This window comes from Capra hircus, chromosome 5, assembly GCF_001704415.2.
Source record: "Capra hircus breed San Clemente chromosome 5, ASM170441v1, whole genome shotgun sequence".
NCBI classification, from domain to species: domain Eukaryota; kingdom Metazoa; phylum Chordata; class Mammalia; order Artiodactyla; family Bovidae; genus Capra; species Capra hircus.
The window spans coordinates 42075176-42616748 of record NC_030812.1 but is presented as its reverse complement, the minus strand read 5'-3'; the positions used below and the strand labels follow the sequence as shown (position 1 = coordinate 42616748).

General features: G+C 39.9%; 3 protein-coding genes and 2 pseudogenes across 5 annotated transcripts; 1 reads left to right on the top strand and 4 right to left on the bottom strand.

Moving 5' to 3' along the window:
* KCNMB4 (potassium calcium-activated channel subfamily M regulatory beta subunit 4) lies at window positions 10600-88168 on the top strand. The gene is made up of 3 exons (XM_005680231.3): window positions 10600-11261; window positions 44462-44589; window positions 84763-88168. The coding sequence occupies exons 1-3, from the start codon at window positions 10926-10928 to the stop codon at window positions 84929-84931; spliced, it is 633 nt and encodes a 210-aa protein (XP_005680288.2). The 5' UTR covers window positions 10600-10925; the 3' UTR covers window positions 84932-88168.
* On the bottom strand, window positions 16002-18452 carry LOC102191213 (annotated as a pseudogene).
* LOC102184502 lies at window positions 92148-92603 on the bottom strand (annotated as a pseudogene). Its single transcript, XR_001918053.1, has one exon. The product of XR_001918053.1 is annotated as a cytochrome b-c1 complex subunit 7 pseudogene (transcript).
* PTPRB (protein tyrosine phosphatase, receptor type B) lies at window positions 116023-237496 on the bottom strand. 2 transcript variants are annotated; one of them, XM_005680175.3, is made up of 34 exons: window positions 237382-237496; window positions 235755-236150; window positions 225925-226175; window positions 203135-203408; window positions 189741-190016; window positions 188792-189043; window positions 186675-186938; window positions 183521-183790; window positions 181902-182162; window positions 176916-177182; window positions 173015-173278; window positions 168845-169108; window positions 168049-168312; window positions 166972-167235; window positions 163014-163283; window positions 159627-159890; window positions 155932-156195; window positions 154719-155000; window positions 150126-150404; window positions 149452-149601; window positions 146598-146841; window positions 141256-141362; window positions 137116-137215; window positions 135927-136010; window positions 135809-135826; window positions 135607-135688; window positions 134914-135004; window positions 134120-134196; window positions 131723-131857; window positions 130359-130481; window positions 129789-129952; window positions 128006-128141; window positions 119942-120062; window positions 116023-117432 (listed from the first exon to the last, which is right to left on the bottom strand). In XM_005680175.3, exons 1-34 carry the CDS (start codon window positions 237434-237436, stop codon window positions 117410-117412), a joined length of 6636 nt encoding a protein of 2211 aa, XP_005680232.2. In that variant the 5' UTR covers window positions 237437-237496; the 3' UTR covers window positions 116023-117409. The 2 variants fall into 2 exon arrangements, with proteins under 2 accessions (XP_005680232.2, XP_017903432.1); XM_018047943.1 differs by lacking the exons at window positions 225925-226175; window positions 235755-236150; window positions 237382-237496 and adding an exon at window positions 203813-204342 and having other exon boundaries at window positions 117348-117432.
* Window positions 238107-518014, bottom strand: PTPRR (protein tyrosine phosphatase, receptor type R). The gene is made up of 14 exons (XM_005680173.2): window positions 517710-518014; window positions 489962-490260; window positions 372313-372426; window positions 369496-369651; window positions 360696-360806; window positions 347861-348123; window positions 297460-297646; window positions 294574-294658; window positions 287548-287627; window positions 286977-287114; window positions 272723-272833; window positions 271246-271403; window positions 263223-263336; window positions 238107-239298 (listed from the first exon to the last, which is right to left on the bottom strand). The coding sequence occupies exons 1-14, from the start codon at window positions 517777-517779 to the stop codon at window positions 239205-239207; spliced, it is 1980 nt and encodes a 659-aa protein (XP_005680230.2). The 5' UTR covers window positions 517780-518014; the 3' UTR covers window positions 238107-239204.

Here is a 541573-nt window from a genome sequence, read left to right as displayed (position 1 = left end):
TTTGAGTATCCTCATATGTTAAAGTATCATTTAAAAAAAAAAAAACCCACCAGGAAGAAGGAATGTTTAGCATTGGAGAATAAACTTTGGAATCAATAATCTGTCTTCAGGTATCAAACTTGAGCTATCGCTGAAAGACAAATTTCATTTGTGTAACTGAAGGGCAGAACTACAACCAGTAAAGATTTCAGCACAATATTAAAATGTAACTGAGATGAGGTTTTGAAGAGTTGATTTGTAAGGCATTAAATTCAACATGATGTAACAAAGGAGAGACTGGCTGGACAGTGTTCTGTGTATAAGGTAAGGAATTGAACTGGATAACTGAGATTCTGTCATTGATTGAAAACGTATTTAAGTGGGATAATTACTGTATCTCAGCAAACGTAATTGCCAACAATTTTAAGGTACCATTATTTTGTATTCACAAAGGAACAAAAGTAGTTCAGTTAGAGAAATCACAAATTTCAAAATGCCTAGCAGTTTCAAAGATGTCACGTATGGGAAGAACTGAGTTAATCAGATGCAGCCCTCGGAGGAGAGACAGCAGACAACTATGGGGAGACGTGGTGGCTGTCTGCAAATACAAGAAGGATTTAAATGAAGAGGTCAAGTCTCAAACCAGCAGATGGAAGTTGAGACAATTTTTTGTTCTCTATATGAAGGTGCCTATCCCACAGTATTAAATGCTTCATGAAGTGAGATTTCCATCAACAGAAATGTTGAAGCAGAAACTAGGTGACTGTCAGAATTGCTGTTGAGGCAACTATCTTTTTGAGTAAAATGTTGGATTTGATAACTTCAGCTCTTTTCATATGTTGATACTCTTCTTGATCTGAAGTCGAAGAACATGATGTCATCAGGGCTAAAAATTACATACTGAAAACTGATTAGTCTAAAATGTGCTCTTCTCTTAGTCATAGGTAAGGTTTACTTTAAATTACTGCAATATCTTTGGAAAGATTTAATCAAAAAAGGCAACTTGCATTTTTAATTTTGGAGTAGGAACATGAAACAGTAAAGCACAAAGACTAGTAAATCGTGTGCATGTGTATATTCCCCAGATTTATTTATGTTTGCATTTAGTTCTACATTCAAAGGAGAGAAGAGTTAAAATTTTGAGGTAAATTTCACTAATACCTTGTATTAGTGTACAGTCTCCTGTTTTCTGTCACATTGGTGATCACAAAAATTTGATTAAGCAATACTATTTTTTATTCATAAAACCATTAAATTTAATTATAGAAAGCCTAATTTGGATTGAGACAGCTGCAGGAACTCACTCACCAGTTATCCTCAACTTAGGCAATTCTCAAACTGGATGTGCACAAGAATCAACTGGGGAGCATATTAAAAATATATTTTAGGTCTCATGTTTACACACTGATTTTTTAATATCTATGGAGAGGCCAAGAATACAAAATTCAGTTACGTACCACAAGTCATTTCTGAAGTTAGTGAACTACCACTTATACTATTCTGTGCCTACTGTATAAGTATTAACTAGAATAAAATCCTCAGATCCTGGTGAAACTCAAACCAAGTTGATCTTGGGATAATGCATTACTGTGTATCGAGGGCATCACCCAGGGTTCTAGTACAGACGCTGCATTGTTAACAATAGTATTTATTAGAGCAGAATACTGAGGGAGTTAAATCCATTTCCAAGTACAACACAGCAAAGATGCTTTTTCTCTTTTTTTTTTTTTAACCTTAGTTATTTCCTTGGGATATTTTTGCTAGACATTAGATTGCTACTTCAACTTATATGGGTAAAAACTGCTAAGGGCAGTTAGGTGCACTATCAACTCTATGTCCATCAACTGAAAAGTTTTTTTTTTTTAATCCAGTCATTTAAATAACTTCTTGAAAATGCCAAGAAGTCAACGGTGGTTTTCACTGTCATAATTTCCTATTTATCGAAAACCCAAATTATTGCATAGTCTTAACAGCTTATGGCCACAACTTGGCATTTGCCAAAATATTTAATACTTTAGCTAATAAACTACTTATCTTCTTTATAGCAAAACTTAAGTTTTCACTCCTAAGGCCTGAGAATGCATCTATCACACCACAAATATATTTTGACATTTTTGTTAGAGAAGGTGAGATAAAATAGCTTGTGCCCCACATGGTAGCTCCTTTAAGCAACAACTGAGGATACTAGCTGAGGAAAACAAATTCTTACTATGAATCAGAGCTAGTCTCTGAATTTTCATAAGCATACCCTGAAACATAATGTTCTGCTAACATGCATTTGTATTTAGCCTAAGTAACATTTTGACCACATAATTTAATTTTTAAAACTTAATAACAGGTGATGTTTTTCTTCCAGACCAATCTATTCTCTAGTATATACTGAAGATAATTTTAGGAATAACACTTGAGAGTTCTTTAAACATTTTGGAAGAAATGCATCAAATTTCAAAGAGTGTTATGATGTCAACAAATGGCCGAGTGTACGGGATTATTTTTAGGACCAGCTCTATGGTTACTCATTTATAATGAAAAGACTTTTAAATTGAACTTTGAAATTGATGATTATTCAAAAATATACAGCTCAATGAGAAAAAATTACATGCAGGAATGATATAAATAGTTTTATCCTTTGTACAAAAATAAAGATTTAGGGCAGCCAGAATGTTTTGAAGCTACCTTTAAATCTTACATACTGAACATTTATTTTAAGATGTAATTACCATATGTAACAGTTGCATGAAAAAATGGTCTGTTTTAAGAGAAAATTTGAGCTGTTAAATATTTTTCCTCTTAGGAGTCAGACATTTTTATTTTTAATGTTTTAGGTTATAATCTTCAAATGGTTAATAGTCTTCAAATATAAAACAAGTTATGTCCCTTTATTGAGTGGAAAATTATACCTGTTTTTAAAAATAATTTTTTTCAGCTCACTCTAAATGATTTAATATTTGAATGTTAAATGAGTTGACTTGCATATCACTTTTTGGAATCCCAATTCTATCTAATGAGTAAAGCCAAAATCTTTTTGCAGTTATATTGTTCATTAGTGAACAGCAATGTCCTCTGTCCCAGAAATGTTTGTCAGCAGGAAAACATGGAAAAGAAAGGTTCAGACTTTTGTTTTAGAGAATGTTTCCAACCTCCAGTTATCTATTTTTCTTAGCATTTTGGTTTGGTTTTCTAAACCATATCAAAAGAGAATACCAAGAAATTTAAGAATAGCCTAAGAAAAAAGGGCCTAAGGACATGACAGTGGTCTTCCCATATCTTAAATTTGTAAGGCAGATTATTTGTGAGACAGACTATCTTTAACCTGTGTAACACCAGAGGGCAGAATAAGGATATTTACATGGATGTTACGGCAAGGCAGATTTCAACTTACAAGAAAATACTACACCATAAATGTTTTAAATGTCCAAAAATCAAATGAATAGCATTAGGAGTTAATGACTTTTTCATCACTGGCAGTGTCCAAGCAAAAGTGAGGAAGCTATTATTAGAAGTATTAGGTGATTCCCTGCATTAAGAGGAAGATAGACTCTTCTTCTGGGGCTTCTCTGATAGCTCAGTTGGTAAAGAATCTGCCTGCAATGCAGGCGACCGCAGTTTGATTCCTGGGTCAGGAAGATCCTCTGCAGAAGGGATAGGCTACCCACTCCAGTATTCTTGGACTTCCCTGATGGCTCAGCTGGTAAAGAATCCGCCTACAATGCTGAGACCTGGGTTTGATCCCTGAGTTGGGAAGATCCATTAGAGAAGAGAACAGCTACCCACTCCAGTGTTCTGGCCTGGAGAATTCCACAGACTATAGTCCATGGGGTGGCAAAGAGTCAGACATGACTGAGGGACTTTCATTCACTCACTTGGGCTTTTCTTCTACCCTAAAATGATTTAATGATTTGTGTTAACATCTCATTCCCTGTGTTTACTTCTACAGTAACAGAAGCTTTGAATAGCTTGAATTTAGTCTCTCTGAAACCTGAATACTACACTTAATCTCCCTCTCCTGCATAACACAGTACTACTTATATTTGTTATGCATCTAAAAATGAGCTATTTTCAACACAAGTATTTCTGAGTAAAATTAAAGAGGAGGACCAGATGAAGTCATCAACTCCTGCATTCTCTACCCACTGCCCTCCCGCCACCGCCGCTTCATAGTCAGGTTTCACAATATGGATTTTGATCAAGGCTAACCATACTTGAATATACGTATAAAAGCACATTTGAAATCCACTTGTATTACCTACACTTCTTTTATACTGAAGACAATAATTCCTTAGCAATGGTGTAGTACAGAAGAAGGGATTTCCCTTGTAGCTCAGTTGGTAAAGAATCTGCCTGTTACACAGGAGACCCACATTCGATCCCTGGGTAGGAAAGATACCCTGGAGAAGGAAATGGCAACCCACTCCAGTATTCTTGCCTGGATAATCCCATGGACAGAGGAGCCTGGTGGGCTACAGTCCATGGGGTCACAAGAGTTGCATGTGACTTAGTAGAGTAAAAAAAGAGTAAAAAAAGAATGGGCCATGTACTATGCCATAATAAACACATGCAGAATCTTGGAAGAGGTATTTAATTTTGTTCCTCTTCATCTCATGGTAAGATTAAATTAGAGCATTTGCTTATAGTAGGTGTTCAGTAGACGTTGGTCCATTTCTCCAAAGACAGACACTCCCCCGTTAGTCACTGTACTAAGAGGCACTTTCCATATTTGGGAATTATTAAATGACACAGAACTGGGAACTGTTAAGAGAGTAATACCTAAGTTTTTGAAGAACATGGGAAGAACAAAATCAACTTGGAATAAAAATCATGAAATGTTCCAGTCTGAAACATCCCTTATGTCAAACTATTTATTCTTAATGTTGAGACCAAAACTTACTAGCTTCATGCTTTCTAATTTCAAAGCTGATGTCCCTTTTACTACATGTGTATTTATATACATAGAAGTTCACTTCCATTAACATGAAAGACTGACAGATGGCAAGAATTTAGGAAATCCAACCAGCACTTCCAGTACAGTATTATGAATTTACTAATATGAAGTGATTATCTGGGCTTTTTGCTTTTCTTTTTCAATTGCAAAGATAAAGGCTATATGCAAATAAATTTGAACTTTGAAAAAATATTTTTAATAATCGTTATTTACTATTTAAAACAAAATGCAAAGTCTTTGGGAGCTTTTTTTCCTACTTAATATTTAACTAGGTAATATTTAAGATCCCTTCCTGTTCTAACATGATTATAACTATCTAAAAATAGTAAGTCATGTTCTCAATGATAATTATGTGCTCAATATCATAGGTAAAGTTTATAGACAGGAAAAAATAAAAGCAAGTAGAAAAGACAGTGGCCACAGGAAGTTTATTTAGCATGTAAAATTCTGACGCTAATAGCAAATATTTTACTTCTACAATGAAGCATGGCAAGAAAGTTAATATTAGCAAGCTGGAAATGATTTATTACAACTTTAAGCATTTTTAAAGTTAAGACCAAACAGAAAGAAAACTTAATTTTCTGTGACAATAACAAAATCTAAATTTACATTACTAAATGAAAAAGTTTGATAAATTTTTTCTATATATTTTTTGTTTTTGGATCACTCATGCTTTCATTCATATTTACTCTTCTCAAATTGCAAATGTCTAAAACCTATCCAGCATGTGAATTTTAATGAGAAAAGGTGATGATACAATATTAATGTTCTCCCCTATATTTTAGCTATCCAAGTGTGTAGTTTCAGTGTGAAAAACTTCACAGTGTGCAAATGTTGAAAATCATGTATAAAACATTTTCCCAACATATTCAAAATTCACTTCTATTCCTAGCCCTACTTATGATCATTCTTTTTACAATGTTTTAATAAAGGTATATATACATATGAAATTGTATATTGCAACTTTAACATCAGTCACAGGACTTCTTGAGGAATATTGATCTTGAGAACAAACTATAAATAACAATGGTTTTAATGTCTTTGTTTAGATATGTTTTTTCTTTTAAAGAACTTCATCAAGGCTTGACCATGATTCTCCTGAAAACATTGCTGTAATCAAAGAAGTACATCAAGTAAGTTAGTCTGGTCCTGAGAACTGCAGTTTTAATCTCAATTTTAATTGGCGGACAACTATGCAAAGAAAAGAATAGCTTTTCCTTTTCTTGTGTTGCCTCTGCCCTCCACAGGAAACAAGATGTTCAGTGGCCTCAGAGTTCAGAATCTCTGACGTCCTAAGTGTTCTTACCATTATCCTAACTTAAGAGAGTCGATGGTGACCTCTTTTCAGAAATTGAGGGGCTGACATATCCAACCTTACTTGGAAATGTGAAAAGGCAGCCCCAGTTCAAATAAATGAAACTCTAACATACCGAATTCCATTAAGGATAAAATAGAAGTATGAAAAGTCTTTTTAATATGTTTGACTTTTAGTAAGAAACACATGAAATAATGAAAGGTTCAGAAGAGAAGCAAGCTAATTTAAATAAGAATTAAGAGGAGTAAGTTCAGCTCAGTTGCTCAGTTGTGTCCAGCTCTTTGCGACCCCATGGACTACAGCACCCCAGGCTTCCCTGTCCATTACCAACTCCTGGAGCTTATTCAAACTCATGTCCATCGCATCCGTGATGCCATCCGACCATCTCATCCTCTGTCATCCCCTTCTCCTCCTGCCTTCAATCTTTCCCAACATCAGGGTCTTTTCCAGTGAGTCAGTTCTTCACATCAGGTGGCCAGAGTTTTGGAATTTCAGCTTCAGCATCAGTCCTTCTAATGAATATTTAGGACTGATTTCCTTTAGGATTGACTGGTTGGATCTCCTCACAGTCCAAGGGACTCTCAAGAGTCTTCTCCAACACCACAGTTCAAAGCATCAATTCTTTGGCGCTCAGCTTTCATTATAGTCCAACTCTCACATCCATACATGACTACTGGAAAAACCATAGCTTTGAATAGACGGACCTTTGTTGGTAAAGTAATGTCTCTGCTTTTAATATGCTGTCTAGGTTGGTCATAGTTTTTCTTCCAAGGAGGAAGTGTCTTTTAATTTCATGGCTGCAGTCACCATCTCCAGTGATTTTGGAGCTCAATAAAAGTTTTTTCACTGTTTCCATTATTTCCCCATCTATTTGCCATGAAGTGATGGGACCAGATACCATGATTTTAGTTTTTTCAATGTTGAGTTTTAAGCCAACTTTTTCACTCTCCTCTTTCACTTTCATCAAGAGGATCTTCAGTTCTTCGCTTTCTGCCATAAGGGTCGTTTCATCTGAATATCAGGTTATTGACACTTCTCTGGAAAATCTTTTTCCAGCTTGTGCTTCATCTAGCCCGGCATTTCGCATGATGTACTCTGCATGTAAGTTAAATAAGCAGTGTGACAATATACGGCCTTGACATACTCCTTTCCCAATTTGGAACCAGTCTGTTGTTCCATGTCCAGTTCTAACTGTTGCTTCCTGACCTGCATATAGGTTTCTCATGAGGCAAGTCAGGTGGTCTGGTATTTCCATCTCTTGAAGAATTTTCCACCGTTTGTTGTGATCCACACAGTCAAAGGCTTTGGCATGGTCAATAAAGCCAAAGTAGATGTTTTTCTTGAACTCTCTTGCTTTTTCAATGATCCAGCGGCAATTTGATCTCTGGTTCCTCTGCCTTTTTGAAACCTAGCTTGAACATCTGGAAGTTCACAGTTCACACACTGTTGACGCCTGGCTTGGAGAATTTTGAGCATTACTTTGCTAGCATGTGAGATGAGTGCAATTGTTTGGTAGTTTTAATATTCTTTGGCATTGCTTTTCTTTGGAATTGGAACTTTTGGGATTGAAAACTGACCTTTTCCAGTCCTATGGCCACTGCTGAGTTTTCCAGATTTGCTGGCATATTGAGCACAGCACTTTCACAGCATCATCTTTTTGGATTTGAAATAGCTCAGCTGGAATTCCATCACTTCTACTGGCTTTGTTCGTAGTGATGCTTCCTAAGGCCCACTTGACTTTGCATTCCAGGATGTCTGGCTCTAGGTGCTTGATCACACCATTGTGGTTATCTGGGTCATGAAGATCTTTTCTGTATAGCTCTTCTGTGTATTCTTGCCACCTGTTCTTAATATCTTCTGCTTCTGTTAGGTCCATACTGTTTCTGTCCTTTATTGTGCTCATCTCTGCCTGAAATGTAGATGCCGTGTAGGGCCATCCAAGACAGATGATGGCTGAGAGTTCTGACAAGACGTGGTTCACTGGAGAAAGGAATGCCAAACCACTTCAGTATTCTTGCCTTGAGAACCCCATGAACAGTATGAAAAGGCAAAAAAGTATGAAAAAATGAGTAAAGAGCAGGAGGCTAGATGCCAACAGTTTCTTCAAATACTTTTAGAATAATTATAAAGAAGGAAAGTGACTAAATGCAGAACTTGAAAAAAATGGATTTAAAAGCCTTTAAGAATTTAAGACAATATTTTCTGTTGTTTGTTCTCTAGATTTACTTGGAAGACCATCTTGCCTCAGTTTTGAGGCAAAGGTTACATTCACACAACTCTCTGAGCTTTAGAATCATTGAAAAGTGAATCATATTCATTAAATTATTTTTAGACAACCCCATCCCTGTGTTTTATGAACAGCTATAGGAATTAATTCTGCCTCAAGGTTAAGTTGCTCACCATATCAGAGCTATGAGATCCAAAAAATCTAATCTGTTCACCACCGCCTCAAGAAGGCTTGAAAAGGAAAATAATTATAACCTACTGTAGGAGAGAGATTCACACTGAAAATCTGTAATCTTAGGTTAATATGCTTCAACTAATAAACTCACTTTTTCTTTCAGGTAGTGTGTGTAATCACTAACAATTGTCTTTATGCCAACAGAAAGGAAAGAAAATAATAAAATAGTCTCTCAAAACTTGAAAGGTATTAAAGGACAAAGAGTCTTCCTGACTTGGAAAATTTCCAAACCCTGCATCTTCTTAATTTACTCAGAAAAACACTTGGGGTCTTCCTGTAATTAAATTTGCTTTTACCCCTTGCTTGGAAATACCACATAAAGGAGTGCTTCAAAGTAACAGATCAGGACCTCAGTAGAAAAGTACTATACCAGTAAACTAACATTTGAAATCCAAGAAAGAGAAGTCAAGAATTTGGTGTTTCCATATTCATCAGGAACGGAATATGAATATATGACTGAATTTAATTAAGAATATATTCATTTGGGACTTGCAAGTCAAGAAAAAGACATGTTTATATGTTTTGCCAAGTGAATACTCTGATGCTTCAAAATGTAGGTCGAAATAGTTCTCCAAGTTTGATATTTTGATAGCAGTGTGATTTTAAAAAGATAGTCTTCTTTTTAAAAGTCAAGAAAAGAGCAGAGACTGAGGTATGCACAGGCGAGGTGGGGAGGTGGTATGGAGGGAGCAGCAGAAAGAATTAGGAGAGCAGGGCGCAGCTCTAGAAACGGTACCTGTCCCAGAGTGGGTCGGCACGCCGCTGTCGCTTCGTACAGCGCTCCTGGAAAGCTCATCTACAAATTCCGAGATGGGCCAACGGTGGCAAGACTCCTGAGGATGGAGCCAGAACAGAGAGGATTCTGCTCTCGGTTTGGAGCGAGAAGACGGCCCTTATGGGGAACATGGTGTTTCCTTCCAGGGCTGTAAGCCTCTGCACTCGCTCCCTTGGGTCCCTACTCAGTCAACCCCAGCCTTGGGCACATAGAGTTGGGGTCGGCCCGGCTGCCCGAAGACCTGCATTGCAGCGTGGTCCACCCAGGACCCAGGAAGCGAGTTTCCTGGGTCGGTGAGGGAGGATCGCAGGCTCCTGCCCCCCACGCGCGTTGCCTCCACCGCAAACTCCGTCTGACTCAGCCTGTTTCACTTCTGACCTCCAGGACCGGCTGGGGTCGGCGAGGTGGGCGGTGTCGCGGGTGGGGGTGATCGTGGGATGCTCCTGGGCAGTTGGGAGCGCCGGGACCTTGAAGCCGGACGGTTACCGCGCTCGCCCGAGGGAAGGGGGGCGGCGGCAGGTCACGCCTCCCGCGCTGCGGCGCACGCGCCCGCCCCAAGCATGGGAACCGGCGGCCCGGGTCTCTCTGGGGCACACTCACGGGCGCACGCCGCTCGCCCCGGGGGCTTCCATCCCTGTCCGCCTGGTGCCGGCGGCCAGTCTCCCCGAGAGCGCACGCCTCCCGGCCGCTGGCTCGCCGCTGGCTGACCAGTCCCCCTTTGGAGTTCAAAATTCCCGCCGCTCCACTTGCACGACACCGTCTCCCTCGTTTGTTTTTTGTTTTGTTTTTTAAACTTTCACTTCGTTAAGTTATATTGATCCTAACCTCTTATCGCTGCTGTCCCTCCCAGGGGAATGTAACGAGAATCCCGGGCGCCAGCGCCGCGATCCCCAGCGCCTGCCCGCCCCTCGCCCACGGGAAACGCCCCGGGGCGGGGCGGGAGGACCCGGGTCGGCGGCGGGTGGGGCCCGGCGGAGCTGCCTCCCGCGCAGGGGAGCCCCGGGGCTCGCCTCAGCCCTGCAGCTTCTGCCCTCCGGGCACCTGCCAGGCGAGTCCGCGGAGCGGCGGCCGGCGGGCGATGGAGACTGGGAGCCACCGGGCGAGAGGAGGCGGGGTGGGGGAGGCGGGGAAAGCGCGGGGGCGGAGGCTGGCAGGGGGCGCCGGAGGCAGGAGCCGCCCGTGCACTCCTCGCGCCCGAGGGTGCAGGAGGCTCTGAAACCTCGGCCGCGCTGCGAGCCTCTGGGGCTCGGGCGGCGGCGGGGAGGTGGAAGGGGGGCGCTGCCGCCGCCGGGGGGCGTCGCCGGCCTCGGCCCCTTTGTTCTCGCGCGCTCCCCCTGGCCGCCCACTCCCCTGCTGTCGTGCGGCGGCGGCTCCTCCCGCCGAGGCAGTCGGGCTCGGCGCCGGGGGCGGGAGGGGGCGGGGGGAGCGCGCCCGCCGCCGGGAGTGGGGGGCGATGGCGAAGCTCCGGGTGGCTTACGAGTACACGGAAGCCGAGGACAAGAGCATCCGGCTCGGCTTGTTTCTCATCATCTCCGGCGTCGTGTCGCTCTTTATCTTCGGCTTCTGCTGGCTCAGTCCCGCGCTGCAGGATCTGCAAGCCACGGCAGCCAACTGCACGGTGCTGTCGGTGCAGCAGATCGGCGAGGTGTTCGAGTGCACCTTCACCTGTGGCGCCGACTGCAGGGGCACCTCGCAGTACCCCTGCGTCCAGGTCTACGTGAACAACTCCGAGTCCAACTCCAGGGCGCTGCTGCACAGCGACGAGCACCAGCTCCTGACCAACCCCAAGGTAAGGACGCCCCAGGAGGATTGCCTCGCTCCTACGGAGATGCTGGGGTTTGGGGGAGCATCAGTGTTAAACCCTGCGCGGGGTGGCTCGGAGTATGCAGACGTTACCAGGAGGCGACAAGGCGTCGCGGACTATGCTTAAACCGGGAGTAAGTACACCGCGGAGCCCGGGGCCCCCCGGTCCTTCAGGAGGGTTTGTGTGCAGCGACCTGTGATACCCGGAGGCTTTCTTTACACACCTGTCTTGCCTGGTCTCAGATTCTGAGGCCTTGGCCCAGCTTCGGTTCGGGCCCTACCGGACGGGCTTTGCAGAGATGCGAGGAGCCGAAAGTTAACTTTTCCTCAGATTAAATCCAGTGCGTAGCGGGGATACCACCAACTCCGGCGCATGGTCAAGGTCCGAGCTCCCATTGGCCGCGTCCAGAACTCGCCTTTGGAGGTTGCAGGGGGTCCTTTAGCCCTTTGAGAGGTGTTAGAGGTTTCCTTACCTTTTCACTCTAGACAGATGTTTTTAACTTGGGGTACAAAGATGAGCTTTCGTGGGTGGACAAACGACGTGGAATCAAATGCGAAATTCTGTGGAGATCCATCTTGGGCGGGTACTGTGGACTCCTAGTTGTCACGAAATAGATTCTCAGAAGCGTCTAGAGGAAGCCTAGGTTCTCCGTGTGTCTAAGAACAATTGGGAGCCATCTGGGGAACGGTAAAACTTTCTGAAAATAGAAAAGCCTCCGTGAAATGTACCGAATATGCCTGCCTTGGCAACTTTTTCCGTTCTCGCAAGCAAAAAAGAAAAAAAAACCTGGTTAGGACTCGAGGGATGGAAAGCAGAGAAAGGGAGACTCAGAAGACCGTTCCCAGTGGAGAAAAAACTTATAAAAAGCAGTGTCCTCAGTCTGTGAACTAGTTGAGCTTTGTAGTACACCTGCTTTTCCAAGAAGGCTTTTCTTTCTTTTGTTTTTTTCGTCTCTTGGCCTTTTTTCACTCTTCTGATTACTTAACTATCAAAGAAAAGGTATGTATCTTCTTTAAAGTTACTGACATCTTCCCAGTTTGTTAGAGCAGTGCTTGAAGATCAAGAAAACTGTCCAAAAGGGAATGAGTCTTGTGTACACAGGAAAACTTTTGTTGCATGTGACAGGATATAATTAGAACAATCCAAAAGAAGAATCCTATATCAATATTTTTAAAGTATTTAAAAATAAGCTTATCATTTCTCTGCAGCAAAACTCCCGTTCTTGTCTCCTAAATAGTTAATTCTTGAATTTGGGACATTTTTAAAAGAGAATTCCTTTAAAAAAAAAAAAAAAAGAATGACTTCTCTTAAAAAAAAAGTGCTCTTGCTGACAAAGGAAGAGTATCTTAAAAATGAAGATAATAAATTAGTAGTAAGTATAGAAATACAGAATTTAGAGTATAAACTTCAAAGTCTCAAAGAAGCAATCAGACCTCAAAGACAGATGTTTTAAGTTAGGCAGCTCAGTGCTCAGTAATTTCAAAACAAATTGCAAGGCTTTAGGAATGTCACTTTTTTTTTTTTCAAGATTAAGCCATTAATATAAAAGAAAGGTGTAGAGCAGTAGTAGTGATTTAGAAATTATATGGTAGTTTAACATTTAGAAGGTGTTATAATTGGTGAAACATTGCGATTAGTTTAAGATTGTGGCTCAGGCACTAATAAATTATATATACATATTCCACTAAGTAGCTAATACCTAATCAAGACTTCAAGAAGATAGAATTTACTATACAAAGAATGCTTCACAGTTTCCAGGTAATTTTGTAGAATTTGGCTGAAAAAGTAAATTTGGATCATTAGGACATAGATTATTAGGACATAGGTTGCCCACTCCAGTGTTCTTGCTTGGAGAATCCCAGGGATGGGGGAGCCTGGTGGGTTGCCGTCTATGGGGTCGCACAGAGTCGGACACGACTGAAGTGACTTAGCAGTAGCAGTAGCAGTAGCAGTAGCAGCAGCAGGACATAGATTTCTAAATCACTTGGAAAGAGTGGTAATGGCTTATATGTAATCCTAAGATTTGATCTGTTTTTGTTGCAAATAAGCAGTTTCCTTCCTGTGCCAATTTGGATCCTGGCAATGATTACTTTGAAGAAATATCTGAACAAAATAAGATTTTTTTAAAGTAAAGCATTAAAGAAATGACAGAACTGGAGAAAGATACATTAATGTTACAGAAAATGATCCCACTCGATTTAGTCAAGTTTTCCTCAGCCAAAGCAGTATATATCTCTTTATCCAAATTATGATTGCATTGGACCATTTATAGAACATTAGACATGTTCTTTTGGAGTCACCTTTCCACTTTTGAGCAATGAAATGCTCAATTTGGAAATTCTGGTAAGCAATTAGTGATGGAAAAATTCAGTGTAACCAAAATATTGTGCCAGAGCCCATCACATGAGCAGAATGTTTCCACCGTGCCCTTGCAGTTAAGCAGTACCCACCACCAAGGGCTGTTGCATCTTGGCTACCCAGGACTTACCTCTTTATTGAAGGTCTGGGTTCCCCATCCATTCTCTTTGCAGAATGTCTAGATTCCCTACAATGTATTAGATCCTGATCACCTCCAACCTTCTCTGCTTTATGACCCACTGCAGCAAGAAGCCATTTGGGAGATCTCTTCTTAGAAAAAGAGAACAAGGGCTTCCTCCTCTCCCACAAGTTTACTACATTAGTTATAGTAAAAAGCAGGGAAGGGGAAAGAATAATGCAAATATATAACTTCTTATGCTGCAGACTACTAAAGAGATAGTGTGAATAAATTTGACCTTTGCCTAATAATTTCTTTAAAATATCTTTAAGTCCTATTCAACTTATGTTTTGAAACGTGTCCTTGTTTCCAAAGCAGAAACTATATCCAGTCATGTAATGTAGTTCAGTTCAGTTGTTCAGTTGTATCTGACTCTTTGCAACCCCATGGACTGCAGCATGCCAGGCTTTCCTGTCCAAGCTTACTCAAACTCATGTCCATCGTGTCCATGATCCATCCAACCATCTCATCCTCTGTCATACCCTTCTCCTCCCGCCTTCAATCTTCCCCAGCATCAGGGTCTTTTCCAGTGAGTCAGTTCTTCACATCAGGTGGCCAAAGTTTTGGAGTTTCAGTTTCAGCATCAGTCTTTCCAATGAATATTCAGAACTGATTTCCTTTAGGATGGACTGGTTGGATCTCCTTGCAGTCCAAGGGGCTCTCAAGAGTCTTCTCCAACACCACAGTTCAAAAGCAGCAATTCTTTGGCGTTCAGCTTTCTTTATAGTCCAACTCTCACATCCATATATGACCACTGGAAAAACCGTACTTTGACTAGACAGACCTTTGTTGGCAAAGTAATGTCTCTGCTTTTTAATATGCTGTCTGGGTTGGTCATAGTTTTTCTTCCAAGGAGCAAGTGTCTTTTAATTTCATGGCTGCAGTCACCATCTGCAGTGATTTCGGAGCCCAATAAAATAAAGTTTTTCACTGTTTCCATTGTTTCCCCATCTATTTGCCATGAAGTAATGGTACCGGATGCCATGATGTTAATTTTCTGAATGTTCAATTTTAAGCCAACCTTTTCACTGTCCTCTTTCACTTTCATCAAGAGGCTCTTTAGTTCTTCTTTGCTTTCTGCCATAAGGGTGGTGTCATCTGCATATCTGATGTTATAGATATTTCTCCCAGCAATCTTGATTCCAGCTTGTGCTTCATCCAGCCCAGCATTTCACATGATGTACTCTGCGTATAAGTTAAATAAGCAAGGTGGCAATATACAGCCTTAACGTACTCCTTTCCCGGTTTGGAACCAGTCTATTGTTCCATGTCCAGTTCTAACTATTGCTTCTTGACCTGCATACAGATTTCTCAGGAGGCAGGTCAGGTGGTCTGGTGTTCCCATCTCTTGAAGAATTTTCCAGTTTGTTGTGATCCACACAGTCAAAGGCTTTGGTGTAGTCAATAAAGCAGAAGTAGATGTTTTTCTGGAACTCTCTTGCTTTTTCGATGATCCAACGGATGTAGGCAGTTTGATCTCTGGTTCCTTCAAGTAATGTAGTACTTCATGTAATGTAGTACTCAAGTCAGTTATCCTAATTATCAAGTCAAGTCCTAATTATCCACGGGGCAGTGAACTGCTCTTTGAGTTGACCACTGCAAAAAAAAAATCTAAATTTGGGGTCAGCTTCCTCTGACTACGGTTCTTATCACTGAATTATCTCTTTGTGACTAGCTGTTGTGTATGCTAAGGGTTTTGGTTCTCAACCATGACAATCCATTAGAATCACTGGGGGAACTTTATTTTATTTTTTCAGCAGAAGGGAACACTTTATTGACTTTATTTTTTGCTAACTACACGTCAATTTTTAAAAGGTGCAAAAAGTCGTATGTACTTTTTCAAAATTGTTTTTTGAGGTATGTTAGCAAAAATGTTGGATATCACTGTTCTAGGCTCTTTACAAAAATAATTGTTTCTCTGAACCACACAACATAAAGTAATCTACTTTATACATTGATAGCTTTGATATATTTCTAATAGCCACCTTGGATTTTGATGCCCAAGAACATTCCCTACCAGAAAAGAAAGTAAGAAATTAAATTAAATAAAAATGAATGTATTTCTGTCTGTACTGCTCCCTCCCAGATCCTCATCTTTGAAGACAGAATGATTAACTTCTCTTTTAATGTTAATAGTTTCCAAATTGATAATCTAGTTCTAAAGAACTCACTCTCAAATTCTATAAGTTTAGAGGTAAAAATGTCCTAGAACATAAAAGTTCACATGAATAAATGAAAGTATGAAATGGGTCACCCTGCGTAGAGATACTCAATACTGATATTTGGATACATGACCAGCTCTGTTAATATCTGTCTGTAATTCACTGATTCAGCTATGCTACAAAAACCTTAATAACCAAGTGAATCTCTTTCTTGCAAATAGGACAAGAAGCCCCAGCCTTCTTTAGTCTTCTGGCACAATGGAAACAAGTGACAAGATGGCCTGTCCTCCCGTGAATAATGTTCCTGTTTCGTGGTCTTTCTCACACAGACTACATGGCTTCAAAAGATTCTTGCAATCCTCCATGTTTCCTGTATCTTTTCTCTGTTCAAAAAGGTTGTCTGATTGTTCTACCATGCTTGATATGGTCTCTTGGCTTTCAGAACTATGAGCCAAATCCAAGAATTCCACCTAGTTGCAAGAATCAAAACGTTTCGAGCTTTCTTCCTTTATGTATGTATCTTTAGGTCTAACAGCTGGAGCTGATACAGTTCTTCTGCAGTCAGGGACATCAGTTCCTTCCCTTTCTTGCTTTTCAGGTATGGCGGTGATATCAGATGTGGAGAGAGACTGGGTTAACTTACAACAATCTGAATACCAATCCTTCCTCAAGGCCCAGCAACGAAAACAGTACTTCTTGCTTGGAGAGTTAAATTTCTTGTACTCAGTACACTGCCACTCACCCTCAGAGGTAACTTCTATATCAGTATCGTCATTTATGGATTTAGGGTCCTCAAGGTCATCATTTTTTCCCACTTCAATCACCTGTTTGTCTCTCACTTTCCCTACTTCTTCACTTGTTTGTTCAGGATCAGCAGCTTCAACTTTTATTCCAACACCAAATTGCTCTGACACTGACTCATTCAAAAACCACAAGTCATCTGTGGTGTCTGAAACAATGGCAGTACCTATATCCTGTTTTGTCTGTAAATCAGTTGGGCCATTACTTGTAGGTGTATAGTTATTTCTCAGGTTTCCTAAAAACCACCAAGGCAAACCAGCTACATCCCACTCCTCAAACCTGAGGTCCAGTCTTGACGTCTCTTCTTGAGTTAAATTTGCTACCAAGTCTTCATCTTCTCTAGAATTTCTGCATTTATACTGTGAGGTAGGCAGCGTGGGAATATTGCCTTCTTCAGTTCTTTTCCTGGAATTGGAACTTTCCTCTATACTTTGCTTCAGTTGGTCTTGACTTGGAATATCCATACTGTGCTCTTGTGCGATAGCGAGAGTCTGAGCAGCATCTGTAGCAGCAGTAGCTAATGTGACAAGATTCTTTCTTAGCATATCGTAGAGGGGGCTCTTTAACAGTGAACATTTTAGCTTGTGCACCTGCTGCTTGCAAAATCTTCAAAAGAGGCAGTTTTGGTCGTACCCAATTGGTTTGTTCTAGAGATCCTGCCAGCACTGTCAGATGCTGAACACTGGGCAGAGGTGGAAAATGATGTCATTTTGGCAGTTAAGTGACGTGAAGTCTGCTCACGGCCGTTCCATGAGTCGCTTTCCACCAAGCCTGGCGGGTATGGGGGTGTCAATCAACTGTCCCTAAGGTCTTAGCAGCAGTTTGAAACGGCGAGTAGTCTGGGGGAACTTTAAAAAGAAGTTCAGATGCCTGTGTCCAGCCTTTAGAGATTCACACTCGGTCTTTGGTGTGTCCTGGGTATTGGTAATTTTTAAAAAGTTCTACAAGTAATTCTAGTCTGTAGACGGAGTGAAAATAAACACTGGCTTAGAAAATGTCTTCATCTGTTGTTCAAGAAAAGCAAAATAAGAACCCAAAGGATTCATCATGATTAATATTTGTGTGTTTAGGTTAAAAGATGGTACTGATGCTACTGAATATAGAGAGTTGGTATGAAAGGAAGGACTCAAATTCTGAAGGAAAAGAAGAGAATCCTTTAAAATTAGTTTAAATGAAATGAACTTATGGAGTTCCAAACATTTGCCTTTGCCTCATTGTAGATATTGGATGGCCAAGAAAAGATGGATTATGAAAACTGGCCTCTTGAAAGATCAGAGAAAGTAGGTGATTAGAGGCTGTATGTTTTATTTTTGAGTTTTCTTTCTCTGATAAGAAAAACCTAAAAAGAGAGGACAAATGTCTATTTCTAAGAAATCAGTACTACTAAAAACCTAAGAGAAATGCGTTGAAAAGAAGAAAAACTTAGAACAGAACTGGAAGAGGCTTCAGGCTCTAAGAATATCCCCTGAAATTGGATGTAATTAACTATAGGCCTTTGTGGCTTAGTCACCTTCTTGGTACCCTTCTCATCCATTCTAGTGTGCCCCTTCCCCCAACACACACACTCCCTGGATAGACAGTAAGGCCCGCTGGGGTTAATTTCTGAGCTCCATTCTTGAGTCAGATGTTCAACGTGATATACTTTGTGCTCTAGGGAGTCCATCATGTCAAAATTAATAAAAGACTAATCTGAATTGTGACAACTTATCTGTAGCCTTTATTTCTCCATGAAAAAGTGACTTACTGTGGTGGTTTTTCCTCTGGTGATAATATGAAGTAATATTGGGGATGTACATCAAATTTAAGTCCGCAAATACTTCTCCAGCATCTATTATGATCAAAGAACTGGGCAAGAAATGAGAGGATGTACAAAGATGAGTTCATTTAACAAATATTTATTAAATGCCTGCTTAGGTTCTAGGTGTGTTTCTAGGTTTTAGGACTGGAATAGAGCTCAAAAGAAGATTTCTGGGGCTTACATTTTGGTGGAGTGACTGACAAGAAATCAGTTCATAATGTAATGAATTGATAATGATAGATGTAATGATAGATGGGCAAAGAAAATTTAAGCCGCATAAAGGTACAGAAAGTTATGGAAGGAATGAGAGCTGTTCTTCTACATAGGATGGCCAGGGAAGGTGGCTCTGAGGAAGTGATATTTCCACAGAGACCCAAAGGACATGAGAGGATTATCAGTGGCCTAAGGGACACAGAGGAAAGAATCACGTGGCTCTCCAGAGAAAGGCTGTTCCACAAGCTGCAGGAACAGCAAGTACAGTGGCGCTGAGGCAAGCGTGAGGAATAGTGAGGACGACGGTGAGTGAACAGAGAACAGTGCGGGGTGAGACGAGGGTCTCAGAAACCTTTGTAAGGACTTTGGATTCTAGTCTACGTGTGATGGTGAGTTATTTGACACTAGGCCGGACCAAGATATAATCAGACTTAGACTTTTAAACAATTTGAACGATCCATCTGGATGCTGAGATGAGGATAGAATTTGTATGGGGGGAGAAGTGTTTGTGTACACACTCATGCTCACTTGTGCAAGGTGAGAGCATCAGAGGCAAGATTGGAAACAAGGAGTCTAGTAGGACCAACAAAAGGTGGTGGTGACTTAGATCAGGGAGTAGCATTGATAAGGCCCACTGATGGACCGGATGTGAGGAATGAGGGAGAAAAAATGAAGATGGCTCCAAGGTCTGTGGCAATCACAACTGAAAAAGAGAGGTGGTTTTATCATTATAAATAGAAAAACTGAAGGAGGAGTAATTTTGGAGGTCGGACACAACTGAGAACACACACACAAACACACTGCATGAAAAGCAGGTGTTCAGTTTTAGATACGCCTAGTGGAGAAGGCACTGGCAACCCACTCCAGTACTCTTGCCTGGAAAATCCCATGGACTGGTAGGTTGCAGTCCATGGGGTCGCTAAGAATCAGACACGACTGAGCAACTTCACTTTCACTTTTCACTTCCTGCATTGGAAAAGGAAATGGCAACCCACTCCAGTGTTCTTGCCTGGAGAATTCCAGGGATGGTGGAGCCTGGTGGGCTGCCGTCTATGGGGTCGCACAGAGTCGGACACGACTGAAGAGACTTAGCAGCAGTGGCAGCAGCTGACTTATATCGGAGAAGGAAATGGCACCCCACTCCAGAATTCTTGCCTGGAGAATCCCAGGGACGGGGGAGCCTGGTGGGCTGCCGTCTCTTGGGTCGCGCAGAGTCAAACACAACTGAAGAGACTCAGCAGCAGCAGCTGACTTATGGGCTTCTCCGGTGGTGCAGAGTTTCCTACCAGTGCAGGAGACTCGGGAGATACAGGTTCAATTGCTGAGTCAGGAAGATCCCCTGGAGTAAGAAATGACAACCCACTGCAATATTCTTGCCTGGAAAATTCCATGGACAGAGGATCCTGGTAGACTACACTCCATGGTGTTACAGAGTCGGAAACGACTTAACACCCTTGGAGGCAACTGATGTACACATGAGGATGAATTCTTGAGTTTCTGCCCTCAAAGAGATCATTACCTAGCAGACGAGATAAGAACACAATAACTATCAAACAAAGCAAAACATCATGTTCTACTGGGAGGTGCAAAGAATATGATAAACATCTAAAGGGGAATGACTAGAGGGAATGCTTCCTGGAGAAGGAAGCATTTGCCATAAAATTTTGAGAATGAATAGAATTTTTATCTTGGGAGGAAAGTTGAGGAAAAATGAAGAGAGCATCAAGGAAGAGAAGAATGCCAGGAGCAAGGCTCTGGAGCTGTGGAGTATGAGGTGTGTTGGGGAACCAGCAGGTAGACTGGTGTGGCTGGAACCTAGGGGCCAAAGAGCAGAGGTCTGGGGAAAAGATGTGCATGCATGCTAAGTCGCTTCAGTCATGTCTTTGCAACCCTATGGACCATATCCTGCCAGGCTCCTCTGTCCATGGGATTCTCCAGGCAAGAGTACTGGAGTGGGTAGCCATGCCCTCCTCCTGGGGATCTTCCCAACCCAGGGATCGAACCCATGTCTCTTAGTCTCCTGCATTGGCAGACAGGTTCTTAACCACTAGTGCCACCTGGGATAAGGCAGGAGAGTAAATTGGGGCCAGTAATGTAGAGGTCCTTGACAGACAGGGTGGGTTTAGTGAACACTGGGAACCCATGGTAGGAAGAATCTATGCCTATCTATCAAAGATGGTCACATACTAATCCCTAGAATCCGTGAAAATCTTATGTTATACAGCAAAGGGGAGTCAAGGTTGCAGACGCAGTTAAATTTGCTAATCAGCTGACCTTAAAATAGGGAGATGTGCTGGTGGGCTTTAGAATCACAAGCACCCTTAAATGTGGAAGAGGAGGTCGGAGTGATGCAATGTGAAGACCACTCAACTGACTGTTGGCAGCTTTGAATACAGAAAAGGGACATGAGCCAAAGAATGCAGGCGGGAAAAGGCAAGAAAATGGATTCTTTCTTAGAGGCTTCAGAAAGGAGTATAGCCCAGCTGGTGTCTTGATTTTAGCTCAGTGAGACCCATTTTGGAATTCTGTCCTCCAGAATTGCAAGTTAATACATTTGTTTTGAGCCACTAAGTTTCTGCTATAGCAGCAATAGGAAACTAACACAGAAGCCAAGTAAGGCTTTTGAGTAGGTGACTAATATGATTAGATATTTGAAAGCTTGGTCAGATTATGTGCACCTATTACAGCTCTTTGCAAACAATCTACTCTGCAGACTGCTAGGATCTTCCTGTCTGAGAGTACTTAACCATGAGCCACCTCTGGCATCCATTTGTGGATGCTGTTTATGAAGGTCTTAATTATTTGTAAGAACTCTCAAATTATGTATCTTAAACTCTAATCAGAAACTTTTTACTTTTACATGAGAGGTTTGTAATATTACAATATATTTCAGTTTACGTTTTGGGGAAAGTGCCTATATTTTCCATTATTACAGACTTACCTCAGAATTATAAAGCTTTTTATAAGTTGTCAGTTTTGTTTATCTGAACTGTTCTTTAATACTCATTTATGAGTGAAGATGTCACTCATTTTATTTACCTTGGGTTTAAATTTTTTTTCTCTGTCTTAAGCAGAATTTCGTATTAACGATTGAGTTCCTAGATAAACAGTACATTTATATTACAATTACCACAAATACTCACAGTATAATACTGAGCAGAATGGTTTTCAATATTACATATGTTTCTCAATGTTCCTCATGCTGTGCTTTTGGTATTCTCTAAGACACATAAACTAATGTGTAAAAATTTGTAATTTGAGTTGTGGTAATATCCTCTTTTCTTTTAAAATAATTGGTTATAAAATTGAAAACCATATGTTTATTAAATTATTTAAATCTGTGACCATTTTGGTAAATAAACTAATCAAACGTTTATTTCATGTATTTGCTTGCTTGGTTAGCAGAATCCAGCAGATTGGGTCACTGAGAGTTCTCTGTACCTCGAAGCACATGTGAAGAAATATCCATTCATCTAACTGATGCAATTGACTAAATGGACTTTGAAACCTTATCTGATGTCCAATATACCAGTTATAATTTAACAACATTGTAGAAGCACTTGATGTTGTATCTCATTAGTGGAAATTATCAATCAGTTCAGTTCAGTTCAGTCACTCAGTCATGTCTGACTCTTTGTGACCCCATGCACTGCAGCACGCCAGGCTTCCCTGTCCATCACCAACTCCCAGTGTTTACTCAAACTCATGTCCATTGTGTTGGTGATGCCATCCAACCATCTCATCAATATATCCTGTAAAATTAAATTCTAATCTTGGAAGTTTAATACTTTTTTCCTGTGTAATAAACACATTTATGTAATTGTCCTTATCGACACAACTTTATTTTAAGATAATTCTCAAGAATTAAAAACCAGAAAATAATACTGCTTACTGAGACTAAAATCTTCCATTCTGATTATAATTGTCTTCTATTTCCTTTATTACAAGGATAAAAATGGCAAAAGAATATCATGTTTATCTCTCTAAAACCAGCTTCTGTTCTAGAATCTTTTGTTTCCAGCAATGGTATCATTATTCTCTGGTATTAATACTTTGTCTGATTTTTACTGCCACTGTCCTGGTCAGTTTTTGTTCCAATCCCAGAGAAAGGCAACGTCAAAGAATGTTCAAACTACCGCACGATTGCGCTCATCTCACACACTAGCGAAGTAATGCTCAAAATTCTCCAAGACAGCCTTCAACAGTACGTGAACCATGAACTTCCAGATGTTCAAGCTGGATTTAGAAAAGGCAGAGGAACCTGAAATTGAATTGCCAACATCTGCTGGATCATTGAAAAAGCAAGAGAATACCAGAAAAACATCTACTTCTGCTTTATTGATTATGCCAAAGCCTTTGACTGTGTGGATCACAACAAACTGTGGAAAATTCTTCAAGAGATGGGAACACCAGACCACCTGACCGAGAAATCTGTATGCAGGTCAAGAAGCAACAGTTAGAACTGGACATGGAAAAACAGACTGGTTCCAAACCGAGAAAGGAGTACGTTAAGGCTATATATTGTCACCCTGCTTATTTAACTTATATGCAGAGTACATCATGAGAAACGCTGGGCTGGAAGAAGCACAAGCTGGAATCAAGATTGCTGGGAGAAATATCAATAACCTTAGATATGCAGATGATACCACTCTTATGGCAGAAAGCAAAGAGCCTCTTGATGAAAGTGAAAGAGGAGAGTGAAAAAGTTGGCTTAAAACTCAACTTTCAAAAAACGAAGATCATGACATCTGGTCCCATCACTTCATAGCAAATAGATGGGGAAACAGTGGAAACAGTAAGAGACTTTATTTTGGGTGGTCCAAAGTCGCTGCAGATGATGATTGCAGCCATGAAATTAAAAGACGCTTACTCCTTGGAAGAAAACCTATGACCAACCCAGACAGCGTATGAAAAAGCAAAGACATTACTTTGCCAACAAAGGTCTGTCTAGTCAAAGATATGGTTTTTCTAGTGGTCATGTACGGATGTGAGAGTTGGACTATAAAGAAAGCTGAACACCAAAGAACTGCTACTTTTGAACTGTGGTGTTGGAGAAGACTCTTGAGAGCCCCTTGGACTGCAAGGAGATCCAACAAGTCCATCCTAAATGAAATCAGTTCTGAATATTCATTAGAAGGACTGATGCTGAAGCTCAAACTCCAATACTTTGGCCATCTGATACTTTGCCACCTTTTCATTGGAAAAGACCCTGATGCTGGGAAATATTGAAGGCAGGAGGAGAAGGGTATGACAGAGGATGAGATGGTTGGATGGTATCACTGACGTGATGGACATGAGTTTGAGTAAGCTCTGGAGGTTTTTGATGGACAGGAAGGCCTGGCGTGCTGCAGTCCATGGGGTCACAAAGAGTCGGACACGACTGAGCTACTGAAGTGCACTGAACTGTTCTGGTCAAAGATATTACAGTTTGCTTTGGTTATTAAGGTATATTTTCACTAATCCCCTTTTTCTAGTTAATTTCCTCCTTCAAATCAGTGATTCTCAAAGTGCAATCAGTGGACAAGAAACATCAGCATTATTTGTGAGCTTGTTAATAATGCATATTCTCAATACCCATCCTAAACCCACTGAATCAGAGATTCCACCCTAGTTTCTGATTTAGTAGTTCTGTGTTGGAATCCAAGAATTTGTATAGCAGAAAATAATTACCAAGCTAATAGGTGGGGAAAATGAACTAATGTAAAACAGTAAGTTTAGAAGAATGCAATAAAAGAGAGTAAAAAGACTAGACAGGTAGAATAAATTTTAAAAAGTAATAATCTACTCAATGTTATTTGGCAGCCTGCACAGGAGGGGAGATGGAAGAGAATGGATACATATATATGTATTGCTGAGTTCCTTTGCTGTCCACTTGAAGCACCAAAGAATTAATGCTTTTGAACTATGGTGTTGGAGAAGACTCTTGAGAGTCCCTTGGACTGCAAGGAGATCCAACCAGTCCATTCTGAAGGAGATCAGCCCTGGGATTTCTTTGGAGGGAATGATGCTAAAGCTGAAACTCCAGTATTTTGGCCACCTCATGCGAAGAGCTGACTCATTGGAAAAGACTCTGATGCTAGGAGGGATTGGGGGCAGGAGGAGAAGGGGACGACAGAGGATGAGATGGCTGGATGGCATCACTGACTCGATGGACGTGAGTCTGAATGAACTCCGGGAGTTGGTGATGGACAGGGAGGCCTGGCGTGCTACGATCCATGGGGTCGCAAAGAGTCGGACACGACTGAGCGACTGAACTGCACTGAACTGAACTGAAGCTATTATAATATCATTAATCGTCTATACTCCAGTAAAAAATTAAAAAATAAGATAGAGTTAAACCCAAATTTATAATTATATTCAATAGAAATGGACTCACTCTTCCAATTTAAAGGTAGAGATCACAGACGAAAACACACTATACAAACATCAATACTTCCATCAAAAAAATGAAGAAAGAAAAACTGGAGTACTTGTATAATATGAAACACAGGAGACTTTGAAACAAAAATGTGTCACTAGAGCTAAAAAGAGACATAGTTATAAAAGTTAATAAAATATAACAATTCTGTACTAGGATGTACCTAAAATACTAACTCAAAATACATAAAAACAGAAAAGTAAAGCAGAAATATATAGAAATATCTTGAGGGAGAAATATACATGTCTATCACGATGAGAGATTTTAGGACCTTTCTGTTTCTAACTGATAAATCTCAGACAACAGTAATATTAAGACACCTCCAACAGATTTGAGTAACATGTTTAACAATGGACCCAAGTGATATTTATAAATTAATATATCCAGTAGCAGCACAGTGCACATGGTTTCAAGTGCCCACATAATATTTCCCAAAATGGATCACATTTGGGCCATAAAGCAAGCCTTAACAAATTTCAAAGGAGTGAAATAATGAACATTATATCCTCAGTGAAATTAAGGTAGAAATGATTAAATTTTACTGAGAGACATAGATAGTATAGGAAGTTCATCAGTAAAAGTGTGAGATTATGAATACATGATACCTGAGCAATTTTTAAGGAATCTCCACACTGTTCTCCCTAGTGGCTGTACTAGTTTGCATTCCCACCAACAGTGTAAGAGGGTTCCCTTTTCTCCACACCCTCTCCAGCATTTATTGCTTGTAGACTTTTAAATCGCAGCCATTCTGACTGGTGTGAAATGGTACCTCATTGTGGTTTTGATTTGCATTTCTCTGATAATGAGTGATGTTGAGCATCTTTTCATGTGTTTGTTAGCCATCTGTATGTCCTCTTTGGAGAAATGTCTATTTAGTTCTTTGGCCCATTGCAGAACTGTTTGTAGTAGTGAAAAAATAGGAACAATCTAACTGAATTAATTAGGATATTGGATGGGATGCTTTAACAAGAACCTAACAAAAGTAACCTAAACAAACTAACAAGAAAAACCCTAAGGAAGTACCACATCCTAGGTTGTTCCAGTCGTGTCAGACTCTGACACTCCCTGGGCTGTAGCCCACCAGGCTCCTCAATCCGTGGGATTTCCCAGGCAAGAAGCTGGAGTGGGTTGCCATTTCCTCCTCCAGGGGATCTTCCCCACCCAGGGATCGAACCCATGTCTCCTCCATCTAAGGAAGTACTAGGTTTTTTCTTTTGTAAATGTCTGAGCTTGTAAGCAGCCTATGGGGCTAAACCATTCTAATCTGGAAGGTCATTCAAACACCCAGTTTCGTACTGTCTTATTGCTCTTAACATGTCCCTTAACGTGCTTTTCCTAACTTGTATCACATCTGCCTTGTGGGCAGAAAGAAGACTGAAAGAGGAAAAATAAAGGAAAGACAGCTTCCTGTAAAAAAGATATATTTCAAATATTGTAATGTTTGCCCTTTTAATGTGTACAGTTTTTTGGTATGTTCACAAAGTTGTGCAAGCATCATTGCTAATTTCAGAATATTTCCGTTGCTCCCAAAGGAAATCTCATGCATATTATTTCTCACTCCCAATTCCCCCAAGTTGGTTGTGATATATAATTCTTTTTATATATTCCAAAACTTGGTTTACTAGCATTTTGTTGAAGATTTTTGCCTCTATATTCATAAAGTATATTGGTCTGTAGTTTTCTTATGATATCTTTGTCTGCTTTTTGGCATCATAGTAACAGAATGAATTGGGATGTATTCTCTCCTTTTTCTTTTTTGTTTTGAGAAGAGTTTATGATATTGCACCATGGTCAAGTGGGATTTATTTTAGGAATGCAAGCTTGGTTAAACATAATAAAATCAATACAGCATGTTAATAGAATAAATGACAGAAATCACATGCATATATATATGCAGAAAAAAATTGACAAAATCCTTTCATGACTTAAAACATCAACAGACTAGGAATTGAAGGGAACTTTGTCAGCCTGATAAAGGGGAACTATGAAAAACCCACAACTAGTATCATACTTAATGATGAAAGACTGAAAATTTCCCTCTGAGATCAGAAACAAGATGAAGATGTCCATTCTTCCTTCTCCTGTTCGACATAGTACTGGGGGGTTTTGGTCAGGACAATTAGGTAAGAAAATGAAACAGAAGACATCCAGATTGGAAAGGAAGAAATAAAACTCTCTCTATTCACAAATCACATGGTCTTGTATATAGAAACTCCTGAAAACTCCAGCAAAAAAAAAAAGCTACTGGGCCAAATAAATTTAGCAAGACTGCAGGATATAAGGTCAATGTGCAAAAATCAATTGTATTTTTGTTTTTTTAAAGCTTTGATTTGTAATAGCTTTATTGAGATCTTCATAAAGATACATCCATTTTAAGTGTACAATGTCAGTATTTTTAGTACAAGTATAATTGTATTTTATACAGTAACAATTAACAATACAAAAGTGAAATTAAGAATATAATTCTACTTACAGTAGCATCAAAATAATAAAACAATTAGAAATATATTTGACAAATTTAACAAAACAGTGTAAGACTTGTACCCTGAAAACTACAAAACACTTGAAAGAAAGAACTAAATAAAGATAACTTTTGTTCATAAATTGGGAAACTTAGTATTGTAATGATGGCAATACTTTCCGAATTGATCTATAGATTCATCACAATTCCTATGAAAAAAAACTCGGTAGGATTTTCTTTTACAGAAATTGACAAGCTGATCCTAAAATTCAGATACAAGTGCAGAGGAGCCAGGATAGTCAAAACAATGTTGAAAAACAAGAACAAAGTTGGAAGGCTCACACTTTCCAATTTCAAAATTTACTTGAAAGCTACAGTAATCAAGACTGTATGGCACTGGCATAAAGAATAGATTCCAAATCTATGGAATAGAGTTGAGAGCCCAGAAATAAATGCACATGTTTATAAGTAATTGATTTTGACAAGGGTGTCAAGAGTATTCAATAGAAAAAAAACAAAGTCTTTTCAACCAGTATGCTAGAACAATTGTATATGCACATGCGAAGGAGTGAAGTTGGACTTCTACTTCACATCATAATACAAAAATTAATTCAAATCGATGAGAGACCTGAGTATAAGAGCAGAACTATAAAGCTATTGGAAGAAAACACAGTTGTAAATCTTTGTGACTTTAAATTAGGCACAGTTTCTTAATAGGATGCAAAAAGCACAAGCAACCGAAGGAAAAATAGATAATTGGACATAATAAAAATTTTTTAAATATTTGTGGTTTTGTGCTTTGAAAGATACTATCAAGAAAGTGAAAAGATAACCACAAAATGAGAGGAAATATTTTCAAATTATGTATCTAGTAAGGATTAAATATCCAGGATATATAAAGAACCTATACAACTCAATAACAGCAGTAACACAAAAACAACCCAATTTATAAATAGACAAAAGTTAGAAGCGGATATTTTTCCAAAGAAGTATACAAATGAGCAACAGGCACATGAGAAGATGCTCAGTATCATTAGTCATAGCATGCATGTGTGCTAAGTCACTATGTCACGTCCAAAGTGTGCACAGTTGTGTCCAACTCTTCACAACTTTATGGACTGTAGCAACTAGCCTCCTCTCTCCGTAGGATTCTCCAGGCAAGAATACTAGAGTGGGTTGGCGTGTTGTCCTGTAGGGAATTTTCCTGACCCAGGGATCAAACCCTAGTCTTATGTCTCCTGCACTGACAAGAGGATACTTTCCCACTAGTGCCACCTGGGAAACCCTCATTAGTCATTGGTGGTGGTGTAGTTGCTGAGTTGTGTCCGACTTTTGCAACCCAAGGCCTGTAGCCTGCCAGGCTCCTCTGTCCATGAAATTCTCCAGGCAAAAATACTGGAGTGGTTTGCCATTTCCTTCTGCAGGGGATCTTCCCAACCCAGGGATTGAACCCAGGTCTCCTGCATTGCAGACAGATTCTTTACCAACTGAGCTACAACGGAACCCCCGCCCCCCCCTCCTTAGTCATTCAGTTCAGTTCAGTTCAATTCAGTTCAGTTCAGTTCAGTTCAGTTCAGTTCAGTTCAGTTCAGTTCAGTCGCTCAGTCGTGTCCGACTCTTTGCGACCCCATGAATCGCAGCACACCAGGCCTCCCTGTCCATCACCAACTCCTGGAGTTCACTCAGACTCATGTTCATCGAGTCAGTGATGCCATCCAGCCATCTCATCCTCTGTCGTCCCCTTCTCCTCCTGCCCCCAATCCCTCCTAGCATCAGAGTCTTTTCCAATGAGTCAACTCTTCGCATGAGGTAGCCAAAGTACTGGAGTTTCAGCTTTAGCATCATTCCCTCCGAAGAAATCCCAGGGTTGATCTCCTTCAGAATGGACTGGTTGGATCTCCCTTCAGTTCAAGGGACTCTCAAGAGTCTTCTCCAACACCACAGTTCAAAAGCATCAATTCTTCAGCACTCAGCCTTCTTCACAGTCCAACTCTCACATCCATACATGACTACTGGAAAAATCATAGCCTTGACTAGACGGACATTTGTTGGTGAAGAGTAATGTCTCTGCTTTTGAATATGCTATCTAGGTTGGTCATAACTTTTCTTCAAAATCACTGCAGATGGTGACTGCAGCCATGAAATTAAAAGACACTTACTCCTTAGTTATTAGGGGAATGCAAATCAAAACTGCAGTAAGATACTACTTTTAGCCCACCAAGTGGCCATTAAAAATTAAAAGACAATAACTTGTGGAGAAAGACAGTAAGGGTGTGGAGAAATTAGAATCCTCATACATTGTTGATAAGAATGTAAAAGATTTGTAGCTGCTTTGGAAAACAGTTGACAGTTCCTCGAAAAGTTGAACAGAATCACCATTGGACCCAGCAACTCCATTCCTAGGTATATACCCAAGAGAAATGAAAACACATGTCCACACAAAAACTTGTACATGACTATTCATAGTAGCATTATTCTTAATAGCCAAAAAGTGTAAATAAATCATATGGCCATCAACTGATGAATGGACAAATAAAATGTGCTATATTCATGCAAGGAATTTTATTTGGCTATAAGAAGGACAGTAAAGAATATGCCTGCAATGCAGGAGATCCAGGTTCAATCCCTGGATGGGGAAGATCCCCTGGAGAGGGGAATGGCTACCCATGCCAGTATTCTTGCCTGGAGAATCCCCCGGACAAAGGAGATGGCACGCTACAGTCCATAGGGTCACATAGGGTCGGACAAGACTGAAGCAACTAAGCATGCATGTGCAATGTTTATCTGTTAATCCCAAATTCCTAATTTATCCCTCCCCCCTCCCCCTGAGGTAGGATTTCTACTCCTAAGAATCAATGCCACACTTGTTAGCAAAATTTAATGAGCATTGTATATAGTGATTAAAAAAAATGGGAGATGATGTCTGTTGATTAAAGAAGGTGAAATAGATGAAGATGCAGCCAAGAAGCACTGCCATCAAAAAGGATAATGCAGGGTATACGTATACTCACTAATAGTGAATGAGGGAAGCAAATGCAAAATACGGTTTTTACTTTTATTTAATTTGTGGGAAACTGTTGGGGAGGGGAGCAAGGGAGAAAGTCCAATGGTAGGAGTTCTGGGTGGTAGGAGTCCGGGAGATTTTTTGTTGTTTTTTTTAATTAATTTTTATCGAAGTGTAGTTGCTTTAGAGGGCTTCAGCAATAAAGAATCTGCCTGCGATGCAGCAGATGCAGATTTGATCCCTGGGTCGGGACGATCCCCTGGAGGAAGGCATGGCAACTCACTCCAGTATTCTTGCCTGGAGAATCCATGGATAGAGAAGCCTGGAGGGCGACATACAGTCCACAGGGTCGAAAAGGACTGGGCAACACTGAAGCGCCTGAGCACACGCACATGCAGTTACTTTACAGTGTCGTGTTAGTTTCTGCTGTACAGAATCCGCTGTATGCATACAAATGCCCCCTCTTGTCTTAGATTTCCTTCCTGCTCAGTTCACCAGAGCATTGAGTCGCATTCCCCATGCCGTGTGGTAGGTTCTCATTAGTTATCCATTTTACGCATAGTGGTGTGTACATGTCAATCCCAGTCTCCCAATTCATCCTACCTCGCCTTTGCCCTTTGATATCCATATGTTTGTTCTCTCTGTCTGTATCTTTATTTCTGCTTTGCAAATTAAGTTCATCTGTGTCCGTTTTTCTAGATTCTACACATATAGGTGATATTATACAATATTTGTTTTTCTCTTTCGGACTTACTTCACTCAGTATGACAGTCTCTCAATCTGTCCACACCTCTGCAAATGGCACAGTCTCATTGTTTCTAATGACCGAGTAATACAATTCCATTGTGTCTATGTACCGCATCATCTTTATCCACTCCTCTGTTGATGAACATTTAGGTTGCTTTCACATCCTGGCTATCATAAATAGTGCCGCAGTGAACTTTGAAGTACATGCATCTTTTTGACTTACGGATTTTCCTCTAGGTTTATGTCCAGAAGTGGGTTTTCTAGGTCATCTGGTAGTTCTGTTTTCCCTGGAGCTCCTGTAGGCAGTGCCCTGCCACCCGTAGGCACACACAGAAAGAAGCTCCTGTGGCAGACCCCCCTGTCTCCATGCACACCCTCCAACAATGGCCCCTTGCCTCTCTAGTGGGAGGCTTCTTCCCGGACTCCCTCATTTGTGGTGCTCTACAACCTAGCCCCTTCAATCCATCTTCACACAGTGAACCCCAGTCCTCCCCCTGGCATCTGACCTTCGAAGCTGAGCCTCAGTAGTCAGCCCCCACCCGCTCCACTGGGCGAGCGGACAAGCTTCTCAGGCTGGGAAGTGTGGGTCGGCACCCACGCTCTATGCAGGTCTCTCTCTGCTTTGCTCTCAGCACGCTTGCTGCTGCGCTCTCCTCCAAGACTCCAAAGCTCCCTCTCTGTCCCTACCAGTGAGGGGACTTCCCAGTGTGTGGAAACCTTTCCTCCTTCACATCTCCCTCCCAAAGGTGCAGATCCCATCCCAATTTCTTCCTCTGTCTTTTTCTTTTTTTTCTTTTGTCTTACCCAGTTACTTGGAGATTTTCTCTTTTGAGAGCCTGAGGACTTCTGCCAGTGTTCAGCAGATGTTCTGTGAGAGTCGTTACACACGTAGATATATTTTGATGTATCTGTAGGGGAGAAGGTGAGCTCCATATCATACACCTCTGCTATTTTGATCTGATCTCTGAATGTTATGTATTTTTAAATAGTAATTTTCCAAATAAAGTTTATTGGCAAAATACTCAAAATTATTCTGAAAATATTTAATTAAAAATTATAATTTTGATGGGATGAACTTTTAATTTACAAAAACTGTGAAAGTCCTAAAAATATAGGTAAATATTTACATAATTTTGTCACTGGACAAAGCCTTTTAAAGCAAGAGCAAATATGAAATAATACACTTTTTTAATGACACAGTAAGAAAAAAGTTAACATATTTTTCAAAAATATTAAAATTGAAAAAAAATACCAATTTGGGAGAATATTTGCACTATGGTAGAGCAGTGATTCAAAACTCATTACGTGAAGAGCTTTGGGCAATAAATGGCTTTCTCTTCAGTGGGAGACTTATAGATGTGATGGTTAATTTCCTGTGTCAACTTAACTGGGCTAAAGGATGTCCAGATATTTGTAAACCATTATTTCTGTAATGAGAGACATCCCAGAAATATTGCTGTAAAATGAATTCTCTGAGGACTTCACTGGTGTCCATTGGTTAGGATTCCGGGCTTCCACTGCTAGAGGCGCGGGTTTGATCCCTGGTGGGTGAACTGAGATCCTGTATGCTGGACAGTGTGGTTAAGAAACAAAACCAAAGCAAGTAGCCTGTTATTCTACACTGATTCCTGAACACTTGGATGAAATACTATGCGAGCAGATTTGAAACCATAGGATGATATGGTGATTCTCTAGGATAATACAAACTTCCAAACTAAAACAATCTAGTAATGATTTCTTCTTTTTCAAAGTAGACCAGTTACTAGGGAGGAAATAGAAAAAGATCTCAATAGAACTACAAGAGGACTCCTCTGTCCCAATCCCTTTTGGCGTCCAGAGACAACTATACTTCACTTTTCTCTTTTTCCATTGTTTAAATCCATGTTCAAACAATAGTCTCTCCAGTGTATATATTTTAGACAATCACCTGCCAATGGTTGGATCTGAGCATTTAACTTTCTTACACCATCCCAGTCCATCTCATTTTTCAGCCGTTCATCCCTCAGATATCATAGTTTTGGGCCAAATTAACATAGAGTACTTAACATTATTTTAACTACATAATGTTCATTTTTATTGCTACTTTTTCTTTATGCTAATAACCATGCTCTTAATATTTTCTTACTTCCTTATGTACCTTTCTCTTACTTTTACAAAATTCTCCCACAGAATTGTAAGACTCCTTTGTATACTGTTTTTCACGCATGTGCTATGCTAAGTCACTTCAGTCATGTCTGACTCTTTGCAATCCTGTGGACTGTAGCCCACGAAGCTCCTCTGTCCACGGGATTCTCCAGGCAAGAATAGTGGAGTGGGTTGCCATGCCCTTCTCCAGGGAATCTGCCCCACCCAGGGATAGAACCCTCGTCTCTTATGTCTCCTGCACTGGGAGGTGGGTTCTAGTGCCGATACCTGGAGAGCCCATATACTTATTCATAATGTGTAACTGTTTCATACTACTTTTTTCTCTTTTAAAAAACTTTCCTTTCTGGACTCCTTCAGCCTACTGCCCCAAACTGTGCTGGCTGCACCATGGGCCTGCTTTGTCTCTCCTCTATTAGGTATTCTGTTTCCTTGACCCTATGCCATTGTCTATATACCTTTGCTTTGGTGAGACACATCTTCAGGTAGCTTCCTGAGAAAGGGTGCATGGGAAATACAACTTTTGAATCTTATGTATTGATCAGAGTTCTTTTTCTGAGGCTGTATGATACTCTAGTCAGTTTAGTCAAAATGCAATTTATTATTTATCTATTGCCCATAAATCAATATAGGCCTGTATGTCCAACATCATTCCTTTAAAGAGAAATAAACGATTAGAAGTTCTGCTCAAAGTTATGCTAAACTGAGGTCGAATGTTTTCTTCGACCAGAACTGGTCACAGGCTTTAAACACTCTCAAGCACACTGCAGTGTACTCCTAGAGGGATGAAAATCTTGTTGTTGTTCAGTCACCTAGTCATGTCCACCTCTTTGCAACCCCATGTTCTGCAGTATGCCAGACCTCCCTGAATATCTTAGTCTGAGCAAAATAAGCCTAGATTAACAACTGCACATTATGATAAGTTGAGAAGGCCATAGGACAAAAGTGAAGAGGTGTCAGGAATGCAAAGCATTTTCTTATGAATCTTGTTTGCCTGCAGGAGCTGCGTTAGCCCTGAAAACCCCACCTCTATGTCTAGGTGGGTCGAATAGCCCAATATACAATGAATGACATGGTGATTGGACATTCCATGCTTAGGCATCAGTAACAAACCAAGAGTTTCTTGAAAGGAGAATAGCAATTTGTCAAAGAAAGCGTGGGTTTGATTTACACTATCAGAACTCCACAGGCTCCGTCTATCCCTCCCATCCGGCACTCCTTGGATACCATTTGAGGTCCTGGGCCACAGAAGTCAATGAAAAGAGCAGGTTCTCCTGCTCTGGCTGCCACTGAAAGGGGGCAGGTTTGTGGATTGCTCAGTAAGGGATCAGAGGTACAGTCCCAAATATGGGTAAGTGTTTCCTCCAAAATGTCAAGGGTCCATCAAGCACTGTTCCTCTTAGTTTTAACGAGTGAAAGGGACAGCAATCTGTTTCACTTTGGAGGAGACATCCAGAAATTCCCTGTGCCATTATACCCCCAGAGGCATCACTGAGATAACAGACCACTGCATTGCCCACCCTCTGGCACACCTGTACTTTACTGAGGAATCTAGGGCACTTTGTACTCCCCAGTTTCTGATCTCAGCAGTGGGTATCGTCAGCATGATATCATCCGCCTGCAGTGCAGGAGACACAGGAGACCTGGGTTCGATTCCTGCATGGGGACAATCCCCTGGAGGGGGAAGATGGCAAACCACTCCAGTATTTTTCTTGGAAAAGCCCATGGACAGAGGAACCTGGCGGGCTACAGTCCAGTCACAAAGAGTCGAACACAGCTGAGCAACTACGCAGGAGTGTGTATCGTTTTTATTATGATCACAAATTTTGTGGATCATAAATATAGACAGGGCGTAATGGGACAGTTTATCTCTGCCCTGTGATGTCTGAGGTTCTAGTGAAATACGTGAAGCCTGGAGGCAAGAACCATCTGAAGGCTCATTCACTCACGTATCAGAGAGTTGATGTTGGCTGTTGAGTGGGGGGCCTTGGTTCCTCTCCACACAGGCCTCTCCATGGTCTCTCTGCATGGACTACTCTGGGCCTTCTCACAGCATAGTGTCAGAACTCCAAGGGCAAGCATTCCCAAGAGAAAGATGCAGGCAGAAGCTATGCCCTCTTTTTCTGATTTAGCCTTGGAAGTCACACAGCATCACTTCCTCTGTAATCACAGACTCATCCATATTCTAGGGAAGGAAACCCACAACACTGAGTAGAGGAGGGTCAATGTCACATTGTAAGAGCATGTAAAATAGGATAGATATTGGTGGAGCCATCTATGGAAAAATACATGCTGCCACAAATAGGAAGCATCAATTTTTCATCACCACTATTTATCAATTCTGGTTCTAGGGGACTTACTACAGACAGGACTTGTTGTTTTCATTCATGCAGAAATGATGGTTGTTAACATTTTATTTTATACACACACACACACACACACACACACATATACAGTGAATCCCAGGTGGCTCAGTAGTAAAGTATCCACCTGCCAGTGTAGGAGATGCAGATGTGTGGGTTTGATCCCTGGCTTGGTAAGTTCCCCTGGAGGAGCAAATGGCAACTCATTCCAGTATTCTTGCCTGGAGATTCCCATGGACAGAGGAGCCTGGCGGGTGGCAGTCTGTGGGGTCACAGAGAGTTGGACATGACTGAGTGACCAAACACAGACACATATACACACATTATGAGGCATTTCTGAAGGCATGCAAGAGCATTTAACACATTTCATTTCAGTGTTCTATATGGTCATAAGAGGACTGGCCATCTCAAGGATTTTAAATTATCATCATAAGCCATTGAACACATCCTTACATATACTGCCATGCTTATTATAAATAATTATTGTTGAGCATCTTCCAGATTAAAACTTCTTGTTTGGGTCTGACTTCTATTGAGATTCAACCTCTATTTTTTGGCAAAGACACTGCATTTTTATTTCCTGACTTTCCAGCTGAATGAACTATTTTCTCTTGAAAGTGGAATGTTGTTCCAAACTTTTTTCAGTTTTCATAATGTCACCAACTTTAGCAGTCTATTTGAATCCAGAAGTTAAATAAACAATGTCAAATTACAAAAATGCAGATGTAGTCTCAACACGTAATAATACAGTCCAACTAAAGGAGAGTTGGGGGCAGGTGGGAATACTCTGTGGTGGGTAGTGAGTTGTTTTTTACAGAAACTGGTAAGGTTACGAGAACAATTCTTAATGAGTAGTGAGCGGTTCAGATAATTGGGGCATTTTCCAATGTCTTCTTCCATGCCCCTCACCTTCAAGCACATTAGATGATTCAGTCTTTCTGGAACATCCATAACATTCCATTTCTGCTTCTTGGAATGTCCCCTTCCCAACCTATTCTCTGAGAAACAAACTCCCATTCAACCTTAAAGACACAATCATGTTGTCTCTTTTGTGAAGCCTTCTATTTCCCCTCAAAGCCAAAATTTTCACTTCCTCTTTCGTAACTATAAAGCACTATTACTGCACTACATGTTCCTGGGAAGGGAGGAAGAAGAGGGCTAGGGAGTAACATCTAAGCTTTGTATCCTGTCCTGAGCAATCAAGAATGGTTTAGTGCATAAATGATCAATTCCCCAAACCTGTCATTCCAAGGAAGAAAGAAAGCTGTTAAAAATGCAGGTTCCTAGTGCCTCTGAATGAAATTCTCACAAGGGTGGATCTTTTGACAGTCTAGGGGTCTGTGGGACCATTCTTGGATGAACCCTATTCTAGGCTGGGCACCGCTCTGTACCTGTCCAGCCTGCTCTCTCTGAAGAGCTCATTTTAGCGCCCCTTTGTTCTTAGCCCTACTTTTCACATTTTCTAAGCCATTTATTTGGCCTTTGGATTCTTCCATAAGATTATTTCCATTTAGCTTTCAGATGTGTGTGCGCATACTGGAACCAACTGCCCTAGAATTTAGCTTCAGTTCAGTTCAGTCGCTCAGTCGTATCGGACTCTTTGCAGCCCCATGAATCACAGCACACCAGGCCACCCTGTCCATCACCAACTCCCGGAGTTCACTCAGACTCATGTCCATCGAGTCAGTGATGCCATCTATTCATCCCATCCTCTGTCGTCCCCTTCTCCTCCTGCCCCCAATCCCTCCCAGCATCAGAGTCTTTTCCAATGAGCCAACTCTTTGCATGAGGTGGCCAAAGTACTGGAGTTTCAGCTTTAGCATCATTCCTTCCAAAGAAATCCCAGGACTGATCTCCTTCAGAGTGGACTGGTTGGATCTCCTTGCAATTCAAGGGACTCTCAAGAGTCTTCTCCAACACCACAGTTCAAAAGCATCAATTCTTCGGCACTCAGCCTTCTTCACAGTCCAACTGTCTCATCCATACATGACCACTGGAAGAACCATAGCCTTGACTAGACAGACCTTTGTTGGCAAAGTAATGTCTCTGCTTTTAAATATGCTGTCTAGGTTGGTCATAACTTTTCTTCCAAGGAGTAAGCGTCTTGTAATTTCATGGCTGCAATCACTATCTGCAGTGATTTTGGAGCCCCCCAAAAATAAAGTCTGACACTGTTTCCACTAGCTGACACATAATTCTGTATGTGTTTGTTCAGTTAACCTACATTCATAAGGAATTTGTGTTTGCATGCAGTGCACACGTTTGCAAGCAATTAATGAAGTCATGAGGCATGTGAAATATTGTAGGGTTTATAAATGACTCATTTAAACTTTTTATTCTACAGAGCTTTTTTTTTTTTTTCTTTTTGGCTGTTCAGTTCAGTTCAGTTCAGTTCAGTTGCTCAGTCATGTCTGACTCTTTGTGATCCCATGAATCGCAGCACGCCAGGCCTCCCTGTCCATCACCAACTCCCAGAGTTCACTCAGACTCACATCCATCGAGTCAGGGATGCCATCCAGCCATCTCATCCTCTGTCATCCCCTTCTCCTCTTGCCCCCAATCCCTCCCAGCATCAGAGTCTTTTCCAATGAGTCAACTCTTCGCATGAGGTGGCCAAAGTACTGGAGTTTCAGCTTTAGCATCAGTCCTTCCAAAGAGATCCCAGGGCTGACCTCCTTCAGAATGGACTGGTTGGATCTCCTTGCAGTCCAAGGGACTCTCAAGAGTCTTCTCCAACACCACAGTTCAAAAGCATCAATTCTTCAGCGCTCAGCTTTCTTCACAGTCCAACTCTCACATCCATACATGACTACTGGAAAAACCAAAGCCTTGACTAGATGGACCTTAGTTGGCAAAGTAATGTCTCTGCTTTTGAATATGCTATCTAGGTTGGTCATAACTTTTCTCCCAAGGAGTAAGCATCTTTTAATTTCATGGCTGCAATTACCATCTGCAGTGATTTTGGAGCCCCCCCAAAACAAATCTGACACTCATTTCCCTGACCAGGAACTGAACCTGGGCCATGACAGTGAAAGCAATGAATTCTAACCACTAGACCCCAAGGAATTCCCCCCCTTTGTTTTAAGTGCTTTTCTGATTGTATGTTTATATTTTCAGAAATGTCATTAAAACTATACACCAGAGCTGACACAGAGAGGTCTTACGGGATTTCAGAAAATAGGAAAGTATGGTATTAAATATAATTAAATCTATGTTCCAGTAGATAATGTTTTAAGAATTCATTTTCTAACCAAATTTACTTTGGAAATTATTTAATCTACTAAACCCATTCCAATATTATGTCTTTCAATAATTACCTCCCTAACCAAGTCAAGTCAAGAAAGAAACTGAAACCAAAAAAATGTCTTCATTTCTCTTTCTTAGGTAATGCCTAACATAGAACCCAGCCCCCAGTGTTTAGTTAAGTAGATGGTGTGTTTTGTGCAGTGGTTTTTTTAAAGTGACTCAGTAAAGGAAGAAAGTGAATTTTGCCTACTCTGCCCACAGGATTGAAACGCAATCCTCAAGACACATCACAAAGAACCCACTCAAGAAGTGTTCTATTAAAATACAAATTCATTGTGGTAGGCTGAAAAAGAATGCTGTTATGAATCTTGATAAGCCCTAAAATAAGATAATGTAAAATAAGTGATAATGCATACATAATCAGATATTTCACTTCAAGTGATGATAGTTTCTTCCTTTTATAAACTCCCTGAAAGTTTTTACATTAATACACTCAGAATAGCCCATTCAGTTCCATCAATTTCCTTCATGAATGCAAAAGTCACATTTCCTTTCTAAAAGATAGGCATTAAACAAATATATTTTATCATGTACCTCTTTTTCTCCTGACTTTTTAAAGAGAGTGATTTCATGCAATTTTAGGCAGCAAATGACACAGCCTCTAGTGAAGGTTATTTGGGCAATAATGGTATTAGAAGTTGGGAAATGCAGCCTTTGCAAATGAAAAACAAGGAAAGGTCATAACAGCACGAAGAAGTTTCTCCAAGGGAATGCTCAGTGTCCTCCATGACCGAAGACGTTGTGTCTATAAATTCACCTAAGTGAAATTACATCTGTGGCACCAAAAACCAACCCTGAAGCCAAATTGAGACAGGAGGGAACAAGCAAAGACTTACAATACATTTCTCTGAGAATGTACGGGAAACCAAAGGGCTGGAACCTCAGCCCGCCAGTCCACAGGAGGACTTCACAAAGCCCATTCCCAAGAAAACATTACACTAGTTCCCCAAGAGAGGGGTGTGGAAGTTGGGCCATCTCCCTGACCACTAAATCAGGGGGCTCCAAAAAGGGAAAACTGGGAAGCCCTAAAGTGAGGCACTGTGGTGCAGTGGTTGAGAATTCTCTGCAGGGAATTCCTCAGCAGTCCAGTGGTTAAGACTCTGCACTCTCACTGCCGAGGGTCCCGGTTCAATCCTTGGTCAGAGAACTAAGACCCCACAGGCAGCAAAAGAAAAAAAAAATTAAATTAAATTAAAAATAATAAAATGACTCAAGAAGCTCAGGAAAAAAAGAATTCTCTGCGATTTGAATCCCAGCTGTTCCATTTACCATTGTAATCTAAGAAAAGATTTTTTTTTTTTAATTTTTAATTTTTTTTTTTGGCTGTGCTGGGTCTTTGTTGCTGCTCAGGCTTTTCCCTAGTTGTGACAAGTGGGTGTTATTCTTTAGTTGCAGTGAGCAGGTTTCTCATTTCGGCGGCTTCTCTTGCTGTGGAGCACAGGCTCTAGGTGCAGGAGCCCAGTAGTTGCTGCTCCTGGGCTCTAGAGCACAGCCTCAGAAGTTGCGGCACGCGGGTTTAGCTGCTCCATGGCATGCTGGGCCAGGGATCGAATGCGTGTCTCCTGCATTGGCAAGCGGATTCTTCACCGCTGAGCTACCAGGGAAGCCCTTAGGAAGGTTTTCTGAAACCCCTCTGTCCCTTAGTTTCCTCATCTGTAAATTGAGGGTGATTATAATATTTGCTCATTTGAATTGAATGAGATTTGGATTAATTAAATGTTTGACATATAGTCAATAAATGTTAACCATGCTGGTGATAGTGATGATAATGGTGATAACACACACATTGTGCCCCTCCTCCAAAGGAGAGAGATTTATGAGGACGCTATTTGGTACCAGGAAAACCTTGAACAATTTGAACAACCCAGAAAAGAAAATCTCTATGACTGATTTTTGAATTCTTTTTTCTGGAACACTGTTTTGAATTTTCACTTATACCTTATTTTAAAATTCTAACAATCTACACTGATCCACCAAATTGAGAAAGAATCTAGAGCAAATCTGAGTTAGGCTTCATAGAAATTTTAAAGACCAATTAAATGGACAATCAAGGTATAACAAAAGAGATAATAATGATTTTTAAGAGCCTTAAAGTTTAGCCTTTTAACAATTTTCCCAATTTTCCTTTCAAGGAGATGTGCACTTTAGAAGTTATTGGAGTATTGTAAACTCATTATTTAATCTATGATACTCTTTGGAAAGAATGCAGTCCTTGGAAAAAATACTTAAATTTTGATCACAGCTTATTTTCCCCAATGTGAGAGAGTACTTTGCTTCCAAAAATCCATCTACACTAGCTCAAAGTCTCCTAGAGGCAATAAACGTTCCTTTTATCCCACGTAAAATCACAACATACCTAATATAAAACTTTACGCCCTCAGTGAAAGTTTTAGTCTGACTTTTTCAGAAATGTGTAGCTGTAATTCTCCTGGTCAGACTACAGAGCTGTCATTCAGTAGAGACATTTCTTTTAAATCCACTTCTTTCCACCTCCTCCCAAAAGTGAATAGTAAAGTTTTCAAACTGAGATAATTACAGAATTTAAAAATCTGCTTTAATTACACTTGGTTGTTGGTTGTTATTCCCCAAAATGTTTAGCTTACCTCTTGTTTTGAGTATCAGTCCGACTCTTGCAACCCCATGGACTGTAGCCTACCAGGTTCCTCTGTCCGTGGGATTTCCCAGGTAAGATTACTGGAGTGGGTTTCCATTTCCTTCTCCAGGGGCTCTTTCCAACCCAGGGATCGAAACTGCATCTCCTGCATTGGCACGTGGATACTTTATTGCCGAGCCGCTAGGGAAGCCCTGTGTTGAGCGTGCCTGTTGCAAAAAGAGCTCTGATGAGTTTTTCAAGCTTCACACCTCATGGTTTCTACCTCCAGATCTAGAAACTTCTGCCCCTACAAAGAGCATAGTCATTTGACGCAGCTACTCTCACTTCATAAACTAGTTGACCATGATACAGAAAATGAATTTTTAATAGAAGGAAAGGAAACATCTGTCACATTATAGGAAATAAGAAGCCCTTTATAAACATTTTCCTAATGTAAAATACATGTCTCCAAGTAAAGACTAACCACACTTGTCCTCCTTGCTGGCTGGAATGGTGGTTTCATCAGGCTTCCTGACCATCTCCCCAGTGGGCAGGATCTCTTCTGGAGAAAATATGCAACAGTGTTTGCAGTCCTGCCTTCTTGCTGTATCTCCAAGAAGAGAATCATAGAGATATAGAGCTAGAATTTATTTTGGAGACTTAGCAGATTAGGAAAAATGAAATTCAGAAAAAAAGTAATTTACTTCAAGCCCAAACATGTAACAACTAATAAGACTGAAACCCTATCTAACGGTCTCCATTGCTTCTAAGCCCAACTGCTGCTTTGAAGAGCTCAGGATTCATAATTTCACAGAATTTTTTAGCTATATATTATTGTTATTAGTAGAAGTGAAACTATATATGCAGAGGGTAAATATGCATTGAGACAATATTTGTATAACGTGAATTTTGTTACATATAATAGAAGAATATTTTAAATTTAAATAAATAAAACTTTAAATTTTATTCTAAGAAATTTTAAAATATTTTAAAAATTAATTTAAAATTTAGTTTTTAAAATTAAAAATTTAGTTTTAAAAATTTTAAATAAAAATATTTAAAATTTAAATGAAATAAAATTTAAAACGTGTTTATATATACTTTAAAATGTTTAACTGCTATAAAAAAATATCTTCCTCTTCTTGAATAAAGATGTATCCACATGTGTTATTATTAATTAATTTTACCAACATTTCTGAAACTTCCATGTTAACCAGGTATAGTCCTAGGTTTAAAGATACAGAAGAGAAAATAATAGCCCTTGTCCCAGCTTGCCAACAAATTGGAGAGACTGACATAAAACAGACAAGCATGATACTGTGGATTCCACATGGCAGATTTGGGAGCAAGAGCTTCTGTATGACTGCATCCCAGGCTTGAGTGAGAATGAGGGCCAGGCAGGGACCAGATCATGGAGAGCTTTGTACATCATACTAAAATGTTTGTATTTTACCCCAGAATGGCTAGGAGACATTGAGAAAGTAGATGCTCTAAAATCATGTGACTCAAATTTTTCTATAGAGCTAGTGGATTTTTTCTGCTCCTTAATGCTGAGCACCCTGACACAACATCCGAGAGTGGGATATGATGAGTCACCAGACTCTAGCTGCAGCTGTGGAACTGACGGAAATCTCAGTTTCCTCATCTGTAAGGTGGGGGTCATTATAGGGCTGTTGTAAGAAGTAGCGGAAAGGCTACTAAACATTTATTACCATGTCTGGCATAGTAAGGACTTGCCTTGTGGCTCAGCTGATGAAGAATCCGCCTGCAATGCGGGAGACCTGGGTTTGATTCCTGGGTTGGGAAGATGCCCTGGAAAAGGGAAAGGCCACCCACTCCAGTATTCTGGCCTGGAGCATTCCACGGACTATATAGAGTTGGACATGACTGAGGGACTTCCACTTCACTTAAACATTCAATAGCTGTAAACTGGCATCGTCTTCGCCATGATCATCATCATAAAAGACTGAAATGGAAAAAATGGATTAGAATGCTAAGGGTTAATTGTAACATCTAGGGTTAAGAGCAGTCTTCTAACTCTGCTGAGTATATTGCTTCAAGTAATAAAGTCCCTTCACAGAGAACTACTTTGTCAGAGGCATGGCTAGAAAGGGCAACAGTTAGCAAAATGCGTTGATTATGTAATTGAGATGAACTTTCCCTTTGATTTTGCTGTTCAAGAACATGTAAGAAAAGAAAACGAGTTTCATCGGCTGAGATCAGTATCAGAGGAGAGCTGTGTGCTTGCTTTGTTAGTTAAAAGTAGAAGAGGAAAATGTCAAAGTCCGCTGGAGACTGGGGATAAAAATCAACTTTTGTGTTTCCTCCCTTTATTGATCAGCAGGCCCATATTATGCTTTCAACCCACTAGTAGATTGTAACTAATTGTTTATAAAGTATCTTTATAGTGTAATGGCTGAAAGTTATTTTTGGCTGTATCTTTATTATTGGAATACTTCCTGTAATTGCGCCAAATTCAAAATTTGAAATATAGTTTAGCAATTCCAATTTGGTTAAGTTGAAAATTAAGTAGGTCAAATTAGATTTACCATAAGCATAATGCCATCTATCTAATAAAAACAGCCTATATTTCAATATTCTATAGAATAATAGGTTTACTTTCTGTGTTCTGTTTTGTTAGTGCTCCTATATTCCTCCCTGTAAGAGAGAAAATCAGAAGAACTTGGAAAGTGTCATGAATTGGCAACAGTACTGGAAAGATGAGATTGGTTCCCAGCCATTTACTTGCTATTTTAATCAATTTCAAAGGTAAGCGAATATTTACATGTGCATATTAAAGTTGTTTGTAGCCTCAGTAGCTAATTATATTAGTAAATCATAGGTTGTGCTCACTTGACAAAACATACAACATGGAGACAGATAGTCTCGGCTCTTCCTAGCATGTAGTTAGGGTAGCCCTTTCTTACTCTATAGGATAGGGGCATGTAAAGAACCTGCCAGCTAAAAAAGATGAGAACTTGTATCATGCGTCATAGAGTTTACCCTCTGGAGACACTAAGGAAGTGCCTTTAGGTAGGAGGACTGTATACGAGGAGTGTTCTCCCAAATCATTTGTGATTAATGATCACAAACTGAACAACATTCAGATTTATCATCATTTTGGGCTGCATCAAATCTTATCTTTCTTTTTCCTTTCTATTCTGACCAGATATCTTCAAATGTTTCCATCATTAAAACTTTACTTGACCTAGAGAGAACTCAAGTTATAGCATACAGCAACAGTTCCTTGAATTAGAATACTCCAGTATCCACCCAGATTAATCATAGTAATTTGTTCATCAAATGTTGAGTATTCTCAGCTCTTTGCTGTCCCTCTCCATTTGGGTGTTCCACACTTAGGTCAGACTTTCTCTCTTCTTCCCATAATCCCTCTTAGTGAATGGCACTATAGTCTACTCATTTACTGAGTCTAGAAACTTTGAGTAATTCTTAACTCACTTTTCTCCTTTATGCTCTATAACCTATATTTATCATCCTGTTGATTTTATCCGGTATTAACTCTTCTGTGTCTTCCCTCTGCCACTGTTTTGGTTCAGGTTCATGTTATTTCTCATGAATCTGAGAGCACAATAGTCTTCTAACTGTTAACACAACAACAGTCTTCTAACTAGCCCTTCTACTTCCACCCTTTGCCCCACTCCAAGACATTCTCCACGTTGCTGCCAAGACTGTCTTTCTTAAACTTGGAAGCAAGAACAGGCAGGTAGTATCTACATCTGAGGCATGGATATGGCAGAGTCCCCTAATTCATGTAGAGGAAGGAGGTACGTAAAAGGGGCAATCTGTAGAACATCCAGAAGTGCCAGCTACAAGATATACCTCTCTGTGCTGTCTAGAGCTCTTCCTCAATCCTCACTGTCCTAACTATACCAAAAGAACTTAAAAAAAAAATGCATCACAGATGAATTAACTTAGAATATTTGGTGGTTGAACCCAGGTATTAGCATTGAAAAAATCAATTCTAAGGATTCTAATATACGGTCAGGATTGAGAACCATTGCTCTATCCTCTCACCCATAACCCTCTACTGGAATTGTTTGTATGCCCATCTTTCCAACCAGGTTGCCTACTGGTTAATGGTATGGACCGTATCTTCTTTGGCTTTGTATCCCTAGTACTTAACACAGTGGCTGGTTCTCAGTTAAGAAATGTTTGGTGAAGGAACGAATCAATGAACACAATGTGCCAGAATAATAAGGAGGGTTCTTTGCTTCCAAGGAATTAGACTTTCTTGGGGGAAACAGAGCTTATGCAATGTAAAGGCACAATAAAGGACAGAAATGGTTTAACTATCAGAAGCAGAAGATATTAAGAAGAGATGGCAAGAATTTCATGCAAAGTATGATTTCATCAGTTGGAAATGAAAGGGAGGAAGACCTTGAAGATGGGGTGGCTGTGATAAAAAAAACAAGTTTGACAATATAAGTTACATGCAGTGCAGAGGTTATATATAGCAAGGAGTGGTGAATTTGTAAGCTGGAAACGTAGCTTAGGGTTAGATTTCCAAAGGGTCGTAAATGCCATGTTAAGGAGAATGATCTTTGTCATTTGGGCAATTAAAATTTGTGAAAAGATTTTCTTTTTTTGAACCAAAGGCTCACTTGAGTAGATCTCTGATATAGAAAGTAAGGGGTGTGAGAGTTGAATGTGTATTGGAGAGGAAAGATGGCTGAAAGCAAGGAGCTCCAGCTCAGAGATGGGGGCGAAGTAAGAAGAGTACTGAGTGAAAAACATAGCATTTCTGAGTGGCTACCTGTGCCAATCATTGTGAAAAACATTTTGGTTAGATCACTAAATTTCTTATAATAGTTCTAAATACTGGCCCCACTTGACAGGTGGGAAAACTGAGTCTTAAAGACTCCAGCTGAAGTCTTGAAGTGAAAAAAACAGAATGCAGCTTGAAACCAGCTCATCTGATTCCCTGAGCTCCTCCTGTTAGCCTTCTTCTTATCCCAGTAAAGCAGTTTGAGAGAGCGGTAGTGGCAGTAGCCCATGGAGGGATATATCAGAAAAGACATTTAGAATCACAGTCAACAGAACTTAGCAGCCATGTGAGTGATGCGGAAAAGGGAGGTATCACATTTGACTGAGTGTGAGAAAAGGATAGTCTAGCTCTGACTATGCTGAATTTGAGAGTCTCAAAATATCCAAAAGAAAGAGGTAGAAGTACAGACTTTCAGTTCAAGAGCAAGAAGTCAGGGTCAGTGTTATACGGATCTGGGAATCGTTGGCACCCAAGCCACAGTTGAAGCAAAGAGAAAGAATGCACACTGGGAAAGAATGCGCGCTGGAGTGAGGAGAGGAATGTGGGCAGAATCTTGGGATCCTCTGTGTTGACGGTATGAGGGGGAGGAGATGGAGAGAGAGTGGCCAGATGCTGAGAGGAAAGTGAACAGATTTGGAAGGGCGAGTGTTTTAAGGGGAAAAGAATAATCAGGATCCACTGCCGAGAAGTCGTCAACTGTGGCAGCTCCGAGTGTGTAAGTGATCTTTGTGAACACGGTTTAGGTACTGCCTTAAAGCAAAGGGTTTGCAATCACTTTGTCTTAGGCTGAGATGAGCCTGTGAAGGCTTTACCAAGTGCAGACTACTTTTTCAAGAAGCTTGCCGTGACTGGAAAAAGAATTGGAGGGAGGAGATGAGTAATTGAGAGGGAAATAGGAATGGATACAGAGAAATGAGATGGAGTATGGACTAAAACTGCTGAGGAAGAAGGAAATATTGACTACACATAGGAAATAAGGAAAAAAGGGAACACTCCCTGAGGAAACCAGGGGAGGAATGAAATACAAAGGTGATGTGGGGATATGTTTTCCGGTGAGACGGGGAGCCCAGCCACAGGAAATAGGCACTAACAGTCAAGACAGTTTGATACTGAACCCACCACAGTCTGCACCAGGTGATCCTTTAGGCTCCCAACCCCTGGACCCGCAGCTGGTTTCTGAATGTGCATGACCTTGAGCTTGCAGGAGGAAGCCGAGAGGCACCCCCTCCCACGGGCTGTGCTACCCAGCTGCTGGTCATCTTGGTAACTTGCCCTCACTCCACACTCAGGTACCAAGTTTTCTAAAGGCTGCCTCCTCCAAATAGGGCTGCCTTCTGCTAGGGCATGAACTCTGAACATCCTCAGTACGAAATCAAACAGGACCATTCCCTGGCATGCTGAGAATTATCTGTAAAGAACTCACCCTGCATTATGCTGGGTTGGCCAAAAAGTTTTGGGGGTTTTTCTGTAACATCTAATGGAAAAACCTGAATGAACTTTTTGGCCAACACAGTATATCAATTATAGTATATCAACTTTAGTAGTGGTATATTTAAATTCATCATTCCTTCTTTGGAACAGATACCCACTCCCCATCCATCATCTCACTGCCCAATTTTCAAACTGTTGGGGTATAGACAGAAGTAGGGGTGGTCTCCCACAACTCAGAAGCACTCCAGACATGATTTTAAGTGACTTCGAGAAAACAGAAGTTTGAAGTTTGGCTCTTTTATCATGACATTTGCAAGAGGAAACAAGAGTGCCGGTTGGAGGTGTGAAAAATGGCAGCTCCTTGGTGCCATCCACTCTTAGTACTCTTTTTACTACTGCAAAATATGCAATAAAAATAGACTCACTGTAAAGACTCCCAGATGCTCTTGATAAGGTGAACTTTATATTTAAAGTAACCTTTAGATTTCACTCAAATGCAGGATTGGGGAGAAAATTTATCAAGAAGTTTCCGTTTTCAAGAAAAGGATGTTATTTTAAAAATCTAAGACAAAGATGATTGGAGTCTTAGGTTTCCATTGTTGAAGGCTTATTTAGGTGAGTTACACTCAGGAATAGAACCTGCAGTGGCCAGAGCAGCCGTCAGTAGCCATGCCTGCCCTGGAAGGATGGTCCCCATGAAATCACCCCTTCCTTCTGTGCCACCCAAAAAGCACAACATGGTGTGGTGACTTCATGCCCAGGGCTCGTGGAACCAGGCCCTGGCTGCCTCTATTCATGATCTTCCCATACAGCCTTTTGGCTCTATGACTCCTTCAACCTTGAAGCATCGCATCTCCATACAATGGGTAGGTTTTTATTTTACCCCCTTTACTATAGGCAAGGTCACAGTTACTTTCCCTGTATATTTTTGTCTCTTGTTAGCCTTTCCTTGGCTTATCTTTTCTCAGCCAAACCCTAGCAGTGCCCACTTCTCTCTCTCTCTCAAAGCCTCTCAGTAATGTCCGGCTCTTTGCCACCCCATGGACTGTAGCCCACATGGCTCCATGCCCCCTTCCCACAGGTTTTTTCTTTTCTGGCTGTGCTGGGTCTTCGTTGCTGCGTGGAGTTTTCTCTAGTTGCGGCGACTGAGGGCTACTCTTCAGTGGCAGTGTGCAGGCTTCTCGTTGCAGTGGCGTCTCCTGTTGCGGAGCACGGGCTCTAAGAGCTCAGGCTTCAGTAGGTGTGGCTCCCGGGCTCTGGAGCACAGGCTCAGTAGTTGTGGCACACAGGCTTAGTTGCTCCGAGGTGTGTGGGGTCTTCCCAGACCAGGAATGGAACCCGTGTCTCCTGCATGGCCAGGTGGATTCTTTACCACTGAGCCACCAGGGAAGCCCACCAAGTTTGTTTTGAAATCTCCATTCAGTTGCTCGAAAACATCTCTGAGTCTTACTTAGTCTTTCCATACAATTTTCCTCCCTCATCTTTGCCTTCCCCAGCTTCCCCTTGACGAGGACATGTTCCTGGAAAATGGGTACTCATTCCTTAATTCCCTTTGGATATAGAGACAAGGAAGAGTGATCCGTCCTTAGTTTTTGAACTTTTCCTCTTAAGGAAAGCATTGTGTTGTTCTATACAGGTTTACTTTTTAATACTTTTTTTTTTTTGTCCTAAGTGGATTATAGTTCACAGAGGGCACAGAGCAGGCTTACACATGCACACGTGTGCACCCCCCCCCCCCACACACACACACAATTGTCAAATGAACAGATCCAGCCACTTCACCCGTGAAGCCTTGAATTCATTCTCAGTTGAGGCCCTCACTGTTTTCCATCTAGATTGTTGAAGTGCCCCTCAACTGGTCTTTTATGCCTGGCCTTTCTTTCATCAATCATCTACACGACACTAAGTTTTGTTGTACTTCATTTAAGTCTTGCTTGATTTTGTCACAGTCCTTGATTAAATTTTTCTGCCTTCTTATTGTTCATTGGATGAAGACTATGCCCTTCCAATTCCAGGTTCAACTTCTGCTGTTTACTCACATGTCCATAAGCTGGAAAAAGAAAAACAGACGTGATCCATGCCTTCATGGAGCTTATAGCCTATCGTCACATTAGATAGATAATTGCAAAGTGGAGTAAACACCATGAAGGAAAAGCCAGGGATGCTGCGATGAGATCTTATAACAAGGTGGGGAATTTCAAAGGCCTGTATGCATAAATCATAGTTAGGTGGAGACCAGAAGATGGTCAAGAGTTAGGTGGGCAAAAAACAAGGGAAACAGTATTTCAGAATGAGACACCACTGTGTGCAGAAGTTCTGAGGCAAGAAGGTTTGGTGAGTTTTAGGACCCAAAAGGCCCCCATGACAGAGGAGCTGTTAGGGAGACGGACGTGGTGAGTGTTGATTCTGGAGAGAATAGGCAGGGTTTACATTTCTCTTAAACTCAGTGAGTAGCCAGTGACGGGGCGTGGTGACTTGACCTGATTTAAAGGTTTGCGCATTCATTCCACCTAGGCCAGCCACCTCAGAGGGCGCCCTGTTTCACACACACATTCATGCCTTTGCCCTGTCTCTCTCTCCTTCCTTCGGCTTTTCCCTTTTGTAGGAATTAGCACGCTACAGTGGTAGGGAGGCTGAAACTAGCCGCTTGCTAGCATGTGGTATGTTACTCTGTCCTGTGTGTGCCCCATTCCCTTTGTAGAGGGAGAAATAATAAGGTTATTGTGAGGTTATCAATGAGATGGCACATGCCTAACCCTGAGTAATTCCTATGGAAGTGTTTGCCGTTTTTATTTTTGTTACTATTAAGACTTGCCTCAAAGGCCACTGTGTAAACTTCTCTCACCTTTTCAGGTATAATCAGTCCCTCTCTCTTCTGAGTTCCTACAGGGCTATGATTGCTTTTATCTCTCTGTTAGAGAGTTGGCTGAATATGTCTCTTTCTCCTTGGATAGGTTATGACTTCCTTAATGCAGCAACCATGTGGCCTTAGGTGTCTGGTTTACATTTCTTCTTTACCACTTAATAACTATGTGACCTAGGGTAAATTGTGGAACTTCTTGCTCTTGATTTTGTTATCTGTAAAATGAGACAACATGGTCTGTCTTAAGGATTTTACTTTTTATTTGTTTATTTTGGTAATGATCATATCTGCACAAGAATGAGTACTTGGTATATGTATATGCTTTTCTTTCCTTGCCCTGTAAATTTCTAACATCAATGGTGGAAACAACTAGTCAGAGCATAGCCTAATTATTCACTGATTAGATGCGGAGTGAGATCTTGAATGAATACATAATAGAAATTTGATTAATGAGTAAAGTGATGTAACACACAAAAATAACTCCAAGGAAAGAATTCTATTGTGAAATAAAATAAATATGTTGTACTTCTGATCCTGAACAAATATATCCTAATTTTTAAGTTCACCCAGAGTATGTTTGTCCTGTGATATATATTTTCCAAATTAAATTTGTCCTTAGCATTTTAGACAAAGATGAACATAGTGGTCTGAGCTAAAGTTGAATAGAAAGCTCTTTAGAGTACAGTTTGAAAGTCATAGAAAAGGAATGCTCACTTACTTAGGGCTTAGTTTTCTTACCTACAAAATTTCATAGATTAAATGATCTCTAAGAGTCCTCTAAGTTCTCAAGTTTTATGATTTTGTAATTCCCTGATTCTGAAGGTATGTACAATACAATAGCTTAAAATGATGGATCAAATCCTAATGGTGAAAGAGAAAGAAAATTAACAAAGAACCAAATGGTTAGCAGTCAGGAGCCATTAAGTGTAGGAGCAAAGTGTCCTACCTCAACAGTAATTGAGTTTCATAATGATGACACTGAGTCATCAAAAAAGTTAAATTTGGTTCAATATACTCTCTTTAATAGGTAAGGAAATGTGTAATGGCACTTTTAGAAAGATGTTACCAATTATATTTTAATATTTTTATTGGTTTTTATTCAACTTAAAAGGTTAAACTTCAATTATTTGGAAGAATCACTTATGTGAATACCTACCTCCTTCCCTTGAAATAAACAATATTGTTTTAGGGAGTCCAAAACCTTCCTGCCACAAAATAGCTAATCACTCTTCTATCATGGTATTACCCTTCCCAGCATCCTCAATTTCATCCATTGAATTACCATCATTTTAGTCTATTACTCTTTAAAAAAAAATTTTTTTTATTGGCAGATAATTGGTTTACAATATTGTATTGGTTTCTGCCATAGATGACAAACAAACATGTGAAAAGATGCTCAACATTGCTCATTACTAGAGGAATGCAAATCAAAATTACAATGAGGTATCACCTCACTCCGGTCAGAATGGCAATCATTTAAAAATCTATAAGCAATAAATATTGGAGAGTATGTGGAGAAACAGAAACCCTCTTGCACTGTTGATGGGAATGTAAATTGATACAGCCACTATGGAGAACAGTATGAAGATTCCTTAAAAAACTAGGAATTAGAACTACCCCCATGGCTCAGTGGTAAAGAATCTGCCTGCCAGTGTAGGAAACTTGCAGGAGACAAGGGTTCTATCCCTGGGTCAGGAAGATCCCCTGGAGAAGGAAATGGCAACCCACTCCAATATTCTTGCCTGGAAAATTCCATGGACTGAGGAATTCAGTGGGCTACAGTCCATGGGATTGCAAAGAGTTGGACAGGACTGAGCACCTGAGCACACATACCCTATTACTCTTTTATTCAAGTATTTATTAATGACTAGCCTTACACCAGGTGATGGTAATCAGATATAATAAGACTTAGTTTCTGTCTTCAGGGAACTCACTGAGTACTATGAAAGACCAACATGTAAACCAACACTTGAAAGGTAATTTATTCAGTGGTAAGCACCATAATTACACACACACACACACACACACACACACACACACAGAGAGTATAGTGCTTAGACCTACTTGAACGGAGAAAAGGAGTGGAGAGAGAAAAACCTTCATAGAAGAAAGTCTGAATTGTGTTTTCTTAAAAAATGAGTATTTTCTGAATTGTATCTTCTTAAAAAATGAGTAGGAATTTTCCAGATAAATGGGTAGGAATTTTCCAGATAAATGAAGGCTGAGGAAATTGGTCCTGAATATTCCTAAAGGAAATCAGTCCTGAATACTCATTGGAAGGACTGATGCTGAAGCAGAAACTCTAACACTTTGGCCACCTGATGTGAAGAACTGACTCATTTGAAAAGATCCTGATGCTGGGAAAGATTGAAGGTGGGAGGAGAAGGGGGATGATAGAGGATGAGATGACTGGATGGCATCACCGACTCGATGGACATGAGTTTGAGTCAGCTCCGGAAGTTGGTGTTGGACAGAGAGGCCTGGCGTGCTGCAGTCCCTGGGGTCACAAAGAGTTAGACAAGACCGAGTGACTGAACTGAACTGAAGGAAAGAGATTTCGGGTAAAATAAAGAATGTTCAGAGGCATGAAGATTTGAAATGTCATAGACAACTGAATGAAATGTAAGGCTCTACATATTCTTGGAGAGTACATTTAGGGGAAAAGTGATAGATGAACTTGAAGAGGGTGAATCAGATAGTGCTCTGCTTTTGTGGCATGCTGAGGTTTTAGACTTTACCCTGTATGCAGTGGAGGAGCAACACTCACGTTTGTGATTTAGGGAGACCAGTCTTGTGGCTGCATGGAAGACAGACAGGATATAAGGTTAAACAATTTGGAAATTATTGAGTCAGTCTTAACAAGGGATGAAAAGAGCTTGGGCAAAGGCAGGATTAGTGGAGAAGTGAAGGAGGGGTTGGGTATAAGACTGTATGGAAGTGGAGCTCACAGACTTAGAGATACACCTGTGCATGACTGGGAGTCAGATTCAGAGGAGGATGGATTGCACGACTCTGGTTTGCTGTCCTGGGTATTGGAGGCAATATCAATTAGGGGTCTCTGGGAAGACTTTTGCTTTCCTAATAGAAGCACCATCCCCTCGTGTTTCTACTGCTTTTGTCCTGGCAGAGAATTGGTAGAAGTGGCTTGATGGCAGAAGTGCAGAAGCCATATTCCAACTTTGAGGTGATATGAGTCAAGGTGGGCATGCATATGTTATAAAAGGTAGAGCAAAAAAGATAGAAAAAGTCAGCTTTCCCACACCATCATTGAGTAGCTACCCCTGCCCTGGCCCACCTACCTCTGGATTTCTTATTATGTGAGATTAATAATACATGCTTATATATATATATATGTCTCTGAATGCATTTATAACCAATATGGTGAAAAATGATTGGTCAGTTATAGTTGATTTTGGCTACGTCTTTGCATCTGTTTTTGACTTATGAAGCTCTAAAACCAGATTTCTTTTTTTGGCAATGCCTCTCGTCTTGCAGGATCTAGTTTCCCAATCGAGGATTGAATTTTGGCCCCCAGAGTGAACGAACTAAGTCCTAACCACTGAACTGGCAGAGAATCTGCCAGATTTCTTTTTAATATATTTATGGTTGAATTTAATTGTCCCAATGGCTTCTAAGCTTTCCTTTCATTCTTTTTATAAGACATATTAATAAAGAAATAAACTTATTTTTACTGGTAGACCCCTTAGGATACAAATGGGGAGAAATGTGCATATAAATGTGGAAAAGGATATTTTGAATAAATTTTTTTTCTTTTTTTTTTTTTTAGTTTTTTATTTTTTAAATTTTAAAATCTTTAATCCTTACATGCGTTCCCAAACATGAACCCCCCACCCACCTCCCTCCCCACAACATCTCTCTGGGTCATCCCCATGCACCAGCCCCAAGCATGCTGCACCCTGTGTCAGACATAGACTGGCGATTCAATTCTTACATGATAGTATACATGTTAGAATGCCATTCTCCCAAATCATCCCACCCTCTCCCTCTCCCTCTGAGTCCAAAAGTCCGTTATACACATCTGTGTCTTTTTTCCTGTCTTGCATACAGGGTCGTCATAGGAAATTTTATTGACTTTTGGATGAATTATTACATACTAGACTTATTTAACAAAAATTTAATTTTTAATAGAGCTTTTTACTTTGGTTTTCCATTTACTCTGAAAAATATTTCTTATAATCTTTCATTAAATAAGAGACTGATTTGAAAGTTTTTTTTTTTTTAAGGAGTATGGCTTTCTTTTTAGACATTAAGTCCAATGATATATTTTTGAGTCTTAAAAACTAAAGCAATGAATCTGTATTCTTTTCTGTGTACATTTGTATCTGGTTCCAATTGAAAGCTCTGTTTGGTCACAAAACCTGTACTTTTTTAAAAACAAGCAATGATTTCTGTGGCTTCTCCAGCATGCTATAGAATATGTATGGAATTCATTTCAGTGTTCATCTTTCTGATGGTTATTCAAAGTGTTCTTAATGCTTGCAAATTCATCTCCTAACAGTTTTTATCATCATGGCAGTAAAGTCAAGAATTTGATGTTATTAAATCACTTTTCATTTAAGATAGTTTATGCAGCTATTAAACAAAGTCCTGAGGGTATTTGGGAGGAAAACTACAGGAACCAAAGGACAAGTAGGTCACAGAGAGCAGTGCCGTCAGAGGGTGGAATGCAGGGCAGGGCTGTGCGTCAGGAGACTTGAGTTCTATCCATAGCTCTCTTCGTGACTCGAAGGATGACCTTGGGCTACTTACTGAAGAGCTCTTGCCTCAGTTTCATCTTGGACAAAATGGGAGCAGAATAAGCCTCTCACTAACAGAAGCAGAAGATCTTAAGAAGAGGTGGCAAGAATACACAGAAGAACTATACAAAAAAGATCTTTATGACCCAGATAACTATGATGGTGTGATCACTCACCTAGAGCAAGACATTCTGGAATGCGAAGTCAAGTGGGCCTTAGAAAGCATCACTACAAAGCTTGTGGTAGAGGTGATGGAATTCCAGTTGAGCTATTTCAAATCCTAAAAGATGATGCTGTGAAAGTGCTACACTCAGCATGCCTGCAAATCTGGAAGACTCAGCAGTGGCCACAGGGCTGGAAAAGGTCAGTTTTCATTCCAATCCCAAAGAAAGGCAATGCCAAAGAATGCTCAAACTACCACATAGTTGCACTCATCTCACTCACATGCCAGCAAAGTAATGCTCAAAATTCTCCAAGCCAGGCTTCAACAGTACGTGAACTGTGAACTTCCAGATGTTCAAACTGGATTTAGAAAAGGCAGAGGAACCAGAGATCAAATTGCCAACATCCACTGGGTCTTCGAAAAAGCAAGAGAGTTTCAGAAAAACATCTACTTCTGCTTTATTGATTATGCCAGAACCTTTGATTGTGTGGATCACAACAAATGGTGGAAAATTCTTCAAGAGATGGGAATACCAGACCACCTGACCTGCCTCTTGATAAATCTGTATGCAGGTCAAGAAGCAACAGTTAGAACTGGACATGGAACAATAGACTAGTTCCAAATTGGGAAAGGAGTATGTCAAGGCTGTATATTGTCACCCTGCTTATTTAATATATATGCTGAAATGCTGGGCTGGATGAAGCACAAGCTGAAATCAAGATTGTTAGGAAAAATATCCATAACCTCAGATATGCAGATGACATCACCCTTAGAGCAGAAAGCGAAGAGGAACTGAAGACCCTCTTGATGGAAGTAAAAGAGGAGAGTGAAAAAGTTGGCTTAAAACTCAGCATTCAGAAAACAAAGATCATGGCATCCAGTCCCATCACTTCATGACAAATAGATGGGGAAATAGCAGAAACAGTGAGAGACCTTATTTTGGGGGGCTCCAAAATCAGTGCAGATGGTGCCTGCAGCCATGAAATTAAAAGGCACTTTCTCCTTGAAAGAAAAGCTATGACCAACCTAGACAGCATATTAAAAGCAAAGACATTACTTTGCCAATAAAGGTCCATCTTGTCAAAGCTATGCTTTTTTCCATTAGTCATGTATGGATGTGAAAGTTGGACTATAAAGAAAGCTGAGCACAGAAGAATTGATGCTTTTGAACTGTGGTGTTGAAGAGTCTTGAGTCCCTTGGATTGCAAGGAGATCCAACCAGTCAGTCCTAAAGGAAATCAGTCCTGAATTGGAAGGACTGATGCTGAAGCTGAAACTCCAATACTCTGGCCACCTGATATGAAGAACTGACTCATTGGAAAAGACCCTGATGCTGGGAAAGATTGAAGGTGGGAGGAGAAGGGGATGACAGAGGATGAGATGGTTGGATGGCATCACCAACTCAATGGACATGAGTTTGAGTAAGCTCTGGGAATTGGTGATGGACAGGAAAGCCTGGCGTGCTGCAGTCCATGGGCTTCCAAAGAATCGGACATGACTGAGCATCTGAACTGAACTGAACATGTAGAGGGTATCAAATCTAGGCGACATCTTCTAGCCATTTACTACAACCCAGAGTGACTCTCTGGCCATTTTTTTGAAGGTATTAATATTTTCCATTCTCTAACAACTTGGTGATAGTATATGTCACCTTCCCTGAAGCAACCCACTCCATTTCCCAATGTCTTTAGTTGTCCATAATTCATTTAAGGAAAATACCTAGAATAGGAACATAAGTAGAGATGGATAGGTTAGAGTTTATTAAGGACTTGGGGGAAGAGGAAAAGGGGAGTCATTGCTTAATGGTTACAGAGCTTCTGTTTGGAAATAGATAATGGTGATGATTGTACAGCATTGTCAATTTAATTAATGCCACTAAATTTTATACTTCAAATGGCAAATTTTATCATGTGTGTATATATGTGCTTAGTCACTCAGTAGTGTCAGACTCTTTGCGACCCCATGGACTGCAGCCCACCAGGCTCCTCCTGCCATGAGGATTCTTCAGGCAAGAGTAGTGGAGTGGGTTGCCATGCCCTCTTCCAGGGGATCTCCCTAATCCAGGGATTGAACCCAGGTCTTCCGTGTTGCAGGCAGATTGTGTGTGCATATATATATATTTTGTGTGTGTATATATATATAACATATATATATGTGTGTGTGTATATAAAGTAAAGTGTTAGTCACTCAGTCATGTCCAACTGTTTGCAACCCTATGGACTGTAGCCCACCAGGCTCCTCTGTCCACGGGATTCTCCAGGCAAGAATGCTTGAGTGGGTTACCATGTGCTCCTCCAGGGAATCTTCCTGACCCAGGTATTGAACCCATATCTCTTTATGTCTTCTCCATTGACAGGCAGGTTCATTACCACTAATGCCACCTGGGAAGCCCCCATATATATATGTACGTATGTATGTATATGTATGTTTTAACCACACACACAAAAAAACTTCATCCTGGTTAGCACTATGGTCTTGGAAGGAAGGTAGACCATATTATCTGATGAAGAAACAGCCTTTAAGGTCATACTACCTGGGAGGAGCAGAGTAAGGATCTGAACCCGAGTCCTTGAGCCTCAGACCGAAGGCGTCCTCTGTTCCGCATGCCATTGCTGTGGAGATTAGACTTGTTCTCACTGCTTGTGATGCTATTCTTACTATTGCTTTGAGCTGGCCTGTACAGAGGAAGGCAAAACACTTCTGCCCCCATTGTTCAACCTAGAGACTCAAACTCAGTTAATGAGGCCTGACTTGGCATTATTATTATTTTGGAAGCAACAACACACTGTTGATTCATACAGAGCTTATGATTAATCAAACTTACTTGACCCACATCTATTTTATACATGCTACTCTTGAAGTCTCTCCCTATCCTCATTTCTAACATTTCTTTGTAAGAATGATGTTCTGAATTTCAGTGCAAGAATTTGATATCTATATAAATACATACCATTGCTGTTTTCCTGTTTGTTCCATTCTTTTATGATTATTTTGAATCTTGATTCTGGAACACAGTTGTTATTTCTTCCATTGAAAAATGTTATTCTAACTGTAAACCTAAATGACTTCAATTTTCTTATGCAAGTTATTGATAAAAATGCTGGAAAATACTGAGTCACAGACAGAGATGTGACTATTTCCCTGATAATCTGGCCCTCTGTCCTTACCCAATAGTAGCCAACGCCTTCATATAGTGCTTACTCTGTTCCAGAAACAGTTTAGGTGCTTTACACATTGAATCTCATTAAATCTGCACAGCATCCATATAAAGCATTGTTGTCATAGTTTTCATATTCTGCATAAAGGAATGAAACACAGAGAGGTAAGGCAATTTGCACAGATCACACAGCTAGCAAGTAGCAGAACCAGGATTCAAACCTATGCAGTCTACCTCTGTGGCCCAGGCTCTTACGCACTCTGCTATATAGCTGCTGACATCAGCCAGGATTCTAGCCCATACTGAGGTCGGATAACATCAGGGACTCCATGGAATCTTATCAGTGACATTGCAATTATAACATTCTTTAATTGTACCATTGGTGGCAAAATAACCTGAAATGGCAGACAAGGGAACATGTGCCTTTGCATGTGCTGGGTCCTCTGCCAAGAAACTTGTGCTCCATACTCCTCTTCTTCTTTTGTGTTTGCTCAAATAATACTTCTCTTTCCCCAGACACGTGGAAGTTCTTCCCTTTTATCGCCTCTGCATTTGCACAAATGCATTTTGAAATATATCTCAACAGTAAACAAACAACAGACATTTACAGAGCACCTGGAGTATGTGCCTGGCATTGGTCGATGAGAATACAGGAGCAGACAGTGTTCTGCCCACAGGCTTACCGCTAACTCATAAGAACCGATACACAGGCACCGCCCTGGAGCTGGCCACGCTGTGGCTGCTGCAAGTATTGTTGAATGGCTGAATGGAAGGGAACAGAGTACTGGGAAATTCATTTAAGATACTCAGATGTGCGCCTGCAAACTGTGTTTGAGATTAAGAGAAGGCTAGTTGACTTGGTGAAATTTTAGGATCCCCAACCTGTACCTGTGTGATTCAGTTAGCTGAGGCTAAATTGCACTGGGATAGCAACCTGAAAATCTTAGTAGCTTATAACAATGAGAGTTTATCTTCTGCTTACAGTGCCTGTCTGTCTGGGGCCCCATGCAGCTTCAACCCCTGCCTTTATCACTGCAGCATCCCAGCTGAAGGGGTGTCCCCCTCTCTGGGACGTTAATATTAGTCTTGTGACAAAAGGAAAGAACACATGTTTCCTTAGGAATACTCATGCTGAAAATTTTTAGTGATTTTCAAACTCTTTATCATGTTCAGTCCAACAATCTGATGGCTGTGTATGTGTACTTTCTTGAATCTTGAAAATCACCTGCTACCAAGGTAACGTTAAGTTACTGGCACATCCAAGAGAGACTCTATGATTGCCTGATAGGGTCTTTTTAATTTCTCAAGTTTAAAAACTTCTACAATTGTACTGTAAGTCATCACTTTCATTGTTATACACACTTCTTTATAAAACTTTTGTCCTCCAAACATATATATATATAATAAGCAATTTACTAGTTAGGAAAAGAGCTTGACAATTAATTTAGCTAATTTTACTGGGCTGAAGTATTACAATATCTCTTCAGTGCACTTCTACCAAGAAAAATAACTGCATTACAGACTGCCACAAAACAGAACGTAAAGCTATTATTCATGTACTCTTGGCTGTATAATTTAGGGGTTAGGTTGAAGGATTCATTGCTAGCCTTGATAGAAATGCTAGCCTGTTTCTGTTTTCCTACATGCAGCAGCAAAGTATAGATCCTCTGTGAATTAGTCAATTAAAAAAATAACTGTTTAGTGCACAATACATTTTAATGAAATGGGTTTTAACAATTGGGAAACTTCTAGAATGACAATATTATAATAGGCAGTAACCCTGTTTCCTTCAGCTTTTGTAATAATCAAAAAGACTTGCAGTTCACTCTTCCCCGACCCAGGATGTATTTGTTAGATCTTCTCTTCAAAACTGCCAAAATAATGAAGCGAGGCTGATGGGAGAGAGGTGGAAAGGAAAAGAAAGTGTGGTGACTGGCTGGTTTTTCTTCATTGAGGATCTAATTGCAGGGAATTGGACCTCACCTGCCGCTGCTGCTAATTCACTTCAGTCATGTCCAACTCTGTGTGACCCCATAGATGGCAGCCCACCAGGCTCCCCCCAATCAGACATTAATCGTGATTTCCTGAGAGTAAGTTGTGAAATGAGTTACAGGATCCTTTTCTGAGGTTTGGAAAAAGTAGAGTGTCTGTTCATCTGCTTGGGCTCATCTGGTATTGGCTTTATTAGGTCCTGGCAGCATTTCCAAGCATGCTAGTCCTGAAGCAGCGTCATAGGAACAGCAGCGCTGGTAGGCTTCTCGGGAAGGGTAATGCGGCCAAGCAGGGCTGGAGCAGATGAGTCGAAGGAACGGGAACCACTAGTGACAGTAGGTACATGCGCATGTGTTGGTTGGACAGGCTAGAGATAGATTTTTAAATAACCGAGCATGAAGAGAAGAAAAGAAATTTTGTGATGACAAAAAGCGTAGTGTACACGATCACTCTTGGAAATTATCTGGAAATAGTTGGCACAGTTGGTAAAAACACAAGCAAATACACTTGACTGTTTATGCAACTACATCGATGGTATTTATAATTCCAAACAAATATACATGGCCTTTGAAAGAATTCCCATGAAGTCTAGGATCCTGCCCTCCCATCCCCCCATCCCATTTCCCCATCCCCCAGATTTGCTTAACTGAAACTCTGTGTTGCTGGATTTTCACTCCCTTCTTATTCCATTGACATTTACCGAGCTTTCATTTTGAGCTTAGCTCAGTGTCACGCTCTTCTAGGTGTGGGAACCACTGGAAGAAAATCCAGGCTTTGTTGAGTTGGGCAGACGTCCTGAGATCACGCTTTGTGGGGGCGTTTGCATTCAAGCTGAAGGTGGGTGAGTGAGCCCTCGTTGCTTGCCTCTGCTTCAGTTTTGCTAGTTAAGGAACCCCTGCCATCTTGATTGTATGTCAGAAATCATGGGGGCAATGTTTTCTCTACCGCCCTTTAAATGCCACTGTTCAAACTGTAAACAATATGCCCAGCATACTGTAGATGGGAAGAAGACACGTTGACATTTGGGGAGATTCCTTACCTGCCTCATTTCCTTGAGACCAAATTCTGAGTCTCTTGCCAGCCTTACAAATACCCGATGGGATCCCTGCTTATATGCATATCTGGGGTGCATCAGAATGTTTGTCATCTTCTCCCTGGAAACGGTTTCTCACACCCACGTTGCAAGTGTGTGATCTGAGATTCTGTCTCCTGCTACTTTTCATGTCCTCTTTGCCTGGAGGGAGGGCTGCGAATATGATTCAGCTTAGGGAAATGATACAAAGTATGGCTGTTAAAGTGATCTGTCAAAAGAGTCCTTTTCTATGTGTGCAGTTACTATGCTGGGTGCAGCCAAGTCTTCCTTTACCTGAAACAGCGGAGTAACTTTGAATATGAGAATCTCAGAATCACAAAATCAGATGGCCTGGAGGACACTAGCTCAACTGTAGGCCTTTGGATATCATTTTATTTCATTTCAAAGGGGAGCCTCTACCCTGTTTTTGAAGATTTTGAAAAAAAAAAAGGCACTTAATAAAATCTGTGATTTTTTTTTTTAATATAGTGTTTTCAGCCTTTTCTATAAAGAGAGCTTGCTTCTCTTTCTACTTTGGTATTGGCTTCACAAAGTGACTAAAGAGTCCTGTTACCTGTCAGCAGGAGGAATATTGAGATATCCTGGTTAATCAGTACAGTTGTTTTTAGTCCCTCCCAGTCCCTGGCTTGCTAGGAAGTCTTGTTTGTATCACTGAATGCTCAGGCATGCTAGATCACAACAAGCATCTTTTGATGTTTAAGAGTTAGTTAGTCTAGGCATTTCCCTGGCAGTCCAGTGATTAAGACTTCAGCTTCCAGTGCAAGGGGTGTGGGTTTGATCCCTCATCAAGGAACTAAGATCCCACATGCCGCACACCAAAAAACCAAAACATAAAACAATCTATATTGTAACAAATTCAATAAAGATTTTTAAAATAATCCACATCAAAAAATTATTTTAAAAAGTATTAGTCACTCTAAATAAGAAATTGAAAAGCCAAAGAGCATTTTGACCATTGGCATCATAAATCAACATTTCTAATTTCCAAGGATTTCTCTCCAGGAGTAGGCATTGCTGAAATGGAAAACAGGTTCTGAGAGACTTCCTTTGGAAACAGAAAGGCCCACTCTTCAACTTCCCCATTTCTGATTAAAATCTGTTTAATATGAGATTAAATCATTAAATATGAGAAAAATAATTGTATGGAAGAATGCATGCTTTTAGGAATGTGTTGGATAGAAATTATGAAACTGTTTTTATAAACTAGAGATAAAAGGACCAGAAATCAACAATATTAACATGACATGATCAAACTTATGCACTTATTATCTCTGAATTTCTCTGGAAATTCTACCTCAGTTTTAAAATTCAGAGCTTTGAAAAGATTTGAAGGAAAGATAATGGAGAAAAAGTTCAAGAGGGTCAAATTTATAATGTGGTATGGCATTGTAGTTAAAATTAATACAGAGAATTACTCATGACATTGTTTCATGAAAGACTGAGTAAAGAAGAATCAAGAATCTTTGGACACATTTGATAAAGTGTAAAGTTGAAAGGAAAACAGAAAAGATGTATTATTTTATTATTATTAATGTATTAGTTGATGTGGTATTATATTAATGTATTATTAAGATGAAATAAAGTTTATAAAAAATAAGGAGGCAGTTCCTTAGGGAGGATTAAAGTGGAGGATTGAAATTTTTGGAGCTCTGTTAATGATTAGGAACAGCAGGTATTGGGGGATGTGCTGGAACTGCAGGAAATCAGTGCAGGAAAATGGTGCGGGTGCAGGAAAGAGAGGTGTTTTGTAATATCTTTCATCATGTGTGTTTTGTGTGTAAATGCTTTTGTCATAAAAGAGCAAATGTTGAAAAAAATGAAAAAAGTAGATTTTTTTTTAATAATTCAAGTTGGGATATTAGAAAAGAATTTATTCTTTAGTTTTTTTGTCTTGTTTTTAACTTTTGTTTTTTGACTGTGTCACATGGCACCTGGGATCCTACTTCCCCGACCAGGAATCGAACCCACGCTCCCTGCATTGAATTCTTAACCACTGAATCTCCGGGGAAGTACTTCCTTGCCTTTTTAAAAAGTTCCTTCTGTTGATGATTTAATTCTGAATGGCTAATTGGGGAAAGGAATAGATAATTTATGTTATTGTCTAAATAATGGCCCCTAAAGATATCCACAGCGCTTCCCAGGTGGCACTAGTGGTAAAGAACCCGCCTGCCCATGCAGGAGACATAAGAGATGTGGGTTCCATCCCTGGATCAGGAAGATCCTCTGGAGGAGGACATAGGAACCCATTCCAGTATTCCTGCCTGGAGAATGCCATGGACAGAGGGGTCTAACGGGTTACAGTCCATGGGGTCACAGAGAGTTGGACACGATTGAAGTGACTTAGCACACATACATGTGAAGATGTCCACATCCTAGTCTCCGTGGATTTATGGTACGTTACCTTGTTGCCTTATGTTACCTGGTATAGTTAAAGGGACTTCACAGATGCAGTTAAGTAAAGGGTCCCGAGATGAAAGGTTTATTTGCGTTATCTGGGCAGATCTGAATTGACAGGGTCTTTATAAGAGAGTGGTGAAGATCCAAGGAGTGGCATAAGATGAAACAGTGGAAGCAGGAGACTGGAGTGATGCTGAGGAGGGGCCAGGAGCTGAGGGATGCAGGGAACCTCTAGGAACTGGGAAAGGCAAAGAAACAGATTCTCCCCAGAGCCTTCAGAAGGAACAGCTCTGCTAACACCTCCGTTTCAGCACAGTGAATCAGAGTTCAAACTTCTAATCTGCAGAACTAGAAGAGAATGAATTTGCATTGTTTGAAGTGAAGTGAAGTGAAGTCACTCAGTCATGTCTGACTCTTTGCGACCCCCATGGACTCTAGCCTACCGGGCTCCTCCGTCCATGGGACTTTCCAGGCAAGAGTGCTGGAGTGGGTTGCTATGTCCTTCTCCAGGGGATCTTCCCAACCCAGGGATCGAACCTGGGTCTCCTGCATCGTAGGCAGATGCGTGAAGTCGCTCAGTCGAGTCCGACTCTTTGCGACCCTGTGGACTGTAGCCCACCAGGCTCCTTAAAGCTGCTAAATTTGTTAGAGCATCAGTAGGAAACATACTGGTAGTAATCTGTAGATAGTATTAAGTGTAATTATCTTTTACAATGAATGGCTATGAGCCTCTCTTCAATTCTAAAGCTTTTAAATTGCCCCAAGTTTCTAAAGATTTTGAATCTGTGTTGTGTTCTGTGGATTGACGAATTCATTTCTGCAAGTTAGGAAACTTGGGTATGGCCTTGGTTTGAAGCTTTAATAGAAAATCTCGGTTCAGTCTCCTTCCTGTGTGTCTCCTTTATTCTTCATACAAAAATTTCACTTCTGACCACTAAATGTATGTGGGTTTTTCCCCACATCAAGCAATTTCCCACCATACCAGCTGGTGTCCTACAGTTTATTAATAACTCAGTTCTGACATTATATACTTGGAGACAGAATCAGAGCCCAAAGGTTAAGGGCTCAATTGCACCAGATGGCTTCTAGGCCGCTTCAGATACCAATTATTAGTAGGTCTTACTTTTTCACTCTCTTCTTTCACTTTCATCAAGAGGCTCTTTAGTTCTTCATTTTCTGCCATAAGGGTGGTGTCATCTGCATATCAAGGTTATTGATATTTCTCCCAGCAATCTTGATTTCAGCTTGTGCTTCTTCCAGCCCAGTGTTTCTCATGATGTACTCTGCATAGAAGTTAAATAAGCAGGGTGACAATATACAGCCTTGATGTGCTCCTTTTCCTATTTGGAACCAGTCTGTTGTTCCATGTCCAGTTCTAACTGTTGCTTCCTGACCTGCATACAGGTTCTCAAGAGGCAGGTCAGGTGGTCTGGTATTCCCATCTCTTTCAGAATTTTCCACAATTTATTGTGATCCACACAATCAAAGGCTTTGGCATAGTCAATAAAGCAGAAATAGATGTTTTTCTGGAACTCTTGCTTTTTCGATGATCCATTGGATGTTGGCAATTTGATCTCTGGTTCCTCTGCTTTTTCTAAAACCACCTTGAACATCTGGAAGTTCACGGCTCACATATTGCTGAAGCCTGGCTTGGAGAATTTTGAGTATTACTTTACTAGCGTGTGAGATGAGTGCAATTGTGTGGTAGTTTGAGCATTCTTTGACATTGCCTTTCTTTGGGATTGGAAGGAAAACTGACCTTTTCCAGTCCGATGAGATGGTTAGATGGCATCACTGACTCAATGGACATGAGTCTGGGTAAACTCTGGGAGTTGGTGATGGACAGGGAGGCCTGGCTTGTTGTGGTTCTTAGGGTTGCAAAGAGTCAGACACAACTGAGCGACTGAACTGAACTGAACTAGGTTACCCACAGTTTCTGTGTGTGCATGCCAAGTTGCTTTAGTCGTGTCCAACTCTTTGCAACTCTATGGACCGTAGCCTGCCAACTCCTCTGTTCATGGGATTCTCCAAGCAAAAATACTGGAGTAGGTTGCTATGCCTTCTTCCAGGGGACCTTCTGAACCCAAGGATCAAGCCCACATTTCTTAAGCCTCCTGTGTTGACAGGCAGGTTCTTTGCCACCAGCACTAGCTGGGTTCTGTTGTTGTTGTTCCGTCTCTAAGTCCACCCCATGAACTGCAGCACTCCAGGCTTCCCTGTCCTTCACTATCTCCTGGAGTTTGCTCAAACTCATGCCCATTGAGTCAGTGATGCCATCCAACCATCTGTCACCCTCTTCTCCTCTTGCCCTCAATCTTTCCCAGCATCAGGGTCTTTTCCAGTGAGTCAGCTCTTTGCATCAGGTGGCCAAAGTATTGGAGCTTCAGCTTCAGTTCTTCCAATGAATATTCAGGATTGATTTCCTTTGGGATTGACTGGTTTGATCTCCTTGCTGTCCAAGGGACTTTCCAGCTCCACAATTTCAGCCTTCTTTATGCTCCAACTCTCACATCCATACATGCTGCTGCTGCTAAGTTGCTTCAGTCGTGTCCGACTCTGTGCGACCCCATAGACGGCAGCCCACCAGGCTCCTCTGCCCCTGGGACTCTCCAGGCACAAATACTGGAGTGGGTTGCCATTTCCTTCTCCAATGCATGAAAGTAAAAAGTGAAAGTGAAGTTGCTCAGTCGTGCCTGACTCTTAGCGACCCCATGGACTGCAGCCCACCAAGCTCCTCCATCCATGGGATTTTCCAGGCAAGAGTCCTGGAGTGGGGTGCCATTGCCTTCTCCCATCCATACATCACTACTGGAAAAATCATAGCTTTAACTATACTTGGAGTCTGACTTGGCTACAAATCAGGTTTCTATGACCTCCACATCAGGCTTGATTTGCTAGAGCGGCTCACAGAACTCAGGGAAACACTTATTTAGATTTACCAAGATGACATCTCATTGTGGTTTTAGTTTGCATTTCCCTGATGATTAATGATGTCAAGCGTCTTTTCATGTGCCTATTGGCCATGTTTTCTTTGGAAAAGTGTCTGTTCAAGTCCTCTGCCCATTTTTTAATCAGGGTTTCTGTTTGTTTGTTTTTGATGTTGAGTTGTAGGAGTTCTTTGTGTACTTTGGATATTAACCCCTTGTCAGATATATCACTAGCAAATATCTTCTCCCATTCAGTAGGCTTTTGTTTTTGTGTGTGTGTGTGTGCAAAAGCTTTTTAGTTTGGTGTAGTCCCATTTGTTAGTTTTTCTTTTGTTTCCCTTGCCTGAGAAGCCTTATCCAAAAGAAGTGTTGTTAAGATCCGTGTCAGAGAGCATACTCCCTGTGATTTCTTCTAGGAGTTCTAAGGTTTCAGGTCTTACATTTTAAGTTTATGGTGTGAGAAAGTTGTCTTTTAGCCATTTTAATCACAGTGTCTCTCAGCGCGAACTTCTTTGGATTCCTCTTGTTGGGACTTTGTGATTCTTGTACTTAGATGTCTCTTTCCTTTTATAGTTAAGGATGTTTTTAGCTAATATTTCTTCAAATAAGTTTGCCCCATTTCTTTCTTTCTTCTCCTTCTAAGACTCCAAAAATGCAAATGTTAGTTTGCTTGATGTTGTCCCAGAAGTCCCTTAAAATATCCTAATTTTCGAAAAACATTATTATTTTCTTTTTCTGTTCAGTTTGGGTGATTTTCACTACTCTGCCTTCCAGGTCACTCACTGATCTGTTCCTCTGTATCATTCTGTTGTTGTTTAGTCACTAAGTCATTTCCAACTCTTTGCAACTGCATGCATTGTAGCCCCTGCCCTCCAGGCTCCTCTGTCCGTGGGATTTTCCAGGCAAGAATACTGGAGTGGGTTGCCATTTCCTTCTCCAGGGGATCTTTCCAAATCAGGGATCAAACCTCTGTCTCCTGCACTCAGGTGTATTCTTCACTGCTAAACCACCAGGGAAGCCTTCTGTACCATCTACTCTCCTGTGGACTCCTCCTAGTGTATCTTTTCTTTCAGCTCTTGTATCTTCAGCTCTGTGTGGTTCTTCATGTTTTCTAATCCTTTGTTAAAATTCTCACTTGGTTCATCCATCCTTCTCTTGAGTTTGTTGATCTCATGATCATTACCTTTAAATATTTGTAGCTTGCTTTTGCCACTTTTAAAAGTTCTCTTTCTAAGGTTATATCTTATTCCTGCTTTTGGAGCGTATTCCTCTGTTGCCTCATTTTACCTCATTCTCTGTGTTGATTTGTATGTATTAGGTAGGTGGGTTGTTTCCTGATTGTGGCTCAGCTGGTAAAGAACCCACCTGCAATGCGGGAGACCTGGGTTGGGAAGATCCCTTGGAGAAGGGAAAGGCTGCCCACCCCATGGCCTGGAGAATTCCATGGACTGTGTAGCCCATGGGCTTGCAAAGAGTCGGAGCGACTGAGCAACTTTCACTTTCAGGTAGGTGGGTTGTTTCCTGATTTGGAAAAATGGCAGTATGTAAGACATCTCATGAGGTTCGATCCTCTGATCCTATGAAATTCTATCCTGTGGAAGAGAGGTCTTAGGAGGTCCTGTGAGGTCCGTGAGGTTTGATGAGGCACACCCCTATCTAGCCACCAGAGCTATACTCTGGGCTACATACATCCATCTGCTGTGATAGGGCCGACTACTGTGGATGCAGTGGTAAGTGGGGCTAGCCCCACCCCAACTGACTGTCAGACCCTGCCTTATAAGACAGCCATCCTGCCATGGAGGACTCGGGGCTTGCCCTGGCCTGCTGGTGGGGACATACTCCCCTAGCAGTAATAGGCTAGGGAAGACTCCAGAATGGCACTCACCAGCACCAGTGTCCTCATGGGAGAATGAGCTCCCCCAGATGGCTCCTACCAGTGTTGGTGTCCCCAGGGGTAGTTCCAGTTGCTTTCTTCTTCTCCAGGAGGCTCTCCAGGACCAGCAAGTGGGTTTTTCTAGGTTCCTTTCAAAGCACTGCCTCTGTGCTGGCACTCATGGCACGATATCTTTTGTGCATCTTTAAGCACAGAGTCTATGTTTCCTATAGTGCTGCAGCTCTCCTGTGGTCAGGTCCCACTGTCTTCACTGCCAGATGTTCTGGAAGCTTGTCTTCTCAGTGCAGGACCCCCAGGCTGGGGAACTCAGTGTGGTGCTCAGACCTCTCACTCTTTGGGAAGAGTCTTTGCGACTGTGATGATCTTTCTGTTTGTGAGTTGTCTACCCGAGCTTGTTGGAGAAGGAAATGGCAACCCACTCAAGTACTCTTGCCTGGAAAATCCCATGGATGGAGGAGCCTGGTAGGCTGCAGTCCATGGGGTCGTAAGAGTCGGACACGACTGCGCGACTTCACTTTCACTTTTCACTTTCATGCATTAGAGAAGGAAATGGGCACCCACTCCAGTGTTCTTGCCTGGAGAATCCCAGAGGGACCTGGTGGACTGCCATCTATGGGGTTGCACAGAGCTGGACATGACTGAAGCGAATTAGCAGCAGCAGCAGCATCCGAGCTTGTGGATTTTGACTATGTGTCAGCTCCATTCCTCCCACCCATCTTGTGTGGTTCCTTCTTTATATCTTTAGCCATGGAAAATCGTTTCTACTTGTCTTCACATTGTTCTCATGGATGGTTGCTCTGTAAATAGTTGTTATTTTGGATGCTTTTGGGAGAAGGTGAGCTCAGGGTCTTCCTACTCCACCATCTTGGCCAATGACACTACCCTGTTCTTTTATTAAAGAATTGAGTATCTTTTTCATATGAAAAGAAATTTATTTTTATTAGCTAGTTGTTTTTATTTTACCTATGGGTGTTCGTGGAGTTTTTTGGCTATTAAAAAATGTATACATTTCTATAATTGGATCATTCATATTTTCTCAGTAATTTCTATATTTCATGTCTTAGAAATTAGGGTTGCTAAATTTAGTGAACTGAAATAAAAGAAACCCAGTTAAATTTTAATTTCTGATAAACAATTAGTAACTTCTTAGTATAAGTAAGTCCAGTAGAATACTTGGGACATATTTGTATTAAAAAAACTCCATTACAAAGACTTTTTGTGTTTCTCATTCCAGTGTTATTTTTAAACATTCAGTTGTTCTTCTAGAGCATTCATGGTTTTCAGTCCAACTGGAATTTTTCTTTTCTTTTTTGGTTAAGAATAAGATGGAGATCCAATGCCTTTTCCCCAAATGATCAGTATTGTCCCAATACAATTTATTGAATAACCCATCTTTCCCATGGTGATTTCTTTTTAATGGCATAGATTTTCACTTTAAAATTGGAACTACCAAGTAGGGTACACAGGTAAGAACTATTATGGGAACAGTTTGTCTTAAATAGAATGTAGATGTCTTCCTTTCTCTAGTTTATTTCTGTTTAAATCTTAAATTTAAGCACTCTGGCCAGAAAACACAGCTCTGTGTGAAATAAATAGCTTACCTGGTAATTCAGAGGCCCACAAGCCAAATTACCCCAAAGAACAGCTTTTCTTAGGAAAAGCTCAGAGGAAGTACTGGGCCGAAACCGTCATCCACTTTACAGACTCGTCCTCTTTGATGCTGTCAGGGAGCTGAAAGTCATGCTCTCCAGCAGTCACAGTTGCGGATACAGGTGACTCTTCCTGAACAATTCACAGAGGTGGGTGGAAAAGGAAAGGATTTCATGCAAATGTAATGCAGTCTTAGGTTTCTGCCTTAGAAACTATCTAGAGAGTTTAAATTATTTTTCCATTTTTTAAATGGAACAACACAAAGGATCTAAACAAAGACTTCCTGCATAGCACATGGAACTCTGCTCAAGGTTATATGGCATTCTGGATGGGAGGGGAATTGGGGGAGAATAGATACATGTATATGTATGGCTGAGTCATACTTCGCTGTTCACGTGAAACTGTCACAATATTGTTAATTGGCTATACCCCAAAACAAAACAAAAAGTTTTTTTAAGGAACAAAACGAACAACAAAAACAGAGGATTTATAATTATGCCAAGCTGAATGTAGCATAAAATCAGCTCCTTGATTTGCCCTTTTTAAAGGCAAAAAGTAATAAGCATCCTCTTGGTTTGCAAGTCTTGACAGTAATTCCTCTATTTTTCTTGAAAATGCAGGAGAGATTTTCTCAGGCAAGGATTATCCCTAATGACTTCAGGGTTCTTAGACTCAGGCTGCAAAAATAGACAGATGTACAAAAAATAATTACTACCTAGTGTGAATAAAAACTTAAAAGAAGTTTTTTACTCTGGGAGCACAAGATTGCCATGGTTTTCCTAGGCCTCTGCTTTAGAAGAGCTGGATTGAGACAGTTACTTGTCTGGGCTGCATCTGTAGGGACAATCATTCTAATGAGTAGGAAAATGTTTGCTAAATAAGCCCAACTATTATAATAATTTAATGTTGCTAAATGATGGCTTGGGATAAATTTAGGGGATAATTTCTATTTGTGTTCCTAATCAAGCAACTAGTGTTACTGATTTTTTTTCCCCTTGCATATCTCTATTCAAGATACGTATACCAGAATGGAAAGTATAGTTGACCCTGAACAACACAGGTCTGAACTGCAAAGGTCCACTTATACATGGATTTTATTTCAATAAATACTGTGGTACCATATTATCTGCAGTTGGCTGAATCCATGGATGAGCAACTTGGGATAGAATGGCTAACTGTAAAATTATATAGGGATTTTTGACTATGTGGATATTAGTACCCCTAAGCCCTGAGCTTTTCAGGGGCAATTGTAACAATTAGCTTGTTAAATGAATTCTCTTTCTTGTCTTTCTTTTCTTAAAAATTGTTTTGGCCTCATTGTATGGCATGCAGGATTTTAGTTCCCCCACCAGAGACTGAAACCGGGCCCCCTGCAGTGGAATCACATAGTCTTAACCACTGGACCTCCCAGGAAGTCTTCCTCTATCCTCTTTCTTCACACTGCTACCTTTAAGCCTGTCTGTATAGGACTGGAATGATGATTACAAGGGGCAAAAAAGCCTGAGGGAAATGAGGTTATCTATACCAAAAGGAGGAAAAGGCAATGGCAACCCACTCCAGTACTGTTGCCTGCAAAACCGCATTGACAGAGGAGCCTGGTAGGCTGCAGTCCATGGGGTCGCTAAGAGTCGGACACGACTGAGCGACTTCACTTTCATTTTTCACTTTCATGCATTGGAGAAGGAAATGGCAACCCACTCCAGTGTTCTTGCCTGGAGAATCCCAGGGACGGGGGAGCCTGGTGGGCTGCCGTCTATGGGGTCGCACTGAATCGGACATGACTGAAGTGACTTAGCAGCAGCAGCAGCAGCAGCGAAGACCGATGATCCCTCACGGCACATCTAAGACCCCGTGCAGTCAAATAAATAAATATTAAAAAAAAAAAACATTACTACTCCAGACAACCTAGAAGGATGGGATGGGGTGGGAGGGAGGATCAAGAGCGAGGGGACATATGTATACCTATGGCTGATTCATGTTGATGTATGGCAGAAACTAACACAACATTGTAAAGCAGTTATCCACCAATTAAAAATAAAGAAAACATTTACTTCTCTAAGTTCATCTAATTGGAGAAAACAGCTAAGAAAATATAAGGATGTTTACCCACTCCAGTGTACTTGCCTGGAGAATCCCAGGGACGGGGGAGGCTGGTGGGCTGCCGTCTATGGGGTCGCACAGAGTCGGACACAACTGAAGCGACTTAGCAGCAGCAGCAGCGGCATAACACTGATAGACCTATAATGAACCTTTCACCCTAATAGATGCCATCTCTGGAGTAAAGCTGTGATGTCAATAGAATACCTCTCAAGCTTTTAAAAGCCCCTATTACAGGACTTCCCTGGTAGTACAATGGATGAGAATCCGCCTGCCAGTACAGGGGACATGGGGTTGATCCCTGGTCTGGAAAGTCTCCACATGCCATGAAGCAATGAAGCCCGTGCACCTCAACTGTTGAGCTTGTGCTCTAGAGCCTGGGCCTTGTAAGTACTGAAGCCCGTGCTCCGCAGCAGGAGAAGCCACGACAATGAGAAACCTGGGCACCACAGCTAGAGAGTGTTCCCTACTCGCTGTGGCTAGAGAAAGCCCACATTCTGGAAGGAAGATACAGAGCAACCAAAAAAAAAAAAAAAAGCCCATATCACAATATCATAGCTGAAAGCAAGTGGACAAAGATGGGCTCACCATATAGCAAATCACCCTAAAGAATACTACAAAGGGTCTGTATTCTGGTCCCCGTTTCCTACTGTAATTTATAGCAATAACTTGATACAGCTTCTGGATCAGCTGTTCAGGTGCCTTCCTGTGATTGTATAAGAAGATATACAATCCTTTATAAGAGAGGACAATTAACATGCTTTGTCCTCTCTTGCCAAGTTCTTATGTTTGCTTCAGACAGTAACTAAATAAACACATTGGTTAATTACTCTTAGTAAGGACAGCTCAATTATGCCAAAACCAAATTCAGTGTTTTTACTGGCTAATCTTCAACATCTATAGGTAGCAAGCAATTTTTTAAAAAATCACAAATCAGTGGATCAAGTCAGTTTCTTCATGGGGTACATTTTAATTTGGTCTTCTAGATGGCACCCCACTCCAGTACTCTTGCCTGGAAAATCCCATGGACGGAGGAGCCTAGTGGGCTGCGGTCCGTGGGATCGTAAAGATTCGGACACGACTGAGTGACTTCACTTTCACTTTTCACTTTTCACTTTCATACATTGGAGAAGGAAATGGCAAACCCACTCCAGTGTTCTTGTCTGGAGAATCCCAGGGACGGGGGAGCCTGGTGGGCTGCCGTCTATGGGGTCGCACAGAGTGGGACACAACTGAAGCGATTTAGCAGCAGCAGCAGCAGCAGCGAGCACAGGTTATAGAGCCATGTGCTCTGAAACTTGAAACATTTGAGTTTCAATGTTGCTGAAAACAGAAACATTTAAGAATACCCACATTAAAGTTTTCCAGATTAGGTATCAATGATTAAATAAGAGTTCCTACCTGAAAATCTTGTGTGTCATAGCCACCTCGCATCTGTGGCAATTCAATTGAATATTTGTTTTTATTTTATTCATTTATTTATTTTTGGCCATGCTGCACAGCTTGTGGGATCTTAATTCCCCAACCAGGAATCAAACCCAGGGCCCACGACAGTGAGAGCACCAAGTCTTAACCACTGAACTGCCAGGGATTTATATCAACTGAATATTTGTCTATACATTAGAGACTTTTATAGAAAACTTTCAAACACTGAAGCCCAACTCCATGCAAAGTTCTCTGGGAATGAATACATGTCAGGTTCTTCAGTATTAGATATAAAATGTGTTGTCACTTCAATGTCAGGAATCTAACCTGACAGAAGACTCTCCTTTCAACCCATAACCGAGACTGCTTTTCAGTGATTTCAGTCTTGAATGACTTGCTCTTGTTATTGTGGAAAACCAGACTGATACATTTGATATTTAAAAAGCATTGTTGGTAGGAGGTGTGGGTATGAGTGACTGCTGCTGCTGCTAAATCACTTCAGTCGTGTCTGACTCTGTGCGACCCCATAGACGGCAGCCCACCAGGCTCCTCCATCCCTGGGATTCTCCAGGCAATAACACTGGAGTGGGTTGCCATTTCCTTCTCCAATGCATGAAAGTGAAAAGTGAAAGTGAAGTCGCTCAGCCGTGTCCGACTCTTATGACCCCATGGACTGCAGCCCACCAGGCTCCTCTGTCCATGGGATTTTCCAGGCAAGAGTACTGGAGTGGGGTACCATTGTCTTCTCCGGGGTATGAGTGACAGGGAGGGCTTATCGGAGAGTACAAAGAAACTTTGGCAGCAAGGGATACATCTACCAGCTTGATTTTGGTGATGGTTTCACAGGTGTATACTGTGAAACTCATTAGACTGTGTACTTTAGGTGTGTGCGGTTTAGTAAAACTGGGAGTAAAATAATGTTTAGGTCATGTATTACCAAATGTGAGTAATCATCAACCTCGCCTGAAAACTTATTTAAAACCTCAGGAGAACTGAGACCTTGAAATCAGTGTTTGAAAACCCCTAACATGGTTTCATTAACCAGCTTTGTAAACCTGCTGTTAAGGGACTTTAAATGTGTTATACAGATTGCTTCATGTGAAAATGCACACAACCTAATTTATGGAGGTTAGCATTAGCAAAAAGTTCAATCTGGTGAACTGACACATTTCTTTTTTTTTATATAATGACAATGTGTAACTCATCTCTGTTCTTTTTTCCTTGGGCACTGGGATGCTCGAGAGGTAAGTTCCACTTATGCTTTAAGGCAGGAGCTTTTCTTAGCCTGGGATTTCTGTTTTATCTCTATCCTAATTACATTGTACTTGTTCTTTACTGTCAATTTAAAGATTTTATTGTATTTAAGTTTTTTTGTTTTTATTTTTATCTGTTTCAGATTTTTTTTTTTAAAGTAGGTCATGTTACCAATAATAAATAAGATTTAGAGCAGGAATAGATAGAATCTCTTCAAAAGGTTCAAAAGATGAAATCATGACCTTTTTTATGTCATTTGGCTATGCTGCTATACCAGAGGCCTGGCATATATGAACTGACATTATGCCTGCAGAATTATTCTGTGATTGTGATAATGATGAGGCATTTGTAGACTCTGAAATGAGATTTCATCAAAATACTTAAGTGCAATTTTCAGTAGTGAGGTAGCCTATTCTTCTTCATAAAAATATGGGTAAAGCTTGGCAACTAAAATAATTTCCAATGTTTATTGTATACCTGATGTGTAAATGTATATAATTGATACACGCCTATTCTAAGAAAGGTTCAATGAGTGCTCTAAAGATTCACAGAATTTTGCAAGATAAATTAGAAAGGTCTGAAAAAAATAAGACAAAGCATGAAAGGTCTGATTGGCACCAAAAAAGTCAACATAGTCTTGCTGGAGATGGGAAAATTTTAATGTTCTGGTGGCCCGTATGAAAAGGAAGTTTCTGTGCTCAGATAAGAAGTATGTGTGATCGTAAATCTAGAAAGATCTCTGTTTCCTATAAGATCTTCATGGAGAAAGCACTTTGAAGGAGATCGTCTTGTCTTTCAGTGGGGACTGTTACCATCATGTGATGCTGCTGCTGCTGCTAAGTCGCTTCAGTCGTGTCCGACTCTGTGCGACCCCATAGATGGCAGCCCACCAGGCTCCCCAGTCCCTGGGATTCTCCAGGCAAGAACACTGGAGTGGGTTGCCATTTCCTTCTCCAGTGCATGAAAGTGAAAAGTGAAAGTGAAGTCGCTCAGTCGTGTCCGACCCTTAGCGACCCCATGGACTGCAGCCTACCAGGCTCCTCTGTCCATGGGATTTTCCAGGCAAGAGGACTGGAGTGGGGTGCCATTGCAGTTCAGATTTTTATGTGAACTGGTTAAGATAAGTTTAAGAAATTTTCCACTCCATTAAAAAAAGAGATTATCAACATTTTTTCTCCCTGTTAGCCAAAAGAACAAGCATTGTGGGGTGGAAATCTCCTTTGGTGAGACAAAATCAAAGGGAATCAGTTTTTTATATTGAGGATGATAGACACCAAATCTTTGTCTTCCTGTCTGGTATCACTAGGTCAGTTGCTAGGCTATAGGGTGCTTTTTTACCAATTACAACAAAGGACCACCCCCCTAACCCTAGGCAAATCTAGCATTCAGATCTAGATTTCCACCCCATCTCTCCTCCCATTGCCAGCCCTCCTGCTCCCCACTCCTGTCTTATCTCAGGGCACCTTTATTGTATTTAAAAAAAAACTTTTTTTAATGTGACCACTTTTAAAGTCTTTATTGAATTTGTTACAGTATTGCTTCTGTTTTGTGTTTGGTTTTTTGGTGGCAAGGCATCTGGGATCTTAGCTCCCTGACCAGGAATCGCACCTGCAACCCCTGCGTTGGAAGGCAAAGTCTTAACCTCTGGACGACCAGGGAAGTCCCCCAGGGCACATTTTGTGCAGTGCACATGCGCAAAAGTATGAGGCAGTCATGAAAATGGACTGAAGGATCAATTAGGTAGTTTCAGAAATAGCCAGCTAAACAACCTCATGTTTCACCCTCATTTTTTTTAACTAATAGAATTTTTCACAGTGCTTATTAAACTTTATTAGGTATTAGAATCACATAGGAGCTTCTTAAAAATGCATATTTCTGGATACCACAACCTCCAATTCTGATATAGTGAACCAGGGATTGAAACCCAGGAAGATACATTTCAACAAAAAGCAAGGTGATTCCAGTTTGAGAAAAGCTGGCCAAGGAGTAAGTAGTACAGGTTTAAAAATCATACTGATAGAGTTTCAAATCATTGTATCATTGTAAGTTGTGTAAACTTGGGAAAACTAACCTTTCTTTCTTTATTTTTATTTTAATATTTATTTATTTGCCTGTACCAGGTCTTAGTTGCAGCATGTGAACTCTTAGTTGCGGCATGTAAGATCTAGTTCCCTGATCAGGGATCGAATTTGAGCCCCCTGTATCGGGAGTGTGGAGTCTTAGCCACTGGGCCACCAGGGAAGTCTGGGAAACCAATTTTTCCTTGCCTCAGTTTCTTTGATTGTAAAGTGTCAATTAAAAATTCTTCCAGCACAGGGTTATTTTAAGGATGAAGTCAGATTAAATATTCTACCAGAGTACCTGGAGGGTAGTAATCACATAATAAATGCTGGCTACTGTTTTCACAATATACTTTCAAAGCTCTATTCAGGGTAAGTCCAACCCTTAGGAAAGTATTTTTAAGGGAACGCACAGACAGCACTTACTCTCATTTTACGGTATTTGTCTGCACCCTCCTCGGGGCACAGAAGTGCTTTCCATTAGCATCTCTATACAACCCCAAAGAAATCTCTTGCTTACTTCTTTGAAGTCGTCAGATACAAAGTAGTCATCCTTTTTTGATTTTTTTAATTTTTTACTTATTGCCTATATCCTCATCAACATGCTGATTTTAATACATAATATTCAGATCTCATCAAGCCATTTATCTAGTTTGCAAATGCTGAAAATAATGATTCTTTTTTTTCCCCAATGTTTCCCTTTAGTCTCACTATTATGGAATTATGGAAAGCTGAATTCTAAGTCCAAATCCCCTGGGGAATAATTTTTGATAACTCATTTGAAGTCTGCCTCATAAAATTGCAGATAGCTGGGGCAGAGTTGGGGGTTCCCTTCCATTAAGGCACTAACTGCCCAATTTGAAAGAGCCAGACTTTATATCGTGAAGACCATTTAGAGATAATCTCAGTAAAACCTAAAACTGAATGTGGACTTAAGCATTACTCTGCAGAGAAATAAGTTTTTCCTATAGTGGAGGAAAAACTGTTTTTCCTTATACCCATCTTAGGTTCCTTTCTTGTGTTTATGTGCATGTTCAGACTCTGACTCTTTGAGACACCATAAACTCTAGCTCACCAGGCTCCTCTGTCCATGGAGTTTTCTAGGCAAGAATACTGGAGTGGGTTGCCATTTCCTACTCCAGGGGTTCATTGTCTGAGGCCCTGTAAATTAACCTGAAAAAAGACTGATTAAACAGAGAAGTCTAGTAACATGCGCACCATGTGTATGCAAGGGAGCACTCAGTGGTGAGATTCAAAGAGATGGTTAGAACTTGAGCTTATGGCATCTTTAAAAAAAAAAGGAAAAGAAAGCGATAAATGATTAGAGAAGTGGCAAGATGAAGGAGAAGGACCTTGAGTTTCTAGGGCAGCATATTGTAGGGAGGTAAATATTTGAGGAGCTAATAGAAGATAAGTGCTGAGTTAATAAAGTTCATTTTATAGATTCCATTGGTGCCATCCCTGGGCTATTAGGGTCTAGAGTTGTCTCCAGTGATTAACTTCTGTCCTTCCAGGAAGAGAAAGGAGGGGGATACCTCTACAAATTTATGTCCTGCTTTCAGGCAAACAGGGAAAGTGTGGAGAGCTTTCCTTGAATATGATTCTTCTCAGTTGTCTTCATTTCAAAATAATCCTTATGCTAAAGTAGGATGTTCTGTACCCTTCATTCCCATTGAAGGAGACCGTGGAGCATTTTAGGACCATGTGAAACGGAAACAGATACTAGTTATTTTTAAAGACACCAGGTACATTTTTATATAATATTTCTACCTCAAAGAAGGCTTTTGAAGCATTTACAAATTCAACATGGCTAACTCAAGTGAATGATGTTGTTTTGTCATTTGAAATATTAAAAACAAATTTTCCCCCAAGGGCTTTAGTAGGTGTGGAATGCTAAACAGTTTTTTTAAATAAAGCAAATATCTGGGTCCAGCAATTTCCAGTTATTGTTTCTTTCCTCCTTTTATTCATTCTTTTCCTCAAAACTATGTTTCAGAAATATGTTTAATGCTTCCAACCACCTTTCATCTGTGACTGTTTTCCTGGCTGAGTTGTACAGTACAGTGGTGCCCCTTACCTGCAGGTGGGGGCTATGTTCCAAACCCCTAGTGGGGGAGTACTTGAAACTGAACCCTATATGTACTATGTTCTTTCCTATACATAATACCTATGGCAATTGTAAATCAGGCACAGTAAGAGAGTATCTGAATTGCCAGTGTCACTACTCTTGTGCTTTGCGGTTAATATTAAGTAAAATAAGAGGGACTCAAACACAAGCACTGCAATATCGTGACAGTAGATCTGATAACCGTGACAGCTACTAAGTGACTATCAGGTAGGATATTCTGGACAGAGGAATGATTCACATCATGGGTCGGACAGAGCAGGATGACAAGCGATTCTGCCATGACACTCAGCACAGCACACAATTTAAGGCTTATGGATTGTTTACTTCTGGGACTTTCCATTTAATATTTTCAGATCTCAGTTGATTCAAGGTAACTGAAACTATGGAAAGCAAAACTACAGGTAAGGGGAGCGGACGCCTGTGCTGTGGTAAAGGATTCAACCTCAAGCATAATGTCTAGAAAAAGCATAGAAGAGATACTGGATTAGTTTACTAGAAAATTAGCTGCGAAACACATTAATTATGGAAGTCACATGCAAATTAATTAAACAGCATTAAAAATCCAAGTCCCCTTCCACCAACCTCCCCCTTTTTTAACTATTTCAGCCATGTATGATTACATAGTCTATGGTGTTAAGTACATTCACATTACTATACACTCACCTTTTGATGAAAACTCTAGATCATCTTTGTACAAATCTGCATGAGTAGAACAAACCAAGAAAGAAGGGGAGGGAAGTAGAGGGGAAAGGAAAGTAAGGAGGCAGGTAGGTAGGAGTAAAGGTAAGAAGGAAGGAAAGGGACTTCTCTGGTGGTCCAGCGGTTAAGAATCTTCCTGCCAGTGCAGAGGACCGGATGGGTTCAATCCCTTGTCTGGGAAGATCCCACATGCTGCAGAGCGATTAAGCCCATGCACCACAGCTGTTGAAGCCTGCCTGCTCTGAAGCCCATGTGCCACAACTGCTGGGTCCATGTGCTGCAGTTACTGAAGCCTGTGTGCCTAGAGCTTGTGCTCGACAGCAGGCGAAGCCACCACAATGAGAAGCCCGCACACTGCAACTAGAGAGCAGCCCCAATTCGCCACACCATGCAGCGATCGAGACCCATGCAGCCATAAATAAATCAGAAAGAAGGAAGGGAAGAAGGAGGGTTATCCCAAGGTAGCTTTAGCTTTCACTTGCCTTACGCACTTAGATGGAGAGTTTGACAGCTGTGAGCCCTCATAGCTGAAAAAAGAACCATGGCAGTGCTATAGGTGGGATTTCAAAGACTGTAAAATATGACTCGAACTGTGTTGCACCCTATTTTGGGGCCTAGGTCTCTACTTTTTTACATTGAAGGCTTGAAGTTTGTTGAAATTTTGCATGGATAACAAGACTGCAATTGGGATGGTTTTCCCCTGATCAGTGGGAAGCTGTAACTAAGCACCTTCTATGTTCAGAATAACAGACAATGACACAGTCAAGGGTCTTACAGGAGCAAAGGATATGCACATTAATATAAATTACAAGTCAGTGGTAGCAGAAGTCTGTTTTAAAAAAAACTTTTTATTTTATGTTGGAGTATAGCAGATTAACAATGTCCTGATAGTTTCAGGTGGAGAGCAAAGGAACTCAGCCACACCTATACATGTATTCATTCTCTCCCAAACTCCTCTCCTATCCATGCTGCCACGTAATACTGAGCCGACTTCTCTGAATGGTAGCACAAGTCCTGAAGACAATGTTTTGGTACAAGAATTCAGAAAAAGCAGTAACTTCTGCAAGCTGGAATGATTTTTGCTTAATTGTTACAATGACTCTGCATTCACTTAGTTCAAATTCTAATTGAAATCAAATGTCAATAAAAATCTCACTTTGTTTATAGAATTTGAAACACTGTGCACAAAAAAGGGCAAGAATTATGTAATTTCAAAGCCAATCTGCCAAACCAGTGTTATTAATGCTACATGATGACTGCACTGTAGAAAGAAGAGACATACCCAGCATTCTTTGTCAGTCTTCTGGGAAAATAGGTCTTGAATTATGAGAGCTGTGATTAGTGAGAGCGCCTCAGGAATGCCTTCTTCTGTTAAATGCACTGCTTTTGTACTCTAAAGACTCCGATGCTCTTGAGGGCAATTAGACTGATTTTACTGGATTATTTTATTTTCTAGTGGAAGCATTGCTACTCCAGTATAATGGAACAAACTTTTCCGTGGACAAAATAGAAATATTGGGTTGGCCAAAAAGTTCCCTCAGGCATTTCTGTACCATTTTATGGAAAAATATGAACAGACTTTTTGGTCAACCCAACACCTTGAAAATGTAAACCTCTTGTATGAAGGCAAAATTCCCAGTATCTCTTTCTAAGTGGCCAAAGATGACATATCATGGTTTGTGGAAGATATTGTTACTTCATGTGAATGAGACCAATGTTGGAATTGCAAAAAGAACCCCCACATTTTAAGCTATGTTGTTAAGACTTTGCAAAATTTATCAAGAAAGTGGTCAGTGGTTTCAAATGGGAAAATGCATTAAATCCAACTATTCACTGTTTGTTCGTGGTGAAGTTGACCCAAAGACTACACCGTAGGTCTTCATGACTAAATTCAGATAGTGACTTTAGTTGACTTTTTTAAAATCTATGTGAAGGTTTTGTTAGAGGGTATGAGTGTTGATGCATAATTATTGCTTCTAATCTTTGATTCTAGCACACTTATGCAAGTGTTTCTTTTTTAAAATTAATTTATTTATTTTAATTGAAGGATAATTACTTTACAATATTGGGACGGTTTTTGCCATTCATCAGTATGAATCAGCCATGGGTGCACCTGTGTACCCCCATCCTGAACCCCCCTCCCACCTCCCTCCCTACCCTATTCCTCTGGGTTGTCCCAGAGCACTGGCTTTGGGTGTTCTGCTTCATGCATCGAACTTGCGCTGGTCATCTGTTTTACATATGGTAATATACATGTCTCAGTGCTATTCTCTCTAATCATCCCACCCTCGCCTTCTCCCACAGAGTCCAAAAGTCTGTCCTTTACTTCTGTGTCTCTTTTGCTGCCCTGCATATAAGATCGTCGTAACTGTCTTTCTAAATTCCATATATATATACGTTTATATACAGTATTTCTCTGGAGGAGGGTACAGCAACCCACTCCAGTATTCTTGTCTGGAAAACCCCATGGACAAAGGGTTCAGTCCATCGACTGCAAAGAGTCGGACACGACTGAAGTAACTGAGCACATACAGTATTTGTCTTTCTCTTTCTGACTTACTTCACTCTATATAACAGGATCCAGTTTCATCCACCTCATTAGAACTGACTCAAATGTGTTCCTTTTTATTAGCTGACTCTTTGTGTAAATTAAGATCATTTGGCAGGTACATGAAAAGATGCTCAACATCACTCATCATCAGGGAAATGCAAATCAAAAGCACAATGAAATATCACCTCATACCTGTCAGAATAAATCAAAGAGACAAAAATAATAAGTATTGGTAAAGATGTGGAGAAGGGAAAGGTTCACATACTGCTGAAGCCTTTCTTGGAGAATTTTGAACATTACTTTGCTAGTGTGTGAGATGAGTGCAGTTGTGCAGTAGTTTGAACACTCTTTGGCATTGCCCTTCTTTGGGATTGGAACAAAAACTGTTTGGGTACTGTTGAGGGGAGTGTAAATTAGTGCAACCGCTATGGAAACAGTATGAAGTATGGAAAACAGTATGGAAATAGTATGGAAATATTTCCTCAAAAAATAAAAATTAGAACTATCATGGATTGCAGCCATTTTGACTGGTGTGAAATGGTACCTCATTGTGGTTTTGATTTTCTCTGATAATGAGTGATGTTGAGCATCTTTTCATGTGTTTGTTATCCATCTGTATGTCTTCTTTGGAGAAATGTCTATTTAGTTTTTTGGCCCATTTTTTGATTGGGTTGTTTATTTTTCTGGAATATTGTAAAGTAAAAAAAAATAATAATCATTTTTAAAAAAAGGAAAAAAAAAGAATTATCATATGATCCAACAGTTTCATTCCTGGGTATTTATCTGATGAAATTGAAGACACTAATTTGAAAAGATGTATGTACCTGGCATGTTTAATACAGCATTACTTACAATAGCCAAGACATGGCAGCAGCCTGTGTCCAACAATTGGAGGAGCTAAAGAAAATGTGATTTTATATATATATATAGTACATATAGTGGAATACTATTCAACCATAAAAAAACACAAAATCTTGCCTGTTTAGACAACATGAATGGACCTTGAGGGTATTATGCTAAGTGAAATAAGTCAAAGAAAACCAAATGTCTTTATATGTGTCATACGATTTTACTTACATGTGGAATTATATCTAAATATGTCAACACGTATAAATAACAAAAACAACAAACAACCAAGTTTATAGATTTAGAGATTAGATTGGTGGTTGCCAGAGGTGGAGCGTTGGGGAGGTGGGCAAAATGCGTGAAAGGGTGAAAAGCCAAACATCCTTTGGGTCTGGTTTTGTTTGACAGCGCCAGCTCATAAGTAATTTTTAGACTGAGTCAGCAGATGTTAAAGGATGAGTGAGAAAATGGAATATGTTAAGCAACTAAGAATGGGGGAAAATAATAGAAAAAGAGATCGCTGCACTTTTGACATTTCACATGTAAATTGCATTATAAATAATATGCATCAGTTACTTGATTCAGGACCTCAGACCTTTCTGTAATGGATTTGAAGCACAAAATACAGTATTTATAGCCAGCGTGGAGTCTTCATTTTCCAGGATGGTGATACCCTTGGGGCTAGAAAGCAAGCTGAGCCCCGCTTGTGAAGAGTCCTGCCATGCCCAGGCAGTTGACTGCTCTTTCTTTCCTCTTCTCTACTGTCTTGCAGACCAGACGACGTGCTCCTGCATCGCACGCATGACGAGATAGTCCTCCTGCACTGCTTCCTGTGGCCCCTGGTGACGTTCGTGGTGGGGGTTCTCATTGTGGTCCTGACCATCTGTGCCAAGAGCCTAGCAGTCAAGGCAGAAGCGATGAAGAAGCGCAAGTTCTCTTAAGGGGAGTCGGCTCGTGGGAAGTGAAGCCCAGCAGCTGCTCTCGTCTGCACACATCTACCTGCAGAGCCTGCTTCCCGGCCCAGGAGATGGAAGGGGCTGTGAGAGGTCTCCGAGAGGCTTCCCCTCAATGACAGCAGAAGCAGGCACAACTGGAAGACCTGGAACCTCGTCGATTGTTTTCCACGTGTCGTAGCAATAGCTGCAGGGTCAAGCTCTGAGCTGTATGGAGTATCAGTTTCAGAAGATCCTATAGAAGTTAATTTTCTTCGGGGAAGTAACAGTATATAATTGTACAGTGTAGAATACAAACTATTATGATTTATGCTACCTAAAAATATTAAAGTAGAGTGGTCTGTGTTCTTTTCTAGTTCCTTTTTTATGCTTTGAACACCAGGGTTTTAAAAAAGGATCTTATGGGTTTCATTTGATTTTGCTAGGTGAAACTTTTACTTGGACACAGGGATTCCTGCACAAATCTTGACCTCACAATGTAACCCCCAGTCTCTAGTATGAAAGAGTACCTTTAGACTCCTATTTGAAAAGGGAAAACTGCATTGTTGACTCAGTGTCCAGTCACTTCTGTGACTCTCCAACAAGGAACCCTCAAAGAGGAAAACATTCTCCCTACACTCCATTGTTTCTCACCAGATTATTTCTTAAGTTACGGAGGTGATTCTGAACAAGGCCTGTCCCAGCTCTAAGAGCACTGTGCCTCGTTATTCATCTGTTCAGGTTATTTTTGATGGATTTTTGTCTCTCTGCAGTAGAATGTACATGATGTGAAGGACACATTTCAGCTTAGTTAAATGCTGTTTTCATTTTTCTTTTAGGTCAGGAAAAAAAAATGATCAAAATCAGTTAATTTTATTTCTTTGTCCTTGCCTTGATGTTTTCAGTTTTAAAATGAGAATATTGCTGCAGTTGTTAATGTTTGCCTAGACAAGCCTGGAGATGCAAGCCAGCTCACATCACTCTGCTGCTGAGCTCTCTGTGCCTTTATCAAAAGTTCATGGAGGAGACAATACTTCTTTGCATCTGTTCATAAACTCAGATTCCAAATATCAGTCACATCTAAGTGACTAAGCTCCTCTCTTTATTTACCATGTAGAATCAAACCTTTGCTTACAAGAGATGTACAAATTTTTGGTTGAGGAAAAACTGACAACATACACTCTATTTGCTTTCTTCTTATATTCTTCAGACGTGTTTCTGTTAGAATAAAGCCAAATTGGAATGTAAGGACAAGCTTCCCTCAATTATTTTGCTCAGCATTCTAAGAAAGATACTAGTGGCTTGATGATTTCCTGACTTTGGGTCCACATAGCAATGTTTTCTTAAATTTAAAACTCGACTAACTGAAAGAACCATTGTCATCTGTGGAAGACTAGGGTGTTGGATGAGTAAGATATTTTTCTTCCATTTCAAGTGTTACAGATTTCACTGTGAAAAAAGCCTTGAACACACTATTTATGACATCCTTTGAGGCAGCTACAGTGCCTTGACTTCAATCCCACTTTTCTGTTGCAGCATCCCTGTTGTCTCAGCAACAAAGTGAACCATTCTGAAGCACAGAGTAACATGAAACTGGGCCTCAGAGAAAGTCAACGTCATTGCATTACATTGTGGGAGATGTATTGTGTAGATGAAGTCTCTTTATCCATTTTATCTAAATCCAATAATCTGTAATTAATTGATTACAGGGAGTTGATAAAAACAGTGCGTGAACATACGTGTTGGTAAGGGAAGTTGATATATATTAATGTGAGTTTTTATTTACCAGTTTTTTACTCATCCATTTATATTAAATAAATGCTCTATTTAGGCTCAAAGAGTATACCTGGTTATATTCTGTAGGTTGATTTTTGGAAAAAGGGAGAAGCACGCTGAATTACTGAGGTCACATATACTTTTAAAGTCTTCCTTGCTTGTAGCCAGTTAAATTTGAAGTACTTTATTTATACTTATCATTAAAGATAAAATTCAATGGAACAACATTTTTAAGATCACAGAAGACAAAGAAGCTTAACTTCTTAATATTTCAACTCTCTTTTTTGTAAATATAAATGAGGAAATGGTATAAGCTGCTGGAGCAGAAACCCCCAAATATGATGACTCAAGTAAGACAGAAATTTCTTTCTTTCTCATATGGCAATCCAGACGAGAGAAGTCATCCAGGTCAGGGAGGGCAGGTCTGTTTCTTAAGGTAATGCAGGAACCCAAGTTTGTCTACTTTGTCCTCTCATTACCAAAGGTGTTATTCATCCCGTGGTCAAAGCTGGCTCAAAGATACTCACCCATTCTGCAGACCGTGAAAAGAGAGCAATTTGGGAGCTAGCTATTGGGCTGACCAAAAGTTCATTCTGGTTTTTTCATAAGGTATTAACCTTTTGGAGAAATCTGTACAAGTGTTTTCGGCCAACCCAAAGCTTCCTTTTTAGGAAGTTCCAGCCATCACTTTGCTCATCCGTGAATACTGATTACATAAGTATACCTTGCTTCAAGGAAGACTGGGCCGCGTTGTCTCCAGCTAGAGGGACATATGTCCTATTAAAGCTCCAGGTAAAAAGGAAACGGGGAGAATGATACTAGAGTTAAAGACAGGAATGATGGGCAGCTGTCAGTGGCCCATGCTACGATGAAAATCTGGGCAGGGATGACAAAGATCTGCTGCCCTGGCAGATGTACAGCCCTTGGTTAGACCTTTCTCTCTGGGAAAAACTCCTTTGTCCACGGTCCTCTACTTGGACTTCTAGGGGATTCTTGCTCATCAGACTCCATAGCCACATCTGAAGTCTTTGGGAGGCATCACAGCTATTGCAGGCCTTCACCTGCTGGTGCAGATTTGTGGAGTAGACCTAGATTTCTTTAGAGACTGAACCGATGCAGATTTTTCAAGTCTATAGGGTTGGTGTTTAATTGACTGCAGTAAGGAGTCTGACTCTGTTTTTGATGTTGGGATGCTAACACCTTTCCCTTTCTGCTCCCCTTTTCCTTCCCCCTTCTGCTCCATATCTGGGCAAGCTGATTAGTGAGCCTGGGTACCCCCTCCTTTGACCTCGGTGGGAAGTTCAAATCATACAAGCCCTGGCCTGCTCGCAGGAGCCCTCTCCCTGCCCCACACCCTAAGAATAATAAAGCCAACCCAGTCAAGTCACTTTTGGATCTGCTTGGGAACTGCTCCACTCTCCTAGAAAGTCTCATTCATTATGTGAATAATAAACCTTTTCATTCCCTCTTGATGTGTGTATGGTTATTAGTCTCAACATTCAAACCAAATTTTGGGTAATGGGTTTTCATGTGGCCTCTGAAGGGGTGCTTACAACATTGATGATGAAATTTCATCAAAACATGGTTTTTGGTATTTTTGCTTTTAGTTTTGTTAGTTCACACAAAAATATTCATAGCCAAAGAGCTACTCTTGTTATAGTTCTTAAGGCAGCAGCATCTTATTTACTAGTTTCTGTGCTTGGCCCATGTCTCCATCCCTCAATTGAGTGGCAGCCACTTTGAAGCCGTCTGGAAAACCGGGTTTACGTGAGAATGCAGCACCCTTTAGCTGGTCTTTTCTGCTCAGCTGACTTCCGTTGTCTGGCCAATAATATTGGGATACTCAGTGGAGACTTTTAGAGAGACTGCATAATAATTTGCTTTTTGGTGCATAGAAACGGTTGGGCTGCAGGGTATGGTCTTAGTTCATAAAACAAGGCTGAATTACCTACTTGTAAGTCGTTTTTCTTGTTTCACTATTTTTCGTAACTCCTTGCCAAAAAACAGCAATAAAGCAGCCAATGCACATCATCACTCTTTTTTTTAAATTAACTTTGTTGTTGCTTTAAATATTTATTGATTGATTTATTTCTGGCTATACTGGATCTTTGTTGCTGCATGCAGGGTTTCTCTAGTTGCGGAGAGCAGGGGCTACCCTAGTGGTGATGTGAGGGCTTCAGTAGTTATGGCTTGAGGGCTCCAGAGCATAGGCTCAGTAGTTCTGGTACCCAGGCTTACTTGCCCTGCGGCATGTGGGATCTTCCCTGACCAGGGATCAAACCCTTGTCCCCTGCATTGCAAGGTGGATTTTCAACCTCTGGATCCCAGGGAAGTTCCACTTTGCTTTTTTCTAACTACTTGCCCCAAAGCTATAGGTTTGCCTTTTAAGTCATCACAAGCGCCAGTTTTATCTAATGGTTAGCCAAAACACAACAAGGGTCTCTAATTTTCCATCCTGTAATATCTGTTTCCTTGCTGCCTGGCAACAATACATAGCCGCATATTTTGTTAAGACAGGGATATAATTTACGTTGCCTTTCTCTCTTTTTTTATGGAGTATCGTTGCTTTACATTGTTGTGCTAGTTTCTGCTGCACAACAAAGTGAATCAGCTATTATGCATGTACCCCTTCTCCCTTGAGCCTCCTTTCCCTCCCGCCCCCACCCCCTCCAGGTCATCACAGAGCACTGAGCTGAGCTCCTTGTGCTACACAGCAGCCCCCACTAGCTCGCTATTTTCCGCATGATAGTCTATATATGCCGAGCCTAATCTCCCAATTCATTTCACCCTCCCCTTCCCTCACTGTGTCTACACATCTGTTCTCTCCTAGAGTCTGTCATACAGAGCGAAGTAAGTCAGAAAGAGAAAAAACAAGTACCGTATATTAACGCATGTATGTGGAATCCAGAAAAACGGTGCAGTTGAACCTAGTTCCAAGACAAGAACAGACATGCAGACATACAGTGCCTTTTTCTGAATGGTCTCATCTGATGATCTCAGCTGGTGATTCCCACATCTATTCTCTCCTGCCCTTTCCTGTTTGGAGCCCTGAAGGTATTTGCAGTGGCTCCAATGCATTCTTTATTAAGCATTGTGATGGGTAGACAATGCAATGATGACAAATAATGCTGGTGGCTCAGATGGTGAAGAATCTGCCTGCAATGCAGGAGACCCGGATTTTATGCCTGGGTCGAGAAGACCCCCTGGAGAAGGAAATGGCAACACATTCCAGTATTCTTACCTGGCAAATCCCATGGACAGAGGAGCCTGGTGGGCTACAGTAAATGGGGTCGCAAGGAGTCCGACACAACTGAGCAACTAACATTTTCAATGCGACGAAATATTACCAAACAATATGGATAAGGAACCATTTCCCGGCTCAGATAATTTGTCCAGAAAATTTACTGAAATAACCAATCCATTGTAACAACATTTTCCTAACATCTCAATGTTCCTGGCACATGCTCTACAGCTCAGATGTACCGGTCCTGTCCCACGGCTTAGACCTTGCTTTTCACCATGTTTGTAAATCTGTTTTTCACTCATCAGATCTGAGCTTAAATACTGATTTTTTCCTAGAAGCCTTCCCTAAATCCTGTTTAAGTAGATTTCTCCTGTCATCCTCTTCCTCTCCATCCTTCTTTCTTCCTTTGTAGTACCTATTACTGCTCATACTTACCTCTTTACTTATCTAGTATTTCTCTCTTCCATTAGATGATAAGATCCATAAGAACAGTGTTGGTGGAATAATTCTGCCCATGACTGGCATAGTGCCTGACACATTAAAATGCTAAATAAATGAATAAGTGCTCCCCAGATCCATTATGTCCTTTGTACATACTGTTTCCACGTCCTTTCCAACAAGAAACTTATTGATCTTTCTATCCATAACAACAATGATAATAATGCCCAATTAACTCTTATTAAGTGGTTTCCATGTGGGTCTAAATGCCTTATCTAACATCTTTCTAAGTTCTTCATCAAAGCTGCGTAGAGTAAGACACTTAGCATAGTACCCAGGGCATAATTAACCCTGGAAAAAATTAAAATTAATGAATAAACAAATAACTGTTGCAGTTTTAGCCTTTAAATGAAAAGTTATAAAACAGATACAATAATGTTTTTGTATATAAATATAATATGTGACCCACTAAACAAATGAAAAGAAGAATAATCACTCCATTCATTATCAAATTATCCTAAAACTGAAGAAGCTTATTACAACAAGTATTTATTATCTCATATCATTCCTGAAAGTTAGGAATCAGGAAGTAGCTTAACTGTAATTCTAATTTATTCCTGGTGAAATCTCATCACTTAGGAATATAAGTGCATGGGTTAGGATTATAGTGGAATAAACTCAGAAGCAGGGGTCCAGCAGAATGATAGTGGGGAGCTTCTGATAAGAACACAATTGTTCATTAGACAGGCACCTTAGAACAAAAAGTGAGCAAATTTCAATCATCTCTGTTTTTTGATTAACATGAAGAAGCTTCCAAAGAAGTCATTGGAATAGATTTTAAAATTTTATTATTATTGAAAAAATTTTGGCCTCACTCTGCAGCATGTAGGACCTTATTTCCAAGACCAGGGATCAAACTGGCACCCTCTGTGTTGGAAGGTGGAGTTTTAACCACTGGACCACCAGGGAGGGGCTTCCTGGTGGCTCAGTGGTAAAGAATCCACCTGCAATGGAGGAGATGCAGGTTCAATCCCTTCGTTTGGAAGATTCCTGGGGAGATGGCAACCCACTCCAGTATTCTTGCCTGGAGAATCCCTTGGACAGAGGAGCTTAGTGGGCTGCAGTCCATGGGATCACAAAGAGCTGGACATGACTGAAGTGACTTAGCACACACCACCACCAAGTCCCAGGAATAAACTTTTTGATAGTGCTCAGTTCAGTTCAGTTCAGTCACTGATGCGATCCCATGAACTGCAGCACACCAGGCCTCCCTTTCCATCACCAACTCCCGGAGTTCACTCAAACTCCATTGTCCCAACTCCATTGTCCATTAAGTCAGTGATACCATCTAACCATCTCATCCTCTGTCGTCCCCTTCTCCTCCTGCCTTCAATCTTTCCCAACATCAGGGTTTTTTCAAATGAGTCAGCTCTTCACATCAAGTGGCCAAAATATTGGAGTTTCAGCTTCAACATCAGTCCTTCCAATGAACACCCAGGACTGATTTCCTTTAGGATGGACTGGTTGGATTTCCTTGCAGTCCAAGGGACTCTCAAGAGTCTTCTCCAACACCACAGTTCAAAAGCATCAATTCTTCGGGACTTAGCTTTCTTTATAGTCCAACTCTCACATCCATACATGACTACTGGAAAAACCATAGCCTTGACTAGACAGACCTTTGTTGACAAAGTAATGTCTCTTCTTTTGAATATGCTGTCTAGGTTGGTCATAACTTTTCTTCCAAGGAGTGTCTTTTTTTTTTTTTCCAACAATAATTAAATTTATTTAAAGTAATACATTTACAGCCCAAATAGTTCTACATTGTACGTTTCAGGTTTAACCAACTTCATAAAAATACTTGAGAACAGCTAAATTATTTCTTTGCCCATTCTTCTCTCTCTTTTCTTTCCCGAATAACCTCTTTCAGATACGGTTCAAGGTAGAATTTATCCTCCTCATATTTTGTCCACTGCTCTTTAGGCAGGATCTGCTGCCTCATGCTGAGGTCCAGCGCTCTCTTAATGCGAAACACTCTGTCATTATACAGGTTCTCAGGAAGCCTTCTTATGGCTTCTTTTACATCTTCATTCTCATGTATTGTATCATCTCGCATTAAGCCCAGTTTATTGAACCCGGCAGCGTTGTAATACCATTTTCGAATACCCTCCAGCCACTTGCTTGACGCTGAAACAGCTGGCCGGCCCGCCATGTTGACCTGACACAAGTGTCTTTTAATTTCATGGCTGCAATCACCATCTGCAGTGATTTTGGAGCCCCCCAAAATAAAGTCTGACACTGTTTCCACTGTTTCCCCATCTATTTGCCATGAAGTGACGGGACCGGATGCCATGATCTTAGTTTTCTGAATGTTGAACTTTAAGCCAACTTTTTCACTCTCCTCTTTCACTTTCATCAAGAGGCTCTTTAGTTCTTCACTTTCTGCCAGAAGGGTGGTGTCATCTGCATATCTGAGGTCATTGATATTTCTCCCAGCAATCTTGATTCCAGCTTGTGCTTCATCCAGTCCAGCGTTTCTCTTGATGTACTCTGCATATAAGCTAAAAAAGCAGGGTAACAATATACAGCCTTGACATGCTCCTTTTCCTGTTCGGAACCAGTCTGTTGTTCCATGTCCAGTTCTAACTTTTGTTTCCTGACCTGCATACAGATTTCTCAGGAGGTAATAAAAATGCTCTGAGTGTGTTAGTCACTCAGTCATGTTTGATTCTTTGTGACCCCGTGGACTGTAGCCCACCAGGCTCCTCTGCCCATGGAATTCTCCAGGCAAGAAGACTGGAGTGGGTAGCCATTCCCTTCTCCAGGGGATCTTCCCAACCCAGGGATGGAACCCTGGTCTCCTGCATTGCAGGCAGATTCTTTACCATCTGAGGTACCAGGAAAGCCCAAAAGTACTCTGAAGGGGGAACCAAGTACACACTTAGCCCTCTACTCTTAAATACACAGGTTGAAATTTCTTTAACTATTGAATGACAGTTTTGCAAAGAAATTTTTGATAATGGACTGTGGGAGAAGAAAGTTTTTCTCAACACTATTAGGGTCCTTGGTTGGGTCTGAAAATTAAACTGACAAGACAGATTAACACATTTTATCAAATTTTTACATGGACCTGAGAGCCTTCACAAAGGAATGAAGGCCTGAGAGGTGACTAGTGCAGGAAGCTTTTATAGCTTTTAGACAAAGAAACAATTCATTTGTGAAGAGTTGACAAGACAAGGGGATTTGGGTTAAATGTAGTAAATGATGAATGATAACTAGGAAGATAAGGGTTAGCTTAACAAAGTTTGTTGGCGTAGATTTCTTTCCCCCAAATGTTTTCCTTCTTCCTGGTACAGAGAGGGTACCTTTTATAAGGGAAATTTATATCTTGCTTTTAGGGGAGAAGGACAAGTGAAGGGGAGGTCAGAGTGACCTTCTTGCTTCTGCTGTTTTCTCAGACTCTTTCAGCTCAAGACACTTAATGTGCCAAGGTGCCATAGCACATTCTGAATACCAGCTGGATGCCACAATAGCAGCCTGAAATTCGATGGGTGAGAATATAGACATGCTTAGGACCTTGGAGTCATACGTAAAATAGCCTTTCCTTACTTCCCTGTGATACTCAACCCAAGTGCTATTTTATCGTGGGTTTACATATTTTAGACTTGTAAATCTGTGTTATGAGTATAAATCTGCTTTCTTTAGTAGTTCCTTAGTTTAGGTTGAAATATTTAATCCTACTCATCCTTTCCTGGAAAACTCAGCAATATGTCTTGACAGTTATGCTTCAGTGATTTAATGAAGTGCCCTCCTGATTTTCTTTTTTTCATAAGACCCTGCCTAGGACATTTTGGATCTTAACTTTCCTTGCAATTCTATTACTCAATACGTGGATGACCTCTTATTAGATTCTGAAGATGAGTTGAGCCCTCTTAATTAACTTCATTAATCTTCTTAAGAGTTTTAACTCAGAAAGGGCTTTAAGTTAGAAGGAATGTCACAATTTTGTCAAAACAAAATATATCACCCATGACAAGATCTATCCTAAATGCGGATTTACTGAGTTACCCTCATTTTGGACAGACTAAAAACCATTCAAAAAATTTCCAGGCCAATTATTCAGACTTAATTCAGAGTAAATTAAGAGGATTTCTGAGGTGTGATAGCTATTGCAGGCAGTTAGTTACCAGCTGTTCTAAAATCACCAGATCTCTTTGTGATTTAATCAAGTTATCGGAAATAAAATCTCTGCCTTGGAACCTAAATGTGAGCTGGCATTTTGTGATTTTAAAATTAGCTCTTCAGATGCAAACTATTATATATAGGATGGGTAAACAAGGTCCTACTGAATCGTATGGGGAACTGTATTCAATATCCTGTGGTAAACCATGATGGAAAAGCAGAAGGAAAAAGAATATATGTGTGTGTATATACATATATATATATACACACACGCACACACATATGTATACAACTCAAGTGCTTTGCAGAAATTAACACAGCATTCTAAATCAAGTATCAGTTCAGTTCAGTTCAGTCGCTCAGTCGTGTCCGACTCTTTGTGACCCCATGAATCGCAGCACGCCAGGCCTCCCTGTCCATCACCATCTCTTGGAGTTCACTGAGACTCATGTCCATCGAGTCCATGATGCCATCCAGCCATCTCATCCTCGGTCGTCCCCTTCTCCTCCTGCCCCTTATGACCAACCTAGATAGCATATTCAAAAGCAGAGATATTAATTTGCCGACGAAGGTCCGTCTAGTCAAGGCTATGGTTTTTCCTGTGGTCATGAATGGATGTGAAAGTTGGACTGTGAAGAAGGCTGAGCACCGAAGAATTGATGCTTTTGAACTGTGGTGTTGGAGAAGATTCTTGAGAGTCCCTTGGACTGCAAGGAGATCCAACCAGTCCATTCTGAAGGAGATTGACCCTGGGATTTCTTTGGAAGGAATGATGCTAAAGCTGAAGCTCCAGTACTTTGGCCACCTCATGCGAAGAGTTGATTCATTGGAAAAGACTCTGATGCTGGTATACTTCAATAAAATAAATTTTAGAAAAACAAAGTGATTAGTTTTTTGGCATCTTCTTACCCTGGGTCAGCTTACTATCTTAAGTCTTTCTACATAACCACGCATAAACAATTCGGACAAACCCTTATCATTTTGACTCAGTTTCATGTTATTTTTCAGAGAGAAGTTTGCTATAGTTTTTCTCTTGACCCTGTGTTAAAAGTTCAACTTCCTGGTTGTAGGTTAATAGTCACTGCAGGTAAATTGGTAGAAAAGTGAAGTCACTCAGTTGTATCCGACTCTTTGCAACCCCATGTACTGTAGCCTACCAGGCTTCTGCATCCATGGGATTTCCCAGGCAAGAGTACTGGAGTGGGTTGCCATTTCCTTCTCCAAGGGATCTTCCCAACCCAAGGATTGAACCCAGGTCTCCCACACTGTAGGCAGATGCTTTTACCATCTGAGCTACCAGGAAAGAAATTAGTAAAGGCTACTGCTAACTAAGTCCTCCTTCCTTCTCATGATATACAATCATTGTTGCCTACTAAAAAGACACTTTATTTCTTAGCAGGTAGGCTTACCTCACATGAAATTCTATTATTTTCTTCCTCACTCATTTTCTTCCTTGATAGTAATACTTGAAATCCTGCTAGTTTCCTTCTTTTGTCAGAAGGAATAATTCATGACTATCTAACCTCTGTCCAAGACCAGTCCATCCCCTGAACAAATAGATTAGAAACTCATCTAGAAAAGTCAGAGTTAACCTTGTTTGTTGACAAGTCATACCTTCCAAAAGAAAAGAAAAGAAAATTATTAAGCTGGATATGCCAAAACAGATCCCAACTCAAAAATAATGACCCTTTGTGATCAATCTCAATCAACTCTTTTCAGCCCCATGGACTGCAGCCGGCCAGGCTTCTCTGTCCATGAAATTTTCCAGGCAAGAATCCTGGAGTGGGGCGCCATTTCCTTTTCCAGGGGATTTTCCCAACCCAGGGATCAAAGCCACTTCTCCTAGGTCTCCTGCACTGGCGGGTGGATTCCTTACCACTAGCGCCACCTGGGAAGCCCAATGATCCTTTTTCCCAAGGACCTTTCACTGGAACCAAAGTCAACGAGAAGGTGGAATTCATTGTACTCACCAGGACTTGTCAACTGAGCAGAAAAAGGAGTGTTAAGTTAATAGCAATGGCAGGAAGTATAGAATGTTTTAGAAATAACAAAACAAAATGGTGGGAAAAGCAAACAAAAATGGTTAAAAGACTAAGAAATTCTAAAATGCTCTAATGTTTCTTAAGGAGGTAGAATGCCATATAAAAAGGATTAACTTGAAGGTTAATAGAAATGCACTACCAGGTTATTATGAGAGACAGACATCTAAGACTCCTGTTTCCATAATGCACTAGAGGGCCAAATCTTTGGAGAAGTTTTATTAGCAAAACAAACAAACAAACAAAACCCCCCCAAAACAAATCTATTACAAAATACCAGGGATTGGCTCCAAAATCGGGAAAAAAGCTCCCTTATTAAGAACAATAATCAAGATTTATCTCACGACCTTCACCTTCAGTTCAGTTTAGGTGCTCAGTCATGTGTGACTATTTTCCACCCCATAGACTGCAGCACACCAGGCCTCCCTGTCCATGACCAATTCCCAGAACTTACTCAAACTCATGTTCATTGAATCAGTGAAGTCATCCAACCATCTCATCCTCTGTCGTCCCCTTCTCCCACCTTCAACTTTTCCCAGCATCAGGGTCTTTTCAAATGAGTCAGTTCTTCGCATCAGGTGGCCAAGCATTGGAGTTTCAGCTCTTGCATCAGTCCTTCCAGTGAATATTCAGGAATGATTTCCTTTACGATGGATTGGTTGGAGAGTCCAAGGGATTCTCAAGAGTCTTCTCCAACACCACAGTTCAAAAGCATCAATTCTTCGGTGCTTAGCTTTCTTGATAGTCCAACTCTCACATCCATACACAGCTACTGGAAAACCCAGAGCTTTGACTACATGGACCTTTGTCGGCAAAGTAATGTCTCTGCTTTTTAATATGCTGTCTAGGTTGGTCATAACTTTCCTTTCAAGGAGCAAGCATCTTTTAATTTCATGGCTGCAGTCACCATCTGCAATGATTTTGGAGCCCAAAAAAGTAAAGTCTGTCACTGTTTCCATTGCTTTCCCATCTATTTGCCATGAAGTGATGGGACCAGATGCCATGATCCTAGTTTTCCAAATGTTGAGTTTTAAGCCAACTTTTTCATTCTCCTCTTTCACTTTCATCAGGAGGCTCTTTAGTTCTTCTTTGCTTTCTGCCATAAGTGTGGTGTCATCTGCATATCTGAGGTTATTGATATTTTTCCTGGCAATCTTGATTCCAGCTTGTGCTTCATCCAGCCCAGTGTTTCTCATGACGTACTCTGCATATAAGTTATGTAATCAGGGTGACAATGTACAGCCTTGACGTACTCCTTTCCCGATTTGGAACCAGTCTAGTGTTCCATGTCCAGTTCTAATTGTTGCTTCCTGATCTGCATACAGATTTCTGAGGTGGCAGGTCAGGTGGTCTGGTATTCCCATCTTTTGAAGAAGTCAAGTGGGCCTTAGGAAGCATCACTACGAACAAAGCTAGTTGAGGTGATGGAATTCCAGTTGAACTGTTTCAAATCCTGAAAAATGATGCTGTGAAAGTGCTGCACTCAATATGCCAGCAAATATGGAAAACTCGGCAGTGGTCATGGGACTGGAAAAGGTCAGTTTTCATTCCAATCCCAAAGAAAGGCAATGGCAAAGAATGCTCAAACTACCACACAATTGCACTCATCTCACACACTAGCAAAGTAATGCTCAAAATTCTCCAAGCCAGGCTTCAACAGTACGTGAACTGTGAACTTCCAGATGTTCAAGCTGGATTTAGAAAATGCAGAGGAACCAGAGATCAAATTGCCACCATCTGTTGGATCATCAAAAAAGCAAGAGAGTTCCAGAAAAACATCTACTTCTGCTTTATTGACTATGCCAAAGCCTTTGACTGTGTGGATCACAACAAATGGTGGGAAATTCTTCAAGAGATGGGATTACCGGATCACCTGATCTGCCACCTCAGAAATCTGTATGCAGATCAAGAAGCAACAGTTAGAACTGGACATGGAACAACAGACTGGTTCCAAATCAGGAAAGGAGTACGTCAAGGCTGTACATTGTCACCCTGATTACATAACTTATATGTAGAGTACGTCATGAGAAACACTGGGCTGGATGAAGCACAAGCTGGAATCAAGATTGCCAGGAAAAATATCAATAACCTCAGATATGCAGATGACACCACACTTATGGCAGAAAGCAAAAAACTAAAGAGCCTCCTGATGAAAGTGAAAGAGGAGAATGAAAAAGTTGGCTTAAAACTCAACATTTGGAAAACTAGGATCATGGCATCTGGTCCCATCACTTCATGGCAAATAGATGGGAAAGCAATGGAAACAGTGACAGACTTTACTTTTTTGGGCTCCAAAATCATTGCAGATGGTGACTGCAGCCATGAAATTAAAAGATGCTTGCTCCTTGAAAGAAAAGTTATGACCAACCTAGACAGCATATTAAAAAGCAGAGACATTACTTTGCCGACAAAGGTCCATGTAGTCAAAGCTCTGGGTTTTCCAGTAGCTGTGTATGGATGTGAGAGTTGGACTATCAAGAAAGCTAAGCACCGAAGAATTGATGCTTTTGAACTGTGGTGTTGGAGAAGACTCTTGAGAATCCCTTGGACTCTCCAACCAATCCATCGTAAAGGAAATCATTCCTGAATATTCACTGGAAGGACTGATGCAAGAGCTGAAACTCCAATGCTTGGCCACCTGATGCGAAGAACTGACTCATTTGAAAAGACCCTGATGCTGGGAAAAGTTGAAGGTGGGAGAAGGGGACGACAGAGGATGAGATGGTTGGATGACTTCACTGATTCAATGAACATGAGTTTGAGTAAGTTCTGGGAATTGGTGATGGGCAGGGAGGCCTGGTGTGCTGCAATCCATGGGGTAGGAAATAGTCAGACATGACTGAGTGATTGAACTGAACTGCACTGAACTGAACTGTAGAAATAAAAGGTGATATAGAAAGGAGGATACTCAAGGAGGTTTCCATACTGTCCCATACATCACAGACCAAGAAACACCAACAACACTGTAGAATTCTCATTATTTCCTAGTATTCTCCTTTCTGAGATAGCATACCTTAAATGCTAACTCCATGTTATAAAATCCAAAGTTACTCTGAAATTTAAAGAGGAAACAGATGATGTATAAATGTGTGAATAAACCTTCCAAGCCAAAAAAAAAAATGTTTAAAGAAAAAAATCCTAGAGAGGTTTACTTTGCCCTTTATAATTATTGGATGAAATGATGTAGCTGATGTCTTCATGTCTTCACTAGGTGAGCGGGGTGCAGTGTTTTGTGTGGTGCAGCGTGGAAGGATGTACTGATGGAAAGTGATGTGCTGGTAAATGTTTGACACTCAGCCAGGGGTGAGATAGATGCCCTCATTCACAGGATTTACTGACATCTGTGGAATAAATCCACCCACCATGGCTGATTGTAAAGCCATCAATGTGACATTGCTGAACTCAGAATTTGAGAGAGCTATTCAGTGGCACACTGTTATAGTTTTTCAATCATATAGATCTAGCAACAGAAATAACCTGAAGAGGAGGGATAATAGTTAAAGGTGGTAAAATAATGAGGAAGAAATGAGCTTTGAGTGTTTCTTGCCTTTGTTTTTAATATGATTTATAGTTTAATAGATTTATATAAGTTGCAAACTTATATAATTTTTAATAATGGCTGTGTTTAACAGCTGGTTCAGAACTTTACATTTGGCTCCCATGGACTCAAGCTAAGTACCTCTATGGGAAATGAGTGTGTCCGTTTATCTATGCTTCCCCAGCCGTGAGGTATTTTCAGTTCTTATTGGCCCTGCTGGTTATTTCAGAGCTGAAGGCTCAATCTTCCTCCCACTTTTTCTTGTAGGATGGATCTTACAGAGGCAGGGAAGACTTTGTCTCTAATATAAACATGCGGTACTATTGAACCTCAGTTGCAGGCAAAATTTAATGTCTCCAGGTGGGGCAAAGTTTGGAGAAGGCAATGGCACCCCACTCCAGTACTCTTGCCTGGAAAATGCCATGGACAGAGGAGCCTGGTAGGCTGCAGTCCATGGGGTCGCTAAGAATCGGGCACAACTGAGCAACTTCACTTTCACTCTTTACTTTCATGCATTGGAGAAGGAAATGGCAACCCACTCCAGTATTCTTGCCTGGAGAATCCCAGGGACAGAGAAGCCTAGTGGGCTGCCGTCTATGGGGTCGCACAGAGTCGGACAGGACTGAAGCGACTTAGCAGCAGCAGTAACAGCAGGGCAAAGGTGGAGAGGTGGACTCTCAAATGCACTCTTCTAAAAGGGTGTTATTACCTCCAGCATCTGAGATTTCAGGTGGGAGGGCAAGAAGGAAGCCTGAACTATTACTACTCTAGTCAGGTGCTGGGACCATTAGGGGATGATCTGTGTAGGGACAGAGCAGTGGCATTTTCTCAGAGTCATGTGGACCCAGCTGCTCAAATAAATTAATGTTCCAATTCAAATGACTCATTTTTTAGGAACATTAAGTTCACAGCCAATTTGTCAATAAAAGAAAACTACCACCTCATTTTTCTAGCTCAAAGAGTAACGCTTAAATTTTATGAGTTATAAATGCCACTTTTCAAAGGACGAATTGAGACATACAAAGGTGGCGCTGCAGCCTCGTTGGCACCCTGTTCAGCTTGGCCGCCATGTTTTCTTTTTTTTTTCTTTTTTCTTTTTTAGTTTTTTATTTTTTAAATTTTAAAATCTTTAATTCTTACATGCGTTCCCAAACATGAACCCCCCTCCCACTTCCCTCCCCATAACATCTCTCTGGGTCATCCCCATGCACCAGCCCCAAGCATGCTGTATCCTGCATCAGACATAGACTGGCGATTCAATTCTTACATGATAGTATACATGTTAGAATGCCATTCTCCCAAATCATCCCACCCTCTCCCTCTCCCTCTCCCTCTGAGTCCAAAAGTCCGTTATACACATCTGTGTCTTTTTTCCTGTCTTGCATACAGGGTCGTCATTGCCATCTTCCTAAATTCCATATATATGTGCTAGTATACTGTATTGGTGTTTTTCTTTCTGGCTTACTTCACTCTGTATAATCGGCTCCAGTTTCATCCATCTCATCAGAACTGATTCAAATGAATTCTTTTTAACGGCTGAGTAATACTCCATTGTGTATATGTACCACAGCTTTCTTATCCATTCCTCTGCTGATGGACATCTAGGTTGCTTCCATGTCCTGGCTATTATAAACAGTGCTGCGATGAAAATTGGGGTACATGTGTCTCTTTCAATTCTGGTTTCCTCGGTGTGTACACCATGTTTTCCAGGAGGGTCACGGTACCTCCTACTGTCTCCTGAGGCTAACAGAAACTTTTGGTTTTCCTAGGGAAGACTAAGGGAAGACATGGTATCTACTTACAAATATTTGAAAAGCTATCATGTAAAAGAGATTAGAATTTGTTTTACAAATTATCAAAGTAGTAGAAATAGGGGCTCTGAATATAGAGGCTTGAGTTTCCGTTTTAGTTTCATCATTTACTGGTTGTATGACCTTGGACAAATTTTATAAACTCTCTCAATCTCAGATCCATTATCTTGATTTAGAGTACATTAGTTTCCCATCACTATTGTAACACATTTTCATGAGTTTGGTGGCTTTGTTGTTGTTCAGTCGCTCTACTGCTGCTGCTGCTGCTGCTGCCAAGTCGCTTCAGTCGTGTCCAACTCTGTGCAACCCCATGGACGGCAGCCCACCCGGCTCCCCCATCCCTGGGATTCTTCAGGCAAGAACACTGGAGTGGGTTGCCATTTCCTTCTCCAATGCATGAAAGTGAGAAGTGGAAGTGAAGTTGCTTAGTCATGTCTGACTCTTCACGACCCTATGGACTGCAGCCTACCAGGCTCCTCCGCCCATGGGATTTTCCAGGCAACAGTACTGGAGTGGGATGCCATTGCCTTCTCTCTCTGTTGCTCAGTCATGTCCAACTCTTTGCAACCCCATGGACAGCAGCATGCCAGGCTTCCCTGTCCTTCACTCTCTCCCAGAATTTGCTCAAACTCATGCCCATTGAGTTGATGATGCCAACCAACCATTTTATCTTCTATTGCTCCATTCTCCTGCTCTCAATTTTGCCCAGCATTGGGGTCTTTTCCAATGAGTTGGCTCTTTGCATCAGGTGGCCAAAGTACCGGAGCTTCAAATTCAGCATCAATGCTTCCAATGAATATTTAGGGTTGATTTCCTTTAGGATTGACAGGTTTGATTTCCTTGCAGTCCAAGGGACTCTCAAGAGTCTCCTCCAACACCACAGTTCGAAAACATCAACTCTTTGGCACTCAGCCTTCATGGTCTATCTCTCATATCCATACATGACTACTGGAAAACTGACTTAAAACAACCTAAATTTGTTATCTTACAGTTCTTGGGGTCAGACTCCACAGAATGGGCTTCATTGTGCTAAAATCAAAATGTCAGCATGGTTGCATTCCTTCTGGAAGCTCTAGGAAATAATCCATTTCTTTTCTCAGCTTCTGGAGCTCACCTGCATTCCTTGGCTCATGGCCCTTTTCTTTCATCTTCAACATCAGAAATATTAGACCAACTTCTCACACTGATGTCTCTGGTTCTCTTTATCTCGCCTCTGTCTTCAATTTATAAGAACTCTTGTAGTTGGGCCCACCCAAAGAATCCAAGACAGTCTCTCCATCTCAGGGTTAGCTGATTAGCAGCTTAATTCCATTGGCAACTTTGATTCCCCTTTGCCATGAAAATTAAATTGAAATAATGTGCTCAGTCACATCTGATGCTTTGCAGCCTCAAGGATGGTAGCCCACCAGGCTCCTCTGTCCATGGAATTTTCCAGGCAAGAATACTGGAATGCATTGCCATTTCTTCCTCCCTGGATCTTCCCAACCCAAGGATTGCACTCCTGTCTCTTGCATCTCCTGCACAGGCAGGCGGGTTCTTTACCACTAGTGCCACCTGGGAAGCCCCGCCTTTGCCATGTAACCTAACATACTCATATTCACAGGTTTCAGGGATTAGAAAGTGGCTATTTCAGTATCCATTATTCTTTCTACTAAATGAGGATAAAAATATCATGAGTGTGGATCTAAAATTGCATGCAGGTGAGAAATCATTCACATTTTGAAGCAAATCCAGACTAGAATCAAGTTCAAAACAAATCCAGACTTAGGTAAGGAGACACTATTCGAAAAAAAAATATTGCCAATGGTGAGTGGGGTGGGGGAGAGATGGTTGTAATGGGAGAAGTGGATCATTGCAAGAGGAGTTCCATCCATCAGATTTGCAAGCATCACAAGTGCCAGGCAGCAAAGGACTTTTCTTTTTACAGAGGAATAAACCAGGCTGGAAAGAACTGGGTGTGGGGAAGTGTGCTGAGCTGGTGATGGTGTGACTAGACAGTTGATCGGAGAATGTTCTGTCCTGAGCTCAGCCTGTTCTCAGGGCAGCCACTCTGGAGGGGTTGTTTGCTGGCTCAGCAACTTGAGTCAGTTATTTATTTCTCTAAACTCATTTCCTCATTGTGAAGTTGTACAAATGCAGAGCTTGTCAACAGGCTTTTGTTCTTGAACCCAATTGGTCTCAAAATTCTGTGCTCCCTTCCAGAGAAAAAGACCAATGACTACAAATGAAAACTCAATCTTTGCAAAGTCCTTTTTAAAGCTGAATTCTGTTAAAAAGCTACAAACTTATTTTCTGATCATTATCTAGTTAATGAGATGAAACCACCCTCAGAGAATTATATGAAATAGCTTTCAAATTTTTGCTTCACTATTTTTCATAACACCAGAACATAGTATGAATGCATTGATTTAGAAGCTCTGTTAATGGGGCCTAGTTAAACTGTGCTTTATTAATATTTCTCCAGGTGATTCTGGTGGTGGTTTAGTTGTTAAGTCATTTCCGATTCTTTTGTGACCCCATGAACTGAATCTCGTCAGGTTCCAAGGTCTGTGGGATTTCCCAGGCAAGAATGCTGGAGTAAGTTGCCATTTCCTTCTCCAGGGGATCTTCCTGACTCAGGGATCATACCCATATCTCTTGCTTGACAGGTGGATTCTTTACCAGTGAGCTACCACTCCAAAGCTTGAGAACTGCTGGTAGAATGGTTGACACTAACTTTGAAGCTGGATTGTCAGGGTTTGAATCCTGGTTCTGCTGTTAATTGGCTGTGTTATTAAGGCTTGATTTCTCATCTCACAGGGTTTTTGGGGAGGCCTGACTCAATTAAAATGTGTGAGAAAGCAATGAATGACGCCCAGCACTTTGTTGAAATGCATCTCTTTCTATTATATAATTATTCCATGCTCATGCTCAGTCATGTTCAACTATTTGCAACACCATGGACTGTAGCCTGCCAGACTCTTTTGTCCATGGGATTTTCCAGGCAAGAATACTGGAGTGGGGTGCCAGTTCCTCTTCAAGGGACCTTCCTGACCCAGGGAATGAACTTGCATCTCTTGCATTGTAGGTAGATTCTGTACCTGTTGAGCCATATTATGTTATTATCATTACTATTATAATAACATCTGAAGTCAATCTCATATTCATTCACCTGGTGCCTTGGAGAGCTTGTTCTGGAAACTATGAAGTCTCAGGGGGAAGACAGAACAAATTATTTTGACATAATATGCCATTGTGCATGAAAAATGGAAAATGTTTCTGTGGGTACAGAAGTAACCCTAAGTTGGAGCTGAGTTTCAGAAGACAAGTTTGGGAACTGGTCAACAGCCATCTTGGGGTCAAGAGAAGGTCACTGCTAGTTTTTGATACTTCTGGTATAATAAAAAAAATTTTAAGTTTAAAAAAATGTCTAAAGAGGTTTCTAGAAATTGTTTAAATCACAAAATAATGAAAGGATTTCTTTAAAAATATTTCTTTATAAAACACTCCCGGCAGATTGATCTAATAACAGGCCTGAGTTGAAAGTTATCTGAAGCTTGTCTTCATCTCTCACTTCTGTCTGCATCTCTGTGACTACATTTAACTTTATGTGTAGACAAGTCAGACTTCCCCAGTGGCTCAGAGGTAAAGAATCCACCTGCAACACAGGAGACATAAGAGATGCAAGTTTCATTCCTGGGTTAGGAAGATTCTGTGGAGGAGGGCATGGCAACCCACTCTAGTATTCTTGCCTGGAGAATCCCATGGACAGAGGAGCTTGGTGAGCTACAGCCCAGAGGGTAGCAAAGAGTCAGATATGACTGAAGCAACTTACACACACACAAACACAAGCACATAGATAGATCAAAGGGTTATGTTTGCTACCCTTTGTGAGGGTGAAGCCTGAGCTAATGACCTTCCTGCCCCCTGTGCTGGGTCCTGGGTTTCAGAGAAGAGGTAAGAACTATTTCAGGGAGGAGACAAAGGAATATATCAGAGCAAAAATGTATAGAACAGCAGCATGCGCCCTAGAAACCACAAGGGTTTGAATGATAAAATGTAAATTGCAGGGAGAAGAGGGGCTACATTTGCAGCTGGGGAAGAAGACATGGGCCAAGTCATCAAAGACTTTCTATGGCCACAATTATCTTGTGGATAATTGAGAGTCACTGGTCAATTTCAGGAGGACCATGGTTTGGGGCTTCCCTGGTGGCTCAGCTGGTAAAAAATTTGCCTGCAATATGGGATACCTGGGTTCGAACCCTGGGTTGGGAAGATCCCCTGGAGAAGGGAACGGCTACCTACTCCAGTGTCCTGGCCTGGAGGATTCCATGAACTAGACCATGGGGTCACAAAGAGTCGGACATGACTAAGCGACTTTCACATCACATCACATGGTCACTTTCATATTTTAGATCAGTCACTCAGATGGCAGTGTAGAAGGGGGACTGGAGTGCCAGACAGAGGCACAGGGACAACACAGAGGACTTCTGCATTTGCTGGGGTGGTGAGATATGAAGCCAGGCAGACAGTGATCAAGAGAAGGGTTAGCTATCTTGTATATAGAAGGTTAATAGAAACAGTAACACAGAGAAACTGCTGATGACTTCCTGTCCTGGAGGTGTGGATGGAGAAGACAAATGGTCCTTGAAGCTTAATAAAGTCACACAGCTTTTAAGTGGGTCTCAGTGTACTGCTCTACCCCCAAACCCTTGGCATGTTGTCCCACCAAGTGTGTGCACGGCCTTGAGTGCTGAGGCCCTGGGAAATTCCAGTGGAGCCAGGAAGACTGTCCACTTCTTGGGCATTGGTTCCTTTGTTGAGCTCTGCTCATACCCTTTTGAGTATGCCTTCCATTTCCTGCCAGACCTCTGTCTGTTGGACTGATGCTATCTTTACCCAAGTGAAGGTGATGAGTGAGCATTCAGTCCCACCTTCCTTGCTCATGGCTAGGGCTTGGGGGACGGAGTAGAAGTGGCACCTTTGAGGTCTTCGCTTCCCTGTCCTTCATTCCTTCTCACTCTTCACGTGCTTGCTTTTTCAGCCTTGCTTATTCTAAATAGTATCATAGGTGGTTCAGGGGTTAAGAATCTGCCTTCCAATGCAGGGGATGTGGGTTCAGTCCTGGACTGGGGAACTCAGATCCTACATGCCATGGGGGAACTAAGCCTCCATGAAGCAACTACAGAAGCCCAGCACAGACAAAAACTAAATAAATAATAAAATAAATAAATAAACAGTGTCATAGAGGCCTGTTCCTGTTCTCCTTTCTCTGCTGGTTCAGCAGTCATCTAGGGCTGAACTTTGTAGCCTCTGGTTGTTAGAATCTTTGAGAGTTTGCAGCTGCCTTTTAAGGCATCTTCCCATTTCTCTCACCTTATTTAGGGGTTCCTCCCTGTGGTGACTTCCTGTTCTTGGTGTCTCCCATTCTGTGTTGACCTGCCATTTCTACATGGGACAGCCAGTATCTATTTGCCCTAAGAATTTACTGCCATCTTGAGAACTGTTTACTAGCTTTTCCTGGGCCCCAGAGGGAACAGATAGGATGGCATTTAGGGTCCATGATGGTGCTATCACATTCAGTCTGCAAAACTGGGAGGGAAATAAATGTCAAGGCTATTGGACTCATGGTCCTTTGAGCAAGAGTTAGCAGGGTCAGGCTGGAGGAAAGTGATGTGCAGCACATAAATGAGTCTTTGATGCTGAAGTGAAAGCTGAAGGCTCAACATTGAATTTGAGCTGTGGGGGTTAATCAGCCTTTTCTCCAACCTGCGGTATAGGAGGAAGTGGTTATGAACACACTCTTCAAAATTGCACAGTTCCTGCTCAGTGTCAGGCTCTGACATTTGCCAGCTCTGTGACCTAGGTCCAGATATTTACTCTGAGTCTCTCACCTTCTGTGTGCCTCAGTTTCTATATCTGTAGAATGGGAATAATCGTAATCCCTGCCTTATCTACTTTTTCAAGAATTAAATGAGATACCGCAGGTAAGGCTGTACAGAGTGCTACCTGGGACACAATAGTAATAGTTGCTAACATTTATTAAGTGCTTTTTATGTGCTAAGGGTCAAAAACGTTACACATTATTATTCTTTGTCACACAGGGTTTGACAAAATTTCTTCTCAAAGAATTAGATTTGACTAAGAAGAAGCTGCAAAGCAAAGAGGCTCCACACAGAACAGCACATGTCCAATCACCTGGGAGGCTTGTCACACACACTATGCTGGGCTTCACCCCCAGAGTTTCAGATTCAATAGGATCACGGGGGCGTGAGTTTGAGAATTTGCATTTGTAACCAGCTGATATCAGTGCTGCTGGTCTGGGAACCAAACTTTGTAATACTCCGGTAGAGAGGTTTGTTGTTTAGTCCCCAAGTCATGTCCTGTTCTTTTTGACCCCATGGACTGTAGCCACCAGGCTCCTTTCCCAGGCAAGAATATTGGAGTGGGCTGCTGTTTCCTTCTTCAGGGGGTATTCCTGACCCAGGTATTGAACCCAGTCTCCTGCTTGGCAGACAAAGTTTTTACCACTGACCCATCAGAGCACAGAGGTTAAGTGGCCACATTTTGAAGTCAGAAAGATTCACATTGGAAACTAAGTAGGGGATAGTGTGGGGCCTTGGGCAAATTACTCTCTCTTTAAACTTCAGTTTCCTTATCTCCAATGTAAGTCTGATGACTAGGCTGTGTGTAAAGAGTTAAATTAGATGATGCTATAGTTAGTGCATTGTATGCATTAGCTATTGTTCCTATTCTTCCGCTAAGTTTTGGGCAATATCTTGGTCTTCTCTGTGCCTCTGCTTTCTAATCTATAAAGTGGAAACAATCATTGACTGATAGCATATGATGGGTGAAGGCACTCACTAAGATAATAGCCTGGAGTCAAACTTTAAGTAATAACCTAGAGATTAAACATGCAGTCCCTGGGACTTCCCTGATGGTCCAGTGATTAAGAATTCACCTTCTAACTCACGGAATGTGGGTTCCATCCCTGGTCCAACTCATTGGAAAAGACCCTGATGCTGGAAAAGACTGAGGGCAGGAGGAGAAGGGCATGGCAGAGGATGAGAGGGTTGGATGGCATCACTGACTCAAAGGACATGAGTTTGAGCAAGCTCTGGGAGATGGTGAAGGATTGGGAAACCTGGGGTGCTGCAGTCAATGGGACTGCAAAGAATCAGACATGACTGACCCACTGAGCAACAACAGGGAACTAAGATCCCCCATGCCCTGGAGCAACTTATCCCAGCACACCACAACAAAGACCTAGCACAGCAAAAAAAAAAGAACAAAAACAAAAGCGAAAAAAATGAAGTCCCCATCTATAGCACTTTAAACAGAACTTAGAACGTCTTCCTCTTAAATGAGAAAATCCTCTGTAACTGCAAGGGGTCTAAGACTCCCAATGTCACCTTCATAGCTCTCACCTTTCTCTTTACTTTTGCCTTCTTCCTCCCAGTTTTCCACCAGCGTGGGCTCATTCATGTTCTTCTGTCCTGTTTCATCTTTGTTTATTGCTGATGTGGTATTCTTCACAGGTAGACAGTTGTTGACCCCTCCCTCCCACCCCACCCGCCACCCCCCCTCCCACTCCCTGCCCTGTCATCTGTCATGAATGGGGAAGGAGTACCTACTTGGGTGAAGACTGGATCAGGGGTCATTGGAAAGTTCTTTAGGAATGAAATATGGCTTGAATCTTGAATTTATGACTCCTACAAATGGTATTTTCTGATGGAGGTTAGATTTAGGAATGCTCCCAAGCTTCTGAACGTTTCCTCTTTAAACACCCTTTGTTTCTGTAGCTGTCTTGTCAGCTTTTTGTTTTTACTTTTGTTGTTGTTTTCATTTACCTCCTTGGCAAACCTTAAGACACAGAAACTTCTTGGCCGCCAACAGCTAGCAGCAGGGTCACAGAGACAGGAAACATATTTCATTGTTAGTTCTTTCTTTTTTTTTTTTTTTAAATAATTTTTTATTTTTTTTAAATTTTAAAATCTTTAATTCTTACATGCGTTCCCAAACATGAACCCCCCTCCCACCTCCCTCCCCACAACATCTCTCTGGGTCATCCCCATGCACCAGCCCCAAGCAAGCTGCACCCTACGTCAGACATGGACTGGCGATTCAATTCTTACATGACAGTATACATGTTAGAATTCCCATTCTCCCAAATCATCCCACCCTCTCCCTCTCCCTCTGAGTCCAAAAGTCCGGTATACACATCTGTGTCTTTTTTCCTGTCTTGCATACAGGGTCGTCATTGCCATCTTCCTAAATTCCATATATATGTGTTAGTATACTGTATTGGTGTTTTTCTTTCTGGCTTACTTCACTCTGTATAATTGGCTCCAGTTTCATCCATCTCATCAGAACTGATTCAAATGAATTCTTTTTAACGGCTGAGTAATACTCCATTGTGTATATGTACCACAGCTTTCTTATCCATTCATCTGCTGATGGACATCTAGGTTGTTTCCATGTCCTGGCTATTATAAACAGTGCTGCGATGAACATTGGGGTACATGAAAAGACTGAAACAGATGCCAAGTTTCTTCCTGGGGTCAAGAGCTCCAAGAGCAAAATAATTTAATATTAAGATACTCTACACAAAGTTTCTTGTATCATTACAATAAACCCTAGGATAAAAAGGGCAAGCCTTATCTAGATCTACAGTTCTCTAAAATAATGATACAATGTTCTTTGGGAGATGCTGGGTTGGGGAGATATTTTAGTTAAGCCTGGCCTTTGGCAAGTGTTAACTCCTACACAGAACCATCCCTGCATGGTTTTCTCTATTACTCAAGCTTGAATTTTACCAGTTAATTTTTATCCTTGTATTATGAATGCTCCTTTTACTGGCAACATCAAAATCTTTGCCAATTCTTTCCAAATCTAGTGGTAGAAATTTTGGGGGTTTTAGGTGGTTTGATTTTATCAGCTTCAATAAAAAATGTTTTATAATACTATTATGTTTTTAAAAAAGCATGTTTTTCTCCTTTACTGTTCAATAGTACTTCAGCTTTAAGATGGTGATGACTTTTGCTAAGGTATGACTCTAAAATATAGTCTGAGATTTGTTTGGGTGTCTCCAAACATACAAAATTAAAGCAATAATCACATAAAATGTTGAAAGTTCCACTCAGAGTTCTGTCTCAGTGTGCAAGATGGCAATTACATGCCCTGGATCTGAGAATCATTCTTTTTCATTTTTTCTATATTTACATGTAGGCAGGTCCACCCCCACAAGTGATTGGAAGATAAGATTTAGTTCTAGCATTGTCCTATTTTGCTCTATAATCTTAAACTTGGTCTTGGTTTCCATCATTGTCCATCCTAAAGTGGCCCTTTCAGTTCTAACACTTCATGATTGTGGAGGATACTCCAGCAGAATTACTAAGTGATAATTTCATATGCTCATATTTCCTTTTCCTTTAGGAGTAAATGCCATCAAACAAACAGCTACTTTGGGAATAACAAGGTCAAGCCTCAGAGGTCAAATTATTTTTGCTAACACAATTTGAATCCAGAAACTGTTTCAAAATGAAGGATGGATTTGATTTCATGGTTTTACATGTAAATCTGTTATGGTACTTTTTTTTTTTTTAATGAAGATTTCTGTAAGTAAGTTGTAGAAAAATGAAACACTGGAGTTGTGAAGGACAGTGAGTTTTTTCAACTGAAATATGAAAAAGTGAAAAAAAAAAAAAGGCAAAATAATGATTCTGGAAATAGACACAGCAGCTCTTAACCAAATGTCACACCACCCGCTTATGTGTGAAGTGCTTCTAAAGGGCTCAGGGGATCCAGCTGGGGCAGCGCCTCTGAGAATACACAGACACTGTTGGTGATAGATGACATTTTGGTTACCAATGAATTAGAGAACTGAAACCAAGAATTTAGCTGGAGACAGTCAACCAGAGAGTCTATTATATGTTCGTGATACCCTAGGTAACCAACTAGGAATTCACAGGAGCAAAGGTTAAAACAACCAAGTTCTTCATGATAATGGCTTGCAAGATTTTTCTCATTTAGAAGCAGTCACTTCTGACCTTTCTCCTGAGCAGTCAGATGACAGAAATTGATAAATGAGATACAGGCAAATAGAAGACAGAACATTTTCCTTCAACAAATAGCAGTTTTATTCACTAGTGGGAAGGTGTTTATGACACTATATAGATTGTTTTTGGCCACAGTTACAGTATGAAAATATATTAAGCGAATACATAAATTAAATACAAAGACTATGGAAGTGCTTTCTTTAAACAGAGTTGGTTAGAAAATACAACAATGTGGAGAGGTACTATCATAAGAAAAAAACAGAACCATTGACTGCCATTTTAAATGACCAGATTTGCGGAGAAAGAAAACATAATATAAAAAACATAAAAAGTGCTCTATTAAAGAACATAACATATTCAATTGCTAGATGTATTTGCCTTGTTTATTTAAGCTTCACACAAATCAAGGAACAGCCAGATGAGCCTCCATGAACACTAGCATTATTAGATACTGACTACCTAAATACCCAAAGTACTGGGCCAGAAGCAATTTCCACTCACAAGGTATATGCTGAATGTCTATGAGCTGTGTACTAATTTCTATTAGGTGGGAGTATAAAAGAGATCAAAGACTTGGTTCTTATCCTTGCAGAACTGAGAAGCCTGATGGGTCCTACCCGGGAAACTAAAGATTAAGGACTCTTGAGGTCGGAACTTTGGTGCACCTTGTGTTCAGGGTGCTTGAAATCGGGAGATTTCACGAAGGCCACTGGAGACTCTCACTTCAGCTTGCAGGGGAAAGCCACCCAACTCTATGGCGCACTCCGAAAGCCACAACTGCACATGCTCCTTTCTGTGGGAAGGCTTACTTGCTCACTCACAAGATGTTATGAAAACACAACATCTCCAACATAACAGAAAGCTTACTCTTAGGATGAAGATAGTTTTTCTTAAAAGAAATTCCTTACTGCAGAAAACAGCCATAACTAAACTTTCTTGTGAATATTCTAGAAGAAACATACTACTTTCGTCTGACATCATTCACCATTTCAACAGCTTATTTTGATATCTTACATAAGATCATGTACACTGGCATATAGGTTACAAAAATCATTTTTGGTAGGTCTGTTAATAGAGCTTTTTATTTCCATTACATAAGCCTTTATTTTAGGAGCATTCACCAACCATTTTCTTATGTCATGAATGCATCTATATAGACAACCTTTTAAAAAAATAAAATGCCTTATTTTTGTGGCATATATTTATTCCTAGGGAGCCTCCCTACAAGTCAAGAGTAGTCTTTTAGTCAAAAATATTTCCATTGCTAGAAACATTTTTAGAACAGAACAGATTTTTGCTATTATCATGGCTGCATTAAATGTTACCCTGCATTTTGACTAAAATGGCCAAACATTTCAAAGGCACCATCCACTGAAAGAATCTAAGGTAGTGTGTTCAGAATTCCAAACTCAGTTTCGTCAAACACCTGGTCAATTCACAAAACTAAATGAATCAGTTCAATTGCTTAATCAGCTATATCATCTGGCTGACATAGTCCACGTGAATCCTTCAAAGGATAATGCATCTTAATAGAAGCATATGACATCCCCAAGAAACAGTCTGGACACAGAAGGAATGCTGTTTCTTCTTTCTGATGATGTCTGCTTAGATCCCCTCTTTTCAAATATTTTTCTTTCTTTGTATTATTTCACTCATTTTCTGCAGTCATAGTTTATAAATTTTCCCTTGAGTGAAATAATCTTTGAATACTTGATATGATTTGAAATCTCAGGTTAAAAATACTCTGAACCTTAACAGAACATTTGGGCTGATAACAGCCTTTTCCACTCCGTCTCATTGGAATGAGGTACCATTGAAGCCTTGCTCATAGCCACTTCCAGGAGGATCCTTTTTGCCACTCTCGTGAGTCATCAGTTGCTTCGATTTCCTCAATGAAATGGAATGTGGAGAATCCTTGAACTGCTACATCAAACAAGCAGCTTATTACCTTTTTTTTTTTTTTCCCTCCCAATCAGGTCAGATTTGGTGTGGCTCATTTGTGTGAACTAAAACTCTAGAGCACCCCAGAGCTGGTGCTTAGATTCTGCTACTTGCTGTTATTCAGATCTGGCAGGTTTATTAATTTAGGACTCCAGCCGTAGAGACCCGGAAGCCTAAGTGAATGAGAATTCAGTGCATAGTCAACAGTTTTCTTCCAAGAGGTAAGGAAAGTGTTTAAATACAAGGACCTGGATCCTGAGACACTAGAAGAAGCAGAGTGCGAAGTATAAGAGGTGAAGCCTATTTTTGTATTGCTGGACATCTGCTTAGTGGTTTCATATTATTTTCAAATGTCATTTGGGGCTTTATTCCAAGAGATAATAAAATTAATTAAAGACCCTACCAAATAAAATTGTCCCCAATATATTGTGTGCTGTGGCCATTTTAGTGTTCAAAAGTGAAATCATTGTCATCTCTTCTAAAATGTGGAGACAGAAAGACTATGACATACCAATGGGTATGAGGAGATGAGATGGACAGAAAATAAAATCACCTTCTACTGGGAAAGCAAACATATTCAAAAAGGAGAAGGGGAAGTGTAGTGAAAAAGAGGGGCTTGGAAGTGTTAAGTGCTGCTGAATTTCTTAGGACAAGTGCAGACCCAGAAAGGGAGAGGAGCCTTGGAAAAATCTGACTCAAGAGCTGAAAAATTGGCTGCTATCCAGAGAAGACAGAATAATACGAAATGGATTTAATGAGTAGAGATTAAAGGAGTTAATTATAAAGGACTTGGATAAATAATTATTAAGATGCAAGACAGGAACCTTCCAAGATTTGATAGCTCAAAAGCACTTTGAAGGCTTGATGATTAAAGTGTACTGCACAGGTGCACAGCCAGGATGCCCAGCGCGACAGGAAGTGGAGTGTTTACCAAGACGTAACACATGATGGGGTTTAATTAATTGAGCTGAATGTCAAGGAAACCTGTTTTTCCCTCCTCCTAAATTTAATAAATAGATCAACTAGATTATGTATTTAGTCTTTGATGGTGGTGGGAGGGAAGACAGTGAAATATTTGTTGCTAAGGAGATTTAAAATTAGCCAGGTGGAGGGTAGAAATAAATTTGTCCTGCATTAGACTAAAAGAACATACAGTTTTCCCTTGTCGTGTCCATTTCCATAACTCTGATTCCACCCCAGATATGCCAGGGTATGTACTGTGACAGCCGTGTAGGTTTGTTATGGTTTTAATTCTTGATTTGTGCAATTAATTGCTTTCTTTCTCTTTTTGGTTCAGAGATTTGCTAGAGAAGCAGAATCAGCGCTTGCCAGTTTGTGGCCCAAGGAAGGCTGCCACTGCCCTGCTTCTAGGTAATGTCACTGCCTTGCTGAGGCCCTCTTTCAGGTTTAATTGAAAATAGTAACAACAATCCCACCATTATCACTGTGATGTATTCTCTTTATTGAATAGAAATGTGTAGTTTCTAGGACAGTACCTAGCAAGTTGCAGGCATTTAAACTTTCCTAAATGAGTGAGAAGCCAAAAATGAATTTCTTTCCATGTAGTTGGATGTGCTTCGTACCCAGTGATGTTGGCTTAAAATTCTGGTTTTTAAGAATTTATTGCTTTTTCTTATTAATACAGGGAAAGTTATTTCTAATAGACATATCATCTCATATATCTCCGATCTTTATTTTCACTCCAGTGGTACCTCTGCCACACTTACATGTATGTTATTCCTTTTCATTTCTAGAAGAGCCATCTGGTTTCCTGAAACAGGATCAGACCCTAACACTGTCATTTCACAAGGCATTGAGCATGGTAACACTGTGAAGATTTGGAATCCTCTTCCCATTCATTCTTATAAAGGTTTTTCCTGTTTCCACAAACTTCAAGAAGCCCTGGAAATTTTTCCATTTTGGGTGTAGCCTTAATTTACTACAACTATATTAGGTATATTTAATGATTTTTCCACTTACTATGGCAATTACACCCATTATAGTACTTATGGGGCTCAACAGTTTGTAGCAAAAAATATACATTTTGAAAAGAAACATACTCTTCCTGCAAATGAAGCTATGAGACCAACAACCTGAATCTCTAAATCTCAAATTTATTACAGAGAAATCTGTAGTGAGAAAAAGGCAAACATTCCTGACTCATCTCTCAGGTAGCCATGATGATACCATACAGGTGTGTTTCAAATTTTCTCCAGGAAGACCCTTGGAACTGGAACTTGGAGAGGGCAATGCTCACTTTTTGACTCACTGAAATTTGTGATAGGCAAAACTGGTCAACTTGGCAGAGTATGAGTGCCTTTTATAGTAAATGCAACTGAAGGTGACTACTTGATATTTTGACCTCAATGATTTACTAAAAAAAAGGTGTCTGGGAAATTTTGTACTAGGCACCATTGAACTTTTCAGTATTTTTTAAATTAGTGATATATGATGTTTGTGGATATTTCTCTAGAGGTATTAACATTAGGCCCTTTGATCAGTAGCATAATATGCCACCACAATCTTCTTTTAATGGGAAATCCAAGTATGACCAGTGCGATTTTGACTTTTCCAGGAGTGCAGCCTCCTAGCAATGAGACAAAGATGAGTGTGTGTCCATTGGCCAAAACACACATCCCAGTGTGAGATGCATGCTCACACATAGCACACTGTGGATGCAGTGGAACAGTCTCCCATGGCTGCGGACGGTGCTTTGCATGTTGCCTGTGTTTCCAGTCAGGGCAGCAGGTGGCACGCCTCTGGATAAGAGGAATTCATCACTTCTGTTCTGGTCATCCTCTCTCAGAACCCTCAGCCCGGCAGCCTGGACTTGCCTTGCAAGTTACGTGGCCCCTAAGCTGACCACGTTGGCTTGGAGCTTTGGCAGGACAAAGGGGAGACACTAACCACATGAGGCACAAACACCTACTTCAGCTTTGGTGCTGCTTAATCTCATCTCTTCAACCCTTTCTTTTGATTGTGATATTATTACATTGTCACATATATTAATTGCTTTTGGATCATCTTTGGGTCCCAGCAATGCCCTCAAACCAGCTGTACTCTCTGCTCTTTCCAGCCCTGCCCTGTATCCTGCCCAGTAGGTATCAAAACTGGCCTAGGGGATCACCCCTGCAAACCACCTCCATACACTTTTTACCACTTGTCCTGTTATACAGGGTGAATTAGTTTAGGTAGAACAAGCCATGAACACTTTGGTGTGGAAAAATAGTATTATATAAAGCTTAATATTAAACATTATGAAAAATACATATTTACAGAAGAAACTACAAATTACAGCTATGTACAATAGTATCTGTTACCTTTAAATTACATAAAATCTTTAAAATTCTCCAGATTAATAAATTATACATAATATCAACAGAAATAGCTGGCACCTCTGTAGGGCATGAAGCAAGTTTTTCTTTTTTTTTAAATAAAATCACACAGTGAATAGTTTCGATCCAGGAGATCTTCGGGTGCATTCTCAATGCCTTGAATAGCCTGAATCTGAAAGGAAAGACACTGGAATTAGAGGCTGTAGTGGGGTATGTCATAATTGTTTGTTCTATTTATGAAAATGATGAATGTCAAATACTAGCAGAAATGATGGAAACTTAATATGGTTTAGGATGAGACCATCCCTGTGGGGACCAGGTCACTGCATTCAGGACTGTAGATTACTAGAACTGGAAAAGACTAGTGATTCCAGTCTAACCCTCTGGTTTTCCAGATGAGCCCATAGGCCCAGAGTGGTACAGAAATTCACTCAGGGTTACCCGGCTTGTGAATGCTAGCTAGTTCCAGAGCTAGGACCTGAATCCTAACTTTCAGATGCCTGAAGCTAACCATACCATAATTAGCTTCCTTTAAACGCACCCAAGATCACACTAATAAAAGACCCTTAAACAAGCCAAAACAAGACAAGGAAACTCCAAGATCCCCCAGAGCTTCCTCTATCCTGGGCTTCTTAAAGAATCTCACATGCAAAACCTATTAATTTACTCTCCTGATAAATTAGGGGGTAATTATTTACAAAACAAAAGGATTATCTGATTTACAAAGAACTCATTTAAATAGCAGCCCTCTCATGTATGTGTGCTTTACAGATTATTAACTGTTTAATATATTGGCTAGGTGGGTGGGTACAGAGGGTACAGAGAACTAGATAAAACTGAAGAGCATTTTGAAATGGAGATAAAAGAGCTCTGAAATAATGTTTGTCCAAAAGAAAAAAAAAGATCTATGGGTGGACATTGGTCCATGTGGCAAGAAATTGAAACTTATGCTAACAACCACAGAATGAACAATCTTTTTTTTTTTATTACTTTATTTATTTACTTATTTATTTTGGTTTTTTTTTTAATTTTTTTTAAATTTTTTAAATTTTAAAATCTTTAATTCTTACATACGTTCCCAAACATGAACCCCCCTCCCACCTCCCTCCCCACAACATCTCTCTGGGTCATCCCCATGCACCAGCCCCAAGCATGCTGCACCCTACGTCAGACATGGACTGGCAATTCAATTCTTACATGACAGTATACATGTTAGAATTCCCATTCTCCCCAATCATCCCACCCTCTCCCTCTCCCTCTGAGTCCAAAAGTCCGTTATACACATCTGTGTCTTTTTTCCTGTCTTGCATACAGGGTCGAGAATGAACAATCTTGAAGTGAACACTCCAGCCCCAGTCAAACCTTCAGATGACTGTAGCCCTGGCCAATGTCTTGACTTATGAGAGACCCAGGACCAGACCACTCAGCTAAGCCCCTTCCAAATTCCTGATCTACAGAAACTATGACATAATAAATGTACAAGTCAGCTAACAAATTTTGAGGTAATTTGTTAGCTGGAAATAAATTACAATGTAACTTCAAATTTGCAATTAGCCAGTGTGATAACATAGATTTTAATGATGGTCCTGAGTAGGAAAAAGCAGACCCTTCACATGTCAATTAATTATTGTCTGATCAAAGCAGTGCCTTACAAAGTTTATACATTTTCTTCTACTGAATTTTTCATTTAAAAATTACATGTTACACGCTTGTTCTATAAAATTTAGAAAAAACATAAAATGGAAGAAAAATGAAATGTTAGTTTACTGCTCAGAGAAATTTCATTTACTACTGTGATATATTTCTTTCTCTCTGGCTTCCCGGGTGGCTCAGTGGTAAACAATCTGTCTACCAATGCAGGAGACATAGGTTCGATCCCTGCATCGGGAAATCTCAAGGAGAAAATGGCAGCTCACTCCAGTATTTCTGCCTGAAAAATCCCATGGACAGAGGAGCCTGGTGGGCTGCAGTCCACAAGGTCACAAAGAGTCGGACACGACCGAGTGACTGAGCATGCATATTTCTCTCCAGTCTTTTGTTTGTTTGTTTTTGCCCCATGTGCTGTTCTTGTTTGTTTAACATTCTGCATTTCTTACTTATTTATGAGAAAATATATACTATTATAATATCCTTAAAGATATCACTCTTAATGACTGTATTGTGTTCTACTCAGTGAATGCACCACGGTATGCTTAGTCCTCCCCTGTTGAACATTTATGTTTTTTTCACTCAGACCTTTAACTATGAAAAGCTTCACACATAAAGCTTTTTCAGTACTTAGGGTGGTAGTAGAAATACTGGGTGACAAGAACATAATAAGGACCTTCATACATATGGCCAAGTTCTTCTCCAATGGGATTTTACAATTTGAACTCCCAGTTGCTATCTCAAAGCATCCTCTTTAGTAGTAAGCCTTATTCCTTAGATATATTAAGCCAAGTCCTGAACAGAGGGCACCCCAAGCCTAGGAGGAGATACCACGTGAAACCTGTGCTCCACCGTGGGGGTTCCCTCCCCACTCAGCCTCTCTTCCTTGTTGCCACTTTTTGAGGGCCTTTCCCTCAAACCTTTGGGGAGAAGAAATGATCAGTGTGTGTTAGGAAAGCTTGAGGTTTTTAATGGCTTCCAGATAGACTGTATTTTGCTAAATACACTTATAAAGTAGAGCAGTAAGCTCCTACCTCTGTGATACTCTGGATTCACATTTTCGTAGATTGGAAACAAAGGGTTTTCTTGTTCACTCCGTAGCTTCCTTGCTCTGAGAACATCTCTTACACACTGATGTAGGTACACATACTGACACTATGAAAAAGCAGAAGACATGTCAGAGGAAGGCAGATTCTCAAGCATAAGAAAGTTGAGGGACACTACTATATATAAAATGGATAACTAATAAGGACCTACTGTATTAAGCATAGGGAACTCTTCCCAATACTCTGTAATGGCCTAGATGAGAAGGAATCTAAAAAGCAGTGGATATGTGTATATGTATAACTGATTTACTTTGCTGTACACCTGAAATTAATACAACAAATGTAACTCCAATAAAATTGTTTAAAAAAATTTTTTTAATGACAAGATACTTATAAAAAAGAAAGAAAGACAAGGGACTCTCACCAAACCTCAACAGTAATGGGATTCTATAATGGTTAGCAAATTTCATGATAACCCTTCACTAATGGCTTCTAGTATGTAGAAGAGTGACTACTTTCTATTACCACAGAGAAGAGAATGATGAAAAAGGGCAGAAAGGCAGTGTTTATTCATCTTTTTTAGGTACATGCATATTTATAATATGTCCTATGAGGGCCAACAACTATGTCTGACCATAGTAGGTCCTCCACAAATAGTTATTAAATATACAAAATGAATGCCAAACACTGTGTTATGCATTTTCTATGAATTATTTAATTATTTTGACAACCTCATATAGTAGATATAATCATCCATATGAATAGAAACTAAGAGAAGATAAGTAACTTCTCCAAGGTCACACAGCTAAGAAATGAGATCCTAGGATTTAATCCGGGTATGTGAGCCCAAACTTCGTGCTTTTTTCATTACATCAATTTTCTTAGATGAAACCTAAAATCATTGCATTATTGAATGCGAAAATAATGTCACTGCATACTGTGCTGTTTCATTCTTTTTTGGTGGGGGTGGTATGGTGAGAAAAAAGAGGTTGTACAATAGATGTGCATATCTTGGTTCTCAGTATCTGAGTCTGACTCATGAAAGAATCTCAAAGATGTTGGCTTACTGCAGAAAATCATAGAGGCTTTGCTGTTGTTCAGTTGCTAAGTCATGTCCAACTCTTTGTGACCTTCTGAGCTGCAGCATGCCAGGCTTCCCTGTCCTTCACCATCTCCTGGAGTTTGCTCAGACTCATGTCCATTGAGTCAGTGATGCCATCCAACCATCTCACCTTTTGCTGCCCCCTTCTCTTCCTGCCCAAAGTCTTTCCCAGCCTCAGGATCTTTTCCAATGAGTCAGGTCTTAGCATCAAGTGACCAAAGTTTTGGAGCTTCAGGTTCAGTATCAGTCATTCCAATGAATATTCAGGGTTGATTTCCTTTAGGATTGACTGGTTTGATCTCCTTGGTGTCCAAGGGACTCTCAAAAGTCTTCTCCAGCACCACAATTGGAAAACATCATTTCTTCAGTGCTCAGCCTTCTTCATGGTCCAGCTCTCACATCCATACATGACTACTGGAAAAACCATAGCTTCGACTATGTGGACTTTTGGCAGCAAAATAATGTCTCTGTTTCTTAATACACTGTCTAGGTTTGTTATAGCTTTTCTTCCAAGGAGCAAGGGTCTTAATTTTGGGGTTGCAGTACCATTCACAGTGATTTTGGAGCCCAAGAAAATGAAATCTGTCACTGCTTCCACTTTTTCCCTATTTGCCATGAAATGATGGGACCAGATGCCATGATCTTTGTTTTCTGAATGTTGAGTTTTAAGCCAGCTTTTCACTTCCCTCTTTCAACTTCATTAAGAAGGCTTACACAGTGAGAACAGCCCCACCTGTTAGCTATCTGGGAACTACTTTTTTTTTTTTTGCTGTCCCTTTGGAGAAGTTGTGTTCTCCTTTGTGCAGTTTTTTTTTTTTTTTTAACATTTTAGATGTTGGAAATGCTTAAATTCTTTACAAATAGAGTGACATTTTGAAATATTTTTATTCACAGTCTGCTGATAATGGTTCTGTTTAAAAAGATAAGAATTCTTATAGTTCAAATTTCTAATCTGCTTTGACATGTTTCCTTGGGTCAGAATTTGAGCAAGAAGTTAACCAAATGTAACGTATAAAGTCAGTTATAAAGAACAAGACAAAATTAGATTTCAGCCAAATTTTAAGCCATGAAATTTGGTCATATATCAGATTATTTTCATAAAAAGAGTCATGGAGCAATTCAGCACATTGTCATTTCAACCTGTATGAAAGCAAGTAAAACGTATTGGGTTGGCCAACATGTTTGCTTGGGTTTTCCATAAAATGTTACGAAAAAACCCAAATGAACTTTTTGGCCAACCCAATGATTATGTTTGTGTGAGAAAGTGACAGATTTTGTATTACTCTGAAGCCTAATCAGACTCTTCTAGGTTGGAAAAGCAACTGGTCTCCTCTGGATGTCTGTTTGTGCCATTTACCAGGGCACAATGATGTGGGTTGGTTGTTACTGCCCTAAATCACCTTTTGGGTAAGGAGTATGGTGCATCTTGTCTGTGGTTTAGAAACTACCTTCGAAACAGAAACAAATATGGAAGAGTCAGTGTTTTCGTGACCAAAAGGACACTATAGAGACCTTCCCTGACCATAGAAGCTCAGCCACGGGCAGCTAATCGTGTGCACTGGGCTCCTTTCCTTACTACCAACCAAGCTGTGTGAGAAGGGAATGAATGTGTGATGTTAGCGCTCAGCCTTGGGCTCTCCTTCCTCAGACTAGGACTCTGGGCTTTCGGTCTGCCACCAGCTGGCCTAGATAGAGATCTCAGTTTCTGCATCTGTAAAACAAGGAGGCAAGGGTCTCTTCTACAGCTAACTTCTTTTGACCATTGAAGATTTGTATTAGATTTTGTGATGCTGTCAATTAGATGGATATCGAAAAACATTCCTAGACTCTATGTTTAAGGTGATCCATGTGGTCAGTTTTAGAGTATTTTCAAGGTTTGAGACACAAAGGGAGACTATAAATCTGTCTTCAGCAATGACCTTTAAAAGTGGACAGGTATTTATTTTTATGTGTTGGCACTAGGCACTGTCCCTGGGTGCATGGTCATCTACTCAAGGGAACCCATCATGTAGGTCTGGTATCATCATTAGATTAGAACATTTCAGAGAAACAAACCAATCATAAGTGACGTCTGTGCTAATATTAATAATGATCCTCTGCAATCCTGCTCACAAACTCAGCTTACTTGTTATGAGTATCTTATGATCTTGAAAATTCGAGAAGGGTACTCTCCTGAAAACGGTTGTTTGTACAGGCAGTCATTTTCCTCATCTTGAAAACTACCACATTAGAGACTGACACTTCCCTCATTCCTCCCATCCAAAGCATAAATCTCATTTTCAGTTCCAGTTGGATATTAAATGAGTTTGGGACCTTGGAGTTTGGCTGTGAATGAGTTCTCGTATGCTATGCCTTATTAATAAGTTCTTCAACAATGATCTACTCTGGGCTTTGAAACCAGTTAATATTCATTAATTTGCCTTGTCTTAAATATAAATTCTTCTTTTCCCAACAGAATACCCCTTTGAGAATGATTACTTCTAAAACCTTTCAGTTTGTTAATGTGCTCCCCACTTTATTCTTAATGAAAAGTAGACAAAGTCTAATGTATGAATTTCACATCATAAAAGCTCATTTTTTCTCTCTGTCTAGCAAGCTGGTGAAGCCTTAGTTCCATTCAATTTCACCAATATCTGTAGTATGAGATAATATTTATAGGATTGTACTTGGAGCCTTTCACGGTCTCTGAGTGCACAGTTTAGCAGAGGGGCAGGTATATGAACAAGTAAGGTGATAAATATAAGACAGAATTGTATATGAGGCTTCATACATGAGAAGAAGCCATCAGGTTCACTTTTGGAGAAGGAAAATATAGAGCTAGAGAGAAAAGGTGACATTTGTTAAGAATTTGAGCAAAGAAATAGGACATTCCAAATGATCTAAATTACACAAAAGGGTACATATATTCTGGAAACTGTGAGCAGTCTAGTGTAGTTAAAAGGTAGGGTGCATAAGTCATGGGAAACTCCCAGGAGAATCCCCCAAATGTGCACTGAGTCCCACAACATTCCACCGTTTCCTCCTCACAGGAAGCAGATGACATTCACAGATGGTGACTATCAGCTCTTTTTCTTTAACAAGAGCATTTGAGTGTCTCTCTCAGAAGCAGGCAGGAAACATGCCCCAAGTTAGGCTAAAAGGAGGAGGGTCACACTCACAAATCCCTTGTCTAATGTCTTTTATTTAGAGGCCTTTGCTCTTTAATATATTGATCAAAACTTGTGAAGCCCTACACACCTTTGTCTCCCAAATAAAGCAAAATAAAGTTGATGCTGATGTCTCTCTGTGGACCCAGAAAAGAAATACAAGGGATGTCAGAATGTCCTTTTTCTTTGGCTGGAATCATCACCCACAGGGGCTCAGCTGTGGCTTGCACCCCTCTGCCCTCACTCTCATATCCAAGTGAGCAGTATTGGGTCTGAGTGTCTGAGACTGTAGAAGGAGCCCACCTTCAGCAGAGCCTTAAAGCAAGACAGATAATGTCTGGATATTGTTTGGGATTTTGTTTGCTAGAGAAAAAAGGAAAGAGAAAATTTCTATCTTATTGAAATCTTTATTCAACATGATCAAAAGAATCACTGTTTCTGGACCAGAGAAGGAAAACTTCCTTAATTTTAATCTTAAAAGAGTGGGGGTGGGTGGCATTATGACATGAAACTGGGGAAGTAAGTTGGAGCCAGGTTCTAAAGAACTTGAAAATCATTTTAAAGCAATGAAGAGTTTTCCACAATTTTTATGCAGGGGGCTGACACAGTGACAGAGTGCTTTGTTGGTGGCAGTGGTGATAAAGAGCTGTTAGAGCAGAAGCTGGGGGCAGGAGACCCATGAGCAGGCTACTGTGAAGGCTCACTGGGAGGTGATAAAGGGCCAGGCAAGGGCAGAGAGTCTAGAACAAGGAGGAAGATGCTGAGTAGAATGGACAGGGCTTAACGATTGCTCGAATGTGTCTGTGGGAACAGTCAGATCCCCAGCCTGGGCAAACAAGTGAAGGTCAAGATGAATGGCAACACCATCACCTAAAACTAAAAGAAGAAACAGCAGAAGTGCTTCTCTTGTTTGTTTTTCAAAAAAATGACTATAAGACTTCCTGGTGGAACTGTCCATGAAGCAGGTACTTGGGTGAATGCTGGGGTAGGAGAATGAGATCTGGGAGATCTGAGCAGGTATGTGGTTCCCGAAGCCATGGAAATGGAAGAAAGATGAAGAATGAAGATGGGGAGAAACAAGAGTAGTGCCTTGAGTAGAGACTCTTGGGAACTTGAACACTGAAAAGGCAGGCTGAAGAATAAGAACCTCAGAATCCCCAGAGAGGTTAGGAGGAGGAAGGGGAAAGGATAGGTGAAAGCGGAGTTATGTCCAAGGAGGAAGAGGGAGAGCTTTGGCACATTATGTTGCCCCTGCCCTGGATGTCAGCTAGTGATATTTATAGTGGGGTGGGATTGCCTGTTCTTTGCCGAAATGCATCTCCAGAGTTTTGGGCAGGTGTACAGAAGTGATACATGGCCCAAGAAGCCTCTAAAAATAGCTATGGAGCCTGAGTCCCCTCCCCCAACACCTCTTAAGATTATTTATAATATGATGATCTCCTCCTCTCCAAATCACAATTAAGTATGGCTTGAGTTTGTGAAAATGAAAACAAATTTGTAATGGAACATTGATGCCTTGACTTTTTAGCAACATGATTGTAGGATATTTGTTCATTTAATAGATTTTAAAAGAATATTGAGGCTAGAGCAAAGGAAACAAGTTCCTACCCTCTAGGAACTTGTAGTTATATACAGAAAGTTGAAGGAAAACAATTATTATATAATGAGATGTAATTCTACAACACTTAATGAAAGAACAGAACTAGACAGTGGTCATCAGTGGCTGCCCAAACCATTAAGACAAAGGCTGATTGGAAATGTTACAGTGGATGGTCATTGTCAGTTTCATCAGTACAGGGAAGAGACACAAACAGGAAGTGCCTCCTGATGTGATGAACAGGAAGTACGCAGGACCACCCATGAAGCATGTGATGGTAAAAAGGATCTGAGACTTAATTAAGCCTCTAGATCCAATGAACAGCTGACAAAAATTATGAAAAATAGAGGGTTATATCACCTTACATTATGAAAAATAGAATACATTATGAAAAAGCAGTCAGCCACATTTAGAATGTAGGAAAATCTATGGAACAAATGAACTGATTTCTTTAACAAATAAATGGCACAGGAAACAAATCAGAGGGAAGGTTATTATAGATTAAAAGAAATTTAGAAGAGGCTTCAACTAAGTGCAATGTATGGACTTTGTATTCTAATGCAAACCAAGTATAAAAAGCAATTTTTGAGATAAATTGGGATATTTAAACATTGACTAGATATTGGATGATATTAAGGGATTATGATTAAGACTGTCAGGCATGATAATGGTATTGTGGTCATGATTTTTGAATAAGTCCTTAACTTAAAAAATATATATAACTGTAAAACATATATGGAGTAAAATACACATTATTAATAATATATAATATTAAATATGTATGTTTTAAGATACACAGTATTTAAGGAAGAAATGATGTGATAAGTAGGATTTCCTCTAAAACAGTGCAGTAAGTCATGGGGTAGGGGAACAGTGTGTGTGGGCTATGAATGGAAAAAGAACAAAGAATGCTGATGACTGCAGAAACTGGGGTTTGGGTATGGAAATTCATTATACTATTTTCCTTACTTTCATGTATTTTTTTTAAAAAAACATAATAAAATATTTAAAATGTAGTGCAATAATTGTTATAATGAAAGGACAGCAGGGATAGAAGATCCTGGGTGTGGGCACTGTCCATAGGAGGCAATGATGACAGTGTTCTCCCAAATGTGTTACATAATATGAGGGTCTGCAGGATATGAATATGTTCTGCACAAGAAGAGGATGTGGGGGTCAAAGTGGTTTTAGGAACAGTGGGCTCAACAAAGCTCAAGGGGAACCTTTGCTATGGGACATCTCCACTCCGTGGAGCGGGGCCACCTGCAGTTTTCATGCGTCCCATGACTCTGCCAGGGCAGAGAAGCACACAGAACTTTTCACCTTTTTGAGCACAGGCATTTTTTTTAAAAATAGAAGATTTTGCACAGTTACTTGGGAAACAGGAGGGCAGGAGAACTTGGACCTGGTAAGGCAATGATGCAGGGAGGGAGGTTTGTTCTGCGCGGGGACACAGATTTGACTCTCAGGCTGCAGGCCAGGGCACTTGGGAATTAGGACTTGGGACTTGGGATTCTCTAGAACAAGCTTTAAGTCCCTGCTCAGCTACTTCATAGCTGTGCAAAGTCCTTTAGCCTCTGAACTTATTCTCTATTCTGGAAATGGAAAATAATTCTCTTATCTATGTTTTTGTGCGTGTGTGTGTGAAAATCTAATGAGATGACATGTTTAGAAATACCTTGTAAATGTCAAAGGACTATATAAATGGAAGCATTTATCCTCTACAATTAATGTCAAAGGACTATATAAATACAAGCATTTATCCTCCACAATTAATGTATACTCTTTAGTGTCTCCAGAGATACGGGTGCAGCTGGGGTGGGCTGGAGGAGAGAAGAGATTAGAATCTGCTTCCTTTTTACTAATTGAAGTTCTTGGGCTCAACCACCAGCCTATCTTAAAATGATCTTCAAGATGAACTAGCTGGTTTTCCCCCATGTTCATATATTGATTTTTTTTTAATTCATCTTTCTTCCTACCCACCTAAAGAAGATGGACAACTAGTTCAGTAAAGATTAGAATACACATCATCCTCAAGGTCACTGAAACTTCTTTTAAAATAGAAAGTCTTAGAAAACATTGATATTCAATTCTCTTTCTCCTCTTGATGAGTCATAGTTCTTTCCCTTTATCAGATTAAAGCCCTGAACATTTGGGGGCGGAGGGAGACAGACAGGGTGATCTGTGTCCTTCAGATGAACTCTTACCTCGGTCTGGACCATGTGAACCCTGTGAAGTCTTAGGTCATGCACAGCTCCATAAATGTCCACAGAATCTTTGGAGTCTAATTGCTGGAGGATTCGATCCAATGCAATAAAGGTTCCAGTCCTACCCACACCAGCACTAGAAAAGAGAGTGAAGAAAGACCACCTTTTTCATTAAACTGGACTTTCTGGACTGCATCCAGAGACTCTAGCACAATCTTTCCTTTCCCTTCCCTTCCAAGTTAGAGAATATAGGATACTTCTTTCTCTCAATGTGCTCTCTCAAAGAAATAAAACCCAGGGTTCTGAACTTCCATCCTTTCCTCCCTTCTTCCTCCACCTCTCCATTCCAGCCAGGGTAAGGATTTGCTGTGTATCATTTTCAAGCATGCTTCCATACTCTTCCTACATTCATGTAAATCTATACACAATATACTCATTTAATGTGTTTCCAAAATTTACTAAAATGGTACTAAGCAAGTTTTATGTATTCTCATGTCAACTTTTCTACTCAATATTGTTTTTGAGATTTGTCTACATTTGTTTCATGTAGACATAATTTCTTTTACAGAGGTCATAAACCACCATTCCCTACTGATAGACAATGAGATTGTTTTTAGTTTTTCTCTATTACAAATTGTATTGCAGTGAGCATCGTTGTGCACACGTGTGGGATTTCTCAAGGGTTGATATCTAGAAGCAGAACTGCTGGGTTATAGTGTATGAACACCTTCAGCTTCACCAGGAATTGTCAAATTGTTCCCTAAAGTGATGGCATAACCTGGGGGGTTTTGATGCATGTATCTATAAGATAAAGAAAAACAGGTTTTCGGTGTTACTGGGTGAAAATGCCTGCCATTTTCAGAAGGCAGGAAACTCTTGAAAGTCTCACATTCCTATAAAAAGCATCATGGTTCCGATGACATATAAAAGCAGGGCTCCTAGGGTGCTGGGCAGATTGAGAGAAAACAACTGCGCATGACATTTCTCTTACTGTAGCAATTCCCTGCTCTTTGCTTATTAGTGCCGTTCAGTTCGGGCTGTCCAAGTGTTTCTGCAAACATTAATTAGCTAAACACTAGGCTCCCCAGGGAGAAAGAGAGTGAGACACTGCTTGTTAGGCTGATTTTATGGTTGTACAGGCTGAAGCAAAGAGAAGTCAAGAGAGTTGGGAACACATGTACACCCGTGGTGGATTCATGTCAATGTACGGCAAAACCAATACGTATTGTAAAGTAAAATAAAGTAAAAATAAAAATTAAAAAAAAAAAGAAGTCAAGAGAGAACAGAAATTTAAGAGTGAAATTGGGTTGCCACAGGTGCAGTGCTACTCCATGGGAAGGTGAGAGCCGTGATCTTAAAGGCTGGTTATGGTTTATACAGGTGGAGGAGAGAGCGGGGCCACTCCAACGAGAAAGAATGGCAGGAGGCAGGGAGGACCATGAGCAGTCTCCTCCCCAGCTAAAGGGGGAGATGAGTTTCTGGGAACTTGGATTGAGGGGGTGAGATGGGGCCCAGTGATGAGGGACCTGGAAGTCACGTAAGGACTTTGCATTGGATACAGTAGGAGAAAAAGCAAGAGGGAGAGAAGGATGGAGAGCCAGAGAGAAAAATGGGAGGTGAAGAGACGGCAAAGGAGTGAGGCTGGGGAGCAGTGGGTGGAAGAGGGCGTAAGAATACCTGCTGGGCCCAGGCAGCCTGGTTGGGCACACAGACCCTCCCCCCTCCCCCTTCCCCACGCCTAGACACCCGGCTGCCACACTGCTGGCTCCGGGTGGAAGAGTACCTGCAGTGCACCACTGTGGGCCCGGCCCCGGGGGTCCTGTCGACGTAGTCCCTGACAGTTCTCACAAACTGGATCAGGGACTGGGTGCTCTCCGGGACACCGTGGTCTGGCCATACTGTGTAGTGGAAGTGGCGGATGAGTCTGTGTGCATCCAACTGTTCCTCCTGGAAGAGCAGAGTGGTAAGAAGGGGAACGGCTCAGGGCAAACCTTCAAACCTGACAACCGTGCCCAGGCAGGGATTCCTAGGAGCCAAACTACAGGAGAGGAAACCAGCAGAAAGGGGATTCACAGGTCTTCTTCACCTTCCTATGCGGCGCTAGTGGTAAAGAACCCACCTGCCAGTGCAGGAGACAGAAGAGACGTGGGTTCGATCCCTGGGACGGGAGAATCTCCTGGAAGAGGGCATGGCAACCCACTCCAGTGTTCTTGCCTGGAGAATACCCGTGGACAGAGGAGCCTGGAGGGCTACAGTCCATGGGGTCACAGAGTCGGACACGACTGAAGCGACTTTAGCACATACTTCATCTTCCCAGCTTTGTTAGTCAATGAAGTCAAACGAACAAACATACGCTGCATATCCGAAATTCCCGGATGGTCCACTCGGGCAGCACGGATTCCGACAGCATCTGCAGAATGAGGTCCCCATAGTAGAGGGAATCTTGGTCCGCTGGCCAATAATGGTCACACTTTACCTAGAGGAAGACAGGCAGAAAAAAAAAAAAAAGTGAATCTGGAAATGCGCTTCTACCATGAACCTGAACTTTCCCTCCTGGAAATGTCTTCCTGAGTTGGAATCCAGGGTCAGCTGCTAAAGCAATTTGACCATCTGCTTTGCCTTAACCTGCTCATGGGCAGGGCTGAAGCTGGGCTGCTGCTCCCAGTGAGGGAGAGACATCGTCAAGGGGCAAATCCCCCACCTTTAGATTCATTTCCCTTTCGGGTTCATGTTCTGGGGCTTCAGTTTTTGTGAATTTTCTCAGCCTTTCAATTTCATGGACACATAAACCATGTCTTACAATTTCTTGTGCTCTTTTATTGTTTGTTTTTGCTTTGTTTTGTTTTCTGAAGAAAGATCTAGCTGGGAAGATGAAGGCACTGTCTCCCTGACCCTTTTTTGTCCATGTTTTTCTGTTGTTCCAACCTGGATCCAATGCCATGGTTCAGGTGATCTTTGAAAAGTCAGAACATTTAGCTAAAATCACATTCACAGGTGAAGACAGGAGAAAGAGTATTGTGAACATATATAATTGTTAAGCACAGACACTGGGCAATTCATGTAATCTTTCTCTTTAACCATCAACATAACCATATAAATCATTTACTCAGATAACTATTTTACTTTGTGTCTGCAGACACAGCCTAAAATTCACTACTCCTTACTTCCTGAAATTAGGGGTAGAGCCAGTGACTCTGCCAACATACCTCTTCTCCCCATACAACAGAGGATGGTGCTGGCAAGAGGCCAGGTAATCCTTCTGCGTCCTGGACACTTCTGATAATCCCACTTGTTCAGTGGGAACACCTTTGACTGAAACTTCAGACCCAGCACCTGAATGCAGCATCACCTGAGTTTACTACAGAGCCTTTTAGAACTGAGTGGCTTTAATTCACTAACAGTGTTCTTGTATGATCCCTACTTGGTTTTCATGGGGTTTCTTTTAAGATTTTTTTTTTTTTTTGATGAGGACCATTTTCAAAGCCTTTAATGAATTTGTTACAATATTGCTTCTGTTGTATGTTTTGGGGTTTTGGCTGCTTGGTATGTGGGAATTTAGCTTCCTGACCCGAGATTTTCCTACATTGGAAGGCGTGGTCTTAACCACTGGACAGCCAGGAAAGTCCCTACGGGGTTTCATTTCTATGGGGCGGGGAGTCAAACTCCATCCAAGGGGTGGGAAGCAAGGTTAGTATGACAGGAAGACCGTGTACTCACTCGGCCCTTCTCCACACACTGGGTCACCATGACGATGTTGTGAACATTCTGTTCCCATGCCATTTTCCAGAAGTCATCCTTGGTGCCAGGAAGAGGTCCCTGAGTTGCGATGTATTCTCTCCTGAAGTTGTTGCCCTGCAATGAATTTACAATGTGGGGACTCACAAACAATGGGCCTCTTCAGAACTCTAAACAAAGGGGTTAGCTCTGTACATTAGGTGAGATGTAAGTCTTTGCCAGGTCCCTGATTTGAAAAAGAGATACTAACGTGTGGCAAGGCTTGGGAGCAGGAAGGACAAAGGCCCGAACACTGACCTATTGTGAAGAGCTAAGGTCTTTTTTTATTAGGTTGGGTTTGTTCTTAAAGGCAATGGAGGACTTGGGCCATCATTTAGAAAATACTTCACCCTCAGTTATGTGTGTGTATACACAATGTGGATTGTCTGAGGAATTGACGTTGATGAGGCTCTTGCCCAATTTAACAAAGAAGAGTTTTACTCATCTTGGATACTTGGCTTTGGGATGTTGGTAAGAGATAAAATGCAAAGGAAATTGAAGGGAAGAGAACCCACTGTTTATTGAGCATCTACCCTATCACAAGCTCTGGTGGTGGTTTAGTTGCTAAGTTGTGTCTGACTCTTTGTGATCCCATGGACTATAGCTTGCCAGGCTCCTCTATCCATGGGATTCCCCAGGCAAGAATACTAGAATGAATTGCCATTTCCTTCTCCAGAGAATCTTCCCAACACAGGAATCGAACCCAGGTCTCCTGCCTTGCAGGCAGATTCTTTACCAACTGAGCTACAAGGGAAACCCATGACAAGTTGTGGCTCAGGATTTTCACAGATCTTACTGAATCGTAACCATAGCTCTATGAGCTAGGATATTTTCGCCCACATATCCTGCATTCTAGCAACACTACGGTATTACTTGCAGATCCCAGCTGAAGCTCTTTCTCCTCTTGTCATTCCCCTGGGCCTCTGCTCTGTCACCTCTGCTACCCCCACCCCAGCCCCGCCGACCCAAACACAGCCTCTCTTAAGGCGAATCCTTATTTATCCTCCAAGTCTCAGCATGTTGCCTGCTCTACTGAACTTTCCTTTATCTTCATCTCTGCTGGAGGATGTTTTCCCAGAAGCTCCTGTGGCAACCTCTAGCCTCTTCTACTCAGAGAGGGATCCTCAGACCAGCAGCAGGGGATCATCAGGCAGCTTGTTAGAGATTCAGAATGCCAGGTTCCACCCCAGTCCTGCTGAATAAGAAGCTGCATTTTTTTTTTCTTCTGGCATGTGGGAACTTAGTTCCCCAATCAGAGATCAAACCCACTCCTCCTACCATGGAATGCAGAGTCTTAACCACCGGGCTGCCAGAGAAGCCCCAATCAGAAGCTGCATTTTAACAAGACCTGCAGATGATGTGGGTGTGCATTAATGTTGGTGAAGAACCGCTCTATCCCGTCAAAGGCATCACCTTGTCATTTTCTGATGTTCCAGCTCTGCTGAGAGTTCCCTGGGGTCAGGACTCCATCGGACCCTGTCTCTGTACACAGCACAATGTCCAACTTACAGTTAGCACTTCATTATATAGTGCTTAGGGCTTCCCTGGCGGCTCAGCAGTGAAGAATCCACCTGCAATGCAGGACTCACAAGAAGCCACGGCAACCCATTCCAGTGCTCTTGCCTGGAGAATCCCATGGACAGAGGAGCCTGATGAGCTACAGCGCATAGGGTCACAGAGAGTCTGACATGAGTGAAGCGACTTAGCATCCACACATATAGGGTTTATGGAGTGAATGGAGGATTATTTAAGGTAAATATTATTCTTATATTTTTTGGAAAAGGAAATGAAGGTCCAAAGGATTGACAAAACTCGCCCAAGATCCTAGAGTCAGCAAGGGGCAGAGATGGGATTCAAATGGTATCTACCTAACCTGAAGCTTTTTCCACTGGAGGTGCTGTAGGAAGCTGGTGAATTGCTAGCCAGAATCTGAGCCCAGAGGTGTGACACAGCCTTTGAGTTGTGTCTGTGGTTTTTAGAAATCCAAATAACTTTGAATTAGCTTCCCTAGCTAGGCCGCCTCAGCTGTGGAGCTTCAGCTTCCTTAGGGGAGCTCTAATCTTGACGAAGGGCTGCAGAGAGGAAATGACCTTTGAAAATGCCTCCTGGGCCCATTATAATCCTATATGACTATAGCCATTGGGAAAGCTGGGTCTTAGCAGCAATTGACTAGGACAGCCTGCGTTTTATGGCAATCAGACATGGCCATTTGTTTTTTTCTTCTAAAACATCCATGTTTCCAGACCTGAGAACAGTGGGAGTGTGTTGGAGGAGCGGTGTCTCCAGCATAACCGCCTGTCAAAGCCTCATCCCAGTTGCTATGGCCCCGGGTTCACTTACAGGGATGTAGCTGGCATTGATGTAGTCAGAGCACGGGTCATCATCCACGTTGGACAGCTTCACTCGAGAGGAATCATCTGGAAGGAAGTTTATTGAGAAAGATGTATCAGTGAGCCATGGGGTGATTTTTCTACCGTTTACAGATCGCTTTGCATTTGACGTGTGCTAGCTCTGACCCCCACCACAACCCCCCATGGGAGACAGTCTCAGCTCCATTTTGCAGGTGAAGCTCACACAGAGTTGCACAAATGGCCCAGAAACATACAAGCAAATGAGCCAAATGCTCTTCTAAGCCCATCTGTGCTTCCCTCTGTAACACTAACAACATTTGCTTGATGGAGTGGCCAGCTTTTTTTTTTTCCTTTTCATTGTTGTAACGAATACAATTCAGAAAAGCTACCTTTAATTGCTTCACCCAATTGGGTAAGGATAATAAGAATAATATATATCTTTCTATATGAAATAATTGCTAACTAGAGACTTTAAGTAAACCCAGATTGACCCTTACTGTTAACCCTGTTATAGCTCTTAACCCTCCAAGGAGAAGCATCAGGACCATGTGATGAAATGTCAACAGCGTAAGAGGTTTCTCTCTCACAGCCAGAATTTCAGCTGGCTGTTACCCTCTGGAGAGAAGTACAATAATGTCCAAGTCATTTGTTTTTAAAGACATTTAGAGCCTCAGATCTCCCATATCTAGCTATACCATGTTGCTTTAGCCCCATTTTTAATCACAGAAAAGGAAAGAAATGGCGAGAGGAAGGTGGTATTACAGATTTCAACACAAAACTTACAGGGCAATATATTGTTGTATCGATTTTTCCCTCTGTTCTCCGGCAAGAGTGCAATGTCACATGATTGGTTTCGACCCACGTCTTTTAAATCCTGTTAGGTCAAAAATAAGTTTGCATGTGGATAATGTAAAACAGAATATGGCAAACCGGACAGTCCTTGAGATACATAATAATATAACAATATGTTACACTAGCTGCATTTGTGGAATGTCTCCTATTCGACCAGGGGCATTGGCTGTCATCCCCACAACAGCCCCAGAGGAGGTGGTCTCATCTCCATTTCACAGAGGAGGCTGAGAAAGGATAATTCACTTGCCCCGGGTCACACAGATTGCAAAGCTGGGAACTGAATCCAAAGCCTGGGCACTTTTCACCCAACCACATTATCTCCTAAGCAAGCAAAAGGCCAGGTTAAATAACTGACAGCATCAGTTTGCATTTGAAGTCTGTTCATTCTTTCTTACCATCCGATCTGTGTAGCACTTTGCTGGTTATTCTGGAGATCAAACTGGCTTCTGAGACTGGGTGGTATATTGTGCAGGGAATGGATTCAGGCATAAAAGAACACTCAGTGAGACCCTAAGTGCCATTCTAACTCCTGAGCCCAATTGGGATGTGATTCCACAGTGAAGGCTGAAAGGACATTCTGCTAAGAACCAGGGATGCTAAAACATCATTGCATTTGAGTTGTACCTCGTATTCCTTGGATAGAAGATAGTTGGAGTCAGCCTGCAGCTTCATGAAGTGCCCTTCAAACTGATTTACTTTTATTGGGCTATGGTTAAAAACATAACAGAAAGAGAAGAAAATTACTGAAGAACAGGGAAAATGGCTTACCCAGCCCCAGTTCTATTTCAAAAGCAGACAATAAAGTAATTAATGAGCTCTTTCTTACCAAGAAGTCTTCCTGTTACTGTGAAGAGAAGCCAGAAGTAGAAAGATCTTGTTAGCAAATTTCATGTAAGGCAATCAACTCCTCTTTCAATAAATAAAGTGAAGGAAAATGTGCTCACCCTTTCTGGCCCAAGTTCAAGTGGACTGACAGTGGTCGATCCCGACGAATGCTCAGACGGGCAGAGGGCCTTTCTCGACCATGGCTGAAACACAAGGGAGAGGACTGACATTTTGATTATGAAATAATTTAAACAGATTTCTCCGTCTATGGTAAGGCTGGGTTTGCTTAGTCGCTTAGTTGTGTCCAACTCTTTGCAACCCCATGGACTGTAGCCTGCCAGGCTCCTCTGTCCATGGAATTTTTCAGGCGAGAATACTGGAGTGGATTGCCATTCCCTTCTCCAGGGGATCTTCCCAACCCAGGGATTGAACCCAAGTCTCCTGTGTCTCCTGCCTTGCAAGTGGATTCTTTACCCACTGAGCCATCAGGGGAGCCCAGATTTTTCCACTTACGGTAAGGGTGTGCATGTTTGTACAAATATGGGCTTTTCAGTACATGTATATTTTACACTCAGCCAACATCCCTTTGAGGGAGGGAACAGAGAGGAAGAACATAAAGAAACAGATTTTCCCCACTCAGAAACAGATCTTTGCAATAGCTGAAGATGTGTCTTCTGTTTTTGGCTACAGGTCATAATCACTTCCCACACTCTCAATAAAGCTTTCCTTTAAAAAAAAAAAAAAAGACACACACACACAGTAAACCTTAGATGCAAGACACGACTGCAAACGAGAGGACAATGTGCCAAAGAGAAGAAATTCCCTAAGGAAAGAGGGCATGGCATTGGGGCCACACATGTTCAGTTCTTTTTGCTCCCTTCTTAGCTTAGCATGGCGGATAGGAACCACAAAACTGAGATGGCACCCATACTTTTCAGAATAGTTCAGAAAAGCATTTGGAAACATTAATTCATAGACATCTCTGTCTTCACAAGGTAAACCACACACATACCCTTGCCCCCTCCCCGCCCCCCTCCACCCCGCCCCGCCCTTGCCAGAGGAGCTATTTCACATTCAAATGAGGATACAGATGGCCCCTCATTCCTTTGGTAAGGATAAGACTCAGCAATGGTATGCAAAACAGTGAGTCATGGTTCTAGGGTTTGACTCTTGTTTTTCTTAAGAAACAAAGTGACTTAACCTGGAGAAATTAAATGATTTCTCCCTTCTTTCTTTTCAGGCGAAAGAGCATTTTCAGTTGCATCTTTAAAATTCGGAACCCAATTACCAAGGGAACTTGGTACTCACCTGGCTTTCCGTCTGCAGATGAATAAGGCAACAACAGCGACAAGCATGCCAATTAAGAACAGACCAGCACTCACACCTTCAATAACTCCAAACAGAGGCTCTACAATGATCCAGAGGGCAACAAGAAACCCAGGTGGGAAAATTAGTGTTAAAAAAACAATAAAAGAGCTATGGGAACCCGTCTCCCTAGTGGTGTTATTGTAGAAGAATTCAAATGATGCCCACATTAAGGCATTTACGGTCATTTAGTCACTAAGCTGTGACCAGCTCCTTTTGTGATCCCGTGGACTGTAACCCATCAGGCTCCTCTGTCCATGAGACTTCCCAGGCAAGAATACTGTAGTGGGTTGTCTCCATGGTATCTTTCTGACCCAGGGATCAAACCCACGTCTCCTGCATTGTCAGACAGATTCTTTACCACTGAGCCACCAGGGAAGCCCAAGGCTTTTACTATCTAAAGCTTAGGAGTATACAGCTGAAAAGATGAAACATGAGCTACTACTATGTAATGGTGGGTTGGTCATTATACTTTTGAAATTAATGATGTTCAGCTTATAAATTAATTGGGACTTCATTTGTGCTTGTATGCACAGCTTGGGGCACTTGAGGTAAAGGCCAGGAGTTTGCCAACAAGGTTAAAATGCTATTTCATTTGTTACACAGCATCTGGGACATTAGCAAATCCAGTGAATTGCTCAATTATTTTAATGAAATTCCATGTTTATTAAATGATCTGATATTGTCACCAAGAGTTTATAAGAAGGTAGCCCATTTTAAAAACAGTTTTTTGAAATGTAATTCACATTGCATACTATTCACCAATTTAAATTGTACAATTCAATTATTTTACATTCAATTTTGTAACATTTTTATCACCCCCACTTTGCCAACAAAGGTCTGTCTAGTCAAAGCTATGGTTTTTCCAGTGGTCATGTATGGATGTGAGAGTTGGACTGTGATAAAAGCTGAGTGCCAGAGAATTCATGCTTTTGAACTGTGGTGTTGGAGAAGACTCTTGAGAGTGCCTTGGACTGCAAGGAGATACAACCAGTCCATTCTGAAGGAGATCAGCCCTGGGTTTTCTTCGGAGGGAATGATGCTAAAGTTGAAACTCCAGTACTTTGGCCACCTCATGCGAAGAGCTGACTCATTGGAAAAGACTCTGATGCTGGGAGGGATTGGGGGCAGGAGGAGAAGGGGACGACCGAGGATGAGATGGCTGGATGGCATCACTGACTCGATGGACGTGAGTCTGAGTGAACTCCGGGAGTTGGTGATGGACAGGGAGGCCTGGCGTGCTGCGATTCATGGGGTCGCAAAGAGTCGGACACGACTGAGCGACTGAACTGAACTGGACTGAAAAGAAGCCCCATGCCCCTTAGCAGTCATTCTCCATTCCCTCTCTCTAGACCCTGGCAACCACTAACCTACTTTGTCTTCATAGATTTGCCTTTTCTGGACATTTCGTATAAACTGAGCAATAAACATGCTTTTTTGTAACTGGCTTCTTTCACTTAGCGTGTTTTCAAGGTTCACCCATGTTGTGGCATGTGTCAGTATTTCATTCCTTTTTATGCTGAATGCTGCTGCTGCTGCTGCTAAGTCGCTTCAGTCGTGTCCAACTTTGTGCGACCCCATAGCCGGCAGCCCACCAGGTTCCTCTGTCCCTGGGATTCTCCAGGCAACAATACTGGAGTGGGTTGCCATTTCCTTCTCCAATGCATGAAAGTGAAAAGTGACAGTGAAGTCACCCAGTCGTGCCCGACTCTTAGCGACCCCATGGACTGTAGCCTACCAGGCTCCTCCGTCCATGGGATTTTCCAGGCAAGAGTACTGGAGTGGGTTGCCATTGCCTTCTCCATTTATGCTGAATAATATTCTATATTTTGTTTAGCTATTCAGCCATTGATGGACATTTGGGGTATTTCTATTTTTTTGGTTATTTTAAATAACGATGCTATGAATCTCCACATACAAGTTTTTGTTTTTGTTTTTCATGGGTATATACTAAAGAGTGGAATTGCTGAGCAAGGTGTAACATTATGAGAAACTACAAAATGTTTTCCATAGAAACTACACCATTTTACATTCTACAAACGATGTATAAGGGTTCAGATTTCTTCATATCCTTGCTAACACTTGTTATTATCTTTTTGATGATAGCCATTCTAGTGGGTGTGAAGTGGTATATTATTGCAGTTATGATTATGTCTAATGATGAGCATCTTTCCATGAGTTTATTGGACTTATGTGTATCTTTTTTGGCAAAATGTCTACTTGGACCCTTTGTCCATTTTTAAATTGTGTTGTTTGTCTTTTTATTATTGAGTGGTAAGTGTTCTATATATTCTGGATACTTGACCTTTATCAGATACAAGATTTGCTAATAGTTCCTCCCATTCTGTGGGTTATCTTGTTTCACTTTATGGTGTCCTTTGAAGCTCAAGAGTTTTTAATTTTAATTAGGTCCCATTTATCTGTTTTGTTGTTGTTGCTTATGCTTTTGGTGTCATAGCTAAGAAACCATTTCCTAACTCAAGGTCACAAAGACTTCCTCCTATGTTTTCTTTTAAAAGCGGGATCATTTTAGCTCTTACATTTAGGTCTATGGAGTAATTCATTTTTGAAGTGCATTTTAAGCACTTGGATTTGTTTATTCAATGTTGATTTTCAAGATTTAACAAATCAGCATAATCATCTTTCTTTTAAAGTGGTTAATATTCTTTTTTTTGGATATCTGTTTACTATCTTTCTTTACTGGACTACGTACAATTTTTGTTGTATAACAATAATTTAAATAGCGAAGAATAATGTTTACAAATCCCATAGTTAACATTAACTTGTAAGCAAACACATCTAAATCCTCTTAACTGTGTTCTGATTCCTTTTTGGTCTGAAAAGTGGGAGATTATCCTATATTTGGCATAAATAGATGGCAGTGTTTGTGAGGCTGAGTCATCTTTTGTCATGCAGCATGAGAGACTGTTTTAGCTCTAAAGAAGAACTTCCTGAGACCAAGCACTGTGAAAGGCTGGGTACAGGGAAAGGCTGGACAGATAATGGTACCAAAGAACAATGTGCTAAAAAATAAATCTATTCTCAGCATGTTGGAACTATTCCAAATCAGTGCAGTGCAGAAGTTAAGAGGTCAGGCAGAAAGTGCTAGAACCCAGCTCTGCTATCTTGGGCAAGTTACATAAACTCTTGCTATCGCAAATCCTCACCTTTAAAATGGGGGATGGTAATAATATCTACCACAAAAGGCCGTAGTGAGGATTAGATAAATTATTCTAAGCGCAATGCTTAAAACTGCAGCTCCACAGAGAGGACAAAGAGTCAATATTAGCTATTATTATATTCAGGGGCTTCCCTGGTGGCTACCCGGTAAAGAATCCACCTGCTAATGCAGGAGATACAGGTTCTGTTCCTGGGTCAGGAAGATCCCCTGGAGAAGGAAATGAGAACCCAATCCAGTATTCTTGTCTGGGAAATTCCATGGACAGATGAGCCTGGTGGGCTATTGTCCATGAGATCGCAAAAGAGTTGGATAAAACTTAGCAGCTAAAAAACAATGTTATTCAGGCTTTCCTTCTGATACAGTTTAGAAAAGTTTCTTTCAGAAATTTATGTAAAGCCAAGTTAACATTTTTTTTATCATGTAAAAGCAACATATAATAAACAAAAGGAAAGAAGTTCCTTCTAGTCTTTTTTTTCTATGCATTTCTATGTATATATTTCATATCCACATTCCCATCTACAACTTGAAAGCTTTTTATACCTACTTCTGTTTTGGCCTGTGTCAGCTCTTGATCTGAATGTTCTTCATCCACTATTTTTTAAAAAATTCATTTTTAATAGATAAAAAAAATCTGGTACCTCTTTCTACCTTCTTGACAAGATAAATCTCCTTTTAGTCCACTCTGCTACAGAAGTTGTACAATTTCTCTAATCTACATCAAATCATGATCATATACAGATTACATTCCAAGCAAAAATAAATGATCCTCCCAACAGCCAAGTCCCCCAATCTCTTCTGGGTTGGGAAGCAGGGAGTCTGAGGTCTAGCCTCTTACTAGAGGCTCTTGTAGGTGACGTGGTGGTTGGCAGACTATGTCAGATGGATGAAAAGGTTAGCCTTACCTGACTCAGTGGTGATGGGCAAAGAGAAAAATGTGTCTGAATAGAGTGGTTTTGTGAATTCCTTCAGGTCCTCATCAAATAGCTGGGTGAAAGCCCGAATGCTGATTCTGAAAAGAAAACCAATTTATTTAAGTACAAATTAGTGGCTGACCACAGTAGGGCTGACTGGAGAATGTTTTCAAGGAGAAACAGGGTGGTCATCTGGTCGACATGCATGTAGGAGAGGGTATGAATTATGAAATCAGAAGGCCCTGGCATCATGCATTCATGCATCATTCATCAAATATTTATTGAGCCTCTACTGTGTGCCAGTGCCTGTCCAGGAGCTAGATACACTGCAAAGAATAAGTCCCTATCATCTCAAGGTTTACATTCTTGAATACAGAACTGAGCTTAGTAGGCTGAAGTCATAGGGCAGCGTGGGAACAAAAAATCACTTTCTAACATCTAGAGTATGAGCTACAACATAGGTAGTGAGCTCCCAGTCACTGAGGGGGTTTAAGCAGAGACTGGAGAACCAACTCTCAGGGGATCTGTAGGATAGCAGCCTGGCAACTAAGTTAAAGATTGGCTTGGGCAACCTCTTGAGCCCATTCTAACCTGAAGTTTCCCAGACTGTAGGTTTACTGAGAGTAACAAGATTGGTTTATAGGGGGAAATTTTTTCTAGGGTTAATTTAAATCATATGAGAATGAATGAATGACTCTTTTTTTCCTTAAAAAAGAAATCTAGGTCTGCTTAACCCAGGAGTATCTGGGCACATCCTGTAATAATGCTGAAGCAGTACCAGCATTAGCCAGCTGGGATAAACTGTTCTGACCTTTTCCCCTCTCCTTCTAACTCATGCCCAGGTCTAAGTATAATCTCCTCAATATCATCAAGATTATATTGATCAACCACGTCTATAATTTCCACATCTAAAAGACACCTTCCAAGCCAAAAGTGGTACTTCCAGGGATAACAGACTATTGGTGGAGGTATTATGCAATGTCCCCAGAGAGTAACAAGCAGTCTACATGTACTACATGGAAGGGATGGAGCTGGTGTGTGTTGATAGTGTAACAATGCTTTGGATGTTGAAAAGAGTCTCTCCAATGAAAAGAGTTTCTTTTATTTGTATGGTGATTTGTTAAGTGTGAAGAACTTTTACAAACATGATTCTATCTGACCATCTCTAACCTTTCCGGTGGATTTGGAACCTGAAGCTTGGGGAGATTCCATTTCTCACTCAAGATTATAGAGAAAGCTGGTGAAAGATATCCAAACTCAGGATTTTCTGACTCCTAGTCCAGATCTCTTTCTCTTGGCTTAATTTTGGTTTAACAGCAGTGACTTCTGTTGGAGGGCTGTAAAAGGGCCTGGGCTGGGAAACAGGGAGTCTGAGGTCTAGTTCTCACTATCGCTGATTAGATGAATGGTTCCTAAAGTTCTTTATGATTCAGTTTTCTCATCTGTGAAAATAAAAGCACTGGGGGTGTAACAACCTTGACAGGTTCTGCTCTGGAATTCTAAGATTCAAAGGTGCAAATGCAAAACACAAAATGGGTCTAGATGAATCAGGGCCTTTAGGAACCCAGGAAGGAGATAACGCAAGAGCTCACTGCATTCACTACAGCTCTTGCAGTTGCTGTAGGCTTGGCTTAAAATTAGGCTATCAACAGGAACTCTGCCCTTAGAACCCTTCCAGTAATGGATGTCACAACCACATTCCCTAGCCCAGCACTTAGCACGCATCTGGAATCTTGCCCCATCCTATCTTCTCATTTTTGTCTTCCTTACTACCCCTCGATATGACCCTCACTTTGAAACTTGATTATTTGGGTTTGTTCTTCTCTAAACAATTTGTGTATTTCTGCCTCTGCACTATGACTGTTTCCTGAACCGTGAATCTACTTTTGCCCCTATATCCACATTTTCAAACCCTTCCCTACTTTTCAGTAGCCAACCAAAATGATACCTCCTTGAAGAAGACTTTTGGACCTTCAGAGCATTTATTTACCTACAGCCCTCTTAGGTCCTTCAACATTTCTGCTATATTTTATAGACAGGTCTTCTCTATATGCATATAAGATTATTTCAATGAACTGATATGTAATGGTAAGTTTTTCAACTTTAAATATGTCCAGAATCAGAGTTCTACAAAGCTATAGATCATGTGGTTCAATTTCCTTCGTTTGAGGAAAATGAGGTCAACAGAAGCAGATTATCTGATCGTGGTCACATTGCTATTCTATTTAGAATAGAAAACAAAGCCAGATCAGCACTTCCCCAACCTCTGTGCTGTTTCTTGCCCATCATGATGTACCCATTCTCTTCCCATATGGAACAACACTAATTATATACCCAGTAACAGGAACCCAACAATGAATGGGAAGACATTAAACATTTGTTGGTATAATAAACTTGCATATCAGCTAAACCTAGCATTTTCCATTTCTTGGCAATCCTGATTTTTCTTTTTCCGTGTTCCTTCCTGTCTACCTATTCTTTCTGGGAAAAAGATGCCTGATAGCACTGAGGGTCACTATGGTGATTATCATTGTGAGACAGGCATAATCCTGCCAGCACGGAGCCTGGGTTCAGCAGCTACCACACAGGTGGCTGCTCGGCATATGGTTCTCCATGCTCATATCAGGTATTATCTGCCTGGCATGCTTTTCACAGGAGTGAACTAAATACAGAGAGAGGAAAGCTGTATCCTGGAAAACACATTAATGCAGCAGGAGTTGATTAAGCTATAATCAGAATGTTTAACTTTTCATAGAACATCTTGGCTCATTCCCTTATTTGCTCATAAACATTTAATGGCGTCTCTTTTGGGCCAGGTACTTCCCATATCGTTTTGTAACCAATATCATGTCTGTCTCCACAATTTAGTCTGTGAGCTTTTGCAGTCTAGTGAAGAAGGTGAAAGTGAAAGTGTTACGCACACAGTAGTGTTCAACTCTTTGCGACCCCATGACTGTAACCTGTTAGGTTCCTCTGTCCATGGGATTCTCCAGACAAGACTACTGGAGTGGGTTGCCATTCTCTTCTCCAGTGGATCTTCCCAACCCAGGAATCGAACCTAGGAATTTCCTGCACTGCGGGTGATTTCTTTACCGTCTGAGCCATCTGCCATTGCAGGAGATGCAAGAGATATGCGTTCCATCCCTGGGTTGGGAATATTCCCTGGAGGATGGCATGGCAACCCACTCCAGTATTCTTGCTGGAGAAAATCCCAAGGACAGAGGAGCTTGGCGGGCTATAGCCCATGGGATTGCACAGAGTCGGACATGACTGAAGCGACTTAGAACACAGACAGAGACTGGGCGCACTGGAGGTGGAGCTGAGGGCCCCACTGCCCAGGTGTGGGTTATCAGGGGTAGCTCAGGGCTAGTTGTGGGTTGAGTGGCTTTTGAAGAGTATGAAGGAATTCATCAATCAGACAAGAGAGTGGAAAGCTTCCCAAACAGAGTAAAAAGAATGTGTAAAGCCTTAGAGGTATAAAAGAGACACTTCAGATTTCAGGGAACTCTGAGGAGGGAGGAGTAGTAAATGGGTGGAGGGTATCAATACTTGGAGCGAATGGTGGGGGACAAAGCTGGTGGGCAGGTGGGAGCGAGAAGGCTGGGGCTTTGTGTGCCCTACTCTGGGATCTTCACTTGCTCCTAGAAGTGAATGGGAACCACTGAAGGACCTTAATCTGGAAGGGACATGACCAGGTTTGACCTGTCATCTATATGACTCCTCAGGATAGTTCTGTGATGTTTTGCAGATGAGAAAAGTGAGGATCAGGGAACTGAAATGCTGTTTACAAAGTGACACAGCTAAACAGTGGCCACACTGGAAGCTGAATGCAGGGGCTCTTCCTCAGACCTGGGCTGCTGTGATGGACAGGAGAGAGTGTGCTGGGTAACGGGGCCCTGGTCCATGCGTGAACTCTCTCTAGCTTCTTATTCTCTTTCTTAAATGTGGTAATCACTCATCTTCTCTCCTCTCTCAAAAAGCAAACAAACAAAAACAGCTCAGCTTTCCAACTCACAAAGAGAAAAGAGCCTTTGGAAGAAATTTCCTCAAATTTTCCAGAGCCCAGTTGACCGAGGGGTTGAAGTTTCTTGATTGTAATAAGAACTAAAGTATCCTGGCTTTCTGATCTCTTTTATATTCCTCCTTTGCTCTGAGATCTCGTCTCCTTCAGGTAGGCTCATATAGCTTCTTCTTGAAGCAAACATCGCTAGTGAGTTTGTGTGTGTTCACTCTGGAGGTGCCAACCTTGGTTGGGGCACAGTAGCACTTTTGTGGTGAGTCCTGGGTGGAGGTATCTCTGCGGAATTTCTGTCCAAAGGGAGCCATCTGTTTTAGGGAAGATGTTGGCTTGACCGTGCTGATGCAAGGGAGGGGTGAAGAATGTTCTCAGGTATGATGCCATGTCACTGTCTCCTTTTAGAGCCGGCAGAAAGGTTTCTGCTGAATTCAGGGGTAATACTCAAAACGTGTAAGGGTTAATAAGACCTGGGCACTGACCAACCAGAATGGACACTGGCCCATAGAGAACCTGACTGGCTGCCATCTGGCTGGACATCAAGTCTGCCAACACCTAACGGAAGGCATATCGTCTGCAAAAGCACTAATCCTGGATTCCCGCAGCCTTGTTTCCAAGATGGCAGCCTACGTTCTCTATCTCTTGGGGACTCAGGTTTGGGATGCTGTGTATACTTATTCTGCTTTCCGGGAACACGGTGGACATGAAGGGTACGGCTAGTTCCTACAGCTGGAAGGGCCTGTTGGCTGTAGGAGTATTCCCTGAGGCCAAACCAATTAGCTGCTCCTTTTTATCTGCTATCTTACTGGGAGGAGAGGGTGCTTCCATTCATTAAGGGGCCTTTCCCTTCAGCAGTTCTGTCTGGACCAAAAAGAACATTCATCTTGTTATGCCTTAGCAGACAAATAAATAAGTGTAATTCCAGTCCTCACTAAAAGTGGGGAAAAAAAAATCTCATATTTCTTGAGTCTCCCTAAACTTAATCTTTATACATGCACATTTTCACAGGTGTTAACATGGTAAATAAATCACCTGATTCATCCTAGAGAAGTTTTAGGAGAAAGAACAACCTATTAAAAATCTTCAATTCTTCATATAATGAACTGGAGCTTTTGTACAAGGCCAAAGGCCCTCTTTACCCATTCCCTGTGAATGGAGGCAGGAATACAACCTTTATAAATTAGCCAGTAAAATGCAGAGCACTCTTGTAATGTAGGTCATTAATCTACAGGAACTCATGGGCATCAGACGCCCCGACAGCTGAGCGCCCAGTGATGGAGCACGTCCCTCCTGGTGAAATGATGGTAATACATCTAACCTGTAGGCCGTGCGCGGCTTCAGTGGCCCGTCACAAAATTTTTGCTGATTGGGATCACATTTTCCACCCAGGCTCTCCATCTCTGCTCCAAGCTTAATGTTGAAACTCTTAGAGTTGCTGTCAGGACTTTCGGCACATTTGCTGGCAAAGTAATCGGTCTGATACACCCGAATGGAGGCGTTGTGCCTGTATTCCAGGTAGGAGGGCAGGGGGTGCTGTGGCTCTGGCTTCAGCTCGTCATTGCCTGGAGGAAGAACACCCACAGTGAGGGACTGACTTTCTTGTGACTTCAGGGATTTCTAACTAGGTTTCTGAGGTTACCTTCCCCACCCACTATATCCCTAGTCATCTCTGGAGTGCAGACTTTGTGATAACGAAGGGTGCTGTGAAACTTTCCCAATGAAATTAATCTAATTCACTTTTTCTAAAATAAATAAAAAATTAAACATAAATAGTGTATATACGACATTTTATATATGCATATGCCAAACACAGGGGCTTCCTGGGTGGCTCAGTGGTGAAGAATACGACTGCAGTGCAGGAAACACAGGTTCAATTCCTGGGTCAGGAAGACCCCCTGAAGGAGGAAGTGGCAACCTACTCCACTATTCTTGCCTGGAGAATCCCATGGACAGAGGAGCCTGGCGGGCTACAGTCCATGGGGTCACAAAAGAGTCAGACACGACTGAGCAACTGAACAGCAGCAGCAGCGGGAGCTACACCAACACACACACACACACACACACACACACACACAATCATTTTTCTAGGAAATAAAATATGCATATATGAAAGGGTGGCTCATGCATCAGACGGTAACGTGCCACAACTCCAGAAAGTTGGGTACTCCCCATCGTGAAAGTCAACCCACTCAACAAGCTCTCTACTTGCCAATAACCATTGTAGCTGAGCGAATAAGGAAATCCCTGTGACCTGGGAAATGGGGAAAAGATAAGTGAAATCAGGTCTGAGGCCAGCGCAGTCGCCCTACATGCATGCTTCCTGCACCACGCCCAGTCTGATAACTACTCCTTGTCCTGCTCCGTGTCCTGCTCTGTTATCTTGAGTACAATTTAATCCTGGCTCAAATCTGGGCCCTTGTGCAGAACACTTCCCAGAACTCTTCTCCTGTCCACCCAGCTGCTGTGTGTTTTGGCAGGGCAAACTCGCTTTGATGTTGGCCAGAGGAAAGCATAATTAGGAAGAAAAATATTAATAGAGATTGGATCCCATGTACAGTGAACTTTAAGGAGTGATATGGTGGGGGTTCTTTGCGTCCGGGACTCTTGTTTGATAAAATTTGCTCAAGATGAGTGGCTCTTGGAAATATTATCTTGTTGGACATAGTTAAAAGGAAGGTTGCCTTGAGGGAGAGTATATATGCTATAAATGACATTTACGTGAGCCGGTTTGTTATCTTGGATCACCAGGGGAGCACAGCCCATCTCCACGGACATCAGTCGTTGAAACCCACCTGGCTGGAGAACACAAGGCTAAATTTTGGGGTGTTATTTTTTTTGGCTGCTGACATATTTAGGTAGCAAAACACTATCTTCATTGAAGCCTACTTAAATTTAAAATCTCTTCACAGTTCACCTATTTATCTCCAACTACTATGTGTGAGGAAATCTGGGATGCAACACTGACCCTTGAAATTATTGAATCAATTATGCATAACTGGCTTTAGTACAATTCAATAAAATATAAAAGTACATGTGTGCTGAATCACTTTAGTCATGTCTGACTCTCTGCAACCCTATGGACTGTAGCCCGCCCAGCTCCTCTGTTCATGGGATTCTCTAGACTGGAGTGGGTTGCCATGCCCTCCTCCAGGGGATCTTCCCAACCCAGGGATTGAACCCACGTCTCTTACATCTCCTGTATTGGCAGGTAAGTTCTTTACCACTAGTGCCAGCTGAGAAGCCCTAAAAGTACCTAGTGAGACAAAAATACCATTCAGCTCCAACATTTGTCATGGCAGGTTTAAACCTTCCCATTGCCCACCAATGAGTTAAGATAGTCAGGGATGCTCGAGAAACTCCAGTGCGGCATCTCAAACAATTATGAAAAATATATGACATGCAGGATATATTAATATCTTTCCAGACACAAACATCTGTTGTGGAGAAATAACACACAGGACCTCAGTGGCAAAAACAGATATGGACATGTGTGTCCCCAGATGCAAACAACTGAGGATGATCTGATAGATGCTGATGTCATAAGCACTAGAGCTCTTACTTGGTTGAATGGAATGTTATTATAAGAATCACCTAGAATTTGCCTGTTACATAAGAGTTAGGTAACACCGAATAATTTAGTAGACTAGATAATGAACCATATTGAAAATTCAGTAGAGAAAGGAGGGATGCTTTTCATGATCATTTTTTCCCTCTTTCAAGTGTTTGAGCATTTTTGTGAATTGGTGAGTGGTTTGGGAGTATATGATTGGTAGAGGTATTCGAGACAGGGAGTGGGGAAGACAGACAAAGCACGTTGCTGCTTAATGGCAGAATAATGGAGCTGAATGGGACTGAATGAGTAGTAAAGACTGACTGAGTCAGCAAACGCAATGCATTTCCAACAGTGCTGGCAACAGCAACAAGTAAATGATGGTTATTGTGATTATTGATATAGTTGCTATTATTACCCATTTAATAATTAAATCCTGCAAATAATAGGCTTCCAGTAGGATTTCTTTTTCTTGTTACATCTCACTGCAATCAGCAGAGATACAGTGAAATGATATAAAAATTAAGTTTTCTTCTTTTAAAAACTTGTCACAGAAGGAGCCCCCACAGCTGACTTTCAAGAAAGTAATCCTGTGTCTTGGAGTTAATTCATGATCACTTACCATCAGCCTCTCTCACCACCACTGTGAAGTATTTCACAGCTCCATTGGCGTCGCTGAACCAGCTGCAGTTGAAAGTAAAGTTGATGGAAGATTTGCTAATTAGCACATCCTTTTTATTCACACGAATATGTGGAGGTGGAGGAGGGGGGCCTGGAAGAAGGATGGGAAAGGAACCAAGAAGGGTCACAACTATGCTTTTGAATATAAAATATTAGTGAGATGAAGGTCTTCACTCACCTACATCAGGCTGCACGTGTGTGTGTGTGTGTGTGTGTGTGTGTGTGTCTCTAATGCTTGAAATCAAGGAAACCTCCTCCTCTCCTGAAGGGAAGCCGGCAGAGGAAGTGACTTGCCGGTGGCACATTAAACATAACGAAAGAGGCAGCTCCTCAGCAGGATTTCCTGGAGTTTTAGCATCAGATTGCTTAAAAGCTCTATTATGGCTCTTTCTACATCAGGCAAAGAGATGTATTTAAACACTAATTCATTCAGGTTCTTTAAGACCATTTAACTTGTTTGCTGCCAGGATGCTTTACACAGAGAAATGTTTATACTTTTCAGAGCCTTTTAGTCCTCTTCAAGTGACAAGAGGACTCGCTAATGTGGAAGTGAGCCACACACACGCGAACAAGGGTGACGGAAGCACAGAGGAAGGCACATCCAGGGACACTTACGGTCTATCATGGTGATGGTGCTGTCTTCAACCACCTCGCTGGTCATGCCGGCCGACTGCACCTTGATAGACACCAGGTACCTCTTATGAGGCACCAGCATCATGATGTTAAGCAGAGATTTTTCTTTCTCCAGCTTTCTGGAGAACTCAACCTCTTGAGTGTCCATTTTCCGGCACTCAATGCTGTACCCATCAAAGTCAGAATCGGGAGGGATCCAAGAACAGGCAATGGCTGTAGAGTTCTGAGGGCGGCAATGCAGGTTCTGTATCTTGTCTGGCTCTAAATAAAAGAGAGGGAGAGACACTTCACAACTCTGGGGGACACATTTTTAGTTCCTTTGACTCCAGCTAGCTCAGAGATCTAAATAAATAACTCTCGATCTTCATGTGAACAGCTTTTCATAGGTCTCCAAGGCAATTTCTGCCTACTAGGCCGCCTCACTTTGAGAAACAGTGAAAGTTAAAATGCTGTCCCTTTAGAAAAATCCACCAGGTGCCAATGTGATTGCAAACATAAATGTAAACAGGGACCCTGAAACCAAGTGTCAGATAGAAGGCAGGAGTCAGACAGAAGGTGGGGCCGAGTAGCCTAGAGGTTAACAGTGCAGCCTGATCTGTCTGAATTCAAATTCTCTTTATCGGCAATGCAATCCTGGGCAAGTGATTTAACATATCTGTGGCCCACCTGTAAAGTGGGGAAGTTAAGAATATCTACTTCTTGTGGTTGAGCTTCCCTCATGGCTCAGTGGTAAAGAATCTGCTTGCCAATGCAGGAGATGCGAGTTCAATGCCTGAGTCAGGAAGATCCTCTGGAGAAGGAAATGGCAACCCCTCCAGTATTCTTACTTGGGAAATCCCATGGATGGAGGAACCTGGTGAGCTACTGGCAGTAGGGTTGCAAAAGAGTCAGACGTGGCTTAGCAACTAAACAACAGACACTTCATGCGCTTGTTGGAATGACTCAATGAGTTGAAATGTGCACAGACACCTAGCACAGGGGCTTGCGTGGTAATTGCTCAATAAATTTCAGTTCTTTTTTAAAGGTTTATTCTATTTTGGGCTGCACTGGGTTTTCTTTGCTGTACACGGGCTTTCTCTACCTGAAGCAAGTGAGGGCTACTTTCTAGTTGTGCTGCACAGGCTTCTCTTTGTGGTGGCCTCTCTTGCACTGGGTCAGTAGTTACGGTGCACAGGCTTAGCTGCTCCACCTTGTGTGGGGTCTTCCCAGATCAGGGATCAAACCCATGTGCCCTGTGTTGGCAGGCGGACTTCCAACCACTGGACCACCAGGGAAGTCCAGAGGTTAGTTCTTCCAATAAGGACAGTAAGAAATGGCATTGCTGCCTTGCTACCTTCTGTGTCTGGCTTCTGTCCCTCTCTTCCATTTCTGCTTGCCCTTCCCCACTCACATGCCATACTCCAGGCACTGAAACCCCTGTGGTTCCCCGCATACACCAGACTCTTCCACGCCCCTGTTTCATGGCCCTGTGCGTACGGTCATTCACGTTCTTCTGCCTGACACAGTGCGTGACTCAGGGGGGACTTGAATTGCAGCTGATTTTATTTGTTCTTGTGAGGGACACACCCATAAAGAAAGATTCAGTCTGAAAGAAAACCAGTCATATGACTGTGCAGGTTAATAACCAAACTGTTATTAACAAAGGCTACCCCGTTATATAAGATCTTCTGGGAACTATGTGTAGACCTACTTGGCACTCCCACAGCCACACCCATTGCTCTGATTTGGAGGACAGCCCACCTTCTCCTGACCCCTAATTTGTTATAGAAGTTCTTGTCCTCAATAAACACACAGCATTGGTGTGCCACTGAATGAAGTCTTGTTTCATATCAGGGCCTATCTATTGATGCCTTTGAACTGTGGTGCTGGAGAAGACTCTTGAGAGACCCTCAGACAGCAAGGAGATCAACCAGTCAAACCTAAAGGAAATCAACTCTGCATATTCACTGATGCCGAAGCTCCAATACTTTGGCCACCTGATGCAAAGAGCTGACTCATTAGAAAAGACCCTGATGTCGGGAAATGTTGAGGGCAAGAGAAAGAGGCAGCAGAGGATGAGATGGTTAGACAGCATTACTGACTCAATGGATGTGAATCTGAGCAAACTCTGAGAGATAATGAAGGATAGAGGAGCTTAGCGTACTGCAGTCCACGGGATCACAAAGAGCTGGACACAGCTAAGCGACTGAGCAACAACAATCAGGGTCTACAGATGTGAGATGAGTCACCGCAGGTCAGATGAGGATGATTTAGGGGAAAAACAATCAAACCGAGAATTTTTCAGAATAGGGGAAGAATTGGCCTTTGAGGCAAACAATTTTGAACTCCCTTCAAACCAAGTCACAGCTGACATCTAAAGACATCTCTTTCAGCTTTGGAGAAAGTCTTTTAAAACATCCAGCCTAATCCATCATTCTGATAATTTACACAAAATATGGAAGTATATGGGAATTTGCTTCAATTTGATCTCTTCCTTCAGCTCCTTCTCTCTCCTTTTTACCTCTAAATCCTGCTTGTCTACCAAGACTCAGGTCAGGTCTCCATTTCACTAAGAAATGAGTATCTACTGCATACAAAGTGCCCTTCTAGGGTCTGTGAACAGTATAGAAATGAATAAGATATTAGCTGTAACCTCTCGGAAAGTGAGATGAATCCTAAACATAATACAAGGTAGAAACGAGATAGAGAAAAGGATGCTCTATGGAGTAAGAGACAACTTCCTGTTGCTGGCGTTAGTGCTGGGCAGGACTTAGCAAAGCCTTCCTGGTAGAGATGACACTTCACCAAGATACTGGGAAAGAGGCATTTTAGGCAGAGACAACCATGAACCCGGGCATCAAGGGTGGGTGGAGCCATACACAGTGTTTATCACGGCTGGAATGTTTTTGCAAGAAATAGGGCACTGGAAAGATTTTACATGAGAATTCTCAATGTCTGTTTTGTTTAATCCTCTGTTATCTTGGGTTTTCTGTTGCTGCTGCTGCTGCTGCTGCTAAGTCGCTTCAGTCGTGTCCGACTCTGTGTGACCCCAGAGATGGCAGCCCACCAGGCTCCCCCATTCCTGGGGTTCTCCAGGCAAGAATACTGGAGTGGGTTGCCATTTCCTTCTCCAATGCATGAAAGTGAAAAGTGAAAGTGAAGTCGCTCAGTCGTGTCTGAGCCCTAGCAACCCCATGGACTGCAGCCCACCAGGCTCCTCAGTCCATAGGATTTTCCAGGCAAGAGTACTGGAGTGGGGTGCCGTTGCCTTCTCCCCAGAGCCAAACCTAATCCTAACTAATGCAATCCTCAAAGTTCACTCTGCCATTCCCCATAAACCTCATTATCAAGTCCCTCTTGGTGTTGGTTGCTCTCCTCTTGAGGAAGCCCCATTTGGTAAATACCTCTCTTACATTCTAGCATCTAGGACCGGATATAACTCTCCAGATGTGATCTGACGAGCCCAGCCTCAACTGAGTTCTTAGACTGAACACCTGGGATTCAATTCCACAGCCTACAGTAAGTCACTGAAAACTCTTCCTGATCTTGCTATAAATGAAAAGTCTTAGTTCTTTTTCACATGTTTCTCTCAACACACAGGTATCTGATCCCAAACTACTTTTTGGATGAAATATAAAACACAAGTTAAAACTATTGTAGCATTAATGTTTGTTGAATTAACAAAATAGCTACTGGCTTAAATTTCTAATTTTCAGCTTTGTATTTTATCAATAACCAATAACTATCTGGCCTGATCTCTGAATCTACATTTACTGGGTATCATTGAGCAATAAATATTTGGATTGAGGTTCCTATACCAAAAACTTCTGTTTCTTTATTTGTGGTACTTATCTCAAAATGCCTTGGGGAAGAAACTGATATATATTTTATCACTGAGGTATTTTCATCCTTAGAATTTACAGCATTATGCTCTAACCAGTCCCTCTGCTTCTAGTTTGCCCCTTTCAATCCATTCTCTGTACCACCCCCACAGTGACTTTTATAAAATGCAAATCTATTATATCTCAGCCAAAAAGCCTTCAGTGGCTCCAATGGATTGAGGTTCAAAGTCATTACCATGGCTCACAAGACATTTCATGACCTGATTTTCCCAATCCTCACCTTTTATCTTCTGGTCAACTGAACTCCTTTCTATTTCTGTCTCCTGCCTGGTTTTAGAATCTTTTATTCTCTCTACCTGGAATATTCTTTACTTCTTTCCTCATCTCCACCTGCAAGTCTTACTCTTTCCTTAAGTTTTGATTTGGATGCTTCTCCTTCTAGGAAGTTCCCTTGTATTGGGTCAGATGTCTTTGCCGTGTGCTTTGCTAGGGCCAAATATTTCATCACACCCAAAATGTCTTTTTAATGATAGTACCTCCCACTGTGTTGTAAGCTCCATGAAGGCAGAGATGATTTCTTCTTGTTAAAGCTGAATAAATGAATAAGTCTATGTAGAACTTCTGTCTGAATTCAAATCTAACCAATTCCAGGTAAAAATGTGGATTTAAACCAATCCCCAATGCAATAAGATGTTGGAACACATACTTCCTCCCCATTTCATCTGAGAACCAAGAGTAGCAAAACATGTCATACTTGTCCTCACAGATCCAAAAATTGGTTTGCTGTAGGTTTTCCAGGAATCACCACTGACGGTCCGGACGCTAAATTGATAAGATCTCCCTGGACGAAGACCATGCACGATGCGTCCTTCTGATTTTCTGTTGCTGTAGGGGTTGAAGACTGTGACGGCATCTCTGGGGAACCACTGCAGCTCAAAGTCGTCATAGCCTGTCCAGTCTGGTGGGCCTTTCCAGGTGATGGCCAGTGATGTGTTTGTAACATCAGCAAATGACATAAGACTGGGAGGACTTGGGGCTATATGTGTGAGAAAGCGAAAAAATCATGCAATTATTTCTGCACCATACACAAATAAGATAGCTGAGTGACATCAGACATACTTTTAATGTACTTTGTAGGAAGAGGTAATATGATACCATAATAATAAAAGCTTCCATTTATAGTCTTTACTATGTGTAAGACATTGTCCTCAAATGTTTTATGTACATTTTGTTTAATTTTTATAATCAGTTTTTTTTTTTTTAACCAGGGTGCTATGGAGCATGAGTGTGCCCTGAATGGTTTATAAGTGTGAAAGTGAAGGCCAGAGTTAACAATTACATCCAATTGAGAGTTTTGATTCCAGGGTGGCACACAGATATCAATGCTATCTGTGTGTGCCCAAGAAATATTTAGAAAGCTCTGCTGGACTTCCCCGGTTATTAAGAATCCACCTGCCAATGCAGGTGGTTCAGTCCCTGGTCAGTAAAGATTCCACATGCTGAGAAGCAACTAAGCCCTGAAGCCGGTGGGTCCTAGAGTCAGTGCTCTGCAACAAGAGAAGCCCCCACAATGAGAAGCTGAGAAGTCTTCATACCACAACTAGAGAAAGCCTGAGTGCAGCAACAAAGACCTAGCACAGCCAAAAAAATAAACCATTGCTCATAGTAATTTGATGATGATATATATGACCATCCCCATTTTACAGATAAGAAAGCTGAGGCTTAGAGGTGCTCAGTGACCTGCCCAGGTTCACATAGCTAAGTTGGAGGAGCTATGTCAACTACCCAGCTGTTTTTTACCCAAAGTCTGTCTCCTTTATCCACTCTACCATAGACCCTTCCCAAGTTCGGGGCTGAGCACATAGCACATCGCTGATTTGATTTCTTATTAATAAGATCATAGTTAAAACATGCCTGTGGAAGCCACCTCCCGCCAGGGCTTGGCCACTGGTAACTGAGCTTCTTACCTGTTCTGCTCTCCCCCGTGGCCCTGTTGCTGAGATCTCCACTGTGAGTTATCACACACAGAGTATACTTCCTTCCGGGAACGAGGCCATGAAAACGCCACTCTGTCAGGTCCTTGTCTTTCCAGTTTTCCTTCTTTGTGCCATTGGGGTTATAGAGAATCAGTTCATAAAAGTCAAAGTCCCCAGGGGCTGGACTCCAGCTGAACCAGAGGCTGTCTGTCATGTTTTGATTGGATCCTCTGAGGTTACTCACAGTGGCTGGGACTTAAACAGAGGGAAAACCTTTACTGAAAACAAAACAGGCAGAAACAAAAGCATCTGGCCCCACAGATGAACATGTGAGCTATGCTGGGCGTATGGATGAGCAGCACCTATTGTAGAGTCAGATCTTGCTTCTGTTTCAGGTCACCTGAGTTTAAGAGCATGTGATCTAGAGACTTGGAACAAACTAAAATCAAATTAAAAAAAGCAAAATAGGAGATGACCTCTATTAATATATGCTTGTTACATGTCCTCTGATAAACATATAAAGTGAAATTTTTAGAAATGATTAATTAAGACAGGTCAAATAGGTTATAACTTAGCTTACCAAAACCCCTGAAAGTATTCATAAAAGGTTCCTGCCTCTTCCAGTCTGGCTCATCTTACTCACGGCCACCATCCCATAATACCCTTCTCTGGGCCACTTTACTTCCTCTCCATCCTCTTTTAGGCTTTCAGTTCTTTCTTCCCAAAAACCTATACTGACGGAACCTCAACTGGGAAAAGAAGTGTTGACAGTCATTTCTACCACAGTATAAGTTAGTCAGACTGGTACCTGTCCCATGGGTATGTAAGTTTCGTGATTCCTTGGAGAATGAAGACTGTTGTTCCTGTTTGGAGGAACTTTAAACATTAATGGGCAGATCAGGGACCATGTGCATAGGCAGATGGCCCTGAAAACAGTAACACCTAGGCAATTCTACTTATGGCTCATCTGCTGCTATTTAAAAAAAAATTCTTTCTTTATTTTCGGCTATGCTGGGTCTCTGTCGCTACACATGTACTTTCTCTGCAGTGCTTGAGCTTCTCATGGCGGCAACATCTCTTGTTGCAGGGCACCGGCTTGCGGGCTTCAGTAGCTGTGGTGCATGCGTTTAGTTGCCCCGTGGCATGTGGAATCTTCCCAAGCTAGGGACCGAACCTATGTCTTCTGCACGGGCAGGCTAACCACTGGACCACCAGGAAGTTCCTGCTGCTCTTTTCCATTCCCTCAGAAGACAGACTGAGAAATCCTGATGGGTGCCTAGAATGAGCTCTTCCCATGGTTCCTTCCACCTCGAGGTCTCAGCTGGAAGCCTTCTCTGTTTAAAGTGGTCTCTAAGTCTAGTCTTGCCAAGTCACTCTCCATCACAATGTACTGCATATTTCCTTCAGAGGATTGAAGGCATTCCAAAATCATCTTCCTTTAAAATCTGCCATCCTGCCCCTTCTCCCTCTTGGTAAGGAAGACCCCTATGAAGTCAGGGACTCATGTAAGTCTTGTCCGCTCTCCTAGTCCAGAAGTGAGCTCAGTGCCTGGCACACGAGTGCTCAAAAATGATTATCAATTGAGAATGAGAGTTGAACAGAAAAATGAGACAATAGACTCAAAAGAGGTGGCAAGAATACACAGAACTATATAAAAAAAGATCTTAATGACTCAGATAACCACAATGGTGTGATCACTCATCTAGAGCCAAACATCTTGGAATCATCACTATGAACAAAGCTGGTGGAAGTGATAGAATTCCAGCTGAGCTATTTCAAATCCTAAAAGATTTGCTGTGAAAGTGCTGCACTCAATATGTCAGCAAATTTGGAAGAAGCATCAGCGGCCACAGGACTGAAAAAGGTCAGTCTTCATTCCAATCCCCAAAAAGAGCAATGCCAAAGAATGTTCAATTGCACAATTGCACTCATTTCACATGCCAACAAAGTAATGCTCAAAATTCTCCAAGCTAGGCTTCAACAATATGTGAACCATGAACATCCAGATGTTCAAGCTGGATTTAGAAAAGGCAGAGGAACCAGAGATCAAATTGCCAACATCTACTGGATCATAGAAAAAGCAAGAGAATTCCAGAAAAACATCTACTTCTGCTTCATTGATTATGCTAAAGCCTTTGACTATGTGGATCATAACAAACTGTGTAAAATTCTTAAGGAGATGGGAATACCAGACAACCTTACCTGCCTCTGTGAAGCCCATATGCAGGTCAAGAAGCAATAGTTAGAACCAGACACGGGACAATGGACTGGTTACAAACTGGGAAAGGAGTATGTCAAGGCTGTATATTGTTACCTTGCTTATTTAACTTACATGCAGAGTACTTCATGTGAAATGCCAGGCTGGATGAAGCACAAGCTGGAATCAAGACTGCTGGGAGAAATATCAATAATCTCAGATATGCAGATGACACCACCCTTATGACAGAAAGTGAAGAGAAACTGAAGAGCCTCTTAATGAAGGTAAAAGAGGAGAGTGAAAAAGCTGGTTTAAAACTCTGCATTCAAAAAACTAAGATCTTGGCATCTAGTCCCATAACTTCATGGCAAATAGATGGGGAAACAGTGGAAACAGTGTCAGACTTTATTTTCTTGGGCTCCAAAACCACTGCAGATGATGACTGCCTCCATAAAATTAAAAGATGCTTGCTTCTTGGAATAAAAGCTGTGACAAACCTAGACAGCATATTAAAAAGACAAAGATCCATATAGTCAAAGCTATGGTTTTTCCAGTAGTCATATATGGATGTGAGTTGGACTATAAAGAAGGCTGAGCATGGAAGAATTGATGCTTTTGAACTGTGGTGTTAGAGAAGACACTTGAGAGTCCCTTGGACTGCAAGGAGATCAAACCGGTCAATCGTAAAAGAAATCAATCCTGAATATTTTTGGAAGGACTGATGCTGAAGCTGAAGCTCCAGTACTTTGACTACCTGATGCAAACAGCCAAGTCCTTAGAAAAGACTCTGATGCTGGGAAAGATTGAAGTAAGGAGGAGAAGGGGGATGACAGAGGATGAGATGGTTGGATGGCATCATCGACTCTATGGACATGAGTTTGAGCAAGCTATGGGAGATGGTGAAGGACAGGGAAGCCAGGTATGTTGCAGTTCATGGAGTTACAAAGAGTTGGACATGACTGAGCAACTGAACAACAACAATGGAGAAAGTAGATGCAGTTTCTTATGGGAAACCCAGAGATGCTTCTTTTGCATTTTCCTGGAACGCTTGTGTTCACTGCATCTAGTGCTGTGTTTCTGATTCACAGTGGTCATTGCTTTTTGTCCCATTTGTAGCTGCCCTCCTTCGCACTTGCTCTCCACTCCATCTATTTCTTGTACAAAGCTGAAAGGCACAGTTTGAATTGAACCCAATGTGTTATAACCCTCTTGTAGTGGTTTGCTGGCAAGTGGAGGAGCCAGATGCATTTTTCCAAAAACTCTAATGAGGTAAACACATGGTGGAAACAAAGCAGAAACAAATGCAGAAACTATTTTGACATATAAATCAAATGTCTGATTTAGGGTTAGAAATTTCATATAAATGTCACAAATTTCATATAAAGCTACACCCTGCGTAGAGTAGGAAACTAAAACCAAATCAAGGAAAAGCCAGTGAGCACTGTGACAATCTCCCTGCTGTTCATTACAGATTGAGTCCAGGTCTTACCTGTTCTCCCAAATATGAAAGACTCATTTGACAGCTCCCCACTGTGAGTTACAATCACCATTCTGTACATTCGACCTTGTAGCAAGTTCTGGAAGGAGAAGCTCTGGACTTGCGGGTCAACTTGAGCTCGATCCTTAAGAGTTCGATCTGGGTTGTACAGAAAGATGTTGTAGGAGTTGAGCTCCCCCTCTGAGGGGGTCCAGCTAAAGGACAGGTGTCGCGTGGAGTTCTCTGTGATCCTCAGATTGGTGACAGCTGCTGGGACTAGAAAAATCAGGAAGCAAAAGAGTGAGACTGAGTTTTGGCACATTTCTGACACAGCCCCAGATTGATGTCTGGATGGCCACACTCCAACAAGAAGCTCAAAACATGTGGTCCCTTCTTTTGAAAGTACCTGACTTCATGGAGACTCCAAAGCAAATAAATCTGAATATTGTGAATTATTGATGCTGGAACTGTTCATGTTAAAAAACAAAACTTCAAGAGAACAGAAAAAAAATACTGATGGAATACTATATTCAAAGACATTTTTAAATATTTGTATTTATATAAATATATATTTATAATATAATTATATAATATAATTTAAATATATTTAAAATATATTTATATATTTTATAACATTTAAATAAATGTTAGTCTGACTTGTGTAACTAAATGTTTTTCCAATACTAAGAGCTAGATCAGAGACAAAAAAAACTATCCCTGAGTGCCATCTGAGAGCTAAAAAGTGACCATTGGAGGGAAGAGCAGAGTGGAGGAGAGAGTGAGCAGGCAAGGAAAGGAAAATCAAGCAGGAAGAAAATTCTTTTAGGGATATAGGAAAGAGATAGTGGAGGACAGAGGAGCCTGGTGTGCTACAGTCCATGAGGTCACAAAGAGCTGGACTTGGCTGAACAACAACAATGGGAAAGAGAAGGAAGAGGAAAAGCCAAAACTATATACATGAAAAAAAGATTTACATCAGGATTTTGCAGTCCCTTTGCCCTTCCTGCTGGCAAGGTGGTCGAGTGCCACCAGAAGCAACCTGCTTCCAGACTGTTGGCGCGGATGCTGCCTGACACCCAAGAAGTCTTAAGATGCCAGTGGAAATGACAGGACACCTGTCTCAGTTTCTCTTGGGTCCTCCACTCCAAACACTTTCTCAGGCTCTTTTGCTTTTCCCCTCTCTTTATGCCAGATCCTTAAAAGTTGGTATTTCCCATGGTATCATCCTCTGTCCCCTTCAAAATCCATAATATTAGCTCAGCAATCAATCCCAGTCACTTTATAGATTGCTGTGGTCTGCAAGTTTGTGCTCCTCTCTCCCCCCCACCAAATTCATATGTTGAAACCTAGCGGGTGTAGCCAGTGGGAGATAATTAAGTCTTAAGGGTGGAGACTTTGTGAGTGGGATCAGTGCCTTATGAAGGAGACCACAGAGGGTGCTCTTGTCCTCCCTGCCACGTGAGGACACAGTGAGGAGGTGTCCTCTCTAAGCCAGAAAATGGGCCCTCACCAGACACCGAATCTGTTGGAGTCTTGACCTTGACCTTCCAGCCTCCAGAACTGTGAGCATTAATGTCTGTTGTTCAAACCATTTAGTTTATGGTATTCTCAGTACAGAATCCTGAACAGACTAAAACATGGAGAATTTACCTAGAATTTTTATCCCAGTCTTTGTCCCCAGCTCACTTTTCTGAGGTGGGTCCCTATTTTCAATGACCTATTGCTCACCTCTCTCTGCACATCATCCAGACATCTCAAACTAGTCTGGAACTGAGCCCTGTGTCTTTTTCCCTGACACTCTCTCTTTTAGCTTCTCTTATCTCAGTTAACAGAATCATCTTCCACCAGACACCCCTTGGAGAAACTCTAGAATCTTCTTCTCTTACACTCCACTCAGCCACTCGGTGCCATCTTATCTAACACAGGACTATTCCTTCATTGTATCTCCCACTCTTCATCAGGCCCCTGAGTTAGTTTAGCTTTGGACCCTTACTGTTTCCATGGCTGCCATCAGCTTAGGATCCCAGTCATCACTCTAACCCCTCCTCCCACTCTGCTGTCACTCACTGCGTCTGCCAACAGTGGCCTCATCACGGTTCCTCCAACTGGCCTCCACCCTCCCGCCTCAGGATCTTTGCCCACCTGTTTGCTATACTTGGGGATGGGCTAAGTAGCTCGGTCATGTCTAACTCTGTGTGACTCCATGAACTATAGCCTGCCAGGCTCCTTCGTCCATGGGATTCTCTAGGCAAGAATACTGGAGTGGATTGCCATGCCCTTTCTCCAGGTGGTGCTACTTGGGGATACTTTTCCCCAAATGTCTATACCATCCTCTTTCTCATTTTTTAAAAAATTTTTACTCAACTGTCACCCTCTCAACAAAACCTTTTAGGACTGTACTGTCTAAAATGTTAAGCTTCTAACACTTGCTAACCCACTTTCCTGCTTTAATTTTCTTCTCAGTGAAAAGTGAAAGTCGCTTAGTCATGTCCAGTTCTTTGTGACCCCATGGACTGGAGCCCACCAGGGTCCTCTGTCCATGGGATTCTCCAGGCAAGAATACTAGAGTGGGTAGCCGTTTCCTTCTCCAGGGGAATCTTTCCAACCCAGGGATTGAACCCAGCTCTCCTGCATTGCAGGCAGATTCTTTACCCTCTGAGCTACCAGGAAAGTCCTTTCAGACCTAGGTACTTAATAAATAATCATTAAACCAGTGGTGCTGCCTGAATAACGGCTCCCAAAGACATCCATGTCCTGATCTCCAGAACCTGTGAATATGTTACTTTCTGTGGCAAAACGGACTTTGCAAGTGTGACTGAGTCAAGGATCTTGAGGTGACAAGATTATTCAGGATTGTCCAAGTGGTGACCAATGGAATCACAAGAGTCCATAAAAGATGGAAGAAGGAGGCGGAAGAGCAGAGAACTTGGAGTGAAGTCACTCCTGGAGGAAATGTGAGTGACCTCTAGAATTGAAAAGGCAAGGAATAGATTCTTCCCATAAGGTCTCTAGAATAGAAACACAGCCCTTCTGTGACCTGACACCTTGAATTTAACGCCATGAAGCTTATTTTCCGATTTTGATCTACAGAACTGTAAGATGATATATTTGTGTTGTTTGAGCTACAAAGTTAGTGACAATATATTATAGCAACATTAAGAAATGAACAGAGCCAGTTTTGATGAAGAATCTTGAATTGGAGTGCGGTGAGCTGAAGGCTGTGTGAACAGGCCTTCAGCTGTACACAGGTGTGGAAGTGGCAGATCACCGTGAATGTTCCTGCTGTGTCAAGAAATAGACTTCATCTCCCAATGTTACTTCATCCCTTTGAGTCCGCGGTTCTTAAGGAATGGCAGACAAGGATGTATCTTGCACAAAACAGTAAGCTGTGTGAATTACCTGTTCGGCCTTCTGTTTGGGCTTCCTTGCTAAAGAGGCCTCCGCTGACGGTTAGGATCTGTATCTTGTACTTCTTTCCTGGTGTTAGGTCTTCAAACTTGTGCTGCTTCGTGGTGGCTGCCTCTGATGTGTTACTTAGGAGGATCCCATTTTCACTCAGAAGTAGAATGTCATATCTTTCTGCCATGCCAACAGCCTTTTGCCAACTCACTATTAAGGAATGACTACTGTATGCATTGTCTGCAGTTATTCCCTGGACAGATGCTGGGACTGCAAAAAAAAAAAAAAAAAATTAGAGAGAAGCAGGTTCCATCACTTAGGGCAAAGTAATCAATTGAGAAAAACTTCCCTAAATCAACTGCAGATGGAAGATAATGCCTCATGGTTGCACTGACACTCTTCATGTGCCCTTCGGAGAAAGTGTTGGTCTGGCCAAAAAGCTTGTTCAGACTTTTCTGTAACACCCTATGGAATGGACTTTTGGGGCCAACCCAGTATTTCTTGATCTGAATTATCCACATAACTGCTTGCTGCTGCTGCTGCTAAGTCGCTTCGGTCGTGTCTGACTCTGTGCGACCCCCTAGATGGCAGCCTACCATGCTCCTCCATCCCTGGGATTCTTCAGGCAAGAACACTGGAGTGGGTTGCCATTTCCTTCTCCAATGCATGACAGTTAAAAGTGAAAGTGAAGTCGCTCAGTCGTGTCCGACTCTTAGCGACCCCATGGACTGCAGCCCACCAGCCTCCTCCGTCCATGGGATTTTCCAGGCAAGAGTACTGGAGTGGGGTGCCATTGCCTTCTCCACCATATAACTGCGTAGATTCTCTATTTTACCTCCTTTGATTTAGAAAGGATCTTGAAGTCAAACAAGTAGAAAAATTAGTGAGAGTGACACTAAGAGATATGCAGAGTGATACGTATCTAAGTATTTACAAAGTGGAAGAATGCTGAGCAAACTTACATTAAGTGAATATAGTTTGGATGACTGAATTACGTTGTTTAGACTTTCCTTCCCAAGGTTAACTCAGGTCAAAGCTTCAAGCCTTGACCTAAGCACTAGCATATAAGTCTTTGTCCTACGTCTTCTGATGTGCAAGGCCAGATAGTATTGTTTATTAATAATATTTAGTGTTCTATGCTTATATTTTTTTCTCATTCTACCCCATCTCCTCAAGAGACCTCATCCACTCCCATGATTTGAACTGTCACCCATGTGGTGATGACTCCCAGATTTAAACTCAGTTCAGATCTCTCTTCTAGTTTTGCAAATGACATTCCTCTCTGGATGTTCCACGGACCCCCAGCTCTCAAGATGCCCAGATCGAACTCCTCATCTCCCTTCCACCACCTCCTTAGTGCTCTTTGTTTCTATCTCTTGGTCCAAGTCAGAAACTTGACTTGTCACCCTCACCCTTCGACATAATCAAGCATGAGTCCTGTCATTCCTGCATCTTAAACCTTACATCTCTTGGGTCTCCCCACTTCTCTCCTCCTCTACTACACTAGTGTAGGACACTGTCATTTCTCACTCACACCACTGCAAGTGTCTCTTGACCAGAGTTTCCTCATGTCCCACTGCTCCAAACTGCACTGTTTGGCAGATTCTCAGAGCACACAATGCTGATGGCCCTTCATGCCTCTCTATAATTCTATAACCTTAACAATGAGGCCCTTGGCAATTAGGTCCATCTACCTACTTGGCCTCATGGCTCACATCTTTATTCTAGAAATAATGGTGTGTAGCTCCTCAAATATGCCATGCATCCTCTTCCCTCCAGGCCTTTGCTTTTCTCCTTGAACCAGATCAACATATACTTCACCAGGATGATTTCCTAGTGTCTTTTTAAATGTTACTTTCTCCTGGAAGCCTTCCCTGACTCTTTCTTCCCCCCCAAAATATTTATTCATTTATTTGGCTGTGCCAGGTCTTAGTTGCAGTATGCAGGATCTTTAGCTGTGGCATGTAGGATCTAGTTCCCTGACCAGGAATTGAACCCAGGCCCCCTGTATGGGGAGCATGGAGTCTTAGCCATTGGACCACCAGACAAGTCCCCCTGACTCTTTTTGTTTGCTTGTATAATATCCCATTTTTACTTTACTTTTAACAAGTATGGTGTTGTACTGTAATTGCCTTTTCACTTCTCTGCTTCCTTCTCTAGACTGTAGACTTCTTTGGTCAAGGGCTCTATTGTGCTGTTAAGTTCCCATTTTCTAACATGGTGCTTGATGTATAGTTGGAGATACATATGAAATAGAGACAGGCAGGGCACAGTACAGAGGCCCAGGCCCCACAGCTAAATAAACGGTCATGAGGGTAGAAGATACCTAGCACATACTGTGTCGTGGTAGAGAGACCATAAGGTTTGGAGTCAGAGACGTGAATTATAGTTCTAGGTCTTATTACATGTATCCTTGATAATGTTTCATAAACTTTCTGAGCCTTACTTTCCTCACCTATAAAATGAAGATAATGACCTCTACTTTGTAATGTGGCTAAAGATCATTATTATTATTATTTTTAAGATTTTTTTTAATTGATGTGGACTGGACCATTTTAAAACTCTTTACTGAATTTGTTACAATATTGCTTCTGTTTTATGTTTTGGTTTTTTGGCTCTGAAGTATGTGGGATCTCAGCTCCCTGACCAGGGATCAGATCTGCACCCCTGCATTGGAAGGTGAAGTCTTAAACACTGGACTACCAGCAAAGTCCCTAAGGATCATTTTAGATGCCTGGCATTTACAGGGCGCTTCTAGCTTATTTTTGTTTTGAAAGGACTATCTGAATAGTGTTATTAATATAAATGCAGATGGTGACTGCAACCATGAAATTAAAAGATGCTTACTCCTTGGAAGAAAAGCTATGACAAACCTAGACAGCATATTAAAAAGCAGATACATTACTTTGCTGACAAAGTTCTGCCTGGTCAAAGCTATGGTTTTTCCAGTAGTCATGTACAGATGTGAGAATTGGACAATAAAGAGAGCCGAGTGCCAAAGAATTGATGCTTTTGAACTGCGGTGTTGGACAAGACTCTTGAGAGTCCCTTGGACTGCAAGGAGATCAAACCAATCATTCCTAAAGGAAATCGGTCCTGAATATTCATTGGAAGGACTGATGTTGAAGCTGAAACTCCAATACTTTGGCCCCCTGATGCGAAGAACTGACTCATTGGAAAAGACCCTGATGCTGGGAAAGACTGAAGGAAGGAGGAGAAGGGGATGACAGAGGATGAGATGGTTGAATTGCATCACTGACTTGATGGACATGAACTTGAGCAGGCTCCAGGAGTTGGTGATGACAGGGAGGCCTGGTGTGGTGCAGCCCATGGAGTCACAAAGAGTTGGACATGACCGAGAGACTGAACTGAACTGATTAATATATAAATAAATGGGCTTCCCAGGTGGTGCTAGTGGTAAAGAACTTGCCCGCCAAGGCAGGAGATGTACGAGATGTTCAATCCCTGGGTCAGGAAGATCCCCTGGAGGAGGACATGGCAACCCACCCCAGTATTCTTGCCTGAGAATCCCATGGACAGAAGAGCCTGGCAGGCTATGGTTCATAGGGTAGCAAAGAGTTGGACATGACTGAAGTGACTTAGCATGCATTAATATAAATAAACAATATTATTAATTTATCACAAATGAAATAGATGACATAAGCATATTTTTCTTTAAAGAATTTATAGAAAGGAGTAAACTTTAGAAAAATGCATAGGTTAGAAAATCAGCTATTTATACTCCTTGAGTGAGAAAAAAGTCTATTCATATGATTTGGTTTCTAATTACCTTTCATTTGCTTTGAACATCTCTATTGAAAAAGGAAAATGCAAAGAAAAAAATATGAGAAAAGCTCTTGAAACCACATTGAACAGTATAAATTTTGTGAATTTGGATATTGTCCATTTGTGAATGGCCCTGGAGAATTATCTGGCCCTTTTCCAGGTGGACACCTACTTGTCCGCCCAAGCGCATCGATCTGGTTCTTCTGGGACCCGCTGACAGAAGCGATCACAATCCGGTACTGCTCGCCAGCCTCCAGCCTCTGGAACGTGTGCTCAGAGACATGCTTGAGGACAGTCTGAGACTCGACCATTTGATTCTGTCTGAATGCTGACACCACATAGGAATCCACATCACCCCCACCAGGAGTCCAGTTCACTGTCAGGCTATCTGTTGCTCCACTGGGAGAAATGTGAATATTTTTGACCACACTAGGAACTAAGAAAAGACAGTAAATTAAAAAAAAAATCACTTAGAGAATGAGTTGTGGAAATTTTCAACTAAAATTTTCATGCTTCCTACCTTTGGCATCTACTGAAAGAATACATAGGAAAAAACTGCTATCTGTCTACCATTTTTCTCTGCCTTTTCTGCATGAACTGAAGTTGACAGGGGAAATTTAGAGAGACTTTAAGGCCAGTGAGTGGAAATGAAGAATGCAGTTATACAGAGGGTGCTAGTGAGACTGTCTTGGTCCAAGTCTTGGTTTCCTCATTTACTAGCTGTGGGACTATAGGCAAATGACTCAACGCCTGTAAGTTTTAATTTCCTCATCAGAAAAACAGCAGTGATAATAATAGTAACCAGTCCATGAAATTGTTAGGACTGAACAAAATTTACACATAAAGTTCTTTGCTGTGGGTCCAGTTCACAGTAAACTCTCAATAAATGTTAGGTGTTATAGCAACACTCCCAATAGAGTTCCAAAGGAGTACACAACCAACCAACAGACCGACCAACCAACCAACCCAGTTACTTCTACTTAATTTGTATGACTCACAGGCAACAGCTATTCACATCAACTCAATGCTTTGTTTTTTCAGAAACTTTTTCTTCTTCCCTACATCATACTTCAGTTTTGTTAAACCAGCTTGGACAACATCATTGTCACTATCGAGATAAACTTCTCCTTTCTTGCCACTCCTTCCTCACCGCTTAGCCCTTCAAATCCGCAACCAAAACGCTTGGCTACCCAACATGCTAAATACACAGCTCTATCTAGTCAGGTTCGAGAGCCAGATTTCCAATTACCTGTGAAGCCCTCAATGAAGGCTGACTGCTGGACATCTCCACTAATCGTCAAGACAAGAATTTTATACTTGCGCCCTGGTGTGAGGGAGGTGAATCGATACTCAGTCACAGTGCTGACAAGGTGGAAAGGAGGAAATACTTTCATATCGTTGAAGAGCAGCTGGATCTCGTACTGGTCGACATCCCCATCAGCTCGTGTCCATGTCACCCAAAGGTCCTCAGTGCTCCTGTTCTTCAGCGTGAGATCCTTAACAGCCTCTGGGACTACAAGAAGACATTTCGAGAAAGTGACTGATTAGAGTTTACTCCACAATAATTTATGAATCACATTCACAGAGCTGGCAAACATCTCTGTTCCCCAAATAAACCACGTCAGCAACTTCACGCATAATTAAACAAGAAAAATTGGAAGCCACTATTAAAATTGAAATTTTTTTCCTTACATAAATCTTATATGCTAAGTGTTGGTAGAATGTAATTATAAAATGAGTTATGATCTCAATCATAAGAGAAAACAAGAAGTCTAGAACTTTAAATGCATGATGCAGAAGGACAGGGAAGAAAAATGCGAAACTGGCCTTCCTGCTTGTCCACTATGCCTGCTTTTATCTGTCAATAAATGCTCTGTGATTACAAGGTCCTGGCTTGGCTGAACGATGTTAGTTCCAAGTGAGACTAACTGGGAATATAATTTACTGATCAGTAAGTAGATAAAATGCAAGGTTCAGATAAATTATATACTCAATGACCTTTAAAGTCCCAACCAGCCATCAAATTTTGCAGTCTTTCCACTTACTTGTTCTTCCATTCCCTTGTTCACTGGCTTCATATTGTCCACTTTTTGTACTAACAGTAACACTGTACAACCGTCCAGGGACTAGTTTAACAAATATACACTCATTTTCAGACTTGGGAACGCTTTTTGTTTGAATGAAGTTGTTTTTGTTTTTAATGGTGACTTCATAGTGATCAAAGTCTCCAGAGGCATGTACCCAGGATACCTTTAAATAGTCACTCCTGGCCGAGTTGCTGATACTGACTCCCTGGACCTTGTTAGGCACTGAAAAAAGAGAACAGAAAACAGCTAGATATAGAATGATTCTGAGGGAGCCACTGATCACAGATGACAATCTCAGATGATAAAGGAAAGGGAGTAGATTTTTACTGTGTGCATTTAAAAGAAAAAATCTTAGACCTTCAGATCACAAACTTCTGGAGAGGAAAGATGGTTACACTATTTTGAATGATTAAATGGATCTTTTTATACAGAACCTGATGAATGAATTCTAATCCGATTGTTAGCCTATACAAAGTGTCATGTACAAGTGGAACATTAAATGTAATAACTGATGATTAATATGAATGACAGTGAAAACATTAATAATTCCAGCATACCTTGGTAACTCAATATATGACAATAAGTTACCAACATGAGTATAAACAATCCAAAAGAAAATGGAAGAAGAGGAAGGACATGTGGTAGTTGATACATGAAAATATGTTCAGCATCACTGGTGATCAAGGAAATGCTAGTTAGGGCCATGGTAAAATACCGCTTTACATACATGTGGTTGACAAAATTTAAAAACCTGATAAAACCCAGTGTGAGAGAGGGTGCTCATTCACAGAAGACTGAATGAATGAACTAGTAAATAAACACAGTGAAACAGTATATGGAAGTCATAATTAATTTTTCTTAACTCAAAGCACAAAAATCTAGATTTCTTATCCTTAATAGCAAAACACAAAACATGGATGAATTTAATATTAAGTGAAAAAAATCTAAGTCCCAGAAGATTACATATTGCATGAAAATACCTATTTTATATCAAAACAACTGAAAATTTAAAAAATATATAATTTTAGGATTACATAAATAATAAAATTGCAACATGGAAGGCAAGAGAGAAAAATGAGAGTCAAGATGATGACTATTGTGGGATGGATAAGTGAGGAGGGAATCTCATGATTTGATGTAGATTATTAAGTCCCTAGCTTTTGTTCTGGGTAGTGCTTTCTGATGTACACATTAAATTATTAAAAATTATTAATTAAATGCCTAAAAAACAAAACTGGCAAAGTGGCAACTGACACATAGGACCCTGAGCCAAGAATTATGATTAATTCAATTTTGTGCAACTGATGTTCCCCATAACTATATAAATAAACAATACTATGAACCTATAGTTTTCCTCTTAATTGACCAATCAATCCATGAATGCTTGTTAACAGGAGCACTGTAAAATAAGCCAATTCTGTATTTAGAGCATGATATCATGGATATTCTATTTTTTTTATTTGGGGCTGTATTTTAATTCAAAAATAGGTCCCAGATGAATTACTATTTGGCATAATTGGATTTTATAAATATTAATGAGAAGGAGAATTGAGACGAGATATGAACTCAGTCGGATCCAGGGTACTAAGCTCTATCTCAATGCCACCAGGTCTCTGGATCTGGGCAATCTCTGTGTTTGGTGTATGTCAAGGGATTTCTGCTCTGATCACATGCTAAGCCTATGTCCAAGTTTTCTCTCCCATGCTTCTCCAAGCATGAAATGATCCAGAAATTTTAATATTTTGGTATCTAAGCTACATTTTTCATGATGCTTCTCACATCGACAAGTTGCACTACTATCCTTTGTTGGCTTATGTGTGCTGGGCTTTATATTGGAATACATCACACTCCAGATGTGGAGCAAGAGCAGGCATGCTTTCTTTCCACAAGATGTTTACCTGGACCCAATCAGCATGTTGCTAGAATTTAGTCGTCACAGACTTACAGAGAATACATTCCAGAGTGACGCTGTTTGTATGAGCTAAGAAAGGTTGATGATCCAGGCAATTTACTGAAGACAAAGCAACTCTTCCAGGGAAAAAACTAGGCTGAATACCACGCGAAGTCAATAAGGGGCTCTCCAGGTGGAACTGAGGGTAATTTGCGAGAGATGCCTTGATGCACAGTGAGATGATGTGGTATAGAATTAGAAATACTGACATTATGACCAGAAATGTAGAACAAGAGCATTAGAAAAGGAAAACGGCATTGAGACAATCAGCCAAAATCAACAAGGCAACAACTCAGACACGATACTCCAGTTAAACTGATTTGTCAGGGGCAATGGTCTGCCTTGATTAGTCATGCGCCAAATCCAAGTTCATGCTGGTAAAGAATCAAAAAGATGCTTTGAGTAAAGACTCACTTTCTTGCATTTAAGAACAGTCTGAGCACAAGACCTTGCAATATGGAAGTCATGGACAGGGAAGAGTCATGAACTGACACCAAGGGAAAGAAAAGGCTGAGTGACTGGATGACATATCCTTTAATTTCTGGCAATTTTTAGGCTCCAAGTTAACTCAACATAGAACTCTGACATGAGGCTGCTTTGTCAATAGAAATCTGCTTTTCAGATCTAAGACAGTGTTGTGCTTATCAGCATAATTAAACTTTGAATCATTTGAGGGTAAGGACTCTCTCTTTATATCCCTGACTAGCGCTTTCAGAGAGAACATGATGTAATGGAAACAACCCTTGAGTATGGTTGAGCTTGGGTACTGGTGAGCCATGTGACCTTTAGGAAGCCACAGTTTCTTTCTGGGGCTTTATCTCAAATGAGAAGGAATTAGACTACTCTTTGCTAGCAGCTAGCATGCTGCAACAATGTGAATTGGTGGTTCTTAACTTTTTGAGGTTACAGAAATTGTAAGACTCTGATAAAAAGCCATCCACTCTCTTTCCAAAGAAATGCACATACTTCTCCTGTCCCCAACAACTTCACAGAAAATTTTGGGGGTACTACTTCCCAAAAGTCTACCTAATAAAGCACTGGGTAAAAACCTCCAGTCTAAGTGATTTCAGATTACTCATTCATCAAACATTCACTGAGTGCCTGCTACTAGGCTCGAGATTTCGTGCTGGGGCATTAAATGATATTAGTTGTCCCAGATCCTCATGGAAAACTGACATTTTAAAATGTAAATATCAGCCCATAGCTCAGCAGGAAAGATCTGACAAAACATTAACAGCACCTTAAGCAGTAATCACAGATGTAAGCCCCAGGAGGTATAAGTAAATTGGGAAAATGGTATCTGTCTAAATTTAGTTCTTTATAGCACATTGAAGACCAGGCCTTCAATGCCTTTGCTAAGATTTTGCTTCTAGCCTCAGAACTATAAAGTTTCAAATTTTCACCTTATCTGAAAAAGGATTAACCAACAGACATTTCAGGAAGAATTTCAGGACAGAGAACATTATAGGCTCTTGGGTCATTCAGAACTGAGTTTAAAATCCAGGATGTGAAATGCCCTGGCTGTTTAACAAGTTAAATAACTGGGCAAGTTACCTTGGACTTTGGTTCAACACTTATCACAGCCTGTAAGATGGGAATAATAACAACTACCTCAATAAGGACTTTATAAGGATTAAATTAGTGAACATATATAAAGCCAGGGTCTAGGAACCAAAAAGCACTCTCTAAACAGAAATACTTGCTACTATATCTAAATATACTATGAACTCTAGCCACGAAATTTGTGTTCATCTTATTCTGAAGGTATCATGTGCTCACATAAAGAACTTGTTGGGTCAGAATATGAGGACTCTATAACACTGTTGTGATCTCAGCAGTCTTTAATCCCATCCTTACAGAATTGCTGCGGATCTGTATGTCCTGAGGAGCTTCCCAGGTGGCACTAGTGGCAAAGAACCCGCCTGCCAGTGTAGGAGACATAAGAGATGTGGGTTCAATCCCTGGGTCGGAAGATCCCCTGGAAGAGGGCATGGCAACCCACTCCAGTATTCTTGTCTGGAGAATCCCATGGACAGAGGAGCCTGGTGGGCTACAGTCAATGGACTCACAAAGAGCTGCACATGACTGAAGCGAGTTGGCACACACACATGCATGCCTGATGCCCTGAACCACTTAGGCGGCTGGTTCTTAGAGAGTCTATCTCATGAAAGCCTCACCTGTCCGTTCTTGGCTGAAGGAATGACTTTCATATTTGCCGCTCCTCGTAGTTATGGTCACGTTGTAGAGGCGGCCTGGGGTGAGGGAGCTGAAGGAACATTCACCGACAGACTTGGCAGTCACGAGGGACTGGACCACCCTGCCGCCGTGGGAGAGCGTCACCACATAGCTATCCACGTCTCCGGGAGCCGGCAGCCAGGATATGCTGAGGTAGTCACTGCGGCCAGAGTTGTTTACCGTTACTCCACTCACACTGGAAGGGACTGGGGTTTTAAAGAGGGGGAGAATATTTAAAAAGAAAAGCACAGTCAAATTGTGAATCATTTACTGCGGTCAGCACAAACAGCGTGGACTCAGATCTGATTACCTAGGAAGTGTCAAGGAAGTGTAAGGATTGCACGTTAGCTTTGGGAAGCTGAGAGTTCTTACCTCAGAAGGCTAACCCAAATGAAAATGCAAGAAGTCTTTTGGATGCCTCATCAATATAAGGATGCTGCTACTGAATTTTCATGGTGTGACTGTTTGCAGAGTATTTTAAGTGGAGGCATTTTTATGTGAGTGTGTCAGGACGTTCCCTTTGTAGGACAGGGAACAAACATTAACATCTTAAATGCAAGAGCTTGAATCCAAACCCATTGATAAAGAAAAGAAGTTTGAGGGGAAAGGTACTCAAGATACAATGGCTTTTCTAAAAGTCTTACTTAGACACTGGATAGCTTCGATCTTCTTGTGATTAAGTTATTTATTTCTGGGGTGTCTAATCATGAACACAGGTGAAGGGGTTATATTTCCCTTTGCAAAGCATTTCCTGCCCTCTAGTGGTGAGAAATAAACTTTAACATCTATTCTGTAAGCAACTAGTCTTGTGGGCACAAAGACCTGTCGTGGAGATAATGACTTTTCTGGTGTCCACCGTAATCGTACAAAAATAGAAAAGATGCCGATGCCTTCCAGGAGTTCCCCAGCTACTAGTACAGTCTGAACATTAATCATTGTGATGCTGAATAATAGTTATTCCCTGTATTAGAAGTAAGCGCACAAGAAATAGTACTGTCAGTAGTGAGTTTCAGAATAAAACATTATAGTATATATGAGCTCCACTGCAGTTTTCATCATTGGTTGACTGACTTCAGGTAAATATTTTCATATAGTTTCATAAAATCCATACATCACATATAATTGATGGGATTTGGCTAGATGACCTCTGAGAATCCTTCTTATCTAATATGCTCTGACTTTGTGATTTAAGCCCCAAAGTCTTTTTTACATCTATAAGCACTTATCTATCACCAAAGATATAAACAGCACTCTATTGAATAATTCTGCTGACACTGTTCCATGTATATGGACATTTCCTAGATATAACATTGAACTTTAAGCCGTATTATTTGTGTATTGATGACTTCCCTCCTTCTTCCCGTCCTTATTTTCTTTATTTTCTGTCCTTCCTACTAACTGCACATCACATCCCTTGGTAGCTCTCAAAATAACCATCCTTGTTTTCCAAAACTGCTGGAAATATTTGCAACTATTAACATTTTATTAGAAAAGATATAATTATCAAAAATATTACCAAAAATTCATGGTTTAAAAAGACAAATACAAAATTAAAAGACAGATATAAAATTTATTTTTCTTTAGAATTAGCATTTTTTCAGGTTATAACTAGATTTGTTAAATACATTTGATATTTTAAATTTTAAATATTTTGCCACCTTATCTAAGCTGGGAGGTTATATATATATTTAAAATCTGTAGAAGTAAAATGAATTATTTCAACCTTGACTAATACTTCAGCAGTTTGAATAGATGGTAATGATTATCAAGGCTTTAGCCACCGAATTATTTTTATAATCTACCATGTTCAAAATATGCTAACCAAAGCACCTTTCAAAATTCTCATTATTGTGTTTCTATAGTAATATCCCATTTTCTCCTTTTTCATTATAATGTCTGCGCTCAATGTGTTTGAATAAAATAACTGATGCATATATTTATTCATATCTTGCCCTCTCCTCAAAACTTTCCAATCATTTTTCAAATAATTTCTTGTCTACTTTCTGCATACTTCTATTGTATAATGTTGGCCAAATACTGATACCTCTGTTGCCATTAAAATATAGTATAAAATAATTACAAGTCCTATTTATCAAGTGATCTCAGACACCAAGCTATTTTATTATAGCACGATAAGCTGGGTAGCCCTTGGGGTATCTTAAGCTGGGAATTAACCTATGTAGCGGAGTCTGCCTACTTGCTCACCAAACCATTTCCTTTTCCTCTTGGACACACAGCTAGACTAGATTGCCCAGCCACTCCTGCAGTGCAGTGTAGTCATACAAATGTTCCCATTAAAGGAATGTGGGTGGAAGTGATGTGTTTACTTCCAGCTTTGGTAGTCTTTCTCCTCCCTACAACCTCTATCCTTTGGAGAAATGAAGAGACCTCCGAGGATCTACAGGAAGGAAGAACCACAGATGGGAGGACCCTGGGTCCCTAAATTACTGCTTGGAGAAGAACCAACCAAAAGAGTTGTCCAGTCAGGAACACCTACATGGTACAGTTGTATAAGCAGGAAATAAGTCAGCGTAACCCGACTAGTGCAACTGCAACTCAGTGGGAAATGGATGCAAGTTCCTTCTCAACTCTTCTCCTCAACTTATTTCTCCTTCCCCACTCTGATGCCTGGTGTTGGCATGAATTACTGGGGATGGAAGAGAAAATGAAGGATGGAGAGCTAGGGCCAGAATCTAGGCCTCTTGATCCCAAACTAAGCTTTTGGGTCCCCCAATCCAATTATGCTACACTGATGGATAGTGCCAAGAATCACTAAAGGAGAAGAAGGAAGATATTGGGAAGAACAGCATCAGTTGCCACAGAATGACAGAAAAGAGCAGACATCAGTGAATTTCTACCTAGACGAGAAATATCTTTTCAGTGACTTAGTTGATCTTTTGGGAGAGTTAGTGAAGTTAATGGTTCTTGGATTCAATAAGCAGATGAGATTCATGATTTTAGAAAAGGACATAACTGTGGATATAGGCTGCTGATGCGCAGAATCTGAGCATTGGAAATATAGACGGATGAGCCTGACATCCAACTTCTTATAATCATATGAAATTAAATAGGCAAAGTCACTGACCTGATTCTGAGGTCACTAATAATTATTAAAGCTTCTATTGGATTTATTTAACTGGTTTCCTTTCTAAGAAACTGGAACATACATTTTATATTGTATTTACATTCTTTCTTTGTGTTGTGTAGAAAACTATATTCCTTTCTTTGGTGCTGCACCTCTGTCTGACACATATTGCCATAAGATATGTATTTGCTTACTTAGCTCTCTGCCCTATTTGACTATGAGCTCTTTAAGGTCAAGGAACACTGTTTACTGTAGGTGGCATACAGTATTAAACACTGTTTAATGTTGCCCATGAAAATGTATGGGATTAGGGAATTTTATTAACTTTCAACCTCAGAAGTTGGAGACCATTGTTTTTTTCTGTCCTGAAACTAAGAATAAGAAAGAGAATGGAAGATACGTTTTTTTAAAAAAGTTTATGACTTGCTTACCTTAAGGTGACATGAAAATGTCAAAGAAAATCAGCTGGATGAAGGAATAAACTTAGGCAGCAAATGACTGTTGTGTCATCATTAAGGTTTTCTAGGAGTTCTGACACAAGTTTTGGAGATTTTAGAAAATTTAGCATTCATTCTCTCCTCTCTCACTCATCCTCCAATTTCCATTCCTGGGAGATCACCATGGACCGTCTAAACAGTATTGAAACTTGGCTTTTAGGAAGGTCTGAGTTGGGTCTGTCTTTAGGATGTTTTAAGACTTCTAGGATACACTCTGGAGGTTCCATGTGCTCAGATATCTGTAGGTCACACTCTTCTTACCTGTCCTTCCCTCCACCACCACTTGTCGGGAAGAGATCCCTCCGCTTACTGTTGTTACCACCACGGAGTAGAGGCTGCCTGATTTGAGCGAGTGGAAGCTGTATCTGCTAGTCTCACTGGAGACACTTTCATTTTTGATGACCACATTTTCATGGATCAGTAAGACTTGGTAGAACTCTATGTCTCCCAAGGCCTGGGTCCAGTTAGTAAATAGACTGTTTGTTGTCCCTTGGTTGGCCACATGCAAACCAGTCACTTGGGCAGGCACTAAAACAGAGCAGAGAGGGAAGAAAAAACAGATGACACTTCATTACCCTAAGGAAGTGTGACAAAAAGGAGTAAAAAATGGAGGCAGTTTTGAAAATGCTAATCTATATGCATATACTTTGATATAGACAGTCAGCTTTATTTCCTGTGACATATGGAGAACTAGTCCCCTACAGAGACTCTACCATTCTGAAAAAGCTGCTTATGTGGAAAATCAAAATTATTTCATATCCAAGGATAAGATGTATGCCTATTAAGTATTTTTTATTTTAAATTTTAAATAATAAAAGGGTGCTATTTTTGACAGTTGCTTACCTAATGGGATTTCACCTGTCCCTACTCAATGAGAACTGAAAGTCACATTATTTACGGGATGGCTGTTATGGGGTGGTATTGGGAAATCCCTTCAATCTGATGATTAGATTGTAGTCTAGGAAACTGGTAATTCTTTACTGGCACATTCTCAAGAGGCCCATTCTTATTATACATGTTTTGAGTGAGTGAAAGTCGCTCAGTCATGTCTGACTCTGCGACCCCACGGACTGTACAGTCCAGAATTCTCCAGGCCAGAATACTGGAGTAGGTAGCCTTTCCCTTCTCCAGCGGATCTTTGCAACCTAGGGATTGAACCCAGGTCTCCCGCATTACAGGTAGATTCTTTCCCAGCTGAGCCACAAGGGAAGCCCTATTATACATGAAAATGTTACAATAATATAAGTTATAGTATTAAATAATAATAATAATGATAAAAACTGAATCAATTATCAAAAAATGTAATTGGCCTATACAACAGTGCTAGGAAAGAGTCATTCTGGGGTCCAAGGCCTGATCTGTCTCACCTGTGAGCCTGTGCCCTTTACCTAATTAACAACCATTGTGATTTTTAACCAGCCCATTAACAAATCTTTTTACACAGATCTTGAAGTTGGCACTTGATAAACATTTCCTTTGTGCCTCTTCCCAGAATTATGATAGATAAGCAACGGGATTAGAACCTTGGCACAACCTTTCTCAGAAATCACTGACTTTTTGATTAAAATATAAACATATTCATTATAATATTTTACTGTACATGGGTTGAAAGATTCCATTCTAATTCTAAATTACCTGTGGAAAGCAAAGAAATTATATGCCAAAATAATTTTGAAAAACAAAAATAAAGTTGAAGGACTAACATCATCTGATTTCAAGACTTCTAGAAAGCTACAGTAATGACGACAGTGTGATGTTGGAAAAAAAAGTAGACAGACAGACTAACAGAAAAAAATTGAGGATCCAGAAATAGGCCATGTAGACTGATGTTTTTTTAAAGATGCAAGGGCAATTCAATAAAGAAAGGAGAATCTTTTTCAACAAAGAGGATTACAACTACTGGCTGTTCATGTGCAAAGAAAGAAACCTTGCTTCATATCTCACATATATACAAAAATTCAAAATTGATAATACACCTAAATTCATAACCTAAAACTATGAAACTTCTAAGAGAAAATTTTGATGACCTTGTATCAGACAAAGATTTCTTAGATATGACCCCAAAAGCATATTTATGAAATAAAAAATTGACAAATTGAACGTCAAAGTTAAAAACTCATGTTTTGCAAGACACACTAATAAATTAAGGAAAAGACAAGCCAGAGGAGGAGATCAAGATGGTGGAGCAAGAGGACAGAGAGCACAGTGAAAAAGCAGAGGACTACTCTCAACTGAAAAGAGAAAGTAAATCCCTGAAAAAATGAATGAAACAGAAATCAACAATTTACCAGGCAAAGAATTAAAAACATTGGTAATAAAAATGTTAACTGAATTAGGGAAAAAGTTTATCTAAACAGTGAACATTTTAACAAGGAACCAGAAGATATAAAATAGACCCAACCAGAAATGAATAACTCAACAGCTGAAATAAAAGGGGGGAAAAAAAAAACACTAAGAAGGAATGAGGAGCAGACTTAGAACACATAAGTCAGCTAGAAGACAGAATAATGTAAACTACTCAGTCAGAACAAAGAAAGAAAGAAAAACAAATTTTAAAAAATGAAAGCAATTTAAGAGATGTCTGGAATAACATTAAGTATTCCAATACTTGCATTATAGGGGTCCCAGAGGTGAAGAGAGAGAAAAGAGGATTGAAAATGTATTTGATGAAATTACATCTGAAGACTTCTCAAGCATGAAGAAAGAAACAGATATGCAGGTTCAGGAAGCACAGAGGGTCCCAAATAAGATGAACCCAAATAAAGCCACAAGACATAGCATAATTAAAATGGCAAAAGCGAAAGAGAAAATTCTAAAGGCAACAAGAGAAAAATAAAGACTCATACACAATGGAATCCTTATAAGGCTCTCAGCTGATTTTTGTACAGAAATATTCCAGGCCAGAAGGCAGTGGCATGATATATTCAAAGTGCTGAAAGGGAAAAACATCTAACCTAAGATTGGATGATTATCAGTTAAAATACCCAGCAAAATTATCAGTTAAAATAGAAGTAGAGATAAGCAAAAACTAAAGACAAGCAAACACTAAAAGTTCATCAATACTACACATACCCTAAAAGAAAAGTTGAGGGGTCTTCTCTAAATAGAAAACAAGTAAGAATCTATAGGAAATGAAAAACTCCCACTAGAAAAAGGCAAATATATAATAAGAATGAAGGATCAACCACTTAAAAAGCCAGTATGTACATTAAAAGACAAAAAAATTGTAAATGCGACTATAATAACAATATATAATTAAGGGATCAGCAAAAGATGTAAATTATGGTATCAAACCCACAAAATGTGGGATAGGAAAGTAAAAAACGTAGGTATTTCAGAATGCATGTGAACTTAAATGACTACCAGTCTAAACCAAGCAGATATAATTATAGGTCAGTACATATGTGAATCCCATGACAACCACAAATCAAAAAGGATAAAATATCAAAGAATAAACTTAATCAAGGAGGTGAAATATAGTCTGAAAACTATAAAAACATTGATGAAGGAAAACTGAAGATGATACAAAGAAATGGAAAGATATCCCATGCTCTTGGATTAGAAGAATTAATATTGTTTAAAATGGCCATACTACCCAAAGTAATCTATAGATTTCATGCAATTACTACCAAAATATCCATGACATTTTTTACAAAGCTAGAAAAAAAATCCTAAAATTCACATGGAATCACAAAAACCATGAATTATCAAAGCAATCTTGAAAAACCAGAACAAAGCTGGAGATATCAAGCTCCCAGAATTCAGATTATACTAACACATAGATCAATAGAACAGAACAGACAGCCCAGAACTAAATCCACACACTTATGGCTATTTAATCTATGGCAAAGGAGGCAAGAATATACAATGAAGAAAAGATATTCTTTTCAACAAGTGGTGCTGGGATAACTAGACAGCTACATGTACAAAAATGAAATTAGAATATTTCATCACACTATACACAAAAATAAACTCAAAATTGATTAAAGACCTAAATGTAAGATTGGAAATCATAAAACTTCTAGAACAGAACATAGGCAGAACACTGTTGACATAAATTGTAATAATATTTTTCTGGATTTGTCCCCTAAATGCAAGAGAAATAAAAGTAAAAACAAACGAGACGTGATTAAACTTAAAGGCTTTTGCACAACAAGGGAAATCACTACAAAAACACTTTCATTTCTGGCACAACCATGAAAATCCCCTCAATAAACACAACTGCACATGCTGGACAAAACATAAAAATGTAATTATATGAATGAGTTGTCAAAAATGTAATGAATTCTCAGAAACCTATAATAAAGTGAGAGAGGTAACTGGATAGCTGAAGCAGACTTTCACCATGAGGGCACCTTTCAAATATAAACCTAAGCTTTGATTTTATAGCTTTGCTGGAACTATGAATAGGACTTTCCCAGGGTGAGGAACCTCATAGGTGACTCTGCATAATACTGAATCCTGAAAGCTTACATTCTAAATGTAAGTGAAATAAATATTTTCTCCCTGTTCCCCATGTACTTCAGCCTCCTTAGTATTGGGAGAAAAAACTTCCACTGAGAATTCATCACATTTTCAGCGAGTCTGCAACCCAACTTCATAACCTCAAGCTGATAATTTCGATTAAATGTCTGAATTGCTAGAGATCCTGTGCACCTGAAAGAATCTCAAGAAAATTCTTTCTGAAACCTATCTCAAAGAATTCCCACAAAATAAAAATCCAAGATATAAGAGTTTAAAGTAAAGATCACAAATATTTGAGGAAGTAAAGCACCATGGGCAAAGGCAGACAACTCGATAAACAACAGGACTGAACTCCTGATGATTTCAGATATTGGACTAATCAGACATAGATTGAAAATAAAAGTCATTAATTTACTTAAAGTAATAGAAGGGGGAGAATGGAAAAGCAATGAATACAAAACAGATTTGAAAGACAACCAAAGAAAATATTTAAAAGTGAAGAACATAACAATTAAATTTTAAAACTCAATGGGTGGACTTTCAAATAGATCAGATAAAACTAAAAAAAGAATTAATAAACTAAAACTAAGACCTGAGGAAATTATCCAGACTATAGCCCAGAGAGCAAATATATGGAAAACATGAAACATGAATGTATAGATATATACAATGCCCAGTATGCCCAGTACTGAATAGGCTCTTAATGAACATTTATAAGATGAATGTTACATAATTCAGCAGACAGGATACTTTTAAAGTCTAAAATTTATTTTAAAATATTACCTGTTCTTCCTTTTGTTAAAGATGAATTTTTGAGGTCTCCACTAACACTGGTGACTGTAGCTATGTATTTTCGTCCAGGCACCAGGTCAGTGAAAGTGAATTCTTTGGCATCTCTGGGAAGCAACTTATGGATGAGTAAGAGGTCTCTGTCGATGAGTGAAATGATGTATTTTTCCCATTCTGCTGCAGGGGTCTGCCACATGATGGTCAGTGAGGTTTCATTGGCATGTTTGACACGAAGATGAAGGACAGCCAGGGGAACTGAGGAAAAAGCAGTAGACATTTGGGTCATTTGGGGGCTGGAGGAGACTCTTGAGAGTCCCTTAAACTGCAAGGAGGCCAAACCAGTCAATTCTAAAGGAAATCAATCCTGAATATTCACTGGAGGGACTCGTGCTGAAGCTCCAACAGTTTGGCCACCTGATATGAAGAACCGACTCATTAGAAAAGACCCTGATGCTGGGAAAGACTGAGGGCAGGAGGAGAAGGGGATGACAGAGGATGAGACGGTTAGATGGCATCATTGACTCAATGGCCACGAGTCTGAGCAAGCTCTGGGAGATGGTGAGGGACAGAGCATGGTGTGCATGGGGGTAGAAAAGAGTCAGACACGACTGAGCAACTGAACAAGAACAATGTCTGGGTTATTGATTTACTCGGATACATTTGAGTATTCTTTAGAGATCTGCTCCTTCCTACCCACAGGAGTGTTCTAGTCGAACATTTCTTTTCTGAATGCTTATAAGCATTTATCAAAAAAAAAATGCTAATCATAAAAAATGTTGTTTGTGTAACATAACCAGAAATAAGGATTCAAAAGAGTACTCTTGGAAATTACTGGGTCATTTATTTTTGATCATCATCCAGGAGATATTAACAGTTGGAAAATGAAGAGATGACTGGAAGACACAGTTGGCAAGCTAAAGACATGGTCCTTGGTCCTTTTCTTTGACATTCTTCTAAGAACACTGCATCGGTGTAGTTATTTCCTTATTATCACGCAAGACTAAGAGAGAATATATTTGAATTTCCCTCTAAGTGTGGCATATTCCACATCACAGGGATTTTCATAGAAACGTTGAGCTTAGAGGTCAACTCTCTTACTTGAAAATTGAGGAAATGGACTCAGAGAGGTTGTGACTTGCCCATGGAATTACAGTGTAATGGTGACAGCAAGAACACCGAAATCCATGTCTTAGAAACCTCACTCTCCTCTGCCCTAAAATCTGAATATATCCCTCATTGCTTTAACAACTCTTTTGTGGTACCTGAAACTCTCCCATTAGTCAGCAGTGGGTCAAGGCAGTGGTTCTCTAACACTAACTACCAAGAAATAGTTATCAAATATCTACTTTGTGGGGAGGATTCGCCCAGATTGTTTCCTTATTCTTTTGATGTTAAAAAAGGTCTTTCTTTTATACAATGGACTTACTAGCGGAAGTGATTTCTATTGTTCTAATTTGACAAAATTAAACATTACCAACCTATTTCAGTCTACCAGTTTAAAATGTCTCAAATCCAGGGAATGCTGGGGTAAAATATTGATGGTTACCTGAATTACTTGGATGAAGGTCCAAATTAAGGTTCTGTCAGTCATTAACACCATAATATTTGCTTACCTGTCCTGCCTTGGCAACGCGTAGAATTCTTCAGATTTCCGCTCTCAACAGTGACTTCTATCTCATACTGTCTTCCCGGTATAAGCCCCACGTCATCTATGACATAGTGTGTTTCCTCCTTTCCCACGGTGATGTTGAGCAGCACCGAAGAATCATTCCAGAGCAGGATACGATAGCGCTCCCAGTCTCCAGCAGGGGGCGACCAGCTTACCACCAGGGACTTCGTAGAACCATTGCTGTTTGCCTCCAGGTCCTCAACTTTCTGTGGAACTAAACAGTGAAATGATGTCACAAGGAGATACCAAAATCCAAAGGTAAGGATACTTGTTCACTTTTCATGGCCAACAGTAAATAAGAAACCTAATAGTAGCAATTCAAAACACTTCTATCTCCTCCTGATGTTTGTGAATTGCAAATGAGTAATTTGGAGCCATCTGACATGTGAGACATGTTTGCTAAAATCATTTTAGCAATATATCAGTAGTGTGATCTTCTGAAACACTATTAATAACCTGGTGATACGAACGCTATTTTTTTTTTTTAATTACACACCAGCCCTAGAGACGATTGATATTGCTTCTAATGACAGTGACATTGATGGATATGGTATCTTTCAGAAGATAGTGGTCACAAAACTTTTCTTTCTTTTCCAGTTGAAAAGATTAACCTTCTAGCAATATAACTCTGATCTTATTATTCCTTTGCTCAAAAACATTCAAGGTTTCTCCATTAACTACAGAATAAAACATCAAGTCTTTGTTGCGGAGTTTGTAGCTCTCCCAAATCAAAGCCCAGTTCCTGCCAGTCTTCACCCTGACGTCTCCCTGCAGGGCCCCTCCCTGATTCCCCACTAGTGAATGCTGGCCTCCAGTTTCTCATCCTTAGACCTTAGATCGCCTGGGCTCCTCTGCCACTGTGTCTTTATTATTCTCTATACCTCAAATGCCCTTCCCTCCTTTCCCTCTTAACTTGCCAAGAGCTTCATATTTTAAAAATCCCAGTTAAAGGCCATTGCCTCCCCAGAATCTTTACTGATCTTCTGAAAGAGAGCTTCTCATTTCTTTCTTACCATATTTATGGCTTTTATCTGGCATCTCCAACAACATAGACAATGGACCCTGGAATCAGACAGCCTGGTTTAAACTCCATCACTTACTGGTTGACGATGGACAAGTTATTTGACCTCTCTGAATTATCTATAAACTGGTGATAACAATAAGACATCTAGTGATTTTGGTGAAAACTGAATGAAATAATGCTGTATTCAGTCAGTGCCTGATCCATGGAAACATCAATATAATTACATCATTAAAATGTAATATTTTTAAAATTTGTGTGCATATTCTACCTTTGTGTGATTAAAATATAACTTCCTTAGAAACAAGGGTTAGCAAAGTAAATATTGATATTTCAGAATTTTCAGGCCATATATTTCTATTTTTCTTTTGTTTTCTTTCTTTCTTTTTAAAGCTGCTTTAAAATGTAAGAACCATTCAGTTTGGTGTTACACAAAAATAGGTCACAGACCATATTGAGCTGAAGGATCATCTTAATAACTCTGAAAGTGCATGATACTATAATTTATACAAGGAAGGCACTGCATAAATGTTTGGTGGCATAATAAAATAATTTATGGAAAACATGGTTAAGACTCTGATGCTGTGAAAGATTGAAGGCAGGAGGAGAAGGGGACGACAGAGGACAAGATGGCTGGATGGTACCACCAGCTCAATAGACATGAGTTTGAGCAAGCTCCAGGATATAGCAAAGGACAGGGAAGCCTGGTAAACATGGGGTCACAAAGAGTTGGACACAACTGAGTGACTGAACAACAAACAACAACAAAGCCCTCATTATAAGAGTTGATCAGAAATGTTTTATTGATTAGTATCAGTTCTAATTCATTTATGCTACTGAAGTAGTGTGACATGAAAGAGCACAGGGCAGAGCCAGTAATACAGATTGTTCAGAAATCAATCCATATCCATTTGCTTAAAAAACTCATAAAATGCAATCAACCCTCTGCTTGACTCTGCACAGGGGGTCCTCACTCATAGATACTCTCAGTCTCCATAGGAATTATGTAGACTATACTTCCCAAGGTGGGAAAAATTTTTTCCTTCTATCTTATTTTGAGAAATCCATATGCAGGTCAGGAAGCAACAGTTAGAACTGGGCATGGAACAACAGACTGGTTCCAAATAAGAAAGGAGTACGTCAAGGTTGTATATTGTCACCATGCTTGTTTAAATTATACGAAGAATACATCATGAGAAATGCTGGGCTGGATGAAGCACAAGCTGGAATCAAGATTGCTGGGAGAAATATCAATAACCTCAGATATGCAGATGATACCACCCTTATGGCAGAAAGTGAAGAAGAACTAAAGAGCCTCTTGATGAAAGTGAAAGAGGAGAGTGAAAAAGTTGGCTTAAAGCTCAACATTCAGAAAATGAAGATCATGGCATCCAGTCCCATTGCTTCATGGCAAACAGATGGGGGAACAGTGGAAACTTTATTTTTGGGGGCTCCAAAATCACTGCAGATGGTGACCACAGCCATGAAATTAAAAAATGCTTACTCCTTGGAAGGAAAGTTATGACCAACCTAGACAGCATATTGAAAAGCAGAGACATTACTTTGCCAACAAAGGTTCTTCTAGTCAAGGCTATGGTTTTTCCAGTGGTCAGGTATGGATGTGAGAGTTGGACTATAACGAAAGCTGAGTGCCGAAGAATTGGTGCTTTTGAACTGTGGTGTTGGAGAAGGCTCTTGAGAGTCCCTTGGACTGCAAGGAGATCCAACCAGTCCATCCTAAAGGAAATCAGTCCTGAATGTTCATTGGAAGGACTGATGTTGAAGCTGAAACTCCAATACTTTGGCCACCTGATGCGAAGAGCTGACTCATCTGAAAAGGCTCTAATGCTGGGAAAGATAGAAGGTGAGAGGAGAAGGGGACAACAGAGGATGAGATGGTTGTATGGCATCACCAACTCAATGGACGTGAGTTTGAGTAGACTCCGGGAGTTGGTGATGGACAGGGAGGCCTGGAGTGCTCATGACTGAGCGACTGAACTGAACTATTTTATCCCATTCTAAGATGGATCAGAGAGTGATTTGAGCAACTAAGGAATTTATGGAGCCTTAGACTCACCTGTTCTGCCCACTGCTGTCTTGTGAGCAGATAATTCACCAGACACACAGCTGATGGTGACTTGATAAAGTCGTCCAGGGGCCAAGTCTTTAAATTGACTTTCAGTAATCTGGGATGCTAATATTCTGGATTGTTTGATGGTCCCTTGGTAAGACAGGGTAATGTTGTAGAAATCCACATTTCCGGAAGGCTTTTGCCACTTGACTTTTAGAGAAGTCATAGTGCCTTCATTCGTCACCTTCAGATTTGAGACTTCCATGGGGGCTAATTAGGAAGAACAGGAGAGAGATTTTATTTCAGGATGTCATATCACTCTTATGGCCAAATTCTGACCTGTATTTTAATCTCTACAAGCCACAGTCTCTGCTCTGAAGAAAATGACTTCACGATGTTAAAAAAAATACTACAAAACCAAAGAAAGGTTGTCTGGTTAGTGGAGAGAACACAAACATGGCAGTCAGGAGCCTAGATTCTGGCTCAAATTTGGCCATAGGTTGGCTGGGCAACCCTGGACAGCTCTGTCTATCTCACTAAGCCTAGAGGCCTTTAGCTTAATGATGACTTGGGTCAAAAAAACTTAAAATGGTCTTTTCCAGTTCTGAAATCTTTAAGTGGACTCCTCAAAGAAGTCGGTCATCTGCTTAATTTCTACCCATCTTTTTTATGTATTTAATAACAGCAAGTACATAATAAATAGATTGGTTGATTGATTGGGTATCATAAATTTTTGTGCTAAAAGTACTTTCTTTTTTATATTAAATCATGATAAAGCTAAAGCTTAAGAGTTGTGCTATTATTTCATCAAAGGAAATGATTACAAAGAAGAGATACTTTGGTGAATATTTTTTCTAACTTTTGCCTATGCTATAATTTTTGGCTTCACTAATGGCATAATATAAATTAATAACGTTTCACTAAAATAACGGATATAGCACACTGTTTTTGCACAGGCAAATTAGAAATGTAATTGCTCTTGATATACATAAATAATAAGATATATGGTACTTTTTTTGCTAATATATATATATACACTTTTTTTTCAAGTGTGATATAAAAATATGTAAATATATAGGTGTCTTCAAATATCTTTCCTACCAACCTCCTATAGTTTCAGGAACTCTCCCCACTAGAATAATGTCTGCTGCTGCTGCTGCTAAGTCGCTTCAGTCGTGTCTGACTCTATGCGACCCCATAGACGGCAGCCCACCAGGCTACCCCGTCCCTGGGATTCTCCAGGCAAGAACACTGAAGTGGGTTGCCATTTCCTTCTCCAATGCATGAAAGTGAAAAGTGAAAGTGAAGTCACTCAGTCGTGTCTGACTCTTAGCGACCCCATGGACTGCAGCCCACCAGGCTCCTCCATCCGTGGGATTTTCCAGGCGAGAGTACTGGAGTGGGGTGCCATTGCCTTGGGCACTACATATTTTAGAGTTTCTCTTAAACGTACATAGCTTCCCAAAGGAGGGGATTTTTTTTAACACAGTAGGCTGACTAGAAGCATTAGAATCCACTTGAATGGAAGCTCCATGAAGGCAAAGACATTGTCTTTCTTGGACACTGTTGCATCTACAATGTCGACTATATCGTTTGCACCTTACAAATACTGATTAAAAGAACAAATGAATGAGTATGTGTGTATATACACGATTCATTAAAACTTAGCAGAGCACAGATGAGCTTTCTTGCTATGTCAGCCTATGCGAACAACTATAGAATTGGGTCTCAGTAGATGCTTCATAGAAGAGAAGGTTTGGGAAATGGCTGGTTCACAGGAGTAGGTGTTTGTATAGCACTGAGAGGAGTAATCCTGGTTCATTGTGAGTGATGTCACAAAGGCAGTGGATGCTGGTTTAAGAGAAGGAAGTAACAATCCTTAAATAAAAAGTGAAGCTGAGACTATATCCATGATTAATTTTGCTATTTCATAATGCTGCCAAGGGCTAGCCTAAACTTTAGAATAAAAGGGAATCCTAGAAATATGGATACATATTAAGGTCTTTTATAATTTATGGATTTTAATTTGTCCTATACTGCCACTATTCAAATAATAAACCTTATTTATTAAAGATTTCTTTGAATTGAGCTTATTACTGTACAGAAAAGCTAGGGAAACTTACTTGTCCTGGCTGATTTCCATCTGTAGTTTTGCAGCCCTGCAGCCTCACTAACAATGGTGACATTATAGAGGTGACCAGGCGTCAGTCCATGAAAAGTGTAGAAAGTAGTGTCCACAGCATTACTATGAACTAGAATCCCTTTATCCATTAACATCAGCTGGTATCGTTCCACGTTCCCAGAGCCACGTGACCAGGAAATCAGGAGCGAATTAGTTTTCGCCAAAACACCAATGTCTTTCACTGGGGATGGCACTAGTGGGATAAAATGCATTTCCAAAGTGTTATTCATAATTTCCTTATAAAATATATAAACACATTTTATTTGAAACCACACATTCATTTTTGCTTCTCTGTAATTTGTGTAATAACTAATGAAAATAGCACCCTTGACATTTTCCTGGGATCTGGATTAATGCTCTTTTCAAATCCCACAGCCTGAAGCTACATCATAGTGTACCTATCTCCCCCATTTAACAGGTATCAAGGTAGATTTTGCCAATGGAGTATGATGTGGCATAGCAGTAAAAGGAAAAGAGAAAAGAAAGAACTAGAGAAGATGAAAAATTGAAAGAGCAACAAAGCAGGAGAGAAAATCAGTGGCGAGTGAATGATAAGACAGTGTGTTATGGAAGGAACTGGTAACGTGCCACTGATACTGAGATGCATGGGGACAAGCAAAGACTTGTTAGGAAATATCTTCATTTTGGAGAAAGTTCCGGTCCCAGAGAAGTTCCATGACTTGTTCAAAATCACCTGGCAAGGTGGCAGCCCAATCCCACCTCCTTGTTTCCAGTCCAGTCTTTCCTCTATATCAAACAGTTTCGTTGTCTGTCTGTCTATATATCTATCGTTGATCTGATGGCATTCTTACTGCTTTTTCCTGAATCTAATATAATTTCAAAAGGAGTATAGACTATTAACTACTCAACTACATGTAAACAAATCTTACCTGTTGATCCATTGGCATACATTGTAGAGGAACGTTTATCCCCAGAAACAGCTGTGATGGCAATTTTATACTTATTACCAGCAGTGAGGTTGAAAAACGTGTATTCATTCCGTGAAGCTCTTTCTTGAATTTGGGCCATCTGTATCTTTTGGTTATCATCAAGTAACTGTACCTCATACCAGGTGACTTTTCCCGAGGAAGGAGTCCACCAAACATGCAAACTGGTAGAAGTTGTTTTCTCTTTACTGACTTCAAACCTAGCAGGAGGTAATGGATCTATGGGGCAAAAACCGAAAAGGAGAAGGTGGCTTGAGGACTTCTGCAGATGCACTCTTACCTTGCTACAATCCAGACTCAGTTTCCTTCAACACTTTCAGAACTCTGCTGCCCGTGATATGAATGGGCATTTTACACTACTTCCAAACCACTGTATTTAAGAATGGAATCTACCTTAGCTATTCGTCATATAAACTCCTTTTTTTCTAATAAAACTTTTTTGTTTCAACAGCTCTGAGCTTGGAGATACAAGCAAGGTTACATTTTCTTTGGCTTGCAGGTTTTGCATTTTTCAAACATTGACAAACATCCAGGCTCTTCCTGGATAAATACTGAAAATCTCAACAGAAAATATAGATACTAAGAAATAATTTTAAAATTTCTGCTAAATGTTCTCTTTTTTAGGTTGTGGGGCTTAGGGGCTTACATTTACAAAACTTTGGGTTGTTCTTAGATATCAGAAAATCACAAAAGATACAAACCTGGTAATGAAGCCAAGGTTAGGTATGTTCACCAAAATGAATACTCCCAACAACAGGGATTCCCTGGGACTTCCCTGGTAGTCCAGTGGTAAAGAATCTGCTTGTAATGCAGGGGGTGTGGGTTTAATCCCTGGTCGGGGAACTAAGATCCCACATGTCCTGGACCAACTAAGCCCATGCACCACAACTAGAGAGTCTGTGCACCACAAGGAAAGATCCCACATTGTGCAGTGAAGATCCTGTGTGCTATAATTAAGACCCAACTCAGCCAAATAAATATTTTTAGAAACTGGGATTCCTTATGTCCCTAGATTTTTTTAAACTTGAGTTCTGGGACATTTTGGAGCTGCCAGAACTCTTAGAGCAGACGGGAATGGGTTAGTCCTGGACCTGGCTGTGCACTTAATTTCAGTTCTCAAAGCCATGGGTCAATTTGAGGAGTCCTGTTTCCTGTGTACTGAATCTTCACTGTAGAACTTAAAATAGGATGACCGGGACATCTCCAGTTTAGGAACTAAGGGAATAAGATTTAGAGAGCAGATGATGCTGTGTGACCATCTGAGCAATGAGGCTCTCCTCACCCTAAATATGGGGAGAAGAAACTCTGACAGTGACATATACAACGTTTTCGGAAATCCTACCTGGCTTTTGTTTTAGGAAATGAGCTCAAGATACTGGAGACTAAATTTCAAGAGTCAGGTTAACTGTTTTAGTGGCATGGCAGAGTGATCTCAGTTCTTATCTACCACCTGGTAAATTATATTTTACTCACGAAATAAGAAATTCTAGCATCTTCCTAGAACAGTATATGTTTTAAGAAAGTCTTCACTTGTTATTAGCATAAATACAAACAGGAACAAGGTAATCTTACTCTATATTCAAAAGGCATTTATAGCCAAACAGCTCAGTAGACTATAGGTCACCCAGAGACGTCACACATAGGCTAAATACAGCCAAGTGAAGGCAGCAAACTTTGGGACTCCACAGCACAGGTGAGCTAGGAGGCCAAGGTTCTCTGGTTTATACCCCAGCAGCACAGGTTCACAGCTGCTAAACAGTGTAGACTCTAGAGTCTTGAATCGGGTCTCCCGCTTTGCAGCTGTATAGCAATTCCTTACCCTCCCTGTGCCTCAGCTGTGTCCTCCATGCAACGCTGATAACAATACTATCTTTTCAGTAGATCTGTTATGAAGATGAAATTGAGTATTTTATCTAGAGAACTTAAAAAAGTGTCTGGCACATGGTGTTCAATGTTTGCTGATATTTCTATTACTATTATTCCTCTTCTAGTTGGGACAATCTTGTCATAGAAGTAGTGGCAGAGAGAGCAGGCTTTGGAGTCAGAACTCCATTTCTCCCCCTGTCTGGGGAGCATAACAACAGTACCTATAATCTTTAAATGTTTGGAGGAGTAACAAGATATACCAGAGACTACACCTGGTATACGATGTATTCTGTCTATGAGATCATAAAAAAGAAATTTTCTCCAAATCACTGACAGAATGGAGGCAAAACTGGAATACCATATTTTTAAGAGACTAAACTGATAATAGCATTAATTGCTTTTCTTAAGAAAAAAAAAAACTTGGAAAAATCTTATCAATTTATTCCCATGAACTAACTTTCTAACCCTTAAGATAAAATTAAAAAAAAAATTCCCAAGATGATTCTCATTTATGGGTTCTTGAGGAAAAACAGCATGGGTTTGTGTCTGTGTGTATGTGTGGCAATATTATTTAAATTTTCTATCCTACATAACAATCTACAATTAAAGACGCCATAATAAAAGGAAAGAACACAATTTCCCCTCACAAAAAGCTTTCTTGTTATCATGAGATTCTCATAACCCGAGAAACTCAAGAGCAACCTTGTCATAGCCAACGGAGATGATGCGTTTTTGCTGAAGAGGCATTTTAAGGACGCGAACGAGAGAAAGAGATGCTTTCCAGTGATTGTTCAAATGGGATCAATACTGTCACCTACATGCACAGTGCAGCCAGGTAAAGGTTAAACAAAGTAATGTTATGATCCTTATGATCTAAACATATATAATTTGAAAAATAAAAGCTATAAAAAATGAATTTTAAGGTTGCGTGCCTAGAGGGTGAAGTTCAGAAATGCAGGCTTTATCTAATCTCTCTGAGCCAGAAAACAAAACAGTCAACCCTTTGTACATCCGCTAGAACAAAGGAACAATGAGATTGGGAAGTGCCTGGGCTGCAAGAACCTGCACTGGAAACAAATACTTAAAACCCCATTTATGCTGTGATAAAGGCCTTTGCTGGCAGAGGTCCACTATTGCCATGCATACAGCAGGAGTGCAATAGTTTTCAGACTTTTCAATCTAAGACCAAGGAAAACTCTGCTGTATTAAATTTTTTAAGTTTTCAATATTTTATTAGAAACAAATTAGATACTTCCATCAGGATGCTAGTTTCATCAATCTCTCTATCTATCTACCTATCCATCTATATATCATCTACCTATGTAGATAAGTATCTATCTAGATATCTAGATAGATATATGAAAGAGAGGTTTTTTTTTTAATTTTATTTTTTTACTTTACAATACTGTATTGGTTTTGCCATACATTGACATGAATCCACCACAGGTGTACATGAGTTCCCAATCCTGAACCCCCCTCCCACCACCCTCCCCATATCATCTCTCTGGGTCATCCCAGTGCACCAGCCCCAAGCATCCTGTATCCTGCATCAAGCCTGGACTGGTGATTCATTTCACATATGATATTATACATGTTTCAATGCCATTCTCCCAAATCATCCCACCCTCTCCCTTTCCCACAGAGTCCAAAAGTCTGTTCTTTACATCTGTGTCTCTTTTGCTGTCTCGCATACAGGGTTATCATTACCATCTGAAAGAGAGTTTTAATGCTTATTTGAAAATTTAGTCATATGTCTGTAATATTATCATATGAAGATCATATGTAATTAGAAAACCCTACTTGACTTATATAATTTATGCTGATGGCTAAAAGTTATCAATGTATACACGTGTGCATGTATAGTCTTTCTGGTTTTTCCATCCAGAGCTCTCATATATACAGTAACCAGTGAAGTGTTATTAAGCTATGAGAACTATTGGAAACCATAAATCAATAATTTAATCTCAATCAATGTATCAAAATTTATCATTAGCCATAAAATTAAGACATCTTTATTTGTATTTCTTGGTTCCAGACAGACCTGAAATGTGGAGTGCCAAACACAAAATTCTGCAGTATTCACCTGCTCAGTTTCAGTGAATTTCATTATCAGGAAGCCCTAGAATTTCATAAGTAGGTTTGCTCTCGATCTGCTTTTTCTGGTAAAGTTTAGTCAAATTCCTGAACCAAAACAGATTCTTCCTTTTTTTCTTTTCTTTTTTTTTTTTTTAAATTGACTTAAGGAGAGAGAAAAACCCATATGTATAAAATGGAAGTGATATTTAAAAAATTCTTTTGTATAGGCCATTAAAGCATTATTATCTATTGCTATAAGAATTTGAGGAGTGTTTAGAATTCAAAATGTTAGTACGTATTTTGGAAATAAATTTAGCCTTATAATAAGAGAGCAGACAATTCATAAGTTAGTGTCAAAAGCTTTTTTTGAAATCATATGGCACAGAGTATACATGCATAGGGTCTGGTCATTTACAATGTGCTTTGGAGAAGATGAGAGGCATTAAGTGACTCATTTACGTTACACAGGTAATTCAGCTGAGCTTCTAACATCTGGCTCCCAGTGAGTTCTTTTCTATCACACCTTAGTTGTTCCAGGGTGGAAAATGATGACCATGAGTCTCATGGTCAGTGTAACAAAAAAATCAAACCAGATGTCTAAGAAAAATGATAGACAAATGTACAGAAGCTTCATTTGATGAAGCTCTGATGATGGTTTGGATACTGTAATACAGAAAAATGAAGAACAACATAAATAAAAGCTAAATCTAATTCCACATCCAGGAACATTCTATCAATTTTTAAAAATTATTTCGCTTGTCTATTCCTTTTTCTCTCCTACTGCCTTAACCTGGTATTCCTTGTGTTGTGTCGGATTACTGCAAGTGTCTTGCTTATTTTCTGTCTTTCTCCTACTATTGCCAAATAATTGCTTTGTATATCTCTCCCATCTGCCATCCTGATTTCCTAGGAAGCACCAACAATTTTTCATGAGATGAAGTCTGAATTTCTCCACAGAAACTCAAGGTCTTCTCAAGCAGGATACTATCCTCCACCCACCTCTCCAACACACACCTTATGTTTCAGCACTAACTCCAGTCCAAGAGATATATGTGATTTTATGTGATTACAGAGTCAACTTCTGTACCTTTACAGGAATTATGATACTATTCTAGTTAAAAGCAGGGTAGCTGGGAGACCAGAAGCTGCATTTAGTAGCCCTCTACATAAAACGGTGTGAACATCAACTATTCATATAAACTAATTGGGAATTTTATCATGGAAACAGAGTAAGGGTGAGGCAAAGCCACAGAGCATTCCTCGGTACAGGTTTTTGAAAATAGGCAGAAGAAGAAAATGAGAAAGCAACTGCTCTCACAATCTGTAGTTGATTAAATACACTTAGAAAGAGGAAGAGCTTCCCAGGTTGCACTAGTGGTAAAGAACCCACCTTCCAATGCAGGAGACATAAGAGACTCAGGTTTGATCCCTGGGTCAGGAAGGTCCCCTGGAGGAGGGCATGGCAACCCACTCCAGTATTCTTGCCTGGAGAATCTCGTGGACAAAGGAGCCTCGCGGGCTACAGTCTGCAGGGTCTCAAACAGTGTGACACAGCGGAAGTGACTTAGCATGCATGCATAGAGAGGAAAATCTCTTTCAAAGGGCTTCCCTGGTAGCTTTGTGGTAAAGAATCTGCCTGCCAGTGCAGGGAACACGGGTTCGATCCCTGGATTGGGAAGATCCACTGGAGAAGGAAATGGAAACCCACTCCAGTGTTCTTCCCTGGGAAATCCCATGAACATGGGAGTCTGCTGGGCTACAGCACATGGGGTTGCAAGAGTCGGACAAGACTTAGTGTCTAAGCAACAGCAACGATTTTATTTTACTTTGTTGCAGTTTGACTATAGTCAGCTTTCTGACTTAGAAGATGATGTATACCATATTATGCTAATAAAACATTTCATTTTATCAACTTTATGCACTAGACAGAAAGTTCAGGTAGCAAAGAACTTTCAAAGTTTTAACAGCCTTAAAATTAAATCAGGTTAGAAAATCATTGCATCATGATTAACAACAGTGAGGAATACCATATTATTTGGCTTCTGAGAGTCTACAGTTTACTCAGGCATATAGGACATGTGAAAAAAAGGTAAACACAAAAGTGACCTATCAGGGAAGCTGACTTTGAGGTCACACTATACCCGTGTTCAAATCCCAACAATGTCACTTCAAACAGTGACTTTAGGCAAGCCACTTATCTGCACTGAGGCAGTTTACTCATCTGTAAAATGGGACACCTGCTTTACAGAGTTGCAGTGTTAAGAGGTAATGGAGGCAAAGTGTTTGGTACAGCCCAGGCATGTGGTGAGGCCTCAGAAAATGGCACTTGGTGTGAGTACTGCTACTGTTCTTGCTGTTCAGGGTAACAGGTCAGTGTCAATGCTGAAAATGCAAAAGGGGAATGACATTCGAGGATGAAGATCTCAGAGATGGGCTTCATGAAGGAAATGAACTTGAGCAAATTGGAAGGTCAAGCAGGACTTAGAAATCAGAGAGAGGACAGGCCATTGCAGAGTGAGAGGGCAGCTGAAGCTGCTGCTGCTGCTGCTGCTGCTAAGCTCCGTCAGTCATGTCCGACTCTGTGCGACCCCATAGACGGCAGCCCACCAGGCTCCGCCGTCTCTGGGATTCTCCAGGCAAAAACTACTGCGCTGAAAAGCTCACTTCCATTGAGTATTAGAGAACTGTGTCAACACCGAGGGGACCCTGACAGCTGATAGAAACTTTAATACCTTCAGGATATCCTTCAGCAGTCCCACTCTTCTCTTTGATATTAACAGGAGAGGTTTTCTTGAGAATTCCCTGCGGTCCAATGGTTAAGAGTCAGTATTTTCATTGCTGGGGCCCTGGGTTTGATCCCTGGTCGGGGAACTAAGATCCTGCATGCCACACAGTGTGGCTGAAAAGCAAAACCAGTTGAGATTTTCTCAATATTATATAAATGCAGTATAAAGGGAAGTCCTTTTGCTCCTCTTCCAGATTGCTGCCCAGAAGTCTCTCTTACATAGAAATTCATGCTCTGTTGCTTGATATGTGCTTCTGAACCTGGACATCCCAGTACCAAGGAATTACTGTTAATATTAGGTACGATATTGATACTGTGGTTATGTTAAAAATAATGCTTATTATTCAGAAATGCATACCGAAATATTTATAAATGAAATTAAACAATGACTTGGGCTGTGTTGATATGATACATGGTTAGGGAGTGAGTGGGGATGTAGATGAAACAAGATTGTCTGTCAGTTGGTAACTGTTAACAGTAGGTGATGTGTAAGTATATGGTTGTTCATAATACTATTCTGCTTACTTTTTATGTATTTGGGTTCTTCCATCCAGAAGAAGAAGAACAAAATCAAAACCCCCAACCCCTGGAAATCTGTATGTGTATCTACCATGTTAATTTCAGTTGCATAGATTCCTCTTTGTTTATATACATTCCTACATATAGAATGGCCTTGACTTCTCCTACAATTTTAAAAAGTAGTCGGTAGTCAGAATCCCCCCAGGGGGATTCCAGGGAATTGATGTCTGGGAATTGAAGACATAAGGAATTTTCTTCCATTTTGTCTGGGCAAGTTAGATTTTACTTTTTGGTAATGTGCAGAATGCCATGCCCACCTACAGAAGTCAGACTAATGGCAGAAGCTTCCACACACTCAAAAAGTCACATTCAGAGAACTAGGTTGGTCCATTTCATATATGGAACTCAACTTGGCCTTAAAATTCCTGAAATAAATGCATTGCAAATGGCTGATTCCTAATACTGAAGCCCATCACTAGAAGTACAACACAATCAAAATCAATATTATTTCATCACACTAACACACTTTTAATCATTATTCTACCCTTGAGTAGGCTAAGTATCTATAGATTTAAAGTATTTTGTAATATATTTTCTTCTCTTTAAAAGTTGATTTGAAAAGTAACAACAAACTATCACAGGTAATTTGAAAGAACAAAAGCCAACTTAAAAATTATATCCATTCTACAGAGGAATAGAAAGAACAGGAGTCAGAGTTGGGGCCAGTAAGTCAGGTTTCAGGGTCTATGTTTGTTAACAGTATGGGTTTATGATTAGTTAATTCTTATGAACATCAATCTCATCTCCAACCTCAAATAACAGGAAACATTTCACACTTAGTATGTGACAAAAACGGTTGTAGAATTTATGTCTGAAGCAAAACCTCAAAACAACCCTATGAAGTGAGCATTACTTTTATTATTGTCCCCATTTTAGAGATTAGAAAAAGTTAATAACTTGCCCAAGGCATCTTGGTTAGTAAGTAATGGAGGCAGCTGCTTTCAGAACTCATCTCTTGATCACTATGTAACCTGTGCCTCATGACACTCCCTCCACAGGATTGCCATGTGGATATAATTAAACAATATATGTTTAAATATATTAAATATATATATAAACAATATATTTAACATAAACAATTTTTATATATTATATATATAAACAATCAGTTAAATATATATATTTTATACTTTTACTTATGAAACAAGGTAGATGAAAGTATTTTAAATACTATAGGAGTACAGGACAAATATTAGAGTATTATTTTCTTCTTGGGAAAGACAATAAATATTTCTAAGCATTATAGAATTAACCAGGCATAAAAAGAAATGGTTACCAAAATCTTAACGCCAATGAATAATAGAAAAACTATATCATTATCTCTTGAACTTCAGTATGCAATGATTCACTTTGATGTTTTTTTAAAATCAGATACCCTAGGCTCTACTTTTAAATTCATTGCATATGAGGTAGAAGCCAACAATTTGCTTTTATAACAAACCCTGCAACAGATTTTGATGCCATAGGTTACAGACAGTGCTGAGAAATAATGACCTGTGTTTAAAGCCACATGAGTGTTACGAACTGAATTGCATCTCTCTAAAATTCATATGTTAATGCCCTAACTACCAATACTTCATAATGTGACTGTATTTGAAGATAAGATCTCTAAAGGTGTATCTGAGTTAAAATGGGGTCTTTAAGGTGCTTCCTACTCTAATATGACTGGTGTCCTTATAAGAAGAGGAGATTAGATCACAGACAACACAGATGAAGGGCCAAGTAAGGACACAGTGAGGTGGTCACCTGCAAGACAGAGGAGCCCTAGAAGAAACTTGCTGACAACTTGATCTGGGACTTCTAGGCTCTAGAACCATGAGAAAGCCACCCAGTCTGTGGTATTTTGTTATGGAAGCCCTGGTAAACTAATAAAACGTTGAGGTGGAAATAATAACTGACATAGTAATTTGGTAATTAAAGCTTTTTTAAAAGTTAAAAACACAGGAGCTAATTTTAAAGAGCTATTTTTTTTTTGCCTTTTTGATCTAGGCTGATTAGCAGGGTTTCCCAGGTGGCTTTAGTGGTAAAGAATCCACCTGCCAATGCAAGAGATATAAGAGACTCAGGTTTGATCCCTGGGTTGGGAAGATCCCCTGGAGGAGGGCATGGAAACCCACTCCAGTATTCTTGCCAGGAGAATCCCTTGACCCGAGGAGCCTGGTAGGCTATAGTCCATAGGGTTGCAAAGAGTTGGACAGGACTAAAGCACACTAGGCTGATTGATAGGAACCTGACAGTGACTAACAAGAAAGTATATGAGACAAAGATATTCTTCCTATAGGTAAAGTTCCCTACCATCAGATTACTTTCCTGGGCTCCATAACTTACCTATAACCCAAGGAAAATAGACCATATTTTTACATACATTCAGCTTTCCTGGTGGCTCAGACAGTAAAGCCTCTGCCTGTGATGTGGGAGACCTGGCTTCAATCCCTGGGTTGGGAAGATCCCCTGGAGAAGGAAATGGCAACCCACTCCAGTACCCTTGCCTGGAAAATCCCGTGGACAGAGGCGCCTGGTAGGCTATAGTCCATGGGGTCACAAAGAGTTGGACGCAACTGAGCAACTTCACTTTCACTTTCTTTATATACATTTCCCCCCTAAAGTATTAATTTCATTTTATAATATTGGTCTATCATCTATTTATTCATTCATAGGTCCACCCATTCATCTCTCCATTCATCAATCCATCTTTCCATCCAGTTAATCAATATTTACTGAACGCCTACCATGGGCTAGATGCCATGTTAGGTCCTGAAGAACTACTTATTCGTGGAAAGATAAATATTCCCCCAAATTTCTAAATGAAAACTCTACAGTTTCATGTAAGCAAACACTAATGTCCTTAGGATACTTTAAGGTAAGGAAATAAATAATCCCCAGTCCAGGGGATTCGGGGGAACTGGTATCTGAAAGGAGAAAAGCCACAATTCAGCTTTAGAGAGGTCTGGGCAGAATGATCAAGTTTTGCCAAATCTTCCAATATTTTAAGGTAATCAATATGTCTGGTATTTATATGAATTTTCAGCTCAATGCTGGCGAAATAATCTGAATTTTTCACAAACATTACATGAACCAAACAAAATCTATCGAAATAAATTATGCAGATAACAAATATTGAAAACCTCCACACTTTTGCGAACACTGGGTCCTCAGAGTCTAGATTAGAGGCTGTGCACTGGTGGCCCCCGGGGGTGTTAAGGAGCCTAAATAATAGATTTTGTTTGGCTCACATAATGTTTCGACACCCCAGGGGCTACCAGTTGGCAGCCTCTGATCTACATTCCGAGGACAGAGTATTAACAGAAGTCTTGAGGTTTTCAAATTTATAACCTGTTTCTAATGATTTACAACTAGATAATTTGGCTTTCAAATTATTACAGTTCTTGCACTGATCGTTTATGACCAAATACATCCAAGAGAAGCAGAGCAGGGTATTCAACAGGAAGAAGTGGTAAAGCTCTGTCACCACCCTTATCCTGAACTTCTCTCACCTCTACTGAAGACTACAAGCACAGAGACCATGCTTTGTCATCTTCATTAATCACTACCTGGCCTAATTCCCTACAGTATCAATGCCTGATAAATGTTTGTTGAACTGAATTTGAATCCACATTGGTTTTCCAATTCTAATTTTAAATTTGGAGTGAAAACTGACTGTTGCTGAAATAGTTCCTATTTAGTTAAATTTTATTTTAAGGTCATGTCTACATTACTAAAACAACTATTTTTAGATAATTTACCAGGAAAAATAACCAGACAAATCCCACTTGGAATGACACAGAGATAATCTAAGCAACTGCTCTATCTCCAGCCATATCATGCCTTGCCCTCACTCTATTTTACTCTATAATGATAAGACAGGCATTACGGATTAAGAAAAGGACAACGTATCTGAATGACTTTTTTGGTCTGAAGTTACATTTCAGACTCAATATTATGCGACTAGTTGATCTTGCTTTTATAACAATAAAATATGATTTGCGGCATTCATCTCTGCAGCTTACCAATTAATACTAGAGGGATACCAGTACTTTCTCTGAACTTAGAATCAAAACTCACATATGTCCTTAAAATATAGAAAGCACAAAAAGTGCTGACAAAAAATAAACAGCAATCAACCAAAAATATTCTCTCTGAAACATTCGTAAAAATATCTTAATTAAAAATATTTAAAGTAAATTATTTTTAAATATAGAGAATCATAAGTAAGGTTATACCATCATACAAATAACTATGAAAAACTTATCATTATACAAACATCACCATTGATCAAATTTCATTCTTCACATTTGGCACGGAGCTCATAAAATTTGTGGTGAAAAGTCTATTTGTAGTACTGTAAAAGGTAAATCCTTAAGGAAAATGATGGACACTAAATGCTAACAACTGTGAATGCTGATTGTCTTTTTTTTTTAATTCAACATTGTCAGTAAAATGCAAATATTTCTGACATTTCACAAATGTCTCTGGACTTGTAACACACGCACTAATTAACTCTAAACATATTCTAACTAGTGACACCACAGTGAGTTCATTTTTATCAATTTTGTTTTTCCAAAAAAGTAAATCCTCTGGGTTAAATCAATGTATTCTTGCTTAATGTCTTCATCTTTTCTCCCTTAAGCTTCTGAAGGCTCACCTGTTTCTAAAAATCATTCTGTTCCATTCAACACAGACACCTTATCAAATGTAAACAACACATCATAAATTCCACAGTATTAGCAATCTGAGTGTTCATGGAACTACCTTCATATACCAAGAAATTAAGAACTTTACAACTAAAAAACCCAGCCACTAAAACTTCTGTAAAATGTTCTTATTATGTCAATGATTTTGGACTGTCTTTGATTCTATATAAAAACACAACCGTGTTCTTAACAAGTGGTGTCTCTTTTCAATTCAAGTTCCTGCAAATCTCAGAAAATATCTTTCATCTGAAGTAACTGGGCAGTCTTAATAAGAGAATAATTAATTGGCTTATCATATGAATCTGTTTACATTTCCTGACTGTGCTGTAACAGCCCTGATAACTCACCATTCTCACACCTCTCAAAGGACTATAGCTGAAGAAGTGATCTTTGTTCAGGCTGAAAGTGAAAGACTAGCGAGGACAACACGTTTCTAAATTTAACTTCTGGAATTTTTCAGTTAAATTTGACTTTCTGGATGAAAGTCAGGCTTCTCTATGGCAACAAATAAAGATAATGTTAAGAGGAAGACTAATAAGGTCATAAAACATGGAAGTCATTAGCGGATTTACAGCATATCTGAGGGTGACTCTGGGGATTAATGAGGTAACATGCACAACAGCTCCCGCCTAAGTAAGCTGTTGGTTGGAACCTGGACCTCAATGACCAAGTCTAATACTCTCATTTTACAGATAAGAAAACTGAGGCAGGAAAGACACTCTTACCATGCATGGAAGGTTTTACCAAAAGCGAACAGAAAATGATTGATTTAAGTTGCAGAGTAACCAAAAGATGTTCTTTGATATTGTATGGTTTTAGTTACTCAAGTGATAAAAAAATTAAAATTTTCACATCTTAATTTCAAGGGACTTTTTCTAATTTCCCCCTAAGAATGATTCTATCCCTGATTATTTTTATGTTCTGTTTCCAAAAATAAAACTAAGTTGAGGAAAGTCATATCCCTAATCATTGCACTTCCGCTGTTTATTCTAAAAATATTGACTTAAAATTATTCCAGGGCTTGACACTTCAATGTGTTGGAAGCTCAAACCCCATCACTTTAACAAACTCCCTCCACAGCCCACTTATTCTCTCTGCTGCTCTCCCTGTTTAAGTGGCTAGTCCGCTGTTTTCAGCACTAAGGACATCTCTGAAAGTCAGCCAAGCTGTTTCTTGCCAGATCTGAGGAGACTAGAAATCTTTGTCAATAGTTCTTACAGATGTTTTTACCTTTAGTATCATTACTTTGTATGCCTGGAACTCAAAGGAAGCATTGGCTTGAAAAGGCAGGTCTCAGCCAGGAGTGGCCTGGACTTCCAGCTGCACCTGTCACTTTTTACCTGTTTGCAAGACCATAGTTTTCTTTTCTCCATCCAGAGACATAATAGTGAAATTATAGATGGTTCCTGCTTGTAAATCCTTGGAGTTACATCCATAGGTGGTGTTGTCTATCCGTACAGGGTGGCACCACGCGACCCCCGACGTGTCGCTGCTGTAGGTGAGGTTAAAGTTACAGGGGAACGCCGAAGTTCTCCACTGGAGAGACACGGACCGGCTGGAGACCCTGGACTCTGTCAAGGTGAAGTTGCATCTCACTGGCTCCCCCAGTCCAGTCTGCAAAGGAACCAGAACAACAGCTGAAGCCCACCATCTATCCCTGCCCAGGGACGAGTCCGTAGCAAGCTCCCCAAGCTGCCTCCACTCACCCCTGGCCCCAGCCTCAGCCCATGCATCCTTTCGCCCTCCAGTCAAGAGAAAAGAAGTGCGTGGCCACTTTCCCCCTAACTGCTTTTTCTCCCGAGCAGCTGGAGAGAGAAGGTGGCTCTTTGCCTTCTGTGGCACGAGTTGTTAGGCTGGCTGGGGACTCAGAAGAGGATCACCGTTCCCCAAGCAGAGGAAGAAATTCTTCCACCTCCCTCTCCAAAACGCAACCCAGGAGACCAGAGAGCGGAGTGAGAATCTGGTCCTCGGCGGGGAGGGGCGCGTCCGCCCGCGGGGACCTCTTCGCGGCCCCTCACCTGCAGCAGGCTCAGCGCGGTCCACAGGGCCAGCCCGGCTCCATGGCTCCGCATGGCGCTCGGCGGTTCCCCCAAACTCTATTGCCGGGCTGGGACGCGCCGCGCGGCCCGACGGCCGGCGGAGCCCGGACCACTTGTTGTGCGCACTTAGCGCGCCCCGCGGGCGCAGAGCGCGGGCCTCCGGGCTAGGGACGCGCGGGGGCCGCCGCAGCCGCTGCTGCTGCTGCCGCCCCGGGCGGGCTGCGGACGCGAGAGGCGGCTGGGGCCGGCAGCGCGCCGCCCTTCCCACGCTGCCATTCTGACCCGCGCTGCCTCGCCCCGGGCCCCGGCCGCGGACTTCCGCAATCAAAAGGCAATTTCCTCGTCTCCCGGCAAAGGAACAATGCGCTGGCGAGGGAGGGAGCCCCGCGGCGCAAAGGCTTGAGGCTGCCAAGGGGGCACGAGGTGGGCCAAGCTGCCCCCGCCGCCCCGCGCCGCCGCCTCCCCCTCCAGGGCTCCCGGCCGCGTCCGCGCAGGTCTGCTTCCTTCTGCCCCGACTTTAACTTTTTTCCCACTCTGTGGTCCTCAACCCCACCGTCTTCACCACAATCTGGACTCGCCCCTCTCACTTTCCAGCTCCCCACCCCGCCCTCTTCCTCCCCCCACACCCTGCGCCTCCCCCTCCCTGTCTTCCTTCCTATCTTCCTCATCTGCTTTCTCCAGGGTCTCTTTTCCCAGGATTAAACTTGACCACAGCAGATTTTCCGAGGTCGCCTCACTCTTTCCTAAAGCCTTTTATTAAAGTGCTATTGCCTTTCTCACCTCAAAGCATTCATTTGTCTCAACGCGCATCCCCGACACCACCAAGAGAAAGACCCTAAAATGGTGGTGTCCATTGTCAACTTGGCCTTCATTTTTTCCTGCCATTCACTTTCCCCTTTCTCTTGTGTAGAGGTCTGTGCCCTCCCCAAGTGTTATGCAAATAGTGCTAACCAAGAACATACATAATCACCACCATTTGTTCAGCCCACAAGCAAAGCAGTTTCATTACGGATGGTTCAGTAAAGTCGTTTTCATCTGTAATTGAATATAAGAAAGCAATATGAACTCTGGTTTGAGGGAAATACCTTTAATGGCCCAGCTCCCCATATATTACAAAAAAGCAAAATTCACTTAGTTTCAAGCACTAACTTTGTGCTAACTTTTAGCAGTTGCCTCAGTACCTGAGTGATCATGTATCTGAAAAATTTTAAAGTTTCCAATAAACGAAGAGCAAATGGCAGTCCACTCCAGTATTCTTGCCTGGGAAATCCCATGGACAGAGGAGCCTGGGGATTTATAGTCCATGGGGTCCCAAAGAGTCGGACAGAATTGAGAGACTAAACACAGATGATAGTAGCAAAGTATTGCAACAAGCTTCTAATGTTTGGTTACTTTTCTTTGGGTGCCATCTCTGACAATTGCTAAGAGGAGATTTTCAAAACAGAATGGTAGAGCTACATTAATGGGAAAGATGACATTCTTTTCTTTTTCAAATAGATTATACATAAATGTATATTATTGACCACTATATCAAATGTATCTACTTTGAGGAAAAAAAGGAAAAAAGTGAAATTTATTTCAGTTCTTTCAGAAATCATGTTTTCTTTTGTTTAATTAGTGAAAAAATGAAGTTTCTACTCCTTGGAAGATTCTATGGGTTGTTACTCTGCAGCTAGACTGCTGCTGCTGCTGCTGCTGCTAAGTCGCTTCAGTCATCTCCGACTCTGTGTGACCCCATAGACAGCAGCCTACCAGGCTCCTCAGTCCCTGGGATTCTCCAGGCAAGAACACTGGAGTGGGTTGCCGTTTCCTTCTCCAATGTATGAAAGTGAAAAGGGAAAGTGAAGTCGCTCAGTCGTGTCCAACTCTTGGAGACCCGATGGACTGTAACCTACCAGGCTCCTCTGTCCATGGGATTTTCCAGGCATTAGTACTGGAGTGGGGTGCCATTGCCTTCTCCAGCAGCTAGACTAGAGATCTCAAATCTCCTTTTCAAGTCACAAATACTCAAAGAAGGTCAAACCTAAAATATGTATGTATTTTTGGGAAAGTGGAATTTTTCTTATTTATTTGCCCAGGTCACTGGTCTTAATAAAGAACCTTTACCCTCCATATTTTACCCCTCAAGTTCAATGACTATTCACAGCCTAGCATGCCTTTCAGCATCATCAGAGACACTCCTCTCCTCTCTCCACATTAGATACTGTAAACCTACAAGCTGCCTTTGGCCTTTACAGGAGTCTTTTTGAGCTTTATTCCTTTTTAACATCACTATTTCCCTTTCTGGTGTATTCAGAAAGCAATGTGATTTCCTTGTCTGTAAAACTGGAATAATGCCTACTCTAAATACTTCCCAGAGATATTATGAAGAATAAGATTACATGTGTTAAAGCACCTTTGCAAACTTTAATGTGCTACCAGTTAACCTAGTAATAGACTGCATCCAAATCACACACTTCACTCTTTTTTAAGTTCATCCATCGCATAGGATCCACTTACCTAACTTCTGCTGCCCATCCTTCTTTGTCTTTTCCAGTGAGGTTTTTGCAGTTTTTTTCATAGATTGGCCCCTCAATTTGGAATCTTTCCACTCCAATTTACTAAATACTCCTCTTTCCTTTGCACAAAACTTCGCTAAATCTTATTTTTAAGTTCTCCACGCTTTCTCATTCTTTATTAAAAAAAAGATACTACGTTACCAACTTACTGTACCCTATCAGTTAACTTCAAAATTGTATTTTTAATACATAATATACTGTCTGAATATGATGCTATATACTGCCTTATAATAGAGGCAGCTATACAAAAAGAAATGAAAAGGACTAGTCAAACAAGGCAATAACAAAATATCCCCACCACACTCTTCAAATGCTTCTAAATTCTATAATTAATAGTGACCTGCTAATAATAACCCTGGGGATAAGAATTAGGAAAAGGAGGAGCATTTCTTTAAGTACAATGATTTTATTATTGATCTATCAAAGAGAGACATTGTACATTTAAGATTGTGTGTCTTTTATCTATTTTGATACCAATGTGTATGAAGAATTACAGCAATCTATGAAGGAAAGGACTAGGAGTCAGATTTTTTTTCCCAAAGATATATAATTACTTTTTTTTTTTTTTTGAGAATCTTAAGGCTCATGGCAAAGCCCCCAATTAATTAGTGCGTCCTAAATAACCCACAAGAATGAATATATTATGAAACAAGGAGAGAAAGTTTAAACTCAGGTTTTTACTGATTACATTTTAAAGGCTGATTTTCCTTTTAGAAACCCTTATATGAATATGAAAAATTAGAGAGATCTGTAGTAGATTCAAGGCAGTAAGGGACTGGGAAAATCTGCCAGATAACATCTTTTACAAAAGGAGTTTATTTGAAACTACTGTACAAAGTATAAATAAAAGAATTCATTTTCTTCTTTGTTCTCATCTTTGTTTGGAATTCCTCACCTTCTTTGAAGCTATTTATCCTGTTTAATTAGTGAAGAACAGAGCCTGGCACACTGCAATCCATAGGGTCACAAAGAATCAGACACAACTTAGCGACTAAACAGCAACAAATCCTGTTTAATGCCACTGCATTTGCTTTATACCTTACTGCATTCCAGAAATTCGGAGTCAGCCTCTGTAACTTTTCAGGGAGAACTTGTCTTTGCCACTATGAAATCTTTCCCAGACTGCATGGGAAGGGTGGGGCTGTTTTTTTTATTAGATATATGTTTAAAATCAAACTGTTGGTTAAACAGCTGCCTTTTAAACAAATAGTCATAACAATTAATGAATAATTTCTCTAAGTGGCATTCATTATGAATTCATAGATGATAGCATGATTCTTTTCACGTTATGAATATACGTGTTGAATGATACAACTGATCATCAGGGGTCCCGGGGCCATGTTTTGAGAATTGTTACTTTACATCCAAGTTTGAGCAGGGTGCAGAGAAGTTTGAGGGGATGCAGGGAGAGTGGATTGGTAAATCTGATTGGTTAATTCAAACTTCTCACTCATGACCTGAAAGGTCTTTCGTGACCTGGCCTCTGCTCACTCCATGCCTCTCACTTGCTTGCCTCCTATTCTCCAGCACCCTGAGTCTAATAATCCATTTACTCATTCATTTAGCAAATACTGACTGAGCACCTACTGTGTGCCAAGCCTTGTTATAAGTTATGGAGACACCCTAAGGAGCTGACTCTTTTCTGCCCCAGGGCCTTTGTGCTTGCAGCTTTCTCTTGGACCACTCCTGCCCACAGGCTCTGCTTAGCTATCTTCTCAGTCTTTAGATCTCTGCCTAAACACATCCCTGTGGGGCCAGACCCTTTCTGACCTCCTGGGGTTAAGTATGCCGTCATCAATTTTCATCTCAGCAACCCATTTATTTAATTCTGCACATTAATGACACTTGGTAATAATCTAATTATTTATACATCTTATACTGTCTGTCTTCCCTGGCCGTGCAGAGAATTCCTTGTGGGCAGAGTCTTTGTCTGTCTTGCTCCTCTGCATGGAACTTGGCAGTATGGTGGAGTTTCAACAAGTATTTTTTGAATGAGTAGATGAATGAATGAATGAGTGAGTCTTTGTAGCTGCTCAATAAATATTGTCATCTGAATAAATACTTTAAACAAGCCCTTCTAGACATGTTCCTGCTATATACCTCAAAGATCATCTTGAAAGGCAGGGAGTGTGAGAGAAGAGAGAAGAGAAGATCGATTTTGAAGAGAAAGAGGTGGGAAAAGATGAGTGGGAGAAAAAGAAGAAAGGGGAGGTAAGGAGTAATCTTTAGGACAGTGGTTCTCAAAGGCTAGAATCAGCATCATCTGAGGACTTGCTAGAAACACAAAATCTTATGGCTCTACCACAATCTGAAGAATCTGAAATATTCTGGTGGAGCTCAATAATGTGCGTGTGGTGTTTAACAGGCTTTCCTGCTTTAGTTGGTGAGAAAGAGCTATCCAAATTCCAATAAAAAGTCTTAGATTGTCAGTCCTGAACACTGAATCCTGAATCAGATCATTTTATATTAAAGAAAGTTAATGATACTTCATTCTTTTAAATTTCACTGAGCTCTCTGGTTACAAGAAATATATTGGCGATTTAAAAGGTCTTGAACAGTTTCAGAAGGTGTCAAGTAAAGTGGTGACATAATATATAATATAGCATATATTTTATATAGTATATTTACAATATGTATTAGATGCACATTTTGATATTTAACACTTCTCCATAAAGTACAGATGCTAAAGGGAAAATGATCAACATGCAGCGAACAGCAGATGACAGGCCAATTCTGATGCCTTTTTCATGCAGCTCTCATGTCTGTTTCCTCAGAGATTTTTAAAAAGAAGAAAGCCTAGCAATTAGGGAATGTATCAATTAAAAACAATTACAAGATGGCAAATCCTTTTCTCTGTTTAAATTTGAACTGGCTCTGTAAGTAAATGACAGCAGAAGTGAATACAATTTTAACCTGCCACAGGTGTCATGCATTTAAAAAGGGGTTTATTGAAATTTAGGTAAGATAATTTTGATAAACAGTTTTCTAAAAAGGACTGTGAATTTTGTGTTTAGAGATACTATTTTGGGATGCTTACATTTCAGGGAAGCTTTCTAGCTTCCTAGATCCTAACCTTACTAGGTCATAGGTCTCCAGGAAAATGGAAACAAATAGAAACATTTGGAAGTGGTTTAATGAGGAGGTGGACTAAATGAGAAGGTACATGTTGTATGAATAGCACTTCCCTGGCTAAAGGGCACAAGTGTTAGACAGTGTGAGTAGTAATACTAGTATATGAAAGCAATAAATCATGGATGCTGAGCACCCAGCAATGCTAGGGAATGACAAAGTCCACGAATGAGAATGTCCTTCTGAGCACATCCAAATAATAATAAACTACCCTCTGTCAATCCCATACCCAAGAGGATTTCTTCAGTAGATCGACACAAAAGACCTTCACTGGCTGCTCTGACTGTTGGCTGTGCCAAGAATTTTTTTAAATCCTGGAAGGGAGGGGTGGGAGTGCCGGATGTGTCTCTAGCAGCAGCCCCATCATCTCTCCCAGACACATCTCTAAGGTTTCCTGGTATTTTTTTTTCTACATAAATTTCTCACCCTCTTCCCTTCCCCCACTTTTTTTATTTTAATCTAGAGGAAATGGGCTTTGCATAGCTTTTGTCAGAGCTTTATAACTGTACACAGAATGACTTAAAACCAGATGTGACTGTAAACGAATCACTTTTCCAGTCTCAAGCGATTCTGTTGCATCTTCGTTCCCACGTTTCACGTGCTGTCACCACACCCGCGGAAATGAATTGGCTCACGTACGCACCAAATCAAGAGGTTAATGTGGCCAGTGGGGATGTCTATATGGGATTGACTGCTATACATTCCGCTGTCAGGAGCTAGGTCATGATCCTCAAAACATGGCTAACACTGGCTTTAAGGAAAAGGAGAACAAAAAGAAAAATCACACATCTCGTCTCCCTTAGAAAGAGATGATTGGAGGGTAAAAGGTTTTTTCCTGTGTATCATATTAGACTGTTGACTAAGATCATGTGTAGTATGGGGGCTTCCCAGGCGGCACAATGCTAAAAAATCTGCCTGCCAATACAGGGGATGCAAGAGATGCAGGTTTGACCCCTGGGTCGGGAATATCCCCTGGAGTAGGAAATGGCAACTTGCTCAGATATTCTTGCCTGAAAAACTACATGGACAGGGAAGCCTGGTGGGCTGCAGTCCTTGGGGTTGCAAAGAGTTGGACACAACTGAGCAGCTGAACACACATCATGTTAGAACATTATTTCTCAAGAATTCTCTGGAGGTTGTAAACAGAGGACTCTATTTGGTCAGCACATATTCCTTTTCTGGCTTTTATAGTGTGATCTTAATACTGTTTTTTAAAAATGGAATAAGCAGATAATTTTGAGAAAAATAGGAGATTTTTTCATGGTAAAAAGTCCACATTTTGACTTTTCATTTAAAACAATTAAAAAATGGAGGCTTGCTGGGCCCCCATCCTGCCCACCTCTTCCATATCGCTTTCCCATTCCACCCTTCTCTATTGGATGAGGCAGACACAGGGCATCTCAGAGTCCTCTGAATGTTGGAGCTGACAGTTACCATAGTGAAAAATCAAAGGGGCCTTACCATATTTTTCAAAAATACAATGATAAAACCATCAGCTACATTAGAAAACTCTTGAAGGAAGAAGTCTTGGCTCTTTGTTATCTCCCCATGCCCATGTTGTGGAGACTCAATAACTGTTCATTTATCTAACACAGTAAATATTCATATTTCACCACTCAACAAGGACACGGCTAAGTATTGGGGAATCTTAAAATAATTGTATTCTTCAGTTGTTCCATTGCAGATGTGGAACCCTCAGTTCAGTTCAGTTCAGTTCAGCTGCTCAGATGTGTCCGACTCTTTGTGACCCCATGGACTGCAGCATGCCAGGCCTCCCTGTCTATCACCAACTTCCAGAATTTACTGAAACTCATGTCCGTTGAGTCGGTGATGCCATCCAACCATCTCATCCTCTGTCATCCCCTTCTCCTCTAGCCTTCACTCTTTCCCTGCATCAGGGTCTTTTTAAAATGAGTCAGTTCTTCGCATCAGGTGGCCAAAGATTTGGAGTTTCAGCTTCAACATCAGTCCTTCCAGTGAATATTCAGGACTGATTTCCTTTAGGATGGACTGGTTTGATCTTCTTGCAGTCCAAGGGACTCTCAAGAGTCTTCTCCAACACCACAGTTCAAAAGCATCAATTCTTCGGCACTCAGCTTTCTTTATAGTCTAACTCTCACATCCATACATGACCACTGGAAAAACCATAGCCTTGATTAGACGGACCTTTGCTGACAAAGTAATGTCTCTGCTTTTCAATATGCTGTCTAGTTCGGTCATAACTTTCCTTCCAAGGAGTAAGCTTTTTTAAATTTCATGGCTGCAATCACCATCTGCAGCGATTTTGGAGCCCCAAAAAATAAAGTCTGACACTGTTTCCACTGTTTCCACTGTTTCCCCATCTATTTCCCATGAAGTGATGGGACCGGATGCCATGACATAGTTTTCTGAATGTTGAGCTTTAAGCCAACTTTTTCACTCTCCTCTTTCACTTTCATCAAGAGGCTCTTTAGTTCTTCTTCACTTTCTGCCATAAGGGTGATGTCATCTGCATATCTGAGGTTATTGATATTTCTCTGGGCAGTCTTGATTTCAGCTTGTGCTTCTTCCAGTCCAGCATTTCTCATGATGTACCCTGCGTATAAGTTAAATAAGCAGGGTGATAATATACAGCCTTGATGTACTCCTTTTCTTATTTGGAACCAGTTGTTCCATGTCCAGTTCTAACTGTTGATTCCTGTCCTGCATAGAGGTTTCTCAAGAGGCAGGTCAGGTGGTCTGGTATTCCCATCCCTTCCAGAATTTTCCACAGTTTATTGTGATCCACATAGTCAAAGGCTTTGGCATAGTCAAGAAAGCAGAAATAGATGTTTTTCTTGAACTCTCTTGGTTTTTTGATGATCCATTGGATATTGGCAATTTGATCTCTGGTTCCTCTGCCTTTTCGAAAACCAGCTTGAACATCTGGAAGTTCACAGTTCATGTATTGCTGAAGCCTGGCTTGAAGAATTTTGAGCATTACTTTACTAGCGTGTGAGATGAGTACAGTTGTGTGGTAGTTTGAAATAGCTCGACTAGAATTCCATCACCTCCACTAGTTTTTCATAGTGATGCTTCCTTAAGGTCCACTTGACTTCACATTCCAAGGTGTCTGGCTCTAGGTGAGTGATCACACCATCGGGATTATCTGGGTCATGAAGATCTTTTTTATATAGTTCTTCTGTGTATTCTTGCCACCTCTTCTTAATATCTTCTGCTTCTGTTAGCTCCATACCATTTCTGTCCTTTATTGTGCCCATCTTTGCAAGAAATGTTCCCTTGTTATCTCTAATTTTCTTGAAGAGATCTCTAGTCTTTCCTGTTCTATTGTTTTCCTCTATTTCTTTGCACTGATCACTGAGGAAGGCTTTCTTATCTCTCCTTGCTGTTCTTTGAAACTCTGCATTCAGATGGGTATATCTTTCTTTTCTCCTTTGCCTTTTGCTTCTCTTCTTTCCACAGCTATTTGTAAGGCCTCCTCAGACAACCATTTTGCCCTTTTGCATTTCTTTTTCTCGGGGATGATCTTGATCCCTGACTCCTGTATAATGTCACGAACCTCCGTAGTTCTTCAGGCACTCTGTCTATCAGATCTATTCCCTTGAATCTATTTCTCACTTCCACCGTATAATTGTGAGGAATTTGATTTAGGTCATACCTGAATGGTCTAGTGGTTTTCCCTACTTTCTTCAATTTAAGTCTGAATTTGGCAATAAGGAGTTCACGATCTGAGCCACATCAGCTCCTGGACTTGTTTTTGGTGACTGTATAGAGCTTATCCATCTTTGGCTGCAAATAATATAATCAATCTGATTTTGGTGTGGACCATCTGGTGATGTTCCTGTATAGAGTCTTCTCTTGTGTTGTTGGAAGAGTTGCTATGATCAGTGTGTTCTCCTGGAAAAACTTCATTAGCCTTTGTCCTGCTTCATTCTGTACCCCAAGGCCAAATTTGCCTGTTACTCCAGGTATTTCTTGACTTCCTACTTTTGCATTCCAGTCTCCTATAATGAAAAGGACATCTTTTTTGGGGTGTTAATTCTAGAAGTTCTTGCAGGTCTTCATAGAACTGTTCAACTTCACCTTCAAGGGGCATAGACTTGGATTACTGTGATAGTCAATGGTTTGCCTTGGAAATGAACAGAGATCTTTCTGTCATTGTTGAGATTGCATCGAAGTACTTCATTTCAGACTCTTTTGTTGAGGTTTTGTGGAACCCTCAGCATGACAGAATTCAAGAGCACCTAGTACCTAAGCCTTCAGATAAACTAGTGCCTAAGCCACCTCTGACTCCACGAAAGATCTAACCCTTCTGGAATTATCCAGAGGTCATTGGTTTCAGACCACCAAGATCAAAACTCTTAGCAAATCATCTATTGTGGCATTCTCTTGTCAACTCTGCTGTCCTGGGCTGGAATCACAGCCTTGTGCAAAGAGGCGCAAGAGTAAATGTTCGCAGAGACAGCTGAAGGGCAAGCACCTGATAAAGCTGCACTGGCAGTGTGTGCTCATTGACCCAGGTCTACTTGAGATCCAGATAAGAAGAGCTCTGACGAGAAAACAGGCACCTCCTGTGTACTTCCCAAACAGGCAGTACCCCAGTGGTGACCTCGTCTGGATTTAGCAGTGGTAGGATTCTGTTGCCAGCTCACCCAAAGAGCGAGAAGAATCAAAAAAATTTTCCCTTCAGAGACATTCCCTAGAATTCATGGAGTTTCCCCTTTCAGTGACTTTTCACTATATTTCATAATAACTGGTTTTCAAAGCTGTTATCCTGTGAGTGGGCTATGTGAGTAAAACCAGTATGTAACTGGGGTAAATTGAAGAGATTTAAAGAACTTAGCAGTCTTTCCCAGAGCATCTTTATCTTCATACTTATCAGCTGGCTCACCCACGAGTTCAGACCCCTGGATTTACTGTTCTTTCTTGCAAATTCATCATCATTTCTCATGATGTTTGCTATCCTCTCCCCCAACCCAGTCCTCTCTCCTCCTGGTCCTTGAAGAAGATGGACAGGTCTTCTTAGGTCTGAGCCACTGGTCTACCCCTAACTCAAGAGCATCCCTTGGATTCTGCCCTATACAAGCCCTTAAGCAAATCACTCCTTTTATTTTTTTTTAACTTTTTTTGTTTTGAAATAATTTCAAACTTATGGACAAGTTGTAAGAAGAGTGAGTGCTATGACATATCCTTACCAAGACCCATTCATCTTTTTCTAAGATTCTGCCACAATTTCAGAGCAGACTGCATATCTCCTGAATGAATTGTTTAATATCAGTAAAGACATCAAATTTAAGAAATGCAAAATTGATATAATGCTTTAATCCATAATCCATATTTCAATTTCACCAATTGACTCAAGCATTCTTTTTGGCATTTGTTGTTGCTGTTTTTTCTCTAAGAAGGATCCCACCCAGGATTCTGTGTTATATTTAGTTGTCAAGTCTCTTAATCTTCCATAATCTGGAACATTTCCTGTCTTTAAAACCATCCTTATGACATTGACCTTATTGAATAATATGTCAGTTATCTCTATGGTACGTATTTCCCTCCATTTGCAATTGTTTGATGTTTCCTTATGATTAGATTCAAGTTATAGGTACCTTGTCAACAGAACTGTTCCTCTTCTCTTGGGTTCAGTGTTTTTTCTCTAACAGATTAATTATTCAATTATTTCCCAATGGATCACAAATATAACTGCACATTAGAATCCATGAGAAGATCTTTACACTCTGATGCTGAGGTCCTATGTTGGTAAATTCTAATTCAATAGGTCTGAGGGAGAATTTGAGAATCTGTATTTTTAAAAAAGCTTCCTAGGTGATTCTGATGTGTGTAAGACCAGGACTGAGAGCCACAGACTTCCTATCTCAATTTGTACATCCTGGCTTCTCCTTCAATCTCATTTTCCTTCCTTTGCTACATTCTCTCCCCTCTGCATCAACCCTCACCTGGGCTCCTCCTCATCTGCCAAATGGAATCCATGTGCTAGACAAATACTGGGAGGTTAAAAAGCTCATGTCAATTCACATGCTCTGTTTTATGGGTTGCATTTTATGTGCACGTGACTCATATTGTGACAATATATGAACACAGCCTTTTGGTGCACCAAATGGAGAGTCAGGCAAATCCCCTATAATTAAAAGAAAATGAAAGGAAACAAAAATCCTAGAGATTTTAAAGCCAGAGAGGGTTGAGTGAATCAGAAGCCATATTATGCTATTGGCACATAATAGTCCACGTTAGCGGGGAATCTGAGAGAACTACAGCCCTTTGTCAGAATTAGATTTAAATGATGCCAATTATAAATTAGGGTTGTCAAGGACACATCCCTCCTGCAATATTGTACCCCCTTGCATGAGCTCCTGTACTATGACCAGTCTTAGCATCTGTTTATCTTTTCTCCTATTCACTCTAGAAAATCTAAGAATCTCTTGATTACAAGGAATCATTAGGGGATGGTTTGGAATGTTTCTTTTTACTGTATGTTTGAGCTTCTGCTTCTAGGTTTTTGTCTCAGTAAAGGGGAATGTTATCCCATTTTTAGTTGTGGCCACAGAGGAGTGGGGCAGTGGGGAGGTACCCCTCTGTTTACGTAACATGATAAAGGAGTTGACCCCAGCCTTGCTAGGGGTGGTTTTTTTCTTTCTTTTTTTGCATTTGTCTCCTCAATTATTTGGAGACTCATGTTGGGCGGTGATGTCTCTGAGGGCCAAATGAAAGGAAGCACAGAGCCATTAAACCTGCACCAGCACCACAATGGCTATTCATGAACTGAGGAAATGTGGTCCCTCTCGCAGGCCTGGCCAGGGCAGGATGGCGGTGGGGGGAAGAAGGGGGTGTGTCTCCAAACGAAACTGATGGGTGCTTAGTGGAACCAGCCAGTAACATTTTTAATGCATGTTCAATGCTTCATTCCTTTGAAAGCATTGTCACGTGATAATGCTAGCTCATCTGGTTCTTACAACAACCCTGTGACATAGGCAGGGTAGCAAAAATGAGACAAAAACAAGAAGCTAGTGTCAATTTCTAAATTAGTCAACATTACTGAATACTTACTGAGTATAGACAATGCACTAAGCCCTTTTCTTAATCCGATTGTAATCTTCATAGCTGTTTTATGTGGCAGAGAGAGTACCTTAATTATCCTTATTTTAAAGAGGAAGCAAGTATGACCTGAGTAACTACTAGTTGATACCACTTTGATTTAAACCAGGTTTCTCTGACACGAAAGCCCTGGCTCTTTACCACTTTATCAAACCATCTCCCCCAAGGTCACATGGCTGAGAGACGATCCAGATCAGTACTTTCTTGAGAACCCACGACTCAAATGATAAATGAACTCTGCTTAGAGTTTGAAGAGAAACACAGTTCCGTGGCCTGTCTTCTCTTCCTTTGAAGGCCATTTCTGCACATGTAATTTCCGCCTGCACCTCATGCTCAGGGCCCCAAAAGATTGACTTCCTGCTACCTCCACTCCTGCCTGTCTCTCCTTGCCCATAGGAAATGGCTAATACATGAAGCGTGAACCTCTGGCATCCACCTCTAGCCTGATCTACACCTGGGCTTGTGTACAAGGACAGAGTATATCTCTGTGGATATGGCACGCAGGGGTGCCTGGATGAAGGTAAGTGTAGGGGCTGAAATCCAGCCAATGTTCCAATATGGAGTCTCGTGCCTGCCTACTAGAACCATGTGCCTGGAAATGCCTTTTTTTCGAATGAACACAAAGAACCTGGAGTCCAGCAGCAGTTCAGTGTCTTCTCAGGTTCCACTTACCCACCCTGGGCCCCCTTTTTCAAGATTGTACACTTTGCTAAGTTACGGCAGAAGACTGAAATTAGATGCATTAATTCTGCTACTTGATTATTTAGCTTTTATGGCACCATACCCTCCCACCCACTGACTTCCCAGGTGGCTCAGATGGTTAGGAATCTGCCTGCAATTCAGGAGACCCAGGTTCAATCCCTGGGTTGGTTTCAGTCCCTGGGTTGGGTTTGATCCCTGGGTTGGGAAGAACCCCTGGAAAAGGGAATGGCTACCCACTCCAGTATTGTTGCCCAGAGAATCCTATAGATAGAGGAGCCTGGTGGGCTACAGTCCATAGGGTCGCAAAGGGTTGGACACACCTGATCGACTAATATTTACTTTCACTTTCCTCTCACCCCGTCATAACAATGCACAAAAGTGCCATCAATGTGGGAAACTAAGGCATTTAGTGAGTCCATGAGAGAGATATTGTGGATGAAGGATAAGATTTATCTAGATCAGTTGTTCTGGAATTTAAAAGTACATCCATGTGACTAGGAGGGTTTGTTAAAACAAAGATTGCTGGGCTGTACACTCAGAGACTCTGATTCAGTTGGCCTATGGTAGGGCCATAGTCTCTGCATGCCTAACAAGTTCTGGATCTGATCTCCATACTTTGAGTACCACTGAGCTAGACTGGACATGGAACAACAGACTGGTTCCAAATAGGAAAAGGAGTATGTCAAGGCTGTATATTGTCACCCTGCTTATTTAAATTATATGCAGGGTACATCATGAGAAATGCTGGGCTGGAAGAAGCACAAGCTGGAATCAAGATTGCCAGGAGAAATCTCAATAACCTCAGATATGCAGATGACATCACCCTTATGGCAGAAAGTGAAGAGGAACTAAAAAGCCTCTTGATGAAAGTGAAAGAGGAGAATGAAAAAGTTGGCTTAATGCTCAACATTCAGAAAATGAAGATCATGGCATCTGGTCCCATCACTTCATGGGAAATAGATGGGGAAACAGTGGAAACAGTGTCAGACTTTATTTTTCTGGGCTCCAAAATCACTGCAGATGGTGATTGCAGCCATGAAATTAAAAGACGCATAATCCTTGGAAGGAAAGTTATGACCAACTTAGATAGCATATTGAAAAGCAGAGACATTGCTTTGCCAACAAAGGTCCTTCTAGTCAAGGGTATAGTTTTTCCAGTGGTCATGTATGGATGTGAGAGTTGGACTGTGGAGAAAGTTGAGCACCAGAGAATTGATGCTTTTGAACTGCGGTTTGGAGAAGACTCTTGAGAGTCCCTTGGACTGCAAGGAGATCCAACCAGTCCATTCTAAAGGAGATCAACCCTAGGATTTCTTTGGAAGGAATGATGCTAAAGCTGAAACTCCTCTACTTTGGCCACCTCATGTTGACTCATTGGAAAAGACTGATGCTGAGAAGGATTGGGGGCAGGAGAAAAAAGGGACGACAGAGGATGAGATGGCTGGATGGCATCACAGACTTGATGGATGTGAGTTTGAGTGAACTCCAGAAGTTGGTGATGGACAGGGAGGCCTGGCGTGCTGAGATTCATGGGGTTGCAAAGAGTTGGACACGACTGAGCCACTGAACTGAACTGAACAGAACTGAGCTAGATATTTCTTGACTCATACCATAGGCAAGCTTCTTATTCCATCAACTTTGTCCTTGTAAAGACACACACAAACACAGAGACACACAATCACATAATACTGTAATGGTAACAATAATAGCAATAGCTAATATTAATTGAGCTCTATTTTCCAGGCAATATTGTAGGCATGTAATACAGATTGGTTCCCTTAATTCATGTCCAGGATGTGAAAAAGAGAGTCTTGAAGCCAAGTACTGGCTCAGGTTTACAATCCTCCAAACTGACATAAAAGGATGTGAGGAAAGAGAAGGAAAAGGACAAAGGTAGGGAAAAATCTCTGAAAAGAGCCAATTTAGGACAGCTTTGCAGGAGCATCAGTGAGTGATGTTGGGTTCCAAATCATTTCTTTCTTGGCCTTCATCTTCATAAATAGGAGCTCTATGCAAGAGAATAAGGTGACTAGATGGGCAGGAGTGTGTATGTGTGTGTCTACTCTCCTCTTTGCTCTGCTACTGTTTAACCATGGTGAGTCCTTGGGTGAGTCCTTGCCTCTTTAAGCTGCTGCTGCTAAGTTGCTTCAGTCGTGTCCGACTCTGTGCCACCCCAGAGATGGCAGCCCACCATCCCTGGCATAGATGGCAGTCCCATCCCTGGGACTCTCCAGGCAAGAACACTGAAGTGGGTTGCCATTTCCTTCTCCAATGCATGAGAGTGAAAAGTGAAAGTGAAGTCACTCAGTCATGTCCGACTCTCTGCAATTCCATAGACCCTAGCCCACCAGGCTCCTCTGTCAGTAGAATTCTCTAGGAAAGAATATGAAATGGGTTGCCATTGCCTTCTCCAGGGGATCTTCCCAACCCGGGGATTGAACTCGGGTCTCCTGCTTTACAGGCAGATTCTTTACCATCTGAGCCACCAGGGAAGCACAATAAATACTATGGTAGATTGTTTAATGACCACAGATTCATCTCACCCGATATGTATGCCCCTTTTCAAGGAGACTTTGCAGCTCTTTCCCATGAAGAAGTGATTTCTACCTATCCACCTCCTCAGTCTGGCCTGGCTCAGGATTCCACTGACCGATTGAATGTGGCAGAAGTAATGTGTGGTCACAGACCCTAGGCCTCAGTAGGTTTGTAGCTTCCACCTTTCCTCTCTTGCAAAGCTTTCCAAAACCATCCGGTAAAAAAGCTGGTATCATCTAATGGAGGCTGAGAGGCCAGGTAGAGAACCAAGCATGCAGCTAGTTTAAATGCTAGCCATGGAAGAGGCTACTGTGAAGCTTCCAACACATCTCAGCCCCCATGCTGAAGGCAACTGCAAGAGTGAGCCTGGGTGAAACCAGCAAAGGATGCCTCCACCCCCACCATCCAGCTAGCAAAACCATCAGAAATAGTAAGCTCTCATTGTTTTAAACTACTAAGTTTTGGGCTTGTTTGTTACACAGTGATGGAAAATAGATACAAGTACCCACCTCCCTGAACATATGAAAGTACTTAGCATAGTTGCTGGCACACAAATTTTAGCTATTACTTGTTATCCCCTGGACTCTCTTCTTTGTAGATAGTGAAGCATCTCTTCATGTTTCCTTCCTCATTACTCAAAGGAACTCTTGATGGAAGAAAAAACACAAAAGCATCCCACTTTCTCATTTTAAGTTTTCTGTGACAGCCTACCCTCCATTCCCAGTCCTGTGTTCTAATCGCAACTCATCCTTTGCTTGTAGATCTAGAACATATGGTTACTTCATAAACGGGAGTTAGTAGTGACGTCATTGCCTTTCCAAGCAAAAAATCTTGCTATTTCAGTTCTTGTTCTTTGCTGGATCTCTTTCAGGTCAAGTGTGCTAACTGCTACCTAGTGGCTACATGTGTATGGGAACAAAAGGAATGACAGATAATCTAAGCACGTCACTAATTAAAATAACAAGTAGGAACCAGTGTCTGTTTCTGGATGAAGACTGCATTAAAAATGTGAGATGTTCATCAGTATATATGCAACTTCCACACATGTGAAAATTACTACAGAGCTCTTATACTGTCTCCAGTACTCTTGCCTGGAAAATTCCATGGATGGAGGAACCCAGTGGGCTGCAGTCCATGAGGTCGCTAATGGTCGGACACGACTGAGCGACTTCACTTTCACTTTCTTACACTGTCTAAGTCATTTATTCATTAGGGGGCAGCAGAGGATGAGATGGTTAGTTAACATCACCAAGTCAGGATGCACATGAGTCTGAGCAGCTCCAGCAGATAGTGAAGGGCAGGGAAGCCTGGTGTGCTACAGTCCATGGGGTCACAGAGTCACTTAGCAACTGAACAGCAACAGAGTACTGATCCTGTGCTCAGTGATTTTGACGACATCATGCTCTCTATGCGCCTCTGTAACACCACCTTTTGTTTCAGACGCCCCACAAAGTCTGGCAGATAGTAGGTGCTCAATGAATTAGCATGAAATCCGTGACTGGATTGAAGTGATAATAATTCCCAAGTTTCTTTAAAATACTAATCTTGGGTGAAAGTTGGAATCATGTCCAACTTTCCATCCTGTCCCATCTCAGCTCTTCCATGTCCATCCCTCCCTCCCTCCTCCCCACCTGTTATTGGGTTAATTCCTGTACTCTGTGAAGCTCAAATGAGATATTCTGTCCACCAGAAGACATTACTTAAAACCTCCACAAGGCCAGGAACCTCTCTTTTGTAATCCACCCAAACCCAAGTAATCTCTATCCCCCTCATCAACCGCAGCAGATGGTGAGTTTCTTCAGGGCAACAACCTGTCATTCACCTTTGAGTCCCAGTAAATACAGCAACCACAGCTATTACTTCTTAAGTGCTTACTAAGGATCAGGTACTGTGTTAAGCATTTTGTAGGCCTTGTCTCTCCCAGTCCTCACAATAGCCCTAAGAGGTAGAGGTTCATTTTAATAGATGAGGAAACTGAAGCTGGTCACTAGCTAGTAAGAGGAATTCAGGCCTTTGACTTCAAAGCCTGAGTTCTTAACCACTGTGTTTTGATACTAGTTAAGTTTTCAAGAAGTATTATTATTTGTTGAATGTATGAACATTTTCCAAAGTCACTGGACAGTCATTTTTTTTTTGGTGGGTGAGGGTGGAGAGTTGAAGAGTAATTAAGAGATGAAACAGGAGAAATTATGAAGGAAAAAAATGTGTATATAATTAGTCCCTGAATAAAATTCTCTCTCTCTCTCTCTCTCACTCTCTCTTTATATATCATAAAAGAAACATATTGAACGCTAGATACACATAAACTTCCAACACTTGGTGCTTCATCTGGGAGCTCATATAAACCTTAGCATGAATTTCCCTTAGAAAAAAATTAAAACTCCAGAGACAAAAAAACCCAACAGAGTGTTTATCACAATCCAAGGCTGCAAACCCAGCTCTGGGCTGGATCACATGAGCTCTGTAACACAGGACTGGGTTGCTCCTGGAACTCTAGAGCTCGCTGTCCTTGATTCATCCCAGTAAAGCTCAGCCACATCTAGGAGCTTCTTATATGTTTGTTTCACAATGGTAAAACTTGGGCAAAAATGAGGCAATATTCTTTTTTGCTAAAATACAGCCTTATAGTGTTCAGGCAGATATGTTTCTATTGATTATAGTTTTTATTTGGCATGTGTTTTATTTGATGCAGGTTTTTTTTTTTTTTTTTTGGTACTGATCTTTCTCTCTCTCTCTGTCTATATATATATATATATATATACATATACACATATGTATATATATGCTTGCTGTTGTTGTTGTCTTGCCACTAAGTTGTGTCTGACTCGTTTGTAACCCCATGAACTTAGCCCTCTAAGCTCCTCTGTCCATGAAATTCTCCAGGCAGGAATACCGGATTAGGTTGCCATTCCCTTCACCCGGGGTTCTTCCTGACCCAGGGATCTAACCTGTGTCTCCTGCACTGCAGGCAGATTTTTTAACATTTGAGCCACCTGCTGCTGCTGCTGCTAAGTCGTTTCAGTCATGTCCGGCTCTGTGCGACCCCATGGACTGCAGCCCACCAGGCTCCTCCATTCATGGGATTCTCCAGGCAAGAGTACTGGAGTGGGGTGCCATTGCCTTCTCTGTTGAGCCACCTGGGAAGCCTATAAGTTCTAAGTAAGTTCAGTCGCACAGTCATGTCTGACTCTTTGTGATCCCATGGACTGCAGCACGCCAGGCTTCCCTGTCCATCACCAACTCCCAGAGCTTGCTCAAACTCATGTCCATAGAGTCGGTGATGTCATTCAACCATCTCATCCTCTGTTGTCCCCTTCTCCTCCTGCCTTCAATCTTTCCCAGAATCAGGGTCTTTTCCAGTAAGCCAGTTCTTCACATCAGGTGGCCAAAGTATTGGAGTTTCAGCTTCAACATCAGTCCTTCCAATGAATATTCAGGACTGATTTTCTTTAGGATTGACTGGTTTGATCTCCTTGCAGTCCAAGGGACTCTCAAGAGTCTTCTCCAACACTACAGTTCAAAAGCATCAATTCTTCGACACAGCTTTCTTTATAGTCCAACTCTCACATCCATACATGGCTACTAGAAAAGGCTTATATATACGGATAAAAATAGTACATATATACCGATATCAACACACACACACACACACACACACACACACACAGCCTCTTGATGAGGATGAAAGAGGAGAGTGAAAAAGCTGGCTAAAACTCAACATTAAAAAAACTAAGATCATGGCATCTGGTCCCATCATTTCATGACATAGAAAGGGAAAAAAGTGGAAGCAGTGACAGATTTATTTTCTTGGACTCCAAAATCACTGTGGACAGTGACTGCAGCCATGAAATTGAAAGACACTGTACCTTGGAATGAAAGCTATGACAAACCTAGACAGTGTATTAAAAAGCAAAGACATCACTTTACTGACAAAGATTCATATATTCAAAGCTATCGTTTTTCCAGTAGTCAAGTATGGATTTGAGAGTTGGACCATAAAGAAAGGTAACCACTGAAGAATTGATGTTTTTGAATTGTGGTGCTGAAGAAGATTCTAGAGAGTCCCTTGAACTGCAAAGAGATCAAACCAGTCAATCCTAAAGGAAACAACCCTGACTCTTCATTGGAATGACTGATGCTGAAGCTGAAGCTCCAATACTTTGGCCACCTGATGTGAAGAGCTGACTCATTGGAAAATACCCTGATGCTAGGAAAGATTGAAGGCAAAAGAAGCAGTGGGTGGCAGGTGAAGAGATGGTTAGATAGCATCACTGACTCAGTGGACATGAGTTTGAATAAACTCTGGGAGATGGAGAAGGACAGAGAAGCCTGGAGTGCCACAGTCCATGGGGGTCTCAAAAGAGTCAGACATGACTTAGGGACTGAACAACAGCAACATATACACAAAATACACACATCAGAACAGAAATAAGTAGATATAAATATTTAAGGTCAGCTCTAAGAATCCTCTTATAAACTGGTGTTAGAATGCAGTTTTAGTCAAGGCACATTCAGCCAGAATGAGAAGGTGCCCCACCAGGAAGTGTTCAATTTCCCAAGCAAGTGGTGAAACTGTCACTGACATCAGTGGTTGAAAGGGCTCAGGGCTTGGAGATTTAGGGAGACCCCAGGGCTAGTTCATGATGACACCCTCAAGTAACAGCTCTCCTGCTCCTTTTCCCTGTCTTTCCTTCCCACTTTCCAAGCCCAGATATATCTGAAACCATGAAGATCAAGCTTGGAGAGGTGAGTATATAGCTGGTGAGATGTGAGAGAATTTGAAGACACTCCCTTTTCCCCTATTTCAAGACCAAGCTTGGTGGGGTGATGGAAGGGAGAAGCTAACATTTCAATTGAATTTAGGGTTTGAGTTATTTCTTGAAATGGTATTTATGCTAATAGGCTGACAGTGATTATTGAGCTTTAAATTGATTAAAGAGTGTCCAGAAAAGTCATGAGGCCTTCTGAACTCTTCAGAGACAATGCAAGAAATAGGTTGGAGGGCAGATTTATAGCACTGGCTCTATTTGGTTTGCAATCAATAAATGAGGTATGGGTTCACTAGCCAGGAGTCATGTGCAATTTTAATTTCTGCACAATGCAAAAGAAAACAGAGCACTAAAATGGTTAAGTCACATGCATAGTGTTGAGCTTTTACTTTCTTTAAATTACTTGGGTTGCTTTTGTGCGTGTTGATGTGCTCAGTCATGTCTGACTCTTCGTGACGCCACAGACTACTGGCAGCCAGCCTCCTCTGTCTATGGAATTTTCCAGGCAAGAATACTGGAATGGGTTGCCATTTCCTCCTGCAGAGAATCCTCCCGACCTAGGGATCGAACCCGCGGTCTCTGCATCTCTTGCATTGGCAGGTGGATTCTTTACTGTTGCACTCCCCGGGAAGCCCTCAGGTTGCTTATTATGAAACAGCTAAATACTGCCAAATGAAACCTTAGCTTTTAAAATGTGCTTTAATTACAGCTATTGTCTAAAATGATGGCCTAAAACCCTGAATGGAAAGCAAAGCCAAAGAGGTGAACACCTGAAATGGAAACGCTATGTGAGCAGATTCACAGCCGTGTCCTGGCTGCTCCTCAGCCATTTACCTGTCCTCTCGTGGATGCTAATGTAGAATTGCTATGTGACTCAGCTTATCCTTGTCCATCTTCACAAATCTGTTATAATGATTCCTGAATCTTCCATTGCTTTGTGACTCTCTCCCCTCCCTTATAAGCATAAATGATTGTGACCTATATGCAGGGGGACCTGCAAGTTACTGACTGTAATTTTTACTTCCTGATTTTAATTCTTGTAAGACTATGAACCCTGACTTCAGTTCAGAAATGTGGCCAGTCTACAGGAGTTATAATTATCTTCAGCTTATAAAGGTGTAGCCATTTAAATTCTACCTCCAAGATTGTCTCATTATGCAAAATGCCTTCATATACAATTAACAACAAAGACACAGAGTGCCTCATCACCCACTTGAGTAGCATTATTTCCAGCAAAGCCAGTCTTTTCAAGCAATGGGCTTTCTGAGGCCTTCCCAGGACACACTCCATACACTCCTTTCTCCTCACTTACCTCTTCCGTGGTGCTGGAGAAGGGTGGAGTAGTCCAGGGAACCCAAGATGTCATTCCAGCCATCCATAGACTGGGATGCTCCCTCTGGCTGCTGTTCTGGCTGCAGTTTTCCGGGGTACTTCTGGTGAAGGCCTCGGTGGTATTTCTAATAAGGTGTCCCGGGCTATATGGAAGTGCATTAAAAGTAGCGGGGGTCTGGGGAGGAGCTGTGTTTCTAATGCTCCTTACCGAGACTTCAGTTCCTGGGCCAGCTGAGGTAAAGAAAGGACAGGAGCTAAAATTACCTTCATGTTCTATACAGTCTTCATATAAAAACAGTTTTTCTTAGAAAAAGACCGCTTTGACAATGGACATGTATTTTTTAGCTACACGAAAAATAGAAGATAGTTTGAGTGTGACCATACTCACTTGCCCTGTCTGTGTCACCTGTCTTTTATCCATCTCTCCAGTTTACAAGGTGCAGGGAGAATTATGGAAACTGCTATCACGGATAAGCACAAAAAGAGGCTCAAGATGGAAAAGGTCTTTTTATAATTTAGCAAGATGTAAATATCAGCTGTTCTCTTAAATGTTAATGAAATAACCATGACCATTAAGCATCTTTTCCTTGAGATGTGGAGGATTGTTCAGGGTACCCTGGATATGCGGTTGCCAGATGTAGCAAATAAAAATATGTGATGCCTAGTTAAATTACTATTTCACATAAATAACCAAAGGCCCAGTATATTTAATATATCCTCAATATACAACATTACAAAGATTATATTATATTGTATGCTAGGAATATGCTTATACTAAAAATTGTCATTTATCTGAAATTCAAACGTACCTGAGTATGGTATATTTTATCCAGCAACCCTACCTGTACATCTACTAAAGCTTTGATAAGTGTTTGGACATTCTCCCTAGTTTCTGTTTGCTTTTATCTTCCTGAATTCTGTGCCACTAACTATCACTGCCATTGTGCCTGGCATATCTAGAGATGTACTCTTTCCTGGGATGTCTTCTATAGGACAGATCCAACTGTACTATTAGTAATATGCCTTTACAACAGACTCCAAGAAGCAGTCTTAATTCTGCACTATTAATTGATTTAAGTGCTAGAATGTCCTTTTACACAGATACTATTGTTGGAATGCAAAAAACTCTATGTGTGGAGATTAGTATTTTGGCTATTTCGAGCTTTGGCCAATGTCAGTCCCCTGAGTTGATTACTACCTAAGACAATTTTAGCTCTCATATCCTCAGAAAGAAAAAAGGTTTAATGGTGAGGTGAGGGCAGAGACAAGCTTCCATATACCTAGCATGTAATTACGTGCCTTCGCATGTCAACCTATGTTTACTCTTCTTCACTAAGCAGCAGTTGGTAAGTTCTCTTCTTGAGAACTATTTTTTTTTAGTCAGTTTATAGAATTAATTCAATGGATGAAACAGGACTTTCCTCAAGTTAGGCAAATGATCAAAGCACTCCTGAAATTTCTTTTGCAAATAACATAGTTTATCACCATTGCAAGTAGCTTTGGGATGGATATCTTATGGAAAAAATTCTGCTCTTCTGTAACTGTCTTTAATTAACCTTCTAAATGTATTTTTAAAACACTCCAAACCAAACAAGTTCATTTTCCAGTTTAGGACACCACCTTTTTCCAAAGAAAGAACCTACAGAATATTCAAGTCTGGTACCCCTTCATTTTGTGTCTATGTTTTAACTTGTGCTATTTAAAAAACAGGAAGGAAACTTCAGTCTTAACATTTAATTTCCAAATTTTGTGAATTTCAAAACACACTTTGTTAGGCATCACAATCTCTTTGGAGCTTGTTGGAACATTGAAGCCTTACTACCCCACTCCCTACCTCCAAATTATGACCTAGTATATCTGGCGTGGGATTTAGCACATGCATTTCTAACACATTTCTCAGGTGTAATATACGTCTAAATATATAATTTTATCCATATGTACAATATGAGCCAAAGCTGAATTCTAATCATGTCTTATGTGGGAATTGAAGAATTATGAAGTAGATGAAAAGAAAGAAAAATCCATCACAGAAATATATAAGGTGATTAAAATAATTTCACCTTTCCATTGCCTGAACTCTTTGTTGAAATGAGTGTTATGAAATTATACTAAAAATAGTAGTTCTCTGTGTGTTTTGGGTTCTATAATCCTTCTGATATTCTTTTAAAAGGTATATACATTTTACAGTTTATGAAATAACAAGATGTGTTTTGACAAATGCAAGGAAAAGTTCCTACACAATGGAACAATATGTTGAAGCTATTTTTAAAAAGCTTTATTGTACCATTGCTATTACATTGTTTCCACATTATACACAATTCCTCTTAGAACACAATTCAAACTAAGGTGGACCATCCTAGGTCCAATCTAAGAAGTTTAGTACTTACTGTAGAAAAAATAAAGCTTAGCACTTAGAGCTCACCTATAAGATGATTTGCAATGACTATGTCATATCAAGACCATATTTCTAATAAATTTCTTTAAAAAGAAATATACATTTTAATTTATTAATTCATCTATGATTGCCTCAGAAATAATCAATAATAGAAATGGAATTTTTGTATAATGATAGTGGAGACAATACACAATTTGTTAGTTTCCCTCTTTTAAATGATTAAAAAAATGTTCAAGCATATTGAAAGCAAGAACTTGAATAAAACTCATTTTGAAGATATAAAATTTAAACTATATTGATACTTTCTATTCTGTAGGAAGATGCCAAATGTAATGTGCCCTTTAAAAGTGGGAAAGCAATCTGGAAAAGAGATAAATAAAACAGAAGATACCTTAGAATATTGATGATTTGTATATATATATTTATACACAAATATTTAAATTAATATACAAGATATATTAAATAAGATTTGACTAGAATAAGGTGAAAGGTCTGGGCATTATAATATTCTGAATAATTATTAGAAATGTTAAAATGAATAAAATTTCAGAAAATGTACTCAATGAAATAAAGAATACATTTAAAAATACACACGCCTAAACTTTGAAAAAGTGAGTTAGAAAGTAAAAAATTTTGAAAAGAGTACCAAAGATGGAGAATTTACAAAAAATAGGAGGCATAACAATCAAGAAGGTATAATCAGGGGTTATTTTTTTTTTAAGAAACTTAAAAAAGATGCAAGATTAGAAAAAAGTAAAATTAATAAATGGAAATTGATACCAAGACATAGGATAGTAAAACATCAAAGCATAGCATAGTAAAAAATTTAGATTAAAAAATGAAAGTTTAGCCAATCAAAGAAATGCTTTTCAATAGCCAATTACTACTCAACTACTGTACTATGGTTTGTTATATGACGATGAGCCTGGTTTATCCTAATGTCCCATGTTTTCTTTTGGGAAAATGCACACACAAACAATGGAAAAGGATGAAATGGTGGTGTAGAAGGATGGAGGGATAAGAATGGTTTATTAGTTCATGGCTATGAGGCTTTGGGGGAGACATGCTCAGCCAGAGCCTAAACAGGGTTAGGGCAAAAGCAGGTGGAAAGTGGGTGAATAACTTTGTGTGCCCGGGCTGGCTCATCTGTTAGGCACAACACAAACACTGCCTAGGGCTCACGATTTTTAGGGTCTATCACATGATCTAATTTCTTTGAAAATAATTTTTAACAAAGAATGTTCAGGGTCAAAGAAAATGTTAAATTTTTTTTCACACATTGTGAATAAATGAGAATGCTAGGACCCATGATAATCTATTAATTTTTTTCATTTCTTTTTTCCCAGTGGAGGAAGGAACCCACAAAGATGTAAGAGCACAGGACCCATGAAAGTCATATGCAGCCTTGGGTGTGCCCTGGTAAGTTTAATGATGTGTCACAGGCTGAAAATCGTTGAGCAACTCCGGATGCTATGTTAGACATTTTTCAATGATCATAGAAAGCATGTATTAATACTCAATGACCAGATGATTTTCAATGATCATGTAAATAAATGGTTAATTGCAAAGTCCATGTTGTTATAATGATGCAAGGAGGAAACTCTAAAATGTCTGTGACAGCCAATTTGGTCAGAGTCTGTGTATACAAAGACACTTTCTGTTTTGCTTTGTTCATTTCCCATCAAGCTCTCTGTATTTACAAGCACTACTACCAATCACTAGAGGAAATAGCTGCTAACACCCAGTGTCCCAAGAGCATATATGATTGCTTACCTAGTACAATGCTTATGCATTTTATTCCCTCATCCATATGACTACAATGAAACAATTACTTTAACCAGCAGGTGTATCAAGCCAGCCAACAATATGATTTACTTCAGCAGTGAGATCTCAGTAGTGATTTTACTAACTCAGCCATATCAGGGACACTTGAAAATATGTCTGGAAAAATTTGCTTGTCCTCAGACAAAAATGAAATCTGAATGAATGAATCTGTAGCAGATGTGGAATAAATGTTGATTGGTTGGCTGACATATACAATGTTACTCTTCATACAATATGAAACATCTTAGTGAAAGTAACAATTTTAGACAGTCATCCTGGGTGTTTATACTTGTAAGGAGACTTGGAATTCCTTGGAATAGGTATCCAAACCATAGATGGAATTTTGTATTCTTCATTTGGAAGTCCTAGAACTATTTGAGTGTGGTCTACTGTCAATAGATTGGTGCTGGTGCTGTGGAACCCCTTTTCAAGTTTAGAATGTTTTTATTTTCCTGTCTTAAGGATTATTTGCTTAGATATGCTTGCAAATATGTAATATCCTTTGAGAAGATTTCTCTGTTTCTCGTGTAAAAGAGGGGGCCCAATGAATGAGTTATTTTCCATATCATGTAGATCCATAAAACTTCAATAATTCAGTCCCTGTAACCTGTGTTGTCTATTTGTGGGGCTAAGACTTTTCCTGTTGGAATAGATAATACTGTAACTGTTAATGGCTTGGTGGGTTTAAAAATTCTGCTTAATATGGGAAGAAGAGAAAACCAATAATCAGGACTTCATTAGTGGTATAAAAATATCCTTAGCTTTCCTTAATTGTTCCTATTATTCTGATGTGCATGCTCAGTCGCTCAGTTGTGGCCAGCTCTTTGCGACCCCATCCATGGGACTTTCCAGGCAAGAGTACTGGAGTGGGTTGCATTTCCTCCTCCACGAGATCTTCCCAACCCAGGGATCAAACCCTTGTCTCCTGGGTTTTCTACCACAGAAGAGCCACCTGGGAATTACTGTAATTCTGATATTTAACACCTTTTAGAAGTTGAAACACATTTAGCCAGCACTTGTTGACCATGGGAACCATGATTACCTTCAAAGGAGATAAAGATTTCTAAGTTATGATTCCTGCTCTAAAGAGGTTTATAGCATAATAGTTGAGTCTTTCTAACTTTTTTCTTTTGCATCTCCTGTATATACAAACGACTTGGTCTTGGAGAAAAAAAATGTTTAACTGAATTTTAAGTGAACTTTCCTAGGAATGTACAAGTACCCCTTGCCCAAAGCATAGGCTGATATAATTTTCCCTTTAGTTTATAGGATTTTTCCTAGCAGGAAGCCCTTAGGAGTGCCATCTTTCAAGAGTTTGTAAATTAGAAATTTGGACCTCAGAATGCATTTTTACTCTCAGAGCAATAATAATCTTAAAAAGTCAAATGTGTCATTATATAAAATTGCTATATGCTTGGGAGTAGAATAAAATTTGGTTTTTCCTTATTGCCTTATTGATGATTGCCTTGCGTGAATTTATAGAGACTGAGAAATGATGCACAAAACATTTCTAAATGCTATACTCAGCACAGTGACTCCAACGATGTGGCTATATGGAGGAAATATTTGAATCTGTCAATCACTTGTTTTATTGACATATTGCTGAAGGTAAGATGGTTCCCAGAGAGCTGGATATCTGGCAACTGACCGACAAAAGAATATATAGGAAAAAGGAAATTTTGTCATTTTAGCCAGATATATTGGCATTTTGGAAGCAATGCTTTTTATTACTCCCTACTCAGAATAATAGCTATAAGGCTCTAATTTTAAAAATTGATCTTAAAAGTTTTTTTTTAAAATAAGAGTCTGTCTACCATATACATTATTTTTTTTTGTAGGAGGGGATCCAAAATGAATTTGTGTAGTATATTCTTTGAGGGTAAACTTAAAATTCAGAGGGAATGGTAAAAAATCTACATCCATCTTTTCTTTAACTTGGTAATCTACTATGATCCCGGTGATCCTGGTTCTACATAATCTATATATTCTTTTTAATTGGATTCCCACGAATTAGGTCCCATTAAACTCTATTCTGGGCTTCCCTTGTGGCTCAGCTGGTAAAGAAGCTGCCTGCAATGTGGGAGAGCTGGCTTCAATCCCTGGGTTGGGAAGATCCCCTGGAGAAGGGAAAGGCTACCCACTCCAGCATTCTGGCCTAGAGAATTCCATGGACTCTATAGGCCGTGGGGTTGCAAAGAGCGACAGGACTGATCGACTTTCACTCACAAACTCTATTCTATTTGTTCCATAAATGGTTGTTTTAAGGGGTTTTACAGAAATATACGAAAAGTTGAAAAGACAGGTTAATTTTACATTCCTCTCCTAATAAAAATCATTGCAGTAGCACTGATTATTTGAGGAAATCTGACCCTAGTACAGGTTCTTCTCTTGAAAACCTTCTTATTAACTTTTGAATCGAATTTTGACCCACTTTGGAAACCTATTTGATTCATCCTATTATAGAGGGGCTTGAGTAAAGGAGAGGAAGAAGAAAAAAGACATCTTAGAATGAAGCACAGTTAAATTATGACAAAATTCAGTGGGCATTCAAAGAAATGTTTAAAAAAATTTAAGAAGTATCAAGTTAAAAAAAAAACACTATCATTTAATGTGACACCCTGGCAAGAATATATATTGGAGGAAGGGATATTTTTTTTTCTACTCACACTCTATTATAACCAACTATTTACTTATTGGCCTTCCCATTATCTTAAGGAGCAAGATATATTTAGTGATTCTCAGGTTTGGCTGCATATTGGAAGTATTTAAAAATATAATTCCTGAGTTAGTTGACCTAGATGATGAAGCCAGGATATTAATACTATTTCATGTTCCCATTGTACTCTGATGTAAAGCTTGGGTTGAGAATCACTGGTGTAGGGTACTTTGGTTACTAGCACAAGTTCTGGCACCAGTAGGTAGTAGAGAAATATTACTTAAATACTTGAATGGCATTATGAATGTTTATTCTATGAAACAAATAAGAAATATATAGCCCAGGTTTTGACCTTCACAAGTATGCTTTTACTGATGAGCCTAATAAAACCAATACATCCTCTGCATGAACAACATGCATATTTGTGCTACTTTATAGTATTTATTAACTCTTAAGAAAAGGCATTTGGAGTTCATTCATTACAAATATCTACATGAAATTTAACATTTCACAATGAACTCTCTAGAAAATCAGTGAGTGTTCATGCTATGGGTCAACCAATATCATTCTGTACAGTTAGAGAAGAAAAAAGTCTGTTGGCCAAAGTATATGTTGCACCTATGTATACTCAAATATAAGATACTTTTTTGTATTGGAATTGTTCATATTTTAACTCTGCTTTTTCTAGAGGTCCATTTTTTTCCCCCAACACACATTATCAGGCATTTTGGATATGGCATGTTCAGTGGTTAACTGCAAGTAGTGTATTATATCTAGTTTACTTTTGAAATGAAGTATATCATTAGACATGTTTTGTGTGAAGGTTAAAAGAAATAGTTTTTCCATGGATTATCGTCCATCTTGAATAATCCATATCTATTGAATTCATATGTGCTTTTTAAAAGTTCTGATGAAAGAATATTCTTCTAAGGTCTAATTGGGAATTGGGGAGGAATCTCACTGCTTGGGTATAACCATACACCATACAACCGAAATATTTACAATGTTCCTGTGTTGTTTGACTTCCCTAGTGGTTCAGAGGTTAAAGCATCTGCCTGAAATGTGGGAGACCCGGGTTCAATCCCTGGGTCAGGAAGATCCCCTGGAGAAGGAAATGGCAACCCACTCCAGTACTCTTGCCTGGAGAATCCCATGGAGGGAGGAGCCTAGTAGGCTACAGTCCATGGGGTCGCAAAGAGTCGGACACGACTGAGCGACTTCACTCACTCACTCTGTGTTGTTTAGGATAGGCCTAGCTAGATGAACTACAGGAAAGGAACTGTTTGGATGGTGCTATGTGATGTATTCTCCCTGATAAAGTTGAATTTCATAATTAAATTTTATATTTTCTATCTTATTCTCATATCAGAAATTTTTATAAGAACAGATACTCTTCTTGTACTGTAGAAGAGCCCATTTAATTGGCACCTACTTAGATATTTAATTTATCAAGTGAGTGAGTGATGTAAAACTGTTCAAAGATCAGTGTGGTGAAAAAACTCATATAAGTCTCAAAAATTAAGACCTAATAAAAAGATTTAAATGTACAGTGGATGCTGATCCTGAAATGAGGCTATGAACCAAAATTATTTGGGGAACTTTTTAAAAAACATCCAGTATCTTGCCCAAATATAGGTTTCTTGGAATAAAATCTTGGAAACAACAATAAAGGAAGAAATGATGGCAATGATTCATTTTACTCCTTCTTTACACCAGGTGATTCTGAATGTAGCCAATTGGGCAAGAATCCTATGGATGAGCATTTGGAAACTACTATAAAATGGAACATATATTGGACAAGGTATCAAGAATTGGGTTCTCAACAAAGTCCTACCGTATAGCACATGGAACTCTGCTCAGTGTTATGTGGCAATCTGGATAGAGGAGAATTTGGGGGAGAATGGATACATGTGTATCTATGGCTGAGTCCCTTCACTGTTCAGCTGAAACTATCACAATGCTGTTTGCTAATCAGCTATACTCTAATGTAAAAAAAAAAAAAAAGGTAAAAAAATAATACCTGGGTTCTAATCTATACCTCTGCTTCTTAATTATTTGGGACAATTCACTTTACCTTGACAAATTTTAATCTTAAGGAAGGACTTCATTTCTAGATAATTCTCCAGTTATTTATAGCTAGTATATAGCAATTCTTTTATCCTCCATGACTTCCTAAAGCAAACCTCTAATAAAGGAGTAAATAGGCAATAAGATGATAAAGTAAAATAGAAAATTAAGCTGTATTGACAAATAAAAATTCCTAGTCTAGGGCTGAACTGTATGTTGTACCAGAAATTTATGCATGTGTATATAAGTTTTTATATGTCCATCATCTAGGTTATATTCATCAATGATCAACAAATTAGAAGATTCTATGGCTGCACATTGGTTCTTAACATTTCAAAGATACTACCTCCAAAAAAACTACCCCTAAATGTTAGTACAAGAGATTTGCAGAAGCATAACTTGTTATCTTCCCAATTTTATCAAGCACCATTTTGATGTTCTAATAGCTCCTCATAATCAGAGAACAGAAGTGTCTACATCAGCAAAATTATTAATTTCCTTATCATTGCCTTTAGTTATTACCTGTGTATGCTATACACAGATTTACATTCCCATATCTAGTAATATATAGCCTAAGTGCTTAATGTTTGACACAAAAGAGAAGCTCAAGAAATATTTGTTGAATTAATAGAAGAAGCAAGAAAAAAAAAAGGAAGGAAGCATGAGAAATAGACAGAAAAAGGAAAGTTGGGCTTATTTTAACGAAGATAATGAAGATTTCCAAGTTGGTGTGTACCACACAATCCATTTCCATTAGCTTATGAATCTTCCATTAGAATTTTGTTGGAGCATGTGGACTTCCCTTGAATGCAAAACAGCAAGATATTTAACAGAACTTTCAGAATCAATTCTGAAAGGAAGAACTCACCTTTTTTAGAGCAGAGGCTTTCACTGACTGGCTTTCCCTCCTCGTTGACATCTATTTTCATCCAGCTATGGAGGTACTTTCTGCCCTTCTTGACCACTACCCTGGGGCCTTGTTTCTTGAGAAAGAGAGAGGCATTTTCCACCTCAAGGAACCCTTCCTTCTCATAGCAAGTCCATCGAGGAGCCTGGGAGCAGGGGGCAAAGATGGCGGCCCGGCCAGGGCCACCAGAGGAATTGGAGATGCCCAGGCACAGAGCAGATTTAACATGAAGGAGCTTTCCATCCTCAGTCCACGTCCACTGCTGGTTCTGGTTTGTCCTACTGCACAAGTCCATGACCACTCTCTTATTTTTGAAAAGACACTGTTGTTTCTGGACATGGACAATCTGAAAACCCTCTGGAAGATGAGAAGCTCATCAAGTGCTATGCAACAAACCATAAAACCCACCAGAAAACAAAGCAACCCACCCACAAATCAGCCTGGTCAAAATACAAGGTTTATTTATCTTTTGCAATTGCTATCATTTAAAGTGAATAGTTCCAGATTCAACACATGTGATTTAAAAATCCCAAAGCAAACAATGCAAAAATGTCACACTTAGCTTCTTTTCTTTTCCTTTCACATGGTTTAGGGAAGAAAATACGCCCCCATTGAAATAATGAAAGGAAGCTTGGAAAAGAAACCAAACCATCCAAAGAATACAGTGAGATATTTTAGCCTAAATATTTAAATGCTAAAGTTATATAAAATCCAATTCCCATTTTAACCATTTCACTCCTTCCACCTCACCTCCATTCTCCACTCTAAAGAAACACTCCATTTTCCAATTCTTAAGTTACCACTGCAATAAGTGTTTGTATACAAATGGATGAGTTTGAATACAGTTTTTGAAAATTAAGTATATTTATCCCAAAATAAAACAAAATTTTCCATTTTTCTAAGCACATTCTCCTAGCTAGTAGTAACTAATTAAAGTATTGATTACACAAATTAAATTTTTATAATACTATAGAGAGGAATTTTTCTATTTTGTGACAGTATCTACAGTCTTCCCTCAAATGTTAATGAGAAAACTGAATACCCAATTGTTAGACATCAGATTAAAAAGTGAAATATTCAGGCTCAAAAGCCATCTTCAAGGTGCTTTTACTTAATTTTCTCAGCTATTCCATTAAAATATTCAGACGTTCCAAATAACAACTTCCAAATAAAACCCACCACAGTTCCTCAACTCCCTTTAATTATATATATTTTCTTTATTTAACACAAAGGAAACCAAACTATAACTTGACAGAGAAAAAGCAGAAAGATGCCACAGACAGTTGCATAATAATATGTTTTCCCCACCTTGGGGTTGCTTTAGTTTCTGCTGTTCAGATGCCATTTCAGGAGCTGCCTGAGGCATTTGGAGGACACCAGAGGAGGCCATTTATTTTCTTTTGGGGAGAAATCTCAGCAGTGTGGGCATCACAGGCTCCTTTTATTCCCCCTCCTCATCGTCTCTGGCTAAACTGCCATGGAGACCTGGCTCCATTTCCGCTTTGTTTCACACACTTCTCAAAGGACAGAGACTCCTTTGCTGGCTATTGAAGAAATGCCTCAGGAAACTTGAGGCAGACCCACTCACCTGAGTTCACGAAGATGAAGCAGGTAAGAATCGCCATGTAAAATTCAGCCTCCATTTTCCACTTAACGACTGTTCATGCTTTGCTTGGGGGAAAAAAAAATTCTCCCAGATAAGAGAAGCAAAGACTAGGAAGGAAATGTGCCTTCATGGTGGGGGGAAAAGTCAGTGACGAGCACTTCCTCCTATTGAATTGTTTGGGGGAAGTTTTACACCAGTTGTCCTTTTGTCTGTTTCCTTAGAAAGAAGGGATTATGATTACTTCTCTTTTTTTTTTAATGTCAAAAAAAATTCCAGCCCCCAGGAGCAGAATGAAATGTGTGCGTTTTCTTCTACCATCCCTTTGCCACACGACTAAGCTCAAGAGGGAAGAAAAGAATTGTAATCTTAGGTAATTCAATGTTCCTACAGCATTACATCTCTTCAGGTGATGTGATTCTGCCAAACAAACACCAACCACGTAATTTATGAGGGTCTATGACGAGGGATATGAAGACATAAACATGTATTGTGTGTATAATGACAGCTGGAAGTCTATCGAGGAAAACCACATAATGATGGCACTTCTAGATCACTATCACTCAAGTGATGGCAATACTACATTTTGAAATTGTCATCTCTACTGGGGAGAGGCAGACTAAAATTACACCCATCACACTGTTGACTTCAGGCTTTCCCCCAGAGATAATGGTCTCTCTCCAAAGAAGAAAAAAAAGCACATGCCTTACTCAGCATTTAGTATTAAGAGTAGTTTATTGGCAGTAGGAAACAAAGTCAACATAGCTGCATTAAAAATTCATATGTGAGCAGAACATCTAGTGTTTGCTGAGTGTAGTTTTTTTTTTTTTTAACTTTGTCTCTTGAGGAGTAAATCATTTCAGAGATTTAAGGATACCCATGGCAGTATCCTTTTAAAGAACCACTGGAAATGGGACAGGTTACATCAATTTCAAAGGCATCTGCCTTTTACTGGGAGAGAGATTTCAGGTAAACATTATATTCAAAAATTCTTTCTCAGTAAAAGAGAGACAAGTATTTAAAATTCTTAATACATCATAGTTGCTACAAATTTGTTTTTCCCTTTGAAAGTAAAATGACTCACAATGTAGAAATACAGTGGATAGAATTCTGGAGCAGAAACCACCTCTATGCTCAATAGTAGAGAGTAAATACATATATACCCAATGACAATCATTGTGCTCTGTAATTGTTTGATAGGAGGTACTGATAAACACACATTTAATAGGTAATATTTCAAGACACATTTCCATATAAAATAGTTACTGCTTTTGATTTTTTTTTCAAAAACACAGACTTATTGTTAAAAATCCATCATCAATCACTTGCAACTTTAGTGGCAAGATTCTGGTAACTGAGAAGGAATTAGCACTTAAAATAGGAACAGTTTAACAACTGACAGTCCATTCACAAGACAGATTTTGCAAACATTAAAGCATCTAAACACACAATAATAATTTCTTCAGCAGCTCTTCAAGGTATCATCTGATGACATATATTTCATACATATATTCTGTGTGGCAGATAGTCAGTACAGACAAAACAAATTCCTCCTTAGCAGTGTGAGAAATCAACCAAACCTCCATCAGCAGACGACCTTCAGAATAATTTAGGGGATGCTTACAAGTGTATTCATATACACAAGAGGCTGGAGGACTTGAATATGTTGCCATCTTTCACAATCCATGCCCCGACTTGGCTTCATGGCTTCTCTTCCCTTCCACTGCGGGAAGCTCCTTCCAGAAGCCTTGAGTGGGTAATCAGCTAATCACCCCTAGAGATCAAAGGTCTGGTAAGTCTTCAGAGAATCACTGGACAGTCTCTGCTGAAAGTCTGCTCTCGTACAGGCACAGAGCATGATGCACAAATTCATACTGCTCACTGGTTTGGACCATTCCACCCCTGCAAGGAAGAGATAGTATAAGTTATTGCTAACATCCCACCATCTCAAGTAATGCAGAGACCACCCTCAAGTGAAAGTGCTGTGCCAAAGACACACAGAACAGTTGGCATGGTAATTCCTTTGTTGTCCCTCTTTCCTATGTCCAGATGACCTGATAGATGATTTTAATATGCTAATATATATGAAGGGATTAACAAGTGTCTGCTACACAGTAGGCATTTGATTAATTCAACCAACATCATTACTGGGGAGGCAGTACAGCCTTATGGTTAAGTACTTGGACTTTGGAACCAGACTGTCTGAGTTCAAATCCCTCCGATGTCTGTCTTAGCAAGGGCAAATTGATCTTGGGCAAGTTCCTTAAAATGTTTTTATCTCAGTTTCATCTGCTATTGAAGTAGGAGAATAATGGGATTATTCTCACAGGATTATTGCTAGGGTTAAATAAATTCACTTCTATTTGGAGTGTTAGTATTACTTCTAGGGTGCCTTATCATTCTTCTTATGTTATACATATTTATGCACTTGGATTTGATTGATGTAGGTTTACTAAACAAAACTCAACTGTAAAATGTTGCTCTTTCTACAAGTTAAAAGAACTACCTTGCAATGGTATATTTGAGTATGTTATGGGGAAAAATATTTTGGGTGTGGTGTGCTGGGTATTTAAACACAGTAGCAGGAGATCCTTAAATGAGTTGGAAAAAGAGAATTGGTTCTTGCTTTTCCCCCTTAGCTAATGTCACTATCATCACTAGTTATTCCATGTACCATATGTTTAAGATTAGTGGAAGGTACCTAACTTCATGAGAAGTAATAACACTGCTCCTTATACGTTTATACATAAAGGAGGCATATTGAATTTTTTTTGATAATGGTTCCTTTACCTAGCAAAGCTGCTATAGTTATATAAATGTTATTTTTCCTGCTCACTGAGTAACTGCATCCCTTATAGTAACTATGTGAAGTCTTATAAAGTCTACATAACTCTATAACCAATACTACAACAAATTTTAAACTTATTAGTTCTTCCTAGTGGCTGTTGTTACCATTCGGAATAATTGTTTTCAGGACTTTCAGCACTTCAACTTTAAAAATGAGATATATTGCTTCACTATAATGTGACTTCTAGTTAATGGTAATAACTGAACTTGGGCTTATATCTAGGTTTACTTGCCCACTTCTATAAATATAAGCTTACAAAGTATTGAAGCAGTAAGATTTCACCCTCTTAAACAGTAGTGTTAAGTTGGAAACACTTCATCCTTCAGAACTACACTAAACAGGTCAAGCAATTCAGTTCAGTTCAGTCGCTCAGTCATGTTTGACTCTGCGACCCCATGAACTGTAGCACGCTAGGCCTCCCTGTCCATCAACAGCTCCCAGAGTCCACCTAAACCTATGTCCACTGAGTCAGTGATGCTATCCAATCATCTTATCCTCTGTCTTCCCCTTCTCCTCCTGCCCTCAATCTTTCCCAGCATCAGGGTCTTTTCCAATGAATCAGCTCTTTGTATCAGGTGGCCAAAGTTTTGGAGTTTCAGCTTCAACATCTGTCCTTCCAATGAGCACCCAGGACTGATCTCCTTTGGGATGGACTGGTTAGATCTCCTTGCAGTCTAAGGGACTCTCAAGAGTCTTCTCCAACACTACAGTTCAAAAGCATCAATTCTTCGACACTCAGCTTTCTTTACAGTTCAACTCTCACATCCATATATGACCACTGGAAAAATGATAGCTTTGACCAAACGGACCTTTGTTGACAAAATAATGTCTCTGCTTTTCAATATACTGTCTAGGTTGGTCATCACTTTTCTTCCAAGGAGTAAATGTCTTTTTATTTCATGGCTCCAATTGCCATCTAGAGTGATTTTGGAGCCCCCCAAAATAAACTCAGCCACTGTTTCCAATATTTCCCCATCTATTTCCCATGAAGTGATGGGACTGGATGCCGTGATCTTAGTTTTCTGAATGTTGAGCTTTAAGCCAACTTTTTCGCTCTCCACTTTCACTTTCATCAAGAGGTTCTTTAGTTCTTCTTTGCTTTCTGCCATAAGGGTGGTGTCATCTGCATATCTGAGGTTATTGAGATTTCTCCCGGCAATCTTGATTCCAGCTTGTGCTTCCTCCAGCCCAGCGTTTCTCATGATGTACTCTGCATATAAGTTAAATAAGCAAGGTGACAATATACAGCCTTGACGTACTCCTTTTCCTATTTGGAACCAGTCTGTTGCTCCATGTCCAGTTCTGACTGTTGCTTCCTGTCCTGCATACAGGTTTCTCAAGAGGCAGGTCAGGTGGTCTGGTATTCCCATCTCTTTCAGAATTTTCCACAGTTTATTGTGATCCACACAGTCAAAGGCTTTGGCACAGTCAATAAAGCAAAAATAGATGTTTCTCTGGAACTCTCTTGCTTTATTGATGGGATGCCCAAATGATGTACTTGGTAATAGAGAGGCAAATACATGATTTTTTTGGTGACTGCAACTCATTGGCAGAAATATATCATCATTCCTTTTCCATAGAACTGCATATTTTGTTGTACTAAAGGCCGCTTTCTGGTCAAAGTGTTCCTTGATCCTAAGTCGACAACAGGAGTAGCCAGCTGAGGTGATGACTTTTCTCAGCTGGATGATGACATCTGGGCACACCTAAAAACAGCAGGTGTCCGGAAGATGCTGGCTTAGACTGTGAGGCTTGGGAGAGCCAGCCACAGGAAATATTGAGGCCGCTCTAGGGAGCTGAGGGGCACCTCCCTTCCTCTGGCGTCTGCACAGCCCATTAGGCTCCCTCCTTAAGCTGCAGACTGTCTATGGAGCCTTATATGTGCTCAGTCTCCTGGGCTCTGGTCTGTGAATTTCCTCTCACCATTTACTTCACTTTGAGACAAGATTTTCCCCTTCTTATATGTTCTGGTGAACACTGGTATCTACATGTCCACCTGTTGAATGAATGAAGGTCAAGACTAGGTTTAATCACCGTCTTACCCCAGAAAAGTCAGCAGTGTAATTTTAAGGCTTGGAGTATATTTACTATGACATTCAGTTAACTAAGTCAAATGTTGTTTCTGCCGGCGAAGGTGGAGAAGATGTGGAAACAAACTCATTAGTTTCAGGCTAGCAAAACTCTTGTAGATATCAAGGCTTAAGGGAGGTGTATGAAAAGTGAGGTTACTTCTCACTTGTTTTGAAAAATAAAAGGGAAAGATTTGGCATCTGAGGGATCCTCAGAGGGTATGCATTCCAACTGCCAACAAAAAGCTGCCTTTACAGGAGGGAGAGGTCTACACGGTAGATGGTCAGCTATTTTCTGCCGGGGGGTAGTTAGCCTTTGCCAAAGTTGGCAGGAAAACTTTTGAAGACATCAGAATGAATCTGCTCCTCTTTAACTTTCACCCGCCCCATTGGTCAAACTGAAATAACCGTAAAAGCCTTAAGGTTCCTCTTAAGAGTCATACAATAGCTCTCTAAGTGTTGGAAAACAACCATCAAAGTCTCATAATCTTTTCTTCTCTAGACTAAACATCCTGTGGTCACTCAATATTTCTATGCAGCCTGGTTTCCCTGTCACTCCCCAGTCTAGCCTCCCCTTTCTATAGGCTGTTTTTATCAAGTATGACCTTCTTAGAGTGTTGTGTCTACTCCCAATGAGATCAGGTCAGTGGGAATATTTCCCTCTCTAGCTGCATGTTATAAACCAAAGAGTCTGCTTCTGCAGGTATACTGGGTGGAAAGATCCTGCAGTGCCTACCGAGTGCCTGGTGCTCAGCAAGTATTTTAGGATATTGAGTTAAGGTTTGGGTTAAAGAAAAAGCCCACAGTATTATTTCTGAATGTGAAAATCACAGCTCTCTTCCATTCTGTACTTATTTTTTTTCAGACTAAGTGCAGAACTTTGTTTATTCCTATTCAAATTGTTGATTTCAGCACAAAGTTCTTATTTACTGACATCACTATTTCTATCATTCAGTATATTAGCTTTTATTTCTCACCCCCAGATTGGTGTCTCCCAGATAGTTAACAAGCATGCCTGTATCTTTTTATCTGTCATTTATAAAGGAGTAGAAAAAGACAGGGCCAAGACAGGGTCTTGACTACAAGTAATTTGATATCATGAGATATACTGTCTAATTCCATTTCAAAATTATTTCTAACTAGATTTTAGGTCCTTTAAGAGCAGGCATGATGTTACAGTTTATGCATATTTCCAAAAGTGGAAAACATTTACTAGTCTGAAGTAAATTTTCTTGTCAAGTACGTTACTGAGACCAGGCTGTCTCATGTAGTATGAAAACATATAAGCTCTAGCATAAAAGAAGGGAAGGGGCATCACAGAATGCATTAACTGGAAGTTGACTCAAAATCAGGAACTGATTACAATCATCTTTTAAAATATTATTTCCAATTACATGTATTGGTATGTAGAACACTGCCTATATTTTTAAGACCTTAAATTCTAATAATTTAACCTGCAGATTTTATTTATCCTGTTATGGGACAAATACAGTCTCTTATAGGCTGACCATAGTGCTTAAAACAAAATATATTTATGGAATAAATGAACATAGCAAGATTAATCAGGAACCCTTAAGAGAGCCCCATACTAATTCAGCCTCCAGGAGAACTCTGACTCAGATTGCAGGTACCTTTCGGGTCAGACAGGGCTCCAAGGACTTGCTGAGGTCTGGATCTATATTACTGATGCAAAGTTTCTGAGCAAGCTGGTCTTTAAAGGTAAGAAGCAGGAATTCTCTTTTTATTACTTTAAAAGGCATCATCCAACATTTTCTTTTTATTATGTTAAAAGGCATCAGTCAGTTCAGTCGCTCAGTCATGTCTGACCCCACGGGCTGCAGCATGCCAGGCTTCCCTGCCCGTCACCAACTTCTGGAGCCTACTCAAACTCATGTCTATCCTGTTGGTGATGCCATCCAACCATCCCATCCTCTGTCGTCCCCTTCTCCTCCCACCTGCAATCTTTCCCAGCATCAGGGTCCTTTCCATTGAGTCAGTTCTTTGTATCGGGTGGCCAAAGTATTGGAGTTTCAGCTTCAGCATCAGTCCTTCCAATGAATATCCAGGACCGAGTTCCTTTAGGATGGACTGGTTGAATCTCCTTGCAGTCCAAGGGACTCTCAAGAGTTTTCTCCAACACCACATAAAAGGCATAAGCAAACTCAATTATCAATGCACTAAATAATCCTTGATCTCCAACAGATCATAGTTGAAAACTCAACCAAGGTTAAGAGTTCCATGGTGATCAAGATGATGTTTCCGTGGAGAAAGGCTGTCATCAGTCAGGCAGCATGCCAAAATCACCACCATTACCCAACATACTGTATTTAAAGCACTATCTCTCCTTGGAGAATCCTGTTTAGATACAAATCTTTTCCTGAGGGGTATAACACATTAAGGTACAATCAGTTCAGTTCAGTTCAGTCACTCAGTCGCGTCCGACTCTTTGAGACCCCATGAATCGCAGCATGCCAATACCTATTGCCAAATGGGAATTAGATTATCAAAAATGAGTAAGTGCATATAAAGGCAGGGCAAGGCAACCCAGTTAACCATGAGAGCCATTGTGAGTATGAAAAAACTTGAGATGCCAAAGCATCAGGTTCATTACCAGTAGGGACCAAAGAGTGTTAAGAGGTAAAAAGACATCATACACTGTTGTCAAGACAAATTGTCTCCACCACTTATTAGCTGCTTCACCCTTATTATATAATCTTTGCTGTGCTGTTTTCTTATCTGCAAAATAATGAGTAATCATCTAACCATATCTGCTTGATAGTACTGTTGTGAGATATAAATGAACAGTCCATTTAAAAATATTTATTACTATACAGCTTAGCATGTGCAGATACCATAGTGTTAGCTATTCTTTGGTGCTATCTGGGCTGGATGGTAGGCTATGGAATGAGCCCTCTGAGGACCTTATAGAACTAAGAGCACATTGGGCAGAAGACTGCTCTGCCAGACTGCTCAGGCTGGGCAAGCCTAGATGTGCTTAGTTGCTCAGTCCCGTCCAAATCTTTGTGATCCTTTGGACTGTAGCCCACCAGGTCTATCCATGGGATTTTTCCCACAAGCATACTGGAGTGGGTAAGCCTAGATGGAAAAATTCAAATATGTTTTAAAATATGAACCAGCCTAGAAGTCACCTACTAGTGAAGAGTCACCTACAGTGGAGGTACATGACCTAGTAGAAAGAAGGAAGCCTGGAGTCAGACAGATTCAAGTTTGAAACCTTGAATTCAAACCAGCTACATGCTTTTGAACAAATCACTTATTCTGTCCCAGCTGAATTTTCCTGACCTGTAAAATGAAGTTAATGACAAACCTCATCAAGATCGTGAGGATCAGATGAGTCAGAGCCTGACAACGTCTAGCCAAAGGCTATTCATAGAATTCCCAGGAGCCCAGGGTTCTACCACAGTGTCTGTGTGGGGAAGGAGGGTGTCCTTAGACTGGTTCCTAATTCCAGTTTTGACCAAGGCATTTCTCTTTACTCTTTCTTCTTTCTTTCTTTTACAAATTATTGTTATTGGTTTTCCTTATCAGTGTTTTGTGGAAGATTTTGTCTTCCCACTGTTTTGTTTCCCCCCCCAAAACCACTGGTTTAAAACCAGTTTTAAACCAGTGGTTTAAAAACCACTGGCCTGGCAAAGAGTGTTTACCTAATAGGCTTCAAAATTTGCAAGGTTTAAATGAGATAATCCATAGAATGCTTAGCACAGTTGTAAAATGAAAACATCTCCTGCCATATCAATAAACAAGCAATATCATAGCTAACAGCAATTTCTGGCCTCCAAATGTGAATGAAAGTGAAAGTGTTAGTCGACCTCATGGACTGTAGTCCACCAGGCTCCTCTGTTCATGGAATTTTCCAGGCCAGAATACTGGAGTATGTTGCATTCCCTTCTCCAGGGGATCTTCCCATACCAGAGATTGAACCAGATTCTTTAACTTCTGAGCCACCAAGAAAGCCAAATGTGAATGAGGGCTCCGAAAACTGTGACCTACCCAATCCCCTCACCTCGCTCCCTGCCCCACTGAGGAGCTGGGGGGAATGAAACAGCTATCTACCACTCTTCAAGATGAACAAGTAAATAGGATTTGGCTCCAGATAGCTGAGGTGCATAAGGACGGAATGAATTCAGTGAGCCCAGAGGCTTGCAGGTAGATGTAAGAGATGTGGGTTCGATCCCTGGGTCAGGAAGATCCACTGGAGGGCGTGGCAACCCACTCCAGTATTCTTGCTTGAAGAATCCCATGGACAGAGGAGCCTAGTGGGTTATGGTCCCCAGGGTCACAAAGAGTCAGACATGACTGAAGTAACTTAGCAGGGGAGGCTTGCATCTTCTCAAGCGTAGATTGCTAAATTCCTTAACTTGATACCTGATCTTTGATGTTCGGACTACCTGCTCCCTTTGTTGTAAACTTGTATATAGCCTGACTCCCCTTCCACCTTCTTGGAACAGTTTTCTCAGAGCTACTGAGATGCTGTCTCTGTGGGGCTGGGAGTCCTAAGCATTCCCACCAAATAAAATAACTCTCTACTTTCAGGTTGTGATTGTATTTTTTAGTGGACACAGTGGCTGTCACTTAGTGAGTATTAAATAAATGTCACATATTCTCTTTTGGTAAATGCTTGGTTAACACAAACCCTTAGGGTGATCACGCACCTGATTTGCTTGGGACAGACCTGGTTTACTCCTGCTGTCCTGGTCTAATTATTAATAAAGCCTCCTTTTCACCCTCAGAAGTACGTTGGTTTATACAAACTATCTTTCACTCTAATTATGCCCCGCTTTGGAAGAAAGTCACTTCTATTGCAAAAATGGTGTTGGGTGCAAGGCTCTGATTTCTTTGAGGCCACAGAATATGAACAGTGTGCATGGCCAGGCCAGAAAGAACTCAGACCAACTGCCCTTCCAGAAATGTCAGATAACTCAAGTCACATCAGCCCTGCCAAACACAAAAATCCATATCATCTTGGTCTTCTTGCACAAAAGCACGTAGCCATGTCAGCAGAGAGTAATCTCAGGTTAGAAGGGAAAAAACTATATATTTTTTCCCCTTTGCTCCTGGGAGGGTGTGTTGAAAAAAAAAAAAAAAACAACATTGCCAGATGCCCAGGAGAGAGATTTGGTTTTTAACATGTTAAAATTGTGACCTTTTGTGACTATTAACTCACACATACAAAGAGCAACAAGCCTTTCCTGCTGCACCGCCCAGCGCGTATCCGGTCTAATCAGTAGACAGAAGAAATTCTGCAGCAGTGACTCATTTCTGGGCTAACAATGGAACTGACGCTCCTTGGCTTTTTATTATTTTCAAATCTGGAATTCTTTTGGTAAAGTTTGGTACAGTAAATTTAGAACAAAAGGTGTGGATGATAATGTGCCTCCTGGGTAAAGCTCTTATAGCTTGGGCATGAGTCAAACACAGCTAACGTTTGGAGCTGAACTCGGGATATCTTGGACAGACGTTTTCTCCATGTCTAAACACCATGTCATTTCAAGGACTGAGAATGTAAACTAAATGTTTTGATTGATTCTGACCAGGTATTTTGAATGTGGATGTTTTCTCTACAGAGTATTTGTAGGGCATAAAAGCCAACACAAGTCAAATGATAATTTAATGCCCTAGCAGATCTTGAGTTCCCCATATTTTTTTTTCCTTAAAGCTGGTCAATTTTCTTCTGAACATCCAGGTTAACACTCAATTGAATCCTAGCTGAGAAGAAGGAAAAGTTGTCCTGACAACCACTTGGAAGATTCGGTTTGCATAATCTGTTTTACAAGAGGACATCTTGTTACGGCCTAGGAACTGTGATGTCAAGGAAATCCAAACCAGGTTTTAAGCTTTATCTTCAAGTGTTCTTAAAATAAGTAAACTAAAGTGTTCAATTCCTGATCTTCCAATGAGATTGTTGACATTCACTAATTAAGGGGATCTCTGTGATGAGTCGGGATTGCAAAAGGTTATGGTTCAATGCAAGACAAAAGTTAACAACAACAACAACAACAAAAACTAAGAGGTGGAAATTTTAGCTTTGGAATTATTTTAACCAAGTTTTGGAAACAAAGAATTTTCTGGGGACACATGTCAGCTAAGGAAACTGATGGCATATGTATTCCTCCTCTTAGGTTGTTATAGTTAAAAAAACCCCATCAAACTAAAGTGATTAATCAAAACATTTGAACAATGATATGACGCACACTGGAAGCATTTTTCTATCCTGTCTGGGAAGCCACAAGTAAGAACTTTGGATGTCATTACAATTTAAGGTCCCCAAGGTAAGGATGTACAAAGACAACTGCAGATTTCACTACTGACTCTCAAAAGGGAGGATTAGACAGATTGTTTCCTGTTTCTGGGGAAGGAAAAAAGGGGGGAGGGGGAAGAAGAAAAAAAAAAAGCCTTTGAGATCACAAATTATTTTATGTGTTTCACTTCCCTAACTCTGTTTTCAAATTCTTCCAGAGTTCAGAGGTGCTAAGTGGGATGAAAAGAAATACAATGAGGAAAAAATTGCCTGACGTCAGCCTGCAATGGAGCACATTCCTTTCCTCCCTGCCTAGATGTTTTTTGATGGTCACATATGGCTCCTTAGTCATTCTCCATAAGCATATGAGGCAGTCTCTGAGTATCCTAGGCCATTTTATTACTAGGTATTATTATTTCTTTTAAAGGACAAGTATCTCTCCTACTCAATGTGTAAATGACCTTCATCACTATCTCACACCACAAACACATCGTACGAAGTGAAAGCTGCTCAGTCATATTCGACTCTTTGTGACCCCATAGACTATATAGTCCATGGAATTCTCCAGGCCAGAATTCTGGAGTGGGCAGCTCCTCCCTTCTTCATGGGATCTTCCTGACCCAGGAACTGAACTGGGGTCTCTCTGCATTGCAGGCAGATTCTTTACCAGCTGAGCTACCAGGGAAGCCCAAAACATGGTATCAGTTCAGTTGCTCAGTTGTGTCTGCCTCTTTGCGACCCCATAAATTGCAGCACACCAGGCCTCCCTGTCCATCACCAACTCCCAGAGTTCACTCATGTCCATTGAGTCGGTGATGCCATCCAGCCATCCCATCCTCTGTCGTCCCCTTCTCCTCCTGCCCCCAATGCCTCCCAGAATCAGAGTCTTTTCCAATGAGTCAACTCTTCTCATGAGGTGGCCAAAGTACTGGAGTTTCACCTTTAGCATCATTCCTTCCAAAGAAATCCCAGGGCTGATCTCCTTCAGAATGGACTGGTTGGATCTCCTTGCAGTCCAAGGGACTCTCAACAGTCTTCTCCAACACAACAGTTCAAAAGCATCAATTCTTCAGCGTTCAGCCTTCTTCACAGTCCAACTCTCACATCCATACGTGACTGCTGGAAAAACCATAGCCTTGACTAGACAGACCTTTGCTGAAAAAGTAATGTCTCTGCTTTTGAATATAGGTTGGTCATAACTTTTCTTCCAAGGAGTAAGCGTCTTTTAATTTCATGGCTGCAATCACCAGCTGCAGTGATTTTGGAGTATACATAAGCCTAAATGAATCTCTTATAGCAGGCTCTAAATATGGTGAAATCTGGTTGGTTTAGCTTTAATAGCAACTGGAATTCTTAATTAGGTGGTATCGTCACAACAACTTAGTGATATTTAGTAAGATAATAAGGGCTTTCTAAGTAATAAAATAGGATAATTTATAAGCACTATGATATTCAAAGTATAACCATCAGGTTGAAGTCCATGAAATATTCTACTCTTAAAAAGAGATCTTTGCACCAGAAACAGGTTGGAGACCTCTGATAAGTACCACTTCTCCTTCTACATACGGAGACTCAGAGGCCTAGAGTGACGAGTGGTCACACAGGAAATTAGGGGCAGAGCTAGGACAAGCTTCAGGCTCCTTAACATCTGCTCCAGCAATCCCTGCCACCTTTCTCTAGTTGTTGCCTGCTTCCCAGTCTCACCAGTGTGTGTGCGTATGTGTGTGTGTGTGCATGTGCGCACACGCATGCTCAGTCCCTCAGTCGTGTCTGACTCTTTGCAACCCCATGGACTGTAGCCCATCAGCCTCTCCTGTCCATGGATTTCCTAGGCAAGAATACTAGAGCAGGTTGCCATTTCCTACTGTCGGGGATCTTCCCACATCAGGGATAGAACCCTTGTCTCTCGTGTCTTCCTGCATTGGCAGGCAGATTCTTTACCACCTCGCTACCTGGGAAGCCCTGAGATGCATCAGCCAGTGCTCTGTCCCAACTGCCTGTTACCGACTTTATCTTTTAATCAAAAATGAACACAGTGGCAATGAAGGAATGATCCATGAATGCACTTCTAAATAAAACACCTGTGGGTGCCCAGCACTGAATTTGAACTCCCATTTGGGAAAAAAAATCCTATTTTAGTTCAAAATATGCTCAAAAGTATTATTAATAGGAGACTCACAGACTCATGGATCTTCAGGGAGAACTATAACATCTATTCATAGATGTTGCCCAAAAGCCAATAAAAATAATGTCTTGCCAGAGAACGAGGAATCCACCAAATGGCTTCGTCATTGTTGTTACACTGGAAGCATCCATTCAGCATAACACACTCATCTCTAAATCAGACCATTTGAATTCATTGCTAAAATGCAGACTTGTGATCTGAGTACAAATTGCCTGTTTGTGTTATGTTGAATAACAATGATCAAGCATTGTCATTACGTTTTTGTTTTCTTTTGATTAGGTTTTTGATCCTACTCAATGCTCAGACTCTTGATTTATCAGTCATGTAACCCATTTCCAGTATCCAAATCACTTTTTTCTTTGCTGTTAGCCAGGCCTTGGGCTTCTCAGAGGAGGCAGGTAAAAGTGGCGGGGGATAAACTATAAAGATGTAGTGTCCAGCTTCGGATCACTAGTGGATAGAGGCTGTTGTTAAAAAAGGTATGAGAGGATAGGAAAAATCTGGTGGAGCCTGAACTCTCAAGAGTTCAAAGTATTAGCCTTACGATATATCGACTCCATCTTTTGTAGCCCTTTTATACTAAGCTAGATGCTCCAATTAGTCAGTCCTGCCCTTTCCTTCGGAGAAGGCAATGGCAACCCACTCCAGTACTCTTGCCTGGAAAATCCCATGGGCAGAGGAGCCTGGTAGGCTGCAGTCCATGGGGTCGCGAAGAGTCGGACACGACTGAGAGACTTCACTTTCACTTTCCACTTTCATGCATTGGAGAAGGGAATGGCAACCCACTCCAGTGTTCTTGCCTGGAGAATCCCAGGGACGGGGGAGGCTGGTGGGCTGCTGTCTATGGAGTCGCACAGAGTCGGACAAGACTGAAGCGACTTAGCAGCAGCAGCAGCAGCAGCAGCCCTTTCCTTTCACCTTTTTAATGGTCTCCTCCCAGGCTCACATTCCTCTGCCATCTCTAGTTTTCTCTTTGGCACCAAACTTGGAAAGAACAGCTTATATTTATTATTTTATAATTTCCTTCCCTTTCATTTAGATAGTCTCGGGAGGTGTTGTGTGGTCAAATAAATGTGAAAGAGCGCTTCAAGTAAGTGAAATGGATTACCATGCTGGGGGATGCTTTGTATCTTTTAACACTTTAATACTTTTTGTGACTATCCAGGTGGAGATGGGTTCTAAGAAACATAGCATAGAGATTTTTTCCTCAAGATTGAGAAACTTTTATTTATTTATTTATTTATTTATTGCCTGAGTATAGGCTAATCTGTACTGTAGCTAATCTGACATGTAGCAGGTTCTCAGAGTTTAACTAATCATTAAAACGTGACCTGAGGGACTTCCCTGGTGGTCCAGTGGTTAAGAATCCGCCTGCCAATACAGGGGACATGGTTCGATCCCTGGTCCAGAAAGATTCCACGTGGCTCAGGGCAATGAAGCCTGTGCACCACAACTCCTGAGCCTGTATGCTGCAGCTGCTAAAACCTACACACCTCATGCCTGTGCTCTGCAAGAAGAGAAAGCCCAAGCACCACAACTAGAGAGAGTCCTGGAGCAGCAGTGAAGACCAAGTGCGGCCAAAAATAAAATAAAGAGTTTTTTAAAACCTTTACCTAAAAAAAGAGAGGCCCTGAGAAACATAGTCTGGAAAAATCTGTTAAGCAATCCATCTTGCTTTACCCAAAGTGGGGGCTTCCCAGGTGGTGCTAGTGGTAAAGAATCCACCTGCCAATGCAGGAGATGTAAGAGATACAGATTTGATCCCTGGGTGGGGAAGATCCCCTGGAGAAGGAAACAGCAACCAGCTCCGGTATTTTTGCTGGGAGAATCCCATGGACAGGCAAGTGGAGCCTGGCAGGCTATAGTCCACAGGGTCACAAAGAGTTGGACACGACCGAGGCGACTCAGCATGCGTGCATGCTCCCCAGGCACCTGATGCATGTTCAGCAGTAATGTTCAGTAAACCTTTGTCAAATACATGAACGCATGTGTGATTCAGGGGGACTGCTCGGAGCAGAGATCTTGGGTGAATGTTCCACAGCACACAGAATTCACACCCACTTACAAACACCCACCCTGAAATATCCCTTGACAGGGACGACTCCATTGGTTTGACACGCTCAGTCACATCAGCCTCTCTCCCTGTTCTGAGGAAGACCCTGTATTGGTTTCATGCTCTGCTGTCACCATCTTGAAAGAGTTAATCATTTTTTCAAATAGGGCTCCACATTTTCATTTTTACTGGTCCCTGCAAATCAGGTAGCTGCTCTTGCCAGAGGTGTCTTCTGCCTCTCACCTTCGTAGTGCACAGAGCTGTCTGGCAGTCTCAATGGCAGAACCTCTTCTGGGGCCCTCTCTTCAATTCCCTTCATCAAAACCTCTGTTCTGAATGCCTTCCTGATGTGTGGACTTACACTCTCTAGCTAACATACCCTAAGCTGGAAAAGGCTAGGTCACCCTGTTTAATGTGTTAATGGCAACCTACTCCAGTGTTCTTGCCTGGAGAATCCCAGGGACGAGGGAGCCTGGTGGGCTGCTGTCTATGGGGTCGCACAGAGTTGGACATGACTGAAGTGACTTAGCAGCAGCCAGGAAGATATAGGGGTTTCCCTGGTGGCTCAGAAGGTAAAGAATCTGCTTGCATTGCAAGAGACATGGGTTCAATCCTTGAACTGGGATTATCCCTTGGAGAAGGGAATGGCTACTCACTTCAGTATTCTTGTCTGGAGAATCCCATGGACAGAGGAGGCTGGCGGGCTACAGTCCATGGGGTCTCAGAGAGTGGAACATGACTGAGTGACTAACACATACACACTTCTCACCTCTCAACTCTAGGCTCAAGAAACTTTAAAAGAATAGCTCTTTAAACAAAAAGATTGGCTCTCTAATAGTAGTGTTTTAGACATTTGCCACACAGAGATATTTTAGGCACCCTCTATAGATAGATATTTTGGAACAAGGCAACATCGCTATGTTCCTGAAATTATATTCTTAAGACAACTGCTGACAATATCACTCTACTCATGAAACAGCTGTCCTTCATGTTAACCATTGTTTTAAAAATTGTGGTGTCACTGCATTTTTCATTGACAAAGAATTTTCAAAGAGCTATGTTTTTGTCTAGCAATTTTGCGATAAACCTATTCCAAAAACTTATTTACTTTTAATCAAGAGTCATACCTTGAGTTAGAAATCAGAAGTCCCAGATGCCAAAGAGGTCTACTTTGCCAATTTTCTTAGCTAAATTTTATCAGACTTATTTTTTAAAAATGAGGCTAAAGAATATCTGTTTTCTGACTCTTGTGTTCATTTTTGGAGTTAAATGAGATGTGCTTTGATGACTATGGTGGAATGGTCATGCTTAAATAAATCTCTGTAATTAATAGCACATTTGGGAATGTCTGAAGACACACCCCAAACTGAAGGTAAGGATGACCACAGAGACCAGGATTGCAGACAGGTTTGAAGAACTGATGAAGAACAATAAGCTGCAAAAGCAGAAGGGCAGACATTCAGATTTTCTAAAGCCAGTTTTCCATTTACTGACATAAGTTAAAACATGGTCAACAGCAGCAGTCACCTATAAATCGGGAATTTTGAAAATGAAATATGACAATAAATGGATGAAATAATGAAGCAAGACACAAGAAGTATTGGAAGAAGTTGGATGGGGTCAAAGAAAGGAGTGAGGTTTTCTGTTTTGCTTTTTATAACAAGTAAGAAAGTGCAAATTGTATTCATTTCACATGCTAGCAAAGTAATGCTCAAAATTCTCCAAGCTAGGCTTCAACAGTATGTGAATCCGAGAACTTCCAGATGTTCAAGCTGGATTTAGAAAATGCAGAGAACCAGAGATCAAATTGCCAACACCCATTTGAACATAGAAAAAGCAAAAGAATTCCAGAAAACATCCACTTCTGCTTCATTGACTTAAGTAAAGCCTTTGATTGTGTGGATCACAACAAACTGTAAAAAATTCTTCAAGAGATAGGAATATCTGACTACCTTACCTGCCTCCTGAGAAACCTGTATGCAGGTTAAGAAGCAATAGTTAGAACTGGACATGGAACAACAGACTGGTTCCAAATTGGGAAAGGAGTATGTCAAGGGAGTATTGTCACCCTGCTTATTTAACTTATATGCAGATACATCATGTGAAATGCTGGGCTGGATGAAGCACAAGCTGGAATCAAGATTGCTGGGAGAAATATCAATAACCTTAGATATGCAGATGACACCACCCTTATGGCAGAAAGTGAAGAGGAACTAAAGAGCCTCTTGATGAAAGTGAAAGTGAAGTCACTCAGTCATGTCTGACTCTTTGCGACCCCTTGGACTGTAGCCTACCAGAATCCTCTGTCCATGGGATTTTCCAGGCAAAAATACTGGAGTGGGGTGCCATTTCCTTCTCCAGGGGATCCTCCCGACTCAGGGACTGAACTCTGGTCTCCTGCATTGTAGGCAGACAGTTTACTGTCTGAGCCACCAGGGAAGTCCTGATGAAAGTGAAAGGAGAGTGAAAAAGCTGGCTTAAAACTCAACATTCAAAAAAGTAAGATCATGACATCTGGTCCCATCACTTCATGGTAAATAGATGGGAAAAAAATGGAAACAGTGACAGACTTCATTTTCTTGGGCTCCAAAATTACTGCAGATGACTGCAGCCATGATATTAAAAGATTCTTGCTCCTTGGAAAAAAAGCTATGACAAGCATAGACAGCATATTAAAAAAACAGAGACACTAATTTGCCAACAAAGGTCCATCTAGTCAAAGCTATGGTTTTTTCCAGTAGTCATGTATGGATGTGACAGTTGGACCATAAAGAAGGCTGAGCACTGAAGAACTGATGTTTTTGAACTGTGCTGTTGGAGGAGACTCTTGAGAGTCCTTTGAACTGTAAGGACATCCAACCAGTCCATCCTAAATGAGACCAGTCCTGAATATTTATTGGAAGGACTGATGCTGAGACTGAAGCTCCAATACTTTGGCTACCTGATATGAAGAACTGACTCATTTGAAAAGACCTTGATATCAGGAAAAGATTGAAGGCAGTAGGAGAAGTGAACGACAGAGGATGAGATGGTTGGATGGCATCACTGACTCAACTGACATGAGTTTGAGCAAGTTCCAGGAGACGGTGAAGGACAGGGAAGCCTGGTGTGCTGCAGTCCATGGGGTTGCAAAGAGTCGGACATGGCTGAGCGACTGAACAAAGGAAGTTCACAAGAGAAGGAAAAAACAAGAAAATCTATATTAATCCAAAGAATGTTCAAACTACCACACAATTGCACTCATCTCACATGCTAGCAAAGTAATGCTCAAAATTTTCTAAGCCAGGCTTCAATAGTACATGAACTGTGAACTTCCAGATGTTCAAGCTGGATTTAGAAAAGACAGAGGAACCAGAGATCAAATTGCCAACATCCACTGAATCATAGAAAAAGCAAGAAAATTCCAGAAAATCATCTACTTCTGCAGATCAAACAAACTGGGGAAAATTCAAGAGACAGGAATAGCAGACTACCTTATCTACCTGTTGAGAAATCTGTATGTAGGTCAAGAAGTAACAGTTAGAACCAAACATGGAACAACAGACTGGTTCCAAATTGGGAAAGGAGGTATATTGTCAAAGCTGCATATTGTCACCCTGCTTATTTAACTTATATGTAGACTACATAATGGGAAATGCTGGGCTGGATGAAGCACAAGCTGGAATCAAGATTGCTGGGAGAAATATCAATAACTTCAGATATGGAGATGATACCACCCTTATGGCAGAAAGTGAAGAGGAACTAAAGAGCCTCTTGATGAAAGTGAAAGAGGAGAGTGAAAAAATTGGCTTAAAACTCAACATTAAAAAAAGTAAGATCATGACACTAGTCCCATCACTTCATGGCAAATAGATGGGAAAACAATGGAAACAGTGACAGACTTCATTTTCTTGGGCTCCAAAATCAACGCAGATGGTGACTGCAGCCATGAAATTAAAAGATGTTTACTCCTTGGAAGAAAAGCTTTGAAAAACCTAGATAGCATATTAAAAAGCAGAGACATTACTTTTCCAACAAGGGTCCATCTAGTCAAAGTTATGGTTTTCCCAGTAGTCATGTATGGATGTGAGAGTTGGACTATAAACAAAGCTGAGTGACAAAGAATTGATGCTTTTGTACTGTGGTTTTGGAGAAGACTCTTGAGAGTCCCTTGGACTACAAGGAGATCCAACCAGTCAATCCTAAAGGAAACCAGTCCTGAATATTCATTGGAAAGACTGATGCTGAAGCTCAAACTCAAATACTATGGCCACCTGATGTGAAGAATTGACTCATTGGAAAAGACCCTGATGCTAGGAAAGATGGAATGCAGGAAGCAAAGGGAACGACAGAGGATGAGATGGTTGGATGGCATTGCCGACTCAATGGACATGAGTTTGAGCAAGCTCTGGGAGTTGGTGATGGACAGGGAATCCTGATGTTCATGGGGTCGCAAAGAGTTGGACATGACTGAACGACTGAACCAACTAATGTTAATCCTACGAAGGAAGGAAGGCAAAGAAAAGACTTTCCAAGGAAAATTTCAAGGAGATGATCTGCTTCATAAACAACAGAAGCAGCTGCTTAGGATTTATGTAGGAGGGATCTTGATGAATAAATCAGTTAGTATGATTTCGAGACATGTATTGGCAGTATTTCAAATCCAGGGGGTAGGGAACCTATATAGTTTAGATCAGCAGAGAAGTGGAATGTTTTGAAACTCCTACCTGGAACAAAATGACAAGCCTTGTGGGAAGACCTTGGTATTTATGGGAGGCCAAGGCTAAATTTTCTGCCTATTTGCTTTAGGAAGGAAGGAGTCGATGAGAGGAGGCCTTGTGATATGGTTTAAAAAATGTATTTGTGATTTTCTTCAAAGTTAGAGGACAATTTGGTAGACTTGACAGAGTCAAGTGACTGGGAAGTAGAAACCAAGGTGGATGTCAGGCTACAGAAGCAGGTAGGGGAGGAGGGATATAGGGGTGGGTGAATAGACAAGATCTAAGAGGCACAAGAGCCTAAACAATGAACAAACCAAGCCCCCTTTATTCAAGGTGTTTCAAATAGAGTCAGATCAAGGGCACGGATGTGAACTGGAGTCCCTAGGGATCTGTGGATCCCATGAAGGAGCCTTGTTTACAGAAGCACAAAGCAGAAGAGATTAAAGTCACTCCAGGAGCAGCTCCAGGCTGAGTGGGTGCTGCCCGCACTCTCTAATGTAGGTTCTCTCTTCTTGGTGAAGGTAGGTCCCAGAGTCTGAAGTGAAGCAAATGAATCCTATTCCAGTTGGGATGCATAGTAGTGGATAGAACCAAGGCGCTTTCAGGAAACTGAGACAGTAAATATAAGAGGAGGGGACAGAGAATTGGAGCTGATCTCACGCACAAAAACACTTTTGGAAGCTGTTACATGTGAGGCTGCCCAGGTGGCGCTAGTGGTAAAGACCTGCCTTATAATGCAGGAGACAGGAGAGACTCGGGTTCTATCTCTCCGTTGGAAAGATCTCCTGGAGGAGGGTATGGCAACTCAATCCAGTATTCTTGTCTGAACCCCACGAACAGAGGAGCCTGGCGGGCTACAGTCCATGAGGTCACAAAGAGTCCTGACTCTTTGACTGAAAGACACGACTGAAGCAACTTAGCATACATGGAAAGGCAGAAGTGGGGAAGAGGGTAGAGAGAGGGTAAGAAACCTGATTAGGGGACTTCCCTGGTGGTCTACTGGTTAAGACTTCCAATGCAGAGTATGTGGGTTCAGTCCCTGGTCAGGGAGTTAAGATCCCACATGCCTCACAGCCAAAAAACCAGAACGTAAATAACAGAAACAATAACAAATTCAGTAAGAATTCAAAAAAGAAACATCAGTACGTCACAGGTGTAATCTCATCTTACTCTTACCGTAACCCTGTGAGCTATATATTATTATTTCCATTTTACAGATGCATTCCCAGGTTCTTGCTGTATCTATTGATAATAACTGTGGCTAACCTTGGTTACATGCTTATGTGCCAGCCACTTTACAAATTGCCTTTTAATCCTTATAAAAACATAAGAATTAGATATTATTATTACTTCCATTTTCCAGACGAGAAAATCAAGGCAAGGAGAGGTCCTGTAACTTGCCCAAGGGCACACAACCAGGCAATGGTGGGAGCCAGGATGCAAAACCAGGCAGTCTGTTTACAGAGTCCGTAATTGTAATCACCATGGGTAACAGCCTCTAACAAGCCAGTCAGACTTAAGAGAAAAATAGAGGGAAGATACACTTACAAAGATGGAGAAACGATTATTTAAAAGGAAAGAAAGAAGGACAGCAATGAGGAGGGAAAACCTCATCCCAAAAGGGAATTTGAGTGTTTAATTTCTAGAGATCAGTTCAGTTCAGTTCAGTTCAATCACTCAGTTGTGTCCGACTCTTTGCGACCCCATGAATCGCAGCACGCCAGGACTCCCTGTCCATCACCATCTCCCGGAGTTCACTCAGACTCACGTCCATCGAGTCCGGGATGCCATCCAGCCATCTCATCCTCGGTCGTCCCCTTCTCCTCCTGCCCCCAATCCCTCCCAACTCTTCTCATGACGTGGCCAAAGTACTGGAGCTACAGCTTTAGCATCATTCCTTCCAAAGAAATCCGAGGGTTGATCTTCAGAATTGACTGGTTGGATCTCCTTGCAGTTCAAGGGACTCTCAAGAGTCTTCTCCAATACCACAGTTCAGAAGCATCAGTTCTTTGGTGCTCAGCCTTCTTCACAGTCCAACTCTCACATCCATACATGACTACTGGAAAAACCATAGCCTTGACTAGACGGACCTTAGTCGGCAAAGTAATGTCTCTGCTTTTGAATATACTGTTTATGTTGGTCATAACTTTTCTTCCAAGGAGTAAGTGTCTTTTAATTTCATGGCTGCAGTTACCATCTGCAGTGATTTTGGAGCCCCCCAAAATAAAGTCTAACACTGTTTCCACTGTTTCCCCATCTATTTCCCATGAAGTGATGGGACCGGATGCCATGATCTTCGTTTTCTGAATGTTGAGCTTTAAGCCAACTTATTTGGTCTCTTCTTTCACTTTCAACAAAAGGCTTTTTAGCTCCTCTTCACTTTCTGCCATAAGGGAGGTGTCATCTGCATATCTGAGGTTATTGATATTTCTCCTGGCAATCTTGATTCCAGCTTGTGTTTCTTCCAGTCCAGCGTTTCTCATGATGTACTCTGCATATAAGTTAAATAAGCAGGGTGACAATATACAGCCTTGACGTACTCCTTTTTCTATTTGGAACCAGTTTGTTGTTCCATGTCCAGCTCTAACTGTTGCTTCCTGACCTGCATACAGAGTTCTCAAGAGGCAGATTAGGTGGTCTGGTATTCCCATCTCTTTCAGAATTTTCCACAGTTTATTGTGATCCACATAGTCAAAGGCTTTGGCATAGTCAATAAAGCAGAAATAGATGTTTTTCTGGAACTCTCTTGCTTTTTTGATGATCCAGCGGATGTTGGCAATTTGATCTCTGGTTCCTCCGCCTTTTCTAAAACCAGCTTGAACATCAGGGAGTTCAAGGTTCACATATTGCTGAAACCTGGCTTGGAGAATTTTGAGCATTACTTTACTAGCATGTGAGATGAGTGCAATTGTGCAGTAGTTTGTGCATTCTTTGGCATTGCTTTCTTTGGGATTGGAATGAAAACTCACCTTTTCCAGTCCTGTGGCCACTGCTGAGTTTTCCAGATTTGCTGGCATATTGAGTGCAGCACTTTCACAGCATCATCTTTCAGGATTTGAAACAGCTCAACTGGAATTCCATCACCTCCACTAGCTTTGTTCGTAGTGATGCTTTCTAAGGCCCACTTGACTTCACATTCCAGGATGTCTGGCTCTAGATTAGTGGTCACATCATCATGATTATCTGGGTCGTGAAGATCTTTTTTGTACAGTTCTTCCGTGTATTCTTGCCACCTCTTCTTAATATCTTCTGCTTCTGTTAGGTCCATACCATTTCTGTCCTTTATCGAGCCCATCTTTGCATGAAATGTTCCCTTGGTATCTCTAATTTTCTTGAAGAGATCTCCAGTCTTTCCCATTCTGTTGCTTTCCTCTATTTCTTTGCATTGATCGCTGAGGAAGGCTTTCTTATCTCTTCTTGCTCTTCTTTGGAATTCTGCATTCAGATGCTTATATCTTTCCTTTCCTCCTTTGCTTTTTGCCTCTCTTCTTTTCACAGCTATTTGTAAGGCTTCCCCAGACAACCATTTTGCTTTTTTGCATTTCTTTTCCATGGGGATGGTCTTGATCCCTGTCTCCTGTACAATGTCACAAACTCCATTCCATAGTTCATCAGGCACTCCATCTATCAGATCTAGGCCCTTAAATCGATTTCTCACTTCCACTGTATAGTCATAAGGGATTTGATTTAGGTCATACCTGAATGGTCTAGCGGTTTTCCTTACTTTCTTCAATTTGAGTCTGAATTTGGTAATAAGGAGTTCATGATCTGAGCCACAGTCAGCTCTTGGTCTTGTTTTTGTTGACTGTATAGAGCTTTTCCATCTTTAGCTGCAAAGAATATGATCAATCTGATTTCAGTGTTGACCATCTGGTGATGTCCATGTGTAGAGTCTTCTCTTGTGTTGTTGGAAGAGGGTGTTTGTTATGACCAGTGCATTTTCAGAGAGGCTTTATTGACGATTTTAGTAATAATGGAGATGACAGTAACAAAGTGAACATTTATTGGAAGGCTTCCTATGTGCGTTTATATCTATTTTCTCATTGAATTTCAGGATAATTCTTTTGTCTGTATTGAAATTGCAGGACCTAGTACACAGTAGCAGCTCAATAAATATTTATTGTGTGACTCTTAAAATGTGACTTTTGTGGTCTCACTTTTAGGAAACTCTAGGTCATAGGGCTAAATTCTAGGAGGCTCAGCTTCTGTGACTCTCGTGTTTATTACCTCACAGCATTTATCTGTCTGAAATTATCCCGTTTATTTCCTTGCTGTTTATTATCTCTTCTCTCTCACTGTTAGCGTGTAAACTCTAGGAGAGCAGAGCCTCACTCACGTTGTTTCAGTACTTGCAGCATCCAGAACAAGGCCTTGCAGTTAGAAGGTGGTTGATACGCACTTGCCGTATGAATGAAGAGAACCCACAGCCGAGCTCTCGAGACAGCTCTTCTCCCACAACAGCACAGTGGACTCCAGAGCAGGCAGGTCCTCTGCTCACGTGCTTGCAAGCACCTTCCTCCGTGCCTGTTGTGAGTGAGCATCTGCCCACTTTCTCTGTCACTCGCCCGCCATTCACTCAGCTGTTCACTTTCCCAGGTTTAGTTTTGGAGCGAGCAAGAAAAGAAATCGCTTGTTTGTTCTGTTTTCAGTGCATAAACAGAGACCATCACAAAGGTTATCAAACCATCTGTACCTGAAAATGACTCTCTCACCACACACCCATTAGGATGACTACTACTGCGAAACAACAAACAAGTTGGAATCCCTGTATACTGTTGATGGGAATGTAAATGGTACAGCGTCTGTGGAAACCAGTGTGGCATTCCTTGAAAAATTAAAAATATTACCATATGCTCTAGCCTCTCACTTCTGAGTATGTACCCTAAAGAATCTCAAATAGCTATTTGTATACTTGCAGCATTATTCACAGCAGCCAAAAGGTGGCAGCAACTTAAGAGCCCATGAACAGATAGCTGGATAAAGAAATTATGGTATATACATACAATGGAATATTATTCAGCCTTAAAAAGGAAGGAGATTATGACACATGCTACAATATGGATGAATCTTGGAGATACCATGCTAAGCGAAATAAGCCAGTAACAAACACACAAATACCGCATGATTCCACTTATATGAGGCCCCTCATGAGTAGTCAAATTCAAAGAGTCAGAAGGTGAATGGTGGTTGCCAAGAAACTGGGTACAGAGCTTTGCAAGATGAAAAGAGTTTAGAGATTTGTTGCACAACAATGCGAATATACTTAACACTCTGAACTGTACTATTAAAAATGGTTAAGATGGTTAATTTTGTCATGTGCATTTTTCACAATTAAAAAAGGGTGAGTGGAGAAAAAAGATGACTCTTGGTAGTATGGCATACGCCTCATTCTAAAGGAGCAAGATCCTAAAGTGAAGGACTCAGTGAATTCAAATGAAAATGCAAAGTCCCTGTGAAGGAACAGAGGTGGAAGTCTAAGAGCTACCACTATAAACAACCTGCATAAGGACAAGGAGGGTTAAGCACAAGCTCTTGATTTTGGGTTCCTGAGGGTCAGTGGTGCAAATAACACTTTCTTTGATGACTTTTTAATATAATGTACATTCTTAAGCATTTTACACAAATCTTTACAGAGTTAGGAGTGTGATTAAATCAGGTTGTGATGCTGCTGCTGCTCTGAAGTGTCTCTTGTTACATCCCGCCAACACTCACCTGTCCACACGAAGCTGGCAGACGATGCTCAGCGCGTCCACAACTCCTTCTTCTCTCAACTGTCGACAGCCAATGGATGTAGCGATAAAACACCCCGTCCTGCCTATCCCTGCACTGAAAAGAACAGACAGCGAATTAAAAGGTGCAGGGAAAATAGAAGAGATAAAATATATTCCTTTAACATTGAAAACAACCACTAGGATCAATAATAATAATTATGATAATAGCAGCAGCTCTCGTGTACTGAGTGTACAAACCTGGCCCTCTACTAAATGCTGCAAAAGCATTCTTCCTTTTAGGTCTAAGAAGGAGGATGAATGGGATCGAGGGAGGTGGTGGGTGGAAAGAATAGTGAAAAAGGTACCAGCTGTTCTACAAAGAAGAACTAGGGCCTGAAATTTAGTAAGGTATGGGCAGTAGCAAGGAGGGGAAAGACCTACATACATGACAAAAGTGAGCATGGAGGAGTGGAGCTGAACAATGAGAAAAGCAAAAAGTCAAAGGTGACTCGCCCGGAGGACTGGAAGAATGGCAGTGTCATTGAGATGCAGTGGGAGTTCTGGAATGAGGTCTGATTTGAGGAAGAGAGTAGAGGCTTTGGTCCTGGATATAATAATGTGGCTGGGGCTTCCCTGGTGCCTCAGGTGGTAAAGAATCCGCCTGCAATGCAGGAGACCCGGGTTCAATCCCTGGGTCAGGAAGATCCCCTGGAGAAGAGAATGGCAACCCACACCAGTATTCTTGCCTGGCGAATTCCACAGGGGAGGCTGGTGAGCTATAGTCCATGGGGTCGCAAAGAGTTGGAAAAGACTGAGCGACTAGCACATACACATACTGATGTGAAAGATGTTAGTGAACAGCTGAAGATTCAGTTCAGGTTAGGAGAGAGGATGTGGTTAAAGGCACATATTTCCAAGTCTTTTTTTTTTTTTTTTAATCACGGTAATAGCTGAACAGAAATATTACCTGTCATGGAAGGTTTACTCGTGAATCTCTTTAGATGGCAAGTTATCAACTTTACAAACTTTCTCTGTCTGTCTCTTTCTCTCTTTCAGCAATTTTAACCATCTTTATGTAAATTTCTTCCAAATCTACACTTAAGTTCCCCAAGTTTCTCCTAAACTCTAGATTAGCATTCCACCTCCTAGCTGGCACTTCTGCTGTTGCTATTTTACACTTGCTGCAGTTCAGTGTCTCTAAATTCAATGTATCTAAAACAGAATTAATTATCTTTTTCCTCAATGGCATTACCAAGCAACCACAAATTTTCCAGCCTAGAAATCTTGGAGCCATCTTCAACATCTCCCCCTCTCTCACTTCCCACATCCAGTCTGTTACCAATTCTTATGTTTTCCACCTCCACTGAGCTTTCGGGAACCATGCTTTTCTTTCTATAAACTGCGCTCACGTTTTTGAAATCTTACTTCATGATTAACGATGATCTCATCTTGGTTTCCGAGTCTCAAGACTCTTCCTGGGCTAATTCATGATATACACAGTTGCTAGGTTCATCTTTCTGAAACAGGAACCTGATCACATTACTCAATACTCAAAAACTGTACGGGCTTCCCAGGTGGCTTGGTGGTAAAGAGTCCGCCTGCCAATGCAGGAGATGCAGGAGACACAGTTTCGACCCCTGGGTCAGGAAGACCCTCTGGAGCAGGAAAGGGCAATCCACTCCAGTATTCTTGCCTGGAAAATACCATGGACAGTGGAGTCTGGTGGGCTATACCCCAAAGGGTCACAGTGAGTTGGACGTGACTGAACATACATGAGCACCAGCAAAAACTGCAGATGGTCACAGTATGGTGTCTAAGCATGCTTCCATGGTATTCATGCCTTACGTAATATGATTGGATGAACTTTCAAGCTTTTTGTCTTTCTGTTGTTGACTTTGTACCCTTTGTGCCATTGTTTTCATTTGAATCTTTGCAAAACAACTTTTTCTTTTTGAATCTTCCTTTTTGAGTTAATGATACTTCTCCAGTCAGAAATGCCCACCCTACCACCTTTTAAAATCACAAACATTGGTCCTTCTTTCAAGATCCTGTTCAGCGTATTCCAACTTTTAGAGACTTTGTTCAAATCTCATAGTTTGAGTATAGCTCCCCTTTCAGCTCTCAAATATGGGCTTCCCTGATGACTCAGTGATAAAGAATCCTGCCAATGCAGGAGATGTGGGTTTGATTCCTGGGTTGGGGAGATGGCCTGGAGAAGGAAATGGCAACCCACACCAGTGTTCTTGCCTGGGAACTCTCTTTACAGAGGAGCCTGGTGGGTGACAGTCCATGGCGTCACCAAGAGTTGGACTCAACTTAGCGACGGAACAACAACAACAGCAGCACTCAAATAGCACTTATTTCTCGGACTTGGCACTTGTTTCCTGCTGAATATGAGTACAGAGGAAATCAGAGGAGGAACGCGTCCTTTTTAGCGTAAGTGTCTAGAGAGTTTGTATCAATAAAGAGAGAGTACTTGAATTGTACCTTGTGAATGGCACGCATTTTGGTTATCATCAATGTGAGAGAATGTTCCATAGGTGAGACTGATATAGGGAAAAATTTGCAGCAGAACAGAAAATAAGATGTGTGACAATGAGTAGACTAGTTTGGCTAGAAAGAGAAAGTTACAGCAGAGGAATAGTGGGAAAGAAGGCTGGGAAGGTACAGTGGGGTCTATAAAGGATTATAGAAAGCTAAGAACTTGTCCAAGGAGCAGTGGTTGCGCGGGCGCAGGAGGGCCTAGAGGAGCTTTCCCACGTTGAAGGTCAGGAAGGGCGGTGGTGAGGAGATACCCCTCGTCCAAGCTAAGGAACAGCGGCTACACTTTGCTGGAGCAGCCATGAAGAGATACACCATATCCAAGGTAAGAGAAACCCAAGTAAGATGGTAGGTGTTGCAAGAGGGCATCAGAGGGCAGACACACTGAAACCATACTCACAGAAAACTAGTCAATCTAATCACACCAGGACCACAGCCTTGTCTAACTCAATGAAACTAAGCCATGCCCGTGGGGCAACCCAAGATGGGCGGGTCATGGTGGAGGGGTCTGACAGAATGTGGTCCACTGGAGAAGGGAATGGCAAACCACTTCACTATTCTTGCCTTGAGAACCCCATGAACAGTATGAAAAGGCAAAATGATAGGATACTGAAAGAGGAACTCCCCAGGTCAGTAGGTGCCCAACACGCTACTGGAGATCAGTGGAGAAATAACTCCAGAAAGAATGAAGGGATGGAGCCAAAGCAAAAACAATACCCAGCTGTGGATGTGACTGGTGATAGAAGCAAGGTCCGATGCTGTAAAGAGCAATATTGCATGGGAACCTGGAATGTCAGGTCCATGAATCAAGGCAAATTGGAAGTGGTCAAACAAGAGATGGCAAGAGTGAACACTGAAATTCTAGGAATCAGTGAACTAAAATGGACTGCTGCTAAGTCACTTCAGTTGTGTCCGACTCTGTGCGACCCCATAGACGGCAGACCACCAGGCTTCGCTGTCCCTGGGGTTCTCCAGGCAAGAACACAGAAGTGGGTTGCCATTTCCTTCTCCAATGCATGAAAGTGAAAAGTGAAAGTGAAGTCGCTCAGTCATGTCCAACTCTTAGCGACCCCATGGACTGCAGACCACCAGGCTCCTCTGTCCAGTGGATTTTCCAGGCAAGAGTACTGGAGTGGGGTGCCATTGCTTTCTCCTAAAAATGGACTGGAATGGGTGAATTTAACTCAGATGACCATTATATCTACTACTGCAGGCAGGAATCCCTCAGAAGAAATGGAGTAGCCATCATGGTCAACGGAAGAGTCCGAAATTCAGTGCTTGGATGCAATCTCAAAAACGACAGAATGATCTCTGTTCATTTCCAAGGCAAACCATTCAGTATCACAGTAATCCAAGTCTATGCGCCAACCAGTAACGCTGAAGAAGCTGAAGTTGAATGGTTCTATGAAGACCTACAAGACCTTTTAGAACTAACACCCAAAAAAGATGTGCTTTTCATTATAGGGGACTAGAATGCAAAAGTAGGAAGTCAAGAAACACCTGGAGTAACAGGCAAATTTGGCCTTGGAATGCAGAATGAAGCAGGGCAAAGACTAATAGAGTTTTGCCAAGAAAATGCACTGGTCATAGCAAACACCCTCTTCCAACAACACAAGAGAAGACTCTACACATGGACATCACCAGATGGTCAACACTGAAATCAGATTGATCATATTCTTTGCAGCCAAAGATGGAAAAGCTCTATACAGTCAACAAAAACAAGACCAAGAGCTGACTGTGGCTCAGATCATGAACTCCTTATTACCAAATTCAGACTCAAATTGAAGAAAGTAAGGAAAACCGCTAGACCATTCAGGTATGACCTAAATCAAATCCCTTATGACTATACAGTGGAAGTGAGAAATCGATTTAAGGGCCTAGATCTGATAGATGGAGTGCCTGATGAACTATGGAATGGAGTTTGTGACATTGTACAGGAGACAGGGATCAAGACCATCCCCATGGAAAAGAAATGCAAACAAGCAAAATGGCTGTCTGGGGAGGCCTTACAAATAGCTGTGAAAAGAAGAGAGGCAAAAAGCAAAGGAGAAAAGGAAAGATATAAGCATCTGAATGCAGAATTCCAAAGAAGAGCAAGAAGAGATAAGAAAGCCTTCCTCAGCGATCAATGCAAAGAAATAGAGGAAAGCAACAGAATGGGAAAGACTAGAGATCTCTTCAAGAAAATTAGAGATACCAAGGGAACATTTCATGCAAAGATGGGCTCGATAAAGGACAGAAATGGTATGGACCTAATAGAAGCAGAAGATATTAAGAAGAGGTGGCAAGAATACACAGAAGAACGGTACAAAAAAGATCTTCATGACCCAGATAATCACAATGGTGTGATCACTCATCTAGAACCAGACATCCTGGAATGTGAAGTCAAGTGGGCCTTAGAAAGCATCACTATGAACAAAGCTAGTGGAGGTGATGGAATTCCAGTTGAGTTCTTTCAAATCCTGAAAGATGATGCTGTGAAAGTGCTGCACTCAATATGCCAGCAAATTTGGAAAACTCAGCAGTGGCCACAGGACTGGAAAAGGTCAGTTTTCATTCCAATCCCAAAGAAAGGCAATGCCAAAGAATGCTCAAACTACCGCACAATTGCACTCATCTCACATACTAGTAAAGTAATGCTCAAAATTCTCCAAGCCAGGCTTCAGCAATACGTGAACCGTGAACTCCCTGATGTTCAAGCTGGTTTTAGAAAAGGCGGAGGAACCAGAGATCAAATTGCCAACATCCACTGGATCATGGAAAAAGCAAGAGAGTTCCAAAAAAACATCTATTTCTGCTTTATTGACTATGCCAAAGCCTTTGACTGTGTGGATTACAATAAACTGTGGAAAACTCTGAAAGAGATGAGAATACCAGACCACCTGACCTACCTCTTGAGAAACCTATATGCAGGTCAGGAAGCAACAGTTAGAACTGGACATGGAGCAACAGACTGGTTCCAAATAGGAAAAGGAGTACGTCAAGGCTGTATATTGTCACCCTGCTTATTTAACTTACATGCAGAGTACATCATGAGACACGCTGGACTGGCAGAAGCACAGGCTGGAATCAAGATTGCTGGGAGAAATAGCAAGAACCTCTGATAGCAGATGATACCACCCTTATTGCAGAAAGTGAGGAAGAACTAATAAAGAGTCTCTTGATGAAAGTGAAAGAGGAGAGTGAAAAAGTTGGCTTAAAGCTCAACATTCAGAAAACGAAGATCATGGCATCCAGTCCCATCACTTCATGGGAAACAGATGGGGAAACAGTGGAAACAGTGTTAGACTTTATTTTTGGGGGCCCCAAAATCACTGCAGATGGTGACTGTAGCCATGAAATGAAAAGACGCTTCCTCCTTAGAAGAAAAGTTATGACCTACCTAGATAGCATATTCAAAAGCAGAGACATCATATTGCCGATTAAGGTCCATCTAGTCAAGGCTATGGTTTTTCCAGCGGTCATGTATGGATGTGAGAGTTGGACTGTGAAGAAGGCTGAGCGCCGAAGAATTGATGCTTTTGAACTGTGGTGTTGGAGAAGACTCTTGAGAGTCCGTTGGACTGCAAGGAGATCCAACCAGTCCATTCTGAAGGAGATCAGCCTTGGGATTTCTTTGGAAGGAATGATGCTAAAGCTGAAGCTCCAGTACTTTGGCCACCTCATGCAAAGAGTTGACCCATTGGAAAAGACTCTGATGCTCGGAGGGATTGGGGGCAGGAGGAGAAGGGGACAACAGAGGATGAGATGGCTGGATGGCATCACTGACTCGATGGACGTGAATCTGAGTGAACTCTGGGAGTTGGCGATGGACAGGGAGGCCTGGCATGCTACGATTCATGGGGTCGCAAAGAGTCAGACACAACTGAGCGACTGAACTGAACTAAGAACTTTGGAGTTCATCCTCTAAAAGAATGGTACTCTTTTTTTTTTTTTTTGAGAATATGTTGAAAACAATGAGTTTTCACTCCCCAGAAAATTCATTTAATGTACTCAAATCTGTTCAAGTCATTTCAAGTTCATTGGCCCCTGTAGGTAATCCACAAATCCAAGATTAAGAAATTTTGCTCTAGGCAATGGGAAGCCTGTGTGAAGCTTGAGCAGAGACTCCATGTGATGAAAGAGGGTTTTAGGCACATCATCCAAGAGGAGTGCGCAGAATAGACTGTAGTGGGGGTGGAGCATGGGGAAGTGGGGTGTGTATGTGCAATTAGCTGACTTCTTCTAAAATACATGGATGAGGTCATAAGGGCCTGAACTTGGGTGGTTGGGCAGGAAGTGATGATTATGGGAGAAGCTTTGAAGGGAAAGCTAATCTGGTGACTGATTAGATACTGAGGCTGGAATTGAGAAAAGGGCCAAAGATAACTGTCAACATTTGATATTGAGTGGCTGGAAAAAAGATGGTCTCATTCTTAGAAACAGCAATCAGAAGGGGAGCTGGGTTTAGAGGGGAAATGGTTAGTTCATTTTAGATATCCTGACTGTTTTATGATTTTGGGTGTGGGACAGTTCTAGCTCTAAAGTAAGTTAAGTTTAGGATAAGGCCTAAAGTTAGAAACTAGATAATGACACATTGGGCAAATAGACATACAGTAAATTTTACTCTTAATTAAACCACAAAGGTTCAAAAGAAGGCTAAAATCATAATTTAAAGTAATATATTTGTTTATTAAAAACATCACCAAAATCTATCTTATAAGACATAAGGGGATCAATAAAGTCATGCAAATTTTTTTGAGAAAGTATGGAGAAAAAACAACCAGTTATATAAATAACTTTAAAATTTGTACTTTGGTTTGGGCACATTAGCAGGAAAACAAGGGGAAGAGGTATAAGTTAAAGGATAAGAACTTTAAATTGGACACGAGTCAAGGGAACCACTAAAATCGGTGCCTCTTGTCAGCCCAGCCTCCAGGACCCCATGTTCTGGTAACAGCATTTTGTTTTCCTCTTGGTGAATTACCACTTGCCATTTAACATTTCATAAATTTATTTCTATCTGTTTTTCATGAGGTAACTTTTAGAACAGTTGACTGGTTTTCACCAAATTCGGCATAATAATAGTAAATGTTATCAAGATACAATCCTAGTAAAGTTCAGGGGCATCTCAAAACAAGAAAAAAGCTGTTGATAATTAAAAAATCGTATGTCTTTCCTAGCACACACGAGCCTAATGAGACTAAATGAATCCACCTACATTTCAAGGTCGAGGACTGAATCAATAAGATCTCCTGTTCCCTGAGTGATTCATAAGTGAAATTTTCTCCACTGTATGACTGCTAAAAATATGCTAATAATGGTACTTCATTTCTGACAAGTATCACTGTGGTCAAGAATCAAGGGGGAGGCTAATTAGTTTCAATATCTATTCAATTTACCAGCAAAGTCAGAACCAGGAAGTCAAACCCAACTGCCACTTGCTGTATGACTTTACAAAGAATAGACCATTACTGAGGCAGAAAGGACAGCCCATCCCTTACCTGCAGTGGACCACCACAGGCCCTCGGCCCGCGGAGGCAAGTCTGTCTTCTTCCACATCCAGCATGAGCTGCAGAAGGGGCTGGGCACTGTCTGGAGTCTTGTGATCGGGCCATGAGGTGTACCAGTAATGTTTCACACGTTGGGTGTGACTTCCTTGCTGAAAATAGAAATAGCCACCAAGCGCTTCATTTACTTGTGGAACTAAAAGGCATCCAAACCACAATACCAAACACCTTCTATCACAGCCATCTTGCTTGCTCCTCACTTCTAGGTGGCAATAAAATCTAGGGAACTTTTGAAGAATATTCTTTCAACCTGAGAAAAATTTACTGTAAATATGCTGATGTCAAAATCTGACAGTCTTGCTTCAATTAAATGAGAAATATATATATGATATATATTTAATATAGAAAACATATATATGCTAGATATGTTTGTAATTTGTGATCATGAACATAATGGTAGATGAATAAATGGCCAAGAAAGAATTGAGATATAGTGTGTTTCCTGGTCTTTGAATGCTCCTGACAGGTTATTGTAAATATATTGACCAGTATAAGAATGCTTAATTTTATACTCAGTCACTCTAATGATTCTACACTCACCCTAAATACCAGTTTTTTACAGCAGTGAGGGACCCGTGTAGGAAAGGAGTGACAAAGGAGGGTCCATGCACATCATCTCAAAACCAAGTTGGGGCCTGGCGTAGACTACGCACTAGTTGGATACATGTTGAAGAACAGGTTTCTCTAAGTGCCTTCCTATCATGAATTTCCCATTAAAACCCATCAGCGCAGCTCTGTCTCTACTTTCTTCTTCTTTGCGATGATTCTGTCCCAGCAGTGGGGTTCTAGATAGAACTGGAATCTTTGGGATGCTTGCTCTCTAGAAGAAAAACGACCAACTATACCATGGCAACATCCCTCAGCATTTGCTGTCCAAAATTTAAATAAGATAAATTTTCTATGACATAATCTGGTCTGGGAAAGTCCCTATAAATGACTGTAACTCCAAGTTTTGGAAGATCTCAACAACACTTCAGGCTTTTCTTGCCTCCCACAACCACCCACGAGCGCAGATTTTCCCTTTCACAGTTTCCAGGCCTTCCTTAAATCTGCTGAGACAAAGTGACATTAAAAAAAGAAATCACGGTAACATCTCCAGCACGAGCCTTTAGTCCTTTAGTTAAAGGCGTTCAAAAGGTTAAATCAGATGTGTTATATATATGCAAATTAGCAGACCATAGCACCCTACTTAGTGGATTTCTTTAATGTCTACTTAAATTAATTATTCCACAGAGTGATAGTAGCTGACAACAAAGTACATAAGGGAGTGATTATACTTTCTTCTTGATCTTGACTTTATTTAACTTGTTCAGATTGAATTCGCAGTTCTTAGGACAAAAAAAGTTCAAAATAAAAATGCAATCCTCTAACACCTTCCACTTTGTAGACAGCTACAGCTCCATATTCTTACCTTTAAGACAAGGTTTCGAACAGTATAGTTATCGCATTCATTTACACTGATAACCAGAACCTCAACTTTTCCATATATTCCTCTCTTTTCTGGCCAGTAAAGCACACATTTCTGGAGGAGGGGAAAGAAGAACACAGCAAATATTAACGGTTTTCACTGGCCTGGAAGCATTTTTCATTCAAGCATCTCAAAAGTTTCTATTTAGTTAAATAAAATAAATCAAGTGTCAATTTGAAACATTCTGTAAATGAGTTAAAACCACTGAACTATACATTTTAAATGGGTAAACTTTATAGTATATATATATATATATATATATATATATATATATATATATATGCATGTGGTGCTCACTTGTGTTTAACTCTATGCAGCCCAACTCTTTGTAACCCACCAGGCTCCTCTGTCCATGGAATTTTCCAGGCAGGAATACTGAAGTGGGCTGCCATTTCCTCCTCCAGGGGATATTCCCGACCCAGGGATTGAACCCACGTTTCTTCTGTCTCCTTCACTGGCAGGAAGGTTTGTTTGTTTATCACTAGTGCCACCTGGGAAGCCCATAGTATGTATAGTATATATTATACCTTTTTTTAAAAAAAAACCCAACACTATTGCTGTTGATCCCATACAAAAAAATAAGGCAAAATTTCTCAAATCTCCACAGAGAAATTAAGGGCTAATTCAGAACTGAATTAAGAATTAGGAAACTAAGATCCAAATATTAAGAGTTTATCATGCGATGAACAAAGTGAAAATAAAATGTTCTCCCCTATGACTGAGGCAAGTCACATTTTCTTGGGGCTTCCCTGGTGGCTCAGATGGTAAAGAATCTGCCTGCGGTGCAGAAGACAAGGGTCCAATCTCTGGATTGAGAAGATCCCCTGGAGAAGGGAAAGGCTACCCACTCCAGTATTCTTACCTGGAGAATTCCATGGACAGAGGAGCCTGGCGGGCTACAGTCCATGGGGTCGCAGTGACTGGGACACAGCTGAGTGACTAACACTTTCACTTTTTCACACATTTCCTGCTTCATCAAACTAAAGTCTCTAGTAAGAGTATCTATAATGTGTTAGATGCCACATAACCTTAGATCTCCCCTGTATGTTTAGATATAATGACCGTTAATATATCTGTGGTATTGTATTTTCCAGGACCAATTGCCTTTTCACCTATGGGATCTGTTGAAATAAATGTATGGCAAAATTATTTTTTTTTTAATTTTTATAAAGGATTCTCTTTGAAGGGTTTAATAGCAGTAATAACAATTATATTGCAAGCAAGAAAACATAATATGATGGATAAGGTGCAAGCTTTGGAGTTAAAGGGCCTGGGACCAAATTTTGGCGCTACCATTTATCTGTGAGTCCATAAACAGGGAAACATAAACTCTCTCTGGCCTCAGTTCCCTCAAGACTTAATACATGCAAAGCACTTAGGACAAAGCCAGGCATACAGAAAGCATTCAAAACTTGATATTATTATTATTATTGTTATTATATTTTACAACTACTGGATTAAGGGATAAATTTTTGATCTAAAGGGATTAGATCATTACTTAAATATGCCTTAGATCATGCATCAAATATATTATTTTTATGACATCATCACATTATTTAAAAAACTACAAAATGAGTTTCAAAAATGCATATAAATTCATATTATTTATTTTTTGCCTTTTAAACAACCACAAAAGAACTACTACTTTTTTACCACATATTTTAATGTCTAAGAATAAAAGTGTGAAAGTTAATGCTTTATCTTCAGTGCCCAGGGAAGTAATTTAATTTTAGAAATATTGTTTAAATAGAATTCATCATTTTCTTTCAAACACACATGCATATTGATAAAGAAATTCTTTCACTTATTGCCTTTGGTTAGGGACCTTTCAGTCCTCAGGACGGCTTGTTTCTTTATGTCTATGTCAAAGGCATATGACCACACTTAAAAATAGTTAAGTTCTTATAGATTTAAAAGAACAACAGCAAAAAAATTACAGAATTACAGAACTAAAGGAAAAGACATGTAATGTATCAGAAACACACCTCTGGGGCTCTATCATACTAAGTACCAAATGCTCTGTGTGTTAGAGCCACAAGGAAGTCACTTCATCTAGTGGAATCATTGTTTTTCATCCACTACAATAAAAACACATTTGCCTACTCTATTTTCTGGTCCTTTTCCAAACAAAGTAAATCATTTTCACCTCTATTTCCATGCCATTCCACCCCCAAGACTATCAAGCAATCAGGCTATCAGGCTTAGTCTGGCTAATATAATATTAACATTTAAAAAAAGAGAAACCTTCAGCACAGGGAATTATACTCAAAATCTTGTAATACCTTCTAATGGAAAAGAATCTAAAAGAGAATCATACATATATCTGTATAACTGAATCACCTTACTGTATACCTGAAACTAACACAGCACTGTAAATAAACTAATTTTAATAAAATTTTTTTTTAAAAATAGCAATCTTTAAAAAATAAAGCAATTTATTTCCCTCCTCATTTACGAATTGCCAAATGTCTGAAATTTCCCCGATTTGTTAAAGATAATCATACTAACCAAATTGCCTGGTTGCTTTCAATGGAGCATCAATTATTTCGCTGCAAGACCCGAGCTATTGTGTGACTTAAAACCCTTGCCTCCTGGATGAATCCAAGAAGAGTGACAAAGAATCTTGCAAAAGGTATTGAACAAAGAAAGAGGCATTCAGTGGCCCAGCAGTCAGGCATATGCGCCCAATTGTCCAGGATCTGGCCTGAGTAGCAGGCCTCTCAATGAGAAGGTGGCTCTTGAAACTGGTAAGAAAAACTGCCAGGCAGGAGCTCTCAGCTTGCACCCTGACTCTTAACAATACAATCCAGGCTTGTGCACCTACTTGATAAATGGAAGCACTGCTTGCTTCTCTCCTGAGCTTGCCGGGGCCCTCTCGAATGTTTTTCTTGACTCTTTACCAAAAATGCAATTGGCAGCCGGCTCCCAGTAGACAATGTAATGTGACTTGTTCATTCAAACAACCCTTAATTAGCATCCCATCTCCTTTCTGAGATACAATAGCTTATTTTTACACACTGAATACATTTTTCCCCTCTTTAAGGAGGATGTAGAAAAAGAGACCAGATAAGTGTGGGTGCTTTTGAATATGAGGTGAGCGAGAGCTGCAAATGTGGTTGTTTCTAAGGGCATCAGTTCACATTTGAATTATTTTTGTGAGTAGCTTTTTAGGGTTTTTTCATTGTGGTGTTAACAATGATATGAAAAAGAAAAATGCAAGGAAGGAAAGTGCTCTTTTAAAGATAATATTGTGAAATCACACTAATTGTGTGTAATTCGAAATTGCACGCTATGTAGCAGAATATAACCCCAAATCATCACTATTCTGTTAGCTGGGCCAATTCTTTCAGTAAAATTATCTATTAATTCCAAGAATTCATAATTTGGAGGACAAAGAGGTTTCCAGAAGGTTATGTGTCTCTTGTACAAACAAGTAATTAGTGAACCTTGACTGTAAAGATCCTGGACATCAACCAATTTTTCATCATCAGTGGTTTACAGCGAAAGTAGAATGCAGTGCCAAGCAATGCAAACCCATATTTTCATAATCTATTATTTTCTTTGATCATCCCTCTCACTCTCACCACATTAGGGTTATTTGTGTATAAAGAAGAAGCAAGTCTAGCTAATATATTAGTTGCCTGAAAAGAAAATCTATTTTTAAATTACTTTCTTTTTAAATTCTATGCATTTAAAATCAAAGAAATTTTTGCTTTATGAGCTAAAGATGTATCATCACATAGGAAGTGGCTCTAAATAAACTAAGAGATACTTAGTTGCAGTTGGGTTATATTTGCATAAAAGAGAATGGATCAGATTATCTAAAATTATTATGGTTTTAGTTACTCTAATTCGTAGTATTCCACCTAATATTACTAACATAGATGCAGCAATTTAATATTAAAAGCATCTTTACCAAAATATATCATTGAATCCCTTCCATGATCATTTGTGTTAAGTAGAACAAAGAGTAGATATTGTTATTGTTATTATTTTTTTATGATTTTACAGCTGAGAATACTGAAGCTCAGGTGTTTTGGTAGGGGTCTCTGAGAACATCCTCTTGGAGCCAAGACCCTTTGAGCAAATATTACTTTATAAACTCAAGCTTTTGTGTTTGGATTTTTGCTCCAATAACCAACTCTTTTCTTTACCATTAACCAATACTCTCCCTTCCCTCTGTGAAATACACTGATACTCAATGGAACACTGAATGCCCTCCATCCACTCTCTCAATCGGTCCAGTACTTCTGTCACTGTGCTGAGCTGTATGTTAGTAAGTGGTATTTGTATTCAAACCTCTTAAGGACAGCTGCATTCATTTAATGAAACTTTACATAAATTCATGAAACATGAGGGTAAAAAGAAAAAAAAGAATTGTTCCATGAAATAATTGTGTGAGTTAATTAGGTTTTCATGGGACGGGGGGAAGTGGATCAGTAAAGAAAACTGCATGCAAATCAGGTGCAGGTGAGACTTATAAAGGGCGAAGTTCGGAAATATAGACAGTTCTGCATTCATATGGTTTTATAAACTTTTCTATGTTCTCTCATCTTAAAGAAATGGAAATGGGACATTTTAATGATATATAAATGGCAGGAATTATACAAACTACATAACCTGGAACCAATATTAAAAATAATAAAAGACTGTCCCATAATAAAATAACGAACAAATCTGAATAGGAACAACTGTACCTGTTTTAAGACAAAATAAAAGAGCTTTTTGCTGCGTTTGAGTCTCCACTCTGACGTTTTTGCATTATATGTGTCAAATAAGAGGGCTTCTAGCTATAGTTAGAAATAAACCAAGTTACAGCAATTGAATGGAGAACAGCTGAATTAAAAATCAGGGTGCTGAGTTATACCTGGAATGTAAGCATGTTTGAAAGAACAGGTGAGTAATATTTCTTAGGGACTGTCAGCCTCAGAAGTCCTGGCCACTCTTAATTGCTTGTGCAGCATAACTGTCCAGCCCCCAGTCATTCAGGAAATGAGCTGAGGCTGCTGGGCAGTGCTGGGCAGTGCTGGGTCAGGCTGCTTCTCTAGAAGCCAAATATCTAATTCTGATTGTCCAGAACAGCTGAATACCAGTCAATGGGTCTCCACTCTCCTTCAACATGACCCTCCCTGACCTTGTTGACAGACATTCTGACTACGGGACTTTGTTTGCTCATTTATTTTCATGCTTGGTACAAAGAGTGAATCCTCTTGTCCACCCCACACTTCACAGACTGACCTCTAACTTGAGCATGACTCCCCCATCACAGTTCCAATCCACACTTTCAAATTGTCCACTATTTTGAATGAATAGACCTTACACTTTTTCTTTAAACTAAGTCAAAATGCTTTATCCTTCTCCTCTTTGCTTCTTAGAATGGTTAGAGATTTTAAACCAGGACTGTAAGCAATCCCAGATACTGCTCTCTGGCCGCAATCACTGCTTGGGCTAGAACTTTCTCCCTTCCTATCTTAACTAGGAAGACTTGACGAGGGTATGTAGAGAGGTGAGAAGGAGGAGTTGGGAGTCAGATTGCTGGCTGTTTGGCCTGGGCAGATTGCTTAACTGTCCTGGACCTCGGTGTCTTTCATTGAGTTTTACAAATAAGCTTATTGTAAAGATTAATTTCTAAGCACACTGTTAGTATTCTATAAACATTAGTTATTTGGAAGATCAAACAGCCCAGTTTCTAGACTTTCTAGGTATATTTGATGAACTTTCCAGATTACCTAACTTAAACTCTAATTTTTTAGCTAATTTTAAATAGTTGAGAAGATATACTTTTATTTCATGGATTTAGAATATAACATAGTATAATTAACATTTAATTACTAGTGTTTTATCAGGAAAATCTATTTTCTCTTTAAATGTACAGCTTAAAAAGATCTACTTTATTTTTAACTATAATTTACTTACAAATCAATCATTTCTACCAGAATACCCATCAGATTTCATAATGAAACTTAAGGTAAACATGGGATATACTTGATTAATATTTATATTGTAAAAAAACACCTGTTTTGGATGTATTTAATTAAATAAAGTCATCTATAGTAGCTGTGATTTGACTTAAAGATTCTTATAAGCTGCCATATATAAATTTTAAAATCATCTCCTGATCTCGGTGTAAACTGTCTTCCATCTCTCTTACCTTACCATATGTTTTCTCCACTCCTCATAAGACCTAACACTGTACCTATATCTAATATTTTAAATTTTTGTTTCTTGTTTACTGTGTCTCCTCTTTTAGATTGTAGCTTCATGAAAGGAGGGATCTTTGACTATTTTGTCAATAAAGATATAATCCAAGTACCTACACTGGTGCTTGATGGCTGATCGTTGATAAATATCTGTTGAATGAATGTATACACACACACCACTGGATGTTTTGTAAAGAAGAACTAAGTACTGAAAGTCATCAAGGTTAGCTGGAGAGTTCTAGATACTAAAGGTAAAGGTAGTAGTGTAGTGTCTGTCCATGGAATTCTCCAAGCAAAAATATTGGAGTGCTTAGTTACTTTAGTTGTGTCCAACTCCTTGCAACCCTATGGAACTTAGCCCACCAGGCTCCTCTGTCCATGGGATTCTCCAGGCAAGAACACTGCAGTGGGTTGCCATTCCCTTCTCCAACGGATCTTCCCAATCCAGGGATCAAACCTGGGTCTCCTCATTGAAGGCATATTCTTTACCACCTGAACTACAGGGAAGCCCAAAGATGATGATACAGTTAGATGTATTTCTGGGAAACACATTGGGAATATATTTTTTCAAAGGTTCTTATCATTTAGTCAGGTCATTTCACATCTAAAATTATAAATTAATAATGAAAGATGTGGATAAAAAGATTGGAAATGACTTTATCTATTAATAAGGAAATGATTACATACATTTTAGCATCCATACAGTGAAATTCTAGCAGTCATTTAAAGTCATGTTTTTGATGAGTTATTAATGATATGGAAAACACTCATAACGTTAAAAGCAGAATATACAAAGAATACAGAACCCTCTTTCATTCTCTATAGTCTTCAGCAAAATGTAACATTCCAGGCCCATCTCCCTTCACTCCCTACTATGCTCAAGCCACACCAAACTGCTCAGCATGCTCTGTGTGTCGTGTCTGCCTCTGTGCGCTGTTGCTTTGCCAGGTTTATGTTCCTTGTGCACCTACTTACTCTGCAGGTCCCTACTGAAAACTGTAAGGCACCATAAGAGCTATTTGGACAAAGAAATGTAACTAAAATGAATCTTATCCATAATTTTATCAGTTAGAGAAAGGAAGAGAATGAAATTGGGGAATACTTAAAATACGATTTCTTTATTTTGCTTTTGTACTGAATAGGTAAATGGGCAAAATGAGGTTTTTAAGTATTTAAGTCGCATAGCTGAACTCAGATGAAAGATGTAAATATTAAGACAGAATATGACAGTGTTAAGTACTCGAGAGAAGTATTTTGTTAGGCCAGATCACCAAGTAACGCCCTCACTTCATGAAAGATAATTTGGTGTCTTACTCCTCCTTGAAGCCAATCGTGGGTACTTGGTCTTTTAATGCCTTGCATCCATATTTATGGGCTTCCCAGGTGGCTCAGATGGTAAAGTATCTGCCTGCAATGTAAGAGACCTGAATTTGATACCTGGGTTAAGAAGATCCCCTGGAGAAGGGCATGGCAACCCACTCCAGCATTCCTGCCTGGAGAATCCCGTGGATAGAGGAGCCTGGTGGGCTACAGTCCATGGGATCACAATGAGTCAGACACGACTGAGCAACTAACACTTTACATCCTTCTTTAGCCCATTTATTATGTTGGGGCAAGATGAGTGCATGAGCTTTGGAATCAAATAAACCTAGACTAAAATCACTTAACTTTGAGACTATAGGCAATGATTTAACCTCTGACCTTCATTTCTCATCCATAACATGGGTATAGTAAATCTTGCTTTGTAGAGATAGAGTGAAAATGAACTGAATTAACATATGAACTGTGCTTACTATGTACATTCAACAAATGGCAGTCGGTGGAAAATATCTTCCGCTGTACACACAATATGACCAACATTCATAGCTCTTCTTTCTTAGCAGAAAGTCTGAGCTAGTCTGAGGACTTTGGAAATATAGAAATGCTTCTTGTACTGTTTAGACTGATCTAACTCTAGCTTTTCAGGTTTTAGCTGCTGTGTCTTCTCTAGTTAAGCAATAGTTCATGTTAAAAGTTTGAACACTGTGTTTTCAATGTTTTATTTCTTTCAAGAGGAATTCCTTCCTTGAGATTTACGTAAATGAAGAAATCAAACTTACCAGCAATAAAAATTGGTTCTCCTTTCACACTATAGATGAGAATTGATTTGTCAGCTTTATTTAAATTTTTTTGCCTATTCTTATTTAATAAAGTAACTATGAGAATATTGTGATTATTGAATAAGAGCTGGCAATTATTCTTTTATTTATTTATTAGAAAGTAGAAAGGTTCATGAAAATACAAAGCCTGGGAATTTCTAAAGATAACTCCACCCTCACATATTTTTGGAGGAAATGATTTTTGTCTATTTCAAACAATGACGCTTAACACAATTGAAAGTTGGCACATTTTTGGTAAACAGCATCTTCCTGGCAGTGTGAAGTCTACTGCCTATTTCTTTTGAGCCAGACTTTTCAGTATCATTTTGATTTGTAAAACATCAAAATTTCTTCCATAGTACTCTTTGTACATCTTTAGTAAATCTGGATGGAAAGGAATTTTCATTTCAATTTAATGAGTAATCAATCATAACAGAAGTCAAAATCTTTATTGCAATATTCGGAATTATGACTGGCCATGGTAAAATACATGTAGCAAATTGCACACAGAAGTGTAACATAATATATCAATATTTACTTTGATATTTCCAGAATATATATCTCAGACATTTAAAAAGGCAAGAGGCTAAAAATGGTAAGAAAAAATGATACCTCTTCCATTTCTGAATTATGCAGCCAAAGTGAAAAATAAAAACCTCAGTCATCCTTTATGTGGCCATTATTTTTTCAAAAATTCTGGCTTTCAACAGATCTACTTGACTCTCCTATGGAGAAAAAGAATTCTGAGAATGGTACCAACAGGTTTGTGTGCTAAGTTGCTTCAGCTGTGTCTGACTCTTTGTGACACTATGGGCTGTAGCCCACCAGGCTCCTCTGTCCATGGGATTCTCCAGGCAAGAATACTGGAGTGGGTTGCCATTTCCTTCTCCAAGGGATCTTCTCAACCCAGGGAATCTTCCTGACACAGGAAATCCAACCCTGTCTATCTCCCACATTGGCAGGTGGGTTCTTTACCAATGGTGCCACCTGGGAAGCCCACAGGTTAGCTTCAGGTTTAATGCACTTGAAAAGGAAAGAACAAGATGGGCTCCATTTCTTTGCACATTCACATTCAGAATGGAGATGTCTGAGCATTGTCAGTTAACCAACTCATTGTCACTTCGAAATACATATTTATCTCATACAGCAGTTCTCTTAGAATGACAAACTTTGGTCTTGGGGACAGAAGGGAAGAATATACCTGTCTGTTAGGGCTTTGGCAGGTTCGCCAATTATTCATATTATCTCTGTTGGCCTTTAAAACATGTCACATCTTACTTAACTTCTAGGGAATTCTTACTCATAATCTTGGCTTCTTCTGTCCTGTCCTGATGAAAACTGACTCAAGAAAGAGTTACAGCACCATTGGCATATCTCTGTCTTTTTGTCTAAGGAAACAAATATATCATAACATGGGAGGAATGAAATGCTCAGGACAACAAAAATTATAATTTATCTTACACAGTTACTAAACCTATTCTCTAATCCTTGTGGGATATATGCTTTGCCAAGTATTTAGTCATTAATAAATATGCAACAAATGTTTTCAGTGGAAAAAAACTTCTTTCAAAGCATTTACATCCTTATATTTATGTAATCGCATAAATCACAGTGCTTTTTCTATGTCAATTTTGCATGAGTTTATTTTTAATACAAGAAATAGAATTAATAAAGGTATGAATGTTCTTTGAGAAAATACATCATGACAATCTATTCAGAAAATGGTAATGCCAACCAAAGTGGGCAGGAGTTCAGTCTCTTCAGATCTAGGAAGCATTGCTAAATCTTGAGTGAGTTCTAAGGCGTCTGTGATTTCCTCTCATTCCTTTGTGGGTATTATTCTGCTGATTTTTGGCTTCTGCTGTTACTATTGAGAAGCCAACTGTTAGTCATTCTGGTTGTTAAAACAATCTCTACAGTGTTTTTCAGTTCCACAGATGTGTCCAGTTGTGGATTTATTTTATTGAAGTCTAGGTTTTACTGTGAGAGATCAAGTCTTTCACCAATTTTGGAAAATACCTAGCCATTATTTCCTCAAGTATTACTTCTTTTTTTTATATTCTCCCTTTTCTTCTAAAATATCCATTAGACATATATTGGATATCTAAATACTGTCCTCTGAAACTCTGTTTCATATTTTTGGTCATTTTGATCTTCTAGATAATTTCCTTAGCTCTGCTTTTTTTTTTTTTTTTGATTTTATTTTTTTTAATTTAAATTTTTATTTTTACTTTATTTTACAATACTGTATTGGTTTTGCCATACATTGATATGAATCCGCCATGGGTGTACATGAGTCCCCAATTATGAACCCCCCTCCCATGCTTTTTAATCCAGTAATTATTTATTCAACTGTGTCCAGCTTGCCAATCAACTTATCTCATGAAGTTTTTTCATTTTAATGTCTGTATGATATTTATTTCTAGGCCGCTTTGGTTTGTTTTTAAATCTTCCTAGTTTTTCTTGATAGTAAATTGTTCTTTTGTCAAGTTTTTAATTTTATATTTTGTATGTTTAATTATAAAAAAGCCCATATTTATAGTTTCTATCGTTTCAATTTCTCATAGGTCTATTTCTACTATTTCTTATTTCTGATTTTTACTTATGTTGGTTATTTCCATGTGTTTCTCAGAAGTTTGACTTCTGAGTTTATATTTGCTGGGCTTTTTCCTTTGAAATTCTGTGTAGTGTTTGCTGTGAAGATAGCAGAAGACTTTGTAAAGTGCCATACCAATCCAGTATTACTTTAAATTTTTTTTTATTACTCTTTTTTTTAAAATTTTTTAAATTTTAAAATCTTTAATTCTTACATGCGTTCCCAAACACGAACCCCCCTCCCACCTCCCTCCCCACAACATCTCTCTGGGTCATCCCCATGCACCAGCCCCAAGCATGCTGCACCCTGTGTCAGACATAGACTGGCGATTCAATTCTTACATGATAGTATACATGTTAGAATGCCATTCTCCCAAATCATCCCACCCTCTCCCTCTCCCTCTGAGTCCAAAAGTCCGTTATACACAACTGTGTCCTTTTTCCTGTCTTGCATACAGGGTCGTCATTGCCATCTTCCTAAATTCCATATATATGTGTTAGTATACTGTATTGGTGTTTTTCTTTCTGGCTTACTTCACTCTGTATAATTTTTTAATTAAATGAATATAAACTAGTTTATAAATGATTTATATACATTAAAAATTATTATTTTATATTAATTACTTACCACTTGGTGCTTCCTAGTTTTCGAATTCTGAATACTCAAGAGTACCTTACTATTGATCCCATGAGAAGGCCAGACTTTGATAGATTAATTTTCTGTTATAATCCTATTTGGAGAAGGCAAAGGCAACCCACTCCAGTACTCTTGCCTGGAAAATCCCATGGACAGAGGAGCCTGGCAGGCTGCAGTCCATGGGGTTGCGAAGAGTCAGGCACAACTGAGTGACTTCACTTTCACTTTTCACTTCCATGCATTGGAAAAGGAAATGGCAACCCACGCCAGTGTTCTTGCCTGGAGAATCCCAGGAATGGGGGAGCCTGGTGGGCTGCTGTCTCTGAGGTCGCACAGAGTTGGACATGACTGAAGCGACTTAGCAGCAGCAGCATAATCCTATTTTGGTAGGCAGGTTTATTTTTGTGGTTCACACTTTCACTGAAAGTATAGCCCTTGCAGGTACTCACTTCGTGGAAGATCTCAGTTCTAAGTCCTGGCTCCTGCAAGCCCAAAGCTTTGTCTCCAGTTCTTACATTATCATGAAAACACAAGTAACCTGTAATTCTCTGGTTTTATGCATTTTATTCAGTTTTTTACTACCAGAATTTACTTTCTCCCCCAAGCTCTGCTATTTCACTCAGTATGACTGGTTTTTCAGATTATCTAGCTTGCCATATTACATTGGAGAAGGAAATGGCAACCCACTCTAGTATTCTTGCCCGGAGAATCCCAAGGACAGAGGAGCCTGGTGGGCTGCCATCTATGGGGTCACACAGAGTTGGACATGACTGAAGCGACTTAGCAGCAGCAGCCATATTACATAAGTTCTATTTATATATTCATGGGTATAAATACACAGAGAATGTACCTTTAAAACTTGAATTTTTTTCCTGCCATGAAGGTAAATTGTCACAGATATTAAACAACTGTGCAGAACTTGTCAGTGGCTTATTATGTTGACAAGTTGATATTGGGTGAAATAGCTAAGAATGTTAGGGATTATTTTATTATGCCGCTTTAGGCTTTCATATAAGATTCAGAGAAACGCATACATTTAGTAAACATATAGCTAATGTAGTATATAACTTCATCTACTGGCCAAAAATATACTTTTTTTCCCTGGATAAACTTCAGCAAAAGATTCTTGTCTCTTGTAGCAAAAATGGAAGAAAACAACAAAACTTTAAAAGAACTTTAAGTTGCTGTTTGCGGACCTGAGTTTTCTTCATTAGCAGCATGGTTATACTATGGTCGGTGGTTGCAACTCACCATAGGAGTAAAAGGGAAATTTCCATTTTCTTAAATTTTTATTGTCAGGGTGAGACGCAGGCATAGTAATTTTGATCAGAAAACAAACACAAATACTGGCTAAAATCAGACTGTAAATTATCTCAATAAGATGTCATGAAATATAGGCAGTGCCTAGGATAGCACTCTTTGGGAATTACACAGTTTTATTTTTATGATGCAAAATACAGAAAGCATATTCTATAAGCTAGATCCTTAGAAAAGTTTACTAGTATGGATATGGGATCTAATTTTGTCCCTTTCTTGGATTTTGTTTTATGAAAATGTTGAGAAAGTTGTTTGGTTTGGTTAACTTCAAATCTTTCTCCAAATTTCACTTTCTCAGTGAGGTGTATCCCCCTGTATAACACCTCAGCTTACTCTTCTCCTACTGCTGCCTACAGCTCAGACACCCAGTCCCCTTATCCCACTCTACTGCTTTTTCCTACAGCATCTATCCCTTCTAATATGCTATATTCTTATGGAATTCTGCTTCTTGCTTTTTGTCTGTCTCCCCCTCACTAGAAAGTTAAAATCTACCAAGGGCAGGAATCTTTGTGTTTGTTTACTAATAAACTGCCAGCAACTAAAACAGTATCTGGGGCTTTCCTGGTGGTTACGTGGTAAAGAACTCACCTGCCGATGTAGGAGATATAGATTCGATGCCTGGTCCAGGGAGATCCCACAGGCTGCGAAGCAACTAAGCCCGTCTGCCACAACTACTGTGTCTGCGCTCTTGAGCCCACAAGTTGCAACTACTGAAGCCTGAGCACCCTAGAGCCCGTGCTCCACCACAAGAGAAGCCACCACAGTGTGTGTGTGTGTGTGTGTTAGTTGCTCAGTCCTGTCCGACTCTCTGCGATCCCATGGATTGTAGCTCTCCAGGCTCCTCTGTCCACGGTGAGAAGCCCACAAACCACAGCTAGAGAGTAGCCCCCGCTCTCCTCCGCCAGAGAAAAGCCTGCACAGCAATGAAGACCCAGCACAGCCATAGAAAAATAAGTAAATAAAATAGTATCTGTCACTTAGTAGGTGCTCAAAAATTGCTCATGATGTAAATAAACAATTTTTTATTTCCCTGTTATAAATCAGAGTGATGATTCAGGGCCCCTCATTTCCTTACATAGATATATGGATACAAGTGTGAATGGTGTATGCCAAGCACATTGATTTCACTGAAAGAAAGCTATCATTCATAGGACACCAATTACCATTTTGGGGGAGCATAAACTGACCTAGCCTTTAAGTGTCTTAACATCTTAAATTTGTTAGGAAGTATATGGTAATTTTCCTTAAACAATCTCTGTTCTAGAGCAACAGAAAAAATACAATGTTCTGCACTTGTGAAAAGGTCATACCTCATTTTTTTCCTTGAGTTTTGTGATCATAACAATTACGGGACTGTCCTCCTGCCAAACCATCTGCCAGAAATCATTCACAGTGTTGATCATGGGGCCCTGTGTGGCGATGAATGCTTTCTCTTTGCCACTGTAGCCCTAGTTTGAGAAAAAGAAAGAAAAAATGTTGGCTTTGAAGTCCATGCCTTGCACTGAAAGTTTAGGTGAAAGATCTTCAAAACAGAACAACTCTGCAGGTCCAAAAGCTACACACTTTCGAGGCTTCATTGATTCGAGCACCACCATTCTGGTGGTTGTTCTCTCAACAAGTCGAGCGTAGCACATGGTACTGAGGGTTGTGAAGCACAGTCCTCCCCAGAGCACCTCAGAGGGAGCACCGTGGCCACAGACACACAGGAAGGGAAGACCTACTGGCATTGATTATGACCAAGTGAGCAAAACAAAACTTGCTAGCAACCAAGTTAAATTAAAGTTAATCTATTCTGAGGGGTTTAAAAAAAAAAACAACCCAACAATTCCAGACAGTAAATCAACATGCTTATCAGAAAGAAATTTAGGTTTATTTACTTACCCTAATATAATTAGCATTGATGTAAGTGCTCAAAGAATCAGTTACATTTTTCGGTCTTAAACATACTCTACTGAGGGGATCTAATGAAGAAAACAAGAAAGAATAGGTTAACCAGATTTACTCTTTTAAGTTTCTTAGAATGTCAGTGGGGCTTCCCTGGTGGCTCAGATGGTAAAGAATCTGCCTGCAATGCAGGAGACCTAGGTTCCACCCTGGGTCAGGAAGATCCCCTGGAGAAGGGAAGGGCAACCCACTCCAGTATTCTTGCCAGGAGAATCCCATGGACAGAGGAGCCTGGCAGGCTACAGTCCATGGGGTCTTAAGAGTCAGACATGACTGAGCACATCTATCGTCACTTTTCTGTGTGTACACAGAGTACATACTCTAGTCACAAGGGCTGAGGGCAATCTCCCAACTACTCCACATTCTTGCAGATTCTGTGCTTTTGCACATATTGTTTCCCTGCCGTCTCTGCATGGGCAAGTCGTCCTCATTCTTCAGGGCTCAGTTCAAGAGATACTTCCTTCCTGAAGTCCTCCCTTGTCTTCCTGGCAGAATTAGGCATTCTCTTCTTTGCTCATGCTGCTTGAATTTTATTTTAGTATTTAACATCTTGTATTTTAAGTGTTTCAATTCTTTCTTGCCCTCAATGGATTGCAATGAGCCCCTTGAGAACAAAGGCTGTCTTTAATTAACTTTTATATCTTTTGTGATTTCTGCTTGATATGTGGCTCAGAGTGGGTTTAATATCAGAATTAATTTCAATTAGAAAGAGTTAAAATAATGCTTTTCTTCCAGATTTTTCTCTTTTCATAGCAAAGGGGATGAGAAAACTTCCATTTCTTTTCAGTATCCACTGATTTTAAAAGTTTCCATGAATTGCCTAAACCACTCACACTTGAAAAGAGGCCCACTTCCTCCAGTTTTTATAATGCCTATGATGTATATGATTTACTGAGAACTCAACCCCAAAATTGCTTAGAAGCAGGTTCCTTGTCAAGCTAAGCTAACTTTATGTTGAAAATTAGCAATTTACAGTATTTCCAAATATTTAGAGATTTTGAAATACTTAAAAAAAACCCAAGAATACAATATATGATGGAGTAGAAGAAAATGAAAATGAATTGATGCCTTTTTAAAGCTAGTTTGGTCTAATAAAAAGCCAAGTATTCAAAAACAAAATTTTGTCATTATCATCATCATGTACTATTGTTTTCATCTTTACTGTTCTAATTTCATTCATGCAGTGCATGAATTCAGTGTTACACTGGACACTGATCACATTTGCTCCTCTCTCCTGCTCTTCTCTTTTTATTTCCTTTGCTTTCTTCCTTTCATTCTTTTTCCCCTCCCTTCTTCCTTACATCCTTTTCCTTCCTCCCTCCTTCCCCCTCTTCTTCTTTCTTCTTTCCTTCTTGTTTGTTTTTTCCTCTCTACAAAGTATCACACACACACAGGTCTGGTGTACGGAGCACATGAAAGTCTGCCCTCTTCTCCATCTCTTTAAAATACCCCTGGCAATCTTAAATCTTCTATTTAATAGACAAAATGATACCTGGATCCTGATATTTTGATTAGAATCCTATCAGATTTTGTCAAAGCTTATACTGGGCTGACTCAGTGCACATGAATTTGAGCAAACTCGAGGAGACAGCTGACAGAGGAGCCTGGCGTGCTGCAGTCCTTGGGGCTGCGAAGAGTTGGATATGACAGCAGCTGAACAACAACATGCTTGTCTGCAGATTTCCTCGTCAGGAAGAAATGTGCTTAAGGTTTGAAGTCAGAGAGGAAGCTATTAGATAAAGCGTATCACTGCTAGTGATGGACAAAGGCAGAGATGAGAGGAATAGGATAGTTCTCAGAGATGAATTCAGGAGAAGTGGGAGATGGACGGATGGGCAGAGACTGGTCACGCCTTCAAGGTGATTGGGAATCATCTTCAAATTTGTTGTGGAAGAGAGAGAAGAATCTAGGCCTGCTTTGTCCAATATGGTAGCCACTAGCCACGTGTAGGTAAATTCAAGTTGATTGAAACAAAGCAAAATTTAAAAGTCAGTTCCCTGGGACTTCCCTGGTGCTCCAGTGGCTAAGACCCCACGCTCCCAATGCAGGAAGCCCAGGTTCTATCCTTGATCGGGGGACTAGATCCCACATACTGCAACTAAAGAGCTCGCATGTCGCAACCCAAGATCCCACATGCCACAACTAAGGTGCAGCACAGCCAAATACAATAAATAAACATTTTAAAAAATAAAAATAAGCTGCTTAAAAAAAAAGTCAGTTCCTTGGGTGCACTCACTTTACTTCAAGTACTTATTGCCATATGCAGCTAATGACTATCTCGTGGGAGATACGGGCTTCCCAGGTGGTGCTAGCGGTAAAGAACACACCAGCCAGTTCAGGAGACCAAAGAGACACAGATTTGATCCCTGGGTCAGGAAGATCCCCTGGAGAAGGAAATGACAACCTACTGCAGTATTCTAGCCTGGAGAATCCCATGGACAGAGGAGCCTGGCAGGCTACAGTCCATGGGGCCACAAAAGAGTCGGAAGACTGAAGTGGCTGAGCACGCAGCACACACGGGAGATAGGGAACGTTTCCCTCATTGTAGAGCTTTTGTGGACAGTGGTGATTTTGCCAGTGCAGTGATGGTTATTATGTGAAAATAGGGCTCTTCAGTACTCTGTTTCTGAAACTGTAAATGTTCCCATAGGTAGGGTTCTTATTTTCTGGAATTGTTTCTGGGATTAATGATGAATTCACTAGGAAGATAAAGAAAGGAGAAACTAACATCCGCTGAGGGTTTACTATTTGTTGGAACTTTCCAAGCCATTTCCCACATATGATTATGTAATTCTTTCAACAGCCTTATAGGGTAGTATGACTATTACTATTTTTAAGGGCAAAGAAAGGCTGGCACAGAAAGATGAAGTAGCCTGCCATAAACTGTAAATATTTTCGCCAGGATAGGAAATCAAGTCTAACTCCAATATTCTGCTTGAGTCATACAACTTGTTGCCTTAATAAGTGGTTCACTGATTTGCATATCTACTCTGTTTCAGGCACATAATAAAATAAAACAGAAAACATAATGTAAGTAGGAAACATTAAACTTTACATTTTTAAATAAAAAGTGATGACCAGAGTAACTAGGATTTTAAAATTTGATTTATATTGTTTCATAGTTGTACAAATAAACTGCGTGGAAGAAATATACATAAAAATTCTTTGTTGTACAAATAATTTCACACTGATATCAGTTTTTTCCCATTGCTCCTGCAATTAAGACATGAAGATACTCTCATCACTAATATGTTTATATTATAAAATAATTTGATATAAATTGACATAAGCACTTTAATCTGCCACTTAAGAATATTCAGAGCCAGGCTGACATTTTACATAGAAAAAAAAACAGTTACATTTTAGTTAGTTCTTGGCCATCCACATTTCTGCTGCAAAGCATCCTCCAAATTACACAGTCTCACTAATATGCACAAGCTGGAAGCTTTTAAACTTAAGAGTTTATTGTAGGTTAAAAAATAAAAACAATATAATATTTAAAAGCTTATGCATTTAAAAATTATTTTATGTAATGTTTCAAACTTATCCCATCATACAGTCTAAAATAAACCATAAACAGCAGATTTTCATGTTCATTCCCATCTTTTCTGATGATTTTCCAACCAATGATGTGACTTGTCCATGCTATATTTACTAGATTATATCTTGCATGACAGGGGGTTGGGTGGGGTATTCAGGCTACAGACATTTTCAACAGAAAATCCGTCATTTGCAACATCATTTGTCAGCACAGGTGCCCTGGTTCAAGTGACCCACCCAGTTCTGGGAATGGAAAAGCTGACACAGGACTATGAAGCAGTTGTCTGATAGCATCTGGGCAGGAAACAGAGAAGGCTGAACTTTAAAATAGTCCTAATAATTTCCAAATCCTTCTGAGATTAGGTGGTTAAGTATAATAATCGCAACGCATGTTTATGCCCTACTTACTTATGTTTGGTAAATTTGAGATGAAAAAGCCTGAGAGAGATACCAGATGTTACACACAGCACTTTCATTCCCTTCAGCCCATTATAGTTACAAAATATCTTTCAACAATAACTGTATCTTAGGTAAACAGGTTTAACTATAAAGACCAGTTTAAAATATGTTACTGGGAAGTAACTATTACAATGTGTTTCCAACTCTAACAGAAGAGGAAGCCCATGAACACTATTAATGGTAATTCTTGCTCTATTAGCATAAATATGGAGAATTTGGAGGTTTATGAATGAAATAATTAACTGAATTATGAAGACTCTACTATTTCAATGTTAATACTTTGAAACAAACCTTTGGGGCTCCATCTTTCCAGAGTTATTGCTGAGATGTCTATGGGTTTTGTCAAGATCCCAACTCCATGTTTGTTTAGCGATTGACAATATTGCTTCCTCTCCAAAGTATTTTTGCCTTTCTAGGCAGAATTAATTACTCCGGCCTCCTACGGCACTTGGGCAACACTTCCATTCTGGCTGTTGTTGTTGTTGTTTAGTTGCTAAGTCATGTCCTTTGCAACCCCATGGACTCTTACATTGGACATAATTACTCATTTACATGTATCTCCTTTGATATTATATGATTTTCCTTATTCTTTCCTGGTTCCTGGCATTTAGCTCACTGCTTGACATCGATAAATTTCACAGAGTTAAATTTAATTTTAAAATAGTCTAAGCAGTGTTTCTCAAAGTGTGGTCTTGGTATCACCTACATCAGAATCACCTGTTTGCTAGAAGTACAGATTCCTGGGCCCAACAGAACCCATTTAAACAGAATCCCCAGGGTGGAGCACAGGATGCCACATTTTTAACAAGGACTTGGGTGATTGCTACGCATAATGAAGTCTTTCCGTAAAAGCATTTTTTTTTGAGACATAATTCATATACCATACAATTCACTTGTGTGAGGTGTACCATCACAGAGTTTATTTTTATTTGTTTAATTCACAGAGTCGTACAACCATCAGTGATGAAAGGCATGTGGGCAGACGTGTTTGGGTTTGAATCTTGCTTCTTTAATATCTATAAATCTCAGTTTTCCTCCTCTATAAGAAGGGAACAATAATATCTTTCCGAGTTATGAGAGTAACACTGAGCACTTTATCATGTGCAAAGCACTGGGCTTTACAACAGCCCTCTGAGGTGGATATTACTACTTTTATCTCACAGAAGAAGTTAAGGAATTTACCCAAGGCCATAGAATAAGTGCAGCAGCTGGATATGAACCCCAGCAGTTTGGCTCTGTAGGCAGCCCTATAGACTCTTCTGTAAGGGTGCGAGAAAAATGTTTCTAGCAAGGGCAACATTTTCATTATCTCCCAAACAAACTCCATACCCTTTTCTTTTCTTTTTTCATGCCTCCCAACACTTGACAGCAACTGTAGTTTCTGTCTCTACAGGTTTGCCTAACTGGACACTTCACATGAATGGCCTCATGCAATATGAGACTGGACACTTCACATGAATGGCCTCATGCAATATGAGGCCGTGATGGCTTCTTTCACTTAGCATGATGTGTTCAGGGTTCATCCAAGCCGTAGCATGTATCAGTACCTCATCGCTTTTTATTGCTGAATAATACTGTATTCATTAGGTGATGAATATTTTGGTTGTTTCTACCCTTCGAACTATTATAAGTAATACTGTTACAAACATTTGTGTACAGCTTTTGTGTGGACACATGTTTTTATTTTTCTTACATATATACCTAGGAGTAAAATATCTGAATCATATAGTAACTTTAGGTTTTACCCTTTGAGGAATTACCAAACTATTCTTCAGTAGCTGTAGCTACCGTCAAAGTATGAAGTTTGCAGTTTCTCTACATCCTTGCCAACTCTTCCTACTGTCTTTTTTAAAATTATAATCGTGTGGATATGAAGTGGTATCTCACTGTGGTTTTGATTTCCCTGATGCCTAATGGTGTCGAGCATCTTTTCATATGTTTATGGGCTATTTGTATATCTTTTATGGAAAAATGTCTATTCAAGTCCTTGCCCATTTTAAAATTGAGTTATTAGTCTTTTTATAATTGAGTTATGAGTTCTTTATTTGTTTTAGATACAAACCCTTTATCAGGCGTATAATCTATAAATTTTCCTGCCATTTTGTGTCAGTGTCATCTTTTTAGTTTTTTGATGGTACCCTTAGGAGCACAAAACTTTTTAATTTTGACCAAGTTCAATTTATTTTTTCCTTTTGTTGCTTATACTTTGGATGTCACATCTAAGAAACCATTGATGAATTCAAGGTCATGAGGATTTACATCTGTTTTATGTGAAAAGTTTTGTAGTTTTGGTTCTTACATTTAGAATATCCATTTTGATCTTATTTTGAATTAATTTTTGTATGTTGTGTGAGGCATTTTATTTTATTTTTTGCATGCGGCTATCCAGTTGTCTCAGCATCATTTATTGAAAAGACTATTCTTTTCCCTCAAATTATTTGACACCCTTAGTGAAAATTAATTGACCATAATGTGTGCTACAGTAAAGTTTAGAACCATGTGTCTACTGGAATTGTGAGAAGACCATCATAATAAGAGTAATACAAGATAAAATTATTAACCTTAGCCCATTCTGATGATTATTAGCTTTTTTCTTTTTCTGGCTGCACCACTTGCAGGATCTTAGTTTCCTGCTGCTAAGTCACTTCAGTCGTGTCCAACTCTGTGCAACGCTATAGACGGCAGCCCACCAGGCTCTCCCATCCCTGGGATTCTCCAGGCAAGAACACTGGAGTGGATTGCCATTTCCTTCTCCAATCTTAGTTCCCTGACCAGGGATTAAACCTGGCCTTAGCAGTGAAAGCACTGACTCCTAACCACTCCACCTCCAGGGAATTCCACTTTAATGATTATTAGTCTTGAGCTGTGTTTGCAATTCCAAATTTGGCGTGTATGTGGAAATTGTGAGGATGGGAAATGTTGAGGGAGGGGTACAATGCAAACTATTGAATTCAAGAAACTTACTTGGCAAAATGGTCTTATAGCGATTTTTGGTTCCATGACGTGGAATGTCAATTTCTTTGGGATCCACAAAGTTCATTGGTATTTCCTGCAAAAATAAGGATATCAAATACTATATCTAATGCTGCCACAAAGAAAATCTTCACGGGGGGCCATCTGATCCAGAGCTCTATTGGACTTCAAAGTCATTTATAAAAAAACAGACTAACACCTCTGGTTTGCCAACACCCTTCCTTTCCTAAACACATCAGCTGTACCCTGACAAGCTGACTCTAAGAAATGGCTTTGTGTGTTAGATAGTATTATTCAATATGTAGTTTTTAAAGAGACATAGAAAAGTTTGGTTAGGTTTTAAGAATCCTGTTCTGACATAATTGCTGGAAATTTATAAACAGCTGGCTGAAAAATTTTTTAACAGTGTATTTAGATTTCTTCCAATCTTTGTGTAGATTTAATACTAAATTTTTTTATTATGATAGATTCTGTCTTAACAGTAATTGTGTCTCTTTTAGGATTATGAAAAACTTCCCCTCAAATGGTAAATATAAAGGGCACTTTTGTTGATTTAAGTAATAATGATATGATGCATTTTTGTATTAAGAAATGGTTTTAAATTTTACTGTTCCATTTCTGGTTGTAAATGCAATATTTGTAGTGAAAGGCATTTAGACACTGTCTTCTAGCAATTAACAAGAATACAAATATATTTATTAAGTCAGAATATATGCCAAATGATGGAGGAGGGAACAATTAGAGCAAGAGTCACTCTATATGTTAGACCTAAAAGGTGAGCATCTGATGCTGACTGGAACAAAGGAAACAATAAGCCAAAGTTTTCAAAAGTTTCTAAACAAATTTTTAAGGAGTTGATTATACAAAATGGTATGTTCTCTAGCTTAAAATTCTGCAGAGGATTGCTTAGATAAATGTAAATTAAAATACCTTTTATCCCTGGATCACATAAAATAATATTTCTGTTACCTACACTTTCTCAAAAGAAAATAAAACTTGACAGCCTAGTATTCATTGAAACGAAAGAACTTATCTACAAATGTATTTAAATTGTCCTTGTTTTCAGGCAATCTGAAAATTCAAGAAAAGCCTGACTACACTATGAATTTAATACTCGGTCCATAGAGAGGAGTAGCTTACTTTAAAAACATCATTTCTGAAACTTGCATTATTTTAGATATTTATAATATATTCCTGTTCTTTGCTCCAACTAAATAAGTTCACAGTTTCAAGTTACCAAAGTAAGCAAAATTGTTGACTGTTCAATAGAAACCACTTGTTCATGCTTAGTAATTTCAAACAGGTTAGTCTGTTTTGGCAAAGCTGTGATTAGCTCCATTCCTCCCGTTCTTTCTTGTTTTCTGACACACACAATTTATCGTCTTCCAGCATTCTCTCTCTATTCCTTGTTGACCTCATCTTCCCTTTCAGGGAAGTAGTCTATGTTAAAGGCTTATCTCATTGAACAAAGAGCTATCTGCAGTTCGAGAAACATACCTTTGGCCACTTACATGATCATGGATTGGCTTGTTTATCCTCCCAGGTTTCATTTTTTTCATACATAAAGAGATGACATACTATAAAGTCTAATTTTAAAACTGCATGCTTAGTATTTTACATTGGACACTTAATAGGTGATGAAAGTAATAGATCAAACCTATGGCTGGCTCAGGAAAGGGTGGTTGCAAACATCTGAGTAACACCTCAGAGTGTTCAATTTATTATACCCAATGGATATGGCTTAAAATGTACAACTGCTTTAAGATGCAAGTGGTTCTATAAAATGGATATTCCCTTTGGGAAACAGTTGGACCTAAGAAGGTCTAATGTGTCTCCATGCTCTCTGGATAAAATGTGTTTTATGCATTAAGTTATCACCAGCAACAACAATGGGTCATCATCATCTTTGCTGAATGAAACTCACCATTATTTTTAGCCTACATTCAGTCTTCCTTTTGTGTTTCTTATTTCATTAAAAAGCACTACATGTACCCTGTTGCTAAGTCTAAAAATGGAGGTGTTGTTCCTAACCTCCCTTTTTCTTGGCTGACTTATCTCATTAAGGCCACTTCTTGTAGACTCCTATAGACTCTTCCAATTTTCACTGCTACTTCTTTAGTTTTGAGTAATCACAGCTTCACAGGATAATCTCTAGAGTCTCCAAAATACCTCTTTCTAATGCAGACCCTACTGCTGATAGTAATTTTTTAGAACTTTTTATTTTATATTGGAGTGTAGCCCATTAACAATGTTGTGATAGTTTCAGGTGAACAGCAAAGGGACTCAGCCACACATATACATGTACCCATTCTCCCCGAAGCTCCCTCGCATCCAGGCTGCCATATAACACTGAGCAGAGTTCCCTGTGCTATACAGTAGGTCCTTGTTGGTTCTCCATTTAAAATACAGCAGTGTGTACCTCTCGATCCCAAACTCCCTAACTGGATAGTAATATTTTTTAAACACAAGATAAATCCAAACCTTTAGTAACATACTAAGTCTTAGATTTGTTTTATATCCGAGGCTCAATTTTTGTTACTTCCCACCTTAATTTTAATGCTCCTGTCAAATTGAACAATTTAATTCCCCGAATAGTGACAAGCAAGCCTGCTCTGTCATCCTGGAATGGTCAGCTCCTTCTTGCTACGTCTTTGCTTGGCCAGCTTCTATACCCTCTTCCTTAATTTAGGTATTATGTCCTAGTTTGAACACTCCCCAGTAGTTGATGAGATGCAGGGTGGACCTGAAATCTTTGCACTTAACCTTTAGAACTGTAACCATTTTACTCTGAGCTGACAGTGTCATTTTAGAATGTGCCTCTAGTGGCTAGAATATCAAAATGCCTCCTGAAGGGTGAATAACAAACAGCAGGCTTACCATGAATTCACTTTGGAGTAAATGTGAACTTGCCACGATGTCCCTCAGCTGCGACCTTGTGAGAATTCGGCTGGCTGATTGCAGGTACTCCATGGCTACCTTCTCCCGCGGGGTTGGTATGGCCACAAAGGGTTCAACATTGCCCAAACTACTCATGTCCAGTGTAAGAGATACGTTGGACCCTCGCCTACATTGGAGGAAAATGCTATTAGGTTTAAACACTGTATGGATTGTTTTCAGCAGATCAGTTTGTCTTCCTGGATATACACATAATTCAGTGGGAGCTATTATAGAAATAAGGACCTTCTTTTAGGGTACCATAATTGATGATAGCAATTACTGTAGCTTCTCTACAGCAAACTGATGGTTTTGTTGTTGGAGAAACCACTCTGAACTGAGAAAATGAACTATAATTTATTAAGGGATATAGCTGCTATGGAAATAATAAGATGGCTAATAAATGAATAAGATGGCTAATAAATTAAGTGAAAAATTCAGGAAAAGTAAACATAGCATTTGAATTGAGGAATAAGATGTAACATAAGCCTACTTTATCTGTATGTCTGAGGGTCCAGTATAAAAATTCTGTACCCACCCTAGCTAATATTTTTGATATCAATATACTATACTTTATGATTTTACTAAACACAGGAAGCTCAGAGGAGAAAAACAATCTTTTTATTTTAGTTCTAATGATTGCCATTGAAATAGAATTTAAAAGTTCAAAATGTATTTTTTTATAGTTTCTGGTAAATTCCTAAAAGATAACTTTTTCATTCTGTATACATAGGTATATATGTTGTCCTATTATGTATGTAGGCATATATGTATGTACTTATATATGTATATATTTAATTCTGTGATAAACTTACAGTAGGAAGATCACAGACCCTTATACTAAATTACAACTGAACCTCTCTCTGTGATTTCCTTCTTGTCAGGAGGCAAGGTGTGGTTCTTTCAACATATAAAGGCTCCCTGTGTCCTGGACAGAAGGTGTGAGTGCCTCTTACTAACATTAGCTGTATGGAATCAAACAGCATGTGTTGAGGGTCAAATAGCACATTAAAGTGCTGCACTCAATATGCCAGCAAATCTGGAAAACTCAACAGTGGCCATAGGACTGGAAAAGGTCATTTTCTTTCCAATCCCAAAGAAAGGCAATGCCAAAGAATGTTCAAACTACTGCACAATTGTACTCATCGCAGACACTGGCAAAGTAATGCTCCAAAATTCTCTAAGCCAGGCTTCAATAGTATGTAAACCAAGAACTTCCAGATGTTCAAGCTGGATTTAGAAAAGGCAGAGGGAGCAGAGATCAAATTGCCAACATCTGTTGGAACATAGAAGAGGCAAGAAAATTCCAGAGAAACATCTACTTCTGCTTTATTGACTATGCCAAGGCCTTTGACTGTGTGTATCACAACAAACTGGGAAAAATTCTTAAGGAGATGTGAATACTAGACCACCTTACCTGCCTCCTGAGAAATCTGTATGCAGGTCAAGAAGCAACAGTAGGAACCAGACACGGAACAACAGACCAGTTCCAAATTGGGAAAGGAGGTAAATTGTCAAGGCTGTATATTGTCACCCTGCTTATTTAACTTATATGTAGACTACATCATGTGAAATGCTAGGCTGGATGAAGCAAAGGCTGGAATTAAGAATGCCAGGGGAAATATCAATAACCTCAAATATGCAGATGACACCACCCTTATGGCAGAAAGTGAAGAGGAACTAAAAAGCCTCTTGATGAAGGTGAGAGAGAGTGAAAAAGCTGACTTAAAGCTCAACATTCAAAAAATGAAGATCATGGCATCCAGTCCCATCATTTCATGGCAAATAGATGGGGAAACAATGGAAACAGTGACAGACTTTATTTTCTTGGGCTTCAAAATCACTGTGGATGGTGACTGCCGCCATGAAATTAAAGGATGCCTGCTCTTTGGAATAAAAGCTATTACCAATCTAGACAGCATATTAAAAAGCAAAGACATTACTTTCTTGACAAAGGTCCATCTAGTCCAAGCTATGGTTTTTCCAGTAGTCATGGATGGATGTGAAAGGTGGACAGTAAAGAAAGCTGAGTACCAAAGAAGTGATGCTTCTGAACTGTAGTGTTGGAGGTGACTCTTGAGAGTCCCTTGCACTGCAAGGAGATCAAACCAGTCAATCGTAAAGGAAATTAATCCTGAATATTCATTGCAAGGACTGATGCTGAAGCTGAAGGTACAATACTTTGGCCTCCTGATGTGAAGAACTGACTCTTTGGAAAAGACCCTGAGGCTGAAGATTGAGGGCAGGAGGAGAAGGGGATGACAGAGGATGAGATGGTTGGATGGCATCACCAACTTGATGGACATGAGTATGAGTAAGTTCTGGGGATTGTTTAAGGACAGGGAAGGTTTGCATGCTGCAGTCCACAGGATCACAAACAGTCAGACACGAATGAGCAACTGAATGATTGAGAGTCAAGGTCAGAGAGTTTATTTAAAGAATTTTTAAATTTAATGGGAACTGAGATGTATGTCCCCTGAAAACAGCAGAATGGGAAAGACTAGAGATCTCTTCAAGAAAATTAGAGATACCAAGGGAACATTTCATGCAAAGATGGGCTCGATAAAGGACAGAAATGGTCTGGACCTAACAGAAGCAGAAGATATTAAGAAGAGGTGGCAAGAATACACAGAACTGTACAAAAAAGATCTTCATGACCCAGATAATCACTATGGTGTGATCACTCACTTAGAACCAGACATCCTGGAATGTGAAGTCAAATGGGCCTTAGAAAGCATCACTACGAACAAAGCTAGTGGAGGTGATGGAATTCCAGTTGAGCTGTTTCAAATCCTGAAAGATGATGTTGTGAAAGTGCTGCACTCAATATGCCAGCAAATTTGGAAAACTCAGCAGTGGCCACAGGACTGGAAAAGGTCAGTTTTCATTCCAATCCTAAAGAAAGGGAATGCCAAAGAATGCTCCAACTACCACACAATTGCACTCATCTCACATGCTAGTAAAGTAATGCTCAAAATTCTTCAAGCCAGGTTTCAAGAATACGTGAATCGTGAACTTCCAGATGTTCAAGCTGGTTTTAGAAAAGGCAGAGGAACCAGAGATCAAATTGCCAACATCTGCTGGATCATGGAAAAATCAAGAGAGTTCCAGAAAAACATCTATTTATGCTTTATTGACTATGCCAAAGCCTTTGACTGTGTGGATCACAATCATCTGTGGAAAATTCTAAAAGAGATGGGAATTCCAGACCACCTGACCTGCCTTTTGAGAAACCTATATGCAGGTCAGGAAGCAAGAATTAGAACTGGACATGGAACAATAGTCTGATTCCAAATCGGAAAAGGAGTACGTCAAGGCTGTATATTGTCACCCTGCTTATTTAACTTCTATGCAGAGCACATCATGAGAAACGCTGGGCTGGAAGAAGCACAAGCTGGAATCAAGATTGCCGGGAGAAATATCAATAAACTCAGATATGCAGATGACACTACCCTTATGGAAGAAAGTGAAGAGGAACTGAAAAGCCTCTTAATGAAAGTGAAAGAGGAGAGTGAAAAAGTTGGCTTAAAGCTCAATATTCAGAAAACTAAGATCGTGTCATCTGGTCCCATCACTTCATGGCAAATAGATGGGGAAACAGTGGAAACAGTGTCAGACTTTATTTTTTGGGGGCTCCAAAATCACTGCAGATGGTGATTGCAGCCGTGAAATTAAAAGACGCTTACTCCTTGGAAGGAAAGTTATGACCAACCTAGATAGCATATTGAAAAGCAGAGACATTACTTTGCCAACAAAGGTCCGTCTAGTCAAGGCTATGGTTTTTCCAGTGGTCATGTATGGATGTGAGAGTTGGACTGTGAAGAAAGCTGAGCGCCGAAGAATTGATGCTTTTGAACTGTGGTGTTGGAGAAGACTCTTAACAGTCCCTTGGACTGCAAGGAGATCCAACCAGTTCATTCTAAAGGAGATCAATCCTGGGTATTCTTTGGAAGGAATGATGCTAAAGCTGAAACTCCGGTACTTTGGCCACCTCATGCAAAGAGTTGACTCATTGGAAAAGACTCTGATGCTGGGAGGGATTGGGGGGCAGGAGGAGAAGGGGACGACCGAGGGTGAGATGGCTGGACGGTGTCACTGACTCAATGGACGTGAGTTTGGGTGAACTCTGGGAGTTGGTGATGGACAGGGAGGCCTGGTGTGCTGCGATTCATGGGGTTGCAAAGAGTCAGACATGACTGAGCGACTGAACTGAACTGAACTGAGGTGTGTGTCAGGTGATCAGATTTGGTGCCAAGTGGTTATTGTCCCAGGGAAAAGGAAAGCTGGCATATACAAGCCCAAATAAACCTAAGGAAAGAGAATACAAACAGATAGTTCAGTTCAAGTTCAGTTCAGTTGCTCAGTCATACCATTGTATTCAGTGCCCCTGACCCCGCAGTAGGCCAATGTTGACCCACGCCTCTGCCAGAGGCTCCTGGACACTCGCAGGCACGTCTGGCTCAGTCTAGCATACTACTTCCTTTAAATGGTGTTTAACATGTATGAAGTACTACATCCAGAAACGCTGAAGTGGTTAGGGCTTAATTTTAAGAAACGGAAAATTATTAGAACACACAACAAAAAATTCATTAAACAAAAATAGATCAGTTCTTTCCTCTTATGAATCTGCTTCCAGTTGCAGCTTTGGTGTCACTCTACATTTTGATATATAATGCTGTCATTTTCATTAATTTCTAAATGGTTCATAGTTGTAGTTTTAATTCTTGCTTTAACTCCAGAGTAATTTAGCTGTTTGCCCACTCATTTTCCTTATTAATATCTAGTACATGAAATGTACATAGAAATCAGGATGGACTAGATTTCTAATTGTTGGAATTTCTGGATGTTTTCTTTGAGACAAAAACTATAATAAAATTTTCTAAATATTTCATACATGCTTTTACTGGCAGCTGGTTTGGCTACTATCCATGGATCTATTGATAAATATGTCTACATATCATATATACATATATACATATCTATCACATTATATATTATATTTTGATTATTCTTAAAAATACTATTCTGATCTATTTTTTTCTTACTTTTTTCCTACTGGATTTCTCATAGCTTGAAATAGATATGTGAGTCTTTCACAGAATTGTGTTTGTTATATCTCATTATATTTCTAATAATTTTTTACTTTATATGTTTCAGCTATTATGTTGTTTAAAGAGTTCATAAATATAGTTTCACTGTAAGTTTATCAACATTAAATAAATAATTTCTCATTAATTTTATGTCTAGCCTCATATCTGTCTTCTCCCCCCAGTTTTATTGAGACACAACTGATACATCAGTTCAGCTCAGTTCAGTTGCTCAGTCGTGTCCGACTCTTTGTGACCCCATGAACGGCAGCATGCCAGGCCTCCCTGTCCACCATCAACTCCTGGAGTCCACCCAAACCCATGTCCCTTGAGTCAGTGATGCCATCCAATCATCTCATCCCCTGTCGTCCCCTTCTCATAGCATTGTATTAAGTTTAAGGCATATTGCATAATGATTTGACTTACATATATTATAAAGTGATTAACAATAAGCTTAGTTAACATCCATTATCTCGAATAGATACCAAAAAAAGTTTTTTCCTGGTGATGGGAACTCTTGCATCTACTCTCTTAAAAGCTTTCAAATATACCATAGACCAGCGTTAATAGTCATCATATTTCACATCACATAGTTAGTACATGTTTATGTTATAACTGAAAGGAGAAGGAGATGACAGAGGATGAGCTGGTTGGATGGCATCACTGACTCGATGGACATGAGCTTGAACAAGCTCTGGGAGTTGGTGATGGACAGGGAAGCCTGGCGTGCTGTAGTCCATGGGGTCGCAAAGAGCTGGACACGACTGAGAGCCTGAACTGAACTGATCCAATTCACACTCCCCCAAAACCCTACATCTGACTTCAAAATTTAATATTTACTACCTGCCTTTTTTGAGCATGTTCCTAAGAAAACTTTTCTAGTTCCTGTTATTATTTTTAACTCTTCTGAATCATTGTATTAGGGATTAGGGATAGCATAATGGCCACCCCATAAAATGATGGTTGCTTCCACCAGGTTTGCCTTTTTGGTGCCTGTCAGTGGTGACTGACAGAGCTCCTGTGTTTCTGAGTAGGAGATAAGTAGTTGAGAGGGAGCAAAGGGTGGTTCTACATTCAGGCCAAGAATTTTAATCTATTTTTAGTCGGAAAGTGGTTTTAAAGTTTCTCAGTCCAGTTCTTTTGGCCTTTAGATTGTAGAAATTCCTAATTCTGATAATAGTTTGCCTATTGGCCTTAGATTTTACTATATTTGTAAGAATTTGACTTTGCTGGTTACATAGATAGTTGAATAAGGAGCTGGGAGAGGTGCTTAAGGGACTTCTGATCAGACGCCATTTATTATTATTATTTTTTTAAATTTTATTTTTAAAATTTTAAAATCTTTAATTCTTACATGCGTTCCCAAACATGAACCCCCCTCCCACCTCCCTCCCCACAACATCTCTCTGGGTCATCCCCATGCACCAGCCCCAAGCAAGCTGCACCCTACGTCAGACATGGACTGGCGATTCAATTCTTACATGACAGTATACATGTTAGAATTCCCATTCTCCCAAATCATCCCACCCTCTCCCTCTCCCTCTGAGTCCAAAAGTCCGTTATACACATCTGTGTCTTTTTTCCTGTCTTGCATACAGGGTCGTCATTGCCATCTTCCTAAATTCCATATATATGGGTTAGTATACTGTATTGGTGTTTTTCTTTCTGGCTTACTTCACTCTGTATAATTGGCTCCAGTTTCATCCATCTCATCAGAACTGATTCAAATGAATTCTTTTTAACGGCTGAGTAATACTCCATTGTGTATATGTACCACAGCTTTCTTATCCATTCATCTGCTGATGGACATCTAGGTTGTTTCCATGTCCTGGCTATTATAAACAGTGCTGCGATGAACATTGGGGTACATGTGTCTCTTTCAATTCTGGTTTCCTCAGTGTGTATGCCCAGCAGTGGGATTGCTGGGTCATAAGGTAGTTCTATTTGCAATTTTTTAAGGAATCTCCACACTGTTCTCCATAGTGGCTGTACTAGTTTGCATTCCCACCAACAGTGTAGGAGGGTTCCCTTTTCTCCACACCCTCTCCGGCATTTATTGCTTGTAGATTTTTGGATCGCAGCCATTCTGACTGGTGTGAAGTGGTACCTCATTGTGGTTTTGATTTGCATTTCTCTAATAATGAGTGATGTTGAGCATCTTTTCATGTGTTTGTTAGCCATCTGTATGTCTTCTTTGGAGAAATGTCTATTTAGTTCTTTGGCCCATTTTTTGATTGGGTCGTTTATTTTTCTGGAATTGAGCTGCAGAAGTTGCTTGTATATTTTTGAGATTAGTTGTTTGTCAGTTGCTTCATTTGCTATTATTTTCTCCCATTCAGAAGGCTGTCTTTTCACCTTGCTTATATTTTCCTTTGTTGTGCAGAAGCTTTTAATTTTAATTAGATCCCATTTGTTTATTTTTGCTTTTATTTCCAGAATTCTGGGAGGTGGATCATAGAGGATCAGACGCCATTTAAAACCACTATTCTGTTCAGTCCATTTTCATCCCTAAAACACAGAAGTGTCTGCAACCTGCCAACTGAGGAACACTCAGTGCTATTAGATAATGGTTTAGTAGAAAGCAAGGTCTCTTCCAACAAGAGTGATCAGAGCAGATGTATGAACGAGAATGAATTGAGTTGGGTCTTGAAGATAAAAGATAAATTTTGAGTAGACAAGTTATTTCAGAGACAGAGTCTGGCAGGAAAACAAAAGTGTGGGAGCAGGAAATGATAAGGCATCTTTGAGAAATCACCTATCAGCAGTCTGAACCAGAGTTCTGTTGTGTAAGATGTATTTTGGAACTGGGGGGCAGGGTCATGTAGGAGAGCTGAGAGAGAAGCAAGAGTCACAGAAACAAGAGTATAAAAAGACTGCCCGAATCCAGAAAAGAGAGAATTCAGAGCATCGAGTTATATCAGCTTCTATTTTGGCTTCTCGCGGCATACTCTGCCCAAACGTGGAGGATTAAACGTCTTTGGGATCCTTGTTTTATGTCCTTTTGATCTAATGTGCAAAATTTGTATACTGCGGCTGATTCTTGTTGATGTATGGCAGAAACCAACACAATATTGTAAACCAATTATCCTTCTATTAAAAATAAATAAATTAAAAAATTTTTTGTACAGATTCTGTGATAAACTGAGAGCCAAGAAAGCATTTTCATACAAACTGACTTGGTCAGGAAGAATGACTTTTGTTTGGCAAGGGAAGGAAGAAAGGAAACAAATACTATTTCTTAAACATCTACTACTTGCCAAGCACTGTTCTAAGCATTTTCACATATGATACCTCAACTTTTAGAGTAGCTCTCTGAGGTCTTATTTTCCCTCATTTCATAGGTGAAGAAATAACTAATAGGAACATGATAGCAGACTAAAGATTCAACCCATGTTAGAACATAGAACCCAAGCTCTTTCTGCTTTGCCACACAAAAGCAAGATAAGGCGGGCACTTTGTGTTAGTCTGTGCAGTGCCCTATGTAGAGCTGGGGTCAGTTGCTGGTAGCAAAGTCAGGATTGATGCTGCTAAGTTGCTTTAGTGGTGTTTGACTCTTTGCGACCTTATGGACTGTAGCCAGCCAGACTCCTCTGTCCATGGGATTCTCCAGGCAAAAATACTGGAGTGGGTTGCCTTGCCTTCCTCCAGGGGATCTTCTTGACCCGGGATCAAACCCACATCTCCTATGGCTCTTGCATTGCTGGTGGATTCTTTACTACTGAACCACTGGGGGAAACCCAAAGATAGGATTATTGAAGTATAATGTGGAAACAGTATAATTTTCAAGTCACAAATTCAGTCTTTATAGTCATGCTTGTCTGGGCTCAAATCCTGCCTCTCCCATGAGCCTGTGGTGGACTTTTGGTCTGGCTAGACTTTGTACATCTCAATTTCCTTCTCTTTTGTGAAATAAATAATTCAGTGTACCAACTTCAGAGGATTATTATAAGGGTTAATCAGATAGTTTAAGTAAGCTGCTTATAAAAAGAGATGCTTGGCCAGTGTTTAATTTGGGTCGTAATGAATAAAGTTCTATATAACGCTCACCTTCTAATACTTCTCTAAGGGATTTGTTTTAAGAGATCACTACAAAAGCTCAAAAATTGTTTTACTGAGGTTAACTTTAACATTTTGAAACCAATGGATAGAATCTATACTTCGTCACTAAAGCAAAATGCATCCTTCTTGATAACCTGTTTCTTTTTTTCATTTTATTATGGCAAATCCGTTTCCCCTGAACCCTAGGCAGTTCCAGCGCATTTTACCTCAGCATCTCAGACATGTCTCAAAGTTTAATTACAGAGTCAAAATGGCACAGGCTGTTGACCTGATAGAAAACACTTTCCACAAAACACAGGCTTTATCATGAGGGCTCGTGTACCCTGGCCATAAAGTACTGCCAGAGGATGTCATGAGCTTGATCTCCACTTTGGTTAACTCTTATTTTTGAGGAATAAACAATATTTAGGTCAACTGAAATATAGAGGAATTAGGAAACAAAATCAGTAGAATCAACTTAAAAATGTGTACATTTCTTCGTCATGTCTTGGATCCATAAGCCAAATGGTAAGACATGAGGCCAGAATCAGAAAGACATTTCAAAAAGAAGACAAAACAGATATAAGAAATTGAGAGAAAATTTAAATTAAGGGACAGGAAAAAAGTCTAAAAGATTTAGAGGAAAAAAATCAACAGAATCAACAGAAATAACTGAAGGAAATCTGGCCCTTTAATAAAAACTGATGCGGAAAACTAAGAACACAAAGTCTTATTAAAAACTTTGTCTCTTTTTTTGTAACATAACTCTGGACAAACTGCTTAGACCTTTTTTATGTCTCATGATTGCTCTTGGACAAAAGGGAACATAATAAAAAGCGTTATCAAGCTCCCACCGTAGCACCAATTTTTATTTATGCCAAAAAATAAATAAGAAGGAGGAAATTCAAAAGATACCGATGCAAACAATTGAAGGAAAAAGCAAATTCTTAAGGAAAGGTAAAAGGAATGCAATAAACAGCATGTTAATTACAATTAAGTAAAAAGGAAAACTTGTATAAATATTATGGACCAGAGCTACACATTCATTTCAACAAGAGAATATAAACAACTCTGTTGAGATTTTTCAATTTTTGCCTTGCTGCTCCTAAAGACCAAGAGGTGAAAAGAAAATGCAAGCTAAAAATACAAGAAGTTGAATGTTGGACTAACTCAGAAATGAGGCATTTATTTCCCTGGTAGTTGGGGCAATCGGCTGGGTTTTAGAAGCTGGATTTAGGCAGAAAAGCCAGTTTCCAGTATTGTGACCATACTCTAACCCTCAGATATGGCTGCTCTTTTTGCAGTATTGCGACCACCAAGAACACTAGACTTCCAGCATGGCCTCTCATTTCACACCCAGTAAAGAATGGAAATGCGAGTAAGAGAACAAAAAGAGACAGTGATCCTTTTGCCTGGAGTCCAGGAAGATGTACTTCTGAAACTACTAGATTATGAAATTATGTTTCAGTGGGAAATGGTGGCAGCTGCTTATCTCAAAGTACTTGAAATGGGAACGGAAAAATATGCATCAAAAGATTATAAGAACTTTGTACAGAATGAAGGCAAACAGCTCTTTGAGAGCTTTCTCAATCTTATTTTTTTTCTTGGTTCTGTCAAAAATAAGCAAGATTTTTTCAGAGCTGTCTTTATCAGTATACACATCTAATTCAACTTGGTGAGAAGCAAGAAGTTGAACACCGAAGTCTTCTCCAAATCTGAGTCTGAGACCTTCAGGCCAACCTGTTCATCATGTGTTATAATCACAGTGATCACAAATAAACTATGCTTGATTGTAAGTAAATAAGTAAAGTCACTCAGTCGTGTCTGACTCTTTGTGACTCCGTGGACTGCAGCCCACCAGGCTCCTCAGTTCATGGGATTCTCCAGGCAGTAATACTGGAGTGGGTTGCCATTTCCTTCTCCAGGGGATCTTCCCAACCCAGGGATTGAACCCAGGTCTCCTGCATTGGAGGCAGACGCTTTAACCTCTGAGCCACCAGGGAAGTGCTTGATTGTAAAGGTGATCTTAAGATCCATGACCACCAACTTGATTTTTCTTAGTTCACTTTGCTCATCAAATTTGTCCACATATTTAATTTTCAAGAAGATTTCTAATAAAAATGAAAGAAAAAGAAGTTTTAACTCATTTGAATAACAAAGGAAAAACATGGAAATAAAGAAATAGAATTCCTTTAGATTGACTGGCCTCCACAGTTCTCTGAAACTCCAGATTCTATGATTTTTAAGTTCCACGGGTTATGATAGTAAATGAATAGTTTGCTGTTTCCCTCCATTTCTTTACCTTCAAATAAATTATCTATAGTGCTAACCCTCATCCCAGATCACGGAGGCAATTAAAAACAATAGAGGATATGGATGCTAATTTTAATTTTAATGCTAATTTAAAATGAAAGTGAAGTCACTTAGTTGTGTCCGACTCTGCGACCCCATAGACTGTAGCCCACCAGGCTCCTCTGTCCATGGGATTCTCCAGGCAAGAATACTGGAGTGGGTTGCCATTTCCTTCTCTAGGGGATCTTCCCGACCCAATTTAAACTGTGAATTAAATTCAGAGCTCTTGGAAAATTAAATGGTGACATAAATACAGTATTACTAATATCTACAAGCTGAAATGAATGATTAGGTATTGCGACCATCTATAATAAAATTCCCCAAAGGAAAGACATATGTTAAGTATGAAAGACACCAGACCCAGGAAGATGACAAATCAGTTTTGCTCTGAAGTAAGAAGAAAAATCTTATAATGTAGAGAATATTTTTTGGTGTGAGAAATGATTGAATTCCCTACTTGAAAGCATCTATTTCACTAGGTAGAATATTCTTGTTCTTTTTGAGGGATTAAATATTTTTAATTCATACAATGATATCTGACCTTTTACATACGTACAGCATGAGGCAAAGTTTACTACACCCTTTTTTATTATAAAAAGTAAAAATCAAAACAATCAGTAAAAAAAATAAATTGAACTTGTTACATTGTTCTTTGAGCACTGACCTTGGAATCTGAGTTTCAATCAGTGTTCTGCAGTTCACTTAAGCTTTTTCAGCCTCAGACTCCTTCATTTGCAAATGGGGATAATAATAAAACACATGGGATTGGTTCACAAGATAAAAGGTAAAGAAGCAAAAATATGCAAACATTTCTAGCCGACTAACTGGCACATAATATATGAATGACTATAATAGTTGATAATGGTAACATGGGAATTCTTATTGCACTCCATGCCATGACTGTCTGGGAGTAAACGGCATACACTGATACACGTTTGAAGAAGGTAAGCTCAGGAAGCTGGTTAGTGATGGAGAGTCAGTAGCAGCATTACATATGCAAAGTCAGTGGTCGCCTAATTTGGGACCATTTTTCATTCTGCAAGCCCTTAAAATTCTTACCGCTTATCCTTAAAATTAATAACTTTTTTCAGATTCAAAAATAATGCATCATCACTATAAAAATGAACAATATAAACAACAAAAAGAAAACTATCCTGTAATACCAACACTAAGAGTAATTGTTAATAACATTTGAAGTATCTGTCCTTTAAGTTTTATACATGTAACATGCATGAAAAAGTCTAGATTTTTTTTGTCTACATATTCATTATGACTTGCTTTTTATTTAACTAAACATATTTTGAATGTCCTGTGTCTTCAAATTTACTTGAACACTAATTGCAAAGATTCCGTAGTACTCCACTGGATGGATGTATCATAGTTTACTTAACCAATACCAGAGGCTTCCCTGGTGGCTCAGACGGTAAAGTATCTGCCTACAATGTGGGAGTTCTGGGTTCAATCCCTGGGTCGGGAAGATTCCTTGGAGAAGGAAATGGCAACCCACTTCAGTACTCTTGCCTGAAAAATCCCATGGACGGAGGAGCCTGGTAGGCTACAGTCCATGGGGCTGCAAAGAGTCAGACATGACTGAGTGACTTCTCTCTCTCTAACCAATACCTTGTTTTTGGACAAGAAGTTGTTTTCAGTTTTTCACCATTATAGACTGGACTGCAAATGAACATCTTTAAATCTAATGTTTGTGTATTTCCAGGGCTTCCTTGGTGGCTCAGCTGGTAAAGAATCCACTTGCAAGGTTTGATCCCTGGGTTGGGAAGATCTCCTGGAGAAGGGAATGGCTACCCACTCCAGTATTTTGGCCTAGAGAAGCCCATAGACTATACAGTCCATGGGGTCACAAAGAGTTGGACATGACTGAGCAACTTTCACTTCACTTCATGATTGTTTTTTAGGTCAAGAAGTCTTAAAAACTAACTCAAAATCTCTGAGTTTGGATAAATCACTGGATAGAAGGAACATGGAAGAAGCGTGAAGACTGACTCATGCTCACTGACGTTGAATTAGCTCAGACCCTCTTCATATCTTGCTCTGATCTATGTAGTAGATTCCTGGCAAACTTTCCTAACTAAAATCTCCTAGTCCAATACATTTTCTTCCAGATTTCATCAAAATGATGTTTGACACACTGGAAATATGATAATGAAACCCACACATAGCTGCCCTTGGACATAAAATGCTTTCTAATAAATATATATAATATATTAAATATTATATATAATAAATATATTCCCTGTGCATTTCCCCAGCCTCATCTCCTCTCACATCCTTATCTAGATCTGTGCTCCAGGCAGGTCAATCAACCTACCATGCTTCTTTCTATGCCTGAAATGGGCTTGCCCCAGCTCTTTCAGATCCAGTTGCCCAAATGCTATGGTCTCTATCCTGGGAATCCTCTTAACAATTTTTTCCCCCAAAATGTCTCAGTAATATTATATTCACTAGAAAGGATTTACCCTAAAGTGTGAATTCCTTGAGGGCAAAGAATTTGACTTTACTCTTCCCTCTGTGTCTAATCTTGAACACGTGGAAAGCAACATGTTTGTCATATGCATGTATAACTAGTTGCAAGTGAATTGGTGAGGGTAATGCTATGTGTAGTCACTGTGCTCTGCTAGCTTTTCCAACTCCCTGAAAGCAAAGGAGGTGGGGAATGATGTTAGACAGGAATTTGAAAATTTAGAATGGAGAAGCCAAGCTTATCTAGGTACAGTAAACATTACAGTAGGTATTTAGTTTGAGTCTTAATGAATATCAGTGAAGTCTGAGCATTAATATCCTAATGTGCTATGGTGATTCTGTTGGTAGAAGAGAAAAAAAAAGTAGTGCTTTGTCTTGTATCCAAGTATGATTAATTTTTTTACTCTTTTTTTGGCATTTGTTATTGTTTTGACTGTCACTCATGGTGAGGAGGCTGTTTCCCTTTTAACAAAAGAACAAAATGATGGTAGCTCTAATTTTAGTCCCCAAGTTTAGTTTTTCCAAGCTCATACATTAAGAAAAAGATGATGCTGAGGAAACATTAATAAGCCTCAATGAATAAACCATCCTTTTTGAAATGAAATATATTTCTTTGAATTTTGGCAGATTTATGTACAAAAACATACACATACAACACACACACAATGATGGTTTCCAAGTAACATAGTACAATTAATAACTCTGTGTCACTTTAAAGCAACCAATTACCAAAGAACTCTTTTAGTAATGAACATTACAACTGAATTAAATACATTCAATTACTTTCAAGATCTCAAATGACACACATGATTACAGTGATCCATAGAGCCCAGCTGAAATGCCAATCATCAAAAAATATATATACATAACTTCTCAGTATCCACAGCTTTTTTTTTTTAAACAACATCTGGTGGTTCAACCTAAGTTTTAAAACCCAGACTCTACAGTCCTGATGGAAATTGGCTGCTTTCTAGTTTAAGACTACTTTTTAAGTTCTAATTAGCAATGAAGGCATAATTTTATACCTCAGTGGTACACTATGAAATAAAACTATAAACCAACGTATCTGACACTGCTAAGTCTGTATGTAAGAGACTCTGACTGCAAAAATGTAGTAAGACTGTATTTTCACCTCTGACTGCAGCTAGAGTGAATGCTTTTTTTTTAATTAAAAAAATTAATTAGTTTATTTTACTTTTGGCTGTTCTGGGTCTTTACTGCTGCACGGCTCTTCTCTAGCTGCGAGAGTGGGGCCTGCTCTCTAGGCGCAGCATATTGGCTTCTCTGGTTGTGGAGCACGGGCTCTAGGGCACTTGCGCTTCAGTAGCTGTGGCACATGGGCTCAGCAGCTGTGGCACACGGGCTTAGTTGCACAGTGGCATGTGGGATCTTCCTGGACCAGGGATCGAACCCACATCTCCTGCGCTGGCAGGTGAATTCCTTACCACTGAGCCACTGTGGAAGTCCCCTAGAGTGAATGTTGATAGTACATCTCAGGAAAGAAAGTTACATAGACTATTCAAATATTTTTCTGTCTGTTATGGAATAGTATCATGCATAGGAAGTTTCAGGGGCAGAAAACATTTACATATTTTTAAGAACACATTACTTTATACCAAACCCTTGAAATTCTTTTTAATCACTGGAGGAGAACATTTGTAAAATTGAAATTTCACAAAGAAAAGCTTCACGTTTAATGGCAGGAATTAGATATATTGAAAAAGTAATTAAATTTAAAGCGTATCTGAAAGCTTCCAGAAGTCCTTCTCAGTTACTTGATGTAAGAAGCAGATGTTTTAAACCATTCACTGGAGCCCATCATGCTCTCTTTTTACCTAAAGTGAACTCAGTCAAAATTATGAAAATCTACTGCCTCCAGAGCTTCCCCAAATGTTTACCCAGGAACAGTAATTTATTTAAATATACATTCCTGTGTTTGTTCAGTGTTCATTTAAAAGTGCACCACCCAGCAATGCAGTCATGGGCTTTGGTCAGTTCAAATGTTCTAGGAATAAACCAGGATGACGGTGGCCATCTAAAATCACTGGCCTTTCACCTTGGAATTTAGGAGTAGGGAGTTGTTTCCTCTTGGCCAGAGAAGAGTAAATGACTTTGCAGGGTTACTCTGGGGCCATGGACTGTATCTAAAGTGTCACCATTTCTCACGTGGAAGGAACACCTCAATTACCTGGAAGCATTGTGTTAGTGAGAAATGAAGAGGAGTGGCACTTGATCACGATGATCTCATTCTTGCCAATGTAAATACACAGTTATGGTATCAGTCATGCCTAGTATAGGATAGATGTTTAAATATAAATTATTGAACTGGGATTTCCCTGGTGATCCAGCAGTTAAGACTTGGCCTTCCAATGCTGGGGGTGGAGGTTCGATCCCTGGTCAGGGAGCTAAGATCCTGCAGGCCTCATGGCCAAAAAACTAGAATATAAACAAGCCTTTTAACAAATTCGATAAAGACTTTAAAAATGGTCCACATCAAAAAAAAGATCTAAAAAAAAAAACCTCCAAAAATAAAATAAATTATTGAACAGTGTTGCTAATTGCTCAATAAAAAACTATACAAAAAAGACTTTAATGACCCAGATAACCATGGTGGTGTGATCACTCACGTAAAGCTAGACATCTTGAGTATGAAGTCAAGTGGGCCTTTGTTCATCAATATGAACAAAGCTAGTGGAGGTGATGGAATACCAGCTGAGCTATTCAAAATCTTAAAAGAGGATACTGAAAAAGTGCTGCACTCAATATGCCAGCAAATTTGGAAAACTCAGCAGTGGCCACAGGGCTGGAAAAGGTGAGTTTTCATTTCAATCCCAAAGAAGGGCAATGCCAAAGAATGTGTAAACTACCGCACAATTTGCACTCATTTCACACGCTAGCAAAGTAATGCTCAAAATTCTCCAAGCTAAGCTTCAACAGTATGTGAACTGAGATGTTCAAACTGGATTTAGAGAAGGAAGAGGACCCAGAGATCAAATTGCCAACATCTGTTGGATCATAGAAAAAGCAAGAGAATTCCAGAAAAACATCTACTTCTGCTTTATTGACTACACCAAAGCCTTTGACTGTGTGGATCACAACAAACTGTGGAAAATTCTCAAAGAGATGGAAATACCAGACCACCTAACCTGCCTCCTGAGAAATCTGTATGCAGGTCAAGAACAAACAGTTAGAACCAGACATGGAACAATGGACTGGTTCCAAACTGGGAAAGGAGTCTGTCAAGGCTGTATATTGTGACCTTGCTTATTTAACTTATATGTAGACTACATCATGCAAAATGCTGGACCGAATGAAGCACAAGCTGGAACTGAGATTGCTGGGAGAAATACCAATAACCTCAGATATGCAGATGACACCACCCTTATGGCAGAAGGCAAAGAGGAACTGAAAAGCCTCTTGATGAAAGTGAAAGAGGAGAGTGAAAAAGCTGACTTAAAACTCGACATTCAAAAAATGAAGATCATGGCATCCGGTCCCATCACTTCATGCCAAATAGATGGGGAACAATGGAATCAGTGACAGACCTTATTTTGGGGGGGCTCCAAAATCACTGCAGATTGTGACTGCAGCCATGAAATTAAAAGACGCTGGCTCCTTGGAAGAAAAGTTATGACAAACCTAGAGCCTATTTAAAAGCAGAGACATTACTTCGCTGACAAAGGCCTGTCTAGTCAAAGCTGTGGTTTTACCAGTAGTCATGTACGGATGTGAGAGCTGGACCATAAAGAAGGCTGAGAGCCAAAGAATTAATACTTTTGAACTGTGGTGCTAGAGAAGACTCTTGAGAGTCCCTTGGACAGCAAGGAGATCAAACCAGTCAATCTTAAAGGAAATCAGTGCTGAATATTCACTGGAAGGACTGATGCTGAAGCTGAAGCTCCAATACTTTGGCCAACTGATGTGAAGAACTGACTCACTGGAAAAGACCCCGATGTTAGGAAAGATTGAAGGCAGGAAGAGAAGGGAATGACAGAGGATGAGATGTTTGGATGGCATCACTGACTCAATGGACATGAGTATGAGCAGGCTCTGGGATTTGGTGAAGGCCAGGGAAGCCTGGCGTGCTACAGACCACGGGATCGCAGAGAGTCAAACACGACTGAGCGACTGAAAAACAGTGATTGAAACATGTTGCTAAAACTTAAAATAAGCCTTTCCCCCTCAGGTAACTGGGGTTTGTTGATCTGATGCCACTCATAATAATTCATTTTTATTTCTGGGCCTTCTCTTATCTACTGTCAGATGGAATAAGTGCAAGAGCTTTAAAACAGAATAGCCATTCACCCAAGAAGAGATATCATGCATATCAGATGAAGCAAAGAGTTCTTTGGATACTGTGCTTTATTATCTTTATGATGTTCGAGGAGCAGATGGACTGGTAAAAAATAAATATTTCTGGAATGCAAAATGCCATACACATTTTTAAGAGTGAACTGAAATTTGTCATGTAAAGGATACTTTTATACTTGTGGTAGGAAATACATCCCTTTCCTTTTCCATAAATAAAAGTGTTCTAAATTAGCACATTTCAACCAATTCAAATAAAGTGAAAAAATGTCAGAAGCACCATCCAACTAATTTTCTAGAAATAACCAACACTTTGATATGAAATTAAAGTTATATATTTTCTCCTTTTTTATTGAGGTATACTTTACAAACTTCAAGTATGAAAGCTCACTTGTTTAGTGCACAGTTCAGTAGTTTTTAGTGCAGTTTGTGTGTTGTGTAAATAGCACAATAATCAATTTTTCAGCTGTCCCTTGAACAACACAGGAGAATCCGTGTATTTATTGAAAATAAAATCCATGTGTAAGTGGACCTGTGCAACTGAAATCTGTGCTGTTCAATGGTCAAGTGTACAATGTTTTCCTCAGCCACAAAAGGACCTCTATGCACTAGCAGTTACCCCCCATTCCTCCTTTTCCAAAGTCCCTGGAAACCACTAATCTACTTTCTGTGTCTATGAAATTGGCCTATTTTGGACATTTCTTATACATGGAATCATACAACATATGGACTTTTGAATCTGACTTCTTTCACTTAGCAAAATGTTTTCAGGGTTCATCCATGCTGCATTGATAGTAACTATCACCCAACCAGTCCATTCTGAAGGAGATCAGCCCTGGGATTTCTTTGGAGGGAATGATGCTAAAGCTGAAACTCCAGTACTTTGGCCACCTCATGAGAAGAGTTGACTCATTGGAGATGACTCTGATTCTGGGAGGGATTGGGGGCAGGAGGAGAAGGGGACGACAGAGGAGGAGATGGCTGGATGGCATCACCGACTCGATGGACGTGAGTCTGAGTGAACTCTGGGAGTTGGTGATGGACAGGGAGGCCTGGTGTGCTTCGATTCATGGGGCTGCAAAGAGTTGGACACGACTGAGCGACTAAACTGAACTGAACTGATCAGTACTTCATTACTTTTTATGGCACAGTATATTCTATAGTATGGCTACATGGCATTTATTTATTTATCAGTTGATGGACATTTGGATAGTTTCCACTTCTGGCTATTTTGGATAATTCTGCTAGGCACATTCAAATTTTTTTTGGTGTGTGGCATATGTTTTCATTTCTCCTGGGTATATATGTAGGAGTGGCACTTCTTGGTCATATGGTAACTCTAGGTTTAACTTTCTGAGAAACTGTCAAATGTTTTTCTAAAGTGGCTGCCTCATTTTACATTTCCATCAGCAATATATGAGAGTTCTAATTTGCCCACATTCTTTCCAATACTTGTTACTGTTTATAGTTTTGATTAAACCCATCCTAGTGGGTATGTTAGCAACAGTTAGAACTGGACATGGAACAACAGACTGGTTCCAAATAGGGAAAGGAGTACGTCAAGGCTGAATATTGTCACCCTGCTTATTTAACTTATATGCAGAGTACATCATGAGAAACGCTGGGCTGGAGGAAGCACAAACTGGAGTCAAGGTTGCTGCGAGAAATATCAATAACCTCAGATATGCAGATGACACCACCCTTATGGCAGAAAGTGAAGAGGAACTAAAGAGCCTCTTGATGAAAGTGAAAGATGAGAGTGAAAATGTTGGCTTAAAGCTCAATATTCAGAAAACAAAGATCATGGCATCCGGTCCCATCACTTCATGGGAAATAGATGGGGAAACAGTGGAAACAGTGGCTAACTTTATTTTGGGGGCTCCAAAATCACTGCAGATGGTGACCACAGCCATGAAATTAAAAGATGCTTACTCCTTGAAAGGAAAGTTATGACCAACCTAGACAGCATATTCAAAAACAGAGACATTACTTTGTCAACAAAGGTCCGTCTAGTCAAGGCTATGGTTTTTCCAGTAGTCATGTATGGATGTGAGAGTTGGACTATAAAGAAAGCTGAGCACCAAAAGAATTGATGCTTTTGAACTGTGGTGTTGGAGAAGACTCTTGAGCGTCCCTTGGACTGCAAGGAAATCCAACCAGTCCATCCTAAAGGAGATCAGTCCTGGGTATCCATTGGAAGGACTGATGTTAAAGCTGAAATTCCAATACTTTGGCCACCTGACTCATTTGAAAAGACCCTGATGCTGGGAAAGATTGCGGGCAGGAGGAGAAGGGGACGACAGAGGATGAGATGGTTGGATGGCATCATCAACTCAATGGACATGATTTGGGGTAGACTCCAGGAATTGGTGATGACAGGGAGGCCTGGCGGTTCATGGGGTCGATCGCAAAGAATCAGACACAATTGAGCAACTGAACTGAACTGAAGTGGGTATGTAGTGGTCTCTCATTTGGTTTTAACAGCATTTCCTTTAAGACTAACGATACTGAGTATCTACTTATATGCTTATTGGTGATTTGCATATCTCCTAGGGAGAAATGTCTATTCAAATCCTTTGCCCATTTTTAAATTGGACTTTTTTTTAGAGTTGGGTTGAAAAGTTGTTCATGTATTTTAGATATGAGCCCCTTATCAGATATATGATTTGCAAATATTTTCTGTTTTTTGAATTGTTTTTTCACTTGTATGACAGTATCTGTACTGGTTAATTTCATGTGTCAGCTCGACTGTGCTAGGGAATGTCCAGATATTTGGTCAATCACCATTCTAAGTGTCCTAGGGTAAGACTAACATTTAAATCAGTTGACTGAGTAAAGCAAATAGCCATCCATAATGTAAAGTGAAAGTGAAAGTGAAGTCGCCCAGTCGTGTCCGACTCTTTGCAACCCCACAGACTGTAGCCTACCAGGCTTCTCTGTCCATGGAATTTCCAGGCAATAGTACTGGAGTGGATTGCCATTTCCTTCTCCAGGGGATCTTCCCAAACCAGGGCTCGAACCCAGGTCTCCTGCATTGTAGACAGATGCTTTACCGTCTGAGCCACCAGGGAAGTCCATAATATAAGTGGGCCTTATCTAATCAACGGGAGGTATGAATAAAACAAACAGGTTATCTTCTCCAGTTAATAGAGAATTCTTCTTGTCTGACAGCCCTTGTACTAGAACACCAATGTTTTCCTGCCTGCGAACTTGAACTGAAACCCTGACACTTCCTGGGTTGCAAATCTGCCAGCCTACACACTGGAACTACGTCAGCTCTCTGGGTCTGCAGTGTGCCAGCTCACCCCACAGGTCTAGGGACTTGCCAGCTCTATAATCACATGAGCCAAATCTTTACAATAAACCTCTTTATATAAATACATGTCTATGTATGCATGACTGTGTGCTAAGTCGCTTCAGTCGTGTCCGACTCTTTGAGACCCCAGGTGCCTCTGTCCACGGGATTCTCCAGGCAAGAGTACTAGAGTGGTTTGCCCTCCTCCAGGGGGACCTGGTTACCCTGGGATCTGCCCAACCCAGGGATCAAACTCTCATCTCTTATGTGTCCTGCATTGTCAAGTGAGTTCTTTACCACTAGCACCACCTGGGAAGCCCACATGTATATGTATACACAAACATACACACACACACACCCACCCACACACACACACACACACACACACACACACACACACATCCTATTGGTTCTGTTTCTGTGGAGAGCCCTGACTTATAAAGTCTCCTTTGAAACACAAACATTTTTATTTCGATGAAGTTCAAGCTACATATTTTTTTTCCTTTGGTTGTTGTGTTTTTGGAGTCATAACTGAGAGATCATTGCTTAATCCAAGGTAACAAAGACTTACACTTATATTTTCTTCTAGGAGCTTTATAGTTTTAGTTCTTACATTTAGGTATTTGAGATGCAGTAAAGCAAAAGAATATATACTTTGGCACCATTTTATAGATGAAGTCTATGCAAAATTATATTATATGTTGTTTATATATTTACATATTATCTATAATATATACTATACAGTATGCTTTATATGAGGTTTATATATATTAAGTAAAAGCATTAGAATCGCTACTGGAATGATTAAACACCAAGTCTAGAATACTGATTGCCTTTGAGGGATACAGAGAGGAATTAGATAAGTTAAAAGCAACCAGCATTCCTAGATATTTATAATACAATGATTTATTAACTAAGTTTGATGATCACAGGTGTTCATATTGTAATATTGTATATATCTGTAAATGAAATATGTCCTAATAAAGAAGCCAGTGTAATATCAAGAATCACATGAGGGATGTCAACTTATAACTATGTCTACTTGGCATGGGGCTTCGCAGGTGGCAGTAGTGATAAAGAATCCACTTGCCAATGCTGGAGACGTAAGAGACATGGGTTTGATCCCTGAGTCGGGAAGATCCCCTGGAGGAGGAAATGACGACTCATTCCAGTATTTTTGCAGAAGAAACCCAGGGACAAAGGAGCCTGGTGGGCTACAGTTCATGGGTCTCAAAGAGTTGGACACGACTGACCCTCTGAGCCACAAGCACTACGCGGCATAGATTGAAATTTATTTTGTCATTGCTTGGTTATTCTTAGGTAGAGACTCAATGCTATTTTCTGGGTCTTAAAGGCTGTGGCTACTTACATTATTATTCAAATAATGTGGTCACTGTTTTACTTACATTCATTTTATGTTGAATTAGATTCCTGCCAGGAGAATCCCCATGGACAGGAGTCTGTCAGGCTGTAGTCCATGAGGTTGCACAGAATCAGACACGACGGAAACAACTTAGCACGCACAGACTATCTATGCTTTACATACCTATTCATTCAAAGAAAGCAATAACTTATCTGTTTTAATTTTTAAAACATTAATAAAATTAATGTGTACTTACAGTAAAGTTTTCAAATAAGAAAAGAGAAAAAAAGTCCCTTCCTCCTTGCTTCTTCCCATCTCCTAATTTTTGGATCTACTTTTCAGACCTCTTCCTTATTCAGGTTCTTATACACAATTCCTGAAATTATCAATGCATTTACAAAGATAAACACATGCATGGTTTTTAAAATAAATTGAATCATAAAGTTCCATATAGTTTTTCAATTTTTCTTCCATTTTTTTATTATATATTAGAAAGCTTATCCAACTAGAGTAACAATGTGGATTTCACAAATAATAAATATATAATGGTATAGATTTATTGATGAACATCTAATGATAGATATTTATCTCCAATTTTTTGCTATTAATAACAATATTACAATGGACAATCTTGAACTATATGTTTATTTATGCAAATGTGTTTGTAGGAACAATTATGAGAGGTATAACTAATGTGTGTCTACTATAGGTCAAGTATGGCAAAAGACTAGAATGACTTTAAATACCAACTAATTGTGTCATCTGAGCATGTTAAATGGTCCAAGCTACACCAGTGACACGTTGTTCTGAAAATGGTCATTTCTGATGGTTAGAGAGGACTTAAGAAACATATGAATGAGTCTGCTTATTAAAAGATGCTTAGCAAGGGGATAACAAGGTATAGAGTCACCAGATTTAGCAAATAAGAAAACACAGGATGCCCATTAGATTTGAAAAATAGCTCTAACTGTCAAATTTTTGTAGTTCAATGAAAAAAATTAGATACTGACATTTAGGGTATCCTCACAAAGTTACTACAAGATCCCAGAACAAAAACACTATAATATAGGACATATCTTATATATATAGAATGCCTTCCTACACTACCAGGGCAGAAACATAATTGACCCAATTTCTGTTCCTTGGCTGCATCCATTGATCTCTTCTGTGTACGTCAGATCTATAGATGTGGGAAGGGAAATAAGAATTAAGTACTGGGAGATTTTTAAGACTGGCTAGAAACAAATTGTTTTTTGTACTTATAATGTTTTTCACTGATTTTAAAGGGGAAAAAAGTAATATTTGCTTTTGCTGGTATTCTAAACAATTATAGAATGTAATAATGGTAATATAAAATTTATAACCTAATAATATAAAACTTGATTTACTTGTAATAATGCTTCTTGATTTCTGATATGAATAGGGATCCATGCTAAGAAATGAAAAATAAAACCTTCTTTTTATAAATGCCACATAGCTATAAGTACTTGAAATGTCCCACAAATTATCTGACTCAGAAGAGAATGAGTTCTAGAAAATTTATTATTTTGACTCGAATTTATATTATTTGTAGTATTTTGGATTCTTGTCTGTTGAACATTTGGAACTATAAAGTACTATAAGCCTTAACACTGCTAAGAAAGAGTTATATAAAAAAGACAAATGGTCCACTGCTTTATATACAAACATACACCCTTTTTGTATCTTACCATTTTGGGCTGAATATTTGGTAGAATATTTTGAAAAGTTGGATGGCACATTAATTCTTTGTACTTCATGAAAAGAAAATTTATTCACTCTAAAAATAGTCTTCAGCAATTTAAATATTTGAGTTTGAATTTCAATATGATGCTGCTGCTGCTGCGAAATATTTATGAAATGTAAGAAATGCAATTATAATGGGGAAATAAAAGAATATACAATTTTGTAGATTAAAACATTTATAAGCAGTTTGCATTTGTTTGATATATTGTTTAAAAATATGAAGTCCTTTGAACTTTTTTTTAACTGTAATTTGTCTGAATTATCAATGTATACATTTTCCACCGATAATTCTCCATGTCAAATGAGGACAGAAAACCAGTCATGAGATAAAAATGAGGCACTTAAGACAATCTGTTCCTGGAGTTCAGGTCCACACCTAACAAATTCCAAAAGTTCTTCAGACCTCAGCAAGTCAAAATACACTACGGAAATCATTTGTGACAAGAACTCTTGGGCTAAGCTTTAAGTAATCAGTATCTGGTTAGGACAGGAATCACCCAGTATCCTGTGGAGGAAAACAGCTGACATGAAGGCCATTTCAGCTTTCCCTCTTATAATCATGCTTTCTAATGTACTGCCAATTCACTCCTGGACTGCCCTCGATAAGGCCTGTTGCATTACAGGAATCCAGGGTTCACAGATGCAAACTTCTCAAGGCTCCCCACCCCCATCCTTTCCTGCAGATCATTTCTGCAGTGAAATTGTGTTTTATCACAGAAATCCCTTCTAAATGAAAAGCCTAATGAATCATGAAAATCTCCCAGATTTAATCACATTACTGTTTTGTTGGATGGGTCGTGTGAGAGAGCAACAGATCCTCTTTTTCAAAATTGAAAATTCAAAGGCACAGGCATCCACCTTCTATTGCTTCCACACAACATACATCTTTATCGCTGCTAATGAAGAAGAAATAAAATCCCTTCCAGTTAATTCCAAGCCAGAATCTTTTAAAGGTCATGGACACTGTAGCTGGGCAACCCGATCCAGTGCATCTGCGGTCTGAACAAATTCAGGGACTGCCTTCTACAGTAGGTGATAAGGTACCTCTGGGAAGGAAGACTGCTGAGACACCATAAGCTTTAGGATCGGATGATCCTGAAGAGAGGATCTGGTCCTTTCCTTGTTTGTTTGATTTGGCTTTAAATCTTAAGATGGCAACATATATTGTAAATAAACTATACTTCAATAAAAATAAAATAAAAGCATAAAAAATGCTAGATATTCCTCAAGCAGGATTTTTGAAGACAGAGAAATGATCTGCTTAAATGTCCTTTGAACAAAAGCAAGAGCAGGTCAACCTGCTATTGACCCAGAATGTTCTTCTGTCTGTTGGTGGCACACAGGTGCCACCTAGGGGTGGAAAGAGGCACTACCGGCTCTTCTCCAAGTGGGATGCATTTATGAAGGCTGGGCAGAATAAACAATTCAGAATGTTTATATTTCTCCTCTAACAAAACTGAATACAGTCCAACCATGAATACAGAAAAAACAAAAACAGAAGAATTATGGGATACCTGGAGCATCAGGGGAGGTAGGTGATAAAAAAGAGCGTGAGCTTTGGTGGTGGTGCACAGACCTGTGCTCAGTCCCATTTCTGCAGCTTGTGGGATCTACGACATGTATTATGTGTCTGCATCTCAGGACTTTCCAAGTGTCACGTGTGGTAAAGAAACTGCATGCCAATTCAGGAGATGCAAGAGACACAGGTTTGATCCCTAGTTCAGGAAGATCCTCTGGAGGAGGGCAAGGCAACGCACTCCAGTATTCTTGTCTGGAGAATCCCATGGACAGAGGAGCCTGGAGGGCTACAGCACATAGGGTCACAAAGAGTGGGACATGACTGAAGTGACTTAGCATGCACATCCACATGTTTCAGTTAAAACTGAGACCATAAAACCCACCTCTCTAAGACAGTCATGAGAAGGAAATGACTACATGGTTGAGAGGCATCTTGTACATACATAGTACGTAGCAGCTGCTCAACAAATCTGAGGTATGACAGAGCCATATCCAGGCTTTTGGGACATTTTAAAAATTGACTTCACTTTCACTTTTCACTTTCATGCATTGGAGAAGGAAATGGCAACCCACTCCAGTGTTCTTGCCTGGAGAATCCCAGGGACGGGAGAGCCTGGTGGGCTGCCGTTTATGGGGTCGCACAGAGTCGGACACGACTGAAGTGACTTAGCAGCAGCAGCAGCAGCAACATTAGACCATGAATGTTATCCTATATATAAAGGCACCCAATAAGTGATCTTACTTCCCCCACCCCCTTACCTTTGCCACAACAATTTTTCTATCTTGGTTCAGATGAAAGCTCAGGTAGCGTTCTTCACTAGATAGGGTTTGCCTATACAGAGAGCCACTCCACAATAGGACTTCTATTCTAAGCAAACCAAGAGAGGTTTCATTACTTAAAACGCACGTGTTATGTAAACAGGATCATCCAGAAAAGCACACTTGCCATAAGTTCCCAAAAGAAAGGCATTTGCAGATATTTACCCATTGCTATCTCTGTTGTTTGGATGCCTTACAAAAGCTCTTACTACACCACACACTACGCCAAACGCCCTAAAGCTCCCAGTTTAGTAGGTTAGAAATGATGCTAAAGAGCCAAGGGAACAGTTTCGATTATGGTCAAAGTCGGCTGGCATTGTACATGGTGATACTGCTGCCCAGGAATAGACACTCCTCTATCCTGATCTAGCATCTGAGGAGGGGCACCCGACGCTATTGTGGGCAGCCAGTCCCCACCCTTGGGCATACTCCTTTCCACTGCTGATGGAAATGCAGATGGAAAGAAGACCAGGTATACAGCAGATTGCTCCTGTTCAACTAGACTGTCACGCAAATCAAAAGGGAACTAATATGAGGGGGAGGGGAGAGAATTGCAAATGCTTTTCAAATGCATTTTAGGTTTGCCACAGTATTCTATTAGGGGTCTCTACCAGCTAGGGCTTTCCTGGTGGCTCAATGGTTAAAAAAAAAAAAAAGAAAATCCACCTGCCAATGCAGGAGACCTGGGTTTGATCCCCTGGAGAAGGAAATGGCAACCCACTCAAGTATTTTTGCCTGGAAAATCCCAAGGACAGAGGAGCCTGGCAGGCTACAGTCTATGGGGTCACAAAGAGTTGACATGACTTACCAACTAAAAAACAACAAAAACCAGCTTTATTACAGGACCTTGGCAAGTGCTTAAAAATACTTTATTTATTTCTTGAGTTTTCCTTCTACTCGGTTATTGGTAAAAAACCAGGATTATGGCTCTGCAAAATGGTTAGGATTCAAAACACTGCAAAATATTTCCAGCCCTTCAACTTTATTTCATAGACCTACCCTCTCGAAGGAAGATATTTTAGTGAAAAAGTAAAACAAGTGGGTCAAAACTCCTCCTGCTAATGCATCAGGAAAGTAATCTTTGGGAGAGCTGGAAGACATTGAATTGGCAGGGTTAGGAAGGGGAGTGAACTCGCAACGGGCAGGCTTACCAATTCTGTGGTGACTCAATTGCCTGAATCAACCCCAATTTTAAAAGTATCCAATTTTTGGTATGGAAGTATTAGGAAAGAACAAACTAGCAGAATTTGTTCTCAAAGGAGATGTGGATGTATTTCTACCTTTTGGGAAACTTGTCCTGGTTATGGACCTACCACGGACACTTCCTCTCCCACCCACTTCTTTCCTGCTTTCTTACCACCACAAGCCAGGGTACTTTTAGGTCTTGTGCCTAGGACTTGCAAATGCCTCGGGTGGATAAGAATGCTTTTCCTGTGTAAGAACACAGGACATTTTAGGAACAGGAAATGCCTATCCGGTCCAACATACCTGCCCTTTTTAGGTTTATCTTAATCTCACCTTCCTGTATTTTACCTTCTTTCATTTTCCTGCACAGGAACAAAAAAAAAAAAAAAGGATTTCTTGTACATTTCTCATGAGAAATCTTTACTATCACTAGACGTGATAACATCTGACATCCATTTTAGTATCACCATCTTTAATGATTTCTAGAAAATAGTTCGCAAAGCAAGTAGACAGTTGACAATTTTTCTTTTTATAGAATCATAAACTGTGAGTTTGAAAGAAGAAGTTGCAAAGAAGACAGGCTTTGAGTGATGGGAAGGTCATTGGGCTTGATTTTACACCTAGCTTCTAATTGTGAGTTCTGTTATTTGTCATGTTCTGGGTACCAACATTTGCTTTCAGTGTACTTAGTGATAGGGGGTATGTTTATATGCAACAGGACTTACTATGGAGAAAAGATGCAGGTGGTTGATCACCAACAGCAGAGACCTGCTAAAAAGCTTACCATTCTCTGAGTCCTTCCTTGTTCCCTGTTCCACACTTCATCTCTGGAATTTACAATAGGGTGAGGTAAGCAGCTGACCATCACAAAAAAGGTGAAATATTTATTCAGCAGATGTTCCATTACTTGAGAAAATTCACATTTTCAATGAAAAAGCCAAAAGATGGGCCATCTATGCAAGTCCTTACAGGGGATTCTTGGCAGCATTTCTCTTTAGAGTGTGCAAGTTTTATGCATTGGGTTTTTACTTTTTAACCATGCAGGTCAACAAACAAATCACTGAGAAGACACCAAAACTGTCTGCCAGATGTTGATCGCTGATTAATTTGTCTTAAGTTCAGCCAAAAGGGAAGAAAATATGATGGGTGGAGCATGAACAGCAAGCACAATCAACATCTGACCAACCAGGGTTTCCTGTCACCTTGGGAACAAAATTGATTGGCACTGGTTTCCTGTGTACAAAGTTAAAAACCAGTAGCAACTGCAGTAACAAGAATAAACTACAGATAAGAGTCTTGGAAATTAAATCAAGTCATATCACTGAAACTTCAGCAGAAAAGTCCTAAGATGACTTTTGAGGGGATTGTTTTTTCTCTTAAGTTACTTTATATTTGAAGTACATTGACTTCCAGTTTTGCCATTTCTGACAGCTTGAAACCATTAAAAAGCACACAAAAATTAAAACTTATGTTAGGGGCCATATATTTTGCCCAAGATTAAACATTTCTCCTCATACAAAAGACAAAATTTTACCAATGCACCAAGGTCAATTTTTCTTTCAGTTTTTACTCTATCTTGACTTATATTTATAGCTTTCAGGGAGCAGAGGAAATATTTTCTATAAGGACAGTCCAAGTGTACATGCAGATTAAATATTAATATTATTTGTAACTTAAATGTTCAAAATCTGCAATTATGGAAGGTGAAACAGAGTCAATATAGAACCAAAGCATCAGCGTCATTCACCTTTTCTGCTTGTGTGTAAGTTTTTCTTATTCCCCTGGCTGCTGTTGCCATCAGCATTAAATAGCATTCTTACTGCAATTGTATGTGTTTGGTCCAATAAGGTTCTATTTGCCTCTAGTGTGTATTCTAAAATTTTATTTCTTATTGCTTTATTCATTTACTCACAAATACTTATTAAACATAAATACTCCATGTATCTAAAAATATGGAGACTCATCTATAAACTGAGGATATAACAAATTAGGCAGTATGGTTCATTTGCTTTCTGTTTTTAAGAAATTGCAGTCAGAGACTCTAAAATGTTAGACAAGAACCCAAAAGGATAGGGACAGATTGTTGAGGGCTAATGAAAAAGGGAGTAGAAATGTTTTCAAAATATATTATCTTTGAAAGACACTTTACTTTGAAAATTGTAAGAAATGATCATCTCTTAGTTGAAAGAGATGTTTTTGGGGAAGTTAGTTCATATCTTCCTCTTCTGTTTTTCCAATTTCAGGATCATTCTCAAAATTCATCCATTCATTATGTAAATATATAGGTAAATTGTAAAATATTTCTCATACTGTATCTTAGAATTCATGTTATTATTACCAGCATCCTGGTTAAAGTGGGTTACTTGGTTAGACTGGCTGGGGATCAAATTCAGGTTCTGTCCCTTAAGACTGGGTGATCTTGATAGCTTCTCGGCCTTCTGGCTAAGAGTAAATGAAGACTGTGTGATCTTGGCCAAGTTACTAACTGGAATGTACATCAGCCTCCTCATCTGTAAAAATGGGGATACAACTAATACATTTACTTCATCAGCTTGTTGTGGAAATTAATTGAGACAGTCTATATGAAACAGAATAGTGCTCAGTACATGGTAAGTGCTATGTAACTCTTAGCTGGTATTATTAATATTATTATGCCACTAGGCTGCTACTGATGCCATTTCTGTTGCCAAGACAGCTGCTACAATCACCACAGCTTTCTCTGCAGTTACAACCACTGTGGTTATGGATTCTCTTGTTACTGATATTGCTAGCTCACCTTTGGTAGCTAACACTGCTACTGCTGCTGATAAAACTACAGTTGATGCTTGTTCTTACTCCTGATGCAACCTCTGCTGTTACAGTTACCAGCGATTACTAGAGGTCTGGTGTGTGTGAGGATGTGTATGTGTGTGCAGGCAAGTCTAGAGAGATATACAAAAAGTGTTAATGGTGGTTCCCTCTGGTGGCGGAACTGACCATGAAATAACTTCTGTGCTTTTGTTTTGGCTTAAATATGCTTTCATCACTTCTGCAGTAAGAACATATTATTTGTATAGTACTTAAAAAATTGAAAAAAAAATTAATGAGTTGGATAAACATTGATTTCTCATATCTACCAACATTTTGCACAGCCTCAAGGTCAACACTATCTTTCTGAGAAAGGAAGGGTGTCAACTGTGTACAAAAGACATCTTATATATTATCCCGTTATAAAGTCAGCATGAAGAGACTGGGAGACATAATGTATTTGCCATCTAACTATGTCCTAAGATCACATAAGACATTTAGTCACTGATTTATTTTGCTTTTATCTTTATCTCATGTCAAACCTTTCCTCATTTATCTTTAAGAAGAGATAATTTTGATAAGAGGAGAGATCTTTTGTATGTTTTAGCTTAACTGCTCCCAGGAGAATGCCCTTGGGTTGGCCCATAGCTCAGTTTTGAACAATTATCCTGACATTATCCTGAAAACAATCCCCTCAAGTTATACTAAGAATAAATAAAGCACAATGGAGTAAAATTATCCACTAAATCTAGGGAAACCTTTATATTTTAGTCAGGAAATCTAAATCTTTTCAGTGTATTACATTTTTATGCTTCTGTCACTAAATATTTTCAGATTCCCCAGTTCTTGATTTGGGAACTGAATACTGGTTAAAAAAAAAAATGTACAACAGCCAAGTTTGGTGAGTTTATATAAACTGACAATTGTCCTTGTGGTACAAACCATTTTAATAGAATAGAGAAAATTGTGGGAAAGAATGGAAAACATTCAGAACAAAGTGATTATTTTTAGAATAATAACATAGCAATACTTAATTTATTTATTGTTTTCCTTATCAACTGTCCTGAAACTTTAAGTATTAAAGGGTTAAACATCTGACTCTGAGACAGATGAGCAAATGATGACTTTATTTCTGGACTATCTGTTAAGTTCTAGGATGAATGGATTCACCATTCAGGACTCCAACAAAACTCTGGTTGAAGGCAAACTCAATGAGTTTCTCTCTCTTTGCTAAGGGAAGGTCTTCTAGGACCTGTCTAAGCCTAAATAAGGAAATCATAATTAAATAGTATTGCTTCTTATACAGACTCATATCAGAGACTGATCATGAAGACAGGTGGTTTTCAACATAACTTTTAGACATTGTCCAGGGGACCCACGCTGAAGCCCAGTAAGGAATGATGCCCCCACCCTTCCTCCTCCTCTTGCTTCTCCTGCTTCCCCAACCCACTACCCCTCCTCCCTTCCCTCTCCCCCTCCTCATCCTTCTACTTCTTTTTAAAAAGGTCTACTCTATCTTTTTGCTTGTATTTTGATCAACTGAATTCAGGAACATTTCATCAAAATTCCAATTCAATACAATAAATGTCTATTTGTTGTGTCTATTGTGAGCAAGACACTATAACACAAAAATCAGGCTTCAAATTTGGGTAGAAATGTAATGCCCTAGAAATGTATGTACAACAGTTGACAGCTTGGAGTCTGAAGCCAGATCACCTATATTCTTTTTATGGTTCCCACGACCAGCTTGAGCAAGTGACAAAACTTCTTGGGGCCATGTTTCTCCTGTTAAACAGCGGTAATAACTGTAGGACTGTTTTGTATTTGAGCTACACACGTAAAGCATTTGGAACAGTGCCTGGAATGTAGTAAACACTCAATATAATGTTAACTGTTATTACTATTGTCATTGTGGGATAGCTTGCATTTAAAAAATAAGGTTCTTTCCTACTATTTCCATTTCCTCTTTTCAATTTTTTGTTTTTTCAAAATTTTGGTACATATAGGGAAGATCATGGGGAAGAATTGGCAGGATGGGATTGGTTTTGGTAGAAATAATATATATATATATTAAAATTCTTACCTAGTGTTAAAGATGTCACATGTTTATTGCTGCATATTTGATCATACAAAAGGCTTCAGATAGCAACATAGTAAAGAAGAAATCTTGAAATTGTCTCCTAAACTTGTAAGGGCCCCATTCTGGATGATATTGAGTTCTGGGTCCCAGTCTTAATTTTTCCTTTCTCAGAAGATTAAAATACTCAGACATTTATTGATACAAAAGTCCTTCTGGAGAGGAGTTTTTGCTGAACATTAAAAAACTGAATTACTTTTGAGAAAAGGTGATTAAAGACTTTAATTATAATGATAAGATAAAATGTCAATTTTAGAATGGGTTATAAGGATAAAAAATCAGAATATTTAACTTATAAGCATAAATGACACATAATGTATTAAAATTAATCATAAAGAAGTACAAAAGAAAACTTCACAAAAGAACTTCTAAGAGAAATTATCACTTTTTTTTTTTTTTTACTACAATCAGGTTTCCATGTGGCCAATGAAAAATGTATCTGAGAGTAAGCAACAGTTTTTCTAGGAGTTATTTTTGGATTTATATTCATTATAAACAGCTCTGTGTGCACGCTGCATGCTCAGTCATTCAGTCGTGTCTGACTCTTTGTGACCCCATGGGCTGTAGACTGCCAGCTTCTCTGTCCATGGGATTCTCCAGGCAAGAATACCGGAGTGGGTTGCCATTGCCTTTTCCAGGGGATCGTCCGGACTGTAGCCTGCAAGGCTCCTCCATGGAATTCTCCAGGCAAGAATACTGGAGTGCCTTGCCATACCCTCCTCCAGGGGATCCTCCCAACCCATGTCTCTATGTGCTCTGCATTGAGAGGCAGGTTTTTACCACTAGTGCTACCTGGCAAACCCTTAGGGGAATATGATGTAAAATTATGTTTGGGAACCACTGTTCTGAGGTTTCTCTCAACTCTAAAATGTGGTATTTTTGCCTTTTCAAGAATGCCCCAGTTCTACTATTACCACCACCTACTTCCAGACTATCACCATGCCTACCACACGGCTACTGCCACCAGCAGCGAGTGGAGATGAGAGAGGGGCACAGCAGAGCACGCATGTGCGTGTGTGCTTATTCGCATCTGATTCTGCAACCATACGGACTGTAGCCCGCCAGGCTCCTCTGTCCATGGCATTTCCCAGGCAAGAATACTGGAGTGGGCGACCATCTCCTTCTCCAGGGGATCTTCCCCAACCAGGGATGGAACCCACATCTCTTACGTCTCCCACATTGTGAGGGAGATTTTTACCATCTGCATTACCTGAGAGGGGGGAGTCAGCACTTGTTAAGGTCTGATGTGCCCCAGGTACCTTGATAAGCAATACAAGCATTAATGGTGTAAGACATCATCCTTACCCTAAGAACCCTACAGCTTCGTTCACTAAATGACACAGTGTAGTATTTTGAAGGATGATAATGTGTGGGGTCATATAATCATGTGTAAGCCATGTTTTATTATTTTACTTATTATTAATATTTTTAGGCTTTTGACGTTCTAATGCCATTTGACCTTGGGCATATGCTCCCACCTCAGGGCAGGATAACCCATAACAAACGTCTTTCGGAATGACTCTTATTGACACCATAGTCAAGATTTCATGAGATACCCTCCCCACCTTGATCTTACGGGCATAGCTGCAGAATATTGCTTGGGAATTTCTGTCATACACTGAGGAATACATTTTCACTCTCTAAGTATACTGTTGTTTCAGTGCTCCCCCTACAGGTCATATACGGAAGGGTTTTTAAAACAGAAATTAGAAATCTTGGGGGCATTACTCACACATTTGCTGAGAGCATGGCTCTCATGGATTTCACATTTGATGGAGGAACCAATCGCTCTAATAATAGCTCTGCGTGCATTCTTCCGGAATACTTACCAACCAAGCTCTTGGACTCAATCTGCCCAAATCACAAAATACATAAAATCTGCCCCCATACCTTACATATGCATGAGGCTTTATCACTTGCATTCTTGAATTCTCACCCATTCATCTGGAAGGAAATTTACTTACTCTATTCTAAACTGCTCCAGTCGGAGGAGGCAATGGCAACCCACTCCAGTACTCTTGCCTGGAAAATCCCATGGACAGAGGAGCCTGGTAGGCTGCAGTCCATGGGGTCGTGAAGAGTCGGACACGACTGAGCGACTTCCCTTTCACTTTTCAGTTTCATGCATTGGAGCAGGAAATGGCAACCCACTCCACTGTTCTTGCCTGGAGAATCCCAGGGACAGGGGAGCCTGGTGGGTTGCCGTCTCTGGGGTCACACAGAGTCGGACACAACTGAAGCGACTTAGCAGCGACAGCAGCAGCAAACTGCTCCAGTACCTAAGTCCTTCTCTTGTACAAATTTTGGCTAAAATAAGAGCTTTTTCCTATTAGTTTCTGCCCATGATATATTTAACCCTCCATGAATTATGAGGATGGAGTGGGCAATAAAACACTTTTAAAGATAATACACTTTAAAGGCTGGTTCAAGAAATAAACTGTCTTCTACAAAACGGTGATGGCAAATCAACCATTATCACCATGGTTGAGATCATAAGGGTCACCTGGAACAAGAAGTTGGCTGAAAGGATCTTCCTTCTGCAAAATGCCTATGATTACTTTTAAAAAAGAAGGTTAACATTTTAAAATATGTAATAAGAAAGTAAAGACAAGGATAAGGATAGTCTTGGATGGATAAGCACCCATCCAAGCTCTACAGAATATTCAAAGATGAAGAAATCTTGCCTCTCCTGGAAAAACTTTCAGTCTCGTGATCTGAGCTCTCATAGATTTCTAACCTGTTACTTCACAAATGTGGACTCATTCAACCGCATGATGTTTCTTGTTCAAGGGTTATGATGCATATTTGTGCTACAATAACAGGTTTGGGGTAGAATCTCTTTAATTTTACAAGACTCTTCATTAAACAGGAGCAGATAGGCTTAAAAAAGAATTGAAAAAGCTCATTGGTCACCATAAGTGGTTAGAGAAAGTAAGCACTCAAGAATGAAATGGCAAGTGAGAAGCTTCCTCTGTGCTGGGGCTTTCTAGAACTAAAGGGACATTTCATAGCTGAAACATGAATAATGCTAACATTGGATCAGGTAACCAATATTTAAAGAACCCCTACTATGTGTGTGAAACTAGGAAATAAGGAAACAGATGAATGAGCTCTTAGGAGACTTGATGTGTGCCTCTGTGTGTGTGTGTGTGGTGTATTTAAAGATATTTTATTCCCAGAGGTCTTTATTTTTTTTCTATGGATAGAGTGAGGGAAGAAGGAAGGAAATTTAAGGAGGACTATACAGATCTATTAAAGGTGTCCTGAGGAATGAGAAAGAGAATGATTGAGAAAAAGACAGACTGGAAAAAGGATGCAGTGTTGAGTGTCTGTCAGAGACTAATGTGGCCAAGGATACATGTGTGAGGTCTATTCCTTCAGGCTATATAGCAAGTCTTTGCTGCACTTTTAATGTATTCACTCTCATAGGTCCTTTAGCACTTAATTGTTTTTACTCACATTATTGCTTCAAGTGGGTTGAAAATTCCAATTTGTCTTTTAGAATCTGTGGGTAGACTAAAGATTCTATCAGGAGAAGAATGTTATTTTGAATATTTAGTAACAAGATGCGAACTTAGGGACCAAAATTCAACAGCAAATAAAGCGTAACAAGAGTGAAACTAATGAGTCGGGAAACCATACTCAGAGCAGGAGAATGAGGGGTTTTATGTGTCTGTTCGTGCCCCGTGATGCAGTGTGAGATCCAGGACAGACAAGAGGAGTCTCTCAGCCCCTCGTGGTGGTTCATGAGGCCAGAAATTACAGAGGACTTCTGTCTGGAGTCAATGGAGGAATGATGGGGATCATTTGTTTTTTTGAAGTATTTCTTTCCATAGAATAAACCTAATTTTAAGAGCTTGTTTCTTTTTCCACATTGTGCATGCATGCTCAGTTGTGTCCGACTCTCTGCGACCCTGTGGACTGTAGTCCCCCAGGCTTCTCTGTCCATGGAATTTTCCAGGCAAGAATACTGGAGTGGGTAGTCATTCCCTTCTCCAGGAGATCTTCCCGACCCAAGGACTGAGCCTGAGTCTCTTGCGTCTCCTGTATTGGCAGGTGGGTTCTGTATCAGCTGAGCCACCAGGAAAGCCCTTTCCATATTGAGACTAACAAATATTTAAGGAACATGTAGTATGTATCAGGCATTGTGCTATCAATACCACCAAGTGGGGAAATCAGAATCCAGAGGAGAAAGTGGTGGGGGGAATGAGGAGTGAGGCAGGCAGGGTGAAAAGGCTGGAAAAGGGAAGAAATATTGAGGCTTGTATTCAAACCTCTGATTTAGGGGAGGGAAATGGCTCCTAAATATAAGAATTCATATATTATAAGACATAGTAGGCAATAATAATTCCATCTGACACATTGTCTTTAAAATTACCTGTGGATTTAATGAGAAATGAAAATGATTGGAAGCTAAGCATTTTTAGAAAGCATATCATATTTGAGAACATTCACACTAATTTGTTCTCAAGTTACAGCTCTTTCTCACTAGCTGAGACATTTTTCTAAAGTATCTGCCAAAAAAGATTAGGCTTCATCTGACAGAGAGGACATTAAAGTCATTATGGATTTTTTTCTTTTTAACAAAAACAAGAGCCAGCTTCCTTTTCCCTACATGAGACTAATAATTGCTTCAACATACAGTTATCCACTGGAGGGCACTATTTCCCCATAGTACTATCAATACAATCAGATGGACTGGGCGGACTTCAGAACCTATCAGAAAACAGAGCCCTGCCACCGGGTTTGAATTATACCCAGATAATCCAGTAATCATGTATGGATGTGAGAGCTGGACCATAGAGAAGGCTGAGCACCGAAGAACTGATGCTTTTGAACTACGACACTGGAGAAGACTCTTGAGAGTCCCTTGGATTACAAGGAGATCAAACCAGTCAATCCCAAATAAATCAACCTTGAATGTTCATTGAAAGGACTGATGCTGAAGCTGAATGAAGCTCCAATACCTTGGCCACCTGATGCAAAGAGCCAACTCATTGGAAAAGACCCTGACGCTGGGAAAGATTGAAGGCAAGAGGAGAAGGGGACGACAGAGGACAAAGTGGTTGAATGGCATCACTAACTCAATGGACATTAGTTTGACCAAATTCTGGGAGATAGTACAAGACAGGGAAGCCTGGCGTGCTGCATCCATGGGGTGGCAAAGAGCTGGATATGACTGAGCGATTGAACAACAAATCATGATGAATTGCTAAATGGAAATGACACTTTAATGTCTGTAATATACTTACAGGTGAAAAACCAAACCAATCCATCGGCTGAAAAATAATTTTGCTAAAGTCATCTCCTGTAAAAAGAGGTCATGTATCAAGAGCTGGGAAAATCTGATGAGAACAGGGTAGAACATCACCTTACAGGAAAACAAATATTCATACAGTCCTTTAAACGCAGAGAGTAGGACCCCGAGCTGTACCTTTATGACACATTTCAAGTAACTCCAAAAGCAAACGACTTAGCCTACAAGTTAAAATCTCCTGACACAGTAACCGAGATTCAGAGCTGGACTCTCTCAAAATGGGAAGCCAAATACTCTGGGAATTGTCTGTGCCTGCCCTGATTAAAACACTTCTCCAAAAAGGGCTATTTTACCTAATTCTGTCAACCTGTACACCAAGATCTGTAACATGGTCTGCTAACAAAGACCAGAAATCTGACTTTAGAGAAAGACAAATATCATGTTATCTCTTGTATGGGGAATCTAAAAAAGTTAGACAAATGAACTTATTTACAAATCAGAAGCAGACTCACAGACTTAGAGAACAAACTTAACAGTTACCAAGGGAGAAAGGTAGGGGAAAGGGATAGGTTGAGGTAGGGGAAAGGGATAGATTGAGAGTTCTCTACACGTAAATAGAGACGCAGCAAAGACCTACTGTATAGGGCAGGGATCTCTGCTCAATACTCTGTAATCACCTAAATGGAAAGCAATTTGAAAAGCAGTGGTGGTGGTTTAGTCACTTAGTCATGTCTGACTCTTGCGACCCCATGGATTGCAGCCTGCCAGGCTACTCTGTCCATGGAATACACCAGGAAAGAATACTGGAATGGGTTGCCATTGCCTTCTCCAGGGGATCTTCCTGACTCAAAGATGGGACCCATGTCTCCTGCATTGCAGGCAGATTCTTTACCAATTGAATCATAAAGGAAGTGCTAAAGAGGGTTAAAAAGAATAGATACATGTATATGTATCACTGAATCACTTTGCTGTACACCTGAAGCTAGCCAACATTGTTAATCAACTATACACCAATATAAAATAAATTTTTCGTTTAAAAGCAGTGCATTTAGAACTCTCCACAGTGAAACTCTAATTTAATCACAGAAAGAGAAATTGCTCATTATGAACCTCAAACAATTATACCACACAACCTCTTCTTGAAGGTCAGGACAAGAACTCCATTGAAATGCTACCATTATGCTGCTTGGGGGAAGCACACAATTCTCCCTAAAAATAGGTCAGACCCTACAGAATGGCTTTAAGACTTCCCAGAAGCCTGCTGGAATTTGTATCCCATAGTGTGAGTGGACACAGAGATCAACTAGCAAAGCTGGAAGCCAGTGTCAGGATCAGGTTTCAAGTTCATAGATGTTGAAGAATGGAGTGGGATGGTGTCCTGAGAAGCACTTTTTACTTGAATCTCAGGATGAGGCAGCCTGTGGGAAGGGTGGTCTGGTGGATGAAATGGCAGTAAGAGGACCCAATGGGACTTACTCTGTTACTCTGCCAAGGGCCATGAGTGGGGAAGAAAGGAAGGTGGAGAGGGGAAAGGAGCTGTTATAGTGATTGTCAGTAGAGCTACTTCCACGTCTGTACTCTTGGGACTTATTCACACAGGGTCAAACATTTCAGTCTGCTTGGAGAGAAGCTAGGTCTCTGCTTGCAATAACTGATGGCCAATTTTTACCTTTTTAGGCAGAATGCTGCTACACTTAATTCCTTAAAAATATATCTTAATTTCTGTTCTACTCTTCCTGGGTTGTAGCCACTGTCATTTCTTTCATTTACCACTATTAACTTTTGCCTCATTTTCCATAAAAAATTTAAGGCAGATTTAAAAACTTTCACCTCCATCCTTTCAATTGCAGTGTTTTTTAAAAAAAAAATAATAAAGAACCATATAAAGCTTTGTTCTAACCCTTCAGAACCTCATTCTGCTGTTAGAAAAATGTGATTGTGCCTGTCCTACAGATAAAGAAAAAAATCTGCTTGATGTTACCCGTTAATGAAGGGCTGCAGCATGTTTCCAAAGCCTCCCCAGATGATACGGACATCCTCATAAAAACATTTTATAAGGATATGATTATAAAATAAGAGAAGTTTAAAATGTTATCATCTGCATCATCTAGGAGGATGTAAGGACAGAGTGGATATGTGCAGATTTTGGAGCCAGACTGTTCTGATTTAACCCTTCCACTCCATCTTTATTTCTTTGTGACATTGTGCATGATATTCAATCTCTCTCTTTTAGCTTACCTGCAAGAAGGAATAAAAATAGTACCTGCCTCACGGGATGCTGCGAAGAGTGGAGGAGATAAAATCAATACATTAGCCTGGTGGTAGGCAGCATGTGGTAGGTGAGTGGTCAACATGCTACCTTTCATTATTCGATTTCTCTTCCCATGCAGGCACAGTGGCTGGTGACATGGACTTATTTATTATTCAGGCTGTTTGAACAATAGAGACCTCCCTGCCACAACCCTTGAGAGCAGTTTTTGACTGGAGTTTTCTGAGCTGCTGCCTCATGTCTCCCTTTCAGACTGCTTTCTTTACGATATTCATATTTGCCACCACTGTGGTCCTTCATGTTGGATTACCACCAGGCTTCTGGAGCGGGAGCAACCAGATGCAAGGAAAACCTGTGGCAGACAGTGAGTTTCTAGACTGGCCATGAAATCGTTATCTGCCTTGAATATTTTGAAACTTAATCTCATAAAACCGAATTCTAGAGGAATTCCCCGGTGGTCCAGTGATTAGGTCCCATGTTTAAACTGCCAAGGCACAGCCAATATATACATACACAATAAAGCTGAATTCTACTAGATTTAGAAGCCAAAAAGCGTTCCAAAAGCCAAGCATGAAATTTGTTAAGAGGAATAACAGCATGACACTCCATAAACATACTGATTTATAATATATTTTTCACTTATTTTGCATAAAAGATAGGAATGTGCCACACCCCCTAAACTTCTCCACCACCACCCCTCCCCCACCACCACCACACACACACACACACACGCACAGTATAGGATCAGTTAGAAGATCATTCTCTGGAGCCAGACTGCATGGATTCAAATTCTGTTTGTCATTTTCTCATCCCCAGAAATTTACTATTCCACTATTTTGGCAATAATGTAAACTCTGTTTCCTGACTGTAAGGAGGGGATAATAAGTCCCTTGTGAGGATTAAATGAGAAAGTGCATATAAAGGGTCACTACATCTCACTGAGTTAATTTCATTGATGTTACTTGGAGTTCAGTAGGATTGATCTCTAAATGGTTGTTTGTTATGTAATTATCCTTATATTGTCAGGCTGAGCCGTGAACTGTGGCTGATAGACTGTGTTCCATGGTACCGGGTTCTAAATTCCACTAGAACAAATAGTGTTTATTTGAAGGAGGCTTTATGGTATGTGCACAACAGCCTGGAAAGATCAAGGAAACCTGGAGTATAAACTTGGCTCTGTTATAACTGGTGTCATCACCTTTGGTGAGTGGAGTAACGCTCTTGGTTCCCCACCCAGATCACCTTTCCTAGACTGGTGCCTGCACCTTCTTCTCCCCAGCTGCTGGGAGTATTGACCGAGGATGACACACAGCTGCCTCTTCTCTGGAGAATCGCCCCCGGCTGATGGGAGTGGCCTAGTCCAGCAGTACCCAGGAGTAATGCCTCCACCATCCTCAGGTGGCCTGAAGTCAATGGCTGACTGACATGGGGTACAGATGCCCTCAAGGTGGAACATCTCACGTTCCAGCTCTCCCTGTGTGGTCAGGCTGAGGCCAGACATCAATGGAAAGCATCTCTTTGCTTCCCCTGCTTTCCTTTAGGCTTCTCCCAGAAGCTCTCTCTAAATCACTTGGGACAAGAATCCTTGTCAGGCTGCTTTTAGGGCATAGCTAAGTCACTTCAGTCATGTCTGACTCTTTGCGACCTTATGGACCATAAAGCCTTCTAGGATCCTCCATCCATGGGGATTCTCCAGGCAAGAATACTGGAGTGAGTTGCCGTGCCCACCTCAGGGGGATCTTCCCAACCAAGGGATTGAACTCGCGTCCCTTTGTCTCCTGCACTGGGTAAGCAGGTTCTTTACCACCAGTGCCGCCTGGGAAGGAACCTCATCTAACACCTAAGAAACGACCAAGAAAGGAGATTCTGGGTCTCAGCTTCACTGAACAGAAAATGAGGGAGTTCAACCCCTCTTTCACTCATGGTTCCATGTGGTGAATACAGATTTTAATTTCTAGAGTATTTTTTATGCTTTGTAGCCTGATGCTCAGTTGTATACATTCTACACTTTTTCCTTTACTTTATATCTCCAAGGGGAGATCAGTCGAGGAACAATCAAGTATGTGTCTCCTAAGTTAAGGGCTTCCCTGGTAGCTCAGCTAGTAAAAAAAATCCTCTGGCAATGCAGAAGACCCAGGCTTGACTCCTGTGTTGGGAAGATCTGCTGGAGAAGGGATAGGCCACCCACTCCAGTATTCCTGGGCTTCCCTTGTGATTCAGCTGGTAAAGAATCTGCCTGCAATGCCGGAGACCTGGGTTCAATCCCTGGGTTGGGAAGAAGCCCTGAAGGGGGGCATGGCAATCCACTCCAGTATTCTTCGCCTGGAGAAACCCCATGGACAGAGGAAACTGTCCTTATGGACTGGTTACAAGTTACAGTCCTTATGGACTGGCCACAAAGAGTCGGCTGAGCAACTAAACACTGCACAGCATTCCTAAGTTAAAATTTTTGAGCACTGAAATGTCTCTCTGTAGGGGAGGGCAGGGGGTGGATGTCAAGACATTTCCCTTGCTTCAAGGAAATGACAGTAAACAAAGGCTATGAGTTTAGGTGTAGAATACTCAGCATTCTCTTGATGCCTGCGTTTCCATTGCTTCCTCCACTGCAGACATCTTTCCAGCTCTGAAAGACATCTCCCAGGCTCAGCCAGGTTGCAACCCCTAACAAAACCTTTAAACTCACATACCTGGGTGCTTTCTCATCATTTGCACAGTATTTATGGACACCAGAACAAACCATGCTGTGGTGCAGTGTAAGAAAAGTTAGAGAATGAATGTCATTGGGTATCAGCGACCCTAGGGGGTCTAGGGAGACTTCGATTATGATAGGAAGAAAACCTCCATTAACGCCATACGCCTACTGGCCCATTCACTCATTTCTGAGGCAAATTTAAGTCAGGAGTGAGAGTGCCTTGTAATAATGAGTCCATCCTTCCTTTCTGGACAGTTTTCTAATTGCCTTCGCTTGCTTTTTATTTCTAATAGAAAATCAGATGAGAAAAATGAGGAAATAATGTGAATCTACCTGTTGATTTCCTTCCCATAAAATTGGCTCCATTAGTCACACAATAGCCTAAAGGAGAAATCTGCAGAAACTTCTATTTACAACTTCTCTGTCTTCGTACAGAAGAAAGTGTACCATTCTAAGAGCTGCGTGTGATCTCTTGTTTACTGGGCATTTGGAAGCTGGCAAAACCCAGCTATACAATACAGTTTCCTTGAGAGGGACAAGAGAAGAATTTGAGGAGGACAGGAATGGGACAAAGGAAGAAGGAATAGGAGCTGACCGTGGCCTCCTGCTGAGCCAGCCTGTGATGTTGGTTGTCTGGCTCAACTGTCACAAGACCTTTGCACAGCATGCGCTGTTCTCACTACTGGTGAACAAGCAGGTTATACACGTAGAAGGTGTGGAGCAAGCACCTGAATGTAGCTCTCAAACTCATGGACTCACGTGGGAAATGAATTTCTTTGTTAGATGAGAATTGATTCAATTTAATACACACCGAGGAAACCAGAATTGAAAGAGACACATGTACCCCAATGTTCATCGCAGCACTGTTTATAATAGCCAGGACATGGAAACAACCTAGATGTCCATCAGCAGATGAATGGATAAGAAAGCTGTGGTACATATACACAATGGAGTATTACTCAGCCATTAAAAAGAATTCATTTGAATCAGTTCTGATGAGATGGATGAAACTGGAGCCGATTATACAGAGTGAAGTAAGCCAGAAAGAAAAACACCAATACAGTATACTAACACATATATATGGAATTTAGGAAGATGGCAATGACGACCCTGTATGCAAGACAGGAAAAAAGACACAGATGTGTATAATGGACTTTTGGACTCAGAGGGAGAGGGAGAGGGTGGGATGATTTGGGAGAATGGGATTCTAACATGTATACTATCATGTAAGAATTGAATCGCCAGTCTATGTCTGATGCAGGATACAGCATGCTTGGGCCTGGTGCATGGGGATGACCCAGAGAGATGTTGTGGGGAGGGAGGTGGGAGGGGGGTTCATGTTTGGGAACGCATGTAAGAATTAAAGATTTTAAAATTTAAAAAATAAAAAACTAAAAAAAAATTATTAAATAGTATTAAGTAACCAAATTTATAAACAGGATTAGAAAACCTCTAAGTCAAGCAACAGTTAAAAATATTTATGATGTTGAATAGCAGGTTCAACTGTATCAATTCAGTTTAAAAGAAGTTTCAACATTCTTTTTTTTTTTTAAGTTTCAACATTCTTAAGTTCAAAAATATAACTGACTTGCTGCTGCTACTGCTGCTAAGTCGCTTCAGTCGTGTCCAACTCTGTGCGACCCCATAGATGGCGGCCCACCAGGATCCCCTGTCCCTGGGATTCTCCAGGCAAGAACACTGGAGTGGGTGGCCATTTCCTTCTCCAATGCATGAAAGTGAAAAGTGAAAGGGAAGTCGCTCAGTTGTGTCCGACTCTTAGGGACCCCATGGACTGCAGCCCACCAGGCTCCTCTGTCCATGGGATTTTCCAGGCAAGAGTACTGGAGTGGGGTGCCATCGCCTTCTCTGATAACTGACTTAGTACAGGCTTATGGAATGAGATCAGAGAATGAAAAATGAAAACAGTACTAGATTTAACTTTTCTTCTTAAAAGAATAATATCATTTTGTATTGATTGGGTTTTTAAATTTTTATTCAAAAACTTTTTAAAAATTAAAAAAATAAATTGTCTGCACTACATTGCACATGGGATCTTAGTTCCCCAACCAGGTATTGAACCCATGCTCCCTGCAGTGGAAGCAGTTTAACTGCTGGACCACCAGGGAAGGTCCCTATATTGATTGCTAATTTTATGGTATCCTTTGAAAAAAGGTGGAACAGATACCATCATACCTATTTTGTAGATAGGGAAAACTGTACCAAAAGGACTTAATTAACCTTTTGAGTCACTTATTTAGTAAATGTCAAGTAGTATTAACACAGAGACCCAGCTCAGTAGTTTATCATAGACTATCTGTTTTTATGGAATTTTTTAAATAAATATTTGAGCTCCTCATATATAAAGGAGCATTCAGTTCAATTCAGTCGCTCAGTCATGTTCGACTCTTTGCGACCCCATGAATCGCAGCACGCCAGGCCTCCCTGTCCATCACCACCTCCCAGAGTTCACTCAGACTCACTTCCATCAAGTCGGTGACGCCATCCAGCCATCTCATCCTCTGTCATCCCCTTTTCCTCCTGCCCCCAATCCCTCCCAGCATCAGAGTCTTTTCTAATGAGTCAACTCTTCGCATGAGGTGGCCAAAGTACTGGAGTTTCAGCTTTAGCATCATTCCTTCCAATGAACACCCAGGACTGATCTCCTTTAGGATGGACTGGTTGGATCTCCTTGCACTCCAATTAATTAACTCCATAATAGTTTTCAAGTGCTTACAATATATCGTGCTTACAGGAACCATGGAACACACAGGAATGTGAAACACACGGAAATATCTTGAGCCTGTACCTGTCGTTATGACTCTCACAAGCTAGTGAGGGGACAGGACAATCTATCAAAACCCTATTTCAGTCCTTTTCTAAATGATTCTTTAATAAAAATCACTGCTAGAAGTGTGGTACATGTTGAGAATGCAGAGGTGTTAAAAAACACTGTGGGCTTCAGTAGGGGTCATGGCCAAAGGTAGAAGGTAAGTTTTGTGTTGGGACCTGGAGACTAGAGATAGCTGTCAGGAGGATGAGGAGGAACCAGGTGAACAAAGGTGCACACAGACGGGGACATGGCCCACTGAGAACAGACTACAGGGTTTATTTGGGGGCATTGTGGTAAATAGAACATTCAGAGCCAGATAGTACAGGACCTCTAAGGCTCATCAAGGTGGTCTGTGCCTTATCCTGCAGGCAAAAGGGAGCTATTGAGGATTCATACACAGCAATGTAACATAATGCAAGTATTGTTATAGCAAGATAAATCTGAAGCGTGTATAGTATGAACTGAGGGAGGGAAGAGAATTAGATCAGACAAAAATGATGAAATAAAGTCATATATGTGAAATATATAATCCCATTAGTCTTAATGCCATTTTTATAATCATAGGACAGAATAATGCAAATATAAAGTAATGAGAGCTAGGTCCAGGGTTATGGCTACAAAGAGAGGAATTGAAAATGAGGATATCCAAGTAGTAAGAATCAATATGACCTGGTGACTAGTTGGAAATAGAGGAAAACAAGGGGACTGATCTGTCCCTCCCCTTATAATTCTTTAGTCTGCATAATTTTCAGGGTATACCCTCTGTACTCAGTCAAGCATATTCAATTAGTCTCTATATTTTCCTTTATTTTTAATTTAAAATTATATTCTATTATCAATTATGTCAGAGGAATAGATTCTCCCCCTCAGGGATGAGAGATTTATATGGTATGACCCAAAAGATTTTTGGGGAAAAATGACTCATAATGCAGCTTTTATGATCTCATAGTGATTTTAATGAAGCCAGACTTTCATGCAATAAACCGAGGATTATTATTTCACTCTGGGATCAGGAGATGGAAGGCTGTAAAACACAAGGCTATTTTAAAGGCACCATTAGAACATATAAACATAAATTATGTTTTAAGGCTTAAAATTCTCAGGAAAGTTTCTACTATATGGAACACTGTATATCTCTCATCTTTCACCACTCTTAAAACCCTCATCACTATGACATCTTGGCAAGGGAAGTATGGTAGAAAAACAGGATGAGAATAGAGACGATGGAATAAATAAGGTGTTTACCTACAAGAACTGGCTGTTAACCTGAGAACTATTCAATATAACATTCATACATTCATTACAGCATTTATTGACAGGAGCTCTTGCTTTTTAGGAATTATGTTCTATATGGAAGAGACAAATAAATCATATATGTGCCCTAAAGAAGCTTAGAGTTTATGGGGTAAGACAGATGATTAAATGAAAACATTTACCTAAGAAGTTTATAAATACTATATGCACTTAAGATTACGGCACTAGGATAGAGGGGCATGGAGGAGAGGGAACTGAATCCAGGTTGGAAGGTGGGTGAGAGGAAGAAGCAGAAGGAGGTAATGACTTTCAAGAGAAAGTGATGCTTGAATTGCCTTCTCCATATTCCTTGCCTATTCCTTACCTCCACTCCTCACCCCAGGACCACTTGTCTCTTTTCTGGGTAGTCCAACCATACACAGGTAATCCAAGACAATTTTCCTCTTCTTCTCTTACTGCCTTTTACATGGTTGATTCCTAAAGAAGTAGCTTCAGCTCAATCTACCTCTCTGATGAAAACTCTTAAGTTATGGGGAGAAAGCTCATCAGTGCCTAAAAGTAGCCACTCAAGAACTAGAAAACTAATGTCTTGGAAGCCAAAGGAAGAGAGAGTTTCAAACAGGAAGTGGGCGTTAATGTTGGATGTAAAAAGAAACAAAACATGTGCTTTGACTTTGGTGGTTAGACCACTGACATACTTGGCAAAAAGATATGAGAGAAACAGTGAGGATGGAGGCTTACAGATCATAGAGGCACCAAATATACTGCCTATTTAAGACACATCTGAGAAAGGAAGAAGAGATAAAAATCAGAGGAGGGACTGGATGAAGGGCGTTTCTTTGATACAAAAGGTAACCATTTTCATGCTAAGGGTATTGCATCAGCAAAAAGGTTGCAGTTGAACACAGAGGAAGAAATTTGATAGAGTAAGTGATCAGGGTGGGGAGGGAGGAGCTGGAGCCCTTGTGGGGAGAAGAGTTTTTTCCTGCTCAAGGCAGGAAGTGGAAGGCAATGGGTGGGGATGCAGGAAAGTCTGTAGACCAGGAGGCAGGGAATCCACTTAACACTGATCACACACTTAGTATCCAGAGTTCCCAATGTAGACCACAAAGAGGAGCAAGACACCATCCCTGTGCAATCGTTTCTTAAACATTCACTTCATTCAAATGAATTAATGGATACTTAACCTTCTGCCCCTTGAAATTCAAACATGCCCAGCAGTAGCCTACAAAGGGCAGGATACTGGAAATAGATTCTCCCCAGAGGACTAAACTGCTGACCTTGCTCAGAACTGGTGGTGCATGATGCTAATAAAAATTAATCTGATTTTCAGTCAGTTTTATTATCAACTTTAAATCATCTTTGTGACCCCCTTATCACTTTCATCTGACCAGATCTTTTCTGCCACCCTGAGCTTGCTATACCACTGCTGCTCAGACAACTTCTTCAAGGTTTCTCTTTGAAGCAAACATAAAGGCATGAAACTAATTTAGGTAACAAGCATAGAAAAGCCTGAAGGAAGTGAAGAAGTCAAGTTTAGCTCCTTCATATTGCAGAAGAAGAAAGCAAGACCCAGATAGGTAAAATGATTCATCTGAAATCACTCAATCCAGAAATGGCAGAGCTGGGTCTGGAGTCATTCTTCCGGTTGGCCTTAGAGAGAAAGTTCATCTTGTCTGCCCTTTAAGATTGCAGCCCAGACAGCAATTTGGTGGCATCTAAGTAAGAGAATGGTCCATGTAGACCCAAGTAGATTCATAAGGAAACCAAGTCTTCTGGGGGTGGAGGTAGGAAGAATGACTTGATTGTTCTCCATTTCCCTTCCATGATGGAGTCAAAGTACTCTTTAATAGAACTCTGGCGATCACTGCAACAAACTCCTTTCTTTTCACTTCATTTATTGTTCTTTGATAATACTTTCAAAGAAATTTGAATTACCCACTTGGTATTTTGCAGTTCTTAAAGCCCCAAACTATATTTTCTGAAATATGGGGTATATGTGTATGCATGTGATAAAAAATACAATCAAAATTTACATACATGATATAAAAACCTAAGGCAACAACCAGGACAGTGATAGAAAATGGAGACCCAGGGAAACAAGCGGAGGATGAACCTGGGAGAATGAACCTTGAGAAGCTCTCAGTTCCCCACCACCCTGATGTCCAGTGTTGGGTATAATAGCAATCATATTTCAAACGTAAGCACAAAGCTTCTTATTTTAAGACATACCACAGGAAAGCTTTACTTAATATTTTGAGGAAGCAAAGAATTAGCCCCTCATTTAAATATTTTGCATATTCTAGTTTCCCTATTTAAATTTGCTTTCAATGGGAACGTACCAGTACAAATATATCACAAAGGCAGGTAAACAACAAAAATAACGTTATGAAGCTTGAGATATTTACTGTTTGTTTGGCTCAAGGGAAGCAGAGATAAAACTTTATAAAAATTAATTTGTAGTATAGACTCTTTCTACCTTCCTATAAGAATGTGGTCTTTGGTGGGAAATACTCTGTTATATCTAATAAATATTCTTATTCCCATACCGTCTATCTACCAGAGTTTTGATGACAATTAAACACGATAGTGTTATATGTGAACAGTGGCCTTTAAAAGCACTCAATAAATGATTATAGAAGCTGTCCTGTAGTTGAAGAAGACTCGACTTGGGTCTACACCAGACCCAAGTCTTATCAAAATCAGATGTGACTAAAAGATTATTGATAACACAGCTAGACTCTTTTAGGGGACAAGAAAAACCACTTCCTCCTAGTGTTCATTTGGTGGTGAACGATTCTACCCGGTATGCCAATCATCTCTAGTTCTATCCTTCTCAGTTAGGAATACTCAAAAAAAAAAAAAAAAAAAAAAAAGCAACCTGTCAGGGGAATCTAGAAAAAGTTCTTACCTCTCCTGAAGTCCTATGGGCTTCATTTTGAAAGGAGAAGGGCAGACAGAGGTGGTAGCTTTGATCTCAGGAGTGTATCGGCCTTGAGGGTCCACAACCACACTCAGTACCTTTGGCGCCTGTTCAGGCTGGACCATGCTGTTGGCTGTCTTGTCCTCAGAATGCGAAGGCTGTAACACAATGGGTGATAGGTGGATCTCCTGATTTTTCTCTTTATCTTGTCTCAGGGAAAGCTGAAATTTTTCTTTTAATCTGTAAAGAATCTATGGAAGGAGATACAAAGAATTTCCATCAGTTTTTCAACAACAGAATATGATCTCCATCCCAACTTAGAAGACAAGCCAAAGTAAGTGAGCAAAGCTTCCTAGGATGATTTCTCAGTTTTATACTACTGAAGATTTTCTTCAAAAAGATACAGTTTGTTTCCATTTATGGAGTGCAAAGGGCTTCTCTGGTGGCTCAGTGTTTAAAAATCCACCTGCAATGCAGAAGACTTGAGTTCAATCCCTGGGTCAGAAAGATCCGCTGGAGGAGGAAATGGCAGTCCATGCCAGTATTTTTCCCTGGAGAACCCTATGGACAGTGGGACCTGGTGGACTACAGTCCACAGGGCTGCAAAGTGTTAGACACGACTCAAGTGACTGAGAAAACATGCACTCACAAGGAGTACAAACATATTAAACATATATGTCCATGAGCCTGCTTTTCAAATAGAACTTGAAAACAAATATGGCTAATTTTACAAACATATCCAATGTCAGTTTGATCACATGTAAACTCTAATTTAAAATGACTGACGTGGAAAACTTATAGAAAGAATAGCCATGATATACAGACTTATGACATTTATAGAAACAGAGATCTGCAACCACTACAATGTGTAAGAAGAAAGTCTCATAAAGTATTAATTAAAGCATAGCAGTGCTATAAACCACAAGTTCTTAATGTAGGTAAATATCTGCATTAGTCACATATTGAGTATCTAATAAATACTTGAAAAAATAAAATTTTAGGGCACATGTTAAAGGATAATTTGGACAATCAGAATTTTCTGTTTTACTTCTTGCTCCTTTAAATTTTTAATATGTGTTGGAAAAAAGCCAAAGTGTTATGTTCCTTCATTCTCAGAGTTCTTTCTGGAATGGCTAACTCAATTCAGAAAGTTTTAAAACTTTTAAAAGAATGGGATTGACTTTGCTGGGACACGCCAGTGGACCAAATTGTGAAGTGAGCAAGGTTTGTCCTTCCTGTCCTCAGGCTTTCCTTTTTATAAGCCCCTTTCCCCTCTTTTTTCTTTTCTTTTAAAAATATTAACTTTATATTTTATATGTATTAATATAGTTTTTTCAGTTTTACTAAGATATAGTTGACATATAACATTGTATACATTTAAAGTTTAAGATGTACAGTATAATGGTTTCATAGTTTTTTCTCCTTTCTTGATGATAACTCCTCTACTTCAATTATAAAAAGAAGAATCAGGATGAAACAAAAACACAACAATCTAAGACGAGAAGGTATTAGACTGAAATTAAGAAGAAAAGAATTCAAAGAACTGAAAACTCAGCAGCAGGGCATAAATCTTCTTTTAAGCAATAAAGAACAGAACTGACAATGCAGAAAATACAATCAGTGGTAGATATGACAAAGCTGAGAGTCTGCATGGAATCTACAGCAAAGGAGAAACGAAGATGAAAACAAGAGAAAAGATGGGATATGGACTTCAGAGAAGAGTTAGGGTAAATGATAAACCAGAATAAAAGGGAGAAGCAAATATCCAAAACTATTTTTCCGTGCCTTGTGTGAAGTACAAAGTATTCCATTGTGAACAAAATAGACTGTATCCTGTTTCTATGGAATTTAGGGATATGGAATGAAAAAAATTCTTAGTTTTTTTTAAAGTATGTCGGTTAATGTGAGAAGAAAATGGAGCAATTTTTATGATTTTGAGAAAAAATGCATATTAGAGAGGATATATGAATCCCATACCTAGATAAACTGTTACTCATGTGAATAAAGCCAGCAGGAACAATTTCTCAAATATGCAAGGTTTCATAAGATATATTACCTATCTGCTGCTGCTGCTAAGTTGCTTCAGTCGTGTCCGACTCTGTGTGACCCCATAGATGGCAGCCCACCAGGCTCCCCCATCCCTGGGATTCTCCAGGCAAGAACATTGGAGTGGGTTGCCATTTCCTTCTCCAGTGCATGAAAGTGAAAAGTGAAAGTGAAATTGCTCAGTCCTGTCCAACTCTAGGGACCCCATGGACTGCAGCCTACCAGGCTCTCCCATCCCTGGGATTCTCCAGGCAAGAACACTGGAGTGGGTTGCCATTGCCTTCTCTGTATTACCTGTCTGTTGCTGCTGCTAAGTCACTTCAGTCGTGTCTGACTCTGTGCGACCCCATAGACGGCAGCCCACCAGGCTCTCCCATCCCTGGGATTCTCCAGGCAAGAACACTGGAGTGGGTGGCCATTTCCTTCTCCAATGCATGAAAGTGAAAAGTGAAAGTGAAGTTGCTCAGTCGTATCCTACTCTTAGTGACCCCATGGACTGCAGCCTACCAGGCTCCTCCGTCCATAGGATTTTCCAGGCAAGAGTACTGGAGTGGGGTGCCATTGCCTTCTCTGATTACCTGTCTACCCTTCCTGAAAAAACTTTACTCAGAGTCATGAGAGAGATGACTCCAAATGAAGAACTGAAGAAATAGAAATTGTAATATGAAAGGGAGCCCTGGAATTATTTAAATGTAGAGTGAAAAATAAATTTATGTAGTTCCAACATCTCAGATTGTAATAACAAGAAATAAGTTGGAGGAGGGCAACGAAATTTAAAAAAAATGAATGAATATATTTTTAGTTAGGGATACAGAGGGAATGGAGGTTAGGACTTTAGGAGATTAGCAAAGAATGACCTCCTTCTTTCTCTGGCTACAGGCTCCTCTAAGGAGTCTGGAACCTCAGCTGTCCCACCCACCTGTGTGCTTGGGACAAAAGGAAGAAAAGGTCACCACCATCCCAGCCTTACTGCACAAAATTATGGTAGAGATTCACATCTAGAGAAGACCTCTATGATAGCAGAAGCTGAGAAATTAGGATTCAAACATTTTGCTCCCAAGTCACAACATTAATTTGGAAGACTTACTTAAACTCTGTTCCTGATGTTTCTCTCTCTTTTGTATCTTGCAGCTGTGGGTCGTTGGGCACATTCGTTTCTTGACCCCTCCCAACCTGAGGGTCATCACTCACTAATAAAATGAGGATTATACTAGCATCCCATAGAGCTTTAGCGTCTGCCTCTAATGCAGGAGACCTGGGTTTGATCCCTGGGTCAGGAAGATCCTCTGGAGAAGGAAATGGCAACCCACTCCAGTATTCTTGCCTGGAGAATCCCATGGATGGAGGAGCCTGGTGGGCTACAGTCCATGGGATCGCAAAGAGTCGGACACAACTGAGTGACTTCACTTAGCTTAACTTACATGTTCACAATGTTCAGCTCTTAAATGCAACATTATCAGTGTGTTCAATAACATACATACAGGTTTTATATATTAAAAAAAAAGATCCTTCTGACCTAATTATACATGAAAGAAATTGAAGTTTAGCTAACTAATGCGGCTGCTCCAAAGTCAGCAATTAGTTGTGGGCGAGCCAAACTCAAGGCCCCTCTGCTTCCAAGGACTGATCACTTCCCACCCCTTATGTGCATGCTCTTTGCCACACCATCGTTCTTAAAGATCAACTTTGAAATCACATCTGCTGCCCATGTGATTCTAGCAATGGGTTTGAACACCACCAAATCTAAGAGTACATCTTTGTGCACTGAAAGTTCTCTCCGGGACTTCCCTCGTGGTCCAGTCACCAAGACTCCACTCTCACAATGCCAGGGACCTGGGTTCGATCCTTAGTCAGGGAACTAGATCCCACATGCTGCACCTAAGAGTTCACAAGCTGCAACTAAAGATCCCACATCCTGCAATGAAGACCCTGTACAGCCAAATAATTAAATAAATAAAAATATTATAAAAGAAAGTTATTTTAAGGAAAAGGACTATGCACAAATGAGCTATAACTAGAAATGCGTATTATAAATCAAACTGCCAGGAAATTAAGGAGAGTCCTTCTTGCCTTTTATGTCAGTTCACTTTTGTATAACATGGTAACTTTTATACTGGTGGTATAAAAGTTGGCTATGGAACGGTAAAGCTAAATCTTGAATTTTTGAAACAATGGGTTCTAAATATTCCTGTGACAAATATTATTGCATGAGGAAAAAAGATGTCCAATATTAAGTGGCATGTAATTACTTTCTGTAAGATAGAAAATACTGAATATAATGCCTAAGGATGGGGAGATGTTTTTCGACTTGCTGCTTCTTTTCAGTTTCTATAACCTTCAAAAAGCACTTTGTCAACATTCTGCACAAACAAAACCCCCAGTAGAACAATATCAGATGACATGTATGCATTAAGAGAAATACATAATTACTAAAAGATGAGGAAATTAGAATTTAAGTGGAGACAGCTTTTTATTTTTTAATAGTAAGTTGTTCTCCTGAATGAGAAAAGAAACAGACATATATTTACAAAAATCTATTTAATCAAGGATAATGCATATATTGTATATTCTAAGCTTTTTCACAGTCAACTATAATACATAATGGAGAAGGAAATGGCAACCTACTCCAGTACTCTTGCCTGAAAAATCCTATGGCTTCTCTATCCACAGGGCTCGCAAAGAGTCGGACACGACTGAGCAACTTCACTTCACTTATAATACATAAATCAAAATATTCACTTGCCTGTTTACATTAGAGTTTTGGAGAAGGATATTTCAAAAACAGAAACGAGAAGGACTTCCCTGGTGGGCCAGTGGCTAAGACTCTGAGCTCCCAATGCTGGGGGTCCAGGTTCAATCCCTGGTCAGGGAACTGAATCTCATATGCCACAAGTAAAGATCCCACTTGCTGCAACAAAGACTCAGCACAGGCAAATAAATAAATAAATATTTTTAAAATGGAAATGAGAAAGCCAAGAAGATGTCAGCCTTCTCCCTACTTCCACGACAGGTGTTAGTGGAAAATTACTCTGGTTCAAAGTCCTTCTATACCATTCATGAGCTTATGTTCTTGGTGGTGAACCTTGCCACATATTTCACAATCATCTCTTTACTTCATCTCCGGTTAGAGGTCACTTTTTAAATCTATATCTGTGTAGTATGGGTAAAAACTGATTTCTACATCTTTAATTAGGGGAAGCAGAACCTGGAGAATATACAATACTCCTAAGACACTGTTTAAATATTCAACAGAGAGAGCTGGTCTGTCTGACAAAATGTGAAAAGAATTGGAGAGGTTGGTACCTGGCCTATAGAGCAGTTGTCATGGAATTAAGCTCTACAGAAGTGTTTCCCAACCAGCAGGAATCTTGCCCTCCTGGGAGACTTGGCCACATCTGGAAACCTCTTTGGGTCATGGTACTGGGCCTTCCCAGATGGTGCTAGTGGTAAAGAACCTGCCTGCCAATGCAGGAGACATGAGACATGGATTCGATCCTGGGTCAGAAAGATCCCCTGGAGGAGGGCATGGAAACCCACTCCAGTATTCTTGCCTGGAGAATCCCATGGACAGAGGAGCCAGACGGGCTGCAGTCAAGGGGGTTGCAAAAAGTCAGACACAACGGAAGCGACTTAGCATGCACACGCGTACAGCGTGCACTAGGGTGTGTGCAGGGTGACGCTGGCCTCCAGTGGGCAGAGGCTGGAGAGAATGCTAAGTACCCTACAGTGGACAGGGCAACCCCCATTCCTGATAGAATTATCCAGGCCAACAAGTCAGCAGTGCTGCTGTCAAGGAACTGGTATAAGGGACCTTAAAAATCACCTGGTATAGTAAGTCACTTCACATTTAAAGCCAGAGTGGTTCAGTGACTTATGGCAAGTTAGAAATGAAGTTTAGAATCCAGGCTTCCTGACGTATGCCTATAATCATGCTCCACTACAGTGTCTTCTAAATCCCCAAAGATCTTCCTCCCCATCTCTTTCCCAAAGCCTCTGAAAAAGTGTTGTCAGAAATTTTTCTCTGTGCAGATTGAGATCTGGAATATACCATATGCATGTTTCTCTATATGAATGCACTTTGTTTTCAAACTCCACCTAAAAGCTTGCCGTTGGAATGGCAAGTCAATATAACTTTCCCTTTAAGAACTTGCTGTTTAAATCTTGGGATTATCAACACACTCATTTGATCATTTGAAAAAAGAAAGAGAATGGAATATTGAATGAAAGAATCTGTAAAAATCAAAACTATTGCAGGGGAAAAAAAATAACAGGAGGAAGAGAACCAGAGAAACCAATGAGAGGAAGCTTAAAATAATCCCACAAAGTTATTTTGCAGCTTATAATTTTCATTTTAAAAATCTTATTCAGTTGTACAGCTTAAACTTATGCAATGTTAGACGTCAAATATATTTCAATAAAAAACCACATAGGTGACTAACACACAAAACATCTGTTTGGATTAAAATATATTCAGATCTCAAGAGCATGCCACCAACTTAACAGTCCTAGCATTTCTCCTTTGCAGTAGTTTATAGTTAGTTCTGAAACAGTTTATTCATTTCTTTCAGTTGAATAAAATGTGAATCAATTGTTACTACACTGCAGAAACAACACTGTGGGGGCAAAGATAGCACACAGTCCTAGCTTCTGGGAATTCACAGGCTTCCAGAAGAGACAGATGTGTAAAAATGATGTCCAGTACCAGACACTAGGTGTAAAAAGAGAGCCGTGTCGACAGCAGGTATGGTAGTATGCACTTATTACGTCTGCCTGAGTTGAATGTCTCTAATTAACACAGACATTGTCATTGCTTTCTAGACTCCTTTGTGGCCAGAAATAGATGTTCACAAGACAGAGTGGCAGGATTGGAAGAAACTACAGTGTGATCCCTTTACATACAAAATCACGGGAAAGAACCCAGACTTTTAGTCCAGATAGACTTGGATTTGAATTCCAACCTCTCCTCTCAGACACCCACACACATATACCCACATACTGGTTGTTCTTGGTCAAGTCACTTATCTTCTCTGAATCTTGGTTTCCTTGTCAGTAAAATTAGGAAACTAAAATACATTGTGTTCATACATAAAGTCTATAATTAATAAACTTTTGTATACTTAAAAATTTGCTAAGAGGACAGATACTATGTTAAGTTGCTTATCACAATACAAAATAATAATAATAAATAAAGAGGAAAAGAGAAACTACATTTATGACATAGATTATGGTGATGGTTTCATGGGTATATACTTATCTCCAAACTCATCAAATTGTTTACATTAAACATGTACAGCTTTTTGTATGTCAATGAAGTGTGTTAAAAATATATTTTTTAGTACCAGGCAGTAAGTACAGTTAGTACTGCCTGGAAGAAACTAGTTATTATGGTTGTTATATTATTTTTGTTATTATTGAGAGGGTTGTATTTTGAGCTGAATGGTTTCTATTAATACAGAAAAAAAACAGAAAATTAGTTTGAGAGACACGTCTCCTTTGGAAAGTGGTTCTATAACCAAAGCATTCCAGCTCGGAATCTAGTCCCATTTCCTGAACCACTAGGAATTACATATAACATTAGAAAAGTGTGGCTATATATGTTCACCTTCGACATGTATTTTCTTTGTGATGTTCAGGCTATCTTAGGTAGTCCAATAGAGAGCTTCCTTTGTCCACTACCAAGACCATGACTAGACAAACATTTTCAATGACATATTGATGGCTCTTCTATGGGGCTAACAAGGCAGAGATTTTATTGACCCAAGCATCTGCTTTTTATGTGTTTTCTAAAATCGCTTTCCAGGTCTTCCCAGGTGGTGCAGTGGACAGGAATCCACCTGCCAATGCAGGGGACATGGGTCCAGTCTCCAGTCCGGGAAGATCCCATGTGCTGCAGAGCAGCTAAGTCTGTGTACCACAACTACTGTGCATACGCGCTGCAACTGCGGAAGCCCGAGCATCTAGAACCTGCGCTCTGCAACAACAGAAGCCTTTGCAGTGAGAAGCCAGTGCACCGAAATGAAGAGCAGCCCCAGCTCGCCACAGCTAGAGGAAGCCTTCGTGCAGCAAGGACGGTCCAGCACAGCCAAAAACCAAGAAAATAAAATTGCTTTCCAGTAGCAATCTGATCTGTAGACAGCTCTACCTAACTCCATAAATACTTCTGCGCTTGTTAATCAACTTCTAAGTGCACTGGAGATGTAATGAAGGTGATAAACTGCATTCTTTCTATTATTTATTCCAGTTTAAGAACTAATTCTTCTCAGTAATATATTCCTCCACCTAAAACAGACTGAATGGATTGAAAGTTGGCCACACGTTTTTCCCTGGAAAATTGTATTTGTCTATTTGCTGCGCCACCCACTCTGCGTTCACATTTGAGAGGTGCTAAATAAGTCACACATTTGAAAATGTCATGTGTGTCTAATTTTATGCCTGGCAACATACTTTTTTTTTTTTAAATTTTAAGGAAAGTAAACAATATGCCATATTTCAAAAATTTTGCCAAGCCTTATGTTATTGTTACAGAGCATGTAATCCTCCATGGCAGCAATTTACCTATATAATTTCATAATAAAACCACATGCTTTTCATTTCTATGATATGAGGAAGGCTTGGACACAAATAATGGCATTTGATCTTTCATAAATATAATTAATGCCAGAGGGAAATTTCTGAGTTATATCTTTTCCTTTGTCATGGAATCAACAAAATTATGGGAAACAGAAACCAGAATATATTTGTTTGAAAGTTACAAGAGTGATAGTGTAACTATTACAGAGAGATCCAAGGGAAAAACTTACTTTAAATCAAGATCATTATCAAAAACACTTGAACATGTACAAAGATAAGCTTATTTTAGAGAATTGCATTTGACCAGTCTTCCATGTAAACTTATCAGTGGTTAAGTTGTATCAGATAAACTTAACTTCATTTTATTACTGTGTAACAGGTAGTAGTTATTTTTCTATCAATATTAATTCCCTTCTATACTGCTGATTCCCCTGCTATTTTTTAAAGTGACCCTTTCACATTAAAATGGAAGATCCTGTTGGAAACATATCATTCTACTACTTTCTTTCATTTATTCAAAATCTATTGGAATACAAGTCAAAAGTGCTTCTTCTGTCTCACTACTCCCCATCTTGAATGGATTCCTCTTCCAGGAAATGGAAACACAACCATCCAGATTGTCAGTCAAATAACCTGGGAGTCATCCTTCGTTTCTCTCTTTCTTCCTCCCAGAGAATCAGTACACAGCAAGTCTTTTCAATTCCACCTACAAATAAATCCCAATCCTTCACTCCTCTCCATCTCTACCCCCACCCCTTAACTCAGGGCCACCATCATATTTCTCATCAGGCTAATACAATACCTGCTCCAACACTTCACCCCAAGTTCTATCCCCAACCGCTCTCCACTAGCAGAGACTCTGATCTTTTATATCCACAAATCAGATCACATCGAAGCTCTGTCTGAAACAGCTTCTGCCCTTCTCCTGGAAGCCATAGAGGACTCCTGCCTCAGCTTCAGCTGCTCCACTCCATGCTCCACCTGCCACATCCTTTGCCAGGGAGGCCCTGTCCCTACTTTTTCAGATATCTCAGTTGTCTTTGATTGCTCTGCTCCACTCACTCAATATTATCTCACCATGAGCTCTTCATCACACTTAATGCTTTTGATTCTTTACAAAATAAGCAAACTTTATTTTTTAGGAGCAGTGTTAGGTTTATTAGAAATTGAGCAGAGAGCAGAGCTCTCATATTGCCCCCTTCCCCACCTCCCTCAACAACTTCCCTTATTACTAACATCTTGTATTTGTGTGGCATACTTGTTACTAATTAACTCAACATTGATATGTTATCATTAACTGAAGTCTAGAACGTAGAGTTGGGCTCACTCACTCTTGATGCTGTACGTTCCATGGGTTTTGACAAATCCATAATGTCATGTATGCATTACTGTAAAATCGCACAGAAAAGTTTCACTGCCCTAAAAGTCTTAACTACTCATCTCTCCCCCACAACTTCTGACAACCACTGATCTTTTTTTACTGTTTCTATCGTTTTGCCTCTGCCAGAATGTCATATACTAGGAATCATAGAATATGAACACTGTTTAAATTTTTTAAAAACAGTAACTTAATTATTGTCTCTGTCGTCTTCTGGAGAATAGGCACCATGAGCACAGGGACCTTATCTTGTTCCTTCCTTTGCCCAAAGGTCCAACAGGCTCACAGTGAACCCACTGCAGGAATTCCTGGATTGAATGAATTGATGAATCCACCTACCAGCCCTGAAGGGAGCAATTGCCTACACACTTTTGAAACATTTCATTCTCGGTTTCTTCCAGCAACGTTGGAGCAGACTGAGAGTTTTGAATTTTACATGGATGCTTTGCAGCTATTGGGAAAAGAAGGGTCAGTTTTTCCCTGGCCCCAGGGAGTTTAATGTGTGGTGACTACAGGTTCTATTGCTACTGGAGACCAATATGTAGGGTGGGAATTTATCCAATCATGTTGGATACATGGGGATCCACCCTGAGCTAGAGATACAGAGTTTGAAGCATATCTAACAAGTTAATAGCAACCTCTGCTCTGACTCCCTCAGCCCTCTAGTGCTCACGAGCTGCTCAGGAATCTGCTTTCCCACTTTCTTCCTTTCACCCTTGACTTTGCTCTTCTGGATCTTAAGTGTTTACTTCCGGAAAAAGGCAGCTTCCCAGATGGCACAGTGGTAAAGAATCGCCTGCCAGTGCAGGAGATGCAGGTTCGATCCCTGGGTAGGGAAGATCCTGGAGAAGGAAATGGCCACCCACTCCAGTATTCTTGCCTTAAAAATCCCATGGACAGAGGAGCCTAAGGGGCGACAGTCTGAAGTGAAGTGAAGTGAAGTGAGTCACTCAGTTGTGTCCAACTCTTTGTTACCCCAAGGACTATACAGTCCACAGAATTCTCCAGGCCAGAATACTGGAGTGGGTAGGCTTTCCCTTCTCGAGGGGATCTTCCCAACCCAGGAATCGAACCCAGGTCTCCTGCATTGCAGGCAGATTCTTTACCAGCTGAGACACAAGGGAAGCCCAGAATACTGGAGTGGGTAGCTTATTCCTTCTCCAGGGGTTCTTCCTGACCCAGGAATTGAACTGGGGTCTCCTACATTGCAGGTGGATTCTTTACCAACTGATCTATCAGTGCTACAGTCCATGGGGTCACAAAGAGTCAGACATGATACAATCTCCACTTGAATCTCTCTGTATCCCTTTCTATTTTCCTTTCCTTCCAATGTTCCCAGCAGAAAAATACTGTAATTGTGACTTATAAGATAGAGGACAACACTTGAGATTTCCTCTATTACAAAACAACAACAACAACAACAAAAAACCACATATTTTAAAACACAATTAACCATAACAAGAAACCATATCCTACACTACCTAAAAAATGTCCAGAGGTGTCTGTCAAAATTTCCATAAAACCTCCAAATTTCATTAAATATTTTTACCTGTAACCTCCACTATTTAGCTATAAAAATCTGTGTTCTTACTCTTAAATTATTCTTTTGTTGATCATGTCACAATTTTTAGAAATCTTCTTTCTGACTTCCTGACCCATAGGAGATGCTTCTGAATTCATGATGATGGGAACTCTAGGGTGACTAGAAACTTGCTACTTTCTAAAGCTTAGATTCTTGGAAATATGCCAATCTTTAGCTTATTTAAGGCCTTAATTGTTTTTTATCCTTCAAGTTTAGACCCACTCAGCCTCTATCTTTCCAAATTGAGCCCTAATCTTTCTAATATAAACCCCTTCCCAGGACAAGGAGCACAAATAAACAAAACCCATTAAGACACTCAGCAACACTGTTGACTGCTGCAAGCATAATTGGAGTGATGTCTTTTGCAGGGGGCATTTAAAAACTAAGGAAGGAATGCTTTTAGAAATGTGCAAAATTAAGAAGAACATAGCACACAGGAAAAAAGATATTAAAACCCATTTATAAACTTCAAATATTTTAAGCTATATCACAGAATTTTCAAAATAACAATATTTTGTCATTCTGTCAGAAAGGTAACTGTTAATTCATTCAACACCAAGAAGCATTGCCTATTTTAGTGTGTTTGAGTTTATTTGGAGTTCTGTTTTAAAAATTTTGAAATATACTCTTAAAGGCTTCATATCTATAACTTGTCATTTACAGAGCTATTTGCAGTGTATGCTTTTACACTTTTACATTATTCTTTCACCTAAGAATTAGTTGATTATGGATTGTTTAGCCTTTTAGCCTATAATCATCTCATTTTCATGCCTGGAATTTCATAGAGTGCTTTCAAGGCCCATTAAAAATAAGAAAACCTTATTTTTACTCATTAAAAAGTAAATTTACCCCAAGACATATTTCTTTTAAAATTTTTCCCAACTTGCATAAAGATGATATAAAAGAAGAAATAAAGTAAGCCCAAAGTGCACCCATGAGGTTTAAACGACTTTGAGGGTTTCAGTGACCTCGGTAAATCAGTTTCTGAAGCTTCATTCTCAGGGTTGATCAAGTTACTAAAAGCCTCAGTGCAATTATAGCCTTATTCTGCAGGTCAGAATCCATAATTCCATAGGTTTTCCCTTAGCTTTCACTCTGCTGTTAGATGTGAAATATTCGCAACCTAGCAGGATCAGAGCCTTGCTTCTGTTCCCAGTCTTTCCAACATTCTTTTTAATGGCAGTGTATCCAGTAATATCAAATGGTGGGCTCAGTAACAGATAAAATATATAAAGAAACAAACTTACCATCAAACACGTTACTATAATGACAAAGATGCTGAGAAAAATGACAACAGCATAAAATCCTTCTTTGCTCCAGATTTTGTCCGCTTCATGCTGCCCTTGTAAAACGTTTTTCTTTGAAAGCAAAACAGAAAGTCCGATGTTAAATGAGAGCTTGAGGAGACTGGCGTTCTTATCAGACACTAAACATATTTTTAGCTTGATTCCATCCAGTGTAGTAGAACACACCTACATCCCCCGCTGCCAGAGCTGCTTCTCAAATTGATCTGAGACATCGGATTGCTGTTCTCATACATTAAGACTACTTTATCTCCTGTAGAGGAGCAAGCATGCCCGACATGGCATACTGGGCCCCAGCCTTTGTTAATGCCCCTCGAGCTCTCTCTCAGAAACTACCTGGTTCGTAGGTGAGAGAGTTGTGCTCTTTTCTGTGTTGAGGAAATTGTTTCTGAAGCTTTCCTTACTGTTTTCAGACTCCTCCCACAACACCAACACCCTGATTTATGTGCTGTAATACTGCTCTCAACTTTTAAACAAAAGTGAAACAGGTGCAGTCTCATGATGCATTCATAAACAGAGCAACAATGTCGAGATCATTTCCTTCCTTTTTTTTTTATGAAATCTTTTTAAAAAATCCAGTCTATTTTGTCAAAATCTGATGAATGTACCACTTTAACCATATAAATTGTTAGGACTTTATATTTTACTGAAATCAATGGAGAGCATCAAAATATCTAAAATTATTTGGTAGGTAATAAAAGGAAAATAGTTTTATTTATTTGTTTGTTTATTAACTTAGCTTACTATTAGAGGGGTGAAAGGGTAGAGAAATAGCATGAATAAAATGTCAATGAGTGATTTAGTTTAATTTTACCTATTCTTTTAAAAATGCATCTACTAATACACATCTTATAATGCAATGGAGTTTTATAATTTATATAAATTATAATTTTATATGTTTTATAATTCAGTGAAATTTACAGATTTAGGTTAAAGAAAATTTAGCTGGAAACCAAATGGTCCACAAATAGGAAAAACATATAAAGCTAAATCAAGTTGAATGCTCCCACTCATCTAAAATTACATTTTGTTGAAGCCTGATTTTTCTTCCCTTTAGTTGAGCTGTCTCCAGTGATTAAGAAAGCCCTGAACAATAGATAGTGAATGATGAAAACCCACAAAGAGAGTGGCTCTGGAGAATGAGAGGTCATCTTGAGCATTCCAGAGGCAGATGAATTCCCAACTTAATGTAACCACTGCAATGACTTCAGCCTATACTATGTGGAAAAGAAGAACCACCCAGCTGATCCTAGTCAACCTATAGAATCCTGAGAAAGAAATAGTAATTGTCTCAGAAAAAAAAAGTCTTCAGCAAAACCTGTTCTTGTAGGTGTCTGAATTTTGAAATCATTGTTATTTATTTTTCAAGACTTAAAAAATGCATTCCAAGTTTGTAAATTAGACAAAAGAAATATTTGCCTTTTGAAAAATATTTTATGAAAAACTTCTATCTTGAAACTCAAGTGAGTCTTGGTGGCAAGTTGAACAAAACAGAACAGAAAGGATCTTTGAGTTCAATTGTGGTTATAACAATGTGAGGAAGACTTCTATTGCTTGAAGTAGCTTAATTTCCCTTTTTTTTGCTTGTAAAATATACTTAAATTCACTGTAATACTTTACCTTGTTTAAGACAGAGGCAAATTTATAGATGCAAGAAATGATTAATACATGTTTTTAAAATACATGAGTGGTAAGTTGATGGAGAATCTGAAAATGCTTACTTGTTAAATAAGTAGAAACTCATATGTCCTCCTAAAAAGGAAATCTTGGGTTCAAGTGACAACTTGTCTTAGCCAGACCATATTTGATTCCAATGTCTTTGAAAACATAGCTAGAAACTAACAGAAAAGTAAACTCTTGTAGAAATCAAGTATAAATATGGAAATGAGTTTTTTTTTTTTTTTTTTTTTTTGCAGGCAACTAAATAGCATCTATTGCTTGGTATAAAAGCAAAGCACTTAAGCCTTCAAGTAGGCAGCATAAACTTGTCAAATTTAAGTGTGAGGATTCGAGCTTTAGTTCATATAAAATTTGGATTAAAAAGGAGTGGTTAGGTGGGTGGAAAAGAGATTTTGTGTTCCTAACCTGATTTGGTTCATTTTTTTCCTGCTATAGTTCAACACCTCCTGGAACATCAACATGTTCTTTTCTGCTTAAGACAAATCAATTATGATTTCTCTTTTAAACAAAGCAGTAATGATGGAGGAATGAACTTCCCACCTCCCATCCCCCTACCCCTAGTTAGAAAGACACATGTTTTGAACTCCTAGAACTTAGTCACTGCACTTTCTTGGTAAACATATTTCCTTTGAGTCATGCTGGTCCTACTGAGCACTACTATATTTGTACAGAGATCTAAAAACCTTGATAAGGGCAGGGTAGTAAATGAAAAAGTTTGTAGTTAAGAGCCACAAATCATAAGATTGTAATTCATGAAATCTCCAGTCTAACCTTTGTATAAGGTTACCGTGATGCCTTTTAAATTTTGACAGGGGACTGAGGGTTCAATGATTCAGAGGCTCCATGGCCAGGTCACACCAATGTACTGTATTATCTTTACATCTTATTTCACAACCATATCACTTTCCCCTTAACTCTGCGGCAGTGGAAGAAGCTGCTGGGTTTTGCTTTGTTTGATCATTTAAAAGGTGGGTGGTTTCCTATACTGACAGCAATGACTTCTTTACATCCTGTTTAATAATTTGATGCATTATAATTTCCTTTTTAAAAAAAAACAACCAATTCTGACCCCCAATACTGGGAAATATCTCCATTGCTAAGAGAGATAATATAGAGACTTTAAGAGTTATATCTTTTTAGAAAGGTGAAGCACACAGAGTAAGAATAAAATGGAAATGTTACAAATTAGCTGGTTAATTAATTGACTTAGGCAGATTAATGAGATGTAGCATATAATACTTCATCACTTCCTGGCAAACAGATGGGAAACAATGGAAACAGTGACAGACTTTATTTTCTTGGGCTCCAAAATCACTGTGGATGGTGATTGCAGCCGTGAAATTAAAAGATGCTTGCTCCTTGGAAGAAAAGCTATGACCAACCTAGACAGCATATTAAAAAGCAGAGACATTACTTTGCCAACAAAGGTCCATCTAGTCAAGGCTATGGTTTTTCCAGTAGTAATGTATGGATGTGAGAGTTGGACCATAAAGAAAGCTGAGCACTGAAGAATTGGTGCTTTTGAACTGTGGTGTTGGAGAAGACTCTTGAGAATCCCTTGGACTGCAAAGAGATCCAACTGGTCAATCCTAAAGGAAATCAGTCCTGAATATTCATTGGAAGGACTGATGCTGAAGCTGAAGCTGAATATTTTGGTCATCTGATGTGAAGAACTGACTCATTAGAAAAGACCCTGAAACTGGGAAAGATTGAAGGCAGGAGGAGAAGGGTATGACAGAGGATGAGATGGTTGGATGGTATCACCAACTCGATGGACATGAGTTTGAGCAAGCTCTGGGAGTTGGCGATGGACAGAGAAGCCTGGTGTGCTGCAGTCCATGGGGTCACAAAGAGTCAGACATGACTGAGCGACTAAACTGAACTGATCATATAACAATATGATTTTGTTACATAAATGCCAAACTTCCACCATATCATGCACAAGGTAAACAATTTGGTATGCATGATCTGACCCATGTTAACACTGATTGTATTCCTTCCTGTCACTGTATGGCTAGGACTATATAACTGTTTAGACAACTGGCTAATGTCTAAGGGAACAATCACCAAACTCATGAATTAGGTTTTATATTTATTTGGTATGATTTTTTTCTCTTTGTGAACATTCCAAGAAGGTATCAGTCATTACCTTGAGCTTTTATTTAAAGAAGATAACACCCTCCTTTGAAATATAAGACCTGTGAAACTAGGGTAATTTGCAATTGAACAACAACAAAATCTTAAATCATTTTTTTCACTATCAACGCAGAATGTACTGCTTCAATAGACATTTAATTAATTTTATAAACACATTTAAAAAAAGAAACTAAAATAATGAATTTTATTTTATTTCCCTGAGATTTAACTTATTAGGCAAGAGGAAGTCTAGTTTTCAATCTTTCTGAGCATCTTTAAACAATAATTGAGGTCCTACACTGTTCTAAGTATCATATGAAAATATATAAAAGAAAAAATGTCTTTGTTGCTCAAGAAACTTAAATTCGAAATAAACACAGATGAATAAGTGAAAAGAATTCTGTTTGGTATTTGTCTATGTTTCCCAAGGGTCATTTCTGATTTAAATAAAATCAAACAAATAAATAAATGGCAACAACAAAAAAACCACACCCTTCCCTGGAAGTAACTAATAAAAGTGTAGAAATGGATGCTTCAAGACAGCATTCACCATGTTCTGTAATCAAGGTAAAGGATGAAAACCCCAAATACCAGTATTCCTTTCTTTTTGTTCTGATAATAACCATGTTACCATAACAGGGCTATAATTTGGGGATTAGAAATGTGAAAGAATGGGTTGAGGCTTAAGCTGTTTATTACACACGAACCACAACAATGAATAAAGAAGTGGGGAAATTCGCAGAATACCTATCAACTTAAAGAACTATCAACAAATGCTCTTGCAGAGCCTCTTGGACTGTTTGTGTCTGAAGCTCCCAGCAAGGGCCTGTGAACAATGAAGATGGCTCTCTCCTGGCTGCAGTTAGAGCTTCTGGTCAGAAGGTATCACTGGGTCCATTCTAGAAGTGCCAGAAGAAAAGGCTGCAACAATCCACCATTCCTTGATGAAATGTTCCTTATATCCAATTAAAACACATCCTAGTCTCCTGTAATATAAAAATTCCCATATTCTAGATTTCCTAGATTGTTCAGTTCAGTTCAGTTCAGTCGCTCAGTCGTGTCCGACTCTTTGCGACCCCATGAATCGCAGCACACCAGACCTCCCTGTCCATCACCAACTCCCAGAGTTCACTCAGACTCACATCCATCAGGTCAGTGATGCCATCCAGCCATCTCATCCTCCGTCGTCCCCTTCTTCTCCTGCCCCCAATCCCTCCCAGCATCAAAGTCTTTTCCAATGAGTCAACTCTTCGCATGAGGTGGCCAAAGTACTGGAACTTCAGCTTTAGCATCATTTCTTCCAAAGAAATCTCCTTCAGAATGGACTGGTTGGATCGCCTTGTAGTCCAAGGGACTCTCAAGAGTCTTCTCCAACACCACAGTTCAAAATCATCAGTTCTTTGGTGCTCAGATTTCTTCACAGTCCAACTCTCACATCTACACATGACTACTGGAAAAACCATAGCCTTGACTAGATGGACCTTTTGTTAGACTCCCACAGCTCTTTCAGGCAACATCATATTTTGATGATCAAATACACTTTCATTATTCAAATGCAGTATAGGCTTGTGGTCTACTGACAGCTAACAGTTCTGTGACAGGCATTCAGGTTAGACTGCTTGCCTTCACCAGGCTGAGGTGTGTTGCACCTCAAATATATGATTTTAACTACTTTTTGGTATGAGCTTCCCTTGGTTCGCAAATCTAGATGACTCACTAAACTGCCATATTCCTAAAGCCTTCAAAATGTCATTTAAATGCAGAATAACGCACCAGAAAGAAACAATTATTCACTGAAAGCTTATGGGTGTGTGTGTGTGTGTGCGTGCATGCGCTCAGTCGTGTCCGACTCTGCAATCCCATGGACTGTAGCCCGCCAGGCTCCTCTGTCCATGGGATTCTCCAGGCAAGAACATTGGAGCAGGATGCCAAGTCGCACTCTAGGGGATCTTCCCAACCCAAGATGGGTAGCAGTATAAATTAATCTAATGGTCTTTTTTAAATTTTAGAGATGAGTTGTTCAGAGCAAAATGTATACAAGTCAGTCTGTGAGGGGCCTGGACTATGGGCATGGAGTTTGGTTTGATGTATAAAAGGGAGCCTCTTCAGGGTCATGTGCGAGGGCTAGGGAGGGGTCTGGGTGTCTGAGCTCACGTTGATTCCTTCTCCTGGTCTCTCTGAAGTATGAAGTGTCCTCTTTTTCTCAAAACCCCCACAGCACAGTACGGTTATGCTTTCGTAGCCCTGTGTTCTCCTTGCTTGACTCTTGTCACCCTGTTATGAATAGAACTCACCGAAAGCAAAAATCATATTTTATTTGTGTCTTTGTTTGCGTATGCATTTATTTTTCTGACTTTGGACACCACCTAGCCCAGTTCTTGGCTATTTTTATGCCCACTGTATGCCAGGCCCTGAATGAAGGCCCTTCTGTGTACACAGAAGATGGAATGGCACATGCTCTCAAGGAGCAACAGTGTAGAGACGGCCCTGAAGGCCAACAGGGGATACGTCTTTGTACTAAACTCAATGAGAACACAAAGCCGGCAGCCATGCCTGTGGAGGCACAGGGGAAGGCTTCACTGTACAGTGGGCTGATCTTGAAACACGAAAGATGTGTAGATGTATCAACATACACACAAGCCCATGGAGAGAAGAAATGGTGTGCGGTGTCCTGGTGCCCATTAAGTTTGGATTTGCTGAAGTGTAAACCAAAGAGAGTGTTGTTCAACAATAATAAAGCTCTATACACAAAGAACCATATATCACAGTCAAAAATTCAGACTTGATCTTGCAGGGTTTAGGCATGGGTGGATTTGCTTTTAGAATAATTACTCTGGTGGCAAGAAAGAAAACACTGTGTGTGTGTGTGCACGTGTGTGTGTGTGAGTGTGCATGCTTGTATGCATGTGCATGCATGTATGTGTGTGCGCGCGCGTGTGTGTGTGTGTATGTGTCGGGCTTGGTGGTGGAGAGAGCAGGGAAGAAAACAACACTAAATGCAGGGAGGCCAACTGGAGGTTGTTACAGTCATGGTTCAGTGATGAAATACATTTTCGTTCTGCATTCAAATTATATTTGTTCAGTGTCTACTCTGTGATGACTTCCATGTATTTTCTTACGTTTAAAATTTTATTCTTATTTCAAGTTTACGAGATGAGGACTGTACCCAATTTTTTTTCTTTTCTTTTTTCGTTTCCTTTTCCTTTCTTCCTCCTCCCTCCTTTCTTTCTTCCTTTTTTCTTTCTCTATACTCATGTAGTATATGAAGAATCTGAGTCTCAGAGAGGCTGATGCTAGGTAAAGACAGACTGAATTTCACAGAGACTAAATCACCCAAGGTCACACACACATTTTAAATGCTGGCTTTGGGATTCAAACTCAATCTTGTAACAAAGCTTTTTATACCACACTTGACATTTGCTATAATGAGAGGCGGTGCGCTTCACTGCAAAGGGAAATAGACTAGGAATAAGATATCTAGATGCTAAATACTGCTTAATACTTCACTTGTTTTGTCACCTTGATGAAATCACTTACTTTCTATGGGCCTTACTCTCTGTATCTTTGAAATGCCCATATGTGTTTTCTCAATGTCTAATTCTACGATTCTGTGAATTTAATTATGTTTATTTGGGATGATGTTTATTCTAGCAAATTTGTTAAGAGTGGGACACAGCAAGGTGAAGTAAAAATGAGACTGAGTTTATTTAGGAATGAAAATGGTGGAGGTGGTAGGGGAAATCTGAAAAGTGCCAAATTTAGAAAACACTGTAAAGGAAATATTCACAGTTCTAAAGACTGGATTTCTCTCCAATTAAAAAACCACATTTCATATTAATCCCATGGTAGGCTTCCCTGATAGTTGGTAAAAAATCCGCCTGCAATGCAGGAGACCCTGGTTTGATTCCTGGGCCGGGAAGATGTGAAGGGAAGGGATAGGCCACCCACTCCAGTATTCCTGGGCTTCCCTTGTGACTCAGCTGGTAAAGAATCTGCCTGCAATGTGGGAGACCTGGGTTCAGTCCCTGGGATGGGACAATCCCCTGGAGAAGGGAAAGGCTACCCACTCCAGTATTCCAGCTGAGAGAATTCCATGGACTATACAGTCCATGGGGTCGCAAAGAGATGGACACGACTGAACGACTTTCACTTCACTCTCACACACACGTGGAGTTCCCTGGTAGCTCAGCAGTCAAGAATCTGACTGCCAGGGCAAGGGGCAAAGGTTTGATCCCAGGTCTGAGAAGATTCCATATACTGTGGGGCAACTAAGCCTGTGCACTGCAACTACTGAGCTTGCACTCTAGGGCCCACAAGCCACAACTACTGGGGCCCATGCACCCTAGAGCCCGTGCTCCGCAACAGGGGAGCCACCGCAGTGACACGTCCAGGCATTGCAACTAGGGAAAGCCCATGTGCAGTACAAAGACCCAGCACAGCTGAAAGGAAACTACTTTATTTCATTTAGAATTCCAAGGGGTCGCAAAGAGTCAGACACAACGGAGTGACTTTCACTTCATAGTGGGAAAAAGTGACCATTTTGACAACAAAAACAATGAGAAGCAAAACTGTTGAGGAGGAAAGATATCAGGGTGTTTTTTGGAACAGCTCAGTAATAAGCAATCAATTGACAAATATATCTAAATGACTTTTCTTCTGGACATTTTGTTGAATAAGTCAAAATAAATTATAAGGCCATAAAGATTGGAGAAGAAATTGTCAAAAAGTGAAACTTTGATATGAAAATGAACTTCCTTAAGGAATAAAAATACAGAGAGTGAAATCAGAGAATTTTGACCCTAAGGGAGATTTTTATATTATCAGTTAACACACAATCAACAGCCTTCATCTCAAAGTTTCCTAGAATTGGGTTGTGCCACACTAACTGTGCAAAATTTTAAATGAAATATTCCACGCAACAACCTACCTCAGGGGAGACGTCTGTAATTCCAAACTGGGATAAACTCTGATGCAAAACATTGATATTGAGGGAACGCAGCACTTCTTCAGATGGCAGAGCATCAGAAAACCCTGCTTTCCGATTTATGGGAGACACAAATAGTTCAACACTGTTCTTCTTTTCCTAGGAAAAGCAGATTATTTGTATATGTTAGTAGACATGTGAAGCAAGTCTGGAAAATATTTTTTGCTTTTCCTCTAGAGATATTAAAGAAAACCAGAACCTTAGATTCCTAAATGGCATCTTGGAGATCACTTTTATTAAGTATTCTTTTGTACACTTAAAATTAGCAGCCCAAAGTCCCACATCTTTAAATGGCCTTCTTTCAATTAGTTAACATGTCTAGTTTTCTAATTTTATATTTCACTAGATGCTGGTTTATTTTCTATTTGATATTATAATTTTTGAGATATATTGTTCAGATGTTTCCTGAGAAATTGTGTTTAAAGAAGTATTTTAAAATTGAATGAACTAAGCAAAATCTGATTTAACAGTACAATTATTAGACATCATCACCCCATCTTATAACTTGCATTAATGTGAAGACTGGACTAACTAAGGAAGGCGATGCTGTCTTTGAATTTACTTCCCTGATCCTGTTTTTCACCTTAAGTATGTGACACTCTTAAGATCTATTGTTCGGTAGAAATGCAAGTGTTATGCAATGATATCATGTTACTTTCCTATTAGTCTGACCTCATTTGCTGGGACAGGGTGAGAGGACTTCTTATCATAAATGGCTGATGTGCCACACACCCATAAGAAACAAACACGACACAAAATGATGCTGCCATCGATAGATTCTCTTTCACAACTTATGCAAAACACTTATAAAGAAAACTGCGGTTAGCTTTTCTTTTCAATACACAGAGTTTTATCCTGCTAGAAAACTTTCTTTTTTTTTTTAAAGGAATATTTTCTTTGCATGCAATTTATCAGACATTCAGTCAGGTATAAAATTAAGGACAGCTAGCAATCCAGGGAAAAATGTTTTCGTGTTTGCAGCAAACAGCAGACAACAACTGGATATCACATAATGCTGATGTGAAAGATGTTGATAATAATTCAAATAATTTATGATCTAATAGCAACGATAGTAGGGAGAGACACTTGTTTTGTACTTGTCATGCTTCACTGTGCCTTAAACCTGTTACCTCCAGGACAGAGGTATTATAGTCATTTCATGTTGTAAATGAAAGAAACTAAGTAACCTGCCTTAGGTCATAGAGCTGGGGCAAGGCCAAACTGGAAATGAAATAGAATTCTGGGTCTGTCTCCACAGCACTTGCTCTTAATCACTATACTGTGCTTCCTCAGGTGTCGTCATAACACAAACTATTACAAAAACTATTTTTAGAAACAGACATGCATAAATGCTGCTAACATTCTCTGAAGATATGCATATCCCTCTCTAGGTGTGGCAAATCCCTCTTTTACCCTTTCAAAGAGCCATTATACTCTTTAAATCTACACACATAAAAGTATATCTAAGATATCCAAGTACATATATATATAAAATCTAGATCTAAGACATCTATAATACCTCACTTCTCACTTGAGTTAGGTACACTCTGGATATAAATAACTTCTTTCAAGGTAATGAGAAATGCTATATTTCTTCTTCTATTGTCAAAAACTTTGTTTTTTAAAAAAATCTTATTTAGTCCCAGAGATTAGCTGACTCACAGAATAAAAGTTATTATGGGGATGAACGTAATTCACCTGCCACACAGGAAAAAGGAAAAGAAATAATAATTCTAAACCAAAATTAAAAGCAAATTCTTCTCCATATGTGGAAATGCAGGTATTGATGCAGTATGAAACTGGGCCCGAGCAGGAGCCTAAGAATTTAGGGCAAGGAGAACGAGAAGTCCTTGCTTGAGTTTCTAAGGCAGCAGAAATTAAGAACAACTTTAAAACTGTAAAATATTATTCCAAAGTCCCTTTTCACAGGAAGCTTTGATAATATGCTTTTTATAAAGAGAAAATCATAATATTTTAATCTGCCTTTCTTTTGCTCACACCCACTTTCAAGTACAGATGGGAACATGTAGTTGGATGATATCAAGGTCCCTAAATACTGAGGAGAGGAGGAAAAGAAAGGATATGGCTGATTGATAGGTCTAAAGTGGGCCTAATAGAAAAGATCCCTTGGGCTTACTTCATCCCACTTCAATTACCCATCCAAGTTTTCTCTTGACTTTTCAAGACTATTCTTGCATTCTCCTTGGACTGCTGTCTTTCAGGATGGTTCTTCTTCACTCTTTATTCAAAATCCTCTGCCTTCGTGTTCACTATCCTTTATCCTCCTATACCTAAAGGGATTTTAATAGATGCTGTCTGGAGACAGAGTCTTGCCTGATACAAAACATTTCTCTCTTAGGGAGAATATTTTGGGAGGAGTGTCAGGTTGGTGAGACAGGTATTCGGGGCTTTTCTATTTTTACCTACCAGGGTAGCTAGTCTTGAACTATGAGAAAGTTGACAAACATTTTCTGTAATGGACCAGATAACAGATATTTTAACTTTCAATTTAGACAGACGATCTGTTACAACTACTCAACTCTGCCATTGTAGCATGAGAGAAGCCTTAGACAATATGTAAACAAATGGCTATGGTTTGTTACAATAAAACGTCTTTGACAAAAACAGGTGTTATGCCAGATTTGGCTCATGGGCCATAAAACGACAGGATGGGTGTTCTTTATTGTTGTTCATTATTCTTGAGCCCTGCAATAAAGATCAAAGCTTATACTCCGGAAATGCGAAATGTAGGTATCTTACAATGAGGCGATTGATGTGCACTTGCTGGGGTAAGAGTCCTAAAGCTGCAGCTACTCCTTGGCGAAATATCCGAAGCAAGGTTATGTTCAGCCTGTTTACATCCATTTGCAGTGTCTGGAAAATAAAAAATTCAAATTATAGTAAATATTTGGTTTTCAACATTCAGTTCCTGATGGATGACTGACCACAGAAATTCCTGTGACTCTGAGAAATTCACAGCCGTGGTGCTTTATTTTATTTTTAATGGAGATAAAATTATAGGGACGTTTTACATGAAATTTTAAATGGTGTTAGTTAAGAAGATGGTACATTGTATAATAATGTGATTTGTCTAGTTATAATCAAGAATTCATATGAATGATCAATTCATAAAGAATTTCACTGAAACGTGTACTGATTTATTTTGCTTTAAGTCCAGATGATAAAATGGAACGTGCAGCCAAGTACATTTCAGTAATCCAAGCCAGAGGACATCTTTAATTTGTGTTCACACACAGTCACAGAGAGGAAGATTCTGTGTAAGTTCCATAACACCAGACTTGGCAGTTTCTCTATAGAGCAATTTGCTGCCAGTGCAAGGCAGAAGAATGAGCTGCAATGATGCGTTTTCAAACTCTGGTAAAGAAATCAATGGAACTGATAATTCAGTCTAAGGTAAATAATTCTTATTCAATTGCTTGGGCACACACTCTTAATTTTCAAATAGCTTTGGAAAAAGACAACTAAGTATTTAAGAATTCCTAAAATATAAACCAAGGTATGCAATTAATACTACATCCTTAATTTAAGCCATGGGTGCTGTTATTACATTAAAAATCAGTTAACTATGTATTTTCAAAACTGCATCATAATCACTTGAAATGGATGCTTTGCAAGGTGGGGAAACAAACCCTATAGGCATTTCTTATTTTATAACGCTTAATTCCCTAATTTGACCATAGAAGATTAACAGTAACTGTTAGATGACTGCAATACCATCTGTTCTATAAAATGAGGTGCAGGTCTATGTACACACTTTTGTGATTAAGCGATTGGCTTTAAGTGTAATCTACTGGAGTGTAAGAACTCTTAGAGGACCTTCTCCCAGTTTGCTGTGGAAGAAGAATTAATACTGCTTCAATAGTTTATAGCTTTGTTAGGAAATAGTAACTTCTCTATACATAAAGTTGGTACAAAATAACTGATTGGAAACTGGACCAAATACTCATTGCTACAGGTGGCGCAGCGGTAAAGAACGTGCCTGACCAATGCAAGAGATGCAGAAATAGTAACTTCTCTATACATAAAGTTGGTACAAAATAAGTGATTGGAAACTGGACCAAATACTCATTGCTACAGGTGGTGCAGCGGTAAAGAACGTGCCTGACCAATGCAAGAGATGCAGAAGATGCGGATTCAACCTCTGGGTCAGTAAGATCCTTGGAGGTAGAAATGGCAACCCATTCTAGTATTTTTGCCTAGAGAATTCCATGGACAGAGGAGCCTGGTGGGTTATAGTCTCAGTTCAGTTCAGTTCAGTCGCTCAGTCGTGTCCGACTCTTTGCGACCCCATGAACTGCAGCACGCCAGGCCTCCCTGTCCATCATCAACTCCCGGAGTCCACCCAAACCGATGTCCATCCAGCCATCTCATCCTCTGTCGTCCCCATCTCTTTCTGCCCTCAATCCCTCCCAGCATCAGGGTCTTTTCAAATGAGTCAGCTCTTCGCATCAGGTTATAGTCTACGGGGTTGCAAATAGTCAGACACAACTGAGCACGCACACACACACATACACAGAAATCAAAGGGAGTGGGGGAGGTCAGAAGTATGCTGGTTTCCAATCAAAATGTACACCCAGCTGAAGTTTATACTGCTTTTGCACCTTCGAGTCTTTTAACACTTGCATAGGGACAGGGGCCATAGGGCTTGGTCATGTTAGGTAGCTGGAAGACTCCTGGCAAAAACCAGAAATCCAGAAAAGGGAAGAACTATTGAAAAACTCTATCCAAACCCCCAACTATAAGGTACAATTTGCTTCTGGGGAGGGGAAAAGGAGAATTTTGCTGGGAGTATGTAGGAAAGCTACATTAATGCCATCAGCAACACTTAAAAAAAAAAATCAAACAAAAGCCATTTAATGATTCACAGTTGTTTGTTATGTTATTCTCTGTGCTTTTCTATGGTTTTAAAAATGTTTCCTTTATACAAAAGTACACTTTGATGCAGTGGTTTCCTAGGTGGCACAGCAGTAAAGAATCCGCCTGCCAATGCAGGAGACACAAGAGATGCGGGTTTGATCCCTGGGTGAGAAAGATCCCCTGGAGGAGGAAATGGCAACCCACTACAGTATTCTTGCCTGGAGAATCCTATGGACAGAGAAGCCTGGCAGGCTACAGTCCAGGGGGTCACAAAGAGTCGGACACGAGAGTGACTGAATACACACACTTTGATGCAGAAAGTAAAACTGAAAGATGAGTAGGATATGGAAATGCAGTAATGAGAAAAACCCAATACTTTTAAGCACACTTCATATTTTATGAAAACATGCTTTATGGAAAATCCAAAAGATTAGAAAAACTAAATCCATCTGGTAGCTCTGAGAAACAGAGACTTCCTTTTATCTAACAGCTTACTTTCAGCTCTGCAAAGCTGTGGAAGCTGCCAATAGATATTGGACCTTGTATTGGAGACTGTTTACTCCCCTTCCTCTGGAAAGCCCAGAGATGGGTTCCTCTGTTACTGCAAACACTGATGAGGAGCCACCGACTTCTGGCTCACCAGCAGTGTTTGTCAGGCAGGGTGAGCAAGCAGGCACAGCCCTTGATTCCCATGGGCATGATTTGGAGCCAACAGTCTATGCTGAGAACTGCAAGCCAAGGGGGTTGTGTACACACTTGAGAGCTCAATTCCCAGGGCCATGATTAACTTGAAGCTTGTAACTGTGGAAACAGTATTAAAGTCTAAGTTTCTCAGATTGAAATGGCAAATGGATGTGAAATGGGAACTCAAGGTTTAAAATCACTCAAGATGGCAACATTCCAAGAAGGTAAAACTGTGCCTTTGAAACAGAAAATTTAGACTCCCTAACTAAAATGAAGAAGTGAGTTGAAGTAACTGGTTAAAACTCCAATCATCTGGTTCATTGGATCAAATATTTGAATAATTTACCTCAGTTCTCTGCTTGCCTGTGAAAAGCTGAACTGATCTCAGAGCACATGCAAGTATTTCTGACTATTCACCATAAAACAGTAATTCTAAAATACAGTACCAACAACAACCACAAAATGTATTGGAAGGCCTCTTACATGCCAGACATTATATACAATTACAATTGGAGAAAAAGAAAGGGTTCTAGACAAAATGAAAATTTTATTTCAGGGAAAATAAATATGACTTCCTGTAATAAGAGAATATATGTTACCTTCTTCCTCCTGGAGAGATGCTAGAAACACACAGCTTTTTCTCATCCTAATATGTTAGATAATAACAGCTATGACAGAATATAAATTTCCATGGCAATAACAGTGTCACAACTTCAAAGTTACCATATAACAGTACAAGATATATCTCAGTCTTATTCTAAACCCATTTGGTCATTTAACATACAAATGACTGAAAATTTTGTTTAAAAGAAATTACAACGCTCTTTCCAAGTACAAATGCTAAGCCATTTCACAGTAATGAATGATGAAAATAGTTATTATCCCAAACAACTGAGTATTATTATTGATATTACTAATATCTAAACATATAAAAAATTGAACATGGTAAAAATTCAGAGATTTCAAGCTCTATTTGTATTTAAATTTATTGGGCTTCCGCCTTGCAAAGAGATTCCTGAGTCAGTTCCTTTGATCTGGGACCCATGACCCCTCACTCAGGTCTACTTTTTCCCACAGAGAAAATACCCCTGTGTAATATGAGTTTCTTTCTTTGGTCACCAGACAGTCTACTAAAGCATTTGACGCCTATGAGTCTTAGATATAAATCAATTTGAGGAAACTGATTAAAATGTAACACCTGAATTTATGTACCAGCATTATGTTTAAATGTATGTGGCTGGCTTTTAGTTACTTATATTTAAAGGACAATTGAATTATTTTTGCCTGGGGGGTCAGTTTTCTAAATGTTAGTCACCTCTTGAAGCTACTAGGCAGCTTGGTCTGTCATCTGATCACCCGAGTAAGAGTCAGGACCACCCCGAGTGGCCCTAGTAGGGGAGGAGGGCCAAAGAGAGGTCCTCAGAGCCCTCACAGAAGCCCAGTTCCAATTCCCAACAGCCACCAATGAGCCCAGCTTCCTTTAGGACCAAGCCTGTCAGGAAGGCTCCACTCACCCCTTCCTAACTTTAGTGTGCGCTCATTGCCACCCAGGATCTCTAAGCTCATTCTTGGCAAGGAGTTTTCCCTTTACGGCCAGCAGTTGGAATGTCAAGTGATTCCCAAGTACAAAAGCAAAAGTTTCTCTGTCTCTGAACGGAGAAGAAAACCTTGACCTATTGGAGGAATTTTATACATCACTCAATCCCTTCTTTTAACTCCCTACTGTCCTCTACTGTTGCTTACATACTAATCATTTTTTTTCATACTAATCATTTTTATTTCCGCATTTCATGCTCCCACCTTTCTTAGAGTCCTACACCTGCAGCCTTCCACCTGATTGTTCCATTTATACCTCAAACACTATATTACTCAAACTGAACTTAATGTTTTCCCTCTCCTCATCCACAACCAAATTTACTTCTATTTCTATATTTAATAAAATATAATGCTGTCAGATTTCCATGACCTCTCTTTCCCTTCCCTTTGCTTGCATCTTTCAGTTCTCTGACAATATTCTATGTTGAACTTTAGTTATTTTTGTTTAAATTTTAATAATAAAAATCCATATTACAAAAACTTTAAGTTACAGAAGGATATAGAGTAAAAAATGGAAGCATGCTTGCGTTAGCTTCTCCTAACTTTTCATTCCAATCCTCAGACACAACATTGCTATGTCTTGTGTACTCTTGCAAATATTTTCTATGCATATAGAATGTAAAACAATGTATATTTATTATATACCATGTTTATTATTATTAAATACAAATATTGTCCATAACTTGCTTTATTCCACTTAATATATATTTAACTTATTAAATATATTCTAGATATATTTCTGTATTTACAATATATATTGTCATTAAATATCATATTTTGAGTTTCACCTAATAATTTCTTACTATAGTTTAGCTGATCCCTTTGACTTTTATTATTTTAATAGATCTAAATGTATTTTATGTTATGCTATCTTTTAAAATTTGTTTCTATACCTCCTTAGTTTTCTGTCTTTTGTTAAGTGGTATATTTTTTTTTTTGGTCATTCTCAATTTTTTTCTTCATGTGCCTATGTTCATAATATACATATTGCATGATAATATATTTAAATCTTTATTTATTGATTTGAAAACTTCAGAAACTATTATTAATTGCTGCTATGAAAAGTGAGGACATGTACATCTCTTCCCATCAATTATCATGATCATTTTCCAGTTTTTATAATTACATTATTATTTTTGTATTGTTATATTTGATGATATTTATGTTTTTATGTAATAGAGACTACTCACTAAACCTATTGTCTCCTCCTGGTATCTTAGCCCATTTATATCTTGGTGGAGCCATGTAATAGTGCTCACCAATTAATGTAAATTAAAGTGAAGTGACATTTTCAGCCTGAGGCAGTCTTCTCTACCCTCTCTCTTCCCTCTGTTTATAAGCTGCATGGGTCCAGCGTGACTCTGAAGACTGTAATGAAATGATGGAGCCATACAAAAGAAGATGCACAGGACCTGATCACTGCATGGAGCAGAGGTCCCATTCAACACTTGTTAAACAGCGACATGAGTTAGAAACAAACTTTTATTGCATTAAGTCACTAAAATATTGGGATTGTGTTAGCATTATTTACACTAATGGATATATTCTGTAATTAATAATTTTAAGGCTCTATAGTATTAGTTACATATTCATAGTCAAGATCATGATCAGCTCTTTTTCAGAAGGGCATACCGTTCCTGAATTCTTTATTTTGATGTATTTCTTATTTAGCCATATTTCATTATCAAGTAGGTTCTTTACGGCAGGCTTCATAAGCACTATGTTTCCTCCCATGTTATGTGTTTGAAAATGTAGTTATGGTGCCTTTAACAATAAATTACAACTTGGTTGAATATTAACCTCTTGATTTAATCCTCATTTTTATTTTTTGCCTTTGAACTCTGCTGCTGTTATTCCAATGCCTCTTGGCATTGAAAATTGCTGTGAAAAATGCTCTGGCCTGAGGCCAGCCTGTCTTGTAGATAACTTGCTTTTCTGCCTGCAATCTCATAGTAGTCTTTATTTTTTAAAGTGAAAAAGTTTCACCAGGATGTTTCCTTGATTTGATAGTTTTTGCAACATAGTATGCTCTTGATGCAGAGAAGGCAATGGCATCCCACTCCAGTATTCTTGCTTGGAAAATCCCATGGATGGAGGAGCCTGGTGGGCTGCAGTCCATGGGATCGCGAAGTTGGACACGAATGAGCAACTTCACTTTCACTTTTCACTTTCATGCCTTGGAGAAGGAAATGGCAACCCACTCCAGTGTTCTTGCCTGAAGAATCCCAGGGACGGGCGAGTCTGGGCGGCTGCCATCTCTGGGGTTGCACAGAGTCGGACACAACTGAAGCGACTTAGCAGCAGCAGCAGCAGCAGCAGCAGCAGCATGCTCTTGATGTCTACACATCCCAGATGTCTTGTTTCAGAAGTATTTCTTCCTATTACACATCTGAATGGTCTTTCTTCTAAATATTTTTTGGTTCATCTTTAAGGATACTAATTATGCAACTTTATATTCTTTCTTTTTAACCACTTTATGTACTTGTCTTCTCTTACCACTTCTTTATCTTTAGTTCATCAAAAATTTCTCAGGTCTACTCTGTGTTATGTCTTTTCAATAGAATTTAATCTAATTATTTGGTTTCTAGTGTGATTTTGATTCTGTAAAGTATGTTTTATTATTATCTTCATTTATCTTCAGAGTTCTGTCAGTGTATTCTTTGCGATGTTTCAGATAAGATACGTTCTCTCTTAACTGTTTCAGACAGGAAACGGCACAAAACTTTTGTTTATAGCTTCCTAATCTTCTCTATCCATTTTTAAATCTATTTTTTCCCAAAGAGTTCAGCTTCCTTTCTCTTTTAACATCCTCCAATGACTTTCTATTACATTTAGAATTAAATTCAATTACATGGCTTACCAGGCTTTACTTTATTTGGCTCCTTTTCCTCCTAAATGTCATCTCATGTCTCTCCCTCAAGTCACTCCACCCTTTTTTTCCAGCTCCTCAAACAAGCTGTGCTCATTCGCACATCATGGGCATGGCATCTGCCTGCCCACTGGATCGTCATTCAACAGCACTATATGGTGGGTCCTTCTGACCTTTCTGCTCTCAGTTTGAGTGTCGTCTCCTCAGACGGGTTGTCCTAGCCTGGCCAATCCCTATCACATCACCCTGCTTTATTTTCCAGATAGCATTCCTCACTATCTTATAGCTTCTTGCTTCTTTTTTTGTTGTTTGCTTATTATATACCTCCCTTCACTAAAATGCGCCTGGAGGAGGGCATGGCAACCAACTCCAGTAATCTTGCCTGGAGAACCCCATGAACAGAGGAGCTTTGCGGGCTACAGTCCATAAAGTCGCAGAGTCGGACGTGACTGAAGCAACCTAGTATGCATGCATTCACTAAAATGTGAGTGCCGCCCTTGTGGAATCTTGCCTTTCTGGTTCTCTGTTATATCCCCAGGACCTGGAATAGTGTCTGGCACTTGGGAGGTGTTTAATAAATCTTTGTGAAGTGAAGGAATACGTAACTCATCACATTCAACATTGTGTAGTTACTATGCTTGACCCATGAGTAGCACTCGCTTGAAAGTTGTGGGTCCACTTATACACTTATTTCTTTCACTGGATATGCACCCCAGCACTACACAAAGCAAGGGTTGGTTGAATCCAAGGATGCAGAACCTCAGATATGGAGGGCCGACTATAAAGTTACATTTGGATTTACAACTGAACGTTGGGGTCGGTTCAGCTAATCTTCACATTGTTCAAAGGTCAAAAACTGTAATTGGGTGGAGCTTCAATGTTGGGGCTTCCCAGGTGATGCTAGTGGTAAACAACCCACCTGTCAAAGCAGGAGACATTAGAGACACAGAATCGATCCCTGGATCAGTAAGATCCCCTGGAGTAGGAAATGGCAACCCCACCCCCACCCCAGTATTCTTGCCTGAAGAATCCCATGGAGAGCGGAGCCTGGTGGGCTTTGATCTTCACAACTGAGTGCACACATACACATGCACACACATACACACATGCACACACACTGACTACTACACCATTCAGGAGGGGGAAAAATCAGTTTATTTCATCTAACCAATTCTTTGAAACTTGTTTCTAACTCACAAAATCAATATCAGCTTCCTGAGTTGTGTGTTATACTGTTTGTAAACAGCACTTAATCAGTGTGTATATTTCTTGTGACTAATTTGAAGAGTTTTAAACTTTCTTTCTAATTTTAAAGACCAAATATGCTCATGATAGGAGATTTAGAAACTTCAAAGAATTAGGAAAAAAAAAAATTATTCATAATAGTTTATTCCATCACCCTGAAATAAAGCTTGTGGTGTTTTAGTGTTAGCTTTTTTCTAATATGTAGGTAATATAATGTAATGTGCACATATATTATATATATCAGTTCAGTTCAGTTCAGTTGCTCAGTCGTGTCCAACTCTTTGCGACCCCATGAATCGCAGCACGCCAGGCCTCCCTGTCCATCACCAACTCCTAGGGTTCACTCAGACTTGCGTCCATTGAGTCAGTGATGCCATTCAGCTATCTCATCCTCTGTCGTCCCCTTCTTCTCCAGCCCCCAATCCCTCCCAGCATCAGAGTCTTCTCCAATGAGTCAACTCTTCGCATGAGGTGGCCAAAGTACTGGAGTTTCAGCTTTAGCATCATTCCTTCCAAAGAAATCCCAGGGTTGATCTCCTTCAGAATGGACTGGTTATGTGAATATATAATATATAATCTAATATATATTATATATCTAGTATATAATCGTACAAATATGTATCCATTTTAATGTGATGCTATAATTGCCACGTCTCTATGCCTTTTCTCTTCCCATAATGTTAGGAGGAAACACTATTCCCCAACCCTGATGTTTTATTCTGTATGGTGACATCTCAAATATAGTAATATTCCTGGTTCCTCCCCTCCTCAGTCTCCCCAGGGGAGGGTAAGTGATATGTAACTGGTGCACTTGGAATGAGACACTGGGGCATATGTACCTCTGTACTCCCTTTAGGCGTCTGCTTGCCTGTAAAGACAATACAACCTGGTATGCTCTTTGCAAATAGTAAAGGAAGTTGGGAAGGCTCTGTCCCTTCCAGAGGCCCCAGTTGCCCAGTACTCTTGTGACTGGTGGGTGAATTTGCTAAAGAAGGAGAGGCAGGCACAGAAGTATACTGTCATGCTCCTAAGTCACAGTCCAGCAGCTCCACCAGCAATAAAGTTACATTTTTTATCTTCACAGGTCTGTTTCCTCTGTCTTCCTCAGGCAGGAGAAGGGAGATGCTTTTTCTTGCCCCCCTTAAACACTAATACATGGTGCAACAAAGCTATACATTACATTGTACCCCAGTGCCCATACCCACAAAAGGCAAAAAGTCTCAACAACTATTTTTGTTAGTTGGCCTTGATTTCAGCATGGATATTTACAGGGGTGGCAGGGTTCAAGGACAATCAAGTATATGGTGCTGTGGAGTCAAGAGCAGTTTGTGAAAGAGGTTTGTCAATACTGCTGGATGCTGCTGAAGGTTAAGAAAAATGCGGACCGAGCAAAGGTTCTTGGATTTGTTGATGAGAAATAATTGGTGATCTTCAAGTAATGAATCTCCACATGTGGTCCATGGTCCATTGGGAGGCCAAGTGAATCCTCACTGGAACTTATTTGAAAGTGCGGGATCACTGTGTAGATATATGGGTGCCTGGGGTACAATCCCACAGACTTTCTTTTGTCTTAGGTATGTGTGTTCATTAGTTGCCCAGTCATGTCGAACTCTTTGCAATCTTTTGGACTATAGCCCACCAGGCTCCTCTGTCCATGGGATCTTCAGGCAAGAATACTGGAGTGGGTTGCCATTTTCACCTCCAAGGGATCTTCCCGACTCAGGGATAGAACCCGAGTCTCTTGCATCTCCTGAATTGCAGGCAGATTACTGCTGAGCCATCAGGGAAGCCCTCTTCTGTCCTAAAGCGTCCCTTAATGAGTTTTTAAGGGTTAGTACAATTTGATACTCATAAACTAAAGTTACTGCGTTATGAATGTATATTGAGACTTTGGTAGGGAAGGTGGGGTGTTAAGATGTGATTGGATACTGAAAACACAGGCAGAACACCAAGGCCAGTTTTTTCTGAGAACAAAGAAGACAAGATGGTAAATAGATAGAAAAATCTTTTCCCTTCAGGTGGTAAGAATTTTGACCTTTATACTACAGCAATCACGCATCATGTGACTTAATCTTTCTTTTTAAGATCTCTACACTGTGATGAGCTACCTCTTTTAACACATGACATGCCAATACTACTTTTAGGCAGAGTAATGTTTTGTAAGAATTTGAAAACAATTACAATGTCAGATTCATGAGTTTCTCATATCCTAGACTCTGTTAGAGCTGCTGCTGCTGCTGCTAAGTCACTTCAGTCGTGTCCGACTCTGTGCGATCCCATAGACGGCAGCCCAAGAGGCTCCACCATCCCTGGGATTCTCCAGGCAAGAACACTGGCGTGGGTTGCCCTTTCCTTCTATGGGCTGCTAAAACAACTGATTAGCTAATCAGTTAAAACAATTTATGAGGAGCTAAATGAAAATTGGTAGAGAGTGAGAAAATGTATCTAAATTCTTATTTAGAAAGGAAAGACCTTGTGGACCAGGGAGATGTTCAAGAGCTTCTTGAATTATGTTCTCACACATTTAAAAGCTCTGGAGTGCTCGGTTTTCTAATAGCTAGAGAGAATGAATATGACTTAAAATAATTATGAGTTTGGAAGTTGCACAAAGGTAAGCAAACACCAAATAAGAAAACTTTGCCACAGTATAGTATAATAGTTAAGAGCATGGTTAATAAGACAGATTTTGATATATCCTGGGCTGAGAGACCTTGGTCAAATTACTAACTCTCTCTGAGCCTCAGTTTCCTCATCTGTCAAATCGAACGTGAACAGCATACTTTTCACAGGGCTTTTGAAGATCACCTGTTATCAAACATAAAACAGCTAGAACTGATAGATAAAAAGTGCTCCATAAACTCTGCTTAAAAATCTGGATTGACTGTACATCAATGTTGAAAACAATGAAGTGATCTACTTCTCTGGATACTCAGCACATGGGTGAGGAGCAAATCTGCTGGCTAAATGAAGGTCTTATACTTATTTCCTGGAACAGTAATAATATTAATATACTAAGAAGTGGCCTGATTGGATTTCCAGTGCTTACATTTACTGATTTAACAGTCAAAGGACTTTGGCCAAAAGTCAATTAGGAAATCTAGGTCAGAGGAAAAAGCAATGGTCAAACAATTTGGTTTTGCTAAAGTGACATAATTTTGGAAGAATACCTGCATGAGGTTTAAGGTTAAAATAGCACATTTTAAGAAGGGGTCTTTGACTTCAGAATCTCTACTTCCATTTGCTTCCTACTACACTCTTTCTAACCATGGTTGTGTGAACCATCAACTCAGATCCAAATTGTATAAAAGACTCCTTATAGCTACTGAATCAAATACATATTCATGATCCTTTTCTCGTTTCTCTCTCTACTACTACAAATTAAATATTAACATGAAAAAGTCAAATCTAGGGATTTAGATTGGAATCCGTATCCTACTCGTTTGAAAAGCTTTTTACAACCAATTTTTTCTTCATTTCATTAATCTCCCTTTTCTGTTTTAATATTACCTCTTAATTAGTGTTCCCTTTCACATCCTCTAATAACATTCTTGTAAAAAAAATCTTTTCTTTTGCCTTTAAAGACTCTTCTATTGGAATTTCACTGATGGTCCAGTGGTTAAGCTTTCACTGAAGGGGGCACAGGTTCAGTTACTGGTTGGGGAACTAAGATCCTTCATTTCATATTCCTTGTGGCCAAAAGGAAAAAAAGCCTCCTATAATTTAGCAATAAAGTTAAGATTTTTAATACATTGTTCTTAAAACTTTAAATTCTATTTAATTTGGAGTAAGCCCCCATCTTTATAATGAGCTACTTTAAAAAATCATGAAATGGTGAAGGTCTTGACTTTTCCGAGTCAATGGAGGAGATGAGGCTTCCAAAAATTACAAAATAACACTTCATATACTTTTATGATACTATCATTCCTATACTTTGTGACTTGGTGTCCATTTACACTTAGAAAAATATTTTAATAAAAGTCACAGATACATCTATGGGTAAGATAGAAGAAAATACAGTTTTAACACAGTTCTTTGGAGACAGGATAAAAATCACGATTTACCCACAAATAGATATTACTCTGAGTACAGTAAACAAATATAATAGCAAGTTACTTGCTTTTAACAGAATTTTCAAGTCTCATTATTATAAGCTCCAGTCAACAGAAATTTCCGTATTCAACTCCCCTGATTATGTTTTCTACCTTGTACTGATTATTGTTTCTTCTCCATTATTCTTATTCCTGTGTTGCCTTTCAATCTCCTCTCTGTTGTTACTTCCCCTCCCTGTCCTTCAGCATCTCTTATGCTGCAGGCAGGCACAGTAACCAAAAGCTTGAATGGAAAATGGCAAGAATCAAGGCCAGGCAGAAACTCTGCAGACAAAAGCCCAATGCTCAGACGAATGTTGCCTGAAAAATGAGGTCAGACTAATTCAGGTTTCTACATTCAACCCCGTCAGGATGAACTCTAATCATCACAGCCATGACAGCTCCATTCATGCAGCTTTTCTGAAAAGACGGAGGAGACATCTGACCACCGAATACAGTAAGAATTGTGATCAGGCTGATTTCTAAGTGGCATTTAGGGATGCTTGGAAATAGACATTCCAGGGCAAAGTAATAATCCTTTAACTCCTCAAGCACTTTGCTTCCCAGTCAGAAAGTGATGCTTCCCAAGCCATCAAGCATGTAAATACTACCTTAAAAAATGAAGAAACTAACAATCATTATAGACCCCGGATGCTTTATCCATCTGTGGGTTGAATAGGGAGATTGTCTCCTTTTATTTTTATGGACTTATATGCAATCAACAGGAATATATTCTTTGGGGACTTTTGACTTTTTTCACATGTGAAATCTTGAGCTGTGAGTGGCAGGGAGGACCACACAGGCTCTGAAATATCAGTCTGATCAACAGGGTGGTTTGTGGTCTAACATCCCTGGAAGGATGTTATAAATTTCCTTTTATTTCTATTCCCTCCATGAAGTAGTTTATGTTTCACTTCAATGACTGTAATAGGATTCTCTTTCTCACTCTTCTGGTGAACTACCTAATTTCCCAAGAAGTATGGTAAAATAAAACGAAGTTTATTGGCATGTGTTCTGGAATGCAAATAAAAACTCTGTGATTTAGTGTCCTTTCAAAACTTTTATTCTCAGGAATCTTGATTTTTCTGACACAGTGGGAAGTAAGAATTTTCTGCATAACTAAAAATGAATAAAGAGAGAAGGTGGAATAAGTTTTAGTCAATATTCTTGTGTTTTTTTTTCATCTGTAGAAGGAGATGACAAAATAATAAGCATATAATTTCCCACAATGTGTTATTTTGGTGATTAGAATGCTGAGAATCATCTCATTTCTGGAAAATAAAGGTTCTGAGTGATGTTGTCTGCAGCATAACTTTAATGCACAGCATGACTGTGCCAATTTTATTCTGTTATTACTTCTCAATCTTCTTAGTGATACTCCTTATTTTTTCCTTTAAGCATAATTGGGGTCATGATATTTATTAGGATTGCTATATCTCTGAACTAATTATTAAATTGTGGGATAGAAGTACATGTTCAGAAAAACAAAGGAAACTATATATATCTTATTCCTCCTTGTTACAGCTAAATATAGAAATGGCTGATTTCTATATTTCATACAACACAATCTAGCATCAATTATCAACTGGATAATTCATGCCAGCAATTTAAAAATAAGTTTAGGACTGTGGAAGCTGTAGGGAAAGATATTTTGGTGTGCAGAATTAAAAAGCCATGTCTCCTTTAAAGCTTTAATTTCTATTAAATGGCAGATTTAAACATATTATTCTCCTTGTATTAAAAGACATTAAAAGAAAATCACTAAAAACTTTTATTTCTCTTTAGTCTAAAATCTTGCTGCTAAATCCTAAATCCTTCTTTGGAATGATTGCCAAACCATCGTTTGGCATTATAATGTCCTCATGTTTCACACGAGAAACATTAAAAAAATCTGACAGCCCTATATTTTGTGGCAAATAAAGGTTGATTTCTTGAATCAAATGATATATTTGGGGCATCTTGATGATTGTTTTCTGCAACATTGACTCAGACAGGAAGTTAATCCAATTTTATGATTAAGATGGATGAAAACACCAGATGTACTGTTTTCTGACATTGTTATTCATCATCACAGACAACAGATAAAATCAGAAGAATCCATAATTTTGCACCAACACCAAAATCACTCTATTATCTTTATTTTTTTTTATTATTATTTTTTTTTTTACTCTATTATCTTTAAACATTCAACCTAAATTCTTATTTTTAATCCTTGTACACCCAGGACTTTGTATAATGCTTAGAATACAATGGGAACTTGACACATTTTTTTGAAATAAACTTAAGCGAACTAAATATTTTGAGACTTTTCACCTGAGGATAGCACTTTCTGTACAGATTAGCTAATGAATTCATACATAATTTTTAATGAGAGCCCTAATTCTTATGAGGACTGCCCAGCTTTCGTAATAAGGTTCTTGGTTTACTGGTAGAAAACAACAAAGCTGAGGTCCCGGCTGGGAATTAGACAGAGGATATCTCCTGTCACCAACTGTTGTTTATTGGTCCCCCACATCCGATCACAATGGAAGATACTGACTAGTCTTTTCGTGAAGTCTGCACACAAAGGCAGGGTCCCCAGGATGCAGTACGATAAACTGTCTAGATTTAGTAAGCTCGCCTTTCCTTTTCTAGTTATCATAAATGCAAGGGGTCATCTTTTCCCCCAGTGTCAGTGTGGGAATTACACCAAGCAAAACCAAGGAAATAGCTGCCCCACTCAATACCTTTTATGGAAATTTTCCAAGTGGATGTATTTGTAATTCCATTCTTTTTATGACAGACACAATATTTTGGGGGAAATACACATCTTTATTTTTTATATCACTGCATATAAAGAAAATATGTATTTCCCATAGAATATTTTCTAAAACTGGGGGAAAGGCCTTTAGCTTAATAATTTTTTAAACTTTTTATTTAATATTGGAGTATAGCCATTTAACAACGTTGTGAGAGTTTCAGGTGGACAGCAAAGGGACTCAGCCATATATATATACATGTATCCATTCTCCCCGAAATTCGCCTCCCATCCAGGCTGCCACATAACATTGAGCAGAGTTCCCTGTACGATACAGTAGGACCTTGTTGGTCTGGATACAAATTTTTTATAAGAAACTTCTAGTAATGGTGGTAAGATTTTTACTGTTCAGAGATATTGAATAATTGCATAGGATTTTCTTTTAATTTCAACTTTGAGGCTAAAGCTGTTTCCCTAGGTATCACAAAGATTCTCTGCTGACTCACTCATATGCGTGCACAACAACAGCTACAGACAGAAATCTCAATATTCAGCCTCTTAACCTAGCACTGTTAGTGTCACGAAAGATTCTCTTACCTGTTTGGAAATTGGCTGGATGCTGTGTTAAGTTCAGTTTCCATTTGTACTCCTCTTTGTGTTATTTCCTCACCTCGGAGAGCCGAACTAATCAGAAGCCCCATTTAGTCACCTGGAGGTAACTGCCTGGCGCTATTTCGAGACGTTGCAGATCCCAGGCCTACTGTAGCAGCCGGTACATTCCCAAGAGATAACTCAGGTGCTTTCTGTTTGGACAGTTTATAAGAACTGAAATGCATAGGGATTTTTTTTTTTCATGACCATTAGCAAAACTATAATATGAGAACTCTATGGACTATAGACAAGCTATATGAAGATTTTTATTTTTTTTTCTGCCCTTAAAAAAATATATATGTTCACAAGGTATTTTCATGAGCAAGTTCTTCTAAAAGTTCCACTGTTTTCTGTAAAATTTCCTACTCGTGCGAGGGACTTTATAGATATCTCACTGCAGCTCTCACCAGGACTTAGAGAGCATTATTAATCTTTTAATTGAAGGGAAATTAAAGTGATTAAAAAAAACTCTAGTAATGAATGTGGTGTTCAAATATAGGTTGGTCTGATTCCATAACTGATTATTTTTTACCATTATACTACATGCACAACTTTATGCAGAAGGATATCAGATAAAAGATTGTTTTTATTATTATAAGTGAAATATGTGGTTAAAAAAATAGGAGGGAATGAAGATAATTTTAAGGTATGATCTCTGTTTTTAAGAAGCTAACAGTTTGTTAGAAAAAACGCTGTTGAAAGTATGGAAAGTATGGAAAGTATGGGGATTCCATGAGTTATGGCCACAAGATAATGCAAGCAAGATTGAAATAAATCTTAACCATTTATACATTATGAGTAGAACAGGAAATTGATTTTTTAAAGCAATGGGGCAACATCAAGGTTCTTAAAAATGCTCATGATCTTTGATTCAGTAACTCCCTCCCTGTATATTTATCTTAAGGAAATGATTTCCATGAACAAAAAAGAAACAGATACAAAGATTTTCTTTGCAATGTGTATGTGCCCTCAGTTGTGTTTAACTTTTTGCAACCCCATGGAGTAGGGCCCTCCAGGCTCCTCTGTCTGTGGGATAGGATTTTCCAGGCAAGAATACTGGAATGGGTTTCCATTTTCTGCTTCAGGGGATCTTTGCAACCCAGGGATTGAACCCGTGTCTCTTGGAACTCCTGCACTGCAAGCAGATACTTTACTGCTGAGCCACCGGCGAAGCCCTCTTTGCAGTATTATAGTAAAAAATCAGAAGCAACTTAAATGAACATTGGTGCAAAAGGATAAATAAATTATGGTACATCAATGGGAGGTAATTATTGCATAATTCTCTTTCTCGTTTCTGCATCATTAGCTAACCTTCTCTATTGTGTCTTTCTAATTTGTCTTCATGGGGTTCTCAAGGCAAGAATAGTGAAGTGGTTTGCCATTCCCTTCTCCAGTGGACCACATTCTGTCAGACCTCTCCACCATGACCCGCCGTCTTGGGTGGCCCCACACGGCATGAGTTAGTTTCACTGAGTTAGACAAGGCTGTGGTCTGTGTGATTAGATTGACTAGTTTTGTGATTATGGTTTGTGTGTCTGCCCTCTGATGCCTCTCGCAGTTCATGGGGTTGCAAAGAGTCGGACACAACTGAACTGAACTGAACTGAATTTGTCTTCGAATGTGCTAAACAAGTCAAATTGAAAGATCTCCTTGTCCAGCTATCACTCCTTTTCATTATGCTCCTTTCAAACAAACTTCTAAAAAGAATTGCCCATGTCTATTGTTTCCGTGCCTCTATTCTACCTCCTTTATTTCTATACTGGCTCCTGCTACATTAAGCCAGGATTGCTGTACCAAGTGGTCAGTTCTCAGTCTCCATCTTGCTTGACCTATGAGCAGACTTTGGCACAGGTGATTTGTTCCTCCTCCCTGCTGTTCTTTCCTCACCAGGCTTCCATGATGCCACACTTTCTTAGTTTTGTATCTCATTCAACACCTCTCCTTTTCAAGGCTCCTTTGCTCACTTCTCTTCATCTTCCTGACCTCTCTATACTGGAGGGCCCAGTCCTCAATTCTCCTGCAATGCCAGAGACATTTGGGTTTGATTCCTAGGTTTGGAAGATCCCCTGGAGAAGGGAAAGGCTATCCATTCCAGTATTCTGGCCTGGAGAATTTCATGGACAGAGGAGCCTGGCAGGCTACAGTCCATGGGGTCTCAGAGTCAGACACAACTGAGCGATTTTCACTATGCTGTGTACCAGAAACTGTCATAGTGTTGTTGGTCAACTACACTTTAAAAACAAATAAACTCATGAAAAAAGAGATTGAGTTTGTGGTTACCAGAGGTGAGGGCAGGGGGAGGGGAAATTCAATAAAGGTAGTCAAAAGGCACAAACTTCCAATTATAAAATAATATAGGGGTATAATATACAACATAGTAAATATAATTAACGGTGTTGTATGTTATATGCAAAAGTTAAGAGAGTAAATCTTAGTTCTCATTGCAAGGAAGGCATTTTTTCACTATTTCTTTTACTTTGTACCTGTATGAAATGATGGGTGTTCACTAAAATTATGGCAAGCATTTCATGATGTATGTAAGTCAAATTATTATGTTGCACACCTTAGACTTATGCAGTGCTGTTTTTTAATTATACCTCCAAAAATTGTGAGAAAAAAATAATAATAAAAATAAAAACCATCTAGAGTTCCTTCTTGATCTCCCTAATAGCATCCTTCCTCCCCTCCTCCATCCCCATCTGTTCCACCCCAGCTACCATCTTCTACTACTCTTCCTCTTATTTTACTCCAGACATTCTTATCTCCTTGCTGATCTCCCAACACAGCGAACTCCTCCTCTGCTCACAGCTTTTGCATTGCTGTCTCACTGTTAGAAACTCTTTTACTGAGATATATGTAGGACTCACACCCTCATTTTACTCAGGTCGCTACTCAAACACTACCTTTTCAGGATGCCTTCCCTAAACCAGACTATTTTAAAATATCATCTTGCCTGTTATTTGTGCCTCCTTACCCTGCCTTACTTTTTATTTTGCAACAATTATCATCATTGATATATAATACTCTCTCCCAACTAGGAAGTCTTCATCAAGATAGCTATTTTGCTTTCTGATTAACCGCACAGTCTAGACAATGCCTAGCTTATGGCAGAAGCTCAATAAATATCTTTTGAATGACTAAAGCAGATTCATAATTTAAGATTGCTGCTGCTGCTGCTGCTAAGTCGCTTCAGTCATGTCCGACTCTGTGCGACCCCATAGATGGCAGCCCACCAGGCTCCACCGTCCCTGGGATTCTCCAGGCAAGAACACTGGATTGGGTTGCCATTTCCTTCCCCAATGCATTAGATAAGCATAAATGCAAAATGTTCTTGTTTAGTCGTTAAGTCATGTTCAACTCTTTTGCAGCCCCATGGACCAAAGGACCAGGTTTCTGTCCAAGGGATTTCCCAGACAAGAATACCGGAGCGGGTTGCCATTTCCTTCTTCAGGAGATCTTCCTGACCCAGGGATCAAACCCTCATCTCCAGCATTGGAGGCGGATTCTTTACCACTGAGCCACCAGGTAAGCCCTAAATGCAAAGTATGTATGTTTTAGAACTACATAAGTACGTTAAGATTCGTAAAGTGATACAAAGATATTAAAATAATTGTGAGCAATGGTTTTTGAACAAATAGTTATAATGTTTCACTAATTCCCAGGATTTTTTTAATAGACCTTCCCTCCCCTGAACCCACTGAAATCTTTAATCCCCAAGATTTTTAAAATATAAAATCACCATGTATAGTTGGGAAATGACATCAGTGACAGTTACAGAAAATGCAGTTGCTCTTTTTGAGAAATGACTAGCTTCAGCCACATATCTCAGAGGAAAAAACCACAGGGATATCAGAGTTAATATCATTGTACATTTGAACATTATCTCCTATTCGGCACAGCACACCAGATAAGTGCAGCAATTCAGAGTCAGAGGGTCTGGCTCTTCCAGTTAATAACCAGATGACTTTACTATAGTGACTTAACCACTATCAAGGGCAGTGCTTTTTAAGACTATTTTTCAGAGTAGTTTTAGGTTCACAGCAAAATTGAGTGGAAGATTTTCCATATATATCCTACTCCCACACACATCCCTAGCTTCCCCAATTAAAAACATTTCTCCCCCGAACTTGAACCCCAGAATAGCACATTGATTGTCAACTGATAAACCTACATTGACACATCAGTTCAGTTCAGTTCAGTCGCTCAGCTGTGTCTGACTCTTTGAGACCCCATGCACTGCAGCATGCCAGGCTTCCCTGTCCATCACCAACTCCCAGAGCTTGCTCAAACTCATGTCCATAGAGTTGGTGATGGCATCCAACCATCTCATCCTCTGCCTTCCCCTTCTTCCCCTTCTCCTCTAGCCTTCAATCTTTCCCAGGATCAGGGTCTTTTCCAATGAGTCGATTCTTCCCATCAGGTGGCCAAAGTATTGGAGTTTCAGCTTCAGCATCAGTCTTTCCAATGAATATTCAGGACAGATTTCCTTTAGGATTGACCAGTTGGATCTCCTAGTAGTCCAAGGGACTCTAAAGAATCTTCTCCAACACCACAGTTCAAAAGCATCAATTCTCTGGGGCTCAGCTTTCTTTATAGTCCAACTCTCGCATCCATACATGACTACTGGGAAAAGCATAGTTTTGACTAGATGGACCTTTGTTGGCAAAGTAAAGTCTCTGCTTTTAAATATGCTGTCTAGGTTGGTCATAGCTTTTCTTCCAAGGAGCAAGCGTCTTTTAATTTCATGGCTGCAGTCACCATCTGGAGTGATTTTGGAGTCCCCCTAAAATAAAGTCTGTCACTGTTTTCATTGTTTCCACATCTCTTTGCCATGAAGTGATGGAACCAGATGCCATGATCTTAGTTTTCTGAATGTTGAGTTTTAACCCAACCTTTTCACTCTCTTCTTTTACTTTCATCGAGAGGCTCTTTAGTACTTCTTCACTTTCTGCCATAAGGGTGGTGTCATCTGTGTATCTGAGATTATTGATATTTCTCCCAGTAATCTTGATTCCAGCCTGTGCTTCATCCAGCTTGGCATTTATGATGATCTACTCTGCATATGAGTTAAATAAGCAGGGTGACAAATACAGCCTTGACGTACTCCTTTTCGTATTTGGAACCAGTCTGTTGTTCCACGTCCAGTTTTAACTGTTGCTTTGTGACCTGTATACAGATTTCTCAGGAGGCAGGTCAGTCAGGTCACTGACACATCACTATCATCTAAAGTCCATAGTTTACATTAGGGTTCATTCTTGGTGGTGTACATTCTATGAGTTTTGACAAATGAATAATGACATGAAATCACTATTATAGTATCACGGAGTATTTTTATTGTTGTAAAAGTCCTCTGTGCTTCTTCCATTCATCCTTCTCATATTCCTAACCACTGATCTTTTTATGTATCCATATTTTTCCTTTTCCAGAATCTCATATAGTTAGAATCATGGTCTGTAGCCTTTTCAGATTAGCTTATTTCATTTAGTAATATGAATTTAAATCTCCTCCATGTCTCTTCATGACTTGCTGGTTTATTTCTTTTTAGCACTGTGCTGTGTGTGTGTGTTTAGTCGCTCAGTTGGGTCTGACTCTTTGTGACCCCAGGGACTGGAGCCCACAAGGCTCCTCTGTCCATGGGGATTCTCCAGGCAAGAATACTGGAATGGGTTGCCATGCCCTCCTTCAGGGGATCTTCCCAACCCAGGGATTGATACCAGGTCTCCCAAATTGCACGCTCATTCTTTACCATCTGAGCTACCAGGGAGGCCCAAGAATACTAGAGTGGGTAGCCTATCCCTTCTCCAGGGGATCTCCCCGACCCAGGAATCGAAGCAGGGTCTCGTGCATCGCAGGCGGTTATATTTCGGGAAGGCTTGAATGCTATTTAATTGTCTGGATGTACCAAATTTTATTTATCCATTCACCTACTGAAGGATATCCTCCAAGTTAGCTTCCAAGTTTTGGCAAATATGAATAAAGTTGCTATAAATATCCATATGTAGCTTTTTGTGTTCCATGTACCCATCCTAGAGGGCTGTTAAGGCGACTGATTGAAGCTTCTATGAAGTTTATCATGTTGTCTGGAACCTAGTAGTCATTCAAGAAATATTACCACTAATTACTTTGCTATTTTTAAGCTGAGCAGGTATTTTCTCTTTATTTCACAGGTAAAAGGACACTAAAATTCAAAAAACTTAAATGATGAACAAAAAGTAGCAGAACCAGAGCTCACAGCCAGGACTTCCTCCTACTCTAACCTCAGTTGTTCTATTATTATGTCATGGGGCTGTTCTATAGGACTCAAGCAAAGGTAAATCAATTTTGCTTATAGAAAATGACGCTTTGTCCCTCTGTTAACCTTCCTGCTGTATCTCTTATTAAGATTATAATTTATACTGGGTTTTATACACACACTAACTCCACTAATATCTCACAAGATAATCACATTTCCTTACTAACGAAATATTTAACAGTGGAGAGATGAGGGAGGAGAGGGTCACTAATTCAACCAGATATGTTGTCTTTAGATCACTTCATAGGCACCAAATGAGGATTCTGGAAGCATACGTGTAATTTTAAAAATCCACATGTAATCATATTATTGAAAAATCCTTTCTAGAAGATGTTGGTCAAGGAACTTAGTTGCAAAAAATATAGAACTAACATGAGAGGAACCACAGCTTCAAATAATGATGTGTGCATCTGAGGATTCAGGGAAATCTGGCTTAATGAGAAAACCAATGAGTTAGAAATAACTGCATGGCTTTTCTATTTACATGCGAGCTTAAGAAGCTTCTTGGGAAACAAACATGTAGTAGGGGAAGTGGGGGTTGGGTCTCATGAGAGGGATTTAAGGACAATGGACTTGGGTGCAATGGAAGAGGAGGAGAGAAGAATTTAGGTAGACTTGTTCCAGAACTCTGGGGAAATTAAGCTTGAAAAAATGAAATGGTTGGATGGCATCACTAACTCAGTGGACATGAGTCTGAGGAAGCTCTGGGAGATGGTGAAGGACAGGGAAGCCTGGTGTGCTGCAGTCCATGGAGTCACAAAGGGTCAGACACGACTTAGTGACTGAACAACAGCAAAACAGAACATCATTTTGGGCGCAGACATTACCAAGGAACACACAAGCATGGTAGAAGAGAGGCAGGATAGAAATCCCCTTCCTTTGGTGTCACACAGAACAGAGCTTCAGCCCATGGAGGGCTCGTGCAGCGAATCAGGTCACATGCATCCTCAGTCAAGAGACACGGGAGCTTAAGTATCAGTAGCAATCAGACAGCAGTGTCCTCAGTGCAGCTATCAACGGCATCAGCATCACTAGAGGAAGTCTCGATATAGACACAGGCAGATATCACCGCTGCCAACAGCTGTGGCTACTTGGAGGTACAGGAAACCCCAGAGCAGGTGACCCCAGGAGTGAGGGCAGCAGACATCTGTCCTGCACGTGTTATGCAAAACCAAAAGAACAGTACTTATGAGAAAAGTTTGATGTCATCCAGGAAGTCTCAGTAAATATGAAAGTGGGAGAACTGAAGAGGTTGGAGTTAAGGTGGTAGTCAGAGTTCAGGTGTAAGGTGGGCCAAGGAGCAAGTACAATATCCGTAATCTCTGTTATCACTGTTATAATGCAGGTCTTATCACTGTGCTGGTAAGGTGAGGGCAATACAGGTTTCTTCAGACATTTTTGGTTTGCCACAAACTGCAACATGCAACTCTCTGTTACTTTTCAACTACTTCACTCTTTTTCATCATTTGGATCTCAGTTTAAATGATACTTCCTCAGGGGTTCTTTTGTTACACTCCCCAAATATAAATTAAACTTATTTTCCAGGCTGAAATTGCTTCTAAATATGACAACTATTATAATGAACCACTCAAAGTCTCTAGAAAGTTCAAGCAAATAATCAGTACGTTGGAACAGCTTCCAACAGAATAATAAGAGATGAGATAAATCATTGATAATTTTCTAACAGACCACAAATGAAAATTTCACAGTAACTCCAGAATAAATTAAAATAAATTCTCATCCACTGAATGTATGAGACTAAATTCTCATTTGTGATTGGTGATAAGCTTAGTCACCAAGTTGTATCCAACTCTTGCAATTCCATGGATTGTAGCCTGCCAGGTTCCTCTGCCCATGGGATTCTTCAGGCAAGAATACTGCAGTGGGTAGCTCTTTCCTTCTCCAGGGGATCTTCCCAATCCAGGGATCGAACCCAGGTTTCCTGCGTTGCAAGATTTCTTTACCAACTGTGCTATGAGGGAAGCCTGACATTTATGATTAATTCATCAAAATTCTTCTGACTATATTATTTTTCAATTTTATTTTTATCATATGATAAAAGTATAGCCACATCATTTATTATCCATACACTTTCTTAAAGTACATATATAATTTGTTTGCATTGCGTTAGAGAACTAAAATGAGAATCTCAAAATTTACTATTTCCTTTACTCCAATGCACTGACAAAGTTTCATGATTTGTTAACATCAATAGAATCATTCCTAATATAAAAGGAAAACAAAAATCTGAAGTATTAAATGTGTCTTATTTGATGTGCTTTCTTTACAGTGTTGTTTTTGAGTACTGCTGGTTGCCATGTATTTTGAGGATGGCAATTGCTAAACAACAAATGTCCAAAAATATTTTATTGAGTCCTGTATTTCAAACTGTGTTTAGAAAAATTTTAATAACAAACGATCTGTCTTCTAGTTCATCTGAACATCCTGACATAGGCACAATAAAAGTGTGTTTATTTGAACTTCATCAGAGTATACAGACTTTTTTTATGACAGTTTTCTTAGGCTTGTGAAAAACATTGACTCCGTGACTATGAATTAGATCTTACAAACTGCCAATTTGTACCTCCAAAGTAAAAATGGTTTTGTGACTTATGAATATGTTTTTGTTCAATATGATCAGTAATTTTATCAGCGCTGAAGACAATCATGAAAACTAAGGGAAACTACATGCAGAATAACAAATTTGTTAGGCTCTTGCCATACATCTGGAAATGAATTACTGAGGTAGAACACACCTCTTGCATTTGAGAATTCACATTGTTAGGGGGTCATCCTGGGCACTAAGTAAGCTAAGAACTCACGTAGCTAAGCGCTGCATGGACGGGGTCTCCACATTTAAAAAGTTTCGTTTAATTCTTAAAATTTTTGGCTAAGTTGTCTAACCAGAATCATAAAGAACATATTATAAAATAAGCAATAACTAATGAAGGAGTATGAAAATATCATGTCCTTCTCTTTGCTTTCTTTCTCTTCCCTTTTTCTTTTGAGTCTGCTGTCTGTTTGGTTTCCCAGTCTTAGGGCAGATGTTTACTTGATTCACTCAGTAAATATTTACTGAACTTCTAACCTATGCCAAGCACTGGATACGTTGGACATACGATGGTTATTAAGGCTGTGCTCTCATCCCCTGCTGTGTTCTTGAGAATATTTTTCCTCTTCTGTCTTCTGCATTATCAGTTCCTTTCTCAGTACTGGACTGTTCCTATAAACATATAAATATGTATAAGATACATATATAAAAATATGTATCTTGAAAATTAAACCTTCATAGAGTCCACATCTTTCTCTATTGATTGCCCCACTTCTCTATTCCCCATCACATGAAATATTGGTTAGCCAAAAGGTTTGTTTGGGTTTTTCTCTAAGATCTTATGGAAAAACCTGAACGAATCTTTCAGCCAACCCAATACTTTCAAGCAAATTTTCTGTAGTCTTTGCCCCATTATTATCTGTATTTCACTCTTCAAACACTCTCATCTAACACTGACCCCCAACAACTGAAAGAAACCAGTCTTGTTAAGATCATCAACGACCTTTATATTGTCAGGTCTAATAGACACTTATATATCCTAATCTAATTTTCAGAAGCTATTTGGCACAGTTGACTATTCTTTCCTTCTTGAAACTTTCTTCTCTTAGCTTCTGTGGCATCATATTCTCTCAACTTTACTTCAACATCAATGATTTTCCTTCTCATTTTCTTTGCTGACTTTTCTTCTGCCCAGCTTCTAAATGATGATGAACCTTAGGGTTCCTTCCTGGACACCTTCTATTTTCTATCTTACTCTTCCTTTAGGAACTATTACCTAGCCCTAGGCTTTGCACACTCTCTATGTGCTGCTGCTGCTGCTGCTAAGTCGCTTCAGTCGTGTCCGACTCTGTGTGATCCCATAGACGGCAGCCCACCAGGCTCCGCCATCCCTGGGATTCTCCAGGCAAGAACACTGGAGTTGGTTGCCATTTCCTTTTCTATGTGCTGATGTTTACCAAATGTCTATCTCCAGCCCAGCTCGTTACCCTGAGTTCTACAGACTCCGATATCTAACTGCTACCCAGTATCTCCATCTGCATATCCAAAAGGAATCTGAAACGTAATATTCCGAATTTGAGATTCTGACTATTCTTAAGCCTGTTATTCTTTGAACTTTCCCATCTTAGTAACTGGAACTACTAACCATCCAATTGCACAAGATAACAACTTGAAGCACCTGTGAATACTTTCTTACCCACCACACACACTGTCCTCAAGATCTCTCCATTCTGCCTCCAGATACACAAGACATCTTCTCATTTTGATCTATTGTCAACACCAAGTTTAAACTTCCATTATCTGTGTCTTAGTACACTGACATAATATCCCTGTTGCCATTTTTGCTTCTTTCCAACTCATTCTTCACAGAGCATCAAGAAAGATCTTTAAAACTCTAAATAAGATCACATCTATTCCATACAAAAATTCTTTAAGGCTTCTTTCCCATTCTTTTTAGAAGAAAGTTCCAACATCATACCTTGGCCTACAAAGCCCTACACTGTCTTGAACTCACTTCACTAATCTCATCTTTCTCTTTTTTCAATGTTCCCACCACACTGGCATTCTCTCTGCTTTGCAAATGTTTTTTACTGGCTCTTCCTTCTGTTTATAATGTTGTTCTGCCAAATCTTGAAATTCTGCATTACTCTCTTTCAGTTCTGATTCAAGTGTCTATCTTCATGGTGGCTATTTTCTTCATCTTATCTACAGAAGCCCTTCATTCTCATCCTCAACACAGTCTCTGTGTTTCTTTCATAGGTCTTATTCTAATTTCTAATGACTACACTTGTGAATTCTCTTTATATATCTGTCTGAATGTTAGCAATTTGAGGAGTAAGTCAGATTGGCTGTGTTCAACCCAGTGTCCATCACAGTTCCTTGCACATAAGTAGGTACTCAACAATTTTTTTTGTTAAGCAGACAAATGGAAGCAAACAGTAGATACCAAAGAGTGAAAGGAAATAAAAAATAACAAACAGCTGTCTAAAGACCTTGGTAAAGAAGGCATAAGAGGCTCCAAGAGCATCTTTTAAGGGCACCTAACATTTCAAGGCAATGCCAAAGAATGCTCAAACTACTGCACTACTCATCTCACATTCTGTCTATGGGGTCGCACAGAGTTGGACATGACTGAATGACTTAGCAGCAGCAGCAGCACATGCTAGTAAAGTAATGCTCAAAATTCTCCAAGCCAGGCTTCAGCAATACGTGAACCGTGAACTTCCAGATGTTCAAGCTGGTTTTAGAAAAGGCAGAGGAACCAGAGATCAAATTGCCAACATCTGCTGGATCATCAAAAAAGCAAGAGAGTTCCAGAAAACATCTATTTCTGTTTTGTTGACTAGGCCAAAGCCTTTGACTGTGTGGATCACAATAAACTGTGGAAAATTCTTCAAGAGATGGGAATACCAGACTACCTGACCTGCCTCTTGAGAAACTTATATGCAGGTCAGGAAGCAAAAGTTAGAACTGGACATGGAGCAACAGACTGGTTTCAAATAGGAAAAGGAGTACGTCAAGGCTGTATATTGTCACCCTGCTTATTTAACTTCTGTGCAGAGTACATCATGAGAAATGCTGGGCTGGAAGAAGAACAAGCTGGAATCAAGATTGCCAGGAGAAATATCAATAACCTCAGATATACAGATGACACCACCCTTATGGCAGAAAGTGAAGAGGAACTAAAAAGCCTCTTGATGAAAGTGAAAGAGCAGAGTGAACAAGTTGGCTTAAAGCTCAACATTCATAAAACGAAGATCATGGCATCTGGTCCCATCACTTCACGGGAAATAGATGGGGAAACAGTGGAAACTGTGTCAGACTTCATTTTTTGGGGCTCCAAAATCACTGCAGATGGTGATTGCAGCCATGAAATTAAAAGACACTTACTCCTTGGAAGGAAAATTATGACCAACCTAGACAGTATATTCAAAAGCAGAGACATTACTTTGTCAACAAAGATCCATCTAGTCAAGGCTATGGTTTTTCCTGTGGTCATGTATGGATGTGAGAGTTGGACTGTGAAGAAAGTTGAGCACCGAAGAATTGGTGCTTTTGAACTGTGGTATTAGAGAAGACTCTTGAGAGTCCCTTGGACTGCAAGGAGATCCAACCAGTCCATCCTAAAGGAGATCTGTTCTGGGTGTTCATTGGAAGGACTGATGCTAAGGCTTAAACTCCAATACTTTGGCCACCTCATGTGAAGAGCTGACTCATTGGAAAAGACTCTGATGCTGGGAAGGATTGGGGGCAGAAGAAGGGGACGACAGAGGATGAGATGGCTGGATGGCATGACCAACTTGATGCACATGAGTCTGAGTGAACTCTGGGAGTTGGTGATGGACAGGGAGGCCTGGCGTGCTGCAATTCATGGGGTCACAAAGAGTTGGACACGACTGAGCGACTGAACTGAACTAAACCTTTCAATTAGGAGAAGAAAAGTGTAGGGTCCATTTATCATTCTAACCACACCTGAACACTAATTTTATCTTCAAAGAGCCTCCAGTGTACGTACAGACCCAATTACACAGCTTAGCCATGCAGTCTGTGTCTGTATGTGGTGAATATCATGCCCGCATGTGTGTCGTATGTGCACGCAGGCGTGCTCAATCACTCAGTTGTGTCTGACTCTTTGTGACCCTATGGACTGTAGCCCACCAGGCTCCTCTGTTCATGGAATTTTCCAGGCAAGAATACGGGTTGCCATTTCCTCCTCCGGGGGATCTTCCTAACCTAGACTCATGTCTCCTGTGTCTCCTGCATTTGCAGGTAGATTCTCCATCACTGAGCCATCTGGGAAGTCCATGTTACACGCACCTGCATTAAATAAAACACACACAAATCTAGACACAACACACCAGGCATTATTTATAATTGTTGTTCTTAATTCCTCATCAGAAGTTAAAGATTGTGACTGAGGTCAAACATCACAAATTTAGTTCCTCTATAATAAAAGTTTATCTACATATATTGAATCTCAGTAAGATCGTGTATGAAAGAAGTTGAGAGCCATTGAAGAAATTAAATATGTACTTCTTATAATAAACAATGTCCAGGTGTGATATTTATATTTCTTTGTCATTAGGGATAATATAGCACTAAATTTTTCATACCGTGGATATATTAACACATGTTCTCCTGGATATATATAGGTTTCACAAATATCTTAACATTTTGCTAAGTAACAAGAAGTCAACTCTTAGAAAATAAACAGTGGAAAATATCCCTGTTGACAAGAAAAAAAAATATTCAAATATTTGACGTGTAAGTCATTTCAAAAAAGAGATAGGTTTTCATAAAATAAGCCCAGTTCAAGCCCTGGTATGTAAATTTACAGCACCTCAAATAACCCACATCACGAGCACTTTGTCATGAGGCAAAATCTCAGAGAGCAGCTCGTCAAATCACTTGGCCAGTCCTTTTAACTAGCAGCTCATTGTAAATAACATTGTAACATGTGATTAAGAAGAAGCTGAGGGTCACAATGATAACAAAATAAAGGAAAGCCTAATAAGTTCTTGTTTCTCTAAATGCCCAGGTTACCTACCCACTTGGAGGTATAGCAAGTATCTGGAAAATGATCCCCAGGTTGGAATATGCTGCTAAACTGCACATTTGGAAACTTCAGCGAATATGGTTATACACATTGGTTTGGCTGTTTTTGCTAAAACAAAAATCCAAAACCTAATAAAGAATTGCTGTTGTTGTTCAGTCAGTAAGTTGTGTCCAGTTCTTTGCAACCCCAATGGACTGCAGCACGCCAGACTCCTCTGTCCTTCACTATCTCCTGGAGTTTGCTCAAATTCATGTCCATCGAGTTGGTGATAATATCTAACCATCTCATCCTCTACTGCCCCCTTCTCCTTTTGCTTTCAATCTTTTCCAGCATCAGGGTCTTTTCCAATGAGTCAGCTCTTCACATCAGGTGCCCAAAATATTGGAGCTTCAGCTTCAGCAACACAAGAACAGGAATAATAAAATACCTGAACACTGCCTCCCTCTTCAAACTTATCTAAACCAGTTTTCCCCTTGCCTAGTACTTTTCAGACATACTATTCTTTCCATGCTGTGGCTGTCCAGTTTGATTGTGAAATCCTTGAGTGTTCATGGAATAAGATACAGTATCATAGAGAAATAGGAACTAGCTGACATCCTAGGCCTAGTGATTAGGGAAGAGGGATGGTGCTAAGGGGAAGAATAAGGCAAAACTTGACTATACCAGGTTTTATATCAACATTACCAATAATAGCTAATGGTTAGGTGGCACTTGCTATGTTCCAGTAACTAGAAGTGCTTACCCTTAATACAGTGACCTAGTTAATCTTTGCAATAAATTCATGAGGTAGGTACAATTATTGTTCTCATTTACAAATGAGGAAACTGAGGCTCAAGAGTATTAATGATTTCCCAAAGATCACATAGTTATTAAGTCATGCATATTCTCCCTCTCCACACACACAACACATACAAACACACACAGATGGGATTCATTAACATAGACTATATTTAAATTAGTTTGAATGGCAAGTTTTAAAAAGAACTACTGTGGTATAGTAGAAGGAGAGTTGAATGAATATATATATATATATAGTTGACACATATAATATATATTATAAAATATAAAGATTTAGGTTATAATCCTGGATCTTCCACTAATTATATGAGTTGGACAGTCACTTTGTCATTTTGTATCTCTGCAGTTCAGTTTTCTTAGGTTTAAATGGATAAAGTTGACTCTACACTCTTAGATTGCACCTTGTGATGGTTAATTTTACATGTTAATTTGATTTGGTCACAAGGTACCCAGATATTTGGTTGACTGTTACCCTGGGTATGTCTGTGCAGATGTTTCTGGATGAGATTAACATTGCATCTGTGGAATGAGTAAAGCAGATTGCTCTTTCCCACATGAATGGGCCTCATCCAATCCACTGCAGTCCTGAATACAACAGAAAGGCTGAGTAAGAGAGCATTTGCTCTTTCTGCTTATAAGCTTCAAGCTAGGACATTGATCATCTTCTGCTTTAGGACTTGGACTTGGACGTTTGGAACTTACGCCATTGGTTTTCCTTGTTCTTAGGATGTGGCATTCATTCTGGAACTACCATCAACTCCTCTAGGTCTCGGATTGCTGACTTCAGATTTTTGAACTTCCTGGCCTTCATAACCATGTGAGATAATTCTTTATAAACCTAGATATGACTCCTATTGGTTCATTTTTTTTTCCAGAGAACCCACCACTGCTGCTGCTGCTGCTGCTAAGTCGTTTCAGTCATGTCCGACTCTGTGCGACCCCATAGACTGCAGCCCACCAGGCGCCCCCGTCCCTGGGATTCTCCAGGGAAGAACACTGGAGTGGGTTTCCATTTCCTTCTCCAATGCATGAAAGTGAAAAGTGAAAGTGAAGTCGCTCAGTCTTGTCCGACTCTGTGTGACCCCATAGACGGCAGCCCACCTGGCTCCTCCGTCCATGGGATTTTCCAGGCAAGAATACTGGAGTGGGGTGCCATCGCCTTTTCTGGAACCCACCACTAACACACCCAAATAATAACAATGACACTCAATGATGAAAAACAGTGTTTTTCAGATTTCTTGTGATTGAACTTTTTCTTGCACATCCTCCTGGAGTTTGTAGAAAGTTTTGGCTGTCATCCTATAGACTGTGAGGATAAAAACAGATGGTGTGGGGGTGTAGCAAAGTAGACTGTGGTTACCAAACCGAGAGAATATTTATCAAAAACCTGTAAGAGTCAGTTTGTCTTTAACCCATAATGCTGAACAGAATACTTATACAACCAAAATAACTGTCAACCTTTTACTTTAGCTTTCTTGTCTGACAGGAAAGAAAAAATATTAGGTTACATGAGCTTCTCTCTGAAATGAACTAAATAATACTAAACAACTATTGAATTACTCACAAAATACAAGCAACACCAACCTAAAACAGCTATCTTTGCAAGCATTATTTGTTAAACTGATACAATTTTACCAAGAATAATATTCTCACAGATGTCTCTTCATGATTGGTAAAATATTGTTTCATTTACTCCATTAAGCAATGATAAGCAAATTATACTGAAGAGTTGTGTAGAAGAAGCCATATTTTGTGAACTGATGTATAGGTATAGGAATTAGGTATATGACACAACACTTCAAGTGGATTTGCATGTTAACAGCACTGACTGGGCAGTGAATTTGCAATTAGTTTCACATGTACTGTTATACATTTTGTAAATACCTGTTAGATTATAGTTAAGAAATAAGGCATGGAAATATCTTATTTTACAAAAAAAAAGGCCTGAAAGAGAAATATAAATGTAACTACACGTGGCAAAATGACCTACTTCAACTCATGCGAATGAATTAATGTTTGGGTGAATTAGCATCATGCAGATTTGGTTTATATTACTTAGCTACACAGAGTAAAATCTAATTTCATAAGGCTAAACGGTTAATTTTGTCTCCAAACTAAAAATTTAGAAAGGATACCTATCATATCTTATAAAAGTAAGTTTTTGATTTGGGGTCATGTTGGAGTTTTGTCACAGAGCACTTGCTGTCTGCCTGTGTGCCAAGGAGTATGGTCATGTTAAACTGCTGCTTTGTCCTTATAGTCACTCAGTGCCCTGCAAATGTTATCACTTCAACACCTTCTGACAAACAGAATTCAAATAATTATTCTGCACATGGGGAGTTAGCAGTTTCAGATCACAGAGATAAGAATAGTGAAGCAACAACCAAAGAAGCATTCTTTGAAGTTTCCAGGTCAATCAGTTCAGTTCAGTTCAGTTGCTCAGTCGTGTCCGACTCTTTGTGACCCCATGAATAGCAGCATGCCAGGCCTCCCTGTCCATCACCAACTCCCGGAGTTCACTTAAACTCATGTCCATGGAGTTGGTGATGCCATCCAGCCATCTCATCCTCTGTCGTCCCCTTCTCCTCCTGCCCCCAATCCCTCCCAGCATCAGAGTCTTTTCCAATGAGTCAACTCTTCGCATGAGGTGGCCAAAGTACTGGAGTTTCAGCTTTAGCATCATTCCTTCCAAAGAAATCCCAGGGCTGATCTCCTTCAGAATGGACTGGCTGGATCTCCTTGCAGTCCAAGGGACTCTCAAGAGTCTTATCCAACACCACAGTTCAAAAGCATCAATTCTTCAGTGCTCAGCTTTCTTCACAGTCCAACTCTCACATCCATATGACCACTTTAAAAACCATAGCCTTGACTAGACGGACCTTAGTCGGCAAAGTAATGTCTCTGCTTTTCAATATGGTATCTAGGTTGGTCATAATTTTCCTTCCAAGGAGTAAGCGTCTTTTAATTTCATGGCTGCAATCACCATCTGCAGTGATGTTGGAGCCCCCCAAAATAAAGTCTGACACTGTTTGCACTGTTTCCCCATCTATTTCCCGTGAAGTGATGGGACCAGATGCCATGATCTTTGTTTTCTGAATGTTGAGCTTTAAGCCAACTTTTCACTCTGCTCTTTCACTTTCATCAAGAGGCTTTTTAGTTCCTCTTCACTTTCTGCCCTAAGGGTGGTGTCATCTGCATATCTGAGGTTATTGATATTTCTCCCGGCAATCTTGATTCCAGCTTGTGTTTCTTCCAGCCCAGCGTTTCTCATGATGTACTCTGCATAGAAGTTAAATAAGCAAGGTGACAATATACAGCCTTGACGCACTCCTTTTCGTATTTGGAACCAGTCTGTTGTTCCATGTCCAGTTCTAACTGCTGCTTCCTGACCTGCATATAAGTTTCTCAAGAGGCAGGTCAGGTAGTCTGGTATTCCCATCTCTTGAAGACTTTTCCACAGATGATTGTGATCCACACAGTCAAAGGCTTTGGCATAGTCAATAAACATGTTCAAATGTCTAGAGCTGGAGACTAAATCTAAATGGAAGCCCCAAGAAGAGGCAGTGTATAAATTAAAGTAGACAGAGACCAACATGTATTTCTTTGCACACATGCGAAGCTTGAACCTGATGGTAAGAAGATCTCTGGAAGATTCACCAGATGACTGGATAGATACTTTTAATCCAATTCCTATCGGGACTTCCCTTGTGGTCCAGTGATTAAGACTCCATACTTCTACTGTAGGGACCATGGATTTGATCCCTTGTCAGGGATCTAAGAGCCTGCATGCTATGCGGTGTGGTCAGAAAGAAAACAAAACAAAATACTATTCCAATGGAGTCTAATGTGGGAATTCTGGAGTCATGCCAAGAAGACAATAATGGCGGTGAAGAGACAGAATGAGAATCACGTGGAAGGAAAAAAAGGACAGAATACTGTCTGAGTAAAGAGAGATTTTTCTAACATTCCTTATCATCTATCAGAAAACAGGGTAATTTTTTTTCTCTAAGTGCAATTAAGTTGTTTCTACATATTTGATAAACTTTATAGAACTGACAAGCATTCTAGAGAAAAATTTTTCATCCTTCTTTCTGACTTCCATTAAAGTGTGTGTGTGTGTGTCTGTGTATGTGTGTACACTTACATGTATGGCCAAAACTAGGGTAAGAGGCACTTAAGGTACAAAATATAAGCAGGCATTCACAGTCAGGGCTGAGTTGAGGTCAAGCATTGGGCATTTTGGAGATTAGAAATGGGTTTAGAATCAGACAGTCAGCTTGCATGACCCCAAGAATGAGTGTCTCCTTACATTTTGTGCCTAGAGTGCCTTACATGCCTGCCCCTGGACCTGGCACTGTGTGTGTGTGTGTGTGTGTGTGTGTGTGTGTGTGTGTGTGTCCTAACTCAAAATTTGGGTCTGTAATTAGCAGTAGGCTCTTTAGCTAGGTGGGTTAGAGCTATTTTATTTTAACATCTGAAGACCCTTGATGTTAGCTACTTAGAAAACAAGTAAATTTACCTACACTTAATAGCAATACGACATGATTATCTGTATGTCTTGACAGTTGAAGAAAGTTTGCTCAAGGCCACACGGAAAATTAACAACAGAAATGGGACTAGAATCAGTCCGCTTTTGAGGTCTTTGCTTTCACCACCACCACCCACCACCTTCACTTCCGAAGACAGACTGTTGACAGCCCTGATCAATGTGTGAACAGGCTGGGAACCACAGGCCATGGCACTGCTGTTTGCAAAAACTGACGTTTCAAGATTATTGCTTTCACAAGAAAAAAGCTTTTTTGTCATTGTAAAATAATTAAAAATTAGTATAAAGAAAAAATTAAGATCATATTTTCCCTAAAATAAAGCAACTAAGAGATGAGATTTAAATTCTGGTAATTTGACTCTAGAGCTTGTGCCCTTAACCTTCATGTTACAGTGTGTAACTGCTGTTGTCATGTCTGACTCCTGCGACCCCAGGGACTGTAGCCCGCCAGGCTCCTCTGTCCATGGGATTTCCCAGGCAAGAAAACTGGAGTGGGTTGCCATTTCCTTCTCCATATGTAGTAGATATTTGTTGTTGTTTAGTCACTAAGTCGTGTGACTTAGTGACCCCATGGACTGCAGCACACCAGGCATCCCCTGTAACGGATATACATATGTGTAATAAGTGGCAACTAGACGGGGCAAAAATGGAAACAATGATACTTTATTATCTTGGGCTCCAAAATCACTGTGGATGTTGAGTGCAGGCATGAAATCAAAAGACACTTGCTCCTTGGAAGAAAAGCTATGACAAACCTAGACCGTGTATTAAAAAGCAGAGACATTACTCTGCTGACAAAGGTCAGTATAGTCAAAACTATGGTTTTTCCAGTAGTCATGTAAAGGTATGAGAGTCGGACCATAAAGAAGACTGCGTGCCAAAGAATTGATGCTTTCAAACAGTGGTGCTGGAGAAGTATCTTGAGAGTCTTTTGGACTGCAAGGAGATCAAAGCAGTCAATTCTAAAGGAAATCAGCCTCGAGTATTCATTGGAAGGACTGATGCTGAATCTGAAGCTCAGATTTGGCCACCTCACGAGAAGACCTGACTCACTGGAAAAGACCCTGATGACGGGAAAGACTGAAGGCAGAAGAAGGGGACGACAGAATACGAGATGGTTAGATGGCATCATCGACTCAATGAACATGAATTTGAGCAAACTCCAGGAGATAATGAAGGACAGGGAAGTCTGGCTTGCTCCAGTCCATGGGGTCACAAAGAGCCAGGCACAAAAGAGTGACTGAACAACAAGTAAACACATGTAATAGATACACACATACAAGGTGTAACAGATATACATAGTAACTCCAATGTTAGAAAAATATGTGGTAAGATAGTGTGTGTAGGTTCTGGCCAGAAATAGAATGTGGACTGTAACTGAGCTGAAGCCAAAATTTATTTACATAATAGATAGATCCTGATGCTGTTGTGGTCCCTCCCCTGGCTAAGCATATAAAAGGCACTGAACCTGTAGTTCTGGCCTCCTCAGTTCTGGTAGGTTTTTTACCCCAATAGGCTTGAGTTGACCAACAACTACACACATGATTTCATGAAGGTTTAGGGAGAAACTGGGGAGCTATGGCTACTCACTTGCTTCCTAATCCTGACCTGCTTGACTGACCTGTTCTATCCCTGACCTGCTTGAATGCCTGCTTGGGAGTCCTCTGAAATGAAAGCCAATCTGAACTGAGTTGAAGTCATCATTCTTGCCAGTCTTTGCACGTAGGCTAGGAGATTGGGTCTCTCTTACCTCATCCTTCCCAATACAGGACAATAATATTTAAAATAGTGGGCTTTCCTGGTGGCTCAGATGGTCAAGAATCTGCTTGCAATGCAGGAGGCCCAGGTTTGTTCCCGGGGTAGGGAAGATCTCCTGGCGGAGGAAATGGCTACCCACTCCAGTATTTTGGCCTGGAGAATTCCATGGACAAAGGAGCCTGACAGGCTATAGTCCATGAGGTTGCAAAGAGTCGGACACAACTGAGTGACTAACATACACACACAACAGTGCAAAAGAGGGACTTAATATAGTTAAGGCGACTGGAGATGATCCCACTACCTCTCTTGATGGGAGGGGACTTGAGGGGTAGAACTTCAGTCTGGAAAGGGGTGAACAGAAGATTTCAGTAGACTCCATCAGTTCAGTTCAGTTCAGTTCAGTCGCTCAGTCGTGTCTGACTCTTTGCGACCCCATGAATCGCAGCACACCAGGCCTCCCTGTCCATCACCAACTCCCAGAGTTCACTCAGATTCACGTTCATCGAGTCAGTGACCATAGCAGGAGACTAATGGGTATAGAAAGAGCATGTTGTTTGGGGGCAGCAGGTGAATGTGATAAGAAACCCAGTTTGACCAAAGATATCTTCATATATGCAGGTATAGTGGAAGGAAAGAATGCCCTAGCTAAGCAGGTTAGGTCCAAATAATTGACAGCTTTACTGCCAGGCTGTGCAGTTTGAGTGATTTTGATTTTGTAGTTCTGGGAAACCACTGAAAGTTAAACTATTTGGCAGTTTATAAATGAATCTCAAAATTCCTTTGTAAATTCTTAGCATACAACTTCCCAATCAGCACATTTATGCATCCCTAGATCCATACTTTTCGCCCAATGCCCATACATGTCATGTCATTTTAAGCTTCTTCCTTTTCCTTTGTTTACTCTATTTTGAATTGTTCTGTAGCCTGCAACTCCTTTACCAAGTCTTATTTATCCTAAAAGTCCCGGTCTAGGTACTACTTTCATGATATCCTTACTCCAAATCAGAAATTGCTCTTTTCTTCTCCTTACAGATGATTTCTGTCTGCCTTGCCTAGTTGGTCTGTGTGGGGATATTATAGGGAGACTGACCCCCCAGCAATTCTCAAGTCTCTTCTTTCTCCCCTACTACTTCCCACAGAGGGCCTGGAAAAACTAAGTGCTCATACCTGAGCCTTCTGTACAGCTAAGTGAGGTCACATGGCATATTTCTGATACACAATCAGGTTGCATAACAAGTAACATTATGCTTCCTTATAAAAGAGTGAGGCACCAGAGGGGAGCTCTCTGTGTCCTCCTCATGCTTTAAACATTGACGTGATACTCAGAGATGGGGCAGTTACCTTATAATCATGAGGTGGGACGCACAAGGCCAGAACATATGCCACGGAAGGCAAAGTGAAGGGATGGGACATTGTTAAACCATTGTGTCTGACCAAGACTGCTTATCCATAAACTTCTTACATGTGAGAAACTAAAGTGATTTATTGTGTGAGCCTCTGTTAAGCTGAATGTTTTGTTTTTTGCTGCTGAGGCACTCAATGTAATTCCTTCTTGTTTGCAGTATTCCCCTATATATACATCCAGGTAAGCATCTGCTATGTTTATTAAACCCCAAGGATCCATGCTGAAGTTATTTTCAGATTCTGTCCCAATAAAAACATCATCTAAAATTAATGAACAATTTCTGTGGTTAAATGGGATGATTCAAAGCACATGCTGTCCCTAGAATTTATTTTGTAACAGTTTTCAAATTTTGAAGGGTGGAACTACCCAGTATATTTTCTAATTTTGAGTAGTAATACTAAAAAAATTAGTCATTAGGGATATAATATCATTACTTCCATGGAGGTCCTTTTCCTTCATTTCCAAGTATGCACAAAAATTAGTGGTAAAATATATAAACATCTTTTAGAATAATCATCCAACTTTTCAACAATTACTTGAGTATAAGTTTTAAAGGATTGTTTCTTGAATGTTGACTTGATGCAACAATGCTGTTCTTATGTAGAATGAATATGAACTCTATACCAAAATGCATGTTGCCTGGACATGGTTGCTGAGAAAACATTTCTCTGATCAATGTGTTTGGGATTTAAGTAGTTTCTCAAGTCGAATGAGAATGTCTTGTGGTTACAAAGTACTTATCATTTAAATGACAATGGAAATCTCAGTTGCAGGCATATTTCTTTTCCTTTAACAAATAGCGTAATTATGTGTCTGTCTTTCAGAGAAAGACAAAAGTTCTCTGAGCCAATTAGATTTAAGGCCTTGTGGGTAAGAAAATCAAACTTAATTGAAACGCACTCTGGCAATTCTATGACTGCATATCTTGTCAGTATTAACAAGGAGTATTCTTCTAAAGGGTAATGCATGTTAATGAATGTGCAATGAGGCATCTTTAAAAAAGTCATTGTGTCCGGTATTATTAAGATTAAGATATGTCAGAGACAATGGGATGGGGAGATGAAGATTCACTATATTTAAACCTCACATCAATAAAAACACAAGATGAAAAGGGTATCTTCAGCATAGATGGAAGATATTTGCATTTGATGGACACAATTACTGCTTTGGAAACAATGCAAAATTGACAATGAAATAATCTACTCTGAAATAATAATTTCATGGGACATATTATGAAGTGACAAGTGCCTACAAAATATGATATCTTCAACTTCATTTTGGTGGGATTTTATGTCAGAAGTTCAGTGAACATGTCCCCAAATGTGAAATTCTTCAGGCAGCTTTAAAGGAAAAATGAAAACAGAAATTATATATATATATATATATATATATATACACACACATTATATATATATATACACACATATATATAGTTTGACTGACTGAATAACTGAAAGTATACATTTTCTAATATACTTCTGTGGGTTTTTTTTTTTTTTTTTTTTGCGGGGGTGGAATCTGCCTACAAAATATTCAAAAGCACATGCTATGCTGTTATAAAGTGCTCCCGTTTGAACAACATTGTTAGGCAGAGGTTCAGTTCAGTTCAGTCGTTCAGTCATGCCCAACTCTTTGCGACTCCATAGACTGCAGCATGACAGGCTTCCCTGTCCATCACCAGTTCCCAGAGCTTGCTCAAACTCATGTCCATCATGTCGGTGATACCATCCAACCATCTCATCCTCTGCCATCCCCTTCTCTTCCTGCCTTTAATCTTTCCCAGCATCAGGGTCTTTTCTAATGAGTCAGTTCTTCACATCAGGTGGCCAAAGTACTGGAGTTTCAGCTTCAGTGTCATTCCAATGAATATTCAGAACTGATTTCCTTTAGGATGGCCTGGTTTGATCTCCTTGCAGTTCAAGGGACTCTCAAGAATCTTCTCCAACACCACAGTTCAAAAGCATCAAGTCTTCTTCAGCACTCAGCTTTCCTTATAGTCCAGCTCTCACATCCATACATGACTACTGGAAAAACCATAGCCTTGACTAGACAGACCTTTGTGGGCAAAGTAATATCTCTGCTTTTTAATATGCTGTCTAGGTTGGTCATAGCTTTTCTTCCAAGGAGCAAGCGTCTTTTAATTTCATGACTGCAGTCACCATCTGCAGTGATTTTGGAACCCAAGAAAATGAAGTCTGTCACTGTTTCCATTGTTTCCCCATTTATTTGCCATGAGGTGATGGGACCAGATGCCATGATCTTAGTTTTTTGAATGTTGAGTTTTAAGACAGCTTTTTCACTCTCCTCCTCCACTTTCATCAAGAGGCTCTTCAGGTCCTCTTAGTTAGTTAGTTAGTTAAGTCGCTCAGTCGTGTCCAACTCTTTGCGACCCCGTGGACTGTAGCCCACCAGGCTCCTCCGTCCATGGGATTCTCCAGGCAAGAATACTGGAGTGGGTTGCCATTTCCTTCTCCAGGGGATCTTAGCTTTCTGCAAATTATTGCAAAATTCAGGTAGAGATTGGCCTCCATGCAAAACATGACAGAAATCTTAGCTTGTCAGCCTAGGTAATTCTTGTCTCCAAGCCATCCATTTTCATTGTGTATTTCCAGGTAATTGAAGCAAATGTAGATTGTGCTGGATATTTTTGATTATTAACAACAATATTAGCATTCATGGAACCCTTTTGCAGGCATTGCTTCCCTGATGGCTCAGATGGTAAAGAATCCGCCTGCAATGAGGGAGATCTGGGTTCGATCCCTGGGTTGGGAAGATTCCCTTGAGAAGGGAACGGCTACCCACTGCAGAATTCTTGCCTGGAGAATTCCATGGACAGAGGAGCCTGGTGGGCTACAGTCCATGAGGTTCAAAGAACTGGACATGACACCGAATTTCACTTTCACTTTCACTTTTGCAGGCACTAGTTCACTGAAGTTTCTCAACACTCTTATTCAACAGGTTTCATTACCATGTTCCCCCTGCAATGAGGAAGCTACAGATGAAGTGCAGAGAGGTGAGTGACTTGCCCAAGGTCAGATAGCAATAAGTAGTGGACATAGGGCCCGACTCTGCTCCTAGAACATTAACCATTACATTGCCTTACAGAGATTTTAGCTGATTTAAAAAAACAAAAAACAAAAAACCGGTATTTGCCTCATTGCAAAGCAGCAAGTATAGCAAAATTTCAATGGGTTCACTTAGCATTGACTAATACTTACATCAAGATTTTCCTATTTTAGGCATTATTTCATTTTAGCTTTTCAGCTCAATTTATTTTAATCAAGATCCTCTACTAAGATACATTGTCCAGTGAGGGATCATCAAAGTGATCTCTTTACTGTGTTTTAAGGATAGTTTAAAATTCTCCTTCTCTTCATTGGTTGACCTTTTGGGTCAATTTTTCTTTTATTCTTTTCCCCAATTAGGGAAGCCACAAAATCCCAGAGGTGATATATTAGAAAAGCTGGCTCACAGTATCGTAAAATGATGTTCCAAATGTCAGTATTTGTACAAGAGACCCTGGCAGCGGAGAGGGTAAATGAGATGCTTCAGTGATGCATGAAGCATTACTATGGGTACACATGTTACCCCTCAAAAGGCAAGCTCTAGATATATACCAATGCAAATCATTCCAGAACAGGAGAGCTCTCATGGAACATTAACATTGATTTAGTATCCCAGGCAGACTACTTGTGAAAATGAGTGACTCTCTAAAGTGCTTCAGAGGAGAGGAGAAAGAAATATCTGCAAGCCCACTCCATTTAATCCTCCAAGGAACAGGTTTATTTTCTGCTCCATGACCACCTCTAATAATATCACAGCACTTTTAGAAAGGATGGATAGGATTTCTGTAACCCACATCTCCCATCTGAGAAACCGCACTAACAATTAACTATTAATGGCAAGAAGAAAATAGGCTTTCTCTTGGCAGTCTATTACAATGAGTTGGCAGCTTGAGAAGCAGTTTGGTATGTGTATATGTCCAAAGGATATTATGTTAGGGGTAAGAAAAGCATACTTTTCAGAAAGTGCCCTTCTCATGGATGAAACTAGAGCTAAATGGTTTCTCCATTATTATTGCAGATGCATTTCCACAGATCATGGACAGATTAAAAAATTCACTGAATAGAGTCAGCAATGAGAAAGTTACACCACCTACTTTCTGGATCTATAAAATCAGCCCTTAGTTTTTTAAAAAAATATTTTATTGAGTATTGTTGATTTATAATATTTTGTTAATTTCTGCTGTATAGCAAAGCAATCCAGTTATACATATATAAATCAACCCCTAGTTTAATTGCTTCATTATTTAAATGTTCTTCTTTCTAAATATCATTATTTGGACACAAATTAATTTTAAATTTTAGAGTCTGGGAGAAAGAATTTCAGCCTATTTTTTGATATAATTTGTGGCACTTAAATTTTTACTCAATTTATTTAAACTAAAACCCATACACACTCAATTCTCCCATTTATTCTACCCCATCCTCTCATCTCTGGCAACCATCAGTCTGTTCTCTGTATCTACAACCTTAGTGTTTTATTATTTTCTTTTTTTTTTAAGTTTCATATACGAGAGATTATAGAATATTTTCTTTCTTTGACTTTTTTCACTTAGCACGAAGCCCTTGAGATCCATCCATGTTGTCGCAAATGACAAGATTTCATTCTTGTTTGTGGTGAATAATATATACATATAACACAATTTCTTTACTCATATAACTACTAATACTCATATAAGTTGTTTCCATGGTTTAGCTATCACAAATAATGATTCAGTAAACATGGAGTGCATATATCTTTGCAAATCAGTGTTTTTGTTTTTTTACAGATTCAGAAGTGGAATTGGTGGATCATATGATAGCTCTATTTTTAATTTTTTGTGGAACCTCAGAAAAGATGAAACTTCCCGAGGCAGAAGGAAAAAACACCAGAAAAACATGGGAGGAATAGTTTTCAGAGCTCACACAGGATGGGAATAGTTCCTGTTTCCACCAGCTAGAGCACCAAAACCCAAAATACACTGAGAACTGGACAGAGTATTCAGAATGGTGTTACCTCAGCAGTGGGGCAAGATTAGTCTTGGGTCAAGGTCCACAAACTTTCCCTATTAAAGTTCACATAGTAAATATTTTAGACTTTATAGACAGAGGCAAAACCAAATATATTTTGTACATCCTTACATAACAAGAGACAAAACTCCTCACTGCACTCCCTATTTGACCAAGATGGGCCATCGCATGTGGCAGGCATGCTTTATGTCTAATTGCCATCTGCCAGAGACATTCTCAGGATGAAAACACTAGTCTGAGGGGAAAGGTCTGTTTAGTGTGCAGCGTTATGGACTGAATATTTCCGTCCCTTCCTCCCCAAATGCATAGCCCTCAGTGGGATGATTTTAGGAGGCACTCTCCAATATCCTTGACTGGAAAATTCCATGTACAGAAGAGCTTGGCTAGTTACAGTTCACAGAGTTGCCGAGTCAGACATGACTTAGCAACTCAACAACAGTGAGGTAGCGGACAGCATGAGCATTCTAAGGACAGAAACTGAAGGTATAAAAAAGAGGCGCATCTCACTTCTAGAGACAAAAATTACAGTGTCTGGTGTGAAATATATGTATTCCTTGAATATTTTTCTGACTCCCCTTAGGGACTCCAATAAATAAATATCAAACCAATAATTAAATATCAAAACACCTGAAGCTGTCCCACACCTAACTGAGGCTCTATTCTTTTTTTTTTTTTTTCAATTTTTTCTCTGTGTGTTGCATTTTGGATAATTTCTATTGCTATGGCCTTAAGTCCGCTAATCTATTCTTCTGCCTGGTCTAATTTGCTTTTAATCCCATTCTTTGTATATTTTATACAGATTTAGCATCATGTAAATTAAGACTGTAAGGGGAACATAGAACTTCTGGTAATTTGTATGAGCTAAGCAGTTCAGGTTGCTAATTCTGACCAAAATTATTGGTACTGAAGCTGGGGAAATGTTGTCGCTTATTAATCCACTAACATTCGTTCAACAAACATTTGAACTCTGTTTTTTGCAAAAGCACATTAAGTACATATAAAAATGAACACTAGCCCTGCCCTCAGAGACCTAGTAATCTGATTTCCTTTCAAGTGTTATGGCTAAAACAATTTTAAAATTGTTTGACAGACACACATGTTGATTTTAGCTGTTTCTTCCTCATTTCCTTATCACATATTGCACTGAACATGGAATTATTGCTAATTTAGAAGAAGTGCTCTTTTCCTGAGTTATCTATATCTTCTTAATGTGTGAAATCATTCTCTAGGCGCATGAGGTGGGTGGTAATGCTTGCGGTAAAAATAGTTTTCTGCTCAGTCACTTCTTTAATTTATCATTCTTTATCTCTAGCACAAATGTTTCCTGAAGCTTCTTATCTAAAATTTTATTACAAGTAAAAATGTAACAGTCATGTGGGAGAGAACAAATATTTGCAAGCAAGTATGACATGAATGAGCATACCCCCCAAAAAATGACCTTTATAGAGGTGATATACAAATGTGAAAATGAATTTGACCTTTAAACAGACTTATACAGTGCAGTACTAGTCATCACCATAAAAATGAGAGTCAAGAATAGATAATAAAGCAGGGAAGAGTCCAGCCTCAAAGTACTGAAAAGCACAGTACAAGGACGAGCAAGGGGTCCAATGAAGCCAATTGGATCAATAAGATGAGCCAACAGAGTCAAGGAAGAGGTTATGAGAAATTTTATTTATATTCATTTTACGTGGGTTTTTAAGAGTTTTCTTTTTGGGAAAGTTGTATAATATATATACAACACTACTACACTAGTATACACTAATTACGTAAATGTGCATGTGTGAAAGTTGCTTCAGTCGTGTCTGACTTTGTGACCCCATGGACTATAGCCCGCCAGGCTCCTCTGTCCATGGGATTCTCCAAGCAAGAATACTGGAGTGGATTGCCATGCCTTCCTCCAGGTGGTCTTCCTGATCCAGATTGAACCCAAATCTCCTGCATTGCAGGTGGATTCTTTACAGTTGAGCCACCAGCTCTATTATATAAATAAACATGTATCAAGGAATATATTAATTCTTAAACTTATGGGTGTGTGACAAAAAATATTTGGAAACTCAGGTCTAGACAAGTTATGTTTAAATAGTATTAGAAACATTACCCTTTTTTCATACAAATGCATATTTAAACCCCCCAAATAAAAAGGTGAGGATAATATAAATATTTTTAAACATATTAAAATAAAAACTGTTTATTTTCCAACTTAAAAATTCTAACATTAAATAAAGAAACTGATGGAGCTATTTGATTTGAAGTGAAGGATTATGGATAGTTGTAGCATTTTATCAGTCTCAGCATCTGGATTTATTTCTGTGGCTTTTGCAGTACTCGTAGACAAGTAACTATGAATAATCTCAGACTAACAGCTTATCTCATCCAGCACAGGTCTTTGGTAGATCCTCAATACTACTGGCACTGCTAAGTGGGTGGATGAACAATGGATGAATGAATGTCGGGATGTCTTTAATTCAACAGAGTTAGCAGGAGAAACCTTAACATCTACACAAAAAGGAGCCCAGCAGGCTGCACATGTTAATGCGATTGTGGGCTGCAAACTGTCAAAATTTAGCATACGTACTGGCTTTAAAAATAGTTTAAAATTTATTTTAAAAGCTTAAAGTATATGAAAAAAGCAAAAATGAAAGATTTGTTGACCCTCTGCCCTAGTTTTCCCAGGAAAGCAATAAAAAGCCCACTAGTCTGAAGATTCCTTCCTTTCCTTTTCTTTCTTTCTTTTCCTTCCTCCCTTTCTTCCTTCCCTCCTCCCTTTCTTCCCTCGTTTCATCTTTCTTTGCTATAAAGAACATCACAGACCTATTTAGCAATGAATAAGATGATATATTAGGTAATAGTATTAACATTATTTTCCCTGCTTTTAATAATTATTCTATGATTAAGAAAGATAATGTTCTTATTATTGGAGACCATATACTGAACTATTTAGGGTTAAAGAGCTCAACATGACTACAATATATTCTAAAATGGTTCCCAAAAGTTTAATATATTTTAAAGTTGATATCTACAACTTAAACTAGCATGAATTGTTTGCTCAAAGAAATAACCATCAGGCATCATTCTTCTATTATTTTGGTACACAGTGATGCTTGCTAGACTGAGGAAAGACCGAGGGGGGATTTCAAAGGAAATGCCAGTTCAAATGCCAGATTGATTTAAGGGAGGCCAGGCTGTTCATAGAGCACCATATTCTCTAATAAAGGAGATGGATTCAAAGGATATATTTGAATCACACACATATCTTTGTTTATCTACCTAGGAAGAGAAAGGAGAGGGTAAGGGAGAGAGAGAGAGGGAGGAAACAGAAGGGAGAGAGAGCATGATAAAGTCAATGTAAATGTTAACAACGGGGGAAACTAAGCGAAGGGTATATGAGAGCACTGTTCTACTTTTCAAGAAATCTGAAATGATTCATAAATGAATAGTTACAGAAGACTGAAACTGATCATCCAGGAGGGACTGATACATAATGGGGTTGCTATGATTTAAGATTTTGAAGTTTCTCTACTTCAATCTTACAGTGATTGGAGTTATAGTTGCTTCATAGCCCTCATGCTGCCCTAAGGCCTGTTTCATTTTGCCTTTGGAACACTTTACCAAGAATCTGTGCCGTCACCCCAAAAGTGTGGGTGTGCTAAGTTGCTTTAGCCGTGTTCGACCCTTTGCAACCCTATGGGTTGTAGCTCACTAGGCTCCTCTGTCCATGGGATTATCCAGGCAAGAATACTGGAGTGGGTTGCCATGCCCTCCTCCAGGGGATCTTCCTGACCCAGAGATCGAATCTGAGTCTCTTTTGTTTTCTGCATTGGCAGGTGGGTTCTCTACCACTGTTGCCACTTGGGAAGCCCCACCCCAAAAGTAACATATTAAATGAATTTAATATATGTGTATTAAAGGCATTTTCATAAAATAAAATAATAATAACATATATCTCATTGATCTGATTGGTAAAACAAAGAGCAATTTTAGATTAGTTGCCTATTCTCCATTTTTGAACATGAGATGTGATAGGGCTTTATCCAAGCTTGTAACTTGATTTAATTGTACAAACATATATTGAACAAGATCTCCTTTATGTAGTGAATCCACAAATGAAGAGGCATGAACCCTGACTTCAAGGAGAGCACAGTCTTCCACAGAAAAGGAAGAATGAAATAGGATAAAGAATAAGCAGGAAAAAAATTTGGCATTGGCCAATACTTTTTGAAAAGTGTTTTCAGTAATTTTTGCGAAGTATTTATGGTCAAGGTCACAAGCAGTGTCAGCATCCAAGCAGATACACCAATGAGCTGTGATAAGAGGGGTTCCTGGAAAACCTCAATTGTTCCAAAATGTCACTTCAATTTATTTCACATTGCTTGAGGTTTCTACTACCTAATGCCAACGTTTTATAGAATGTAGACCTTTAAGTCATCATTTCCTGGTAAGAACATTCAAATCTTTTCCTTTTTATGATCTTAGAAGAGAATTTTAAGGCCAAGGCAGTTTGATAGGGGAGGTGCAGGTCACTTAAGGGAATAGGATGGAAGAAGTGGGTGGAGTCCTGGAGTAAACGGAGCTCAGAGACCCAGAGAGGAAAGGATGGTTGAGAGCACATGCAGCCTCTTCACAGTCTGCTTTCTGTCAGATTGTACAGTGGCATTAGAATTAAACAGTCCAAGAACATAAATGTGTACACTTTCTGCATCATAGCTCCTCTGGAGGCCTCATCCGTGGGCCCTGTCTGTAGCCTGCCACCTCCAGTTTTACGAAGAATCCTGTTGTGTCGGTTTAGAGAGAATTCCCACCCTTGATACGTCATCACTGTCAGTATCTGATCCATTTTTTCACCCCCACAACGTCTTCAGCAAGAATCCTGTTAAATAGGTTTAGCAAGAGTCCCTCTATCTTCAATGTCCCCCAGTAGTAAGATTCTATCCACTGACTCCTCACTGTGCTCGGTGGCCATAAATCCTCAGTTATCTTGGTTGTCTGTGGAGTTGAGCCTGGTTGGCAATAGTCTTGCCATGTATCAGTAGTCCCAGATAAAGTCTTCCTTAACTGCTCTAACAAGTGTCAGAAGAATTTTTTCTTTAACAGTCCAAAAAAAAACGTCAGTTCATAAACATTAAGCAAGATACCAGGCATTATCCATACTAGACTATTTCCCTCAAAGGAGGAGATTTTTATCTTTCAAGAGATATTTCAATATTTGTCCACATTGCTCATATACATGAAAAATATGCTGAAAGAGATCACTGCTTCTTTCAATGCCTTAATCCTGACTCAAGAATAAATTTGGTATACTTAAGAATGATCATGAAGACTAGTGAGGCTGGAGCTTACTTGATGAGGGGAGAATAGTAAGAGAAAATCTGTAAAATATTGAGTAAAATATTTATTGACATAGCTGATTTCTGTGGTTAATGTATCAGAAATTAATAGAAAAATCAATATTTACGTTCCAGGAAGCTCTCACTTATTTAATAAGCATTCATTGAGCATCACTGTATACAAGGCATGGTGCTGAGCACTGCAGGAAATACAAAGGTAAGGCTACTTTTGACAAGGTGACAATTTAACCCTGGAGCCCAGGAAGTGGCATAAAACTTGAACAGACTTGAATTATCCATTGGTATCCATACAAGTGAGCGGTAAAGACAGCAAATGTTTCCCTAGAAAATGCACGGAGTTGGCAAAACAAACAAACAAGAGTTATGCTTTTCTATATCACAGAAACAAACAATTCACGCTGCCAGGAGAAAGACAAGTGGAGGTTAGTGCCAGAACCTAGGTTTAATTTTCTCTCAGTTGAAAAAAAATGAATTTTAATGCTCATGAAAAACATGTGTCATGCACTGTAAAGGCTGAGCCAATTCATAATTTCATGTCTCTGGTATCAGACACATGGTGGGGATGTAACTGAGGATGAAGCAAGAGATGCCAGGATTCTGCATGCAATTAGAAGCCAAGTGTGGTGCCTTTTTTCTTCCAGTTCACATTTATATAAATAGCTCCTCCCTCCTTTCAGAACCCATCTGAATGAACACAGAGGAAGGAAATTTAATGATTCCTCCATCAATACCGAGGCAGGATTGTCAATAAATAGTCTCTGAAAAAAAAAGCATTTTAAAAATGCTCTTTTGGCCTTTAGAAAACCACCACCAAGAAAAAGGCACTGACTTCATGTGACTGTAATTGACTGAAATGTCCTTTCATCTCTTAATTCATTGGCTGATTAGAGCATAATGCCAATAAAATTAAGGTCATGGGGCTTGATCCTTCTTTAGACCAATTTTGTGGGTGTGTGTGTGTTTTTTAATCCTTGCGTTTAAAGGATTTCCCCTAAAGCCCAATTCAAAAAAATAATAAAGTAAAAACATTTTGAGCTCACTTCCTTTTTACCCTAATTTTCCCTCCCTTTGCCTATACCCTTTGTTTGTTGGCAAAACAGCACACATACACACATAGAGTTGGTGTTGTTTTGTTTTTGAAATAACATGGCTGATGCTATAGAATTACCCAGCATTTAAAATGATTTGTTTAGCTAGAAAAAGAATGGAACAGCAGAGGTGATGCTGTGATTGCATATGACACTTCTGCACCTTTAACAATGAAAGAAAAGGATGGTGAGGTACTGAAACACATTCTAAAACTGACCCACAGACAGGGCAGATCAGGGATGCAAACCACTATCTGGAAACCTGGACCTTGCTGTCACTTGTCACTCAAGTTAGAGCCTGCAGCCTCATAAGACCACAGGTTTCCCAGGTGGCGCTGCTGCTGCTAAGTCGCCTCAGTCGTGTCCAACTCTGTGCGGCCCTATGGACAGCAGACCACCAGGCGCCTCTGTTCAAGTGATTCTCTAGGCAAGAATACTGGAGTGGGCAGGTGGCACTAGTGGTAAAGAATCCGCCTTAGATGCAGCAGATGCAGGAGATGAGGGTTCGATCCCGGGTCAGGAAGATCCCCTGGAGGAGGAAATGGCAGCTCAATTCAGTATTCTTCTCTGGATAATTCCAAGGACAGAGGAGCCTGCCGGGCTCAAAGAGGTCTTTGGGGGTTGCAGAAAGTTGGGACATGGCTTAGCGACTGAGCATAGCACAGCTCACGGACCACAGTATCTCAAAGAAAATAGAAAAACGGATTTGCAGGAAAACTGCCCTGACCTAGTTCTGACCCAGTGGCAGAGTAATCAGTTCCTCCCCTCATACTCCCACAGCATCCCATATTTATTTTATGTTAGTAGTATTTTTTTTTTTTTTTTTTTTACCACTTACACTTACCAGGCTTCCCTCCTAGCTCTGTTTGGCTTGAAGCTTCATCTCCCTCCCTCTGGTTCCCACTGGCAACGGTGAAGGCCAGGATCTCCAGGAGAGGACCAGAGAGGCCTGACCCCACCTAAGGGAGGTGGCGGCTGCCTGCCCAGAGCCAGGGCCTTGCCCAGCACAGATAACACCACTCAGAGGCCTCAGAGGCCAGCAGCCCCTGAGAGAGGGCCAGTGAGGGCACGGCTAGCCAGAAAGGGGCTGCCCCTGCTGTCCTGTCAGCAGCTGGATGTAGCATTCAGCCTGTGGGCCCCAGTTCCACTGTCTAGGCGGCCATGCGGGTGAGGGGCAGGGCTCTGTGGAGAGACAAGCAGTGGAGGCAACACAGCAGTGCAGGCAACTCCTCTACCGGCGAGAAGCTAACGCCACCTCCGTCCACAAGTGTCCTCCGTAACCCTTAGCATCCCTGGAGCTTCCAGTACCAGACAGCACTGCCCTCGGCAAGCAGCTCCTCAGTTCCATGTCCTTCCCCTGCATCCTCATAGCGTCCCTGCTGGTGGTTTAGTTACTAAGTCGTGTCTGACTCTTATGATCCCATGGACAGTAGCCTGCCAGGCTCCTCTGTCCGTGGGATTCTCGAGGCAAGAATACTGGAGTTTCCATTTCCTTCTCCAGGGGATCTTCTCAACCCAGAAATCAAACCTGGGTCTCCTGCATTGCAGGCAGATTCTTTACCAACTGAGCTACAGTATATTTTCCAGCTTAGTCCTAACTCACTGCTCAGCATTCTCTGCTATACTGTCTGATGATGAGTCTCTTAAGCCAGGGGCTGTATTTTATTCTCTCTGGTGCCCCAAGGTCTCACCTGTGCCTGGCATATAGTAGTCACTCAGCAAAGATTTTTTTCATTTGAAGGAATACATACCTTTGAGTAATTTAAATCTTTAAAAAAAGGTAAGGGATGATCATACAATAAACTTTAATGCTTCCACTGGGAAACTTTCATGGCTAAAAGCAACCTTGAAGCGTATTAAGTAAAACTGAGTTTGATTATCTCAAAAAAATAATCCCTGGGTCAGGAAGATCCCCTGGAGAAGGGAATGGCTATCCACACCAGTATTCGTGCCTGGAAAATTTCATGGACAGAGGGGCCTGGTGGGCTATGTTCCATGGGGGTCGCAGAGTCAGACATGACTGAGCTACTAACACTTTCACTTTCTGTCATCTCAAAAACTGATCATACTGTTTTAAGTACTCTCTCATGTATATGATTGAGCCTGATTTCCACACAATGCTTGGTTCCTAAATGGATTGCTCTCCCCTGGGGTAGGTAGGCCTGATCTCAGCGGTGGCCTGGTCACGGGCAACAGTGAGGCTGGTGATGTCAGCTGCTGAGTCTCACTGTTTTCATGTCCTCCTAGAACTGGAGAGAGGAACTGGCCACAAATATTTGGCTCTGTCTCCACGAGGGGGCGTCTGTGCACAAGTAAAGATGAGAAAGCACCACTCCCTCAGGACCAAAGATGGCTCTCACTCAAAGCCCTAACAGTAGGCCACTAGAACTAACACTCACTAGCATCATTCAGTGTTTTTTCAGTTTTCTTCAACTATTCTAAGTGCATTATATGCATTTAGTTCTCATATATACAAGATCCATCAAGGACTAATGGTGTATCAAATATTGTAATAAGTCCTTTCATGGAATTTATATGAACAATGGGCTTCCCAGGTGGTACTGATGGTAAAGAACCCACCTGCCAATGCAGGAGACATAAGAGATGCAGGTTCGATTCCTGGGTTGGGAAGATCCCCTGGAGGAGGGCATGGCAACCCACTCCAGTATTCTTGCCAGGAGCATCCAATGGACAGAGGAGTCTGGCAGGCCGCAACCCATACGGTTGCAAAGAGTCAGACACAACTGAAGTGACTTAGCACACAATATGAACAATATTATTACTCCACTTTACAGTCAAGGAAATGGAACAGAAAGGCTAAGTTACTTGGTTAAATGTACCTAGACAGTAAATGATGGCGGCAGCACTCCACTCCAGACAACCAGTCCACTCCAGACAGCCTGGCTTAAGAGTGCTCACTCACAAATCATTGTATTATCCTGTTGCTAACAAAATTGTACCCACTACCAAATATATGCCTCATAACTCTACAGAGTCAGAATCAGCCACTGACCATCTAAAATGTGGATGCATGGGCCTTGGTTCAGTGCTAATGGAGAGAAGAGGCCTGGCACCGCCTTAAAACAGTGGTTGGTTTAGTCACTAAGTCGTGTCCAACTCTTACGATCCCATGAACTGTAACCTGCTAGGCTCCTCTGCCCATGGGATTCTCCAGGCAAGAATACTGGAGTGGGTTGTCATTTTTCTCCATTAAGCAGTGGAAGGTAGTGTTATTTGGTCTTTCATCAAATCCCTTCCCTATCAGGCCTCCATTGGAATAAACCTCCCATTTATCCTCTGTCCTACGGTGGAAAACCACACCTCTCCACCCACTCGAGTATTCTTACCTGGAGAATCCCATGGGCAGAGGAGCCTGGCAGGTTACAGTTCATGGGATCGCAAGAGTTGGACACGACTTAGTGACTAAACCAATCACTGCTTTAAGGCGGTGCCAGGCCTCTTCTCTCCATTAGCACTGAACCAAGGTAAAAGACCTTGTTACGGCCTCTCTTGCCCTGTGGTCCTTTGTGGGGTCCATTGCCCTGTTGGATATTTGTTCTGGAGGGCAGGGAGTATGTGTATATCTCCCTTATCATCTTTTTTCAATCTAGAAAAGATATTATACATTTCTTTTTCTTAAATAATAAGCTTTTATAAGTATATATCCCTAGATTTAAAAATATTAACGATCAATCTTATTTTTCAGAAATTATTTTTCTACCAGAAAGGATTTTAAATTTTTTTTATCTGGGACTTTCTGAAGTCCTGGATGAATCCCTACTAGGAAAGAAGGAGTGGGAGAGACAAGGTGAAGAGAAGAGGAAGGAGGTGATGAAGGAGAGAAAGAATTGGCAGGAGAGAGAAACTGTCAGTGGTATCAAAATATTAGGTTACTACTGAGAAAGAGGCTGAAATTCTGGTAACACCTTTCTATCAATTCATCTGGAAATGGAATAGTAGTGCTAATAGGGTGTGGAAGAGAGGAGTGAGGTGCGAATGGAGCGGTGATAAAGGAGAAGGTGAGAAGAGGGTGGGAAGGGCTGGGCACTCACCCCCTCCTCTCACACCAGCATAGGGTGGTGCTAACACCAAGAGCAACTCGCACTAATGAGCCCTGCTATCTCATCTGCTCCCTGACTCCTGCTTGGGAACTCCTTGAAATTTCTGTTTAATAACACTTGAGAAACACCTTCCACAAATCACATAGAGCTAAGAATCCAGTCTTTTTATTTTGCATAACAAGATGCATATGGCTAGGCACAATAAGCTTTCCACAAACGATTCCAAGTTAACATATTCTGTCCTCTTGACCTCAAAAGCACATTTTATTTTATTTTATTTTTTTATTTTTTGCGGGAGAAGGAAGGCTTTATTTTTCCTTGTAGCAAGTAGGGAGAACACTGGGGATTCTTCCCAATGCAGTGTCTCCAAAACTTACATCATTTGTTTAATCGGAGGATAATTACTTTACAATAAATATTGTGCTGGTTTCTGCCATACAGCAACATGAATCAGCAATAGGTATAGATATATAGACATATGTCCCCTCCGTCTTGAACCTCCCTTCCACCTCCCACTCCATCTAACTCCTCTAGGTTGTCAGAGAGTACCGGATTTGAGTTCCCTGCATCATAAAGCCAATTCTCAATGGCTATCTGTATTGCATATGGTGATACGTATGTCTCAATGCTCTGCTCTCAAGTGGTCCCACCCTCTCCTTCCCCTGCTGTGTCCACAAGCCTGTTCTCTATGTCTGTGTCTCCTGTGCTGCCCTGCAGGTAGGCTCATCAGCGCCGCCTTTCTAGATTCCATATAAACGCATTCATGTATGATATTTGTTTTGCTCTTTCTGACTTACTTCACTGTGTATAACAATTGAAAAAGACATATGCACCCCAGTGTTCATGGCAGCACCTATTTACAATAGCTAGCACTTGGAAATAACCTAGATATCCTTCAACAGATGAATGGCTAAAGAAGACATGGTACATATATACAATGGAATATGACTCAGCTATTGAGAAAAAGTATACTTTAAACTTGTCAATTCATGTGCCGAAAATTTTGATTTGAGAAAAAATACAGTCAACATAGACTGATCACGTGAATGCTTAAGAAAAGAGCATTATCTTGTTATTAACAAAATTGCACCCAATTTCAAATATACGCCTCATAATTCTACAGGGTCAGAATCAGTCATCAACCATCTAAAATGTGGGTGCATGGGCCTTGGTTTAGTGCTAATGGAGAGAAGAGGCCTGGGGCTGCCTTAAAGCAGTGAAGTTAGTGTTATTTGGTTTGTGTAACACTTTGAGTTCACTAGTCCTTTGCTCCAGATCATGTTCAATTTTCTGCCAAACACTCTCCAACGACTCTCATTAGGTCCAAAAGAAAATATTAAAATCCTTGCCACACCTCTCAAGGCCAGGTAGGATCTGATCTCTACCTTCTCTATCCTTTCATCACCACCTTCTAGTCATACTGGTCTGCTTTTCATTCTGTGAACTTGCCAAGCTTATTCCTGACTCATGGCTTTGGCCCTTGTTCTCTCCCCTGGCTAGAATGTTTTGCTGCTTGAAGCTTTTCATGGTGAGCTTCTTCTCATGGTTCAGACCTTGATTCAAAGTCAGCTCTTTAGGATGTCTTCCTCTGTGGCCATTTCTAAACTAGCACTAACCTACCCCACTCCAGACACCTTCTTGGGCCCTTCTCATGGCCTAGGATCATCTTGTTTACATAGTTAGTTGTTGATTATCTGTTTTCCCTATCACAATGTTAGTTTCAGTAGGGCAAGGGTCCTTTTCTGACCAGAATCTAAGATAGTATCTGATTCAAAATAGGTACTTAAGAAACAAAGATAAAAGATCAGATACTAATAAACATTTGCATGATAAATGACTAAATCAAGGTGTATCTCTTTTCCTTTGGTAATCAAACACATTGTAAGGTACATAGTATACCACAGAAGTAAATGAAGAGGGTAAGAGTAGCCTAGCATGTGACTATCAAGCTCATTTCTATCTCCACATCCTTTGCCCATTCTTTTCTCTCTTTCTTACTCTTTAAAAAAAAAATTATTTATTTGTTTATCTGGCTGTGCTGGGTCTTAGTTGTGACTTGTAGGATCTTTAGTTGCAGCATGAGAACTCTTAGTTAGGGCATGTGGGATCTAGATCCCTGACCAGGGATTGAACCCCAGTCCCTGCATTGGGACCGGGAAGCCTTAGCCACTGGACCGTCAGGGAAGTTCCTCCCATTTTTCCTCTTGTCTTTACAGTTTCTCAACCTCTGAACTAATAGAGAAAACATTTGGGAAAACATTTCTTAAGCCCACAGTGTTTGCTATATAACTGCTGCAGTACTCAAAGCTTAGCTCTAAGTGACTCTCTCTCAGGAGAAGAAAATGCTTTCAAATATGCACTTTGGTTTTCTTTTTCTCTCTGCATTACTCTCATACACCACCGGCTGTACACAGGACAGATTGCTCACATGGTTGCATTCCCATGCTTAGCTTTGACCATGTTGGTGTTATTTCTTAGTCTATAGTACTTTTTGTTACCCTGCTTATTTAACTTATATGCAGAGTACATCATGAGAAACGCTGGGCTGGAGGAAGCACAAGCTGGAATCAAGATAGCTGGGAAAAATATCAATAACCTCAGATATGCAGATGACACCACCCTTATGGCAGAAAATGAAGAAGAACTAAACAGCCTCTTGATGAAAGTGAGAGAGGAGAGTGAAAAAGTTGGCTTAAAGCTCAACATTCAGAAAACAAAGATCATGGCATCTGGTCCCATGATTTCATGGCAAATAGATGGGGAAACAGTGGCTGACTTTATTTTTCTGGGCTCCAAAATCACTGCAGATGGTAATTGCAGCCATGAAATTAAAAGACGCTTACTCCTTGGAAGGAAAATTATGACCAACCTAGATAGTATATTAAAAAGCAGAGACATTACTTCGCCAACAAAGGTCTGTCTAGTCAAGGCTATGGTTTTTCCAGTGGTCATGTATGGATGTGAGAGTTGGACTATAAAGAAAGCTGAGCACCGAAGAATTAATGCTTTTGAACTGTGGTGTTGGAGAAGACTCTTGAGAGTCCCTTGGACTGCAAGGAGATCCAACCAGTCCATTCCGAAGGAGATCAGTCCTAGGTGTTCATTGGAAGGACTGAAGCTGAAACTCCAATTCTTTGGCCACCTGATGTGAAGAGCTGACTCACTGAAAAAGACCCTGATGCTGAGAAAGATTGAGGGCAGGAGGAGAAGGGGATGACAGAGGATGAGATGGTTGGATGGCACCACCAATTCAACGGACATGGGTTTGGGTGGACTCTGGGAGTTGGAGATGGACAGGGAGGCCTGGAGTGCTGCGGTTCATGGGGTCACAGAGAGTCAGACATGACTGAGTGACTGAACTGAACTCAAGTACTTTCTGACACTTACTGTTTGCAAAGTACTTCATAACAATTTCTATAACCTAGAAGAATGTGGCTAGCTTTCTGCATTTATTCACTCTGATCTCCTCTAAGTCTGTCAACAAATGCACAGTGGCACCAAAAGCAACATTAATCTTGTTATAAATTTTCATGAAATGAATCAGTTAAGGATAACTATTGATTGTGCACTGTGACTAAATCCTTTATTTTTCATATTTTTGGGGAACTTGAAAGCTCTTGATATTTACTCACTTGAAAGAAACATTTTTGGATTCCTTCTGTATTCCAGGCACCAGGGCTGGGGACCCTGAGGACACAAACTCTAATGAGATATGTGTTCCCCATATCTTCAAGGATCTTGTAGTCCAAACCAATGACTATCGCACATGGAGACAGATGGAGACTAGTGTCAGGAGCTATAGAAACACAGAACGTCAGCTCCCCTCAGACATGTAAGTTCCATGCAGGCAGGGACTTGTCTATTCTGTATATAGCATCTAGAACTGGTACATTATAGTCACTCAAAAACTTGATAAAGGAGTGAATGAATGAATTAATCTAAATCAGATTGTGCAGTCAAGTAAGATTACTTAGAAGGAAGGTTGAGAAGGAGTCTTGAGAAAGAATGATAGGCAAGAACATTCTAACTACCCCTGCTCTTACTTTGCTCTGAGTTATTCAGGGCTGAGGGAAACCCTCAGGCTATTATAAACCACTGTGTGTGGTGACGTAAGCATCTATGAGAACAACTTGGGTATAAGTGAAAGAGGAGAGTGAAAAAGTTGGCTTAAAGCTCATCATTCAGAAAATGAAGATCATGGCATCTGGTCCCATCACTTCATGACAAATAGATGGGGAAATAGTGGAAACAGTGTCAGACTTTATTTTGGGGGGCTCCAAAATCACTGCAGATGGTGATTGCAGCCATGAAATTAAAAGATGCTTACTCCTTGGAAGGAAAGTTATGACCAACCTAGATAGCATATTCAAAAGCAGAGACATTACTTCGCCAACAAAGATCCGTCTAGTCAAGGCTATCATTTTTCCAGTGGTCATGTATGGATGTGAGAGTTGGACTGTGAAGAAAGCTGAGCGCTGAAGAATTGATGCTTTTGAACTGTGGTGTTGGAGAAGACTCTTGAGTCCCTTGGACTGCAAGGAGATCCAACCAGTCCATTCTAAAGGAGATCAGCCCTGGGTGTTCTTTGGAAGGACTGACGCCAAAGCTGAAACTCCAGTACTTTGGCCACCTCATGCGAAGGAAAAGACTCTCATTGGAAAAGACTCTGATGCTGGGAGGGATTGGGGGCAAGAGGAAAACGGGATGACAGAGGATGAGATGGCTGGATGGCATCACCGACTCAATGGACATGAGTTTGACTGAACTCTAGGAGATGGTGATGGACAGGGAGGCCTGGCGTGCTGCGATTCATGGGGTTGCAAAGAGTCAGACATGACTGAGCGACCGAACTGAACTGGGTATGTACACATTTATTTACATTCTCTTTAAATCTGAATTCTGTGTATATCGATGGTTGAGTCTAAGTTTTCTCCCTCACATATTGCATTTCAAAGACAATTGCAATATTATTTGGCATAAGAAAACGTGTCTTGAAAAACTAAGAAAAGTTGTCATCAAGTCTCCCCTTTCTGAATGGCACTTTTGGACTGAGAAGTGCGTTTTGAGTAAGGACTCAAATGAGGACCTTGACCTCTCACTCATAAACCAGTCTTCTAAGATGCCCTGCCCTCTGTGGTCACCATTATCAGTCAGCTGGTGTTGACTGAGAGTTTCATGGGTTGATGATGATCAGGCCTATCCATGATTTCTTTTCTTATAATTTAAAAAAAATTGTATAAAATTGGTGTGCCCTTTATTTTCTTTTTCCAGCTGCATCGTATGCATGAGGGACTTTTGCTTCCCGATCAGGGATCAAACCTATGTTACCTGCTGTGGAAGTGGCAAGTCCTAGCCACTGGACCGCCAGAGAAGTCTCACCCATGACTTCTTAAGAACTAAAAATGATTTTCTATCTTATCATAACACTTATAATGTGCTTCTGGAGAACAAAGTTGTGTTACAATTAGCAGATATTTTACTCCTCCTATTTAAGCAAATAAAATTGAAGCTCAGATTGATGAATTGATTTGCTGAAGATCACAAAGTTAGACAGTGGACGGGCTGGACATTGGTCTCAGAATTTGGGTTCGGGTCTAGTGCTCATTGTCCGACTCTGTGTTCCCTCCAAGGGAACAGCAAGACTGGAAGTACCAATGGAGCCACCAAAGACATAAAGTGAAAGAAAGAGGAGCGTGAGGTCCTGAAGTTAAAGATCTATGCAGTAGGGCATTCTGGCCATCATAGCAACTGGATGTAACTGTAGATGATGTATTAGTTAAAATAGGATAGGTGATGATTCAGTAACAAAGGGCTCCACATGCTCAGGAGCTTTATTGATGAATAATTATTCTCGCTCATGCACCTCATGTACAAAAGATGCACCCATGTACAAAGGATGCTCATTATAATATTTCAGAGACCCAGGCTGAAGGAGGCTTCATGTGACATGCTTCCATAATCTCAGAAGCAAGAAAAAGAGCACAGTTTACAGTACAAAGGCTCTAAAGCTTAAGAGCAGAAGTGGATTATATCGCCTAAAGCAAGTTGCATGGCCAAGTCTGCCATGGAAGAGCAAGGAATCTTGTGAAGGGTAGTACAGTCTACTACAGCTGCTCAAGCAGCTTCTGTTATCTTTTAAAACTGTAACATCTATGGATAGCAACTTTGCCAAACCGGCACCTCTGAATCTGAAAGGCAATCACTGATCTCTCACCTGACCGGGCTGTCAACATTCTGTGCTTCTGCCAGAGGTCATCTTTGTGCAAGGATATGATCACTTTGCCAGAGAGAAAAAGCTGCCATCAGGGGTTCTAAGGTCTTTTTTGTATCCAAATGTGCTGTCTGGAATGGCGAATCAAAGTAACTATGAAACATTTTACACATAGCCAGCCGCTAGGCTAAGCTCTGTGAAAGATATTCAGTACCTAGCACAGTGTCTAATATATACAGTGTTGATAATAGCTAATCCGCACCTAGCCTCTTTTTAAAGACTTTACCTGTTTTAGCTTTTTTAAATTCTCACAACTCTTAAGAAAAAGTTACTGTTATTATCCCCACTTTACAGATAAGGAAAAGGTGACTGGCGCAGAGAGGTTAAATAACTTTAACCTCAAGTTTCCTTAATGAATAGTGATTTGAATCAAGAAAGCCCACACTTTTAACCCCACTGTGTAAAGCTAAAAATGATAAATGTTGAATATATTAATTAATTCTTCATTTTAAATTTGTGACTTGGGGAGAGGAGTAGGTTTAAAAGCGTTTTGTTGGCAATTCACCAGAAAGCACAACTCCACTTTTTTGGATCCAGCAGACTTAATGGGCTAATAATCACCAATCAATAGCCTAGGTAAAGTCTCAATTGAGCTCTTTCAGATATTATTTTGGCATTCTCTGTGACAAGGAGCCAGACTGCAGAGAAAAGTGAAAGGAGGTTCTTTGAGCCCACCCATGGAGAAGATGGAATCAGAGGAAATGAGGGTTTCCCAACCCTCCCTTCAGCTGTGGAATGCTCTGGCTTCACTCTGGGTGAAGAATTCTGTTGTTACAAATGCTACAAAATAGAGCAACCCACACAAGTGGTACCATTTTCGTTTTGGCTGGTGTTCTGCAAAGCTGGCTCTCGGAGGACAGATGGCAAGCTGTCATTTCAGGCCTGCTTTTTGGCTCACCTGCATGTAGCCACATGAAGCTTTCTATTTCTTAAGAAAGCATCTCTTTCCTCAGGTCATATTTATAGTCCCTGACACCTCATTGCTCCTCCTGGATCTCTTAAAGTCTTAACGATCAGGAAGTCTTCCAACATGGATCTTCCCACTTAAATCTCAGCAACGTTTCTTCTAGTAGCACCCTAATTCCATTCAAACCTGATTCTGCCTGCTCTTGCTCACCAACATGTTTAGTTTTAATGCTCACATTCTGAAACAAAATCTTTCTTGCCCAAATTTAGCATCTCCTCCAAGACCTAAATAGATACAGGCAGATCTCAGAGATATTCTGGGTTTGGTTTGAGGCCACCACGATAAAATAAGCATTGAAACGCAGTGAGTCCCATGGATTTTTTGGTTTCCCGATGCATATACAAGTTGTATTTATGTTATACTGTAGCCTATTAAGTGTGCAATAGCATTATGTTTTAAAAAAACAATGTGCCTACCTCAATGAATAAAATACTTCATTGCTAAAAAATGCTAACCATCATCTGAACCTTCAACAAGTCACAATCATTTTGCTGGTGGAGGGTTTGAAGTATTGTGACAATTACCAAAATGTGACACAGAGACACAAAATGAGCCAATGCTGTTGGAAAACTGGCACCGACAGTCTTGCTTAATGCTGGGTTGCAACAAACTTACAATTTGTAAAAAAAAAAAAAAACAAAACTGAGTATCTGCAAAGTATAATAAAACAAAATGTAATAGGCATGCCAGTATAACTTTATCTTACCAAATTTTCTATTCTCAATGCCTGGAATAGAATTAGAGGGCAGAATGTCTTGCTCACTACAGCAACACTGTTTATTTAAGTCATGGCAATGCAACTGTCCCATATGCTGGAAGCTTTATGATTCATTGGTAAATGAATTCGTAAGCTTTTGCATTTCTGTAGATCAGGGGTTGCAAATTCAAATGCCAACAGTGAGCAGACACATAAAAACAATGAAGAAAGTGAGCAGGGCTGGAGAGTAGTAGTCAGAAACAGAGTTGAGGTTCTAGCTACAGGGCCAGCAGCTTGGAGCTCTGGCCAATTGTTGCAGTGTGCAAAAGCAGACTCCATGCCGCCAGAGACGATTTTTCTAGAGAAGTTTAAAACTCAGATTTTTAAAACTGTGAAAATCTGATTTTTATTTTTATTTTTTTTTCTATTTTTTTGTTGTTAAAGTTTTAATTTTATATTATAGCTAATTAACAGTGTAGTGATAGTTTCAGGTGAAGAGCAGAGTGACCTAGCCATACAAATACATGTATCCATTCTCCCCCAAACTTCCCACCCATGCAGTCTGCCAGATAACATTGAGCCAAGTTCCCTGTGCTATACAGTAGGACCTTGTTGGTTATCCATTTTAATATAGCAGTATGTACATGTCCATCCCAAACTCTTTAACTATCCCCACTCTGATGGTAACCATAAGTTCATTCTCTAAGTCTTTGAGTCTGGAAAGCCTCTGAGTTTTCAGTGTTACCTGAAGTTGAAAAATATTATGGGGAAAGGACTTTACAGGCAGAGAGAATTTGAGAGAATGCGGTATGTCTGAAATTAAAGCAATTTCATGTACTAGGGTGTAGTGCATGCTAGGCAATAATGGAAAGTGGGCTGGAAAGTCATGTGGATTTTATCCTGCAGGTGATGAGAGTATATGGAAGGATGTTAGTGGTTATATGGTGCAGATTCACCTTTATATTTGAGCGGTTAAGAGGATGAGTTGAGGAGAAAACTGGGGTTGGAGCAGAAGTCAGGAGGATGCCACACCATTTCTGGGGAACATGTCGAGGATCTAACATATACAGGGATGCAGAGGACATACGGACTTAAGAATTCGTAGGAAGAGAAGTAGCAGGAAGTGGTGATGGGGTCAGAGTGGTAACGAGGGAGAAGCAAGGACATAGGCTGCCAGTCAAGTTTCTAGGTTGGAAAAATGAGTGGGGAGTGACTTCTGTCATTCCCTGAGGCTGGAAATATGGGACAAGAGTAGGCATGGTGGATTCATGGTGTGGGGAAGAGGAGGTAACAAGTTCAGGTTTTGACAAGTTCCGTATGATATGCTGTGAGATATTCAGGTGGGCTGGAGACAATTTCTGAGGCGACATCACTGTAAAAACTGTTTGAAGTCCTGGGAGTGGAGGGTGAGACAGGAAATACCTTGGGATCAGAAGCTGGAGCACAACAGCCTTGAAGGTAGGGAGTTGAGGATGATGTCTTAGGGGTTTAAGGAAGACAATCAATGCAGACAATACTCTTACTTCCATCTCATTTACCCTTGGAGACTTGGATCCTACAACCAAAAAGCCTCAGTAGGCAGGAGAAAGCAATACTTCCCTGCCGCTACACATTGCAGTGGTTTGGATATCTAAGCTGACAAGTGGCGAGCTCACTTTGCATGTAGCAATCCAATGGAAAACACCTGATGGAACAAATGTGACATCCAGAACGGTCCCTGAAAAGGCCCCAGACAGGACAGACTCAATACATGGAAGAAGCTTTCCTGGGACTGCTCAGTCCCTCCCATGCATTTCTTCTTCAAACAGTCACTGCAGCTACAAATGTTATCACACCGGGAAAAGGATGTACAATGACTTTGGCTTTGACTCCATCAGCAGGCTTTCTAGAGACTCAGGCAGTTATTGACTTTTGAATCTGCATTCAGAAATTGTGGGCACATTGTGGGGAACAGAAACCTTGTCTTCTGCCACAGATGTCAGCCTCATGGAGCGTGGGCTAAAGTGAACTGCAAAATATCACCTGACACTGGGGCACCAGACATACCCGGGCTATTATTGTGGGACTCCAGTAGCTCCACAGCACCTCGGTGGCCTTTAGAATATGGTAACTATTATTGAAATGTATTTCTAAAAAAAAATTTACATTTACCGATATTATCTTTTACAATTTTTTAAAATTTATGTTATTAAAAAAATGTTTTAATGTTTTCTAGGGCTGCAGGCTTTTGCCCCGTTTTTATCGTGACAAGCTTATATATGTATGTAGCAAAGCTCCACTGAATGACGATGTTCTGAGCCATCTCTCTCTGCATATCCTCAATCTCTCGGGCCACCTAACTGAAAGTTTTGATACATGAAGATCTTTATTCAGTCTTTTCAACTGACAAAATCACATGGGTAATGTAAAGTGCAGAATTAGCTCATTTTCTCAAATTAGTTTGATGTTGGCATCTAGTAGAGAAACTATTTGAGTGATTCAAACCATTAGAACTCAAGTGATGGGAATGTAAGACTGATCAGGGCAGGGTTTTCCTTTCTTTTATTCATTGCTGCTCCTTCAGTGGTTGGAATCATGCTTAGGATCCAGCAGGTCCTTGATGTACAGTTGTTAACTAATAGAATGAATTTACTCCCAGATAATCCTTAAAAGTAAACCATAGAAAAAGAACATTTTTAAAGGAGGAAAATTATATTTGTCATTCTGCATACAAGGTATCTATCCTGATTACTTGCTTCCTGGCTAGAAAATATTTCTTTAGCATCTCTTACTGGAAGTGATTGATGCTAAAAGTTAATTTACAGTCAAACATATGTCAATAGTTAGTTGAAGGGATGACTTGGAGAAAACAGCATTGGCTTGTAGTCAAAGACAAGGCTGTCCCTGAACTGTGCACCATCCTGGAGAAGCTGGCCACAGACCCTTGGCTGAAGTAGCCTATGAATCTTGCTAACTGCTCCTGGGTAAACAAGCCAGAAACTGGGAGCTCTGCCCACTGTGAATCTGGAGACAGAGAGGAGGCGCCTGAGTGGAGATACGTGGGGCCTCTTTCCCCTACTTTTCTCCACTCACTTAGGAAATCCTATTGCTTTCAGGCCTCTTTCATTCAGAAAAGTAAATTTTCCAAGACTTAGATCTAATTCACCTTCTAAAAGCTCATATGTAAGTTTGACCAAAGCTAGAGCAAAAGCTGGTGACACTGTCACCACACCAAACTTGAGTCTGCTTGCCTGTGCGCAGTAATCTACCAACACTGGGTTATGGTGAAGAAAAGTACAGCATTTCCTGCAGCACACCAAGCAAGGAGTCCAAGTAACTAGTGCTTAACAGGCCCAAATTCCTTGCGTGGTGCCCTGTAATAAACACTGCACTTTCCTTCACCACAATCTGATGTCGATAGATTGACTTGGAACTATTGTTTTCACTATCCTTAAAAAACATTTTGGTGTTCATTTAATTTTGTACTACTAAAGGACTTTCAATCTGTGAACTTCTGAAAGTCTTAAGTTTAAAAATTCTCTTTCTACTCTTGTATTGTGTGTTAGTCACTCAGTTGTGTCTGAGTCTTTGCAACCCCAATGGACTATAGCCCATCAGGCTCCTCTGTCTATGGAATTCTCCAGGCAAGAATACTCGAGTGGGTTGCTATCCCCTTCTACAGGAGATCTTCCTGAGCCAGGGATTGAACCCAGGTCTCCTGCACTGCAGGCAGATTATGAGTGACGAGAGAAGCCCACTCTTGTATATGAATATGCATGTATTTTTGTTTCCTCTGACTTGGTACAAACTCATCTCGTATGTGGAATTTGTGGAACTGGTTAGCCAAATGACCAGAGTATTTAATTTATTTCCTTCAGCATTTTCCAAAGTAAAGCAACTTTGTCAGTAAAAAAAAAAAAAAAGAAAGAAAAGAAAAAGAAAAAGGTAAGAAGAGGTAAAAAGAGATGTAGCTCTAAATGTAGGTCAGTCAGAAATCCAAGACACTGTATTTTGCCCGAGGATTTATACCTAGTTCCAGTTCTGGCTTTCTCAAGTGAAAATCCCCTCACTTGATTATGTCTTTCAATCAGTAAGACAAAAGATGCTGGGCTATGTAATCTCTGAGTGTTTTATTTTTTATCTTTTACATTGCTGAAATCATTAGCTGCCTTCATGATTAGTTACTTTAGATGCCTTTGAGCACTGATCAGTTATTCCAAATGTCTTAATTTGATGGAATATTATGATTTCTCCATTATAAGTTCAATTTATATATTTCTTTTGCTGACTATTACAAAGAAAGCTATTGACTTGGAAATGCCTCTTCTTCACTATGTTCCTAGAGTCTGGGCCTCATTTTCTCAAAAGTCCTTTAAAAAAGAAACAAAAAAGTATAAGACGCCAATAAGACATCTTAAAAATATCGAGAATAAGTAGTCCATGGAAGGTGGTAGCTTCAGAGGTTCATCCACGTGACTGCTAATCCTACATTACGATTGATGTGCTATTGTAAATGAGGTTTCATATTGACTACCTAACGTAGATTTGGTCTCAAATCAATCTAATCTGTTTAAGTAGAGCTACTAACTCTTTAGCACAAGTTTTATCTCCTCTAAAGGTCAATAAAACATAAAACCTGTGACGTCATTCTTTCTTAATGCATTTTGGCAAAGGATAAAACTTGTGGATGCTGTCTGCATAAAAGTGATTTATGTCATACATTATTGATTGAGTTTATCTGGGAGTGAAAGAGAAGAACTCGGCTATTTGAGATCCCAGATTATTTGGTGGCCAGGAAGGTGACCACTTAAAGACAGAATGCAGGAGTGACAGGCAACCATAAACCAAAACTGATATCCCAAGAATACAGTGGAAAAAGACTGTAAACTGGTAGCAAAGGCAAGTGAAGTGACAATGGGCAAACAGAAATACACAAAGAAATACAAAGGGAAAAATAGGCAGCCAGAAATAGGTGAAAACCAGGCACATTACCATAGGAATAAGGTGAAGGCACACATACAAAGGTCTGGGCCAAATCTGGTTTGACTGGTAAGGATTGTTCTAGCTCTCTGCACTGAGACTGCTGATTACTCCCCCAATATCCAGACTCTCCATTTGCCGTAACTAATAGGATCCTCCAAATTTTAGCTGAACATGTAGCCACCTGTCTACAGAATACATTTCCCAACCTCTCTTGCAGCTTTGCTATGTGACTCAACTCTAGCTAATGAGAAGTCAGTAGTACAGTGTGCACCTTTCTGCATACCTTTGAACAGAAGCTGTCTGGCCTCTGCTTTATTCCCTGCTTATGGACCAGAATGTGGATATTGTGATGCTGAAGATGCTGACACTGTGATATGAATGTATAGAATCGTCTCCTAAAGTAGGGTGGGATGGCAAGAAAGACACAACATGGGTCTCAGATAAGCTCATTTGTTGTTGTTGTTCAGTTGCTAAGTCGTGTCCAACTCTTTGGGACCCCATGGACTGCAGCATGCCAGGCTTCCCTGTCCTTCACTATCACCCAGAGTTAGCTCAGACTCATGTCCATTGAGTTGAAGATGCCATCCAACCATCTCATCCTCTGTCTTCCCCTTCTCCTCTTGTCCTCAATCTTTCCCAGCATCAGGGTCTTTTCTAATGCACTGGCTCTTCACATCAGGGGGCCAAGCTTCAGCTTCAGCATCAGTCCTTCCAATGAATATTCAGGGTTGATTTCCTTTAGGATAGACTGGTTTGATCTCCTTGCAGTCCAAGGGAATCTCAAGAGTCTTCTCTAGCAATTTTTCAGATGAGCTCATAGATCAGAACTTTTCTGCCCACTTGATATACCTATCAGGCTAGATTTCTACAGGAAAGAAAAGTAAAACCATTGAACTGCTATCCTAATTCACTCGAACTTTTTTTACTCCTCTTTATTCTGTGTGTGAACATATATGTCTAAAAGACATTTGATACATCATTGATCATTGAACATGGTTACCACAAGTCAGATGTCTTAAATCGCTAAAGATTAAGGAAAAAAATCTTAGGAATATGTAATTGCAATATATGTAATATGTAGCAAATCTTAGGAATATGTAACTGTAGCATATGTAATATGCTTCATCTGTGAAGCTATACAGGCTATTTTTAAACTGTTATCAGTTCAGTTCATTTCAGTCGCTCAGCCATATCCGACTCTTTGAGACCCCATGAATAGCAGCACGCCAGGCCTCCCTGTCCATCACCAACTCCCGGAGTTCACCCAAACTCATGTCCATCGAGTCAGTGATGCCATCCAGCCATCTCATCCTCTGTCATCCCCTTACCCTCCTGCCCCCAATCCGTCCCAGCATCAGGGTCTTTTCCAATGAGTCAGTTCTTCACATTAGGTGGCCGAAGTATTGGAGTTTCAGCTTCAGCACCAGTCCTTCCAATGAACACCCAGGACTGATCTTTAGGATAGACTGGTTCGATTTCCTTGCAGTCCAAGGGACTCTCAAGAGTCTTCTCCAACACCACAGTTCAAAAGCACCAATTCTTCGGTGCTCAGCTTTCTTCACAGTCCAACTCTCACATCCATATGTGACCACTGGAAAAACCATAGCCTTGACTAGACGGACCTTTGTTGGCGAAGTAATGTCTCTGCTTTTCAATATGCTTTCTAGGTTGGTCATAATTTTCCTTCCAAGGAGTAAGCGTCTTTTAATTTCATGGCTGCAATCACCATCTGCAGTGATTTTGGAGCCCCCCAAAATAAAGTCTGACACTGTTTCCACTATTTCCCCATCTATTTCCCATGAAGTGATGGGACCAGATGCCATGATCTTTGTTTTCTGAATGTTGAGCTTTAAGCCAACTTTTTTACTTTCCTCTTTCACTTTCATCAAGAGGCTTTTTAGTTCCTCTTCACTTTCTGCCACAAGGGTGGTGTCATCTGCATATCTGAGGTTATTGATATTTCTCCCAGCAATCTTGATTCCAGCTTGTGTTTCTTCCAGCCCAGCGTTTCTCAACTAGTGTAATCGTATTGACATTGATTTGGGGTATCTAAGTCAGGGGGATAAAACATTCCATGAGATATCATTTTATGGTCTGCAAATTCCTTTCTTTTAATGATATTAGAGTACCATAGATAGTTAGCGAGTAAAATAAGTGATTATTGAATTATCAACCTTGTGATAGGTAGATAGAACCTGGTTATGATATGGTTCTGAGCTAACGCACTTGATGACTGATTGATTGTGCTTACATGCGAGCAAGGTATAGAGTTTGGCTTCCCTCCACTGGGACACTGGTTGGTACTCTTATTGGTACTTAAAATATCTTTCCTAGAAGCAGATATAAACCATTATCAGTTCAAAACCAACATATCTATGCCATCCTGCAATATTAATGCCCTCTTATTGGCTTGCCTGTTGTCCCATAAAAAGTGATCAAGTCTTTGGATTCTGAAATGTGAGTTAAGTAACTATAGTCACTGGATTTTGATATTCTGTTTGTTCCTGAATGCCACTGTATTCATTTAATACTGTTGCCATAACAAATTACTGAAATTGAATGCCTGAAATAATACAAATTTATAGTATAGCTTTGTAGGTCAGAGGTCTGACATGGGTTTCACAGGGCTAAAATGTGTCTACCAGACTACATTCTTTTCTGCAGGTGCTAGGGCTGGGGTGAATTCATTTCTTTTGCCTTTTCCCATTCTAGAGGATGTCATGTTCCTTGTCTTATGGTTTGCCCCTTTCATCTTCAAAGGTGCCAATGGCACACTGAGTCCTCCTCACACCGTAACACTCTCCCATTGCTTCTCCTCCACTTTTAAGGACCCTTGTGATTTCATTGGCCAGAATAGTCTCCTCATCTTGGGGTCAGTTTATTAGCAAACTTGATTCCATCTGCAACTTTATTTCCCCTTTGCGTGTAAAGTAACACATACATAGGTTCTAGGAATTAGGACATGGACATTTTTGAGGTATTATTCTGTCTACCATAAGCATTTCTGAGTTAAATGGATTAATTTCTGAGTCTTTGATTGTAGCCAGCTGCTTCTTCCACTAGAGGCTTTCCAACACAGGATAGAGATTTACATGATTCTGAACAATTGGTGTGACAGCACACAGGACAGTGAAACATGGATCATCGTTGAAAACTGTGGGGAGAACCCACTGCAAATTCCTCCCCCTTTAACAATGTTTGAGGCCTTGTTGGGGAGGCAGGCGTTGTCCTTGTGTCTCCATTTGAATATCCTTCACCCCATATCTTCCCTGGTGGCTCAGATGGTAAAGAATCTGCCTGCAATGTAGAGAATGGGTTTGATCCCTGGTTGGGAAGATCCCCTGGAGAAAGGAATGGCTACCCCAGTATCCTTGCCTGAAGAATTCCATGGACAGAGGAGCCTGATGGATCTTCACTTTTCACTTCTGCTACATAGCAGGAGATTAAGGTTAATCAAATTCCAGCATAATTCTTTCACCAGAATTATCAGAACAGGGGTTAGATTTAACAGAGATACCACGAAGTCACTATGCATACAATATACTATGATCAATATGGTCAGATTATCTTCTTATCTCAAACTTTTACAAAGCTTTGTTTTTTTTTTTTGATTGGCTTTACCTCAGAGATAAGAGACCCTTATAATCAACTTATTTTGTGCTCTCAGTAACTAAGCCTTCTTTGGTTGGTTTTAGAGAAATCCCTGTACTGAGCCTTTTCTCTGCCACAGAAGAGCCATTCAGTGAAAATTCTATCTCAGCTCAGTTGGACTCAGACTGCAATGTACCAACAAAATATCATAATGCATAAACAGCTACAGCCACCCTTCACCTGAACCACCCGTGAATCAGCAGTAGAGTTAAGATGCAGTGCCTCAATATGCTAGACGACAAGAAGATCTAATCTTAAACTTATTAATATGATACGGGTAATTCAATTTCCTGTAGAAGTATCACATAATTTTCCATATTTCTTAGAAGAAAGAAAGTGAAGTCGCTCAGGCATGTCCTGACTCTTTGCTACCCCGTGGACTGTAGCCCACCAGGCTCCTCTGTCCATGGGATTTTCCAGGCAAGAATACTGGAGTGGGTTGCCATTTTCTTCTCCAGGGGATCTTCCCAACCCAGGGATCGAACCCAGGTCTCCCACATTGCAGGCAGATGCTTTACCCTCTGAGCCACCAGGGAAGCCCTCCAAAATGGCAGAAGGTAGTGGAACACTATCCGTGGTCTGTAGCCCACCAGGCTCCTCTGTCCATGGGATTTTCCAGGCAAGAATACTGGAGTGGGTTGCCATTTTCTTCTCCAGGGGATCTTCCCAACCCAGGGATCGAACCCAGGTCTCCCACATTGCAGGCAGATGCTTTACCCTCTGAGCCACCAGGGAAGCCCTCCAAAATGGCAGAAGGTAGTGGAACACTATCCGTGGTCTGTAGCCCACCAGGCTCCTCTGTCCATGGGATTTTCCAGGCAAGAATACTGGAGTGGGTTGCCATTTTCTTCTCCAGGGGATCTTCCCAACCCAGGGATCGAACCCAGGTCTCCCACATTGCAGGCAGATGCTTTACCCTCTGAGCCACCAGGGAAGCCCTCCAAAATGGCAGAAGGTAGTGGAACACTATCCGTGGTCTGTAGCCCACCAGGCTCCTCTGTCCATGGGATTTTCCAGGCAAGAATACTGGAGTGGGTTACCATTTTCTTCTCCATAAGCCTACAGCACCCAGTATTCCCAGGCAGTCTCCCATCCAAGTACTAACCAGGCCCGACCCTGCTTAGCTTCCGAGATCAGATGAAATGGGGCGTGTTCAGGGTGGTCTGCTGCTGTTGCTAAGTCACTTCAGTCGTGTCCGACTCTGTGCGACCCCACAGATGGCAGCCCACCAGGTTCCTCCGTCCCTGGGATTCTCCAGGCAAAAATACTGCAGTGGGTTGCCATTTCCTTCTCCAATGCATGCATGCATGCTAAGTCACTTCAGTCATGCCCAACTCTGTGTGACCCCCTGGACAGCAGCCCACCAGGCTCCTCTGATCACGGTATTCTCCAGGCAAGAATACTGCAGTGGGTTGCCATTTTGGCCATAGACTTACCTCCATTTGCATCACGAACTGAATATCCCTCATCCCCTGGCTGATTCTCTCAACCATGACTTGGGTGATCTCCCCCAAATTATTAGTATCTCTACAAGGTAACTCTTGCAACATGACTCTGATTCTAAGTACCAGAGTCCATAGGAAAAGCTGAAAACTAGGACATAATTGCAAGATGTGATGCTTAAAATTGGGTAAAGTAAGAAAACCTTTGTCATGTAGTTGAAAGCCTATTGAAAATAAGGTAAGGATTGAAAGTATACAATAATTCTGATTTTTACACAACACAATAATATCTTAAAATATTTAAATGTAAAATATTCACATTCCAAATGTTTCATGTAAGCTGAATAAAAGTAAAGACAACTTTCCTCTCAATTTAATAAAAATTTCTGATACCAGATTACTACTTATTTAATTGCTGACAGCATTAGTTTTCACCATAAATTCAAAATCCAATTAACATTTTATTAATGAGAGTATGTGTATGGGCACATAGTACTTATACAACAATTTACTAATACTCTGCAGATAAGCCTTTCTGTTAACATTCCCCCGGTGCTCTATTAGTATTAGCATTGCAATTTTCTTTATCAATACTCAAGTCTCATAGCTTCAAATTTAATTTTACAAGTTTTCAAAAACAAAATACAACGTTAATATTTCCCCTGAAGGAACTTAGAACCAAATTTCCTCTTTAAAAGCACAATAAAGAAATTCCTACGGAAATGAAAATATGTTGTACTTGTAAACAACTGCTACCACTTTTTATGTAAGACTTCTGAATTTTGCTTTTTTATATGAATATATTTTACTTTTTCTCCATAATTCTCTGTAAGGAGCACAACAGATTCTAATGAACATAACCAGATCTGTAAAATCATTGAATTGGCCAAATACCATTCTTTGGGAAATCTTCGTCTAATGAAGACCTTAGTATCTATTTAATCTTGAGTTGTTCCCAGTATTGGATTAGATGACATGCTTACTGGATTTATTTTATGAATATTAATTTCCTGTGGCTATTGTAACAAGGAACCACAAACTTGGTAGTTTAAAACAACAGAAATGTACTCTCACACAGTTTTGGAGTTCAGCATTCTGAAATTAAGGTGTCGGTCCGACTGCACTCCCTCCAAAAGTTCTATGAAATGATCTATTCTTTGCCTCCTCCAGCTACTGGCAGCTGTATGCATTCCTTGACTGTAAGCCGGATCACTCTTGTCTTTGCCTCTGTGGTCACACTGCTTTCTCTTCTCTGTGTCTTCTCTTCTGTCTGGCTCAAATCTACCTGTCTTTCTCTTACAAGGACACTTATCGTTGGATTTAGGCCTATCAGGGTAGTCCAGGATTATCTCAAGTTGAGATTCTTAACTTAATCACATCAGAAAAGACCACTTTTCTAAATAAGTTAGCATTCACAGATTTCAGAGATTTGGTGTAGGTATCTTTTGGGGGGCTATTATTTAGCCTTCGATGGCAGATATTTAAAACTTTTTTGCTTGAAATATTCTGATTCTTCTGCCTTATAATTCTACTGTTCTTTCAGTTTGTTTAAAGAACTAGAACTAATTCAAGAAAAAGCTTTGTATATATACTCTACTCGAATATTGAAAGAAATCTGTTCGATTAAGTTTGGAAAACATATTTTATTCCAAGAGTTAAAAGAAATCACTCACAAAATTAATGAAAAAGATGAAATACTTGTACTAAAATATGACAGTTTTCTGTCTTTGTATAATTGACTGTTATACTGAGGGCAGAGGCTGGCAAAAAAAAATTAACATGTTTGAGTTATTAAAAAAAATACTGTCTTGACTGTTGAATTAAGGAATATAAGGAATGAACTGGATCTTTATGTGTTTTCTGCAGTCTCACTACTGTTAGTCTTAAAGCTCTTCAGTTATGGTCATCTTACCCCAGAAATGTATATTGCAAGCTGAACAGTCTATTTTCTTGGGCTCCAAAATCACCGTCGATGGTGACTGCAGCCATGACACTTGCTCCTTGGAGGAAAAGCTATAACAAACCTAGACAGCATATTAAAAAGCAGAGACATTACTTTACTGACAAAGGTCCATATAGTCAAAGCCATGGTTTTTCCAGTGGTCATGTATGGATGTGAGAGTTGGAATATAAAGAAAGCTGAATGCTGAAGAATTGATGCTTTTGAACTGTGGTGTTGGAGAAGCCTCTTGAGAGTCCCTTGGACTGCAAGGCGATCCAACCAGTGCATCCTGAAAGAAATCAGTCCTGAATATTCATTGGAAGGACTGATGTTGAAGCTGAAATTCCAGTACTTTGGCCACCTGATACAAAGAACTGACTCATTGGAAAAGACCCTGATGCTGGGAAAGACTGAAGGCGGGAGGGAAAGGGGATAACAGAGGATGAGATGGTTGGATGGCATCACTGACTCGATGGACATGAGTTTGAGCAAGCTCCGGGAGTTTGTGATGGACAGGGAAGCTTGGAGTGCTGTAGTCCAGGGGTCACAAGGAGTCAGACATTACTGAGCAACTGAACTGAATTGAAACAGTTTATAAAAGTTTTTATTGATTTAAAACATTTAAAACTATTTAACTTTCTCATGAAACATGGCGTGGCTAATATTCATTGAATGTTAATTGAGTGCTAGAACTCTCTGGAGGTGAACATGAATGTCTAAAAAGGCAATGTGGATATTATGTGTTCACAAAAGCTCTCAAACATTATCTCCATAATTAAATGCTCTTCAAGGAACTCCCCAATTGCTCTGTAAAATATATGGAGCAAATCTCAAGGGCTGCTAGATGCTGGTGATAAGTGGATTCAGTTCTAGCAGATCTGTGTGATTCTGCACCAACTCATTGTCTGCTCACTAAAAGTCAGTCGGGTGTGTTTCCAAACCTATATGTGCCAAATGCATTTACTATTGTTACTGCTGTAACTTAGGAACTCTTATGTAGGATGGTTAAAATGAGTACTGAAATCCAGATAGCTGTTATTTCTATGAAAACGACGCTGAAATTTTTGAAAGATTCAAGACACATATATTGCTAAAAAGAATCCCTGTCAAATTAGGTTTAGGTTAGACAATTGTACTAGGCTAGGAAAAATTATATAATTCTAGAAGGATTCTGTACTCACATTATATCTTTCAGGTTCTCACTCCTTTTTATTTGAAGCACAATTGATTTATAATGTTTCAGGTATACAGCAAAGTGATTCGGTCACAGATAGTTACTAGGTAGATAGAGAGATATGATCCTTTTTAGATTGTTTTCCATTATAGGCTTTTACAAGATATTGAATAGAATCCCCTGTACTATACAGTAGGTCCTTGTTTATCTATTTTATATATAATAGTAGATACAGTAGTGTGTATCCTTAACCTCAAATTTTCAATTTATCCCTTCGCTTTCTTTCCCCTTTAGTAACCACAACTTTGTTGTCTGTATTTGTGAGTTTATTTCTGTTTTGTAAAAAAGTTCATTTTTAAGAGTACATATATAAATGATATCATACGGTATTTGTCTTTCTCTGGCTTACTCTATTTAGTATGATGATCTCTAGGTCTATCCATGTTGCTGCAAATGGCATTATTTCTTTTTCTCAGCGGCTGAGTAATATCCCACTGAATACATGAACAACATCTTCTTTATCCAGTCATCTGTTGATGGACATTTAGGTTGTTCCATGTCTTGGCTATTGTAAATAGTGCTGCTATGAGCATAGAAATATATGTATCCTTCTGAATTAAAGTTTTCTTCTTTTCTGGATATATGCCCAGGAGTGGGGTTGATGGATCATATGGTAATTAAAAAATTTTTTTTAAGGAATCTCAATACTCTTTTGCATAGTAGTTGCACCAATTTACATTGCCACCAACAGTATGAGAGTTTCCTTTTCTCCACACCCACACCAGCATTGATTATTTGTAGACTTTGTGATGATGGCCATTCTGACCAATGTGAAGGGTACCTCACTGTGTTTTGATGTGCATCTCTCTAATTAGTGTTGTTGAGCATCTTTTCATGTGCCTATTGGCTATCCATGTGTCCTTTTTTGAGAAATGACTATTTAGGTCTTCTGCCCATTTTGGGGGTTATTTGTTTTTCTGATATTAAGCTGTATAAGCTATTTGTATTTTGGAAATTAAGCCCTTGTTGGTCACATAATTTACAAATATTTTCTCTCATTCTGTAGGTTGTCTTATTTTGTTTATGGTTTCCTTTGCTGTGCAAAAGCTTTTAACTTTAATTCAGCCCCATTTGTTTATTTTTGCTTTTAGTTACACTACTCTAGGAAATGGAGCCAAAAAAGTATTGTTGTGATTTATGTCAAAGAGTATTCTGCCTATGTTTTTCTCTAGGAAGTTTTATTATAGTATCCAGTCTTATATTTAGGTAGGTGTTTAATCCATTTTGAGTTTCTTTTTGCAAATGGGGTTTTCACTCTATTTTTAAAAACACTAAAATTGGAAATTAGATATAAAATTTGAGCATGGTTTTTATAAGATAACATCGTACCCTAATCAGTGCATTCATAATAAAAAATGGTCTAAGGTTATATAGTTGAAACTAAATAAAATAAAATAAAACTAAAAGGTACATCATTTGTATCATTACCTACTGCAATTGAATTAGTTAACAAACTATCATTTGATTACTATTATATGATTACATTATATAGGAAGGTTCATACTAGATTTGGACTTGAATTACATGATAATTTTAGTTGATTTAAAATTTTTTCATTCAAATCCTGTAGAAAGAGTAACTAGTAGACAAATATTTACACAAAATAAAAATAAATACAGTTTATATGTACAATATAAACCTATGTTTCCTACTAGGTATGGTAGGAAAATACCAGATAAATATAAATCATGTTGTACACTTTTAGGGAAGTAGAATTTAGTTGCAGGTAAGACCACAACAATAACATAAAAAAGAACAACAGTCAATACATAGAGGGCGAAAGTCTGAGTTACATTTTTTCAAGCATAATAAAAAGAAGGAAAAAATAGAAGACATTGCGGGCTACTGGAATCAGACAAAGTTTCAAAAAGGAGATCGGATCTGAATTGGACAGTGAAGAAGGAAGACTGGGGAAGTTAGGGAAGACAGCTGGAGGGAATTGGAAAAGCAAAGGTCAAGAGGTAAAAGTGAGGATATTAGAGACTTCCCTGGTGGTCCAGTGGCTAAGACTTCACACTTCCAATGCAGGGAGTACAGGTTCAATCCCTGGGCAGGGAACTAAGACCCCACGTGCTGCCTGGCACGGCCCCCCATAAAAGTGAGGATAGTATATGAAAGAGCAGTAAGGGGCCAGCTTGAATGAGTGCATTTGGTTCAAGCTGTCATTAAAGTTCTGAAAATCATGAAAGCAGATCATGAAAGCTCATGAAGCTCATTTCCTTCCTCTAGGAAGATTTCACTGGGAGGTGAGAGTTGAAAAAATAAGAAAGTGCAGAGAGAAAGCAACTTGTAGGTGTGCACAGGAAATTTCCCCCAAAACACAAAGCTCAATAAAAATGAGTGGAAACATTGGAAGCACTTATCTTGGTTAGAGAAACAAGTCAAAGGGGGGAAAAAAAGGAAAGAAACAAAACTGAGTTATAAGGATTGCACTGGACAGAATCTGAACATATATTTATAATACATCATCTAAGAGAGGAGACTGAAAAGTCAGAATCACAGCAGGACAATTTAGAAAGGATTCATCTATAGGCTTAGAGCAATGACATTTGGCATGCTTTTCTGTATCCCTTGAGGATGACCTGTGTTCTTTAATTATCTTTAACACACACACCCACACACATAATGCTAATATTTTTCCATTAACCTTAAAAGTTCACTATTTCCTTTAAGGACTATTCCAACCACACCATGAATCTTAGGTCTTCACTGGCTAAAATGCCCAAGAAAAGTTTGAAATCCAGTGCTGTGCTTTGTGCCTAGTAGTTCTATAAATGACCACATGAATAGAGCCTCGGGAGCTAAGAGAAAAATGGAAAGTAGAGAAAGAAAAGAAAGCAATTCACTTAATCTTGGCATCTTGCCCTGTGGAGTCAACATCACTGATGAACTGTCTGGTGGCCTAACTTTTCTATGATTTTCTAGAATAAGCTTATGAATCTGCCTCTGTTCCTGCCTCACCAAGAGATGAAACACCAATTAACAGGATTTGTCAATAATGGGCTTTAGATCTAATCCTCCTACAGCCATAATGCTTGGAAGCAGAGAATTTCTGAATTTCAAACTCTGTGGCTTCATGTACCGGATGGACATCTCAGGAGACTAGAAAGACTCAGCAGAACTGGGAAATTTGGCTGGATTTTCATTTTAAGAAGTATTTGTTCTATTTTTTTTCCCCAAGACAGTTTAGAAATAGTCGGAACATGTAATTTGTGTTACTTGATTTGCATAAACATAATGATTTTCAGTGAAGATAATTTGCAGTCAGTTGATTTTTGGAGTACTCCATCCTTTCACTGAGATTCTGAAGAGAAAATTATTTCAAATGAGTGTGATCATAAACTATTATTACCTAGAACTAAAAATGTATACGTGTCATGGGGTCATTACAATGAGTTACAAGAAATGCCCACTCATATTACATATAATGGGGAAAAAATGTCTTTAAAATTAACAGAGTTCAGATGTTGACTAGAGCAACCATCAAACAACTCTTAAAAATAAAATATAATGATTTAGTGTGTAGACAGCTGTACTGGCGCTGAGTAATCTCCATTTGCAATAATTACCCAGTTCTGTGATCAAATTTCCTTCTCTCAGTACTATTCCCTCTGGATATTGATATGCTCATCTGTGTTCATGCAGATTAATGGATATTAAATTGTAATGATCAGATTAGAGATTTGTCTGATAATTTAAGAACGGAAATGTACTTTGAATGCCATTTAGTTACTCTTAAGAGTTTGAATAATGTAAAATAATAATTTACAATTCAGATTATTTACAGTTACATCAAACACTGGGGCAGAATATGTGATAAATGCTTAGAATTATGATTTGAATCTGAGAAAATAATTTTCAAATAAATTTCTGTGTAGTGTCCATTCAACCAAATATAATTAACATTAAATAACCCTAATTGGAGAAGGCAGTGGCATCCCCCTCCAGTACTCTTGCCTAGAAAATCCCATGGATGGAGGAGCCTGGTAGGCTGTAGTCCATGGGGTTGCTAAGAGTTGGACACAACTGAGTGACTTCAGTTTCACTTTTCACTTTCATGCATTGGAGAAGGAAATGGCAACCCACTCCAGTGTTCTTGCCTGGAGAATCCCAGGGACGGGGGAGCCTGGTGGGCTGCCGTCTCTGGGGTCGCACAGAGTCAGACACGACTGAAGCGACTTAGCAGCAGCAGCAGCAGCAGCAGCAACACTCATGGGGAATTCTTAATTAGGTATTTCACAAATATTTACTGAATAAAGGCAACTTCTGACTATTTCATCTTGGTATAAGTTAAATAAAATTTTGTGACCTAGTCCACAACCGTAATCACCATCCATAATTTTGTGCTTATATGAAAATATGCCTTTAATTCTAAACAACTGACTCATCAATGAATTTTGGGGACATAACATACTTAGCCTGAAGAAAAGAATACACAGATATTATTTAATAGCTACTTCAATGGCACCCCACTCCAGCACTCTTGCCTGGAAAATTCCATGGACGGAGGAGCCTGGTGGGCTGCCGTCCATGAGGTCGCTAAGAGTCGGACATGACTGAGCGACTTCAGTTTCACTTTTCACTTTCATGCATTGGAGAAGGAAATGGCAACCCACTCCAGTGTTCTTGCCTGGAGAATCCCAGGGATGGGGGAGCCTGGTGGGCTGCCGTCTATGGGGTCACAAAGAGTCGGAAACGACTGAAGCGATTTAGCAGCAGCTACTTAATTATTTAGATGCATGTTATTGGAACACATGTATTAGTTATGACTTTAAAAATTTCCAAAGGTAGAAATTGAAACAGTAGTTGATAGGTATAAGAAGGAAATTTTTGATCAAATTAAGAAAATTTCCCATCAGGCAGAGCTGACCAGTTAGACCCACTGCTTTGGATTGGAGTGGCTCTCCCATTGAAGTAGATTCTTAAGAACAGGTCAGATAGCCTCTTAGCAATGACAATATAGAGAGAAACTGTCTGGAAAAAGCATTTAGATTTAGTTGCTAAGGCTTTGCCATTTTCAGTTGCCAGAATAAGCCTTTGGGATTGTCTGTGGATTTTATTCAACTCAACTACCAGTTATTTTCATTAACATAGCGTTGACACTTATTTGTGTGGTAACACATCACCACATTTGAAAAGAGGGACATCTGGTGGATGAAATAAGCAAAAGAAGAGGGGTTTTAACTTCATATTCATATTTTAACTATTTTTGACATTTCCACTGATTTTTTCCGGGAAAAAAATTATCAATCTATCTATATAAATATATAGTTGACAAGTTCAGTTCAGTTCAGTTGCTCAGTCATGTCTTCGTGGACTGTAGCACGCCAGGCCTCCCTGTCCATCACCAACCCCTGGAGTTTATTCAAACTCATGTCCATTGAGTCGATGATGCCATTCAACCATCACACTCTCTGTCATTCCCTTCTCCTCCTGCCTTCAATCTTTCCCAGCATCAGGGTCTTTTCAAATGAGTCAGTTCTTTGCATCAGGTGGCCAAAGTATTGGAGTTTCAGCTTCAACACCAGTCCTTCCAATGAATATTCAGGACTGATTTCCTTTGTAGCAATAACTATTTATAATCAGGTGATTTGGGTAAAATAATTGTTTCATCTAGTCCTTCAATATTTATCAAATTAATGCCTTTTTAGTAATTTTTCTTTCATCAATTCAGATTAGGCTCTTTGAAGATGAGTTTGCTTGTAAAACATAAGCATGTAATCTTCTTGGCTACCAATTAAGATTTGGTTTTTTTTTTTAAGCTCAGTCATTCAGCAGAAGAAATGGCATACACACAAACAGAAAATACCCAATTGTCTAAACTATAAATACAACTGTTTTATTTGTCTTTACCGAGATATTCATATGATTTTTTTGGCTCTCATAAATTTGAAATTAATTTAAATATTCAAATAGAGTAATACATTTCTCTATGGGAATAAGGTAATTTTGTATCCACTAAAGAAAGAACAAGATAGCAGCAATTTAGAGGCAGCTTGCCTGAATTAATAAAATGAATCCAATTCTATTGACTAAAATGACTACCCAATTCCTTAGCGATGTTTTTCATCATTAATATCTACACATATATAAGGAAGTGCTAGGAGCATCACTCTTGAGAGCAGTGTGCTATGTGCTAAGTTGTCTGGATCTTTGTGACCCCATGGACTATAGCCTAACAGACTCCTCTGTCCATGGGATTCTCCAGGCAAGAATACTGGAGTGGGTTGCCATGCCCTCCTCCAGGGGATCTTCCTGACCTAGGGGTCGAACCCCTGTCTCTTATGTCTCCTGCATTGGCAGGCAGGTTCTTTACTGCTAGCACACCTGGGAAGCCCCTGACATTCTATTCTCTGTATCCACAAGAGAGAATACTGAAGGCACTTAAATATATGGTGAGCGAATCTCTTCACATCCATCTTAGCTGGGAGTGATTTCACCCTTCCCTGAGCACTCAGAGCTCTATGACTGTACACTTTTTTGGGGAATAAGAATTGATGTACCTCTCCTTCCCATCCATTCATTCACTCACTCATTCATTCATCACTTTCAATGCCAGGCTCTGTGCAAAACACAAATGTATTTTGCAAGGTATCTTCCTTCTACAGATCTTCAGGTATAGGAAGGAAGATACTGTCCCTCTGTTGCTTTGGACAAAATACAACCTCAAATGTATTTTGTAGAATACATGCTGTTGCTGCTAAGTCGCTTCAGTCGTGTTCGACTCTGTGCGACCCCGTAGACAGTAGCCCAGCAGGCTCCCCCATCCCTGGGATTCTCCAGGCAAGAACATTGGAGTGGGTTGCCATTTCCTTCTCCAATGCAGGAAAGTGAAAAGTGAAAGTGAAGTCGCTCAGTCGTGTCCGACTCCTAGTGACCCCATGGACTGTAGCCTACGAGGCTCCTCCATCCATGGGATTTTCTAGGCAAGAGTACTGGAGTGGGGTGCCATTGCCTTCTCTGGTAGAATACATGGAAAATACATACTAACTTTTCTGAGTATTTCTTCCTAACATATTTTAACCTCATTCCCTCCCCTTTTACTTCAGTCTTATATACTGATTTCATAAAAGTTATAAAAATCATTTAACATTTGTTGGGCATTCATTATGGTCAGTCACTGTCGTAAATACATATGTCATTTGATTTAATACTCAAAATAACCTTATAAAGCAGAATTTCTAAAAACATTAAATACTTATTCTTTAAAATGAGGAAATGGAGGTTAGGTAATTTGTCCAAGGTAAGCGAGCTGGTAGGTAACCAAGCCAGTGCTTGAACTCAGGTAGTTTCCAGTCCCAGAGATGGCTCTTTTAACGACTGCATCTACCATAACTCTATTAATGGCCCTTTGGAAAAACACGCAGACACAAAACTACAAATTAATTAAGTAATTTTAAATACCAGTGAGAATGAAAATGGATAGTATAGTTATTTTACAAAAATATTTAAGTATGCTAAGAGACAATCCAGGAGATGGAAACAAGAAGAGCATTCAAAGTCCTATAAGAAAAGCCAGAAAAATGTAGCCGGTAGAGGTTAAGAATGCAGCCTTGGGAAGGAGTCTGGGTTCACATCCCAGATCCATTACTGACTAGATGTGGAACTTTATAGGCAACTACTTAACTGCTAATCTGCCCTTGTTTCTCTAATCTGAAAAGAGGAAGGATAAGAGAACCCACTCTGGAAGTATTTGTGAGGATTAAAGAAGTTAATATGTATCAAATACTCAGAAGATGACCAGCATGAAATGGCACTGATACTGTTATTGCTGTATTTCATCATGTTGAAAACACCCTCCATCACACAATGACATATTTTTTGTGTAACCTGATAGAAAAAGTGTTTATTATAAAATGCAAAATGCCATCACGTTGGAAACACATCATAATGTTAGAGATGTTGAAATGTTTTTTAAAAAAAGTATGTCTTAAAATTGATGAAACACCATTTTATTATTATAGACAGAATAGAGAAGAAAAAAGAAGCTATTTGAGAGAATTAAATGTTTGAGTACATTAACAGTTTCTTTTTTTTTCAATACTAATTTTTACTTTCTCTTCATTATTTTTTCAAATATTTTGTGCCTGATCATCAGCTTTTAGTCTCATCGATGTGGGAATACTACTTTTGCTTAGATTTAAAAGTTAGTTGCTGGTCCAGTGGTTAAGACTTCGCGCTCACACTGCAGGGGGCACAGGTTCAATCCCTGGTCTGGGAAGTAAGATCCTCCATGCTTTGTGGTGTGCCCCACTACTTCCCCACCTCCTGCCAAAATTACTTGCTGTACTCAATCCTCTGAAGAAAGATAGAAGGCTCTAGAAGGACCATAGACAATGTCTGAGTGTGCAAATATGAAGGGGTAAAGAGTTGAAGAGTGTGCGGATACTTAGGTTTTTCACATCGGTATCCAAAACTACCTGGCAAATATGAGAATCAGAAAAATGTAAGGGGTTGAAAAATTCAATCAGGTATCAAAATGAGTTGTCAGACTTAAGAAAAACCCATAAATCAAATTATTCATTTGATTTGAACTCAAGATGTTTTATGTGTTATGTGCAGGATATAAAAAGAACAAACAAACAAATAAGGCATTATCAATTACAGGAAGAAAAATACCTAAGAGAAATTTTAAATTAAAAGTATGTTTAAAAATAACATAGTTAACTGTGGCCATAACATAGCTTTCCTGTTGCTAGCATAATGCTTTCCTGATTAATAGTATATTATTTCCTTTTATACTGTGATTCCTATCAGAAATACTTAGCACTCATCCAGCAGAAATTGAGGACCTACTCAGGAGAGGCTCACTCCATATTGAAGTTAAGCTAAGGTCCTTCATGGAACTCAAGTCAGCCCCAGAGGAGGCGTCAGTTAGGTTGTGAGAATTGAGAAGAGGCAGAGTCAGCGTGACGGAGTGGAATAGATATTAGACTAGGAGTCCAAGTATTATAAGTAAATTCTAGGAGCAGCTTTATAACAAGCTAGTTGTGTGTCACTGCAAATTACCTTATCTTTCTGGGCTTCTGTCCCCTTGTTCATACAAAGCACAGACTGAATTTAGGACTTTAAATTACCTTCCATCTTGCACTCTTCAATTTTCTGATATTGTTTTACAGGATGAGAGAGGCAGGGAAGTGGCTGCTGTCAGATGCTAAGCTTGGAGTACATGCTTTATGATTTATCTGATTTATTGGTAGGATCTTAGGGCTCTTAAAAGAAGGTCTGTCCTCATGGGATATTACCTTGGCAAACACATCCTCTATGGACCTGATAACAATTCCTGACCACTGTTCTGGAGCCCGCTGCCTCCACGCCTTATCTCATTTATTCCTTGCTACAGCCCTCTGCGGTGTGTGTTATGACTTTCATTTTATAAAGGAGATGCAGAAATACAAAAAGATTATTAATAATGATAGTAACAATTATTTGTGCTTACTATCTGCAATGACTGCACTAAAGATTATTTGTATATTAACTCACCCAATCCTCACACCCACCTTATGAGGAAGAAAACTGAAGTCGCCCAGTCTTGTCTGACTCTTTGTGACCCCATGGACTGTAGCCTGCTAGGCTCCTCCGTCCATGGGGTTTTCCAGGCAAGGATACTGGAGTGGGTTGCCATTTCCTTCTCCAGGGGATCTTCCCAACTCAGGGATCGAACCCAGGTCTCCTGCATTGCAGGCAGACTCTTTACCGTCTGAGCCACCAAAGAAGCCTCTGAAGAAGAAGGGTCTTCTCTAATTTCCAGATTCACAGCTGAAACATCCAGTGATTAAATAACCTACTCATTTGAGACAGGCTGGGTCCTGGGACCTGGCACCCTTTACTGAATTGCTGGAGCCTGCACAAACATCTCTTGGAGCAACAAAATACAAAGAAATTATAAGGGACTGAAAACAACTGCTTGCATGTACAGTGGGGGCAAAGTATGAACAATAAGATACAAAAGGGCCAAAATCCACCTGCTTCTTCTCAGGTGCCAGGAGCAAGAGTCTGGTACCATGCGTGATTGTTGCACACAGTACCAGGAAGGTGGTGGGCAGACCACTTAGGCCAACCCTCTGTCTGACTGCCTATCACCCACCCTCACCCCCTTTAAGGGTCTTGTTTGCCCCCTGTCAAGGAGTGAGTGAGGGCACCTGTTACTTGATTCTCCTCCCTCGTGCTATAGCACGAGTCCAGTAAAGCCTCGCCTGAATTTCTCATCTGGCCTGTTAACAATTACTGCTGCATAAAGAGTCCAAGAACCTGGGTTGGTAACAATGTCACATGGTTGGTAGTAAAGAAACAGGATTCATACTTCAGCAATCCAAGTGCAGAATCTAGTACTTACCCACTGCACGTTCTTCTTACAAATAGGCAGACAACTAATAAGAAAAGTAGGGAAGCCTGTGGCTCAGATGGTAGAGAATCTGCCTGCAGTGTGGGAGACCTGGGTTTGATCCCTGGGTTGGAAAGATCCCTGGAGAAGGAAATGACAACCCACTCCAGTATTCTTGCCTGGAGAGTCTCATGGACAGAGGAGTCTGGCAGGCTACAGTCTATAGGGTCGCAAAGAGTTGGACACAACTGAGCGACTAACACACATGATAAGAAAAGTAGGAATTCAGAATTGACTCCAAAACATGGACTTTTAACATCTATTAAGCAATATTGCCTTGTCTCCTTGCCAGACCACATTCTTCTCCTAGTTTATCTGTGTCTCTGGCCTTCCCATATAAATTCCCCGGTAGCTCAGACAGTAAAGAATTAACCTGCAATTCAGGAGACCTAGGTTCACTCCCTGGATCAGGAAGATCTTCCAGAGAAGGGGATGGCTACCCACTCCAGTAGTTTTGCCTGGAGAGCCCCATGGACAGAGAAGCCTGGAGGGTTACAGTCCATAGGGTCACAAAGAGCTGGACATCACTGGGCAACTAAGCAGACACTCCGGGCTTCTCACCTACCTTTACTCAGTTTTGGTGTCTGACCTGACTTATGACGTAGCACCAAACCCAATTATGCTTTTGCTTCTTGTATAGGACTCTGTCGTCCATTGTGCTCACCCCAGAACAAGATGGCATTCTATCCTATCCCTGGCTTCTGTTTCTAACATAGCATGACAGTTCTTGGCTATCAGGATTGCTATAGGACCAAAGTCAAGTCAGCCAGCAATGCCCTTACCAAATATGAAACATATTGATCACATAGGCTTATGAACAAAGTTTACTATAGACCAACAAGGGGGAATGATAACAAGCATAACATTCCAAGTTTACAAGTGTTTCTATCCTTCACTTTTGTAAATCAGAAAGTAAAATATAGTGCTCACTCTCTCTCTCTCCATCTCTGTATTTTCAGAGTGATTCAACAATAAACCTCTAAAATTCCAATAGCTAAAATGTCATTACTATCACTATTGGAGTTAGAGTTCTATCAGATCTTAAAACTTGGAAACATCTGAATCATTTCTGTTCTTTTACATTCTATTAATAAAATTGCATACTGGTGATTAGTGATAATTATTTTTTAACCATATATTGGGAAGGAATTACTTATCCTCCCCTTCCCTTGCCTTGATTATATACAATTCCCCAGCTTGACTGGTAAGGATTTCTTAGGAATCTCATTCAACCTCTGTGTGATACTGAGTGATATTACAAGCTTGCAAAGAGAAGTGGAATTACTAACAAGGAAAATGCAGAGCAAAACCAGCTGCTCCTACCAATGTAATCTAGCAATCTACATTTTACAAAACCAGAGTAGCACAAGGACATACACTGTATTTCAATTTCATGGGTCTACTCTGTGCCAAGTGCCCTTTACATCTTTTTGACTGAAGTAGTAGATGCCATCTTCACGAGACCCTCAGAGTCTTCAATGTCCACAGAAGCAAGCATATGCTCACTGCTACATATGCAGACAAAGCACTCTCAGCTCATTTATTCAAGCTCCTTAGCTCACATTTCTTTGGTAAGGACTACCCACCGATGATTTGTTTGCTGTTTCCTTTTATGAATCATACAAAATCTGACATTGTATCTGGGCACTTGAGTGTAGCGCTCGCCTCTGGATCCAGAGTGCCTGGTCTGAATTTCAGCCCTGCCACTTGATGACTATATGACTGGGCAAGTTACTTAACTCTTGGTGCTTCCATCCTCTTATTTATAAAATGCAGATGGCGAGATAGCACCTCCAACTATAAGAGTCTGTTGTGAAAATTAAACAAAGTAATATTTGTAAAATACTGAAAAAAGCAGTACATAGATATACAGTACATAAATATTAGCTGTTATTTTTAAACCACGATGTTTACTAATACAGATGGGGTGCAAACTCAGACTAGTTCTGGGGCCGGAAACTTAAAATAAAGGACTTAGGATAGGGGCCCAGGGAAAAACTGAAGGGTACATACTCTACCTAAAATCTTCCAAATTCTAACTGTGTTTTAAAGCACTGTAAAATCCAAACAAAGCACATCTGCTGTTAAACTTGGCCTTGTATAGAGAAATGTGGGCTAAGAAATTCTTCCATGAGGGCTACAAAAAATATTCTAGCCCTCTGCAGAATTAAAGAATTTCAGTTTAAACTTAAAAAAAAAAAATTGTTGTGATGATTGTTTTTACATTCAGGAAGATGAAACTATAAAACCATCAAATGTAGGATTGCAGCTTAGACACCAACCCAAGAGCAATAATCATTATGTAATATCAGTAAAAGGGTTTGCTAGTGTAACTCGAGCTGGCAGTGCCAACCTTAACTAGGGCAGCTGGGGAAGCTGTTGAGGAAAAGCACTTTTGAAATGAAGTAACTTCTATAACATCCACAGTTGACAGTGACTGGTAACCTTGGGGCCATGAGAAACGCTGTAGGAATGCAAACTGATCTGGGGAGTGACTAACAGCCCACAGCTCTGTCTGCTCTGCAGAGAGAAACCACCAAGAAGGCTGCAAGGCTGGAGAGGAGGAACATGGGTTTAGCAACCAGAAGTCATGCATCCCAGCTCCAGTTAACGGTCAGTCTTGAGTAAGCCTCATTGCCTCTCAGAGCTTCTGTTATCTATAAAAAGATGATCAGTTTTGTCCTGACTACTTCATTGAGATACTTTAAATATCAAGTAAAATCAGGGTGTGAAAATGGTTTGGCGACTGTTAAGTACTGTATGAATATAGTTTTTTTTTTTTTTAAGGATTTCAGGCCAAATTCCATTTAAACAACAAGGAAGCACTGCCTGTGGAAACCTTCATATAACAATGTGTTCTAAGACACCACCGTGTCCTATTTGCACTGGAAATACTTGATACAATTGAAGCTATGACAGGCAGTTGGAGATAATCCTCTGAAGTTGCTTGTTATAGAATGAAATCTGTGTACTTTAGCAAAAAGAGGAAAATTTTCACCCATAACCCACAGTATTTTTCACTCCCAATATTTTTTTCTCTTCAGGCAACTATTTTCAAACAATTTAGGAAAGGACATACTTTTAAAAAATTATTTTCAAGACTCAGTTCTTTGAATTCATTTATATTCATGTGCTCGTTGAAACTCAAGTATCATGAGTCACTTAAAGGCCCAGGCTCTGGGAATATATTGATTAAAAGATGTAACCTTTGCATGTAATTAGTGTCATTTACGGTGAGGAGACAGACGTTGTTGGCTTTGCTGACAGTGGCAGGCCAACTGCAAACGCTACAGTGAAGGTGCGTGAAAGAAAGCGCAGGAGCACAGAGAAAGGCCATCTGGGGCACGAGGAGTGAGAAGGCATTTTCCAGGCTGGTAGATGCAGCCATGTATACAGAAGGGCAGGTAAGAAGGAGCGTGGTGGCTTCTCCCCATGAGTAGTTCAGTTCAAGCAGAGCACAGGAATCTGAGACTTAGAGGAGATGGAACTGGATACATTTTCAGAGCCGAAATGGTGGAAGACTGCACGTGGTATATAAGCAGTATTTAATGGTGAACTCCTGAAGACTTTCGAGTAATATGAACAGATTGCCCATGAGAATAATCTCTTGAGCAATAACAGAGATCACATCTGAAGTCAGGAATGCCAGTTTGAAGGTTATAGCTCTAAATGAGCAGGAAATTATAAGTCCTTAACCGTTAAAATTGCAGTTAGGGTGGCAAAGCGTATATGGATTAGAATTACTTAGAGCTGGTGTTCAATGTGAGATGGAGTCGGCAAGCAAGGTGGGGAGGAGAGAGAAAGAATCTACTGTCATTCTGTAGTTATGTTTTGGACAACTGAGTGGATTTTTTTTCTTTTTACCAAAACAGGGAATAATAATCAGGAAAATGGGAGAAATACAAGGGATATGAATTTAGAAATACATGGGATTGACTACCTTTGAGGTACTTGTGTAACATCTGAAGGGAAATTTCGATGAAGGAGTCGAATGACCAAATAATTGTAAGTGGTGGTTCATTCTGGGGCTGTAGAGAAGAATCTGTTGTGGAGATATACATTTGGAAAGCCATTAGCAAATAGGTATTTGATATCTTGGCTTTCCCTAGGTAGCACAGTGGTAAAGAATCTGCCCTGCTAACACAGGAGTTGCAGGTTTGATCTCTGGGTCAGGAAGATCCCCTGGAGAAGGAAATGGCAACCCACTCCAGTATTCTTGCACTGGAAACCCCATGGACAGAGGAGCCTGGTGGGCTGCAGTCCATGGGGTCACAAAAGAGTCAGACATAACTCAGTAACTAAACAAACTGTACATTTCCAGTGGCTCTATGTGCAGATATATTGTCGAGCAACTCTCACCATCATCCATCTCCCAGATTTTTCACCTTTCTACTGAAACTCTATCCTGACTGAGTGACTGAACACACACATACACACCCACACACCTTGAGTGAAAATGATATCGAATAGAGATATGTGTGTGTAGTAAGTTGCCTGAGTCATGTCTGACTCTTTGCAATCCTATGGCCGATAGCCCACCAGGATTCTCTGTCCACTGGATTCTCCCGGAAAGAATACTGGAGTGTGTTGCCATGCCCTCCTCCAGGGGATCTTCCCAACCTAGGGATCGAGCCCATGTCTCCTGCATTGCAGGCAAATTCTTTTCCGTCTGAGTCACCAGAAGTTTGGGAACACATAAAAGTCTAGTTAAGTTGATAAGACTTAAATTAGGGAGACAGAGAAAAAATCTACGCAAAACCTAGAAAGCAAGACCACTGTTTTTTGACAATAGGCTGCTAGACAAAAGCCTGTGGGGCACAGAAGAGGAGCCAGGAGGAGCCAGCAGAAGCCGGAGGTTGGTGGCATTTACTACATCACGGCAGCTGCGAAGCGTGCTGCTCAGATCTCCCTTTAAGAGAAAACCTGCTGCTGACCGTCTCCAGCTGCTGCGCTTTCACCAGAGGTTCATGCAGAGGTTATTTTCTGGCCTTACCACTCCAGTCAACCACCGGGCTCAGCAGGAGAAAAAAAGCCAGGCCCTTCCTGCCCGACACGGGACTCTCTAGACAATCTTTTCTATGGGTGCTCATTCCCCATCAGCCTGGCTGAGCCTTTCTCAGAGCTGCACTTCAGTCTGAGGCTCTTCTTAGCCAACCCTGCCTTATTACCCTCTCTCATTTCACAGGGGTGGTCCTACAAACTCCTCTGTTCTTTTACTCTAGTTTCCTAATTAATTCTCACTCCAATTTTCCACAAATACTATTTCTAAAATTCTTTTATTGTTCTCAAAAGTTCTTTTCTCATCAGTGATATTAAATCAGACAGAACTCGCCTAGAACCCCACTATCCTACCAGACTGGTGCCCTATCGCCCATTGTGGGCTCTCCTTGGTCTTTTATAGTGGTTCTCATTAAAATCATGTTCTTTCTTCTGCTGCTGCTGTTAAGTTGCTTCAGTCGTGTCCGACTCTGTGCGACCCCATAGACAGCAGCCCAACAGGTTCCACCGTCCCTGGGATTCTCCAGGAAAGAACACTGGAGTGGGTTGCCATTTCCTTCTCCAGTGCATGAAAGTGAAAAGTGAAAATGAAGTCATTCAGTCAGGCCCAACCTTCGAGACCCCATGGACTGCAGCCTACCAGGCTCCTCCATCCATGGGATTTTCCAGGCAACAGTACTGGAGTGGGGTGCCATCGCCTTCTCCAGTTCTTTCTTCTGCAGAGGAACAAACCCTCTGCCATGAGCGCTGGCTTCTCAGAAATGCTGCACTAGCCCCTTTCTCTTGATTCAGTCTTAATGTCTTCATCGCTCATGACTGCTTTCCTTTCTGTATTAGAACCTTGTTGGGAAAAACGTTTCCTCTACCCCTCTAGGTTCTTCTGGCTAGTTTAGTAATTAAATTGCCATAAGGCAGATTAGGAGGAGAAAAACCACACTTTAATTTCATATGTAGAAATATGAGACACAGAGAAATGGCCAAAGCAGGCAGCTTTTATACCTTTAAGACAAAGAAATAATACATTTGTCAAGAACTGACAAGATAAAGAAACTTAGGCTTGGGTACTCGTTAATGAAGAACCTAAGTGAAGTTCATTCACACAGCCTTCTGGACCTTGAACTCTCTATCTGTCTGGTGATAAGAATGCATTTCTATCTCCTGGTGAGGAAGAGTACCTTTCACAGGAGAGATTTATTTCCTACTTTCAGGGGGACAAGATTGGGGGTGGTCAGTGTATTCATCATGGCACTTAAAAATGTTTTATAAATATTCATCAAATAAATGAGACTCAGATGTGGTAGGATTTAGGACAAGACTATAGCAAACTAAGAAAGTTCCATACAAGAAGCTCCTCTTGGCCTAGTAGGAAATGAAAGGTGAGATATCCACATGAGGAGAAAATGCCAGCTAGAAAGAAAGACTGAAAGAGATCTCACAGCAGAGTCTCTAAGGGCATTTGTTAACATTACTGTTAACCAATTCCTTGCCATGGGTTTCTGTACAATTATTTTCACATGTGGTCTTTCCCATTCCTAGAATTGATAAGTATTTAATTTTGAAATTCCCAAATGTTTTCATATGTCTTTAAAGTTGAACTTGAGAAACTGCCCGGCAAATGGAAAATAGGATAAGCTTTTATAGAGGTCATGAGTCAGGTTGTGAAATCTATAAAACCATAAGGCTGGGCTGCTCTGCTCCAAATATCCTTGTGGAGATTGAATTCCAATGGCATCCATGCAGATCTCCCAAGGCCTTGTGGAATGAGTGGGATTGATCTCAGTCTGGGCTATGTTCTGGGTTACACTGTACCCCTTTAGGTCACACAGAGACCTTTGTTTAGTCTGGGGTTGGGTAAGCAAATTATGGTCCTCTGCCTACAGGAGTTATGATCCTGTTGAAGGGCCATCAATCTCTTTCATTGTACAAGAACTCCTCCAAACACATCACTGTGCCCATAACCAGGTGGCTTTAATTGGCTACTGCCTTCCAAATCTAGTTCTTAAGGAATGAAATTTGGATTTCAAAACCAGGATGTAAACTTAAATTCAGAATCAGACTGTCATGCTCTTTTAAGGAAGAATTTTAAACAGAATGACATCTGGCCAGAGGGTGGGGGCACAAGGCAAATAAATCAGGATTGCTCATGATCAGACCTTTCTTTCCCACACCAATCCAGTCAGCATGACAAAGTTCATGTTTAGTGATGGAGAAAGTAGGGCGATTGTCCACAGTCCCCGTGGGAGAGATGAAGCAGTGTGCAAAAATTTATAAGTGCTTGAAAACTCTCCAGGGCTTCCTTAAAAAGCAGTCTTTTTCAGAACTTCGCAGCCCTGGAAAAGTTACGTTTTGGTGACATACATAATTAAGCCTCAGTTTCTTCACCTGTAAAATGAAGCGAGTGTTGCCTTTTGTACAGATGTACAGGCATTACAACTAGTGCTGTTCGGTGCGCAATAACTAGTAGAATAATCATTTGTATTAGAGAAGGGAACGAAGATGGTTAGGGAATTCAAAGGGTAAAAACTAAAGAAATTATATAATTAACTTCAGAATAATAAAGTATACCAGCCAGTCTATCTGTTGCTTTATTTATCAAAGAATTTTATTATTTCTTAATAAAGTTAATTTTAATTAATCAATTAAAAGAGCAATTAATTGATCTTTTCTTTCTAAAAAAATCAATTAATTGATCTTTTATAATAGTATCTCCTTTGGGATATAAAACATGTTCAACTTTACTGCAGTAATTGATGAGTAAGTAAACATAAAAGGAAGATAGAAATATGATGGCATGAGGACTGGTCTTGTGTGGAGACTGCTACAGGATACGTCTTTTTGTCAACCAATTGACCTATGCCCTACTTGGGGTCTGGGCTTCCCAGGAGGCACTAGGGGTAAAGAATCTGCCTGCCAGTATAGGAGATGCAAGAGACATGGGTTAAATCCTTGGGTCGGGAAGATCCCCTGGGGCATGAAACGGCAACCCACTCCAGTATTCTTGCCTAGAAAACTCCATGAAAAGGGGGAGCTGGCAGGCTACAGTCCATGGGGTCACAAAGAGTTGGACACAACTGAGCACATGTGCTCATCTAAGACTACTTGGGGCCTAACACTATTTTTTTGTTTTGCTATACAGTTATGGCTCACAATAGCTTATACTGTATCTTACTAGCATTGATCAGAATGAAAGTAAAAGATAAACAATGTGCACTGACCAGAAGATGGCTATAATTAAATAAAGCCCCACGACTCAACATGACTGTGTATGCTTAAAAAACCAGGCTCTCAGCCTCCTAAAATTAATTAACTCCCTAATAAAAGTTGTCTGCTATCAGAATTACCAATTTACTTTTCTTCAACAATAAATCCATGCCAGTTTTCAATTAAGATTCAAAAAGTCAAGTCCTGATGAGCAAGGAAGTCATAAATGATTTACGAGTGTCCTACTTTCATGTAATGTTACATCTATTATTCTACTTTAATCCCCGAGCATGCTTTTTAATTCGTAAAAATTTAATGCCAAGGCAATTGCATAAAGATTATACCCACTCGGAAGGTAGTTATTCCAGGAAGCATATTAAAAAACCAAGAATGCAATCTTTACAAATTTAGCAAGCTGATTCCTAAAATGCCCAATTAAATATTAACAGTTTCTTTTTATTTGACATCCTTTTCAGTCCAATGAATCTAATGAACCAATTGCTATCATTTATTTTTGGTTAATGATAGGGTGAAGTACCTCCGGGTGTTTTCTTATTTTTTTTTCCCATTTAGAATGGAAGGATTCAGGCACATTCACATATTGAAAAACATTCAACAGTAAAAACTGTTGAGTCCCAGTTCTGTTCACTGGGAGTTTGTAGCACCTGAAGCTGGCAGAATTCTTGGTTCTTCACTTTGGCCACACGCTATTCGACAATCCCTCCTTCATTAAATCCTGCTGTCATGCTAGGATCCCAGACTAAGGCAACGTTCTGGGCAAGTGTTTTAATGATAGTCTCTCTGAGTTAAAGACAGATGAAGCAGTTGTAAGGGTACAACAGCTAATTTCAGAGCCCTCCCAAAATAGCCAAGCCTCAGTAAAATGTTAACTGGGAGCTGGAAACTCAGGCACTGAGGTTCTCCTCCATCTCTCAGCGGCTGCATTATTTCTGCCTAATCATCTTGCTTGTAGCCTGACTGGGAGTCTATCCCCAATCCCAGTATGATCCATTTGCTCCAGCATCTGCTGCCAACTGTAGAGAGACTGTTTCTCTTGATTTGAGTTCTCAAAACAAAAACACCCTAGAGGGCTAGGTTGATTTCTTGGGAATGCTCTTTGCAATTGGCCATGTCATAGGTTCCCGGTCAGGTTAAGGATAGGGAATCCTTGGCTTAGAAATCTTTCTGTGGTCCCATCATCTGTAGCCAGGAACAGAGCATCATATGATAAATAAGGTAGCTTTTCCAGGGCTTGTAGGAGGGCATGAACTTGTCTCTATCAGGACTACAATTGCTAACTCATTTAAAGATGCAACATTCATTCATAACTAAGTTCACATAAATGTTAGCTATCATCACCAATGCCACTCATTATCATCATTTATTCATCCATTCAGCAAATATTTATAAATCACTTATTATACACCAGCCACTCTCTGAGACTGTGGACATAAAGAGAATGACTGTCTTTTTGTGAAATAAACTAGATTCTAAATTTTAAGAAACTGATATACTTATGAAACAGTCTTAGGAAGAAGAAAAGGAGGGTCACTTTTCCCAGTAACAGGTAGAAAATTTTGCCTCCAGTGAAATCGAAATATTAAACTGATGATTAGGAATGCTTGGCCCAGGTGTTCATGTTAGGCTGAAAAAATAAACATCCAAAGGGAGGATCCAACCAATCTGCAAATGTCAGGATGCTGCTGTAGGACAAGATCATTCTCTACCTTGCATGGATACCCAGGGATTAACACAAAGTATTCTAGTACAAATAAAGTTACTTCCCTGCCCTAAATGACTGAACAGAAGTTCTCTGATATGCATGTTAATGCTGTGGTTTGAGAATCGTTATTGTACATTCAGATACTCAAACTGCACAGTCCAAGTGGTTAAAATAAATGAGTGAAAAGGCCAGTGTAATTCATGATCAGACAGTGACAGGGATTAAGAGGAATGGGAGAGACATACTCTGTCTAAAGTGGAAAAGTGGAAGCCATTATGCAGCCATTTGAAAACATGGCACTGTGATGCCAGATCTCCCAATTTTTAAATACTCAAAATGCCAATTTTTGTAGAGAACATCCAACTTAAGAAAAAAATGCACATTCAAAATTTATCTACGAGCTGCATCCAGATTGAGGATACCAAATTGCAAGTCCTGTTTGACAGCAAGAAGCCCAAATTGGCTTCGCCACTCACACTCTTGCCTTGGGGAGGTATGCACGAGGGCAACTCTGAATTCTGTGTCTTGCTAGATGCTGGGGCAGTCCTGAGCTGTCCAAAGTGGGATATCATTACCAGTGGAGCAATCACCAGGAACAGCGGCTGTGGTATGCTGAATAATGGACCCCTAGTGATGCCAACATCTTCATCCTATGAATGTGACTTTACAGAGCAAAAGGTTATTTGCAGATATGATTAAGTTGAATATTTTGAGATGGGAAATTATTCTGGATTTTCCAGATGAGATCAGTGTAATCACAAGAGTTCTATGAGAGACAGGCAGGAAAGTGAAGGATGGCTGGGTCAGAAAGATGCCATTGCCAGAAGAAGGTCATCAGTCAAGGAATGTAAGAGGCCACTAGAAGCTGGAAAAGGCAAGGAACTATTTCTCCCCTAGAGCCTCCTCTAGAAGGAACCAGCCCTGTAGACTCCTTGACTTTATCCCAGTAAGATTGATTTTAGACTTCTGACCTCCAGAATTATATGATAATACAAGAGTGTTGTTCTAAGCCACTATGTTTTTGGCGATTTATTGCACACCCGTAGGCAGCTAATACAGCAACATGGAACTTTCCAAAGAGTCAGGCATTCTCTTCTGGACCAAAGAGAATGCTGTGGGAGAGTTAGAGACAGAATTTTTCACAGATCCAGGCCATGAATTTCAGAGCTTCCTAGCACTAAGGGAACCTACTATCTATTAGAAAGCCCTTGATTTTCCTTGCACAAATAATTCTCTTGCTAGAGCCCAAGGAAGATAGTTACCAGTCATCTCCAATCCTGATCAGACCTTTCCCAAAGCCCACAGATGAGAGGAAACCCAGAGCCACATGGTGGAAAGAACACTATCTTTAAAAGTCAAACGAGATACGTTCTGTGTGACAACTTCTGTGAGCCTCGATGTCATTATCTGTAAAATGAGAATAATAATATGACACAGATTTAAGAACTAGAGGGATGAAAAGCCTCTACCATGGCCTTATGAATAGTGGGAGCCCAATACATGGTTATTCCTTTATTGTTACCCTATATTCTCTAGATTCACCATGATCACAATGTTGAGTTTTCTACATATCCTTAGTGAACTAGCAGCTCAATAGAACCAACAAAAAAACCTTTAATTCTGGTCTTCATACTCTATTCCCTCAAAGACAGGGGTAACAGATACTGCCATCACTGTGAACATAGTACATTTATAGTGCAACCTCCTGTCACTAGAATATTAGAAGCATGAGAAACTTCTAGAAAAGTCCACTGTCCTTAAGCCATCCTGACAACCATCATGTCCAATACACACAGTGTGTTACTGCTGCTGCTGCTTAGTCACTTCAGTCGTGTCCGACTCTGTGCGACCCCATAGACGGCAGCCCACCAGGCTCCCCCGTCCCTGGGATTCTCCAGGCAAGAACACTGGAGTGGGTTGCCATTTCCTTCTCCAATGCATGAAAGTGAAAAGTGAAACTGAAGTCACTCAATCGTGTCCAACTCTTAACGACCCCATGGGCTGCAGCCTACCAGGCTCCTCCGTCCATGGGATTTTCCAGGCAAGAGTACTGGAGTGGGGTGCCATTGCCTTCTCTGCAGTGTGTTACTAGCACCTGTTAAAGAAGGATTTAATTATTGCAGCTTCAGACTACATGCTTATGGCATTCAGCAGCCTTCAGGCTTTGCAAAGATTCACAGTGACATTTCCAGCAAGGTTTTCACAGTTTTATTACATTAACTGAGCAGAGGATATGTAAAGCAGGGTGCACTCACAGATTTGATGTTGGAATAAAAGCAGGTAAAGGACATGAACAAATTTTGGAACAGATTAAAAATACAACCAATACTTGGGATACAGAGGTTCAGTGGATCTGAAAATCTAAAATCAATGTTACAAACCCAAAAGATTTTAGAAGTCAAGCAGGAAACCCAAGGTGTTAAGGATGAGGGACCTGCCATCTGTAGGATTCAGTGCAGACTGAGCAGCAAGTCCTGCTTGAAGCTCTGCCCTGGGGAACCAACAGACTCCCTGTAGGCTGGCTTCAGTTCACAGACTTGGAGCATGTGCCCCCTGCGGCTAAGGGATGTTTGCTGAAAAAGTCAACAGTAACAAACTCAGTCTAAAGGAAAAGAAGGCTATGGAAGCTATTTGTTTTCAGAGCCACTCCTACAACAAATCACCATCACTCCTCTTAGGTGTCCACACCCTGTACTTCCCATTCTGATTCCTCAGACCTCCCCAGCCGAAGGCCCATTTTAGCCTAACCATGCTGCAGTGCATGGGGTCACAAAGAGTCAGACATGAGTGAGTCACTGAACAACAACACAAGAATATTCCAAGCCTAGGTCACTCTCTTGTGGACAAGATTATGTATCTGAAGCCTCATTGATTCTTTGAGGACAAGGCTGGGAATCCACAGCCCCACATGTATAACAGTATACATCATCAAGTCAGGATCAATAAGGCATGCTGCATAAATACATTATTTGGTGGTGCTGTCTAGAAAATGTATATAGGGAATATCTCAGTACCTAGGTATTGCTAAAATATCAAGACTTTATTCACCCCAGATATCCTGGGAATTCAGCGCCGTTATTTGAGAAAATTTTTTTCTACTGGCGGAAGTGTGGACTGTGTAGATGCTAGTGTATATATTTTGGAGCAGGGATTATTTTATCACCTTCTATCACCACCTTGGCTTCATTTTCATAAAGACAATAATAATGGTCAGTAGAGAAGCCTGAAAGAGTTCAGAGAGGTAACAGCAGAGCTTTCAGAGTGGTACATTTGAACTTAGTTTTGAAAACACAGACTTCATCTTTCTGAACAAAAATCAATGGATATAAATTGAATAATCTGAATTTTTAAAATTTGAATTCATATAGCTGCAACCCACTCCAGTACTCTCGCCTGGAAAACCCCATAGATGGAGGAGCCTGGTAGGCTGCAGTCCATGGGGTCACTAGGAGTCGGACACAACTGAGCAACTTCAGTTTCACTTTTCACTTTCATGCATTGGAGAAGGAAATGGCAACCCACTCCAGTGTTCTTGCCTGGAGAATCCCAGGGACGGAGGAGCCTGGTGGGCTGCCGTCTATGGGGTCACACAGAGTTGGACACAACTGAAGTGACTTAACAGCAGCAGCAGCAGCAGCTGTTTCATAAGGACCATAAACAGAATTGACTGGAGTGATATTTAAATTTTTTTAAGTTAGATTTATTTTTTAAGGTTATTTAAAATGTGGGTATAAGTAAAACTTTACGTTCAGACATAAACATTTGTATTTCATGTTTGTAAAATATTTACCCTTATTTCTATAGAAGGTCATTTAGTGACAGATAAAACAGGCTTCATGAAGACAGGTGGGTGCAGCGCATAGACACTGGAAAAGATCTGCCTGAATCTGACTCTTTTCTCCACGATATATTGCCCATCTTAAATGTCTTTCAGAAAAAATGATTGCAGAAACATCCTGATTTTAACAAATCAACTATCCCATTCCTTTTAGGCAAGGGTAGAGGTGTGACAATGTGTGTGTAGGGGGAAGGGGGTTTCATTCGTGTCCAATTCTTTGCACCCCAATGAACTGTAGCCTGCCAGGCTCCTCTGCCCTTGGAATTTTCCAGGCAAGTATACTGCTACCCCAGGGGATCTTCCCAACCTAGGGACTGAACCTGTGTCTCTTGCTTGTCCTACATTGGTAGGCAGATTCTTTACGCACAACCTGGGGAGCCTTAGAGGTGTGACAATAAAAATCTCGAAATAAGTTTGGGAGAGGGTCTGTTCATAGATAGCATCTCAATAAATGGTGGCTATTATAATCCATCCAGAAATTCTTACTACAAGGAAGTCAGCACTCATCTTTAAAACAATTTTGTGGGAATCTTCCTGGCAATCCAGTGGTTAAGACTCTGCTTTCACTGCAGCAGATGTGAGTTTGATCCCTGGACAAGAAATGAAGATCCCACATGCCACATGATGTGGCCGAAAAATAAATCAATAAAAAATCAAAATAAAACAATTTTTGATATCTGACATTTGTGCATAACACAATTATTTCAAAATGTTTTCATACACATTGATTCATTTGCTCATCACCAAAATCCTTGTGAAGGAAACAGAACAGACATTAATATCATAATTTTTCATGAAAGAAATTGAGATTCAGATGATCTGGCTCAAGATGCTTTAGTCCTTGATAAGCTTTAAGTCTCCAGCAAGACATCTCATATTTCTGAACTATCTGCAAAATAAGTGTGTTAGACAGGTAGGTGGTGTGTAAGACTACTTCCTCTACTAGTACTTGTATAAATTTAAAGATCAAGTGGTTGAAACAACTCAGACTTCACTGGGTGGTAAACTGATCAGGCTGCCCACTTGTGGCAGAGATTTTACTTGAGATTTCACTCCCTCTTGCTAAGTGCCTAGATGTGATGGAACCATGAGCAAACGCATGCCAATCAAGAAGCCTGGGACAGCTGGGTGTCTAGTGATTTCATTTACAAAGAGAAGTGATTGCTGATTGCATAGGAACCAGAATCCTTTTTTTTTTTTTTTTTTTTTTAATAAATTTCTTGGGAACTAGAATTCTTAAAACCATTTTCTTTGGAGTAATCTCATCCTGTAGTTAAGCTGGATGAGAGGCCTAGTCTTGAACAGAAGTCAGTTTTGTTGACTCTAAAATCAAAGCAAAAAGAATTGAAATGATTAATGAAAAAAAGAAAAGTCTTTAAGATAGCTGAAGGATTTTCTAACTATGCATGAACCTATGGAACCAAAATATTTGGAATCTTTTGACAAAGACTCCATTCCATGGGAGACTATTGTGTGTATAGGAACACACCGAGCACGCCTTCTCTCTCCTTTTGTGAGCCACCTTTGCTATCTTCCACTGTGGTCATTTATCTAGGCTACAATTTTACCATGAGACTACCCCAGGGACATGACAGGAAAGAAAATAAATGTTCCCAGACAGGAACATTCAGAACATATAAAGACCAGAGTCCATAAATTTCAGTGATGCAGTGGCAGGGTGCAGGGAGAGTGAGTGACAAACAGAATTTGTCATTAAAGAAGCTGCCAGTATGTCGTGATGGAGGTGATCGCTGTTTTCTAAGCTGGTGACCTGAGGTTATACATTTTTCTTGCTATGTGATAAGAAGGTTCTGAGTTTATTAATACTCTAAGCAGACTGACCATGGTGTCCAACAATTTCAAATCACGGAATCCAAGCTTTTTAATTGACCCTCATTAACTAACTTTTTGGAAAATAAATTTTTCTGAAGAATTGAATGATTATGAAGTTAGACTAAATTCATAAATGGTATTCTTTGGGTCTTCACTGAGAGTTTATTGACTGATGTTTAAATATTATGGGCAAATACTCTTCTGGTTTTAAAATTAAACTTTTCAAACATATTAGAGACAACCCAGTAGGTGGGGTGGAGCCATGACCCCTAGAAGCAGGCACAGGCAGTGACTGAGACATTCAGAGAGGAATCAGGAAACTCACAAAGCTAACATACCACACCATGTAATCAAGGAAGTCAAAGGATCTGGAGTCATCCAGAAAGGGCAGGTTATACTTGATAGCTTCTTTAAGAACCAGAAGTAATAATGAGATATAAATTTATACCTGTCATTCACAATAATTAAGACTGATAACATTGTTGGTGACAAGGATGAAAGGTGGTACTTGTGCACTTATGGGTAGAAATGCAAATTACTATTGTCTTTTGGGAAACAAATCTTGCTATATAGTACTTCAGCCTGGCAATATCACTTTTGGGAATCTAGTCTGTAGAAATAAAAGGGCTAGCGTGTAGAAGCATATGTACAAAGATCTTTTTATAACATTATCCATAGGGCCAAAAATAAAGGTGGAACAATGTGAATTACTGTGAATAGAGGAAGCACTGAATAAATTATGGTATAACCACATCATGAAGTAGTATGGCCATGGAGTAGAAAAGTTTTTCATGAGTTATCAGTGGGAAAGAAGGGGAAAAAGAGCAAAGAAATATTTATAACATTATACCATTTTTGTGGAACATAAAATGACAAAAATTTCAACATAGGTATATGTCTCTATGTACATATATGTGTGTGACTGTGTATGTGCATGCCTATGTACGTGTGTGTGAATTCTATAAGTATAAAAAATAAATAAGAGGACACCCACTAAGTTCTTAGTATGAATAACCAGAAGAATAAGAGGGTTCAACAGGAGATGAAGTGGGAGAAAAGAAGGAGGAGAGGGGAAGGAAGACAGAAAAAATACTAAATAAGAATTATTACAATAAAAAATGAAATGATTTCTCAAGCAGATGCTTTAACCTCTGAGCCACCAGGGAAGCCTTTCCCTATGCATGCATAAGCTTATCCCATACAAAGAAACTAGGGAAAGATAAATGAACACATTAAACCTGCCTTGTAAAAATGACCATGATATATTGTTAAGTGGAAAAGAGAAAGCCACAAGAAAGTTACTTTTTAAAGAAGGCCAACATAAATGTTTGAACACAAAACAATTAAAAATTTGTACAGCAAAAGACATCATAAAAAAGAAAAATAAGAGTCTAGAAGGAAATCTGTGCAACCCATATGGCAGACAAAGGGATTATATCCCAATAAACAGACCTTCTACAAATTGTTAAGAAAAAGATAATTAACTTGATACACAAGTTACAAAAAAGCAATTGCATGAGAGGCAATCCAAATAATCAGTACACATGAGAGACACTCAATATTTTACACTGTCATGGAAATGCTAATGTAAGCAAAGCAGCCATGAGATGCAATTCTTTCCCCTACTGGTCAGCAAAAATTTAAAAAAATCAGCAACCAACTGCTACCAGAGATATTTTGAATCAGTCAGATACATTACTAGTTAGAGGGTAAATTGCTACAATTATTCAGAAAATAATAATTTGATAATATATTAACTAAAATACTTGTAGCAAAAAATCTCTCTTTTGAAAATCTCATATATATATATAAATGAACAAAATATATTTAAATACACACTATATAAGCACACATGTATTATATACATATTATAATAAATATATTATATACACACATACATATTATGTATTCTTTTTTCTCTAAGAGTGTATATTAAAGACATTTATTGCAGCAATTTTGCTGTAGCAAATACAAAACATATAAAGAACAACTGGTTGTACACTGAATCTGAGGCATAGTTTAAGAAAATATGGTAGATGCAACCTTCAAACTTTAGAATTATTTAGAATTTTTCTTCTAGTTAGAATATTTATTCTAATTAGTCAAATTTATATCTAAAGGCTTTGAGGTATATCTATGACCTGCTACTATTAAGAAAAGCAAATTGTAGAGTATGACCTAGTTTTTCAAAAAGTAATTAAAAGCACTATATACCCATTAAAAATAGAGAAATGCATAATATAAATTTTAAAAATTCACAATCTTAATAATTATAAAGGTAACTTTCAATTACATAGAGTATGTGTTTATATGTATGGAGTCCTTACTACCTGATCTTCCCTAATAAATTGGGAATAAATTATAAGGTTATTAATAAATTATTAATTTGTCAATAAATTATTCTTCATTTGGATTAATAACACCTTTAAAAATTTTTTTTCTGTAACAGAAACTACTGACAATACAGCAAATGTTAAGATCCTGAAGGCAATTAAAACATTATTTTCTTCAGAAAATTCTAGGCAAAAAGAAGTCACTGCATCTGGGAGCAGGTGATGAGAGGTGAACGTGGAGCAGGTGTTAGCACATTCTGGCTGACGGAAAAGATGGTGAGGCTTTCCGTAGATAAGAATAGAAGGTGGGAGTTTCATAAGACATGGCCCACGGCAACATGAAAAGCTACCAGCAGGAAAGAGGGGTGGGCTAGCTGTGAGATTGGAGCTGAAAGACAAACGTAGTAATACGACAGGTTTCCAGGCTCAGGGGAACTGAAGTACCGGTTGACTGAACAAGCAGATACTCAGGGAAGGAAGATGATGTTAAGAACTTAGGTAATTAGCAATGGAAGTTAAGGAGGGCTTTAGTCAGGGTGACCACATGTGGCTGTGTGGGCTGTGTGGTGCACAGCTTTGGGTGATGCTGTTGGCTTAAACTACTGTGTGAGGGATACCTTCTAGGTTTGTATAGCAAGGCAAGAAGCCCATTACAGTACTGAGGTTTTACCCCAAGATCAGAGTAGATCAGCAACAGAACTGACAACCTACTGAGTACCATCATCCCATCACTCTCATCACCATGACTGCAACAGCAGACATTATGGCAATGTGTTATGCTTTACACAATACAGTCACTGGTCCTGGAAAAGAGCCGAAGAAGGTAGCCAGGTCACATATTAAAACTGCCATTAAAATGAAAAATCAGAGACTCAGAAATGTTCATTGACTTGCCCAAGATCTCAATGGCAGTCAGTGGCAGAACAGTCGTGTGAACATAGGACATCTCTCCTAAGGGAGGAAGGGAGAGTTAGGGAGTTTGGGATTGACATGTACACCTGTCATGCTAGATTTAAAATGGATAACCAACAAGGATGCACAGTATAGCCCAGGAAACTCTGCTCAGTATTATGTAACAACCTAAATGGGGAAAGAATGTGAAAAAGACTAGATACATGTATATATATAACTGAATCACTTTGTTGGACATCTTAAAAATAAACACAACATTGTTAATTAACTACATTCTAGTATAAAATGAAAAGTTAAAAAAACAAAAAAGAAAACCATTGTGTTCCTACTGGCTCAAACCACTCACGATAAGAATGAATATTGGCCCATGACATTGGATTAGGCTGAGGCTAAGGGTCTGCTGAGCAGTGAGCCAAACAGACCATTATGCATATTGTAATTTTTAACATAAATTATATTTCCTTATATTTTCAAACCCAAGGGTTAAACAAATTCTCCCTATAAGGGAGAACATGTAACATTCAGACTTAACTTGTCCATACTGATTGGCTATTTCCTTGTACTGACTATTTGTTTAGAGAAAATATATTACACAAAGGATTTGTGGCAGCTTACAAAAACACAAATATCACAAAATAAAATTGAATAAAAACTAAGGAAATGAGGAAATTGAATTAGAAAACGAGTAAAGAAAAGTAAACATCCAGCCAAGAATGAGGTTAGTTCACAAAATAAATAAGGCACTCAATAAAGTTCTATTTGCTAGAGGTGGACCACAAATTTGGCTCTCTGCTTTCCAGCTGTCAAGGGAAAGAGGGAAATATGATTCACAGTATTTAAACGATAAAAGCCAACCAAGGGCTCAGGAGCAATACAAGTGTTCTTGGTACTGACTAGAAAGTTGTATTTTTCCACTGTCTCATATAATGCTAATAATGTGTGTATGTTAAGTCACAAAGAGTCTGACTCTTTGTGACCCTATGGACTGTAGCCTGCTAGGCTCCTCTGCCCTTGGGATTCTCCAGGCAAGAATACTGGAGTGGTTTGCTATGCCCTCCTCCAAGGTATCTTCCCAATCAAGGGACTGAACCTGCGATCCCTTATGTCTCATGTCTCCTTCATTGGCAGGTGGGTTCTTTACCACTAGCACCACCTGAGAAGTGCAATGCTAACTTCACGGCTGTAGTCACCATCTGCAGTGATCTTGGAGACCAAGAAAATAAAGTGCCTCACTGTTTCTATTGTTTCCCCATCTACTTGCCATGAAGTAATGGGACCAGATGCCATGATCTTGGAATGTTGAGTTTTAAGCCGGCTTTTTCACTCTTCTCTTTCACCTTCATCAAGAGGCTCTAGTTCCTCTTCATTTTCTGCTATAAGGGTTGTGTCATCTGTACATCTGAGAGTACTGGTATTTCTCCTGGCAATCCTGATTCCAGTTTATGCTTCATCCAGCCTGGCATCTCTCATGATGTATTCTACATATCAGTTAAATAAGCAGGGTGACAATATACAGCCTTGACGTACTCCTTTCCCCAATTTGGAACCATTCTCTTGTTCTATGTCCAGTATTAACTATTGTTTCCTGACCTGCATACAGGTTTTGCAGGAGACAGGTAAGATGGTCTGGTCTTCCCATCTCGCTAAGAATTTTCTACAGTTTCTTGTAATCCACACAGTCAAGGCTTTGGTGTAATCAATGAAACAGAAGTAGGTGTTTTTCCAGAATTCTCTTGCTTTTCCTATGATCCGACAGATGTTGACAATTGATCTCTGGTTCCTCTGCCTTTTCTAAACCCAGCTTGAACATCTGGAAGTTCTTAGTTCACACGTACTGTTCAAGCCTCACTTGGAGAATTTCGAGCATTACTCTGCTAGCATGTGAAATGAGTGCAATTGTGTGGTAGTTTGAACATTCTTTGGCATTGCCCTTCTTTGGGATTGGAAAGAAATCCCAAAGACCTTTGTCAGTCTTGTGTCCACTGCTGAGTTTTCCATATTTGCTGGCATATTGAGTGCAGCACTTTAACAGCATCATCTTTTAGGATTTGAAATAGCTTAGCTGGAATTCTATCACTTATACTAGCTTTGTTTGTAGTGATGCTTCCTAAGGCCCACTTGACTTCACACTCCAAGATGTCTGGCTCTAGGTGAATGAAGCATCTTACTGTGTGTCAGACATGATGTAAAGTGCTTTGAATGTTTTATCTCATTCAATTCCCACATGAATTCCGTAAGATGGGTATTGTTAGTATCGATTTTTTACAGATGAGGAAAGTGAAATATAGAGATGTTAAGTCACCAAAGGAAATACAATTAATAAGTACCTAATTTGGGATTTCAACCCCATTCTGTTGACTCCAAAGTTATGCTTTGTTGCAGCTTCCATTTGGGAGCTATACTTTGATCCAATCCCTAAGTATTTCTGGATATACAATAGAACCCCTGAATATCCAATCCAGTCTAGTCCCACCACTCTCTCCCTGCCACATAACTTCATTTTGTTTTATTCACTGCATTTATCACCATCTGAAATATGTTCAGTTGCTCACTTGTTTTCATTGTTTTTCTCCTCTCAGAATGCGAGCTATACAGCTGTAATGATATTGTTTATCTTGTCAACTCTTGCATTTCCAGAGCCTACTTTACTGCCTAGGACATAGGAAGTACTCAGTGATTTTTCTGAATGAATGACTATTTCAAGGAGCAAGCATTAGGTGTTCATTCAAACCTTTCACATGTCTGAGGATCCAGTTATCCCTACTTATTCTCATTTCCTTCTAGATACCACATACTCTTCTCTTGTCTCCATGACTTACCTATACTATAATAGTTATGAGAAATATATTGGTTTCTGTAACTGGCTGTTTTTCATAATCCAGTTTATCATAGATTTGATTTAATTAATTTGATCTTTTAATTTTAAAAATTACCTTTAAGTATAAAGATGATACCATCACCTGTCATACATGAAGAAATTTTGAAACATTTATTTGCCCATAAAAGGAAGACTGCTGATTTCCAAAAGTCTAAATTCAAGGAATTTGCCCAGAGGCCCATTTCATACACATTTTGCCATTTGTTGCTCAAAACTTTCTATTTAAAATACAGACCAGCTCTAAGCAACTTGATGGCTTAAAGCACAATAAACCAACATATTAAAATAACTTGTTCTGATTAAAGAACTAATTCTAGTTGCCATGTTTTCAGGCAGGAAAAATAGACATATTCTTAAACTGTGCAGCTTCACTAGGTCAATAATGAAAGCATGAGAAAATCAGAGGCCTTTTTGAACTATAGACACACAAACATACAAAACCCCAAGATATTCAAAATAATTGAATGACATTCATAAATACAATCCAGGAAATCTGGGATTAAGACTCTTAGCCATGATTATCTTGATGTATATCTCAGTGTTCTCTCTAGCTTTCTTGGAATTTGTATCGCGTGACTGCCATTTCCAGAAAAAAAAGGGCAGACAAATCTCACAAACACGTCTTTCCTGCAGTCTTAGGAACTGTGAACATCTGTCCTAGCCCTCAACACTGGGTCTTTTTCTTCTTATTTGATTGAAGTTTCTGTTGCTAACTTACTGTTTCAGTTAAATGACTAAATCATACGAAACCACAGGCTAAATTGAAAGATGTAAAGTTGATGGTTTCCTCTTGGTTTATTTTTCTGGATTCATATGGTCCAAGTACAGCAGATAGGTAAGGAAAGAGCAACTTGGGATATGAATACTGGCTGGGTTGTACTTTCACTCTTCAGAAAGAAAATTTGGAAACATGTATAAAGTACAAGATGAAAATGCAATGATAAATGGCTAAGGTGATGTGATATTGTGATTTATAATAAGAATAAGTATTTTGGTCTTCATCCACAGTTTCTGGCACCCTTACAGTTTCCTATATAAGAGCAGCAGAAACATCTTTTGTTACACAATTTAGTTTTTTTTAAATTTAAATTTATTTTAATTGGAGGCTAATTACTTTACAATATTATATTGGTTCTGCCACACGACAACATGAATCTGCCACGGGCATACAGGTGTTCCCCATCCTGAACCCCGCTCCCACCTCCCTCCCCTTACCATCCCTCCGGGTCATCCCAGTGCACCAGCCCCAAGGATTCTATTTAGTTTTGTCTCCAGTTCCTAAACTAACTCAAGTTATAAATGTGAAATGGGTATATTTTGTTATTCATATAAACCACACCTGGGTTTACATTAGTGAGGTGACTTTTGGACCACTCATCTTTCTAAAGATGAAGGCAGGTTGCCAGAAGAAATAACCTCAGGGAGAGATGGATAGAACTTTCAGTCCAATCCCCAAACCTCTGGGGCAGGGAGAGGGGCTAGGAGGTTCAATCAATTACCCATGACCCATGAATTAGTCAATCATGCTTACATAATGAAGCCTCTATAGAAACCCCGAAGAAAAGGGTTCAGAGAGATTGGTGCTTGGAGAACAGTGCACCCAGAGAGGGCAGAGAAGCTCTGCATTTCTTCCCACATTCCTTGCCCTTTGCCTCTTTCCAGTTGCCTTTTCACAAGTTATATCTTTTTATAATAAACTGGTAATCTGCTAAGTAAAATGTCATACTGAGCTCTGTGAGCCACTCTAGCAAACTGATCAAACCCAATAAAGGGTTCAAAGGAACTCCAATTCACAGACAGTTGATCAAAAGCACAGGTAACAACCTGGACTTGTGATTGGCACCTGAACTTTTATAGGACTAAGCCCTTAGCCTGTGGGATCTGATGCTCTCTCCAAGTAGAGAGTGTCTGAACTGAATTAAATTGGAGGACACCCAGCTAGTGTTGCAGAATTGCTTGGTATGGAAAACCTGCCCTCTCCTCAGATATGGTGGCCAGAAATGTCATAACTAGAGTACTGAGAATGTGAAGAGTAGAGGAGTAACAGAGGAGGATTTTTTTCCTTTGCATTTTGACGTTAAAAGTGGGATTTATGAGATTTTCCTGGCGGTCTAGTGGTTAAGACTTTGCCTTCCAGTATGAGGTATGTGTGTTGGGGGGCGGGGGTTCAATCCTTGGTTGGGGAGCTAGGATTACACATGCCTCTTGGCCAAAAAAACCAGAACATAAGCAACAGAAGCAATATTGTAACAAATTCAATAAAAACCTTGGAAATGGTCCACATTAAAAAAAAATCTTAAAAAAAGTGGGATTTTTCATTTCAGTTCTGGTTCACGAAAACATGTGATTTGTGGGTGGGTGGGGGGTATGGATCAAAGGGCAGGGGACAATGACCATTGATTCCCTGGTGGCCGTGTGGTCACCCACAGAATGAAGCAGCAGCTGTGCTGTGCTCAGTTGCTAAAGATAAAAGTTACCAATGAGGAAGCTTCATAACGCTGCTCAAGGAGACAACCTTCCAGAGGCTTTTAACTCATGTTTTCTTAAAACAAAAGAAAGGAGGAAATTGCTTCTACCCTCTGAGTTACAGGGATCATGGAGAAAGAACGAACTCATTTGCTAAATGGGGCCAATCTCATTATTCACTGGCAAGGCCAGATGCCCAGAAAGCCCAGTTAAATTATCCATCAGCAGTTAGATTTTAAATAAAGCATTGTACAGTAAAACAAACAAAACAAACACACAAATAAGCATGATATATAGGCATTTATAATTAGAGAGAAACAAACAAAGAAAGAAAAAGGAACTAAGTCGCTCCCAGAGAGTGCAAGACCACAATTCTTAACAATTGGTAACCTGAAGGGCAATTCTTAGAGAGAGACCTGACAAGTAAATATTTGCTCAAAAGAAAATATAAATCTCTTTGTTCATCCGCAGATTCTATTTGTTTTTACATTACTGAAAAATTTGGACTGACGAAAAGAGTTTTTAGGTTTCAACACAATGAGACACAGCACTTTCCATCTTCCTCAATGAAAAGTCCTGAAACAGAATATTTTTTAATATGCTCTTAACAGGACATCCTTTTTTTTGTCCTGCTAACTTCATTGACTGCTTTAAATATTTCCCTTGCTTAAGATTTAAGGTCTGTGGAAGACATAATTTGGCCAAGTGGAAAAAAATAGATCCTATATTACAATTATATATAGAGTTCATAAAGAAAGCAGTTTCCCTTAAGATGAACTCTCAAAATTCTCTCAAGACTATTAAGGAGGCAGTTGCAATGGAAACAAGTACTATATTTGATAGACTCAACATTTATTTCTCCTTTTGTCTTAACTTACTAAATGTATTGGGGATATACATCAATACATAAAAACTGTGAAATCTATTACACAATGGAATTTTTAGCAGGCCCTGATGCTGGAAAAGATTGAGGGCAGGAGGAGAAGGGGATGACAGAGGATGAGGTGATTGGATGGCATAATCAACTCAATGGACAAGAGGTTGAGTAAACTCCAGGAGATAGTGAAGGACAGGGAAGCCTGGCATGCTGCAGTCCATGGAGTTGCAAACAGAAATAACTGAGTGGCTGAACAACAACAACAACAAAAATAATGCTGTATAGTTAATAGTATGAAGATATATGATGGAATTTCATAGTTTATGCAATACAAACTAAGTAAAAATTTGACAAAATCTTACATATCCTGATTGCATATTTGGTAAAAAAAAATCTATATCCATATATATTGAAAAGATCATATAGATAGATACATATATCAAGACAACACTGTTATCTGCTAAGGATTATTTTTACTTCCTCTTTTTTCCTTCTCTATATTTCTAAATATTCTGAAATGCTATGAAAATATATTACTTCTGGAGTTAAAACAAAAACATTACTAAATATCCAATGTCCAATTAGTATGATAATTAAATCAGTTCTCATAAGACTTCCCATCATTCTAATGTTGGGTCTAAATGATCCAAAACAAACAGATGTACTGAGTGGCCCAGTGTTGAAACTGCACATAGATGTTGCCTAAGCTTGACCCCTATCATTTCCAAAATGTGTTCCAGCATTCTCCTTGCTGCTTTAGTAGCTAGAAATGGAGAAAAGCAACAGATGGTGACAGCTGTGACTGTCAGGGTGCCAACCTCGAGAATGGAATTTCTACTTCAAGATGATTTTGCAGGGGTACAATAATATCTGGAGAATCTAGGCAAAAAGCTTTCCAAAATGCAAATGTTTGGGATTTTAAAAGAAAGGCAATTATGTAAGATCTTATAGTTTAATATGAAGGCTTTTGTTTCAGAAAAGAGTAAAAAGTTAACTAAATATCTGAAGTAGACTGCAGAATTTCTTTTACTAGACTTTCTTAAAATCTAATGTTACATTATAATTCATTTTATATTATTATCTGTGGAGCGGATCTTTTACCTTTTAACCTCTGGCTCCAACAAGAGCATCTAGCTATCAATGAATGTATTTCCAGAGTATAAAAATTAACATTATCATTAGCTTAAATAAAATGTAATTCATAAAGTCACATTCTCTATTAGGAAAATTTACAGTGCTTTCCCAAAGCAAACCAAATAACTTCTGTTAAAAATGAAAATGTTTGAGTTTTAAAGTCAGGCAAATTTGAATTTTGCCTCTAGCACCTTTTATTAATTGTATAACTTGGAGAAACATTGATTTACGGTTTTGATTTTTTTGCCTGTAAATTGCCACCAATCATGAGGGCTTTTTTTAAGGCTCAAAGATTCTTTATTGACACAGTTTCTTCCCCTTTTATGATATACGATGCAATTTCTGCAGTAATATGGTTTTAGCACACAGCTACCTTTCCTGAAGTTTATATGTCATCTTTCTGGAAGTTTACAGGTAGAAGTACATAATAAGCAATAGCATAATAAAAAGATTCTCCAATTTTGCTTTGAAGATTGTGGCACCCACGCTCTAAGAGAGTCCCCAGTGATTTCAAGCCTTCTGCAGTTTCATCCATGAAAAGGCGGATAAGACCTAGCAACCGATTGTTTTTTAAAATTTATTTCATTAAAAGTCACATAATATAAAACATATATATTAACCATATGTAACTACATTTTGGACTTCCCAGTGGCTCATTGGTAAAGAATCTGCCTGCCAATGCAGGAAACGTAGGAGACATGGGTTTGATCCCTTGTCTAGGAAGATCACCTGGAGAAGGAAATAGCAACCCACTCCAGTATTCTTGCCTGGAAAATTCCATGGACAAAGGAGCTTGGCAGGCTACAGTCCATGGGGTTGCAAAGAGCTGGACACCACTGAGCACACACAGCACAACACAGCGCTACCATAAATAAAATAGATGGTAAAAATATGCTGTATGACTCAAGGAACTCAAACCAGGGCTCTGTAACAAACTAGAGGAGTGGGATGGGGTGGGCGGTGGGAGGGAGGCTAAGATGGAGGGGACATATGTATATCTATGTCTGATTCATGTTGATGTATGGCAGAAACCAACATAATATTGTAAAGCAATTATCCCTCAGTTAAAAATAAAGTAAAAAAAGCTCAACATTTAAAAAAAAAACATGGTAGAGATTTTTCATTGAGTTTTTTTATATTCATTTTCTTTAGGAACTTGGGACTAGTTCTCAGGACTGCATTGGAAGACGTTACATTGCATTAGGCTTATGTCTACATCTATTTAATATTTTGGACTTGGTACTTACTATCAGACCCTGAATATGCTTGACACACAATAATTCGTAATTTTCCCAAAGCCTGCATTTGCTTCCCACCTTCTGAGAGCTTGCCCACCATGACCATCACTCCACTGTCTGCAATCACTTAGCCCATGCATGAATGCAGCCATCTTGGTCCCCACCATATAAGCAGTCACTATCAAGAAGTATGGAGAAGGAAATGGTAACCCACTCCAGTATTCTTGCTTGGAGAATCCCAGGGATGGAGGAGCCTGGTGGGCTTCCATCTATGGGGTTGCACAGAGTCGGACACGACTGAAGTGACTTAGCAGCAGCAACAGCAGCATCAAGAAGTATGGGCTTCTCAGATGGTGCTAGTGGTAAGGAATCTAACTGCCAACCCAAGAGACACGAGACACGGGTTTGATCCCTGGGTTAAGAAGATGCCCTGGCGGGGGAAATGGCAACCCACTCCAGTATTCTTGCCTGGAGAATTCCATGGAGAGAGGAGCCTGACAGGCTACAGTTCATGGGGTTGCAAAAGACTTGGACACTACTGAGGAACCAAGCATGCATACACGCATCAAGAGGTATACAGGCTAGAGTGGTTTTCATAAGTTCAGAACCTTCTTGGGATAAAATATCCTGGGTCCAAAAGATTGCGCTAAATCATAGTCCTCATAGGCAAAAAATCTGAGTGTTAGGACATAGCCCAAGCACCTTTATTTAATTTTATCCTACATCAGTGTATTTGTTGCTTGTTTGGGCTACTGTCAGTGTGACTTTAGTCATAAATTTTTTGGTACAAGAATCATATTCTTGAGGACAAGTTGTAAGCTGTCATATCCTCATTATTTCTTGAAGGCACCATCATGTCTTAAAAAAACTGAAGTCCAGGTCTTCTGCTTTCTCATACATTTAGCTGCTCTCTGGCATCCATTCTGCCTTTACTTGTTAATAGTGTCCCAATTTTTATCAGGTAACCTCCCCTCTTGTAAACAGATGGTGGGTTTTTAGGGATGCTCTACGGGTGAGGCATATGGTTTTAGTTTGAGATAATGTGCCTTATTTCATTAGCTGGCCACAAACTGTTCAGGGATGAAGTAAGTAAGTAACTTAATTTAGTCAAGAGTCTGGGTAATGGTCTGGGTGAGTGGTGAGTGAGACAAGAAGCTTCGGGATTCTAGGAATCCCATAGAGACCATCTTGGGCTCCTGGAGACTCTCCATCATCTTATGTGCTCACAAAAGTCTTCCCACTGCCCCAAGAACTGCCGCTATATCTTCTCCTCCTCCTCTCTCTCCCTCCCCTCCTTTCTCCCTCCTTTTCTCCCCTCCTTTCTTCCTGTTACTCTTGGTTTCTTCCTCTCCTGTCCTCTCTCCTCCCCTTTCCTTCTTCATCCCCTTCTCTTCCTCCTCCTCCTCTCTCTTTTCCTTCCCTCAAATCCATTCTGTGGAGTAAGCCATAATCTTACTAAATAATCCCCACCCTTTATATTCCAAAACCTTCCTATTCCCCAGTCTTCTCATACTTTGCCCAAGCTAAAACCTTCTTCACTCAGCAATCTATGCTGAACTTGCTGAACTGGAAAAGCCTGCATCTTCTACGCTTCCATTTCCCCTCACACCCTGACTTCCCTCTTTCTTAATGTGGTAGCCTTGTGACCTGATGTATATTGATGGAATTCTCAGCACATGTTTGGCTAGAGCCACTTTTTTTTTTTTCTTTACTCCTACCACAGCCTTGACCTTGAGGATATTCATATTTCCTCTTTGTACAAAAATCTGAACAGCTTCTTAATTGAGCTTCTGGAACATAGTTAGCATGCTTTAGGATAGACATTCTAATTGTGCTGTCCTCTCCCTGGAATAAATAAACTACAGGTTTTCCTGATTATAAAAGAAAGAAAAAAAGGAAAAAAAAATCATTTGGGGACAAATGTTTTCTGAAATGCTTTGTGCCAACAATCGGGAATAAGAAAAATAAGAAGGATACATGCAACTTTCAAGACCTTGTTAAATTTTTTATTTTAAAATTCACGGTCTTAAAGACATCAGGAATAAGTGAAAGAGAAAGAAACAAGTGATCTCTCCCCTGAGCTAGGAAGTCTTAAAAGTTATCTACATGTATATTTTGGAAGTTGGGAGTAGGTTTTTACCCTGGTCGAAAAAAGCTACAATACTTTTACCCAATTCAGGAAATGAATACTCATTGATACTACTCATTTTAGTATAAATTAAGCCACAAAATAATTCTTTGGTATCACTGCAATATTTATATATATACATATATATATATATGCACACACACATATACATGTGTGCAAACATATACCAATTACTCCACCAAAGTCATTCAGCAGCTGAAATATCTCCCTTTCACTACATATGTTCCATTCCTAACTCTCCTTTCTGTATAGAATGAACCATCAAACCAGCTGATAGTTGATTAAATGTTGACACTCTGCTTTTTGAGCAAGCTGAAAATTATTGATTTATTTAAAAATAACCCTACTTCCTTGGTTTTCCTAGTAAATCACCATGTGCATAAGTAATGTAAGTGGATTACAGGAAACATTAGCACTAGCCATTGTTGTTGCCAGCTACCAGAGCCACAGCATAGTTAGAGTCTAGACCAAAAGAGGTTAGTGAAGGCTAATGCAGCAAAATTGCCTATTGCCTCCATGTCATCATCACCCCAAAGAAAAAGCACAGCTTCTTCATGGATCTCTAAACCACAGATGGACTAAATGTGAAATGACTTGCCAGAATTCCTCACTGATGCCTTTTATCCTCCATAATATTAAATTAACTCGACAGCACATGACATCAGAAGATAGAACAAACCTCTTGATCTGTAATTCACAGTGACTTTAAGAGTTGATAACGATGAGTGTATGATGGTCACTAGAGGAAACATCTCTCCCGAGTCCGAGCATTAGCGCAGGCATAGAGAGATCCAGCGACATCACTAACATCATTTGTCTTCACTCAATAGACACGGTGCATGGCTTTTACCTTCAGAACATCTGTTACTCATGCAAATGCAGAAACCTTGTCTGAATTTTTCAAGCAGCAAAATGACCCACATTTTTTTCTTAACAAAAGCTCATATTATGTTCTCAGTTTCTGATTTTTTTTCTTTGGTTACCAACATTCCTCCCAGACATTTCCCAACCAAAACAAGAGACTCCTTTTCATTTGTAGATACCTCAAATGATGGGTATTTCTAGATGCTCAAAACGATGGCTGGATCATAATAAATATTAAGAGCATGCTAGTTGAAAACATCAATGAATGGATCTTTGATCCTTCATACTTAGTTGTCATATATGTGGTAGATAAAAAAGTAAAGAAAAGGAAAAAAAAGCTTATTAATTTTCATTACATTAGGCTTATAGCTGCTACTGCTGCTAAGTCGCTTCAGTCATGTCTGACTCTGTGCAACCCCATAGACGGGGGTCCACTGTCTCTGGGATTCTCCAGGCAAGAACACTGGAGTGGGTTGCCATTTCCTTCTCCAGCGCATGAAAGTGAAAAGCAAAAGTGAAGTCGCTCAGTTGCACCCGACTCTTAGCGACCCCATGGACTGCAGCCCACCAGGCTCCTCCGTCCAATGGATTTCCCAGGCAAGAGTACTGGAGTGGGGTGCCATTGCCTTCTTCTCTCTCTAGGCTTATAGAGAGGTTGCCAAAATGCAAACATGGTTTCATTGAATCATCTTGCCTTAAAAGTCAACATATTTGGTTATGTTTGGAGACAGAAATGCAATCAACACTCATTTAGCTACTACTTTGTGGTTTTAATGTGAATCCTTCTATCGTAATTTTAAACTTGAGAGGGACTGTAGTCCAAATGCTCTGTCAACCTTAGCATAAGTTTATGATACTTCCAGAAATTGGGAACCTCTGGTGTAGGTTATAAATCTTCAGAATGCAAACAATGGACCCACTACATCACCTTGATTAATAAAAGGTGATGGTTGTTTAGTTATATTAGGAATATTATCCATCAAATACTTCCCAACCACTTTATCTATTCCAGTTAGAAAACTCCCCTCTTTCATCATCACTTCTTCCCTTTCAGGGTCCCTTCACTTCTTACCATTTGAGTCAAGTGAACCAGAATAAATACTATACTATAAATACTATGTATATATATGGGCTTTCCTGGTGGCTCAGTGGTGGAATCCACCTGCCAATGCATGAGATGCAGATTTGATCCCTAAGTTGGGAAGACCCCCTGGAGAAGCAAACAGCAACCCACTCCAGTATTGCCTGGAAAATCCCATGGACAGAGGAGCATGGTGGGCTATAGTCCATGAGGTCACAAAAGAGTCAGAAATGACTTAAGGACTAAGCAACAACAACAATTTATATATATAAACTGAGACTCAGTCTACTTAGAGCAAAGTATCACAGAAGGCAGGAGGCTTAGTGCAGGATATGATCCAAAACTGCAGGATACGAACCAACATAAGACTTCCTAATACAATTTTTTGTTCAAATTATTAAGATACAGACAGTTTCTTATTTAATGAGCCTACATTCAAGACGAAGCCAACAGATAATAATCAGTTAACAAAAAGGAAACACCAGAGAATAAGAAATGCTATGGTAAATAGTCATTGAGATCCAGTAACAACTCATCACCATTAGGCTTCATTTGTTTGAAAGCATCAACCACAGAGGAAAGCATCAGCATCAGTTAAATGCAGTACTTACCACCACAATCACATTTGCTGCTGGGACTGGGCGGTTTTCCACTTCAAGGTCTTGACCAGCCATGGCCAACAGATTGAGAGATGGGTCATATGCAGGTTTAGGAAATGCTGAATTAACAATTTGATGGTGTTTGCCTATTTGAGCTTCAGAAGAGGAACGGTAGTTATATTTGTGTATCTTTTGTGGAGCTATATCCAGGCTCTTCTCAATGCCTTGTGAGTGGTGATAAATGAATGCTGGCTTCCCATTCTTCCTCTGACGAATTGCCCAAAAGTGATCATTATTTCTTGCAAGGCATCCTGAAAGGGGGAAGAAGTAGAAGCAAAAATCAAAGACCTTCTTCACTGAGCTGAATAGACTATCTGATAAGGAGAATTAACCTGTTTAAGACTTGTGAAGGCTTATTAGATCAGTTGCTCTCATTTTCATCCCTACTCCATTATCCCCAATGAAGAGAACACACTTGGTGGTACGGAGGCATGTCAGAGCTTTTGGGTACACAGAAGGGTATAGTTTGAAGAAGTCCTATATTTCAGATATTCTAAAGCATCTTTTAGTCAGGAATTTCCTCCTTTATCTAAATGCACGGCTCTAACACCTTGTTGAGCAACTCTTCCTGGATGTCCTACCTATTCCTCAAATGACAACCCTCTATATCATATTCAAGCTTCCCTCCCTTTAATCAATAGCATTTCATACAATTCTTATTTCATACTTCTTTTATCCTGCTGATATTTTATAATCAACTATGTGTAATTTTTAATACTTGTAGACTATTTGAAGCTGACTAACGGCAGAAGTCTGAGTATACTCATGGTGGTAGCAACTCCCAGTTGTATAATAATATCCATTCTTCACTTCTTACTTAGTAATATGGCCATCCCGATAAAGTAATACATTCTCTTTTATTTCATCTGTTATGCAAATATCCATTGACTTGAATGGCTCTTTTATTCTTTTTATCATCAGCCACAGAAAGAAACAGATAACATATACATGTGAGTCTAAAGAGTATCACTAGGTCACACGCCAATTAGAAAAGCAAGCTTAAGATCTTCTATATAAGACGACAAGCAGATTGAACAAATCACAACATAATAATGCCATCCACATTGTACCTAGCAACCTAGGCACCACAGATTTTTGCTTAGGATGCCTATGGCAACAATAAGCTGTAAAAATGCTCTCCCCAGGAGATGACATCCCTCTTTTTATAAGAATTCTGGGGTGTCTTGAATTCTTACCAAATATTTATAGTAGAGAAATTGCTAGTTTTTATAGCTTTCTTTTCCATCCAGCCTCTGTGACCAGCATGTATTTACAGCACTTTCAGTAACGTTATTTTACCATTATGCTCTCAACTCTCACTTAGGGATAAGAAGACAGGTTATTTTTTTCAGTAAGCTCAACTGCATTCACCATGATGTAATTGTTCGGAAATATTGGGTCCCAGTGCCTTTAGGCTTTTAGATCATTCCAATCACAATTAAATTCCATGTGAATTCTGAGACAGTATAGAAACTAATCCTCCTATCTTCAATCCTCAGCATGCTGAATAGACTGTAACTTTTTAGAAAAAGAAATCAATTTACTATAATTCACCAACAATGATGATTAGACAGTATGACCTTGAAATAACTATCAACTTTGTTTCTCTGAATGAAGTAGGAATTCCTCAGATTTGGAAATGACACTGTCATTAGGAACATATATAAATGAATATGGTCCTTCACTGTTAATATTCTTGTTGTGCTTTATTAATGGAGAATGGTGATAAAATGTTTTAGAGATATATTAACTTTTTGACCGCATGTGTTTGTTTAAATTTTACTGAAAGTGATTTAAAAAATTATATAGTAGTGTCCTACAGTAGGGGTCCCCAGCCTCCAGGGTCTAATACCTGATGATATAAAGTAGAGCTGATGTAACAATAACAGAAATAAAATACACAATAAATGTAATGCACTTGAATCATCCCCAAACCATCCCCCACCAGGCCTGTCCATGGAAAAACTCTCTTCCACGAAAAACTGATCCCTGGTGCCAAAAGGCTGGGGGCTACTGTCCTACAGTGTTTCCATACTATAGGTGAAGTTTCCTCCCTCCCCTCTTAGAGGGCTGAGTCTGACATTGTAAAGAGCAACAACGGAGTGGTCACCTTAAGGTTAAGAAACAGAATGGAGATACTATTTTTATCTTAGCTGACTTTGTAAACTTGCCTCAGTTAAAGATGGTCCCTTGTTTCAGAAAAGGCATATTGCACACTTGAATGAATTTAGGTTTCTCACCTGAGGGATTTGTTCTCCTATCAAAAAGAGGGATTATAACCCTATCTAACAAGATAGTGCTATAGAAATAGGCATTTTAATTAAAAAATTAACATGGAAAAAAGATTGGAAGTCCTTGCAAGATTTGGGAAGAGAAAAAAGGGGGGAGAAAACATGGTAGGAGATGGCAAAGAGTTTCACTAAGAAAAAGAAGTAGCTCAGAAGATCAGAAAACGCAGATTTATGAGAAGGGGAAAAATTAATGAAGAGCTGAGAAATTTATCTTCAGTCTTTCTTTTTATATGATATCAGGCTTCCCTGATGACTCAGTGGGTAAAGAATCCACCTGCAATGCACAAGACACAGGAGATGCAGATTCGATCCTGAGAAGGAAATGGCAACTCAGTCCAGCATTCTTGTCTGAAAAACCCCATGGACAGAGGAGCCTGGCAGGCTATGGTCCAGAGGGTCGCAAAGAGTTGGACATGACTGAGTGGCTAAACACACAATATGTGATATCAATAGAATAGGTGAGTCCAACTAATAAGGTCTCTTGTACGAAAATAGGCCTACAGAGAAAGATGAAAAAAATTTAATTTTAAGTGCAATTGAAACACAACTAGAATCTCCCAGCCCTATCCAGTTATAAATGTGAAAAGACTCAGTCCTGCCTTGTCCCTGAGTAATGAGAACCAAGCTGGCATCACTATTAGGAATCCCACCAAAGAGATTAGGAAAGAAAAAGTTTTTCAAAGTGTTATGCTTAGATCCCTGCATCAAAATTACCTGGGATATTAAGACTCAGATCCCCATATCGCAGACTCTTTGGAAAGGTAACTTACAAATCTGGATTTCTAATCAAAATTTTCTCACATTCCAACTCTGAAGTTGAGGACCACTGAGTTAGTATTTGGGATAAGTTTTATTTTTTTGTCTTCAAATGTTACCTCTCTATCACCTCTTTCACTTCAACATTATGACTATATTCAGGTAAACATTTTGGAAATTTTAAGATTCAGATGTCTATTAAAGATCAAAGTGGAGATGTTGAATTAGAAATTTAATAAGTATATACTTCATGGTTGGAGAGAGACATATTTGTAAATCATCTAGTATGGATAAAATTTAAAGCCAAGTGACTGGAGATTCCTTGAAAAGAGAAGAGTATATAGGACAGAGCTCATGGTAGAATTACAATATTTAGAGTCAAGAAGCTGAATGAAATAGAGCCAACAATGACAAATGAGAAGGAATGGTAGTGAAGAAGGAGGAAAATCAAGGAAGAGTAATTCCTAGAAGATTAAGAAAGAAAATGCTTTAGAACCTGTATGTATTATAATGTCTTAGGAGCAACTGAAAAATCAATCTTATAGTGATGTCTCTAGAAACTTGAATATAAATGGAATTTCCATGTGTTTCCAAGTAACGTAAGTCCCACTGAAGACATACTTATTGACTTAAAAAAATTACAAAGCACATAGGGATTACTGCCATGAGAGAAGGTCAGAAGATGGAGAAGTGGGTAGATTCTTAACTAAGAAAGAAAAAATGAAAGAGAAAATTGAAGGGGGCTTCAAAATAAGTTAATTAAAACATCCAAATAGAAAAGAAAATAAGAATAAGGGATTTGAGGGAAAGAGAACTGGCATGTTTCAATTCAAGCGAAAATCATAGAAATGAAAAATATCGTAACAGAAGAAATGCAATACATCAGTTAAACAATAGACTAGATACCACTGAATAGAGAATTGGTAAGTTGGAAAGGTTTAGGTAATAATTCAGAAAGCAGCACAGAGAAATTAAGAGCGGAAATAAGAAAAAGAAGGTTCCTTTGGGACTGTAAGACCCATACCTACTGGCATTCATGCTCATTAAGAGTGAGTGAGACCTCGCTTGTGATGGAATGTCCTTTCTGTGATTCGGCTAAAAAAAGATGACTTCTGTGCTGCTGGGAGACTCCTTTTGACTTTGATGAAGCAAGTTGTTGGAGAGGTCCACGTGAAGAAGGAGGCTTGTAGCCAAAATCTGAGGAAGAACTGAGGCTGTCAGTTGCAACAGCGATTAAGGAACTGAATCCTGTCAGCAATCATGTAAATAAAGTGAGTGAGGTGAAGTCGCTCAGTCGTGTCGGAATCTTTGCGACCCCATGGACTGTAGCCTACCACACTCCTCTGTCCATGAGATTTTCCAGGCAAGAGCACTGGAGTGGGGTGTCACAAGCGTGGAAGCAAATCTGTCCTCAGGTGAGCCTTCACCTAGGAGCCTAGCTCAGGCCAACACTTTAACTGAAGCCTAATGAGAGACCTTGAAGCGGAAGTCTCCGGTAAGGCATGGCCAAATTTCTGCCTCACAGAAACTGAGAAATGCTAAATATGTGTTGTTTTAATTTGCTAAATTTTATAGCAATTTGTTATGCAGTGATAGGAAACTAATGCCAAGACACTGAGTGATTTTTGAGGATAACATGGTACATTGCAAAATACCTTTAATAGCATTTAAAAAATGAAACATTAGGAAATTGAACATTTTATAAAATTTAAAGAGGGAAGTGATAATGTAAAATTTATATTTCTCAGAGATCACTCTGGCTGTACAATAAAATGGACTGGGAGGAAGCAAAAGTAAGCGCAAATGTACTGGGTAAAATATCTTAAATGACAATAGAATAGCCCAGACAAGGTGGCAGGCAGTAGGAAGACAAAGCAGAGGTGAATTTCAGAAGCCTTAAGATATAGGAATTGATGAAAAAATAAAAAGGAATAAATTCAGTAATTGAGTTAATGTTGTAGGAAGGAACGAACAGTGGATATTTAAGAATAATTCTATTTCCAGTTGGCAATTCAACAAATAAGGGCGTCCTTTATTGAGACAGGGAAATGTGATTCTGTAGTGCATACAATATATAGAAATGGAAACATCTAGAAAGAAATTACATTTATATGGAACCCAGGAGAAAGTGCTGGACTAAAGATAAATACTGAAAAACCATAAGCATACTCAAGGAAAAGTGAGTGCCAGAATGATGAGACTACCTTGTGGAATGAGAAGAACTATGAGTCTACAGCAAAGATTCAGAAGAAGCCACATTAAAGGAATATTTGGCGGGAGAAGAAGAAAAATTAGAGATTGTGGAAGTATGGAAGTCGTGGAAAGAGTGTACCAAGGGGTCTGTGATTGGCAGTGTCCAGTGTCACTCACAGTCTGAGAGCTGAAACAACTCTGAACACTTGCATAGGATTTATTGACTGAAACTTCATCAATGGACAGCTGACCCTGGATATTCAGAGCACCAGACTCCACACGGAAAAGCTCTATAGCATTAGAAATACAAACCATTCTCCACTGTTGAGTCTTTGAAAAATAATAAAGTAATCTTTAAGGACTTAAAAGGTTAAGGAAGATTCTGAGCCTGGATAAGATGGAGCAAACACACTCTGTCTTGTTAACTATAATAAACAGAGCTATAAAATCTAAACAAAATGTATAAAACAGCTTTCTGAGGACTCTGGGAAGTAAACGGTAGCAGAGCAATTAGGGATGATGAACAGAATTCAAAATTTGTCTCTCCTTGCCTCCGGTATTCTCTAGCCAACCCACAGTGTACACCAGAGTATAGACAAGGATAGCTCCAGGAGAAAATACAACACCATAATTTGTGAGACACAGTCAAAGCAGTGCTTAGAGAAAAGCTTACAGCATAAATGTTTGTATTACAAAAGAAGAGAGGTCTCCAATCAATAATCGAAGCCTCTACTTTAGGAAACCAGGAAAAAAAAGAGCAAAATAAATGTAAAGTATGCAAAGGAAAAGAAATTAAGAAGTTAAAATGAGAAATAATTATACTGAAAATAGGAAACAATAAAGAAAATCAATGAAACAAAAGTTTATTCTTTGAAAACATCAATAAATTGATAAAACTCTAGCAAGACTGACAAATAGAGAAGACACAGATTGCCAACACCAGATGAAAGAAAGAATATCACTACATACCCAGTAGACATGAAAAGGATAATGAGAAAATAAATGCGTACAACTCTTTGCATCTATATTTAACAAGTTAGATGAAATGACCAATTCAAACCCTAGAAAATAATGAAACTCACACAAGAAATATGTTACCTAAATTGTCCTAAAATTATAACAGAAATTGAATTCCTATTTTTTTCTTATGAAAAAGAAATCTTCAAGATCAAATGGTTTCACTGGCATATTGAAACACTTAAAGAAAAAATTAACTTCATTTATATACAACCTCTCGCAGAAAATAGAAGAAAAAAGAACACTCCTCAAAGCACCTTCTGAGGCCAAAATTACTCTGATAACAAAACCAGAAAAAGACCCTACTAAAAAAGAAAACTAAAGATCAAATATTGCTCATGAATATATATGGAAAAATCCTCAACATATTAGCAAATTGAATGCAGAAATATAAAAGATAATACATAACCAAGTAAGGCTTATCCTGGGAATGTAAGGCTGCTTTAATATTTAAAAAGCAATCAACCTAATCCATCATATTGACAGTCTAATGAAGGAAAACCATATTATCATACCAACTGATGCAGAAAGAGCATTTGACAAAATTCATATCAACTTACAGTGAAAAAAAAATAAGCAAACCAGAAATAGAAGGGAACTTCTTTAAACGTGTAAAAGACACCTACACAAAAACTCACAGCTAACAATAGGTTTACCTTCCCTCTCTTAAGAATAGAGAACAAGACAATGACACTCATCGCTTCTATACAACACTATACTGAATGAAAATCCTATTTATTGCCAGTAAACAAAGAAAAGAAGTAAAAGGCACACACAGTGGAGAAGAAAAAATAAAATTGTTCTATTTGTGGAAAGGATGATTGTCTATCTATAAAATCCTAAGGAACTCATCAAAATTTTGATACCACAGGTGAGTTTAGCAAGTGAATAGACTGTAATATTAACCTATGAAATCAATGGCATTTCTATAGCAATGTACAACTGAAAACTGAATTTTAAAAAATATTTACAAGAGTTACGGAAAATAAAATACTTAGGTATAATTCTAACAAAATATGTACAGGATATATATAGTGAAAACTACAAAATGCTGAGAAAGTAAAACAAAAAGAATTGAATAGACATACTGTGTTCATGAACTGGAAGGCTTTATATAATGAAGATTTAATTATCCCCAACGACAATAAAAATTCAAGCAAAACTCTACACATATAATAGATTGATTCTAAAGTGGAACAAGCAATTTTAAATGAAGAATAAAGGTGACAGAATACTACAGTCCAATTCTAGGACTTAAGATAAAGCTACAGTAATCAACATAATGGAGTATTAGCAAAGAAAAAGGTAGATAAATCAATGAGACAAAACAGAGTTCAAAAACAGATTGATGCATGGCAAAACCCACCACAATAGTGTAAAGTAATTAGTCTCCAATTAAAATTAATTAATTAAAACAGATCCAGAGAAATGTCACCACTTGATTTTTTTATAAATATGTAAAAACAATGAAGGATAGTTTTTTTCAAAATCATATTGGAACATTCGGACATTCATTTGTAACAAAATGAGTCTCTATACAAACTTCATAGAAATGAACTTAATAAAGATCACAGATCCAAATATAACGTACAACTATAAAACTTCTAGAAGAAAATACAGGAGAAAATCTTTATAACTAGGGTTAGGCAGAAAATTCTTAGAGGTGTCACCAAAATCACAATCCATAAGAGAAAAAGAATTGCTCAATTGGACTGGATTAAAACAGAAAAATTTCTGCTCTGTTTAAGACACTGTTAAGAGAATGAAGCAGCAAGCTAAAGAGTGGCAAAAAATAATCACAAATCATATATCCAACAAGGGACTTGTAATAAGAAAAAATAAAGAACTCAAGAAATTTAACAGCAGGAAAACAAACCAATTTAAAACTAGGCTAAAAGATTTGAACAGACGCAAAGGCAAAGATACATGAATAGCAAAGAGGCACATGAATATTACCCCAGTAATGAAATCCATATTAAAACTGTGATATGATAACACTACATATCTCTTAGAATTGCTAAAATGAAAAATACTAACAATACTCAGTAAACAAACTTTTGCAGCAACTCTATGCATAGTTGCATATAAGTGGAATATAAAGTGGAATCAACTCAAATGTCCTTCGATCGATGAATGGAAAGAAAACTGATACATCTATACAATGGAACATTGCTCATCAATTAAAAAAAATGAATTATTGATCTGCAAAACAATTTGGATTACCCTCAAAGGCATTAGGCTGAGGGAAGGAAGACAATTGCAGGAAGTCCATTTACAGAACATTCTTGAAAAGCAAAAACTAATACTGAAAAGAAAAAACTAGATAAATGATTATTAGGTTATCAATTGAGAAGCAGGGGGAGTAGAATGAAGGAGTTCTTTGGAGTGACTGAATTTTTTTGTATACAATATGATTACATGAATCTATAGATAGGTTAAAATTCACTGTACTATACTCCAAATAAAGGCAATAGATTATGCTATATTATGCTTTGTAAGCTACCTTTTTCACTCAATACTGTATCAAAACATCTTTTCTCATCACTAAATGTTCATCTATCTCATTAACAATGATTGATAATGTACAGAAAGTAATTTCAGAGTTGGGGGGGGAGAAAGCTAGATGTAATTGGATTGAGGATCATTTGGGAGATAAATGAGAAATAACATGTATAACAACTCTTGCAACAAACTTTAGTGTGATAAGAGAGTTCAGTTCAGTTCAGTTGCTCAGTCGTGTCCGACTTTTTGCGAACCCCATGAATCGCAGCACGCCAGGCCTCCCTGTCCCTCACCATCTCCCGGAGTTCACTCAGATTCACGTCCATCGAGTCCATGATGTCATCCAGCCATCTCATCCTCTGTCGTCTCCTTCTCCTCCTGCCCCCAATTCCTTCCAGCATCAGAGTCTTTTCCAATGAGTCAACTCTTCATATGAGATGGCCAATGTACTGGAGTTTCAGCTTTAGCATCATTCCTTCCAAAGAAATCCCAGGGCTGATCTCCTTCAGAATGGACTGGTTGGATCTCCTTGCAGTCCAAGGGACTCTCAAGAGTCTTCTTCAACACCACAGTTCAAAAGCATCAATTGTTCAGCACTCAGCCTTCTTCACAGTCCAACTCTCATATCCATACATGACCACAGGAGAAACCATAGCCTTGACTAGACTCTGGACCTTAGTGGGCAAAGTAATGTCTCTGCTTTTGAATATGCTATCTAGGTTGATCATAGCTTTCCTTCCAAGGAGTAAGCGTCTTTTAATTTCATGGCTGCAGTCACCATCTGCAGTGATTTTGGAGCTCCCAAAAATAAAGTCTGACACTGTTTCCACTGTTTCCCCATCTATTTGCCATGAAGTGATGGGACTGGATGCCATGATCTTCGTTTTCTGAATGTTGAGCTTTAAGCCAACTTTTTCACTCTCCTCTTTCACTTTCATCAAGAGGCTTTTTAGTTCCTCTTCACTTTCTGCCATAAGGGTGGTGTCATCTGCATATCTGAGGTTATTGATATTTCTCCTGGCAATCTTGATTTCAGCTTGTGTTTCTTCCAGTCCAGCGTTTCTCATGATGTACTCTGCATATAAGTTAAATAAGCAGGGTGACAATATACAGCCTTGACATACTCCTTTTCCTATTTGGAACCAGTCTGTTGTTCCATGTCCAGTTCTAACTGTTACTTCCTGACCTGCATACAGATTTCTCAAGAGGCAGGTCAGGTGGTCTGGTATTCCCATCTCTCTCAGAATTGTCCACAGTTTATTGTGATCCACACAGTCAAAGGCTTTGGCATAGTCAATAAAGCAGAAATAGATGTTTTTCTGGAACGCTCTTGCTTTTTCCATGATCCAGCGGATGTTGGCAATTTGATCTCTGTTTCCTCTGCCTTTTCTAAAGCCAGCTTGAACATCTGGAAGTTCATGGTTCACATATTGCTGAAGCCTGGCTTGGAGAATTTTGAGCATTAATTTACTAGCATGTGAGATGAGTGCAATTGTGTGGTAGTTTGAGCATTCTTTGGCATTGCCTTTCTTTGGGACTGGAATGAAAACTAACCTTTTCCAGTCCTGTGGCCACTGCTGAGATAAGAGAGTAGCAGTGTATTAATACACAGAAAGGGAAAGTAGGGTTGAGGGATTTTTTTTTTTTCACTATAGGAGAGGTCTGAATACATTTAATCCTTAAAGGGAAAGAGCTAGTTGAGAAGGAGTGGTTGGAAATATCACTAAAAGAAAAACAGATGGAAAAATCAGTAGACTGAGCCTCCCCAGCAGACTGGAGGAGTTGGGATCCAGAGTACCATCAGGGGGATGAGCCTTGGATTGGAGGGAGGTATTTTTTCCATTATAATATGGGGATTCAGTAGAGGCAGGAAGATGAAGGATGTTAATGGATCTGGCAGTGGAAATTGAGCAAGTTTTCTTCTGACAGTTTCTATTTTCTCCATGAAGGAGATGAAGCTATCTCATAAGAGAGAGAGGATGAGAGAGCGAAGACTGGAGATTCCAGGACAATTGAGAAGGACTGAAAAAACGTCTTGTAAGGAATGAAAAAGAAAGTAGATATAAGATGAGTAGTAGGATTCCTCATCTTCACTGACAGCTCAGTGACAATTTTTTCTATTTCTAAGGGACAGAGCTCCCTGACAGAATAGTGGCTAGCTTGTCGAAGATACTTAACTGCATTTAAAATAAAAGTACGTTTATCATAGGAACGGCATTTACAGGACAATAACCAGTTTTGATGGTCATAAAATTCCACAATTGAAATTTCATTCTGGATATGACCCTGATAATCTCTGAAGAGATCCATAACAAAGGAAAGAGAAAATATGTAAAATCACAATGTGATTTTATGATTATGTACATTATGATTCATTATTTCAAAATCAACTTTAGTAACTCTGGATGCATAAGGTAGAATGGCCTCACATACACTCTCTCAGAATAAATCCTATGGATGGCAGCTGTTTAAATCGGTGTTAGTGACTTGGGAAAGGAACAAAGGATGAAACAGTGGTCACCAAAGAGACCTAAAAAAGTGAACAATCAAAAAAGGGCAACTTTGTTTTCGATCATTTTGTAAAAGGACAATCATTGTTTTTCAAGGATTGCCAGCACTTTCTTCTCTAGAAAGGAGATGCAAATGGATAACATCAAGGAAGTCCCTTGGGAACTTCTACATGAGATATGACAAGGTTCTCATTTGATTTGTAAATGCCTCTCAGGAAAAGTTAAAAATAGATAAGTACCAGTAAAAGTTTACTTAGAAAATGCCAATTAATAGAATTGAGAAAGGAAAGAAACATCCTTTTAAAAAGAAGCAATGGTTTAAGAGAAAAGAGATGTAGACTGTATCTTTAACACCCACCATACCCTGTCTATCAGAACTTGAGTTACGGTCCTCAACCTCTCTGAGCCTCAGTTTTGATCCCTGGGTTGGGAAGATCCCCTGGAGAAGGAAATGGCAATCCACTCCAGGACTATGGCCTGGAAAATCCCATGGACAGAGGAGCCTGGTAGGCTACAGTCCTTGGGGTCGCAAAGAGTCGGACACGACTGAGCGACTTCACCATATTCACTATAACCTCTCTGAGCCTCAGTTTTCTCATCAGAAAATGAAGGTGGTTCTTGTATTACAGGTCTACAACCAGATTAGAAATGTACTTTACAAGAGAGCACAGTATATTCTTTAAGTTCAGTTCAGTTCAGTCGCTCAGTTGTGTTCGACTCTTTGCGACCCCGTGAATCGCAGGCATGCCAAGCCTCCTTGTCTATCACCAACTCCCGGAGTTCACTCAGACTCGCGTTCATTGAGTCAGTGATGCCATCCAGCCATCTCATCCTCTGTCATCCCCTTCTTCTCCTGCCCCCAATTCTTCCCAGCATCAAAGTCTTTTCCAATGAGTCAACTCTTCGCATGAGATGGCCAAAGTACTGGAGTTTCAGCTTTAGCATCATTCATTCTAAAGAAATCCCAGGGTTGATCTCCTTCAGAATGGACTGGTTGGATCTCCTTGCAGTCCAAGGGACTCTCAAGAGTCTTCTCCAACATCACAGTTCAAAAGCATCAATTCTTCAGTGCTCAGCCTTCTTCACAGTCCAACTCTCACATCCATACATGACTACTGGAAAAACCATAGCCTTGACTAGACGGACCTTAGTCGGCAAAGTAATGTCTCTGCTTTAAAGTGAGCCTCAATTCAGTTAGATTTCCCATGGTGCTGATTTTTCTCTATAAGGAGGATTTTCAGAAGTGCTATCCTTGGATGGAAGGAGTCTAACATTAAAACAATGGCAACCCACTCCAGTATTCTTGCCTGGAGAATTCCATGGATGGAGGAGCCTGGTGGGCTACAGTCCACGGGGTCACAAAGAGTCAGACACGACTGAGCGACTTCACTTCACTTCACTTCACTTCCAGTTGTTCTGTAATACTACTTACTACTGTTAATGCTAACCCATGAAGTCACCACGGCACTAATCTCCAGTTAGAAGCACCCACAGTACCAACACTGAATCTTCCTGGTGAACAAATACAGCCTTCCCAAGATGCGGCAACTGAGGTGTATTAGGATAACCTTCCAGGTATAACAGACACTCACTCGTACTAATCTTATCAGCAAGGTACACTAGTGTTTTGAAAATTCCATTATGGCTCTGTCTATATATATATAAAGCTAATTTTGCAAAATTCAGTTTGTGTCTTATTATGTTCTTACAACATGTGTTATATTATGTATGCATATATTTATATGTGCACACACTTGTTTTGTATCCTGATACCAAATAATCAATTTGATAAAAAAAAAGTTCATCTTCAGACCAGTAAATGAATCATAAAAAGTAAAATAATGCGTGCGTGCGTCCTTAGTTACTTAGTCGTGTCTGACTCTTTGCAGCCCCACGGAAGAGCCCTCCACACTCCTCTGTCCATTGGATTTCCTAGGCAAGAATATTAGAGTGAATTGCCATTTCCTTTTGCAGGCAATTTTCCTGATTCAGGGATGGAGACTCGTGCATACCGAGTCTCCTGCATTGCAGGCAGATTCTTTACCCACTGAGCCATTGTTTCTAAAAGAGAACAATTATAAAAATTTTAATTGAATTATATACATAAAAATTTTAAGCAATCATGGGCCCTCCCATAATTACCACGATTTACCAAAAGGCCCTCCCTTTTGGTAAAGGAGCTTGTTACCAAAAGAACACTCCCTTCCAGAAATGTTTTTTCCTAAAATCTAGTCTATGCCCTAGTCTTTAAGATATAAAAACATAATTCCATGAGGAAACTCTATGTCTTCTCCTAACATCATTTAAATGCTTCAAGTGTTTGACCAGTGATATGTCTAGTATATCAATAATAAAAATTTAAAAAAAAACACCACAGTAACTAGTCTTATTTTTATAGAACTGCTTCTATTTTTCTCTATGTAGGAAAGGGCCTGAATCTTACCACAATAAGGAAAGATTCTTATTAAGGCATCTTGTCAACTTTTCCTGCATGTTCTTTGAGATAAACACTCCTTCATATTTCCTCAAATATCCTGTTAGAACTAACATGGTTCCTACTCCCACTTAGAGCCCACTGTAACTACTCTGGGAGTCCCTCCATTCTTCCTATTTAACTCTTTCATCCAAAGTTGAGCTGCACGACAGAAAACTCTATCTGGAAGCCACAGAAATGGACAGTCATTTCAGCAAATATCCACTGTGTGCCACGTGCCGGTGGTAAAATTATAATGAAAGGATTTCATGTTTCCTGGGTTTTGCCAAGCTTTAGTAGTCATATGTTTCATCTGATAAATCAGTATCACAGAGTGAAATTTAATACAATTCGGGCAGCACCCTTGGGGCAGTGTGACTAGACAGAAGTCATAAAGAAATGAGATTAAGACCATGGCCTCAGACTCTGGGTGGAGGAAGTGAGATTTATATTGGCTCAACAGAAGCAGACAGATGCTCCCCATTTCCTGAAGAACTGAGTTGAAAGATGCTTGGAGGAGAGGTTGACAAGAGTGAAAGCTACTATCTCTTCAACTCTACACAGCAGTTAAGAGAAGATCTTCATCAAGATACGCCCTCTTGGGAAATGCAGAAGTGGGGAAAAATGATCATACAGCTAGAAAGCTAAGTAACACTAGCCTCTGCAGAAATCATAGAAATTGAGTTCCATATGCATTTATAGAGTGATAAAGCTCTAAATACACTTGTAAAATGTAATTTTTATGCCTCATTGTTATGCAAGCATTTAAAATATTGGTAGTATTTATAAATATAGAGATTATAAACTATTATCATCTTTTTTATAGCAGAATTCTCCAAATGACTTGAAAGCTGTACTTCAATTGCAAGGAAAAGAAAAATATCTGTTTTAAGAATAATTCTCATAGTAGATTAGGAATTATATTTAAAAATAGCAAAATGAATATTAGAACAGATAAAAAATTACAATATTTTCATAGTAATGACACTGTGCTGTGCTGTGCTCAGTCGCTCAGTCGTGTCCAACTCTTTATGACCCCGTTGACTATAGCCCACCAGGCTTCGCTGTCCATGGGATTCTCCAGGCAAGAATAACTGGAGGGGCTTGCCATGCCCTCCTTCAGGAGATCTTCCTGATTCAGGAATCAAACCTATGTCTCTTAAGTCTCCTGCATCGGCAGGCAGGTTCTTTACCACTAGCTATACCTGGGAAGCCCCAGTAATGATACTACAGAGGGTAAGAAAGGAGGTCCATGGTGGCCACTTGAAGAAATCTTGTCCTGGTCTCCTCTGCCTGTATTTAGGGATTTGAGGAGCACAGGGCACTTGGTAGGTCCTTCAGGTCAACACCTCTACTCCATCCTGTCCTGGTCCCTTCATCCATCACTTGAAATTAACACCACTGGTCAAAGGTACTGCTTTCTCAGCAGACACTGCTTTTTTTTTTTTTTTTTTTTCACTGTTCTTTGAAAAAAATGAACATTTGCTAGGGAAAGACCATACAGTTAACAGCTATTTTTATCAGGAGTAGATCACTGCATCACATCTTTCCTAAAATAGCGTTAGCGGAGGAGAGACCCCTCTTGAAATGGGAAGTAAGAAGAACACACTTTCATTGGGGTGGAGAGGAAGGAGAAGGCAAGAGGTTGAGATTCAGCCTGAGCACAGAGCTCCAGAGAGTGAGCTTCAAGATGTCAAGGGCAGGGTCGGGGGAAGGGAAGGGGCTGCCAGCAGCGGGGGCTGATGCCTTAGGCTGAAGTATGGGAGACCCAAAGCACTTTTGCTTCAGGCTCAGGGCAGGACTGGTTTGGAGGCACAGACTCTGTACCCATGGTGAATTTATGGTCAACTCAGCAGAACTTAACGCTAGGGGAGGTAGGTTGCTTGATCCACAGAATGCATATATGGCAACTCTGATTTCATGAAGCCCACTCCCTCCCCTCCCACATACACACCTCAAAGGTATATGGGCAAGGCTCTCACAGTGGAGTATGCAAATCATGCAATTCACAGAGTTTGCAAGGTGTCCGTGGACATGCAGAAGGTTCAACATTAGAAGTGGGATATTTTGGCTCCTGTTGGATGGTGCGAATTCAGGTAGTTTGTAGAGTGAGACAGCAGGAGGGGTGATACTACAAATTCTACCCCAAACTTAAGACTGAAGGTCTTTACCAGAGGTTGCCCATAATTGCAGCACCTCTGGTGGCTATGGAGTTATTTTTCTCTTATGTTCTCCAGTTTGGAAAACAGCATTCATTGCTTCCATCACTAGCTTACTAGTTATGAGCAATTTTTAATTCATAAGGCAAAAGTTTACTAGTATTTTCTTTTTAATGGAGGTACAAAAATTAGATTTTCATGGCAGGGACTCTTCACAAAAGAAGGCTTCAGAGTGAATTTCTTTTTAATGGGCGATAGTCAAGAAGGCAATGGCAACCCACTCCAGTACTCTTGCCTGGCAAATCCCATGGATGGAGGAGCCTGGTAGGCTGCAGTCCATGGGGTCGCTAAGAGTCGGACACGACTAAGCGACTTCACTTTCACTTTTCACTTTCATGCATTGGAGAAGGAAATGGCAACCCACTCCAGTGTTCTTGCCTGGAGAATCCCAGGGACGGGGGAGCCTGGTGTGCTGCCGTCTATGGGGTCGCACAGAGTCAGACATGACTGAAGCGACTTAGCAGCAGCAGCAGCAATGTGCACACTTTTTCCTTTTCAAGTATGGAATCTGAAATATTGGACCAATGAAAGTTTTCACATGCTAATATGATAATTCTCACAACTACTGCCATTGAATATATGCAGTGTTCCAGCCCCATGATGTGGGCCTTAAGAATTAGCTCCTTAAATCCTTAAACCACCCTATGAGGTAGTTACCATGGTATTAGCCTTTTATTCTGATAAGAAAAGGGAAGCACAGGGAATTTAAACAGTAAATAGCAGAGATGGGATTCAAGCCCAGGAAGTCAGATTCTACAGCTTAATTTTTCTATTTTTACTCTGCTACATGATTAGAGTATATTTTTGTTGTTTCTGTAGTACAAGCATACCATTTCAAACAAACTTTCTATCCTAAAGGGTGAGATGATTATACTATTGAAAGCATTAGGGATAGAGATTAGTATGTCATGAGGATTAAATAGACCTAGTGTCTCAGACAGTAGAGAATCTGCCTGCAATTCAGGAGACCTGGTTTCAACAGAAGGGAATGGCTACCCACTCCAGTATTCTTGCCTGGAGAATTCCACAGGCAAAGGAGCCTGCTGGGCTGTAGTCCATGAGGCCACACAGAGTCGGATATGACTGAGCAACTAACTTTCACACTTAGCACATCACAGGAATTTAGGAAATAGTCATTTGTATTTTCCTTCTTTTCTTATAATGAAATCTATTTGTCTCTTCCCTATAAATCCAATGTTTATCTAGAGAGGAGACCCTTCTGTTATATTTTCATAGCTTCAGTTAATGTTCAGATTTAGGAATAACAAACAACCTGATAAATGTTATAATCCAAGCTCTCTAAGAATCAGCCACTCCCATTTTGAGGAAATAAGTCACTCAGAAAAGACCAGTGGACACCTGGGGGGAATCTTGATGCTCTGGAGATACAGAGGGACCCAGGAATGCCAAGAGCCCTGCCCAACTGTACCAGACCTGTGAGAACCTGTGAGAATTCTCCTAGGGAGCTTCTTAACTGCCATGGAGTATTCAGAGGCACTGAAACAGCCAACCCACCACGAACATAACTTTGCATATTGGAGGTTAGCACCATGAAAAAATTTCCATAGTTGAATTCTGATTTTTCTGATGGGTTGCAGCTCTCCCAGGGAGCCAGACTGGAGCTATACATGGTAGGCCACCTGAGATAAAATCAGCAGGATAGAATCCTTAGATCAAGTGGGGCTGGGTAGCAAGGTCTGGGTGTTAGGGAGTGATGAGTCGTCCCTTGAACAGGCGAAGGCTGTGCTTGACAATCCCCAATAAAATGTCTCCCCGTCTCCATTTCCCTCCTTGCTTTCCCTTTAACTTCTCCCGTGCCCACAGAACCATGGGCAGCCTTCCATGTGGACCTGGAGCCCAGTGATCTAGAAGTTCCATAGGCTACAGATAGCAAGCAGGAGAGTGTCAGTCAGTCAGTAGAGGAGAAGTCTTACGAGAGCAGCAGTCCTGAAAGAGGTTCTTAGAGCTATGAGTTGCAGCCTTGGTCACACGTCTGAACTTCTCACTCTGCATCTGTGCCAGTGAGACTAGTTAGGGAGGCAGCTCCGAGGATAAGTCTGGGCTATCTGCTAAGCAACACAGTGAAATAAGAACTAGATATGTCAGACCTGTGGTGTTTAGGAAAAGGTGAAAAGGTGATCTATTTTCAATTACCATGAGGTAAGCCTAAGAAAAATTTGCATTTTACTAATATATTCACTTAAATAAGGATTTGCTGAAGACATGATAGATAGATAATACATTTAGATGCTTATAGGTAAGGCATTAGGAGAGAGACTTAGGGGAGAGGTGAATTTGGAGGAGGAGAAGTATGTTAAACTATTTTATTGAGGGGTTTGGTGTGGGGTGTTGAAGAGGGACTAGGAAAATGAGATCTGACATCCTGGGCCTGGCCAGGCTCTCTTCAGCCTCTCAGTGGCCAGAAGAAACAGGTGGATGCTTTGAAGCTTCAAAATCCATCACAGACCTGCTTAGTAAGGCTCAGACCAAAGAGAGAGGAATTATGCAGACAAGATCCAACTGAAAAAGAGATTGGAATCCAGAATCTCTCTTGCACATGTATACTTCTCTAGCATTGGCTCAAATACAAAAAGAATGAGAAATTGCTCCAAGATACTGGTTGATCATTTAGCATCTGACCTCTCCCAGCCCTAGTCAAATAACACCTAACACTTACATGGCACTTACTAAGACAGTACAGTCTATTTTACATTACATTATCCTATTTAACACACAATAACAACTCTATAATACATGGTCTCCGTTTTTAAAAGAAGAAATTGAGATGTGGAAAGATCCAGCAATTTACTCCAAGTTATAGAGAGACAGTAGGGATTCCCTCATAGCTCAGTTGGTAGAGAATTGGCCTATAATGCAGGAAACCCAGGTTCAAATCCTGGGTCAGGAAGATCCTCCCTGGAGAAGGAAATGACAATCCACTTCAGTATTTTTGCCTGGGAAATCTCATGGACAGAGCCTTGGGAACTGCAGTTCATGAAGTTGCAAGAGTCGGACACAACTTAGGGACTCAGCCACCAGAGAGACAGTAAGTGACCATGCCTGGATTTGAAACTGATCACCATATACACGCTCTTATCTGCTACAGTACTCCGCTAAGCATTATCTAAAAATACGGCATTTTCTCCTTTGTCTCAATTTTCGCCTAACTTTTCTGCTTAAGCTATTTCATTTTCTTCCAGGGAGAATAAAAATACTGTCTTGAATCAACAAGAGACCAAGAAAGTGAATTACTTTAAAATCACAATCTATAAATATAAATTTATAGATTGATGGCCTTGTGGACTAACTCATCATGATATAATATTTGGCATAGTTTGTATTGAGCCTCTTCCCCAGGTAAGTGAAAGTATCCCAGTACTGGGAGCTGACTTTGTGTAGTTATGTGCATCGCCTCATTTCCCCTCCAGTCTCCGTCAGGAATTGAATCAGTACTGTAGTGAAATAGCAGAAGAGTTTTACTCTGTACATGTTGCTGCATAGGCCAGTAAATCACTGTGAGATACTCTTACTCTGTGCTCATTCACTGCTCTTTTTCAAAGAAACAGTAGTTTAGGCTGTCTTAAGCTCTTCTGCACATTTAAGTCAGTAAATGGACATTGCTTCACGTCCGAACTAAGACAGAAAATAGTTCAAGCTCCTACTGAACTTAGCATCTACTTTAGTGTAATTAGACATATTGATCAGGTAAACAGTTTTGTTTTGTTGTTGGTCCCTGTGGTTGAAATTTTCATGGATGTCAACATCTTAATAAAATCAAATCAAATAAGGTTTGATTATGAGAAAAGTCTAGATTGTCATTATAAGTAGAAAATTATCTAAATGGAAAGTGCTACTATTCACAACATAAATTTGCTAATTGTCATTCTGTGGCAAATATCTCAGTAGTAGACACTTACAGCTACATTGTTTGGTGAGCAGGAATTAGGAAACCTGATCTTAAAATAATATTTTACCATTAAAATGTTTCAAGCTATTAAAATCCTTCGTGTTGAGAAATATCAAAGCTACTCTAAGTGTGTCAGCATTTGTAAGTGCTTTGAAGATGAAGAATGCATTTATGGCCAAGTAGGATCTTTAGAGGGAAAAATGGCTTTCTCTACCTTTTGAACTAGACTTTACAAACAGCTTTTAAGAGATTTAACAATATATTTACCATGAAACATAACATCCATGTTATCACTAATAATAATGGCAATAAATGAGTTTTTGATGTGACCCCATCATCTCAAAAGAAGTGACATTTTTATTATTCATCAACCACTCTCCATTCTTCAAGTAAAAGCACAGCTCCCATAAAGGTTTAATAAAGACTTTATCTATACATAAAAAAGAGAAAAATTGTATAAAACCATCCAATACTCAGAAATTTTCTGTGATGGTTTGGATTTTGGTAGGGGGAGCAAAGGAAGGTTAGATTATTTTTTATTTCTGCTTATTGAACCTACTGCCTCAAACTCCCACCTGATTTTAAATGTGTAGGTGGCTCATGTTTGTTATTTCAGATAGCTGATCAGTAATCAGAATTAATTAGGGGTTCTGGGTCCATTCTTTAATGCACAGCTATCATGTTATATATCTTGTCTAATTCTTTTCTCTCTTTAAAATGAACACATTCATCTCACTCCCATCCTAAAGTAGTACTAGAAAATCATATAGGAATGTCTATCCATCTAGGAGGAGTTCAGCACACAACACCACTAGAATAAGCCTCATGCTCACAGAACACAAACTTATCTTAAACAGAATATGTTTAAATGAAAGCTATTCTGTCCCATTTCCACTGCTTTGTAACCAGTAAACATACATTTGATTGAAAGGGCAGCAGTAAAGTCAATTCTACTCTTTATGATCATGAAAGTGAGATATAATCTCTTTGTAAATATAAATTAATCAAAATTTATTTTGCCAAATACATCCTGAATATATTTTTTGGGTGCAACATTTATTGATGGTATACTGGATAACAAGCACAGTTCTATTAATATATTATTAGTATACAGAGATAAAAGCTACAATTCTCTTGTTGTCCTCAAAAAAAAAAAAAAAAAAAAAAACAACTCAGGTTAAGAGCATTAATAGTGAAATACACAGGGCCTCAAAGGAAAACCTAGGAAAGCTACTTGGATGAGATGGGGTTTGAGGAAGGGTTCTCAAAGTAGGCAATGCTCAACTATGATTTAAAGTTGGAGAAAAATTATCTAGAAAATGAAGCGAATATGTGAAAAGGATGAGAATATGGCAAACCAGTGAAATTTGCTTTTAGTATGATAACAGTGGGCAAAGCAGAACATGATGATAGGAAATAAGGATGGAGTTGGGAAATACCTGATAGTAAAAGACTTCCCCATGCTAATGAGTCTGAGTTTACCCTAAGAGAAAAGGAAATGGCTGTATTAGAGAATACAAAGTGAGAATATGATCGAGTATGCTTTTTCCCAGTTGTACCAGGCTTGGGTAACTGTGGGGGACTCTCATGTTATTCACAATGATAGAATATATAGAAATCAAAGAAGTTGCTATGGGAAGTGCTGAGCATTAACAGCCAGATTGCTGATACTTGTGGGATCTCCAATGACTCCTAGAAAATTGTAGTGATAGGACTGGAGAACAGGAGAAATATCTGAGATAGAAATATAGATTTCAACTTTGCTATGTAGGCCTGGATATAAACATCCACAGAGAAAGTATACAGTGATAAGAGAAAAAAAGACCTAGGACACATAAATTCTACAGAGCACTAACCTATTAAAGAATGCTCAGAGAAAGACCTAAAAGTGCAACTGAGAAATGACTAGTTAGATAAGAGAGAAGCTATTGAGGAAACCAGTAGCCACTGGTTTTATCCATGAGAATCAGTGAGAAGAATTTTCAAAGTTAGATTCAATCTAATCTCAATATTCATTGATAAGGAAAAGAAAATTACCACCTTAACTATATGGAACCATAATTAGAGTTGGGGAATTTGCTGTATGACTCAGGGAACTCAAACTGGGGCTCTGTAACAACCTAGAGGGGTGGGATAGGGAAGATGGGAAGGAGGGAGGGGACGTATGTTTATCTATGATTTACTCATGTTGATGTTTGGCTGAAACCAACACAATCCTGTAAAACAATCACCCTTCAATCAAAAAATAAATAAATTTAAAATTAAGAAAAAAAGATTAGAGTTGGTAGAAAAGCAGATGAGAAACAGAGAAGAAGTCTGAATGATAGATAATACAGTCATCATTATCCGGGTTGTGGATAATACAATCCACAATTTTACAACGTGCTAGTCAGTGTGTCATTTCCAATAGAATAAGCAGTCTCCATGGTTCTAGGAATGTGCGGTCTCAAATATACATACATCTATCTTCTTAAGTGCTAAAGATGCAGACATTATCATAGCCATTCCCATAGGTATAAAGCACTTTACAAAGAATTAAAAATATAGCCAATCAACAAGGCATTTGGGCTCTTACAGCATCTGGCAATCAGTTGGAAGGACTTTGCCACTGAGTTCATCGATAGTTAAAGCCCATCCCCAGTTGCTCTTCATTTCCCAAAGTAGCAAAGTCTGCTTGAGATTGTATGTCCCCTGGGTATGTGAGACTTCTGGGGAGCAACTTAATTTTTGGGTAAACGAGCTCTGCTGAAATCCATTCTGGAAGTGGCTAAGTTAACTAGGTGCCTTGCATGAGGGCCAAGAAGAAATTAAATGCAAAAAGAGGAGACTAGAAATATTACTGTGTTGTTTTTATTTACTCAATGTATTTGTCTAATCTTTAGTAGCTTTTATGCCAGGCACTGCTTCTCTCCCAGTGCTAGGATGGGCAGGATCTGCTATAGAAATAGCAGTAAACAAAATAGACAAATAGCTGATAGCACTTATGAAAAGTGAAAGTGAAAGTCACTCAGTTGTGTCCACTCTTTGTGACCCCATGGACTATAGAGTCCATGGAATTCTCCAGGCCAGAATACTGGAGTGGGTAGCCTTTCCCTTCTCCAGGGGGCCTTCCCAACCCAGGGATCAAACCCAGGTCTCCCGCATTGCAGGCAGATTCTTCACCAGCTGAATCACAAGATAAACCCAGGAATACTAGAGTGGGTAGCCTATCCATTCTCCAGTGGACCTTCCTGACCCAGGAATTGAACCTGAGTCTCCTGCATTGCAGGCAGATTCGTTACCAACTGAGCTATCAGGGGTTATATGCGAATCTAAAATAGGACACAAATGAACATATCTAGGAAACAGAAACAGACATAGAGAACAAATCTGTGGTTGCCAAGGGGGAGAGAATTGAGAGCTTGGAATTAGCAGATGCAAACTAGTATGTATAGAATGGAGAAACAACAAGGTCCTACTATATAGCACAGGGAACTCTAACTATATATATTGACTATCCTGTGATAAACCAGAATGGAAAAGAATATGAAAAAGAGTATCTGTATGAGTTACTGAGTAACTCTGCTATACAGCAGAAATTAACACACCATTGTAAATCACCTATATTTCAATAAAATTAATAATAAAAATAAATCAAGGAAGGGTATTGGAAGATTTGAGGGGTGATGAAATATTAATTAGGATAGTCAATGAGGGCTTCACTGAGAAAGTAATCTTTGAACAAAGACTGAAAATTGAGGGATTGAGCCATGGAAATATGGAGAAAGGATAGTTCAGGCAAAGAAATAAAACTTTTTGGGAGGATGGGCAAGCACTTGGTGTCTTCTTGGAATAGGGAGCAGACCACTGTAGCTGGAGAGAGACAAAAAAGAGGAAAGCAGAGAGATATCAGAGAGGTAATATGGGAGAGAATAGAGCAGACCCCTGGCCAGTGTTAAGAACTATGTTGAGTGAAAAACTGATTCTGGAACTCTAAGGGACTCTTCATTGAGAAAAGATATCTTAATATATCATTTTCCTATCTGTCTACCCTTTATTTTTAAAAAATATTTTATTTATTTATTTTGGCTGCATTGGGTCTTAGCTGCAGTACAGGGGCTCTAGAGCACACAGGCTTCAGTAATCGCAGTGCATGGCTTAGTTGCTTCATGGCATGTGGAATCTCAGCTCCCCAACCAGGGATTGAACCCATGTTCACTGTATTGCAAGGCAGATTCTTAACCACTGGACCACCAGGGAAGTTCCTACCCTTTCTTTTGAGTATGGGGTTTCTGCCATGACTTCCCTGATCCTCTTAGTTCCATCACAGGAACTCTTGCTTCTCAAAGACTAGAAGACTAGGCACTTCTCTGAGAATGAAAAAGCATCATCAGAATATACATTGAAAGTAGTCTCTGTGTCATTCAGAAAAGCAGGTAGTAAGAACCATACAGAAATTTGAAAGAACCATTTCCAGAGCTCGAAGAGAGAGTAATGCATTGAAATCAACTTGTGTTTTTTTAGCAAGACATTCACTAGGAAAAAGAAAGCTTTTCCATGAGCATCTTCAAGATATCCCAAGACATTTACTCCTTTGTAACTAAAATATTATCAATAAATATAATCTCCCATAGTTCTTTGGGCAAAGAAAGAGAAGAAACACTGAAGGAAATAAGCTGCCTGTGGCTCTTCCACGTAATTATTTTACCATCCGAATCATTGAGTACCTTGTAGTTGCCTTCCTCGATATTCCTAAAGTGGTCTTTTCTAGTGAAGTTGATACGTTATGTTGCTTCACAGAGGTGTAAGGAATGAGGACAATTAGGGAAAAAGAATCTGGCACCACTATCTCAGCGGTAGCCTCCCAAAGAGTGTAGGATTTTACATAGAGTGCAATCACAGGCCTGGAAACATGGGGTTTTTACCCTGACTATACTGTTAACTGGCACTTTAAAGTAATAATATCTACTAGTTACTGAATCATAGTTTTCTCACCTGTATAGTAAGCAGCTGGGTGAATAATAACTATCACTTTTTCTGTTAAGAAGGTCTACAAAAATCAGCTGCCATGGATAGAGTTGAGTCCAGGTTCTCTGATAAACTCCATGCTCAGGAATTCATTACAGTTATCTTCTCTAGAGATGTTAATTACACAGCATTGTACCCCTCTTCCTCTTTTTGCTCCCATAGACATTGCAAACAGATCGCAATACTTTTCCCTTTTAAGTCATCAAAACTCAGGGTTGGTCAGAAGTTTGTTTTTTTTTTTTTTTTTTTTGCATAGTGACTCAGGCGATCATGACCAAACAGTTGGAGAGGGTACTCAAGGTGAAAACAGTTTGCTACTTTACCATTAGGAGAATGACTATGGAAGTTAACAGTTTTTAGTATAGCTACGAAGAGCACTCACATCCTGGCAGCCAATTTCTCGAATCCTGAAAGAGGTCTAACCTATCATTAGTTCTGCCAGCTTACCCTGGGCACAACCAAACAGATCAATTAGCTTTTCAGCCAAAGAGGCTTGGCTACACAGAATTCATTCTCCTTCTTTATAAAGCCCACTTTCCCCCTGAGAGGAGAGCTTTCTGTAAGAGAAGCCAAATGAGACATTCAACAAGTAGAGACTATCACTGACTTCTTGATCTTTGTCCTTCCACTCACTCACCTTTTTATTACCCAAATCTACAGGAGCTGAGATCAAGAAAGCTGATTCGTCTCAGTTCTAATGAAAAGTCCTAACAATGTTATTTAGATAACTGTGATGAATTTTAATCTGATGACAGCTTGTGACCCACAAATTGCTGTTTAAATTAAAATGCATTCAAAACGAAACTGGCAAGACAACCACAATATTAAACTTGCAATCTGCTGTGGAAAAAACACCTACCAAAAGCACTACATTAAAAATATGAATGTAATTAATTTCTATATGGCATCTTACAACTGAAATCTGGAGATAGCCTTCAATGCCTTGTGACTAAATTCAATTGATTAATCATCTTCCTTTTTCTTCCCCTCAAATTAAGAAGTCAAAGTAGAGTTGGATTGGTTTGTCTTGGTAATACACCCTTTGGCAGAGCTCCAGGTATAATCTAGGGCTACAGACTTCTAGGTTTCTCTTTTGATGAACAGAAGTCCTCTATTTCCTCATCCCAAATGTTCATCTACAACAAATTTATAAATGTTTTCCACCTGCTTCATTTTAAGGTTATTTATAGCTTTTAAGTTATAATTACTCAAGATACATAAAATGTTATCTTTAGAAATGTTATATATTAGTTTTAAAAATAACAACACTAATATTTTTCATAGATCAGTTCAAATCATTCCTAAATTTGATAGGAACTGAGGATATTTTTGGTAATAGCTATTTGTCTCAGGGCTATAATTAAACAATAATGTAAATAAAATTCAACCCAATGTGTATGTTTTCATCTCATATTTTGACATTAAAGAATTGTATGCAGTAATAAAAGGATTTACTACAACTGTTTGCAAATAATTTAATGACCATGTCATAGCTACATCCCGGTTTTCAAAGTGCTAAAGAACTACTGAAAATTCCACAATATAACATCATAATTATAACAATTAACATGGGTACTTAATTATAGCCTGAATGTTCCTATACATTACTTGTTCAAGAGATTCACAATACATGGCTAGAAATAAGGAAGTACCATCTTTCACTCTCACAATTGCCTACACAGAAAAGGACTCACCCACACTCTTTTTAAAAGATACCCCAAAATTGCAATTTTATATCCATTATCTTTATGCACTACCTCTGGGCTGTAGTATATACTCAATAAAATATTGCTTGGAAAAATGAATGAATACGTGTGATTGGATGACAGGCAAACTCGGGGAAAATATCTGTTCTTTGATTGCTACAGGGATACTGCACGGACAACTGCTGTCGCAGTAGGGCTCCCAAAATCTCTCTACCATATTTTATTTTGGTTCATGTGTGTGTAAAAATGATAAAGGATTCAGTCCAGCAAGTCCCTGTATCAGATCGAGGCTGCATGTATCCAAAAAGCAGGGTCTATAGCGACATTTTATATACAATTCCCCAGGTACTTCCTAAGGTTTGCTTCCAAACGAAACCTGATACTGGTTCTGATATCAACTATATTTATATCCGGGAATCAGTCTCACTGTCATGTCTTTCTATACCTCATCAAACCCGTCCCAGGGACAGTGCCTACCCTGCGGTTGTCAGCTTTGAAACTGTGATTGGTTTTCTGTCTGGTGCCCTCGGAACCTGACCATGATGCTGAAAGAGACGAGAGAGTCCTATTTTAAAGCTTTCGTCCGTCTTATTGGTTTAGAAAATTCGACTGACAAGAGCTGGGGCCAAAGGAGCCTGGAGTGGCATCGTTAATGGGAACCGTGTATTTCGATCTTTGGGGCAGAGATGTGGTCCATCAGGTTACAGCCAATGGATCCCTGTGAGCTCTCGCTAAACCGAGAGACCTTACGGAAGTAGCCGCTGCAGTAGAAAATATTACATACAGTAGGGAGTCTTGTCAGCCTCCTGAAAAACGGGCAGTCAAGTGCGGAGCTTAGAAACAAAATCTGGGAGTCTAGATGGAGGGGAGGGGTGGAGGAAGCAAACCTGTATTCGCATTGAAAATGTTCATACGAGGTCAGGAAAAATCACGGGCTGATTTTAGCTTAAGTTTTCGGCCTCCGTCTTCCAACAGGTGCAGGACTCCCTCGCCCCTACCGTGACAGCACTGTCCTGCTTTGCCTTTCTAAGGGTTTCCTCGCGAAGCCAGCTTTCCCTAGAGTCCTGGAGCATGTGCAGTCTCCCGGCGCATCCACAGCTCTGCCGGGCAACCCCTTACCTGCAGCGTGAAGACTAAGAAGCAGGCACAGCACCGGGAAGCCGACTGCTCTCCGCATAGTGCTTTGCATTGAGTGGCGGAGGAGCAACTCCGCCACGACCCCACTTCAGGCAAAGTGGTGTTGGAAAGAGCCCCCGCCGAGAGTCCTCTGGTCTCCGGGAGGCATTCGCAGGTCCTGGGCTGGGGCTGGCAGAGCGGTGTGTGGCGCGAACAGAAGCAAGCACCAGCTTCTCCACCTTAAGAGAGGAGGGGAGGAAGACGAGTGGGAGGCGGCCGCAAGCGGGGCGGCGCTGGGCGGGGGCCGAGATCGCGGGGAGCCGCTACAGCCCGGCCTTCTGGAAGCTCCGCAGCCGCGGGGGGGCGGCGGGGGGAGGAGGTGGGGGGAGCCAGCCCTGGAGCCCGGGGCCAGAGCTGTACGAGCAGCAGCCCCACCGCGCCGCGGCGACTGAGCATGCCCGGTGCTGGCCCTCGCGCCGCACGCAGAGTTTCAAAGTGGAATTCCACTCCTCCGGGTCTTAGCGGCTGCTGCGAGGGAAGCAGGCTCCACGGCGCGGGGGTGTGGGGGAAGCATGTTGAGACTGTCATCAGGGATCCAGTATCTGTCCAAAACCTGGGAGTGGGACCAGATGAGGGCCCGACTTGAGGAACCAGAGGAGACGGCCTAAAAAAGTGTCAGCCCCCCACCTCACCCTGTCCCTTCCCCAGATCTTGGTTTACACGTGGACATAGCTCATACATGGGAGCTGACGTTCTCTGGGCCTCCGAGTGCCAACCTCTCCAGGCTGCCCATGGGAACAGAGTGCAGGTGTTGCCAGGGGGAGAGGTCATGAGGCAGCCTGCTGAGTATAAGCAGTGAACACGCATCCTGAGGGTGCCTTCTTTCTAACATGATCCCCCTCTCCCGTGTCTTCAGCGGGGTCCCTGTTTTTCAAGCTCAAAGCCTATGACCACCGTAGTGGCCTAACTTAGAGACTAGTAGGGCATATCCATGTAACAGAAGAGAGGAAGACATCTTTTTGTATTTTGGAGATATTATCCTTTGTCTCCACTTTACTAAGGTAAAATGTAATGGAATCACCCCTGTAACTAGGCTCCTCCTGTCCAAGTCTGAGTCCCTAGGAAGGCTGTAGCCGTCTGTCTAATATAGGTGTTGATCCCCCTCATTGGGGACACTGAGTGTGGAAATCCTTCTATTAGCCCAGGGGCTCATTACTCCTGGTCATGAAGTCCCTTGGCCAGATTTCTCTCCCTTAATTAACCCAGGAGCTCTGACTTTTCTACCTCTGTGTCTTGGGATACTGTGGCCCTTCCCGGATTACTCCCACTTGCTTCACTACCACAGTCAAGCTTGCAAAGGTCTAACCTTGATCTCATTTTTCCAGAAAGCCCTGGGCTCACTCCAGATTACAGTATTTCTCTTCCACATGTGAATGTATATACAACCTTTGCTTAGCAACATCACATATTTTTCTTTTATATTCATTCATCTGTGGTTCATATTACAACACAGCTGAGGGGCCTTAAGAACGTCTGCATCTTTGTATCTCTGAAATTGAATAAAGTCATTCTGGGTAAATAAGATGTATGAATAAGTGCTTGTTGAATTGAACTGCATATGTCTTCAATGCTTTCTTTCTCCATCCTCTGTGAACTGGGACAACTAATGGGAAACATGCTACCCACAAGAGTTTCAATTAGAGAGGATGTCACAGGATCTGAGCCTGGGCAGTATCATTTCCTTTATAATTTATTTCATCTCTAGCACTGAGAGACAAGGCCAGGAACTGCACTCCACTAGTTGCAAAAAGGTGAGAATGAAATGTATTTTTGATAACTTGTCAGGACTTCTGTGCTGAAAATCGAGCTCTGTGCAGCTTTACTCTCCCCACTCCACCACTTCCCCACATGGGTGTGTTACATACCATTTCTGTGGCAAAACCATTTCACCCCAAACCTCCCTAGGCTACAACCTCTTTCCTTACTCTGGATTCACTTTTCCCCAGTCTCCTTTCCCATAGCATATATCTGTTTCTAACATATCAGAAGAAGTACTAATGGTATGGAATGGTCTATCATTCAATATCTCTTTCCTTAACCCCACCCCCTTCCCACAACAGAATCCAACCTCTACAATGGCAGTTATCTTTGACAATTGTATTCACTGATGTATGCCAACTGACTCTAACAGTGCCTCACACAAAACAAAGGATCAAAAATAAATTAATTAAACGCAACTAGTTGATAAAAATAGTGACAGTTATCCCAACTCTTTGGAATTCTTACTAGATATTTGAGATAACTTATTTATCTATGTTTAAAAATCAGAGGAGTAACACTTCTCATCTAACATCAGGTCCTAGAATTGCTGAAGGGCTGAGAGTCAGGAGGAGTAATTGCAGCCCGAGCACAATGGGTGTACTTCTATTATTCCTAATAAAAAAAAAATTACCAAACTCCATAGATCTCCAAGAAGAAAATGCACATTCGGCAAGGAAGCAATAGTACTGTAATGCCCCAAACCCCTTGCTTTCCCACAGATAATTTCAACATTTATTTGGGGGATATTTAGAGTTTCAAATAATATAATTCGCTGTGACTTTGCCAACAAGCATTCAGCTAGCTATTTATTTTGCCCACGGGTGGAGGTAGCTGAATTATTAAACTGTGCATGAAAATTCCCTTCACAGCAAAATTTCCAGTTTCTAATTCAAGATATACCACTAGAATAGTTCAGTACAGTAAAAATAACCTCAAGTGAGATGTAATTTTGGTGACTGGACAGTAATTATTAATTCATTTGAAAAAGATAAAGGAGAAAAACTTTCATATTCCTTGGTAAGTTGACCTAATATACTTTCAAGAGATTGATCCCATGACATGTGAAGTCAGAGTGTAATAAGTAAATCAGCCAATCAGTGAAAAGCCAACCCCTTAATTCTTTGAGACAGATTCACTGCTTTCCCTTGACTCGGCGATCTAACACCAGTCAAGGCAATTTGGTGTTTTAGAGAAGAGCCTCTGTTAGTAAACTACACCCAGTTTCAGAAAACTAGCTCCAGTTTAAAGAAGTATGGAAATTACTATGAGAGAGCCAGGCAAATTATTAATAATACTGGATTATAGAACTGTGTCCTAAAGGAAATCATTTACATTTTGAAAGGGAAACAGAAAATTACTCTCATGGGAAATCTTTTCACCAGAAGATGCACCATCTCCGTTTCCTATGAAGTGAGAGTCAGGAAGAATTTATACGGGAAAGAAGCCTTTCAGAACATGCCCTAAAACTGAATATAACCACTATGAACCTCCACATTAACATGTCTATAAATGGATGGAAACCATTCATACTGGCCATCTTTCCCTAGGACACTTAAAAGAAATTGGATCTACTGACTGTAAAAGTTTCTTCTTTAAATTATTTAGATTATGATTATTATTTAAATATGAGCGTTAACCTTGATTAGCGCTTCTGTGTGCCAGGCTGCATTCTAAGCGTATGGATTTCCCACTTAAACTTTACAATATCCCTGCAACGAGGTATTATCATTATCTCAATTTAGAGATGGTAGGGCTTTGCTGGTGGCTCAGTGGTAAAGAACCCACCTTTCAATGCAGGAGATGTGGGTTTGACCCCTGGGTTGGGAAGATCCCCTGGAGTAGAAAATGGCAACCTACTCCAGTATTCTTGCCTGGAAAATTCCATAGACAGAGGAGCCTGATGGTCTACAGTCCATGGGCTTGCAAAGAATCAGACACGACTGAGCACACTTAGACAAACATCAGAGAAGCACCTTGCCCAAACTCAAGTGGTAGGTAACCAACCAAAAGACAAATTGGTAGAGTTAGGATGCACAATCAGATAATTTGTTACCAAACCACTACAATATACTACTTCACATATAATCAGTGTAAATAGTAACAGTTGTAGTTGACTGATTAGAATTAGATCAGGGCCAGAGCAGAAGACACTGATCCTATATCTGGCAGTAAAGCTCTGTAGCGAGAAACACCCATAGGAGATTGTCTACAAATGGATGAGGCAATGCTGTGGCAGTGGACTCTAAGGTCAGCATCTAGTGAACAAAGATAGACAGCACCCATGCTTAGAAGAACCCGTAAGAAGTATGCTTACGGTAAAGTAGAGCAGGAGAGAGATGATCGCTCCTTGAAGGGTGGAAGTCGGGGCAGGGATGTGTAGCGGGCAAGAAACTATTAGTGGAAAGCAATAAATAAGCTGAGTCTCGCTGGATAAATGAGTTCTAACTGTTCAATATGAAGAGAGAGGTTGTGGGATTGTGTGAGCCGGGAAAAGAGGCATGAAATAGTGAAATGAGTGCAAGGAACTTCTGAGTGTGTACAGGAGCAACAAGTGACAGTGACCACGTGTTATTGAGACCTGTAATGTGTTTACCCTGCCCCATGCTTTATAGCCATTTTGTCAGTCACAAAGTTCGTTTCCTTCGCCTGAGAGATATCTATAGATGAGAGGGGGAAAGAAGAGTAGTAATTTATTTATACAAATTGAAGGACTGGAGGTGAATTAAGCTGCATTCAGAGTAGAACGGCTCAGAATCCAAGAGAAGGAAGTAGAAATTTGGGGGCAAAGGTACATTCAGATGAGTGGCTTCACCATTAATTTTTAAAAATAGTTTTCCAACTATGAAAAAGCAGAACAATCTACCCTTCTGTGTAAGCACACAGGGAAGAAAACAGCGAGATAGAAAGGGCACCAGGAGTGAAGACGAAATGACTAAAATTTACAAAATATATTTTTTCACACTCTTACAAGAGCTCTGGGAGATGTTAGTTTCCTTTTTGAGGAAAGAAGGAAACTAAAACTCAGTAAAGCTAGTAATTTGCCCATACATCCAGCTAGTAAGTGATATGGCTGGGATTAAAATTCACGACTGGTGACCCTAGTACTAGGCTTTAACAACTCTGTTGTACTGATTCCCTGATTAACGTAAAGAATTAACTTCAAGACTTAAATGGAAAATGTAGTATTTTCAAGGGGTTTCCGTGGTGGCTCAGATGGTAAAGATGTAATACAGGAGACTGGGGTTTGATCCCTGAGTTGGGAACATCTCAAGAAACAGACTTCATCAAGAGGATTAATGACAATTAAATTTTACAACTTAACAGAGGTCTAGTTTTTTTTTGAGTTTCAGCTATTTCAAGTGTTTGATACACACACACACACACACATACAAATACATAAAGACAGCAATATGTATTCTAAGAAAAAATTAGATAACCAAAATAAGATATATAGTCTTCTATAGCTGTCTTAGTATAATACGGGCTTCCCTTGTGGCTCAGCTGGTAAAGAATCTGCCTGCAATGCATGAGACCTGAGTTTGATCCCTGGGTTGGGAAGATTCCCTTGGAGGAGGGAATGGCTACCCACTCTAGTATAATACAAAAAAAATCATAGTAGAAAGGCTATAAGTACTGATAGATTCTGCTCTTGGTTCATCATTAAAATTTTATTCAAGATGAAGTATAAGCTTTCCTGGGAGCTAGCTAGTAGTCATCTACTCTGGCACTGCAAAGGTCAGATTCAGCCAAGATGTCAGTAATAGATTTGTAAACTGCTGACTCTCTGCATTAGCTCTCTGTCCATCCCAAGACACTAATCAGGATGCACTTACCCCATCCATCATCCTGAGCAGCACACAGATGTGAGAACCCCAGTGTTAGCTTAGACCAGCTACTTGGGGCCAGTCAAATACATTTTTTGCATTGTTTGATCATTCTTTAAGATTTCCTTGAATGAGGCCATTTTGGAACAATTCATTCACCCAAAAGCCCAAGACACTAAGAAGATTCAAAGAATGTAGCTATGGCTTGGTTAAATCATTTAATCTGACTCCATTCCTGTTGATCATTTTGTACCATAACTGTAAGATGATGTGAAAGAATATCTCCCAAACATGGGCCTCCATGCCTTTCTTATTGATCGCTCACTCTTAGAAATGAAAAGCCATGGTTCTCTCTGTCTTATAGTTCCTTATTCCCCTCATTCTTGCAGCTGTATGCCTATAGAAGAGAAGATGGTAATTACCAGTCTAAGATTTAGTGTGGAGAAACATTTTTAGATTAAGATGTTCCTTTGTAAAAAACCTACACCTCCACACATGGAGAGGAGAATTAGAGGAAAGCTTAGTAAAACTGACTGTAATATGACCATTCGTGTCCTCAAATAATTAAGCAGTCAGTCACCTGTCCATGGCCATGATTTTGACTTATACAACAGAATCCAAATGTGCCAGGACAACACTAGCATCATTGCTCAGAGAATATACTAGGAAACAGTATTTGAAGTCAAGTTACAATGGGATAGGCTACATTGCATTCATTCCCCAAATAGTGAAATAATCTGCTGATATTTCGTTGATACCTTATTTGACCTCAAATAATTTAAAGAAAACACACATTGAGTACCTGTGATGATCCAGGAAGTGTTTTTAGTTCTTAGGATGTATTCTTAAGCCCCAAAGACAAAGATTCCTGTCCTCAAGATGCTTGCATTCTAGGAGGAAGAATTACACATTTAACAGTAAATATAAGAAAGAAATAAATTATATAATATGGTGAAAGTTGATAAGTGCTTTGGGGAAAGGAAAATTACATGGAAGTATGGGAAATTAGGAGAGTGAGGGTGGGGTCAAAATGAGTACAAGGAGTTTACCAAATTAATAGGATATTCAAGATAAGCCACGTGTGAAGCTGAGCAAAGATTAGAGACTTGAAGCTGGTGAAAGAGTTATCAAACAGATACCTGGTTAAAGAACTTTCCAGGAGGAGGGACCAGCAAAAGGCTCTAATTCCATAGACAGCTTAACCAACCTGGAAAACCACACTGTGTCAAAAAAATTTTCCAGCATGCCTTTAAATATACTATGTATGTAAAGAGAAATACAGTAAGAAAAATGGAAAATTAAACTAAATGAAAATTTCTTCATAAGAATTTTTAAATTGATTCTAGTTGCATTGATTTCAAACTACAGTAATATAACTCTGCAAATTACAAAAACTCAAGAGATGGCAACTACCCAATGGACATAATCATATGAAATTCCACTCTTTATTTCATGCTATTAGTGTAAAATAAACATCTCATTAATTAGAAATGCATTAATTAGAAATTAATTAGTGCATTAATTAGAAATGCATGTGTTGATACTTTATTTATCCTAAGAGACTTAGAGAAAAAAATTTGTGAACTACCCTTATATTAAACTACCAACAAAAGAATCAATCCAATGTATTATGGATGAGAAATCTAAGCAGAAAAAGAAAGAGAAAAATACCCTAGCAAGCATTTTTGTGTTCTCAGTTTCTTCCTTGGCAAATGGTATCAAAATACTTGAGCTAAATACTATCCAAATGCTGGAGAATAAAGATTTTGCAAATGTTCTGTTTCTTAGAGTAGCTTAATTTTGATTTTTTGTTGTTTGGGATAGAACAGAAGGTAACCTCACTTTACATTTTAATAAAATATCTTTTTCATTCAAGTCCATATGACAAGGGCTCATCCAAATACTACTTCATGGTTAATACAAAAGGAGAAAAATATAAATAACCTCTCTTGAAAGAAGTCATCTGTATCCTCTGATCTTAGAAGTACTGTGCTTTAGAAAAGAAAGTAAAGAATCTAGCCTAGATTTTGACTGCAGAGCTTAAATCAAATTTTATATTTGATCTGTTCTAAATTGATAATCACAAAGATTGAAAAGTATACTCCTTTCAAAACCAAATTCAAAACCAGAAGTGCTGAGGTCAGGCGCTCAGCTGTGTCTGACTCTTTGTGACCCCATGACTATACCCTGCCAGGCTCCTCTGTCCATGGGATTCTCCAAAAAAGAATACTGGGATGGGTGCCAGTTCCTTCTCCTCTAGAGGATCTTCCTGACCCAGGGTTTGAACTTGCAGCTCTTGTGTCTCTTGCACTGGCAGGTGGATTCTTTTCTGCTGGTGCCACCTGGGAAGCCCTCAGCAACAAACGTGGAAATAAAACTAAATTTATCTTTGAATTAGCCATAATTAGATAACACTCTAACTTTAACACACTATTTGTTGTAAGTAGGCAAAAACAGATGCCATATTTCTGAAATTTACCAAATTTCTGAAATTTATTTAGATTTAAATAAAGTTTAAATTAATTGTCTTTAGAGTTGAACATTCTAAATTATGGAAGTAAAAGCATCCATTGTACAATAGACTATACAGAAAGAAAGAAAAAGGTGTAGTCATGGATTTCATTAAGTGGTGATAAACAGAGGTAACATTTTGGTACATAGAGTTCCCTTCCACTCCCACCCTGGGGAAATATGAGTCTATGCATCCATGTGTTTATAATTATTACTAACTTTAACAAAATTTCTATGTCAGTAGCATCAAACTATGGATTTGGATACTGTTTTTCCCCCTGATAGTATTCTGGGAGCATATTACCACGTGATTATTTTTAATTGTTGCATAGCATTGCACTATGACATTCCATTTTGACTTCTCAGTTTTTGAGTTCTTCCTCAATTATTGTGAGCTGCTTAGAGAGTAAGAAATGATACTCCCTTAACCGGCAAAATATTTGGAAACACGTATAGGAGATTGAAAGTTATAGTATTTCTAACATAGCCATGGCAGTACTAGCACTGGTGAAGCCGCTGCCCCAGTCAGAAAGGAAACTCTAAAGTGTCAAAGCCAGGTGTCAGGAATGGGACGTCACAGATTATGAGTCCTACCTCAACCTCCAGCAAATTAGGAAGAATCAAAATATGTACATTCCATTCAGACTACTGCCTTTCCTAAGAATGATGAATAAAGCAGGAGATGAATGGACAGTGTTTGTTCCTTTTTTCATTATCCCTGGATAACTCGATCAACTGACTCTGAAATTACCATAACAAAAAGTATTGTGGGGTAAAAAGACCCATAAAATGAATTGTATAAATAGGAGCTATAAGTAATTGTGTATTTCCTTTCTATTTAAGAATATTATTTTTGCTTCTGGTTTCTTTTTAAAATCTGAACAGTATAACTACCTTCTCACGCTTATTACCTTCCTGCTCAAATGTGATGACACTCATGATTTTGTAGTTCCTAATCAGAGCTTTAAACTTACTGTAATATCCATAAACAGTAGGCAGCATTGTTTAAATTTTAATGTTAGTTAACTGGCATTATATTCTATACTGTTCATGGAGTTCTTGAGGCAAGAATACTGAAGTGGTTTGCCATTACCTTCTCCAGTGGATCATGTTTTGTTAGAACCATATTCTGTGGGATTATAGTGAATATTTTGTCAGAATTAAATTCTATGAAGCTCAATTTTTTGCATTTTCCCCTCTATTAAAAACAAGTTTTAAAAAATGTTTCAATAAATCTTTGCATATGTTTTTCAAGCATGTTTACCACAGCTTGTCTAAGGCACACACATAAAAGTTAAAGTGCTCACGTATAGGCTATCACTATGTAGTGTTGATAGTAATTTGCATTCACAACAGCAACGTATGAGAATCAATTTTACTATAGCCATAGTTTTGCTATACCCATACATAAGTGTCATATTTAGCAATTGTTTTGCCCAATCAATACCTATTAAATAGTGTCTGATTTTTAAAACATCTTTTCTTGGTAGTTAGCACAACCATTTTATTATTCATTTTTTGTTTGTCCCAACCAACCTAGATAGCATATTGAAAAGCAGAGACATTACTTTGCCAACAAAGGTCCATCTAGTCAAGGCTATGGTTTTTCCAGTCGTTATGTATGGATGTAAGAGTTGGACTGTGAAGAAAGCTGAGCACCGAAGAATTGATGCTTTTGGAACTGTGGTGTTGGAGAAGACTCTTGAGAGTCCCTTGGACTGCAAGGAGATCAAACTCCAGTACTTTGGCCACCTCATGCGAAGAGTTGACTCATTGGAAAAGACTCTGATGCTGAGAGGGATTGGGGGCAGGAGGAGAAGGGGACGACAGAGGATGAGATGGCTGGATGGCATCACTGACTCGATGGACGTGAGTCTGTGTGAACTCCGGGAGTTGGTGATGGACAGGGAGGCCTGGTGTGCTGCGATTCATGGGGTCTCAAAGAGTTGGACACGACTGAGTGACTGAACTAAGCTGAACTGAAGCCTCTTTCCATCACCTCCACTAGCTTTGTTCGTAGTGATGCTTCCTAAGGCCCACTTGACTTCACATTCCAGGATGTCTGACTCTAGGTGAGTAATCACACCCTTGTGATTATCTGGGTCTTGAAGATCTTTTTTATACAGTTCTTCTGTGTATTCTTGCCACCTCTTCTTAATATCTTCTGCTTCTAATAGGTCCCTACCATTTGTCCTTTATCGAGCCCATCTTTGCATGAACTGTTCCCTTGGTGTCTCTAATTTTCTTGAAGAGATCTCTAGTCTTTTCATTTTATTGTTTTCCTCTATTTCTTTGCACTAATCACTGAGGAAGGCTTTCTTATCTCTCCTTGCTATTCTTTGGAACTTTGCATTCAAATGGGTATACCTTTCCTTTTCCCCTTTGCTTTTTGCTTCCCTTCATTTCACAGCTATTTGTAAGGCCTCCTCAGATAGCCATTTTGCTTTTTTGCATTTCTTTTCTTGGGGATGGTCTTGATTCCTGTCTCCTGCACAATGTCACACAGTGGAATTATTTCTCCACTGATCTCCAATAGCATATTGGGCACCTAATGACCTGGGGAGTTCATCTTTCAGGGGATGAAGATAGGGGAGTCCTATCTTTTTTGCCTTTTCATACTGTTCGTGGGGTTCTCAAGGCAAGAATACTGAAGTGTTTTGCCATTCCCTCCGTCCATAGTTCATCAGGCACTCTGTCTATCAGATCTAGTCCCTTAAATCTATTTCTCACTTCCACTGGATAGTCAAAACGGATTTGATTTAGGTCATACCTGAATGGTCTGGTGGTTTTCTCCACTTTCTGCAATTCCAGCCTGAATTTGGCAATCAGAAGTTCATGATCTGAGCCACAGTCACCTCCCGGTCTTGTTTATGCTGACTGTATAGAGCTTCTCCATCTTTGGCTGCAAAAAATAAAATCAATCTGATTTCGGTGTTCACCATCTGGTGATGTCCATATGTAGAGTCTTCTCTTGTGTTGTTGGAAGAGGGTGTTTGTTATCACCAACGCGTTCTCTTGGCAGAACTCTATTAGTCTTTGCCCTGCTTCATTTGCACTCCAAGGCCAAATTTGCCTGTTACTCCAGGTGTTTCTTGACTTCCTACTTTTGCATTCCAGTCCCCTATAATGAAAAAGATATCTTTTGGGGGTGTTAGTTCTAGAAGGTCTTGTAGGTTTTCATAGAACTGTTTGACTTCAGCTTCTTCAGCATTACTGGTTGGGGCATAGTCTTGGATTACCGTAATATTGAATGATTTGCTCTGGAAATGAACAGAGATCATTCTGTCGTTTTTGAGATTGCATCCAAGTACTGCATTTTGAACTCTTTTGTTGACCATGATGGCTACTCCATTTCTTCTAAGGGATTCCTGCCCAGAGTGGTAGATATAATGGTCATCTGAGTTAAATTCACCCAGTCCAGTCCATCTTAGTTTGCTGATTCCTAGAATGTTGATGTTCACTCTTGTCATCTCCTGTTTGACCACTTCCAATATGCCTTGATTCGTGGACCTAACATTCCAGGTTCCTATGCAATATTGCTCTTGACAGCATCAAACCTTGCTTCTATCAACAGTCTCATCCACAACTGAGTGTTGTATTTGCTTTGGCTTCATCCCTTCATTCTTTCTGGAGTTATTTCTCCACTGATCTCCAATAGCATATTGGGCACCTACTGACCTGGGGAGTTCATCTTTCAGGGGATGAAGATAGGGGAGTCCTATCTTTTTTGCCTTTTCATACTCTTCATGGGGTTCTCAAAGCAAGAATAGTGAAGTGGTTTGCCATTTCCTTCTCCAGTGGACCACATTCTGTCAGACCTCTCCACCATGACCCACCCATCTTGGGTGGCCCCACAGGGCATGGCTTAGTTTCATTGAGTTAGACAAGGCTGTGGTCCGTGTGATCAGATTTGCCTGTTGTCCGTGATTGTGGTTTCAGTCTGCCCTCTGATGCCCTCTCTCAGTGCCTACCATCTTACTTGTGTTTCTCTTACCTTGGACGTGGGGTATCTTTTCACGGCTACTCCAGCAAAGCACAGCTGTTGCTCCTTACCTCAGAGGTGGTTTTAGAAAAGGAAGAGGAAGCAGAGATCAAATTGCCTACATCCGCTGGATCATCAAAAAAGCAAGAGAGTTCCAGAAAAACATCTATTTCTGCTTTATTGACTATGCCAAAGCCTTTGACTGTGTGAATCACAATAAACTGTGGAAAATTCTGAAAGAGATGGGCATACCAGACCACCTGACCTGCCTCTTGAGAAACCTGTATGCAGGTCAGGAAGCAACAGTTAGAACTGGACATGGAACAACAGACTGGTTTCTAATTGGGAAAAGAGTATGTCAAGACTATATACTGTCACTCTGCTTATTTAACTTCTATGCAGAGTACATCATGAGATGAAGCACAAGCTGGAATCAAGATTGCTGGGAGAAATATCAATAACCTCAGATATGCAGATGATACCACTCTTATGGCAGTAAGTGAAGAAGAAGTAAAGAGCCTCTTCATGTACCACAATGTTCATCGCAGCACTGTTTATAATAGCTAGGACATGGAAACAACCTAGATGTCCATCAGCAGATGAATGGATAAGAAAGCTGTGGTACGTATACACAATGGAGTATTACTCAGCCGTTAAAAAGAATTCATTTGAATCAGTTCTGATAAGATGGATGAAACTGGAGCTGATTATACAGAGTGAAGTAAGCCAGAAAGAAAAACACCAATACAGTATACTAACACATATATATGGAATTTAGCAAGATGGCAATGACGACCCTGTATGCAAGACAGGGAAAGAGACACAGATGTGTATAATGGACTTTTGGACTCAGAGGGAGAGGGAGAGGGTGGGATGATTTGGGAGAACGACATTCTAACATGTATACTATCATGTAAGAATTGAATCGCCAGTCTATGTCTGATGCAGGATACAGCATGCTTGGAGCTGGTGCATGGGGATGACCGAGAGAGATGTTATGGGGAGGGAGGTGGGAGGGGGGTTCATGTTTGGGAACGCATGTAAGAATTAAAGATTTTAAAATTAAAAAAAAAATAAAACATTTAAAAAAATTAAAAAAAAAATAAAGAGCCTCTTGATGAAAGTGAAAGAAAGTGAAAGTAAAGTCGCTCAGTCATGTCTGACTCTGCAGCCCCATGGACTATAGCCTACAAGGCTTCTCCATCTATGGGATTCTCCAGGCAAGAATACTGGAATGGGTTACAATTTCCTTCTTCAGGGGGTCTTCCCGATCCAAGGATCAAACCTGGGTCTCCCTCAGTGGAGGCAGATGCTTTAACCTCTGAGCCACCAAAGTTGGCTTAAAAGCTCAACATTCAGAAAACTAAGATCGTGGCATCTGGTCCCATCACTTCATGGCAAATAGATGGGGAAACAGTGGAAACAGTGACTGACTTTAGTTTTCTGGGCTCCAAAATCACTGCATATGGTGATTGTAGCCATGAAATCAAAGGACATTTACTCCTTGGGAGGAAAGTTATGACCAACCTAGACAGCATGTTAAAAAGTAGAGACATTACATTGTCAACAAAGGTCTGTCTAGTCAAGGCTATGGTTTTTCCAGTGGTCATGTATGGATGTGAGAGTTGGACTATAAAGAAAGCTGAGCACTGAAGAATTGATGCTTTTGAACTGTGGTGTTGGAGAAGACTCTTGAGAGTCTCTTGGACTGCAAGGAGATCCAATAGTTCATCCTAAAGGAGATCAGTCCTCAGTGTTCATTGGAAGGACTGATGTTGAAGCTGAAACTCCAGTACTTTGGACACCTGATGCAAAGAGCTGACTTATTTGAAAAGACCCTGATGCTAGGAAAGATTGAGGGCAGGAAGAGAAGGGGATGACAGAGGATGAGATGTTTGGATGGTATCACTAACTCAATGGATATGGGTTTGAGTGGACTCCGGCAGTTGGTGATGGACAGGGAGGCCTGGTGTGCTGTGATTCATGGGGTCACAAAGATTCGGACACAACTGAGCAACTGAACTGAACTGAACTGAAGCCTCCTTCCCTTCTTCCTTTTGGATTACTGAACTATTTTTAATAGTCTATTTAAATTTTTAAAATTTAAACTCCTTTTGAATTTACCTATTGGCCTTTTAGAGTTTCCCTGGTGGCTCAGCATTAAAGAATCCACAATGCAGGAGACATGAGTTTAATCCCTGGGTCAAGAAGATCCCCTGGAGAAGGAAGCGGCAACCCACTCCAGTATTCTTGTCTGGGAAATCTCATGGACAGAGGAGTCTGGCGGGCTACAGTCCAAGGTGTCACAAAGTGTTGGACATGACTTAGCAACTTAACAACAGCACTGGCCTTTTCAGTTCAGTTCAGTTCAGTCGCTCAGTCATGTCCGACTCTTTGCGACCCCATGAATCGCAGCACTGGCTAACTCATTTTGTATCATTTCTTCAATAGTTACTCTAGGTAGTAAAATGCACATACCTTCCATTAACAACCTACTTAGAGTTATTATTCTGCTGCTATTTTAAGTAAAGAAGATTTATACCCAAATAGGTTCCTTGGACCTGCCCTTCTAATTATCATATATATTACTTTTGTATACATTGAAATCCATTATAAACATGATAATTTTTGCTTTTAACAGTAATACATGTTTTAAAGATCTTAAAAAATATAGGCCTTTATATTTACCCAGATACATACCATTTATCCTGCTTTACTGATGTTTAATTGGTGTACAAAAAACTGCTCATAGTTAATCTTCTAAGTAACGTGGGGTGTTTTTTTTTCTTGCTTTCAAGATTATTTTCTTTACTTTTGAATTTCAGCAGTGATGTGTCTTGGCAAAGGTGTTTTTGTTTGTTTTAGTTTATAGTGTTTCTTGAACCTATAAATTTATAATTTTATCCACACTTAGGAAAAATTTTGCCATTATTTCTTAATATACATTTTCTGCACCCATTTTCTCTTTCTGCGATTCCAATTACATGATTTTGATTTTGATCATTTCCCTGATAGAGAATCCACCTGATAAAGAATCAGCTGGTAAAGAGTCCTCCTGTAAGACCAGAGACCTGGGTTTGATGCCTGGGTTGGGAAGATCCCCTGGAGAAGGGAACGGCTACCCTCTCCATTATTCTGGCCTGCACAATTCCACGGACTGTTTAGTCCATGGGGTTGCAAAGAGCTGGGTATGACTGAGCGACTTTCACTTTCCCTGAAGTTCTACTCATATTTTTTTTCTCTCAGTTCTTTAGATTGTATCTGTTTTTCTACTGTAATTTTATAGCAGCAAACTCCACTCACTGGTTCTTTGTTCCAGAAGAACTGCATGTTTCTTAATGGAGTTCATGATGCCCTCTTTGCTAACTGCCACAAAAATGAGTAGTTTACGCTGTCTATGCCATTCCCTTCAAAATATCACCTCTCCTCCACAATATACCTAGTTTTATCTTTTCTCTAGTGCTGTAAGATCAACTTCTTTTGCATCTTTTTTCACTGTTAATATTATCTGTGAGAGTAGTGGTCCAGTAACACCTGAATCAAACCAGAAGCATAACTCAGAATCTTTACATTGTGTATTTATGACAGTCCTTCAGTGGTTCCAAATACATGTAATCTCTCACTTTTCAACTCATTGTCTTACTCAAGGTTTATTATTTGTCTATATTGTGAATTAAAGCCCAACTGCAGAATATAATAACACTCCTAATCTCCCTCTTACTCCATAGCACCATATCCACCATCATTCTAAACTTCTTTCCCAAAGTCAAGTTGTGCTTAGTACCTTGACTTCCATTTCCCCATTGAGTTTTGTTCTTTGGGGATACTTCTTTCTTAATTTTAAATTTGGCAGTACTTTAAATTTATTTGTCACAATTTTTTCATCACTTCTAGGCATTTTCTCAAAGAAGGCAATGGCACCCCACTCCAGGACTCTTGCCTGGAAAATCCCATGGGCGGAGGAGCCTGGTAGGCTGCAGTCCGTGGGGTCGCTAAGAGTCAGACATGACTGAGCAACTTCACTTTCTCTTTTCACCTTCATGCATTGGAGAAAGAAATGGCAACCCACTCCAGTGTTCTTGCCTGGAGCATCCCAGGGATGGGGGAGCCTGGTGGGCTGCCGTCTATGGGGTCACACAGAGTTGGACACGACTGAAGCGACTTAGCAGCAGCAGCAGCAGGCACTTTCTAACAGAATGGTTAGAAAGAAGTTAGTTTAATCAATCATTCTGTCAGAATGAGAACATGATCTTTGTCTTCTATCTTATAAAGCAGATATCTTAAAGATGTCTTATAAAGCAGAAGCACTATACATATATGTATATATATATAAATATATATATACATATGTATTTGTCATAATAGGCATTGTAACTTGGTAGAAAATATAATAATGATGATGTTAGTGATTATAACTTCTACTAAAGCAAAAGTCTTTGCCTCTATCCAAATGCTGTTTTACAAAAGCGCAACATATAAGGTACAGCTCAGTGCAATCACCGTGGTTTGCCACTAGTTCATATCATCAGCAGTGCGTTGTTACATAAGTACTAGCATGAAATCAGGCACAGGTCACTCCGTATTCGGCAGCTGAATCAGAAACTGTTTCTCTTCTTGAATTGTCCTCAACAACTCTAAATACACTGAACAAGCATATAAAAGTGAACTCAGTTAATCATTACCTTCTGCTTACTTAGTAGGCCTGAAATGGCTTCTAAAAATTAGTTATAAATGGCAACCCACTCCAGTGTTCCTGCCTGGAGAATCCCAGGGACGGGGGAGCCTGGTGGGCTGCCGTCTGTGGGGTCGCACAGAGTCGGACACGACTGAAGCCACTTAGCAGCAGTAGCAGCAATCGTAGTGGGCTTCCTAGGTGGCGCTAGTGTCTTCTGCCAGTGCAGAAGACTGGAGAGACCTGGATTCGATCTCTGGGAAGGAAAGACTCCCGGGAGGAGGACATGGCAACCCACTCCAGTATTCTTGCCTGGAGAATCCCATGGACAGAGGAGACTGGTGGGCTACAGCCCATAGGGCTGCAAAGAGTCAGACACGACTGAAGCGACTTGGCAGGCATGCAATCATAGTTATGTGTGTTTGGCTAAAAGAGGGGCCAAAGACTTTTTCAAAATTTAGAGCAAATAACTGAGAATGTTTATTTGGGGGATGGAAATGCTCAATAGCAAACTGTATTTCTTCCATAATTTTACCATTCCTGTTTTATTAAAAAGAGTGAAATTCCATGTCTATAAAATGCACCAAAATGCTGATCTCGCTTTTGGTGAATCAGGATTTGATCTTCTGACGCCCTACTCGCTGTCGGTGCTTGCCAGTGTGTTTCTCTCTGTCCTATCACCACAAACACAGCATTTGCCTTTGTCAGCTATTTCATAAATATGTGTGTTTCTTGCTACTGGGAGATCAAATAAGCAAGAAGACGTGGATCAACAAAATGTCACTTTGTTCTCAGAAGAGAAGAACATTTCAAAGCAGGGTAATCTCCTTACATAAAAAGTATATCCAATAAGTGGTTAATATCTAAAATATACAAAGAATTCATACAACTCAAAATAAATTAAAAAATTGGATTTAAAAATGGGCAGAGGACCTGAACAGACATTTTTCCAAAGAAGACAAACAGATGGCCAACAGGCACATGAAAAGATGTTCAACATCATTAATTATCAGAGATGCGTAAATCAAAACCACAATGAGACATCACTTCACATCTGTAAGAATGGCTATTATCAAGAAGACAACAAATAAAAAGTGTTGGTGAAAGTATGGAGAAAAGAAAGAGAACCTTCATGAACTGTTGGTAGAAATGTAAATTTGGTACCACTGTTACGTAAAACATATGGAGATTCCTCAGAAAGTTAAAAAATAACAGTACCATATAATTTAGCAATCCTATTCCTGGATATTTATACAAAGAAAACAAAAGCACTAATCCAAAAAGATCTATGCATCTTAAATGGTCACTGCAGCATCATTCACAGTAGCCAAGATATGGAAGCAATCTAAGTGCCTATCAGTAGATGAATGGATAAAGATATGGTGTGTATAATGGAACACTATTCAGCCATGAAAAAGAATGAAATCTTGTCATTTGTGACAAAACATGGATGGACCTGTTAGGCTAAGTAAAATAAGTCAGACAGAGAAAAATAAACCCTGTATGATTTCACTTATATGTGGAATCTAAAAATTAAAAAATGAAGAAACATAACAAAACAGAAATAGAATTGTAGATGCAGAGAGCAAACATATTTATTAGAAGGGCAGGGAGTAAGAGAAGAAAAGAAATAGAGGAGGGAGATAAAGAGATACAAACTTCAGGTTGTTAAATAAAAGAGCCATATATACGAAATGTGCAGTGTGGGGATTATAGTCAGTAGTTATATTTAATTAATATAATATCTTTATATGTTGACAAGTGGTAATTAGACAACATGACGATCACTTTAAAATGCATAGAAATATTGAACCACTATGTTGTGTGACATAAGCTAACATAGGGATGTAGTTCAAGTGGACTTCATAAACAAATAAACAAACTGACAAAAAATGAGATCTGACTTGTGGTTTCCACCTGTGGGAAGTAGGGAGGAGGGGGAACTGAATGAAAGCAGGTAAATGGTACAAACCTCCAGTTATAAAATAAATAAGTACTAGTGATGTAGTGTACAATATGATTAATACTGCTGGGTGTTAATATAGGAAAGTGGTTAAGAGAGTAAAGCCTAAGAGTTTTTAATCATAAGGAAATTTTTTTCTGTTCCTTTAGTTTTTTTTTTTTAATTTTTATTTTTACTTTATTTTACTTTACAATATTGTATTGGTTTTGCCATACATTGACATGAATCCACCACAGGTGTACATGCGTTCCCAAACATTAGTTTTTGAATCTATATGAGATGTTGGATATTTAGCAACTTATTGTGATAATAATTTCATGATGTATGTAAGTCTAGTAATTATGCTGTATATATCTTGAAATTACACAGTGCTGTAGGTCAATTATATCTCAATAAAGCTGGAAGAAAAAAGAGTAGCATGAGCCTTGCCTTGAGGTTAATGTATCTGACCATTGGCAGCCACCGTGATCTTCAGTGTGTAATGCAATAATCTACTGGTCATTTGGGAACACTTCACAAGTAGGCATTTGTTGAGTGTTACAATACACATTACTTGAAGAAGGTTTCTGAAGAAAGTTTTATCTTGAGTTTTGGTTTAAAAACTTGTCAAATGAGTAAAAGGACCATTTAACATTTTAATATTTGGATTAATGTTTTAGGGACTGATTTTGAAATTCTTGAAACGAGATCCTCAATGCTTTGTAAGTTTCATGGTTAAAATGTTGTTTTCACTGATCAGATGGAAAATGAACTCATGCCCTATGATTCTTTGAGATTTGCTGATGTGATGTTTTACAAAGTTCTAAAAAACCACAACCCAGGAAAAGTCTAACCAAGAAGTAGAAATACAAGTAGGTGCTGAGCTTCCATCGCTGATGTGTTGGGTATTTTCTTGATTTCCCCATCCTATCCCACCTATTGTTAAAGGATCATAAAGATAACCTCTTCCTGAAATTCTCATATATAAGATGGATTGCTGCACAAAATTTGCCAGAGGCAGGTTATAGTATTTCCCCATAATGAACTTTGAAATATTTCAACTATTCTTAAAATATCATGCATGATTTTTATAGATGAGTTTCATTTAGGAAACTTGACTGTGAGTGAAAGGAAATAACCGTATAATAGGCATAGCATAACAAGAAATTACTTGGGTTTTTCCCTTCTCAAAAGAAGAAAGAAAAATATATATTGCTATTTGATTACAATTATACCCTGTCTATGCTGAGTAATTTTAATGGTGTCTGATGAGTCAGATCATAGTCACCACCTAACCAATCCCTTAACGTCCAACTCAGTTTCCATGTCATGCATGAAATCTTTACCCACTTCTCAACATATAGTCACCCCTTCCTTCCTCAGCTCTTTTTGATCACCCCTGAACTGCATACACCATTCAATATACTAGTTCTCAAGTGAACCCCTCAAATCAAGGGCAAGTGCACTCTTTGATTCACCCATGTTCCTGGTGCACATAAAACCCTCATCACACTGCCTGATGAACCTGTGATCGCTCCTCAGTTTAACCCGAAACTAGACTAAACTCTTCGAGGGTAAGGTTCATGTCTTATAGCTGTAAAATTCTCAGTGCCTGTCCTAATGCCTGGTATACAATTAATAATCATACCTATCTTCTGAATGTATACATTATACATAATATTAATGTATATAAATTCACAAAATATATATGTGAATTTTGTGAAACATGCAATATATGCAATTAAATAAAGATTATGAAATATCTTATACCCCTGGTATACTGGTTGCACTAGTACGTTCCTTCAGATTAAGAACCATACTTTACCCTTCTTCTGTATCCTTACCCTAAAAAGTATCAGAAATAAACTCACTAAACACTTTGAAAATTGAATAATGACATATAATTATGAAAAACCTCAGAATTTAAGTCTTGATTCATGCGTCCATAATGATGTTCAAAATACCTCTCAGTTCACATCAGGAAACACTGAGGTCTTAACAGTTGTCAGGCGCTATGCTAGTCACTTGGCTAGAAGAATGAAGTCAAAGAATAAAATAAGCAGGTAGCTCCTAAGAAGCTTATATTAGGGTAAGATGACACATAGGATATTGTCATAATCACTAAGGATAATACAGATGTATACTTGATATTTTGTGAGCATGGAGGACCACTTATTCCAACCTTGGGTTAATGTATGACTCCAAGAAGAAAATAATACCTTGAAAGATGAGTACGTAGTAGCCAAGAAAAGAAAGATGGACATCCTTCTTAAATGGATCAGAGCAAACGAACACACAAAATGTTAAAGGAGCATAAAACTTGTTAATTAGAGTATGAAATATGAGCTTAAAAGTGAAAAGAAATTGCATGTAGAGCAAGATTGGATCAAGACATATAATTACTTACATGCCACTCTAACCAGATGGTGCAGTGGTAGAGAATCTGCCTGCCTATGCAGGAGACACAAAAGGCTTGGGTTCAGTCTCTGGGTCAGGAAGATCCTCTGGAGGAGGAGACGGCAACTCACTCCACTGTTCTTGCCTGGAAAATTCCATGGACAGAGGAGCCTGGTGGGCTACAGTCCATGGAATTTCCTGGCAGGTTACAGTCCATGGGGGTCACAAAGAGTTGAACATGACTAAGCGACTGAGCATGTATGTACTAAGGAACTTACACTTCATCCCACAGTCAATGGAGAGTTTGTAAACGTCTTGAGGGCTGGAGTGATGTGCTAAGGTGTACACTGTAAGGACATCACTTCAGTTGTGAGAGGGATTGATTATGGAGTTGGAGCATGACTGGGGTAAAAGAAAACAGGAAACCACTGAGATTGTATAGGAAGAGATGATAAAAGCCTCTACTTGGTTAGTAGAAGTAGGTATACAGTGGAACAGAAAGGGTGCACATTCTAGAAACATCTGAAGATATAATTGGTATCACCTGATGAAGGATTGAAGGACAGATATATAAGAGAGAAATGAGTCAAAAATGACTTCTGTGCTCCTGGAGAGGATCAGAGCACCTACCAGGAAAACAAGAGTAGAGACAGCAGAGATAATGGGTCCTGTCGAATGCAAGTGTACAGCCTATATTTAGACTTCTATGACTGAATCACAGGGAAGAGGCTAAAGCTGAAGGCAAGAGCATACAGGTAAAAGATAAAGACACCACACTGAATCAGGTAACTGATGAGCAGTATGTGAAGACCAAAAAGCAATGGATAAGACAATGAAGTCGAGTAACATCAATATTAAGGAGAAGAGAGTTGATGAGGGAAACGTTACCTGGCATGAATGCAAGGTGAATGTCAAGTCTTAGACAGCATCATTAACGAAAACCAGTATCACCAGGCAGTCACATTCCATGGGGTTGGACATGATGTAGAAGGTAAACAACGACAACCACTAGGCAGTAAGATTTTGTTTCTCAATGTGAGCATTTGTGACATTTCTCTGTTATACCTGGGATTCCCTCATAGCTCAGTTGGTAAAGAACCTTCCTGCAATGCAGGAGACCCCGATTCGATTCCTGGGTCAGGAAGATCTGCTGAATAAGGGATAGGCTACCCACTCTAGTATTCTTGGGTTTCCCTTGTGGCTCAGCCGGTAAAGAACCACCTGCAATGTGGGAGACCTGGGTTCAGTCCCTGGGCTGGGAAGATCCCTTGGAGGAGGGAAAGGCTACCCACTCCAGTATTCTGGCCTGGAGAATTCCATGGACTCTATGGCCCATGGGGTCACAAAGAGTCGGACTGGACTGAGCAACTTTCACTTTCACTTCCTGTTACACCTTGCCATCACACAGTTCCTATTTCTCATAAATAGCTTTATAAAAATGAGACTGTCTGTAAGTCACTAAGGGTGCACTAAGTCATAAGGCATCACAGAAGGAAGAAGAAGTAGGAGCATTTGTTCACAACTGCAACCTTCCAGTCATGCTGGGAAAGCAGAGAGCAGGCCTGTGGAGGTACACTTACCAGAGAGGTCATGCCATCGCAGTTAATGGAAAGTCACAGATGGTGAGATGTACATGATGGGCGTACTCTCCCTGAGACATTTTGGGCAAACTGATGCTCTTGTAGATGGCTGTTCTGACTATACCTGTGAGGACCTTAATACTGTGTCTTGATGCATATTTGATGTGAGTTTTTAATGTATCTTAAAGTCTCTGCACAGCTATACTCTTTTCTGTACCCCCAAAGGGATGTTATTTGCGAATCTTATTAAAAATTAACAACAATCTATTTCCCATGCTCTGTCTGTCATAGATGAAGAATGGCATATGTTGATAAGCACAAGGCAGTCATTGATTTCTGGGCGCAGACACACTGGAAAGCATCACAAATCGTATGATGGGGCCGGCAAGACTCAGTGATTTATCTAAATGACGTTCAGAAATTAACGTGTCAATAAAACTCTTTGAGGGCTATAAATCCAGAGAGCTGCATTTTTCTTTCAAAGGAGGAAATATATTATTCTATGAACTGAGTTCCAATTTATATATTTCTGAATGTATTTGCTTTTTATTCAGGCTTTGTATGTTAGAACAAAGCCACTCAAGTCAGCACCACACCAGTGATGGATTCAGAGTTTGAGAAAAGGCAGGTCAAATGAAAATTCACAGAGAAAAACTTCTAATGCTACAGAATCCTGGTTGCAACCGACTCTTGTTAAAGGTATTCAATTTATATCTTGCTACCTTATAAAAGTAAGAATGAGGCCCTTCCCATCAAAGTAGAAACAAAATAAAAGCTTTAGGAAACACTGCCTAAAATTCTGGGTTAATTTTTTCCATCACACTAATATCATAAAAATATTTGATTAATATATTATCCTCTGTTAACTTCAATATAATTCCCATAGAAAATGTGAAATTCAGGGCAAGAGAATGATAAAGAAGAAGCAGAAACTTTAAGAGGCATTGAATGAGTTATTTATTCTCTATAATCGCAATTTCCTCATCTGCAAAGTGGAATTCTCTGTTACTAGTAGGAGAACTACATTATATAATGAATATAAATAAAATTCAATATGCAGCTTAATTTACATAGAACAGATGATTAAGAATGGTTACAGGATTATTATTATTGTTATTATTATTATGGAGTTTGAATT

Excerpts from the sequence above, each read along its gene's own strand:
- KCNMB4 (XM_005680231.3), top strand. The coding sequence starts at position 10,926 with ATGGCGAAGCTCCGGGTGGCTTACGAGTACACGGAAGCCGAGGACAAG. Across the intron at positions 11,262-44,461 it reads AGCTCCTGACCAACCCCAAG|TGCTCCTATATTCCTCCCTG; the intron begins GTAAGGACGCCC and ends CTGTTTTGTTAG. Across the intron at positions 44,590-84,762 it reads TATTTTAATCAATTTCAAAG|ACCAGACGACGTGCTCCTGC; the intron begins GTAAGCGAATAT and ends ACTGTCTTGCAG.
- PTPRB (XM_005680175.3), bottom strand. The coding sequence starts at position 237,436 with ATGGAGGCTGAATTTTACATGGCGATTCTTACCTGCTTCATCTTCGTG. Across the intron at positions 203,409-225,924 it reads TCTCCAGCACCACGGAAGAG|ACTGGACTGGGGGAGCCAGT; the intron begins GTAAGTGAGGAG and ends GTTCCTTTGCAG. Across the intron at positions 149,602-150,125 it reads CACCATCACCATGATAGACC|GCCCCCCTCCTCCACCTCCA; the intron begins GTAAGTGTCCCT and ends TCCTTCTTCCAG.
- PTPRR (XM_005680173.2), bottom strand. The coding sequence starts at position 517,779 with ATGCAAAGCACTATGCGGAGAGCAGTCGGCTTCCCGGTGCTGTGCCTG. Across the intron at positions 372,427-489,961 it reads CAGCAAATGTGATTGTGGTG|ACACTGCAAATGGATGTAAA; the intron begins GTAAGTACTGCA and ends TTTATTTTCCAG. Across the intron at positions 272,834-286,976 it reads AACTCAAGGAAAAAAATGAG|AAATGTGTGCTTTACTGGCC; the intron begins GTATGACCTTTT and ends CCCCTCCTCCAG.